The 576,716-nt window shown below is 43.4% G+C and overlaps 1 protein-coding gene across 4 annotated transcripts; it reads left to right on the top strand.

Moving 5' to 3' along the window:
* The first annotated feature begins 114,358 nt into the window (after positions 1 to 114,358).
* On the top strand, positions 114,359 to 549,269 carry SHANK3 (SH3 and multiple ankyrin repeat domains 3). 4 transcript variants are annotated; one of them, XM_088447121.1, is made up of 24 exons: positions 114,359 to 114,430; positions 195,615 to 195,654; positions 259,540 to 260,184; positions 337,797 to 338,000; positions 339,455 to 339,526; positions 353,088 to 353,196; positions 355,762 to 355,913; positions 356,314 to 356,481; positions 357,235 to 357,351; positions 364,750 to 364,827; positions 368,674 to 368,740; positions 371,023 to 371,356; positions 423,138 to 423,289; positions 461,046 to 461,159; positions 462,569 to 462,644; positions 463,914 to 463,996; positions 472,449 to 472,573; positions 472,764 to 472,899; positions 504,054 to 504,134; positions 507,457 to 507,584; positions 507,772 to 507,877; positions 513,864 to 516,093; positions 544,166 to 544,312; positions 546,141 to 549,269. In XM_088447121.1, the coding sequence occupies exons 3-24, from the start codon at positions 259,540 to 259,542 to the stop codon at positions 546,667 to 546,669; spliced, it is 5,853 nt and encodes a 1,950-aa protein (XP_088303247.1). In that variant the 5' UTR covers positions 114,359 to 114,430; positions 195,615 to 195,654; the 3' UTR covers positions 546,670 to 549,269. The 4 variants fall into 4 exon arrangements, with proteins under 4 accessions (XP_088303247.1, XP_088303239.1, XP_088303257.1 ...); XM_088447113.1 differs by lacking the exon at positions 114,359 to 114,430 and adding an exon at positions 120,395 to 120,461; XM_088447131.1 differs by lacking the exon at positions 114,359 to 114,430 and adding an exon at positions 120,395 to 120,461 and having other exon boundaries at positions 544,166 to 544,197; positions 546,141 to 546,327.
* The last annotated feature ends 27,447 nt before the right edge of the window (positions 549,270 to 576,716 follow it).

Raw genomic sequence — 576,716 nt, 5'->3', positions numbered from 1 at the left:
AGTTGGGGGCTCGTAGTGAAGTTACTTACCCACTCACACGGCACTTACGGTTATCGATTTCTCACCAAAGGGTGGAGTGGCCACATGCAGGGTTTACCTGCAACCGCTCGGTGCTGAGAGATCGCTACCCGTTTTCGTGTGAGCCAGGGACGCTGACTAGAATCCAGGGAGAAGAGAGGAAAAAATTTGTTTTCCTTTGTTGATAGAACCTAACATTTAAAGGGGTGCCGCAGTATTGAACATGCGGCTGAGTCGCAGTTTTGCGCACAGTAAAGACGCACTTTTGTGTACGCAGCTAAAGGTTGTCATACGGTTGTGTGGTAGTCGCATTATTGTGTATGCGACTGGTCGCACAATAGCATATACGTACTTCCGGTTGTGCTGCCACGTGTTTAAACAAAGCCGTTGAGGTTTACATTCTTTTCAATTGTTGTCAATATCTGGGTTAACGTGTATTTTTCTGCGCAGGAAAAAAGTGTGTAACAGTGAGTATTTGTTGGTAGGGGTAACTTGTTCCCTAAAGTTAGAGGTACCATATGACCTTTAAGGGCTAAGTGCTAGCCACTCGGTAAGCAGCTTACCGTTCTATACACAGTAGCAGGTGTACATGTTGTCTTTGTTGTAGAGAGGTGCGTGGAAGTAGCCGACTTAAACTTCCATAGGTGTGGAAGTTGTCTTCTTAAATCTTATCCGGGTTTGTGGAGTAGCCTTCTTCAAATCTTCACAGGTGTGTGGGCGCTGCCATTTAAATCGTCCACAGGTAAGTGAAAGTATCTTGACTGTCTTTCACCAGTTTAAATCTTTATTGAAAAACGTAGGAGTTGTCTCAGAATGGGAGCCATGCAAACAATAGAGATGTTAGGCAATAATGTGCTGCTAATGAAAGCGCCGTTTGGATCGGCCCGTCGTATTATGCATACTAAGTACGGTACTTATGCAATAAGGTATTGTGATGTATGGTTTAAAATGACGATGAAGAGTGTTAGACCGTTTCCCAGAATTGGTAGTTTTGAAAAAGATGTATTAGATAATGTCCGGGTTCACATCAGTTTAATACGCTCCCGAGAGAAAAAGGTCAAATATTATGAATGTTTAAAGTTGTGGCAGCATGAAGGGGATGCGTGGCTTAAAAATGCGCAAGCGACGCAAACTAGCATTGCGAGCGCATTGCCAGAGAATACATCCACGACACTGAATTGCAATACGGGCGAGCCACAAAATGGCGCGCACGTGCAGCAAGCTAGCGTTGCGGAAGGTACTGCCAGCAGTTCACGCACACCACCCCCACCTTATGTGGATAAAGGTGCAAGTACAGTTATCAAAAATACCCATAAAAATGTAACAAGCAATTTGTACCCTCTCTTAAGCAACTATAAAGAAAATGTTCATGATGCGGATGATGAGCCTATTGTAATGTCTGCCATTTCCCATGCTGTACAAATGGTAGATGCTACGCCACGACAATCACGAGTGGTGCCGCCATCTCCATCGATAACAGCAATGGAAGTGCTAACACCCTCTGCACCCGTAGAGGAAGTTGTTAATACCATACGTAGCAGCAACAGATTAAACCCCCAGCCAGGTAACAAGGTCAAAGGTAGCAACGCTACCGGTCTGCATCCCATTCGGACAATAACTGTTCCGAATGGAAATGCAGATGCGAACGGTGTAGCGCCCACGAGGGAAGTGGTAATGCATTGTCCTTGGACAAGAGCAGAACTAAATTCCATCATAAATGATTTCCCCGATTCCAAAAAGGAACTAGCCAAATGTCAGAGATTTTTGAGGAATTTGGATAGTTCTCATGAGCCAACTAATAAAGATTGGCGTGTGGTGTTAAGGGCCTGTCTACCATGCACTACCGACGTGACAAAATTTATCACGGATTGTGTATTGGATGGCGACGTTCCCTTAACGGACCAAGTAAACCAAGGTAACATTTCCCGCATTGTAACTCAATTGGGTATATATTTTGCGGTAGTAGTTAACTGGAACAAAATTTTCACCATAAAGCAAAAGGAGAGTGAATCTGCAGAAGAGTATTGCGACCGGGCTCTGCAGGCTATCACCCAGTACACAGGGATAGAAGATATTAAAGATAGCACTCGCCACAGGGGAATGATAGTCACGGTACTCATGGACGGTCTTAAGGAAAACTTAAAGACTCGGGTTAAGACCTCACAACCTGGCTGGAGGGGAGTCACAATAGATACACTCATAGAATCTGCCATAGAACATGATAAGAACATCTCAAAGAAGAGAGAGACCCAGAGCAAAAACTAATGGCTGTCAGTATTCAAGCTCTGGAAGGAATGACGGTAACATCACAGCCAACAGACACACTTGCATCTACACACACACCTACACCTGAACAGTTATATGTCCTCACTAATCCCACGCAACAGCAAACACAGATCTATTCTACTAACCCTACACAACCACAGGTCCCACGCTACTCACAAACTTCATATCCCCCACAATACCCTTATCCTCCATATCCCTACCCATATCCACCACCTTTTCCCCCTGCTCAAACCTCACAACAACCCGTGTCTTCATCCGATCCACGAATATGTTTTAATTGTAACCAGCCAGGACATTTAAGTAGTACCTGCAGAGTAAAAAGGATAGGACCCCCAAGCCAGAGAGTACCTGGATATCCCCATAAGGGATATGCACAGAGACCAGCAAATATCCAGCAAGCACCAGCTCTAATTGTGGCCGTTAATGCTTTATTGGAGAATGGTATCCAACGCTAAGGGTCAGGTCATACCTGTAGTCTACAGATGGTCATGTTAACGGGAAGTACTAGGGAAGAACCGGTCATGATGGTTGATGTAGCCGGTACTGAATATCCTTTTCTTGTAGACACAGGGGCGACCAGGTCAGTGATAAAATCTCCCGTTAATTTACAGGTGACCAACGAGACAGTACCAACAATGGGTGTAACAGGTAAAGTGCAGCATTATCCTTTAACAAAGTCCACAGAGGTTACTATTGGCCGTTGCATACCAGGCATTCTTTCCTTCTGGCTGCTGCGGCTCCTACTAACCTGCTGGGTAGAGATTTGTTATGTAAGATGGGATGTGTCATATATGGCACCCCTGATGGTGTATTTCTAGATATCCCAGAGAGAGTTGTGCAGGAGGTGCGGGATATGTTGGACACTCCCCAAAGGTAATGTATCACTCTACCAGTTTAAATGAAAATCCATCTCAGGTAGATCAAATGTTGTCCCAAATTCCAGATTCCCTTTGGACTAAGGATGGACAGGACACTGGTTTAATGGCAAACGTAATCCCCATAATGGTAAATTTAAAAGGCGGTAGGCAAGCTCCAAAAATTCCCCAATACCCACTAAAACAGGAGGTAGAATTAGGGGTTTTTCCAATAATTGAGCGATTATTGCAACAGGGATTTTAGTTCGTACAGCTAGTGTAGCCAACCGTCCCTTCTTTCCGGTGAAGAAGAGTGGTGGGAGGGGTTACAGGCTGGTACAGGACCTTAGAGGTGTTAATAAGGTAGTAGAGAGCCAATTCTCCATAGTGCCAATTCCAGCTGTCATTCTTATGCAGATCCCTCCAAACGCAACCCATTTCACTGTCATTGACCTCTGTTCTGCTTTCTTCTCTGTGCCTCTCCACCCTGACTGTCAGTATCTATTCGCATTTACATACAGAGGTGTGCAATATACATGGACACGGTTGCCCCAAGGTTTCATACGCAGCCCCAGTATCTTTTCCCAGGCATTGCATGACTGTTTACAATCTTTTCAACCTGCAAATGGATCTGTTCTAATTCAATATGTGGATGATTTATTGCTGTGTTCTGATTCGTTTTTGTCATGTTTGAATGATACTAAACTTTTGTTGCGTCATCTCTTGCATACAGGACACAAGGTGGCTAAGGACAAACTACAGCCGTGCCAATCCAGAGTAAAATATTTGGGACACTGCCTAACCCAGGGGTTAAGACATCTCACAAATGATAGAATCCAGGCCATACAGAACATGACTGCCACAGAATCATTCGTACCTTCTTGGGAATGTGTGGATACTGTAGAATGTGGATCCCAGGTTTTTCTATTTTGGCCTTGCCTTCACAGGATTTAATCTCTTCCTCAAAGCCCAATCGTGTCATACACACAGAGGAATCAGAGCAGGCTTTCCTTAATCTTAAGGATAGTCTGACCAAAGCACCTGCATTGGGAACACCTGATTATGAGAAACCTTTTGATTTGTATTGTATGGAAGCCGATGGTTGTGCTGCAGGTGTCCTTACACAAAAACATGGTGATGGCAGTAGGCCATTTGTCCAATTGGAAACTGGCAATATCACTCCCCACCTGTTTGAGAAGTGTAGCAGCTATCGCTTTATTGGTGAGTAAAAGTGAGGATGTAGTATTGGGTCATGATATGATTGTATACACTCCCCATGCTGTATCTGCTCTGCTGAACTCTGCTCAAACCAGACACGTCTCTTCGGCTAGGTTTACCAAATGGGAACTAGCTCTAATCGCACCTGCAAACATCACTGTTAAACGTTGCAGCACACTGAACCCAGCAACGTATTTACCATATGTACAACATGATGTACAAAGGGTGGAAGGAGGCGAGTTGCTGGCGGAGGGTGAGTTCAGCGGACATAATGATACACACGATTGTATGAAATATCTGAATCAGACCTTTACTGCTAGACCTGACATACACGACACACCTTTAGAGAATGTAGATGTGACTTTTTACACGGATGGGAGTTGTCATAGACAAACAGACGCAGGTGAATTATGTACAGGTTATGCTGTTGTAAATGACACATACATCATAGAAGCCAAACCTTTTGGTCCTCCTCACTCGGCCCAAGTGGCAGAGTTAGTAGCACTAACTAGAGCGTGTGAACTGGCAGCAGGCAAATCTGCTAACATTTACACTGACTCGAGGTACGCGTTCAGGGTGGTGCACGATTTCAGGGCTCTATGGCGTCTGAGAAATTTTATGACAGCAGCAGGCACACCAGTTGCACATTCCCGACACATAAAACATCTTTTAGAAGCAATCCAACTGTCCAAAGCGGTGGCAGTAATCAAGTGTAAAGCCCATACATGTGAGGATGACCCGGGGTCACTGGGCAACAACAGAGCTGATGAAGCTGCAAAATAGGCAGTAGGGTTAAAAATGTTTTCTCCCACTGAAAAAAATGATGTCTTTCCAAACAATTGATATGCTGAAATTAATTGAGATGCAAAATTTGTGTTCAATTCAGGTAAAGTCCATTTGGAAGTCCAAGGGATGTGGGCAAGAGCCCTCCAGGCTCTGGAGGGATGGACAAGGTAAGCCAGTAGCCCCCAAGGCATATTACCCCAGCCTGGCTGAGGCAGCACACGGTCTGACTCATCTGGGAAAGCAAGGTATGTGCAAGTTGGTGAGAGCATACTGGTGCGCACCAGGTTTTTCTTCACAAGCAGACCTGCTTGAGGAAGAACATAGGGAAAGCGATCCCTACCGAACCGTCCCACATTCCACCGACTGATGGACCTTTCCAGGTGATACAAATTGATTTCATCCAATTACCACCCTGCAGGAATCTTAAGTATGTATTAGTGTGCACTGATGTATTTTCTAATTGGGTTGAGGCGTACCCAGCGGCCACTAATACTGCTGCGTTTACTGCCAAGAAAATAGTTCAGGAATTTGTATGCAGATACGGTATCCCTAAAATCATCGAGAGTGACAGGGGTACTCATTTCACAGGTGATGTTTTTCAAAATATGTGTAAGCTGATGGGTATTAATAGTCAACTTCACACCCCCTACCGACCGCAAGCCAGTGCCAAGGTAGAGAGGATGAACGGGACTATTGAAAATAAGTTAAGTAAAATCATGGCAGAGACTGGACTAGGTTGGCCAGAAGCATTACCGTTGGTCCTGCATAGTATAAGGACCACTCCCAGACCCCCTCTAAATCTGTCTCCCTTTGAAATACTGTTCGGTAGACAACCTCATTTGATTAGAAGTCCACAGGAAGACTTGAAAGGTAACAATGAGGTAACTGTAAAGTATCTTATATCAATGAGTAAGCAGTTAAAACAACAGCAGGAGAAACTGAAATTGTTGTCCAATGATATGCCTGAAACTAACTGTCATGTTGTTGAACCAGGAGAATATGTTATGATCAGAAATTTCTTCCGTTCAGGTTGTTTGACTGATCGGTGGGAAGGTCTGTACCAGATGCTGCTGACAAGTACTACATCTCTGAAGGTGGCTGACAGAGATACCTGGGTCAATTCCACTCACTGCAAAAAGGTCAACCAACCGGTGGAGAAATTAGTCAGAGACAAGGCTGATAGCGTGAACCTGTCGCTCGTGAGCTTGTTCCGGGAGGATTGAAAAGGTCATAGTGAGATACCTGAACTAAAAGAAATCTTCAAGTCTTGTTGTGGCAATGGACGGGCCTGCTGTGTTCATTTTCATATTCTCTTTTAGAGAGTTTACCATCCTGGTCGGTTCGGGAATGTCCGGTCTCTGTGAAGGGGGACCGTTTGTGGAGAGGGGAGTTGATGGCAGTGCTGATGGAGTGGAGTCAGAAGGAGTGCAATGCCAATCAGCGGAGTGCCTGACCAATCTTAGTACTGTTATTGTTAAGAGAGCTGTTATTCCGGATACTCGGGGACGGTGTGGAGGTTTATCGTCTGAAGATTCCTGTATTTGTGAGCTTTGTGGGTCCCTAGTTAATGAGAATTGTATCCAATGGTGTCAGCCTAAATATAACCCATACTGGGGTGGGTATCCTTTAGAGGATTATCATAGCATGGTAGGCAAAGTGTTAAATCAAACTGATTGCTGGGTGTGTTCACATGTGCCACAGGGACAGCATAATGTAGGGTTGGTGCCATTTCCGCTGAATATCACGGAAATTTTAGAATTACAGAAAGGGAAAACATTGGATGGAAAATTCCTCTCATCCAAACCACCTCATTTCAAACTCTATCAATTCCAAGTAGATAGATCACTTTTGTGTTTAAACATAAGCAACCCCAATAAACCCGGGAGTTGGGAAGTGACAGGGAATAATCAGACGATGACCTTCTCACAAAGAGCTGATAGTGAGTCCATAAACCATGATCTGTTACGCTCAATTAAATCTAGTGGGAGACATTTTAGGTACCGGTATGCATTGTGTTCCACCAAAGAAATTATTGGTAAGGTGCCAGATGGTTATTGTGCTAAAATAATACAGCCAGAAACTTGCATGTACCAGATGGAAGACCCAGAAATAGGATTGTTTGCAAGGGAAATGTGCTTAATAATAATGATGCATACCATTCCTTATGGTAATGTATATTTTATTCCTCTGATAATGTAGATTTTATTCCTCTGATAATGTATATTTTATATGTGGAAGAAAAGCGTATAAGTGGCTCTCCCCAAGTTCCGAAGGTTTGTGTTACCTGGGAAGAGTAGTCCCAGAAGTTATGACCCTCACACATGTTGAAATGCTTGGTATACATAAAAACACACCGTCACCATATCTTCACACACAATATGAACACAGAGGCAAACGAAATATGATACCTGGTGACGTGCACAAAGCAACTCAGTTAATTATTGAGACAACTGGCTTTCAAGTTTTAGGCGCATTGGATCCCACCAGGATCGCTCGGGGTACATTAAACTTTAGATATATTCAGGAACTTGCAAAATTGATAGATAATATCACCGAGATGTACGATAACACATTCAGGTATACAGGGAGAGAATTGCAAGCGTACAAGAAAGAACTGGTGCAACACAGGCTAGTGTTAAATTATTTAACTGCTGTTACTGAAGGGTATTGCGTAACGTTGGCCACCCAATTTGGAGTAAAATGTTGCACCTATGTCACCAATGATACCAGCGACCCCAAGGAGGTGATAGACCGAAAGATGGATGAAATTCTGCAGCTAAAATGGGAATTTCGTAAGAACCATAATGCTTCAGTGGCTGAAGTAGGGGAGAAAATAGAAGGATGGGTTTCATGGCTGAACCCAGTGAAATGGGTCCAGGAAGTGATCACCAGCATAGGCAAATTCTTAATCCTTATACTGATTGTCATCTTAATAATTGGTATATGTGTCCGTTGTATTCCTATTGTGTTGAAGTGTGGAAAATGTAAAAATAGAGTAAAACAAAAGAACAAAATTATGATGGTGGTCAGTATGAATACAGAGGTAAATACAGAACTGCATTACAACACTGAACTAGGAAATACCATCATTTAATGTATTATATTTAGACCTGCATAGAATGTATTATTGAAATGTTATTTTAAAACACCTCAGATTATGTAAAGTCTCAAATTTCCCCTTCAAGACTGCCTTTATAGGACTGGTGTATCCCCACACCTTTCCAAGATCCGCGGTGTGCGTATAATAGTAGTTTTATGTCCCCACTCAGAGACACATTATTGATGGATTAAGAATCACCTTGTGCCATCTCATAATAACACTAAATAGTATATAAATGTAAGCCTAAGTTATATTTTAAAAATCAGATTGTGATAGCATGTTGTTCGCTATCAAAGGGTGGACTATCAAAGCTGGATAATTGGCTGAGACAAGATCAGTTTAAAATTGGATCGCAGCGACACCATCTTGCGACTGGCCGCAAGACGCCATCTTGGAAATGAGATCGCAAGACGCCATTTTGCGAATGGCCGCCTAAACGCCATTTTAGATAAACTCACACTTTAGTACATGTGGCGATATTACTATTAGCATTATGCGATTGCATCTTACACCATTTCTCATACACACATTAATATGCACAATAGCGCTGTTAACTAGTCGCATATTAGCGAATGCATAAGATTCTGTATGAAAACGCCAAATATTAGCTTCATGCACACGCATCTGCCCCAAGTTATCTAGCGTCTTTACATCAAACCCCACATACTCACACATTACATATTCACATACAAGGTTCCATAAGCTTTAAGGTATAAGATTCAAGTATGAACATTTATTATAATTGTTAGGAAATAAAGATTATTTCATAACTAAGGTTTTATACGTGATAAGTAAGCCATGTTTGGTATTGTACTGATGCGTACTCTCTCAACATTATTCCGGTAATATATAGATGGAGAGATCGCAACATGCATTCTCAACTTATGGACCGCAGAGACTTCAAGCAACAAAATGTACATTATATGAACAACTGTTAGGATTTGCATGAGGTGGGAAACCAGAGACCACCAGTTGTTAGAGGCTGGACTGTGTCTATTTGAACCAACCTGTTAAATGCCTTGTAACATATGCCCTCTCCTTTAGGACCAATGGTATTAGCAACAAACTTCTCTATTGTGTTGTTTATTTCTGGGGGGTATAAATATGTGTGCTCTGACCCTGGGTTCCTAGTCTTCGTGCTGAATGCTGATTGACGAGGGGTTTCTTGCTGAAGCCTACATCTGGACCAGAGAGCGCTGCGTATGTATAACTGTACTTTGGTCTGTATAATTTATTTGCGCTAAGATTATATGAGGATCATAGCGTGTAAATGCTGTACTTTTTACTTGAATAATACTTTGTGCTTTGGAACCACAGGTTCTAGGTCTGGAGTTTTTATTTACTGTAAGACTGCGTACGCAAAATAGCGTCATCCTTGGAGGTTTAAAGGAAGGATGTTAGAAGGTATAGGCAGGGGTATTCATAAGGTTCAAAGGCAGTATCGTTAGGGTAACAGCTGTTTCTTCCACCCTTCCAGATCTCAGTTAGAAAAATTAGCTAAAAGACAGGCCAACCTGTCTGGTCTGAGGGAAAGTGAAAAATTGTTATTTAAATAGGAGATTAATTTACACCAAAAATTTTAAATTTTGCCACATTCCCAAAAGCAATGTGAAATTTGGCATTGGAAAGATGACACTTTGGGCAGGATCCTGACTCTGAATTTGTCATATGTTTACGTTGTGCAGGAGAGATATATATTCCGTAGTAAGGATATTGAATTAGAACCTCTATACACTCCTGCCTATACCTTCAAATATCCTGCCTATACCTTCTAATATCCTGCCTATAAACCTCTAAGGATGACGCTGTTTTGCGTACGCAGTCATATAGTAAATAAAGACTCCAGACCTTTTACCTGTGGTTCCAAAGCACAAAGTGATATTTCAAGTAAAAGTACAGTCAGTTACACGCTATCTAAGTACAATTTAGTGCAAAGAATGATACAGACCCAAGTACAGTTATACATACGCAGCGCTCTGGACCAGATGTAGGCTTCAGCAAGAAACCCCCATCTATCAGCATTCAGCAAGAAGACTCAGACTGGGGTCACAACACACACGTTTATACTCCCACAGAAACAGACAACACAATAGAGAGGTTTGTCGCTGATGCCATTGGTTCCCAAGGAGGATGCATCTGTTGCAGAGCATTTAACAGGTTGATTCAAATAGACACAGTACAGCCTCTAACAACTGGTTGTCTCTGGTTTCCTGCCTCATGCACATTTTAACATTTGGTCATATAATGTACATTTCGGTGCTTTAAGTCTCTGCGGTCCATAAGATGAGAATGCATGTTGCGATCTTCACACCCACGATACCCGGAAGCTGTGGAGAAGGTGCAGATCAGTATAATACCAAGCACGGCATACATATCGGGCCAAATGTAATAGGTAGTCTGTTTTGGTAAATTGCGAGTTTGGTGCTAAACTCGCAATTTTTCACAACTCTCCAATGTAATAGGGTGTCTGTTCACTAAAACTCGCATTTTTCAGAGTTACTAAAACTCTCCATTCTCAAACTCACATCCAGATGTTTTCACATTGAAAACAATCAACTCGCCCGATGTAATAGGGTGTCTGTTTCAGACTCGCAAAAAAAAGATTACCAAAAGTCCCCAAATAATAGACCTGCTTCAGGCTAGCGAGTACATCCTGAGCAGGTCAGATTAACACAGAAACATGCACATATCCATGAGATATGTACATGTTTCTGAGTGTACTTATGTTAAATGTTATAAAATTTAAAAAAATGACGTGCACCCCCTACCCAAAAGCATAACCAGCCCCGGGCGCGAGTGCGAGTCGCAACATTGTATCATTGATGTAACCACAAGATTAACATCAATTAATTTTGCGGTTACTATGTAGCGGCTCCCACCATAGACGGCTATGGGAATTTCTCACAATAGACGTCTATGGGAGACAGAGGCTGGCCGCATTCAGCTAATCAGGGAGCTGCTCCGACGGAGATGCTCCCTGATTGGCTGGCGGCCCCTGCACTGACGGGGCACACGTGTGCCCCGGTCATTTACACGGACCAAAGGTATGTGTACACACATACCTTTGCTGTGTCCGGCATGGATCGTTTTTTTTCGTTTTTTTATTTTAACCCCTGGATTGCCTACTTGGAGAAGAGGACGTGATCTACGCATAGGAGAGGTGAGTATGGATTTTTTTTTCAGGTACACCCCTATGGATTACTTCGGATACTAGGTGAGTATGTGTGAGTGTGAGTGTGAGTTTGTTTATTTATGTATTTCTTTAGTTGTGGAACTACAAGTGCCAGCGGGCCCGTAATGCCCCGCATGCTGGTATTTGTGGTTCTCCAAATACCAGCATGCAGGGGAGGCTTGCTGGTACTTGTGGTTCTACAAATAAAGACAATATGGTAAATTTAATTTTACACTTTCACTTTACACTATCAACCCGGTACCCACCGCCCTAGGGTGCCGGGGATAGCCCCGGGCTATCAGTCTAGGCCTGGGGTGCCCTGGAGAGGGGTACCCCTTTATTGGGGGGGTACCAAACTCCCCAGGGATCCCCGGCCTGGACTGACTAGCAGTCAGGGATAATGCTTTGGCCGGGGAAACCGGTGAAAGGTTTTCCCTGGCTGTGGCATTATCCCCCTGCTAGAAAGAGTTCGGTGCTGGTTCATGAATTTTCAGGGGACCCCTAGTCGTTTTGTCCCCTGATTTTCCAGAACCAGCTCAACAAAGCCCTGTGCTGGTTCTTAATATACAGGGGCCCCCTACGAATTTTGGCCCCTGTAATTTTAGAACCAGAACAAGGTTTATAAAGCCCGGGGCAGGTTATGCTTTTGGGGAGGGGGTGCACGTTTTTTTTTTTTAACACACACAGAAGCCATCACGGATCTCACTGATCTGTGATGGCTTCTCTAAAACTCGCACCTTTTAATGCTACTCGCATTAAAAGGTGTCAGTTTACATAGTCCTAAACTCGCCTGCACTCGCAAATGCAGTAGCCTCGAGCTGAAAAGTTCGCAGGCTATTGAATTTGCGAGTTTCAGTACAAACTCGCACTTTCTAAAAGTGCGAGAAAGTGCGAGTTTGTACTGTTACTAAAAATGACTACTTATTACATTTGGCCCATCATGTATTAAACCTGAGCTACTAAATAACCTTTATTTCACAGCAATTATAATAAATGAACAAACTTGAATCTTATACTTTAAAGCTTATGAGATCTTTTATGTGAATATGTACTGTGTAAGTATTTGGGGTTTGATATAAAGACGCTAGTTAACTTGGGGCAGATACGTGCGCATGAACCTAATAAACAGCGTTTTCACACAGGATCTTATGCATTCGCTAATATGCGACTAGTTAACAGTGCAATTGTGCGTATTAATGTGTGTATGAGAAATGGTGAAAGATGCAATCGCATGATGCTAATAGTAATATCGCCATATGTACTTAAGTGTGAGTTTACCTAAAATGGCGCTTGGACGGCCATTCGCAAAATGGCATCTTGCGATCTCATTTTCTAAAATGGCGTCTTGAGGCCAGTCGCAAGATGGCGTCTTTACGATCTAATTTTAAGCTGATCTTGTCTCAGCCAATTATCCAGCTTCGACAGTAGGTTGTGCGGATATGGACTTCTTGTAAATGAGAAGATTGTAAGATTTTAAGGGTAGAGTTATAGTGAGCAAAAAGCAGCTCAGCTGATTCAAGGGTAGGGATGTCATCAGTTTTCAAATATCCATTTTAAATGTGTGTACACATATTAAAAATGAGTGTAAAGCACATTTAAAAAGAAAAAAGAAATAAATGGATATAGTAATACCGGACATGTTCACATGCAATTTACAAATGTCAATATGTGCTGTATCAGGGTTTTGCTTTTGTATAGGGTTGCGGCATTGGGTAGTGAACTGCTAATGCGAACATTATGACGCAATGGCTCCTGGATATGTTTGTGTAATTCATTTTGCCAGCTTTCATTATATGTTTATTATGAAAGACTTGCTGAAGGCTTAGGCGTCACACAAACATGTCCTCCTCTGCTCTTCTCTGTTTTGTTAAATGAGGCAATGGTGGGAATCCAAGTGTGGGCTGTATATACAATGATTTTCTTATTTTATTTCCCTATTGTTCATTGTTCTCAGAGTTGTGAGCAATCCCTCATGAGATCACATTTCTATATTCATTAATTCTGTTCCATTTACAACCTTTGTGTTTCTGTTTCCGTGTATGTTATAGCATCAGTGTTGTAAAGTAGTGTTAAACCTTAAATCATCTTGTATTTTACAGATATTGTGATGTGAGCACAATGGGGGATAGTTCAGAAAACCTTCAAACAGATACGCTGTGCAAAGCTTTAACACTCTATCAGAAGCTGTGCAGTGTAGCAGGCATAAGGGAGGATTATTTGTATTTTTACCAGAAAAGTTATGGCAATTCCTGCGATAACCAAGCAGCACACAGCTTGATAAATAATAAGGTTTCCTATGCAGAAGCCTGAGGCCCCAGCCACCTCTGATAACGAGGTGAATAAACAGAGCAAAGCAAAAAGAAAAATCCCTATCGCTTTAATAGAAGTTCATTGTGTTGATAGTTTTTGATAAATAGGCCTGAAACTTTTGGTCCTCTAATAACTCTTAAAAAATATGCAAGGTGCCACTTGTTTTTTTTAAATCTGTTTTGGCTGAATAGACTGCAGGGAAGTCACTCTATTTCTGGTGGACGGGGGCAACAGAGGACCTCTATTTGCTATATGCTGCCCATTCCCATATAAGGTACGCTGCCTGTTTATTTGAATAAGCAGCATATGGCCACTCTACTTGCAGCTATTACTTACAATGCACGTGCCAGCCCCCTGAATCCACTTCTCCTCTGCTGGGTGATCTGTTCCTGACCACCTCTGCTCCCCTCCCTACTTCCAACATTGTACAGGCAAGTCTCTGCATTAATTGATCCCTAGGGATAAATTTACTAAGAATCGAGATAGGTCGAGATGACCATCTCGGGTGATTTATTAATTTTTTTCCTGCTTGCAAATTTACTAAAGGTAAACTCGGGTGAGTTAGAGCGAGATATCTCACTCGTAAAACTCGGGTGAGATAGCAAACTCGAATCGAATCACCATCGGGCCATATTGGAAGTACTTTTCACCTAAAACATACATCTCTCAAATTTACCAAGAATCGGGATGACAAGCTCGGGTGAGATAGGAGCAAACTCTCTGTCAAAATCACTTTTTCAAACTCTCAACTCCCTGAGCTGCGAGATGGTCAGAAACATACACAAATCATTGTGATTTGGGTATGTTTCTTTCTGTAAATGGTTAAAATAGGGTTAATTTGAAAAAAAAATGACATGAGGTCCCCCCAAAAACACTAACCAGCCCCGGACTTGGCAACTAGTCCTGGTTCTTAACATTACAGGGAACAAAATGTGTAGAGTTCCACTGTAAATTAAGAACCAGCACCATGGACAGAGCTGGTTTTAAATATACGGAGAACAAAATTGACGTGAGGTACCCGGTATATTTAAAACCAGCCCTGGACCCTTTCTAACGGGGGACTGATGCCACAGCCAGAGGTGCCCTTTCACCAGGCCCCCCAGCCGCAGCATCAGACCTGACCATTAATCAGGCCAGGGATCCCTGGGGAGTTGGGGACCCCCCCAATAAAGGGGCCACCCTCTCCAGGGCACCCCTGGCCTAGGCTGATAGCCCGAGGCTATCCCTGCCACCCCTGGGCGGTGGGTAGCAGGTTGATAGTGTTAGGTGTAGTGTAAAAATTTGAATTTTCATCATTGTCTTTACAGTGGAACTACAGGTCCCAGCAAGCCTCCCCCGCATGCTGGTACTTGGAGAACCACAAGTACCAGTATGCGGGGCATTAAGGGCCCACTGGTGCCTGTAGTTCACCTGTAAAGAAATGGTTAATAAAACACACAACACACCGTGAAAATAAAGATTTATTACGTACATACATACACACACATACTTACCTGCTGCCAGATGTTCAGGTCCCCTTCTCAACGTAAAGTATCCGTTCGAAATACCTGAAAAAAAAAGCCAATACACACCCTTTTGTCCCTCGATGTTCTCCACAGTAATCCTTTTAGGTGGCCGGACACTCTGTAACAACATGTATCAGCATGGTGTTACAGTATCGCGAGTTACTTCAGTGTCCTGGCCGCCAGCCAATCAGCGGCGGCTTCCATTAGTGGCAGCTCATTGGCTGGGATCCACGTGGACTTAGCCAATGAGCGGCTCCTCCACGTGGGTCCCAGCCAATGAGCGTCCGCTAATGTTAAGCTGCCGCTGATTGGCTGGCGGCCCAGACACTGAATTAATTCGCAATACTGTAACACCATGCGCTCTGGATTTCAACCCCAGTAGGTTAGGGACCCACCCTCAGAGGTTACCTGGGCGCGGTGGGTGGGCCCATAACCATGGCCATGATTATGCCAAAACCTCTTATTATTTGCAAAATGCTATTGCAAAATGTATTATACATAATGAGTAATGTTGGAGTTGTGCATCTGTAAATCTTTTTTTGTATGTTTGCAACAATAGTCTCCACAGGTAGCACCTACCATTACGTATATTTTTAGGGTGTGCAGTCTAGGGCCCCCCTTTCCAGCAGGTGAGTATGTGTAAGTGTATGTATGTATGTATGTAATAAAGCTTTATTTTCACGGTGTGTTGTGTGTTTTATTAACCATTTCTTTACAGGTGAACTACAGGTACCAGTAGGCCCTTAATGCCCCGCATGCTGGTACTTGTGGTTCTCCAAGTACCAGCATGTGGGGGAGGCTTGCTGGGACCTATAGTTCCACTGTAAAGACAATGTTGTTCATTCTAATTTTACACTACACCTACACTATCAACCCGCCACCCACCGCCCAGGGGTGGCGGGGATAGCCTCAGGCTATAAGCCTAGGCCAGGGGTGCCCTGGAGAGGGGTACCCCTTTATTGGAGAGGTACTCAACTCCCCCGGGATCCCTGGCCTGGGCTGACTAGCAGTCAGGACTGATGCTGCGGCTGGGGGGCCCCTGGCTGTGGCATCAGCCCCCCGCTAGAAAGTGTCCAGGGCTGGCTTAAAATATACGTGGAACCTCACGTCATTTTTTTTCTACGTATATTTAAAACCAGCTCTGTCCCTGCTGCCTGGTGCTGGTTCTTAAATTTACAGTGGAACCCTACACATTTTTTCCCTGTAAATTAAGAACCAGGACAGGCTGGCAAGTCCGGGGCTGGTTAGTCTTTTGGGGGGGGGGACCTCACGTCATTTTTTTTAATAACATTTAATCTTTTTTTCCAAATCTTAACACACAAGCAGCCAAAACATATCTGTCACAATCCGGTGAAAGTGATCCTCTGTGGAGGACGGTGAGCCGGGGGGTTCAGGTGACTATCGGAGTGACTGTGGCTAGGTCTCCTATTTGCGGCCGAACCCAGATTTGGCTAGACCTGCCCAGAGGCGCGGAGTCTAACTCACTTGGTGGTTTTCTCCAGTGACCCCTCCAATTGAGATTTGGTTTTCCGCTGCACCAAGTGAGCAGGTCGCAGCCCTCTGGACAGGTACCTGGGAATAGCAGAAGACCGGAAACTATATTACGTTAAGTTATTGCTAGAACACTGGAGATACACTGGAACACAATTAGAAATCCTGATCACCGGCTTGCATGAGATTACTGAGAATGTACTAAGAATCACTAAGAAATCCAGGAGCTGACTAGCTCAGCAGCTCAGGGAGATGTGGACACAGGCAGGTACTGGAGTTTGCTAAATATGCAGGAAAACACAAACATATACTGGGGATTACACATACAAGAGTAGAGTGGACTCAAGGAATATATTGGGAATGCTAGAAATGTGGTACTAGACAAAGGCCAAATACTGGGAGAGCTAGAAATGCTGGTACTGGGCAAAGGCAAAATACTTGGAATAATTCTATATGCAGGTGCAGATTGCACAGACAAGACATATAGAGAAGATAGGCATACACTGGGAGAGTGCTAACTGCAAGTGCAGATTTGCACTGACAAGACACAGAGCAGATTGACACAGACATGTGCTGGGAGGTCCAGCTGTGAGCTAATTAATACCAGCAGGTAATCTGACACTTCAGTGATACAGGGTAATAGCCACAGGAAAGCTGCAATAGAATTAGCAGCACATATACAAAGACACACAGGGAAGGGACATGAAACACTGAAGTACTGTGAGAAAGCTAAAGTCTCAGAGTAAGGTTTAGCATACAGGAAACTGGGAAACTGTGAGCAGGCTGAAGCAACACGCTGAAGGATTAGCACAGAGCAACAGTGGGAGTAACACAGGCACTTGGAATAACGAAGATGAACAGCAACTTCCTGGAGTTCTGGAGGCGGATTTATACCCAGGGGTAGCAGATTACTGGAGCACAGCATCAGCTGACTGAAATCATGCTACCATAGGTTAGGAGTACTGTCACATGAGAGGAACTGTCATGGCGGCGCCCATGATGGGAACTCCGATCCCCAGCACACACAGCCGACCATGGAAGCTCACAAAAAGCACCTAAGGCAGAATACTCAGCCCCACATCCATCACTGCACCAAACGTCTGACCGCAAGGAAGTCAGGGGAAGCCGGCAAGGAGGTGAGAGAGGACGATCCTAGGCTGAACCCTGACAATATCTCACTAATATGTGCAGGCTGCTAGCTCGGGAGAGATTTGCAGAGAGAAAACACTGCAATCTCGGGTGAGTAATCTCCTGCAAAACGAGATACTTGGGAGAGATATCGTGTTCTGCTTCACCATCGGCCAACTCCTTTAAGTCTGCCTCAATCGCCTGTTGGTAAATTTGGCAAAAAAAGGGATTAAATCACCCGAATTTTGGCGAGTTCCAGCGAGATTAATCTCCTTGAAAATCGGGTCCATCTCGATTCTTAGTAAATTTACCCCCTATAGTGTTCTGCTTCTATTAAATGGGCAAAAAAGAAATGGACGAGCTAGTCACTTTAGTTGAAATGAAAGTTTTTTTCATCTCAATGATCAGGAGATTAGAAATGTGTCATGTTGACAGAAAGAGGCTGTTTATGATGAATAGGTGCCTTTATTTTCTAACGCATTTAATAGAAATAAAATTAATGAAGCTCTACGACCATCTTGATAATGTTATAAAATGTTTATATAAAAAGTAGTTGTTATAAGAACACAAATAATCAATACTTTTTTTTAAATGTCATTTTCGTCACATGTTGTTTTTTTAGTGTAGGAAGAGACTTTAAAATATCACATGTGATTACATATTTACTTTGTATAATGATACAAGCTTCCCATGTGGATAGCCACCCTGTGGTGCACCACAGAAGGTGCTGATACAAAGCAGAGATGTCTGAATACAAGTGGCAAATCCTGTCTGACTTTGTTCCATCTTTAATGCGACCTTGCAGCCAGCAAAAGGCAAGTGAAAAATACGTACTGCACACAATGTTGTCCAAGTGCTCTGTATCTTCATCCATATAGTACAGCGTACAGCCAATGGTGCTTTAAATACTCCTGAAAGTCATCACCCTGGGAGACGTAAGAAGGCAACTGCCAAAAGCAGTGTTTGGAATAAGGGTTATTTTGATTCAAATCAAGATAGTTCAAAGCGTGATCAGATATAATAATATCAATAGGAGCATGCTTTACTCTAGAGATCAACAAATCCACAGATAAAATATTATTAATCCATCTAAAAACATTGTGAATACGTGAATGAAAAGTAAATTCTTTAATATTGTTATTCAACAGTGTCCAAGGATCAAACATGTTGTGATGGTCCATCACGCAAGTGGGAGGAATGGGACAACAATGGAGTGAATCTGAGGTAGGTACAGTATATAAAGCTATGCTTTTTGTACCATATGACTTAAGTGATTCCTGTGCTTGCAGATTTTTTTCTGAATTTTGCATCTTAGGCACTTACATGCTGACGCACCAGCAGAATGCACTGATCCATTTGATATGCAACACTTACCGTATATACTCGAGTATAAGCCGAGTTTTTCAGCACAAAAAATGTGCTGAAAATGTACCCCCTCGGCTTATACTCGAGTCAAGTGTAGCGCTGACCGGACGGAGTTCGGTCAGCGCTACACACTGCCAAACACATAGCCGCCGGAGCTGGCAGCTGCGTGTTTGGTGTAATCAGCAGCTGCTGAGAGTCTGTCAGACTCTCAGCGGCTGCTGCTGCTCCCACTGCGGGAGCCATCTTCCGGCTCCCGCAGTGGGTGATGGGAGACACGTCGTCATGACGACGTCTCTCCCATGCAAAGCGGCCGGAGGAGCGGACAGCGGCGGGACCAGGAGCGGGAGTTCAGGTAAGTGATTTTTTTTTTAAATCTTTTCACGTCTCTCTCTACTAGGGGGGGGGGGACTACAGGGGGCACTACCAGGGGGCGATGACTACAGGGGGCACTACCAGGGGGCATTATCAGGGGGCACTACCAGGGGGCGATTACTACAGGGGGCACTACCAAGGGGCATTATCAGGGGGCGATTACTACAGGGGGCACTAAAAGGGGGGATTACCACTGGGGGAACTACAAGGGGGGGATTACTACAGGGGGCACTACCAGGGGGGGATTACTACAGGGGGCACTAAAAGGGGGGATTACCACTGGGGGAACTACCAGGGGAGGATTACTACAGGGGGCACTACCAGTGGGGGATTACTACAGGGGGCACTAAAAGGGGGGATTACTACTGGGGGTACTACCAGGGGGGGATTACTACTGGAGGCACTGAAAGGGGGGATTACCACTGGGGGCACTATCAGGAGGGATTACTACTGGGGGCACAACCAGGGGGAATTACTACTGGGGGCACTACCAGCTGCTGCCATTTCCCACACTAGGCTTATACTCGAGTCAGTAAGTTTTCCCAGTTTTTTTGGGTAAAAGTAGGTACCTCGGCTTATATTCGGGTCGACTTATACTCGAGTATATACGGTATATATCTGTGTGCACCTGAGTCTGTATATGTACCACAATGGAGTTTGGAATGAAAAAGCTGTTGCTGCTACATTGTAGCACTTCATATACAGATTCAAAGACTCAGTCGCACACAGATATACAAGTGTCGCATATCACATTACTCAGCACAGTCTGCTGGTGCCTCCTATTCGCATCACATTGCAACTTAGACGCATTTTCAGCAAAAAAAGATGCAAAAAAGAAGCCCAGTGCTAGCAGAGTCTCACGGGTTTTGGCACGCCAAGAGGGTTTTTTTGGCATGTCTTTAGCAAAGGTGTCCCACTCTGCTCAAATTGTGTGACTTGTATTACCATTTGCTGCAGGTCAGGATTTCTGCCTGACCTTGTTTGAGAACCATGCACTGACATCACCATCATGCACCGAGGGCCTGATTCAGAGCCGGATGCAAGCGGCCGTTCGCTCGTAGTCCGTATGAATGGAAATATGTAAAACAAAGCGCTCGCACGTTTGTTCGCTCGTAGCTAGGCTTCCGCCCCATATTCACCCAACCCCTCCACTAGCTAGCGCGTGTTCAAAATAGCGAGCGCTCTACTCGTCTTTGGTTGATATCTGCGCTCGCACAAGTAATTTCCGGAAGTTGGCCTGTCAGTTTTCGATTGCCTTGTTTCTCGTCCTGCAAACATGAATCGATTGGTGGCAATCACCATATTAAGTTACTTAATTGAACCTCAAATGTTTTCAATCTTGTTTTTTTTTTTGAATGTCAATAAACTTTATTGTTTGTATTGTGTCACATTTGTTCCGCTGATTCCGTACGGTTATAAGGACAAAGCAGATGTATAGTATAATTCCAAAGAATGTTTCCTTAATTAATGTTTTCCTTTTTGGTTTACAAACAGATTATATGGTTATTCCGCTTGTTCTGACCTTTGCTAACGCATCTAAATGCATCAAGCCAATCATAAGTCCCAATATATTTTTTTGGGTTTTTCACATGACTCACACATTAACCAATACAATTGTTCCTTTTAATTATGAAAGTACATTAGCCAATCAGATTTTTCTTGTACCTTTATTAAAACTGTTTTGTGTGAAAAAAATCATTGCCATCATGAGAGCCAGTGCGTTCACATGCCGTGAGTTGCTGGTCCTTACTGAGGTAATGAACCAGAGGATCACCACACGACAGCCCCCCGTCACCAATATAATGAAGAGGCGGGCGTACGCGGAGGTGCGTCGTCGTCTGCGTTCCATGGGCTACCACCGGAACATCGGCCAATTGGAGCGCAGATGGTCTGATCTGCGACGCAAGTCACCCCGCCTGCTCGAGTCTCTCCGGCTGCGGATCCGTCGGCGTAAGTGTATATGTGAATGGTTTAATCTTAATCTTATTTGCATAATGTACTTTGCTAATGTAATTTATCATTAATGCGTGTGCATGTTTGCAATATGGCCTTGTTTTGTTATAAATTATCCCTTGTATTTCTGTATGTGAATTTAGGCTAATTTTTTTTAAAAATTTTTTTTAAATGTATGCCAACTTAGTTAATCTTTTGAACTATCCATCATTTAGGTCAAGAGCGGATAGTGAGGCGGCGAAGAAGGCCGGCCCGACCCCTATCCCCCATTCCAACCCTCTCTTCCCCTGCCCACTCCTCCACAAATTCCCCCCCTCCCCTGACCTTGCCATCCATATTTCCCCTCCCTCTCCTGGCCCCCAATCCCAAACCACCCCTCCCTCCCGTCATACCCATCCATATGTCTACTCACTCCCCTGATCCACCCTCTCCATGTTCCACTCCCTCATCTCTTTCCCAACTCACCCCTCCCACATCACATCTCCATTGGCCCCGGTTCTGGATGCTGCAGGTATTTTTTTTTTTTTGGTGGAATTAATGTTTGAAATGTTTCCTATATGCATACACTGTGGGGGTTTTTTTGTTGTTGTTTTTTTGACATTATATTTCTTTTTTATCCATTTTATAGGATTTTTAAATTTGCCCTGTGTACCTAAAAAATTCAGTTTAGTACAAATCTGCTAGTTTTTTTTTTTTAAATGTTGGTTTAACCTTGCGCATATGACACATGCAAAACCACTACCACTTTTGTCTTTCATGTTTATTAATTAATTTTAACATTGTCAACTTGTGTTAGGCTTACTTCATATGCAAATGTTTTAGTTCTAACCACTGTTATTTTTTTTTTTTCTACATTTGCTTTGTGTTTGAAAGTTTACAATGTTGCATTTATTTTAATAAATGTGAAATGTTTGCCCCATTTTGCATGGTATATTATCTTGTTTTATATGTTAATCCTAATGACCATTAGAAAAAATATTAATGTCTACATTTTAGTAATACACACATTTCTCTTTCAACAGAGGCACGGATGCAGAATGATGCAATATTCGAGGAGCTTGGGCGTCTGCGTGGCCATATTATTGGCATTCTAGTGTGTTTGGACCATTTGTTGGCCTTAAGGAGGCCTTAATTGTGCTTTATTTTGTTTGATACAGTTGTTCATTTTTTTTTCAAAAAAAAAAAATTGGTTACTAACTCTCTTTCCTTGCCTCTAACATTTTAAACCCTGGATAAATAATAAGTTTGCATTTGTGGAATGTGTTTTGACATTTTGAAAAGGAATATTTGGAAACTCCAAGTAATTATGAAAGTGGTAATTTTAATACCATTACATTTAATAAGAATTTTTGCAAATTCCTTAACACACACTATGTTTTTTTTTATGGATACATTTACATAAACGTGTTTGTATTAGTCTTTCCCTCCATACTGCTTCGCCATAATACCCTTTGTTATTCAAAAAAAAGAAAAAGAAAAAAAAAAAACCTGTGTAAAAAGTGAATTTTAGCCACATTTGCAACAGTTTTCACTTGGGACAAAATTAAGAAGCCACTGTCCCATTTTTAAAACCAAAAATTTTGGGTAACTTATTGTTAAAAAAAAAAAAACACATTATTCAAAACAAACATTTAATAAACACAACACAAACACGCTTAATATACATTTAAAAAAAAAGGACATCAAGAACTGGTTGTAGATGTAGCATGCCAACATGTTTCCACAATTCATGGTAATAATTAACTTCTCCAGATGTAAAATCCCATTTTGGAACATATTTGTCACAGTCGTTTATTTTCAGGTAGTATGCAGGCTATTTATTTGTTGGTAAAAAAAAAGAGAAGAAAAATTAGAACAAAATACCACATTTGAAATTTAACAGTCAAAAAAAATCAGATAAAATATGTTTGATTAACTAACTGATTGAAAAAAATTACCTGAAAAAACATGCCACTACGTCATCACGTATGGCCCCCCCAGACACTCTCCTCCGACCAACCTTGGGGGGGCCATCCTCAGGCAAGGCATCCTCTGGCTGCATTGGGACACCACTCCTTATGGCGATGTTGTGAAATATCCCACACAGGACCACAATTCTGGAAACCATAGCCGGCAAATACATTAGGTCGCCACCAGAGCGGTGGAGGCATCTAAATCGGCCTTTTAAAAGGCCAATGCAGCACTCCACCACCTGCCTGGTGGCAGTAAGTGCGGAATTATATTGACTTTGTGGCCCTGGTGTAGGAACCAAATAAGGAGTGAGCAGCCAGGGCATGCAAGGGTAACCACTGTCTCCTGTGAAAAAATAAAAAACATCAGTACCATTTATAAGTCAACAGTGTTTGTTTTTAAAATTATGGGTACCACTTACCCAGAAGCCACGCATCACCAGCTTGTAGGTTGTTTAATTTGTGCCAAAGCCCTGATTGCCGGATGACAAATGAATCATGTGCACTTCCTGGCACTCAGGGACAGGATCTGGAGAGAGGCATCACATACCACCATTACATTCATTGAATGGAAATGTTTGCGGTTCCTAAATATTGCCTCCAGCACTGCCTGAGGTTGAAGTGGTATGTGAGTGCCGTCCACAACCTCTATGATGTGTGGGAAGCCTGCAATTTAGAAACATTTTTGCTTAACCACATTAAGGGACCCCATATCCAGTGGCATATTAATAAAATGATGGAGGTGCTTAAATAGGGCATCCATTACCGCCCTCAGGATCCTTGAAAAGGAGGATTGCGAAATTCCTGCAACAATGCCGACTGTGGTCTGGAAGGATCCTGAGGCACAAAAATGTAACACCGACATTAACTGCATAAGTGGTTGTATTGCTGTTGGATTGTTAATTTGCCTTTCAAGATCACTCTCTATTAATGAAGGAGGGTCTAGGATGATTTCGGGTGGTAGGCTGTAACGCCTTAAGACCACATCATCAGGCATTCCAAAAAGGGTGACACGTGTTCGAAATATCTGGGGCCTTGCATGCCTACAAGGCCTACGCCTAGGAGGATGTCCAGGTTGGTCGGGGTCGGGGACCATCGCCACTATAATTCGCCCAACATCAATCTGAAATGTTAGACAATGTAGTTATGTATTCGAAATTTAAGAATGTTAAAATATACTTATCTTTTTTTCATATTAAGAAGAATCTTACAGGGTTGGGCAGTGACATCTTGCAGTAAACCTACGATTTAGAATTTGTATAGAAATAAAAAATATAGGACCTCATTCAGAGCCGCTCGTAAGCGGCCGCTCGTTCGTTCCGAGTGATGTTCGCACATCTGCGCATGCGTATGGGTTGTAATATGCATGCGCAAACCAGTCAGTGCGGTCGAATTTCGTGTGCTCGCTAAATAGCGAATGCCTGCTAATTTGAGTGACAGGATGAGGCGTTTGTGGGTGGTAACAGGGGAAGGTGCTTGAAAACGGGGAGTGGAGATCCGAATGCAGGCGTGCCAAAAGGTCAAAACGGGCATTTTAAGGGTGTGCATAATTAACAAAGCAGAGTCATCGACCACGTCAGTTGGGTGTCTTTTAGCCAGAACTGCTCGCATGATTGCGGTAGGAAAATGCAACCACAAGAATAGCGAGCAGTTCATACGCCGTTCGATGTACTCGATTAATCTAATAAATAGCGGAGATGACGTATGATGCGAGCGGCCAGGGGGCGCTTTTTACAAAATAACGACCGCATTTTTTGTTCGCTCATAGAGGCGTCAACAGACCGCAAAGAGCGAATGGTCAATTTAAATAGCCAGCCCCTTTTTCTGGACGAGCGAGCACAAATAGCGTCCGGCTCTGAATCAGGCCCATAATTTTCAAAAAACAAGACAGGCTAAGGCCAAAATATCAAGAATGCATGCACTACACAGATGATGTTGAGTTATTCTTGGATTCTACATTAAAATTGTAATGTACGCTTAACCCACAGACAGGAGATGGTCAAACTATACGCAATACATTAAAAAATTTACGCTTAATGGTACGCTTAACCCACAGAATGGGAGATGGTCAAACTATACGCAATATATTAAAAAAATTTCCAAAATAAAAACATTTGCAAAACCAACATGTTTTTAGGTACACCAATCTGCATAGCATGACCCCTAAAAAAAACATGAAAAATTTACTAAAATAAAGGGTTATAATGTAGGAAAAAAAACACTTACCACACAAAGATGAACACACCAAAATAAACGAAATCCCAAACACCAAATGAAAACAATCCAAAAACTAAATAAAAGCAAAGTAAACACGTATTAACATTTAAAATGTGAAAAATATTAGCAAGTTATAATAGACTAAAAATAAAAATTAAAGACTTACCTCCAAAAACAATAAAAAATTAATAATAAAAAAATACTCAAAAATGCTAACGGAAATAACCAAATAAAACAAAAATCTCAAAACAAACTCTTCTCCATAAACCACGACTCCGACTCCGACTCACACTCAAACGCCAACTCCAACAACAACCACTACAAACAACCCACCCCGAAACAAGGCCACAAAAAAGCCTTAAATAGCCAGAACTTTCCCGCTCAAATCAATGACGCACAATAGATGCGCCCTCATAATGCACACGCATCTATAAAAATGTCACGAGAGCCCACAATGGGTCTGCTGAATTTAAGTGTCTCATCATGACCACTGAACAGCAGCAAAGCCAAAATCCAGGACCTCACAGTAAGTAGCTCAAAAATTAAAGTTACAAAAAAATATAAAAAATAGACAAATAATGTTTTTTTTTATAAATTTTTGAAAGGTGTGGAGACTGAGAATGAGGAGGCTGCGGGGCCTAGTACCCAGGCCAGGGCCAAATGCAAAAGGCAGCCTCAATTCACAAGAAAGGAGATGGTGGCTTTGGTGCAAAAGTGCATCGATAACCTGGCACAGACACCCCGAAATATGGGTGTAACACAGAGATGGAAACTGTGGGAGGAAATAGCCAGTGCTGTCAATGGGGTTGGTGAGTTTGTCCGTTTAACCAAAGAGGTCGGTACGTAAATGTTGTAACCTATTTCCAAAGATTTTTTTTTTTTTTTAAATATAACCCTACATTTTTTAACAACAGATGGAGCAACTTCAAATATTGGCTAAAACAAAAATTGGCAGATAGGGCTAGGCATGCAGGGAGGACAGGTGGTGGGCCAACCCCTGTGTCATTGGAGCTTACAGATTTGGAGGAGCTGGCACAGGGATGTGTGCAGGAAGAGGAGGTGTTTGGCGTGTCCAACATGGACACAGACATGCCAGACTTTGCGGCTCCACATGTTGCCGCAGGTAAAAATTTATGAAATTTTTCTAAAAAATGTAGAAGTAAAGCTTCTTATTTACTAATTTAATTTTTTTACAATCTTTTCCACACAGGCACAGAAGAGGACGAGTCTGCTCCAGAGGTGAGCTTTGGCCGCAGTAGATCTGCTGGCTCTGCTGGGGACCCTGTGGCAGACAGTCCAGGGCATTTCCACTCGCAGGCAGAGGCCCTCCTCACAGATCTCAATGAAAAAACGGATAAGAACACCGAGATTCTGATGCGGATGGACGCCAATCTGCTATGGGTGGCGGACGCCCTGGAGGAAAATGCTGTGGGCAATGTGAGAATAGCAAATGCCCTGGAGCAGCTCGTCCGCCTGCACATTTTGGAGCAGCCCTCCCTTCCTGACGGAACATCAGGGCCCTCCACCTCTGGCGCAACATTGGCCATCCCTCAAAATGTGCCTAGCCCTATGCCTAGGCCAGAGGCAACAACATCTACCTCTGGCCAGGCCAGGCGCGGGAGCACACGGACAAAGTCATGCTCCCAGCAACACCAGGCCAAGCGGACGAAAAGGCGTTGACAGCACTGGCTAATTTCCACAAAATCCATCTTTGTGTTTGCCCCATATTTGTGCACACCAAAACCTACATCTCCTTTCTTGTGATATTTTTATTTTGTAATATTTGTTATTTGTGCAATTGCCAATAATTTCCTTTTTGGCTGACCCAAAAAAAAAAAATTGTAAAAATTACATTAATAACATTTTTGTGCAAATCCAGAAAAAAGAAAAAAAAATGTTTTGAAATTTCATTATCAACTCGGTCAAAGGGACTGCAACAAACATACTCAAATAGATGAGAAAGATCATATACTAAAATATTTGCACCCAACAAAAAAAATAACCCAACAGGTAAGTAAACAATAACACAAGCTAAGCAATTAGTAGGTGATTATCTTTGTGTATTTAAACCAAAAAAAAAAAAAATATTAGGTGATTGGTGTTGTGCTCTAAAATAACTAAGGAAATGTGCAAACAACATGCGTACGAAATATAGCAAAAAAAACAAGCACATTTCAAATAACATAACACATGAAACATTTATTAGGTGATTGCTGTTGTGATTTCCAAACATACAAACAAATAGGATCACAACATGCGTTCCAAATTTAGCTAATAAATCAGGGCCATTGCACATCACATTATAACAAGTGATCCAATTATTAGGTGATTGGTCTTGTGCCTTATTCATGAGAATAGCAAATCATCGATTCGCTAAGGGAGCTACAAAGACCCCATTGTCTTTGCGAGATCCAATACCCTACCACAAGCTGAATGAGCAGTCATAATGGAAACTGGATCACACAGTGACGTATCACAACTTCCGTTCAAATATTGCGCTCGCACAAGATAATTAATGTATGCCCAAAAAACGGCTGGACACACCTGCGTTTTCAAATCTCCACCCCTGTCACCACCCATAAACGGACCATTCTGTCAATCAAATTACATAGGTCACTTCCTGCTCGCTGTGTATACGAGCAAAAGAAAACTGACCGCAAAGATACGGCCGCACATGCGCAGTGATAACCGGACGCATGCGTGGTTGGAAAACATCAAATGCGTATGAGCGAACAAAGAATTGCGTCCGGCTCTGAATCAGGCCCTATGTCAGCTGCTAGCATTCTACCAGTGGGAGTGTTCCTGCCTCAGCTGACCTCAGCAGCCTATCAGGGACTGACAGCAGATTCATATCCCCTGTGAGAACTCGCACTGGTGCCAGAGCAAAGAGTTACTTCCTAAGGTGCATATACACAACAATTTTTTGACCGATTATTGATAACGATATAATTTATCGTTCAATCATTGAAAAAATCGTTCACTTTCTGAGTTGAAACGATGAACGATTATCGTTCATGCGCGTTCACGTTTGTAGTTCAGTCAGACTGACCAACTCAACGATTTTCAGTAAGGGAATATGGAAAAATCGTTTGTAGTTAAAAAAAATCTTTCATTACATTTAGTAAATGATCGATTTTAGTAAACGATTTTCGTTCATTTTCCCTTGAAAAAATTAACGAAAATCGTTTACTAATTTTGTTAATTTACCTAATCGTTGTGTGTGTATGCAGGTCTAGTGTTAAGTTCTATCCTGTGGCTACTTTGTGCAGAAAACCATCACTGCTACCTGGCTCTATATCTACAGTTCCTGTGTCATGATTGTGTGCTGCTGTATTCCAGCTCGGTGCAATCACCAGCTGCACTGATTGGAGGATTCCTGCAATCAGCCTCTGCAAACCTGTTCCTGACCCTGGCTTGTTTGTGACCTGCTTCTGTCTAATCCCTAGTACTGTGTTTGGTTATCTGGTTCTGACCTTGGCTATCCTCTGCGACCTGCGCGCGTCTGTTCCCTGGTACCTTGTTATCCGTTTGGTTCTGACCCGGCCTGTTGACTACGCTGAGAATATTCTCCATTACATCCAGAGTACACCAGCACCTGTATAGGGGAACCTATTCTGAGGGCCACGACCTGTGTGTTGGACGCAGCTAAGTCCATGCCCTCTTGCAAGGGTCCCTGGTGAACACCGCCGGCACATTCGACTCCGCGCCTCGGAAATAGGTCTTGTCAATTCCCAAAATACGGGATGCGTCCATTAACCATCCAAGAGTTGTGACAAAAGACGTGTAAGGACATATCTGTACTAGGTAATTAGCCAAGTTGGAATTTTTTGTCAGAAAGGAATTGGTATATAGTAGCTAGCAGATAAAGGATGCGTGATGCGAGGCATGGCGTAGGTCACACGTATCAGTCTTTTGCCTTTTTACCTAGATTGTGTACTATTCCTAAACTTTATTAAAATGGGACAAAGCATCATAATCCCAGAAATGTTGGATCTTACGTGTTTTGGAAGTCCCTCCATGTTATATCCTCGTACTTCCTATTCCTCCATGAAGCAGCTCCTGCTCTGTGGGCAGGCTGAAATCACTGCACAGATCAGTATGACCTGTCCAGGCTTTGTAATATGTAAAAAAAATTGAAGAAATAGTTAAATTTAACATCATACTGTAGATAGACTGCGCTGTTCTCTTCCCTGGTTTTGATCTTTGTTGCTGTTTGGCTGGCTCCTGGAAAGTGGGAACTAATGATTCTCCTGTTCACTACACTCACTACAGAAACAGGGTACGGTTGTAAAGATGAGGGGGAGTGAGATGCAGTGGGTGAACAGGAAATTGGGGAAGGTGAGATCTGACAGCAAGGAAGAGGGTGAGGAAGAGAAGGTGAGAACAAGACAGATTAAAAAAATACAACACCTGCAGTACACAGAGAATTCTAGTAAGTTATGAACAATGCAGACAGCGTGATCGTTCATATAATAGTATAAGTGAGAGTTGCATAGGCGCAATGGAAATTAAATGCGAACACTTTCAACTTTAATTGTCCTGGACTAGTTGGTCATGTTAGGGTTAATGTCTTAGTTGCTGGATAGTTTAGGTTGTTGCAGCAAATAGGATTTTAGGGTAGTCTCCTGGTCATGGGGTCATGTATTGTAGGAGGTTATTTACTGAATGTGTGTGAGGTGATTCTGAGTCATGGGTTCTTCAAGTTGCCCACCTGCCAACCGCTAAGTTACAGTATTATTGTATTACTAGTATGCCCGTGGCGAACATTGATAATGCACTGTTACTCCGCCTCACCAGCTCCCGCCTGCCCTCCAATCAGCGACAAAAACCTTCCGTGGAGCAGAAGGGTAAAAGCTTGGCTCAACAGCTCTTGTTCAAAGCAGAGAAAAGCGGCGTTGCTTTCGAGGCGCAAACACGGCGCTGATTGACTGGGAGTTGCGAGCCTGGAATTGACGTGTTGATATATTTGGCCATGGACTCTGAAACAAAATGGACCATTTCCAGGAGGTATTGCAAGCTGAGCTCCTATCGACGCAAATGATAATGCACTGTTACTCCGCCTCACCCTCTCCCAGCCCCCCACCAATCAGCGTCTGCCGGCAGCTCTCGTGGAAAGCAGAGAAAAGAGGTGTTGCTCTCGAGACGTAAACCCGGTGCTGATTGGCTAGGACTTGCGAGCCTGGAATCGAAGTATTAGAGAAAGTAGGTGAGGAAAGAGCGTCCCCTACGGCAGCAGCCTCACGTGTTGTGCCACCCGGATGCCCTCCCTCATTATGTAATAGCAGCCAGAAGGCCAATCAGGAGCGGAACTGTGCAGAACGTAAACAGTGCCCACACATGGCTAGGGCACCGGGTCCATGTGAGAGCACAGATCACCAGTAGTGTGTGAGAACAGCAGCCGGCGGCAGTCACCCCTATCCTGCTTTCCTCTTGACCATAGCGACCATCTTCCTGGCCGCTCGCTATAGCTGTGGGTGGTCACCCACAGCTATGCGAGCGGCCAGGAGTCCGAACTAAAAAAAATGCCCTGATTCAGAGCGAGCGCTCGTTCAGGGCGTCCATCTCTTAATCAGGCCCTCTGTGCGGTGTGCACAGAAACCCCCGAGACAGCTCAGCACACCAATGTTACCCGCCGCAGGAGCAGTGATGACAGACAATCTGATGTCACTGCTGCCGGGGCCCCGGTGAGAATATAGAGCTGTCCCAACACACTGTGTGTTTATATATATATATATATATATATATACAGTCAGGTCCATAAATATTGGGACATTGACAGAATTTTCAGATTTTGGCCTCTATTCACCACCACTATGGTGGTGAAGAATTATTTCGCTGGTGAAGAAAAACCCCTTCACAACAGTTGGCCAAATCAAGAACACTATCCAGGAGGTAGATGTATATGTGTCAAAGTCAACAATCAAGAGAAGACTTCACAAGAGTGAATATAGAGTGTTCACCACAAGATGCAAACCATTGGTGAGCCACAAAAACAGGAAGACCAGATTAGAGTTTGCCAAACAACATCTAAAAAAGCCATTACAGTTCTGGAACAACATCCTATGGACAGATGAGACAAAGATCAACTTGTACCAGAGTGATGGGAAGAGAAGAGAAGGAAAGGAACTGCTCATGATCCAAAACATACCACCTCATCAGTGAAGCATGGTGGTGGTAGTGTCATGGCATGGGCATGTATCGCTGCCAATGGAACTGGTTCCCTTGTATTTATTGATGATGTGACTGCTGACAAAAGCAGAATTAATTCTGAAGTGTTTCGGGCAATATTATATGCTCATATTCAGTCAAATACTTCAGAACTCATTGGACGGCGCTTCACAGTGCAGATGGACAATGACCCGAAGCATAAGGCTAAAAAGTTGAATGTTATGCAATGGCCAAGTCAATCCCCTGACCTGAATCCGATTGAGCATGCACTTCACTTGATGAAGACAAAACTGAAGGGAAAATGCCCCAAGAACAAGCAGGAACTGAAGACATTTGCAGTAGAGGCCTGGCAGAGCATCACCAGGGATAAAACCCAGCATCTGGTGATGTCTATGCGTTCCAGACTTCAGGCTGTAATTGCCTGCAAAGGATTTGCAACAAAGTATTAAAAAGTGAAAGTTAGATTTAGGATCGTTTAGTTTGTCCCATTACTTTTGGCCCCTTAAAAAGTGGGAGGCACATATAGAAACCGTTGTAATTCCTACACCGTTCATCTGATTTGGATGTAATTTCCCTCAAATTAAATGTGCAAGTCTGCAGTTAAATCACATCTTGTTTGTTTCATTTCAAAGCCATTGTGGTGGTGAATAGAGGCCAAAATATGAAATTATGTCAATGTCCCAATATTTATGGACCTGACTGTATATATTGTCAAAGTCAAATAATTGAGTATGATCGCTTTACAATTATTATCTGATGATATATCGTCTATACTCTGATGGCGTGTTATTAGGACGTTACTTTGTGTCGGTGCAATCCAATGCGCACAAATGCGAACGCACACATGTATTCACATACACAGACGCACATATGTGAATTCCACACACAGACGCACATATGCGAATGCATACATATAAAATGGTTCCCACACATTATAGATAATAATTAGAGTTATTAAAGGTATTGTTAGCTAATTATTAAGATGTAAGATGTACTTAAAAGAGATCTAAGGTTCAGAATACAGTGGATATGTCATGTTTGGTATGATACTTAATCGCTCTTTATTTGCAGACATCCGTTTCTATATGCGTCCGCTAGTTATGGATGATAGGGAGTTATTGAGTAGAATGCCATTTCTTGTATGCAGTGTTGTAGCCAGTTTTAACCAGTTCTTAGGCGGGAAGATACACAATGTGACTGTTGGAAGACTGATCCATACCCCTGATGACACCGTATGAATTGACCAATGACTAGATTGACCAGAAGCAAGAACCAATGAAAACCTGCCAACTTGTCCCTTTGTTATCTCTGTAACCTGTACCGTATATAGGCTTGTGTCCTGGCTTCAGTGTACAGAGGGCCTGATTCAGAGCCGCTCGTAAGCGGACGCTCGTTCGCTCCGAGTGATGGTCGCACATCTGCGCATGCATATGGGTCGTAATACGCATGCGCAAACCAGTCAGTGCGATCGGAAATCGAGCGCTCACAAAATAGCGAGTGCCTGCTCATTTGAGTGACAGGATGAGGCGTTTGTTGGTGGTAACAGGGGAAGGTGCTTGAAAACGGGGAGTGGAGATCCGAACGCAGGCGTGCCAAACGGTCAAAACGGGCGTTTTAAGGATGTGCATAATTAACAAAGCAGCGTCATCGACCACGTCACTTGGTTGTCTCTTAGCCTGAACTGTTTGCATGATTGCGGTAGGAAAATCCTACCACAAGCACTGCGAGCAGGTCAGACACCTTTCGATGTACTTGATTAATCAAATAAATAGCGGAGATGACGTAGGATACGAGCGGCCAGGAGGCGTCTTTACAAAATAGCGAGCGCATGTTTCGTTCGCTCGCTCAGACATAGAGGCGTCAACAGACCGCAAAGAGCGAGCACTCAATTTAAATAGCCAGCCCCTTTTTCTGAACAAGCGAGCGCAAATAGCGTCCGGCTCTGAATCAGGCCCAGACATCTTCTTTGCGACCGCAGACTTCAGGACTGAATGACTGTATACTGGGACCAGTGCGCATGCGCATGTATTGGCTGTACCTATTGTTCATTTACTGGCTTTTTACTCTAATTGTTAAACTTATATCGTGTTACCCTTTTATACATAAAATAACTTTTGCACTTTGGAACCACACGATTAGACTGGAAAGCAATTCTTTCTAAAGCGACTTGCACCGCAAATTAGCGACAGAACGGAATTCATAGTATATATATATTTTGTTTGCTTCTCTCTCAACTCCTATGTGTGCCACTGCCCCAACCCCATGTGTGTCTGTGCCCCAACCCCCATGTGTGCCACTGCTCCAACCCCCATGTCTGCCCTTGCCTGCTATCATGTGTCCCTCTGCCCACCCTCCACAAATATGCCTCTGCCCACCCAGCCTTGTTTAATCTGGGCCCCACAAATTCTGATGTAACCCTGACTGCACCCACCGTGCTGCTTCCTTGTAGCCTGGCACTGCTGGACTTTTCAAGGAGACTCAGACTAAGGTGCTCTTTCAGAGCCGCTCACAAGCGGCCGCTCGCTCGTTTGCGGCTGATGGTAAGTGACCACGCATGCTTACGCTTCATTCTGCATCTGAGCAAACTACTTGGAGCGATCGGAATCCGCTCGCTCGCCCAGCAAAGACAGCCCAGTGTAATGAGTGACAGGAGAGGCTGTTTGTGGGTGGTAACAGGGGCAGGACTCAAATAACGGGGGAGTGGAGGTGCAAACGCAGGTATGCCTTAGTGTTTCAATGTTGTTTCAGAGGCGTGCATAATTAACAGCCAGCGTCATAGCACACGTCACATGCCTGTGTTTTACACTGAAGTCCTCGCAGTACTTGCGGTAGAGTAAGGCAACCACAAGCGCTGCGATCGCTTCCGATTGTCCTCGATGTACTAATTTTTAAGTAAACTTCCTGGAGATGACGTGCGCTAGTGGGCGTCTCCTCATAAGCTAAAGGGAGTCTATAGAGACAAAGTGATCGCTCGCCAAAACAAAGTGGGCATGCTTATACCTTTCCAAGCGAGCGCCTGCCAGGCCGTCACTTAGCCGAATTTGCATACACTGGGTGCGAGTGACCGCATCTAGCAAGCGGGTATGAATCAGGTTCTAAGGACCTGATTCAGACCCGCTCGCTAACTTGCGCTTGCTCACTGTGAGCGATTTTCATCCATCTGCGCATGCGTATAATTCACATTGCGCTTGCGCAAGCCATTCATTGCGATCTGATTTTGGTTGCTCGTAAGCCACTATCAGGTTGCTAGTTTGAGTGACAGTTAGTGCCATTTGTGGGTGGTAACAGGGGAAGGTGTTTGTGAACGGGGGAGTGATGTTGCGAACACAGGCGTGTCAGGCCACCAAAACGCCGTTTAAAGGGAGTGCATAATTAGCAAAGTAGCGTCGTTGTACACGTCACCTGCATGTATTTCAGCCCGTACTGATCACAGTGCTTGCGGCGGGGAAAGGCAACCCCAAGGGCTGCGAGCGGCTCCGATGGCTCACGATGGTCCCGATTAATCATACATTTCCCGAAGATGACGTGTGTTGCGAGTGGCAAGGGGGCGTCTTCAGACACTTGCGAGCGCACTTTGCCGTAGCTCGCTAACAAATAGTGGGCGTCCTTACTCGATGCAGTGCGACCACATAATTTAAATATCCGGCCCCTTTTTGCCAGCAAGCGATCACATCTTGCGAGCGGGTCTGAATGAGCTCCTAAGCTCGATCCTGGCGTCACTCAGACGGTGATACGTCAATATGATGTCATGTAGCTGCATGACACCTCCCGCTACAGTGATGCAGTGATACAGCAGCGAAATGAATTTGAAGCAGTTTATTTTTATTTATTTTTAGGTGACAGTATCTATGCCTGTTTGTGGCATTTTCACTGGGTACAATTCATCTATGCTTTTCATATCATGTACATTAAGAGGAAATAATATCTAGTGGCTATCTTGTTATAGCTACCCCATCTATGTGGCGCAGCATAGATCTGTCTCAGTGGAACTTTCCTGCAGTAAACAAGAATCTCTTGAGATTGGAATTTCTTCAGCTTGCGAGATTTGGAGCTGCATGGCCAGCACTCGACCTGTTATGGAATATATACACTACTAGTGGCAGTTCTGAAGCTGGAGCTGCAGCGAGGCTCAAAACTAAAAGAGGGGCAGCCACACAAACTGCACCTTCAAATGCTGCCCAGCTGCACCCACATTGCCAGCCGGGAGTCAGCGGGAAGCCACCGCCCCCAGACTCCATTGCCAGCCGGCTTCTATTGGCTAACTATGTGCCCGCTCTCCAGTGACACCAAGTCTGTGTCACTGGGGGGCGGGCAGATAGCTAGCCAATTGAATGTCAGCTGGTAATGGAGTCTGGGAAGGCGGGTGATTCGATGATACTTTGCTGTGCTGTACCCGGCCGGTCCCCAGTGGCTTCCAGCTGACTCCCATTTGGCAATGTTGGGGTGGCTGGGCTGGGTTTAGGGGTGTTGTTTGTTTTGGACTGCTCTACTTCAAAACCACCACTGTACACTACTGTTTTGGCTGCCCTGTTTAGACCAAGGCCAGCCTCACTGGATGCAGATAGCCATGGCAATGTGTCCACTGCTTGCCATACCTCCTGCCTTCCAATGTTTGTTAAAAAAAATTGTGATGATCGATAATAAAATCAGATGGCCCCATCAGGCCATAGACCTACCGAGAACAGACCCGTTAAGGACCATGGTCAAACCACCCTTGTCCACTAACAAATTATCTAAATTTCATACAGATGTGTCCATATACATCTAGGCTCCTTGCGTATTAAACAGCCTTTCTAGTCACACCATGCCGTGACGTGACTCGGTAGCGCAGAGCATCTTTTGGTGCAACTTTTTACCTTCAAATGCGTCTTAATCACACAGCGATGTAAATAAAATGCACAAGCAGCTTCTGATATGAAGGAATGCGAAACGTTACGTTACAGTGTCCCAGGTGCTGACACTGTAATGTAGCATTTTGCATGCAGATACACCTGCAGTCGCACACAATATAGACATGCTGCATATCATTTTAATCAGCAGAAGCTACTTGTGTGTTCTAGTCGCATCACTGTGCAAATAAGACACATTTGAACAAGAAGACACCATAAAAGAAGCTCACCGCTACTGAGTCACAGAGCGGCGCTCACGTGTTATATGTAACGCTACCTGTAGTGCATGGAGGATAGATGTATCTATACCACCTGATTTAATTCGCTATAATTCAAATCAGGTGGGACACACCAGTCCTCTTTTTAAACCACCACAGTCTTAAGCAGCGTCATAGCTAGACGGCAGTGCGCCCTGTGCAGCACTGCCGTCCCTCTCCGCCCCCTCCTCCCCCCCCCTGAGCTCTTACCCTAACTTCCGAGGGGAGGAGGGAGGGCGGAATCTTGCGCAGACTTTCAGTGACCCCTGTCCGGCGCGCACCACTGCCGGAGGTCTCTATCTGCAGACCTCCGGCACAAAGAAGTATGTGGCCGGTGCCGCTGGAGGATGGCGCCCGATGCACATGACCCCTCAGCCCCCCCCTAGTTACGGCCCTGTCTTAAGGAAGGAAGAGAGGCTACCACGCTCACCTACATTTCCCAAGGGGCAGGGACTCTACAATAAGCCTACAATAAGGCCACTCCCTTTTGCCATGGTCAGGTATAGATCCTCTAATAAAGCTGTGGGGGACACAGGGAAACGCGTCAGGAACATTCTGTACTGAACTTTTATTGCACTGGGATTTTTTATTATTATCTTTGAACACCTGGACCAAGCCTTGGATTCCTCTTTTGATATCTGGACTCAGGGCCTGATTCAGACCCGCTCGCGAGTGCAGAGCGCTCGCAAGCGGGTCGATGTTGGCCCAGTGCGCATGCGCACGATGGAGGCGGCTCCGTCGTGCACATGCGCGAGACCCAGATAGCGACGGGCAAACCGTCGCTCCGGGTCTCGCTACAAAGGGGGTGTGCTGTCGATGTTGAGTGACAGCACGCCCTCTTTGGTGGGCGTGCCGGGGGCGTGGCTGGCCAGACGGAGGCGTTCCCATGATAGAGCCAAAAGCACTCCAGGGCTTGCGGCAACGAGACCCTACCACAAGGGTCTCGTCACAAGCCCGATGGTCGCTATGGTCTTGACCATAGCGACCATCTTCCTGGCTGCTCGCTATAGCTGTGGGTGGTCACCCACAGCTATACGAGCGGCCAGGAGGCCGCTCTAAAAATACAATAGGCGGGCACTGATTCAGAGCGAGCGCTCTGAAAGAGCGTCCGGCTCTGAATCAGGCCCTCAGTACGGTAGATTAGCATCCAATATCTTCTCAGCAACTTCATCCACAAAAGTTAATTCTTAATAAGGGACTACCAGCGTGCAGGATCAGTTCTGCTAACGAACCGTACATTCCTGGACTTCAGTGGTAATTATATGAGACTGCCTGATATCCATCCATATACCATTTATGTGGCATGAGCCAATATATTCCACTATCATTTAAGAGGCTTTAATATGCTCAGGTGTTTACTGCTCTATACTTTGAATATGGCAGATGCTTATTGATTACTGAATTTTAACTACCATTCAGTAATCTATGATGACACATGATTATTCATATTTCTATTGATGTATGCCTTTATGGATTGTATGAATATAGCTTTTTATTCTCTTTATTATATTAAATAATTTACGTACACTATCCATTCCATTTTTTAGAAGCATTATTAAATTGTGATTATAGCGCTGTCTATTCAGGGGCATTTCTAGAGAGGAGGGGGCATGTGTGCAGTCTCCGATACAGGCCCCCTCCTCTCTGCCTGGTGGCCGGCAGCGCACTGAGCTGTGCGCGGCCAGCGCCGGAGTTACAGACTCTGGGCACTAGAGTGTGCCCAGAGTCTATAGTGTATGCACAGGTCACCGGGAAAATGGCCACGACGGCTATCTTCCCTGTACTGCGCATGCGCAAACGACGGGAAAATGGCCGCCACGGCCATTTTCCAGTCGTTTTACAGCGCCGGATTCCCGCGCCGATGTGGGACTTCGGAGAGGTAAGTAATATTATGGGTGAAGGGAGTGCGGTGCGGGGCCCCCCTGGACACAGGGGTTCCGTGTTCCCTACACACCCTGCACCCATTATAGATACGCCCCTGTGTCTATTGCTTAATCAGTTCAGGCCTAGCCCTGAATTCCTGTCAATGATGGTCAGGCCATAGCCCAGGTGTAATGCATTCCCTATAATCACATCATGGGGCAGTCAAAAACATAAACATACTTACCCCACACATCCTCTTACCACATACTATAAAAAACATCTGCCCCATAAATCTTATTCTGCCCTTTATATGGTCTGTCTTAGGCCCTCATTCAGAGCCGTTCGCTATTTGCGGTCGTTCGTTTAAAAACAAGGGGTGGCTATTCAAATGATCCGTACGCACATTGCAGTCTGTTCACACCTCTAAGCCTGAACGAACGAGCAAAACATACGCTCGTTTATTTGTTAAAAACGCCCCCTGGCCGCTCGCACCATACGTCATGTCCGCTATTTATTAGATTAATCGAGTACATCGACCAGCGTATGAACTGCTCGCTATTCTTGTGGTTGGTGTTTGCTACCACAAATTTGCGAGCAGTTCTGGCTATAAAATAACCCAGTGACGTGGTCATTGACGCTGCTGTTTTAAATATACACACCCATAAAACGCCCGTTTTGACCTTTAAGCACGCCTGCGTTCGGATCTCCACTCCCCATTTTCAAGCACCTTCCCCTGTTACCACCCACATACGCCTCATTCTGTCACTCAAAATAGCAGGCACTCGCTATATAGCGTACAAACGATTTTCGGCCGCACTGACTGGTTCGCGCATGCGTACTAAAAAGCGAACGCATGCGCAGATGTGCAAACATCGCTCGGAACGAGCGTACTGCCGCTAACGAGCGGCTCTGAATGAGGGCCTTAGTTCCTAAATTGTAACCTCATTCACCAGCATAGGTACATCCTCTTTCTATAAAACACTCAAAACCTCACTTCCTGAAAGAATTAACACTGCATCCTTTTATATAAATCCTCATAGAAATTCACATTCTCACCCAACGGTCGCCATCCATTCACCTCACGCTCATCCTTATCTAATACCACACTCATACTGCATCCCTACTAACATTACAAACCTTTTTGGAAAAAAAACCTTGCAAACTTTTTATCTTTTCCTAAACACTTTAGTCCTAAAAATAATGTAGCATTCCCTTTTTTATGCATACATTGGTTTATCATATTTCTTATTATATCCTGGCTTTTCTACTAGAATCAGAAAGGGTATGGGCTATACTTCTTCTAAAATAGTCAACAACAAAAAATTCATCAAAAGTCCTCATAAGGACTCACAGTCACTTTTATTGGCTAGTCAGTAAAGGGGAGTCTAGGGGAATCTCAGTTTAAGGGGCATACTTATCGCAATCCACATTTTTAAAGTGAATGTGATAAATATTTTTAGTGCAAATTTGCAACATGAAAATTAAGTTTTTCATGCAATTATACCATTGTGCTCTTGCCGGAGATGGGCTCCGGCAAAGAGCTGTAGATAGTGCTGCTTCCTGCTTTGGGCCTTCATTGCACACTGTGCCTGTGCGTCAATTGTATACATTTGTGATATAGTAACCATAGGTTACGCAATGCGGAGCTTGGTAAATCTAACTACATAGTAGCCCTCAAAGAAACCTATAAGGACTGTCTTTCAGTCGGAAATGGAGGGACCACGGCAGATATTGGAGATATCTGCTGCGATCCCTCCATGATAAATCTGTGGGATTTATCCTTAATATTTGTGGGTACTCCATGAAAATGGCTGTTTTGAGAGGATATTCTGCAAATATTGAATGATAAATAGGCCCCTAAATCATTTAACGGTAGTCAGTGATAGTGTGCCGGTGTTTTGTTTGTTTTTTTTAGAGAATGCCATAAAATGTATGAGTGTGGTTCAATGGAATCAGTATGATTTACCGCTGGCCGCTTGACCGGCGGTTCTAATCTCGACAGCAGCAGCCCGACAGAGGAGGAAATCCCGATCATCTTTCAGGTAACTATAACTAACCCTATTCTACCCCCTAACCCTCTTTTAGGGGTGCCTAACCCTAAACTCCCCCCCAAGTGCCAAACCCTAACCCCCCTCTAAGTGCCTAAACCTAACCCCCCCAGTCCCCGCAGCCTAACCCTAAGTCTCCCAGGGGGGTGCCTAACTCTAACCTCCCCTTCCCCTAGCCTAACCCTAACCTCCCAGGGGGGTGTCTAACCCTAACCTCCCCCCGGGGTGCCTAACCCTAACCTCCTCTTCTCCTAGCCTAACCCTATCCTCCCGGGGGGGTGTCTAACCCTAAGTCCCCCCCAGGAGCCCCTAACATAACCCTCCCCCCCCCGCGGCTGTCCGCGCCGGCGCCCGGCTTACCTTCGAACGGTAAGCCGGGTGTCGGGCTCCCTGTGTAGATCTAATGACAGGCGTCGGGATCTCAACGCCTGTTATTTGACACTTGCCGGGATTAGACAGTCGGGAAGCCGGCAGTCAGCATTGCGTCCGCCGGCTTCCCGGTTCAATAAGTAAGGTAACAAGATCTCTCATTTGTGTAATGTTCTTTATTTCATTCTAATTTCCCGCCAGGACAGAGAAGGTTGATCACTGATACCGATCACAGCCATTAAACTGCACCTCATATCATTAATTCCGTCCCAACATCAGTTGTAGGATGGCAGGGCGGTCAGAAACATGGTCAAACATTGAGGTGCATAGTGAGATCAGATTTCTGTGTCTAAAGGGCACATCAGCAGCTGAAATTCATCACCAACTTGTCACAGAAACAGGTGTGGTGCACTGTCTTTGATAATGTCAGGTTACACTCAGCCAACCGCACTCGTGAGTTGTTACAACACTACCATTGGGAGGTACTGGACCATCCTCCTTACAGTCCTGACCTGGCACCAAGTGATTTACATCGATTCGGACCAATGAAAAAGCACCTGGGTGGAAGGCGATTCGCATCCGACGGTGATGTTTAGCAAACCGTCATGTCCTGGCTTCAGGCGCATGACACTGATTTCTTCTGTGCTGGGATACATGCCTTGTTGTACCGTTGGAAGAAAGGCTTAGACAAATATGGGGACCAGAGGCGGGCTGGGCCGGGGGGCAGGGTGCCATATTCCCCCCGGGCCGGTGCACTTTTCCTTCAGGGAGGGCCGCAGTCACAAACTGCACATGCAGGACTGACGGCCGGGTAACAGGCAGAAAGTGCTCTGCAAGTCGCTCCGACAATAGAACCATCAGAGCGGCTGGGCAGCATTCTCTGCTTGTTATCGGGCTGTCTGTCACATTCATGCAGCTTGTGACTGCACACTGAGCACTCCTTCCGAGTCCGCTCCGCAGCAGGGGCTGTGTGTGTGTGTAGTCAGTGTGCACAAGTAGCTTCTTGTCAGATCTGTCCCTCCCCTCGGGCCCTCCTTGAGTCTCCGCCCCTGCTATCCCCTGTCTGTCACTACTCTAGATCTGACGCTTCACTGTACTACTGGATCTACTGTACTCCCTCCTGTCCCTGGTCAGGACCCCACTCCTTCCTCTCCTCTCTCTGACTGTTTTAAACTCCTTCCTGTCCCCAGCTAAAGCCCCGCCCGCTCACCAGGAGGCCCCGTCCCCTCTCTTACCTTGCCTGCCTATTTTATTCTAACTCCTCCTGTCCCTGCCAAAGACCCCGCCCCCTCACCCCGAGTCTCCGCCCCTTCTCTAGTCACTCTATCCTCATATCCTGTCTCTTCTTTTCCTGTACACTGGACCTCCTCAGGGACCAGAGATACATCCCCCTTCCATAAAGGTAAGTGCCAGTGTAGGTGTGAACATGTTTACAATTATATTTGAGGGGGGGGGGGTGGTGATGGAATACTTATGCAATGGGGAGGGGTGTTTTAATACTGTCGGTGCTGGGGATGGTGTAATGTGTGTGTATGTGGGGGGTATTATTATTGTGTGTGAGGGGTATATTCATAATATCTGTTATATGTGGGTCTCTGCATTATCTGGTGATTACTGCTATGATCTGCATTATCTCTCATGCCATTGCGATGCTCCCTGATCTGTCGGTCACTGCAAACATCTCTGCATTATATACAGCCACTGTGACGCTCCCTGATGTCGGTCACTGCGAACATCTCTGCATTATATACAGCCACTGTGACGCTCCCTGATCTGACGGTCACTGAAAACTTCCCTGCATTATATGGCAGCCACTGCGATGCTCCCTGATGTCGGTCACTGCGAACATCTCTGCATTATATACAGCCACTGTGACGCTCCCTGATCTGACAGTCGCTGCGAACCTCTCTGCACTATAAGACACATCACTGCAACGCTTCCCGATCTAGCGGTCACTGAGAACCTCTCTGCATTATATGGCAGTCACTGCGGCGCTCCCTGATCTAGCGGTCACTGCAAACTTCTCTGCATTATATGGCACATCACTGCGACGCTCCCTGATCTGACAGTCGCTGCGAACCTCTCTGCATTATATGGCAGTCACTGCGACGCTCCCTGATCTGACAGTCGCTGCGAACCTCTCTGCATTATATGGCAGTCACTGCGACGCTCCCTGATCTGACAGTCGCTGCGAACCTCTGCATTATATGGCAGTCACTGCGACGCTCCCTGATCTGACAGTCGCTGCGAACCTCTCTGCATTATATGGCACATCACTGCGATGCTTCCTGATGTAGCGGTCACTGCGAACATCTCTGCATTATATGGCACATCACTGCGACGCTTCCTGATCTAGCGGTCACTGAGAACCTCTCTGCATTATATGGCACATCACTGCGACGCTTCCTGATCTAGCGGTCACTGGGAACCTCTCTGCATTATATGGCACATCACTGCGACGCTTCCTGATCTAGCGCTCACTGCGAACATCTCTGCATTATATGGCACATCACTGCGACGCTTCCTGATCTAGCGCTCACTGCGAACATCTCTGCATTATATGGCACATCACTGCGACGCTTCCTGATCTGGTGGTCACTCAGAACCTCTTTGCATTATATGGCAGTCACTGCGACGCTCCCTGATCTGACAGTCGCTGCAAACCTCTCTGCATTATATGGCAGTCACTGCGACGCTCCCTGATCTGACAGTCACTGCGAACCTCTCTGCATTATATGGCAGTCACTGCGACGCTCCCTGATCTGACAGTCGCTGCGAACCTCTCTGCATTATATGGCACATCACTGCGATGCTTCCTGATGTAGCGGTCACTGCGAACATCTCTGCATTATATGGCACATCACTGCGACGCTTCCTGATCTAGCGGTCACTGAGAACCTCTCTGCATTATATGGCACATTACTGCGACGCTTCCTGATCTAGCGGTCACTGGGAACCTCTCTGCATTATATGGCACATCACTGCGACGCTTCCTGATCTAGCGCTCACTGCGAACATCTCTGCATTATATGGCACATCACTGCGACGCTTCCTGATCTAGCGCTCACTGCGAACATCTCTGCATTATATGGCACATCACTGCGACGCTTCCTGATCTGGTGGTCACTCAGAACCTCTCTGCATTATCCGGCGGTCACTGTGATGTTCCTTGCTTTATATGGTGGTCACCGTAATATTCTCTGCATTACAATAGTGGACACTGCAACACTCTCTGTATATTATATACTGGTTACTGCCCACTATTTGAATAATCTAAAGTCTCTCCGGCTTTATACTAGAAAAACAAATATGTTACGTGAAATTATAGAAGACAGGACAGGGTGCCCAGTGTGCAAAAATGTCTAGTTGCAGCTATGCATGTGACAGTGAGACTTGACAAAAGACATAGCTCTGTTAAAGAGCCAGACACAATTCCAGGATCTTGGGTAGGCTGCTGATATTTACTGTACAATGTTTTGCTAAACTATTTTAAGTCAGTGAATGAGTAAAAAAATTTATTTAACACTTTCACTGCTGCTGCCATTGTTAGATGCGCTGAACTCTTGCTTGACTGTGGCCTATAAGTTCCCATATGAGGTTTTTAATTAATTGATATTTGCCGTTCCATCGCCTTAATGAAAACAGTACATGTGCTGCAGCTCCATAGCCTGTGAACATAATGCAGATATTCTACCTGGGATGCTTATTGTTCACTAACAAGCAGTAGAATACATTATTATTATGCCACATTTGTAATGTTTTTATTTATTTTTTACTTATAGAATGGGAATTTATTAACCATACTTTTTTTTTTATATAAATTATCATAATTACCAGTCACTGCAATAGTCCCTATATTGTATACCCGTTACTAAAATTGTGCCTGTATTATATATCTGTCACAAGAATTGTCCCTGTATTGTATATTGGTCACGTCAATAATCCCTGTATTGTATAATCGTCACAGGAATGGTTCCTGCATTGTATAATGGTGAGTAGAATGGTTCCTGCATTGTATAACGGTGAGTAGAATGGTTCCTGCATTATGTAGGGATCACTAGAATGGTTTCTGGTTCGGGATGGGGCTGGTCTTTGTATTTGTTTATAGCTCTTTGACATAACAATTTTTCATATATTTCATTGGGTAGTTAAAGCACACCTACAGAGGCTATTATCGGGATGTAGTCAGCATCCTGTCACACGGCATGCCGACGGTCGGGATCCCGGGTTCAGAATACCGGGTGACAGCGTCCTGAAGGTAAGTATCAGAATGTTAGGTTTAGGGTTAGAGTTAGGCACTAGGGGGAGGGTTAAGATAGGCACCGGGGAGGCCTGTGAAATAGTAATGCGAAGCTATCAGTTGGGGCCTGAGTGTCCCCCAGTCAGGATTAGGCACTAAGGGGGAAGGTTAGAGTTAGGCACCGGGGAGGGAGGGTTAGGGTAGGGAGAGTGGGAGGGTTTATCGGGATTCTGACAGCCGGGATCCCATACCCAACCCGCTATTATCATGAGTCTTTCCCAATTGCAATGTGCTGGTAGAAAAACCGGGCCACTTACTTGTGTCTGCCCCCCAGGCTAAAAGTTGCCAGTCAGCCCCTGATGGGGACTATGGGCTTGATACAGAGACTGACGCTAATGCGATCACAACTGCGTTTTCGTACGCAAAGCAGCTGCAAAATATGCAAATTTCAGCAAAGTTCACCTGAGCATAAAGACGCCCACTGCTGCCTTCCCATCTACATGCGACGACGCCTACCTATGTACACATCGGTAACATCGAAGCACATCGGTGGCCATTTTACCCTTGCGGCAGGTCTCACCTGGTGCTTTGCTGACACTCAGAGCTGCATATGCAATAGCAGTGGTTAATTTATGCATGCCAATGTAACGGTATTTAAACAGACAGGCACGCCTGCATTTTTGTGACCACTCCTCATTACCACCCCCAAATGCTGAAAGTCTATGGTTCACTTAGCAATGGATTCCTCTGTGCGTGCGTGATCGCAATGCGCAATGGCAAACAAAGTGTGTAAAGTGGGTGTATTGCACTTTGTATATGGCCTCTGTTGTTTTCATGCTGAACCATGTGCCTATCTGAGGCTAATTTATGCAGCATTCATAGCATATATAATTTACATTTTACTTGGGGTCTTTGCCATGTTTACAATAGATGTAAAACAGGTCTGTAACAAGATACCCTACCTATACATTCTTTCATTTTACCCACTAATTTTCTTCCAGATAAATTATATTAAAATACTTTTTTAATATCAGTTATTCATTTGAATCCTGGTTAATGTAATTGGAAAGCCAGGTGTATAATTAAGAGTAGACCACTTTATTCGTACTAAAATGCAATGGGCCAAATGTGATAGCTCCGATTTGCTTAAAGTGCAGGTTGATTTTGCCTAAAAAGATCGCTAGTTTACATCCAGCTGCAAAATTGCTGACAACTCCTCACTTTTTGCAAATTGGAAGCTATTACATTTGGCCAGTCACTGGCGTCACTAGGGGGGTGCGGGCCGCACTGGGTGACACCATCCGAGGGGGTGACACCAATATAGCAGAGCTGCTCTGCTATTTTGGTGTCACCCCGTCTGATGGTGTCACCGTGACATGGAGACAGAGATTGTGGGCTTCCCCAGCAGCTGCAGGAGCGCTGGGGAAGCCCACTGTGTGCAGAAACGGAAGGCGGTAACGCCCCCAATATCAGCACACATACGGGGCATGGCTTTGCAGGTGGTGACCACGCCCCCTTTCTGTGAAGCTACCCCCCCTTTCAAGCGCGCATGCCTACGGTGCGCACACCACTTAAGCCTTGCCACACCAAGTGTCACAAAGGTAAGTGACGCCTCTGGGCCCAGTTGTGCGTACTTACTGAAAAAAATTATTTTACATAGGTGAAATGGAAGTTAAGAGTGCCCTATCCAAAACATTCAGTCGCTGTTTAATAAAAATAAAGTGGACTCTAGCAAATATTACATTCCATGGATGAACATAAATTAGAATAATTAGAGTTTTTGTAATTATCAATATTGATAAGAGCTGCAAAAGCAAAGAGGACCCCCTTACTTTATAGACAGCTATACATCAGTTCCACCTGCTACCCTGATCCAAAACAGGGGATATAGAGCCTGATTCAGAGCCAGACGCAAGCGGCCGTTCGCACGTAGTCCGTACGAATGGAAATATGTAAAACAAACCGCTCGCACGTTTGTTCGCTTGTAGCTAGGCTTCCGCCCCATATTCACCCAACCCCTGCTCTAGCTAGCGAGCGCTCTACTCGTCTTTGGTTGATGTCTGCGCTCGCACAAGTAATTTCCGGAAGTTGGCCTGTCAGTTTTCGATTGCCTTGTTTCTCGTTCGGCAAACATACTTGAATCGATTGGTGGCAATCACCATATTAAGTTACTTAATTGAACCTCAAATGTTTTCAATCTTGTTTTTTTTTGAATGTCAATAAACTTTATTGTTTGTACTGTGTCACATTTGTTCCGCTGAATCCATACGGTTATAAGGACAAAGCAGATTTATAATTCCAAAGAATGTTTCTGTTATTAATGTTTTGCTTTTTGATTTACAAACAGATTATATGGTTATTCCGTTTGTTCTGACCTTTGCTAACGTATCTAAATGCATCAAGCCAATCATAAGTTCCAATATATTTTTGGGGGTTTTTCACATGACTCACACATTAACCAATAGAATTTTCCTTTTAATTATGAAAGTACATTAGCCAATCAGATTTTTCTTGTACCTTTATTAAAACTGTTTTGTGTGAAAAAAATCATTGCCATCATGAGAGCCAGTGCGTTCACACACCGTGAGTTGCTGGTCCTTACTGAGGTAATGGACCAGCGAATCACCACACGACAGCTCCCCGTCACCAATATAATGAAGAGGTGGGCGTACGCGGAGGTGAGTTGTCGCCTGCGTTCCATGGGCTACCGCCGGAACATCGGCAAATTGGAGCGCAGATGGTCTGATCTGCGATGCAGGTCACCCCGCCTGCTCGAGTCTCTCCGGCTGCGTATCCATCAGCGTAAGTGTATATGTGAGTGGTTTAATCTTAATCTTATTTGCATAATGTACTTTGCTAATGTAATTTATCATTAATGCATATGCATGTTTGTAATATGGCCTTGTTTTGTTATAAATTATACCTTGTATTTGTGTATGTGAATTTAGGTTTTTTTTTTTGTTTTTTTTTTTAATTTTAAAATGTATGAAAATTTTGTTAATCTTTTGAACTATCCATCATTTAGGTCAAGAGCGGATAGTGAGGCGACAAAGAAGGCTGGCCCGACCCCTATCCCCCATTCCAACCCTCTCTTCCCCTGCCCACTCCTCCCCAAATTCCCCACCCTCCCCTGACCTTGCCATCCATATTTCCCCTCCCTCTCCTGGCCACCAATCCCAAACCACCCCTCCCTCCCCTGTCATACCCATCCATATTTCTACTCCCTTCCCTGATCCACCCTCTCCATGTTCCACTCCCTCATCTGTTTCCCAACTCACCCCTCCCACATCAAATGTCCATTGGCCGACATCATCCGAGGATGAGATTGGCCACTGCCCCGGTTCTGGATGCTGCAGGTATTTTTTTTTATTTTTTGGTGGAAGTAATGTTTTTAAATGTTCCCTATATGCAAACACTGTGGGGTTTTTTTGTTTGTTTGTTTTTTTGACATTATATTTCTTATTAATCCATTTTATATGATTTTTAAATTTGCCCTGTGCACCTAAAAAATTCAGTTTAGTACAAATCTGCTAGTTTTTTTGTAAAATAAAAAATGTTGGTTTAACCTTGCACATATGACACATGCAAAACCACTACCACTTGTGTCTTTCATGTGTTTTAATTAATTTTAACATTGTCAACTTGTGTTAGGCTTACTTCTTATGCAAATATTTTAGTTCTAACCACTGTTATTATTTATTTTTTTACATTTGCTTTGTGTTTGAAAGTTTACAATGTTGAGTTTATTTTAATAAATGTGAAATGTTTGCCCCATTATCATGGTATCTTATCTTGTTTTATATGTTAATCCTAATGACCATTAGAAAAAATATTAATGTCTACATTTTAGTAATACACACATTTCTCTTTCAACAGAGGCATGGATGCAGAATGATGCAATATTCGAGGAGCTTGGGCGTCTGCGTGGCCATATTATTGGCATTCTAGTGTGTTTGGACCATTTGTTGGACTTAAGGAGGCCCTAATTGTGCTTTATTTTGTTTGATACAGTTTGTCACAATCCGGTGAAAGTGATCCTCTGTGGAGGACGGTGAGCCGGGGGGTTCAGCTGACTATCAGAGTGACTGAGGCTAGGTCTCCTATTTGGGGCCGAACCCAGGTTTGGCTAGACCTGCCCAGAGGCGCGGAGTCTAACTCACTTGGTGGTTTTCTCCAGTGACCCCTCCAATTGGGATTTGGTTTTCTGCTGCACCAAGTGAGCAGGTCGCGGACCTCTGGACAGGTACCTGGGAATGGCAGAAGACTGGAAACTATATTAAGTTATTGCTAGAACACTGGAGATACACTGGAACACAATTAGAAATCTGATCACCGGCTTGCATGAGATTACTGAGAAAGTACTGAGAATCACTAAGAAATCCAGGAGCTGACTAGCTTAGCAGCTCAGGGAGATGTGGACACAGGCAGGTACTGGAGTTTGCTAAATATGCAGGAAAGCACAAACATATACTGGGGATTGCACATACAAGAGTAGAGTGGACGCAAGGAATATATTGGGAATGCTAGAAATGTGGTACTGGACATAGGCCAAATACTGGGAGAGCTAGAAATGCTGGTACTGGGCAAAATACTGGGAATAATTCTATATGCAGGTGCAGATTGCACAGACAAAACATATAGAGAAGATAGGCATACACTGGGAGAGTGCTAACTGCAAGTGCAGATTTGCACTGACAAGACACAGAGCATATTGACACAGACATGTGCTGGGAGGACCAGCTGTGAGCTAATTAATACCAGCAGGTAATCTGACACTTCAGTGATACAGGGTAATAGCCACAGGAAAGCTGCAATAGAATTAGCAGCACATATACAAAGACACACAGGGAAGGGACATGAAACACTGAAGTACTGAGAGAAAGCTAAAGTCTCAGAGTAAGGTTTTGCATGGAAGCTAATACAGGAAACTGGGAAACTGTGAGCAGGCTGAAGCAACAGTGGGAGTAACACAGACACTTGGAATAACGAAGTTGAACAGCGTCTTCCTGGAGTTCTGGAGGTGGATTTATACCCAGGGGTAGCAGATTACCGGAGCACAGCATCAGCTGACTGAAATCATGCTACCATAGGTTAGGAGTACTGTCACATGAGAGGAACTGTCATGGCGGCGCCCATGATGGGAACTCCGATCCCCAGAACACACAGCCGACCAGGGAAGCTCGCAAAAAGCACCTAAGGCAGAATACTCAGCCCACATCCATCACTGCACCAGACGTCTGACCGCAAGGAAGTCAGGGGAAGCCAGCAAGGAGGTGAGAGAGGCCGATCCTAGGCTGAACCCTGACACAGTTGTTCATTTATTTTTTTCAAAAAATAAAAAAAAAATTGGTTAATAAATCTCTTTCCTTGCCTCTAACATTTTAATCCCTGGATAAATAATAAGTTTGCATTTGTGGAATGTGTTTTGACATTTTGAAAAGGAATATTTGGAAACTCCAAGTAATTATGAAAGTGGTCATTTTAATACCATTACATTTAATAAGAATTTTTGCAAATTCCTCAACACACATTATGTTTGTTTTTTTATGGATACAGTTACATAAACGTGTTTGTATTAGTCTTTCCCTCCATACTGCTTCGCCATAATACCTTTTGTTATTCCACACAAAAAAAAGGAAAAATAATTTAAAAAAAAACCTGTGTAAAAAGTGAATTCCTTTAAAAACATTTTAGCCACATTTGCAACAGTTTTCACTTGGGACAAAATTAAGAAGCTATTGTCCCTTTTTTTAAAACCAAAAATTTTGGGTAACTTATTGTTAAAAAAAACAAACACATTTTTCAAAACAAACATTTAATAAACACAACACAAACACGCATAATATACATTTAAAAAAAAGGACATCAAGAACTGGTTGTAGATGTAGCATGCCAACATGTTTCCACAATTCATAGTAATAATTAATTTGTCCAAATGTAAATTCCCATTTTGGAACATATTTGTCACAGTCATTTTTTTTCAGGTAGTATGCAGGTTGTTTATTTGTTGGTAAAAAAAGAGAAGAAAAATTAAAACAAAATACCACATTTGAAATTTAACAGTAAAAAAAAAATCAGATAACATATGTTTGATTAACTAAATGATTGAAAAAAATTACCTGAAAAAACGTGCCACTACATCATCACGTATGGCCCCCCCAGACACTCTCCTCCGACCAACCTCGGGGGGGCCATCCTCAGGCAAGGCATCCTCTTGCTGCATTGGTACACCACAGCTTATGGCGATGTTGTGAAATATCCCACACAGGACCACAATTTTGGAAACCATAGCCGGCAAATACATTAGGTCGCCACCAGAGCGGTGGAGGCATCTATATCGGCCTTTTAAAAGGCCAATTCAGCGCTCCTCCACCTGCCTGGGGGCAGTAAGTGTGGAATTATATTATTTGTGGCCCTGGTGTAGGAACCAAATAAGGAGTGAGCAGCAAGGGCATGCAAGGGTAACCACTGTCTCCTGTGAAAATAAAAAAAACATCAGTACCATTTCTAAGTCAACAGTGTTTGTTTTTAAAATTAAGGGTACCACTTACCCAGAAGCCATGCATCACCAGCTTGTAGCTTGTTTAATTTGTGCCAAAGCCCTGATTGCCGGATGACAAATGAATCATGTGCACTTCCTGGAAATTTGGCATTCAGGGACAGGATCTGAAGGGAGGCATCACATACCACCATTACATTCATTGAATGGAAATGTATTTGGTTCCTAAATATTGCCTCCAGGACTGCTGGAGGCTGAAGTGGTATGTGAGTGCCGTCCACAACGCCTATGATGTGTGGGAAGCCTGCAATTCGAAAAATTTCTGCTTAACCACATTAAGGGACCCCATATCCAATGGCATATTAATAAAATGATGGAGGTGCTTAAATAGGGCATCCATTACCGCCCTCAGGATCCTTGAAAAGGAGGATTGGGAAATTCCTGCAACAATGCCGACTGTGGTCTGGAAGGATCCTGAGGCACAAAAATGTAACACCGACATTAACTGCATAAGTGGTGGTATTGCTGTTGGATTGTTAATTTGCCTTTCAAGATCACTCTCTATTAATGAAAGAGGGTCTAGGATGATTTTGGGCGGTAGGCGGTAATGCCTTAAGACCACATCATCAGGCATTCCAAAAAGGGTGACACGTGTTCAAAATACCTGGGGCCTTCCATGCCTACAAGGCCTATGCCTAGGAGGATATCCAGGTTGGTCGGGGTCAGGGACCATCGCCACTATAATTCACCCAACATCAATCTGAAATGTTAGATAATGTAGTTATGTTTTTCGAAATTTAAGAATGTTAAAATATACTTTTTTTCATATTAAGAAGAATCTTACAGGGTTGGGCAGTGACATCTTGCAGTAAACCTACGATTTAGAATTTGCAAAGAAATAAAAAATATAATTTTCAAAAAACAAAACAGGCTAGGGCCAAAATATCAAGAATGCATGCACTACACAGATGATGTTGAGTTATTCTTGGATTTTACATTAAAATTGTAATGTACGCTTAATCCACAGACAGGAGATGGTCAAACTATACGCAATACATTAAAAAATTAACGCTTAATGGTATGCTTAACCCACAGACAGGAGATGGTCAAACTATACGCAATACATTAAAAAATTAACGCTTAATGGTATGCTTAACCCACAGACAGGAGATGGTCAAACTATACGCAATACATTAAAAAAATTTGCAAAAAACAAACTTTGCTAAACCAACATGTTTTTAGGTTCACCAATCTGCATAGCGTGACCCCTGAAAAAACCATGAAAAATGTACTAAAATAAAGGGTTATAATGTAGGAAAAAAAACACCACACAAAGATGAACACACCAAAATAAACGAAATCCCAAACACCAAATGAAAACAATCCAAAAACTAAATAAAAGCAAAGTAAACACGTATTAACATTTAAAATGTGAAAAATATTAGCAAGTTATAATAGACCCAAAATAAAAAATAAAAACTTACCTCCAAAAATAAGAAAAAATTTTGAATAAAAAAATATGCAAAAATGCGAACGAAAATAACCAAACAAAACAAAAAACTCAAAACAAACTCCAAACTCTCCTCCAAAAACCACGACTCCGATTCACACTCAAACTCCAATGCCAACGCCAACTCCAACAGCAACCACTCCAAACAACCCGTCCTTGAAACAAGGCCACAAAAATGCCTTAATTAGCCAGAACTTTCCAGCTCAAATCAATGACGCACAATAGATGCGCCCGCATAATGCACACGCATCTATAAAAATGTCACGAGAGCCCACAATGGGTTTGCTGAATTCAAGTGTCTCATCATGTCCACTGAACAGCAGCAAAGCCAAAATCCAGGACCTAACAGTAAGTAGCTCAAAAATTTAAGTTACAAAAAAATATAAAAAATAGACAAATAATGTTTTTTTCAAAAATTTTTGAAAGGTGTGGAGACTGAGAATGAGGAGGCTGCGGGGCCTAGTACCCAGGCCAGGGCCAAACGCAAAATGCAGCCTCAATTCACAAGAAAGGAGATGGAGGCTTTGGTACAAAAGTGCATTGATAACCTGGCACAGGCACCCCGAAATATGGGTGCAACACAGAGATGGAAACTGGGAGGAAATAGCCAGTGCTGTCAATGGGGTTGGTGACTTTGTCCGTTCAACCAAAGAGGTCAAATGCCGGTATGTAAATGGTGTAAATTATTTCCAAAGTTGTATTTTTTAAAATAAATAATATAACCCTACATTTTTTAACAACAGATGGAGCAACTTCAAATATTGGCTAAAACAAAAATTGGCAGATAGGGCTAGGCATGCAGGGGGGACAGGTGGTGGGCCAACCCCTGTGTCATTGGAGCTAACAGATTTGGAGAAGCTGGCACAGGGGTGTGTGCAGGAAGAGGAGGTGTTTGGCGTGTCCAACATGGACACAGACATGCCACACTTTGTGGCTCCACATGTTGCCGCAGGTAAAAATTTATGAACATTTTCAAAAAAATGTAGAAGTAAAGTTTCTAATTTACTAATTTCATTTTTTTTCAATCTTTTCCACACAGGCACAGAAGAGGACGAGTCTGCTCCGGAGGTGAGCTTTGGCCGCAGTAGATCTGCTGACTCCGCAGGGGAGGAAGCAGTATATCCGGCTGGGGACCCTGTGGTAGACAGTCCAGGGCATTCCCCCTCGCAGGCAGTAGCCCTCCTCACAGATCTCAATGAAAAAACGGATAAGAACACCGAGATTCTGATGAGGATGGACGCCAATCTGCTACGGGTGGCGGACGCCCTGGAGGAAAATGCTGCGGCCAATGTGAGAATAGAAAATGCCCTGGAGCAGCTCATCCGCCTGCGCATGTTGGAGCAGCCCTCTCTTCCTGACAGAACATCATCCCTCAAAATGTGCCTAGCCCTATGCCTAGGCCAGAGGCAACAACATCTACCTCTGGCCAGGCCAGGCACAGGAGCACACGGACAAAGTCATGCTCCCAGCAATACCAGGCCAAGCGGACGAAAAGACGTTGACAGCACTGGGTAATTTCCACAAAATCCATCTCTGTGTTTGCCCCATATTTGTGCACACCAAAACCTCCATCTCCTTTCTTGTGATTTTTTTATTTTGTAATATTTGTTATTTGTGCAATTGACAATATTTTCCTTTTTGGCTGACCCCAAAAAAAAGAAAATTTGTAAAAATTACATTAATAAAATTTTTGTGCAAATCAAAAAAACAAAACAAAAAAACGGTTTGAAATTTCATTATCAACTGGGTAAAAGGGACTGCAACAAACATACTCAAATACATGAGAAAGATCATATACGAAAATATTTGCACCCCAAAAAAATAAAAACCCAACAGGTAAGTAAACAGTAACACAAGCTAAGCTATTAGTAGGTGATTATCTTTGTGTATTTAAACCAAAAAAACAAACAAACAAACATAGGTGATTGGTGTTGTGCTGTAAAATAACTAAGGAAATGTGCCAACATGCGTACAAAATATAGCAAATAAAACAAGCACATTTCAAATAACATAACACATGAAACATTTATTAGGTGATTGCTGTTGTGATTTCCAAACATACAAACAAATAGGATCACAACATGCGTTCCAAATTTAGCTAATAAATCAGGGCCATTGCACATCACATTATAACAAGTGATCCAATTATTAGGTGATTGGTCTTGTGCCTTATTCAGGAGAATAGCAAATCATCGATTTTCTAAGGGAGCTACGAAGACATCATCATCTTTGCGAGATCCAATACCCTACCACAAGCTGAATGAGCAGTCATAATGGAAACTGGATCACACACTGACGTATCACAACTTCCGTTCAAATATTGCGCTCGCACAAGATAATTAATGTACGCCCAAAAAACGGCTGGACACACCTGCGTTTTCAAATCTCCACCCCCGTCACCACCCATAAACGGACCATTCTGTCAATCAAATTACATAGGTCACTTCCTGCTCGCTGTGTATACGAGTGAAAGAAAACTGACCGCAAAGATACGGCCGCACATGCGCAGTGATAACCAGACGCATGCGTGGTTGGAAAACATCGAATGTGTACGAGCGAACAAAGAATTGCGTCTGGCTCTGAATCAGGCCCATAGTCAGTTGGAAATGTGGCAGCTTCTGGACATAAAGGGCCTGATACAGAGATGAACGCAACTGCAAATCGCACACAGATCGAGTGATTGTTCGCCATTGCGCAAGCGTATGCATCGCAGTGTGCGTGCGTGAAGGCAGCAGTGCGATCACCATACATTCATGCAGACCACAGAGGCCCATTGTAGATTGATTGACAGGAAGTGACCGTTTGGGGGTGTTGACAGGGGGTGGTTAGCGAAATGCAGGCGTGCCTGGCCGTTTGAACGCCGTTATGTGGGCGTGCATAAATTAGCCACTACAATTGCATACGCAGCTCTGCGTTGCTGAAGAGCTCCCTGGCCTGCGGTAGGTCAAACTTTCCGCAAGGAAAAATGGCCACCGATGAACTCCGATGTTTACATAGGTTTGCGTAGTCGCATGCAGGTAAGAAGGAAGTAGTGGGCGTCTTTATGCTTGGGTGATCTTTGTTAAAATTAGCATAATTTTGCGACTGCGTTGCTCCGGAAAGGCAGTTGCGATCGCATTAGCGTCCATCTCTGAATCAGACCCCTAAGTCACAGAGCACTGCATCCACAATGGATATTGGGGTTGATTCAGAGATGTACGCTATGACAATGTTTTTGCCGTTGAGCGATTATCAGCTATCTGCACATGCGTCTAAGGCACACTGCCCATGTGTCAATGTACATTACCATAGTCGCTCGCAGCAACTATTTACTCACAGTGTGATTTACAGTTAGGGACCGTTTGTGGGAGGTAACAGGTAGTGGCGGCAAAGACTGAAGGCGTGTCTCAACCGTTTTCAGGGCGTGTCACAGCCTGTGTCTGCAATCCCATGCACAGTAATAGTGGCTCCAACGTCAAAGTACATGCGACCATTCTGTGCAACCATAGGCCTACTCAGAACTGCGATAATCAAATGATCTACAACCAATACTGTATATTTTGTACACAGATGCTTGGATTTGCAAAGTCACAAGGGGTCATCTCAACAAATTCCACAGCATCTGTGACATTTCGCACAGCAGCTGCGTATGGGAATGCAGCTGCGATGGCATTAGCTTACTACTCTGAATCAGGCCCATTCATAGAAAAAATGTAGAGTTTGATTTTCTGCCATTTAAAAGTAAATATGTCTGTTAAACCAAACTCTTATTTAGCAGAACAGCTTACAGAACTGCTGGGTCAGGTACAGAAGTTTCCCCCATACACAGTAATCCCTGATCTACAGTATGCCATTCTGCCAGTTGGGTATAGAGCAGGCCCGGCCAAAAGGTATATCACGGTCTACCGGTAGCTCGCAGAGCTCCCGCGTAGATCGTGACCAATTTAATCACAGCAACTGGGAAGCTGGCCTCTGAATCGAAAGCTTCAGAAGCCAGCTTTCCCAGTGATGCAGTGCGTGGGTGATGTCATGACATCACTCGTGGTGTGAGGTGCCTGCTCGCCTGCTGGATCCAGTTACATCCAGCAGGTAGTGGCAGTGGTGGCGGGACTCGGGAGCCCTGACGGCGTGGAACGGTGCCTGCGTGAAGTTAGGTAAGTTTCTTCACAGGGGTGTAGGCGGGCTGTTCTGTGGGAGGGAGTTCTGGGGGCACCACTACAGACGGCATTTTAGAAGGGGCACAACTACTGGGGGCATTGCATAATGGGCACAACTACAGGCATTGCATAAGGGGCACAACTCCAGGGGGCATTGCATAATGGGCACAACTACAGGGGCAACTGCATAATGGGCACAACCACAGGGGGCATTTCATAAGGGGCTCTACTACAGGGGGAACTGCATAATGGGCACAACTACAGGGGGCATTGCTGAAGAGGCACAACAACAGGGGACATTGCAGAGGCGCTCGCTTGTGTTTTGAAGTGCGGCCTCCTGGTCACTAGCTAAGCTGTGGGTTACCACCCACAGCTTTAGCGACCAACCAGGTTGATGGTAGCAATGGTCAAGACCATCGCGACCATCGGGGCTTGCGACGAGACCCTAAGGTTGGGTCTCGGCAACCGCAAGCCCCAGGGAGCTTCCTGCTCTCATCACGGCCGCCCACAAAACGGCATGCGCAGGGCCTAAACATCGACCGCTTGCGAGTGGTTCTGAATAAGGTCCCTTGTGCCCACACTGAACGATATGCCGTTCAGTGTGGGCACCATCCCCGAACATGCACAACCTGACGATATCATCAGGTTGGGCAGTATGTTCAGTCGATGACAGAAGCCGACGACGACCAGCAAGAGCGTGCATCAATGGTCGTTGCCGGCATATTCACTGCACGATTAATGATTGATTGAACGATTACGATGTTGTTATCGTACATTTATATCATGTAGTGGACATTCGCCTTAGAATTGTGCTGCTGTGTGGCATAATTTGAATTGGGGATACTATGTGTGATTTCGGCAGGACAGACCCCACACCACTTGCTGTGAGGTCATGCCCCTTTTTTGCATACCGCCCCCCCGCCCCCCCCTTTTTGGGTTTGGTAGATCACAAAAGGTTTTTAGTTTTAAAAGTAGATCACCGAGTCCAAAAGTCTGGCCACCCCTGGTATAGAGGACTAGGATTACATCACTGTACAGTATGTACAGTATTTATGAATAAATACATTTTGCGAGTGGACAAACTACTAGATTTGGTTCAATGTCACCACGCCTCCGTTTATTAAGGAAAACAGACCTTTCTCACTACATTCTCTTTATTACAGAAGACCACCACCCAAAATTTCAGCTTTAGCTTTGGGTTGAGCTAATTATGATAAACTAAATTACAGATTATTACCAAGTTTGGATATGGTGTTTCACCAAGCAGTTGGGTCCCCATGTACCACTAGCTCCGACCCTGCGCATAAGGGTTACTGCCAAAATAATGTAAGCTAGTATGTAACATCAATTTATAATGTATAAATGCCTCCTACAGTATCTGAAGTGTTTTTATTTATTTTTTTTTGTTCAAATTGAGTAGTTTCAAAGAAAAAATAGACTCAATAAATCAGACGTTTTGTTGCATTTTTCCGTGCACATTTAAGAGATGTAGCCAGCCAACACACAGATCATTTCTGACTCTTATCTCCTGTGATCTGTGATTGCACATCCGGTTTCAGATCATAATCATTTTATTATCCTAATTTCAGACAGCACAAGAAGAAAACACAGAGGTTGCCAAATAAATCAGAAAATACATGACTTCATGCTGGGCTTCCAGAGGATGAAAAATTATTCCTCAGAGTACAATGACAGCAGAGAAATATGAAATAAAAGTGTGTTGATTGCTGTTCAAGGAATGTAGTGTTCCAGGCAACCTGTGTGTGCCAGGCACTGTACATCGGTAGAGCTGCTGCACAAGAACATTTAGAACCCTAAGGGCAGTCTAAATTGTACTCATAAAATTTGAAAGGAGTTTTATGGCAAAGCATTTAAGACTAATTTATCTCAGTGGTAACAGCATGACCATGCTGTGGAGAGGAGGAGCTATATCTAATACTGTCAGTAAACTAGCTTTAAATACACAATTCCTTTTTGTGATGATAGTTGTGACCAGAAGCAAAAGCATGGCCTTTGGGGGACCTTCTGTATAGCCTGAAGCCTGAACCAGGTAGCTGACCTTTTACTTTTCAGTTTTGGGTAATTATACTTACATTTAAATAAGATGACAAATCCTTCATATTTTAGTGTGTGTATATATATATATATATATATATATATTTATATACACACACACAGTTCCGGTGCCCTCTTGAGCCAATAGACAGGACACTTACGATACTAACAAGCAGTGGCACTCAGAGGCTTTTTCAATGTCAAATCAGTGTATTCACACAAATTACAAATGTAATTTGTGTGAATACACTGTTTTGACATTGAAAAAGCCTCCGAGTGCCATTGCTTGTTAGTATTGTAAGTGTCTATATACAGTGGGGAAAAAAAAGTATTTGGACAGCCACCGATTGTGCAAGTTGTTGCACTTTAAAAGATTAGAGAGGTCTGTAATTTCCATCATAGGTACACTTTAACTGTAAGAGACAGAATCAGAACAAAAACTTCCGGAAATCACATTGTATGATTTTTAAACAATTTATTTGTATATTCTTGCGGAAAAAAAGTATTTGGACACCTACCAACCAGCAAGAATTCTGGCTTTTGCAGACCTGTTACTTCTTCTTTAGGAAGCTCATCTATTCTCCATTCGTTACCTGTATTAATGGCACCTGTTTGAACTGGTTAACTGTATGAAAGACACCTGTCCATACCCTCAAAAACAGTCAGACTGCAACCTCCCCACCATGGCCAAGACCAGAGAGCTGTCTAAGGACACCAGGGACAACATTGTAGACCTGGACAAGGCTGGGATGAGCTACTCGATAATAGGCAAGCAGCTTAGTGAGAAGAGATCAACTGTTAGCGTGATTATTAAAAATGGGAAGAAATACAAGATCACTGACAATCTCCCTCGACCAGGGGCTCCATGCAAGATCTCACATGGTGGGGTATCAATGATCTTGAGAACGGTGAGGAATCAGCCCAGAACTACCTGGTCACCTGGTCAATGACCTCAAGAGAGCTGGGACCACAGTCACAAAGGTTACCATTAGTAACACACTATGTCGTCAAGGATTCAAATCCTGCAGCCCCGAAAGGTCCCCCTGCTTAAACCAGCACATGTCCAGGCCCATCTCAAGTTTGCCCGGGACCATCTGGATGATCCAGAGGAGTATTAGGAGAATGTCATGTGGTCAGATGAGACCAAAATAGAACTTTTTGTTATAAACTCCACACGCCGTGTTTGGAGGGAGAAGAATGATGAGTGGCATCCCAAAAACACCATACCCACTGTGAAGCATAGGGGTGAAAACATCATGCTTTGGGGATGCTTTTCTGCAAAAGGGACAGGACGACTGATCCGTATTACGGAGAGGATGAATGGGGCCATGTATCATGACACTTTGGGCAAAAACCTCCTTCCCTCAGTAAGAGCATTGAAGATGTAATGTGGCTGGGTCTTCCAGCATGACAATGACCCCAAACACACCGCCTGGGCAACTAAGGAGTGGCTCCGTAAGAAGCATTTCAAGGTCCTGGATTGGCCTAGCCAGTCTCCAGACCTCAACCCAATATAAAATCTGTGGAGGGAGTTGAAAGTCCGTGTTGCCCGGTGACAGCCCCGAAACATGACACATCTAGAGAAGATCTGCATTGAAGAGTGGGCCAAAATACCTGCTGCAGTGTGTGCAAACATGGTCAAGAACTACAGGAAACATTTGACCTCTGTAATTGCCAACCGAGGTTACTTTACAAAGTGTTGAGTTAAACTTTTAGATTGTCCAAATATTTTTTTCCCTCAAGAATATACAAATATATTGTTTACAAATCATATAATGTGATTTCCGGAATTTTTTGTTCTGATTCTGTCTCTCACAGTTGAAGTGTACCTATGATTGAAATTAGAGACCTCTCTCATCTTTTAAAGTGCAACAACTTGCACAATCGGTGGCTGTCCAAATACTTTTTTGTCCCCACTGTATGTATACATATATATATATTGTGACAGTTAGGTTAGGGGGTCCCTCTCCTGGGTAGAGGACTCCTTCCTTACACACACAGCAGCAGGGAAGCAGCACACCAGTCTGGGTGCAAGTACAAGCTGGTCGGCGCCAGTCTTTATTGTACAATGTCAGAAATAACACAAAGAAAACATAAACGTAAATCCTAGCCCTGTCGGGGCACTAACTTCACAGGTAGTTCCCTCACTACCAGAACCTGGCAGGGCCTAATGCCCTCGCCAGCAACAAAGCACAGCACAGTACTCACAGATAGGTTTTCCAAGTGTCTCTGAGCAAACTCCCTGTCTGCTCTCCCAGGTGAGACAATCAGCCCTCAACACACTAGGCTTATATTGGCCACTCTCAGGTGGGAACCCAATCAAGCCTGTTACCTTGCTAAGAGAACCAAAACCTGGAGTGGCTGTGGGTGGAGCCCTCCCTCTCCTCTCACCCACAACCCCCAGGTCCCAAACCGGCTTTTCAAAAAGCCGAAACTCAAGCCTGCTATACTGCAGACTTTCTCCTGGGGGTTTAAAACACAAAAGACAGGAATCTGGCACAAATGTACCTGCCACAGACCACTTTACCAGTTATCCTATCACATATCCCCCCCTTTGTTTCTACCTGTGGGGCGGAACAACTGAAGCCCCCAAACAATGAACGCGTGACAACGCGTCAGCATTGGCCAGCTGGCTTCCTGGCCTGTGTTCCACTGAAAATGTAAAAGTTTGTAACGCCAAGAACCATCTCATAATTCTCGCATTACTGTCCTTATTTTCAGACATCCACTTCAGAGGGGCATGGTCAGTGATCAATTTGAACTTTCTTCCGACCAAGTAGTACCTGAGAGCCTCTAACGCCCACTTTATGGCCAACGCCTCCTTCTCCACTGTGGCATAGTTTCTCTCATGTACATTCAACTTTCTGCTAAGATAGAAAATAGGGTTTTCCTCACCCTCCTTGTTCTGGGACAGGACCGCTCCTATACCTACTTCTGATGCATCGGTTTGTACTATGAATTCCCTTTCAAAATTAGGAGTCATCAGGACTGGTTGGGAACACAACGCTACTTTCAACTCCTGAAAAGCTTTCTCCGCCTCAGGACTCCATTCTACCATGACTTTTTGTTTGCCTTTGGTCAGGTCAGTCAGTGGGACTGCCATGGTGGCAAAGTTGGGTATAAACCTCCTGTAGTACCCCGTAATTCCCAAGAAGGCTCTCACCTGCTTCTTATTCAGAGGCCGTGGCCAGTTTTGTATGGCATCAACTTTATTGAGCTGAGGCTTTATCAGGCCTCTGCCAATGGTGTATCCCAGATATTTTACTTCCTCCATGCCTAGACAACACTTTTTTGGGTTGGCTGTCAAACCTGCCTTATAGATGGAGTCCAACACTGCTTGTACCCTGGGTAAGTGAGACTGCCAATCAGGACTATGAACGACCACGTCATCCAGATAAGCAGCCGCATACCGTCTATGGGGCCTTAGAATCCTGTCCATCATTCTTTGGAAGGTAGCAGGTGCCCCATGTAGCCCGAAGGGCAACATCTTGTACAGAAACAAGCCCTCTGGCGCTGAAAAAGCTGTCTTTTGTTTGGCGCTCTCGGTTAACGGTACTTGCCAATACCCTTTGGTTAGGTCAAGAGTGGTTAAATACCTTGCCGTCCCTAGTCTCTCAATCAGTTCATCCACTCTTGGCATCGGGTAGGCATCGAATTTTGAAACACTGTTCAACTTTCGGAAGTCATTGCAGAAACGCACACTCCCGTCGGGCTTTGGAATCAACACAATGGGATTTGACCATTCACTATGTGATTCTTCAATAACCCCTAACTCTAGCATATTTTTTATTTCTTTCGACACCAATTCTCTTTGTGCTTCTGGTAACCTATAGGGCTTTAGATTAACTTTAACCCCTGGGTCAGTGATGATGTCATGTTTAATAACCGAGGTTTTCCCAGGTACGTCAGAGAACAGCACCCTATTTCTAATCAGAAACTCCTTGACCTCTTGTTGTTGAATTGCCGACAGGGTTTTTGCCACTGTCACTTCGGGAACTAAGGGCCCTGGACTTACTGGAGGGTCTCGGACGGCCGACAGTACCGTTCTATCTTTCCAGGGCTTTAACAGATTTATATGGTATATCTGTTCCGGCTTTCTTTTCCCCGGCTGGTAAACTTTGTAATTGACCTGCCCCACTCTTTCTAAGATTTCAAAGGGCCCTTGCCATTTAGCCAAAAGTTTATTTTCCACAGTGGGAACCAATACTAACACTCTGTCCCCAGGAGCAAAGCTGCGTAACCGAGCATTGCGGTTGTATACCCTCTGCTGTTCCTGTTGAGCCTGTTCCAGGTGCTCTCTCACTATCGGCACTACTGCAGCAATTCTCTCCTGCATTTGAGAAACATACTCAATCACCGTTTTGTAAGGACTAGACTGCCCCTCCCATGTCTCTTTGGCAACGTCTAGTAACCCCCTTGGGTGTCTCCCATACAACAAGTCGAAGGGTGAAAACCCGGTGGAGGACTGGGGAACTTCTCTTATGGCCAACAATAAATACGGCAATAAGTAGTCCCAATCCCTACCATCCTTGTCGACCACTTTCCTAAGCATGTGTTTTAACGTCTTGTTAAACCTCTCGACCAGCCCATCGGTTTGGGGGTGATAAACCGAAGTTCTTAACTGTTCGATTTTGAACAGGCGGCATAACTCTTTCATGACTTTGGACATAAACGGTGTACCCTGGTCAGTTAGTATCTCCTTAGGTATACCCAGCCTGCTAAAGACATGAACTAGCTCCCTGGCAATGGTCTTGGTTGACGTATTGCGCAACGGGATCGCTTCCGGGTACCTGGTAGCGTAATCCATTATGACCAGAATATACTGGTGTCCCCTGGCAGACTTCATTAAGGGTCCAACCAAATCCATCGCTATTCTTTCAAACGGCACCTCTATGATAGGCAATGGAACTAGTGGACCCTTAAAATGTGGCCTGGGAGCATGATACTGACACTCAGGGCAGGATGCGCAAAAGTCAGATACCTCTTTATGAAGCCCGGGCCAGAAAAACCTCTGCATGATTCGCTCAGTGGTTTTCTCTACCCCTAGATGGCCTGCCGTTATATGACCATGGCCAGATCCAACACTGTTCTTCTGTAGGCTTTGGGAACTATTAGTTGTTCCACAACATCTTCCCCCTTCTTAGTCACCTGATATAACAAATCCTGACACATTGCCATGTGGGGATAGGACAAAGGACTATCAGGGTCTACGGGTTTACCATCAACTACTTTTACATTCTCCCTGGCTTTTACCAAAGTAGGGTCATTCAACTGCTCCACGGCAAAGACCTCTCTTCTGACCTCTAAATCAGGCAGACGATCACCTGGCCCAACAACACTTCCCACCTCAATGGGAGGCACATCAGTTGGCGGGCCACCGTCACGTTCCGCATTCTCTAGTTCGCCAACCATAGTAGAAAAAGAGAATAACTCTGACTCAGAAGAAACTCCCTCCTCCACTACATCGACAACCTTCTCAAATGGATCGGGGTTGTTCACCTCTGGAACAAAACGGCTTTCCCACAACTTCCAGAAGTGAGCAAAGTCTCTCCCCAATATTGCATCGTACACCAGACCATGCACCAAACCCACAGAAACTATAGCAGAGCCACATGGTGTCTCGATGTTCACCTCGGCCGTAACATAATATCGAGTATCCCCATGTATGCAGGTCACACCAACAGTTTTCCCTGTATGCCTCAAGTGGTTCACCAGCTCAGCTTTTATAAGTGTCACCAAGCTACCAGAGTCTAACAGTGCCTCTACTCGGTTGCCATCTGCAGTGAGTACACACATGTGCTTATCAGTCTCAGCCTGCCGGTCAGCCGTACAGGCTATCTGTGCAAAGAAAGACCCCCTGCGGTAGACATGAGCAGTATCACATTGCATTGGTTCAGTTGTAAGTGCACAATTAGCGGCAATATGGCCGAAGCCACCACATCGGAAACACTGAGTCATATTAATGTCTAGTCGTTTATGGGGCAAGAACCTTCCCGGCCTGGCAGGCCTGTCTCCAGGTTCTACACCCTCAGTCTTAGGTACATTCCACCGCCCAGCACCCTTCTCCCCTGGAACAGTCTTACCAGTGTCTCTGGGAGTTCGCCGGTGCGCCATCGGGGCTCGGTGGGGCATACTCATCAGCTCCTCAGCCGCCACGTACCTCTCCACCAGCTCGACCAACTGGTCCGCGAACTTAGGGTCTGCATGGCTCACCCATTTGCGCAGAGTCACAGGTAATGATCGCAGGTACCGGTCCATCACGACCCTTTCCACGATCTGTGGTCCCGTCAGCGTCTCGGGCTGTAGCCATTTTGAGGACAGATGGACGAGGTCATGCATCTGCGAACGTGGAGGCTTGTCCATATGGAACTCCCAGTGGTGGACCCGTTGGGCACGAACAAAGGTGGTGACTCCCAAGCGAGTTAGGATCTCCTGTTTTAGTTTTTTATAGTCCTTGGCATCAGCCAGGAATAAGTCAAAATAGGCCTTTTGTGGCTCCCCAGACAAAAAAGGTGCCACCAGACATGCCCACTGCTCCTTGGGCCAACTCTCCCTTTCGGCCGTTCTTTCAAATGCGGTGAGATAGGCCTCCACATGATCGCCCGAAGTCATCTTCTGGAGGAAGTGACTGGCTCGTACGGAGTGAGTGGTGGTGGGAGGACCAGTACCAACATCTCTGGGCCGGGCGATCAGGTGCTGTACCACCTCTTTTATGGCCTGGCTGTTTTTCGCTAAGGCCCGGCGGGTTTCCTCGATGGCAACCTGTTATTGCCCCTGGGCGGTCTCCAAGGCCAACAGTTGCACCCTGGTGGATTCCTGCTGAGCCCTGGTAGATTCCTGCTGAGCCCTGGTAGATTCCTGCTGAGCCCTGGTAGATTCCTGCTGAGCTTTGTTCGTCTCCTGCTGAACTGCTGTAGCTTGGAGCAAGGCTTTAATAATGTCCTCCATTTTGTCCTGGGGTGTAGGTTGGAAGCTGAACCTTGCCTCTATGGGACTCCAAGGACACAGTGTTATTTCCACACTCACAAATTGGGTGTCTGTCCCTTTAACTTTTAAACGGAAAGTTTTCCTCTTGCTGCAACTTCAGTGTGTGTGGTTGCCCGCATTCTCCACCATATTGTGACACAGTTAGGTTAGGGGGTCCCTCTCCTGGGTAGAGGACTCCTTCCTTACACACACAGCAGCAGGGAAGCAGCACACCAGTCTGGATGCAAGTACAAGCTGGTCGGCGCCAGTCTTTATTGTACAATGTCAGAAATAACACAAAGAAAACATAAACGTAAATCCTAGCCCTGTCGGGGCACTAACTTCACAGGTAGTTCCCTCACTACCAGAACCTGGCAGGGCCTAATGCCCTTGCCAGCAACAAAGCACAGCACAGTACTCACAGATAGGTTTTCCAAGTGTCTCTGAGCAAACTCCCTGTCTGCTCTCCCAGGTGAGACAATCAGCCCTCAACACACTAGGCTTATATTGGCCACTCTCAGGTGGGAACCCAATCAAGCCTGTTACCAGGTTTAGAGAACCAAAACCTGGAGTGGCCGTGGGTGGAGCCCTCCCTCTCCTCTCACCCCCACAACCCCCAGGTCCCAAACCGGCTTTTCAAAAAGCCAAAACTCAAGCCTGCTATACTGCAGACTTTCTCCTGGGGGTTTAAAACACAAAAGACAGGAATCTGGGACAAATGTACCTGCCACAGACCACTTTACCAGTGATCCTATCACAATATATATATATATATATATATATATATACAGTATATATATTTGTCCAGTAGAGAACAGCACACACTTAAACAGGGAAAGAGACCAGCACACCACATACTTGCCGACAATCAGCTCCCTCCTTCCGGGAGAGAGCGGATTGTCGGTTAACAGTGGGGGGCATGTCCGGACAGTAATGACACATTGGGGACGGAGCCGGGACCGCGCAAACGCATCATTGTGGCCCCGCCCAATCTTCACAATGCCGTTATTTTCGGCATTGTGAAGCAGGGGGCGGGGCCACGATGACGCGTTTCAGCGCAAAACGCGTCACTGGCCCCCCCTGCTGCGGGGATTTCTAGTTTATGCTGGGGGGAGGTCGGGATGGTTGGTGGATGCCGGGAGGCTTGCCTGCCTTTCCGGGGGGCCAGGAGCAGCACCCGATATTCGGGAGGCTCCCGGACAAATCGGCAGGGTAGGCAAGCCTGGCACACCATCTTAAATGCAAAAAAATTGTAACAAAAAAAGATTTGTATAAAAATATACAGCTTTGCAAAGTCCAACAAAGATTGCATGTCATAATACAGTAAAGGCAATATGTATACACATGAACAACCTGGTGACATTATGCAAAATATGGTCTGTGGGCCGACGGCCGTTTCAGTGTTGCTACACCATCATCATGGGCACCATATTCTGAATAATGTCACCAGGCTGTTGATGAGTATACATGTTGCCAGTTATTATGCAAATATCTTGCATTGTTGCTTTTGCATTGTTCATTTGGCTGCTGCTTCATTATACATTTAGCCTTTACTGTATTATGACATGCAATCTTTGTTGGACTTTGCATAACTGTATACTTTTATACAAATCTTTTTTTGATTACAATTTTTCAGCACTTTGAGCGGGTATGCTCTTTAAATACAATGTGCAGTTTTTGTAATATATATCCAAAGATGCAGATCCCTGTTATCTTCTGTGGGCCATACTTTACCCACTAATCAGGCTGCCTTCCACCAACCTAGAAGACAATTTTATTTATTTATTAACAGTTTCTTATATAGCGCAGCATATTCCGTTGCGCTTTACAATTGTAAGCATTAATAGAATAAAACTGGATAACAGACAGATATATAAGTTGGAAGGCCCTTGCAAACCTAAATGTCTACTCCTGCATCTGAGTTTGGACTATAACGCTGACTACTAACATGTCGATTTTCAAATGACACGTTAATCCACATACTGTGCCAGCCATTCCAGGGGAATTTGTTATGTAATGCCAGCTAACGGGATGCCTCCTATCAAAATACCGACAGCGGCATCCTGATGTTATACTTACCCTCCCCCTAACCTTCCCTTCTTGTAGCCTAACCCTAACCCTCCCCATAGTGCCTAAACCTAAATCTCCACGGTTGCCGTCATGGACGTGGCCATGACAGTCTTCATCACCTGACTACCCTTTACCAAATGGTAGCATGGTGGTGGTCAGCTGACGCTGTCCTCCAATGATCTGCTACCTCAGGGTATATAACTAGGCTCCGGACAGCAGGAAGTTGCCTATACTATGTTGTTTCTATTTGTGTCTACTTGCCGTCACTTTGTTCCAGGTTCCCTTGCTGTTATACTCTCGAGCAACTACAAGTGCCATCTCTTTGTGCAGCAGTGCGTCAGTAACATCTTGCCTGCGGGCAACTACAAGTGCTATCTCCTTGTGCAGCAGTGCATCAGTAACACCAAGCCTGCGTGCAACTACAAGTGCCATCTCCTTGTGCAGCAGTTCGTCAAGAACACCTCGCCTGCGTGCAATCACAACTGTCATCTTTGTGCAGCAGTGCATCAGGAACACCTTACCTGGGTGCACCACATGTCATCTCCTTGTGCAGCAGTGCGTCATAACACCAAGGCCTGCGCAGTCTGTACTGAGTACCACTACTGAGTCATTCCTACGTGTTTGTGGAGCATCTATACCTTTGATTGTATACCCAGAGTTACTCTCCTGTGCAGATACATTTCAAGTGCTTCTTTCCGAAGAATATTACTTGGGCCTATTAGTGTTTCTCTCCATTCCTGCAGGTATCAGATACCTGACCAAAGATCCGCGACCTGCCTGCTGGGTGCAGCTTAAACCCATATCCCGCTTGGAGGGGTCACTGGTGAATACCTCCCAGCAGGTTAGACTCTGTGCCTTTGGTCAGGTCTCATCAACATCCGATACTTGTAGATGAGGAGAACATACATCTAGGCCCCTCGCCTCCAACTCCTTCCTCAACCTCGGACCTCAGCTTTCAACTCCCTAACAGGAGATCCTCTAGAGGCAGGCATGACAGTTTGCACAGGCCCAATGGAAGCTTCAGGATCCCAGGGTGCGGAGGCGTTACAAGATCTCGCTTCTCGCATGGATATTCAGGAGACAGCACATCAAGTGGCCCAAGAGCTTTCGGGACAACTACTTACCATTCAGTCTACGTTGGCTACGGTACTCCCCCATCCCATTGCTTCGGCTCCTTTGAATCCTCCAAGTCCTCCCCTGGTTCCAGTGTCCCAGAAGTATCATCTTCAGTTCGCTTCCCCTAAACGCTTCGAAGGGAACCTACGAGAATGTTGAGGTTTCATCAACCAGTGCGAGATCCAGTTTCAGTGTCTGCCACAGAACTTCCCCACATCCAGGTTGAAAGTGGCTTATATCATTTCGCTGTTCACTGGAACCGCTTTGGATTGGGTTTCTCCACTGTGGGAACGAGCGGATCCTCTGGTGTCCAATTATGAATGTTATGCTAGCATATATATGTCCTGTTTATGTACTATACAGTATAGCATTGCACTTAACGATACTGGATCAGAACCTCTATACACACCTTCCTATACCTTCTAATGTCCTGCCTATACCTTCTAATATCCTGCCTATACCTTCTAAGGATGACGCTAATTTGCGTACGCAGTCATACCATAAATAAAGACTTAGACGTGGAATCTGTGGTTCCAAAGCACAAGTGTTATTCAGGTAAAAGTTCAGACGGTTACACGCAATTGATCTAGACACAATTTAGGCACAAAAGGAAAATTATACAGGCCCAAGTACAGTATACATACGCAGGCGCTTCCGGACCCGGAGATAGGCATCAGCAAGAGACCCTTAGTCATACAGTGTTCAGCACGAAGACTGAGAACCAGCGTTCGTGCACACATATTTATACCCCCCCAGAATAAACAGGACAATAGGGAAGTTTGTTGCTGATGTCATTGGTTCCCAGGGGAGAAGCATCTGTTACAGCACATTTAACAGGCTGGTTCAAATAGACTCTCCCTGCCTCTAACAGCTGGGGATCTTCCTCTTCACGCCCCCTGCAACATTCTAACAGTTGTTCATGAAATATACATTTTGTTGCTTGTAGGCTCTGCGATCCATAACTTGAGTTTGCATGATGCGACCTCCCCACCGATAACACCGGAATACTGTAAAAAGAGTACGCATCAGTACAAGACCAAACACGACTTGTTTAGCATGTATAATACCTTAGTTATCAAATACCTTTATTTCTCAGCATTTAAACTAACTGAACCAACTTAAATCATACACTTTAAAGCTTATTGAACCTTATGTGTGAATATGTAATGTGTGGGTATTCAGGGTTTGATATAAGGACGCTAGTTAACTTGGGGCAGATGCGTGCACATAAAACTAACAAAACAGCGGTTTCATACAAAGTCCTATGCATTCGCTAATATACGACCAGTTAACAGCGCAATTGTGCGTATTAATGTGTGTATGAGAAATGGTGAAAAATGCAATCACATGGTGCTAATAGTATCATCGCCACATGTACTAAAATGTGAGTTTATCTAAAATGGCGCTTAGGCGGCCATTCGCAAAATGGTGTCTTGCGATCTCATTTTCAAGATGGCGTCTTGCGGCCAGTCGCAAGATGGCGTCGTCGCGATTAAATTTTAAACTGAACTTGTCTCAGCCAATTATTCAGCTTTGACACACTGCACTCTAAACACCAAGGGGCATATTTATCGCAACACTCATCTCAGATGCAGATGAGATGTGATAAATTTGCCCAAAATTACAATGCAATATTTGAATACAAGGATGTATCAGACAACGCGTGCAGGGACAGAGGTTGCGAGAAAACTTTGTCCCTGCGATTCTGTCCCTCACACTTCTCAGAGTATTTTTTGCAAAAAAATACCAAAAGTGTGACTGTGCACGCGCCGCCTATCCCACCCCTGTGCGACCCTCCCACGTCCCCTACCCTGTCCCCCGCTAAGCTATCACTTATGTGATCCTGTGAGCTCCTCTGTGACTCTGGTCAGCTGATCGACGGGATACTGCCCTGTGACCCCAGGTCAGCTGCTCTGTGCTGTAAACTGAGATGCCAGTATCTCAGTTTGCAGCACACAGCTGATGCCGGGGTCACAGAGCAGAAAGCCGGCAATCAGCTGACCAGGGTCACAGAGGAGCTAACCACTTCACCGGTTCTCTTTGTGCGGGTAAGTGTTTTTTTTTCTTTAAATATTTTTTTTTTCTGTAAGCAGCTTGTCACAAGCGCTAGCTACCAACTCTGCTCTGCCTGGGTAATGTGATCTGCTTACTAAGAAAAAATTGATAATTAGGGCTTTGGGAATTTTGCGAATTCTCCTACAATTGCCCTTTAGTACATTTAGATGAAACTAAAATAAGATGAAAAGGGTGTGAAAACATCAGTTTTCACAATATCTTAGTAAAAATAATATTAATTAATATGCCTATCAATCTGTTATAATTACAACCTGACATTTTTTCCTTTTGCTAACAGTGCACTATTGCATTTCTGTTTAATTTTGATGAAAACTAGTATTACAAGATGATCCATACTTATCTATTCCACAAGATTATTTGGTTGCTGTGTGACAGTATACTTATTTTTATAACAAGGAGACTAATATTTTTTTTATTTATTGAAGACAATGTGTTTCACCTTTTTACGTTCATTTTCCTGTGGCTAGAAGGATTATTTGCTGAAAGCTGTGCCTTTATGATTAGAAAATTATTAAGCCTCTTGAGTGGTATGATTGACTTCAGTGCAGTGATTGCCAGCTTAAGCCATCTGGCAGGTTATTGTCTATGGACAATAGATTAGGTTTGTACATTCTTTTTTGTTGTTACTTTTTCTGAAGTGTGTTCTGCACTTTGAATATCATATTTCATGGCGTTCTAAAACAACAATGCTTGAAGGAGTTTTTGACTCCAGTAATGTACTATAGTAAATGGAAAGTTTTTGTTGATTTAGGGCTCGATTCAGACCCGCTCGCTAGATGCGTTCACAAGCTAGATGCATATGCAAATTTCGGCAAGACAAGTGATCGCACGACAAGGCATTAGCATGCCCACTATATCTTAGCGTGCGATTGCGTTGTGTCTTAAGATGCCCACTTGCGCACATCAGAATGTGTATGCAACCATCATTACATTGTGTACCATCAGACCCGTACACAGCTCTTGTGGCTGACCATACCCTACCGCAAGCACTGTGAGCACTTCAGTGTAAAATTCAGACAGGTGACGTGTACTATGATGCTGTCTCTTAATTATGCGGCTTCTCCTGTCACTCATTTTGCAATGCTGTCTATGGGAGGCGAGTGTACGCTTCCCGATCGCTCGCACAGGTTCGCGCACGTGCATTGCGATGCATATGCAGAATGCAAACAATCGGCTGGCTGCATGCGAACGCATCCTAGCGAGCGGGTCTGAATCAGGTCCTTAGTTCCATACATATACTACCTGATACCTTACTCTGGAGATCCTCTTACTTGCCACCCAATTTTGACTTGGTCCTACTGTTCTCAGAATACAGTGGATGATTACACAGAATCCCTGAGTGTGGAGCAGACCAGAGCCGGATTAACAACAGGTCTATTAGGGTGATTGCACAGGACCCCCACATATATTTACATTACCAAAGTGGGGGCACTGTGGCATGATGTGAATTGGGGTCTCTGTGTGGCATAATATGAACTAGGGGCACTAGAGTGTATACATTAGTAGTGGCGGGAGTAGTTACACATTATACTTTTTAATAACGTTGCAAACATATGTTATGGACAATTTTATTGGTAGGGGTCCCCACAAATTATTTGCCCTGGGGACCCACAAACCTTAATCCAGCCGTGGAGCAGACACAGACAGGCTTGAGTAGTATAATCTCAGTTTACAAATGATTGTACGTTACACCATCTTTTTGATGAAATAAAGTATCACATTTAGTGCATATTTTCCTTCTAGCACAGACCTTGGTTGCATAAGTAACAGTTTATTAATTAATTTATTTATATATATTTTTCCTTACTGAACAGGATCGGTGCTACGTGGCATAAAGGTGAAAAGTCTAATGTATCAGTGGTTTTTACCAATTACCTCATAAGGATGTTTGGCCATTGCTGAGCCCGGTAAACATGTCATTGCCCCTACCAGGTTTTAGTGTGGTACACAGTAGGCAAGTTATGTAATAAAAGTAACCAGAGACTAACGTACAATATACTGCAGTAAAAGCAATAAAAAAGGTTATCCACAAAACAATTCAAAAGTCAACAGGGGTCTATACTGGCGCAGCACAGGAAAGGTACTGCCTCATCAGACAAGGAGTATTTGAGACAAGCTTGGCAATAAGAATGAGTAATGCAGGCGCAGAGCTCCTAAAGTACTCATGAAAAGGCTAAATATCACATCAATATGTAATTCATAGGTCAGTTTGAATCTGGCATCACCCACGACATCATGCTTACATGACAGTGAGAAGTCAAGGTTGCAATGGCGTGTGGACTCTAACGTTGTGTGACATTACTACCTCCTTACGTGTGGACTCCGGACATCCCAAAAAAGATTTTTGGGAAAACTTTTTATGAAAACTGTGTAATAAAGGAAGAGTATGGATGTCTGAAGACTACTGTGAGGATACAGGGTTCTTCTGATCACTCAGATCCATACCATCTATAGATACAATGCAGTTTTATTTGGTATAACATGTATACTTCACAAATACTGGAATCTACAGCATAACTGACACAATTAACAGTCATCATGTGGGCACAGAGTACAGCAAATGGCAGGATAAAATAAGCCAGTGGCACAGTACAGATTCCTCATTACAGAGCATTAGCTCTTAGAGCAGGTCTCTTTCTCAAAACGATCACTCTGGTTACACCTGGGGCATCTTTTATACCTAATTCAAACTGTTGTGTGAAATGACAGCCGCCCTGTCAGTGGAGGCACCTTGACTGGAGTGGGACTGCCTGTGGCCAAGCTTTGCCAAGATGACATAGGCCAAGTAACCCACTAGTTAGGACAATGGGACCATCTCCGTTGGAGCAAGAGGTTGTTTAAAAGTTTTACATCTTTTTACCCCAAGTCTTTTTTCTGATGATTGTTGACAAACCTCCCTGGGCACTTCCAGCTTGAGTAACAGCGTCCAACAGGGTCATCCTAATAGGAGAAAATCCAATAATGTATACAGGATATTACAATATACAATAATTTGCCAATCACTATCACTGGGTCAGATTATGACTGACTCTGGAGTTTTAACTGTACTGTAGGTTACTGAAGAGCAGATACGAGACGAGATAACCTTTATTGTCTGCGCTTGATACCCAGCTTTCCTCACAATTTCATCAAGCAACATTCTTCAGGAACAAAACCTTTCTAGTCTACAAAAAATTCCAAAGACCATTTAGATATTCTGGAGTCCAACTTTGTTGGTTAACAAGAACTGCTGAAACAGTGACTTTGGACAAAGAAAAGCAATTAATAAGAAGATGTTTTAGTAGAGACAATGTTAGAAATGCAAAAAATAGAAGCGTAGAAGGGATGTCTAATCTAAAGAACATGTTGAAATTGATATTGTCCAATAAACCTAGTAGCAAATTTCATAGTACTATCAGACATACAGTAAGTGGTGTGTAGACATGGAGAGCATGTACCCAGTAACAAGTTTTGGTACCAATTTCCTTTTGTTACCAGCTTAAGCTTTTATAGCAGATATAAGTTCTTTGAAGATTTTTCTGTCATAAAAATTAGGTTCTACAGATTGAATTTTATGGCTGTCACCAGAAATTAGGGGCAGGAGGGTATTTCTAGTAACACAGTATAGAAACAATATGGATTAAAAAAGGAGAGGAGGAAGGTTGATTAATAAGATTGTTATAGGTGAACTCTGCCCATGAATACCAGCATCCTGGAACAGGGCTTTTGCTGTTGAGTTGTCTATAGTCAATATAGTGGTTGCTTGTCTGCACTATGCACCTGATGAAAGTCCAGCTTTGGGATTGAATTGTTGGGAATAGTATTATTTGACAGAGAATTGATGAAGAAGAAATGATTTATACCACAAGTATAGCCAGTTTCAATATAGATTTTGTTGTAATTTACATTTAACTGATTCAAAGTACCAGTGCCTACTAAATGCACTACTCCTTTTAATTTTATTTACAGTACATAGTTTGTTCCCAGCATGTTGGTTAATTGTAAAGTCAATTATAGGACACTAGATACTTTTTATAGTTTTGATAGAGCACCCAAATCTTGTTGGGTTAGGTCAGCTGAGGTTAACATGCAGGACATTGGGTTGTAGTCGTTTAGGCAGCAGCAGTAGGGTAAACCGTCTGCCTAATTCTGAGTCGCACACAAATCAGCCACAAGTCCAGACGGACGCTGCGGTTAGATTTGGAACCATATGTTAATGCGAGTATACGCTGTTTCTTGCGTATAGTCACATCCCCATTGTTTTTCCATCCGTACCCGCAATAATCAGTAGCAGCAATTACAGCTACCCCATAATGGGTGCAAAAGATCCGTTTGAAACAGCTGTCCCCCCACACACCTCAGAATAGCATGGAACTCTGGCTACGTTCCTCACACATGCATATTTACAGTACATGATTGTGATTGCTGGACCATTACTGGTCACTTTTGTAGCTGCTGTTTACACACTGCATGAATGCCTTATGACCTTCTTTTGAATACGTTCTTGAAATATTCTTTGCAGAATTCTTAGATTTGCATTCTTTTATGTAAAATATACACAAACGCACAAGGTACTAGAATGTATCCCCCAATTGACAAGTCACAAGAACATTTTACTCAGCTTGTTGCTAGAAAATTCCCAACTGTGATTCCTCTTTTCAGTCATCGCAGTTTACCCAATAAAAACCCTTCCCCTCTAGGCTCTGGAAGCGTCCTGGTGATAAACTAGACCCATTTTCTGAATGCAGACTTCCTGTAAAGGCATTTATGTAATCAAAACAAACTTTTCTGTCATGTGTGGACTACACAAAAAAAATTCAGGGCAGCTTCCCAAAGCCTACAGTACTGTCTATCATTTGTTTTCTTTTAAATACAGTAAGCGTACATTTAATACATCTATTATTAATGTATTATTATTTATGTATTAATAGCAGACAAATTTTATGAGTGACATATTTCTATGATTCTATTGTCAGAGCAGGGCACATCATACCCCAAATTAAAGGTCTTGGTCCGTAGATTTGCAGAAAAGATTTGGCATTGTAATTGGTTGCTTTGTTTCAGAGTTATTTGGCACAATGTTTGCCCGCAATTTACAATGCATCACCATTGTGCTCTGGAAAATGTGACAGTTGGTGAACTCTCCCTGTGCACCTGCTGGATGACCTGGAATATGTAACCTGTTGGGTGGTCTGGGAGCTGTCTCGGTTACTAAATTCTCCCTGTGCATCTGCTGGGTGCCCTGGAACATGTGACCTGCTGGGTATTCTGGAAACTGTGACAGTGATTTGCAGCCACATATATCAGGGCGTCTTGCAAGGACCTCAATAACTGACTGCTGTGTTATTTCATTATTCACTTCAACTCGCATTGTTTGCACCAAACATGCCTAGAACCCTTACAGGTCGCCCAGAGCAAGCAGTTCAAAGCTCTTAAACAATGCATAACAGGAACAACTGATACGCCGCTTGCATTGGACATGACATATTCACCACAATTCTACTTTCTTAGTCCTATGGACATGCAATGTGTAAACTGTGGTGCCCTAAACTTCTTGGTAGAGGAGATAAAAAGGCATTTTGCAGACTGCTGTCACAATGGAAAGCTTTTGTTGCCCAATGTGGTTGTTCCACCATATTTAAGAGAACTCTTTATGACAAATACCCACAAATTATGGACTCTTTATCTCCATAATATCCTCAGCAGGGCCGTAGCTAGGGTAGTGCGGTCGGTGCCATCGCACAGAGCACCACAGGTCAGAGGGCACTGTTTTGGCCTGTCAAATTTCTGTTTATTATCATTCTTGCTTGTAGCTTCCTCTTATTTAATCCCCAGCATCTCCTGGCCTCTCCTATTTCTTCCCTGGCCCTTCCCCATGAAGCCATGGCCCTTTTTTGGGCACATTATGTCCCTTTGAAAAATGAGGGGGGCGCCAATGCTCTTTCTGGCACAGGGCACCAAAAAGTCTAGTTACAGCTCTGATCATCAGTAAATAATATCCATAATATACTCCATAACTACTGTGGAGACTCCCTAGTTTCTATAATTATGGTTACTATTATTAATGCTATTTTTTTATATTTTCAATGTTTATTTGCCTTTAACAACATAAGTCCTTATTCAGAGTCGCAAGCAATTTGGCTGCATATACAAATGCATTGCGTGCTGTGAAAAAAATGCAATCTCTGCTTTCATTCACAGTTGGCTGCACCAAATCTATACATCCACTTCTGGAAGTAGCCAAAATCAGTTGCTCAAAAGATATGTAGTCAGGAAGCTGGCGGTCGAAATGCTGACCGCCGGCTTCCCGACTGTGAAATCCCGGCATTAGACTAATGATAGGCGTCTAAATACCGATGCCTATCATCAGGGGAAGAGGGGTTAGGTTTACGGACTAGAAGAAGGGGGGGTTAGGATTAGGCTAGGGGAAGGGGGGGTTAGGGTCAGGCACCACTGGGGGGAGGTTAGGGATCAGGCACCCCCCCGGGAGGGTAGGTTTAGGGTGTGGGGAGGGGGGTTAGTTTTAGGCACCCCTGGGAGAAGGTTAGGGTTAGGCACTAGGGGGTGGGACGTTAGGGTTAGGTACCCCTAAGGGAGGGCTGGGGGGGGGGAGAGGGGAGGGTTAGGATACATAACCAGGCGTCGTTGGGATCTTCATCTGCCGGACTTCCGGCTTCGGTATTTCATCCGCCGGGCTTAGGTCCACGGTATGTCATACCGATTCCGCTCAAAGTTGCATATGCAGGCTCCGACACATGCGCAGTTGCTAAATATAGTGAGATCCATTCGCCTTCAACTCAGAATCAGGAACATGAAGTCTGGAATGATGTTCTTTAGATATAAGTCTTCTGACAGACACTTTCATTTATCATATTTGCTTGTTGAGAGAACATATTTATATGTTACCTTCACATTAGTCAGGTGAACACCACACTCAATGATTTTCTTTACATTTATCAATATCATTACAGGGATATCAAACTCTTTATTCAGTTACTTCTTATTCAGTGACTAATACAATATACAGCTGCTACTTATATAACCAATAACCAGGTTGTGAATCAGTTGTACTATGAAGTCTTTTTAACATATTCCATTGCCATTATGTTATATAATTCAACACTGCATTTGCTTTCTATTTATGGTTTTATGTTGACACATCCAGGTATATGTGATATAAAATGTGGGCTGATGACATCTTGTGGCAGGTTGTTTTATTATGATAACCTGTGCAGCAAAAAACAATGATTCATAACAACCTGTACTGTATCTGTATTATTGCCAACCTGTTTGTAACTACACAAGTTAATAGCTCCATACACTCTATTGTTCTTATTTTTAGACTATATTTTATGTCTGCATAGCATTCTCCCCTTATGTAATATGTACATGTGTGATATAAAGTGAATAGGGCACCCTCCAGGTTCACAGCTGAAAAGTGTCAGGCAGCTATTCTAGGGGTCCAATGGCACCCATAAACCTTAAGGAATAACAATCTGACAATAATAGCACCAATCGTCTAACCCGGGCCAATGTGATACAAGACAAATTGATAAAATGTAATTTAATATGTATAATAAAAAAGGATGGCTATTGTATACACAAATATAGGTCCTAAATATAATACATAAGTAGAATGTATAGTTACATAGTTACAATAAAACTTCAGTTAATACATAACTTTCCACAAAGTATCTCTCTGAAATAATGAGACAATTGTGTTGAAGCCTCTAATTGCAACTTATCAGCACTGGACAATGTTGTCTGCACAGATGAATATATCAAATGCCTAGACTATTCTAAATGTGTTTTGCTAACTGGAAATTAAGTAAGCATATAGTGAACAATTATACCCAACTGGACTGGATGGATTTAAATTGAATAAAGAGGTCCAGAACAGCATGCAAATGTCAGGGAGAAAAAGGAAAAATATAATGTTGAATCAACCTAAGATGTTATTGCAATCGGGGTTCACCCCGAGCTATGTGGAGAAATTGTGGCTGTGTTCTTTCCAGGGCATGAAATCCAAATACACTGTACTTTGTGTGGGGAGCGCTTCTTATAGATGAATCTTAATTCTACAAAGTGACAGGTACATGTGTAGTCACAATAGCCAGCTGGTATGAGTGGTCATAGGGCCAATGGTGTGTATTGTCCGCTCACCTGATGGAATATCATCACCTGGGAGTAGGCTCCGTGTTGCCTCCCTCAGTTATGGACGCTCCTTGGCTGATACCAATGTGTACCAGCTACCGATGTTGGGATGCTGAACAGGTGCGGCCGGAGGGCAGTCCACGTGTGCAACCCAGGGCTGTTGGCACTCGCCTCTCCTCTCCGGTCTCCAGACAATCTCTATGGAGGAGGGCGGACAAGGGGAAGGCAACTGGAACAGAGTAAGTCCCGGAGCAGGTGTTGAAGCACAATATGACAGCTGGAGGTTGCAAACAGGTGCGGCTAGAAGCCGGTCCACGTGTGCCACCGAGGGCTGTCAGTGCTCGCCTCTCCTCTCCGGTCTCCAGACAGTCTCTGTGGAGGAGGGTGGACACAGGGCAGGCAACTGGAACAAAGTCCCGGAGCAGGTGTTTAGACAAAAATGTAACAGCGATGGGTTACAATTGTAGCAGGAAATTTCCTAAGGTAGCAAAAATGTAACAAGCTGGAGACAGAGACACCCTTGATTCAACATTATATTTTTCCTTTTTCTCCCTGACATTTGCATGCTGTTCTGGACCTCTTTATTCAATTGAAATCCATACAGTCCAGTTGGATACAATTGTTCACTATATGCTTACTCAATTTCCAGTTAGCAAAACACATTTTAAATAGTCTAGGCATTTGTCTAGTATTCATCTGTGCTGACACAATTGTCTCATTATTTCAGAGAGATACTTTGTGGAAATGTATGCATTAACTGAAGTTTTACTGTAACTATGTATTTATACATTCTACTTATGTCTTATATTTAGGACCTATATTTGTGTATACGATAGCCATCCTTTTTATTAAATTACATTTTATCAATTTGTCTTGTATCTCACTGGTCCGGGTTAGACGATTGGCGCTATTATTGTCAGATTGTACATGTGTGATGCAGCGCAAGCAAAAATATACATGTAATGATTGACAGCAATTAAGGCAAAATTGAATTATTACGTACTAGGACCGGCTCTCTGACTTGTTAGACTTTACAATCTGAAGGAACACCGTACACTTTCTGAATGTCATTCCTTTCCTGAAAGTAGATATACCCAAATTCATTTTAAAATGTATACATTTTTTACATGTTATCTCTTTATTTGTATTAAATTAACACATACACACTAATAATATAACATAGCACTGAATAATTGCATCTCTTGTTTGACACATTAACTGTGTCATCCGCATTCATGATGCACTGAATCCCTCTCTGCTTAATGTAACTGAAAGCTGGGATATTTATCTATCTAATAAATGATGCAAAAAGAGAATAGTACATAGTATGCATCTGTTATCTCCATACACTGTTACTGGATAGTCTCATTAATCACCAACCTGCTCTTCACTCTTTCTCATAAGCCTCGCCTACTCCAGTCCTACAGAGTTCTTTGTACAGCAGTTGCTGTATTAAGGTGGTATAAAATCAATGAGAACAACACAGATAAAGTATATACTGTGCCTGTGTTTGCCACTGTGTGCTGTATGTTTGAAAGTATCTGAGCTTATACAATAATGTTAAGCTATATTTAATATAACAGTTTAACATAGATCAAATAATCAAAACAAAACCTTAGTGCATTAATAAGAATAAAATAATATAAAATATTTACAGCAATTGTCAGCTTCTTCCTGCAGGATCCTTATTACGACAGCAAACAAAGCAGGAAGGCACTCATGTGGATCATTCCAAGTAAGTGCGAGTTGGGTCCTGCGGACCGTTCTCACGGCGAACTCGCACTGCGAATTACATTTGCATTCCAATTCCAAACTCGCATTGATTTTCCAGAGAAAAGTCTCATTTTTTTTGTGTCAACCCCTGAGCAGGTGAAAAGATAGGTAAAATCTTTATTTTAAAGCAAAAATGTCAGGATACATTGCAGAACCTCTAGTATATGCCTCCATATGCATAATCATGCACTTGGAGGGGTTTAAATAGTATAATTTGGCCTAGGCCCGTAATTTTTTTGGGTGATTGTCTGTAAAAAGCTCAAAAATGGCTATAATTATGTTAGACATGTATTTTGGGGTGTTGCTTTGATGGGAAAGTGTTTATTAGAACTTGTGTGAGTTACAAGTGTTTTTCCCTTATATTGTTTAAACTTGCTTAAAACAATAAAATATCACACTACAGACATTTTTCTGTACCCCAAAATATCCTAGATACTTAATTGGTGAAAAACACTCCCCCCCCCCCCTGTTAATAAAAAAGGTAAAAGCAGCCAGTGTTATTTGCCATTCTTTGGGGGGTTATGTTGCTTTCCTCACTTTTTCATGCAGGTCTCCCCAGGTCGAGCACTGCAGAATTACAGCGCAGGTGCCTCGATAAGCATGTTCTAATTGAATAGCATGGGACAAACATAGTACTTTTTTCAGTTTTTTGGGAGGGGCATGGTCATGCTTCCCTGATTTTGCGTTTCTAGCAGCCAGCCCCTGTCACCACCTACAAACGGCTTCTCCTGTCACTCACTCTGCTGGGCTGTCTATAAGCAGCGAGTGAACGCTTCCCGATCTCTTGCGTACACATGCGCACAATGCAAAAAACGGCTGGCTGCGGGCAAACGCTTCCTAGCGAGCGGGTCTGAATTGGGCCCTGAATTCTATTGCTATCTATCTATGTATAATCTATTTATAATCTATCATTTATCTTAAAATAAGCTTACATTACAAGGTAGGTAGACATATTAACATGATCAGTTTTTAGGTTATACATTACATACTACCTGCATTTTACCAATGATATCTATCTATCATTTAGGTTAGAATAAGCTCATATTACAAGGTCAGTAGACATCTTAACAGATAAAGTTGATAATTGACAGTTCTATAGCAAGCCACATGATCAGCCTGTTGAGGTTATAAAGTTTTAGGTTAAAATAAGCATATTTTACATTGTGACATGTTATATCAGCACTGCAGATATAGTTGATAACTGACAGTTCTCTACAAAATGGTGATCTTTCTACAAAAGCTGATTGACATCACAAAGGCAGTCTATGATATAACAAGTCACATGGTCAGTATACTGAGGTAAAAATATTCACATTTTCCATGTATTTTGCCATTGCGATCGATTTATAATCTATTAATCTATCATTTAGGTTAGAATAATCTTACATTACAAGGTTAGTAGGCATATAGCAAGCCACATGATCAGCCTATTGAGGTTATAAATCTATCTGTCTATCATTATTGTCATATATAACATTTAGGTTAAACTAAGCATAACATACTATGTAAGATATCATATCAGCAGATACAGTTGATAACTGACAGTTCTTTACAAAACAGTCATGGCCAGATTAACAATGGGCTGATCTAGCTACAGCTCCAGGCCTCCACGTAAAAATAGGCTCATCATCAGCATGGTCAAACAGTCAACCATACATCACCAAAATTATGCAGTCTTTTATTTTTATGTATTTATGGAGACGGGGCTGATTGTGTGTGGGGGTATATACACACACACTTGGCTCTGGCCACACTCACACAGTACTAGTTACAGCTCCTCCCCTTCTCAGTATAGGCCCTTGTACATTTTCAGCCCCAAGCCCATGAGGCCCTGAATGCGGTCCTGCCGATGGCCCCGTGGCCTGCTACTATTTTTTCACACCTACAGTAGTTGTCTTTCTCTCTCTTTAGTGTGAAGCCCTCACCTTACTAAGATTTTTATCCTCTCTCTACCTTGAGAAATGTCTATTCATCTTATAAACATACCATAAATTTTTCATCCCCCAAAAACCTTAAAGCACTACACTTCTCTTTTCTCTAAATGTCTTAAAAGCTTATCTTCCCACCCAATTCTCATTGACTCCTGCCAATTAGGGTTTTGCTCTTTGTAGTTCAATGAAACCACTCTAACCATACCATCTTTACAGAGCCGGTGCAAAGACTCTAGGTGACCTATGCAAAGCTTAAGCCTGCTGACACTCCACCCCCAATACTCACTTGAAAGCCCCTCATACACACACTTGACTTTTGAAAAAACAAAATATCCACATGCACTGATTTGAGATACAGAAATGTGTGACCAATGATGTCCAGCCTCCACGTCTGTACATGGTCAAGTAACTGCATTAATAGCTGTAAATTATTTTACATTTATTGTTACTGTTATAATACTATTTATTATGATAACATATGATTGCTATTATGTATGCATATAGTCAACTCATAATGTAGTGCAGTTGGTAGTCTTAGAAACATAGGTGCAGCCAAGTGCTTTTATATTTTATCACTACAGAAAAAGAAATTGGAATACTAATTTAATATACATACTCAGACTGCAACCAGAATATTATTTTCCTTTATCATCAAGATGCTAACTATACATATACAGCGGGCAAAATAAGTATTGAACAAATCAACATAAATTTCTTAGTAAATATATTTGTAATGGGGCTATTGTAATGAAATTTTCACCAAATGTCAGCAACAACCCATGCAATCCACACATAAAAAGAAATCAATCCATAGATGTCCATAAATTAATTTATGTGTAATAATGTGAAATGACAATATTACATTACAATAGCCCCATTACAAATGTACTTACTGCGAAAAATGTTGATGTGTTCAATACTTATTTTACCCACTGTATATACAGTATATTTGATGAAAGAGTTATGGCGCTATTTGAATACTCATTTCAATACTGCTTAAGCTGGATCAATATAGTCCAAATACCAAAGCAATAAAAGTCACTTCTAAATCCCTTGGATTTTTTATTGAACAATCACATTGATCCCTTTGTATTGATGGGTGGTATCTCAGTTCTTTCAGGAAGCCGATGGGTAACTCGGCACAATTTCTAGAGAAAGTTGGAGACAGAACAAGTGCCTAATAGTGTGGTATATAAAGATAATATTGATCAAGGAATATCTTATAATAATATGCGTATCTGAAGTACGCTTTTTCATACGCGTATTTGCAACAATTGCATTCCAAGTGTAGTACTCCTCCCAGTAGAGAGATCACCATCACTTAGGATTTGGAGAGTCTCTGTGTCCACCATAAGTCTTATGCAGCCTCATCTTCAAAAGTAAAAAGGATGCTTATCTGTGAGGGCACTCAGGACAATCCAGGTGGTTAGTTCAAGTTAAAGTAAGTCCAAAATAGTCCAAGTATAGCTGATGGGAACTGGTGGAGGTAAATGGTGTCAGACTAGTATTTGTTTGTGAACCTAGTGTCTGATATTCATCTGTGTTGGTGTCTGGAGGCATGTACAGAAAGCTGGCAGGCTTAAGAAGACCTCCTGGCATGTTAATGAAGAACACTTCCCTGACCGGGAATCGAACCCAGGTCTTGGTGGAGAGATGCCGGATCGTATTCACTAGACTATCAAGGAAGTCGGTATTGAAGGCAAGTTGTTATGTGCAATCAGAGCAATCAGAGGAGAGGGTGGCAGTAGATTGACCAGGCTGATACTGCATTAATACTGTAGATATATAATAAAAACACTCTTCTTACTGAAACCGGAATGTTGGAGTGGTAGATCTTGGCAACGTATTCACCAGGCTGAACCTGGGTTGTCGCTGTAGTCCAGGATTCAGGAGCACTCAGATGGTAGAACGACAGGATGCAAACAAAACACCGGAATGGGTAGTAGGTGATGATACCAGGAATGGCATCAAATGGAGCAGGAACCAGGAACACTCACCAAGTAGTGAGAATGGTATACACAGGCGAGTTGTAGGTTCGGATAACAGGAACAGGTAGGTATTCTCTGTGCAATTAGTGGGATAGCTGCCTCAGGCATAGACAGAACATGGATTCAGACCGGACACCAGAATGGATAGTGGATGATGATACCAGGGACGGCATCAATGGTGCAGGAACCAGGAATGCTCATCATGCAATGAGAATGATATACACAGGTGAGTGGCAGGTTCGGATATCAGGAACAGGTTGAGATTTTCCGTGCAGTCAGTGGAATAGCTGCACCAGGTGTAGATCACTTGCAGGAGGAAGCAAAACTGCACAAACAGGACACAAGTAAGCAACAGGAGCTCAGTATAGCTCACTCAGGAGGAACTGAGATTAGCCATTGTACTGGCAATCAAGTAGAATCAGCAGCTGGGCTATATACCCCTGGACTACCTCGGATATGTTTAGCAGAGACAGGTGGTACGGAGAGGCTCACGCTATCACTTGAATGGCCGCTACAGTCAGCTGATCAGGACTTGTCAATGCAGTACTCTGTAGCCGGCTTAGATCTTGCTTGGGGCCTTGCAAGCTGAGAAACACTGAAGCCTGTGCATCTGGAATGTGACAGAGAACACTGGCAGAATCGGTGAGTGACCCGGCGACAGGGGAAACAGACCCGGGTTGTGACAAGTAGTACTAACACGTTTTCTCAAGGGAAGCCATATATTAATGGTGAAGCCATGAATGTGCATCCTGACAACAAAATAAGTGATAAATGGTTCTGAAACGTTGATAAATAGACAACGAGCATCTGAGTGATTCTTTAAGTCGCCGTATATATACTGTATATATATATATATATATATATATATATATGATGAAAATGTTGATTCATTGAAACATTGACCACAGGAGTAAAATCCGTCTTGCAACACTGAATCCTCTGAGTGCCGCATTATTTGATTTTATTTTGTGTGTATATGTATATATGTATAGTATATACAAAAGTCAGCATATTGAAAACAAAGTTGTAGGTGCTTTGCACAACATTTTTGCAATATTCACGAGCTCTCTAGTTTAGAGTCAGTTCCAGAATTAAGTTTCTCTGACAAGGTACAGCGCCTGTTACTGTTTAAAAATGAGAGAAACAGGGGGAGCACAATCGTGAAATATCTTAAAATAAATGCAATTTTACTTCATACATAAGAGCAAAGGCATAAAAGTATATAGCAAGTCTCATTGCCAGGTTTCACCACTTACTGTAGGTCGGGTGTCTCTGGACCAAACTTTAACAGGGACTTCCTGCAACCAGGTAGAGTTTCCACTGCTGGGACTTCCTAAAGACGTCAGTGTGTCATTCATCATTGGCCACGCCCAACACATTTCGTCACTCTGTCAGACTTCATCAGGGAATGTGTCACCCCATTTCTATGGATACCAAATGGGTAACATTTTTCATATGATGATAAATAGCAGTCATCATTTTGTTAGTTATCTTACAACACCAGTTCATAATTCATATTTCATATAGCAAACAATACAAAACATATAATTATAAAAATAACAGAGGGGGAAATATATCCAAATAAATCAAACGAGGATAAAAATACCCATCATACTCATGAACTAATAAAGATATATATTATAAAACTCAAAAATAGTTATATTAAAATATACATATTATTCGTAAAATTACTATTATGTAATACTTAATCAAACACATCAGGACATTTTGTAGTTCAAAAATGATGCAACTAGAATGAAACATACTAGCAGCAGTTGCAACACTGAAGTTACAATTCAACAATAGCACACAGTTATTTATGCAAAAATGGGGTATTGTCAGTTTTCATTGAGTCCATAGGAGTGAATGTTTTTAATGTGTATATCAAGTGAAACTCATGTCTAGCTAAACATTTCAAATGATCTCCATTCCTTTCATCTAATATTAATGTTTTATGGCTTTGCTGGCAATGCCTCCTTTAGTATCGTAACAAGTGCCAAAACATCTCAGTATACTTCTAATTTCCTTTTGTTTTGTGATATATGTAGTAAAAAAAGGAATACATGCATATCTCTAATTTGGTTCAATTGATTCTTATATGTAGGGAGTTCAGATATCTTGAGCGTACTAGCACTCTCTTTACACTCTTCAATAATCTCAATAGGTTATTTCTTTTCCATTAACCTTGTGCTATAAACATTGATTTATTCTTCATAGTTTACATCCTCAACACATTTTCTCCTCACCCTAATAAATTGGGAATATGGGATATTGGAAATCCACTTCTTTAAATTGCAACTTTCAAAAGTACAGTATAACTACTGCTGTGTACTGTTTTTATAAATGTATATGTGTTAATTTTCTGCCATAATTTCCAATTGGTTGTATATAAGGCAAAAATAAAACATTCTATTTTATCAGACCGAAAGTTGTAAGTAAAACGAAAATTCCAATAATTACAGTTCAAATATTGCATAAAATCTGTCAACATATCTTACCCTCCCAAATAATTAATATATCACATATATTGTTTAAAAAGTTATATATGATTAAGAAAAGGATTTTGGTTTTTAACGAAAGTTGCTTTCCATATTCCATTTCCCATAATAGATTGGCAAAACTGGGCGCATAGGGTGTACCCATGGCAGTCCCATGTTTCTGATTATAGAACTGTCCTTGGAACGTGAAATACTTGTAATTTAAAATATAGCTAATACATTCCAAAATTGGCAGCCTTCTAACTTCACCTAAGTATTAATCTTTCTCTAAATGGAAGTTGACTGCATCTACTACTTCTTTATGAAGAATACTGGTGTACAATGCCGCAGTGTTTATTGTACACCAATTATATATCTTATCCAAACTTATCAAGCATGTACAGGATTTTCAGTGGAATCTTTCACATATGAATCTATGTTGCTAACATATTTATTAATACAAATATCAACAAATTCCAACAGGCATTATGTTGCTGAGTTTCACTCAGATATTATGGGGCACCCTGGTGGTTTTTCTAAATGTTTATACATTTTGGGCATACAGTAGAATATGGCTACCTTATGATAAGAATTAAATATGTACCCCTATTCATCTTCAATAGTATAGCCCTTTTTTAAACCATGGTCTAAGAACTAATTTCTTCTACTATCCTTTCAGTGGGATTATTATCTAACTTCTCATATGTGATTGTGTCATTCAAAAATCTGGACGATTCCTCTAAATAATCTATTTTGTTTAAAATAACCACGCCTCCCCCTTGTCAGCCATCTTGTTCATTATCGTGATTTTTCTCAAGATCGGCAGTAGCTTCTCTTTTCACCTTGACTATAAAGTGTTTCAATATGAACCCTCTAGATTCAAGTGGGTAATAATTTGATTTAGCTTTCAAATTCATATTTGCAATTTTAGCCTGACTCTATTTTTCAATATGGTTCCTGTCTTAAGATCCTGCTTTAAAAATGTCTCTTTAATGTGAGATTTTGAATGTAAACATTCACAACTAAAAACAATTCAAAGCCACTAGGTTTTACTAGTGTTCCCACTAGCTGTTTAAGTGAGACGCTGCCCGATTTTAAAAGGGCAAAATGTGCCCTGCCCTTTTAGTGGCACCCTGCTAAAACAGCTTGCACTGAGCCTTCCCTGAAAACTTGCGGTGAACGATCACCGCCCGATAAATTCAGTGAGGGGAGTGCTTGGGGGAAACCCAGTACCTCCGTAAGTGCTGGGCACGCCCAAAGTGTGAAAAATTATAGGCGTGTCACAAGGACATGACCCTTCCCCATCCAGCCACGCCCTCTTCAGGAGCGTTCACACCTTCGGCATGCAGAAGCTCCCTGCCGGAACCCCCAGCGCCCAGCTCTGCCCACAGTCTAGCGGGACGCTACTAGTGCAAATTAAAGTCCCTTAGATAATACTTTTATTTTATCATTGGTAAAATTATGACTGGGAAGATTAAAAATACCTATATGTAACGGGAATTTGGTCTAATTTTGTTTCCTCTCCTGTTCACTCTTGCCCCTCTTAATCCTTCCTGTATTCTTTTTAAACTCTTCCCCGAACTGATTAGCCGGGGCATGTCTAAAGAACACCCTCTGTCCCTCCAATTCTGGCCATTCCGTAAAAAAAATTTAAACACTATTATGTATAGATGGGGAATCTAATACTTGCTATCTATTGTGAAAAGCAAGTCAGACTTTTTCTTTATTTAGATGTTTTATACTGTTGTCTATATGTTACCATTTTCCCAGAAAAATCTTTTTTGGAATTCACGTCTCTATCAAAATAGTTCCCTGTTTTTCTATTGGACTAATTTCTCACATGGCCATTACTATAGTCTATATGATCTCTTTTGCATTTTCTCACCTTAGTCTCAATATATATTTCTACATTGGTAACTCCATTATCTATAAATGTTTTTTTGTTCTTAGAACTCTGATAGTTCCTTTACTAATTGTATTTTGTTATCCATTTGGGCTAATTCAATATCTAAATCTGCTAATTCTTTTTAGATATAATTAGATTCATAAGTTCATAAAATCTATCTTTAAACTTTATTTTCTCATTACCAGACGTGGAGTTTTTATTTAATCTCAGTCCTCTATGAATTCTACCCACCTGTAATTTATTTTCTAATAATGTTATTTCCAAATGGATCTCATATCTTTAATGAGTAGTTTCTCCGAGTGATCAATAACTATATCCTTAGATATGTTTTTTGGAGAATTTTTACTTCCTACATGATCATTAAAAATTTTGTGACATTCCTCATAACATCTGGTCCATTTGTCAGAGCTCTGTGCTATGAAAAATAAATTATGATCTGGTGTTGGAAGATAACCAACAAAATGAAGACCACTATTCATCATCATATGAAAAATGACATCCATCATATGAAAAATGACATCTGATATCCAGAAAAATGACAACCGTGATGTTTTTAAAACTGTAAGTTGTAATTTTTTGATTATATATTATGTGCCTCATTGAAGTGTAACGTTAATACTGCATAGTCGTTATTGAGAGGTTTCTCACACAGTTGTGACACACCCCCCTGACAAAGTGGCCAATGATATATGATCCACTGGTGTCTTTAGGAAGTCCTAGCAGTGAAAATGAGACCTGGTTGCAGGAAGTCCCTGTTAAAGTTTGGTCCGGAGAGATGCCACATACAGACATAAAACATGGCAATGAGGCAGATAAAGAGCATGGGAGACATTGATGTCAGGTACTCAAATTAGCAGTCAACATGAGAGTTCTACTTGACCATCATCTGTTCACCATGGCCACTCAGCAACACCCATGCTATTTCCTTTATTTCAATATTCCCATCCTGCTGGACACTGTTAGTTGTCTAATCAAACCCCATAGGAAAGGAAACAAAAAGAGAAATAGGAAAAAACTACTTTTGCAGTGATAAAAAAAGTGTTCCCTCAATGGATTCAGATAAAAGGATTTAACATATTAATAAAAATCCTGTTTTCTCTATTATACTATTGGGATACTGGACAATCAAGGTCTTCACAAAGCTGTCCCATCGGGAGGGTACAATCACAGAGTTGAAGTACACAACATTTTATATCCAAAACAAGTCACAAACACACTGAACCTTTAAAATGTAGTAAAAGTGTGGACTGAAGACCCTGTCTTTACATTGGAAGGAACAGATTTTTCAAAGCAACACTCATTACTGACACAGAAAATACAATTTCTGAGCAGGAACTAGGCTGAATTTCTGGTGGTTGATCATCCAACCGTGGGAGTTGAGTGTCTCAGCCAACAGTTGGTAATGTAACTGAAGCAAATACAGATACTCTTCCTTGATTAAGAGGTCATCCATAAAAGGGATAACCACTTCTCTGGACCTCAGGATAGGTGCCATAACTATCATAATCTTTGTGAATACCATTAGAACATTGCAAAACCAATGGCTAAGACTCAAAACTGTTAAAGGCAATACCTGATGTGACCTTTCCAGATTAGAACATGAAAGCAAGCATCTTTGATATCCATGGATGCCATGTACTCTGTCCTATGCATACTGTGACTATAGATATGAAAGATCCCATCTTCACATGCATGCTCAGTGCTATGAGGTTCAAAATGGGCTTAAAGGATGTTTTTTTTTAACCAAAAAAGGTTTGACTGAAACTACGTCCTCATACAGTCTGCATAAATACTATGGCTATGAGTAAAGTGTGAAGGGCTTGATGTACGGGAAGTTGCTTTTAATGATTTAACGGAAGAGCAGTGGTAAACAAAACCAATTGGGTGGAGCTCTAAGGAGACCAATGATGTTTTCCCGATACATAATGCTCCTCAACCAGTGACCTGAAGTAAAATTGAACAACTGATCCTGGTAGGCAGAGTGCCTGTCATTAAGAGTGTCTGTGGGCTTGCCAGAAGTCTCTCAGTAAATCAAACCTGTCCACATTTGCAGGCAATATGATAGGACTGCAAAGGAGAACCTCTCGCTTTTGGCTTTTTGAATGGTAAGCAGGAATTCTTACCACCCAATGCCTCACTAATAATCTTGTCCAACTCAGGGCTGATTTAAACAGTATCTGAAAAAGCTAGAGACTCTACAGCATTGAGCCAGAGGACTTAGCGAGCAGATAAAACTGAAGCTGAAATCCTCATTCAAATCTGAACAACATGAAGGGCAGCATCCCTTAGATATTCAGAAACCTCCCGAATGTGTTCTGTCGCTATTCAGAATGGTTTCCATGTGTACGTGCGCATGAAGTACCCGAATTGAGGTAAATAATGTTGTCAGCTGTAATAAAATTATGATTTATTTAGCAACAAGGGTTTACACGTGAATATAGGAATGGTCAGGTTTAAACAGAACAGTACTGAAATAATACAGATGGACAATCACTTGAAATGGACAGAGTTCTCTTTGCTGATGCAGATAAAACAGTCAGTTCGGAATGTGGATAATAACAGGCAGTCTATGAACACAGTAAGAAGGTATACTGGCTGAACCGGTTGGAACTGGACTAGATACACTCAGCAGAATTAAATGCAAAAAAATCCAATGTAGAATGGACTGCATAAATGGGTAATGATAGTGTGAGGCAAACGTGGTAAATGCTGGTAATAATAAAGTCCAGAGTAACTGAAATGTAGTTATATAACCAAGTCCTGGAAAGCTGGTGAAATACAAATAATACTGATGAAGTATTGATAATGTCCCGGATAACTTACAGAGGGTAGCACAAGGGGAAACTTGGTTGCAGTGAGCAACCTGGCTTCTTCCTCTCATCTGCCCATGGGTCACCTTAGCCGGCCGATGTTCTGCATATTATCTGATGCTGCGTTGGACAACACAGCTCGGATAACTAATGCAGCAGGAGGCGTGATGCCTCCTGTGCATTATCATATCTGCACAGACGGAATTGCAAAGCTGCTTGTGAGCAGCTTTGCAATTCTGTCCGAAGCTGAATCAGGCCCAAAGAACCAAGCAGAGCAAAGTACAAAACCCATATGCAACACCACCCATTAGAGATAACTCTCAGCAGCTTGGGAAAGGAAATCAGGAGCGGCTGACAGTAGGTTTGATTCAAAGATGGACGCCAATGCTATCGCTGCTGCATCTATGTTCGCAGCAGCTGTGCGAAAATATGCAAATGTCGCAGGTGCCTAGATTTTCGTCTGTGTACAAAGACACAGCATTGGTCGCAGATCCTTCAATAAGCATCCTTCTGAGTAACCCTATGGTTGTGCAGAATAGCCATGGGAACGGAGACGCTGGAGCCATGTTTTCAGCTTCCCCTGGGACTGCCACTAGCGGAAAGCAGTTACAATGGGAAGCTGCATCTGCTTTTAATATGACAACCTTATTCGCGTTCTTGGGGCTGCAGCAGATGCAGCCCCTAGCTGATGCCATTTTTCTGAGCATGCACCATTTTTGGGTGGATTCTTTATCCATTTTATGTACATTAAAAAGGGACCGTGCGCTGCTGCCGCACAGGGGGTTTGTATTGCAGCCCCCACCTGAAATGGATTCTGCATTGAAGCCCCAGGATTGTGGAGGTCTAAACAGACCTCTGCGGAACACTTCTTTCCCTAAGCCCCTTCACCAGCCCCTAGAAGAAGTCAGTACTTACTATGCCGCTCGCTCCAGTGCATCATCTGTTGCTCAGACAGTCCAGCATTGCCTGAGTCTATTCGTATTCTGGGACTGATTCAAAGATTACACAATGCCGATTTTTACACAGATTGAGCAATTGTTTTGCAGTTAGGGGAGCCGCACAGGGATCCATTCGCAAACTGAGTGACAGGAAGTCAGAGTTTGAGGGAAGTCATGGGTGGGCTAGGCAAAAGCAGGCGTGTTTGACCGTTTAAACGCCATTTCATGGGCGTGCATAAATTATCCTTTGTTATCTCCTTCACAGCATGAGAGCTCCCTGTGTCAGGAGAAGCGCAGTGTTTGAGATAGGTCAGACTTGCCGCAAATGCAACATGACTGCCCGATCTGCTTTGATGTCACCGCTGTTTATGCTGGTGCGCAACGTCATACGTATATAAGGCAGCCGTGAGTGTCCCCATGCTCGGGTAAGCTTTAGAAACATTAGCATATTTTTGCAATTGCGAACCGTGCGAAATCGCAGCTGCGATCGCATTAGTGTACATCTTTGAATTAGGCCCTCTATCGCTATTTGCCTCTGTAGTTTAGAACAATGTTGTTATGTTTCACTGCCACATGCCCTCTGAACCCCAAAAGCCGACAGATCCCACATATATTGTATTATAAAATTCACCCACATGACTCAGACTTCCTCAAGTGCCACCATATACCATTCAGACCTCTCAACATACCTCCATATGCCACACAGACCTCTCCACATAACTGCCACATACCATTTACTTTAACACTGTTGCTAACATTTTTCTTTACAAATACATATAATAACTGTAATATCTGTATATTTATATCAAATGCAACTTTGTATTAGAACACAGAACTGCAGAATGTGATCTTCTGTTTATCTGGATCACATTTAATTTAGCCAAATGGCACACTTGATCGCCAGTAGCATGTGATACAAGACCCCTGCAAACTGAAATACAGAGAGCAGAGTAATTGCATCCCTTACAAAACATCTGAATATCTCATTGTACTACAGAAATTACAACAATTAATTTGTTCAGTAAAATAATACATCAATAGAGGTTATCAGCTAAACAAAAATAAGTAACTGGTTCTGGTATTTTAAGACATATCTCACATGGGGAGGGAGCATTTTGTTTTGTAGCATGTACAGTAACTGCATTACAATGTTCATATGATTAGGGTAACCTGCAACCAGTTAACCCCACAGTTTGATTCCTTCCACAGTATTAACTGTGCACAATCTCTCATGCTGTGCACGTTCTGCTATATTTACGGTAAAGCTGGCCACACATCTAAAGATTATCTGTCCAACCAGCCAACTAGTAGATTGGTTGGAATGAAAATCTTGTAAGGAATACAATCAGCAAGTTGCTCCCAGACGCTGAAAAATGGACCAAAACTGTTGTATAAACAAATAGTTTAAATCAAACATTTAACAAACTTGTCTGACTACCATTTTCATCTGTTTTCTGGCATTTAGGAGTAAATTTCTGATCATCATTTACTCCCATTCCTTACCAGATTTTCATTCCAACCAATCAACAAGTTGGCTGGTTGGATGTAAGTTGTTCTAGTGTGTGGCCAGCTTAAGTCAATAAGGCGTGCTCCTCATTTGATGATGATGACATACATGCATCGCCGCCTCACTTCACACAGATCTCTGAATAGCCAGCGTGAACACATTGGGCCTAATGTAATAGGGTAAGAGTTTAGAAAATGTGACAGTTGGTCAAGTTGTATTTTCGAGTCTGAAAAACATCCAAGTTTCATCACATTGGCCGAGTTTAAAAAGCTCTCACCCTATTACATTTGGCCCACTGAGTCTGCGCAGCTACGCTTGCCTAGATACGTGTCCGCTATGGATGCATACTAGCAAGTGGACTGGAGAGCAAGGACAGCCCTTCATAGAAGGGACTTGTGGCATGTGCCCCCCTTAATCCAGTTCTGATGGGCCCCCTGACAAGTTTCCCCCTATGTGTGGAACTGAAGAAACGTAGTAAATCTTTGAGTTTGCACAGGTGCCTTGCAATCAGGGGCTGGCTGGCAACTTTCAGCCTGGGGGGCAGACACAAGCAAGTGGCCCAGTTTTTCTACTAGCGAATGCAATGTAAAAATGGGCGTGACAACAATGCTAGTGGCATAGTTTCCATAATGTGCGCGTGGTTTAAATAGCAAATGAAATATATGAGGGTAAAATTGTTATGACAAAGAGCTATAAATAAATACAATCTATTGTGTGCGTCTCCTGGGGGCTGGGTTGAGTAGCTGCGCCCGGCCCTTTGTTCCGCCTTCCCTTAAAGCTCCGTCCCACAGTGTGTGTGTCTGACTTGGAAAAGGCGGGGCGCAATTCATCAATCACAAAACGGGCAGAATGCTTTTCACAGTTAACAAAATGGGCAGGACAAAGTGCCCTGCTAAAAGTACCTAGTGGGAACACTAATATTTATATACATACACATTAAGGGCCATATTCAATTAGAGGCGAAAAGCCTTTTTCACCTGTTTTTTGGGGAGAATATAGCCTAAAAACTTTTTGCCTAATTCAATTCCATGACGATTTCGTCTAAGCAGGAACTCGATGCATTGAATTAAGCAAAAAAGTATCTCCAATGAATAGCAGGTGAAAAGAAGTGCAAAATCTTTATTTTGTGGTGCAAATGTGGGGAAATGACTCAGATCCCTTGGGACAGCCCCCCAAAGGACAAATCTTCAAAAAAAAACCCACCTAAGAACACCCCCAAAAAGACATGTCATTTTTGGAGTGAAAATGTAAAAGTGGGGGGACAAGCATAAAAACTAGTGAAATAGGCTTCTTGGGGGTCCCCAAGTATGGGTCAGGTGTTTTGGGGATTGCAGGTGCATGCCGCAGGTGGATTTTTCAAGTTTTTAAAAGGTTCACTTTAGAGACATAAAAATATGCTAGCACCCATTTTCATGTACCCCAAATTTGACAGGACTACTTATTTTCACCAAAAAATACTGCTTTATACCATTCTTCACTGCTTTACAAAGACGCTAATAGCAAGCAATTTACACAACTTAAGTACCCAAAATAGTCTTATTAGTACACATCTATATTGATTCCCTATGTTCTGACAGTACTTTTAGCCTGTTCCGCATTCGCCAATTTCCGTTATCGCCTGTTTTGCAATTGAATTAGGCAAAAAATGGGAGCGCGCACGGAATGAATTCGCCTCTGAAACAGGCGAATGAGGCGGAAAGTCGGACAGTCGAGAACTTTCCGACTTTTCGCCTCTAATTGAATACGGGTGTATTGGCTTGATTCAGACCCTCTCGCAAGCGGCTGCTCGCTCGGAGTGAGCAATGTTTTTCAATCTGCGCATGCGTACGCTTCGTATTGCGCGTGCGCAAACTGGTATGAGCGATGGGGAAACTCTCGCTCGCCAACCACAGACAGCCCAGCTGAATGAGTGACAGGTCAAGCTGTTTGTGGGTGGTAACTGGGGCAGGCCACTGGAAACGGGGGAGTGGAGGTGCGATCGCAGGCGTGCCTGAGAAATTCAACGCCGCTTTAGAGGCGTGCATAATTAACAGCCAGCGTCATAGGATACTTCACTTTTTTGAAATCTACACTGAAGTGACCGAAGTGCTTGCGTCAACCTCAAGCGCTGCGATCGCATCCGATGGTGCTCGATGTACCAATGGTTTCTTGCACTTCCTGGAGATGACGTACGCAAGTTGGCGTATTAAGACAGGCTGGCGGGCGTCTACAAACAAAAAGTAATCGCTCGCCAATACATAGTGGGTGTGCTTCTCGCACCCCCCTGGGGATGCGAGGAAAAATCCGACAAACTTGCCGGCCGTGCGGCTGTTTGCCAGCTTAGCGCAACGCTGATAGCCGCGCGGCCAGCACTTTAGTCGGAGAATACCAGTTCTCGCGACTAAACACCCAGGTTAAGTCATGAGAACCGGCATTCTCCGATTTAACAGCAAACTGATTTGAATAGCTCCCGGAGCCTAGATAGATAGATATGAGAGAGAGATAGAGAGATAAATAGATATGAGATAGATAGATATGAGAGATAAACAGACAGATAGATAAATATAGACACACACACACTATATATTAGCTCCACCCTTCACTTACCTGGTTTTTAAAAATGTAGAGAAGACAGGTAGCACAGGATCTCCTGCACTCTGGATCACTACTCACCTCTGCCCTCTCTGTCTCTCTCTTTCCTGGGTGACATCGATCAAACTTCTTTTCAACACCTCTTCCCTGACAGATTCCCCGACAAGCCCCGCCCCCTTTTTTCCACTTTCCAGCCTCTAGGGTTCCTGGGAAAGGAAACCTGGCTCCCCATTGGTCGACAGTGGCCATTTCTTTGTAGCTTTGTATGGGGGCAGCCATTTTTTATTAGCCTCTGTAGCTAGTCTCAGACCTCTCTAGCAGCGTGGCTGGGCAGCAGACTGTCGGACTTGGAGCTGAAGCATCATCTACGACTGCCTGCCTGACAGTCAGACGGCCGTGGAATGCAAACATTGTACCGGCCCGGGGGGCAGATGGCACCCTGCCCCCCGGCCCAGTCCGCCACTGCTTGCAATACACTCCTACCAATTACCAATGCTATCAATAAATGTGTCCTCTTTGGGTACTTCTGTTTTGTTGGGGCCAATGTTGTTTCATTATCAACAACTTCACCTTCTAACTATGAAATTGTGTAACACATTGTGGTATTCTATGTGGATCCTACAGAGTTACATATTTAGTGTAACTAAGAGAGTGGTCCAATAAATAAGGTAACAAGACCTCTCATCACATAAATTTACATACGTGTACATATACTTATAATCAATATTTGTGCCTTGGTACAAGGAGTCCCGGTCGGATCCCTCTGCCCCTGAACAGGCTCCTTTATCTACCGGACGCCGATGCTTTGTAAATCTGCTTTGCTGAGTGATAGAATGCGAGGATGTCAAGGAAATTGGGTGCATGGAGCTACGAGAAAGGGGTAAGGCCTGTTAGTAACATTTAGTTGGTGTTAGTGAAGATATTCTAAGGGTTATTTGCTAGCATGTACAAATGTGTGCCCCAAGCAGTTTTATGATGTTATGAGTTTATGCTACATAACGTGTTGAGCATTATGAAAAAAATTTGATTGATTTACACATAGAGCATGGATCTTCTTGACAAGATGGCAGAATCCCTCTGGGATGCAAAAGTTCTTCTAATGAGAAAAATGAGGAATGCATTGTTCCTAGCAATATTCAGACTAGTTCCCTATAGATTGTAAGCTTGCAAGCAGGGTCCTCTTACCTCTATGTCTGTCAGTTATTACCCTGTTTTGTTCTATCAATGTCTCCAATTGTAAAGCGCAACGGAATATGCTGTGCTATATAAGAAACTGTTAATAAATAAATAAATAGTTTAATTGCACCAATATGCAATACTGAAATGTAATTGTGCAGAGTAAGATATTTTGATCGGATTCAAGAGGTGTAAAGGGTGCAGTTAGGGCCTTGGCCCTACAATAGAGTTGTGTCAGGGTTCAGCCTAGGATCGACTGTCTCTCACCTCTGCGCCAGCTTCCCCTGACTTCTCATTCGGTCAGACGTCTGGTGTAGTGATGGGCGAGGTGCTGAGCATTCTGCCTTAGGTGCTTGCGGACTTCCATGGTCGGCTCTGTGTGTCGGGGATCAGAGTTCCCAGCATGGGCACTGCCATGACAGTTCCTATCAGGTGACAGTATCCCAACCAATGATAGCATGGTCTAGATCAGCGGACGCTGTGCTCCAGTCATCTGCTATCCCTGGGTATATATCAGGCTCCAGAACTCCAGGAAGTTGCCTGATCAGCAATTGTCACTCCTAGTGTGCTAGTAGTGTCTTGTTCCAGGTTCCCTTGGTGCTCTTATTTGTTTCCAGAGTCTCCAGTGTTTCCTTTGAGCAACAGTGCTATTACATTCCTGCCTGTGTATTATTACCAGTGTCTCCCGGAGCAGCAGTGCTAATCACATCTTTGCCTGAGTGCTTTACTTCCAGTGACAGTGCTATTACATCCCTGCCTGTGTGTCTCAAAGCTGCACCACTGTGCATGCTGTTCCTGTGATTACAAGCTTATCCTGTGTGTCTCACAGCTGCACCACTGTGCATGCTGTTCCTGTGATTACAAGCTTATCCTGTGTGTCTCAAAGTTGCAACACAGTGCATGCTGATCCTGTGTTTACAAGCTACAAGGTTTTCCTGTGTGTCTCAAAGCTGCACCATTGTGCATGCTGATCCTGTGTTTACAAACTACAAGTTTATCCTGTGTGTCTCGCCACTCAGTGTATTTCTCTCGAGTGCCACCCCGTGGAGCAAAGGTGCATCAGCACGCTATTTCATGAGTCTCTTTCAAGTGCCGATTTTAGCGTACCTCTCAAGTGTCCATTCTAGTGTACCTCTCAAATGCCAATTCCAAATACCTCTCCAGTACCATCCTCAGGTGAAACTCCTTGTGTAATAGTGCCTTTGCTAGGCACTTCCCTAGGGCCACTGATATTTGAGTCTCTATTCCCACAGGGCTTGGATAACTGGTCAAAGGACCGCGACCTGCCTGCAGGGTGCAGCTAAGCCCATATCCCGCTTGGAGGAGTCACTGGCGAACACCACCCTGCAGGTTAGACTCCGCACCTTTTACCAGGTCTCGTCAACTTCCAAGATCTGTGGACGGGGAGTTCTGATATCCAGGCCTCTCCCCCCTGACTTCTTCCCTAACTCAAGGCTACCAACGGCCAATCTGACAGAGTTGCAAGCAATTGGAATAAAAAAATGTGTCTGCAAAACTTTTGCAACCATTTATTTCTTAAAGACACCATTTAAATATATGTCTCTTTCCCCACCTGAGAATGATGCATTATTTTTTTTTTTACTCTTTATTTGTAAAAGTAAAGATAGCAGTAATAAATTATACCAGAAATACAAACAGGATCCTTTCCTTTATATTACATCGTTTTTTAAAAAATAGGGAGAGGGGGAAGAAGGAGAAGTCTGTAATCAAGAAGAAAAAAAAAATTAATAACATAAATAGAGTCAATAGCAAAAGAAACATAAAGAACAAATTAATTCTAACTTAATCATTAGACTTTGAACCCCATGGGAAGGACCCAAAAGCGGCAACGAGAATGACCAGTAAAAAGACCATATAATCACGAAGCAGAGACTGGTCCGGGTGGGGTAAGCAATGACGGCTATCTCTATGATACCAAGGAGCCAATATGTAGTCAAAATTATGAGATGTGTCATGTAGATAGTGATACTTTCCATGCTTGTGATATACCAGACATAATTTTTCAGGGCTAAAATACTAGGGGGGAAAGGGTCTTCCAACATCTAGCAATTAAAGCTTTTGTTGCATGAATAATATGAGAGAACAGTTTATTTGCTTGAGGATTCACATCTGGGAAGGGATGAGATAGAAGGAAGGACCAGGAGTCTAGAGATAGTTGTTGTTCAGAGAGAGAGTTAATAACGAAAAAAATCTCATTCCAAAATGGAAACAATATGGGGACAAGTCCACCAGATGTGAAGGTACCTCTATGACCGTTCTGCCAACAGCTTGGAGTGGAAGTAGGAAACATTTTAGAGAGTCTGGCCAGTGTATAATGCCACCGATAATACATTTTATATGCGGTTTCCTTAATTGGTGTTGAAATGGAACTCATGGTGATTCCTTCTCTCACCTCCTTCCAACAGGACTCATCTGGAGGTGAACCTAAAATCCCTTTCCCACTCCCGCTCATGGTGGCCCTGGGAGTTACGGGTAGCATCAATCAACAAGTTGTAGATAGAAGAGATCATACCCTTACAAAATGGGGAACAGAGGCAAAACCTTTTCAAAAGGTTGTGAGGGCTCGCAGGGTATCAGTCAGGGTGAAGGACATGAGAAAGTGATGGACCTGAAAGAATTTAAAATAAAAATGGGATGTAGGGAGGGGAATTTTTATTCAGCCATAGAGGACCAAGTGTTTTGGGAATTAAGATCATAGACCAATCTAATATCCATTTGTATCCAGAGTTTAAAGTGGGGAGAGGTGACCCCAGGAAACAAAATCTGTATTGTTGGACAACGCGACCATAGGGTAGATGGGGTAGGATATATCATAACGAGTATAACAACAGTCCCATATTGACATACTGTACAGAATTTAAGGGAAGGGAAGAAATGAAGTGAAGCAGGCCTGTTGGCAGTAGATCCCAAATAGAGGCCAGAAAGTGAACAACAATGTAATGGGCCTCCAAGATCACCCAATCTATAGTATCATGTGAGGCAAAAGTAGCTGTCACTTGGCTCAAATGTCTTGCCAGATAGTAGAACTTAATGTCTGGTAACCCCCTTCCCCCCTAAGTCTAGGTTGTTTAAGAATGTTCAGGGAGATTCTGGGTGTTTTGTCCATCCAAATAAATCTTAAGAAAAAAGACTGTAGATCGTGAAAGTCCACATCATGGACTCTAATAGGGAAACTTTGGAACAAGTAAGAGAGTTTAGGAAGCAGATTCATCTTAATAGCAATGATTCTCCCCAGTCACAAAATTATGTATTACTTCCAATTAGCTAGATCTAGTTTAATTCTGGAGAGAAGCAGGGGAAAACTTCTCTTGGAATAAATTGTCATATTTCGAAGTTATATTCACAACTAGATATTGTATTCAACGGTCTTGCCATTTGAAAGTATAGTGTGATTGTAGGTGGGCCCTCAATAAGGGAGGTAAATGTATCAATATAGCCTGAGATTTAATGACATTAATTTTATAACCCAAGAGAATGCCATACTCAATCATTAGCCAGTGAAAGGACTGTAAAGAGGACTGGATTAAGTGACAGGGCATCATCTGCAAATAAAGAGATTTTGAATTCACAGGATCCCACCTCCACTTCGCGTATAGAAGCAGAATGTCTGATCATTATAGCTAGGGGTTCAATCACTAAAGAGAAAATCAGGGGTGACAACAGACAGCCTTGGTCCTATTAAATAATGATATTGAGTCAGAGAGGGAGCCATTTGTGAGGACTCTTGTCGTAGTGGATGAATACAGAGCAGCAATTCCCATAATAAATTCCAAAGTTATACCATAGGCTCTCAAGGCATTAAACATAAAAGAGATCTTGTCAAACATTCTTTCAGTATCTAAAGCTAGAATAATCACCAGGGACCATGGTCTATAATTTAGATAAGGTCAATTGGCCTTCAAATGATGCATTCTTTATTTGTGTAAAACAACCAATCCCATGCAGTCATCATCATCAGTGGTACACTTATAACAGGGTGGAAGCATCCATAACCGCATAACTAGGGAGTTTGAATGGCGACATTTGCGACTTTTTGACAGACATTTCAGTTGCACTTCGTGACTACAGGTCCACACCATGCCTTTACTCTACTTTCGCCTCCTCCGCAAGCCCACTGGCTGCATTCAGAAACCCATTCAAGCTCCCTAGTTATATGCAGTTATGTATACGCAAGAAAAAAGATGGGTATTGCGAAAATTTGTGAATACACATTGAAGAATGCAACCTGCAGTCAAAAGAAAGCTGCCAATCACATTTAAGTCTCACTCTGAATGAGACCCTTACTGAGTGCTTCCTGGTTAGCAGGTGGCTGGGAAATCTGTGTACAGTATGTGTGTGTGTGGTAGGGAATATCCATTTTTAGTTTCATTAGGGCAGGGACTGATGTGAATGACTAAGCATGCTCTGTAAAGCGCTGTGTAATGTGTTTGCAGTTGCACTAAATAAATATGTTATCACTTGCGTGAGTGAAGACATAAATGAGGCTGGAACAAGAAGTGTTTTATGAGATAAATCACAAAGTTAATTTAATGATAAGTGTAATCCTAAAGTAGTCAGCAGTTAAGTTTTCTGTTTTTTACCGTGCACATTTCCATGCACACCTGCAGTCCAGTAAAAGTAATTGCGATATAAGGTTTAAATGAATGGTGAGTATTGTAAATGAAAAAAAGATATAGTTTAAAAAAAATATTGTCTCCCTAATCTTAATGATTATGATATAACGTGTCCATAATCCAATTCTGTCCATAATGTTACAGTTTCACGGCTAACCTTTGGCCGTTCTTCTTTCCAACACTAGCTAGGAGAGATAGAGTTGGTTGGGCCTGTGACAGCAGATATGCTGCCTTTCACAGAGCACTGCTCAACTATATTCAGAACTACGAGCTTTCATATTAAAAATAACAAAGAAAAGTGACGCGCTATTAGGAGAGTTGCTGGTGTAGGGGTTGTCACTCCCTAAAAATAGGTATAAAAACAGAAAACATAACCAGCGCTAAAATTATATGAAAATGAATATAATACTACTAGATGGATGGTTATAGATATACTGTAAATTAGGTTATAATTTATTAAGCTAACTAGCACTTAAAAAATATATATATAACGTATATATTCTTAAATGGTCACATACAATAAATGTCTATAGACATACAAACATTCAAGACATAACATATATGAAAAATTAAGTATTATGCAAAATCGACCCAGACGCATGTGCAGACCACAAACATCGGCCGATTGCGTGCAACTGCATCCATGCATTCCTTGCTGAAACAGCCCCCAGACTCGGTCGCACACAGATGTACAAATTTTGCACATCAAATTAATCAGTGTAATATAACAGAGTAGTTTTGTTGCATCCAGTAGATTTATTTATGCAAATAAGACTCACATTTTGAGTGAGAAGGAAGCTCGGCGCGGCTGAGTCTCCTGGGACCTGGCTCGCCAAGAGGGGCTATTATGGAGACTCACTTTGTGACTGAGGACCTGATTCACTACCGATCGCAATTCTGCTTATACGCACGCACAGCAGTTGCTAATATCAGTGGTGCTATTTAAATGTTTGCATTCACATTGCGCACGCAGTCAGACATAAGAACGCCCACTTCCCCTTACTCACATCTGTATACTAGGGCAACATAGCGAAACAATCGGTAACATCGGACCCATATGCACACTTGCACAAGCCCTGACCTTACTCAGAAACTGCTAATAGCCATGCACGCTATCAGTGCTATGGCTGCTTATGGCCACGGAGAGGATAATTTATGCACTCCCATGCAATGGCATTGATACGCACTGGCACGCCTGTGTTCTGTGGGTCTACGTAGCCTCTGCAATCACAATTCCCTTTGCAATTTCTAGTTTGCGCACGCACACTGAAATGCATACGTATGCATGCGCAGAACGCAAAACAATCGGCCGATTGCGTGCATATTAGCAACTGCGCTCCATAGTGAATTCAGGCCCTCAGTTCCCTTTTGTGCTTCTTTTACTTTTCAGTGTGAAGGAAAGTGGAGCACTATTTGGGGAGAATCACTCGTCTTTTCAAGAATTAACTCCTAAAGAAGGACTACAAAATCATGTCTGTATAATTTGGAACTATACCAGGAAAAAAACATCTGTGGTAAAAAAAAAAAGGGAACTATCTTTTGACTTTTCCTTATAGCGCCGCAAGTGTGTTATAACTTTGTGTTTCCATGCAGCGCACTGTGACCAGGGCCGCAACAACATCAAAGCACATGCGCACTGAAGTGCCAGCACATGGACAGCCCCAAAACCACTGGTCAATTGCGACGGAATCAGGACTACGTGCGGGGATGAATAATCCCCTCATTCATGAAGTCCAGAGTCATTTTGGTTGCCGGGAGCAGCATAAAATTAATCATTCACACTAGCACAAATTGTGGGCATAACATGCCTCTAGTATCTCCCACTCCCAAATACATAAAAATAAATAAATATGCAGTATCACTTATGACCACAGGGTGTTGATGCAGAGTCCTTTACTCAATGTTATATTAAATATTATATTTATTGTACAATATTTTTCTAGATTATACTATACTACTGTCGTTTTTTCATTATTAGGATATTTTGCTTATGACAAAAAAAATAATGTGTCATTTGGCAAAAAATGAAGATGTTGTATTGGGCTCAGTCGAGTCAATGATGAGGAAAATGGAAATAGGCCGGTTACATACTTCTGCATGGTATTACCAGAAGTCTAGAATCACACAGCAACAGCAGGTGCAAGCAATCATGCTGACATCAAACAGGTGCAAAACAAACACCTCACCAAGTACCTTTGATGGCAATAGATGTTTGGAAATCGAGCTCTAGTTAGCAGCATGGATATATCAGGCTAATTTTTCCATCAAAATATACTGAAATTCCTGCAGAGCAGAATTAAGTATCACTAAATCAGTATCACCCACAACCAGGTGGACAAATAAAGCAACCTACTCCTTCCACACTTTAAGAGTTTAACGTGGTATATTATTATTTTTCTTTTTCTAATAACTGCCTCAGTAATCTCGGAATTTACTCTCCCTACCATTATTATGACCTTTTAGGGGCTCTGCCATTTATCCAAAAATTTTATTAAATACTTCAACTAGGCCATAAGTCAGTAATACCCTTTTCCACCTAAATTCCGGGTCTGACCCGGAGTTGGAACAAAGTTCCTATCCGGATCAGACACGGAATTTTGCCGGCGCCGACTCGGGATATTCCCGAGTCAGCGCCGCTCACACCGCAGTCAGGTCTGCATAGACCTGGCTTTTGCGGAGTGAAATTGGTCGCTTGGAGATGACGTCATCTCCAAGCGCAACTGAAGCCGGACCGATCGGCCGGCTAGCAGCGCACTCCAGGTCATCGTGACCCGGAGTGCGCTGTTCTCACAGCAGGGTTTCACGAGCTACGCCAGTGTTAAACCCTGCTAGTTACCTGGGTTGGATTGCCAGGTCACTCGACCTGGCGATCCAACTCTCTCCCCTTTTACACCAGGGAGCTGCCCGGGTTAACCCTTCAAAAACCCGGGTTTTAGCTCTGGTGTAAAAGGGGTATAAGTGAATGGTAAACAGACGTCCTAAGCGAACTTTCAAGAGCCATCAGTCAGACCTGACGCTTATACTCTGATTTGCAAAGACAACTTCATGTAGACTAACGTGGAAGCAAAGCTCTATTAATGTTTGCCAAACTGTAGCAGCATATTATGGAAATCTTCATAATCAGTAGTAGTGTGGTCTACTATTACTAAAATAATCATATCGGGCCCACCAAATCAATTCCTAATTGGACACAAACTAATTGAATGGGTATCAAAAGAGTTGGGTGTTGATGCTCAGGTGTTATCTTGTAAATCTCTTAAGGACTCATTCGGGGAACCTTTTGGATGGCTTCTAATCAGCAAAATGGGCAGTTAAGATAGGTACAAACTAAACAATTATTGTATATTACTTTATAAAAATGGTTAGAAAACATCCACAAACGCATTCCTTCACTTATCCAATCAGTCAGTCAAGACTGAAAATCTTGGCCTCAAGTTCTCAATATCGAGCAGTGTGTGTGTATTCTCAATAATCTGCCTATATTTCCTATGTTTCCATGTCACATTCCTTGTGGGCGGACATATTCAAAATGAGTGTGATGTGACATAAAATCAGTAGCTTCTGATAAAAAATTGCATAATGTGTAGCACAGATATTAGCGCTTACAATTTGCAGAAAAATTGCCCCATTTGTCACCCCTATCAAAAAACTGAGACAGTGTGTACCTAGCTTTAAACTACAGGGTATTATCAGAGCATTGGCAGATGCTCCTGAACTTCAAATACATCCATTCCATTCATAAGTTTCCCGCATTTAGGTTCTTTTAGAATGGCTGCTTTCATGCATGTATGTGTCTGTGGCAAGAGTATTCCAAAATAATGTCACTGCCATACCAGCTTGGTGTAAATGGACTCAAAAGGAATGCAAATATACACCTGTACACATTATATTGTAATATGTGTTAGCTTAGAAAAATATTTGTAAGACCCCATGTCATTAATAACATACAATAGATGTCTTTATCGGGGGTGCTGCCAAAGTACAACAAAAAGTAATCGTAAAGGAGAAAGAAAGTATTGTCTTGAAGATTGCGCACTTATTGTACAGTTTAATTCAAAAGATAAAAATTTACTTTTATTTATATTATTTATTTATCCTGCTGTGTGTCTTCGTTTATTGGTGTTGTATTAATACATAGGTCTTATTGACTGTAATTAATTTTATTTCACAAAAATCTTTTCCACTTATAGCACTCTTTATTCTTATCTTGACACTCTTTATATATTTTTCACATATTTCGCTGGCCATGTCCTAAATGGACTTTTTTTTATATAGGATACCCAATAAAAAAGTTAATTTTTATCTTTTGAATTAAATTGTACAATAAGTAAGGAAAGGAAATAATCTTCAAGACAACACTCTTTCTCCTTTTTTGTAGATGGACTCACCCTACCATAATCAGGGCTGGATTAATGCTTGTGGGGCCCCAGGGCAACTAAGTGTGGAGGCCACCTTAAAGCCACATGGAGCCTACCCCCCTCCCCCCCAAGCAACACAGTGCCTACCCCCTTTCCCCAATCCGTAGGAAGCATACTGCTCCATCCCTGCAACAGCACTGTTTACTCACCTGACCTCCTGGCAGAGCTGCACCCTTAGTCCCCTCATCAGCGGCACAGATGTGATGTGTCATGTGATGCTGATGAAGGGATTCAGGAGCCACTCTGCGCTTTATGCAGCAGCACTGACTGCTGCATGCAGTAGAACACAAAGCTGCAGCAGCTGAGCCCCCATCCGGGAACAGGTGCCACTGGACACCTGTTCTTGGCAGGGTCACACTGACCCTGTGTGCAGGCCCTGGGGTGACCGTCCCTGATGCCGCCGTCCCCTCTCTTAATTCGGCCCTGACCATAATTCAGTTATGGAACTGTTCCAAAACAAATTAAGTTGTGTTTATTATTATTACAAATTCTGGACATATTGACTAGAAGTTTACCCATTTTGCTCCTTCCAGCAATAATATTCACTATTTATAGTAATGACTTCATCCTTTGTATCAGGATTTTTTTAAATTAACTTTGCATCAAGAAGCCCTATTAGCACATTAACACCATAATTAGTCTATGTTTTATTATAATTTATCTTTGTGCAGATCATCTTTTGAAGCTGCTGGGAAGTATTACTGCCTGTTTAAAATAATTTATGTAAATAGCAATGGGAGAAAAAGAGTGAACTGATTGGCCAGGTCACAATAACAACTATTGCACACAGTACTGTATAATTAGTAAAGAATATATGCAGTGGCAGAATTGGTGATAAACTTTATAATAACAGCTACTTATAAATAAGTATCACTAAAAATATGGGAAAGGAAAACATGGAAAAATATAAATAGAAACATTGATAACATGTGGACATAATAGCATATAATGTATTGCAAGACATATACTAAAAGTATATAATTGCTATTGGGGCACCTGGGAAGTATATGAACTCCAAAGTGGAGTAAGTCTCTCATAGATGGCTTGTACTACCAGATTTAGTGTAGGAGCTGTCTTTTCTCCCATTGTTGTTTACATATACTGTACCTGGTGGGTTGGGTATGGCATGCTGGCGCTACTACAGTAGCTTTCACAAGAGGAATGAAAAAGATCATTGCAAAATTTGAATTTCTCACTGTTAGATTGATACATTTAAAACACCGTAAATAATATAATAAAAGACTTAAATACAATTAGTTCCACAAAATTGGTTACCTTTTCTAGCAAATTAGTAATGTCAACAGTTGCTTATAATGTAACAAAGGCACTTTACAAAGACCAACAGTACCAAACATATCCATTGGCACCAGTGTGACTTATAGATCACCTAGTGCACATGTAGGTATACTACCACATATCTTTGTGTTCAACTGCCTCCTTAAAATCAAATAAAAAAAAAGGGGAAACATTATGTTTGAATGTATGGTCATAGGGCCTGATTCGAGTTTTATGCTATTTGCATCGCTGTTACGTCTTTGGACACAGCAGCGATACGAAAATATGCTAATGCTGCAGGAGGCATTTAAGGACAGAAAATGGGCACTGTCGGCATCGCAGATACGAGTGCTGTCTGAATACGCAGCATCGGATCCCCATCGTGACCATCGCTCTGCGTAAGCCTAAAACTACTCAGAATGATCATCTCATCTCCGTAGCCAAGGCCAGTAAATCTGCAAACACTCCCAAAAAATGGGGGTTACACTCCTCCGTTTTGGGAAACAATCCCGTCGGCCCCTCTGCACCCTTGGCTTCTCCCCTAGTGTGTCCCAATCATGGAGGCCAACAGTGATCTGGCAGCCCGAAGGCAGCCCCCAGGGTAGTGTTAAGAAGGAGCCAGACTGCTCCAGACTAATCCCGGTGGCTGTCCCCTGAATCCGCCGGGGTAAAGTGAAAAAAGGAGAAGGCGTACTCCTGTCTGTGGGCCTGATTCAGAGCTGGACGCTCTTTCAGAGCGCTCGCTCTGAATCAGTGCCCTCCTCTTTTTTAGAGCGGCCTCCTGGCCGCTCGCAAAGCTGTGGGTAACCACCCACAGCTATAGCGAGCGGCCAAAAAGATGGTCACAATGGTCAAGACCATCGCGACCATCGGGCTTGCGACGAGACCCTTGTGGTAGGGTCTCGTCTGCCGCAAGCCCTGGAGTGCTTTTGGCTCTATCAGAACCGAGAGCACTCCCACTGACATCACTTGTGATGTCAGTGGGGCTGGCCCCAGACGGTAGGCGTTCCCATCTGGGCTGCCATGCCCCCAGCACGCCCACCATAGGGGGCGTGCTGTCACTCACCATCCACAGTACGCCCCCTTTGTAGCAAGACCCATAGCGACGATTTGCCCGTCGCTATGCGGGTCTCGCGCATGCGCACGACAGAGCCGGATCCCTCTTGCGCATGGGCACTTGACCAACATCGACCCGCTTGCGAGCGCTCAGCGCTCGCGAGCGGGTCTGAATCAGGCCCTGTATTCGGCGGCTGCTCTTCTCTGCAGCCGCTGGGGTAGTGTGAAGGAGCCGTCTGCTCCTGTGCAGACTGGCTCCTTTTATAACATTACTCCAGCGGCTGTAGGGAACAGCTGCCGGGGTAATGTCATAAAAGGAGCCAGTCTGCTCCTGTCTGTACTTGGCGGCTGCTCTTCTCTGCAGCCACCAGAGTTTGTGATAAAAGGAGCCGCTGTGCCCCTGTGAATACCGCCCCCAATCCCACCCCACCGTGACTCTGAAGGTGGTCGGTCCTTATTTGCACTACAGAGAGGCAGAGATGGCCAACGAACATTGATGATTTGCAACCCATCGATGGTTAACCACCGATGGTCAATGGTTTTGCCATCGATGGGGGAGAACCAATGGTTCTCTCTCATCGATGGCACAGAGCCTGTTGATGTTTTTTTTTTTTATCTCTTCAGCGCCGGGACACGGAGCATAGCTTCACGCTCGTGGCAACCCTACAAAGCCCCTCCCCGACTGTAATTGATCCGCCGTCCCTTGAATCAGAGAGCAGGGATGCATTGGTGGGCTAAACCACTGATGGTTCCCATCAATGGTTTTATACCATTGATGTTAGCCACCAATGGTACCATCGATGGTTACTATCAATCGTTAATCTACTGATGGCCATCTCTACAAAGCAGTCCCTCTGCTCCGGGCGTGTGCAGCGATTTCCCGATATATCTATAGATTTTTTTTGGGGGGGGGGGTGCAATATAAGTATCGACGGTACCATGAATCTTATTGATCATGGTTAAACAGTTTAAAGGTCAAGTGATGCACAATAAACCATAAAAATGGCTACTTTTATGGTATATTGGGTTTTAAAAAAATAATACTTTTTTTTTTTTAAATTGTTTTGAATAAGTGTTAAATAGATGTTCTTGACCTAATTCAATCTTAAAAAAAACAAGAATTTCTGAGCATTTTTTTAGAAAAAATATTAGCCAGTTAAGTGGTTATGTAACATTTTCAGATTTTTCCTTTATGTTAACCTAATTTGTGGCTTAATTTAATCATCAAAGTGAGGATTACTGGGACTGTTTTTATTACATTTGACAATTTTTTTGTGTGACTTGTGTGTGAATTTCTTATTACTGTACATTGTTTAGAATGCATGTAGAAATACGCTTCTCTGTACAAGTGCAACACGGAGGCACAAAAACCGTATGCTCTGACCTCTTGCAAAATTCAGGTTATAAAGTATAAATGGCCCTGGGCCCCTCCGCAAAGCAAGGATCATCCTTAAAAATGACCCTAACCAGCAACTACAGTACCTCACTTTAATAAAGTTACTTTGCAAATGAAAATGTCATGTTTGCAGCACTACTCCTCAAAAGTAGTCGCCTACTATGTACTTTGCTAGAAACATTCTTACTCTGGCCAACTGCTCCCATCAGCCTGTTCTGCTCCTCTGCCAAACCCGTTTTGCTCTGCAAATCCATGCGCACTGGTGGAAGACTAAGCACACTTAAGCAAACCGAGGGGCCCGATATTACTAAAGATAATTCACAGCACATATTTTGCGCTTCATTTTTTTTTATTTTAGGCAGTTTATAGCACAAAAATAGGTTTTCTACCAGCCAATTTGACAAAAAAGAAACTACTGTTCAATTGTTTACTCTTTCAGATTTTTTCTAAATAAAACTTAAAAATATTGTCACCATTAGACTGATCAGGCTGTGGCCTTCTTAGCGAGTGTCAGCTTTGTTAAGGTCAGCTCAAAATAAAATAAAAAACAATGGGCTGTTCCTTCACAATAATTGTTCATATAATTGCCATCCACTGTGAGGAAATTTAGAAAATAGTACAGACTGAGAATAGAATAAATCAGAAAAGGCCGCCGGAAAGCCAGTTGGCCAGGAAGTTGTATGAGCAGAAGGAAGACAAAGCTGGTGATAACTTCAGGAAATGTATAAACATATACTGTAATGTGAATCAAATGTAAATACCACACTACGCTTATAGAGTCTGCAGGGACAGCTCTCTGTAAATTATAACTGAAATGTGCTGCTTGCTCTGCATGATCATTGCAAATTTTGTATTACCCTTGATTATATTATTTAGCTTGCTACATTTACATTGTTATGTCTGTATGTATGTATACACATGGCTTTTGATACTATTTTTCAATATATATATGAATTTGTGTACAGACCATTGATTATACAATGCAACAGAAAAAATATGCAGATTATATAGCCAGGGGGGCCGAGAGGGGGGGATACTAATTATTCGGGCCTGTGCTTGTTGGGGGGGTCCGACGTTGCCCCCCCCCTCCCCTTACCTGTCAGCAGCCCAGCTCAGGCTGTTGTTTACTGTGCTGCAGTTGGAAACCAGGGAGATTGCTCACTACTGCCTCTGAGTGGCAGTCTCCTCTCCTCTGCCTGTGGGGGGGAGCGACACACTCATTGCGCATCCCTCTGGACTTACGCCAGGCTGAGGGGCTCACAGCGCCCCCCTCCCAAGCACACTGCAAATGTGTGTGTTTTTTTCTAAGGGGTGTGGCCACGCTTCCAGCGATTTATTCCATGCCTCCTCGATAGTAATGGGGTCCAGGCCGACTCTCTACGGCCCTGCATACAGAACCTGATTCATAGTTGCACAGTATTGCACTGCTGCTGTGTCTTTGTACGCAGTGGCTGTGCAATACCATACAGCTAATATGCTAATGCGGCAGGAGGAGCCTAGGTACAAAAGATGCATCCTGCTGGCATTGCAGATTTGAGTGCTGTGTCTGAATGCAGCAACGGATCACTATCGTGACCATCGGCCTCGGCGTGCCTACAAAACGGAGTGGAACGCACCGTTATGTTAAATGGACCAGTCTGCCGCCCCACCCTCAAACGGCCGCAAGTCAATCATGCTGAGGCATGGTGGCACTGCAAGCGATCTCACAGTCAGTATCCAGCACATGTGTAGTACAGATCCTGCACATGTACCGATCATTAAACATCGAAGTTATACACAAACCACTGTGTTTGAGTACAACTCTGACTCAGGCCCATAGTTAAGTTTATATTTCCTTTTTATAATACGAGTATATATTTTTTTTATGATAAAGAAGATTTAATTTGGAACAAGTGATAAAAAAAGGAGCCTCTTCCATCTAGTTTAGTGTAAATGTTTCTAATAATGTCGTGATGATAAATGAGGATTAATTATATATTATTTATAGAACTTTATACATTTATTACTATTACTTGTGAAATCTACAAGGGTGTTCTTGCAGTACAAATGCTATTGTTTAGATCATACTTGAAATATATATTTTATAGCATTATAAATTAAGTTTATATTACTGCTGTTATGTGGATGGAATTTTTTTTTTGTGTTACACACACAACCCACAAACATAGAATTCACAAGGAGCTTGCAGTAAGGGCACACCCAAATGGACACACAAGTTGTCGGATACACAACAATAGTGTGTGGAATCATCTCCGGGAAACAGGAAGAGCGGCCACTTCCTACAAAGGAAATGTGGGAAGGCTGGACACATCTCTCTCATACACAGCTCTGTAACTCCACACTTTTGTCATAGCATATACATACTAATGTAATAACACGTTCAGTGTGCTGTCCATGGCCAAGGAAACATTTCCGCACAGCCTGAAGTATGCAAGGATCTAACCCGCGATGTGAGGTGAGGTTATGTGTTAAGATCAAAAGATGTGGTCACAAGATGTGTGTTCTGTACTGTATTACACAATATTTTAGTATGTGTGGAAGGACACTATGTTTGTTCAAAAAATTGGAATGTAGGTAATGGTCGTATATATTGTAATACACTTTTTCTCTGAGGGTAAATATTTTGAGCCATGTGCATTGTTAGTGGGATATTAGTGCTGTTTTATGTAGTGGTAATAACATTTAGGATATCAAGGCTTTTGATGCGTGTTCTCAGGATCATGTATGCTGTATAACATAGGTCAACATAATTATGTATAACATGGGTCATTGTGTGACATTATATTCTGTGCATTGTGTATTATAAGGTGTTTTTCATCATGTACATAGATCAGGATATGTTTGCAGAAAAAGCTATGTATTTTTTTTGATAGGACTAGGTACAGTAAATAGTATATTATTTTGTAATATGCCTACAACACAGGGTCCTTGTTAGGTCCTGGTACCAGAGCCCAAGATGTGTGATGGAACCTATATGTTACCTACAAATGCGTCTTATTCGCACAGGGATGTGAATAGAATGCACAAGCAGCTTCTGTTTAAAATGACATGCAGTATGCCCATATTCTGTGTGCGACTGCGGGTGTATCTGCATGCTAAACGCTACCTTACAGTGGGCCTGATTGAGAGATGGATGCTAATGCAATTTTCACGCAGATCAAGCGATTATTTGCAATTGCGCATGCGTATAAGCCGTATTGTGTGTGCGCAGCGATTGCACAGTGGATCCCATCACAAAGTGACTTACGGTTGTGAGCGTTTGGGGGTGGTAACGGGGAGTGGTCAGAAAAACGCAGAGTGCCTGTCCTTTAAACGCCATTACATGGGCGTGCATAATTTAGCCACTGCTTTTGCTTATGCAGCTGTGTGTCAGAAGAGCACCCGAGGCTCCGGCAGGTCAGACCTTCTGCAAGGGTAAGATGGCCGCTGAAGTGCGTTGATGTTACCGTTATTTGCGCAGGTATGCGTTTTCGCATGCAGCTAAAAAGGCAGCAGTGGGCGTCTTTATGCTTGGGTGATATTTGCTAACATTAGCATATTTTCGCTGCTGTGTTGCATACATAATCGCAGCTGCAACTGCATTAGCGTCCGTCTCTGAATCAGGCCCAGTGCCACAGTCGCTGACACTGTAACGTAGCATTTCACATGCAGATACACCCGCAGTCGCACACAGAATATAGGCATGCTGCTTATCATTTTATTCAGCAGAAGCTGCTTTTGCGTTATATTCACATTGCTGTGCGAATAAGAAAAAGTCGCACAAAGAGACGCTCGGCGCTACTGAGTCACACGGCGCTCACGTGTTATGTGTAACGAGACTTGTAGCACACGGAGGATAGATGTATGTGGACACATCTGTATGTAGCACTTAAACCTCATGTTTCAAGTTCCTATTTCCTCATAGTGTATAACTGTGAGCAAGGGCCCGCTTACCTATTTGTCTGTCTATTATTATCCAGTCTTGTTTTATTTCTGTCTTCCCATTTGTAAAGCACAACAGAATATGCTGGCGCTATATAAAAGTTAATACATAAATAATAAAACATAACATTATTAGGCAGTTTCCACACCTGCAACAAGAAACCGAAGAGCTAGCTGGGTGAGAATGAGAGTATTGATAGGGTTGCTTAATAATGAATAATTTCAATGTGGGCAACAAATCAACAGGCGACATGTATTTCTTATATTTGTATTTAAATGTGTGGCTATTTGTAAGCATGTGTTGGAAACAAGGTCCCTGTGGACCTTAAACACAATACACAGGATGTTCACCAGTGTGACTGCAATGAACTGGAATGTCACAAAGAAACAAGCCTGTTGTAATATTTTCCCCCGCTTGTTAGATCACTTTAAAAATTATCACATGACTTTTCATTTGTTATTCTTTCATTATACAATATTTGCTCAGATTCATCAACACTATGGGGTGTATTCATTATGTTAATTTTTCGGACCCCGATAATTAACATGGTAACTCGACACAAGCGCTGGAGCAGTTCATCATTGCTCCGGGGCAGAGACAGCTTATCCGAAAATCAGCTGTCTCCCCGAAGCGCTTCACTGCTCCTTTCTGTGAATCTTTCACTGTTCCTTTCAGAGCAGTGACACTAGTGCGCCTGTGTGACCTACAGGTCACGCAGGCGCACAGAAGCCCCAGCGTCTGGTGGAAGGAGACGGACAGGGCGGGGGGATCCAAAATAATCCCTCTTCGCAAACCCAGGACTTCTTCCCATGGGGTTGTGAGCCATAAGCGGGAGCAAACGCCCTCAGAAGATGGCGAATGCTCCCACAGTCAAGATTCTGAAAATATTGTATTTTCGGAACGTGATTAATTCTGTCCCCATACTAGTGTATGGTGACAGTGGGCCATTCCTTTAGAGAAAGGTAATCAGGAGATACAGTATCTGCGATATTTCCTGCGTTACCTTCTTGATGAATGGCCCAGACACTTAATTTCTACTTAATGTCTACCATTGCAGGTGAAAATTTTCATTTTTACCTGCTTTTGTACAAATTAAGTGATGATGAATAGACCCCTATTACTTATAAACAAAATGGTTTCTGTTGTGTTTCAATGCTCACCACTTACAAAATGTAATTCTCAGGAAAGAGCTCATACAAATTGCATTAGTTTCCCCTGTTTACAGTAGCATGCTAGCTTGTACAGTACTATCACTTGCTTGGTCCAAATATGTACTAATCTTCCCTTTTAATAATTAAGGTTGCAACAAAATAATACTGCTATATACTATGTATAGAGCATAGGCACTTAACTAGACCTTTGTGGGCCCCATAGCAACATTTGGTGTTGGCCCCTGCCGCTATACTTCAAGAAACAGTAGTCTTCGCAGCATTTGTTTATTTTATGCTTCATTTTAGAAGTGCCCTGGTTAAGTTTATTCACCATCGTAGTGCCCCAGTTTTTTTTTTTACCGCATAGTAGTGCCCTATTTAATTTTATGCCCTATAGTAGTGACCTACCTGTAGTTCATTGTATGCCGTAGTGCCTCAAAGTAATGCCATAGATTATGTTATGCCCCAAAGTAGCTCCATAGCCCATAGCTCACATTATGACATAGCACCCCAAGTTCACAACACATGAAAGTGCATAAACATTACAGTGCCCACATTTCACATTATGCCATGTTTCAGAGACCACTGATCATATTATGCCACATTGTAGTATTTCCAGTTCACATTATGTAGTATTTCCAGTTCACAGTGTCCCTAGTTCATATTATACAACACTTTGCAGTTCACAATTTGCCACATTGCAGTGCCTTCCCAGTTCACATTATGCCACAGTGGCACCAGTTTACATTGGCAAGTTCCTGCTTATTTTACAACAAAGCCTACCAAATATTCAAGTGGCCCTGGGAAAAGTGAATGGCCAAGGTGTGGAGGGGTAGTGGGACATTTTGTCAGCTCTATCAGGACTACAGTACAAATTTAGTACTAATAAGCACACGGTGTCTAAATGAGACATGGATGTCCGCAATCAGGTAGTCTATTGTTTTCTGAGTCTCTTGAGGAAGACCGCTCTCAATCAAGTCCATTCTTCAAGTGGTACATAGGACTGTAGGACATGGAGGGGTCAATGCTGTAGAAATGGGAGATGGCTTGGCATTGCATTAGGGCGGTTAGGGCATTCTCGGTGTAGTACCACCAATACTGCACCACCAATACTTACTGATCTGGCCTGCCCCTTCTTCCCCCTTAATATGATAATGTGCCAATATGAAATGGGTGCAGGGGAGGCGCTCGCTGGCCCCATTAAAGCCTTTCATATGGACTCCTAAGCCATGGGCACCTCCTGCAGGCTACACCCACTATAATTATGCCCCTGATAGAGCAGCTTGACTTCAGTATATGTTAAGAAGCACTGAACAAGTATGTTACTGTTTGTACTGTCATTCAATTTCAAAGATGTATCAATAATAAATAATACAGCCTAACTGCAATGTACAGTTAGGAATTTTACAGAGATATACATACATATTTGCCTCTCCCTACATCTTTTAATTCCTCTTAATATGTCTAAACATTATTTAAATTAACTGTGGGCTATCTTGTGTGCTGCAGATCCCGGAGCATAATCTAATTGTATAAAGCCAATGTTCTGAAGCCTGGCAAACTTCCTACAGTTAGATGATATAACAGACATTTCTCAGGAGCAAAGTGAGCAGTCTCCTGCCAGTATACAGGATGCTCTCCCTCTGATTAAAAATATTTATACCTACCCAGAAGATGGTTAATTTCATGTGCGTATATAAAATAATTGAATATAGAACACACTATATTGGCTATGACGCACAGTTAATGTAACATGTTTGGGTAAGGTAACGGAGTTCTGTTTAATATACAGGTGTCTTCAGGTATCAGGTACTCATTAACTTCTATATATTAGAAAGTATTCCATATGATTAATATTGTCTACCATATCCAGAAACATCTGCCTATAATGACAGATGCTGTAACTACAGGATGTGATTCACTGACTGTTCCTGGTTGGGTACGGGATGCCGGCACTCGGCATCCTGGCTGTCAGAATCCTGATGCCGGCATCTCGACTAGGTCACAATGCCGACACATGAAGGTAAGTATATTACCCTTCTCCGAACCATAACCCTTCCTCCCAGCAGCCTAAATCTAACCTCCCCCTCCCCCTGCAGCCTAAACTTAATCCTCCCTCCCTAGTGCCTAACGCTAACCTTCCCCCCCTAGTGCCTAACCCTACCCCCCCCCAGTGCCTATCCCTAACCCCCCCCCAACCCCAATACTTACTTCAGGGTTGCCCGCGCCGGGATTCTGACTGGTGTCAGGATTCCGGCTCCAGCATTCTGAGCGGCGTATCCTGGTCCTGACTATACTGGAGACTATGTTATAAGCTTTCTGTAACAATGATGACTAAAGTATGTCATCATGGGTTTCATTCACCTCCTGAAACAACATTTTTTTCTATCAAGAATCAACCTGGCTGAAAAAGGTGGGTTATAGAGTGATAAAGTAGCAACCAATCAACTCTGTGTTTAGTAAATCAGCCCCCTAGTGTGTTTTGCATGTTACATTATCAGTAGCTGATTGATGCTCTGTCACTGCAATATTACATTAATTACTAAAAAAAAGTTAATTATAGATGCACTTAAAATGACACCACTCTTTATTATTTCACACATGGCTCCCATCATAAAATGAGGATTTAGTCATATATCACTTAACCTTGTCAAATACTTCCAACCCATCTTAATGCTCTACCCATCTGCTCTATAAAGGCAACATCTATTCTAGCCATTACTTTATACACTTCCTCAATCCAGCTGTGAATCTCATGAACACACATCTGTACATTGAGTATCAGCTACACACACTGAGCACTAAACACGTCATCTCTCTGGCTGGCTCACATGATAAAATATGGGAAACCCTTCTAAACCTGCTGTAATACCCACCTTTTATTATAGAGAAGCAATAGCATATAGCATTGCTGTAAATTCCAATCCAAAAACAAAGGCTGTACTGGCACATGCATGGTCTACACACACAACTTGTCCTGTATTATCAGTATCACCCTAAAACCTACTCTGTATAATACAACTTTCCTGCATAGCTTAGGAAGCTAACATAACTGCACACTCGCATCCCTCCAAATCCCCTCTATCAACAGAGAGAAATCCTGAGAAAAATACCCGTGCATTGCCTTCCTCCCAGCACACGTAGAAATACACCCACTAATCACACGCCCCTTTCTAATCATTTCCTCCACCACTAATTCTTTCCCATCTCACTCTTTTCCTCCTTTTACCATCTTTCCCTTTTCTGTGCTCAGCTACCCCCCATCCTTTCCGTCACTTCTGCTCACACTTTTCACATTCTCTCTCGCTCCTTCTCTAACAATCCCCACAACCTTATTACCATGGTGATGTCGCTCTGAGCTCTCTTTCTGAAACTGAAGAGAAGGTAAAAAGAGAGAAGAGAATGAGAGAGAGGTAAGAAGAGAGTGCCAGAGCCCAGGCGTAGAAAGTGCACAGGAGGAGATGGGATTAGCAAGACAGGTGAAATGAGTGACAGAAGAATGCAGGTGTGAGGGAGGGTAGGGGCTGGGAGAGACAGGAATAGTGGTCAGGGTATGATAATGCAAGACAGGTGAGCACATAGCTATGGACAGAATGATGTAGGCAGTAAGGTTGAAGGGTATAAGAAGATGATTGTAAGATAATGATCACAAAAGATATATGTATATGTTAGCAGGACAATACAATGTTAGAGAAATTGAGATTAAAAAGCTATGGCATCAGGAGTACCATCTGATGGACCCAGATGATGTCCGCTTTGTCACGTTCTCCAGCCTCTGTTCCCCTTGCCTGTCACACTATGGGAAGTATCACATGTATGCTTGCATTGCTTTCTGTCTCCTGTGGTCATCTTTATGATTTGTATAACTGATAATGTGCCTTATTGTATCACTGTGCATCATTGTAAGTGTGGATGTTAATGCAGCAGAATGAGTGGGTAGGTAATTGCGTGGAGCGGGCATGTGTGTGAATGTGTAGGTGTGCAGTATACAGTATGTACGCATATAAATGCACGTCATTGTTCATGTTAAATGTGTGATTGCGAGTGTAGGTATGTGATGTCATTTTTTTTTTGTCTGCTGATAGAGTGCTCATTATATTGAGCCAAAATAGCATGATGACAAAGGTGAGAAATTTGCCTGTCTTATATAATGGTAGTGAGCAGAGATAATCATCATTTTCGGTTAATTTCAAGCTGTGATAACAATTCCATCTACACTGCAGCAGTTTAGCTTGCACTGAGAAAGTTAAAGGGCACAAATACAATATATTGGTCTACAAGAACTTAAAGGATCTCTGATAAGATATCATTAAGGGCCAAAGCTGCTCACAGGAATGCTTCTTCCATGATAATTATGTAACACATGTGGCCCTGGGAGTCTGTACGTGCTCTTTAGTTTGACACTCACATTCTGGCTTTTAAGCAACAAGGTAATCCGAAGTACTGTATATTATTCATAGCAGTGTATCCACAGTGGCCGTGTAAATTTATACACATCTGAAAAATATTAATGTTAGAACACAATGTGGAAAATATGCACACAATATTATCATACCATTACTGTTTTGTCAGATTCAGGGGCAATTTTAATAAGCAATGGATTTACAACACCTTTGGTTTTAACAGCCAGATTTAAAAGGGCAATAATACTTAATGAAAAACAAGGCTGATTTTGCATTTACTATTATTGCCCTTTTAAACCCTGGCAGGCAAAATCTGTAAAAAAGGAGTGTTTTGTAAATCCACTGCTTAGTAAATATGCCCCTCAGACTTTATGGGATAACTTCACCCAAAACTGAATTATCACTTCCTAATGGAGTTCCATAAGTTGTAAATTAGCACATAATAGTGCTTGCTTGGGACCCCAAGTTGCATACCATCCGGTGGTTCCTCCGGCTATGCTATTCCCTGGCAATGCCCTCCTCACTCCTGCTTCAACAGTCAATAACATGCTGTGTGTATGCAAAAAGCCAGCTCAGGTAAAAGTGTGGAGAGCAATGCTGAATTTCAGTAGACATGGCAGAAGGAGGGGGGATAAATTCCCAGGTAAGTAATATTATGTTATGATAGTTATTATATAACTTATGAAGCTCGACACAAAACTAAACTGTGTGTGGAACTGGTTTTATCTCCTAACTGTAGTGTCCATCTAAATCTCAGCACTAAAGAATGGTCTGTATAACACAAACTACCACTCCACATTAGCTATCTATGACTTTGGGAAGTAGATTTGTGTTCTGACCCTAATTGTGCCCCTTTGGTATGACAGTCACATCTCACACAGCTTCATAGGAATTCCATGTCAATCGTCCTCCCACATCTGTCTCAGGAATTGCCGTAAAGGGGCAGTCCACTAAATTATTACTAACCTGAATAGCACCTTCCTTGACACACTGATTTTCCTGAGGCCTACCTCTTCTTACAGGGCATTCTACACCTGAGCTGTAGACATTCTCTCTCTTTCTCTCCCCCTTTAGTTATCCTGAAGCTAGTGAGGTGAAATCTAGATATATATATAGAATTAAAATGTATGACACAATGTACAATATTTACCTCCAGGACAAATATTTTGAGCCATAATAATTATTTCTTGTGCTAAAAGTGGTTAACAAATTGGTATGGTAGGTGTAAACTTGTGACCTAGACATTTCAATGTCCCTCAAACTGGCTGCTTTTAATTACTTTTGTGTCAATCATTGGCATCTATCTATTAAATAGTCTTTTGATTTCAATATCTACTGTATACCTTTCAATGCTCAAGATGAATTGTGTCTGCAAATAGGTTTGGCATGTTTATTTAGTAGGTGCAGATGGATAGATGTTTTGGCAGGTGCAACGTGTGGTGGCTACACTAGGCAGAAAACAGTCAAACAAATTATGAAAATCCTTGCTACATGTGAAGCGGTGTCTGCAAGCAAAGCATTTACTTGTGTGTTTTTGTATTAGAGTGCAGAACTTTATACTGTATATTCTCAGTGTGTAATGGTGCATATACACGGGACGACCGTCAGCGATAACGATATCGCTGAACGATCTCCCGGGTGTGCTGGATGATCAATAGTCAGGGGCGTTTCTACAAAGGAGTGCGCCCGTGTAAACTCTCTGTCTGGGCCCCCTCCTCTCTCTGCAGCGGCGGATGCGCTCAGCGCCGCAGCACTTATAAACTCTGGGCACTAGAGTGTGCCTGGAGTCTACACCGCATGCGCAGGTCGCACTAGGGTTATTTCTCTAGTGTGCATGCGCAGAACACCAAAAAAATGGCAGCAGTGGCCATTTTTCAGGTAGTTCCTCCAGCGAGACAGCCCGGCGCGGGACTTCGGAGAGGTGAGTAATTAAAACATATGGGTGCAGGGTGTGCGGTGTGGGTCCCCCCCAGACCCAGGAGCCCGTGTGCACCGCACACCCTGCGCTCATTATAAATACGCCCCTGTCTATAGTAACCTGGTCGATATTGACCAGGTTGGCCTGCATGCACGGGCGATGGACGATATCGTTATCGTCCATGCGCGCGCATCGCAGGTCGTTGGTGGGTTGGAGGCACCTAATAATGCACGATATAAATGATAACCATATGATCGATTTTGTTATTGTTCATATCGTGCATTTTAATCATACCGTGTGTACGCACCTTAACAGTGATACTCTTACAATGCTTCAGATAAGGGTGATTTGCTTTCTTTGGTTGACCCATGTAGAATTCTGCGTTGTCAAATCTGATATCAAGAGACTATGGGCCTCATTCAGAGGCGGTCATTAGATGCAAGCGGTCTCTCTGAATCGGGGCGGCCGCCTCCTTGTCGATCGTTAAGCTGTGGGTTAACACCCACAGCTCTAACGACCGACATGGGTGATGGTCACGATGGTCAAGACCATCGCGGCATACGACAGACCCTAGGGTAGGGTCTGGGCACTCGTAAGCCCCAGGGAGCTTCCTGCTCTGTTCGAGCAGGAGGTTCCCCACTGACATCAGCAATGATGTCAGTGGGGCCGCCCCCAAACGGCAAGCGTTCCGGCTGGAACGCCTCCGTTTGGCCGGGCACGCCCCCAGCCCGCCCAGCAAACGGGGCGAGCTGTCACTCAACATCGACAGCTCGCCCCGTCTGCTATGAGACCCCTAACGACGGAGCACCCGTCGTTAGCCGGGTCTCGCGCATGCGCACGACGGAGCCGGCTCCGTCGTGCACATGGACTGTGGGGCAACATCGAGTCGGTTGTGAGCGCTCAGCGCTCACGACCGACTCTGAATGAGCTCCTATATCCAGCGGTATAATTTATCTTTCGTGGATATAATTTTAGGAAATACTTGAATAATATCTGTGTGTGCCGTCACATTTATATAGACTCCCAGGTGGCGTGATGTTTTTTGATTTGCAGTGTTGTGGAGATTGCATTTGGCACTCTCAGAGATTTATTTTCTCATATTTAATGAAAAGGCTATAGAAAATCTCATGATGTCATTCATTTCTGTTTCATACAGTATGTAACACTACTGCAGTCACTCAGATTTAGACCAACTGCAGCCACCAAGTATTATTCTTTCCGCTGAGGAATAGCTTCCATAAACGTCTTAATAAGGTTATTTACTTCACTAGAAGATTTTGTCGATAAGTCTTCTCAGTTGGCACCTGAAGCTTATTTTATTGTTTGTTTCTTAGCTTTCAATTTCTGATCAGACTTACTAACCAAAATAGTTATATTATGGGAATAATGAAACAATATTTCATGGTCTTCCCAAGTGACTATCACTATTCTAACATGTCAGCATTTTGTTTATTAATAGCCACAACTCCCAAGCTCTTATCTCTTCTACAGTTATAACTAAACTTCTAGGTTTTTTTTTATACCAGTTACCCTCAAAATATTTTGTTGATCGTCTACTTTCTGTGGAAGTGACTTGGAATTTGTGTACATTATGTGCGGCTAGAAAAAGACATTAACACTAGTAGCAAGTACACTAGCAGCTAGTAATATATTACATATGCAGCTGAAAAATATAGAGTAAGCACACATGTACAGTAAGCTATTTTACGATTTACTTATACCTCTTTTCCACCAAAAACCTGGGTCCGACCTGGGTTTTCAGATATGGTTCCAACCCAGGTCAGACACCGATTACACAGCACCATCAATCTGGGTTATTCTCAGGTCAGCTCCGTTCACACTGAACCTGGATCTGTTCTGCTAAACTTGTGAGGTCATAAAAAGTGGAAGGTGACTGCTCCACAACCACCAATCAGCTCATTTTAGGCATGACCCAGGTCAGACACCATTTACACAGTACCACCGATCTGGGTTATTCTCAGGTCAGTCACACTGAACCTGGGTCTGTTCTGCTAAACTTGTGAGGTCATAAAAAGTGGAAGGTGACTGCTCCACAACCACCAATCAGCTCACTTTTGGAATGTCCCAGGTTGCGCCATTTACACTGCACCATTACCCATGTCCATCCTGGGTTCGACCCTGGTAGCTACCTGGGTTGGATTGCCAGGTCACTTGACCAGGGTTGTTTTTCAGGAACCCTTTTACACTGAGCTGCGACCCGGGTAGACCCAGCAAAAACCTCTGATGTAAAAGGGGTATAAGTTAGACCACAAGGCCAATGAGTCCCCACTCTTCAACCCAAATTCCCCACTACCAAGACCCTGCTGACACCCTGTTGTGGTAAAACAGGTTAAGCTACAGATTTATTCCATTGAAATTACAAAGAGCAAAGGGTGTTCTTTGCTAATCCACACTTTCATAGACTTGCTAACTACAGTACTCTCTAAGGTCCCCTGCTTTGCTCTTTTCAGTGGTGCATGTACTGTGTTCATGCATGCTTAGCAAAAGGCTACAGTAGCATGGTTACTGAGGGGCTTGGTGATGCACTGTTCCTCTCCATACCAAACATTTAAGTTTGCCAATTTAAAATATCTGAGAAGGGTGTGTGTGAGAAGGAAAGCCAAACAGAAGTTGCCATCACCAGGATAGTTTTGAGGGTAGGAAAAAATATAGTTAACTTTCATGCAAAAGGTGAAACCCCACCCTCAACCCTTACATTTTTTTTGACTAATTTCCCCTAAAACACACACTACCTAATCCTCATCCCTATAACACCTTTCATGAATATATGATGCATCAATGGGCTTAATAGACACAGCAATCCTAGTTTCTTAATATAGGCCTGAAATTACCTTACTTTACTGCTCATTTACCCTTTCATTTGTTTTATTTATAGTGTACTCATGGTTTCTGCTGCACTGCACTACAATTGGATAGTAAATGATGCACATTAATATATGATGGATCAAAAAGGTGTTCAGGGTTTAGCTCATTACAGCTTTACTCCTATTGTTAATATTCTAACACTTTACAGTGATTTGAAAACTCTGTCCTTAGGCATGCTAATGCTGGCCATACACCTGCACGACCAGCATCAGATTCGATTCACCATCCGACTCTCCAGAGCTCCCTGGCAGTTCCGGCAGCATATTTGTTGTTTTTCTTAGCACAGGATCTGTCGTAAGATCGATCCTGTGCCTCACGCGCTCCTTAGGGAAACAGTCATTGAAATGATGGTTCGCATGAACAAAATAAACTGCACGATCTGCACACGATAGGATGGAACATATGGACTGCGCACCTGATCATAAGACCCGATTTAAGGAGCTGCGGGAGCGCGCATCGGATTGTATCTTACTAAAAAAATACACGGTTTTCACAAGATCATCCTATGACTCGTCAAAAATCGGGCAATTGGCCTGAAATCATGCAGGTGTATGGCCAGCTTAAGAGTCCAGGTTTCCAGAGTGTCCAGGTCATCTAACGCAGCACTCCATTACTTTCCTTCTTGATCCAGTAATCCTTACATAGCCTGGAGGTGTGTTTGGGGTCATTGTCTTGTTGAAAAACAAATGATGGTCCCAGTAAGCGCAAACCAGATGGGATGGCATGCTGCTGGCAAAATGCTGTGGTAGCCATGCTGGTTAAGTGTGCCTTGAATTTTGAATAAATCGCCAACAGTGTCACCAGCAAAGCACCCCCACACCATCACACCTCCTCCTCCATGCTTCACAGTGGGAACCACACGTGCAGAAACCATCCGCTCACCTGCTCTGCATTTCACAAAGACACTGTGGTTGGAACCAACAATCTCAAATTTGGACTCATCAGACCAAAGTACATATTTCCACTGGTCTAATGTCTAGACCAGTGTGTCTAATGTCTAATTGTGTTTCTTGGCCCAAACAATTCTCTTCTTCTTGTTGTTCATCCTCAGTAGTGGCTTCTTCACAGAAATACGACCATGAAGTCTCCTCTGAACAGTTGATGTTGAGATTTGTATGCTACTCTGTGAAGACTATGGCCCTCATTCAGAGGCGGTCGGAGGATGCAAGCGGTCGCTCAGAAACTGGGCGGCCGCTTGCATCCTGACCGGCCGCCTCTGTTTCGGTCGTTAGGCTGTGGGTTAACACCCACAGCTCTAACGACCGCTAGGGTGATGGTCGCGATGGTCATTGACCATCGCGACCATCGGGGCTTACGACGAGACCCTATGGTAGGGTCTCACTTGTCGTAAGCCCCGGAGAGCTTCTGGCTCTGTCAGAGCCGGAAGCACTCCACTGACATCACTAGTGATGTCAGTGGGGCCTCCCCCAAATGGCAGGCGTTCCCATGGGAACGCCTCCGTTTGGGCTGCCACCCCCCCGGCCCACCTTCCAAATGGGGCGAGCTGTCAATCAACATCGACAGCTCGCCCCCTTTGGAAAGAGACCCGCTACGACCGGCGCTGTCGGTCGTAGCGGGTCTCACGCATGCGCACGAAGGAGCCAGCTCCCCCGTGCTCATGCGCACTAAACAAACATCGAGGCGGCCGTGCGGTCGTAGACCTTATGGCCGCCTCTGAATAAAGCCCTATATGTGGTCTCTAATCTGAGGTGCTGTTAAGTAGCGGTTTCTGAGGCTGGTAACTGTAATGATCTTGGTCTTCCTTTCCTGGGACGGTCCTCATGAGAGCCAGTTTCATCATAGCGTTTGATGGTTTTTGCAACTGCACTTGAGGAAAGTTCTTGAAATTTTCCGTATCGACTGACCTTCATGTCTGATGGACTGTTGTTTCTCTTTACTGAGTTGAGTGGTTGGTGCCATAATATGGATTACAACAGTAGTCAAATAGTGGTGTCCACTGTGTACTAACCCTACCTCTGCACAACACAATTGATGGTCTCAAACACATTAAGAAGGCAAGTAATTCCACAGATTGACTCTTGACAAGGCACACCTGTTAATTCAAAACCATTCCAGGAGACTACCTCATGAAGCTGATTGAGAGAATGCCAAGAGTGTGTAAAGCTGTCATCAAAGCAAAAGGGGGCTACTTTGAGGAATCTAAAATATAAAACATATTTTGATTTAACACTTTTTTGTTTGCAACATAATTCCATATGTGTTCTTTCATCGTTTTGATGTCAACAGTATTAATCTAATATGTTGAAAATAATTTAAATAAACAAAAACCATTGAATGACAAGGTGTGCCCAAACTTTTGACTGATACTGTATATAGGTATATATATACAGTCAGGTGCATATATATTGGGACATTGACAGAATTTTCATATTTTGGCCTCTATTCACCACCACAATGGCTTTGAAATGAAACAAACAAGATGTGCTTTAACTGCAGACTTTCAGATTTAATTTGAGGGTAATTACATCCAAATCCGGTGAACGGTGTAGGAATTACAACGGTTTCTATACGTGCCTCCCACTTTTTAAGGGGCCAAAAGTAATGGGACTATCAACTCAAAAGCTATTTCGTGGACAGGTGTGGGATATAGGTATGTATGGCTGCCAATGGAACTGGTTCCCTTGTATTTATTGATGATGTGACTGCTGACAAAAGCAGCAGAATGAATTCTGAAGTGTTTCGGGCAATATTATATGCTCATATTCAGTCAAATGCTTCAGAACTCATTGGACGGCGCTTCACAGTGCAGATGGACAATGACCCGAAGCATACTGCAAAAGCAATCAAAGAGTTTTTTAAGGCTAAAAAGTGGAATGTTATGCAATGACAAAGTCAATCCCCTGACCTGAATCAGATTGAGCATGCACTTTACTTGATGAAGACAAAACTGAAGGGAAAATGCACCTAGAACAAGCAGGAACTGAAGACATTTGCAGTAGAGGCCTGGCAGAGCATCACCAGGGATGAAACCCAGAGTCTGGTGATGTCTATGCGTTCCAGACTTCAGGTTGTAATTGCCTGCAAAGGATTTGCAACAAAGTATTAAAAAGTGAAAGTTAGATTTAGGATTGTTTAGTTTGTCCCATTACTTTTGGCCCCTTAAAAAGTGGGAGGCACATATAGAAACCGTTGTAATTCCTACACCGTTCACCTGATTTGGATGTAATTACCCTCAAATTAAATCTGTAATTCTGCAGTTAAAGCACATCTTGTTTGTTTCATTTCAAAGCCATTATGGTGGTGAATAGAGGCCAAAATCTGAAAATTCTGTCAATGTCCCAATATTTATGCACCTGACTGTATGTATGTGTGTGTGTGTGTGTGTATATATATATATATATATATATATATATATATATATATATATATATATAATTATACACACATTTAGATATTAATATATATGTGGAAGAGAAGAGGTACCTTTGGTGCGCTACAACTTTGAATATTAATTGAATAGAAGACATTTACACCACTTAGGGGGATTTATTGCAATATTAGCTGTTGGTCAAACATAACCTTCTAGTTAGTCTTCCAATCACCATGAGTTTGTTTTGGATATTATTCATAAAATAAAAGCCCTATGGTAGCCCATAATTCTTATACCTGAATATTTTATTCTTGGTATATCAACAGAGGTATAAATATAAACAATTTACAATACACATCAATACATAAATAGCATAAAACAACTTTTAGTAAACCTGCCCCAATACAGAAGGATAGATGTTAGCTCTTCTGTGGACCTCTTAGGTGGTAGGTGCAGGTTTTTCAAAGCGATGACCATACGCGTTTTGTCCACCTCTGGGACTTCATCAGGGGTAAACACAAAAATGGAACTGGTCTGAATAAACACTTGATGATATGGAACTGGTTAGAACACTCAGTGGTATAAGCTTATTTTCTGTCCCTTGATAGGGAGAAATTCCTAGAAAGGCTCTTAAAAAGCCAAGTAGTTCTTATAACGATTATAACGATTTTACTGGAACGATTAGATGGACATTTCTCAACTAATAAATGTAACCAGATTCCTTAAGTTAATAGCAATTTAAATATGAAGATTCATCATATACTCCCAATGTGTAAAAACGATGAGACCCATTGCCAAGCAAGTGGTAAAATTCTATTCAGTCCAATGAAGTGTATGTCTCTCTCTGTTAGCAGTGAAAAATGTACTATGTTGAAAATAATTAAAATAAACAAAAACCGTTGAATGAGAAGGTGTGCCCAAACTTTTGACTGGTATTGTATATGGAATCGTTATGAAATACCGCCGGCCGACAAAAGCAGAGTTCCCGGCAGCGTAGTCTCACAGCGCTGGAAATCCAGATCGTCGCTAAGGTAAGTATAAACTAACCTAACCTCGCCCCCCAAGTGCCTAACCCTAAGTCCCCCCCGGGGGTGCCTAACCCTCCCTCCCCCTAGCCTGACCCTCTCAGGTAGGTGCCTAACCCTATGTCCCCCCAGGTGCCCTAAACCTAACCCCCCCCCACGGCTGTCCGCTCGCTGCGCCCGGCATCCCTTCGATCGGGATGCCGGGCGCCTGTCTCCCGGCATCGGGGAAATGACAGGCGTCTAGATATAGACGCCTGGCATTTCACCCTCGCCGGGATATGACAGTCGGGAAGCCGGCTGTCGGTATTAAGGCAGCCAGTTTCCCGATTGTATATCTTGTGTACGTATGTGTATATATATATATATTATAATTCTATATACACACACACACACATTTTAGATATTAATATATATGTGTTAGATATTAATATATATATATATATATATATATATATATGGGTTGAGTACGGGAGGCCAGTGCTCGAGATCCCAGCAATCCGATAGGGTTAGGATACCAACACCTGCTGGTAGGTATTCTAACCCTTTTCCTACCCCTAACCCTCACTCCCCGCTGCCTAAATCTAACTCTCCTCCCTAGTACCTAAACCTGACCCCCCCCCGCGCACCCTAAACCTCCCCCCAAGTGCCTAACCCTAACCCCTGAACCTAACTACTTACCTTCGGGTTGCCAGCGCCGGGATTCTGACAGGTGTCAGGAGTCCAGGACCGGTATTCTAATCCACCATCCACCTGCTCTATAAATATACATATTATATATGTATAATTATAGAGCAGGTGGATGGGCGGCACTCTAGGACGTCACAAAAAAACAAACACAATGGGCCTTATTCAATTAGGAGTGAAAAGTCCATTATCTGCGATAATTTATCGCCGATGGCGTCATTTTCACTTATCCCCATATTCAATTTCAAAGACTTTTCGCAGATGCGAAGAGTCTTTGTCAAAAAATGGGGATAAGTTTTCATCATAGAATAGCTGGCGAAAAAAAGTGCAGAATTCCGGTTTAGGGGTGCAAACTTTAAAAAAGTACCCTGCAGTCTTTGGAATGTCCCCTAAAAGTAATGTGTCAAAATTTTTTTTTTAAAAAGTAGCCTAGGACACCCCCAAAAAAGTGGTTACGTCTTGGGGGCGAAAAATAAAAAAGTTGGGGGACAAACTTAAAAACTAGCGAAATAGTCATACGGGCTCCCCAAGTATGCGGCAGGTGTTTTCTAGAATGTGGTTGGTTGCGGCAGGTCGATTTTTGTAAAATTTTAAAACTTAACTTTAGGGACTTAAAAATATGCTTGCACCCATCTTCATGTACCCCAAATTTGATGGGACTACTTATTTTTTCAAAAAAATTAAGCTAAATGCTATTCTTCACCACTTCTTTAAAGACGCATTAATGCAACCTGTCGCGGCCGTTTAAAAAACCCATTTATCTTTAGCAGGCCAAATCGGGGGGTACCCATAGTGATCATACCATGTCAGGCCATCTTTTGGGGGGTGACAGGCTGATTTCCCCAAAAGTGACAGGACTTTTTGATACTTTTCCGCCGGGTCCTGTTTTCGCCGATTCCTAATTGAATACGTGGATACGTGGGCATGCGCCCAATACTTTATCCCCAGGAAAAACGGCGATGATGTTGAAAAGTCCGACCTCGGACTTTTCGCTTCAAATTGAATACGGGCCAATGTGTCATGACAGATTAAAATTAATCAGAGACACTGGAGAAGCAGCACTGCATGTGTTCATCTTTTATGAAATCTGATGAGTGCCTTTTCTGTAGATAACTGTTTAATAATTGATATATATGTATATATGCACACACACACCAAGGCCATATGGCGGCACTCAGAGGATTGTGTATAAATTAAGATGCTTTATTGATCCAACTTTTCTGGTATTATGAGGCAGGAATGTGCCGCCATCAGTGAGGCGGTTATGTGCCGTTGTCAGTGAGGCGGTGATGTGCTGCTTTTCTGTGAGGCGGTGGTATGCTGCCGTCAGTGAAGCAGTGATGTGCTGCTGTCAGTGAGGTAGTGATGTGCTGCTGTCAGTGTGGCAGTAATGTGCTGCTTTTCTGTTAGGCAGTGATATGCTGCTGTCAATGAGGCAGTAATGTGCAGCTTTTTTGTAAGTGGTGTCTCTGTGAATGATGTTAGTGGGAGGTTGGCTAATTAGACGGAAATGTAGCAGAGTATGGGTGTGTTATTGGAGTGAAATGGGCGTGTTGCTGAAAGTGCTTTCGTAAAGAGATGCTGAATTGTGACTGATAATAGCTTCTAAAAATGCACCAAGATGTACTGCAGCATCTCTAGACACTAAAGGCATAGTTGCCTACCTTTCAGTAGCTCTTCCCGGGAGAAGCCCGGGTAAGAGAAGCAGCAGGGGGGGTGACGGGGGCGGGGCCTGACGATTCACATAATTAAGCCCGGGGGCGGGGCCAAACAACGTGATTCATGTAGAATCATGTCTTAAGCCCCGCCCCCTACACGGAGACCCGCGATCGCCGCCGGAATTCTCCTCATTCTAGGAAGTGGGCAGAATGCGGGAGAAATGCCTACCCTTCCGGGGGTGCTAGGGGTTACCCGAAAAATCGGGAGCCTCCCGCAAAAACCGGAAGGGTAGGCATGTATGACTAAAGGATATCTCAATCCTTGCACATTCAGACACCTGACTGTACACCATGCAAGGAGTTTTTAGCGACATTAGCATAAAGTTCCAGATGCAACTGCGGGAAAGGACGCAGACGGGCGCTGCAGCTTCTCATGCAGAATCAGGCCCTATAAGGAGAGAGAATCCCGCCCCCTCAACAAACCCAGCCCCCATTAGGGCTGCTTCCAAAAATTTCCCGGGCTAGTTTTCCATCCCAATCCGCCCGATTACATGTATTAACAAGAGTGCATTTGTGCATGTTTGACCTGGCTTTGCTGTGTCACACATGTGCAGTGGAATTAGAATTTAAATCAGGACTTGGGCTTTCAGTTCCACTTTTACAAAAAAAGTGGAAAAGATAATTAAAACAAATAAGGGGCCAAAGGTAATAGGGTGAGAGTTTAGAAAATGTGAGAGTTTATAAGTAAACTCTCACACTTTTTAAACTCGGCCAATGTATTAGAGTTTGAGAACATGAAAACTCACATGTTTTTAGACTAAAAAAACTCTCATAATTTAAACTCTCATCCAGATGTTTCTGCTAAACTTTCACATTTTCTAAACTCTCACCCTATTACATTTGTAAAATTAAAAAAAATAAAATAGAAAAAAAAATATGATCTACTGTATATGTCATTTAGAAGAAAAAAAACCACTATATCAATAAATTAAGCTATCTTTGCTATTGCCTTATTAACTGTGTGTGTATATATATATATATATATATATATATATATATATGTTATTTAAAGGGGATTATAATATTATCAAGGTTTTGTCATATTTATCACCAAAACCATTCTTGAGCATATTTAAAATATATATATACAGTCAGGTCCATAAATATTGGGACATTGACAGAATTTTCAGATTTTGGCCTCTATTCACCACCACAATGGCTTTGAAATTAAACAAACAAGATGTGATTTAACTGCAAACTTTCAGATTTAATTTGAGGGTAATTACATCCAAATCAGGTGAACGGTGTAGGAATTACAACGGTTTCTATATGTGCCTCCCACTTTTTAAGGGACCAAAAGTAATGGGACAAACTAAACAATCCTAAATCTAACATTCACTTTTTAATACTTTTTTGCAAATCCTTTGCAGGCAATTACAGCCTGAAGTCTGGAACGCATAGACATCACCAGACTCTGGGTTTCATCCCTGGTGATGCTCTGCCAGGCCTCTACTGCAAATGTCTTCAGTTCCTGCTTGTTCTTGGGGCATTTTCCCTTCAGTTTTGTCTTCATCAAGTGAAATGCATGCTCAATCGGATTCAGGTCAGGGGATTGACTTGGCCATTGATTAACATTCCACTTTTTAGCCTTAAAAAACTCTTTGGTTGCTTTTGCAGTATGCTTCGGGTCATTGTCCATCTGCACTGTGAAGCGCCGTCCAATGAGTTCTGAAGCATTTGACTGAATATGAGCATATAATATTGCCCGAAACACTTCAGAATTCATTCTGCTGCTTTTGTCAGCAGTCACATCATCAATAAGTATAAGGGAACCAGTTCCATTGGCAGCCATACATGCCCACGCCATGACACTACCACCACCATGCTTCACTGATGAGGTGGTATGTTTTGGATCATGAGCAGTTCCTTTCCTTCTCTTATCTTCCCATCACTCTGGTACAAGTTGAACTGTGTCTCATCTGTCCATAATATGTTGTTCCAGAACTGTAATGGCGTTTTTAGATGTTGTTTGGCAAACTCTAATCTGGTCTTCCTGTATTTGTGCCTCACCAATGGTTTGCATCTTGTGGTGAACCCTCTATATTCACTCTTGTGAACTCTTCTCTTCATTGTTGACTTTGACACATATACATCTACCTCCTGGAGAGTGTTCTTGATTTGGCCAACTGTCGTGAAGGGGTTTTCTTCACCAGAGAAATAATTCTTTTGTCATCCACCACAGTTGTTTTCCATGGTCTTCCGGGTCTTTTGGTGTTGCTGAGCTCTCCGGTGCGTTCTTTCTTTTTAAGAATGTTCCAAACAGTTGATTTGGCCACACCTAAGGGTTTTGCTATCTCTCTGATGGGTTTGTTTTGATTTTTCAGCCTAATGATAGCTTGCTTCACTGATAGTGACAGCTCTTTGGATCTCATATTGAGAGTCGACAGCAACTGATTCCAAATGCAAATGTCACACCTAGAATCAACTCCAGACCTTTTACCTGCTTAATTGATAATGAAATAATGAGGGAATATCCCACACCTGTCCACGAAATAGCTTTTGAGTTGATAGTCCCATTACTTTTGGCCCCTTAAAAAGTGGGAGGCACATATAGAAACCGTTGTAATTCCTACACCGTTCACCGGATTTGGATGTAATTACCCTCAAATTAAATCTGAAAGTCTGCAGTTAAAGCACATCTTGTTTGTTTCATTTCAAAACTATTGTGGTGGTGAATAGAGGCCAAAATCTGAAAATTCTGTCAATGTCCCAATATTTATGGACCTGACCGTGTGTGTGTGTGTGTATGTATATATATATATATATATATATTGCCTTTTAGATGAGCAATGCTAGGTGGTTTCCATATGATATTGGCTGGTAGCAGTAAACAACTACTAACTGCATTGCCAGCCAGTCGTGGACCCTTTGGCACATGCACAACCTTGTGAATATATATATATATATGTGTTTGCATTTTTTATAGACCAGTGTAACATTATTTTACTAAATACATAAATATTTTTATTATTATGACATTTGTGCCAACCAAGTCAGGGCTGTGGGGGGAGTAGTGTGGCAGAAGTGGGTGGTGTTGGGGGGGACGTGATACCGGCATTGTGATGCAAGGGCAGAGTCACGGTGACGTGATTCAACGTGAACTGCGTCATCGTAGGCCCGGTCCGCCCACTTCACTCCAGAAGACTTGCTCACTCTTCCAGGCATCTGGGAGTTCCAACCGGGAGAGCAGGCTAGTATGTTTCAGTATGAATATCGGAACTGATAAAGAGCGCTCAATGTGCTAATTCATAACATGATTTAAAACCCAATGTGTAGCACTCTAATATTTAAAGATTGAAAGAATTATTATATTACCTGAATGTGCTAAAAGTGCAAAAATGCATGAAAGGTGCAGTATGTACATACAAATAAATAAATATGATTTAAAGTGCAGAATATTGCAATATTACGTATATCAGTGTAATAACACCAAAATATACAAACTAGCTGTGTAAGTAAAAATAAAGGGGTTTTATTTAGAACATAAACCTGACCCTAAAACATAGGGCATTATACATAAGAAAACCAATAAAAGACACATAATACAAAAAATAAAAAATAGTTCATAAAAAATGTTTTTAAATGAGGGTCAAAAAGAATAGCTTATCTGGATATAAGGGAATGGTAAGTTCATGAGAAGGTGGAAGCAGAAGTCTGTATTAGTGTATATGTATTATTGGAACAAGGGTAAAAGTAGCTGCACTAATATACAGAGTGTGGTATCAAATATAGGTTTGCTGCTATGGAAAAAAGGTGGGGGATCTTCCTATCCTAATTGGTAGGTACAAAAACAAGAAAAATTCCAGCGCATCATCTATATATTATAAAATAGCCTTTAGGCAAAACGCGTTGGTGGAGAATTTGGGTCTTGGCGTGGCTGATTTGGTCACTACCCTTATACCCTAGTTTTTGCCAGCAAAACACCCCTCCAACCCTGCACAAAAAAAGAGGAATTCTTCTAGGCACCAACAAACTGCCTAATGATTGGGTGAGTGGAATTCATCTAGACTTAATTTCCGTAGTGCACACTTGCACTTTATACGGTTAAGCATTAGTCACATTGCTATGCAGCCTTGTACATGCCATAAGAATATATGACTTTGCTCCTCTTGGAATACAAAAAACAATTTTTTTATGCTTTGAATTTTATTATCTAAGTTTTTGAAGAATTTTTCTAGTGTCTTTTTTAATCTTTTTCTTTCTGTATGTCATTGTATTGTTCTTTATACCGGTATTAGTTTTTTAATTTTTCATGCAGCAATTTTATGCTGTTATTAATATTACCAATTAAAAAAAATTATTGAACCTATAATGTTGAAAGTCTTTACTTTATAATATATAGGTGATGCACTGGAATTTTTCTTGTTTAAGTATGTATTATTGGTAATCCAAGTGATTTGTCTACAGTCTACATTCATTTTCAGTTTCTTTCAGCGATGTCTTTCATTTTCGTGTTGAGCGGTTTCAGTAACACCCACAAGGTCCCAGCACCCTAGGCAACTGCCACATGGTAGCTCTGACCTTACCTGTAACTGGATTTGCTCCTAACTCTAAATTAGGTCCCATATTCTAAAACATCATAAGCTTTAGAGGCTCTTGGCTCCCTCCTCTGTCAGATTACAAATTAAGTTGGGATAATGATATATCTAAACAATAAATTTACAGCACCAGCCTTATGAATTACAATCAAGACAAACCTACCAGGAGAACATACATACCAAAGTAGCAACAAATCTAGAAAAATCTGAACATTTGGGGGCTGATTCAGAGATGCACAAAAATCAATTTTAAGGACAGATCATGCGATTCTTAGCGCTGCGCACGGTCCGCAGACAAACACATGCATTTTTGAGCAAGTCTGAGTTGTGTGCATCTCAGTTGCAACCCCATTTGTGTGAGGGTGTGCCGAAGGGCCTGTAGACAGAATCGTGGTCCATGTTTATTTCAGACGGCTGTCCTTCACAAGTACAGTGCTGGGGCAAGTGCACACTGATAATGATGACGGCTTGCCAGCATTTGAATTGTCCTCTGCAGGTGAAACTCGGAGAGGAAATGCAGCTGACCACTTAGGGGGCGGGGCGGGGCTGTTTGCGTTATTAGGCTCTGCGGGTCCATGAAGATGGGGCGGCACTGAAATTACTACATTTTTTTACACATTTTTTCCCCGCTCCCTCCCTATGGACCCGCAGTTAAACTGGCAATTATCTCTCATTCCTGCCCACTTCACTAGGAAGTGGGTGGGATACAGGAGATCCGCCCACTCTTCCGGGGGTGCGGAGGACTACCTGAAAAATCGTGAGTCCACTCAAGTTCTGGGAGAGTAAATATATATAATGTATTTGATTTCCATGAACAATGTGCAAGTGAAATTGTGTACAACCTGAATGCAGCTCTGAATCAACAGCTTGATGCAGAAACACAAATTGGATAGGAAGATCTCCTTCATATATATACATTATGTGTTTAGTATTTAAAATAAGAGCACCTCAAAAAAAGATAAAAATCACATTTCTTTTAGATTTGAATAGGAAAAGCACTGTAGCAAATATTAGTGTTCACGCTAATTCCGGCGCAGGGCGGAGTGCGTGAACTAGAAAGGGGCACTCCTGCGAGTGCCCGAAAAGGGGGCATGTCCATGAGAAAAGGGGGCAAGCCTTTAAGACATGCCCCATTTTTATCACTCTTGGGGGCGTGCCCGGTACTTAAGGACATGCCGGGCTGCCCCCAAGCTCACCTATGTCTGTGAATAGATGCCATGTGCATGTATCCAGCATCTATTCACCGTCACTGATCGCAGCACCACTGTTTTTCCCACCCACGGGACACTGTGGTCCGTGAGTGGGGACGGTACCCACCTTGCTGTTTTAGAGGGGTGCCGCCAAAGGGCAGGGCGCATTCTGCCCTTTTGAAATCGGACAGGGTTCGGCGCACTCCTAAAACAGCCTAACGGGAACGGTAAAATATGCAATACAACATGCTATACACTACCTAGTAAAGTTAGCCCATTGTGCCTGGAGAACACAATAAAGAATATATTTTAACCGCAAAATATATCGAGTCATAGTAGATTACGTTTTGAACAAAGCTACATATTTTGTCAACCAATTGTGGTAAAATAGGTGCATGATGTCTCAGAAGGAGAGGGATCCTTCATGCTTGCAGGTTTGTATATGACTGACTGTATTCTGTTTTTTTATGAGAACCACTGTAGAGTTCAGCAAGTGCTGATATGTCAGTCTACTGGTATATAAAGAGGAAGAAGTGATGCTCTACTCTTATTATGACTAGTAATTAAACATGAATGACATGATCAAGACTAAAGGACGTATTTACTAAGGCGTAAGAAGTTATTAAATTTGCCCTACAGGGTCCCCGCTTGTCATTGATCTCATTGGCGATATTCTTGCCAGCGGTAAACTTCACTGGCTTAGGGTAGCCTATTTAACAAGTATTGTGGTAGTCATCGTACAGTACTTCTCAGGGCCGTAACTAGGGTAGTGCGACATGTGCCATTACACGGCAGGGCAGGGGGCGCTGCTCAGGCCTGTCAATTTTAAATTTATAATCTTTCTCAGTTCTAGCTTCTTTTCTTTTATCCCCAGCTTCTCCTGGCCACCCCTACCTGCTCCCTGGCTGACTTCCTCTCCATCTGGCCACCTCCACAAGCACCTCCAGTCACATCCTCTTTTATTTAACACACACATTTCAAAATACTGTCATACCCGGGACTTGAACCTATCACCTCTCAGTCAGACACCTTACACATGGAGCTATCTACCCCAAAACTTCTGATGGCAGCCCTGAACACAGGCACCAATTCTCGACCCAGGTGTAACCAACAACACTCTTTCTATACCTTCAGACGGTGATCTACACCGCCAGCTCCAGGCTTATGCACGGCTGTTCTGATGGATAATTCCTGCTTCATATGCAGCTTCACTGGCACTGTCCTACATCTAAAGCTGGTGAGTTATACTGCATAATTATATATGTATCATCAATGCAGCGATTGGATTCACACTGTATTTGGCAGTGACACTTGGATAGCAGTGGTACAACGGGATCGATACCCTTCATCGTCGTATGAGGACAAATCAGATTGGTCATGGCCCTATGAGGCCACGACCTTTTGTCAGGCGTCCATCTTATGTTCCTATTTGAAAAATAGGGGGGGAGGCCCAGAGTACCAAAAAGTCTAGTTACTTCTGCAGTGTATTTTATGTTATCGCCATCTCAGGATGCCGATACCAGATTAAAATAACAATAGATGACAATAGATGGAAATTATTTTAAACACTGCCTTATTCTTTGACTGTCTTGGCGAAGCAGTGAGTTTACTCTTATCACTACAGGCCAGTATAACTAGGGCAGCTGAATGATACAGTACTCTCAAACATTTCATGGTTAACCTGTGTTTATCAACTATTAAAAAAAAAAAATCAGGTGTATTGTCTTTATCAGGGGCTAAAAATAAATAGGCTGTGTGTCTAGTAATTGAAATATTTCCATACATTTTTTTTTAGCAATCTTTAGAATTGATTTAATCCTTAGGAGTGTAACTTTATAAGTCCATGAAGCAGATACAGGCATATGAATTTTAATTGAACAAGATTTTTCTTAAAAAATGTCAACTGAACGTTCTGTACACGCACTGCTTTGTGTTAAAAAAACACCAGATCACAGCGCCCAGGAACAGGAGTGTAGGAGTACATACACAAATCGGCAAGATATAAGTCTCAATGCCAACAAAAGACTGAACTTGAAGTCTTAAATAAGTCCAAACTCTACCCCTAATTCAGAGTCGATCGCTAGATACAAGCGGTCACTCTGAATGAGGGCGGCCGCTTGTGGTGTGAAGTGCGGCCTCCTGGTCGCTAGCTAAGTTTTGGGTTACCACCCACAGCTCTAGCGAGCGACCAGGTAGATGGTCGCGATGGTCCTTAGGGGCTTGCGACGAGACCCTAAGGTTGGGTCTCGGCAAGCGCAAGCCCCAGGGAGCTTCCTGCTCTGATCGAGCAGGAAGCTCCCCACTGACATCATTGCTGATGTCAGTGGGGCCGCACCCAAACGGCAAGCGTTCCGTCGGGAATGCCTCCGTTTGGCAGGCCACCCCCCCTGCCCGCCTCCCAAATGGGGCGAGCTGTCAATCACCATCGACAGCTCGCCCACTTTGGTGCTAGACCCATAGTGACGGAGCGCCCATCGCTAGCCGGGTTTCGCATATGTGCACGTCGGAGCCGGCTCCGACATGCGCATACCCAGTGGGCAAACATCGACCCGGTTGCGAGCGCTCAGCGCTTGCGACCGGGTCTGAATAAGGCCCACTGTCCCATATGAGTTAGAAATACCTACTGAATCCGAGGAGGTTAATATAAATGTGTCATACACATGGCTTTTTTGTGATATCTTATCACGAGATGACTAGCATATGTGACCCATGTCACCATGCCAGGTAAGTGGTTAAGTGAAAACACATCTATCTATCTATCTATCAATCCAATTATTGATGTGGTAGCAACTCAAATGATTATGTAGACATAGTCAACAGGTTCAGTTGTTGTTCAGACCAAGGCCCATATTCAATTAGTTTTGCAACCGCGATACTTTTTCGCATGATGCACTTTTCACCGACTTTGCGTATTTTAGCCGCGGAAACTTATCGGGCGCGCCCCTGCTACTCAAACAGGCAACACCCCCCCAAAAGGTACACTAACATTGGGGATCAATCTAGATGTCCGCGATTAGCCCTACTGAAGCTATTTGGGGTACTTACGTGCTGTCAATTGCTCCAAAATAGCGTCTTGCACAAGTGGTGAAGAATAGCATTAGGGAGGTTTTTTTTTGTGAAAATAAGTAGTCCTGTCAAATTTGGGGTACAGGTTGAGTCTCCCATATCCAAATATTCCGAAATACGGAATATCCTGAAATACAGAATTTTTTTGGCATGACTGAGATAAACTTTTGATTGTTCATGGTTCAATGTACACAAACTTTGTCTAAGGTAAAAATTATTACAAATAATGTATAAAATGACCTACAGGCATGGGCGCCGAGAGGGGGGGGGGAGTGGGTACAGTTTACCCGGGCCCGGGCTTGCTAGAGGGGTCCGGCGTCGACCCCCCCATACCTCACAGCAGCTCAGCATACAGCTTGTGCTGGGCTGCTGTGTGAGACTGCTCGCGGCTGCTGCGGCACCTGGAGCAGTCTCTTATGGCTGTGGGGGGTGCGATCACACTGATCGCGCCCCCTCCCCTGCTTAGCACCGGGCTGGAGGGCTTACAGCACCCCATTCCCCGGCGAGCAAAGTGATGATTTTTTTTTTCAAGGGGGCATGGCCACACCTCCCGCGATTAGGCCATGCCCCCTTCATTACCCGGGCTGGCCAGACTCTCAATGGCCCTGCCTACAGGCTGTGTGTATAAGGTGTATATGAAACATAAATGAATTTCATTTCTGTACACAAACTTTGTTTGAGCCGCAAAATGATTGAAAATATTGTATAACATTACCTGCAGGCTGTGTGTACAAGGTGTATATAACAATTGATCAAATATAATGAGACAACACCACCGTGCAACCCAGCAGCACCCTTCAACAGGACCCAGAGCGTCACCTAACACTCAAAATACACAATGAGAAACCAAACAAAAGGGAACCCAGAGGGGAGCGCTGCACAGTAAATATAATGGATGGAAAACTAGAACAAACAATGAGAGCACACAATAAAAGCACACAAAAAAATCTAAAAGATTCAGAAAATAAAAAAATTTCACTGTACTGTTTAAAGTGGTATACAGCCCTTAGTTCTCAGATCTTCTGAAGTTCCTTCAGAATCCCTCCGTGATGAGGAACATGTAAGGGAAGAAAAGATAAAAATAACTAATGTGTGAACCCGTATAGTGGATGAAAATGTAGTATCCACATGTGTCACCCTCCAAGTTCATAAGAGGGTGGCCAGGTCTATCAAATATGTGTGGTGGATATCTTCTATGTATGTCTCATTCTTTAACCTCCCCTCAAATGATGGGGAGCGTACCCCACTTACTCCGAAATCAATGTGTAGAAGTATATCAAGGTTTCTTTTAACTTGAGGCGTACCGTACTCACGTGCAAGGAAGATGATATAATCCTATCTGGGTTTCTTTAGTGCAAAGTTAACCAACACGTCCTCAGTAGCCCAATGATGAAGAAGATAAGTGTCCACCAGAATAAAATAATTTGGTAAAAATTATTTATTGTAGGTGCACTGGGCAAACAGGTCCAGACATAGGCAGGTTAACAGGTGGTACACATCCAATTTCCAACTCTCCAGATAAGTTAAAGGAAATGTGTCAAACTGCCAAAACTGGATACCAATAAGCCAAATCCAAATAAAAAACAGAGAAACAGCAACACATACCAATGCGTTTCGACCCTATAGGTCTTTTTCAAGGTAGGTGTTGTGTGTTGCTCCATCATCATTTATACAATGTACATGATAATCAGAAAAAGGGGGCGGGGCATATCTAATTAGCCCAATTAACCTTTAGAATGTTTCATCTACATAATCTGTCTTCAGATTTGAAGCTCTTATGGGATCCGCCGGGGGTCGCGTAGCTGACTGATTGATACAACCTCTACTTCTATGTCCCGTGTGAACACTTTGTTCACACAAGCAGCACTGTGTGGAACGCAAATACTTCCGGCGGAAGTACCCAGCGCGTCGCTATGTGCAGGACACTTCGTGCTCTAGTGTTGACAGTAAGATTGGTCTGCGTTCCACTCGCCGGAACGCAGCTACTAACAACAGCGCCTCCTCATGGATCCTAATACATGGGAGGCTTGGATAATAATAATCGAAAGCTAATGGGTTACATATAAATAATTTGATTGTGAGACACTTCTGCCTTAAATCTTAACGCAAAAATATGTGAAGCCTCTAAAAAAGGAAAAATCCTTTTTATAAACCTATAGGAATATTAAATATGCCCCATACACCCTGTACATCCTCATGCTTTATATAAATGAATCTACATACATAAATATAGAACTAATACTTAAAACATGTGTACATATACATAAAAAATAGGCCTACATAGAGTGATGGATATCCATATATCGACCCAATGGGTCATACCCTGTGTTGATATGGATCATATACTATATGGGACATCTTAAAAATATGTGAAAAAACAACTAACGTGATGGTTAAAACTACACTCGTCAACACAGATCTAACAAAGGGACCAAATCTTTTATAGTGATTAGTTGTATTCACCTAAAAACCAATTCATGGCAGAAACCATTTCATCTCAAAATCCAAGTTGAGCCCCTTGGGATCAAGGGTCCCCAGCTCAAAGATTGCCCTCATCCTCATCGTTTTTGTGTCATATTGATGGGACAGATATAATGCCACAAAAACTGGAAATTTGGGTGGGGTCCCTATTATGGTGGGTGTCAAAGTGTGCCGAAACATTATGGGTAGAAAGACCCTTCCTAATGTTGCGTACATGTTCATCCATTCTTTCTTTTAATTTACGCGATGTTCTGTCTATATATTGTTTTTTACACGTGCATTCTATTAGATATACAAGGTTCTTACTATTGCATGTGATGAAAGATTTAATCTCATGTTTTCTTCCATTAGATGTAGAGCAGTATTCTGTAATCTTAGTACCATTAGTCTTGCAGGTTTTACACATAGAACATGCCCCACATCTAAAAAAAACTTTGGTTTTAATAGTGCTCCGTGTTATTCTAGGTGTCACATTTGAGACACTTTTTACCAGATCATTTTTCATATTATTGGCCCGACGATAGACAAATTTGGGTTTGTCCGGTATATATTCTCTTATCTCCTCATCTCTTTTAAGGATCTTCCAGGTTTGGCTATAACCTTCTCTACCTGCTGGTACTGACTATTGTATTTCGTAATAAAGGGGATTCCTATGTCCTCAGATTTTTTTCTATTTTCTTGAATTAGTAGGGATCTATCACATGCTAAATATTTCACAAAAGATTTTTCTATATTCTCCCTGTTGTAGCCTTGCTGTATAAACTGCTCCTTCAAACGAATACCTTGTGTTTCATAGTCTTCTCTTGTGGTGCAATTTCTCCTTATCTGGTGAAATTGACTTTTTGGGATGGAGCCTAACCAATTATTGTGATGGTTACTCTGGAAGTCTATATATGAGTTTCAATCTGTAGGTTTTATGTAGTTCTTTGTATGTATCATCCCATCTTTAATGAAGATCATTAGATCTAGGAAGTTTACAGATTCAGGGCTCCTATTAAACATCAATTTAATTTGATTATTGTTCTTATTGAGATAATCACAAAAGATGTCAAGGGATTCCTCACTTCCCCTCCATATAAAAAAATATCATCAATGTACCTTTTCCATGACACCAGACTCACCCCCATCTCATGGCCCTCATATACCTGGGTTTTCTCCCAGAAGGCCATGAATAAGTTGGCATAACTGGGGGCGAATCTGGTGCCCATAGCCGTACCATTTACATGCATATAAAATGAATCCCCAAACCAAAAAAAGTTATTTTTAAGGATGAATTCAATAATTTCGAGAATGAACTCCTTCTTTTCTGAGTCCAACTCTTCTAAGTCCAAAAAATGTTTGGTGGCCTCCAGACCTTGCTGATGGTCTATGATGGTATATAAGGACGTAATGTCCGCCGTTATAAGGAACATATTTGGATCCCAGTCAATACTCTGAAGATTTCTAATGACCTGTAAGGAATCCTTCAAATAAGAGGGTGTTTTAACCACCACTGGTTGTAACAAGGAATCCACATACTGGGGTAAATTAGAAGAGATGGACTCCGTTCCTTCCACTATCGGTCTTCCTGGAGGATTGTGGCAGTCTTTGTGGATTTTCAGCAAGGTGGAAAGTACCAGGATAGATGGTTTATTGATCTTTATAAATTGGCACTCTTTTTCACTCAAAATACCCTTCTCCTTATAGTTTCCAACCAGAATATCTAATTTCTTATTTATATTATCCGCGGGGTTCCCCCTCAGTTTTTTATATGTACTGGAATCATACAATTGTCTGTATATCTCCTGATTATACTCAAATAAATTTTATATAACAACCCCTCCGCCTTTATCGGCCGGTTTTTGTGTGCCGGATAGAATACAGACTTCGGTTTAAAGATAGAGTAGTTGTTACTTTCTACAGATTCCTGATCCTTAAAGAATTTTTTTAAAGTGAGTTTCCTCACAAACCTTTGTAAATCTACATAGGTTTGGAATTTATCAGCATGGCTCGATGGTCCCTATCTCAGTGGTACTTTCACTTAATTCTAACCCTAAACTGTTGGTGTTGTGACTAAAATTCTTTTCTTTATGTTTCTTATTTCTGGATCTCTTTTTCTTGTTATGAACCCCCCCTCTTTTTCCTCTTTTACTCTTTTTAATACGGCGGATCATGCCCGCCATTGGTCTAAAAAATCTTCCTTAGCTTCCCAATTCTTCAATTTTTGGAAGCGATTAGACAATGGTAAATAGGGTTTAGGGCTGTAAATGTAATTGGAACCTGCAGGTGGATCAAAATCATATGTTTTCTGTCTCCAATTCCTCCTAGAGTCTATATAGGGTCCTCATTTGAAAGGGACTTGTGCCCATCTTCTATCATAGTCCACTCTCTGTTTGGGATGAAAGTTTCTTTCGTCCCTAAATTTCCATTCCAGTGGGTTAGGATTATGTAGAGGTGGTCTGCTCAGACCCTTGAAAGGTGTCTGATAAGTATTAGTATGGTTATGTGTATGAGGTTTCCTGAAAAAATGTCTCTCTTTTCTAGTAATCTGATGTTGCTTACCCTCTTTAAAATCCATCTTATCTCTATTATACTTTTTTTGTTTTTTAATCATTAGATCTCTTTCATTATGATTTACTTTCTCAGTAATATCCTGTTCCATGTCCTTATAATCGGGAAGGTCTCTGAATGGTTCTATCGATGTTTTCAAATTTTCAATCTCTTTTAACTCCTTCCCTCTCTCTTGTATTATGAGACGCATCAAGGACATAGAACATGAATCTAAGATGCGGAACCATTCTTATTCAAACAAAGGGGAATTGGTAAAGGAAGGTACTTTGTCAATCCTTAGTCCTCTTGGAACTATTTCCTCTGTCAAATACCTCTCCAATTCCCACCATATTTTTCCTTCCTTGATGAGTGCTTTTTCAAGTCTACCCATCACACTCTCTAAATCATCGTCTTCAATGAGTACTGAATCATTACTTTGTCCAGTGCACCTACAATAAATAATTTTTAACAAATTATTTTATTCTGGTGGACACTTATCTTCTTCATCATTGGCCTACTGAGGACGTGTTGGTTTGCACTAAAGAAACCCAGATAGGATTATATTGTCTTCCTTGCATGTGAGTACGGTACGCCTCAAGTTAAAAGAAACCTTGATATACTTCTACACATTGATTACGGAGTAAGTGGGGTACGCTCCCCATCGTTTACTATTGACGGGAGGTTAAAGAATGAGACATAGAAGACATCCACCACACATATTGGTTAGACCTGGCCACCGTCTTATGAACTTGGAGGGTGACACATGTGGATACTACATTTTCATTCACTATACGGGTTCACACATTGGTTGTTTTTATCTTTTTTTCCCTTATATGTTCCTCGTCACGGAGGGATTCTGACGGAACTTCAGAAGGACTGAGAACAAAGGGCTGTATACCACTTTAAACAGTACAGTGAAATTTTTTTCTTTTTTGAATCTTTTCGATTTTTTTGTGTGCTTTTATTGTTTGCTCTCATTGTTGTTCTAGTTTTCCATCCATTATATTTAGTGGGCAGCGCTCCCCTCTGGGTTCCCTTTTGTTTGGTTTCTCAAGGTGTATATAACACATAAATGCATTCTGTGTGTATATTTGGGTCCCATTTCCAAGATGTTTCATTATTAAATGCAAATATTCCAAAATACGGAATATTCCTTTATCCAAAATACCCTGGTCCCAAGCATTTTGGATATGGGCCCAGGTACTGCAACATCCTGTGGGACCACATCATGTTGGGCATGGCTGCACCCATTTGTGAGTGGGTCTAGCATGTGAGACGCACCCACTCACAGGAGCATGGCATAGCACCCAGCAGCTGGGACTAAAGTATTATATATACATAATAGCTGCATTTTTTTATCAGGATGTATGTAGATGCTAAAATGTAACACACTATAATTAAAGTGCTACAACTTTATTTTATACATCTCTCATGTAAATAACACATAAACAAAATCTATTTCTGTCATATGTATGAAGGGCTTAATTTTTACAGGTCATCTTAAACACACACATTCCACAGCATATATCCTAACCAACTGCTCAATGCTCCTTCCTCACTATCTACCCCATCTGTGTCACCCCTGTCTGTCTGCCCTTCCCCTTTAGAATGTAAGCTCTCACGAGCAGGGCCCTCTTCCCTCATGTGCTTCTCCACCCCTACTTATAGTATCATTTACTCCTCACTCCCCACAACTGCACCTAACACCTGGTTGCTCATGTGTTATGCAGCTATGTTCATAAACCATGTCCTTGTCCTGTATTGTTTTATATTACTATTAACTGTTTTTCTTGTGTGCTCATTTATGTACTGTGTAAGTCGCTGCGCAACCTTTGTGGCGCCATATAAATAAAGGATAATAATAATAATAATAATAATAATAATAATATGGGAGACTCAACCTGTAGTTGAAAATGGGTACAAGCATAATTAAAATCGCTAAAGTGAAGTTTTAAGTGCCGCAAAAACGCACACCTTAAGCAAACACATGTATTCAAAAAAACACCTCCCCCATACTTGCAGACTCCCCAAAAGTCTATTTCACTTGTTTTTAAGTTTTTACCCCCACTTTGTACTTTTTCGCCCCCATTTTCAAAGTGCTTTTTTTGGGGGGTCTTCCTGGTTTTTTTTTTCATGTTGTTTTGACACATATATCCTTTGGGGGGCTGTACAAAGGGTGCAGAGTGGTTTCCACACCTTTGCACCCCAAAACCGCAATTCTGAACTTTTTTCCGGCAGGTAGTCATGGGCGAAACTTTTTCGCCTATTACATTGTATTGACTTTCCGCGTACACATAAAGTGTTTGCAATTGAATACGGCGATACTTTTCCACCTGGTGAAATTACTTCATCCGCGATACTTTATCGCAGATTCGGACTTTACGCCGGCAATTGAATACAACTGGTTGTTGACATGGTTTCACTATAGTTTACCTAGAGTGCTGAAAAAAGCTAAAATCAAGCTGAGTGAAAGTTCTATGTGCAAAAACGCCTTGTTAATGAGAGATAATAGCGATATTGATTCAAGGTGACAAGAAGGAGGCAGTAACAACATGACTTGAAGAATCCATCCAGTCTTGTGTCAACAGTTCAGGATGGTTGTATATACAGTAAATGTGGACAATGTTTATAGCTACAAGCAAATTCCCCACCAGCAAGTACTAATGTTATTCCATTACCCTATGTATCAAGTGTTCTCCACACTTCCTAAATTGTAACCATTGGCAAAACCTAATGTGTTCATAGGTGTCAGCGGTGTGCTGTGGATGTCAGCCACACAGCAGATAATAATTAGGCTTACTAGTTTATTAACAGGCAGAAAATGTTTGGAGGATAAGACAGGGTTAATGCAGGTACATAACAGATGAAAACAGTAGGCATATACCAATGTAGCCAGGAGCGTATAGCGTACATACAGGGTTAATAGATATTCAGTCTAACCAGTGGTGACAGTGATAGTTGTAGTATATGGATATACTAAACAGTGGTGGTGGTGGTATAGTGCCACTTATATAGGCAAATAGTTTTGATTATAGTAAGACGCTCATGGGTACACCATGGAGAGAGATGTAAGACACGTGGATAGGCTGCACATGTGCAGCAGCACATTTGGGTCGGAGGTCACGCTGTCTAAGGTACTTTGCAGATCTGTAAAATAGATCCTTCACCTGCATACACAATTCACACAAAATTTTACTGCAGCGTTGCTCATCTTTACTGTATACCTATACTTGTTTGCCACTAAAGAGATTACACCTAAAGCCACGTATCCACTACACGATATATTGAAATATTGACATCGTTATCGTTCAACCGTCCGCAATATCGTGCAGTGGATATGCCATCAACGACCAGTGATGCGCACTCCCGCTGGTCGTTGTCGCCATCACTCATAGCCCGAACCTGCTGTCCAACCTGACAATATCATCAGCTTGTGCAGGTTCGTGGATGAGGGAGGGTGTCGGCACTGAACGATATATATCGTTAAGTGGGGGCTCAATGTCCACTTCACAATATAATGAACAATTAAACGATAACGATGTCATTATCGTTCAACATATCATGTAGTGGATACGCAGCTTAAGAGATCACACTTACATTTTTATTTAAGAAACAGGTGATGTAATAATGCATACAAGTCACACCACAGCTGAATACAATATATAAAACATTGTACAATAATTTGGACTGTTGTCAAGTATAATAGCAACAAGATGGTCAGGAAGGTATTATTCAAAAAAATGTATCCAATAGAAAGTGCAACAACACATACATAAATATAATTCAGAACTTAGTGACTAGAGCTAATATTAATAAATAAAACAAATATTTATATATAGATTTGATACATATATAAACCTAAATAGTAAAATACAATTCAAAACTTAGTCAACTGTAAATTATACATGTATGTGTGTATTTGATAATAATACAGGGTTGTAAAGACATAGTAGAGGGAGAGACAGTGCAGTGAGCTCATTTGGGCAGAGCCACCCTTACCTTCTGTTTGATGTCTTTATATTTATCATCAATATATTGTTTTGCATAATATATCACAGCTTTATAATTAGAAATAAAATAATTGTAACGTTTTGATCATTTTACTTGCTCCAGACATTAAGGTTTCTTGCCCACTCAATTTTTTTGCTAGTACCAAACCTCTTGACAGTCCCATTTTAGATTAGACAGTCCTAATTTGATGGCTCTGTCCTGTTGTCTGTCCCTTTGTGCACACATGGGACTTTAGGAGTTGTAACCACAAAAATGTTGTCCAGTTGGGCTGCCTATTTTTTGTAGTCCACAGTTATGTAGTTCATGTTATGATAGACTTTGGGATATCAAACAGGTATTTGATTAAGTACAACGTATTAAAGTTTTGCAGATTTAACTGCAGTCGAGCTAATTAATATGAAAACCAGTTAGATTGCTAAATGTTTTATTTGTTTGTATAGTCAATAACATCCACAAAGATGTGGTTTGTGTGGTATTTAGATGGGTAACACCCTAAAATGTAGAGAGATGCAGGACAAGCCTGGGAGCCTAAAGAGTTGATTTTTATGAGATTGTTTATGTGTTTTAGATAAAAGGCGTTTGTAATAGTACATGTTACTGCTAATAAGAGAGTTTGGGATTCATCCTATTCAGTAAATAAGAATTTAAGTCAATCTTTGTACTTAAATATGACATTGATCAGTAAGCATTTGCTTAGACCCTTATCAGATCAATCAAAGTTGTTGGGGGTACAATAATAGAGTTCCCCAAAGGGGCATAACTAGAACTTTGTGGGCCCCATAGCAACATTTTTAAGGGCCCCCCCAACTTGTATTGTCCACCCCCATGCGTATGTCCTGCATTATACTGTCCAACTATCTGTATATCCTGCATTGTACTGTCTGCCCCCTCCCCATCTGTATGACCTGCATTGTGCAGTTGGTCCCTGCCATCTGTATGTGCTGTATAGTGCTGTCTGTCCCTGCCATCTGTATGTCTTGCATTGTGCTGTCTGTCCCTGCCAGGGGCTGGTTGGCAACTTTTAGCCTGGGGAGCAAATGCATGCAGGTGGCCCTGGCAGAGGAGTAGCATGCAGCCAGGGTGCCCGAAAGAACGTGCATGCTACGGCACACCCCCCCCCCTCAGGAGAGGACACCCTTATGCAGGCCTCGAGTAGTGCCCCCAGTAGTGATCCCCCCTATGCAGTGCCCCTTGTGCCCCCAGTAGTAAGCCCCTTATATAGTGCCCCCAGTAGTGGTAACCCTTATGCAGTGCCCCTTAAATAGTGGCCCCAGTTGTAGTCTTCCCCCTATGCAGTACCCCTACTATTGCCCTTTATATAGAGCCCCCAGCAGTGGTCCCTCGATGCAGTGCCCCCAGTGGTAGTCCCCTCCCCCCTATGTAGTGCCCCTAGTAGTAGTCCCCTCCCCCCTATGCAATGCCCCTAGTAGTAGTCCCCTTGTAGTGCCCCTAATAGTAGTCCCCCCAGTAGTACCCCCCTCGTAGTGCCCCCAGTAGTTTTCCCCCTTGTAGTGCCCCCAGTAGTAGTCCCCCCCTTGTAGTGCCCCCAGTAGTAGTAGCCTCCCCCCTTGTAGTGCCCCCAGTAGTAGTAGGCCCCCCCTTGTAGCGCCCCCAGTAGTAGTAGTCCCCCCCTTTGTAGTGCCCCCAGTAGTGGTCTCCTCCTTATAGTGCCAGACCCCCCGCAGTAGACACACATAATATAAAAAAAAAAAACACTTACCTGACAACCGCTCCTGCTCCTGGTCCCGCCGCCGAGATCAGCTCCTCCGTCCGCCGCTTTGCATTATGGGAGTGACGCGTCATGGGAGTGACGCGTCACTCCCATTACCCACTGCGGGAGCCGGAAGATGTCCGGCTCTGGCAGTGGGAGCAGCAGCCGATGAGAGTCTGTCTGACTCTCATCAGCTGCTAAAGCAAACACACAGCTGCCGCCTCTGGCGGCTGTGTTTGTGCTGTGTAGTGCTGACCGAACTTCGTCCGGTCAGCGCTACACACGCGGTGCAGTCTGTGTCACAGTGACACAGACTGCCCGCGGCCCGCATGACGCTGCGGCCCGGGGGGCACATGGCACCCTGCCCCCCGGCCCAGCCCGCCACTGGTCCCTGCCATCTGTATGTCCTGCATTGTGCTGAATGTCCCTGCCATCTGTATGTCCTGTATAGTGCTGTCTGTCCCTGCCATCTGTATGCCCTGCATTGTGCTGTCTGTCCCTGCCATCTGTATGTCCTGTATAGTGCTGTATGTCCCCTCCCCATCTGTATGTCCTGCATTGTGCTGTCTGTCCCTGCCATCTGTATGTCCTGCATTGTGCTGAATGTCCCTGCCATCTGTATGCCCTGCATTGTGCTGTCTGTCCCTGCCATCTGTATGTCCTGCATTGTGCTGTCTGTCCCTGCCATCTGTATGTCCTGTATAGTGCTGTCTGTCCCTGCCATCTGTATGTCCTGCATTGTGCTGTCTGTCCCTGCCATCTGTATGTCCTGCATTGTGTTGTCTGTCCCCTCCCCATCTGTATGTCCTGCATTGTGCTGTCTGTCCCTGCCATCTGTATGTCCTGCATTGTGCTGTCTGTCCCTGCCATCTGTATGTCCTGCATTGTGCTGTCTGTCCCCTCCCCATCTGTATGTCCTGCATTGTGCTGTCTGTCCCCTCCCCATCTGTATGTCCTGCATTGTGCTGTCTGTCCCTGCCATCTGTATGTCCTGCATTGTGCTGTCTGTCCCTGCCATCTGTATGTCCTGTATAGTGCTGTCTGTCCCTGCCATCTGTATATCCTGCATTGTGCTGTCCACCCCCGCCCCATCTATATGTCCTGCATTATTGGCCCACTCCCTCCGAATGTGTATGGACTGCAATGTGCTGTCCATCCAATCTGTATGATGACCTACATCCCCCCTTCAATCTTTAGGCTATGTCCTGCAGTGTGTAGTCCCTATATTGTGCTATCCTATCTGTAAATTTTAGATTACCCCCCATGTTTTGCATCGTCTCTTCTTCCCCCCTTTTATATGTTGTATTGTTCTCCCCTGAGTCTTTTATCGTCCTTGTCCCCTCCCTCGTGCCCTCTGTGTCTTGTATTGTCTCCCCCCCGTCCTCAATGTCTTTACCTGGACCCTCCCCCCCCCCGATAAATTACCTTAGTCTTGTGCTTATCCTCTGCACTGACTGCCGCTCCTCCAGGTACCGTCTCTGGAGATGTCAGAGGGCAGCATCATGATGTATTCGTTGTGACGTCTGCACCACCAGGACATTGCGGCCAGTTAGCGGGGGGACTGTCAGGATCCGGGACGGGAACAGGGCACCTCGCTGTGGCATGCTCTGCACTGTGGGAGGGGAGGACACTCAGTGAGACCTACAAGTGTACGGTCCACTTCCTAGCTAGCACTAGAGTATTATGGGCCTGATTCAGAGCCGGACGCTCTGACCAGAGCGCTCGCTCTGAATCAGGGCCCTCCTACCTAAACTTGGAGCGGCCTCTTGGACGCTCACATAGCTGTGGGTTACCACGCCCCCGGAACGCCCACCAAAGGGGGAGTGCTGTCAATCAACATCGACAGCACGCCCCCTTTGGTGCAAGACCTGGAGCGACGGCTTCCCCGTCGCTCCCCGGGTCTCGCACATGCGCACGACGGAGCTCCCTCCGTCGCGCGCATGCGCACTAGGGCACCATCGACCCGCTTGCGAGCGCTCAGCGCTCGCGAGCGGGTCTGAATCAGGCCCTATGTGCGGTCCGCATTCACTGTCACTGACAGCCGGTGACTCGTATTGTGGGACGACAGTCACCTGAGCGGGTAATTGTTAATCTGGCCCTGCAGCCGCGGCATTGTTAATCCGGGCCAGGGTGCAGGGGTTTGCTTGCTGGGCCGACGGGCCCCATAAGCTGGCAGGCCCCATAGCAAGCGCACCCTCTGCACCCTCTATAGTTACACCACTGGTTCTCCAGCTTCTTTTGCAAGTCACAGCTTTTGTTTCAGGATTAGTTAGATAAAATGACTAAAATATATATTTTTTATTTTTTAAGCTAATGCCTCAGGTTTACCCAATATGTTTATTACGTGCACATTGTACGTAAATCAGTATCACTTTCCCTTGAACTTTTGGGTATGCTTACAGAAATGTGGTCTTCAGTAGCTCGTGCAGTAATTGCAGGGAGTCATACTGTAAATCATGGACACAACAATAAAAGAACAAAACAAAAATGAACTAACATGATAAAAATCCTGTAACTTGGTGTTCAGAATAACAGGATGTTGTTGGGGAGGGCATTATTGTAATGTGTCTCTTTCACTTTTCAGACATACTTCCTGAGGTAGCAAGTTATTCATAATTCCCGCATTTTGAAGAATTTTAAGTGGCTAGCTGATGACAACCTTCCCATAAGTATTTTTTTAAATAATTACTCAAAAAATTGTGGTTTGACAGGCATACGTTGTGAATCCATTGCTTTAGCATAAGCTTTGTGATAAAAGAATCAGTATACCTAGGATAGGTTTACAAGATATCACTAAATATATAAGAGAACAACTGCATATAAAAATCACATATGATAAGCTCTATGCTTATGAAGATATAAACTATAAGTTAAATGAGGGGGGTCACCCCAATTATGCTGGATACACACTTTGACGACGGATCAGTCAGCAGACTAATCTGCTGCCAGAGCGGTCAATTGGTAAGCTATACGCACTACCAATCAGCTGCACTATATGTCTGGGTTGGCTTATAAATTTGCTCACCCAGGTGTGCGGGTCAGCAGCGGGTCACCCATACACACAGCCAGATGCACCAATATATTGCCTCTAGCCTACTTCTTCTAAAAGTGCATCTTCAATGCAGTGGACAGCAGAGGCAAGTGTGTCCTGCACCACTTACCAGACAGCACTAAACAAGTTTCCAACCAAAGCTGTCCCAATGAGGCAGAGTTGGTAGGTATGGAGACGGTATATGGAAGGGCAAAGTATAAGCAAATATTAGTGGAACAATTACCTTAACCTCCACCAGAGTGATCATTTTGGAAATGTATTCAGTGGAAGTAGATTGCAAATGTTTATAGTTATTTATCAACAATATTCAACTACTCTCCTCAGACGCACTTACAAATTTTGGGGAGTCCCAGAGAAGTAGAAAATTCTCCCACAACTATCCAACTTCCTAATGAAATGGGCTGAGCAGATGTAATTTTGGCCCCCTCCCACTATGCACAGGCTTGCAATTTGCTGTGTGATAATGACGGAAGCCCAGGTCAACATCACCACATTGATTAGCTGCACCTCCACTCTGGCCACTCTCTATGAGGGGAATATGTTGAGGTCAGTAAGAATATCACAAATTCCTGTTCTAAAATTGAGGTTTGTAAATGCTGAAGTTTATATATATATATATATATATATCATATATGCTATTTGGACCAATTTGCCTATTTATCTACCTCACACATACATATCACTTTCTCTACTTGGCTGGGTATGACCGCCTCGGAGATCAGGGTTAGCTCAGTCCCTGAGTCTATAATAGCAGGTAGTTCTCGGCCAATCAGCAAAACAGACTCCCGCATTAATGTGGGTATGGAATCCAGGGGTACCATAGTATAGAAAGCTGGATATATAGCACCCGTGCTGGCGATACCACACTTCATAGGCTCTGTGTTCTTTTGACAGTCCCATATAGACGGGATCACAGGCAGTGGGGTGCCAACTTAATGGGAGGCTCATTTCCAGGTTTCTTTTCTGCTATTTTAGCCATATTTTGCCCGGTCTCATACCACTCCAACACTATAACTAACTCCTCTAGATGCTGAGGATCGGCGTGTATGACCTAGCGCTGCATACTCCGACCTAGGGTCCTATGCACTTGTCGATAACTACCGTTTCCACAATCTGAGCGGAAGTGCAGACCTCCAGCTGGAGCAAACTCCGCCCCTGTCTGGAGAGTACTGCAACCTGCTTCTGAATCGGGTAACGGCACCATTCGTGGAAACGCTGTGCTTTCCCACATAGGCTTCCTGAGTCTCACCAGTGAGATAGAGGGCAAGTCTATCAGCCCAAGTATCTGCTGGCCACTTTAAATGCTGTGCCACCCTCTCAAATATCAGCAAATACACCTCTGGGTCATCTGAGGCAGACATTTTCTTTAAATGCCCTGCAGCTGTCAGGCCCAGCTGCACATTTGTTCATCTGTCTTTTAGTGAGAGGCCAACAAATTTACTGTAGTACATTTCCTCCATTGCATCTCCTGGAGGTTTATACACAAGTCTAGGTGCTTTTAAATAAGAAGCCAGTATTTCCCAAAAATAAATATATCTCTTTCTTTCAGAAGTGCAACAGTTATCCAAGTTGAACACAGAAAAGGAAAACAATGTGTTTTTTTTTTCTTTTTCCAAACAATGCAGTGGTTAAATAGAACTCAATATGGAGCCTGGCTCTGTTCAAACAGCAGGTGAACTTTAATTACACTGCATGCAATCAACACCTGGATAATGTACAACCAGCATTTGACATGTCTTAAGCACCTCAGTAAGAAAAAAAAGGAAAGTAAGAATTTTCCCCCCCAGTACACACACAACTTTTTCTCAAAGTGCACAGCAAGTTACACAGTGTCCTTAATATTACTGCAGTTTTTCTGGTTCGCCAACCGTATTCACGTATATTGAATGTTCTGCCTGAACAGTTCCGTTGCCACGCCGGAGGTGTCTGGCGTTTGCGCTACAAAACAGCAGTGCAGTTCCCTGTACGGGCCACCAAATGTAACATGGGGTGTAGAAATAAGGACTCATGACAGGCAGGTACTCGGTATATCAGTGTCTTTACTGGCAGCAGATACTGCACTCTAGCAAGCATAGGCTTAGAATAGAGATATGACTGGAATGGCGCTGTCAGAGCAGCTGGTTCAAAGAGTTTGTCAAACTCCAAGCAAATATAGATATAAAAAAGGGGGGATGAACAGCGCTGATATCAAAAATGTAAAGTTTATATTATAAATTTAGTGATAACCAAGTGGGATCCAATATTATCACTTAGGCAATTACTGCATAATCACCCGGATTGCCCCGGAATACTACTCCACTTTCTTACATTTTGCTGCTATTTGAATCAGTGACCATTATCATGTTTTATATAGTTTATCTTTCTTATGGACAATGAACTCACCAGACTGAGCTACATTTTCCCACATGAGGATTTGATTATTTCCTATATTAATTTTTAATTTTTTATGGTTTTTTTTGTGTATAATCTATGTTATTATTTCATTATTAAATATCTTTATTTTCTGAACCAAGCCATATTAGATCATTGGATCAGGAGAACCTCTATGTATTTATATATGTCACAATATTGACCATCTATTTATTGTTTTTTTATTTGCATTTAGAAACTAAATGCAGTAATTGCCTGAGTGATAATATTGGATCCAACGTGGTTATCACTAAATTTATAATATAAACTTTACATTTTTGATATCAGCGCTGTATATCCTCACTTTTTTTATACGCATAGGCTTAGGCCTGGACACACAGGTACAAAACATAAACAAATGAAAGTAAACGTCCCAGCACTCCCAGTGCTTCATGGTCAGTCCACTGCAATGGCCTGCAGCCACAGCCTGCCATGCTTTTCTAGCACAGCCAATCTCATCAGTCCATGGCAGTAAGGAAACTTTGGCCTACTAAACTGGCCACAAGCCAGCGTCAGTGCCCAGAGCACTGGGTGTATGAGAGTTTTAAACCCTTTCTGTCTCTCAGTGATGAGCTGCAGCTGGGCCTGTGCAACTGCGAAAACCCAGAGTTCCACACCTTCACTGAAACTGCAGAATGCACAGGCTTCACTCTAGCCTCCCTTGGAGGGAGCTGATCCCACAGGAATGTGGGCAATTCAGGTGAGAGACAACCCCTCTCATACAATATATATATTCTCACACAAGAATTTTCGAAAAGTTATATGTACTACAGAAGATTCACAAGTCCTTGACCCAACCCCCTCGGGCGGCCAATTATCTCCTCCAGGGGATTGTTGGGACAAACGTTGTCCCAATATGCGGATTATTACCTGCAGCATGTGGTCCAGAGCATGCCATACTTTCTAAAGGATACAGTTGATTTTTTTTAAAAGTTGGCGTCTTTTGGTCAGCCACCAGCCAGGTGTCTACTGGTTACACTAGATGTCACCAGTTTGTACACAAACATAGAGCAAACTGGTGACATCTAGTGTCACCAGTAGACACCCTGCTGGTGGCTGATCAAAAGATGATCACCTTTAGTTTTACAAGTGCCAAAGGGCGGGCATGCTGGCACCTGTAGTTCTACTGTAAAATACAATAGTTTTGAACTATTTGCCCCATTATTACCCCAGTACCCACTGCTCCAGGGGTGCGGGGAAGAGCCCCGGGCTTCAGCCTAAGCCTGGGGTATTGGTAGAGGGGAGACCCCTTCTTGGGGGGTCCTCTCCTCCCCTGAGATTCCTGGCTTGGGCTGAATGGCTTGGTGTGTAAATGCTTTGGCCCCAGAGACCCGGGGATAAGGTCTCCTGGCTGTGGAATTACACCCCGGTCGGTTTGGGTCCGGTGCTGGTTTTAAATATAGGGGGACCCCTACGCATTTTTTGCCCTCTTTATTTAAAACCAGCACTGACCCTGCAGCCAGGCGCTGGTTCCTAAATTACGGGGGAACTCTACTAGTTTTGTTCCCTGTAATTTTAGGAACCAGGACTGGCTGAGCAGTCCGGGGCTGGTTATGCTTTTGGGGGGGGGACCCTACGTCATTTTAAATTAAAAAAAATAGGCATACATGCAGAAACATACACAAATCACACTGATCTGTGTATGTTTCTGCCAAACTCGCAGCTCCGGAGGTGGAATGTTTGAAACTTCAATTTATCAGCGAGTTTGCTACAATCTCACCTGGGATTGTAATCTCGATTCTTGGTAAATTCCCGAGTTGCATCTTTTTCATGAAAAGTACTTCCAAGTTTGCCCGATTGTGAGTTGTTTCGAGTTTGCAAACTCACCCGAGTTTTGCGAGTGAGAAGAGAGAAATCTCTCCAAAACTTACCCGAGTTTGTCTTTAGTAAATTTGCGAGATGAAAAACATGCCTAAACTCACCCGAGATTCTCATCTCGACCAAACTTGAATCTTTTTTTTTTTTTTTTTAGATTGAGTACATTTTTATTGGTTTATAGATATACATCAACAAATAACCAAACAAAATTAATAATAAAAAAAAATATATATATATAATAATAATAAAAAAATATATAATATACATATATATATATATATATACACATACCTACACATACACACATACATACATACATACACATATATACACATACACATACATACATACATACATACACACATATACCCATAATCAAATAACAGTATCTGGAATATAAAACTTAGATCTACAAACTGCATCCCAGATCCATTGCTTATAAAAAATATAATATTAATCTGTATACCAAAACAATAAACATAGAGAAAAATAAATAAATAAATATATATATATATATATATATATACATACACACATACATATACACACACATAAACACATATATATATATATATATATATATATATAAAAAATATATATATATATATACATACCACACTATACAAATATTGGAATATTGTCAAAAATAACACCTGAAAAATTGGCAAAATTAACTAGATCCCAATAAATTCTGCTCTCAACTTATCACACAGCACATTACCTCCAACAAAGTAACAATCTACCTCACTATCCTAACAATAATATACCGGTCAATCATTAGGCAGTGCACGGGCATAACAGGATTTAAGCCAACTGCTCCAGATACGTTCATACTTCTTCTCAGCTTTGCGACAAATAAACACGTGTTTTTCATGTTCAACAGTGGTAAGGACCAAGGACAGCCAAGCATTATAATCTGGTCCTGTAGGAGCCATCCATGACCGAGCCACACATACCTTAGCTAGTGTACACATATTGACAATGTATGGCTTAAGATATCTGTCCACTACCCCATCGTCCATAGAGCCTAAACAGCACATCAATGGCGTAGCTAAAGTGGGAGCAATACCTGTATTGGACAAAACTCTCAGAACCTTATTCCAAAAAATGCTAACCACCGGACAATCCCATAGAAGGTGCCAGAAAGTACCGCTACTAATTTTACACTTAGGGCATATGTCAGATGCTCTCCCCCCAAATTTTAGCAAACGAACAGGAGTTAAATAGGTACGGTGTAGAATAAACAGTTGAATCTGTTGAAATCTTATAGAAGTCGTAGAAATACGAGGAGCTTCTAGAGCATTATCCCAGTCCGTATCACTTATAAGGCCAATATCTCTCTCCCACTTTGATCTAAGATGTGGTAAACTATCCTTATGATAAGAAGACAATATATAGGAGTATAAGTAAGAAAGCGTCTTCCAGGGACCTAAAGATAAAAGGAATGACTTCAATGGGGATATCTGAATTAGAGGAGGGCCATCTGAAAATTGAGCTGAGAGAGCATGCCGTAATTGTAAATATCTATAGAAATATGATTGAGGGAGATGATGAGCTTCTTGGAGTTGTGCAAAAGATTTAAGAATTGAAGTGTCATATAAATGACCCAATGTAGTTACACCGTTAGAACCCCATGTCACCTCAAGCTGTAAAGAGGCCAGTTCAGGTAATATACGATAACTACATAGAGAAGTGTCTGGATCTAATCCCGTAAACTGTAGAATACTAGATACCAATTTCCATATCTTAATAGCTTGCATCAACAGGGGAGGGCCTTTCTGTATAATTCTACCCGCAAGCAAGGCCTGTAATGGTGTAAAGTTAGGGAAAATTTGAGAAACCAACAAAACGTGCAGGGCATTAGGGGAGTCATCTTGAAGCCATAACCGTATATGTGCCATCTGCGCCGCATAATAATAAAATTTGAAATTTTGGAAGAGCCAAACCTCCCCCAGACCTAGATCGGGTCAGAGCTGCCAATTGAATACGTGGTCGACGATTCACCCAGACCAATGAAGAAAGAAGACTATTCAAACGCTTAAACAATGTATCTGTAATAAAAACAGGAGAATGCTGCAAAACGTACACAAATTTTGGCTGCACCACCATCTTGATTAAGTTAATTCTACCAGTAACGGTAAGAGGGAGCCGGCGCCAGGACTGAAGTTTGCCCTTTAAGTAGACAAAAAGGGGCTCAACATACAATACTATATAGTCCTTTGGGGAATTAGTTATCCAGATACCTAAATATTTAAATTTATTTACCCAACAGAGAGGGAGAGTGATAATGGGAACAGTCGGATACAACCCCCTAAGAGGAAGGATAGATGATTTGTCCCAGTTTATCTTAAGACCAGAAAAAATTCCAAATTGTTCTATGACTTGAAGAACCACAGGCATAGTTGTTACATAGTCAGACAAAAAAAGTAATAAATCATCTGCATATAAGGAAACTTTGTCCATTCTATTACCCAATTGTAGACCTATAATATCAGTGTGAGAACGTATAATACAGGCTAACGGTTCAATAGCCAATGCAAACAGGGTTGGGGACAAGGGGCAACCCTGTCTTGTGCCCCGAGACAGGGGGAAGGATGGGGAGATAAACCCATTCACTGACACCCTGGCAGTAGGGTTCGCATACATTAGCTTTACCCATTTCAAGAACACCGACCCAAACCCAAAACATAACATGACCTCCCACAGAAAGGGCCACTCCACAGAGTCAAATGCTTTTGCAGCATCTAATGACACAATAACAGAGGACGATTCCTCGCCATGGGAGGCCTGTAAGTGAGTGTGCAGCCTTCTAATGTTCTCCGACGTCGACTTGCCTGGCATAAATCCTGATTGGTCTGGGTAAACAATCAAAGTAATAACAGTGTTTAGCCGAATAGAAAGGATCTTAGCCAAAATTTTGGCATCTGTGGGAATTAGAGAAATTGGCCTATAGGAATCAGGGTATCTAGGGTCCTTCCCGGGTTTAGGGAGCACAACAATTATGGCTTCAGACATAGATGGAGAGAACAAATTTTCTTCATAGAGCCCATTAAACAGATCTAAAAGTCTTGGAACAAAGATACGAGCATGTTTTTTATATATCTCTATGGGAATCCCATCAGATCCGGGTGCCTTGTTACCGGGAAAGGAACTAATCGCAGCATCTACTTCCTCCAGGGTCAACGGGGCATCTAAATACGCCCGAGCCTCGGATGACAATTTTGGAAGCCTAGCAGAAGCAACATATAATGACAAAGCATTCACGTCCTCAGTCAACTGTGTTTGATATGTTTTTACAAAATAAACTAAAAACCTCTGCAATATCTTGTGTAGATGTGACCATAGAGCCCTCAGGCCCAATTAGTTCCGAGACAACAGCAGAAGGACGATCAGCATGAACCAAGTGTGCCAGAAAACTACCAGTTCTGTCAGCCTGCACATAATATAAATGAGAACGGAATAACAGTCTACGGTTCATTCTATCTGTCAAATGATCAGTCCACTCTGTCTGTGCAGTCAACCATTTTAAACGTGAAGATTCCAACTTGTCCCCCAAGTAATCCAACTCAAGATTTCTACAGGCCATCTCCAAAACACGTTCTTTTTCCCTATAAAATGTTTTTAATTCTGCTACCCTTTTGATCAGAGACCCACGTAAATAGGCCTTGAAGGCGTCCCAAACATTAGCTACAGAGGCAGATCCCACATTGTCAGTGAAATACCATCCCACATAACTTCCAGCTCCGAACCTGCACCCATTTGAAGAAGCCAAGAGGGGTGTAGTTTCCATAAACGGAGACCTCTAGGACTACACATATTCAATTCTACCAGAAGTGGGGAGTGATCTGAGATTCCTCTGGCTTTATATTCAATGTTAGTTATATTAGGTACAATAGATGGGGACACCAGGGCCAAATCCAATCTAGAGAAAGAGTGATGCGTGGAAGAAAAACAGGAGAACTGTTGTACACCAGGGTGTTTAACTCGCCATGCATCAACCCATCCCAAGTCAGTTACAAACTTAGCAAAGCCCTCACCACCTTTAGAAAGAGAACTTGAAGACTCACGCCACTTATCCATAGACTGGTCCATTATATTATTGAAGTCTCCCAAATAGAGCACTGGCGTATCTGGAGAACGGGCCACAAATTCAGCAGCTTTTTTTAAAACATCATACGAAAAAGGAGGGGGGATGTACACTGCTAACAATAAAATGGGCTTAGAATACAGTGCACAATCCAGAAACACATATCTGCCATAAGGGTCAGTTTGGACCGCAGTAAAAGAAAAAGGGACAGATTTATTAATAAGAATGGAGACACCCCTGGACGATGAAGTATGTGAGGAGTGATAAGCCCATCCCACCCATGGTCTTTTTAGAGCTAGTACCTTACTCCCGACCAAATGCGTCTCCATTACACAAGAAATATCAGGGCCATATTGCTTAATCATTTTAAAGACCAAAGAGCACTTTAAACGATCATTAACCCCCCGGACATTCAATGTTAAAAGTTTCGCCATTGTAATACATTAAACTATAAAGCATAATTGAAGTTACCTTAAAAATAGTGTGATAAAGAAAAAATAAAAAAAAACATTTGTAAGAAAAAAACTGGGCTACCCATCCAAAGCCACCCCCCACCCTGTATACCCACCCGAACTTAGGCATACTTAAACCCAAAACTAAACTAAACTACAGTAAAACCCACAGGATACAACTACTCGATCCTTATAGGTGTAAAAGGCACTGGAATAAAAATAACCACCAATGCAAGGGAACTCTCCGGCCATATTTTGACCGAAATATCAACATAAACAACAAATAGAAAAATACCCAGTAAGGGGAGCGGGACATAGAACAATATCCAACCAATATCACAACATAAATATTATTATAGAAATATAAATATTGGAATATCAGAAAAAGGCCTATTTAATGTCGTAATGACACTAGCAATTTCCGGCCATAAACAAATATAATCAGCAACTGCAATCAGTACAGTCATTACGGTGCCATTTGCCTGTTCCCAGGAGATCTTCGGTCCAGCCACTTGCCTGTTCCCAGGAGATCTCCGGTCCAGCCACGCCGCAGCCTCCCGTGGTGTAGAGAAAAATTTTGACTCTCCATCCGAGATATATCGGATTGAACTTTCTCAATCTTATCTGCCAATTTAGTCTCGCAGGAGGTAACTGCTTCCAGCACTTGTTGCAGCGTAACTTCTGGTGATAAATCTGACCCAGATGCAGCAGGGGGAGGTGGGGTCACAGACTTGGATGTACCCTGGGGATCGCAACACACTGGGGGTACAGGAGTGGAGGAACGGGCAAAGCGTTCCAGTTTTGCAGCAGCAGCATGACCTGTTTTCCCCATAGTATTAATATAATGTAGGAGAATAATGTAGGAGACAAGTTATAATATATAAATGCACAGGTAGTGACACAGCAGCAGCAACAGGCAGAGATCCCTCCAAACTTAGAAATCACTCACAGAGAGTGAAGTGTTGCTGAGTCCCACAGTTGCAGAGCTGACAGTTCTCCACACAGAGCAGGGAGAAATAGTGATGTCTGGCAGAACTCCGGCAGTATCAGACTCAGAGATAACCTCCCTGACCCTGACTCTAAACACAAGCCAGGCAGGAGAAGCAGACCAGAAGCTCCCAGCAAAGCCCCCTTGTCAGGCACAGACAGGCTGCGTAATACAGAAGCCAACAGGAGAGGAGAGGCCTGGGTGCAGCTCTGGAATCACAGGATCTAAAGACAGGCAGGCCCAGGGAATGCAATGGAGGCCCTCAAGAGCCACTCTCCTCACTCCACACAGCTCCAACCAAGTCAGCAGGTTCCTGGCAAGGTATGTGAGAGACAGCAGGGTAGTAATGTTGATATAGGGGTCTCAGGAGGGTTAAGCAGGATTATCAGCCGGAGAGCTCAGAGTCCCTGTGTCCTACACTATTGCTGCCGTGGCCACGCCCCCCCAAACTTGAATCTTAGTCAATTTACACCTAATGGTGCGTACACACTGGGCGATAAAGTGGACGACTGAACGATAGTTCAGTCGTCCACTTTATCGTCCATTTTTAACCCCAAAAAGATGAACGATAATGACGACGCGCGTTCCCGCAGGTCGGTCGTCATTATCGTTCATCGGGCTGACATGCAGGCCAACCTGATGATCTCGTCAGGTTGCTGCATGTCAGGGAATGGGGGAGAGAGCCCGGCGCTGAACGATATCGTTAATGATATCGTTCAGCGGCTGTGCTCAATGTCATGAACGACATTGAGCACAGCCTGCCGGGGACAACACTACACGATATCGCTCAGGGAGCATATCGTGTAGTGTGTACCCACCATAAGACTTTATTTAAGTGGTGACTGGCATTCTCCTTTATTTATATATGCAACTCAATTCAGCACCACTGTGATACATTTTATTGCATATGGGGCTCTATTTACTACAATCCGCATTTGTAATGCAGATTGTAGTGTGATATTATCGGCTGAATTCGCATTGCAAATTCAGGCAATATCACAGGGATTTACTACAAATCTGTGGTCTGTTTAGACCACACAGCTGATCACTGGGACCGGCTCCGGGCTCTGCTCTGCCTTTTAGAGCAGAGTAGAAGCCCGGTAACCGGGGGAGACCCTGGATAACGCCACCTCCAGGTGCCGTTATTATCACAGGGCTTTCCCTGATATTTTTTTACAATTTATTTTTAGTAACTTTGGTCGGATCACATTTCCCATTACAATTATGGGAAATGCGATCTGCTAACTAAAAATAAGTGATACTTAGAGGTTGGAGTAGAATTTTTCGAATTCCACTCCAATTGCCCTGTAATAACTACAGGTGATACTAAAATAATGTGAAAAGGGTGTGAAAACACCCCTTTTCACTTTATTTTAGTCAAAATAATGTGAATAAATAGAGCCCATGGAGAGCAATCCAGTAAGTTGCTGTTACTGCTTCCAGCCAGTATCATTGGGATACCGAGCATTGCCCAGCTATTTATTTATTTTTTCAAATAAGCCCAAAAAGGTTTTGGTGATAGAAATTCCAAAATCTTGCTAATATTATAATCGCCCTTAAATTAAATCTACATGCAGTTAGTAAGACAGTAGCTGGGTATATTAATTTATTAATTGTGTTTTTTCTTTTAGGTGGGATACACATTAGGCAATATATTGGACTATTTGTTGGCTTGAGGCAAATTGGAACAACATATTGCTCACATTGCATAGTGTGCATGCTCGATCGCGCGTTCATGTACGTCATTCATTGCATCTTCACATCTGATATTCTGCACGTCAGATGGGAACATGTCGTGAACGATGTGGTGCACATCGTGCAGTGTGTACCGTCATCCGGAAGACCACAAGATATACAAGATATAAATCATCAACTGAACTGCCAGTGATCTACACGATGATTGCATAGTGTGATTAATTGGATACAATCCTCTGACATGATATATTGTGCAGTCGTTTGTAAGATTACATAGTGTTTATGTGCTATATCATTTGTACTGGGATGAAGGGAAATTGAAACGACCATCTCGTCTTTTGGACGTCGTTCTGATGTGTACCCAGCCTAAGGTTATACATCGGGGGTGATTCAATTCATCGGGAGTTAAACAGCGCCGGGAGGAAGCTCCTGGAGCTATTCAATTCACTGCAATGTTTACTCCGACGGGAAGCAATCAAGTCAGAGAATGCATTCTCCAACTAAAGTATCGGCCGCGAGGCGGTTAGCTCCACGCTAAGCCGGAAAACACTCTCACGGATGGCACTTTAGTCGGATTTCTCCTCGCACCCTCAGGAGGGTGTGAGAATTCACTAATTGGAATAAACAGTGCGCTGAATTGATTAGCTTCGGGAGCTCCCTTCCGGCGCTATTCAATTCCCGCTGAATTGAATCGCCCGCATTATTTTCTATTTTTCTTTTAAATTCTATTATTATTATAATTTCAATTTTTTTGCAAAAGCAGAACTAAAAGCCTAAGTCCGGGTTTAAATTCCAATTCCACTGCACATGTATGACACAGCAAAGCCAGGTCAAGCATGCACAATGCATTTTTATTAATAAAGTAATAATATTTAAAAAGTTGAGTGTGTGTGTGTGTGTGTGAGAGAGGCTAGGATGAGCGTATAGAGAGAACAGGGACGGTAGGGTGAAACTTTGCCTAGGGCTCCTAGAAACCTTACATCAACCCTGCATATTATCGCTCATGTCTGAAATATTCTATACCTTTCCTACTTGGTGAAATGTTATGAAAATGTCATAGGGGCCTATTCATTAAACGTAAAAATTCAATGGAGATAATTAGCTTTAGAACTCTCATGGAGTTCAATCTAATTATAGGTGGAATTCATCATTCCACCTCTCCATAAGTATCTATTCCGAAAAGCTTTAATTTTTGCGATGACAGCTTTTCGGGAAATAGATACTTTTCCCTCTCTACACTACCTTATCGCATCTGGAAACAGTGCTGCGCATGCGCTGTTACATCTGTAAAACCAGCGCATGCGCAGCACTGCCTACAGATGCGGTAAGTTTCGTACCCCCTCCGACCCCCCCACCCCCCTCCGCTCACCTTCCCCCCCCCCCCGACTTACCTGTCCGCGCAGCAGCCTCCGGCTCCGACCTGCTGGTCTGTCATGTGGTTTCCCTGCAGACCACATGACAGATTAGAGAAAAAAAAAAATTTTTCTTTTTCTAAACTTTCTTGTGCTCTGCTGGGGAGCACACATGACAGACCAGCCTCCGGAGCCTGAGGATGGAGCAGAGCGCCGGAGGGACTCGTCGGGGGACCTGCACACGCTGATACAGGTAAGTGGATTCTGCTATTCGCCACCTCACAGTGGCGAATAGTAACTGCATCAAATTCCGAAAATTTATCATTTTCGGAATTTGATGAATACCATAATTTCCACATCCCCATACTAATGTATGGGGAGTGTGGAAATTAACGCAGGGGAACTTAGCAAGGAGATATCTGTGATATCTCCTGTGTTAAGTCTGTTCATGAATACCAAAATAACGTTATTTAAGGAAAATGTCCTTAAAAACGTTATTTTAGTGTTGATGAATAGGCCCCATAGTGTCTATTGTCTATTTAATTCATACTGTGTATGTGCTTACACTGTTCTCATTGTTCTCTAGTTTTTTTCCTTTCCTCTTTTTTTTAATATCATTTTTATATTTTTCTTTATTAAATGGTCTACTCCTTACGCACATTACAAAGCAGCCCAAGTGGGGGACGCCACCAAGGAGGGGGACACATCTAGATCTTGCAAAGCTAAGCATGGTTGATAAATGGAGCCCATAGTGTATTATAAACAGTGAAAATTTAATTTATGAAGTAAGGTAACTGCAGACCATTAGTATAAAATGTATGTGCATATCTTTAAATATTGTCTATATTGAAATGTTCTAAGGACACAGCTTCAAAGGAGGGTTCCTGACAAAAGAAAAACTCATATTTTATAGTGGCTTTTCATTGCAAAGCCAGGTCACGCATGCTTTAATGCATTCTTGCTAATAAATTTAATAACTTTTAAAAGGTCAAGTGTATGAGGGGCTAAGAAGAGGGTATTAGGAATGCAGGGGTCGGAGGGTGAAACTTTGCCTAGGGCACCTAGAAGCCTTGCACCAGCCCTGATAGCAGCCCCCAGAGAAACCTATGGGGACTGCTTTGCAGTTTGAAATGGAGGCACTGTGGCAGATATCTAAAATATTTGCTGCAGGCCCTCAATGTTAAATTCTCGGGATCAGTAATATTTGCAGGTACACTCCGAAAATGGCTGTTTTCTAGGGATATCCCACAAATACTCTTCAATAAATATGCTCCTTTATCAATACTTTAGCATTATTTAGCATTAGTTTACAATGTATACACACCCTCTAAAAGAGACAAAGGAAAAATGTCACAATACTGTAGTTTCTTTAAAGATCTGTCTATCTGGGGTCAGGGCCGGATTAAGGCTTCAGGGGGCCTGGGGCACTTAAGATGGAGTGGGGGTTTGTCTCCACCCCTCTGGCCATCTCTCTCTTCAGCAATGCCCCCACCCCACAGTGAGTGGAAGGAGAGGATGACGCAGTGGGGACAGGAAGACGCAGCGAGGTGCCATGCATGCGCTAAAAGGTGCATGTTAGAGGTTGCGTCTATGTGGAGAGCCGCGGGGTCCCAGAGCCAGATTAAAACCTCATGAGGCCCTAGGCAATATACCCATTTGGGGACCCCTCCCTTATGATCCAGTCGCCCTTTAGTGCATGACTACTGTACTCCATGAGGAAACTGTGTGTCAGTGAGAACGATTCGTTTTGTGTGAATAGGACCCATATAATACATCAATAGGTTCCTATTTTGTACCTCAGCAAAATTATTAAAGTTTAAAGATTATGCTTACCTACCATATTCGGATCCACTTATGTGGTTTTGTACATCCATATGCCCACATCGTTTCTGATCAGCAGCCACAAGGACACCACCAACTTCAGAAGAAGAGGAGGCAACAGGTCAGGGGTGTAGAAACCAGAAGAGGAATAAGAACGGGGAGGTGGGACAAGATGCAAGGCATAGTGCAAAGTAGTTTGTGACAAGCACAAGGGAAAAGTGGGCATTGAGGCAATGATAGAATGGTGGGGACAAACAGATGGGAAAGATAGGGATAGGCACACACAAAGATGAGACAGAAGCACATGCACACAAATTGGGGGGGTGGTATCAGAGGCACATGTGATGTGATGTGGATGATGAAAGATACACAAACAAAATTAAAAACAAGGAGGAAAACAGAAAGGGGATACAGACCCAGATGAGGGACAGAATGCAAACATTTGAACAATGCAGAAAATATTAGAAGTTCTCAATAGCTGCACACCCAGTGGAATAAGAGTAGAGGTCTACTTGCACAGCTTTTACACATAAAGAAGCTTAGAACCCTATGTTTACAGAATATCTGTATTCTACCAGTTGTGGTGGTACAATTGGTAAATGCGCTACAGAGAAAGAATGGCATAAGCTGGACAGTGGGGAAACACATGCAGGAGATGGACTGAGAGGAGGAGATACATGCAGGAGATGGAATGAGAGGAGGAGATACATGCAGGAGATGGACTGAGAGGAGGAGATACATGCAGGAGATGGACTGAGAGGAGGAGGCACTTGCAGGCACTGCCAAAGCAGCGCGGCTTTACGCCCTCTGCCAGCCCCGTAACCTGAACACCTGATCCCATGACATCATGCTGAGGGGGCGGGGCCACCAGCACTGCTCGGCTGTACAATCTGCAGGGTGTGTGCCCAGAGGGTCCAAAAGGTGTTCTGGGCAGCTCTGCAACAGCGATACTGACTGTATGCTGTTCCAGACGGGATACCGACACTTACACTACCGGCGCCAGAATCCCGACACTGGTCACAATCTCGGCGCGCCGATCGCCGGGATACCGAAGGTAAGTAGCGGGGTTGGGGGGAGGGTTAGGTTTAGGGGTTAAGCACTAAGGGGGGAGGGTTAGGGTGCAGGGAGGGGGAGGTTAGGTTTATGCACGGGGGTGGGAGGGATAGGGTCAGGCACCGGGAGGGAGGGTTAGGGTAGGGAGAGGTTTAGCATACCAACCAACAAGTGTCAGTATGCTAACCCTGTTGGGATATCGGCGTCGGGATTCTGACCGCCAGGATCTCGAGCGCCGGCATCCCGTACCCAACCCATTCCAGACACCTATGATCAGCAACAGTGCCACCCCCAGGGCTCTGTGTCCTGGGCGATGGCACTGCTCATACAACCATCATGACCCGTTCCATTAGGTACAAAACACTCTACTCCTGAACTTCCTATCTAATGTATGACTGCAGTCACCTGTGTTGAACTAGGTCATTGATGACACAGGTGTTTCAGCACAGGTGTCTGCAATCGTACATTAAGAGGGAAGTCCAGGAGCAGGGCATTTTGTACCTAATGGAATGGTGCATGTTGGAGGGTCTGCCAAAAGATGGACTGAGAGGGGGAGACACATGCAGGAGAGGAACTGAGAGGGGGAGATATATGCAGGAGAGTGGCAGAGGGGGCTAACATGCAGAAGTGTGACTTGCAGAAGCTGTGCTGGGAGGGGGATACAGGCAGAATGAGAGAGGGTGACATCCGATGCGGCACTTACATTACCACTCTCGCTCGCCTTTGGCACACGTGTAAAAGGGGGTGTGGCCTCATCGCTGTACCCCGATGTGTGCCATTTAGAGACTGTGACTACATGTTGCTCCCACTGCTCGTCACACTGGGGTCTTGCCAGCGATCCTGTAGCTGCTCTGATGTTTTGGTGTCACCCCTTGGATGGTGTTACTGGTGTGGCCCGCAACCCCCTAGTGACACCACTGCATGTATGAGAGGGCTTGAGAGAGGAAGTGACCCAAACAGGAGATGGACTGAGGGGGAGATACAGACAAGAGATGGGGAGTAATGCAGGAGCTGTGCAGGGTGCAGGGTGAGAGACACTGCCAGGAAAAGGGGCAGAGACTAATACCCCTTTCAGATATACAACCCGGGACATTTCCTGCTCAGACCCGGGAATTTCTCCTGTGCAAATTCCCGGGTATTTGGTCGAGACCCCCCTTTCACACTACAGTGTCTACCCGGGAAATTCCCAGGTAGACCCATTTCAGGCAAGAGCAGGGTTTTTCTGCTTACCTGTCTCTTCTCTGCCGTCTGCTCCTCCTAGCCTATCCCCTCTCTGGCTGATGATGATGATGATGTCATCATTCAGCAGCCGGAAGCTGGCCAATCATAATGCAGATTTTTTTTTTTTTAATTATAATTTTAAAAAAAATTGTTTTAATTCCCCGGTGGTCCCGCGGGAGTGCGGGCAGGCCAAATTCCCGGGATTCTCGAGATATCTGAAAGGGGTATAAGGGGTATATTTACTAAACTGCAGGTTTTTAGAAATGGAGATGTTGCCTATAGCAACCAATCACATTCTACCTAACATTTATCTAGCCCCTTCTAGAAGATAATAGCCTACCCTCCAACATGACCCATTCCATAAGGTACAAAATACTCTACTCCTGGACTTCCAATCTAATGTATGATTGCAGCCACCTGTGTTGAACTAGGTAATTGATAAGACAGGTGTTTCAGCACAGGTGGCTACAATCATATATTAAGAGAGAAGTCCAGGAGCAGAGCATTTTGTACCTGATGGAATGGGTCATGTTGGAGGGTCTGTAATAGCTAGAATCTGATTGGTTGCTATGGGCAACATCTCCATTTCTAAAAACTCGCACTTCAGTAAATATACCCCTAATAGTAGATAGAGTGTGAGAAGAGCAGTGACAGGAGACAGGATCTGGAGCTGTGGTGATAGAGGAAGCACACAAGAGGATAATTACCTTCTTCTTACAGGGACCATGCTCGTGTGTTGAGAGACTAGAGTTAAGTCCTCCTCCCAGTTCTAGAGGTCAGAGAGCAGCTCCACCAATCAGGGACTCTTCCAGTCAGCATGTGCAGAGTTCTTCCAATTAGAGCTCAGCACATGTCATTGTGCCATGACTCATGGGAGTGACTTCTCAGTGTAAGAGCTGCAGGGACATCCCCTGCTGCTCAGTAATCTGGCAATGCTGTGTTCTAGTGACTGGCGTCTGCTGCAGCCTGCAGAAGTGTGCTCCGAGCCTCCGGTCAGCAGGGCCCACTGAAAGAGGGGGGCCCGGGGCCCTGTGTCCCCTTCTCCCCTTAATCCATCTCTGTCTGGTGTATCAGGAAAGGGTCTGACTTTGAACAGTTTCATTTCTGACTGAGGTAACTGTAGCTGGTCAAATACATTGTGACATTGCAGCAGATATCAGGAAAATTGTTTTATATCTAATGCTGGGCATATGGTGCGTACACACTGGGCGATTAAAGTGGACGACTGAACGATAACGATATCGTTATCGTTCAGTCGTCCACTTTATCGTCCATTTTTAACACAAAAAAGATGAACGATGACGACGACGCGCGTTCCCGCGGGTCGTTCGTCATCCTCGTTCATCGGGCTGACATGCAGGCCAACCTGACGACCTCGTCAGGTTGCTGCATGTCAGGGAATGGGTGAGAGAGCCCGGCGCTGAACGATATCGCTAATGATATCGTTCAGCGGCTGTGCTCAATGTCATGAACGACATTGAGCACAGCCTGCCGGGGACACACTAGACGATATCGCTCAGGGAGCATATCGTCTAGTGTGTATGCACCAATACACTATACAATTATCTGTCAGATACTTGCCCAATCTGGCTGGTTGGAATGAAAACCTGGTAATGTATGGGGGCAAATGGCAGTCAACTATTTGTTCTCAAACACTGGAAAACAAGATAAAAATGGTTGTTAAGACAAACTGGTTAAATCAAATGAATTTAACCATTTTGAACAGTTGTTTTCCAGTGTTTAAGACTTTATGGACGATTGTCATTTGCTCCTATACATTACCAGGTTTTCATTCCAACCAGCCAGATTGGGCAGATATCTAACAGATAATTGTATAGTGTATGTCCAGCATTAGTAGTGTGTGCAGCCACAAAACTGCCTCCATGTCATATCCTAATAAAATAAATAGGCTAATAATTGATGGGAAGAAAATGTGATTAAAAGATGACCACTATAATAAGCCTGTATGTACAACCATCTTCCAATTGCGTAAACAATTAGACAGTGATCCATTTGGCATGGAGTGCCAAACACAGCCGCATCTCATCTGATTCTGGTCACGTGCTGGATGGAACAGCAGGTTCGGTGTTGCTATCTTGAGAGTGAAGGACAAAAAGGAATGAAGCAGGGCCCATGGCATTGTTCATGTAAAGTATTGTTGTCACAACCTGGTGCGGATGCAGAAATGCTGTTCAGGGAGCATATTTTGTTCTCTTGGGAGTATTAGAAGTGTTGCACCAGTCCAGTGGCCCCCCCAGATATTATTATTACATTTATTTATAGAGCACCACAAGTGGTCCGCAGCTTTGTACAGAGCACAAAATAATAAGGGCTTGATTCAGAGATGGACACTAAAGTGATCGCAGCTACGATTTCACACGGAACGCAGCTGCGAAAATATTCAAGACAGTCACAGCACGTGCGCAGCGCGGCTTATACGCATGCTCAATGGCAACAATTGCTCGAGCTGCGTAATAATTGCCATTGTGCACATCTATGAATCAGGCCCTACATTGTAAAATAGTACAGTACAATACAGTGGACAAGTAACAATTAGCACTACAAATTGCAACAAAGCCATTGATGCAAGGGGTGCAATAAAAATATTCAGTGTAAGGTGAAACCTATAGTCATTGGGATGAGCGCATAAAATGGGTTTAGGTTGTAGGTGTTTATTTCAGGGGCAGAGAGTCCAAGGAGCAGGTGTAGAGTGTTGTGCAAAAGAGGTAGGTGATGAAAGCAGTCTAAAGGGAAAGGGAGGCAAACAGAAGACATAAGGTGTGAGCCTGTGTATGGGAAGCTAAGGAGGCACACAGGAGCAGGGGTGAGAGAATTGGATAGTGCAAGAGGGTGAGATAGACTATGTGGTAACATGGTTAAGTAGTGGATGGATTTATTTTTATGAACAAGTGGATTTTCAGTGCCCGCTTGAAGCAAGGGGGATAGTCTGATGGAACGAGGGAGATTGTTCCAATGGTGGGGGGCAGCACAGGAAAAAACTTGGATTCTAGAGTGAGATGTGGTAACCAGAGGGGAGGTAAGGTGGCAGTCATTTGCCGACCGGAGAGGGTGGGAGGGATTATGTAAGGGAGATGTATGGAGCTGTGAAGTTGGAGAGGGCCTTGTACATGATGGTTAGGAGTTTGAAGAGGATTTTGTAGGAAAGAGGAGCCAGTGAAGGGATTGGCAGAGAGGGGACGCAGATGTGGAGTGGTGGTTGAGGAAGATAAGTCTAGCTGCAGCATTGAGTACAGATTGAAGAGGAGCAAGATGGGAGCAGGGGAGTCCAGTGAGGAGAAGGTTGCAGTAGTTGATGCGAGAGATGATCAGTGAGTGGACAATGGTTTTGGTGGCTTCCTGGGAGAGGAAGGGTCTGATGCGTATAGGGCTGTTAGGATAGGGCAAGAGATTGAATGTGGGGGCGAAGGAGAGAGAAGAGTCAAGAATGACTCCCAGGCAATGAGTTGGGGGAAAAAAAGGAGATAGTGATGTTGTTGAGAGTGATAGAGAGGTTGGGAGGGGAGGAGACACTAAATGGAGGGAAGACAATGAGTTTAGTTTTGACCATGTTGAGTTTGAGAAAGCGCTCTGACATCCTGGAGGAAATGGCAGTGAGGCATTCGAGAGAGAAGTAAAGGGGACAGATCAGGAGAGAAGTAGAGTTGAGTGTTGTCGGCACAGAGGTGATACTGGAGGCCAAAGGAACTGATGAGTTCACCCAGAGAAAATCAAAATCCCAACGCCTATCATTATCCCTACGCCGGGAGCCCGACTCCTGGCATACCGAACGAAGGTAAGCCGGGCGGCGGGCGCGGACTGCCGCAGGGGGAAGGGTTAGGTTAGGGGCTCCCGGGGGGGCTTAGGGTCAGGCACCCCCCCGGGAGGGTTTGGGTAAGGCTATAGGGGCAAGGGGGGTTAGCACCCCCGGTGGGAGGTTAGGGTTAGGCACCCGTTCGGGAGGGTTAGGTTTAGGCTGCGAGGACAGGGGGGTTAGGTTTAGGCACTTATGGGGGGAGGTTAGGGTTAGGCACCCCTAAGGGAGAGTTAGGGTTATAGATAGGGGGTAGAGGGCTAGATATACTTACCTTAATTACCTGTTGGGATCTCCATTGCTGCTGGTCTTCCGGCATCAGGATTTGACATAAGTCCAGCGGTCATTCATACAGACAGTGGACTGTGTAATTAGTAGGTATGTAATATAATATATATATATATATATATATATATATAAGTCTATCACAGTCTGCCGGCACTCATAAAAAGTCAGGAACCTGCTCCGGTGCGCAATGTATTCAGTCGTCAAACATTTTCAGGGTCTCAGCCCCGTCATCAGGACAATACACACGAGACCCTGAAAACGCTTGACGACTAAATACATTGGTTTTATAACCTTTCGTTGTTTCAGAGTGTCATTCATTCTGTGGATTTTACATATATATATATATATATATATATATATATACACACACATTTTTTTTTTTAACATGCAATGTATCATACATTGCTTGTTAATATATATATATATATATATTACATAACATAAATGGCCCTCATTAAATAAATACAACTGCTATAATGGGGAGGGGGGTGTAGCTTTGCCTAGGGTGCCTGCAAACTTCGCACCGTCCCTGCTCCCCACCTACTGTAGATCTAATTGGCTTTATAGCATTGATACAACGAGGCTGTCGGTACAAGAGTAATGCTCAATACAGTCGTGTCCCTGTATAATATAAATTTAGAAACTGATACCTTATAAAAAAAAGTATAATTATTGCAACCTTTTAAATAAAAAAATATTTTGACCACAAATAAAATAATCAAATATCGCCACCTTATAAATCTAATAATACATGTTGTGAAGCCTTATTTATGTAATAATTAAGTCATAGAATCATTGGTTAAAATAAAAGAAAAATGAACTATTTCCTTAACTTGGCTTGATGCAACATGGGGCCAGAGCCGGGTTAAAGGGGCACCCCGCTGCCTGACGATGCTGGAGGAGAGTCTGGGTTCAGGTTGATGACTCCTCAAATCTCTCAGCCAGTGATCCAAGGAGTCTGAAATCAGTTGAACTGCCTGTTACTTCAGACTCCTTGGATCACTTGCTGAGAGATCCGAGGAGTCATCAGATAGCTCCGCCCCCTCCCCAGTGTTCAGCCTCTCCTGTACTTCCATCCGGCAGCAGCTGGCTCTGCAGCTCCACAGAAGCTGACAACCGGCAGAAGCAGAGAACCGCAGCTCTGTGTCTGTGAGTAAGTGCAGCATGGGGGTGGAAGGGGGGGAGAAAAGGGGGGGGAGCCAACAGGGAGGGGGGAATGTGTACTGATTGAGGAGGGGGAAGAAACAGCAGCAGAGGAGCATGAGTGGGAGAAAGGGATCACTGAGCACAGACCCTATGGGATATGTCTGTGAATGACATCCACTGCCTCTCCATAGTCACCTATTGCTTCTCTCCCTAGTGACTCTCTGCCATTCCCTGTTGCCCTCTACCTTCCCCTGTCACCTTCTGCCTCCCTTTGTCACCCACTGCTACATCTACATTCCCTGCCACTCACTGTCTCTCGCTGTCACCCACTGCGTCCCCATCACCCACTGCCTCTCCCTACCACTCACTGTCTCTTCCTGCCTCCCACTGCCTCCTCCTGTGACCCACTGTCTCTTCCTGCCACCCACTACACTACCTCCTCCTGTCACCCACTGCCTCTCCCTGCCACCTACTGTCACCCTCTGCGTCCCTGTGTCACACACTGCCACCATCTGCCTCTCCCTGCCACTCAGTTTCCCGCTGTCACCCACTGCCTCTCCCTTCCTCACACTGCCTCTCCCTGCCAAACACTGTCTCCCCCTGTCACCCACTGCCTCTCACTGTCACCCACTGCCTCCCCATCACCCACTGCTTCCACCTGTCCCCCACTGCCACTCACTGCTTCCTCCTGTCACCTACTGCCTCTCCCTGCTACCTCTGGTTCCTGTAGGACCACAGCTGTCACATCTTGTTCTATTTATTATATTTCATTCTCTCTGTATCCTGTTACTTTCTGTAGTGCACTATAGACAGGTTGCAGGAAGTCAACTTCTAATCTAGCTTTAATTACTATTATCCCCCCCCTAATAATTTGATTATTTTTACAAGGTGCTGACAAGGGAGAGGTCCAGAGGAATGGGGACGGGCCCCCCTATCATAAGTGCCTTGGGCCCCCTGAATGCTTAATCCGGCCCTGCATGGGGCCTGACACAAAGATGGACGCTATTGGGCATACATAAATTAGCCATTGCAATCTCATATGCAGCATGAGAGTTCTCTGCGTGTCAGGAGAGCCACTGTATTTGAGACAGGTCAGACCTTCTGCAAGGGCTGCATTGCTGGTCGATGTGCGTCGATGTTACCGATATTTATGCTGATAAGCGACATTGGGCCTGATTCAGACTTGGGAATAGAGAGAGATATCTCTCTCAACTGTGAACGTGAACAAACCATATTGCAATGCAAGGGGTGTAAATACATAATTTTTTTTACATGTGGGGTAAATACTGGCTGCTTTTGCATGTAGCCCACAAATACTGCACAGCTTTATTATTACTCTACAATTTAGATGTCAGTTTGGAAACACTCTTCCCAAATCTAAATCTCTCTGCACATTGTAAATCTGCCCCACCTGCAGTGCAGCATGGTTTCAACAAGATGATCAGTTGAGAGAGATATCTAACTCTATTCCCAAGTCTGAATCAGGCCCATTGTACGCAGATGAGAGGGCAGCAGTGGGCGTCCTTATGCTCTGGTAAGCTTTGCAACGATTAGCGTATTTTTGTAGCTGCGTTCTGTGTGAAATTGCAGCTGTGATTGCATTAGTGTCCATCTCTGAATCAAGCCCTCTGACACTGATGATGCAGACTGCCAGTCAGTGTGTAGTACTTGTCTGATGTCTCTTCCAGTTCTTCTTGCTGACAGTGTTGCGGCAGCCTGGAGCTGGGAGAGAGGCTGTCTGTAGCCAGTCAGTGGTGCTGCAGGCAACTGCTGTGCAGGCTGCAGTGGAGCGGACAGTGGTGCTGTGCAGCTGTGGTTGCAGCCATGCCGAGCAAAAAAGTTTGCTGCCGTCATGTTCGTATCCTCCTTCTAGGTGGGCAAGGCTGCAGGGAGTTAGGGGCAGGAGGGCTGGGGCAGACCCAGCTCCTTGTGTAATGACGTGCGGCATCTTCCATTAATATGCGCACCAGTGACCAGGTGATAGGGTATCTAGTAGGGGGTGGGGTAGGGTGGGGTGGGGGTGCCCTGACCAGCTTGATTGTTTAGTTTTGCTTAGTTGCCAAGGCTGCACACAGTGGTTGAAAAACACTGGTCTAACATCTGGTGTTGATCTAGACATTGTCTAACTAATTACTGTCTATCTCTTATACCACTACCATTTAGGGGTTGGTAACATTTGAGACCCATTATGCCTGGAAAGGTAGGACATGTAGAATAGATAACTTTCCCACATCTCCTGACACTTCTTTTAGCAGGTGTATTGTATAAGGCAGCACAGACGGTGTAATGGTTAGCGTTACTGCCTCACAGCAATGAGGTCATGGGTTCAATTCCCACCATGGCCCTAACTGTGTGGAGTTTGTATATTCTCCCTGTGCTTGCGTGGGTTTCCTCCGGGTACTCCGGTTTCCTCCCACACTCCAAAAATATACTGGTAGGTTAATTGGCTCCCCTCAAAATTGACCATAAGTGTGTGTGTGTGAGCATGTGGTAGGGAATATAGATTGTAAGCTCCACTGGGGCAGGGACAGATGTGAATGGCCAAATATTCTCTCTGTAAAGCGCTGCGGAATATGTGTGCGCTATATAAATAACTGGTAATAAATAAATAAATAATGTCCCTAAATGCTAGTGTACAGATATATGCTGCTGATTATGTAAAAATCAGCAAGTATCTTTATTGTTCATTTTGGGGAAGAAAGGCTTCAAATGAATACATTTAAAAAATCCTTCCCCTCCCCACTAAGTGCATAGCCAGCATCAGATGTCTTTCAACACTATAATATTACATTAATGGTTGGCATCATAGTGTAGCTTTGGGCACCTGGATCACTGAATTGTCTAAAATTGGGATATACAGTAGATACAGACTATATTAATCTGTTATTTTCAAGTATAGGCATTGGCCATTATTTGGACAATTTCTATTACTAAGATTTCATAAAACAAAAAGAATTCCCACATGGCATGCAGTTACAAGAATGTGGTGGTCAAGTGAGCACCATCCCCCTACTTGGGCTCAGACCAGGTGTTTAATTAAAATACGATATCCTGTGTCACAGTATGATACAAACATGCTGTGAGCATGCTGCTTTAGAAATGTGAGCACCTTAATACATTTTCTGCATTTCCAAATATATACACTAAAGCAGTGGTTCTCAAACTGGAATGGGTATGAAATACCGCTGGCCGCATGGCCGGCGGTTCGATTCCCGTCAGCGGCAGCCCGACATGAGCAGAGTTCGGAGCAGTGGAAGCCCGACAGCGCTGGAAATCCCGATCGTGGATAGGTGAGTATCTACTAACCTAACCCAACCCCCCTAACCCTCCTTAGGGGTGCCTAACCCTAACTTCCCCCCCAAGTGCCTAACCCTAATCCCCCCTCTAAGTGTCTAACCCTAACCACCCCCTTCCCCGCTGCCTAAACCTAAGTCCCCCGGGTGAGTGCCTAACCCTAAGTCCCCACCCGGGGGTGCCTAACCCTCCCTCCCCCTAGCCTAACCCTCCCGGGGGGGTGCCTAACCCTAAGTCCCCCCCGGGAGCCCTAAACCTAACCCTCCCCCCGCGGCTGTCTGCTCGCAGCGCCCGGCATCACTACGATCAGGATGCCGGGCGCCGGTCTCCCGGCGTTGGGGACATGCGGGCGTCTACATCTAGACGCCCAGCATTTCACCCTTGCCGGGATATGACAGTCGGGAAGCCGGCTGCCGGTATTTAGGCAGTCGGCTTCCTGATTGCATACCCTCAAACTCAGTCCTCAGGACCCCACACAAGTCACATTTTCCAGGTCACCCAGAAGGTGCACAGATGTATTCATTACTCACAGACACAGTTTAAACGATCTACAGGTGGAGCTAATTATTTCACTGATTCTATGAGGAGACCTGCAAAACATGCACTGTTTGGGGTCCTGAGGACTGAGTTTGAGAACCTGTGCACTAGAGCATGCTGCAACATTTCAATGGCATTAACTTTGACTAGGCCCTTCTAAACTCTATACCTCTCTGATGTAGAGTTGCTTTCGTGTTGTAGTTCATTGATTTGCCATATTACCCAGATGTGCTTTAGCTCTCGGACAGATAGCTGACATTCTCCTATTGAATTATCTGATACAGAGCAAAATACGTTAATTCCTTCATCGATAGCAAGTTGTCCAGGTTGTGATGCCACAAAGGATCCCCAAACAGCATTAGCTTGTCTGTTTGTATGAGATATTTTATGTAAAATGTAGTGTCAGCTTTTTCACAAACAATACCAAAATCCATGTCACCCAGAAGGTGCCACTTTTGACACATTTGACTATAGAAGATTGTTTCAGAACTTTGAGTCAGTGCTCTCTAAGTATTTCCATAAAGAAATATGCATACCTGTAAAACCTGTATTGGCATACTGAATGGTATTAAAAGCATGACGTCACCCAGTAGAGTCCATGGAATTCCTTTTAGTAGACCCTGAATGCTACAAAAAAGCTCTGTGTCAGGGTTCAGCCTAGGATCGGCCGTTGCTCACATCTGCGCTGGCTTCCCCTGACTTCTCGTGCGGTCAAACTTCAGGTGCGGCGGGTGACGCACTGAGGATTCTACCTTAGGTGCTGGTGGACTTCCATGGGCGGCACTGTGTCTTGGGTATTGTGGTTCTCGTCATGGGCGCCGCCTTGACAGTCCTTCTCACGTGACAGTGCCTCCAACCAATGGTAGTATGGTCTGGGTCAGCTGACGCTGTCCTCCTATCAACTGCTACCCCTGGGTATATAACCAGCCCCAGAACACCAGGAAGTTGCCTGAACAACGTTTGTAATTTCTAGTGCATACTAGTCGTGTCCTCGTTCCAGGTTCCCTTGTGACTAACCTTGAGTCTTTGCAAGTGCCATTTCTCAGTGCAACAGTGCGTCATACCACCTCTGCCTGTGTGCAACTCTGTGCCACCTCTCGGTGCAAGGTGCGTCATACCATCTCTGCCTGTGTGCAACTCCGTGCCACTTCTCGGTGCAACAGTGCGTCATACCACCTCTGCCTGTGTGCAATCCCGTGCCACTTCTCAGTGCAACAGTGTGTCATACCACCTCTGCCTCTGTGCAACCCCGTGCCATTTCTCGGTGCAACAGTGCGTTATTCCATCTCTGCCTGTGTGCAACTACCGTGCCACCTCTCAGTGCAACAGTGCGTCATAACATCTCTGCCTGTGTGCATCTACAAGTGTCATCTCTCAGTGCAACTGTGCGTCCTAACACCTCCGCCAGAGTACCATGCCAGGTGCCCTCTCTCAGTACAACTGTGTGTCGGAACACTTCTACCAGTGTGGATATTACCTTCTTCCAGTGCAACAGAGTGCTAAACATCTCAAAACTGTGGGTACTTCCAGTATCATCTTTTGCCTTTTCAGTGTCTCTTCTGAGGCATATTCCTCGGGCCATAGTCTGTGTGAGTCTCTATTCCCACGAGTTTTGGATAAAAGATTAAAGGACTGTGACCTGCCTGCTGGGTGCAGTTTAAACCCATATCCCGATTGGTAGGGGTCACTGGAGAACACCTCCCAGCAGGTTAGACTTCGCACCTTTAATCAGGTCTCGTCCACGTCCAATTCCTGTCGATGAGGAGATCGTACATTCAGGCCCCTCGCCTCCGATTTTCCCCACAACCTCGGATCTCAGCTTTCAATACTCCAGTGGCAAGCGTGACACTCTGGAGCTCTACATTGAGCCATGGGCAACTAGATGGCCAGACCTGACCTAGGTGCATTGTATCAAACATAAATTGAGCACTCACAGGGGTAAATTTACTAAGATTCGAGTTTGGTCGAGATTACAATCTCAGGTGAGTTTAGGCATGTTTTTCATCTTGCAACTTTACTAAAGACAAACTCGGGTGAGTTTGGCAGAGAGTTCTCATGTTTCACTGTAAAACTCGGGTAAGATTGCAAACTCGAATAAACTCACCATCAGCCAAACTTGTAAATACTTTTCATGAAAAAGATACAACTCGGGAATTTACCAAGAATCGAGATTACAATCTCAGGTGAGATTGTAGCAAACTCGCTGATAAATTGAAGTTTCAAACAGTCCACCTCCTGAGCTGCGAGTTTGGCAGAAACATACACAGATCAGTGTGATTTGTGTATGTTTCTGCATGTGTACCTAATCTAAAGTGTTTAAAAAAAATGACGTAGGGTTTCCCTCCAAAAGACGCCCCGGCCTGCTCAGCCATTCCTGGTTCCTAAAATTACGGGGAACAAAACAAGTAGGGTTCCCCTGTAATTTAGGAAACAGCACCTGGCTGCAGGGCCAGTCCTGGTTTTAAATATAGTGGGGAAAAAATCGTAGGGGTCCCCCTATATTTAAAACCAGCACAGGACCCAAACCGTCCATGGTGTAATGCCACAGCCAGGGGACCCAATTACCGTCTCTCCACGACCAAAGTATTTACACCCCAAGCCGGTCAGCCTAAGCCGGGGATCTCAGGGGAGGTGGGGACCCCCCCCAAGAAGGGGGCTCTTCCGCGCACTCCTAGGCTGTGGGTACAGGGGTAATAGTATTGTAAAAATAGTTCTAAACTAATGTAGAGTGACCGCTGATTGGCTCCAGTTCCTGACAGTTCCCACGTGGGCTGATCAGTCATTCAGGAGCCGGAGCCAATCAGCGGCCGCTGATTGGCTGCCGGCTCCTGACAGTTCACACTGAGCAATCAGGAGCAGGTTAGCGGTGTATGTGGTCACACATCTACACCGCTAATGTAAGTGTTTGGTATCTCGGTTCGTTTTTTGCCAAGACCCAGGGATGCTGACCGGCGCCAGGATGTAGGTGAGTATGGGATCTTTATTCCAGGAACTCCCATTGCATTTTACATGGAAAAGTGGACGTGAACAGCTGGCAGCAGTTAAGTATGTGTGAGTGGGATAGGTGTATTTATGAAAGTTATACTGTCTACGGTGTGTGTACTGTGGTAATTTAACTATTTATTTTACACCCACAAATGGCATGATCTGTCACTAAAAAGTAGCTCTCAGTTTGTGTACAACGAGCGCACGATTCCCGATCGCAGATGGGTGACAATCGCCCATAGCGAGCGTTCGCAGCTTAGCGTCCGGGTCTGAATCGGCCCCTTTGTATCCAATCCCTCTGACAGTTATAGATCACAACTGCTCAGTGATGTAAACCATTCTTGATTGTAACTGAAATGACTCATGGCTCCCGAGTCCATGTACCAGCAATCCTTCTTACAACTGTCTGTTACATTTAAATCTGACTCGTTTCTTTTGTCATGCTTCTTTTGCTGTGCACTACTTGCATATCTCAGATTGCATTCAGCGGATTTATGTCCCACTTTGTGACTTACAGTACAAAACACTTGTTAAGCTTTTTAGACTTATGGGTAGATGTATGAAGCAGTGAAAAGCGTGGAGAAGTGTGCCAGTGTAGAAGTTGCCTATGGGAACCAATCAGCTTTGAGGTTGCTTTTATCAAGTACATTCTATAAAATAATAGGTAGGAACTGATTGGATGCCATGGGTAACTTCTCCACTGACACACTTCACTGTTTTCACTACTTCATACATCTACCCCTTAGTGTCCCTTGTGAGTAATGCATTGGTCTCAACCGGTATGCCTTCTTGAAAGTGCTACAGTTTAGTCCTTACGATTTCTGTTGATAGCTTATTCGCAGTGTATTCTAAAGCCAGCACTAAAAAGTCGAATTCAGGCGTTAGATTCTGCAGAATTGCCATTGCCACCTCCTCCTCATCCACCTGGACTCCTACAGATGTCACTTGTTAAGACATAGATAACATCTTATCTATGTAGTCATTAATGTCTATGCATGCACTCAGTTTGGTACCATAGAGTGTACGCCTCAGGTTTATTCTTGTTGTCAGGTTGCGGCCTAGGATTGGCCATTACTCACCACAGCGCCGGCTTCCCCTGATAACTCGGGTTGTCAGACATCAGGTGCGGCGGCGGGTGACGCGCAGAGCATTATACTTAGGGCCATGTGGACACTGATGAGCTACGCTGTACCTTGGTTGCTGCAGTCGCCGTCATGGACCCAGCCATGACAGTTCACATCACCTGACTACCCTTTACCCAATGGTAGCATGGTGGTGATCAGCTGACGCTGTCCACCAATGATCTGCTACCTTAGGGTATAAAGCCAGTCTCCGGACAGACAGAGTTGCCTGTGCAACGTTGTTGCTACATTGTGTATACTTGCTGTTACCTCGTTCCAACAAAGGTACTTCTATTAGAAGTATATCTCTTGGGCCATTGTTATATTGTCTCTATTCCCATGGTATCAGACACCTGTCCAAAGGGCCGTGACCTGCCTGCTGGGTGCAGCTTAAACCCATATCCCGCTTGTAAGGGTCACTGGTGAACACCTCCCGGTTCGTTAGACTCTGCGCCTTTTGGACAGGTCTTGCCAACGTTTGATATTCGTGGATGAGGAGATCATATATACAGGCCCCACGCCTCCGACTTCTCTGTCCTCCAGGGACCTCAGCTTCCATTCCCTCAGTAGGGGATTTCACTAAGCCAAACGTGACTGTGAGGTTCTGAATTTGTTGTGGACCCGGGGTGGTGATAGGAGCAGACACAGAAGCAGACTTAAAAGTGGAGTTTTTAATAAGTGACTTAGAAGACATGGGAATGGCAAATTAAAAAGTCCAGGTATAGCACTAAAGTGCACTTGATAACTGTAGTGGGGGTTAATGAGAAAATGTCCAGATAGTGACAGGCAGGAACATTCCAGTATACAAGTATGGTGAGCTGAAAACAGAATGCAGGTGTGATGAGCTGTAACTAAATGCAGGCTTGATGAGCTGTAACTGAATGCAGGTTTGGTGAGCTGTAACTGATGCAGAGGTAGTGAAGTCCAGCTGGGAGTGAAATGAAGCAAGGTGCAGGGAAACAGCAGGTTCAGGTACTCAGGCAGGTAAGAAGGTATATGGAGGGCGCAGGGTAAGTCCAGCAGGTTGGAGCAGGCAAGGTTCAGGCTAGGAGAGTATACAAGCAGGCAAATAAGGCACAGGTACTCTCTCTCAGCCACAGCTGAGAAACACGTTGCACTGGCAAAGGAAGGAAGGCTCTGGACCTTCCTAAATACTCGCGCTGTGACTGGCTGGAATGAGCACATGACCTACCAGGATTGGACAGCCGGAATCACATGGCCGCAGGCAAGATGGCGGCGCCCATGCCAACGGAACGGAAACACCGCCAGACCTCACTAGGCCTAGTGACAATGTGCCCGTACAGAACCACGCGCAGCCAATGCCCCTCGCCAAACACCAGCACCACTGCCAGAGACCACCCCGCCATAACGACCTCACAGGTAATACCCGGTGACTACCATGCCGAGAAACCCTGGCCGTGACAGTACCCCTCCCTTATGGGTGGCCTCAGGACACTCACCAGGCTTCTCCGGATGGGCAGCATGGAACCTCTTGATAAGTGCAGGAGCATGAACATCTCGGGCATTGGTCCAACAACGATGACCAACGGGGGCATCGGTCTGGGTGGTAGCCCCTCCAGTCCGGTAGGTACTGCAAATGTCCGCTGCGGAGATGGGAATCCAAGACCTTTGAGACCTCAAACTCTATGCCCCTTTCAGTCTGGACACGGGGAGAAGCAGGCAGGACTCTGTGAAATTTGTTTAGCACCAGGGGTTTCAACAGGGAGACATGAAAGGAATTGGGAATTTTCAGATAAGGGGGTAGTTGAAGGCGATAAGCCACTTCTATGATGGAGAAGGGCCCGATGAAGCGTGGAGCAAATTTCATGGATGGCACTCGAAGTCGTAGGTTCCGGGTGGACAACCAACTTAGCATATGTGGTATTTTCCTACGCTTCTTATCAGCTTGAAATTTGTAACGGGAGGACGCCTTCTCCAGGTCAGTACAAACTTGAGACCAGATTGAAGCAAATCTCTTTACAGTGTCTTCTACAGCTGGGACCTCAAAGACCTCAAAGATGGGTAGGCATTGAAATTCAGGGACCCTAGGATGAAGGCCGTAGACCACTTGGAATGGTGTTCGTGGAAGAGTGGTAGGATGCGTTATGAGCAAATTCAGCCCATGGCAGCAATGCAGACCAATTGTCCTGGGAAGATGTGATAAAAATCCTCAGGAAGGTCTCAAGGTCTTGATTAACCCTCTCAGTGGAGCCATTGCTTTGTGGGTGATAAGCCGTAGAAAAATTTAGCTTTACTTGCAATACAGAACATAAGGCTCTCCAAAATTTTGCTGTGAACTGAACACCATGGTCAGAGACTATCTCAGCTGGAAGACCATGTAGACGGAAAATATGTTGAACGAACAAGTGAGCCAGGTCAGGGTCAGAAGGCAATTTCTTTAGTGGTATGTAATGGACCATTTTAGAGAATCGGTCTACTACGACCCAGATGGTAGTGAACCCTTGAGAATTCAGCAGATCCGTGATGAAGTCCATGGAGAGATGCATCCATGGACGTGATGAAATAGGTAGTGGCAATAACTCACCAGCCAGTGCCCGACGTGAAGATTTATGCTGGGCACATGAAGGACACGAAGAAATAAATTCCGACACGTCTGCTTTCATGGATGGCCACCAATGGCCTCTCTTTAAAAATTCCAAGGTCTTCTGGGTACCTGCAAAGCGAGAGGAATGAACCAAGGTGAGGAGCTGCTTCCTCAACTCCGGGGCCACAAAGGACTTCCCTGTAGGAGGCTGTAGCTGTAAGGTGGCGAAGACTCTTGACTCCAAAACAGGGGTATTTTGTTGATTCTCTGATTTGTCATCAGCAGAAAGATCTGGACAGGGCATCTGGCTTTTGATTAAGGGCTCCAGACCGGAAGGTCAGGGTGAACTGGAACCGAGCAAAGAATATCGCCCATCAGGCCAAACGAGGACTCACGCACTGATGATTCTTGAGGAAGAGCAGATTTCTATGGTCCATGAAGACAGTGAAGGGAAACTTGGCCCCTTCCAGTAAGTATCTCCATTCTTTCAAGGCTAACTTTACTGCTAAAAGTTCTTGTTCACCAATGGCATAATTTCTCTCAGCAGGAGAAAACTTCTTGGAGAAGAACCCGCATGGATGAACTCGATTATTGTCATAACGCTGGGAAAGAACTGCACCCACGGCCTCTGAAGACGCATCCACTTCCACTAGAAACGGCCTATCCAGATCTGGTTGTTGTAAGACTGGGGCTGAAATAAACACCTGCTTTAAAAGTTGGAAGGCAGTCTCTGCCTCAGGTGGCCATAGGGCAAGGTTAGCATCTTTTCGGGTCAAGGCGGTAATGGGAGCCAACAATGATGAAAATCCTTTAATAAAACGTCTATAGTAGTTGGCGAACACAAGCAATCTCTGGATGGCTTTTAACGTTTGAGGACGGGACCAATCCAAAATCGCCTGCACCTTCTTGGGGTCCATTTCTAGACTGGAGCCAGAGATGACGTAACCAAGGAATGGCACACTGGGAACCCAAAATACACATTTCTCCAGTTTGCAGTAAAGGTGGTTCTTTCTTAGACGGGACAATACTTCCTTCACATGTTCATGATGTTTTGTTACAGAAGACGAAAAAAATCAATATATCGTCCAGGTAAACTACAACCCAGACGTACAACAGGTCCCGGAAAATCTCATTAACAAAGCCCTGAAACACGGCAGGGGCATTGCACAACCCAAAGGGCATCACAAGGTATTCAAAGTGTCCATCTCTAGTATTAAAGGCGCCATTCCATTCATCGCCAGCACGAATGCGGATGAGATTATAAGCCCCTCTCAGATCCAGCTTTGAGAATATGATGGACCCTTTAACTCTGTCAAACAATTCTGTGATCAAGGGAAGAGGATACAGATTCTTAATTGTTATATCATTGAGGCCCGGGTAAACTATACAAGGTCTTAGGCCTCTGTCTTTCTTGCTAATGAAAAAGAAGCCGACTCCAGCGGGAGAAGTGGAAGGTCGAATAAATCCCTTTGCTAGGTTGTCCTGGATGTACTCTGACATGGCTTGAGTCTCAGGCACAGATAGAGGATAAGGGTGACCACGGGGTGGCATCTTGTCAGGCAGCAGCTCAATAAGACAGTCCCATTCTCTGTGGGGAGGTAAGACGTTTGCCTGTTGCTTGGTAAAAACATCAGAGAACATCTGGTACTCCTCGGGTATAGCTGGATATGGTAACGAAGCTGTCTTTCTTACAGGTCCTATTTTGGGAAGACAGGATTTCTGACAGTCAGGTCCCCATGAAAGAATCTGCATTGAGCACCAGTCTATCCTGGGATTATGTTGGCGTAACCAGGGTAGTCCTAAAATGATTTCTTGAGAAGCCTCTGATATCACTAAGAACTTTAAAGACTCGGAGTGGAGTGCCCCAACTCGAACTAATACTGGTTGAGTTTCCTTGGTGACAACTCCTTTAGCTAGAGGACGTCCATCTACAGAAGTCAGGGAAATTGCTTGCTTGAGAGATGAACAGGGAATCTGTAGTTTATCAACTAGGCTGGAAGTCATGAAGTTTCCGGCTACTCCAGAGTCTAATAGAGCAGAGACAAAGACAGGGTTGGGCTTGAGATCCAAAGCTAAGGAAATCTTGAAATCTTTAGTATCTGGGGACGGGCAAATAACTCCTAACTTGATGTCCCCAATGTCAGTTAGGAACGGGCATTTCCCGACTTGCGGGAGCAGGAGGCCACCAGGTGACCCGAATCTCCGCAGTACAGACAGAGGTTTTTTAACATCCTTCTCTGATGTTCCTCTTTGGAGAGATGGGTTTGGTTCACCTGCATGGGGTCCTCATCTATAGGAGAATGGGGTGGACGGGTAGGCAAGGGAGACATAAATGACCTTTGCTGGTCAGTTCTGTGCTTTTCAGCTTGACGTTCTCTGAAGCGTAGGTCAATTTTGTTGCAGAGTGAGATCATATCATTTAATTTGGTAGGAAGCTCACGGGTAATCAGATCATCTTTTAATCGCTAGGACACCATGCCAAAAGGCTGAGATGAGGGCCTCCTCATTCCACTTAAGCTCTGATGCCAAAATTTTAAACTGTACAGCATATTGGCTGACAGGATGGGTTCCTTGTCTCAGGGTCATAATGCTGGACGATGCTGACACTGTGCGTCCAGGTTCATCGAAAATCCTCCTGAATGAAGATACAAAGTCTGTATAATTATCCAGCAGCGAGACTGAATGCTCCCAGAGTGGGGAGGCCCAATCCAGAGCCGAGCCGGTCAGCAAGGACACGATGTATGCCACTTGGTTCTAGTGGTGGAGAAGTTATCAGGCTGTAACGTAAAGTGTATATCACACTGATTTAAAAAACCACGACAGAGCTTAGGATTGCCGTCAAATTTGCTTGGCATGGGTAGATGTAGACGAGGGGATACCCTGGTCCCTGTATTACCAGGCACAGGAGAAGGTGAAGTTGCTGATACCCCAGGGGTGATTAACGAGGTTTGCAGAGTATCTTGGCGTTTAGACATCTCCTGTAGGAACTGGGCCATTTGATGTTGCATAGCTTCCAGGTTTTCTAAACGACCAGCAATATAGCTAAATAAATCCACTCCAGACTCCTGTTCCGTGGCCAGTGCAAACTGTGAGGTTCTGAATTTGTTGTGGACCCGGGGTGGTGATAGGAGCAGACACAGAAGCAGACTTAAATGAAAAAGTGGAGTTTTTAATAAGTGACTTAGAAGACATGGAAATGGCAAATGAAAAAGTCCAGGTATAGCACTAAAGTGCACTTGATAACTGTAGTGGGGGTTAATGAGAAAATGTCCAGATAGTGACAGGCAGGAACATTCCAGTATACAAGTATGGTGAGCTGAAAACAAACAGTATGCAGGTATGATGAGCTGTAACTAAATGCAGGCTTGATGAGCTGTAACTGAATGTAGGTTTGGTGAGCTGTAACTGATGCAGGCAGAGGTAGTGAAGTCCAGCTGGGAGTGAAATGAAGCAAGGTGCAGGGAAACAGCAGGTTCAGGTACTCAGGCAGGTAAGAAGGTATATGGAGGGTGCAGGGTAAGTCCAGCAGGTTGGAGCAGGCAAGGTTCAGGCTAGGAGCGTATACAAGCAGGCAGATAAGGCACAGGTACTCTCAGCCGCAGCTGAGAAACACGTTGCACTGGCAAAGGAAGGAAGGCTCTGGACCTTCCTAAATACTCAGTGCCGCGCTGTGACTGGCTGGAATGAGCACATGACCTACCAGGATTGGACAGCCGGAATCACATGGCCGCAGGCAAGATGGCGGCGCCCATGCCAACGGAACGGAAACACCGCCAGACCTCACCAGGCCTAGTCACAATGTGCCCGCACAGAACCACGCGCAGCCAATGCCCCTCGCCAAACACCAGCACCACTGCCAGAGACCCCCCGCCATAACGCCCTCACAGGTGATACCCAGTGACTACCATGCCGAGAAACCCTGGCCGTGACAGTGACACTTGTTATGAAACAGGGGTATCTCTAAATAGCAAAGTCCAGCAAGGAGTCTTGAGGGCTGGTGATGCTTGACTAGATGACGCTAGAGTGCGACTTGTGCTGCCTGGTTGACACAAGTGGCAGTACGCAGGATAGTGTGTACAGGAGACGCTGGTGTGCGACTTGTGCCACCGAGTTGACACAAGCGGCAGTACACTGGATTGTGACACAAGCGACAGGATGCTGGGGTGCGGCCTGTGCTGTCTAGATGACACAAGCGACAGGGATGCTGGATTGCATGTACAGGTGACGCTGGTGTGCGCCTTGTGTCGTCGGGTTGACACAAGCGTCAGAACGCTGAGGTGCGGCCCGTACAGTCTAGATGACCCAAGCGGCAAGATGCAGAGGTGCGGTCCGTGCCACCTAGATGACACAAACGGCAGGAGAAATACAAGACAGGCTGATGTAGTGGACACTCGACTAAACAGGAACTAACCACGAGAATCGGAAACACGTGAAACGCTATCACCTGCACCTGAGCAGCCTACGGACAAGATAGAAAAAGCCACAGGAGCCAATCAGGTTAATAAAGAAATGACAGGCAGGAGGTAGGAGGAGTTCAGTGATTGCCCGGCGTTCGCATCTCCTAGCAACGCAGCGGCTTGTGACAATTCTCCTCATGAGATCCTTATCTTTATAAGCTACCTGCAGGGCTTTCCACATGTCATGCACTGACACTTTCCACTGAATTATGGGAGCCCATGGCCCTTTTTTTTGCAATAAGCCCCCAGAAAAGTATCATTCTCTGTCCCTCGGTCACTTGCGCGTGCGCAAATGTGAGTTTACATATGGCTTCAATCGTCCACAACCACAACTGTCATCATAGGCGCAAGAGATCCGTCAGAGACAGGCTTCCTTTCTCCATATGCACATCTCTCCAACATGTTGGTCAATTATCGCATATAGCTGTACGATATTAGCAATATTGTGCAGTTTATATGCGGTAAACGACGAACGATGAAAGATATTAGCAGCAGCTACATAGCGCTGCAGGGAAAAAAATCCACTCCCTGAATGATGTCATGCGATATCTTTCATTGTTCGTCTTTTGCCAAATTCTGTCATGTACATGACAGATATCTTTCAGCACAGCCACCGGAATTTTCAATAGTATCTTTTGTCTTTCGTCTTTCAGAAAAACATCTGCTAATGGATAGGCCCCTTTAAGAACATCAAATATTTTGCTTATGGCCACTGAAAGCCTTCTATACTGTTATCCAGTGTTATTTGCCCCTTTTCTGGTCGTTCGTGGTAATTTCCAGACTTTTTCATGCAGTTCGCCCAGGTTTCACACTGTAGAATTACCGCTCAGGTGCCACGTTAAGTATTTTTATGTTAATAGCAAGGGTCGTAGGAGTGCGCATGCTGAAGATAAGTTGAGATACGAGCGTTAAATCGACCAGCGGTAAAATCTCAACTGAATGCTGTAAATCCAGTTCCCCCAAATGTGTAGGTCTATATAATTGTAGGTATGAGTCAGGTGAAGGTGAAGAACAACAGCACCTGCTGACATATTATTTGGAAGGGAGAGAATTAAAGGGGTGGGCAATAAGTGGCCCTCTAGCTGTTGTTAAACTACAAATCCCAGCATGCCTTGCAAAAGTTTTAGCATGGCCAAATAGCAAAACTGTAGCAGAGCATGCTGGGATGTGCATTTCTACAACAGCTGGGAGGCCGCTTATTGCCCACCCCTAGGTTAGAGGATCTTGCCATATTCTCTACTGAGCAAAAGGTTGTTGAGAATATGAATTTGGAGGACATAATAAGAGACTATGGCGCATATTTATTAATTATCGGGTTTCAGACGTAATTTGCGGCAATAAGAAATTCACATTTGCTGAAATCTTCTAAAAATGACATGCAATGACATGGGCACTGATAGGAGCTTGTCCCTGTGATGTGTAAGAAGGGAAATGACCACAAAAGCAGTAATTTGCCATCTATATCGAGAGCCACAGCCATTCTGCACATGCGCGGTCAGCAGACCAGGCATGTACAACAGCCATTGCCAGGAACCTCTCCCACTAATATTTTGCTAAATAGCCCATAAACCAGTGGCGTCACAAGGGGGGCGCAGGGGGTGTGGGCCGCACCTGGGTATCACCTGTCGAGGGGTGACACCAAAGTGCCGACTCCTCCTCAGTGACAGGAGCCGGGTGCTGCACTCCTGACACAGTGAGGGAGCCGTCACTGTACACAGACTGGTCCCTGGGAGCAGTCCACACCTCTGGGACTCCCTGTGTAACAAAAACGGGTTTGGGCTGCAAGGACACGCCCCTGCGCACAAGGCCACACCCCTACCAACGAGGCCACCCACCCTTTTTTTGCTGTCTCCAATCCTGTCCGCACCGGGTGTCACCACAGGGAGGGACGCCACTGCCATAGTCTACTATAGGATAAAGCCATCTAGAAATGGCACTATCCTATCGGGGCCAAGCTGCTTGGTAAACCTGACAGCTTCGCAGCCCCTATGGGGGCTGCTGTCAGAAATAGAGGTATCTGCTACGGTCTCATCTTCATACATTCGGGGGATTCTCAATATTTGGGGTAATGCTGTTTTCAGGGAATATCCCTCAAATATTACTTGATAAAAAGGCTCCTTTGCCTCAATTAAAGCTAGAAAAGTGATATTTGTTTTGTTTTCGAGCAGTCAATCATTTACTTTGCCAGCGGCGCACAGTCTTCTAGTTACGACACGAGCAATATCATCCTTCAGCTAAACTTATTCCTAGATTGATAGTTGATAGTCCGAAAAGGAGCAGTGAAAAAACTCTGGGTGACAGATGATTTTCGCATCAGATGTCTCAGCGGCAGAGCACTCGCAGCGAGTATGAATGTTAATTATCAGCTGCACCCAGACACACACAACACATGCCATTACCCCAACCTCAGCTGCACCCAGAGACACACAGATATTTTTTGTTTTTTTTTATTCATTCAGACAAATTGCTGCAACTGCCTCACAGGGCTGTTAGCTGTCAGCTAGCAGTCTTTGGGCACTTCACTACACCCTTGCCGCTTGCCTCAATTCTGTAGCTGCCCGCTCTGAGAAAGCATGCAGGCTGGTGCATATGTAGTTGGGTCCCATTTGAGCTTCATATTCCACTTTGATGAAATGCAAAGCCCGAATAGGGCTCTAGTGTACACGTACCGGTACCCATGCATTTTTAAAAGAACAGAGCAGGGTCTACGAGCTGTGAGCAGAATCACATCTTCTTGGTTCCACAGCAACTACTAGTACACCAATGCTCATGGGCATCTTATTTGGTATCAAAACTACTGTCACATACCTGGGCATCATTACAACATTTTATTGGGCACTATCAATGGTATATTAGAACTTGGGATATTGTTAAGGACATACACTACTGACTGACTGGTACTGTATTGTTTAAATTAAAAATGTTTTTTTTTTCTTTTTCTAGGAACCACAGTCCAGAGATCTGTGAGCAGAACCTACGAGAGGTACAAACATCTATAGTATTGTGACAGTTTGTATTCAGCCATTTGTGCATCATGCAACCACAGTGTACTATCACTACCTGTCTTCTCTTGTCCTCTCTCTGCAATCACTGGTTTCCTATGGGATCAGTTACTCTTGATGCGCTTTCCGGAGGCTATTGGACAAACATACAGCTGTACTGTATGCTTTGTCCTACAGTTATGACAGATTAGCTAGTATAGCTGTTCCCAAAGGGGAGACAGTGAGAATGTCCTGTATAATGTTTCTAGGGTAGCGCAAGTGTGAAAAAGATTGTTGCAGAATTACTTGATACCATAGCTTAGTATCACGTACAAGGCAGCTAAATGCAGTAAATGATTCTAGGTATTAAACTGCACAGCACACACAAATATAGATCTCTTTCGTGTCTAATACTCTTTTTCTAAATCCTCTTCTTCCATTCTTCAGGGCAGGAGGTATGGAACTTACACCCGCCTGATGGTCTACAGTACACCATCCTCCACTCATTCATAGCTGTTGATTGATTAACCGTCAATGGTTTCCAGCCATCAATGTAAAACACTGATAGCACCATCAATGTTGGTGGACCTTTTTATTGCCGTCTCCCCTCCTCCTGTAGCAACACTTGACTTTCCTCCTCCTGGAGCCTGACATTCCATGACATACAGTATTTCTTACCTTCTGAAATACATAGCTCCTTGATAGTCTAGTCTTGTCAAACTTGGACCTCAGGACCCCAAACAGTGCATGTTTTTCAGGTTTCCTCACAGAATCAAAAGGGATATAATTAGCTGCACCTGTGGATGTTTTAAAATGTGTCAGTGAGTAATGAACACACCTGTGCAGCTGTTGGGTGACCTGGAAAACATGACCTGTGTGGGGTCCTGAGGACCAAGTTTGAGAACCACTGGTCTAGTGAGTGTCTGACAGCAAATCAGAGTGAAGCGCATCTGTTCTGATAAACTGCCTGACTGACCTTACTGACTAATGTCAGGTCTCACTGTGGCTGCAGGGGTGGGGACTGTTAAGCTGGGTACACACTTAGCGATGTGTACCCAGACAAAATGTCGGCCCGACTGGCCAATATATTGTACCGCGGGTACACATTGAGAGATTAAATGAACGACGGAACAATTCCTTGTTCCGTCCTTCATTACCTGCAACGGTGCCGCATGTGATATAGTCCGGTTGGCCGTGCAGCACGGCCGACCGGACGAAATCACATGCGACCACGGCAGAAGATATTCTGTACATAATGGACAATCCGGCTGATATGTTGTTCCAATTCAGCCGGAAACAACATAACGGGCCAACATCGTCTTAGTGTGTACCCAGCATTAGTCTCCCCCTCCATACAATGTGGGAGAGATAAAGGGGGACCTGTTGTAGTAGTCTATTCCTGGCACCCTGTAACAGTGGCATGCCTTTTGACCCAAATTGACAACCAAGAGTAGGGGACATTTAAACAGTGTTATGTCAGCCGCAAACATGCAGATTGACACAGCACTATTTGAATTTGAAAACTGCTCCCAATGGTCAGTGTCTAATGGCTCTATTCATTATTTTAATTATCGGGGTCCGAACAGACTCCAATAATTAACATTTCAACTCGCGGCGAGCGCTAGAGCAATTCATCATTGCTCTGGCACAGAGACAGCTGATCTAAAAATCACCAAATCTTTTCACTGCTCTTTTCGGAGCAGTGAAACTAGTGTGCCTGCGTGACCTAGAATTCACGCACGCGCACAAAAGCCCCGGCATCTGGCAGAAGGAGTCGGACAGGGCAGAGGGATCCGGAAGGAACCCAGGACTCATTCTATGGGGAAGGAGTGGGTTGCGGGAGCATTCGCCATCTGAAGATGGCGAATTCTTCTGCAGTCAAGCTCCGAAAATATTGTATTTTTGGAGCTTGATGAATTTCTGTCCTCATACTAGTGTCTGGGGACAGTGGGCCATTTCGGGAGAGAAAGGTAAGCAGGAGATACAGTATCTGTGATATATCCTGCATTACCTTTTTGATGAATGGCCCGAAAACGTAATTTCTACAAAAGCAGGTGAAAATGTTCATTTTCCCCTACTTTTGTAGAAATTAAGTGATAATTAATAGAGCCCTTAGAAACTCTATAGTGTTGGCAATGTTTTGCTATCATAAGCTGCAGCCATCTATGGCATCCCTAAGGTTCTCTTGGTGGGGTAGTGCCCAAAAATTACATTGTAGAAACTATACTGTAGCTACCCTTTAATCACACCCATGAGTGTACTTATTCAGAACTAGGAATAAGAGATTATTTATGTGAAAAACATTACACTAACTGTAACCCAGAGAGCTCTACACTCATCACAAAGGCACTGATTAACCTTCACCCTCCAGTACAACTATTATTAAAACAATTTGTCAGCATCACCCATCTAATTCTACTGTATGGCAGTGAGATTGAGAACCCAGTATTACCAATAATAGAACAAACACCCCAGAGACAATATAAAACTCCCACTGACAGAGATACTAAATTAATTTGGTTTTCTAACCGTAGAAAAGCAAGTTGAAAACATGGTAGAAATCATATTATTGTATGTATATTATAACAGGTGATACAGCATATAATTATAGACCTTAAGATTTTAGGGGCCTATTTAGCAAATAATATTTGCAGCATACCCGCAAATATTATGTACAGGGGCGTTGAGAGCCAGCCCGGGGAAGGGGCGTGGCCTAATCGCGGTAGGCATGGCCACTCCATGAAAAAAAAAAACGCTCGCTGGGGAGGGGGACGTGGGCACTGTGAACCCCTCAGCCCAGTGCAAAAATCAGCGATGGGCGCAATCAGTGTGATCGCTCCCCCCCACAGGCAGACAAGAGGAGTCTCCCACCGCAGCCCAGCACACAGCAGCTGGGCTGCTGACAGGTAAATGAGGGCAGCGTGTGACCCAGTGCCAGCGCTAGGCTTTGCTGCGCCCAACGCGGTCCTGTGTTGCCGCCCATTCTCTCCTCCACTACTTCCCCCTGAGCTTACATAATCAAACTAGCGCCAGAAGGGAGGCTCCTGCGCCCGTCGGATACAATGGCGATCCAGGAGACGGACCGGCTTGCCCATGCCTGGAGCCGCCACTGGTGGAAACCGGCAACCGTTGGGTCCCTCCGACAAGCCCGGGGCTGGATAATTAGTACCCGCCCCCCTCTCAGCGCTGGTAGAGGGTTTCTTTGTTACCCTCCCCAGCAATGGCTGCCGCCGCACAAGAGTGATCAGTGGACTGCGCATGCGCAGTAGAATCCCGGGGGTCCACCTGATATAGTAATGACGTGACCACTAATGTGATCACTTCACTACTAGCACATTGCAGGGACCCTGTCCACTGGATCGCAGCTGCGGTGGCTATAGCGTACAGTTTCCGGAACTCCGCCACTACACTCCAGGTTTTAAGGCTATCCATGTTTGAGACCATTTGGTTAAATCAAATTGACTAAGGTACTAATAAAGTCACCTGTGCTCAAGCATGGATATCTTTAAAACCTGGCCTGTAATGCCAGAACCTATGCAATAGAGTTCAACTCTGAATTAGGGCCTGTGTTAACAATCATTAAGCACTGCTGCATATTGCAGCAATACATAATGATGCACAGCAGTTATTTACCATGCTGAGGCTGCTTTTTGGGTACTGGCAAAGTACCTCTCCTTTGTAATAATTTTTCCCTTTCATCAGCATCCTAATGCTGTTGATGAAAGGCTTACCATACTATCCCTTTAAACTGGGATACATTTGAATTACACAGGTTCTGTGGCTAATTTGAAATGCAGGCTTGAAGTCAGTCAGCCAGCCACAGAACCTGTGTAATTCATTTGTGTCTCAGTTTAAAGGGATAGTATGGTAAGCCTACTCATGCACAGCAAGGTCCATGCAGGCGCATAGTGATTTGACCTGGAAGGGGATCCAGCGAAACCTGACTGGATTTGCTTAACCCCATTGACATACAGTATAAAGCTAACAGCATAATGAGGTTAAGGGCCTCTCTATAATGGGTGCAATGTGCAATGGCCCACACCGCACATACCCTGCACCCATAGTTAATTATACTAACCTTTCCGCTGATTCCGGTGTCCTGCTCTGGACACTGTCCGCGGCCATTTTCCTTGTGACTTGGGAAGCACAGAAGAGATGTCCCCGGGAAAATGGCGCTGGCACCATTTTCCCGGAGACCCGTGTATGCACAGCAGATTCTGGCATGAAGCCAGAATCTACTGCGCTGCCAGAGAGGAGGGGGCCCAAATGGAGGCTGCACACGGGCCCGCTCCTCTCTTAAAATGCCCTGTCTGTGATAGTATAATGGTGCGTACACACTTGCCAATATTCTGGACGAATGAACGATAACTATATCATTATCGTTCAGTCGTTCTCTATATCGGCCAAATTGTATGCAAAAACAATAAACGATAACGACCAACGATGCGCGCTCCCACAGGTCGTTGGTCTTTATCGTTCATCGCCCGAACATGCAGGCCAACCTGACAATATTGTCAGGTTGTTGCATGCTCGGGGATGAGGAGGGTGCCTGGCACTGAACAATATTATGAATTATATTGTTCAGTGTGTGTGCTCAATGTCGTTAATGACATTGAGCACACCCCTGCCGGGGACACACTAAACGATGTCACTCATGGAGCAAATTGCCTAGTGTGTATGCCCCTTTAGTTTGCTCTTCATCACTTGATGAATCGCCTAATGTTATGGTCCAAATAAAGGTCTATACAGTAAGCAATTTTAAATGGGTAAACCCTGTAATAAACAGCAATTTTCTCCAGATTTTTGATTGATCACAGTAAAATAAATAGACTCCTTAAACTTACATCCTATAATCACAAATTATTTTTACTATTTCTTTATAAATTTTAACTTTAGTTGCGCTGACAAACTTTGTTTTTACTATTACATTGACAATTAAAAAAAAAAATATGTAAGTAGCTATGCTGAATGCAAATTAACTATCCTAAGTAACGTCTCTTTCTTAAAACTTAATTAGCACTTAAGTGTAGCTAAAGGTGTTAAGTATGGGCTGTCTTTACCTAACAAGCTCTACACCTGCGCAGAACTGATTATTTAAGTAGAACTATTATGTTATTTAAAAAATCACTTCTGCTGCATATGTAGGACTCTTTAAGTAACAGCACTGCATTACTTATGGAGAAAATTAGATCTGCTTCTTAGGGGGACTTAGGTTTAGGCAGCGGGGAAGGGGGTGGTTAGGGTTAGGCACTTGGGGGAGAAGTTAGGGTTAGGCACCCCTAAGGAGGGTTAGGGTTAGGGGGGGTTTGGTTAGTAGATACTCACCTATCCAGGATCGGGATTTCCAGCGCTGTCGGGCTTCCGCTGCTTCAAACTCTGCTCATGTCGGGCTGCCGCTGACGGGAATCGGTATTTCATACCCATTCCAGTTTGTGAACCACTGCTCTAGTGTATATATTTGGAAATGCAGAAAATGTATTAAGGTGCTCACATTTCTAAAGCAGCATGCCCATTCCAGCAGGAGCTGTCTGGTGTAAATATACACCTCCTGCATGTTTGTGTGATCTGCAACTGCATTCAAGGATGCAACCATCAGATCACTTGCGAAACCATCTGCCACCTGAGAACCCTCAGGTTACTGAAATCTGAAATGGACGTCTCAGCACCGTAGCCAAGGCCAGGAAATCTGCGTTCTAAGACACACCCCTGTTTCCGGGAACGCTGGCCCGCCCACTTCTCAAACGGCCACAGCCTATGAATCAGCTACTAGAAGAGATTTTGCAGTAGAAGAGCGGCGTGCAGTACAGATTTGGCACATGTGCCAATCTTCTAAAATTGGAATAGTGTGCAAGCCATCGGGTGTGCGTAATACTCTGAATCAGGCCCTAGTGTTGAAAGAGAAGAACTGTGATGTCCCAGTGCAACAGAGAAGTGACATTACATGTCCTTTCGGTTCTCCAGAATGCCTTGCAATTATTTAAGCTCAGCCACGCTCTGCAGTCTATACATCCTGCTCAGAGAGGACTGATTGGTTACCTCTGAACAGACGTTCATACTCTGTTGCACTGTGCAGTGAGGATGGCCATTGGCGGGTTAACCATTGATGGTGCATTCTTTGTTTACCATCAATAGACTTCCCTTTATGAAGAATGACAGGCGGCTGGCCATTCAAGGAATGGAACGGGGCTTAGCAGGTCACCAGGAAAGGGACTAAACTCCAACCCCCTGTGTCAAAGGGAGAAACAAATTGCTGTCACCATCGATGGCAGAGAACCATCAATCTCTGCCATTGACCATCAATGTCAAACCATCAATGGTCGAAGTTCTACTGTGCGCATATGGAGTGGGTGAAGTATAATTATAATTGAACAAATAATTATAACAAGGGGATGATGAAGAGGATAATGCTACGGGAGGGAGAATGATGAATGGGATAATGCTGCGGGGAGAGTATGATGGAGGGGATAATGATACAGGGAGAGTATGATGGAGGGAGATAATGCTACATGAGGGAAAATGCTGGACGCTGACAATGTTACAGGAGAGCACTTAATAAATGCAGGGATAATACACCAGAAGGTAGAAAATGATGACAGGATAATACAAAGGCTTGCAAAAGTATCCAACCTCAAAAAACAAAAGTTAACAAATATGTTGTGTGTTATAAATGACATTTACACCAATTGTTTTAAATAGTATTTTTATTGCGAACCAGTAGGCTCTCAAAGTTAAATTTGAAACTCAGTGTAAGCCACAGATTTCCAGGGACATAAAAAGAAAGCAGCCATGGTGTATCTGCGATTCCTACCATTTTTAGTCCGGAAGGTTGGCCGGGCTGCAGCTCAGAGCCGATGCAGACTCCAGAATTACAGCGGGTAAAATAAGTATTGAACACATCAAAATTTTTCTCAGTAAATATATTTGTAATGGGGCTAATGTAATGAAATTTTCACCAAATGTCAGCAACAACCCATGCAATCCACACATGCAAAGAAATCAAACCATAGATGTCTATAAATGAATTCTTTCCACTTCCGGATTATGGCCACAACAGTGCTCACTGGAACATTCAGAAGTTTAGAAATCCTTCTGTAACCAATGCCATCAGTATGTTTTGCAATAATAAGGTTGCAAAGGTCTTGAGAGAGCTCTTTGCTTTTAGCCATCACCTTAATGAGACACCTTTTTATAGGCCATCATTTGGGACTGAACCATCATATTTTAATTTGTACTGACAAGGGGCAGGAATGCTTTCTAATTACTGATAGATTTCAGCTGGTGTCTTGGCTTTCCATGCCTTTTTGCACCTCCCTTTCTTCATGTGTTCAATACTTTTTCCCTGTGTCATTTCACATTATTACACATTACTTAATTTATGATCATCTATGGTTTGATTCCTTTGCATGTGTGGATTGCATGGCTTGTTGCTGACATTTGTTAACATTTTTATTACAATAGCCCCATTACAAATATACTTACTGAGAAAAATGTTGATGTGTTCAATACTTATTTTATCCGTTGTATCTGTTGTGGATGCTCAGAAATGCTAGCCAAAAAAGAACATTTCAAAAATGTGCACAAACCCGGCTTCTATGGACTGAATCAGCTGCAGCCCATAGAAGCCAGGTACCGCTGGCGTTCTTGCAGCTGCAGCCCCTCCACATTGGAAGCGCTTCTGCTAATGGCTCCCTGAGACTTATAGTCCGGTTTGTGATTAGCAGAATAAAGGGCTTCCACAGACCCTCCAATATGACCCATTCCATTATGTACAAAATGCTCTGCTCCTGGACTTCTTTCTTAATTGATGATTGCAGCCACCTGTGCTGAAACACCCTTCTCATCAATTAACTAACTCAACACAGGTGACTGCAATCATAAATTAGGTGGGAAGTCCAGAAGCAGAGTATTGTGTACCTGATGGGAGGGGTCATGTTGGAGGGTAGGCTTCCTATTTGAAGCCAGTGCCAGCGCACGGTCTGGGGGTGGTGGATTTTATTGGGGTGGGGTGGGTAGCTGCAGTCCCTAGGTAAAATGCACCACTGGTTAGTGCCATACAGAATTAAAAACAGTTCATTAGGTGTCATGAGGTCACCAATATGATTCCAGCATCACATTTTTTTATTTCTGGTGTTACGGTAGATGGAAAATATTTAGTAACTAACTAAAAATATTTATATAGCTCACAAATAAAGAAATACAAATCTAGAAATTGTAATTATCCATGCGACCCAAAATAATAAAAAACCCTGGAAAGGGGTGGAGTCAGAAGTAGAGCCAGGATAACCATTGACAACCCTTCTAACGTCTAGATTTGCCCCAGCACCCAACTTAAATCAAACACCTGAATCTCATAAGCCATGCCCTCAATTGGATATGATTGAAAATCATTAGGACACTCCCCATAATTAAAAAAGGCTCTATTGTTGTACAGTGGTGCAGAGCATTCATCAATATTACTTCCCTTAGAATGTAAGTAGAAGATTAGAAAATGGTCTTCCGCTTTTTCAACCTCAACATAGGGAGATACCAGTACATGAAAAACAAATGAAGAAAACACACAAAGATCCTTGTATAATACTGTAAAACCCTTGGGTGCTTTTCAGTGTGCAACTAATATAGTGTAGTTATATACCCTTAAAATAATGAGTTATTGGGGATGCCCCCTAATCAGAACACTCACAAATAAACAATGAAAATAAAGCCCATCATGAGGCAATCTTGCTTCTATCTCAGACGTATCACCATATAGAGATGTTATTGGGGATGCCCCCACAATGCCACACTCACAAACTCAGGAGTAACTTCTTGCTTTTTCAGATGAGGCGCTTTCTTTTATTTCTCCCAAATAATGGAACACAGCCACCAAATATATATTTTATTTCATTCCAAAAGGCCAAGTTTCACAGACATAAAACGTTCAAAGTATGGAAGAACTCCTACCCAAGGTATCCGAAGATGATGAGAGGTCATAAAAATGGGGCCCTGCTTTCAGATATGAGGGCTCATTGAAAAGTAATGAGACTGATTTTTTTATTCACAATCAGATGACTCCTCAGGATCTGAACATTTTTCTTTTTCAAAGTAGCGTCCTTCACATTCAATACATTTTTTGAAGCAGTTAAATGATTCAAAGACGTGCAGTAGACTGTTTTGTGACATCACTTTTAGTGTTGCAGCCGTGGCATTTTTCACTTCATCATCTGTTGAGAACTTCTTACCGTGCATTTGTTTTTCAGGGTTGGGAATGCCCAAAAATCACAGGGCGCTAAGTCCGGTCTATATGGAGGGTGTTCCAGTACTGTCCCATTAATTTCAGTCAGTGTTGGCAATGCAACAGCAGCAACGTGTGGTCAGGCATTGTCTTGGAGCAAAAACCATTGTTTCTTCAGCAAATGTGGTCTTTTCTTCCTCATGGCTTCACGCAAATGGGTTTTCAGGACGTTTGATTAGTAGTCACCATTAATTGTCTGTCCACAGGGAACTCTCAGTGCTGTAGGATCATACCATCAGCAGCAAAGAACAGCAGAAGCATGACTTTACATGCCCAAAAAATCAAACAGAATTTTTTGGGCGGATGCGAATTTGCGTGTTTACATACACTGGATTGTTGTTTGGATTCCGGATCATAATGAAAATCTATGATTCGTCACGCTTCACAATCGATGTCAGGAAATATGGTATACTCTCCGACATTCGAACAGTGTTCTTGCACGATTCAACTCGTCGTTGTATCTGTTCTTCTGTGAGATTTCTGGGTACCCACCTGGCACACACGCGATGCATTTTCAGTTTCTTTGTCACAATATGCTGAGAAAATTAGTGTAAAGTTAACCATCTGTCATTTTGCAACGAAATGTACGAAGATCTTCCACTCGCTGTGACCAAACAAAGAAGACAACAGCAGTCCAACTACAGGTTTAGACACATCGATATAGGAGCTTCACAATAACCAGCATAGCGTTGCCACGTCGACCTATGGGACAGAAAAGCAGAGGCAGTCTCATTACTTTTCAATCAGCCCTCGTATACTCCTTCCTCCTTAACAGGGTTCTCCTTCCTTCTGTCACGATCCATACAGGAAGTTCCTCAGATGAGGACAAAAATCCAGGGGGTTAGGGTGGCTAGGGAACAACTAGAAGCTTGACAGTGACTAAGGTTTGGCTAGACCTGCCCAGAGGCGTGGAGTCTAACTCACTTGGTGGTCTTCACCAGTGACCCCTCCAGTTGGGATATGGGTTTTGCTGCACCAAGAGCAGGTCACGGGCCCTCTGGACAGGTACTGTACCTGGGAGTGGCAGGCGTTAGCACTTGAAACCCTAGGAATGTAATAACACTAAGAAACACTAGAATTGAAATGGTTACTGGAGATGATCCAGATGCCAACTTGGTCTGAGAAACACAAAGAATGTGTACACCCCTGTGTTAGAGGATTGTAGAGATCCAGTCGCTTGACTTGCACTGAGGGCCTGATTCAGAGCCGGACGCTATTTGCATGACGGTCGTTCCAAAAAAGGGGCTGGCTATTTAAATTGAGTGCTCACTCTTTGCGGTTTGTTGACGCCTCTATGTTTGAGCGAGTGAACGAAAAATGCGCCCACTATTTTGTAAAGACGCCCCTTTGCCGTTCGCATCACACGTCATCTCCGGTATTTATTAGATTAATCGGGTACATCAAAAAGCATCTGAACTGCTCGCAGTGCTTGTGGTAGGATTTTCTTACCGCTATCACTGCGAGCAGTTCAGGCTAAAAGACAACCAAGTGACGTGGTCGATGACGCTACTTTACTAATTATGCACTCCCAGTAAACTCCCTTTTGACCGTTAGGCACGCATGCATTCGGATCTCCACTCCCCCGTTTTCAAGCACCTTCCCCTGTTACCACCCACAAATGGTACATTTTGTCAATCAAATTAGCAGCCCCTCACTGTTTTGCGAGCGCACGATTTCCGACCGCAATGGCTGGTTTGCGCATGCGAATTACGACCCATACGCATGCGCAGTTGTGCGAACATCGCTAAGAGCAAACGAGCAGCTCTGAATCAGGCCCTGAGAACACAGGGAAATGTAACACAGGGATGCACTGAGAATTGTAAAGGAGCCAGTTGCTGACTTGCACTGAGAACACAGGGAAATGTAAGACAGGGATGCACTGAGAATTGTAAAGGAACCAGTCGCTGACTTGCACTGAGAACACAGGGAAATGTAACACAGGGATGCACTGAGAATTGTAAAGTATCCAGCTGAGAGCTAACTAGTAATTAGCATGAAAGCTGACAACAGTAACACAGGGAGGCAGCTGGGGAAATGAACAGCACAATATTAACAACACAGTAGCTGTTATGTAAAGACCTAGAGTTCAGTGAGAGAACTGAAATGACACACTGGAAGTCAGCCTGGGAGCTGATGCAAATAACACTAGAGAACAGCGAGAAGGCTGAAGCAACACACTGAGGAATTAAATGGGAAACACTGGTGAGTATCACAGTCACTGGAACAGCGATTTCTTGTTCCTGGAGTCAGACTAAATACCCCTGGGTAGCTGGTCATTGGATCAGAGGATCAGCTGAGTGACCACAGGACTACCATTGGGAGATACTAGTCAGGCGATATGGACCAAAATGGCTGCGCCCATGCCCGGGACCCAGGATGCACGCACGGAAGCCCCAGCAGACCCCAGGGAGAATATTTAGTCACCTCCACTCCCAGCGACTGAACACCTAAGCCCAAGGATGCCGGCGCGGAGGCGAGTAGGGGCCGATTCCAGGCCGCATCCTGACACCTTCCAAACACTGGACTGCTCCACACCTTGAAAAAGATCCTTTTGGATAGAAACGCATTGGTGGGAACAGTCCAGTGTTCGGAAGGAAGAAGAACCCTACCAAGGAGGAGGGAGTGTATCTGAAAACGGGGCCCTGTTTTTATGACATTTCATCATCTCCAGATAACTTGGCATGGACGGACTGGGGCTGCTGAGCAGGGCCGTGGGCAAAAAAGGGAAGTGCCCTTGTCTCAAAATGGGCGTGTTCTCACCTCACAGGGGCATGCCGCGAGTCACGGGGCACACTCCGTCTTTCCGTATCCCTGGCCGAGCTGAGTGCCAGGAGGCGGAGCTACTTGGCCGGGGTTTGACTCCGGACCGGCCCATCTGGCATTTGCCAGAAGTGCCAGATAGTTGTCCGGCCTTGTACCTTGGGTAGGAGTTCTTCCATACTTTGAACATTTTATATCTGTGAAACTTGGCCTTTTGGATTGAAATGAAAGATATCTTTGGTGTCTGTGTCCCATTATTTGGGAGACATAAAGAAAGAGCCTCATCTGAAAGAGCAAGAAGTTTTTTAAGTATAATAAAGACCCACCTGATGCGCCAACTATAACTCCTGAGTTTGTGAGTGTGACATTGTGGAGGAATCCTCAATAACATCTCTATATGGTGATACATCTGAGGAGCAGCCCAGAAAGTCTCAAGCTGCCAGTGCAACTGTATTTACAGCCCTTGCTGCGTGAGGGAAGAGCGCTCCTGGGTTAGGTCCTCAGAGTGACTCCTGTGCTATTTCACCTTGCACCTCTGGCTTCATCGGTCCCAGCCGATACCCACAGTCTATCAGTTCCAGCTGATGTCCATAGTCCATCGGTCCCAGTCGATACCCTCAGTCTATTAGTTCCAGGGGATGTCCTCAGAGCATCGGTGCTGCTGATGCTTACAGAGCATTTGTCATTACCGGTAACCACAGCTCATTGATTGTTACAGAAACCACAGACCATCGGTCACTACCGATAACCTCAGACCATCAGTCTCTACCGATATCCACTGAGTCCCTATCCCGTCCAGACCCAAGTCCGGATTCACAAAAAACCCAATCCGTAACTGTCACGGCTACAGACTCTTGAGACTCCTGAGGAGAAACAGGCTTAACAGGTGGTACAAACTGAGGGGGTTTAAGGAATGACCTTCTCATGAAATATCACCGGCACGCAATGTTAAAATTAAACAAGATTTATTCAAAGACAAGACTGTGCTGAAAAGTTCTAGATACTTAAGCATAAAGGGCTTTATTCAGAGGCGGCCATACGGTCTACGACCGCACGGCCGCCTCGATGTTTGTCCAGTGCGCATGCGCACGAGGGAGCCGGCTCCTTCGTGCGCATGCGTGAGACCCGCTACGACCAACAGCGCCGGTCGTAGTGGGCCTCTTTCCAAAGGGGGCGAGCTGTCGATGTTGATGTCGATGCTCGCCCCGTTTGGAAGGCGGGCCGGCAGCCCAAACGGAGGCGTTCCCATGGGAACGCCTGCCATTTGGGGGAGGCCCCACTGACATCACTAGTGATGTCAGTTAAGAGCTTCCGGCTCTGACAGAGCCAGAAGCTCTCCGGGGTTACCTTAGGGTCTCGTCGTAAGCCCCGATGGTCACGATGGTCTAAGACCATCGCGACCTTCACCCTAGCGGTCGTTAGAGCTGTGGGTGTAAACCCACAGCCTAACGACCGAAACAGAGGCGGCCGGTCAGGATGCAGGATCCCAGTTTCTGAGCGACCGCTTGCATCCTCCGACCGCCTCTGAATGAGGGCCAAAGTCTCCATAAAGCAAAGTTCAGATTGTCACAACAAGCAGGTGTCAGGATAGTCACGCAAGAACTAAAGTTCATATAGCACAAAGTTCATATCATACCAACTAACAGGTGCGGAGTTGAACTCTGTGAGGTGACGAAGATCCGGTATGGGGCTGAGCCCCAAAACGTGACAAAGATCCGGTATGAAGTGTTGCGGGGTTGAGCCCCGGGACGTGACTGAAATCCGGTATGGAGTTGAGCCCCAAGGTGCAAAGGAGATCCGGTATGAGTAGGTGCTGGGGTTGAGACCCAAAACATGACGGAGGTCCGGTGTGGAAAAGTGCAGGGTTGAGCCCTGAAGTGCAGTGAAGATTTGGTATGGCGTTGAGCCCCAAGACGTGACGGAGGTCCGGTGTGAAGAGGTGCAGGGTTGAGCCCTGAGATGAGGCAGAGGTCCGGAGTGAAGAAACTTTTATGATGCAGTTGAAACTGTTAGTTGAAGGTAAACATGAAGAGACCATGAAACGGCAGCAAAGCTAGGCTAGTAGTACAGCAGAGACTACCAGCAGAGTTAGGGTTAGTATTGCAGCAGAGAGTTCAGTAGCAGCGCTGGGATCTGTAGTGCCGTCAAGCATCTGTAGCAGAACCGGGCAAAGAGAGTCCACAGCATATATCAAGTACAGCGAGGATCTGGCAGGAGTCCAAGGAAGAACCTGAAGGTAACATTGCACAGACAACAATGCTCAGTTAGTAACAGACTTTTATACCAGATGCATGAAATCCATTGAAGTGTTAAAGCATGTGACCCAGACAGAACCAGGTTCAGAAAACCAAGTAATCACAGACCCCAGCAAGCAGACGACGCTCAAGGAATAGAGGATCACTTTAACTCTCCGTATACTCCATGCGATACACGCCAGCACCACGGAAGGATACTCCAGCGACCACAACAGAACCTTGGCAAGTGTAGTTTATCTTTAAACAGGGATACAGGTCCTGATTCAGAGCCGGACGCTCTGACAGAGCGCTCGCTCTGAATCAGGGCCGTCCTTCTGAATTTTTAGAGCGGCCTCCTGGCCACTCGTATAGCTGTGTGTGACCACCCACAGCTATAGCGAGCGGCCAGGATGATGGTCGCGATGGTCAAGACCATCGGGCTTGCGATGAGACCCTTGTGGTAGGGTCTCGTTGCCGCAAGCCCTGGAGTGCTTTTGGCTCTATCAGAGCCGAAAGCACTCCCACTGACATCACTTGTGATGTCAGTGGGGCCGGCCCCAGACGGTAGGCATTCCCATGGGAACGCCTCGGTCTGGCCAGCCACGCCCACGGCACGCCCACCAAAGGGGGCGTGCTGTCACCATCGACAGCACGCCCCCTTTGTAGCGAGACCCATAGCGACGGCTTGTCCGTCGCTATCCGGGTCTTGCGCATGTGCACGACGGAGCCGTCTCTGTCGTGCGCATGTGCACTGGGCCAACATCGACCCGCTTGCGAGCGCTCAGCGCTCGCGAGCGGGTCTGAATCAGGCCCACAGTTCGGGTTCTGACAGTAACAGTCATTCACTGATAGTCTGCTGCCAGCCTGCATACAAACACGCAGAACCCGTCTGGCACATGTGCAGATTCCCGACCATCAGGAATCTGCTTTCAGCAATGCACTAGAACGCACTGCTGATTAAGGCCCAAAGTGTAGAATGGGCACAATTTTAGAGACAATCATTGCTTTACAGAAGGGCAATAGGGCTTCCATTTTGTACCATGTTAGAGCTGACAGACATTGGTTTTCATTCTAAACTTAGAATGGGTTGCATTATGCACCTTTCTACTGCACATACAGTAAATGGAAGAATTTACACTCTAGTCACACTGTGCCCAATGCAAAAATAAAAAACTCCAAATGCATAGAAATGCAACATGCAATGAAGGTGGCCCTGATTTGTCTTCTGAACCATGATTCATTTAACACAGAAACTACAATAATTAATATTGTAGATTATGGCTTAAAATAATCCTGACAATGAACTTTCAAGTACAGGTTGAGTCTCCCATATCCAAAATGCTTGGGACCAGGGGTATTTTGGATAACAGAATATTTCGTATTTTGGAATAATTGCATATCATAATGAAATATCTTGGGAATGGGACCCAAATATACACACAGAATGCATTTATGTGTTATATACACCTTATACACACAGCCTGAAGGTAATTTTATACAATATTTTCAATAATTTTGTGGCTCAAACAAAGTTTGTGTACATACATGAAATTCAGTTATGTTTCATATACACCCTATACACACAGCCTGAAGGTAATTTTATACCATATTTTTAATAATTTGTGCATTAGACAAAGTTTGTGTACACTGAACCATCAAAAATAAAAGGTTTCATTATCTCAGTCAAGCCAAAAAAATTCTGTATTTCGGAATATTCCGTATTTCTGAATATTTGGATATGGGAGACTCAACCTATAATGCCTATAATAGTGACTAATATTACTAAGCAGTCAGTCTGCATGGCCACTCCTGCGTGGAAGATCTTCCCATGAATATGTGTGAGGCCATTCGCTCACCAAGTTGTCAGCAGATTTGTTCCCAAGGTACTTGTCATCTGAACTAGGCCCAGAGTAAGCTGCAGTGGTGAGCCTATCATTGTAGTGCATAAGACATCATTTGTGCTCTGTGTTCTGTAAATAATTAGTAAATATAATCTCTCCCTTTTATATTTCATCCCATTTATCTAGTGCAGCACTCAATGCTGCCTCTTGATACAATGTTAATCTGACATTCTGATTGCATTTTCTAGTATACAGCACACAGCTCTTTGCTGTCCCATTTGAGACTACAATGTGCAATATTCAAAGTAGATTATACTAAGCCCTCTACCTCTCAGTTAACAACCATGGGGATGACATCATCATGGAGAACTCTTATGCACAAAAGCCCTTCTAAGCACTTAATCTCCCACCAACATGATTTCTAATAAAATATGCAAAAGGTAAGACAAGTGCAATAAACATTTCTATGTGTTACATCTGCTGTGCTTTACTAGTCATAGCACTTTAAAGGGTATATGTAGTGTTAACATTTTGAAATTAAATATGAAATCATATTTAATATATACTCAAGTACACTCTATTTTATCTGAGATTCATCTTCTTATTGTGCATACACACGGGACGATCGTCAATGATAACTATATCATTTAACGATCTCCAAGGTGTGCTGGATAATCGATATCGATCATCCAGCACACCACCAACCCACCAACGATGGCCAACGACCCGCGATAACCTGGTCGATATTGACCAGGTTGGCCTGCATGCACGGGCTATGGACAATATCCTTATAGTCCATACATGCCCGCACATCACAGGTAGTTAGTGGGTTGGAGGCACCGAAAAATGCACGATATGAACGATAACGATATGATCGATATCGTTATCGTTCATTTTAATCGTACAATGTGTACGCACCTTTACTTTACTCCTATAAAATTATTAAAGCTAATTTCACAAGAGTAAGGACCTCCTACTAGGACTGTACAATCCCTTGGAACATCCAGCAAATCAATGGATTCACCGACTGTATGCAGTCAAAGGTAGCTGAACAGAAATTCTGCTGTCCACATTTACAATGTCAAAGGCAGAAGTTCGACATTGATAATATCGATATGGTTACAATCTGCAAAATGTTGAACGTGACTGAATGTTGACATCGTTAATGTCGAAATTGTCATGATGTCAACATTTCCATTATGTTAGGTTTACTGTTAGGGAGAAAATTATGTAAAAAATATAGGACCTCATTCAGAGTCGGTCGTTGCGGCCGCACGGTCGTACGCCGATGTTCACTAAACTGCGCATGCGTAAAGTTCGCAATGTGCATGTGCAAACTAGCTGCTATGATCAGAAATTTCTCTCTCCTTGGACACAGCCAGGTCGGTAGTTTGAGTGACAGAATGAGGCGTTTGTGGGTGGTAACACGGGAAGGTGCTTGAAAACGGGGGACTGGAGATCCGAACGCAGGCGTGCCTAATTACGCGAACAGCGTTTTATGGGAGTGAATAATTAACAAAGTAGTGTCATGGCACACGTGACATGGGTGGTTTGTACACTGACCTGATAGTAGTGCTTAAGAGAGGGTATGGTCAACCTTAAGCTCTACGACCAGTTCCGATGGTTACCGATGGTCTCGATTAATCCTTATATGGCCGGAGATGACGTGTAATGCGAACGAGAAGGGGGCGTATTTTTTGTCTTACGGCCGCATCCTCCCCTTGGTCGGCCAGCTAACGATCCGATCTTAAGGACGCAACTTGCGAGTGCATCATTTGCATATCCGGACCCTTTTCCCTTACGACCGTGCGGCCGCAACGACCGACTCTGAATGAGGTCCATAGTGTCGACATTTCTACAAAGGATTTGGTCTCTCTGTTAAGCACATTTTCAAGCAAAATATGCCATTGATAACATTGATGAGGGTGACCGAGGAAAAGCACAACCAATTCCACTCTGAAAAAAAGACTACAATTTTGAGCTAGCTCAGAACTGGTGGAGATTGTGGGGCCCATCTATCAAAGTGTATTTGAGGTATAATCGGTTTACCTCAAATGCTAAGTATCCCCCGAATGTATTAAGGAGGGACCGCAGCAGATATCTCCGATACTGCTGTGATACCTCCCATGCCACTGGCAGTCGCATCCCCCATAGGTTTCTATGGGGGATGCGATGCTACCAAATGTACCAATATCCGGATTGCAATGGATTCCAGATATTGGCCCCCGCAGCTATTGCCATCTGAAGGTGGCGTTAGCCACTGTAGCCTATGGGCTACACCGCGCACTATTAGCCGGCGGAAGGATCCGCCAGAACCCTCCCCGACTATGGCGGAATTGCATGTGCAGTCCACGGGACTGCGCATGTGCAGCACCCCCTGCACTGGCCGACAAGCTCTCCGGAGACATCGCAGGAACGGACTCCTTTCAGAGACCGTGTCCCTGCATGTCGATAGGATCGCTTTTTGTATTGCGATCATGGGCGTTACTGGCATACCCTGATTGCATTGCAAAAGCGATCATTGATAAATGGGCCCCTGTGTCTTCTTGCAAGCACTCTCTCAGCAATGTGATTCAGACTTTACAACTACAGTTACATTTTGGCTGATCGAGCCATGCGATTCCCCGCGCCTGCATACGCTACACTATGGCATGCACTGCGATCACACCATGCATTCCTATGGAAGTGAACCTGCGCACGCATTGCGCGCATCCGCTCGTGGGCGCATGTATCTCGCTATGCGTGGTGCGATTCGCCACTCCAGCGGCAACAATATAACTGGAAAAATCTGTACACACTCATAATTATTATTATCCATCTACACTGAGCAATATTTTAGGAGATAAATTGAAATGTGTATTGGATATAAAGGGTAGTTCTAAAGGGGTTGATCAGAGGCATTTTAAAAACAGGATGGGCCTATATGCAGAGTACCTCACCTTCAATGGTGCCAGATTTTTAGCTATCTCGCTATCTCCTGTGCCATCACCATCGTTTAGAAGACATTGGCCCGTATTCAATATGTTTCGCACCCGCGATACTTTTTCGCCTGACGGACTTTTCGCCTACATCACGTGTTTTGCAGGCGAAAAGTTATCGCGCGCGTCCCCGCTTATCCCTGTATTCAATTGAAAGGACGCGTAAACGGCACCCGGTGAAACTGAAATAGGCGAAAAGTCCTGTCAGATTTGGGGAAAGCAGCCTGAGACCCTCCAAAAGATGCACTGACATGGGGGTTAATTATGGGTACCCCCGAATAGCCCTGCTGAAGGTATTTGGCCACTTTAAATGGTCTCAATAGGTGCTGTATAGCGTTTTTGCAGAAGTGGTGAAGAATAGCATTTAGCAGTTTTTTTTGTTGAAAATAACTAGTCCCAGCAAATTCGGGGTACTTGAAAATGGGGGTTAGCATATTTAAAAGTTCCTAAATTGAGGTTTAAAAAATCATGAAAAATCCACCTGCCATCCAGAAAACACCTGGGCCATACTTGGGGACCCCCCTGAAGTCTATTTCGCTAGTTTTTAACTTTGTCCCCCAACTTTGGTTTTTTTTGCCCCCAAAATGAAAGTAATTTTTTGGGGTGTTCTTACGTCTTTTTAAAGATTTTTTTTATGCAATTTACCTTTGGGGGTCTGTCTTAAGGCTGCACAGGGGTTCCCGCAATGTTGTACCCCAAAACCCCAATTCTGTACTTTTTTTACGCCTGCTATTCATATGTGAAACTTTTTTGCCGATCTCGGCTTTTCGCTCCAAATTGAATACGGGCCATTGTCAGAAAGATGGGGCCTCTGGCAGTTGGTAGTGTGGGGCCATTGCACAGCATAGGGTCTGTACTGGGTGCAAGGTATATGCTACACCCTGTACTCATTATAAATAGGCCACTGACTTTGATGTTTGCATTCGTGCACAGGTCACCTCTAATTCACCTTTTCACATTACAAGGTACTGTAACTTATGGAGGGTTATCCCCGGAGCTAAAAGGAGGCATGTGACCTTGAAGTGAACTTAGCAGACAATTCAGGTGCAAACCCAAGACATTTATGGTGTAAATTGTGTGATCTTCATAACTGACATCCAGTATGAGCAATGCTAGGCCAAATTTCATAAAATGTAAGAGTAATCAGGAGAAACATGAATTGGATAAATTGGTATCCAATGAAAACAGAAATGGCAGACTGAACCAGACTCAAAGACACCAAGGCCTACTAATCAATTAATATTTGTGGATGTTTTCGGGGGGAAAGCATCCTCCGAATGTATCTACATGTCCCGAGTTTTCGCTAGCAAAGCCAGTCCCCATAGGTTGCGGAATCTCCCAAGCTCCGGAATGCAGTGCATTCTGGAGTTTGGCCCCGGTAGCTAAAGACATTGGGAAATGACGTAAGCCATTGTAGCCTTTGTGCTACTTTCTGCAAAAAGTTCCATCCCTCCCCGGCACACTCCACTCGCGCATGTTTGGTCAGCCAACCATGCATGCGCAGTAGTGCACACAGCTCGCAAAGGAGGATTGAAGAGATTGCATTAGCGATTCCTTCAATTCTAACACACCACAGGGAGCCCGTGTCCCTTCGGGTATAACTTAATACAGCTCGGTGATGATTAATCTTTTATTGCCGCGAACAGTGGCGATAACAAATTAGAATTATTGGGTCTAGGACCTGATAGTTAATAAAAATACCACATAGAGCATTGATTACGCAATAAAATATCAGTATTTATGATACACCATGTCATCTTCAAGTAAACTACAATCAACACTTTGTGAGCATTATACCGTAGTAATGTCCACAGAGCAATGTACAGGCTCTTCTCTCTTACAGAATGCTCAGATTCCTTAGTGACTCTCTGAATTATTACACTTTCATCTTAGAGTACATGAAAACTAGATTTGAGTTTAGTCATGTATTATTTACTGCATTTAGCTGCCTGTTAACCTTTTGGTGCATAGTTGAGTTGCCTTACTAAAATTAACTAGCTCACATTTGTATCCAGAATAGTGTGCTGTATAGTTTATTGCTTTTTTCTTGTAGATTTGGGACTCCCCAATGTCTCTATAAATCACATGAACATTGTTGTAGGAGGATAATACAGTGTAGGGGGATTCACATTATGCTGACGACCATAGATTGCCATAAGATTATGTAATAAAATCACATGGTGAATTTTACTAGTGTCCACAGGGTAATCTATTAGAATAACACTGTTACCTGCCAAGTGATAACAGGACAGCCTTCTAAAATGTCATTGCATGTTTTTGATCACATTATTATCTAAGATTACATGGCCAAAACAAGAACTTTGCTTAAAATGCCTTTTTATTCTGGACCATACAATAACTGAGTGTCTCGCAACAGGTATAGTTAATTCATGATCATGTGAGTATGCATAATAGAGGGAGAGAGAGGCAAAGAGGGAGCTTTAATAATTTAAAAAAAGCTCATGTTACAGGCATACATGATGCCTCTCCGTGCTTGTTTTTATACTGAATAAGCTTCCTATGCTTTCTGTATTATATAGCATTTCTTTCCTATTAATGAACTGTTCCCTTGACTGTGTTCCTTCTATAACATTAGACCCAAATCCTAACTTGTCTTCTGCTCTTTATTACAGTGTTACAATCCTGCCTCTCTAAACTTGATCATTGTTGCTTCACTGCACCTTTACTTATATACAAAATGTTCTTCCCTATTAGTAATAATAGACTTGACTCTGTATGTACTATCAATTACTTGCTTCCCTTTCCCCTTACAATAGGGATGCAGTATCCTCCTATGCTGTTTGTAATTCAAAACGTTCTCTCCTTTCATAATCCTTCTCTTATCTATAAAATATGTATCCCTCTTGTGTGTACTGCATATAGTACCCTTCTCAAGGGGCAATTTCCCAGTTGTCATTTTCTGCAATATCTTCTAACACACCTATTTATTTTAGCAATCACCCATTCCGTCTATGCAATTACATTGTAAACAATATGTCTTTTCTTTGCCCTCGGTAGCTTACCTATAAGTTCCTTTATTTATGGAGTCTGCGTTTTCTGCTGAAATTTGTATTAGATGCAATAGCTAAAATTGGATTGTTTTCCTCTGCCTCTTGAGGCAGCTCTCCCACTGAATGCACCCTATCACTACATTTAGTTCTATTAATACTACTCTCATGCTGTTCCAATTGTATGGAGCCTCCTTAAGCTCTCCCTTATTAGTACATATAGGGCAACAAGTACAAAAACTGCTGAAAGCTGAATTCTGATAAAAAGTATACTAATTTAACAGCTATTTAGTTTTAAAATTATATATATCATACCTCCCAACATCTTAGTCTGTAAATTCAGGACCCCCACAAAATGGACATGGCCTCGCAGGGAAGGGGCACACCCCTATTTTAATAATTCTGTCATACTGGGGGCATGCTCAGCACTCCTGGAGTTGCTGGGCTGCCCCCAGGCTCTCCCCACACTGTGAACGTCTATTCACCCGCTGCTCTGCGCTGTTCTGCTATGCAGAGGAGCGGTTGACAGTGCTCTCCCTCAACTTTTCCTCCCGCGGGTGGGGCGGCGGAACAGTCCTTGAAAAGCGTGACTGTCCTGCCGAAAGCAGGACAGTTTTAAAGTATATATACATTTATAAATATATGATTGGACACACTAAGTTTATCAACGAGATTTATCATACGCAACGAGTGATAAAGCCCGTTGTGTATGATAAACAGTGCTCAAGCCAATCAGCTCCCAACTGTCATTTTTCAAACAAATGACAGGAGATGATTGGCTAGAGCACCATTATCATTATCATGTTGCTTATGATAAAACTCATTAATAAATAGGCCCTTAAATCATGTGAGCGTGCATTATTTCCCAACAACCGCACACCTCCCAGCGTGACCGCACACCTGAACTACTTCCCACTGTGACCAAAACCGAAACCACAAAGCCACAGCATTATCACTCCACAAGTGTAAACAATACAATCACTCACAGAGACACTACTCAAAGAAAATCAAATAGAAATACAAATATCTGACAGAAAAAATAAAATGGCATAATTACCACATACCTCAAAGGACCTGACATCAATCCTCACCAAAAAAGACTGGTACAATTATCTCTTCATAGAACTTGAACAGGACTATTTTATAAGAAAGATATGCCACTCTTGGGTGTGTGGTCTGCGGAGCGTCTAGAAGACGCTCAGTGCAGCTGTATACCTGACAGGGAGCCTGCCTGTAGCGTATAAAAGACGCTACGGGCAGCATTTCCGCTGCATTACTGGCTGTAGGGTGTCATTCCAGGCACCCTGCTAGCTAGAAGGGCCATGGGGCAGTGCCTGTACCGTCCACAGAGCCCTGCGCGACAGCAAAGCTCAGGCACCCCTAGTTACGGCTCTTGTCCTTTACTAATCTTTTATAATTATTATAAAATAATTGGGATCCATAGCACCATAGATGGGGAAGAAATCATACACAAAAAGTACACCGGTAATCCAATCGGCAGGGCAAGATTAACAATGGGGCAGATGTTTTAACAGCTCCAGTCCTCCACATAAAAATAGACCCATCATCATGGCAGCATGGTAATGACCAGCCATCCAGCTGGCCACACAGTTGGCCATAAATCATAAGTATTACAATTCTATTTATGCTATTTTCATATATTCAGGGAGGTATTGGGGCTGATAGTATAGGGATGTACACACCGACATGGCACTGGTCACACTCACACAGCACTGGTCACAGCTCCTCCCCTTCTCAGTATAGTCCCTTGAACATTTTCAGCCCCAGGCCTATGTGGCCCCTAATCCAGCCCTGCCAATAAGACAGTTAAAGAAAAAGTTCACATATTTACATATATACAAAATTACAATCAAGTTCACAAAATTTTATGTAAATTTAACTACATAATTATCATCAGCAAATTACATGAAGATCAAATAAGGAGAGAGGATACTGCCCACAAGACCTTGTAGTCTAGAGGAGCTATGGGTGAACACATAGGGTATATTTACTAAATGTTGATTTTCAGTCCGACTAGTAAATGAGAGAATCCTGTGATGGTCTATGTGAAAGTATCAATGTTTGGTCGATGGGCGATTTTAGTTGGGATTCGATTTTGCATTTAGTACATCCCCAAATTGCAAATCACAAAGAAAATTACCTATAAATACACCAAAAAGCCAAAATCGACTTTTAGTAAATATACCTTTAGTAGTAGAGTTGGGGAGGGGATAAGTTTAATATCCTGACAGCGGGGATTCCGGCGATCACAATGCCGACGCCGGAATCCCGGCACTTGTAGGAATACCGGCGCCGACATCCCGACCACTGGAATGCCAAAGGTAAGTAGCGGGGTTAGGGGGGGGGTTGGGTTTAGGCACCGGGGAGGAAGCATTATGTTTAGGCACTAGGGGGGGAGGTTAGGTTTAGGCATCGGGGAGGGAGGGGAGGGTTAGGTTAGGTATACTTACCTTCAGCTGTCGGGATGATTGCCTAGTTTAGATGCCAGCATCAGGATTCTGAATGCCGGGATCCCGAAAGTCAGCATCCCGTACCCAACCCATTGGGGAGTGCAGCGTTAGAAGGAGAGGTAGTAAGCTTGGTGGAAAAAATGGGTTTTAAGGGCTTGCTGAAAGCTGGGAGGCTGTGTAAATGTAATATTGAAAATGAGAGGCCATTCTAAAGTTGATTAGTGGAAGAGTTTAGAAACTCTATGCCACTGAGAAGGCAAGCCAAAGAGACAATATGTTTAACATAGAGCAAGAAAGAGGAGACTTCATGTAATATAGAGATGATGGGGTGGTAGACAGAGGACACAATAGAACAGACTACATGTAAAATAGAAAAAGAGGTAGAGAGGGCACTATGTAATATATAAATGTAGTAAACCATATGGGAAAGTCAATAATGGAGAAAGAGTAGGGGAGAGGGTAAGGGGAGGAAAGACTTGAAGTACGGCAAGGGTTGGTAGATTAAGAATAAATCTGAAGTAGGGCCAGTTAGCAAGTGAGAGGGCAAAGCTCTAGGAGAAGAGAATGAATCTAAAATAGACGAAAGTGCAAATTCCTACAAAGTTGCTCAGCAGATTGAGAGTATATTTTGAAAAAGCATGTCAGACTAGAATGTCAAAATTGAAGAGGTGACCATCGTAAACTGACAGTGACAGCCTGGCTACAAAGCATATCCCATACCTGCCATCTCCACTGCATGTAATCTATGGCTCTTATGATCGTTGCATGTGGTCTAATTTACTTTTTTTAATTAAATGTGGAACACTCTCCGGAAATTTTTGTGAAATGTAGCACATACTGTAGGCTACAATAAGATAATGGCTCAACCGGCTAACATCTTCAGATGGTGTTAGCTTTGGAGGTCAAACTGCTTTGCATTCCGGAGCTTGGTAAATCTGATAGCTTCACAGACACATAAGGTAGCTACAGCTACTGTTAGAAATGGAGGGACTGCGGCAGATATGGAGATATATGCTGTGGTCTCTCCATGGCACATTCGTAGGCTACTTAATAATTGCAGGTATCCCCACAAATATTATTTAATAAATAGGCCTCCATTTCTTTGAAAACATTGAAATAAGTAAAATATGTATAATTGTTGAAAATAAATGTTTATAATTAATTGCTAATATACACTGAAATGCCAAAAGTCATGGGATAAATGCCTAGCATAGGCAAATGCAGGGCGATTTTCCGGTTGACTGGAAACCCCCCTCCCTAGCCCACTCTATAACCACAATATAAATAATATATAATACAATTTTACTAGTGCTGCATGTTTTCCTCAGTATCACAAATGAAATAATTTGGTGAACGTGGTGGTCACACCATTCGTCGGATCTCTCCAGAATGCTCCTCGAACCAATTCTGTACAACTTGAGGTTGTGGGAGTACATGAAGTACATGGGTCATCAAGTAATGCAACAAACTGGTTACCGGTCAATGACATGTTCAGCCGGACCAGCAGACCCAAGCCATGACACGTTAACACACCATTATGGAACGACCACCAGCCTGCACAGGTGCCTTGTTGATAACTGAGGACCATGTCCTCATGGGGTCTGCGCCACACCCGAGCCCTACCATCAGCTCAAAACAACTGAAACCGTGACTCATCGGACCATGCCACATGTTGTTAGTCCTCCAGGGTCCAATTAGTGACGTCAGAAGCCCAGGTGAGGCTCTGTGTCCAATGTCATAGTGTTAACAGGGGAACTCTGGTGGGCCTTCTACTCCCATATCACATGGAAGCTGCACTGACCTGCTAGATATGCGCCTGGTACCTCCTGCATTGACTGTGGATGTGACTTGAGCCTCTACGGTCCCTTATTGACAACTGGTGTCCATGGCCACATGGGGTCTCCACCACACCCGAACCCTGCCAACAGCCTGAAACAGATGTGACGTGGTCCGATGAGTCACAGTCCCATGTAGCCAGTCCTCCAGGGTCCAATTTATGACATCACAAACCCAGGTGAGGCGCTGTGTCCTGTGTTGTAGTATTATTAGAAGCGCTCTGGTGAGTCTTCTGCTTCCATATCTATGTAAATTAAAGAACGTTGCACTGACCTGCTGGATATGCATATGGTACATCCTGAATTGAACATGCATGTGAATTGGGCCAGTGTCGCTTGTCTGTTCCCACAGACAATTCTGGACAGATGCCGCTGGTCATGATCATTAACCAGCCTTGGTCAGTCACTGCGCTATCCACAATGGGTGGTAATGCCTCCTATGAGGTATTCCCGGTACACATGTGACACCGTAGATCGAGGAATGCTTATTATCAGCACAACTTTAGAAATTGAATGTGCCATCCGTCGGGCACCCACTATCATGGCCTGTTTGAACTCCGATAATTCACGTCTCCTTGCCATTAGTAACCTATCCTTTATTCAAATTGACTGACGAGATGTCAGATTACAACTGATGCAGGTGTGGGCATTTCCAGGACATCGTATGATGATGCCACCTACCATTACCTTTACAAGCTTCTATCTCATGACTTTTGGCACTTCAGTGTACTTTATTTAAATAATAAAGCATTTTCCATTGCTATTTCTCCTGTTGTCGCTATCCTGAGGCAGATAGTGAGTGCAGAAGAAGGATTGCGCTAACATATGTACCGCAACAATCATCTTCTGCTTTGCATGAGAAGTTGGCACCGGAGTCCCTTTTAAATCATATGTGAACTCCTGTACCTGTCATTTCCATTATATGTAATCTTCTATAATGCTCAATTCATGCAGTCTTATTTACCTTCTTTGTATTAGATATGGTTTTCCTTATCTAGTACATGTAGTCTTTTCTAAAGCTGGCCACACATCTAAAGATTATCTGTCCAACCAGCCAACTCGTTGATTGGTTGGAATGAAAATCTGGTAAGGTATGGAAGCAAATGACAATCAGCAATTTACTCCCAAACGCTGGAAAATGGACCAAAACTGTTGTTTGAACAAATAGTTTAGATCAAACATTTAACAAACTTGTCTGATCGACCATTTTCATCTGTTTTCTGGCATTTAGGAGCAAATTGCTGATCATCAGTTACTCCCATACATTACCAGATTTTCATTCCAACCAATCAACAAGTTGGCTGGTGGGATGCAAGTTGGTCTAGTGTGTGGCCAGCTTAAGGCTTAATACATGTGGTCTGCTTTACCTCTCTTTTGTATTGTGTTCTCATGTACCTTTCTTCTCTATTACATGCAGTCTAATGCTTAATGTATATGTTTTCATTTGTTCCTCCGCTGTATTAAATATGGCCTTCTGTACCTCAACTATTATAGGCAGTCTTGTTATATTTCTCCTCTACTGTCTGTCTCCTCTACTGTCTGTCCTTTCTTATTGTTTAAATGTGGTCATCTGTGCCTCACTTCTTTATTGCATGCCATTTCGTTAAATGCTTAATTAATACATATCCCATATGGTAGCCTACACTACATACTACAATATCTCAGCCATATTTACAGCATGTGTGTCCCCAAAACAACTGAAAAGGCATATAATACTCCTATTAAATCAATAGGATAATTAAAGGACATGTTGGAGAATGTGAGATACAGTAACCACTTTTGGTCAGTATGTGCAGGATTTCCCATCTCCACTAACAGGCCCCCAGTGAAGCCAGATGTACCCAGCCACTTTGGTCTGGTTGTGTGGCAGCAGGACTGATCTGTGTTACAATTACAAGTATCCTTAGATGAATCCTCCTCTAAAAATAAGTACACACCTTACAATGGTGCGACCAAGCGATGCGGTGAGTGATGCAACAAAACATTGTACATGCCGTACACACTGCACGATCCGCCGTACGATGGCGTGATGCATCATTACATGCTGCAAGTAACTACACCACGTCTTTCATTGAATCGCCCCATCTGATGTGCAGCACAGCAGATGGGATAATTCAATGAAATGCGTCCGGGAACAATGATTCATGGGTACTCACTATATGATGTGTACGACATGTCGTATGGTGTGTAACGAGAATAATACTTATTACATGATAAAGTGTTAACAAGCTATTTTCTGAATTGCTTTTCTAACATACATCTCCTTTTAGTTATATATGTATATACATATTATACAGTGCTCTCATCAGAAATTTCATTGATTGCTATGGGGCAGACATGCAAGAAATAAATAAGTAGCAGTTACAGTGTTCACTAGTAGATTTATTATGTTTCCCATTTCAATTTTGTAATGTTGCCCATAATTCATATTCACAAAGTAGTGAATGCAGTGTAAAGTACATGAAGGAATATGCATGGCTAATTGTCAGTGTGTACAGACTACATTACCTACTATAGTATATAGGGCCTCCTCTACCTTCTTTCTGATTCATATAGAAGACCTATACTTAAAGTATTATTTTCTGCAGAAAATACAGTTTCCTTTTTCCTCTATATACTACATGATCATATTACATGCTAGCACCCTCTACTTCCATTCTGTATTACGTGCAGTCTCTTCTATCTTGTCTGCTTTCCTTCTCCACCTCCCCCCAATATTACATAAGGTCACACTCTCTACCACCTCCTTCTATAACATGAAGAATCCTCTCTTCCTCTAATACTCGTTCTATGTTATACATGCAGTCTCCTCTCTTCCTCTCTACTTATACATGCTGTCTGTCTCCTCTCTATGTTACACAGGGATGTAGTCAGGAAGCCGGCGGTCGAAATGTCCCTCCATAATACATTGCAGGGATACTAATTATTTGTGGATATACCCCATAAACTGATGTTTTAGGGGAATATTCTGCAAATAATGATAAATGGGTCCCTCTATGTCAGTGGTTCTCAAACTCGGTCCTCAGGACCCAACACATTTCACGTATTCCATGTCACCCAGCAGGAGCACAGGTGTATTCATTACTCACTGACACGTTTTAAAAGATCCACAGGTAAAGCTAATTAGTTCACTTGTGATTCTGTGAGGAGACCTGAAAAACATGCAGTTTAGGGTCCTGAGGACGGAGTATGAGAACATGTACTCTATGTTATACATACTATCTCATATCTCTATTACTATTATTTTTCCATCTGACTGCCAGGTCGCACCCGGGATTATGATCACACACCCAGCTGAGACCCCTTACAGACAGACGGCAAGATCCGGCAATAATGCCGGGTCAATGACGTCATCTGGATCACGTGCTGAGCCGGCGCTTGGAGACGCGGTAACTTCACTCCCAGCACATCGCAGGGACAGGCTCCTTTCGGAGCCCCTGTCCCTGCGGGGGTGTAATATGTTACATTCAGGCACTATGATCACATTATTTATTATTTATTTATTTATTAACAGTTTCTTATATAGCGCAGCAAATTCCGTTGCGCTTTACAATTTGAATCAAGATTAACATTATACAGGGTTGTAAAAGACATACATACATGACATACATAAGGGTAAGAGGGCCCTGCTCGCAAGCTTACAATCTATAGGGAAATAGGTGTTGATACACAAGGAAAGGTGCTACATATTGCAAATTGGTCCAGCCCAATTGCAGATATTCTTGGTGGGCTGTATAATCCAATCACACTGGAAAGTTGGCCTAGGGTTAGGAGGATGTTAAATTGAAGAAAGAGAAGATGTGATAGGTGTTTACTATAAGAAGAGAGTTAGATAGGGAGCTATAAAAGGTTAGGTGGGCACATCCTGCAATACGATCATGGGTACTAATCTTGCACCCAAATCCCATTGCAAATGTGGTCATTAATAAATGGGCCACTAGATGATGTACACACTTTCTCCTTTATCTCCAGCTATAGTATACATGCTGTCTACTGACTCTCCCTTATGTTATTCATGGGCTTGCCTTATCATCCCTTTAATTCGGGACACATACCAATTACACAGACTCTGTGGCTGGCTGACTTCAGGGGGCCCATTTATCATTAAATATTTGCGGCTTATTCCCCAAAAACATTCTGCAGCATTCCAGAGCTTGGCTAACGCCATCTGAAGATGGTGTAAGCCTCTGTAGCTTATGGGCTACATTGCAAAAGTAGCCAGGAGGTGGTTCCGTGTTGTCAGTAGACCTCGCATGCATAGGATCCCTGGAACAGAAGCAAAGAGACCACTGATGTCAACTTACTCCCAGTACATCGCAGGGACAGGCTCCTTCCGGAGCTCCAGTCCTTACATGTGCTTTATCAAACATTCTGGCGCTATGATCACATCCTACAGTGCGATCATGGGCACTAATAGCGCGCCCAGATCACATTGCAAATGCGATTATTAATAAATGGGTCCCTAGGTCTCCATTTCACCTGATTTTAATCAGCCACAGAACCTGTGTAAAGGCCCCCATACATCAGAGATTGATTGCAGCAATCGTGCAATTTGCAATCGATTGTGTATAAAAAAATCTTTCCCTTTTTCAATCGATTGCAGAATTGCCACAATCGATTGAAAAAGGGAAAGATTTTTATACACAATCGACTGCAAATTGCACGATTGCTGCAATCAATCTCTGATGTATGGGGGCCTTAATTCACGTGTCCCAAATTAAAGGGATTATATGGCAATCCTAGTTATACATGCTGTCTCCTCTCTCTCCCTGTTGTACATGCTTTTTCATTTCTACCCCAATGTAATACATGCTGTCTTCTTCCTCTCCCTCTGTTACACATGCTGTTTCCTCTCTTCGGGGGCCCAGTTCTTAATAATCTAATTTGCAATGTGATCTGGGTGCAATATTAGTGCCATTAGTCGCATTGCAGGATACGATTATAGCACTGGGATGTAACAAATTGCACCAACAGGGACAGGGGCTCCGAGAGGAGCTGGTCCCTGCGCTGTGCTGGGAATGAAGTGATTGCGTCAGTGGTCTCTTCACTCCTGTGTCGGGTATTCTGTGCATGCGCAGTCTACAGACCATGCATGTGCCACGGCCATTGCCAGGGAGGGTTCTTATGGAACCCTCTCCCGGCTAGTTTTGCTGTATGTAGCACACAGGCTACAGCGGCTTACGACATTTTCAGATGCTCTGTTCTTAGTATATCTGACAGCATTGTATGTCCCATAGATCCTATGGGAGTTACGGCTGCTGGTGGAAATGTATATCTCCGATATCTGCAGTGATCCCTCCATAATACATTCAGAGGAAACTAAATATTTGCGGGTAATAAGCCATAAACATTTAATTATAAATGGGCCCTTCATCTGTCTCCCCTCTCCCTACTATGTTATACATGCTGTCTCCCCTCTCCCTACTATGTTATACATGCTGTCTCCCCTCTCCCTACTATGTTATACATGCTGTCTCCCCTCTCCCTACTATGTTATACATGCTGTCTCCCATCTCCCTACTATGTTATACATGCTGTCTCCCCTCTACTTACTATGTTATACATGCTGTCTCCCCTCTCCCTACTATGTTATACATGCTGTCTCCCCTCTCCCTAATATGTTATACATGCTGTCTCCCCAATCCCTACTATGTTATACATGCTGTCTCCCCAATCCCTACTATGTTATACATGCTGTCTCCCCAATCCCTACTATGTTATACATGCTGTCTCCCCAATCCCTACTATGTTATACATGCTGTCTCCCCTCTACTTACTGTTATACATGCTGTCTCCCCTCTCCCTACTATGTTATACATGCTGTTTCCCCAATCCCTACTATGTTATACATGCTGTCTCCCCTCCCCCTACTATGTTATACATGCTGTCTCCCCTCTCCCTACTATGTTATACATGCTGTCTCCTCTCTCCCTACTATGTTATACATGCTGTCTCCCCAATCCCTACTATGTTATACATGCTGTCTCCCCTCTCCCTACTATGTTATACATGCTGTCTCCCCTCTACTTACTATGTTATACATGCTGTCTCCCCTCTCCCTACTATGCTATACATGCTGTCTCCCCTCTCCCTACTATGCTATACATGCTGTCTCCCCTCTCCCTACTATGTTATACATGCTGTCTCCCCTCTCCCTACTATGTTATACATGCTGTCTCCCCAATCCCTACTATGTTATACATGCTGTCTCCCCTCTACTTACTATGTTATACATGCTGTCTCCCCTCTCCCTACTATGTTATACATGCTGTCTCCCCTCTGCCTACTATGTTATACATGCTGTCTCCCCTCTCCCTACTATGTTATACATTCTGTCTCCCCTCTGCCTACTATGTTATACATGCTGTCTCCCCAATCCCTACTGTTATACATGCTGTTTCCCCTCTCCCTACTATGTTATACATGCTGTCTCCCCTCTCCCTACTATGTTATACATTCTGTCTCCCCTCTGCCTACTATGTTATACATGCTGTCTCCCCAATCCCTACTGTTATACATGCTGTTTCCCATCTCCTTACTATGTTATACATGCTGTCTCCCCTCTCCCTACTATGTTATACATGCTGTCTCCTCTCACCCTCCCATGTTGTACATGCTGTCTCCTCTCTCCCTACTATGTTATACATGCTGTCTCCCCAATCCCTATGTTATACATGCTGTCTCCCCTCTCCCTACTATGTTATACATGCTGTCTCCCCTCTCCCTACTGTGTTATACATGCTGTCTCCCCTCTCCCTACTATGTTATACATGCTGTCTTCCCTCTCCCTACTATGTTATACATGCTGTCTCCCCTCTCCCTACTATGTTATACATGCTGACTCCCCAATCCCTACTATGTTATATATGCTGTCTCCCCTCTACTTACTATGTTATACATGCTGTCTCCCCTCTCCCTACTATGTTATACATGCTGTCTCCCCTCTCCCTACTATGTTATACATGCTGTCTCCTCTCACCCTCCCATGTTGTACATGCTGTCTCCCCAATCCCTACTATGTTATACATGCTGTCTCCCCAATCCCTACTATGTTATACCTGCTGTCACCCCTCTCCCTACTATGTTATACATGCTGTCTCTCCCCAATCCCTACTATGTTATACATGCTGTCTCCCCAATCCCTACTATGTTATACATGCTGTCTCCCCTCTCCCTACTATGTTATACATGCTGTCTCCCCAATCCCTACTATGTTATACATGCTGTCTCCCCAATCCCTACTATGTTATACATGCTGTCTCCCCTCTCCCTACTATGTTATACATGCTGTCTCCTCTCTCCCTACTATGTTATACATGCTGTCTCCCCTCTCCCTACTATGTTATACATGCTGTCTCCCCTCTCCCTACTATGTTATACATGCTGTCTCCCCTCTACTTACTATGTTATACATGCTTTCTCCCCTCTCCCTACTATGTTATACATGCTGTCTCCCCTCTCCCTACAGTGTTATACATGCTGTCTCCCCTCTCCCTACTGTGTTATACATGCTGTCTCCCCTCTCCCTACTGTGTTATACATGCTGTCTCCCCAATCCCCACTGTTATACATGCTGTCTCCCCTCTCCCTACTATGTTATACATGCTGTCTCCCCTCTCCCTACTATGTTATACATGCTGTCTCCCCTCTCCCTACTATGTTATACATGCTGTCTCCCCTCTCCCTACTATGTTATACATGCTGTCTCCCCAATCCCTACTATGTTATACATGCTGTCTCCCCTCTCCCGACTATGTTATACATGCTGTCTCCCCTCTCCCTACTATGTTATACATTCTGTCTCCCCTCTGCCTACTATGTTATACATGCTGTCTCCCCAATCCCTACTGTTATACATGCTGTTTCCCCTCTACTTACTATGTTATACATGCTGTCTCCCCTCTCCCTACTATGTTATACATGATGTCTCCTCTCACCCTCCCATGTTGTACATGCTGTCTCCTCTCTCCCTACTATGTTATACATGCTGTCTCCCCAATCCCTATGTTATACATGCTGTCTCCCCTCTCCCTACTATGTTATACATGCTGTCTCCCCTCTCCCTACTATGTTATACATGCTGTCTCCCCAATCCCCACTGTTATACATGCTGTCTCCCCAATCCCCACTGTTATACATGCTGTCTCCCCAATCCCCACTGTTATACATGCTGTCTCCCCTCTCCCTACTGTGTTATACATGCTGTTCCCCCTCTCCCTACTGTTATACATGCTGTCTCCCCTCTCCCTACTATGTTATACATGCTGTCTTCCCTCTCCCTACTATGTTATACATGCTGTCTCCCCTCTCCCTACTATGTTATACATGCTGACTCCCCAATCCCTACTATGTTATATATGCTGTCTCCCCTCTACTTACTATGTTATACATGCTGTCTCCCCTCTCCCTACTATGTTATACATGCTGTCTCCCCTCTCCCTACTATGTTATACATGCTGTCTCCTCTCACCCTCCCATGTTGTACATGCTGTCTCCCCAATCCCTACTATGTTATACATGCTGTCTCCCCAATCCCTACTATGTTATACATGCTGTCACCCCTCTCCCTACTATGTTATACATGCTGTCTCTCCCCAATCCCTACTATGTTATACATGCTGTCTCCCCAATCCCTACTATGTTATACATGCTGTCTCCCCTCTCCCTACTATGTTATACATGCTGTCTCCCCTCTCCCTACTATGTTATACATGCTGTCTCCCCTCTGCCTACTATGTTATACATGCTGTCTCCCCAATCCCTACTGTTATACATGCTGTTTTCCCTCTACTTACTATGTTATACATGCTGTCTCCCCTCTCCCTACTATGTTATACATGCTGTCTCCTCTCACCCTCCCATGTTGTACATGCTGTCTCCTCTCTCCCTATTATGTTATACATGCTGTCTCCCCAATCCCTATGTTATACATGCTGTCTCCCCTCTCCCTACTATGTTATACATGCTGTCTCCCCTCTCCCTACTATGTTATACATGCTGTCTCCCCAATCCCCACTGTTATACATGCTGTCTCCCCAATCCCCACTGTTATACATGCTGTCTCCCCTCTCCCTACTGTGTTATACATGCTGTTCCCCCTCTCCCTACTATGTTATACATGCTGTCTTCCCTCTCCCTACTATGTTATACATGCTGTCTCCCCTCTCCCTACTATGTTATACATGCTGACTCCCCAATCCCTACTATGTTATATATGCTGTCTCCCCTCTACTTACTATGTTATACATGCTTTCTCCCCTCTCCCTACTATGTTATACATGCTGTCTCCCCTCTCCCCACTATGTTATACATGCTGTCTCCCCTCTCCCTACAGTGTTATAAATGCTGTCTCCCCTCTCCCTACTGTGTTATACATGCTGTCTCCCCTCTCCCTACTGTGTTATACATGCTGTCTCCCCAATCCCCACTGATATACATGCTGTCTCCCCTCTCCCTACTATGTTATACATGCTGTCTCCCCTCTCCCTACTATGTTATACATGCTGTCTCCCCTCTCCCTACTATGTTATACATGCTGTCTCCTCTCTCCCTACTATGTTATACATGCTGTCTCCCCAATCCCTACTATGTTATACATGCTGTCTCCCCTCTCCCTAATATGTTATACATGCTGTCTCCCCAATCCCTACTATGTTATACATGCTGTCTCCCCAATCCCTACTATGTTATACATGCTGTCTCCCCAATCCCTACTATGTTATACATGCTGTCTCCCCAATCCCTACTATGTTATACATGCTGTCTCCCCTCTACTTACTGTTATACATGCTGTCTCCCCTCTCCCTACTATGTTATACATGCTGTTTCCCCAATCCCTACTATGTTATACATGCTGTCTCCCCTCCCCCTACTATGTTATACATGCTGTCTCCCCTCTCCCTACTATGTTATACATGCTGTCTCCTCTCTCCCTACTATGTTATACATGCTGTCTCCCCAATCCCTACTATGTTATACATGCTGTCTCCCCTCTCCCTACTATGTTATACATGCTGTCTCCCCTCTACTTACTATGTTATACATGCTGTCTCCCCTCTCCCTACTATGCTATACATGCTGTCTCCCCTCTCCCTACTATGCTATACATGCTGTCTCCCCTCTCCCTACTATGTTATACATGCTGTCTCCCCTCTCCCTACTATGTTATACATGCTGTCTCCCCAATCCCTACTATGTTATACATGCTGTCTCCCCTCTACTTACTATGTTATACATGCTGTCTCCCCTCTCCCTACTATGTTATACATGCTGTCTCCCCTCTGCCTACTATGTTATACATGCTGTCTCCCCTCTCCCTACTATGTTATACATTCTGTCTCCCCTCTGCCTACTATGTTATACATGCTGTCTCCCCAATCCCTACTGTTATACATGCTGTTTCCCCTCTCCCTACTATGTTATACATGCTGTCTCCCCTCTCCCTACTATGTTATACATTCTGTCTCCCCTCTGCCTACTATGTTATACATGCTGTCTCCCCAATCCCTACTGTTATACATGCTGTTTCCCATCTCCTTACTATGTTATACATGCTGTCTCCCCTCTCCCTACTATGTTATACATGCTGTCTCCTCTCACCCTCCCATGTTGTACATGCTGTCTCCTCTCTCCCTACTATGTTATACATGCTGTCTCCCCAATCCCTATGTTATACATGCTGTCTCCCCTCTCCCTACTATGTTATACATGCTGTCTCCCCTCTCCCTACTGTGTTATACATGCTGTCTCCCCTCTCCCTACTATGTTATACATGCTGTCTTCCCTCTCCCTACTATGTTATACATGCTGTCTCCCCTCTCCCTACTATGTTATACATGCTGACTCCCCAATCCCTACTATGTTATATATGCTGTCTCCCCTCTACTTACTATGTTATACATGCTGTCTCCCCTCTCCCTACTATGTTATACATGCTGTCTCCCCTCTCCCTACTATGTTATACATGCTGTCTCCTCTCACCCTCCCATGTTGTACATGCTGTCTCCCCAATCCCTACTATGTTATACATGCTGTCTCCCCAATCCCTACTATGTTATACCTGCTGTCACCCCTCTCCCTACTATGTTATACATGCTGTCTCTCCCCAATCCCTACTATGTTATACATGCTGTCTCCCCAATCCCTACTATGTTATACATGCTGTCTCCCCTCTCCCTACTATGTTATACATGCTGTCTCCCCAATCCCTACTATGTTATACATGCTGTCTCCCCAATCCCTACTATGTTATACATGCTGTCTCCCCTCTCCCTACTATGTTATACATGCTGTCTCCTCTCTCCCTACTATGTTATACATGCTGTCTCCCCTCTCCCTACTATGTTATACATGCTGTCTCCCCTCTCCCTACTATGTTATACATGCTGTCTCCCCTCTACTTACTATGTTATACATGCTTTCTCCCCTCTCCCTACTATGTTATACATGCTGTCTCCCCTCTCCCTACAGTGTTATACATGCTGTCTCCCCTCTCCCTACTGTGTTATACATGCTGTCTCCCCTCTCCCTACTGTGTTATACATGCTGTCTCCCCAATCCCCACTGTTATACATGCTGTCTCCCCTCTCCCTACTATGTTATACATGCTGTCTCCCCTCTCCCTACTATGTTATACATGCTGTCTCCCCTCTCCCTACTATGTTATACATGCTGTCTCCCCTCTCCCTACTATGTTATACATGCTGTCTCCCCAATCCCTACTATGTTATACATGCTGTCTCCCCTCTCCCGACTATGTTATACATGCTGTCTCCCCTCTCCCTACTATGTTATACATTCTGTCTCCCCTCTGCCTACTATGTTATACATGCTGTCTCCCCAATCCCTACTGTTATACATGCTGTTTCCCCTCTACTTACTATGTTATACATGCTGTCTCCCCTCTCCCTACTATGTTATACATGATGTCTCCTCTCACCCTCCCATGTTGTACATGCTGTCTCCTCTCTCCCTACTATGTTATACATGCTGTCTCCCCAATCCCTATGTTATACATGCTGTCTCCCCTCTCCCTACTATGTTATACATGCTGTCTCCCCTCTCCCTACTATGTTATACATGCTGTCTCCCCAATCCCCACTGTTATACATGCTGTCTCCCCAATCCCCACTGTTATACATGCTGTCTCCCCAATCCCCACTGTTATACATGCTGTCTCCCCTCTCCCTACTGTGTTATACATGCTGTTCCCCCTCTCCCTACTGTTATACATGCTGTCTCCCCTCTCCCTACTATGTTATACATGCTGTCTTCCCTCTCCCTACTATGTTATACATGCTGTCTCCCCTCTCCCTACTATGTTATACATGCTGACTCCCCAATCCCTACTATGTTATATATGCTGTCTCCCCTCTACTTACTATGTTATACATGCTGTCTCCCCTCTCCCTACTATGTTATACATGCTGTCTCCCCTCTCCCTACTATGTTATACATGCTGTCTCCTCTCACCCTCCCATGTTGTACATGCTGTCTCCCCAATCCCTACTATGTTATACATGCTGTCTCCCCAATCCCTACTATGTTATACATGCTGTCACCCCTCTCCCTACTATGTTATACATGCTGTCTCTCCCCAATCCCTACTATGTTATACATGCTGTCTCCCCAATCCCTACTATGTTATACATGCTGTCTCCCCTCTCCCTACTATGTTATACATGCTGTCTCCCCTCTCCCTACTATGTTATACATGCTGTCTCCCCTCTGCCTACTATGTTATACATGCTGTCTCCCCAATCCCTACTGTTATACATGCTGTTTTCCCTCTACTTACTATGTTATACATGCTGTCTCCCCTCTCCCTACTATGTTATACATGCTGTCTCCTCTCACCCTCCCATGTTGTACATGCTGTCTCCTCTCTCCCTATTATGTTATACATGCTGTCTCCCCAATCCCTATGTTATACATGCTGTCTCCCCTCTCCCTACTATGTTATACATGCTGTCTCCCCTCTCCCTACTATGTTATACATGCTGTCTCCCCAATCCCCACTGTTATACATGCTGTCTCCCCAATCCCCACTGTTATACATGCTGTCTCCCCTCTCCCTACTGTGTTATACATGCTGTTCCCCCTCTCCCTACTATGTTATACATGCTGTCTTCCCTCTCCCTACTATGTTATACATGCTGTCTCCCCTCTCCCTACTATGTTATACATGCTGACTCCCCAATCCCTACTATGTTATATATGCTGTCTCCCCTCTACTTACTATGTTATACATGCTTTCTCCCCTCTCCCTACTATGTTATACATGCTGTCTCCCCTCTCCCCACTATGTTATACATGCTGTCTCCCCTCTCCCTACAGTGTTATAAATGCTGTCTCCCCTCTCCCTACTGTGTTATACATGCTGTCTCCCCTCTCCCTACTGTGTTATACATGCTGTCTCCCCAATCCCCACTGATATACATGCTGTCTCCCCTCTCCCTACTATGTTATACATGCTGTCTCCCCTCTCCCTACTATGTTATACATGCTGTCTCCCCTCTCCCTACTATGTTATACATGCTGTCTCCTCTCTCCCTACTATGTTATACATGCTGTCTCCCCAATCCCTACTATGTTATACATGCTGTCTCCCCTCTCCCTACTATGTTATACATGCTGTCTCCCCTCTACTTACTATGTTATACATGCTGTCTCCCCTCTCCCTACTATGTTATACATGCTGTCTCCCCTCTCCCTACTATGCTATACATGCTGTCACCCCTCTCCCTACTATGTTATACATGCTGTCACCCCTCTCCCTACTATGTTATACATGCTGTCTCTCCCCAATCCTTACTATGTTATACATGCTGTCTCCCCTCTCCCTACTATATTATACATGCTGTCTCCCCAATCCCCACTGTTATACATGCTGTCTCCCCTCTCCCTACTGTGTTATACATGCTGTCCCCCCTCTCCCTACTATGTTATACATGCTGTCTCCCCTCTCCCTACTATGTTATACATGCTGTCTTCCCTCTCCCTACTATATTATACATGCTGTCTCCCCTCTCCCTACTATGTTATACATGCTGACTCCCCAATCCCTACTATGTTATATATGCTGTCTCCCCTCTACTTACTATGTTATACATGCTGTCTCCCCTCTCCCTACTATGTTATACATGCTGTCTCCCCTCTCCCTACTATGTTATACATGCTGTCTCCTCTCACCCTCCCATGTTGTACATGCTGTCTCCCCAATCCCTACTAAGTTATACATGCTGTCTCCCCAATCCCTACTATGTTATACATGCTGTCACCCCTCTCCCTACTATGTTATACATGCTGTCTCTCCCCAATCCCTACTATGTTATACATGCTGTCTCCCCAATCCCTACTGTTATACATGCTGTCTCCCCTCTCCCTACTATGTTGTACATGCTGTCTCCCCTCTCCCTACTATGTTATACATGCTGTCTTCCCTCTGCCTACTATGTTATACATGCTGTCTCCCCAATCCCTACTGTTATACATGCTGTTTCCCCTCTACTTACTATGTTATACATGCTGTCTCCCCTCTCCCTACTGTGTTATACATGCTGTCTCCTCTCACCCTCCCATGTTGTACATGCTGTCTCCTCTCTCCCTACTATGTTATACATGCTGTCTCCCCAATCCCTATGTTATACATGCTGTCTCCCCTCTCCCTACTATGTTATACATGCTGTCTCCCCTCTCCCTACTATGTTATACATGCTGTCTCCCCAATCCCCACTGTTATACATGCTGTCTCCCCAATCCCCACTGTTATACATGCTGTCTCCCCTCTCCCTACTGTGTGATACATGCTGTTCCCCCTCTCCCTACTATGTTATACATGCTGTCTCCCCTCTCCCTACTATGTTATACATGCTGTCTTCCCTCTCCCTACTATGTTATACATGCTGTCTCCCCTCTCCCTACTATGTTATACATGCTGACTCCCCAATCCCTACTATGTTATATATGCTGTCTCCCCTCTACTTACTATGTTATACATGCTTTCTCCCCTCTCCCTACTATGTTATACATGCTGTCTCCCCTCTCCCTACTATGTTATACATGCTGTCTCCTCTCTCCCTACTACGTTATACATGCTGTCTCCCCAATCCCTACTATGTTATACATGCTGTCTCCCCTCTCCCTACTATGTTATACATGCTGTCTCCCCTCTACTTACTATGTTATACATGCTGTCTCCCCTCTCCCTACTATGTTATACATGCTGTCTCCCCTCTCCCTACTATGCTATACATGCTGTCACCCCTCTCCCTACTATGTTATACATGCTGTCACCCCTCTCCCTACTATGTTATACATGCTGTCTCTCCCCAATCCTTACTATGTTATACATGCTGTCTCCCCTCTCCCTACTATGTTATACATGCTGTCTCCCCAATCCCCACTGTTATACATGCTGTCTCCCCTCTCCCTACTGTGTGATACATGCTGTTCCCCCTCTCCCTACTATGTTATACATGCTGTCTCCCCTCTCCCTACTATGTTATACATGCTGTCTTCCCTCTCCCTACTATGTTATACATGCTGTCTCCCCTCTCCCTACTATGTTATACATGCTGACTCCCCAATCCCTACTATGTTATATATGCTGTCTCCCCTCTACTTACTATGTTATACATGCTTTCTCCCCTCTCCCTACTATGTTATACATGCTGTCTCCCCTCTCCCTACTATGTTATACATGCTGTCTCCTCTCTCCCTACTACGTTATACATGCTGTCTCCCCAATCCCTACTATGTTATACATGCTGTCTCCCCTCTCCCTACTATGTTATACATGCTGTCTCCCCTCTACTTACTATGTTATACATGCTGTCTCCCCTCTCCCTACTATGTTATACATGCTGTCTCCCCTCTCCCTACTATGCTATACATGCTGTCACCCCTCTCCCTACTATGTTATACATGCTGTCACCCCTCTCCCTACTATGTTATACATGCTGTCTCTCCCCAATCCTTACTATGTTATACATGCTGTCTCCCCTCTCCCTACTATGTTATACATGCTGTCTCCCCAATCCCCACTGTTATACATGCTGTCTCCCCTCTCCCTACTGTGTTATACATGCTGTCCCCCCTCTCCCTACTGTTATACATGCTGTCTCCCCTCTCCCTACTATGTTATACATGCTGTCTTCCCTCTCCCTACTATGTTATACATGCTGTCTCCCCTCTCCCTACTATGTTATACATGCTGACTCCCCAATCCCTACTATGTTATATATGCTGTCTCCCCTCTACTTACTATGTTATACATGCTGTCTCCCCTCTCCCTACTATGTTATACATGCTGTCTCCCCTCTCCCTACTATGTTATACATGCTGTCTCCTCTCACCCTCCCATGTTGTACATGCTGTCTCCCCAATCCCTACTATGTTATACATGCTGTCTCCCCAATCCCTACTATGTTATACATGCTGTCACCCCTCTCCCTACTATGTTATACATGCTGTCTCTCCCCAATCCCTACTATGTTATACATGCTGTCTCCCCAATCCCTACTGTTATACATGCTGTCTCCCCTCTCCCTACTATGTTATACATGCTGTCTCCCCTCTCCCTACTATGTTATACATGCTGTCTCCCCTCTGCCTACTATGTTATACATGCTGTCTCCCCAATCCCTACTGTTATACATGCTGTTTCCCCTCTACTTACTATGTTATACATGCTGTCTCCCCTCTCCCTACTGTGTTATACATGCTGTCTCCCCTCTCCCTACTATGTTATACATGCTGTCTCCCCTCTCCCTACTATGTTATACATGCTGTCTCCCCAATCCCCACTGTTATACATGCTGTCTCCCCAATCCCCACTGTTATACATGCTGTCTCCCCTCTCCCTACTGTGTGATACATGCTGTTCCCCCCCCCCTCTCCCTACTATGTTATACATGCTGTCTCCCCTCTCCCTACTATGTTATACATGCTGTCTTCCCTCTCCCTACTATGTTATACATGCTGTCTCCCCTCTCCCTACTATGTTATACATGCTGTCTCCTCTCACCCTCCCATGTTGTACATGCTGTCTCCTCTCTCCCTACTATGTTATACATGCTGTCTCCCCAATCCCTATGTTATACATGCTGTCTCCCCTCTCCCTACTATGTTATACATGCTGTCTCCCCTCTCCCTACTATGTTATACATGCTGTCTCCCCAATCCCCACTGTTATACATGCTGTCTCCCCAATCCCCACTGTTATACATGCTGTCTCCCCTCTCCCTACTGTGTTATACATGCTGTTCCCCCTCTCCCTACTGTTATACATGCTGTCTCCCCTCTCCCTACTATGTTATACATGCTGTCTCCCCTCTCCCTACTATGTTATACATGCTGTCTCCTCTCTCCCTACTATGTTATACATGCTGTCTCCCCAATCCCTACTATGTTATACATGCTGTCTCCCCTCTCCCTACTGTGTTATACATGCTGTTCCCCCTCTCCCTACTGTGTTATACATGCTGTCTCCCCTCTCCCTACTATGTTATACATGCTGTCTTCCCTCTCCCTACTATGTTATACATGCTGTCTCCCCTCTCCCTACTATGTTATACATGCTGACTCCCCAATCCCTACTATGTTATATATGCTGTCTCCCCTCTACTTACTATGTTATACATGCTTTCTCCCCTCTCCCTACTATGTTATACATGCTGTCTCCCCTCTCCCTACTATGTTATACATGCTGTCTCCCCTCTCCCTACAGTGTTATACATGCTGTCTCCCCTCTCCCTACTGTGTTATACATGCTGTCTCCCCTCTCCCTACTGTGTTATACATGCTGTCTCCCCAATCCCCACTGTTATACATGCTGTCTCCCCTCTCCCTACTATGTTATACATGCTGTCTCCCCTCTCCCTACTATGTTATACATGCTGTCTCCCCTCTCCCTACTATGTTATACATGCTGTCTCCTCTCTCCCTACTATGTTATACATGCTGTCTCCCCTCTCCCTATTATGTTATACATTCTGTCTCCCCTCTGCCTACTATGTTATACATGCTGTCTCCCCAATCCCTACTGTTATACATGCTGTTTCCCCTCTACTTACTATGTTATACATGCTGTCTCCCCTCTCCCTACTATGTTATACATGCTGTCTCCTCTCACCCTCCCATGTTGTACATGCTGTCTCCTCTCTCCCTACTATGTTATACATGCTGTCTCCCCAATCCCTATGTTATACATGCTGTCTCCCCTCTCCCTACTATGTTATACATGCTGTCTCCCCTCTCCCTACTATGTTATACATGCTGTCTCCCCAATCCCCACTGTTATACATGCTGTCTCCCCAATCCCCACTGTTATACATGCTGTCTCCCCTCTCCCTACTGTTATACATGCTGTTCCCCCTCTACCTACTGTTATACATGCTGTCTCCCCTCTCCCTACTATGTTATACATGCTGTCTTCCCTCTCCCTACTATGTTATACATGCTGTCTCCCCTCTCCCTACTATGTTATACATGCTGACTCCCCAATCCCTACTATGTTATATATGCTGTCTCCCCTCTACTTACTATGTTATACATGCTGTCTCCCCTCTCCCTACTATGTTATACATGCTGTCTCCCCTCTCCCTACTATGTTATACATGCTGTCTCCTCTCACCCTCCCATGTTGTACATGCTGTCTCCCCAATCCCTACTATGTTATACATGCTGTCTCCCCAATCCCTACTATGTTATACATGCTGTCACCCCTCTCCCTACTATGTTATACATGCTGTCTCTCCCCAATCCCTACTATGTTATACATGCTGTCTCCCCAATCCCTACTATGTTATACATGCTGTCTCCCCTCTCCCTACTATGTTATACATGCTGTCTCCCCTCTGCCTACTATGTTATACATGCTGTCTCCCCAATCCCTACTGTTATACATGCTGTTTCCCCTCTACTTACTATGTTATACATGCTGTCTCCCCTCTCCCTACTATGTTATACATGCTGTCTCCTCTCACCCTCCCATGTTGTACATGCTGTCTCCTCTCTCCCTACTATGTTATACATGCTGTCTCCCCAATCCCTATGTTATACATGCTGTCTCCCCTCTCCCTACTATGTTATACATGCTGTCTCCCCTCTCCCTACTATGTTATACATGCTGTCTCCCCAATCCCCACTGTTATACATGCTGTCTCCCCAATCCCCACTGTTATACATGCTGTCTCCCCTCTCCCTACTGTGTTATACATGCTGTTCCCCCTCTCCCTACTATGTTATACATGCTGTCTCCCCTCTCCCTACTATGTTATACATGCTGTCTTCCTTCTCCCTACTATGTTATACATGCTGTCTCCCCTCTCCCTTCTATGTTATACATGCTGACTCCCCAATCCCTACTATGTTATATATGCTGTCTCCCCTCTACTTACTATGTTATACATGCTTTCTCCCCTCTCCCTACTATGTTATACATGCTGTCTCCCCTCTCCCTACTATGTTATACATGCTGTCTCCCCTCTCCCTACAGTGTTATAAATGCTGTCTCCCCTCTCCCTACTGTGTTATACATGCTGTCTCCCCTCTCCCTACTGTGTTATACATGCTGTCTCCCCAATCCCCACTGTTATACATGCTGTCTCCCCTCTCCCTACTATGTTATACATGCTGTCTCCCCTCTCCCTACTATGTTATACATGCTGTCTCCTCTCTCCCTACTATGTTATACATGCTGTCTCCCCAATCCCTACTATGTTATACATGCTGTCTCCCCTCTCCCTACTATGTTATACATGCTGTCTCCCCTCTACTTACTATGTTATACATGCTGTCTCCCCTCTCCCTACTATGTTATATATGCTGTCTCCCCTCTCCCTACTATGCTATACATGCTGTCACCCCTCTCCCTACTATGTTATACATGCTGTCACCCCTCTCCCTACTATGTTATACATGCTGTCTCTCCCCAATCCTTACTATGTTATACATGCTGTCTCCCCTCTCCCTACTATGTTATATATGCTGTCTCCCCAATCCCTGTTATACATGCTGTCTCCCCAATCCCTACTATGTTATACATGCTGTCTCCCCTTTCCCTACTGTTATACATGCTGTCTCCCCTCTCCCTACTATGTTATACATGCTGTCACCCCTCTACTTACTATGTTATACATGCTGTCTCCCCTCTCCCTACTATTTTATACATGCTGTCTCCCCTCTCCCTACTATGTTATACATGCTGTCTTCACAATCCCTACTATGTTATACATGCTGTCTCCCCTCTCCTTACTATGTTCTACATGCTGTCTCCCCCCTCCCTACTATGTTATACATGCTGTCTCCCCCTCCCTACTATGTTATACATGCTGTCTCCCTTCTCCCTACTATGTTTTACATGCTGTCTCCCCTCTCCCTACTATGTTATACATGCTGTCTCCCCTCTCCCTACTATGTTATACATGCTGTATCCCCAATCCCTATGTTATACATGCTGTCTCCCCTCTCTCTACTATGTTATACATGCTGTCTCCCCTCTCCCTACTGTGTTATACATGCTGTCTCCCCTCTCCCTACTGTGTTATACATGCTGTCCCCCCTCTCCCTACTATGTTATACATGCCGTCTCCCCTCTACTTACTATGTTATACATGCTGTCTCCTCTCTCCCTACTATGTTATACATGCTGTCTCCCCTTTACTTACTATGTTATACATGCTGTCTCCCCAATCCCTACTATGTTATACATGCTGTCTCCCCTCTCCATACTATGTTATACATGCTGTCTCCCGAATTCCTACTATGTTATACATGCTGTCTTCCCTCTCCCTACTATGTTATACATGCTGTCTCCCCTCTCCCTACTATGTTATACATGCTGTCTCCCCTCTCCCTACTATGGTATACATGCTGTCTCCCCTCTCCCTACTATGTTATACATGCTGTCTCCCCTCTCCCTACTATGTTATACATTCTGTCTCCCCTCTGCCTACTATGTTATACATGCTGTCTCCCCAATCCCTACTGTTATACATGCTGTTTCCCCTCTACTTACTATGTTATACATGCTGTCTCCCCTCTCCCTACTATGTTGTACATGCTGTCTCCTCTCTCCCTACTATGTTATACATGCTGTCTCCCCAATCCCTATGTTATACATGCTGTCTCCCCTCTCCCTACTATGTTATACATGCTGTCTCCCCTCTCCCCACTATGTTATACATGCTGTCTCCCCAATCCCCACTGTTATACATGCTGTCTCCCCAATCCCCACTGTTATACATGCTGTCTCCCCTCTCCCTACTGTGTTATACATGCTGTTCCCCCTCTCCCTACTGTTATACATGCTGTCTCCCCTCTCCCTACTATGTTATACATGCTGTCTTCCCTCTCCCTACTATGTTATACATGCTGTCTCCCCTCTCCCTACTATGTTATACATGCTGACTCCCCAATCCCTACTATGTTATATATGCTGTCTCCCCTCTACTTACTATGTTATACATGCTGTCTCCCCTCTCCCTACTATGTTATACATGCTGTCTCCCCTCTCCCTACTATGTTATACATGCTGTCTCCTCTCACCCTCCCATGTTGTACATGCTGTCTCCCCAATCCCTACTATGTTATACATGCTGTCTCCCCAATCCCTACTATGTTATACCTGCTGTCACCCCTCTCCCTACTATGTTATACATGCTGTCTCTCCCCAATCCCTACTATGTTATACATGCTGTCTCCCAATCCCTACTATGTTATACATGCTGTCTCCCCTCTCCCTACTATGTTATACATGCTGTCTCCCCAATCCCTACTATGTTATACATGCTGTCTCCCCAATCCCTACTATGTTATACATGCTGTCTCCCCTCTCCCTACTATGTTATACATGCTGTCTCCTCTCTCCCTACTATGTTATACATGCTGTCTCCCCTCTCCCTACTATGTTATACATGCTGTCTCCCCTCTCCCTACTATGTTATACATGCTGTCTCCCCTCTACTTACTATGTTATACATGCTTTCTCCCCTCTCCCTACTATGTTATACATGCTGTCTCCCCTCTCCCTACAGTGTTATACATGCTGTCTCCCCTCTCCCTACTGTGTTATACATGCTGTCTCCCCTCTCCCTACTGTGTTATACATGCTGTCTCCCCAATCCCCACTGTTATATATGCTGTCTCCCCTCTCCCTACTATGTTATACATGCTGTCTCCCCTCTCCCTACTATGTTATACATGCTGTCTCCCCTCTCCCTACTTTGTTATACATGCTGTCTCCCCAATCCCTACTATGTTATACATGCTGTCTCCCCAATCCCTACTATGTTATACATGCTGTCTCCCCTCTCCCGACTATGTTATACATGCTGTCTCCCCTCTCCCTACTATGTTATACATTCTGTCTCCCCTCTGCCTACTATGTTATACATGCTGTCTCCCCAATCCCTACTGTTATACATGCTGTTTCCCCTCTACTTACTATGTTATACATGCTGTCTCCCCTCTCCCTACTATGTTATACATGATGTCTCATCTCACCCTCCCATGTTGTACATGCTGTCTCCTCTCTCCCTACTATGTTATACATGCTGTCTCCCCAATCCCTATGTTATACATGCTGTCTCCCCTCTCCCTACTATGTTATACATGCTGTCTCCCCTCTCCCTACTATGTTATACATGCTGTCTCCCCAATCCCCACTGTTATACATGCTGTCTCCCCAATCCCCACTGTTATACATGCTGTCTCCCCTCTCCCTACTGTGTTATACATGCTGTTCCCCCTCTCCCTACTGTTATACATGCTGTCTCCCCTCTCCCTACTATGTTATACATGCTGTCTTCCCTCTCCCTACTATGTTATACATGCTGTCTCCCCTCTCCCTACTATGTTATACATGCTGACTCCCCAATCCCTACTATGTTATATATGCTGTCTCCCCTCTACTTACTATGTTATACATGCTGTCTCCCCTCTCCCTACTATGTTATACATGCTGTCTCCCCTCTCCCTACTATGTTATACATGCTGTCTCCTCTCACCCTCCCATGTTGTACATGCTGTCTCCCCAATCCCTACTATGTTATACATGCTGTCTCCCCAATCCCTACTATGTTATACATGCTGTCACCCCTCTCCCTACTATGTTATACATGCTGTCTCTCCCCAATCCCTACTATGTTATACATGCTGTCTCCCCAATCCCTACTATGTTATACATGCTGTCTCCCCTCTCCCTACTATGTTATACATGCTGTCTCCCCTCTCCCTACTATGTTATACATGCTGTCTCCCCTCTGCCTACTATGTTATACATGCTGTCTCCCCAATCCCTACTGTTATACATGCTGTTTTCCCTCTACTTACTATGTTATACATGCTGTCTCCCCTCTCCCTACTATGTTATACATGCTGTCTCCTCTCACCCTCCCATGTTGTACATGCTGTCTCCTCTCTCCCTATTATGTTATACATGCTGTCTCCCCAATCCCTATGTTATACATGCTGTCTCCCCTCTCCCTACTATGTTATACATGCTGTCTCCCCTCTCCCTACTATGTTATACATGCTGTCTCCCCAATCCCCACTGTTATACATGCTGTCTCCCCAATCCCCACTGTTATACATGCTGTCTCCCCTCTCCCTACTGTGTTATACATGCTGTTCCCCCTCTCCCTACTATGTTATACATGCTGTCTTCCCTCTCCCTACTATGTTATACATGCTGTCTCCCCTCTCCCTACTATGTTATACATGCTGACTCCCCAATCCCTACTATGTTATATATGCTGTCTCCCCTCTACTTACTATGTTATACATGCTTTCTCCCCTCTCCCTACTATGTTATACATGCTGTCTCCCCTCTCCCCACTATGTTATACATGCTGTCTCCCCTCTCCCTACAGTGTTATAAATGCTGTCTCCCCTCTCCCTACTGTGTTATACATGCTGTCTCCCCTCTCCCTACTGTGTTATACATGCTGTCTCCCCAATCCCCACTGTTATACATGCTGTCTCCCCTCTCCCTACTATGTTATACATGCTGTCTCCCCTCTCCCTACTATGTTATACATGCTGTCTCCCCTCTCCCTACTATGTTATACATGCTGTCTCCTCTCTCCCTACTATGTTATACATGCTGTCTCCCCAATCCCTACTATGTTATACATGCTGTCTCCCCTCTCCCTACTATGTTATACATGCTGTCTCCCCTCTACTTACTATGTTATACATGCTGTCTCCCCTCTCCCTACTATGTTATACATGCTGTCTCCCCTCTCCCTACTATGCTATACATGCTGTCACCCCTCTCCCTACTATGTTATACATGCTGTCTTCCCAATCCCTACTATGTTATACATGCTGTCTCCCCTCTCCCTACTATGTTATACATGCTGTCACCCCTCTCCCTACTATGTTATACATGCTGTCTCTCCCCAATCCTTACTATGTTATACATGCTGTCTCCCCTCTCCCTACTATGTTATACATGCTGTCTCCCCAATCCCCACTGTTATACATGCTGTCTCCCCTCTCCCTACTGTGTTATACATGCTGTCCCCCCTCTCCCTACTATGTTATACATGCTGTCTCCCCTCTCCCTACTATGTTATACATGCTGTCTTCCCTCTCCCTACTATATTATACATGCTGTCTCCCCTCTCCCTACTATGTTATACATGCTGACTCCCCAATCCCTACTATGTTATATATGCTGTCTCCCCTCTACTTACTATGTTATACATGCTGTCTCCCCTCTCCCTACTATGTTATACATGCTGTCTCCCCTCTCCCTACTATGTTATACATGCTGTCTCCCCTCTCCCTACTATGTTATACATGCTGACTCCCCAATCCCTACTATGTTATATATGCTGTCTCCCCTCTACTTACTATGTTATACATGCTGTCTCCCCTCTCCCTACTATGTTATACATGCTGTCTCCCCTCTCCCTACTATGTTATACATGCTGTCTCCTCTCACCCTCCCATGTTGTACATGCTGTCTCCCCAATCCCTACTATGTTATACATGCTGTCTCCCCAATCCCTACTATGTTATACATGCTGTCACCCCTCTCCCTACTATGTTATACATGCTGTCTCTCCCCAATCCCTACTATGTTATACATGCTGTCTCCCCAATCCCTACTATGTTATACATGCTGTCTCCCCTCTCCCTACTATGTTATACATGCTGTCTCCCCTCTCCCTACTATGTTATACATGCTGTCTCCCCTCTGCCTACTATGTTATACATGCTGTCTCCCCAATCCCTACTGTTATACATGCTGTTTTCCCTCTACTTACTATGTTATACATGCTGTCTCCCCTCTCCCTACTATGTTATACATGCTGTCTCCTCTCACCCTCCCATGTTGTACATGCTGTCTCCTCTCTCCCTATTATGTTATACATGCTGTCTCCCCAATCCCTATGTTATACATGCTGTCTCCCCTCTCCCTACTATGTTATACATGCTGTCTCCCCTCTCCCTACTATGTTATACATGCTGTCTCCCCAATCCCCACTGTTATACATGCTGTCTCCCCAATCCCCACTGTTATACATGCTGTCTCCCCTCTCCCTACTGTGTTATACATGCTGTTCCCCCTCTCCCTACTATGTTATACATGCTGTCTTCCCTCTCCCTACTATGTTATACATGCTGTCTCCCCTCTCCCTACTATGTTATACATGCTGACTCCCCAATCCCTACTATGTTATATATGCTGTCTCCCCTCTACTTACTATGTTATACATGCTTTCTCCCCTCTCCCTACTATGTTATACATGCTGTCTCCCCTCTCCCCACTATGTTATACATGCTGTCTCCCCTCTCCCTACAGTGTTATAAATGCTGTCTCCCCTCTCCCTACTGTGTTATACATGCTGTCTCCCCTCTCCCTACTGTGTTATACATGCTGTCTCCCCAATCCCCACTGTTATACATGCTGTCTCCCCTCTCCCTACTATGTTATACATGCTGTCTCCCCTCTCCCTACTATGTTATACATGCTGTCTCCCCTCTCCCTACTATGTTATACATGCTGTCTCCTCTCTCCCTACTATGTTATACATGCTGTCTCCCCAATCCCTACTATGTTATACATGCTGTCTCCCCTCTCCCTACTATGTTATACATGCTGTCTCCCCTCTACTTACTATGTTATACATGCTGTCTCCCCTCTCCCTACTATGTTATACATGCTGTCTCCCCTCTCCCTACTATGCTATACATGCTGTCACCCCTCTCCCTACTGTGTTATACATGCTGTCACCCCTCTCCCTACTATGTTATACATGCTGTCTCTCCCCAATCCTTACTATGTTATACATGCTGTCTCCCCTCTCCCTACTATGTTATACATGCTGTCTCCCCAATCCCCACTGTTATACATGCTGTCTCCCCTCTCCCTACTGTGTTATACATGCTGTCCCCCCTCTCCCTACTATGTTATACATGCTGTCTCCCCTCTCCCTACTATGTTATACATGCTGTCTTCCCTCTCCCTACTATGTTATACATGCTGTCTCCCCTCTCCCTACTATGTTATACATGCTGACTCCCCAATCCCTACTATGTTATATATGCTGTCTCCCCTCTACTTACTATGTTATACATGCTGTCTCCCCTCTCCCTACTATGTTATACATGCTGTCTCCCCTCTCCCTACTATGTTATACATGCTGTCTCCTCTCACCCTCCCATGTTGTACATGCTGTCTCCCCAATCCCTACTAAGTTATACATGCTGTCTCCCCAATCCCTACTATGTTATACATGCTGTCACCCCTCTCCCTACTATGTTATACATGCTGTCTCTCCCCAATCCCTACTATGTTATACATGCTCTCTCCCCAATCCCTACTGTTATACATGCTGTCTCCCCTCTCCCTACTATGTTGTACATGCTGTCTCCCCTCTCCCTACTATGTTATACATGCTGTCTCCCCTCTGCCTACTATGTTATACATGCTGTCTCCCCAATCCCTACTGTTATACATGCTGTTTCCCCTCTACTTACTATGTTATACATGCTGTCTCCCCTCTCCCTACTATGTTATACATGCTGTCTCCTCTCACCCTCCCATGTTGTACATGCTGTCTCCTCTCTCCCTACTATGTTATACATGCTGTCTCCCCAATCCCTATGTTATACATGCTGTCTCCCCTCTCCCTACTATGTTATACATGCTGTCTCCCCTCTCCCTACTATGTTATACATGCTGTCTCCCCAATCCCCACTGTTATACATGCTGTCTCCCCAATCCCCACTGTTATACATGCTGTCTCCCCTCTCCCTACTGTGTGATACATGCTGTTCCCCCTCTCCTTACTATGTTATACATGCTGTCTCCCCTCTCCCTACTATGTTATACATGCTGTCTTCCCTCTCCCTACTATGTTATACATGCTGTCTCCCCTCTCCCTACTATGTTATACATGCTGACTCCCCAATCCCTACTATGTTATATATGCTGTCTCCCCTCTACTTACTATGTTATACATGCTTTCTCCCCTCTCCCTACTATGTTATACATGCTGTCTCCCCTCTCCCTACTATGTTATACATGCTGTCTCCTCTCTCCCTACTACGTTATACTTGCTGTCTCCCCAATCCCTACTATGTTATACATGCTGTCTCCCCTCTCCCTACTATGTTATACATGCTGTCTCCCCTCTACTTACTATGTTATACATGCTGTCTCCCCTCTCCCTACTATGTTATACATGCTGTCTCCCCTCTCCCTACTATGCTATACATGCTGTCACCCCTCTCCCTACTATGTTATACATGCTGTCACCCCTCTCCCTACTATGTTATACATGCTGTCTCTCCCCAATCCTTACTATGTTATACATGCTGTCTCCCCTCTCCCTACTATGTTATACATGCTGTCTCCCCAATCCCCACTGTTATACATGCTGTCTCCCCTCTCCCTACTGTGTTATACATGCTGTCCCCCCTCTCCCTACTGTTATACATGCTGTCTCCCCTCTCCCTACTATGTTATACATGCTGTCTTCCCTCTCCCTACTATGTTATACATGCTGTCTCCCCTCTCCCTACTATGTTATACATGCTGACTCCCCAATCCCTACTATGTTATATATGCTGTCTCCCCTCTACTTACTATGTTATACATGCTGTCTCCCCTCTCCCTACTATGTTATACATGCTGTCTCCCCTCTCCCTACTATGTTATACATGCTGTCTCCTCTCACCCTCCCATGTTGTACATGCTGTCTCCCCAATCCCTACTATGTTATACATGCTGTCTCCCCAATCCCTACTATGTTATACATGCTGTCACCCCTCTCCCTACTATGTTATACATGCTGTCTCTCCCCAATCCCTACTATGTTATACATGCTGTCTCCCCAATCCCTACTGTTATACATGCTGTCTCCCCTCTCCCTACTATGTTATACATGCTGTCTCCCCTCTCCCTACTATGTTATACATGCTGTCTCCCCTCTGCCTACTATGTTATACATGCTGTCTCCCCAATCCCTACTGTTATACATGCTGTTTCCCCTCTACTTACTATGTTATACATGCTGTCTCCCCTCTCCCTACTGTGTTATACATGCTGTCTCCCCTCTCCCTACTATGTTATACATGCTGTCTCCCCTCTCCCTACTATGTTATACATGCTGTCTCCCCAATCCCCACTGTTATACATGCTGTCTCCCCAATCCCCACTGTTATACATGCTGTCTCCCCTCTCCCTACTGTGTGATACATGCTGTTCCCCCCCCCCTCTCCCTACTATGTTATACATGCTGTCTCCCCTCTCCCTACTATGTTATACATGCTGTCTTCCCTCTCCCTACTATGTTATACATGCTGTCTCCCCTCTCCCTACTATGTTATACATGCTGTCTCCTCTCACCCTCCCATGTTGTACATGCTGTCTCCTCTCTCCCTACTATGTTATACATGCTGTCTCCCCAATCCCTATGTTATACATGCTGTCTCCCCTCTCCCTACTATGTTATACATGCTGTCTCCCCTCTCCCTACTATGTTATACATGCTGTCTCCCCAATCCCCACTGTTATACATGCTGTCTCCCCAATCCCCACTGTTATACATGCTGTCTCCCCTCTCCCTACTGTGTTATACATGCTGTTCCCCCTCTCCCTACTGTTATACATGCTGTCTCCCCTCTCCCTACTATGTTATACATGCTGTCTCCCCTCTCCCTACTATGTTATACATGCTGTCTCCTCTCTCCCTACTATGTTATACATGCTGTCTCCCCAATCCCTACTATGTTATACATGCTGTCTCCCCTCTCCCTACTGTGTTATACATGCTGTTCCCCCTCTCCCTACTGTGTTATACATGCTGTCTCCCCTCTCCCTACTATGTTATACATGCTGTCTTCCCTCTCCCTACTATGTTATACATGCTGTCTCCCCTCTCCCTACTATGTTATACATGCTGACTCCCCAATCCCTACTATGTTATATATGCTGTCTCCCCTCTACTTACTATGTTATACATGCTTTCTCCCCTCTCCCTACTATGTTATACATGCTGTCTCCCCTCTCCCTACTATGTTATACATGCTGTCTCCCCTCTCCCTACAGTGTTATACATGCTGTCTCCCCTCTCCCTACTGTGTTATACATGCTGTCTCCCCTCTCCCTACTGTGTTATACATGCTGTCTCCCCAATCCCCACTGTTATACATGCTGTCTCCCCTCTCCCTACTATGTTATACATGCTGTCTCCCCTCTCCCTACTATGTTATACATGCTGTCTCCCCTCTCCCTACTATGTTATACATGCTGTCTCCTCTCTCCCTACTATGTTATACATGCTGTCTCCCCTCTCCCTACTATGTTATACATTCTGTCTCCCCTCTGCCTACTATGTTATACATGCTGTCTCCCCAATCCCTACTGTTATACATGCTGTTTCCCCTCTACTTACTATGTTATACATGCTGTCTCCCCTCTCCCTACTATGTTATACATGCTGTCTCCTCTCACCCTCCCATGTTGTACATGCTGTCTCCTCTCTCCCTACTATGTTATACATGCTGTCTCCCCAATCCCTATGTCATACATGCTGTCTCCCCTCTCCCTACTATGTTATACATGCTGTCTCCCCTCTCCCTACTATGTTATACATGCTGTCTCCCCAATCCCCACTGTTATACATGCTGTCTCCCCTCTCCCTACTGTGTTATACATGCTGTTCCCCCTCTCCCTACTGTTATACATGCTGTCTCCCCTCTCCCTACTATGTTATACATGCTGTCTTCCCTCTCCCTACTATGTTATACATGCTGTCTCCCCTCTCCCTACTATGTTATACATGCTGACTCCCCAATCCCTACTATGTTATATATGCTGTCTCCCCTCTACTTACTATGTTATACATGCTGTCTCCCCTCTCCCTACTATGTTATACATGCTGTCTCCCCTCTCCCTACTATGTTATACATGCTGTCTCCTCTCACCCTCCCATGTTGTACATGCTGTCTCCCCAATCCCTACTATGTTATACATGCTGTCTCCCCAATCCCTACTATGTTATACATGCTGTCACCCCTCTCCCTACTATGTTATACATGCTGTCTCTCCCCAATCCCTACTATGTTATACATGCTGTCTCCCCAATCCCTACTATGTTATACATGCTGTCTCCCCTCTCCCTACTATGTTATACATGCTGTCTCCCCTCTGCCTACTATGTTATACATGCTGTCTCCCCAATCCCTACTGTTATACATGCTGTTTCCCCTCTACTTACTATGTTATACATGCTGTCTCCCCTCTCCCTACTATGTTATACATGCTGTCTCCTCTCACCCTCCCATGTTGTACATGCTGTCTCCTCTCTCCCTACTATGTTATACATGCTGTCTCCCCAATCCCTATGTTATACATGCTGTCTCCCCTCTCCCTACTATGTTATACATGCTGTCTCCCCTCTCCCTACTATGTTATACATGCTGTCTCCCCAATCCCCACTGTTATACATGCTGTCTCCCCAATCCCCACTGTTATACATGCTGTCTCCCCTCTCCCTACTGTGTTATACATGCTGTTCCCCCTCTCCCTACTATGTTATACATGCTGTCTCCCCTCTCCCTACTATGTTATACATGCTGTCTTCCTTCTCCCTACTATGTTATACATGCTGTCTCCCCTCTCCCTTCTATGTTATACATGCTGACTCCCCAATCCCTACTATGTTATATATGCTGTCTCCCCTCTACTTACTATGTTATACATGCTTTCTCCCCTCTCCCTACTATGTTATACATGCTGTCTCCCCTCTCCCTACTATGTTATACATGCTGTCTCCCCTCTCCCTACAGTGTTATAAATGCTGTCTCCCCTCTCCCTACTGTGTTATACATGCTGTCTCCCCTCTCCCTACTGTGTTATACATGCTGTCTCCCCAATCCCCACTGTTATACATGCTGTCTCCCCTCTCCCTACTATGTTATACATGCTGTCTCCCCTCTCCCTACTATGTTATACATGCTGTCTCTCCCCAATCCCTACTATGTTATACATGCTGTCTCCCCAATCCCTACTATGTTATACATGCTGTCTCCCCTCTCCCTACTATGTTATACATGCTGTCTCCCCTCTGCCTACTATGTTATACATGCTGTCTCCCCAATCCCTACTGTTATACATGCTGTTTCCCCTCTACTTACTATGTTATACATGCTGTCTCCCCTCTCCCTACTATGTTATACATGCTGTCTCCTCTCACCCTCCCATGTTGTACATGCTGTCTCCTCTCTCCCTACTATGTTATACATGCTGTCTCCCCAATCCCTATGTTATACATGCTGTCTCCCCTCTCCCTACTATGTTATACATGCTGTCTCCCCTCTCCCTACTATGTTATACATGCTGTCTCCCCAATCCCCACTGTTATACATGCTGTCTCCCCAATCCCCACTGTTATACATGCTGTCTCCCCTCTCCCTACTGTGTTATACATGCTGTTCCCCCTCTCCCTACTATGTTATACATGCTGTCTCCCCTCTCCCTACTATGTTATACATGCTGTCTTCCTTCTCCCTACTATGTTATACATGCTGTCTCCCCTCTCCCTTCTATGTTATACATGCTGACTCCCCAATCCCTACTATGTTATATATGCTGTCTCCCCTCTACTTACTATGTTATACATGCTTTCTCCCCTCTCCCTACTATGTTATACATGCTGTCTCCCCTCTCCCTACTATGTTATACATGCTGTCTCCCCTCTCCCTACAGTGTTATAAATGCTGTCTCCCCTCTCCCTACTGTGTTATACATGCTGTCTCCCCTCTCCCTACTGTGTTATACATGCTGTCTCCCCAATCCCCACTGTTATACATGCTGTCTCCCCTCTCCCTACTATGTTATACATGCTGTCTCCCCTCTCCCTACTATGTTATACATGCTGTCTCCTCTCTCCCTACTATGTTATACATGCTGTCTCCCCAATCCCTACTATGTTATACATGCTGTCTCCCCTCTCCCTACTATGTTATACATGCTGTCTCCCCTCTACTTACTATGTTATACATGCTGTCTCCCCTCTCCCTACTATGTTATACATGCTGTCTCCCCTCTCCCTACTATGCTATACATGCTGTCACCCCTCTCCCTACTATGTTATACATGCTGTCACCCCTCTCCCTACTATGTTATACATGCTGTCTCTCCCCAATCCTTACTATGTTATACATGCTGTCTCCCCTCTCCCTACTATGTTATATATGCTGTCTCCCCAATCCCTGTTATACATGCTGTCTCCCCAATCCCTACTATGTTATACATGCTGTCTCCCCTTTCCCTACTGTTATACATGCTGTCTCCCCTCTCCCTACTATGTTATACATGCTGTCTCCCCTCTCCCTACTATGTTATACATGCTGTCACCCCTCTACTTACTATGTTATACATGCTGTCTCCCCTCTCCCTACTATTTTATACATGCTGTCTCCCCTCTCCCTACTATGTTATACATGCTGTCTTCACAATCCCTACTATGTTATACATGCTGTCTCCCCTCTCCTTACTATGTTCTACATGCTGTCTCCCCCCTCCCTACTATGTTATACATGCTGTCTCCCCCTCCCTACTATGTTATACATGCTGTCTCCCTTCTCCCTACTATGTTTTACATGCTGTCTCCCCTCTCCCTACTATGTTATACATGCTGTCTCCCCTCTCCCTACTATGTTATACATGCTGTATCCCCAATCCCTATGTTATACATGCTGTCTCCCCTCTCTCTACTATGTTATACATGCTGTCTCCCCTCTCCCTACTGTGTTATACATGCTGTCTCCCCTCTCCCTACTGTGTTATACATGCTGTCCCCCCTCTCCCTACTATGTTATACATGCCGTCTCCCCTCTACTTACTATGTTATACATGCTGTCTCCTCTCTCCCTACTATGTTATACATGCTGTCTCCCCTTTACTTACTATGTTATACATGCTGTCTCCCCAATCCCTACTATGTTATACATGCTGTCTCCCCTCTCCATACTATGTTATACATGCTGTCTCCCGAATTCCTACTATGTTATACATGCTGTCTTCCCTCTCCCTACTATGTTATACATGCTGTCTCCCCTCTCCCTACTATGTTATACATGCTGTCTCCCCTCTCCCTACTATGGTATACATGCTGTCTCCCCTCTCCCTACTATGGTATACATGCTGTCTCCCCTCTCCCTACTATGTTATACATTCTGTCTCCCCTCTGCCTACTATGTTATACATGCTGTCTCCCCAATCCCTACTGTTATACATGCTGTTTCCCCTCTACTTACTATGTTATACATGCTGTCTCCCCTCTCCCTACTATGTTGTACATGCTGTCTCCTCTCTCCCTACTATGTTATACATGCTGTCTCCCCAATCCCTATGTTATACATGCTGTCTCCCCTCTCCCTACTATGTTATACATGCTGTCTCCCCTCTCCCCACTATGTTATACATGCTGTCTCCCCAATCCCCACTGTTATACATGCTGTCTCCCCAATCCCCACTGTTATACATGCTGTCTCCCCTCTCCCTACTGTGTTATACATGCTGTTCCCCCTCTCCCTACTGTTATACATGCTGTCTCCCCTCTCCCTACTATGTTATACATGCTGTCTTCCCTCTCCCTACTATGTTATACATGCTGTCTCCCCTCTCCCTACTATGTTATACATGCTGACTCCCCAATCCCTACTATGTTATATATGCTGTCTCCCCTCTACTTACTATGTTATACATGCTGTCTCCCCTCTCCCTACTATGTTATACATGCTGTCTCCCCTCTCCCTACTATGTTATACATGCTGTCTCCTCTCACCCTCCCATGTTGTACATGCTGTCTCCCCAATCCCTACTATGTTATACATGCTGTCTCCCCAATCCCTACTATGTTATACATGCTGTCACCCCTCTCCCTACTATGTTATACATGCTGTCTCTCCCCAATCCCTACTATGTTAAACATGCTGTCTCCCCAATCCCTACTATGTTATACATGCTGTCTCCCCTCTCCCTACTATGTTATACATGCTGTCTCCCCTCTGCCTACTATGTTATACATGCTGTCTCCCCAATCCCTACTGTTATACATGCTGTTTCCCCTCTACTTACTATGTTATACATGCTGTCTCCCCTCTCCCTACTATGTTATACATGCTGTCTCCTCTCACCCTCCCATGTTGTACATGCTGTCTCCTCTCTCCCTACTATGTTATACATGCTGTCTCCCCAATCCCTATGTTATACATGCTGTCTCCCCTCTCCCTACTATGTTATACATGCTATCTCCCCTCTCCCTACTATGTTATACATGCTGTCTCCCCTCTCCCTACTATGTTATACATGCTGTCTCCCCAATCCCCACTGTTATACATGCTGTCTCCCCTCTCCCTACTGTGTTATACATGCTGTTCCCCCTCTCCCTACTATGTTATACATGCTGTCTCCCCTCTCCCTACTATGTTATACATGCTGTCTTCCCTCTCCCTACTATGTTATACATGCTGTCTCCCCTCTCCCTACTATGTTATACATGCTGACTCCCCAATCCCTACTATGTTATACATGCTGTCTCCCCTCTACTTACTATGTTATACATGCTTTCTCCCCTCTCCCTACTATGTTATACATGCTTTCTCCCCTCTCCCTACTATGTTATACATGCTGTCTCCCCTCTCCCTACTATGTTATACATGCTGTCTCCCCTCTCCCTACAGTGTTATACATGCTGTCTCCCCTCTCCCTACTGTGTTATACATGCTGTCTCCCCTCTCCCTACTGTGTTATACATGCTGTCTCCCCAATCCCCACTGTTATACATGCTGTCTCCCCTCTCCCTACTATGTTATACATGCTGTCTCCCCTCTCCCTACTATGTTATACATGCTGTCTCCTCTCTCCCTACTATGTTATACATGCTGTCTCCCCAATCCCTACTATGTTATACATGCTGTCTCCCCTCTCCCTACTATGTTATACATGCTGTCTCCCCTCTACTTACTATGTTATACATGCTGTCTCCCCTCTCCCTACTATGTTATACATGCTGTCTCCCCTCTCCCTACTATGCTATACATGCTGTCACCCCTCTCCCTACTATGTTATACATGCTGTCACCCCTTTCCCTACTATGTTATTCATGCTGTCTCTCCCCAATCCTTACTATGTTGTACATGCTGTCTCCCCTCTCCCTACTATGTTATACATGCTGTCTCCCCAATCCCTGTTATACATGCTGTCTCCCCAATCCCTACTATGTTATACATGCTGTCTCCCCTTTCCCTACTGTTATACATGCTGTCTCCCCTCTCCCTACTATGTTATACATGCTGTCTCCCCTCTCCCTACTATGTTATACATGCTGTCTTCACAATCCCTACTATGTTATACATGCTGTCTCCCCTCTCCTTACTATGTTCTACATGCTGTCTCCCCCCCTCCCTACTATGTTATACATGCTGTCTCCCCCTCCCTACTATGTTATACATGCTGTCTCCCTTCTCCCTACTATGTTTTACATGCTGTCTCCCCTCTCCCTACTATGTTATACATGCTGTCTCCCCTCTCCCTACTATGTTATACATGCTGTATCCCCAATCCCTATGTTATACATGCTGTCTCCCCTCTCTCTACTATGTTATACATGCTGTCTCCCCTCTCCCTACTGTGTTATACATGCTGTCTCCCCTCTCCCTACTGTGTTATACATGCTGTCCCCCCTCTCCCTACTATGTTATACATGCCGTCTCCCCTCTACTTACTATGTTATACATGCTGTCTCCTCTCTCCCTACTATGTTATACATGCTGTCTCCCCTTTACTTACTATGTTATACATGCTGTCTCCCCAATCCCTACTATGTTATACATGCTGTCTCCCCTCTCCATACTATGTTATACATGCTGTCTCCCGAATCCCTACTATGTTATACATGCTGTCTTCCCTCTCCCTACTATGTTATACATGCTGTCTCCCCTCTCCCTACTATGTTATACATGCTGTCTCCCCTCTCCCTACTATGGTATACATGCTGTCTCCCCTCTCCCTACTATGGTATACATGCTGTCTCCCCTCTACTTACTATGTTATACATGCTTTCTCCCCTCTCCCTACTATGTTAAACATGCTGTCTCCCCTCTCCCTACTATGTTATACATGCTGTCTCCTCTCACCCTCCCATGTTGTACATGCTGTCTCCTCTCTCTTACCCTATGTAATACAAGCAGTCTCCTTTCTCTCCCTCCAAGTTCTCTCCCCTATATTATAAACATGATGCCTCCTCTCTTCCCCCTTTATTATACATGCTGTCTCCTTTCACTCTCCCATGTTATACATGCTGTCTCCCCTCGCCCTCCCACGATGTTATACATGCTGTCTCCTCTCTCTTACCCTATGTAATACATGCAGTCTCCTTTCTCTCCCTCCAAGTTCTGTTATACATGCAGTCTGTCTACTCATTCTCTCCCCTATGTTATACATGCTGTCTCCTCTCTGGCTTGCTTTCTCAGTTACATAGTTTCCAGTATCTCCCCCTCATCATTAGATATACCGGCTGTGCACCCCGGCCCTGATATTGCAGTCCTCTGTGCCGGATGCCACTCTCTCTGTCTCCCACTCAGTGTTACATGCTGCAGCCCTCTCTCTCCCACTATTAGGTGTACCCTCCCTCCCTGTGCTGCTTATTGGACATATTTTCACCTCTCGCTGTCTTCCTGTTAAATGCAAAATTTGGTCCATTTCCCTATTAGAATTAGACGCAGTGTTTCCTCTGTCTCACCCCCTCTATCTTTATAATATGCAGTATCTCTTCCCCGGTCATTGTGTAGCGGTGGCACCTGTCTCTTATACCTTCCCTAATTATAAGAGGTCCCCCCTAGGCAGCCCAATACCGGGCTGTCATATTGTATATGCAGTCTCCCCGATTACCCCTCATTCTCCCCCTATTAGATGCAGTCTCTGCTCTCTCTCACCCCCCTCTCTCCCCCTCTCTATTAGATGCAGTCTCTCCGCTCCTCCCCCTCTCCTGCTCATGTTGTGTCTCCGGTTCCTGAGCTCCCGGAGCGGACCGGACCCCCCTCACCCAGCCCCCCTCAGGGGCCCCCGAGGGATCTCGGGGCTCCCCGCACCCCCCGTTCTCCCGGGGGAGACCCAAAGACCCCGGACACAGTGGGACAGTCCCCCCAGAGAAGGAGAAGCCCCATCACCAGAGACAGACTCCCCAACATCAGCGATTCCCCAGACTCAGACAGCGATCTCCCCAGCAGAGGGAAGGAGTCCCGCATCAGAGACCCCGCCACCGGAGAAAACGGACCGGCAGTCACACAGAGAGCCCCTTCCTCCCCGCACACTGACCCCCCGGCTGGCGGCAGAGACACCCCGGTTCCAGACAGAGACACCCCTACAGGAGACAGAGACAACCCGATCAGAGACTCCCCCATCACTATCCGAGATCATCCCAGCAGCAGCTACAGCAAAGACCCCGCTCCCGGAGATACAGACCACGTTGTCCGAGACAGAGACCCCATCACAAGAGACAGAAACCCCCCTGGCTCAGACAGAGACCCACCCGGCCGGCGGATGGAAGAGACGGCGGGGAACGCGGTGATCATCAGGATCGGCATCCCGGATCTGCAGCAAACGGTAAGCAGCAGCAGCTGTGTGTATATAGCTATCTGTACCTGTGTCTCTCTGTCCGTGTCAGGCATCAGTGTATATATATGTATGTGTGTGTATATGTATGCATATATATATATATATATATATATATATATATATTTCAAATCTGGTAATACATATGTCTATCTAGTCAGTCATTGCGACAGGATTCTGTGCATAGGCATGGACATATATTTTTTCTACAGCCTGTATTAGTGTCTTTATATATCTGGATGCCTTTATATGTTCATGTGGTTGGGTAAGTGCAGAGGATAGAAGCAGTGCTTTCCTACAGTGGGTGATTTGTGCAGTGGATTTGCAGTGCCTGCCCATAGTGAATGGCAAGTGCAGTAGTTGGCAGCAGCTGCCCAAGTTCAGTAGTAGATTGGAGTGCTTTGCCAAAAGGGAAATAGTGCAGTAGATGCAAGAGCCAGATCTGTAGTGCCACTGCCTGAACATTGCTTGCATGGCACATATGACACGTGATGAAGTGGTAATACTTTTGGCCATGATACAGTATATGGCAGTGCTTGTCTGAACTGTGAGTGAGTTGAAAGTATAGTAAATGGTTATGCCTGATTACTACATGGCATGTCTGTATTAGTGATGGCAATGCTTCCTTAGGTAGTGTTTAGCCACATTAATTACAGTAGATTGCAGTGTCTGGATTCTGCATAGCATGCTTTGGGGATGGCAGTACCTTGCCATGATATTTTTAATAAAAAAAATACTTATCAATGATAATATACAGGGCAGTGGTTTAGTAATGACTGTAATACATCATGATCATTTAAGTCACAGTGCTTCACTACGGTAGTGTAAAATACAATGATACACTATCATGTAAAGATGGCTGTGTTTTACTATGATATTGTAGATAACAGTAGCTTACCATGATGCTGTAAATGGCAGTGCTTCACCATTGTAGTGTAATTGGTGTTTCGACACGGTAGTGTAAATAATGGCTGTTCTTCAGCATGGTGGTGTAAATGGCGGCTATGTTTTCCCATGGTAGTGTATTTGGTGATTCACAATGGTAGTGTAATTGCGTCTGTGCTCTACCGTGATAGTGTAAATGGCAGCTGTGCTCCACTGTGATAGTGTAAATGGCAGCTGTGCTCCATTATGATAGTATAAATGGCAGCTGTGCTTCAACATGATAGTGTAAATGGCGGCTATGTTTTACCATGGTAGTGTATATGGTATTCACCATGGTAGTTCAAATTGCTGCCCTGATCCACCGTGATGGTGTAAATTGCAGCTGTGATCCACCGTGATAATGTAAATGGGTGCTGTGCTTCAGCATGATAGTGTAAATGGCGACTATGTTTTCCCATGGTAGTGTATGCTGATTCACCATGGTAGTTCAAATTGTATCCCTGATCTACCGTGATAATGTAAATTGCGGCTGTGCCCCAATGTGATGGTGTAAATGGCAGCTGTGCTCCAATGTGATGGTGTAAATGACAGCTGTGCTCCAATGTGATGGTGTAAATGGCAGCTGTGTTTTATCATGGTAGTGTAAATGGCGGCTGTGCCCCACCATGGTAAATGGCAGCTGTGCTCCAATGTGATGGTGTAAATGGACTATACACCAGTATAGCAGTGTTTCACTATAATACTGTAGATGGCAGTGGTTTACCATGATATAGATGGCAGTATTCCCCCATGACACACACAACTGCTTAAACATGATATTATACTGTGTATATATAGTAGTACTTCACTGTGATACTACAGGTCGATATGTTTCAACATGATCCTATAGGTTGCATTTCTTCACCAGATGGCAGTGGTTCACTATAATACTACATATTGCAGAGTTGCACCATGATACTCTAAATTGCAGGTATTCATCTTGATAATGTAGATGGCAATGTAAATATTGATGGCAATGCTACATTACGATCCTATAGGTGGCAGTGCTTCACAAGATGGCAGTGCTTTACCTTAATGATATGGGTGACTGGCTGTACCATGACACTCTAGCAGAGATTTACCATATTAAAATGCTTGACAATGCTTCACCATAATGTGGTGGAGAGCAATCACCCCAGACTTAAAAAAAAAAAAAAGTCTTGTTTCCAAAAAAACTAGCAAACTTAAGACTTGCCCACATTGGTGCTAATATTACTCATTTAGCACACATTCGTAAAGCTGGCGAATTCAACAAGGCTAATATTCTCAAAAACAATACAAATCTGTCACTGTTAATACAGATTTGATTATATTTTAATATATTAATATTTATATTTGTTAGTTTCTGTTTGAGACTGGTTTTGAGGGTTCCTGACACTGGGAGAATTTTTTGTTTATTTTCTCCTTAAAGGGCCCATTTATCACTAAATATTTATGGCATATTCCCTGAAAACACCAGTTTTAGGGGATACCCGCAAATATTAAGATGTCTCCGATATCTGCTGTGATCCCTCCATTTCCGCCAGCAGCTGCAACCCCCTAGATTTCAATGGGGGATGCAATGCTGTCAGATACACCAAGCAGTTTGCTTACCGGGAGATGACTCTGGGTTCTGTAGACCGCGCATGCAGAGGAGTGAAGAGATAACTTCAAGCACATCGCAGGGACGGGCTGCTTTCTGTATTTAACACATACCGGCGCTATTATCGCATATTGCAATGCGATCATGGGCGCTAATATCACTTCCACATCGCATTAAGTATGTGATTATTATTGATAAATGGGCCAATCTCCTTATACTGTAACACTAAATAATTTAGATCAAGAGTGGAACATTTTCTCTTTATCTTACATTCCAAAAATCCCATAATAGAATGGACCTGTACACACACTGGGCCTGATTCAGACTGCGCTCGCAACCGGGTCGATGGTGGGCCAGTGCGCATGCGCACGACGGAGCTGGCTCTGTCATGCGCATGCGCGAGACCCGGATAGCGACGGGCAGTCCGTCACTCCGGGTCTCGCAACAAAGGGGGCGAGCTGTCGATGTTGAGTGACAGCTCGCCCCCTTTGGTGGGCAGGCTAGGGGAGTGGCTGCCCAAACGGAGGCGTTCCCATGTGAACGCCTCCGTTTGGGGGCGGCCCCACTGACATCACGAGCGATGTCAGTGGGAGAGATTTCGGCTCTGTTAGAGCCGAAATCTCTCTGGAGCTTGCGGCAACGAGACCACAAGGGTCTCGTCGCAAGCCCGATGGTCGCGATGGTCTTGACCATCGCGACCATCTTCCTGGCCGCTCGCTATAGCTGTGGGTGGACACCCACAGCTATGCGAGCGGCCAGGAGGCCGTTCTATAAATAAAATAGCCCGGCCCTGATTCAGAGCGAGCGCTCTGTCAGAGCGTCCGGCTCTGAATCAGGCCCACTGTTTTGGACAAGCATTATCTAGACTTTATTTGAATTGATTTATGCCTGATTCAGAGTTGTATGCTATGGCAATATTTACAATGTTGATTATCGGCCGACTGCATATGCATCTGAATCTCACTGCACATGCGTCAAGTTACATTACCATAGTCACTCGCAGCGAGTACTTATTCACAGTGTGATTGACAACCGGAGTGCTTGGGGGAGGTAATGGGGAGAGGCGGCAAGGAACGCTGGCATGTTGCTACCGTTTTGTAGGGGTGTCTCACCCTGTAACCGCGATTCCATACGCAAAGAATAGCAATTCTTACAGCCATTCTGCAGGACCATAGACTCAGTCAAGACTGCAACAATCACATGATCTGTGACCAGGGGCGTCTTTATAATGGGTGCAAGATGTGCGGTGCACAGGGGCCCCTGGGTCATGTGTGTACTGGGAATACTTCATTGGAAGGCATTACCACCCACCGTGGACAGCGCAGTGGCCGACCACGGGTGCTAAATGGATCGTGACCAGCCGTGTCTCGTCAGAATTGTCCGTGGTAACAGACAAGAGACACTAGCTCAATTCACATGCATATTCAATACAGGATGTACCAAATGCATATTCAGCAGGTCAGTGCTGTGATTTTTAGTTTCCATGGGATATGGAAGTAGAAGACCCACCAGAGTGCCTCTAATAATACTACAACACAGGACACAGTGCCTACCCTGGGCTTGTCATGTCACTAATTGGACCATGGAGGACTGGCTACATGGGACTGTGACTCATCGGAGCACGTCACATCTTTTTCAGGCTGTTGGCAGAGTTCGGGTATGGCGGAGGGACCCCATGAGTCCATGGACACCAGTTGTCAACAAGGGACCGTGCAGGCTGGTGGTGGTTCCATAATGGTGTCAGGTGTGTTCACGTGGAAGGAGTTGGGTCCGCTGGTCCACCTGATCACTTCATTAACCAAAAACCGCTACTCTGCATTACTTGATGATCATTTGCAGCCCTTCATGGACTTCATGTACCACCACAACAATGGCATATATCAACAGGAGAATTCACAGTGTGCATTGGTCCCATGTTTTCCAGAATTGGTTTAAGGAGCATTCTGGACAGTTCAGACGAATGGTGTGGCCACCACGTTCACCCGACATGAACCCAATCGAGCATCTATGGGATGTGGTGGAGTCAGGGCCGGCGCTAGGCTGCGCTGCGCCCAGCGCCGTCCAGTGTTGCCGCCCCTTCCCTCCTCCGCTCCCTCCCCCCTGAGCTTAAATATATCCCATAGCGCTGGGAGGGAGGTGGGCGTTTCCTGCGCCCTTCGGAAACAGTAGCGCTCCGGGTGACGGACCGGCTTGCCCATGCCTGGAGCCGCTACTGGGTGAAGTGGTCCATTTGCACCCAAAATCCTGCACCTACAAATATCAGGGAGCTGTGGGAAGCTATCCAGAAGGCATGGGTCAACATCTCTCCAGAGGTCTTTCGTCCACTTGTGGAATCGATGCCACGTCGAGTTGCTGCACTTCGCCGAGCTAGAGGGGGTCCTACATGATACTAGAAATCTATCCCATAACTTTAGGCACTTAAGTGTGTGTGTGTGTGTGTGTGTGTCTGTCTGTCTGTCTGTCTTTCGACTTCTATACTGTATATCTACCTTGATCTCTGTGTTTCTGGTAATATATAAATATTACAAAACTTGTACATTATCACACCATTAACCTTAATATTATCATTGTAAAATCTTAATATAATTGCAGAACTACTGAATTTAAATGTCCATAAATGAGGTGCAAGATGATTACACCAATTCACAAAAAGCAGTTTGTTCACTATAGCAACACAACTTTAAAAATGTTTCTTAATGTATCTTCATCTTAGTTTATTTATAAGACGCCACAAAATTCTACAGTGCCAGACAGTGTTGTAATGAATCATCCGAGAACAAATCATACACATAAATTGGGCATACAGGGTTTATGGAGAAGGTGCTATCTTGGTACAGAAGGTAGAGAGGGCCATGCTTGTCAATGTTTTAGCAAATACTTAGTGTTTCTGAGGATATGTTTTTGTTGTTTGGACTTGCTTTAGGTTGGTTGCCCATATGCAAATGCCAGTAACACTGCATGCCAAATACAGTCACATTTTGTATGTAGTGTACAGGTGCTTGAAGTGAACTGCATGGAGTTAAGCATCCAAAAGATGCTGCTGATATACTATGAATAGGTAGATCAACACTGTAATATGGTCTACAGTAGATAGGTATACTTTAACATGAAACAGTGGCAGTCTTATTATCATACACATAGTTGGTTAGCACATTCCATATACATATGTGAAGTATGTTAAACACCCAGCCCATAATGTCATTATTGCACTTGTTATGGTGCAAGAAACATTAAGGTAGGCATCGTCAATCCATGGATTTGATTTGACTGGCTATCACAACATCTTGTTTATTATTGACCTAGTATTGGTGCAAGCACTGTATGATATGTTTGATGTTCACTATGCTCAGATAACAATTGTATAATTATGAGTTACAGTATGCTATGATAATTTTCTTCAAGTATATTGGACAAGTAAAGATTGATAAACAGATATAACAATAGATGGCTATATCAGGTAAGTTAAAAAAAAAAAAAAACGAAAATATTTTGGTTGCCTTCGTTTAATGGCAAGAATCTGTAGCTATATTAAGGTATTAGCTCATGATAATCACACACATTGGCAAAACCAGGTCTGTATAAAACTATGCTCCATCTCTGAAAGAAATGAGATGTGAGAGGAGGGCAGATGAGGTGAGCTCTGCTTTTTGGCCAAGATAACATTTGTTAAATTAGCCTGCTGTCTACATGGCTTGCAAGAGAAACCAGAGGGAACATTTACTTACCAAATATTTACCAAGCAGTCCATTCCAAAGTGAAACTATAATTATAGTTCAGATAGAGATTTCAGGTGCCCATACACAATGCAATTTAAACGAGCCTGTCTCAGACCTTACTGCATTATGTATGGACCCAACATTTCAACATGATCTATAAGGTGTAAGTCAAAACTGCCAGGTATCCAGTGAGACAATGACTGCATCTAATTCTCTATTTGGTCATCCACTGACCGTGCTAATAAAACTCTAGTCAGGTAATTTTGGCTTAAGTCGCACACACCTATCAGCCTGCATATTTTTAATGAACAGTTAAGTGTATTTTAAGAAAGAAAGGGTTAAACTCTATGGGGGCGATTCATTTAGCACCATGGGGATGTAGATCGCGTTAAGTGCCGGAGCTATTCAATTGACATAATTGCATCAAACTTTTATCCCGGTAAAGTGCATGTCCCATGTTGTTACCACACGTGGAACGCTCACAACTAACCCCCAAGGCACTAGTTAATACAGATTTTTGCTTGCGCTCTCAGGAGTGTATGACCAGAAATCTATGTTAAGGGCTAGCCACAGGCTTAACACAGGAGTAATTGATTATCTTTGGGCACTTAACCTGGGAGCTACATCTCCGCGGTGTTAATTGAATTTTACTTTATATTCACTATGTAGACAAAAGTGATTGGACACCACTGTACAAGCAAAATGCATACCATTGCACACGAATCCAAATGGCAACTCATATGAAGGTTTCGACAAGAACACTTCATAGGGAAGCCCATGCACTTGCAGTTCTACGGAAACAATGAATGTTTTTTTTATCAGGACGACCATGCCACTTTCCAGGATGACGCTTGACTGCTATACAGAAAATTCGGTAACACGGATGGAATGGCCAGCTCAAAGTCCAGATCATAACTCCATTGAGAACCTCTGGGATGAATTGGAGCGCCAGGTGCGTTCTAGGCCAACTTGTCCTTCTTCAGTGTCACTGTACTTAAGGTGGAATGGCAAAACATACCGCCTATTGTCCAGAAACTTGTGAATAGTTTGCCAAGAAGGGTGTCTACAGTAATCACTGCATGTGGTGGACCGACATCAAGAAAATCTTGTAGATCTATTTCCTGTCAGTGTCCAATCACTTTTGTCTACATAGTGTATGTTCAAATCATCTTACATTATTCAATATCTATCTGTGTATTTTCTGCCATATGGAGAATGCACTCACCAGGTCTTCTCTTCAAGGTTTAAAAGGAAAAACCTACTTTCATGGTCACATCATAATTCAGTGTTTGTCAATTGTCGACGTTTCGACCGCACTACTGTGGTCTTCCTCAGGACACCACCAGTGAAGCACAGGACATACAAGCACCCTCCACCTAGGCAGACCAATCATCTCCGCCAGAGGATCAATATTGCAGCCTTTGGCGGAACTGATTGATCATCACCTCCAGCAATGTGTGCTAGGTCTTAAACCTATACTAGAGATATTGTCACTTCCTGAAAGGCATCGGCAGACTGTTAGATATCCCTGAGCACTGTTATTTGGCTACCATGAACGTAAGCTCCCTCTACACCATCATCCCACACGATGATGGTGTAGAGGCAGTTCCTCAATGTTTGGTGCATGGCCCATACACAGGGCCACCGATTTTAATTTTTATTAACATTATTAAATACAATGTTGGAATGTAACCACTTCATGTATGATGACAGGTTCTATATACAAAGGTCTGCGACAGCTATGGGCTCAAGTATGGCCCTGGCCAATGCTAACCTATTTATGGACCGATATGAGCACCACCATATTTTGTCTAATTATAAAGAAAATAGTCTTTATTATCAACTGTATATAGATGATATTTTTTTGTTATGGCGTGGCAATATTGAGTCCTTTTTAATGAGATGGTTGAGGCCCTGAATAAACTAGATAGCCCTGTACGTTTGACTTCTGCAATAGATGAGAACCAGATGAGCTTTCTTGATGTACTGATCTTCAAGAAATACAGTAGATTGGCTTATACCTTTATAGAAAGCCTACGGACAAGAATACGACACTACTGGCTACCAGCCACCATCCGTATGGACTAAAAATCAACCTTTCCGATATCGCAATTTATGCGTGTGTTTAGAAATAATTCTGACCATGACCTTATGGAGATCCAGTTGAATGAGATTAGACTACGTTTTTATGCACGGAGATATAATAAGCAAACAGTTGACAGATGCCTCACCAGGGCACGTGAGCTATCGAATGGAGCTGGAAGTTTGATAGCAACTCCTATTCAAGACGATAAACTGATTCTAGGCACCAGATGTGATACTGATTTGAGAGCGGTTCAATGGTCTGTGAAAAAAATTGGCCCCTCTTAAGGACTGACCAAAGTCTAAGTGGAATTGGGTCTAAACCACCTTTTGTTGAGCATTCGAAGAGGAGCGAATTTGAAAGATCTCCTTTACAGGACTAATATGTCAACCACGAAGTCGCAAGGAGAGCTGGTTATCTAAAAAGAATGGCTGTTACCGTTGCCTAGGTTGTACCACCTGCAGGGCGCTACTAGTATGAACATCCTTCCCACATCCACACAGTGGGAAATGTATTACTATCAAGTATCGGTATGTCTTGTCAGATGGATCATATTATCTGTATTCTGTGCTGCCCGTGCAGTTTAATGTACGTTGGAAAGACGGTGAGAATTTTTTGTGAGTGGATGGTTCAGCATAGATCTGACATCAGATTGGCATATGATAAAAATATGCCAGATAAACCAGTAGCAGCCCACTTACTATCTAAAGGTCATCAAGTGGCGGCCTTAAAGTGTATGATGATAGACTGTATCCCTCCATCGAGCAGAGGTGATCATGGTCTGCTCCTACTTAAGAGAGAATCCTACTGGATACATATGCTGGAAACAGTAGGCCCAAAGGGGTTAAATGAATATAACCACCTGAATCACTTTATATAATATTTGTCTTTTTTATTATAATTTTTTTATAATAATTTTTTCATTATAATAATTATTTTTCATTATTATTTTTTGTTTTGTGTTCTCAGACGCCCAGTATAATTTATTATTTATAATTTGTGGTAGATTTTATGTGGGTGATGGTTTCACTTTCTGTTGTTTGTACTGTACATTGTTAAATGTGTGTAATTTTTGATGCATCTTCCCCATGGCCAATGCTATACCTAAGAATGTTTTCTATGGACATACATATATGTGGGTATGTATGTATGTATAGATTTGTAATAAGCTTGCTACATGAGGTCTAATTCACACGTACACTATAAGGTTTAGTGGTGAAATATCTCTCCCCTTTTCTGTGAGGTACTAATGCACTCTGTAGCTAAACAGCAATGTTATTAATACTATTATTTGCTATAGAAGTAAATACAGAAGCGGATTTTGTCAGGTAGTAATGGGGAACCTCCTGTTGAGGTTTATGTTTCCGGGTAGGCAACTATACAGAACGGAAGTGACACACTTGAGTCGATGGAACGCATGACTTCCGGGTTTGCTGGAACGCATAGCGGAAATATGAACTCGTGCGTGTGGATTAGGTTAGTAATGATGTGTTGTATAGTCTCTGCATAGATGCGCCTTTATTGGAGGGAGCTCTCTTTCAATTAGGGTATGATTAGCTGTGTAGCTAAAGTGGTATATTGCAAACTTAATGCTTGTCCGTCCCGCGAGTGTCACTTCCGATCCCGAAGGGATGTTGGGGGTGGAGCAATAGATAGAGTTAATTGATATGGGTATATAAGGTGGATGCAGTATGATTGACCGCCAGCAGCAGTGAAAATCGTGATCGTCCCAAGGTAAGTATTTCCTGCCCTATTCTACCCCCTAACCCTAACCCTCCCTTAGGGGTGCCCAACCCTAATCCCCCCCCTTCCCCGCCACCTAAACCTAAGTCCCCCGTGGGAGTGCCTAACCCTAACCTCCCCCGGGGGGAGGGGGGGGGTGCCTAACCCTAACCCTCCCTTCCCCTAGCCTAACCTTAAACTCCCAGGGGGTGCCTAACCCTAAGTCCCTCCTGGGAACCCTAATCCTAACCCCCCCCACGACTGTCGGCGCCAGGCTTGCCTTCGAATGGTAAGCCAGGTGTCGGACTCCCGCCGTAGGTAAAATGACAGGTGTCGGGATTTCGACGCCTGTCATTTTAACCCCTTGCTGGGATTAGACAGTCAGGATTCCGTCCATCGGCTTCCCGACTGCTTCCCTATAAGATGGCCTAGGTGGAGGGTGCTTGTATGTCCTGTGCTTCACTGGTGGTGTCCTGAGGAAGACCGTGTTTGTGACAAACCTTGAATTATGATGTGACCACGAAAGTAGGTTTTTCCTTTTAAACCTTGAAGAGAAGTCCTGTCTATTTGTGTTATCTAGCTATCTATCACATTCCCTATATACATCAAATTTTGGTCCTGTCATCGTTAATTTAAACTTTTCATTTTCCTCATACACTTTTTACACTCATACACTGTGGGTGTGTCTGTGGGGCCAGAGAGTGTGTGTGTGTGTGTGTGTGTGTGTGTGTGTGTGTGGCTGTGGGGCCAGAGAGAGTGTGTGTGAAAGACTGTAGGGCCAGTGTGTGTGTGTGTGGCTATGGGGTCAGTGTGTGTGTTTGAGGCTATGGTGCCAGTGGGTGTGTGTGTGAGGCTATGGGGCCAGTGATTGTGTGTGGCTATGTAGGGCAGTCTGTGTGTGTGTGTGTGAGGCTTTTGGGAGCAGTGTGAGGCTATTTGGGCAGTGTGAGTGTCTGAGGCTATGGGGGCAGCAAGTGTGTGAGTGGGAGTGTCGAAGGAAATTCTCACCCTGGGCTCCACTTGTTATAACAACTGGACCTGTACGTGGTGCCTTTACAAAAGGAAGACCTTTCATGTTCATCTATGTCTACAGAAAAAAGTCTAAAGTACAGAACTTGTATGTAGTTAGATACTTCCAACTGTAATGAGAAATGCATCTGATCTGACCTGGTCTATCCATCATCTTATTGAAGAAGTGCACACTCAGCATTTCACCTCACACCCATCTGCTAAGAAATCTGTGATGTCACAAGGACACTTGCAGGATACTTGTGCTATGCCTCCAGTTTGTAAATAACTGTGCCTGTCTTTCCTACCTGTTCTAGTCTGTGTTCCAACTTTAGCTTCCGTCTGCATAAATGTATGTAACATGTCATCCCATGGGGAGCAACTAATATTTTCAACATATGTTTTACCTTCCCCATTAAAACCATAACAAATGCAGGACAAAACCATTAATAAACAGATCCTCGCACAGGGCCTCATTTACACTTGGGAGCAAATTCATCAGGAAGCACTTGCAAATGCAATTATTTTGCATGCAGGGAAAAGACTGACTTCTTGTACATGTAGCACACAAACCAAGGCACTGCAATTTAGAGTTGAGCTTGGACTCGCCACCCTCCCAAGTCTAAATGTATTTGCACTTTTTAAATTTGTTCCCTCTGCATCGCAACATGGTTTTGACAAGGTGCAGAATTTTACCTTCTAGCTGCATTACTTGTATCACTGCGTAATATGTGTTAGACATAGGAGAAAAAGTCATTGTCACAAGTCAAAATATTGCTTGTCCTCCCTCCTTGGTCCTTGCACAGATAGGGCCTGATTCTGAGTGGGACGCACCAGCGATGTCGGACACAGGGAAACAATGTTTTGTCTGTGTCACACCGCGCATGTGTCCTGATTTTGTTCTTACAGAGACACAGTACAAATTTAAACTCATGGTAGAAGAGATGTATGGGGTGTACCAGGCCGGTGTCTGGTGGCTAAACAGACGCAAGTTTCGTCGGTCGACCGATGGTGCTTCTAAAGACGCACTAAGGCACGTATTCAATTAGTGGCGAAAAGCCGAGATCGGCGATAAGCGCAATGTTTTCATCTCATTCGTCTGTTTTGAGGTGAAGTTATCGTGTACTTTCACAATGCGCTCTCCCACTTTTCGTCCTATTCAATTGCAAAACAGGTGAACACGCGGACGTACGAATGGCGAAACTAGCTAAAAGGACTTTTTGGGGGGAAATCAGTATGTACCCCCCAAAAAAGCATAAGTGACCCTGGTAATCAACATAGAAGTGTATTAATAGTTGTAATAAAAGTATTTTGAGTTCCTAAATTGAGTCAAATGGCTGTTATATGCACACTTGCATTAGTGTGAAAAAATTATATAAAGCAATTTCTTTGGTGAAAAATAAATTCTGTAATTTAAACTGGGGGTACAATAAATTGGTGCTAGTATATTTTGGAGTTAATAAAGTGCATTTTAAAAAACAGCTGCTGGAGCCCCCTGCAATCTTAAAAACACCTGTTCCTTCCATACAGCACCCCAAAATACCCGACCCAATACTTAAACACTTTTCACCCCAAAAATGACATGCCTTTATTAGGGGTGGAGGGGGAGGGTTTGCCCAAAGGGTTCTGAACCAAGTCCCCACATTTTTACTCAAAAATAGGGATTTTGCACATCTTTTCTCCTGCCTTTGGGTGGAGAAACTTTTTTGCCTATGGAGATTTCGCCCAGGCGAAAACATCCTGGAACGGAATAGGGCGAAACTTCGGAGAGTGGCGAAAACCACGCTTCTGCGACTTTATGCGAATGCCAATACAAAGCCCTTCCCTGTTGTACATTAGTCTGTAGATGCTGAAATACCACTTTGCGGCTTTTCACCTCTAATTGAATACGAGCCTAAGTGGTATTTCAGCATCTACAGACTGATGTACACCAGGGAAGGGCTTTGTATTGGTTTTCGAATAAAGTTGCAGATGCAGCTTATGTATATTTTGTGTCCTATCCATTCTGGGCTTATGACACACAATGGGCCGTAACTAGGGTGGTGCGACGTGCCATGACACAGGGCGCTACTCGGGCCTGTCAATTTTCTGTTTATAATCATTCTCCGTTCTAGCTTCCTTTTCTTTTATCCCCGGCATCTCCTGGCAGCCCCTATCTACTCACTGGCTGACTCCCCCTCCATTTGGTCACCTCTCCAAGCACCTTCAGTCACATCCTCTTTTATTTAACACATACATTTCAAAATACTGTTATACCTGTCACCTCTAACATGGCAGTCAGACACCTTACACATTGAGATATCCGCCCCACAGTTTCTGATGGCAGCCTTGAACACAGCTACTGATTTCAGGCCCTGTTGTTTCCAGCACACCTCAAGTACCTTTGCCAGTGAATTCATCTGCCGACTCAGGGTACATACACTATCTCCTTGCCTCTGATATTTGCTGCATTTACGCTACAAGCAGCATTCCTTCTATACCTTCACTTGGTGATCTCCACTGAAAAATCCTACTATAGGTGCAGCTTCACCAGTGCTCTCCAACATCTAGAGCTGGTGAGTTATACTGCATAATTATTGTGTATCATCACTGCAGCCATTGGAGTCACACTGTATTTAGCAGTAACTCATGGGTGGTACAACAAGATTGTACCCCTTCATCATCGTACGGGACAAATCAGATTGGTCATGCTCCTTCCCCATGAGGCCACACCCCTTTTTTGGGCATACATCTTATGTCCCTATTAGAAGAATGGGGGGAGGTGGGGCAATGCTCTATCTTCTCCAGGGCACCAAAAAGTCTAGTTACGGCTCTACACTTTGATTGGAAATCAATGACGTACAATAATCTGTATATTAAGTTGTAATTTTTTTTTTTAAAGTGTATGGAACTGAGCATGAGCCTCTCGTGACTTTGTGATAGGATGTGGTTCTTAGTTAGTGGGATCTTTCAGGATTGTTTATGTGAAATTGCCAATAATTGTGCAACATGTGAGCAACAGACAGATGTGGAAAGTGTGCACCATTTTACGTATATGAGGACTTTTTTTTTTTTTTTCTAAACGCTGCTTTAGAAGGATAGCGCAAAATACCCAGTCGGTCCTATATGAGATATGGACATGACGTGACGGCTGTGGATGATCATTAGATGATTTCTTTGTAACTTTTATGGAATATAATTGGAACATGATATTAATTCGTTAGTTTAAAAAAAAAATGGGGATGTTGTAAGGGACATCTATGAATATGGGACTGTATGGGAAAATTCCAGCCAGCTGGCAGCTATGCAGAAATGCTAAACGCAATGAATGTGATACAGAAAAACAGGTTAGAAGGCAGGCCTTAGGTTGTAAGAACCACAGGTTACATGGTGCATATAACAATTCAGTATGCATTATGTTGCCAGACATAATGTAACTGCTATTCATGTATATGAAACCAACATCAGCAGCCATTCTTCTCACAGGTCACACAGTCTGGGAATGCTGGCTCATAAGTATCAGAGGACTTGTAATCTATAACACTAAAGCGGGTCTTGACAAAAGCATCATAGTTTTCACAATGGGGAAGAGTAATTTCTTCTATTGCTCTCGTCTTTTTGACTCCCATTAAACTACAAGTGTAGAATAGGAATATTGTTTTCTTCCAAGACTCTACAAGCTGATGTTATTATTATATAAATATTTTATAACTGTTAAACAGGTGAGCTGTTATTTTTTATCAGTTTGCTTGTATGTAATGGAGCATACACACGGTCAGATTTGTCAGATGAACGATTGAACGATTTTTGACTGCATTAAAATGAATGGAATCGTCCAAGTCTGACTGCAAACACATCAGATGTCAGATATCGTTATCTGACCATCGGGAACGCGCATCGTTCATCGTCCATCTTTCAGGCATGTCAGATATGTCAGATTTTCCTTCAGATATGAATGACTGAACGATTTTTAAATCGTTATCGTTCAGATCTGAAGGAAAAATCTGACCGTGTGTATGCACCATAACTGTAATGAGGAAGAAGCCACCAGGTGTCCATAGTAATATCATCCTCTATTGTAGCTGTGTTAACTGTTTGCTTAAGTATCCCCGAGTGGCCATTTTATCTCATCTTATACTGTAACTTCACCAAAATGACAATGCCATTATTTGTTTCAGAAATGTCTTTCATATGGAAAATATTCAGAATATTGATTAAAAGTTAAACAGGTTCTAATATAACATGATGCGGTCTATTCATGCAGCAGTAATAGCCCTGTTTCACAAAGCACCTTAGAAAACAGGGCTTTTCACTGCTTCCTTGTATTCAGAAAGGGTATAACCTGGACAGATGTAAGACTTCCCCAGCAGTGCCCCTGATTAATGTTAAAATTGCTTCCCCATACTCTAGTATGGGGACAGCGATTCAGAGAAGAATGGAAATGTTATGTTTCTCTTCCTCTTCTCCATTTAACTTTGTCATCTGTAGATAGCGGAATGAGCTGAAGCTTACCTCGCTCTGCTACCTTGTGTCCAGGGTCCGCCCTGTGACTTGGGTGGATGCTGAAGCGCAAGGCACTGCCAGCGCATGCGCAGTTGGAAGAAGACTGATCAGACTCCTGATCTGTCAGTCTTCACACTGCTTGCCGGAATCGTGGAGAGCCCGTCTATCATAGAAGGTCCCTTAGTATTGCTTACTGGCTACAGAACATTACTATATATCGCATAGATATAATGCAATATATAATGATATTTTCCATTAGCCATTACAGAATTCTCTTGAATAGAGCCCAATGATAGCTATAAAGATTTAAAAACGTAATCCGTGCCTGAGTTCAGAAGTTTAGAAGTTTTTTTTTTTTATAATCATTTTTCCTTTCCTCTCTAAAGTAATGCTTACATAAGGTATCACTCACACAAGCTGTTGTGCTCAATCCAAGCCCATATACAGTTTTGTGCAACAGCCGTCACAGCGATTCTTCACCTGCTAGTCCTTGCTCTGTGCACCAACAAAGAGGTCGTGCAGCAAATCCTATCAGAGCAGACGGAAGGAGTGCAGTGTATTCTGCACAACATAATGTTCCTCATTCCTCTGCAGGCTGGGGTAATTATTTTTAGATTAGTGAGTGAGAGGGGTCATGTGTTTTAGGTTTGTGTAGCATGTGGTGTTATGTATGGAGGTGTACAGCATGTGGGGTGCATGTGTGGAGGTAGGAGTTGTATGTGGAGAAGGAGAAGAAGCTTTGGAGTAAATGTAAGATCTAAGATCCATAGGTTTTAGGAAGTTGAAGGACATGTGGGACTTTTGGAGCAAGTGGGAGGTCTGAATAGTGTGTGGAGAAGTTTTGGAGCAAGTCAGGGGCATGTGGGGTCATTTTTGGACTACTGATGTGGGTATGGTAAGGTTGTTTTGGGGCTGTTTTGTCATTCCTGAAATTAAAGGTAATTTTTGGTAGATTGCCCATCATTGTGATGACAACTGTGCTGTCATGCTTTTTGCTCATCCACAGCTATTTTATACTTAAAAAGTAGAAGCAAAGCCATGTTCAGTTCACCATTTTAGGTTTCACACCATTGTCCTTTCATAACCTTATTTGTGTAATACATTCTGCTTGTACTAGTTTTAATGCAATATCCCGATATTCCTAACTAGTATTTTGAAATTTGGACCTCTCATATGCAAACTCGGTAGCTATTGTTTCCAGCATTGCGATCGCCTCCCCCCATCTCCCCTCTCTGACTCTTTCTGCCCTCCTCACATTCATCTCCTTCCCCTTCCTATTGTCTCTCATCTCTGCCCCTCTCCCTCCCCCATCTCCTTCTCATATCTCTGTCCCTAATGTCAGTCTCTCTCACTATTCAGTTCCTCCTATCAGCACCTGCAGTGCTGTCTGCAGGTGGTGACAGGTGGAATCATTCCTGTCGTAACAGTGCTGGGGGAGAAGAGAGAAGTGAGGCTGTGTCTGGAGGCCTGCCAGCTGAGAGCTTAGGGGAGAGAGGGGGCATCTAGACACAAGCTGTAGGAGATTATGGGGAATAACCAAAAAAGGCAGAGCTAATTCCTGTACATCTCTCTTCTTGATATGTACCAAAGGGTTTTCTCTGTGTTCTGGCTGCAAGCGCTAAAGCGAGCTTGATTTATCAGTGCAAAGTTGCCCGGGAAAGTAACACTATAATAAAAAATAATTAGGACAAAACTAGTTGTACCACCCCAGCCATACAGGCCGAGACACGAGAGAACACAGGAGTATTGATACCCAAAATAAGTATCCAACATTAGAGCAGACCTAGGTGAGGGTGAGTGCAAAGTGGAAGAGTACCATGGATGGGGGCCGTGGCCTGGGCAGGCATGGAGTAGGGTACTAATCTTGGTGCTCTCCAGCCTGTATATCCTGCACATATATCCTGCTGCCTTCGGAGGACTGCCTTTACCTTTTTCCAGCTTTGATCTCTTGCTGTCCTGGGGGTGAGTTTGTCGGGCTTCTGAGGCGGTGTGACTCCCCACCGCTCTGCTACGTTCTGGGGCCTCTGCCTGCTGTGGACGTCAGACGCCATCTTGGTTGTCTCCTGCCAGCTTTCCTTCTGACTGTGGAGGTTTTTTACATTATGTATTTGAGTGGTCTCTCATAACTACTGTTTAATGTTTACTTTCCCTTTTGTTTCTGTCCTCATTTATGACAGACCTATGTATCATATTGTTTTTTCAAAATGCGCATGTTTGTCATGTCTCATGCTTACTTTGTTATTGTGAATGTAAATTGAAAATGTCAAAAATAAACACAATTTAAAAAAAAAAAAAAAAAGAAGAAGTACCATGGACATCAAGAGGTATATTTACTAAGTTGCGGGTTTTCATAAGTGGAGATGTTGCTCATAGACAACAATCAAATTCTAGCTATTATCTTCTACTGTAGAAGGTGCTAGGTAAATGTCAGCAACATCTCCACTTCTAAAAACCTGCACTTTAGTAAATATACCTCCAAGTCTGAATGAGCGCGGGATCTAATAGTGAGGTATGCAGCGTCCTCCCCCCATAGCAGCCAGGTACCAAATTATTTATGACTTATACAAGAGGAATGGCATCAGGACATTTCCAGTAGTAAGTAATTTAGGCATATGGTGGCATTAAGAATATGGGTCGCCAATTTATATAAAGGATTATCCAGGGAGTTTAAAAAAAAGTTCCAATAGAAAGGACCATCGGTTTCTATTATTAGGGGTCGTTTGTTACTGTGTGTACTGATATCTGCTCCCAGAGAGTCACAATCATTGGGCATATCCACCAAATGTGGAGAAATGTGCTAATTCAATCACCTGTGCTCAACCATAGTTATCTTTAAAACCCGGATTGTAATGGCGAAGTTTGGGAACCTCTGGGTTCTGGCAAAATTAATTCTCATGACCAACAACTGAATTTTTATTTTTCCACATGTCTGTACATTTGGTCATGGTTTGTTACTACATTGATCTTACATGTCTTTACCAATACATGTAGTATAATTCATGGCTTATACCCCTTTTACACTGCTGTGATAACCCGGGTTATTGCTGGGTCTACCCGGGTCGCAGCTCAGTGTAAAAAGTCCCTGAAAAATAACCCAGGTCAAGTGACCCAGCAATGCAAACTAGGTAGCTACCAGGGTATTGGTGAAGTGAAAACAGTGCAACCTGGGTTATCCGACTTGGGTCTTGCCTAAAATTAGCTGATTGGTGGTTGTGGAGCAGTCACCTCCCACTTTTTATGATCTCACAAGTTTAGCAGCGCAGACCCGGGTTCAGTGTGAACGGGGCTGACCTGAGAATAACCCAGATCGATGGTGCTGTGTAAACGGTGTCTGACCTGGGTTTGAACCATGTCTGAAAACCCAGGTCGGACCCGGGTTTTTGGTGGAAAAGAGGTATTCCTAACAAAAACCACAAATGTATGACATTTAGAAAGTGTGTAGTTTCAGTGGATTAATTGCCCTTTGTAAAATTGGAGAAATCACTCGTGCTCATTTACATACATTTATGCACAATTGTTCCAAAAATTACAACTTTAATGAATGGGAACCACTGGTGACACCCAAAATGTATACAATAAAATTTTGTTTAGAGATGAGCCTGGCATCCATTCACACTGACCGCGACGCTTGGGGTACGCCCCCAAGAGTGACGAAATGGAGGACGCGTCATTAAGACACTCCCCCTTTTCATTGGCCACTCCCCATTTTCGGGCGTGCGCAGAAGTGCCCTTACTCTAGGTTCGGCACCCTGCCTGCCACCGGTCCTTGAGTGAACACTATGTATTATTATCAGGTCATGCAGCAGGGAAGGCACAGTTTCACAACAACGTATAAAAAGTAAACTTTTATGAAGAAATGGTTAGGGGCGGATTGGGAATTTAAAGTGGTTCTGGAAAAAACTGTATAAGTGGCCCTATGTGCGAGTGCACGAAAAAGTGGTCATGGCCTCGTGGCAAGGGGTGTGGCCTAATGTGAAATGCCATCCTGCAGGCCACTCCCCCCATTTTAGTCATACTGGGGGCATGCCCACCGCTCCAGGAGCTGATGGGCATGCCCACAGTCCCTCTTTCCTGGGAATGAGCACAGCAAGCATGTGAATGAGTATTTTCTTACCTATATGATTTTTCTGCAATGGGGAACCTCTGAAGAAATTGGTCCTCCCTGGACAGACAGTGTATTGAGTCGGTATTTACTATTCATTCAGGAGATCACATGGTCTGGAAGCCACCTTCTATTTGTGTTGCAATAAAGCCAATGTCAACATCATGCAACATAGGTTCAACCAGATAATAACAGAAGTTTTGGGACAGGACAAAATGTGAGTTTCCCATATCAAACAATTTTATATTAATAAGAGATATATGTTCATTTGGTACCATTTGATCAGTAATATGGTTTCATTAGAATTGTTGTATTACTGATGATTACTGTCCCGCAGTCTTTTCTTCTAATAGTACCAGCAGTCCTACCGTCCTCTGTGTGTCTCCAGCACTGTCGCCATGGTGTGTCTCCAGCCCATCCCCTATGTGACTTTCCAGTACCATCCTTCTGTGTCTCCCCAATGCCATCATTCTTGTCTCCCCAGCGCCATCATCCTGCGTCTCCTCAGCACCATTTTCCAGCCCTAGCACCGAATAGCCCTCCTACCCCACAGACAGATTATCATCTCCCCTTAGCACAAAATTACCCCACCCCACAGACAGGTCATAATTTCCGCTAGCGAGGCTGCCTGTCATGCTAATAAAGAACGAACAGCCGGGTGACGCGATTTGGGGGGCGGAGCCACAATTGAGAAGCGGCCCCGAAAATTATACTATAGATGTCCATAGTTCAACAATTAAAGTAATATATTGTTATGAAAGTAACATTTTCATAAAATAATTTCTGTTAACATTTTTTATGTGAGTATTGTTGTTTGTAATATTTTTCTTGTAGTATTAGTTCTGATATGTTAGTTATAGAACGCTGACACCTCAATATAAACAAATATAGAAAGGTATATGCATCTTTTCTAAATAATATGTAATTTCTCTTGATTTGGAACCATTTTACTCAGAAATGATGGGATATATTTCCGGGGACTAGAGCAGTTTAAAGTGTTTTATCAAAGCTTCCTTATTGCATAGTGTACTATGGGCCTGATTCAGAGCTTCACCTAAATCTCCAAAGTGTAATGATGTGTGCAGGGAACCACACCGCGCATGTGCAGATCAGGTCCTGTGACATTGGTTGCAGAGGCCCAAATGGCGCAGCATGATTGACACAAAGCTGGCATTTGGGGGCAGCGACACGGAACGTTCCAGAAAAGTGCGGGGGGTGGGGTGTTGGCCTCTTTTTCTGAGTGTGCTGAAGCCAGTGGCTGCGTTCTTGGACGCAGCTTCAATGTCCCCGGCAGTCTGGTTTTTCCAGACATCCTGACTAACCTGAGGGTTCCTCAGATGTCTGATGTTCACACAGTTGATCCGATGTTGCATCTTTGGACGCAGCAGTGGATCAGCGAAGCTGGCAATGAGAGTCTTTATACTTAATACGCCTCCTGCAGTTTTTGCATAGTTTCAAACAGCTGCTGCGTACAAAGGCACAGCAGCTGCTAAATTAGCCTGCATCTCTGAATCAGGGTCTTAATGAGTTACGGCACAGATTTCCATGATATGGTATTGTGCATTGACATTTGTGCAAAGCAAAATTAATGCTTCTCCAAAAGTGTTTGTGTGTGTGTGTGTACTGATCCATTTGCTTAGGTTATTTTTGGCAGTATTAGCATTAAAGTGGATTTGCCAGGCCTTGACAGAGTACCCCGAATGAGTAATATTGACTGAAAAAGTAATTTTAAGTTGGCAAAATGATTCACCCCTATGCACATTTATGCACATTTTTAAACTATCTGAAGGATGTTTTTATAAGTCTTTCACCATTTGCACAAGAGGCATAGGGCCTGATTCAGAGCTGGTCGCTCTGACAGAGTGCTCGCTCTGAATCAGGGCCGGGCATTTTTTTTTTTTTTTTAGCACGGCCTCTTGGCCGCTCGCATAGCTGTGGGTGACCACCCACAGCTAATGCGAGTGGCCATGATGATGGTCGCGATGGTCAAGACCATCGCGGCCAACGGGCTTGCGACAAGACCCTTGTGGTAGGGTCTCGTGGCCGCAATCCCCAGAGAGCTTTCGGCTCAAACAGAGCCGAAAGCTCTCCCACTGACATCACTTGTGATGTCAGTGGGGCCGCCCGCCCCCAGACGGTAGGCGTTCTCATGGGAACGCCTCCGTCTGGGCATCCACCAAGGTCCCCCACCAAAGGGGGCGTGTTGTCACTCAACATCGACAACATGACCCCTTTGGTGCGAGACTCGGAGCGACGGATTGCCCGTCGCTATCCGGGTCTCGCGCATGCGCACGACGGAGCCGGCTCTGTCATGCGCATGCGCTCTGGGCCACCATCGACCCGGTTGCGAGCGATCAGCGCTCGCGACCGGGTCTGAATCAGGCCCATAGTTCAGTCTGACTGTTTGTAGGCTTGTTACAGTATGAACACCCTGTGTATTGCTGCTGAGAGTTTGGCCATTAATAGCCCAGAGGATCATTGTGACAGTTGATTGACTACCACTTCACAATAGTGCATGTGTTCATGAAGAATGGCTGTTGACTGTATGTTGCCACCTATAAGCGCAATCTGAAGTGAGCGCACATGAAGATAGGTACCAAGTGTTCATGGGTGTTGTGGCTTTCAGTTTGAAAACTGAGAATGCTCTGTAAGGGCTTGCTGGACTCCAGGAACAACATCTGTGGAGGAAATATATATATACACTCTTGTACTAAATGACAGATCTAAAAAGGTCATTTTGTTTACCAAACAGTATAGCCCTAGGTAATTTATGTGCATTATTTATCTGGAGTTCTTTAACTTTTTGACGTCACACTGCCAAAAAGATTTGGGTAACATGATGTCAGGGTTTGTCTGTGTGTGTGTGTGTGTTTTTTTTAATTAGTTGTGAATGCCTAATACAGTACATTAAGTCCTATGCATTAACTTTCGAAGTAATAGACAGACGGTATACTGAACTTTTTTACTCTCTGAGCAAATTAACTAATGTGGCAGTAGTGCAGACATTACAGGGAGGAGCTAAGGTGAGTACATACTGGATGATGAGTACCAAGACGATATGTCGGCCTGTCTGTATGACGTATCATACTGCGGGTATATGACGTATCATACTGCGGGTACACATCAGAACGATGTAATGAATGACGGAATGATCACTCGTTGCGTCCTTTATTCCGCTTGTGATATTGTCAAGTTTGATGTGGAGCACATTACACCTGACAATAAACCAACCAACGTCACATGGGACCGTGGGAGCGCGCATATCGTGCATACACACTGTACGATATGTAGTTACGATTTGGCTAAATCGTAACAACATCGTCCCAGTGTGTACTCTGCACTAGACATCAGAGAACATGCAGGAAAACCAGCAATCACTTTTAGTGTAGGAGAGCAAGGATATAATGTGAATGTATCTATGGAAGTGACAGATGCTTATCTATATTAATAAAGGGAATCTTTCAGGGTTTCCGGTTCCTGGCACTCACATTCCCCCTAGTGGATGTTGGTCAGTAGAATAGATATGGAGGAGTGTAATTCCCCAGCAGAAGCTACTGAGTGTTCAATCCTGTACAGTGCACATTTTCTTCTACCCTTTTCTTTGCAGTTCCTGCCAGCTCATTTTGTCTTCAAGTAAATTAACATTCTCTTTTTGCAGATAACTGCAATACAGTTTTTATAGTAAAATAATAAATAACACATTTATAAAATATGTATCATTTATATATTGTATATCAATTAAAATTGTTAAAATTAGGTGGTCACATTTTATTAAATATGCAACAATGTTCCACTGAAGACGGCAGTTGCAGAATATAAGGTAAAAAGGCAATACAACTGTAGAGGGGAGTAGGCAGGAGCAGCTTTGGACAGTGGTTCTGATTCGTTCCCTCTCGCAAGCGGCCGCTCGCTTGTACGTGGCCAATGTTATGCATTTGTTCATGCGTATGCATCACAGTGCGCATACTAGTTTCAGCGATAGGGAAGCGCTCGGTCGCCCAGCAAAGACAGCCCAGTGGATTGAGTGACAGGAGAGGCCGTTTGTGGGTGGTAACAGGGGTAGGGCAGTAGTAATGGGGGAGTGGAGTTGCAGACGCAGGCATGCCAGAGTGTTTCAACGCCGTTTCAGAGGCGTACATAATTAACAGGGAGCATCAGAGTACACGTCACCTGGCTGGTTTTTACACTGAAATGCTCACAGTGCTTGCAGTAGGGTAAAGGCAACCGCAAGCGCTGCGGTCAGATCTGATGGAACCCGATATACCATTGGTTGTATTTACTTCCTGGAGATGACGTGCGCTAGTGGGCGGCTAAACACAGGCTGGTGGGCGTCTATAAACACAAAGTGATCGCTCGCCAAGACATAGTGGGCGTCCTTATGCCTTGCCGTGCGATCGCCTGCTTTGACCTCACTTAGCTGAATTTGCTTACGCTGGGAGCAAGCGGCCGCATTTGTGGCAATAACCCACCAGGGTCTGAATCAGGTCCAGTGTGCCAAGTAATGATGTAAGGTTAGAGAGAGGAGGGGACACATTTTTTTAATACATATATATATATATTGTGACAAGAATCGCGTAGACTTGGTAAAATCCAACAGAAGCTTTATTTCCTCACCACAGGCGGGTATACAGGACAGTGCAGTGGTCACAGGCAAGATGTTACAGCAGGTACACAGATTCATCCAAACAGCAATACAGTTCTTTTAGTGGACTCACAGGTCCAGAATCCCTAACACTAGTCACCCCCGGGCCTACTGTATGACCTGAGTGACTACTTCACTGTCAGGATCAGTTTTCCAGTGTCTCTTCAGCTCTTTTACCAGCCTCACACAGCTGCCTTTCCAGACTCAAACTTACACACGCAAACCCTTGCCTGGATCTGACAACCTGCAGTTTTACCACTGTCAGATCTATCCTGTCCTTGCCACACTCCTTCCCCCTTAGCTTCAACCACCCTGGTGAAGCTAACACTTTTTCAGGCAAGCTCTCTGCCTCGCCCACCTCTATTTGTGTCATCTGACCGGGAACACAATTCTCTACCAGTTTCCAGAGCTCGTCTAGCACCCCCTCTTCCTCCCCTAGCTTCACCACACGGTTGTTTGGAGGTTTGGGACCCACAAACTTCCTGGAAAGAGCATCAGCATTGAGGTGCTGTTTCCCTGGTCGATGCTGTATCTCAAATTTGAATGGCTGTAGAGACAAAAACCAGTGGGTCACCCAGGCATTCACCTTTTTGTTTGTGTGCATCCATTATAAGGGAGCATAATCTGTGACTAGCCGGAATTCTCTCCCTGACAAACAATACTTTAGCGACTCTACTACCCACTTAATCGCCAAGCACTCCTGTTCCACAGTTGTGTACTTGCCTTCTCTGGGCAGCAATTTCCGGCTAACATACAGTATAGGTCTCTCCTCCCCATCTACCTCCTGGGAAAGGATGTCTCTTAAGCCTCTCCCTGAAGCATCAGTCTGCAACACAAACTGCTTCTTAAAGTCAGGAGCTTGCAAAACAGGCTCTACACACAAAGCTCATCTTAAATCTTGCCAAGCAGCCTCTGCTGGCCTAGACCACATTATCTGAACTGGAGATCCTTTTTTAAGGCACTCAGTCAGTGAACCCTCCCTGGTGGCAAATCACGTATGAATCTGCGGTAATAACCCACCAGACCAAGGAATGTTCTGAGTTGTTATTTACATTTGGGTTTAGGCCACGTGAGGACTGCTTCCACCTTACTGGGCTGAGGATTTACTTGCCCTCTGCCTACGATATATCCCAAGTATTTGGCCTCCACCATTCCAATGGCACATTTCTCAGGGTTCGTGCAGCATCTCCTCCACCTCTCTTTTTACCGCTGCCCATTTTGCCTCGGATATGCGATAGGGTCTCTGGTTTATTATCACCCTGAGAGGAGTAACAATATCAAGCTGTATGATTTGGGTCTCTCCCGGAATAGCAGAGAATACATCTTGGTTTCGTGCTACTAAGCTCACCACTTGCTGTTTTTGGCTAAGACTGAGGGTGACCTTCATGGGTACCTGACAGTCTGGGGTTTTCTTTGCCACTAAAGAGCGCTGACTGGCACTTTCTTTCCAAGGTTTTAATAGATTTACATGATAAATATGTGCCTCCTTCCTTCTACCCTCCTGTCGTACCCTGTAGTTTACAGGTCCCACCGCCTCTATGATCTCATAAGGGTCTCGCCATTGAACATACAATTTGCTTTCAGTAGTAGGCACAAGCACTAGTACCTTTTCTCCCGTTTGGAAAGATCGGTCAACTGTGGTAACATCGTAATTGCGTTTCTGAAGCTATTGAGCTCTGTCCATATGTTCATTCAGCAGTGGCGCAATGTGCCTTAACCGGCCATGCAGTTGGGACACAAACTGAACTATATTAGGATCTTGACATGACTGTTGCTTCCACCCTTCCTTTAACACATCTAAAATTCCTCTAGGTTGCCTCCCATTGTGGAGTTCGAAGGGACTGAACCCCATGGAGGATTGGGGCACTTCACGAACTGCAAACATCAAATAAGGCAGGAGTAGATCCCAATTTCGCTTTTCCTGTGACACTGCCATCTTTAGCATCTGTTTAAGGGTTCGGTTAAAGCGTTCCACTAGACCATCCGTTTGCGGGTGATAAACTGAGGTGGTAATCCTATTTACCCTTCACAATCGGCACAAATCTTTTATTAATTTAGATACAAAAGGGGTTCCTTGATATGTCAGAACCTCTTTTGGTATACCTAGACGGGTATATAGCATCAATAACTCCTGGGCAATAGTACTATATTTCATGTTACGTAGTGGGATGGCCTCCGGGTACCCTGTGGCATAATCAACTACCACTAATACGTATTGATGCCCATGAGCAGATTTTTCCACCGGCCCTACCAGATCCACACCAATTCTCTAAAAAGGTACAGTAATCACAGGGAGGGGAACCAAGGGTGCCCGAAATCCTGGCCGGGGTGCTGTCTTCTGACACACTGGACATTCCTGACGACACTGTTTAACTGCTGCATGAATGCCGGGCCAGAAGAATCTTAACAGAATACGCTGGTGAGTTTTATCCTCCCCCAAATGGCCACCCACAGGTGTGTATGAGCCGCCCTCAACACTAACTGCCCGTGTTTCTGGGGATCCAACAATTGGTCTACTCTCTTACCCTCCAAATATGTTACACAATATAACAAATCACTATTCAATGCAAAGAGTGGTACACCTTCTGCTGGTAAAGCCGTGATTACTCTACCATTTATCTCTACAACATTTTCAAATGCATTTATCAAGTTCCTATCATTCTGTTGGTCTTGGCCAAAGTTCTGCAAAGAGACTTCCTTGCCAATGGGACCCCACTGTACCTCGGTCTCACTCCCCTCCTGCTGCTCATTGGCCAAGGATGGTGTTACAGCCAACAAACTTTGGGACACAGCAGAACTTGGCTCTTGGGACACCTCTGACGTGGACCTTCTACTGTCATCATGTCAAGTAATAATGGAAAATCCCGACCTTGGGTAGGGTAGGGTATCAATGGGTAGGGTGGTCTGGCGGCTACTGCGGCTGCTACCTTCAGAGATCGCCCTTTTCTAACTATCGGGAGGTGCAGTCGGGGGCATTCTTCTACACTTCCATGTACACATATAATCTTTACCGGTAGTAGCACCTGATCAGCCCCAGTTGGAACCAAATTGGCAGAGATGATTGTTACTTCGCTGCCAGTATCCACTAAGACCCAGACCTCCCGGCCTTCCACTCGCACCATCAAACGAAACAAGGTGGTTTGCGCGAGAGAAGTGCTTCCAGCAGCTATGCAGACCACTGGTCGAGTTGTTTTTTCAGGACTGCAGTTCATCGGCTTGCCCTGCTTTGGGCAATCCCGGCGCAAATAACCGGGCTTGCCGCAGTCAAAACACACAGCTGGAGGTGGGTTGTTGGCTTTAACAACTGAGACCTGGGTTCTAGGCTTAGGTACTGGCTGGAACCTCTGCTTAGCTTTATTCCACTTCCCAAGAGTCAGGTACCGTTCAATCACCACCGCTAACTCCTCAAACGTTTGAGGATCAGCCTGTAGGGCCCACTGTTGCACCACATGGTCTATTATTCTCACAGCATGGTCCAAAGCCACCACCTCTACTATACGCTGAGCGCAGTTTTTATCCGGCTGCAACCATGCCTTATTCAGCCTGGCTAATTTGGCCAGCTGGACCCTTGGAGGCACAGACGAGCTCAGCGCCATTTTTAAAAATCCTGAGCTTTGCTAGGGCCAGTCACTCCAACCGTGCTGAGTATGGCCTTTTTCAGCCACGGATAGGAGTTTGCCACAGTCACTTTTAAATCAACATATGCTCTCTGAGGTTCCCCTGTGAGACAGGGAGCAAGTCACTTCTCCTCAGGCCATTTTAAATGTGCAGCTGTATGCTCAAAAGTGCACAGAAAAGCTTCAATGTCATCAGATGGGGTAAACTTCTGTAACACCGCTCGCTTATGCCCACCTTTCCTCATTTCAGTTAACTCTGCAATAACTGAATTTGAGTTTGTTGACCGTGAATCAAAGTTTGCTGTCCTTGCACCTGTGCTTGCTGCCCTGCAGCTAGTTCAGCAAAACTTTTCAAAAGCTTCTCAATATTACACTGCTTTTCCAGTTTGTGGATAAATATAGCAGGCTTAATTAACTCTCTTGCAAGCCAGATTCCCAGCAATCTATATCAGCTGGCTTCCCTTAAAACTGCACTACAGTACATTCCCTGGGCTCCCAGCCCCATACACAGAAATTAAGCAGTTTTATATTGTGCACAATTTGCATATACACATGGATAGATTATCACTGTGAACACTGCCATTTTATGGCTGGCCTGCCACACTAGCCTACCCAGCTGCTAGTAATGCGACTCAGACTCGCCAAGCCGCTGCGCAACGGGTAGCATACGGCAGTGCGTCTCACTGCCGCTGTGGGTTGATCTGGTCACTGTATCCGGGCTCTTGCTGCGTAGTAGTGTCACATAGACCGTGTAAACTCCAACAGAAGCTTTATTTCCTCACCACAGGCAGGTATACAAGACAGTGGAGTGTTCACAGCCAAGATGTTACAGGCTGGTACACAGAATCTTCCAAACAGCAATACAGTTCTTTTAGTGGCCTCACAGATCCAGGATCCCTAACACTGATCATTTCATCCATGTTGGATATTCCACGGTCAACTGTAAGTGATATTATTAAAAAGTGGAAGCATTTAGGAACAACAGAAACTCCACATAAAATTACAGAGCGGGGTCAACGACTGCTAAGGCGCATGGTGCGTAAAGTTGCCAACGCTCTGCTGTTACCATAGCTGAAGAATTCCAAACTTCCACTGGCATTAATGTAAGCACAAAAACTCTGTGTAGGGAATGGGTTTCCATGGCAGAGCAGCTGCATGCAAGCCTCACATCACCAAGTCCAATGCCAAGAGTCGGATGGAGTGGTGTAAAGCACACCGACACTGGACTGAGCAGTGGAAACGTGTTCTGTGAAGTGATAAATCATGCTTCTCTGTTTGGCAGTCAGATGGGTGAATCTGGGTTTGGCGGATGCCGGGAGAACATTGCCTGCCTGACTGCATAGTGCCAACTGTGAAGTTTGGTGGAGGAGGGATAATCATATGGTGCGTTTTTTTTACAGTGTTTGGGCTAGGCTCCTAATCTCCTGTGAAGGGCATGCTTCAGCATACCAAGACATTTTGGACAATGCTATGCTTCCAACTTTGTAGCAACCGTTTTGGGGAAGACCCTTTTCTATTCCAACCTGACTGTACCCCAGTGCACAAAGCATGGTTAGATGAGTTTGATGTGGAAGAACTTGACTGGACCGCACAGAGCCCTGGCCTCAACCCCATTGAGCATCTTTGGGATGAACTGGAACGCCGATTGCGAGCCAGGCCTACTAGTTCAACATCAGTGCCTGACCTCATAAATGCTCTACAGAATGAATGAGCACAAATTCCCACAGAAAAGCTCCAAAATCTTGTGGAAAGCCTTCCAAGAAGAGTGGAAGCTGTTACAGCTGCAAAAGTGGGACCAACTCCATATTAAAGTATATGTTTTTGAATACAATGTTATTACAGTCCCTGTTGGTGTAATGGTCAGACGTCCGAATACTTCTGTCCATATAGCATATAGTGTGTATGTATGTATGTATGTATATATGTATATATGTATATATAATATATATATAGTGTGTGTGAGACTGTATATACAGTATACTGTATGTTTATGACTGTGTGTGACAGTATGCATATGTGTGTAACTGTTGCTGTATGTGTTTGTCTACAAATGTATATATGTGTGATGGTATGTATGTATGTGTTTGTTTGTGACTGTATGTATGTGTGTAACAGTACAGTACAGTGACAGTAATTATGTATGCATGTGTATAAGTGTGTGTGTGACTGTATGTATGTGTATGACTGTGTGTGTGTGTGCATATATATTATTACACAAGTGTGAATGTGTAACAGTACCTATCTATATGTGTGTGATTGTATATATGCATGTGTATGACTGTATATATGTACATGTGCGACTGTGTAACAGTACCTATATGTGTTTGACTATATGTTTTGTATGTGTGACTGTATGTATGTGGTATGTATTTATATGTTTATATTTGTGTGACTATGTATGCATATCCCCCCAAACCATCACAAATTTTGATGGGACAAACCTGTTTTTTTAGGTACTGTCCCACCTGCGGGCTGGAGGGAACTCGCTTATCTACTGTGTGTGTAAGGCTGGGGAAGTGATGTGCACGCTTCCAGTGTGAAATTAAATGGGGGGTTGACGTGTGACCACGTCCCCTCCTGCGCATGTGCACGCCGAAGGCTTACACACTATAACCCCATCCCCATATCTAAAATGTTGGTCTTTAGGACCACCCCACTCTTAAATACCCCAGGCCCCCTAAAGCCTTAGTCCAGCACACAGCACCCTGAATTCCGTCCACCCTCTGCCCCACTCACTTCCGCTGTGGTACTTCCAGTCTGCTAAGTATGTCTGCAAAGTGGCACGCCTAGAGACTTCACGGTTGGATGACTGTAGACAGTGAGTGTTATGGTGGGTACGATATCGGCCCGATATGTAATTTCCAGGGGAAATCAGGATGACAGCTCTGGCATATCGTTGAGTGTGTATACCCGATTTGTGCGCTACGGCGGTCGCTTGCCATATCTTCTAGTTGCACGATCAGTCAGAAGATATTGTGTATGATGCCATGCTGCTTTAATACAGCATGGCATCCTCCAATGCGCCGTCGCCCCGTGCATTGTGCAATTGTGTATGCACTTGCCGATGCTGGGTACTGTCGCCCATCTGATCGGCCGGCTAATGTGTAGCCGGCTTTAGATGGAGGCGTCTGGGTGCTGATCACTTGATGGGGAAGCAGCTGTTGGTAGGAAGGCAGCAGTGCTATGAGAATCTGGATCACACTCCTTGGGTCTCAGTGGCAGTAGTGACTCTCAGTGCGGGGTGCACATGGTGCAAACGTGCGCCACCTGCTTTTGCCTTTTAAATGATTGCCACTTTAAAACATTAGACGGACTCGTCGGAATCTCGCCAAAATGTTTATCTTATACACACTTATCTTTCATTACAATAACTAAAATTGATCTTTTGATTGAAATTATTTTAATATAAATCAATATAATAAAATTTGACAATATAAAACTGTAATCTAAATACACCAGTGATGGATGATTTTGGGAATGTGGAAAAGTATCTGATCAGGGACATCCTACAGAAAATACAAATTCAAACGTGTTCATCGCTATGTGCCGCTCACACAGAGCCGTAACTAGACTTTTTTTTGCCCTGTTGTAAGAAGGAGCATTGACACCCCCCCCCCCCTATTTTTGAAATAGGGACATAAGACAAAACACCCCAAAAAAAGGGCTATGGCCTCATGGGGAAGGACCAGGGAAGAGTTAGGGGATAAAAGAAGAGTAAGATACAACTGAGAATGATAATAAACAGAAAATTGACTGTCCCGAACAGCGCCCGCTGCCCTACACTACTCTAGTTACGTCCCTGCGATCACACATATCTTGTACCAGACAAACATTGAGACCCTCTCAATACAAGTGAAAAAGGGTTACAGCCAAAATATAAAATTGCTTAATATCTTTTTGCTTATGTGCAGTCCTAATCGCAAAATGCACATCTAAAGTACTTGCAAGCATAATCTATTAATAAAATATTGACACTTTTACAAGATGGGGTGGTACAGTGGTCATCATTGCAGACTCAGTGTTTATGCCATTGGTTCAGTTCCGCCATGGCCTTATTTGTGTTGAGTTTATATATTCTCCCCATGTTTGCCTGTTGCTCCTGCTTCATCCTACACTCCAGAGACAAATTGCTAGATGAATTGGCTTCTGCCTAAATGTAAACCTTATGTATGTGTGTTATGTTGTAGGGAACATAGGCCCTCATTCAGAGCCGTACGCTCTGAGCAGAGCGCACGCTCTGAATGAGGGCCGCCCTCCATAAAAATGGAGCGTCCTCCTGGACGCTCGTATAGCTGTGGGTCACCACCCTCAGCCTATACGAGCGTGCAGTTTGATGGCCGCGATGGTCGTGACCATCGCGACCATCGAAACTGCGAGCCGGAGCCTGCGGTTGAGGTTTTCAACCGCAAGCCCCGGAGTGATTTTGGCTCTATCAGAGCCAAAATCACTCCCACTGACATCACTAGTGATGTCAGTGGGCCGGCTTCTGACGGGAGGCGTTCCCTTAGGAACGCCCCCGGCACGCTCACCAAAGGGGGCGTGCTGTCAATCAACATCGACAGCACGCCCCCTTTGATCAGACACAACGAGCGAAGAAAAGTCCTTCGCTCGTCGCGTCTGGCGCATGCGCACGACGGAGTTCCCTCCGTCGTGCGCATGCTCAGTGCAGAACATCGACCCACTTGCGAGGGCCATAGACTGCAAGCTCTTCTGGAGTAGGGACTAATGCCAATCATTAAATACTCTATGAAGTACTTTTTATGTAGACACTATACAAATAAACGTTACTAAAAAATAAATACTTGCTATATATTCATAATATAATAATAATATAATAGATATAACAAAAAAAATTGCTTATACATTATACAAATGATTAATGTCTAATATGTCTATTTAGCCTAAAGGGCCTGGCCTGCATCAGCAGCCTCAAATTATTCAATATGTGATTTCTTTGGGCCACTTGCTGTAGTCGCCTGACCCCTCTTATACTGGGTCTGCTCACATGGATTGAGGGATTTCTCATGGAACCTGCAAGATAAATAAATTAGATTTCTCAGTAGGAGAGAAACTCAGTCACTCACACTGTACAATGGAAAATCCGATTTTCAAACAAATATGGTTGTTTATATCACATAAATATCCATAAATCAGTATCTCAATATTTCCTCTGTTACTATAAGCTCTACTAGGGGAACCATGGAAACAATGCTGATACTCTAGTTCATACTTGCCAACTCTCCCTCATTGTCAGGGAGACTCCCTGAAATAGTAGCAATCTCCCTGTCTCGCTGAAGAGCCTAGTAATCTCCCTGATGGCACCTTACCCCCATTATGTAGCTGTTATATAAAAAAAAAACAGAGATATATACATTCAAATGGGATTATTAGTATAATTTCCCTGCATTGGTTATAGGGCACAATGATCACTATGGCTACATGCATTTTCTGAAAAGTGTTAGTAAGATCTACTTGAAAACACACTAACTGCTTTTGGGCTCATTTACATTTGGATGTAAGTCAGTAATATGACACGTCTCTCAGACATGCCCACTTTACCGCCGCGCTCATAGCTGTTACTTTCACAATCTCCCTGAAGTGCTTTTTCAAAAGTAGGCAAGTATGCTCTAGTTATGGTAGACATGAATGAAGGACCTAGTAAGGTTAATTGTAACCCTGCCCTATAATTATTTATTACAATTAGATACTGCAGCTTTATGCTCCAACCTCACATGCTAGATGGTGACTTGTTAAAGACTTGTGTGGCCTACACAGATTCTTAGCTGGCTCCTCAGTCAGTGTCAGGCAGTAACTGTGAAAAACGGGATGTAGTTATGTGGCCGCTGTTCTCAATCCCGAAACTACAATCCCGGCAGGGGATTTAACATAGGCGTCAAAATACCGGCACCTATGTTAATCCTGGCGCCGGGACCCCGACAGTACGCCGGACCGATCGTCCAGCGCCGGAAGCAATTAGCGATGTAGGTGGGAGGTTAGGTTTAGGGACCCCCTGGGAGGACTCAGGGTTAGACACCCCCCCCGGGGAGGGTAAGGGTTAGGCCAGGGGAAGAGGAGGTTAGGCTTTTAGGCACTTGGGGGGGAGGTTAGGGTTATGGACTCCCCTCCCGGGAGGGTTAGGTTTAGGGTGCGGGGAGGGGGGTTAGGTTTAGGCACTAATGGGGGGAGGTTAGGGTTAGGCACCCCTAAAGGAGGGTTGGGGGGGGGGGTAGAAGGGAGGGATAGATTACTTAGCTCCGCTGTCGGGATTTCCTCCACATCGGGCTAGCGCTGACGGGATGTGACCCGGCATTTCAATCCCATTCCATGAAAAACAGCCCCTGCTCATCAGCCGTCTGACGACATCGCTTATGTCTGTGATGTCATTTTAAAGGTATAGAGACACCTTTTTCTACATTAATAACACATTAGGATCTTCTACTTAAAAGTTTTGAACAATCTGATTTTTAGCATTTTAAAAAAATAAAAAAAAGTGTGATCTATATTTAGCTGCAGTTTCACAGGAGATCTCGCCAGAAAAATAGGTGTTGTGATAGACGAGAGATCAAAACACAGGTAATTTGAGCTAACTTGATTGTTCGCTTGTGTAAAAAAATATAATAATGATAATTGAAAGAAAACCTCTCTATCCCCAGTAATAAATGTTAAGGCAGCCTAGAGCCAGATCAAGGGAGAGGAGTGGGGCGCACATGGGGCAAGTGTCTCTCTCATTGCCCCCCTCCAACACTTTTATTGCAGCTGCACTGCAAAAGTGCACTGGAGCTGTAGAAATTGAAAAGGAAAGTGGGTTGGGCAGGGCTATATGGCACTGTGCAGTCAGTCAGTGCCAGCTGCAACGTGGGAGAGAGGAGGGGAGGATGCAGGAGTGGCTGTGGACAGTGTGCCAAGAGATGATGTAAGGGAGGAGAGTGAACACTATATGTATATCTATGAGACTGTATGTATGTTTCTGACTATGTTACAGGTTGAGTCTCCCATATCCAAAATGCTTGGGACCAGGGGTATTTTGGATAACAGAATATTCCGTATTTTGGAATAATTGCATACCATAATGAGAACTCTTTTGAATAGGACCGAAATAAATACACAGAATGCATGTATGTGTTATATACACCTTATACACACAGCCTACAGGTACTTTTATACAATATATTCAATATTTTTGTGGCTCAAACAAAGTTTGTGTACATACATGAAATTCATTTATGTTTTATATACACCTTATACACACAGCCTGAATGTAATTTTATACAGTATTTTTAATAATTTGCGCCTTAGACAAAGTTTGTGTACATTGAACCATCAAAAATCAAAGGTTTCATTATCTCAGTCATGCCAAAATAATTCTGTACTTTGGAATATTCCATATAGACTCAACCTGTGTGTGTGTGTGTATATATGTATGTATATATATATATATATATATATATATAAAATATAATATATAGAATTATATTCACAGGTTCTCAAACTCTGCCCTCAGGACCCCAAACAGTGCATGTTTTCCAGGTCTCCTCACAGAATCACAAGTGAAATAATTATCTCCACCTGGTGACCTGAAAATTGTGAACTGTGTGGGGTCCTGAGGACCGAGTTTGAGAACCTCTGATATATATATATATATTATACAATGTCAAACACTCTACAAATAATGTTAATATAGCCAGCAGAATGGATGCCACTCAGGATCTTCATACAAACAATACCCCGACTCAAGCGTTGTTGTATCAACGTTTCAGGGCGTAAACCCCCATATGAAGATAAAGGGGTTTGCGCCCTGAAATGTTGATACAACACCGCTTGAGTTGGGGTATTGTCTGCATTAAGATCCTGAGTGACATCCATTCTTCTGGCTATATATATATATATATATATATATATATATACAATCACAGATGGCCTGGCACTCCCAATGTCACATAAATATATCTGCTGCCGGTGCCCTCACAAATTCTTAGGATACAGATAGCCAAGGTGCGGCACTCACGGCATACCCTCAATGGATAAACGATACGTGACACACAGTTAGTCAACGTTTCAGTTCTTTACTGAACTTTTTTCAAGATCTTGAAAAAAGTTCAGTAAAGAACTGAAACGTTGACTAACTGTGTGTCACGTATCGTTTATCCATTGAGAGTATGCCGTGAGTGCCGCACCTTGGCTATCTGTATATATATATATATAATATACACAGTCGAGTCACATTATTAAGACCACCTCCTATATTTGACATTGGCAGCGCGTAGCCCATTGAGTACATCATGTGCCGTGCGCTTGCATGGTGTGTGATAAGCCGTCTGCACACATATCACTCGTTGTTTTCAGGGGTAAAAGCTTTGATTTAGCCAAGTTGGAAAAAGTGATTATTATTAGCTATCGGGCCAAGTGTGGAAGTACCATTGATGTGAGAGGTGAACGTCTGCCACAAAGGTATGTGAGGGCCGACTGACACGCTACAGTGGAGCAGCTGGGTCCTTGCCGACCCCGACTATCTGCCAAACATGCTGGTCAACCTGACGACGCTCGTCAGGTTCCACGTGTTAGCAGATAGGGAGGTCGGTCTCCTGCACTGAATGACGTTTAGTGAACGCCATTCAGTGCGGGCACCGCATCCGGTGACCTGAAGGACTGAACGCTAGACGTTCAGTTTTTCAGGTCGCCTATTGGGATAGGCCCCTTAATCCTAACTTGTCCAGCAGCGCCTAATGCTGCATACACATGGTCAGATTTCTTTTCAGATATGAACGATAACGATTGTAAAAATCGTTCATATCTTTGACATGTAGGGCATGCATCGACCAACGATGCGTGTGCCCGAATGTCAAATAACGATATCTGACAAGGACTGTGTTTGCAGTCAGATTTGAACGATTCCATTCATTTAAATGCTGTCAGAAATAGTTAATCATTCATGAAATCATAGGTAATATCATCATCGTTCATCGTTCAGCTAGCAAGTCTGACCGTGTGTATGCACCATAAGTGTCTGCATCCTCAGAATGTTAACATTCCACATGTCAACATTGTGAACATAGTGACATTCTGTGGATGTCAACGTGGTGCCTGTGAACATGGTAACATTCTAATTTTAACATTGTGGTGACGACATTATAAATGTCAGCATGGCTACTGTTGACCATCTGACCGGATACCTTTTAATACAGATACTTAGTAGTTAATTTGTAGGACTTCCTAGACCGATCCACAGTCCTAACTGGACCTGCAGTAGGTTTACCTTTGCTGTTTCCGGTGTCTTTATTCAGCTTTATTCTGTCTGTATGTTTTATTGATCTATAATCCCTTTGCGTATAGTTCTAGAGAATCATAGCCAGTCATTGGCAAATTATGTTCCCTGAAATTTCCTTTCTATGAGACAAAAGCAGTTTATGAAGAGATGTATTAGTTAGCATAGTGATGTACATTATGATGTCCAATGCTCTATATGAAAATGGCCACATATTTCAAAAACTAGCATTTGCAGCAGCACCATTTGTTTTCTTCTTCTCACTCTGAGGGGCCGAATCAATTAGCCGCCAGATCCCTGTAGTATCATCACATATTATATTTCTGTGTGTTTTTATAGGTAATGATCTTTGCTAATTTTTGAGATGCAATCAGATGTGAGCGATGTTTTCATTAATTGCCGCTAATGTGCGCAGAAACACAATGAACTAGCTTACTACAGTTAATTGAATCAGCCTCTTAAAGTACACCTGTCGCCTACACATAATGGGGGAAGCCATGCTTCATAAAAATGCAGGCTATCATTTCACTAGGAAGCAGTGATAATAAATGTCTCTGTGATGTCACTGGTTCCCAGAGTATTAAGAAGCTGCTGATTCTCCGGAGCAGCTGTCCTCTTTGTGTGCAGTTGATGCACTTTAATTGCCAGTGAGTTGTTGCTGGAGCTCACAGGGAGACCCAGTGTAGTACATCAAAGATATTAGGAGAGATTAAGAACTCATTAATGCTGGCAAATTATAATGCCTTTGGATCTGAGCAGAATTCAAGTTACATACAACATTAGACATGTATGAAACAGTCCTAAGAGATCTTTTTGAGTCCAATATCCTTATTTTATTTATCAACGCTCCAAAAAATGTTTTAAAAATAAGTAATCAAATCCTTACCTTGGAATAAGGCCACACTTCAACAGCTGGAGAGACAGAATCTTATACTAACATGTGAGCTGCTTTATTAAAAGCTGATAGTGTGAGGTGTAACAGAAATGATGCAGAGCATTATGTGTGGGGGATCATCCCCCCCATCCTCAGCTGCATGATAAAACTACTGGTGACTTACAGTAACATTACATTAGTCAATTGATGGATTTATGAGCATCCTTTTCTGTACATCCACTATAGGGCTCATGTATAGTTGGGCTTACGCCTGGTTGCTCAGCATAAAATATGCACATTTGTAATATGTATGCCAACAAAAAGCGCATGCCTTTGTCCGCAGGAATATTGGATACTTTCACTAGTATGCTATTTTTATGTGCAGCATGTTACAGCTTTTTGTATGCACGTGTCCATCTCTGCATGAGCCCCTATCTGCACATTTGTAAGCAGGATTGTGCAAAAGATAGATTATCTGTATGAAGCCTAAATAACTAATCATAAGTGTTCTATGGTTGTGATACATGGCACTTACAGTTACATCTGCCACAGTTTGCTGGATTAGCAGTATAGGCACATTACAAGTGCCCTTTATTGTTCTTATCTGTTTAATCCTGAAGTTACAACCATGGGGGTGATTCAATTCAGCGCAATGCTGAATAGCCCCAGGTTCCGCATAAAGTGCCGGCCGCAAGGCTGTTTTGTGGCTTAGCGCGACGCTGACGGCCTCACGGATGGCACTTTAGTCGGAGAATGCCAGTTCTCACGAATAAACACCCAGGTTAAGTTGCGAGAATCAGCATTCTCCAATAGCTTTTCAACAAAGTAAACATTGCTGCGAATTGATTCGCTCCGGGAGCTCCCGGTGCTATTCAACATCGCAATTAATTGAATCACCCCCCATGTGCAGTATACAGATTTGCTGATATGTTTTATTTATTTTTTTTAGATACCTTTTTACTTTAGATTTCCACATGTTCACAAACACCAAATACATCAGGTGAAGAAAAAACTGCTGTGAAGAATGTCACTTCCAAACAAATGCACTGTTTTTTCTATTGTCATTTTCATGAGAATTTGGGGGAGGTAATGGAGAGTGGTAGCAATGTGCGGAGGCGAGTCTTGACCATTTTGGGGGGGTGTCACATCCTGCAACTGTGATCCCATACGCAAGAAATATGGCTCCGGCGTCTCAGTTCCCGCAGCCATTCTGCGGGACCTTACTCAGGACTGCAACAATCAAATAATCTGACCAATGCTGCATCTTTGTACGCAGATGCTACTACTTTACGCAGATATTTGGATTTGCAAAGCCGCAGGTGCGGGCGTCTCAATACATCTCCTGTGGGCTGCGACATTTGCATATCTTTACCTAGCAGCTCTGTACACAGACGCAGCAGGAGCAACATTAGCTCTGAATCAGGCTCATTGTGTATTATTCCGAGTTGCACGCAATTTTGAATGCGTTTGAATCAATGTGCAAGCTGCATGTGTCTCAGGCTTCATATGCATATTCAAATATTCGCAAGAAAATCTGAGACCTCAGTTGTGGCTGGATGGTTATTACTGGATGGTAACAGGGCGGTCACACATAGAAAATATGTTGCCTTGGACTTGGATACAGAGTTGCGTCTTATTCTGAGATGTGTGCATGCAGAGCTCCATCTGATTTCAGTTTGATATCCTGCCCCATGGTTGGGGCTGGCGCAAATGCTGCTGGTAGTGATGCTGTCTGCTCTCGGAAGTGGTGAGCTGGGGGAGACGAGGTCACATAGATGGATACCAAAGGATGTTCATATGGGATCACTGAAAACAGAATTACAACCACAGTATGTGAGACTTGGAAACAGGTCCCTTATTTATTCATAAAAAACGCAGCTCCCTTTCTATAATAGTGTCTCCCCAGTCAAAATCTTGCAGTGATCCAATTCATCCAATTAAAGCAGGGAGCAGCTGTTTGCTGTGATAGCGAGATAAATCCAGTAGTGAACACCTGCCATACTATACCATAGGTGATCTGTGTTCAAAGAAACTATTTGATACACAATTTTACCTGTTTGCCTGTGAGTTTTATTTCTAAAGAAAGGAATCTAGGAGTGTTGGCGGTATGATAGAGAGGATCAACTTCTGTCCAAAGCATCCCCATTGCTGATATGAAACTAAAAGAAACCTTTAGTGCACATGTCTCACCGATTTCTGGAGAGTGTGGATATAAAAAGGAAAATCCCTTGATAGATTCCTGAAGCCAATTGACTTCAGTGTTCCTTTGTCTTTTCTATTTGAGAGGTATTAGAAGAACATATCTGTACAGCTTTCTCCGAGTATGGAAGAATTCTGTTATTCTATCATAAGACAGCGCTTTTGGACTACTCGGCTATTACTTTTTATTGGCAAATGACTGGTGCTCCTGAGTGCATTGGACTAAGCTGCAGCCTGGGGGCACAAGTTATACTAATTATCTTTCTTTTTGGTCCCATTATTTATTGGTCATCATTTAACACAAACATATCAATGATCTTTTGTGCATTCCAAGATTGCCACTAGCAATATTGGTATTTGTCGGTTTGTATTTTGCAACAAGCCATTTAGGTTACACACTATTCAAAGTCCAGCAATTATAACCACGGTCAGATAGAGACTGGATAACTGATAGCTGCTTGATGCCTCATTTTCCCACATTTGCTCTGTTTCATGCTGTAGTTAATTTAATTCGCTCTTACCCCTGCTCTGTTGGCATTCATACTAGTTTATATTGCACTCTAATTCTCCTTAGCAGATTTTGTACTCCCCAGCAATCTACTACCAAGCTATGTTAAAATGTTTGTAAATTCATATATTTAAATACTAAGTCATTACAGGTCCTTTTATCTACAATGTCCTGGTTGTGTGTGAAATAGCGGACATATGATCACCTGCCTTTAATTAAATCAGTACTAGCTGATAAATAGGTATCTGTTAATAGGATTTCATACAGCGGGAGTACCCAACCCTAGTCCTCGAGAGCTACCAACAGTGCATGTGCAAGTGAAATAATTTGCTCAACCTGTGGATCTTTTCAAATGTGATAAGGTGCATACACACGTAACGATATTTTGAACGATTTAACTATAACGACGTCGTTATCGTTCAATCATTGAAAAAATCGTTCAGTTTTAGTTATAACGATGAACGATTATCGTCCATGCGCGTTCCCGTTTGTAGTTCATTCTGACTGACCAACTGAACAATTTTCATTAAGGGAAGTTACAAAAATCATTTGTAGTTCAAAAATATCTGACAGAAAATCATTCATAAAATCGTTGGTAACAAAATCATTGCGTGTGTATGCAGCTTTAGTGAGTAATGAGTACACCTATGCACATTTTTACCTTAAAAAAGATTTTCCCTACCATCTCACACCTCAGGGAGGTGCACACAAAAAAACGTAAGTTTCCTCTGAAATAGAAAATAAAAATTGAAGTTTGAAATTGGATTGCAAATGCACTTCCCGGTGCGAGTTTGCCCTGAACATTTCCTTATGGTCTGTCCAAAAATAGCGACTTAAATCATAAATCACCATGTACCACAATTGCTTCTTTTCTTATCACTCCATTAGTGTTCCCGCTAGCTTGTTTTAGTGGGATGCTGCGCCCTGTCCGATTTAAAAGGGCAAAATGCGTCCTATCCTTTTAGCGGCGCCCCACTAAAACAGCATGCCCTGAGCCTACCCCCACCAGCGGGCTGCATTGTCCCGCGGGTGGGATAAGTTGCAGTGACCGGTCACCGCCGGGTGAATTGACGCCGTGCGAATGTGCACAGCATCTGTTCACTCTGAGGGTAGAGCTTGTGGGAAGCCCAGCACCTCCATAATTGCTGGGCACTCTCCCAAGTGTGCCAAATTGGAGGCGTGCCCCAAGACATGCCCATCCCGGCCAGCGATGCCCCTTTTCGGGAGCGCGCGCACTTATGGTGCCTGCATAGACTACCTGCCGGAGCGCAAGCATACTGCCCTGCCCGCACTGTAGTGGGAACACTACTCCATTATATCATCACTAAGGTTACAACATCCTCTCTCATTCCATCTCACCCCTCTGTACACACTGCTGTCTCAATAATCCACTCCTTTCTTATTGACACTCATGAGCTTTTTATATCTTTATACATTGACTATACCATCCTCAACCTGTCGCCATAAAAAACGTTTGCACACCTACAACTGTATGTATCTCTCTCTCCATCTTTTATTATTAGCTGGTGACATATCTCCAGATCAAGGCCCCACCCACATGCACCACTTGCATACAGCTGATTCACAATGGTATATAAATCCAGCTAACCTCATAAACATCACGTGTCTCCTATCATCCTCCAGATCACTAAAATATGCCTTATGGAATGCACGCTTTGTTTGTAACATTAACATCCATCTATGACCTCTTTATCTTTATCTAACAATCTCAACCTTCTGGCAAAAACATGACCCACACAATCAGAAACTGCCTCCCCTGCAGCACTTTTATACGGTGGTCTACATTTCACACACATCTCCAAGCCTGGAAACGGTAAAGGAGGTGTGGTTGGAATATTACTGTGTTCTACCTCAGCTTCCATCACTTACATTTACATATCTACTTGTTGCTGCTACACCAACAATATTTTGGAATATTTGTCTGCCTGGCTCCCTCACTTATTATCCTCTCACATTCCCACCATCATCATGGGTGATTTCAATATCTCTTCTGATTAGTTCACAATTTCCTTATGTCTCCAAACACTCTCTCTCCTCCTCTCTTGGCCTCTCCCAGTGGGCTGACTCCTCTACTCATAAGGGTAGCCAAGCAAATAACAAATTTCATGAAGGTATAACCCTTCAAAAAATGTAGAGAGCACTGTACAGCTGACAGAAATATTGATTAATAATTACTTTATTAAAAATAAAAATTCAGAAATTATGGTATGTTACCCAATAACAAATATAACACATAATGACAAATACATATTAAGACACAATAATTATACAAAATTCCAATCGATCACACTAAAAATTATCCAACAGTGCTAGTATATAAATGTATTGCACTTCATACAGAAATCGTTCATTCTTAGATATCCCTCTTAACAGAGAATAATGTTAGTAGATAGCATGCGTTTTCATGTTAGTATGCTCCTTGCATATGATTTAAGGATAATTCCTTAGAAGCTTTGTTAGTAGGATTAGTAGCTACCAATCAGCCCAAAAATATATAGGATAGTCACTTACATCACCTGGATAATGGGTAGATGGAAATTCCCCTTTATTATAGTAAGTATTCTCTTTAGGTGGATATCCACTGTGATAAGTCCTCTTTTGATAGAGCGCACCTGTTGTATATATGTAATAAATCCAGCCACCAATGAAACTGTAAACTGTGTCCTTACTCCAGACTCTGAATATACTCCATCAGGAGTGAACAGCAATTATGGACTGATCCTTTAGTTGGTTTTTGCTGTGTCCTCCAATTGTGAAATAGCCTGATGCTGGGGTCAGACAGGCAAATATGTAGCCAATGGGTAAGTTCCAAAAAGTGCTGGATCAGATAATGCGGTGGGATAATCAAGAGCAGGGCTTTGTAATGCGTTTCTCTGCCTCCAGCTGGTATCAGGGGCTTCCTCAGACAATGCCTTGATCTTGTATACAACAGACTATTTTCAGTTTCTGAACTCTAGCACTCCTTGCCCTCTCCCAGATCACAACCTTATTACGTGCATGCTCTCCTCCATTACGTCAAGCTCAGTGTCACTGTGTCTATCAAATCTGCAGAAATATTAATGCTAATAATTTCAACAAGTTTTCACCTCTCTGCAACAACTACTCTCACCAATTTCTGCATTCACTTCTCCTGATTCTGCTGACTCACACCTTAACCAAACTCTAGAAATAGCCCTTGATGAAAGTGGCTCCAGCTATACATCACGCACTACATGTAGATATATATTAACATTTCTTTGATTTGTCATTTTACTGGCCACCACTTGTTTTCTATAGGGTAGAAAATCTCAGCAACAAGACAAACACATTTTAAGTCTACAGATGTCATACATGATTTCTACTTCAGGGTCCATAGGGTATCCACAAGATACCTTGGGGTATAGGTGATGACGTCAGGCATCGGGCACCATAGAGTTAAGTTTTCAGCCTCCCAGGATGCACTAGGGTCCCCCTCCTATTCCCCGCCCCCGAGCCAAGGCATCACAGTTTCGTTGGTGCCCGGCTCGGAGTCGGAGCACCTGTTTAGAAGGGGGCTAAGGATAAGCCCCTGAAGTTTTCTTCAAGGCAGCTGTGGCTGCCCATCTGGCTACTGACGTCCATGCTATCTTCCCTACACCCCCTCCGGTACCAGAACGCCGGTACTGATCCGGGGATGCTGGTAAGCATCTGGGGTCACAGCTAGTGGTGACCCCAGATGTTTTGGACCATGGCCGGATTCAAGGGGGCAGCAGGTAAGCAGCGGGGTCCCGCGGTGGGTCACCGCTAAAACATTGTCAGGGGGCTCCCTGGGGACTGGCTGCAGCGTGGAGCCAGGTAACAACCTGCGCTTCCACTACCCCCCTGGGACAGCGGACTGCAGCTGAGCGGTAGCGCTGCGGCATCCCAGGGGTTAATTGCATGCCAGGGGAGCGCGCCTTCCCTGTATACAGCCGGCGCCTCCTCCGCTGCACACAGCCCTCTCTGCACTGCCGATTGGCCCTGTGGCAGTGCTCCTCCCCCAGGCCGGCCTCCTCTCTGCTCCTCGGTGGGCAAATTTATGGAAGCATGGTGAACGCTGCTGGAAGCTGCTGATCAGTGGCATCGTGGTCTGGGTCCCCCGGCATACCTCTCCTCCGTTGGAACAGGTCTGTGTATGTAGCGCTGTGTCCTACCAGGCCCTGTGTCTGCGTAGTTGAGGATCAGCGCTGATAGTGCAGGGATTGATTTCTTTGCATTGTATGTGACTGCTGCTAGCGTCTGCTGCCTGTACTTTCACTTTCTACTGTCACTTTTCTTCTGCTAAAGCCCTTGCGGTGCGGTGATTGCAGGGCGGTTCTCCCACTATACTAACGAGTATCAGTGAGAGGGGTCACATACTTGCCATCATGTCTGAGAGTGATTTTCCTCTCCAGCTTCTGTGTACTACGTGCAAGGTACCTATAGCGGAGGGGGAGGGTAGCGCGGAGGGGCTATGTCGGCAGTGTTTTTTATTGGCGCGACCAATTACTGTCACGGCTCCGGTACAGGAACCGCCCTGGGCTTATTTCGCCAAAGCGCTTACAACCCTAGTGGGCCAGTTAGCTCCGCAACCTGCGTTCTCTCAGATGGGATTGTCCCAGCAGTCAGTGGTGTTGTCACCCATGCAGGGGTTCCTGAGACAACTGATGGTACCCCACAGTCTCCCTATTTCCCCTCCTCAGGTCTCTCAGGAGCCTGCTTGGGTTAATTCGCTGACAAGCTCTGTACAGCATTTGTCGGACGTGTTACAAGGGGAGTCTGTTGCGGCCTCACAAGCGGCCGATGGCGTCTCTGTCTGCTCCTTATGAGGATGATGACGGGATGTCCGATGATGGGGAGAATCTGGATCTTTCTGACCAAGAACCTCCCCGTACTAAAGAGTCGGACGCTAAGTCTAAGGTTTATATTCCTGGCCTTATTCGTGCAGTCCGCACAGCTTTAGGTATTGAGGATGATGATCCTCCGGTGTCAAAGTCCAAATATGCCTTTTTCAAGGATATTAAGGGTGACGCCACAGTGTTTCCTCTTTCGGGTCAGTTAGTAGACCATTTAGAGGAGGCGTGGAAACATCCTGGCAAATGGTATCAGCCTCAAAGACGTTTAGCGGAGGCTTATCCGTTTGCGGACAATTATTTCTCTAAGTGGGAATCCCCTCAGGTGGATTCTCATGTGACACCCCTAGTCCGAAGTGCCACATTGCCCATGCCCTCCATGTCCTCCTTGAAGGATGCTACGGACCGTAAGGTGGAGATCTGCCTGAAGTCCATTTATTCCCTTGCGGGGGGGGCATCCAGACCTGCTATGGCCGTATGTTGGGTAGCCAGAGCTATGGAGCGCTGGGCCGATAGTTTGGAGGCGTCTTTGGATTCCGACTGTTCGGCTGAACAGTCCGAGTTGATAGGCAATCTCCGGGATTCGGCCACTTACATCAATGAAGCAGCCTTGGATATTAGTACCCTCGCTTCTCGCATTTCCTCAGCAGCTGTGGCTGCTCGTCGCACCTTATGGTTGCGATCCTGGAAGGCGGACGCTGATTCCAAAAAGGGATTGGAAGCTTTGCCATTTAATGGGGAAGTCCTCTTTGGTCCGGATCTGGAGAAAATTGTGGCCACGCTGGCGGCAGCCAAGTCTGCATGTGTCCCGTCTGCTGCGGTCCCTTCCAGTTCGAGTACGTTGTCCTTTTGGCCTTATAGGGCCCAGGATAGGCCTAAGGCAGAGTCCTTTCTCAGACAGGCTTGGCCCAAGAAATCGGCCAAGCCCAGGAAACAGGCTTGGAGTACCAGACGTCCAGCCCCTAAGTCTGATGACAAGCCTGCGGCCTGACGGTCCGGGCCTCCCTTTGGGGGATCCCAAAGTGAGAGGCCGCCTGCTGCAGTTCGCCCAGTATTGGTCGGCAACTACGACAGACACTTAGGTTCACGAGGTGGTTTCTCACGGGTACGCCCTCTCCTTCAGCACAGGCCCCCATCCCGATTCTTCACCACGGGTCTTCCCTTAGACGGAAGGTTTTGCACACTATGCTCCAGGCTGGAGTTATAGTGCCTATTCCATTCTCCCAGAGGGGACAGGGTTTCTATTCCAATCTATTTTTGGTGCAGAAACCCAATGGGTCGTACCATCCGGTGCCCCGGTTTTGGATGGAGACCCTACGGTCCATTATTCTGGCGCTGGAACCTGGGGATTACATGGCATCGTTGGACATACAGGACGCTTACCTGCATGGCCCTATTCTTTTGCGTCACCAACAATTCCTCAGGTTTGCAATCCGCAACGATCACTTTCAGTTCCGGGCGTTACCTTTTGGCCTGGCGACAGCACCATGTGTATTCACCAAGGTTATGGCGGTCATGGTGGCGTCCCTGCGGCTGCAGGGAGTCCGCTTGTTGTCGTACCTAGATGACCTTTTGTTGGTAGCAGGGTCTCCAGAGCACCTTCTACGCCACTTGGATCTGACGATTGCAGTACTGCAACGCCACGACTGGTTGATAAACTGGCAAAAGTCCGCCCTGATCCCGTCTCAGAGGATTCTGCACCTCGGAGCCTTATTGGACTCCAGTCAGCAGAGGATCTTTGTGACGGGGGAAAAGATCTCTGCCTTGCAGTTGAGGGTGCGCAGTTGTCTGCAGAGTCGCCGCGTGTCTCTACACTCGGTGATGAGGTTACTGGGCTCCATGGTGTCAGTATTCGACATGGTGGAATATGCCCAGTTTCACTCCAGACCTCTACAGCAATTGATCCTGTCCAAATGGAATGGACTGCCTCAGAGTCTAAAATCCCAGACGATGCTGCTCACTCCAGAGGTTCGTCTGTTCCTTGCCTGGTGGTTGCAGACGACCCATCTCAACAAGGGTCGTCCGTTTTGGGTGGACAACGGACGCCAGCCTGCGGGGCTGGGGAGCGGTCACGGGTCCACACTTGTTCCAGGGAAGATGGACTCAGGTGGAAACGGAGCTTCCAATAAACATCTTGGAACTCCGCGCCATTTTCATTGCTCTCCAGCAGGCACAGCGGGTTCTCCAAGGTCACCCCATGCAGGTCCAGTCGGACAACGCCACCACCGTGGCCTACATAAATCGTCAAGGTGGAACCCGAAGTCGGGCGGCACTCGTAGAGGTGTCCCGCATTCTGGTCTGGGCGGAGAGCAATCTCCCGGCCATATCAGCAGTATTCATCCCGGGAGTTCTCAACTGGGAGGCGGACTTTCTCAGTCGCCAGGACGTTCATCTGGGAGAGTGGTCCCTGCACCAGGACGTTTTTCAACTTCTGGTGGACAGGTGGGGTCTTCCAGAGATCGACCTCATGGCGCCACGGCACAACAACAAGTTGCCGGTGTACGGGTCTCGCACAAAGGACGAAAAGGCGTCTCTGGTGGATGCTCTGTCCGTCCAGTGGACGTTCTGGTTTGCTTATCCATTTCCTCCTTTTTCCCTCCTTCCTCGGGTAATCCAAAAATTCAAACAGGAAGGAGGAACGCTCCTGTTGATAGCTCCCGCGTGGCCCAGGAGGCACTGGTTCTCAGACCTTCAGGGTCTGTCTGTGGACAGTCCTCTGCGGTTGCCGCTGCGACCGGACCTATTGTCTCAGGGTCCTTGTCTTCACCCGGACCTGACTCGGCTGTCTTTGACGGGGTGGCTGTTGAAACGGCCATGTTAAGGTCCAGGGGGTTTTCCAGCTCTGTAGTACGGACTATGCTAAGGGCTTGGAAGCCTTCTTCTGCAAGAATATACCATCGTGTGTGGCATACGTTCTTCCAATGGTGTCGGCCGAGAGGTTATGCACCTCGGGAGTTCCGTCTGTCTAGAGTGTTGGCTTTCCTACAGGCGGGACTAGACCATGGGCTTCGCCTTGCTTCTCTGAAGGTGCAGGTGTCTGCCCTGTCCGTCTGGTTCCATCGTAGGATTGCTACAATCCCTGATGTGCGCACCTTTTATGCAAGGTGTTCTTCAAATTCAGCCGCCATTTGTTCCACCGGTGGCGCCTTGGGATTTAGCTGTGGTCCTGAGGGCTCTCCAGGGACCGCCGTTTGAACCACTGGGCTCAGTGGACCTTAAATGGCTGACAGCTAATACAATTTTCCTTCTGGCCATCGCTTCGGCCAGACGTGTTTCTGACTTAGGGACTCTATCCTGTAGTCCCCCTTTTCTGATTTTTCATGGGAACAGGGCAGTGCTGCGCACTCGTCCTGAATTCCTTCCCAAAGTTGTTTCACGTTTCCATATCAACGAGGAAATCGTTGTGCCGGCTTTTAACTCACCCGACCTGTCAGTGGGTGAGGCCACTTTGGACATTGTGCGGGCCTTAAGGATTTATGTTGACCGCACTTCCTTGTTTCGGAAGTCGGACGCCTTGTTTGTCCTCTATGGCTTCCGTAAAAAGGGTTGGCCTGCTTCAAAGCAAACTTTGGCAGGTTGGATTCGGATGGCAATTTCAGAGGCTTATCTTCATGAGGGCCTTCCGGTACCATCCTCTGTGAGGGCTCATTCCACTAGGTCTGTGGGTCCTTCGTGGGCAGCTTGACGTGGTGCCTCTGCAGTCCAGATCTGCAAGGCTGCCACGTGGTCCTCTGTCCATACCTTTGTGAGGTATTACGCGTTTGGCACCTTTGCCTCTCAGGATGCTTCCTTCGGGCGGCGGATTCTCCTTTCAGCACAGGAGCGTCCCCACCCTTGAAGGATACTGCTTTGGGACATCCCCAAGGTATCCTGTGGATACCCTATGGACCCTGAAGTAGAAAATATGAGATATGGTAAGAATTTACCTTTGTTATCTCTATTTCTACGAAGTCCATAGGGTTCCACAGGACTCCCGCCCTGTCGCACCTGTGCTGCAGATGGGCTTTACTCTTGTCACCGGTTTTTCCGTCTCCCTCTGGTGAGAATGTGATTCTTGTGTGTATCCAGATCTTTTTTTCTCTCTCTTCCTTCTCCTCCTCCGGCCTATGCCTTGGTACGTAACTGAGATGCCTTGGCTCGGGGGCGGGGTATAGGAGGGGGACCCTAGTGCATCCTGGGAGGCTGAAAACTTAACTCTATGGTGCCCGATGCCTGACGTCATCACCTATACCCCAAGGTATCCTGTGGAACCCTATGGACTTCGTAGAAATAGAGATAACAAAGGTAAGTTCTTACCATATCTCATATATTTTGGAGACACTGGAACAACGTTTTCATGGAGATAAGACCTCTCATTTGCTTAACAGTAACTTAACGGGATTGGTACGGGATGCCGGCGATCAGGTTTCCGGCAGTCAGAATCCTGACAGGGTTAGGATACAGACACCTATCGGTCAGTATTCTAACCCTCCCCCTCTCCCTACCCTAACCCTCCCCACTAGTGCCTAAACCTAGCCTCCCCCTCCCTGCACCTTAAACCTAACCCTCCCCCCTTAGTGCCTAACCCTCTCCCTTGGGCGTAACACTAACCCTCCCCCTAACCTCTCTACTTACCTTCAGGATTCTGACAGTTTTTGGAATTCCAGCACCGGCATTCTGACCGCCCGAATCCCCGTGGTTGGGATATTGACTGCATCCCAACTTAACATTAGCTAGAGTAATTATAATAAAATTGTGTAATTAGTGTAGTGAATACTGAATAACATTTTGCTAATATGTCACTCTACTGACTGATTAGGGTTGTTATTAATTAACTGTAGCTTTGATATAACAAGTAACTGTTATAACTTGTTGTAAGAGGAGTATTTGGATGAATGTTGAATACTGCAGGTTGAAAAGTAGACATTAGATGATTGTGAGTCGGACACAAAATTGCTGTGTTTGCGTGCTGCCCCAGGAGCCTGATTTATTACCTTAAGCTTATTTGAGGTTCCGTAGGGCTAATGCGGCTTCAAGCGGGAAGCCGGTACACCCACTGTTTTTTCATCTACAGCTGCAACATGATCATTAGTATCAGCACTTGCACCTGCCCCATGCTATGTGCATGAGATCCATCTGACACAGGCATCCCTTATCCATACGCATGACTGAAAACAGCACAGAAGTATAAATACAAGCACGCAACACTCCCATGAAACTCAGGTCTACAAGACAGAACATGGGATGCAATCACATTACTTCCACTCAGGACCTCATTCAGAGTCGGTCGTTGCGGACGCACGGTCATACGCCACCGTTGTTCGCTAAACTGCGCATGCGTAAAATTCGCAATGCGCATGCGCAAACTAGCTATTACGATCAGAAATTGCTCTCTCCTTCAACTTGGCCAGGTCGTTAGTTTGAGTGACAGGATGAGGCGTTTGTGGGTGGTAACAGGGGAAGGTGCTTGTGAACGGGGGAGTGGAGATCCGAACGCAAGCGTGCCTGACTATGCAGACGGCGTTTTATGGGAGTGCATAATTAACTAAGTAGTGTCATGGCACATGTGACATGGGAGGTTTTTACACTGACTTGATCGTAGTGCTTAAGAGAGGGTATGGTCAACCTAAAGCTCTACGACCAGCTCCGATGGTTCCCGATGGTCTCGATTAATCCTTATATGCCCGGAGATGACGTGTAATGCGAACAAAAAGGGGGCGTATTTTTAGTCTTACGGCCGCATCCTCCCCTCGCTCGTCCAGCTAACGATCACATCTTAACGACGCAACTTGCGAGCGCTTCATTTGCATATCCGGCCCCTTTTACCGACTCTGAATGAGGTCCTCAGTCCCTACCACGGATAGAAAGATCCGACATAGGGCACGATTCAATTAAACGCAAAGTGAATAGCGACGGGAATGAGCTCCCAGAGCTATTCAATTCTGCGAGAAGTTAGGTCGGGGAAAGCTCGTTCTCACGCCTTAAACAGGGTGTTTGGGCGCAAGAACGGGCATTCTCCGACTAAACCTCCTGGCGCGATGCTGTTTTCCCGGCGCTAAGGGCAGAAAACAGCATCGCGCCTGGACTTTTGTCGGATTTCTGCTCGCATCCACTGTGGGATGCGAGAAGAAATTCTAGTCGGGCTTAGCAGCGCATATGAATTGAATAGCTTCGGGAGCTGATTCCCGGCACTATTCAATTCGCGTTGAATAGTATCGTGCACAAAGAACTGTTCAATTTTATTCCAAAATATTCTTTGTTTATCCTCAGTTGTCTTTAATATGCCTTAGTGCTAATCGTGATACAAGGAACAACGGATCTTTAATACACATGCCACTGTTGTGTGTTTGTAGTTATTACATTGGTTGATCTGTGCGTAAAAATAAGCTTTTCCACAAAGCAGCAACTGGGAGGTCCAAAATGCATTAAAAGCATAGAATGAGTCCCAATCTCTCCCTCTTCAGAGTGGTGAAAAAATAGTAGTTTTTCCCTCTCCTCTCCCCCTTTTTTATTTAAACTTCCTGCAGGTGTAATATTTGAATGTTTATGCACTCGTCAGCCTAATCCATATCCAGCAAGAATGTCCCCTATCTACTCAACTTCTACATGGAAACGTATGTACACTACAGATTCCGCCCTAAGGTGTATTTGCGCAAAAGAATGTGCGGGATGCCACCAAAGATCATTTGCACTGTTGGTTTGCACTTTTCCACTTTCATAAGTGAGTCTAAGGGGTACGTTTACTAAAGTGAGAGTTTTTAGTAGTGGAGTAGTGGAGATGTTGCCCATAGCAATCAGATTCTAGTTATTATCTTCTAGAAGGTGCTAGATAAATGTTAAGGAGAATGCTATGGGCAGCATCTCCACTTTAAAAACTCTCACTTTAGTTAATATACCCCTTAATTATTTTAAATAATGTAAAGAATCCTTTTTACCTTCAGTCCCAAAAAAATATTTCTTTCAAATCATTTGGACGTTTTGTTAATGATTCAGCTAATAACTGCCAGCAATATTGCAATTTACGCCATGAATGTGGTTTGCTAGCAGGATATTAGTATGTTAGCAGCAGAGATAGATGCTTTTCTGTTGTTTGTTCTTACTAAAATACACCCCAGGTATCTGGATTCTGGCATCAATGACAAATGGAGACTGTAGATATCCGTAACTGGTCCCTCAAGAAATTATAAAGTGTTATGTACTGCCGTTCCTAAACCCAAATAGGGATTTTGCCTTATTAGAAAACATATTTAATAGTATACTTTTGGCTATTATCCTGAAAATTGCTGTATATTTTTTTGAGTGCTTTTTCTTCAGATTTAAAAAAATAAACTTGTCACAGACATTCAGTGTATGAATGAAAAAAATAATCCCAGACCAAGTGTATCTGGCAGGGTTTTCTCATTTAGGTTTAAGAAATAAAAATTTCCTCTATTAACAAACTATTAACTTGTTCTTTGTTATTTTTTAATTATTAATAATAAAATGTAAATAAGATACAAATAGATCATACCTTTAGTAAATCTCCTTTGTACTGATCATTAGATCAGACCATTAGAGGTATATCCAATGAGCCCCATGGCTAATTGTTGGCTTGTACATATTATATCATGTCTTGTATCCCCCCGCATTTAAGCCCCGAGAGTGCACTTTTCCTCACAGCCTCAGGAGCTGTGAGGAAAAGTTTGTGTTAAAATGCACCCACTTGGATTTAATGTGCGGGGATCAATGCAGAATAATTTGAATAAGTCCGGCTGTAGAACACTGAGCTTTTCATCCCTCGCAGTAAACCCTGAGCCTAATTAGATATGCCCCTTAATTTATTTTGTACAGAACAGTAAGGCAAACAGGATTCAGGGAAATAATATTCAGGAGTAACGTTTTGTGGCTGGTGAGTTTTGGTGAGTGAGCTGTCCCAGGTGCTGAAAAGGAGTTCAGGTTTAGTAGCTAAGATAAATAGGTTTATGTTTAGGCCTATTTTAACTAAGGAAAGATTTTTGTTTTCTAGTTTCTCTTTTTAAAAGAAAAAAAAAATTAAGATGATTTTTAGTATTTTCTAACAAAGATGGCTGGTCAACTTTCATTTATTATAGTATTCCCCACTGTTTTCACATCATTCTAACTGTGGGGGAAGCCGGCTGCCTTTATACCGGCAGCCGGCTTCCCGACTGTCTTATCCCGGCAAGGGTGAAATGCCGGGCGTCTAGATGTAGACGCCCGCATTTCCCCGAGACCGGCGCCCGGCATCACGATCGTAGTGATGCTGGGCGCCGCGAGCGGACAGCCGCGGGGGGGAGGGTTAGGTTTAGGGCTCCCGGGGGGGACTTAAGGTTAGGCACCCCCCCAGGAGGGTTAGGGTTAGGCTAGGGGGAGGGAGGGTTAGGGTTAGGCACCCCCGGGGAGGACTTAGGGTTAGGCACCCCCCCGGGGGACTTAGGTTTAGGCAGCGGGGAAGGGGGTGGTTAGGGTTAGGCACTTAGAGGGGGGATTAGGGTTGGGCACTTGGGGGGGAAGTTAGGGTTAGGCACCCCTAAGGAGGGTTAGGGGGGTTAGGTTAGGTTAGTGGATACTTACCTATCCATGATTGGGATTTCCAGCGCTGTCGGGCTTCCGCTGCGTCGCACTCTGCTCCTGTCGGGCTGCCGCTGACGGGAATCGAACCGCCGGCCTGCGGTATTTCATACCCATTCCAGCTGTCATGTCTCTGACTGCCTATCAATGCTATGTGCAGGTTCTTTATGTGAGTTGATGCTTTAAAGGGGTTCTCCACCTTTTAGTATGTTTTACACAATTTTCCCATATCTTACATTACATTGTTGAGCGTACACTCCCATAACCATGGCAATACAATGTGTGTGATCTGTAGAAGGCGGAATCTAGTGTAGGGACTGAAATGTCAATCAGCTCATTGTACAGAAGCTAAGTAAGAATATGTAATGGCCATCCAGTCAAGAGTTGGCATATATACCATATCTGTACCCTGGGGCATGACCACAAACAATGTAATACATACAATTTATTCAATAATTAGGCTCTGATTATCCAGCAAAATAGACATTTGCATAGAAATGCATATACAGTATATAAACAATCGGTTCATTAATTCGGCTCTAAAAAGCAAGAAATAAAAATACATTAGCATTGAAGTCTATCACATACAATGCATAAATAAAAACACGAGAAATACTGGTTGCTCAAGACCTGTGTACCTATTAGACTTTGAATAAGTCTAATAGGACTCAAAATAATTTGACATTAGGACATTCTGGCTACCAATAAAGAGATACATACATAGTGCCCCATGTTTGAACATATGGAAATATTTGAACATGTATATCCTCACAGAAATCTGTATACCAGCCCATCTAATTATATGCCCGCATTACTGTGTAAATCGTAGGTCTGTCTATCGGCTAGCCAATAGGAGCCAATAAATGTTGGATAACCTTAAACAAGTCTAATAGGGTCAGAATCTGTAATAGTGGGGTATCCCGGCCACTAGCAGAGAAAAACAAGTATGGAGTAGGTGCCCCATTTGTAAACATATAACATATGTTACTACAGTATACATCCCCGTAGAGATCTGTACTGGGGATGATCACAGGTATCTAGCATTCCTGCTAAGCTGTTTTAGCTCCCTGCTAAAACAGCCTACCGGGTGCCGTCCCCACCCGCGGGCCACAGTGTCCCACGGGTGGGAAGAAGAGCAGTGCAGCGGTCACCACTGGAGGGAGAGCTTGGGGGCAGTCTGGCATGTTCGGAAGTGCCGGACACCCCCCCCCCCCCAGAGCCCCTTTACTTGAAGCTACGCCGCCTTTTCGTGTGTGATTTGAGGTCCCATGTGTTGGTATGTGTTTGATAAGTTATCTGAACATATTCATACTTCTTCTATCTGTATCAGGAAATATTCATTGTGTAAAGTGAAGGAATATACATCCCAATGGAGGAGGGGCCAAGGAAAGGATGGTGGTCATCCATAGAAAAACATTATATAAAAATGGTTCCTAAGTGAGGGGTAAATAGAGGTGGTTGGTCAGATGAAGAGGTGGTAAGGTATACTAAAATATATATGTATACGGGGTGTGGCTCGGTTAAGTATGGAGTAGGCAGCACCTTGTTGTAGCTCCTGCCATTAATCCTGGATTTCTCCTTTTTCCCTTGTAGTCCGGGCTTGAAATTTTCACCAAAGGTACCTTATACCTGCCTGACCCTTCGGTGGTAATTTGGTCGTGATTGGTGCCCAGGTGGGGTACTTACCAGCTCAGTTGTTGTGGGCGGCCTCCTGCTATGCTGGTTGTCTGGGCTGTGGCTGTCTACTCTCCTCTACTGGTCCATTTCCCTTCTGCTGATCCCTTCTGCTGACAGATATGACCACTGTAGGGAATATGTAGGCTGCACAGATCTCTGGATTAACTGTGGTTACTACTGGAAGACCCTCTGTGGATGTGCTGTTTTATAAGTTTGGATGCCTTTTTAGTTTCACTTTCCCTGCAGTATTGTATCCTGGAATGCAATCGGGAAACCGGCTGACGTGATCCTGACAGCCGGCTTCCCGACTGCTTTATCCAGGCGTGGGTTAAATGACAGGCGTCTATATCTAGACGCCTGTCATTTTCCCGACGCCGGGAGACAGGCGCCCGGCATCCCGATCGAAGGGGGGGACTTAGGGTTAGGCACCCCCCCCGGGGGACTTAGGTTTAGGCAGCAGGGAAGAGGGGGGTTAGGGTTAGGCACTTAGAGGGGGGATTAGGGTTAGGCACTTGGGGGGGGAGGTTAGGGTTAGGCACCCCTAAGGAGGGTTAGGTTAGTTTTTACTAACCACAGGACGTTCGGGATTTCCAGCACTGTCGGGCTGCTGGAACCCTGTGGCTTATTAGTCCGTGATTTGTGCATATACAGTAACCACTCACTTTGCCTGCAGTAGCATACTTTGGCAGTATACAAACTCCTGCTGGAACTGTGTGACTAGTTAGCTTGTGACATATAACTACTCACTATATTTGCAGTTGTATTTCCTAGTACTCGCTACCACATGGCGGGAATTTTCGTGTCTTACAGATATTATGGGGAAATCTGGGCATGTAGCTGCTGCTGCAAAGCTGGAGAAATTTGCACGTTCTTCCCAAGCGAATCTCCCTACTTCTAATCTCCCCTCTCCCCCGCAGTCCTCGGTTGACGTTGCTCAAAGTGATTCCTCTCAGTCGATGCAACAAATCTTACTGGCTATTACTGCCTCTGAGCAACGTGTTACAGAAAAAATTGGGCAATTGTAGGTGGATAAAATATTGGGCAATTGCAGGTGGATATTTCCTTTCTTTGCCATGATATCCAGAAAGTCTGTGAGAGAGTGGGGGAAGCAGAACATCGTATATCAGACCTGGAGGATCTCACCTCTCCTATGAAAGATATTGTTGCGGATTTCTCGTCCCAGATGGCAGGTGTTATGGCGAAGTTATTCGATATGGAGGGTAGACTAAGATGTAATAATATTTGTTTTGTGGGTCTTCCTGAACATGCCGAGGGATCTGCTCCAGAGAAATTTCTTGAAGATTGGCTGATTCAATTGTTCAACAGAGATGCTTTTAGTCCCCAATTTGCAGTGGAGCATGCTCATCGTCTACCCTCACAGCTTCCTCCACCTGGTGCTCCATCTCGGACTTTTATTGCTTGTCTGTTACATTTTAAGGATCGTGACAGAGTTCTTCGTTTAGCTCGAATACATGGCACACTTAAATATGACAATCATTTTGTGTCTGTTTACCCGGACTTTGCACTGGAAATGCAAAAAACTCGCTCTCAGTTTCTACAGGTTAAAAGGAAGCTTCATGATCGCCAAATTCAATACTCTGTTATTTCCAGCTCGCTTACACGTAGTTCATGAAGGCTCAAACTATTTTTTCATTAATCCAACACTAGATGATTGGCTGGAACGCCAACCTTGGACTCCTTGCTGAAAGGACTACTCTTAATCATAAGTTACTTCTCACTTAGGGCCTGATTCAGACCCGGTCGCAAGCGCTGAGCGCTCGCAACCAGGTCGATGGTGGCCCACAGCGCATGCGCACGACGGAGCTGGCTCCGTCGTGCGCATGTGCGAGACCAGGCTAGCGACGGGCAATCCATCGCTCCAGGTCTCGCACCATACGGGGCGAGCTGTCGATGTTGAGTGACAGCTCGCCCCGTTTGGTGGGTGGGCCAGGGGGGTGGCTGGCCAAACGGAGGCGTTCCCGAGGGAACGCTTGCCGTTTGGGGGCGGCCCCACTGACATCACGAGTGATGTCAGTGGAGAGCTTAGGGCTCTGTTAGAGCCGGAAGCACTCTGGGGCTTGTGATTAACGAGACCCTACCACAAGGGTCTCGTCGCAAGCCCGATGGTCACGATGGTCTTGACCATCGCGACCATCATCATGGCCGCTCGCTATAGCTGTGGGTGGTCACCAACAGCTATGCGAGCGGCCAGGAGGCCGCAGAAAAATAACAAAAAACGCCCAGATTCAGAGCGAGCGCTCTTTCAGAGCGTCTGGCTCTGAATCAGGGCCTTAGTTTCAATTATATTTGGTTTCTTGTTACCAAAAGGTACCTTTCACTATCCATCTTCAGGATGTGATGGTATACCTTTTTCACTTATGTCACTACTCCACCAGGAATGACATTAATAATACGGGAGTACTATTCAAGCTTTGCTTACAGCCATTTAGTTAATTGCCGTAGTTATTTATGCTGTGTCATTATCCACTATTTGTTGGGTAGGGTTTAGGGTTTTAGGTAATTTAGAGTAGCTAGTGGTGGGCTGGGGGTTAGGGGATCCAAGTATACATAGGTTGGGGTTAGGTCATACTGGGTGGGGGGTTATGGGGAGGTTTGCTTTAGGTTATAGGGAGGGTTTGTACTTCAATTGTGTTTAGATTTGATATTATGGTGAATAATATTTTTTAGTTTGTATACTTCATTTATTATGGCCTGCTATGTGGTAATTTAATGTTAGTTATGTTAGGTTGAGATATTTTGTCTACTGATTATTTTTTGGTATGTCTCATCTACAAACTGCTTTTAATTAGCTTTATGTTGCGTAGACCCAAATGGCGCCTTTGGGTACACGTTAGTATATCCATATTGGTCTTAAGCTGGTTGTATATCTTTGCTACATACGTATGATATAGGTTTTATTTTCTCATAACCATTGTTTTTTCTGTCAGTGTGGTCTTTATAGTGTCATAAGTCACATTTTATATCTGCTAACTCTACTGTGCTATACTTTTTTATTTTGTTGGTGTATTCAAAGTAAAATATCAATAAAAATGACTTGATTTAAAAAAGGAAAAAAAAATGTATGTATACTATATTTAACATTTTGAGAAAACGTGGCAAGAAGATGGTGAGTCAAAGAAAGATAAAAATGTGTGAAGAAATCAATAGGGTGAGTTAAATTATGTTCACATGTATACATCATATACACAAATATATATGTATACACATGCACACACATACAGACATGTGCATTTACACACCCACAAATACACAAATGAGTGAAAGATGAGGTGAAGAAGTGAAAGTAATAAGTAGATAGGTATATGGGTAACAGGTGATCAACAATTAATGGAGTTACTGGACTTTGCTATGTCCACCTAGAGAAATACACTGAAGTTAATCATTCCATTAAGGCCATGTGGAGTAACAGTATTTATTATCTGTATGTCCTTTGACTTTCCCGGCAAAGACGTTCCTTAGTGAGATCTCCACCCTCTATGCCTAGCTTGACATGTTCCAAACAGTATGATTTTAATTCCTTGGTGTACTGATGTTAATTTCTTAATTTATTGTTGATCTGATTGAGCATTCTTGATGTTGAGCATGTTCAAGTATCGTATGTTTTAAATTGTGTGTGTGGGCATTCCAACCAGTGTCGGACTGGGGCATTAAGGGCCCACTAGGGAAATGCAGAGGCAGGGGCCCGCTGAAGGGGAGTGACCAACTATTGGGTAGGTGTGGTCTTTAACGGGAGGTGTGTGAACATCCCACAAAGGAAACAGCATAATATTATGCATTCTCAAACAGCGTAGTGACCAATTTGGTCTAATACATTTTACTGTATCTGTACCCACTTTAGTCTAATAATAATAACATGATTGTGAATGCGTTCATCCACACCACTTTGCTGGTTGTCAGTCACTTGCCATGGGGAGAAGGCGAGGATGTGGGGCAGAGGCACAGCTGTGGAAAGTACAGAGGGACAGCTGGGGAAGGTACAGAGGGACAGCTGGGGAAGGTACAGAGGGACAGCTGGGTAAGGTGTAGAGGGACAGCTGGGTAAGGTGCAGATGGACAGCTGGGGAAAGTGACAGAGGGATAGGTGGGGAAAGTAACAGAGGGACAACTGTGGAAGCTTTGCAGAGGGACAGCCGAGGAAGGTGGCAAAATGACAGCCATGGAAGGGTGGCAGAAGGACAGTCGTGGAAGGGTGGCAGAAGGACAGCCGTGGAAGGTGGCAAAAGGGACAGCAGTGGAAGGTAGCAGGACAATCATGGAAGGTGGAGGGGGACAGCTGTGGAAGGTGGCAGAGGGACAGCCGTGGAAGGTGGCAGAGGGGCAGCCGTGGAAGGTGGTAGAAGGACAGCGGTGGAAGGTAATAGCGGTACAGCCGAGGAAGCTGACAGGGGGACAGCGATGGGAGGTGGCAGAGGGACAGCCATGGAGGGTGGCAGGGGACAGCCATGGATGGTGGCAGAGGGACAGCTGTGGAGGGGACAGCCGTGGAAGGTGGCAGAAGGACAGCTGTGGAAGGTGGCATCAGGACAGCCATGGAAAGTGGCAGAGGGACAGCTGTGAAGGGGACAGCCATGGAAGGTGGCAGAGGGACAGCCATGGGAGGTGACCAAAGGACAGCCGTGGAAGGTGGAGGAGGACAGCCATGGAAGGTACAGTAGCAGAGGGACAGCTGTGGAAGGTTGAAGAGAGACAGCCGTGGAAGGTGGCTGAAGGACAGCCGAGAAAGGGGGCAGCCGAGAAAGGGGGACAGCCAGGAAAGCGGGGCAAAAGGACAGCCAGGGAGAAAGGCAGAGGGACAGCTGAGGAAGACAGGCAAAGGGAGAGTTGGTGAAGGGGTAAAAGCACCTCTGGAAAGGGGAGCCTTGTACATGTGGTAGGGATTATAGATTGTAAAATCCACTGGGGCAGGGACTGACGTGAAAGGCCAAATATTCTCTGTAAAACGATGCGGAATATGTTTGCGCTATATAAATAATACATAGTATCGCTGGCACATAGACTGGTTGAAATACCCTGTGCACAAAATAATAATACACCCATTGGTCCACTTGTATTTATAATTAATACATCTGTAATATAAGTTTGCATAATCAATTTTGTTGGTGGGGGCCTCCACAGCCTAGTTGCCCTAGGGCCCACCACAAGCCCTAATTTGGTCCTATCTATGCTTGCTGGCACAAACTATTACATTTCTGTTTTGCTAATCGTTTTTATTTTATTTTGGGGAGACAGACTGACGGTGTATGTCAGCAAGTATAGACAGAGGGCTCGATTCAGACCCGCTCGCTAGATACGTACGCTCGCACCCAGCGTATGCAAATCAGGCCAACCCACAGCAAGGCAGGCAATCGTACGGCAAGGCTTTAGCATGCCCACTATGTCTTGGCGTGCGATCTCTTTGTGTATGCAGACGCCCAGTAGCCTGTCTTAAGATACCCACTTGCGCAAGTCATCTCCAGGAAGTGTATGCAATCATCAGTACATCGGGTACCATTGCATGCAATCGCAGCGCTTGAGGCAGACCATACCCTACCGCAAGCACTGCGAGCACTTCAGTGTCAAAACCAGCCAGGTGACATGTATTATGATGCTGTTTTATAATTATGCACGCCTCTGAAACGCCGTTGAGACGCTCAGGCATGCCTGCTTTCGCACCTCTACTCCCCCATTTTTAATGGCCAGCTCCTGTTACCACCTACAAACGGCTTCCCCTGTCACTTGCTCTGCTGGGCAGTCTATTCGCAGCGAGCGAATGCTTCCTTATCTCTCGCACTGGTTCGCGTACGCGCACTGCGATGCATACACATGCGCAGAATGTGAAAATTGTCCAGCTATGACCTAACGCATCCTAGCGAGCAGGACTGAATCAGGTCCAGAGTGTGATCTGATGCTGCATGTATGTTACACTGGTTGCTTGTATTTTCATGCCCAGCCAATTAAATATAAAATCAAACATTTCCTGCTATCCACTAATTCCAGGCCTTCCAGTCTGCTGGGTGTGACTGTGGATAAATTGTTTCTGTGTTCCAGACTCCTCTGTCTGGGCTCCTCCCCCTGCCGATGTCATCGCTTGACTCAGTGTGTGCAGTGCTGTCAATCACAGATATGTTCAGCCCGCCTTTCCCCGCCCCTCCGTCCCGCCCCCACTGATGTCATCACCGCTGGCTTCAGTGACTATGTAACTTAGCTGAGCAACTAGTTTTCAGCAAGCTGCCCGCCCCCTCCCGTCCCCCCCTCTCCTCCCGCCACCGCATCCAGGACAGTCACAGCGGAGCTTAGGAGAGAGAAGAAGCTTGTGATAAGCTCCTCCCCCATGATGTCACCACTGATTCCGGATGAAGGAATCAGTGGTGTTAGAAGCCCCGCTGCCTGCCGCACACAGCTCACTGCCGCACACCCGTCAATCACCTTCCACACCATAAAAAACAGCGCCGGTTACAGGGGCTAAGCCATGCCCTCCTGCAATAGTGGGCGTGGCTATAAATCACCGGGACCCACCGGGAAATACCCCGAATCCCCGGCAGCCCAGTCCAAGCCTGATTCCAACATATTTAATCCCACATGTGCACTGTAGGCAGTAAATTACCCCCATGGCATTGCAATTCATAAATTGGTGCATTCAATCATCTTCCCGAATTTGTCTAGGATTTTATCCATTTTGATAATGTAATTACAGGCTTTGCAATTGCCACAAGGAAAAGCACCTTTCAATATAGGTTTTCTCCTGGGATTCCTTTCAATGGGGCTTTTAATTAAACGGTCACTGAGGTTGCTGGACCTACGGCAACTGAACAATACTTTCGATTCCAAAATGTTTTTCAGGTCTTTGTCCATTAACAATATGGACTAATGTAATTGTATAATGTCCTGAAGTTCCTTCCATTTTATACAATAATTACTGACTAGGTATTTTAGTGGAATCCTTTTTTTTGTTGTTTTTTGGAAACATGAGGGTTTCTCATCAAGTTTAAAATTTGATAATCTGGCAATTTTGCTAGATTTCTTAACTGTATCTCCTGTTGAGCCTTCTAGTTACAGTAGTGCCTCGCTTTTGTCTTGGTAAATTGCATCAGTGGAACAGTTTCAACAGATTTCTAACAATTCGTCCTTAGGAATATTAGAAATGGTTGGTAGAAAATTATTTCTCATTGTGCAGCAAGCTGTTTATAGCAGTGCTTATTCTATGTAATTCAATCATGAGGTTGCCTTGTATGGGTGTAAATCCAGGAACTTTGCAGAGTATTTGCTGATCTTGTGTAAGCTTTAAATTAAAATTGTTCTGATTGAGAGTTTTAATAAATTTCAGTAGATCTTCCATTTCCCCATGCCAAATCATAAGTATGTAATCTATATAACGTAGCCAAATTGTAATTTGGCAGATATATCTCTCCTCTGTATCATTGAATACATGTTCTCTTTCCCACCATCCGAGAAACAAGTTGGAATATGTAGGCACACAGTCTTGCGCCCATCACTGTTTTTCAGATTTGTATTGAAGAAGGTAGAGTAATTCTGTGGAGAATGAAATCCAAGAGTTTCATCAGAAAGATTAAGATACTCATTGTCATCCAATTGGATATCGTAGCGTTTCCTTAATACATAGGATGTATCCTGTAAATATGAGGGTAGGCTGCACACGTGATTCTGGTCTGTTTAGATAATCCCCCAATCGCTGACATAATTGGACTACTTGGGGCATTCGGAGATACCTTTTTGTACTTTGGCTATTATATAGAACATAGGTGTGCTGGGATTTTTGACTTGCAAGAAGTTGTGTTCTTTTTTAAAATGGCTCTAGGCATCCTCTATGATCCTGCTATAAATAATGGCTAAATTATCTGTAGGGTTGAAGATCACATTTGTATAGCAAGATGTATCTCCCAATTTTCTTTCAACCTCTCTAAGGCAAAGGTACTTGGGCCAAATCATCATATTTCTACCCTTATTGTGTGTCTTAATGTTGATATTGCTCCATTTCCTCAGGTCGTTGTTATTAATATGGCGTCTCTGGTATTTGAGTTGTCCACATTGAGAACTTTTTATTTGCAGATTTGATTGTTTGAAACTATTTTTGAATTTTGTTTTTATGATTTATTTTCATTTTGTATATTTTGTGTTTAGTCTGGCAGTGGAGGATTTTATGAGAGATTAATAAAAGTAAAGTTTTAACATCATCCAGACATAGGTAGACTGCCCCTACACCCGAGAGTACTTTTCCTCTTTTTTTGTTTGAATAAATTGTGAGATTACTGATCCTCCTTTCTTACCCTCAGACATAAATGTTCCTTCACTTAAATTTTCCTGCAGCACATATAAACCTTCTACTGCTTAGAACCATTTCCAAAAGTACAAAAGTGGTGCCAAATAGCGTAGTGTAAATAATGTGACATCATCCCCATAGTTTTGCACAAATTTTCCCATTTTTATTGGTAAGCGGATTAATTTATGGGCCAAAATTGTTGCGTCTCTAAGGTTAAAAATGTTTGGGCCATTTGATTGGAGTTTGGGCACATCAAAGGCAGTCCTTACTAAACCTTAGTGAGGCACATGAGTGCAATTCATTTTGTGGGATGGTACAACCTTTTCCTCTTGCCTTCTCATTTTGGAAAATAAGAATTTTGGCGGTCCCCAAGTCCATTGCTTGGATGTCCTACTCCCAAGCGATGGACTGTGCACATTCAAAATATCTCTCTTGCTGTTACCACATCTGCAATAAATGCTTATCTACGCACACGCATCATCTCCCTTCTTGACAAATCTAACCTCCTCTTCTCTGGTCTCCTGTTTACTTGTCTGTCCAAATTCAATCTATCCCGAATGTTGCTTATCGTTTCAATTCCCTTTTAAAGGCACTGTGCTTCTGCCTCCCCTTATGTAACCTGTCCCTACGCCACCACTCTTTTTGGGGTCTAGCTTATTTTTTTATCAATTAGTTATTACAGATTACTCCTACTGGCACACCTTGACTAGTTGTGTGTAAACTGCACACCAATGTGGTGTCCCCATCATGTAGGGGGGTAATCACAGGCACCACTAGGCTCCTCATTGGCACCTGCAAACATTCAAATGTCTTGTGGAATATGTGGTTACTGTAGCACGACTTTGTTGGTTACTTTAGCTGAATCTTTTATGACTGCTTACTATGTATCACCAGGGCCAGATTAACAATGGGGCGGATGGAGCTACAGCTCCAGATCTTCACAGAAAAATAGGCCCATCAACATGACAGCATGATTACCAGCAGCCTAACTGGCCATAAATTTTAAGTATTTAAATAGTTTTCTAGTACCCCCCCCCCCCCCCCCCAAAAAAAAAAAAAAAGATGCATTTTTTCTAATTATTTGTAGTTAGTGATCATAGTGTAGGGGGTGTACACACCAAGGTGACTCTAAACACACTCACACAGCACCGATCACAACTCCTCCCCTTCTAAGTATAGGCCTTTGAACATTTTCAGCTCCAGACCCATGTGGGCCTTAATCCGGCTCTGTGTATCAGATCTGCTGTGTAGCTGGCAGAGTGCTGAATCCAGATCACTTGGCTCAACACAGGGCAGCCAGGGGTGGAGTAATCCCTTCGCTGCACAGGACAAGTGGGGACAGCTATATTTATTTATCAGCTGCATGTTGACGGATGGGGTCACAGGCATGCAACTGGAGGTAGCAAATTGTGAATGAGTAGCAGCCATTATGAAAAGGAAGATTATTAGTCAAAGCGCCTGTTTCTCTTGCAATTGAAAGCTCGTACAAGATTTAAGACATAGACAGACTGTATATTTTGGGAGGAAGTTCATGCTCTATAAATTGGTGTATGTAGGATGTACTCTAGCTCAATACAGGCCTTTTGCCAGTTACATGAGATGTGTGGTATCTGGAACTCTGAATATGTTTATTTTAGGATTGATTGATAGATGGGGGTGTGAGAAGAGCAGTGAATTATTCCTCCTGTTCTCTCTGTGCTACAGAGGCGTTTGAATATGAAGTAAGTCATGATAAGAAGTGGATATTATGACACACTCTGCTGACTACAGGAGCATTGTATTGACAATTCTGCTGTTGGTTAAGGTGTGTGGGTAACTGGACGTCTTGCTAATCTAAGGAACAATGTGATTCTCAGCTCTGATCCAGCTTGTCCTGTCTCTCCGACTGCAAAGGGATAATACACATACTTACCTACTCTCCTGGAAGTTGCTGGAGGTTCCCGAATTTTCGGGTAGCCATCTGCACCCCTGGAAGGGATATCCTGCATCCCATCAACTTTCTAATGAAGTGGGCAGGATGGGGAGATAATTGCCAGCAATCGCGGCTCCGTATGGAGAGGGTGTGGCTGAATGACGCAAAACTGCATAATTTATCCCCGTCCCCTCCTTGCGGTTCCACGATTCGCACCAGTTTACTGTGGCAGGGACTGGGGTCTAATGACATAGGAACCAGCTCCGTTTCCCGAAGTGGCCAGCTGCGTCTCCTCTCCAGGCTTCTCCCGGAGAGGAGATATAAAATTATATAAACTAATATAAAATGAAAACACTTTATAATACTAGAGGATCTGAGTCAGAAAGAAGTGAAACTCCTAGGCCACAAATTAGCAACTTTTTGCGCTGTGGCGGACCAGGTGCCAAGCCCATGTCCTGGGAGACCATAACTGCTTGGACATGCTGGCACATTTTAGAACGAAGGGCCTATTCAGAGTTGTACGCAAACCTGATGTTAGAGATCTGTGTTTGAGGCAGGTCTCTTTTTGAGACTACAGGTGCAGTGCCCCCTATGCGACGGTTTGGGGGCAAAAATAAGCGACAATGGCCATCATTCCCGAACACGGGCGTGTCGCCTCTGTTTTTTGGGGGTGTTAAAGCCATTTACTGGTCTTGGCTATGGCACTGCAATGGCTATTCTGAGTAGCCTCAGGCTCCGTAAGATGGCTAATACCGCATCTTCCGTCACAGCACTCGGATCTGCGATGCTGTCAGGTGGCATTTTTTGTCTTCAGATTTCTCCTGCAGCATTAGCATATTTCCCAAGACTCAGCAGTTTCACATATATACAAAGACCTGCTCAAGTATTTACTTATTTTTTTCATAAACTCGATAACCTGCTAGTATGTATTGGACTGTGGGAGGAAACCGGAGAACATACAGACTCCACACAGCTAGTGCCCTGGTTGGAATCAAACTCAAGACCCTAGCACTATAAGTAACAGGACCCTAACCAATGATCAGACCAGTTTAGTGTGTAAGCTCCTGAGTCTTGTATGTGTAATTCTTCTCAAAACTCATCCCTGTGAGTGGCAACCAGTCTGCCAAAGATTGTAGAGTGTGTATGGTAACACAATCCTTTCAGCAGATTGTTTCAGCAGATGCAAATTGGAGATCTGCAGCAAAGTTGAACAGGTATGTACATATGGATTGGATGTAGAATCTGCCACCAGGTCTGCAGTAGGATTGTATAAACAGTCTGATCTGCTAATCGTATAATGTGTGCACTCGATCGGTTGTTCACAGCTGTCGTTCATCTTATTGTCCCATCTGCTGTTCCGCACAGCATAAGTGCAACAATGAACTCTCTTTCTGTCATACACCAGATCTTGCAGTGCGTACGGCGTGCGTGATGTATCATTACATCGTATCGCACTGTCGCTAGATCGCATTGTGTGTACCCCGCTTATGCGTCCTATCTGCTGAGAGGATTTCCTCACTGTACACCCCCTCGAAACAGCTCCCCCTGCACCCTTGGTAGTTATGTCACTGCTTTGTGATGTGTATCAAAAATGTGGACCCTCTCAGTCTGGTATGGGAAAATAGGAGGAAAAAATAGTGTAGGGTTCCTTCTATTTTCCAATAACCAGCACCAGGCTGTACCAGTCGGGGAGCTAACGCTAAAGCGGGGAGACACACATAACAACAACCAGTCCCAAACTGATCAGCTCAGGGCTAGAATCCCTTGGAAAGTCAGGACCCCCCTCCAAAAATATGGGGATCTCCCTCTCAGGGTTAAGCCAGCGCTCTTCCCCGCACCCCTGGTGGCTGTGGGCGGGGTTGATGTTAATGAAATAGTACACTATTCTACAAGTCCCAGCAAGCAAGCCCTGGCATGATTGTACTTGTGCAACCACAAGTGCAGCATGCCGGGATACAAAGGGTCCGCTTGCATCTGTAGTCTGCCTATAAAGAAGATAATAAAATGAAGACAGGACACCAAAAGTTTAGTAATATATTGAAAATATACACTTCACCTGGTGACCGCCTATGACTTTTAGAGTCTTCTTTCTGCTTCAATCTTCAGGTGCTCTCCTCTGCTCCGTCTCCGCCGACGGACTACCTGCCATTACCTTGCGCTGGCTAATATTAACCAGCCCCAGCAGGCAGGGGGATGACACGGCAAGCCGCGATGGGCTTGCTGGGGCCATCTTGAATTTGCAGCCCATTTAAAAAATGATGGCAAGAGCGAACTATTGGCTAATGGCTTCATTTATATAGGCCATGTCGACATTGTATATGTGGGACAATGGTGGAAACTTAACCAATGAACTCACTCCTGCTGCTGAATTCTGCAGTAATGGCTGACATGGCCTCAGTCCTCCAGGATCCAGGCCCCCAGCCATGCCTGTGGTCTCCGCTGGATCCTGCCGCGTCGGTAGACAGTGCTGGGATCCCACTGGGTCCGGGTGCACCGCCATGGCGGGCCCAGAGAACAGTCGCCAGGTCCAGTCTCAACAGCGTACACACTTCAATATTGGTCGGCTGATCGCCGGTCAGGTCTCCTGATTTTTAAGAATGTTTAAAACTCATTTGACACGACCAGGATTGTGTGAAAGCATTGGGTGAGGGTACGCATTTGCCCGATGTCAGACCAACTGGTCGGTCGGTAGTCGTATTGACTGCTGATTGGACAAGTGTGTACCCAGCTTTACAGCCTACAGTTTGATTGCATACCTAAAAATTTTTATTTTTTGCTGTGTGCATTATGAGATACATACAACTCTGAATAAACATGTTAAGCTGTATGAATACCATAATATTGTTACCCCTAAATAATTGCAAGATGCTATTTAGCGTTACCTGTCGCGCAATAAATAATTGCTTTTCAACCCAACTGTGTTTCCAAAGAACAAATAGTTCTTATTGCAACAAAAAGTAAATTACACGCTACGATCTATCTCAATTAGCGCAAAGACAATTAAATACAAAAGGTACAGCTTGATACATACGCATGTGCACTGGTCCCAGTAAACAGTCATCACTCCAGAAGCCTGTGGTCATCAAAGAAGAATAGCTACTGACTGGGACAGGGACACAGGTTATATACCCTAACAGATCATAATAACAACAATGTAGACAGACAAACATAGGGCCTGATTCAGACCCACTCGCGAGCGGCTGTCCGCTCGCAAGTGGGTCGATGGTCTGCACTGAGCATGCGCACGACGGAGGGAGCTCGTTGTGTCCGATCAAAGGGGGCGTGCTGTCAATGTTGATTGACAGCACGCCCCCTTTGGTGGGCGTGCCGGGGGCGTGCCTCCCTGACGGGGGCGTTCCCACGGGAACGCCTCCCGTCAGAAGCCGGCCCACTGACATCACTAGTGATGTCAGTGGGAGTGATTTTGGCTCTGATAGAGCCAAAATCACTCCGGAGCTTGCGGTTGAAAACCTCAACCGCAGGCTCCGGCTCGCAATTTCGATGGTCGCGATGGTCACGACCATCGCGGCCATCAAAATGCACGCTCGAATAGCCTGTGGGTGGTGACCCACAGCTATACGAGCGTCCAGGAGGACGCTCCATGAAAATGGAGCCCGGCCCTTATTCAGAGCGTGCGCTCTGCTCAGAGCGTACGGCTCTGAATGAGGGCCATAATTCCATTGGTTCTTAGTCTTTATAGTACGCTGTAGTTCATAGGACAGTTCACTAGGGGTATGTCCCAATTCTCCACAGTCTGTTGAGATTACATTGTCTTTCTTTGATTGGTTTAAGACACTACATACAGAGTATACATTCTAACCAATAATTTCCTATGATTCATAACCATCGAACGCAAGATGCGACTCCCTTGCTGATAGACTCGAATATCTGGAAATAAACAAGGTGTCAGTATAGTACCAAACATGCCATGTCTACCATGTTGTATACCTTAAATATCTTATACATACATTTCACAACATAATTATATGCTACTAAAACCTCTAATATTATTTTAATGTAAAGGAACCTTTTATGAGTGAGTGTATATTTATGATTATATGTAAGTATGTGTTGTGCGTCTACTTGCAGTGTAAAAAGGTGCGCTGTGTGCTGGGGTTGTGTACAGCGCAAACGTGCTGTGTGTGTGTTTATATTTACAATAACAACTGTATATGTGTGCACGCATTGTGGATACACATGCGATTGTTTAAGTGTATGCATATACTGTATATGTGTGTGTGCAAATGTGCATCAGTGACATGGATATATATATATATATATATATATATATATATATATATATATATATATATAGCTTTATCCAGTAACTGGTATTATTGATATTACTTCTGTCTGAACTAAGGCCCTGATTCAGAGCCGGATGCTCTGACAGAGCGCTCGCTCTGAATCAGGGCCGGGCTATTTTTTTTTTTAGAATGGCCTCCTGGCCGCTCGCATAGCTGTGGGTGACCACCATCGTGCTTGAGACGAGACCCTTGTGGTAGGGTCTCGTTGCCGCAAGCCCCAGAGAGATTTCAGCCCCAGAGCTGAAATTTCTCCCACTGACAAGACTCGTGATGTCAGTGGGGCCGCCCCCAAACGGAGGCGTTCACATGGGAATCCCTCCGTTTGGGCAGCCACTCCCCCGGCCCGCCCACCAAAGGGGGCGTGCTGTCACTCAACATCGACAGCACGCCCCCTTTGCTACGAGACCTGGAGCGACGGATTGCCCGTCGCTATCCGGGTCTCGCGCATGCACACAGCGGAGCCGGCTCCGTCGTGCGCATGCGCTCTGGGCCACCATCGACCCGGTTGCGAGCGCTCAGCGCTGGCGACCGGGTCTGAATCAGGCCCTAAGTTCAAAAATGACAGACAGTGGAGTTGTTCTGATCAGAGGAGGCCAGCAGATACTTGATGGAATCACAATGTAATCAAAGGCCTCTCCAGCCTATTTGGAATGTAAATGCTAGTTCCTTTAGGCATACAATGATAGTCAGACTTAAAGACAATGGTTCATTCAAAACACTCGTCTGCACATGACAGTATGTGTGTGTTTTTCAATTACTAGTCACAGACATGTCCACAAGGCTTGTCTCCCAGCACTGGCCAAACCTTGCATTATTAAATACTGTATATATAAAGTATTTTAAATACATATGTGTATCCGTGCGCATTTATTATGTAAAGACTTTTAACAGCGTGCAGTAACACGACAGATGTACACAACGCTAAATAGCGCCGTACACAATGAGGTTATACTGACTACGCCAGATGGCGTCGTGCAGACAACGCAAACATGGCGTCTTCAGATATTTTCAAAGATCTGATCTCAGCCAATCATCCAGCTTCGACAGCTGCAATATTCAGCTTACTCTAGATGAGTATCAGAATATATAAAAGAATATTGTGAATGCATGTAGTATATGTAACAAAGAGGTGTACATACTGTTAAACTTGATTCTAGGGGGTAAATTTACTAAGATTCGAGTTTGGTTGTGTTTCAACTCACTTTGCTTCACCAAAACTCGGGTGAGTTTTCCCTTTTAAAACTTGCAAATTTACTAAGTGAGTTTAGCTGAAAGTGAGTTTTCCGATGGTGAAGCAGGATGAGTTTTTTCTTCCCCAAAATTGCGAGTTTAGATGAGAGTTTAGATAAGATTACTTACTCGAGTTTACAGTGTTTTCTCTCTGCAAAACTCACTTGAGCAAGCAACCTGCAAATATCAGTGAAATATGTGAAGGCTGCTTGTGTATTAAACCTGTAAAAAAATTGTTAAATGTTAGAAAAAAAAATTACATAGGGTCCCCCCCCCAAAAAAAAGCATAACCAGCCCCGTACTTGCCAGCCTTGGTTCCTAAAATTACGAGGAACAAAACGAGTAGGGTTCCACCGTAATTTAGGAACCAGCATTTGCCTGCAGGGCCAGTCCTGGTTTTAAATATAGGGGGAAAAAAATGCGTAGGGGTCCCCCGATATTTAAAACCAGCACCGGACTAACCTGACCAGGGTGTAATGCCACGGCCAAAGCATTACAACCCCAAGCGGGTCAAGCCAAGACGGGGATCTCAGGGGAGGTGGGGGCCCCACCAAAAAGGGATCACCCCCCCAAAACCCCAGGCTTGGTCTGAAGCCCTGGGGCTCTTCCCTGCACCCCTGGGCTGTGGGTACGGGGGTAATACAGGGTTAAATAGTAGTAAACTATTGTATTTTACAGTGGGACTACAGGTGCCAGCATGCCTGCCCTTTGGCACTTGTTTAACTACAAGTGCCAGCAGACGGGCGGCACCCGTACCCCCACTGTAATGCTTTGGCCATAGAGCCCCATTGAAAGGGTCTCTGGGCTGTGGCATAACATCCGGTCGGGATGGTCCAGTGCTGGTTTTAAATATAGAGGGACCCCTACGCATTTTTTTCCCCCTATATTTAAAACCAGGACTGGCCCTGCAGGCAAATGCTGGTTCCTAAATTACGGTGGAACACTACTCGTTTTGTTCCTCGTAATTTTAGGAACCAAGGCTGGCAAGTCCGGGGCTGGTTATGCATTTGGGGGGGGGGGGGGGGGGACCCTACGTCATTTTTTGTTATAGAAAAAAAATAGGCAGAAACATATACAAATCACACTGATCTGTGTATGTTTCTGCCAAACTCGCAGGTCAGGAGATGGTCTATTTGAAACTTCAAATTAACAGTGAGTTTGCTACAAAGTCACCAGAGATTGTAAACTCGATTCTTAGTGAATTTGCGAGTTGCAAGTTTTCCATGTAAAGTTCTTCCTAGTTTGGCAGATGGTGAGTTTAGTCGAGTTTGCAAACTCACATGAATTTCAACAGTGAAAAGAGAAAACTCACTTCCAAACTCACACCTGTTTGGTCTTAGTAAATTTGCAAGTTTGAAAAAAAGGCTAAACTCGCATGATTTTGCAAACACAACCAAACTCGATTCTTACTAAATTTACCCCTAGGAGCTCATTTACAATGTGTACTGAAAGCACAGCTCAAAATGCTTTGGTTTTGCACCAGTGTGCTGTGTGCCTAGATGCGCTGCCCAGCTCATATCTAGTTGCACGCAGACTGCTTTTGGGAGATGCCCCTGCAAGTTAAACATTTAGCCCAGTTTTGCAGAGAGGTAGAAATCGTTGTGTGAAAGTTTAAATATTACATTTAAGTAATGATAAATCACCGTGATAAAAAGAAACTTATAAGTGTGCTTTATCAAAAAATATAATAACATGGGCCTAGGAGATACTGCTATGGTAATACTGATGGAAAGGGTTAACTTAGTAGAAAAAGGAGGGGGGTTTAACCCCCTATTGTTCCTCAGCACACTGAATAGTACCTGCAACAATATATGAAGACTATATGGTCATAGAAATCAGAGATATTAGTTGCATGCATTTGCAAATACATGGGAAGCTGCTAGGCCACGTCACGGCTTCTCTGTCTCTAGCAGTCCCTAACACTAAGGGGTTCACATCCGGGGCGCAGTGCACCCCGAAAAACGTCTAGCCCTGGACCCCCCCAGGGCATCACACGAAAAATGGAAAAAGAGTGACAGTGCAGTGTAAAGTATAGCTGTGTAAGACTAATTAATGAGTATTGGAAAAAGGGGTTAAAATATATGTGAATTATTACATAAAAAAAATACAAACATAATATGTGATGTAAAAAGCAACTATGTGTATTAAGTGGTGATGCCATGAGGGGACCCAGCCAGACCAGCCCCGGGGGTCTTACGCCCGAACGCTCACCCCAAATGTAAATTATGCCAATTATAAGGCCTCATGATAAAGGCACATATAAATTTTGTCAAATGTAAGGCCTCCTGATAAAGGCACATACATAAATGCATCCACATTGAGAGCCAGCTTACCTGGGAGTCACCCCTGGGAACTCCAATTAGCACTACTAGAACCAGCATGCCCTACTAATGCTGGCTCCTTCATGCCACTCATACCAAACAAACAAAAAATGGCAGCTGCTCAATCAATCTAGCAGCACTAATCAGGTGCATGAAAGGGAGGGGTCATACTAAGTAGAAAAAGGAGGGCGGTTTAACCCCCTCTTGTTCCTCAGCACACTGAATAGTACCTGCAACAATATATGAAGACTATATGGTCATAGAAATCAGAGATATTAGTTGCATGCATTTGCAAATACATGGGAAGCCGCTAGGCCACGTCACGGCTTCTCTGTCTCTAGCAGTCCCTAACATTAAGGGGTTCACATCCGGGGCACAGAGCACCCCGTAAAACGTCCAGCCCTGGACCCCCCCAGGGCATCACACGAAAAATGGAAAAAGAGTGACAGTGCAGTGTAAAGTATAGCTGTGTAAGACTAATTAATGAGTGTTGGAAAAAGGGGTTAAAACATATGTGAATTATTACATGAAAAAAATTCAAGCATAATATGTGATGTATTTGCAAATGCATGCAACTAATATCTCTGATTTCTATGACCATATAGTCTTCATATATTGTTGCAGGTACTATTCAGTGTGCTGAGGAACAATAGGGGGTTAAACCCCCCTCCTTTTTCTACTTAGTATGACCCCTCCCTTTCATGCACCTGATTAGTGCTGCTAGATTGATTGAGCAGCTGCCATTTTTTGTTTGGAAAGGGTTAACTTACCAGGTATTGTATGAAATGTTGACATTCAGAATGTCGAAACTTTAATTTAAGTATATCCAAGGTTACAACCTAACTGTAAATACAGCTTAGCCCTAACTATAGCCTAAGCCTGTGTTGACATCTGACTTGACTTTCATAATGTCAACATTTGACCATGTCAACATTCTAAATGTTGACATAATGACTATAGCCCAGCGTAACCATCTCCGGCAATATACACATGAATCTCCATGTTTGTCTCCCTATAGGAACACCGTTTTATGCAGGTAGTTACGCCTATGGCACGCCCTGGTCTGCCCATTGCCAGCCTCCTCTTGAATGCTTTTACATTACTTCCATCAGTTTCCATAAATTTGTATAGAAGGCTCATAAACGCAGGAACAGATTCCCGAAGACTGACACATGGTGCCTTCACACTTCGTATAAATTATGCGTTATGTGTTGCAAATAACTATAAGTATGTTTGTTTGTTTAATATGTCTAGGTTTTATTTTGTGAAAAATAATGTCTTGTCCCATTTTAGCATGTTGCAAAATGTATAAAGTTAATGAAGACTTTTGAAGGTAATGTCTCATAGGTCTATAAAGTATGTCTAGGATTAATACATGGTTCTCTATGTAATATCATAATCCAGACTGTACTAATTAGATGATGGCATGCTTGTCCTGCTTAGGTTGGGAGTAAGGAGGATCCATTATAATCACATATAGATGGGCAATATATACCTTCAAAGAGATCACCACTAAGGGGGTGATTCAATTAGCGCGGCAAATTGATCACCATAGGCTATTCAATTAGTCCCACTTAACGGGGATTTATTTCGGGTCTTATGGCCCTGTGCTGTTATCAGGTGGTAGCAACCAGTTAATGCACGAATCCGTGAACTTTCACATATTTAGGGTGTTAACGCCCGATAATCAGTGTTAATGCCTGTTAACAGGTTCATTTAAGGGGCGTTAACACACGTATCTGAGGGGTGGGTGGAAAGGGAGTCTAATTGAATAGAGCCCGGGGCTACCTCCCTTTTTCACCCCCGATAATTTATCGGGGCTAATTGAATCTCCTCCTTCGTTTAAATTTAGTAAATTACAGCGTAAACTCTTGGAAGTTTCAAGCATAAATTGTACTAGTTGTATACAATGTGATGTTTACGTGCAATGTTTTCACTCATTTAAGGCATGGCAGATGTTTTCTACTGTTTTTAAAACATTATAGGATAGTTTTCTCCATGACTGCATCCAGGAGCATGGCAAATGGCAGTGCACCTTTGCAAGGGATGTAATCGGGAAGCCGGCTGACATTATACCGGTAGCCGGCTTCCCGATTGTCATATCCCGGCGAGGGTGAAATGACCGGCGTCTAGATGTAGACGTCGCTCATTTCACAGACGCCGGGAGACCAGCGCGCGGCATCCCGATAGAAGGGATGCCGGGCGCCGCGAGCGGGGGGACTTAGGTTTAGGCAGCAGGGAAGGGGGGGGTTAGGTTTAGGCACTTAGAGGGGGGATTAGGTTTAGGCACCCCTAAGGGATGGTTAGGGTTAGGGGAGTAGGTTAGGTTAGTTCATACTTGTCTAGGGACGATCGGGATTTCTAGCGCTGTCGGGCTGCCGCTGCCGTGATCTGTTCCACTGTCTGCCTGACGCTGCCAGGAATCGAACTGCCGGCCATGCGGCCGGCGGTATTACATACCGATTCCCCTTTGCAATGCATGTACCCTGTATTATCTAAAGAAAAATGAGTAAATGGAGAGACATTTAAAAAAGTACCAGAAGCTTGTATAACTCATCAATGTGCCTCAAATACGTTAAAAACCCTGTTATAGTAGTCATAGGCTTGCGGCCCATGGCAGTTTGGTATTTACTGCCAAGTATTAATTTTTTGCTATAAATTATTGTATATATTGTTTTCGTTTGCAGGACAGATCATTTTATTCAAGCAGGACAGTGTTAAATAGTGTAGCATATCACTGAATATTCACTGGATAACTTTCGCGCAAATAAAATTATGCATATAACACATTAACAAGTGTTACATGTGTGACTGGTTAGGAAATTGTCACCAGACTTTAGTTGAAAATGTCTATAATTATATGATAAAAAAGCATATATTAGACCGCAGTTCCAAGACTTGATGGCCGCTTATTGGATATATTTATTGGGATATCCTAAATGAATCACAGGTGTACTATTTGTGAAAGCCAATTTGATTGCCATGACTCCAATTTCTAATAAATATCAAATATTTTTACTGGTCTCCAAGACCTCAGTTATATACACATTTATATGGTAAGACAAATTAAGCTGTCATCTTCTCGCAGCATTGTCATATGCATTTTTGGAGCTATGGCTTTGACTTGTCTCAACACTATAAGTGCCACACTAAAGGTGCTTATTAATCATATGCTAATACCTTGTTGTGTTTTTTGTGCCGTTATGTTTTTGAAGTGTTGTGTTCTCTTTTTCCATTACAATATACACTCCTGCATATTTGTATCAAATGGATTGGATTGAATTTTCCCTAAATATTGAATCATGGGCTGATAATTTTTTTTACTATTTGGCTTCCTTATCTTACCACCTTACCATCGCATGCTAGGGACTATACACGAAAGTCGGTCAGGATGACAACATGGTACAATACTCATTTAAAGTTGGATAAGATGACCAAATGGTCTTTTCTGTTCCCTTCCATATTATTAATTACATGATTACCAGCTGTCTTTTCTTATTGAGATCTTTTTATGGACTAATAATTGTATGGCTATTATTTTCAGTCTATTATTATTTGCACTGTTTATGATGGTGTTCTGTTTATTTTGTCTACTTATCGTTACGTAACGGTATACATGACTGCTATATCTAATATACAATGTTTTCTGTTATTGTCTTGTGTGATTTTCACAATAAAAATAAAATCTAAAAAAAAAAAAATACTTCCTTTTGTATAGTGCAGATGTCTAACTCATCCTACTGTTTATTTTTGTCTTCAGAAGTGCCTCCGACTGAATCCTGATGCTCCAGTTTGGGTGTCCAAACAGCGCATTTTGTGCACTCTCAATCACAGCCTAAAGGATGTTCTGAATTATGGACTCTTCCAGCCAGCATTTAATGGCAGAGCTGGGAAATTCCTTGATGAGGAGCGGCTGCTACGGGAATACCCGCCTTCTCTTGCCACACCTGTACCCTACTTGGAGGTAATGTTGTAGACAAATTGCTGCATGACATATCATAGATATAAGAGTATGGCATATAGGGCATAGTAATCTATGGAATCATCAAAGATACAGGGAAGGTCAAAACCTATTTGACACAGAGACCACTATAGAACAAATGTATAGGATAACAATGTCTAGGGCACATAATAGAAATGTATTTATCTTATTGTATTTATTATTTTTATTTTATTTTGCAACATTTAAATCTTCCTAGCTAATTACCTATTTTTCTAATCGCCTCTGTTTGGCCAGCCACCCCCCCCCCCCCCTGCCCGCCTACCAAACGGGGCGAGCTTTCAATCACCTTCGACAGCTCGCCCCCTTTGGTGCGAGACCCGGAGCGACAGAGCACCCGTCGCTAGCCGGGTCTCGCGCATGCCCAGTGGGCAAACATCGACCCGGTTACAGGGACATTATTATGTATGGGGCACACGTAACAATTTCAAAGTACATTCATTCACAGTTCAAAAGCCTGATTTCCACACAAACTCTAAATATGGACTTGTATATGTGTAACTGAATTGGTCCTGCAAATATGTAATACAGCACATTTATATAATGGATATTTTATATTGCACCTAAGGCATACAGGGCCTGATTCAGAGACGGACGCTCTGAACGAGCGCTCGCTCTGAATCAGGGCGTTTTTCTTTTTTTGTTCGGCCTCCTGGCCACTCGCATAGCTGTGGGTGACCACCCACAGCTATAGCGAGCGGCCAGGTTGATGGTCGCGATGGTCAAGACCATCACGACCATCGGCTTGCGACGAGACCCTTGTGGTAGGGTCTCGTGGCCGCAAGCCCCAGAGAGCTTCTGGCTCTAATAGAGCCGGAAGCTCTCCCACTGACATCACTGGTGATGTCAGTGGGGCCGTCCCCAAACGGCAGGCTTGCGACGAGACCCTTGTGGTAGGGTCTCGTGGCCGCAAGCCCCAGAGAGCTTCTGGCTCTAATAGAGCCGGAAGCTCTCCCACTGACATCACTGGTGATGTCAGTGGGGCCGTCCCCAAACGGCAGGCGTTCCTTTGGGAACGCCTCCGTTTGGCCAGCCGCCCCCCCCTGCCCGCCTACCAAACGGGGCGAGCTTTCAATCACCATCGACAGCTCGCCCCCTTTGGTGCGAGACCCGGAGCGACGGAGCACCCGTCGCTAGCCGGGTCTCGCGCATGCCCAGTGGGCAAACATCGACCTGGTTGCGAGCGCTCAGCGCTTGCAACCAGGTTTGAATCAGGCCCACAGTACAGACAGAACAAGTGGTTCTCAATAAAGCACATGATACTATGGTGTTCTGCAGTTTAGGCCAACGTATATAGTTTAATAGATGGTGTTTTGAAGCCGTTTTGATTCATTGAAGCGTCATAGACTAAAATGGGTATTGTGCTTTATACAATCATAAGTCACATGAGCCTGTTTGTTTCTGTCACATTTCCTCAGTTTCGCTATAAGAGAAGAGTTTACACACAGACACTACTGGATGACAAGCAGTTTGCCAAACTTCACACCAAAGTAAGTAAGAAAATAAATTAAGAGCTAGAGCTTGTGGGGTAATTATGGCAATTTCTATGCTGAGCCAATATCCATTACATCCTATCAATTCTCAAGGAATGTGTGACAACATTGAGCCGCATTTTATGAATATTGGTTCAGCTGACAAAATGGTTGTGTACTGGTTGCAGGTTCACTTTAGCCACATAATATCCATCAATGAACATTTGTTTAATTTTTTTTTATAGTGACGGAATATAATGCTGTACAAAACTATACCACCTTACAGGACCTATAGTGGCGGTGGTTTATGATTTGGTGATGTATTAATTAGGGCAACATGTAAAACAGGGTCATGCAACAGCATTGTAGCTATTTGTTGAATACATACTATAGTGTCTTCAGATTTCAGATTCATCACACATAAAAATATTTTCATTAATATAATTTTTTTTATGGCACATTAATCTGGGTACACACCATATGATATATTAGCCGAGATATCGTCTGGCGTGTAACAGAATGATATATCGAACACAACGTATAGCGTGTATGACTGGTCCGTCGTTCATTGAATCTTCCCATTTGATGTGCTGCATGTCCAATCGGATAATTTAATTAACAGCACGGTGTAGTTACATGCAGCATTCAACAATACATCAAGCCTTCGTGTAGCGGATAATGTGGTGTGTATGGAACATGCAATGTATCATTACATCACTTGCCGCATCGCTGGGTCGTACCATCGTAAGGTGTGTACCCAGCTTTACTCTCTTGCCTTTACTTCTCCCAAAATATTTTTCCCGAACACTACTATAGTTCTAAGAAAAGTCTGCCCCACTATATTTAAAGGGTCAATAAATAAACTGTCTGGGTAACAGCAATGTATGCAACAACATACAGATGTGCGCTCACTCGTCTTTGCTGCAGTTGTGCCAAACAGCCCCTCTCTGCACGCTTGGTCCCGTAAGATTCTGCTAGCACCGGACATCTTCTTTGCGTCTTATTTGGTGAAAATGCGTTTAAGTCGCAATGTGATGCGACTAAGATGCACCAGGAGACTGTGCTGATATATTTGATATGTGACACTTGTATATCTGGTGCAACTGTGACCCTGAATCAGTATGCAAAGTGCTACGATACAGCAGCCACAGCTTTTTTTCCAGTCGCACACAGATATACAAGTGTCACATATCCAATTAATCAGCACAGTCTCCTGGTGCCTTCTAGTTGTATCGCATTGCAACTTAGACACATTTTCGACTAATAGACTCCCGGCACCAGCAGAGTTGCATGGGATCTGGCGGCTCACTTACGTCAGGCATATCGCGCTGCATGGTGTATTGAGGCTAGATGAGCAAGGACACTCTGTACCTTTTTTAACCTGATTTAAAATTCTATTTACATTTTATTTGTTGAACAACCAGTCATACAAACATGCAGTGAACAAATGAACCAAAAGACTACAAGAGAATAAGGCACATCATTACAAATATAAGGTTTACATTAGAGTTAACCCCCACATGCAGCCATGCCTCTAACTAGAAAGGGCAATTAATCCACATCGAACTGTGGAAGGATTCAAAGGATTACGCCCACACAGCAATTTAGTCATATAGAAAATGGTTTGTTGAAAGCACTGGAGCAGCATACATATAACCTGTAAACATTTGGTCCATGGGTGAATGGGAGCTACAAATGAAAAGGTAGACTTATTTTATCCATAAGAGTGTGTCACTAGTAAATCTGGAGCAAATAACAGAATTCATAGGGGGTTGTGAACTTAGCCACTGTAACAGTATTGTTTTCTTTTCTTGCATTGCTCATGTAGAGGAGCATGTAGTCAGAATTGTAAAACAGAACATGATGTAAGCAGGCGGTCCTGATTATCACACAGGCATCAGAATCATTGGTTCTGGTACCTGTACGTCTCTTAAATATTCATCTGAATGAGCGTTAGGGCAAGAAAAATGTATATAGCTTTACAGTATACATGAGGATTCTCTGTTGTCAAGTAAGGTCATTCAGGTGTGACAATTACAATAGATTGAAAGCTTGTTCTAGAACTTGAACACAAAATTAATGAGCCTTCAGTTGTATGCCAGTGCTCAAGAGAATGGAGCAATGTATCACCCTCCATGCAAAGTAAATTAAATTAAAGTCCCTTTATTGGTACAAAACCTTTAAATTCAATATTGAGTTAAAATGATCAGTAATGCCAATCTGCTGGCATTAGCAAATAAAGCAGACATATTTGACCTTTATCCTTTTTATAGACAGCAATAACAACCTGTTCTAATCTGACACTTGTAGGTTTCCTGAGATCGAAGTGTAGGGGTGCACCTTTAACTGCTCTGGTTGACCATCTATGTGCATTGATGTCAATCTGGTTCCCATACAAGGTGTTTGGCGATACTCATCAGGGATCTCATTTACAGTTGGAAACATTTGTATATCGAATATAGCTAGAAAGAAGTGTAAGCACGTAAAAAGCTGACTTACGTGTGAATGTTGAGTAGAACATATCTCCAACTCAAAAACAGCAGTATTTGTGACAGGAGTATGTCAGGCCCACAAGTGTGTGTATACTTAACCTAATAATACCATAGAGATGTGGCTTAACATGGTTTGGCATCTATCCCGGCATAAAAGAAGTCAGTGTCATGCGCCTGAAGCCAGGACATGACAGTTTTCTGAACTTCACTGTCTGTTACGAACCACCGTCCACCCAGGTGCTTCTTCAATGGTCCGAAGAGATGGAAATCACTCGGTGCCAGGTCAAGGCTGTAGGGAGGATGGTCTAGTACCTCCCAGCTGTAGTGCCGTAACAACCAACACATGCGGTTGACTGAGTATGGCCTGGTGTTACCGTGCAGTTTACAAAAACCCAGGTCGTTTCGCCAAATTGCCCTCAGTGTGTGAATTTCAGCTGCCGATGTGCCCTTTAGACGCAGAAATCTGATCACACTACGCACCTCAATGTTTGACAATGTTTACGCCAGCCCCGCAATCTAACAACTGCAATTGATGTTGGGACAGTATGACTGATATGAGGTGCAGTCTAATGGTGAGGAGAAGCAGTGGTCTACCTGCTCTGGCCTGGTGGGAAATTAGAATGAAATGGAGAACATTACACACGTGACAGGTCTTATTACCTTACGTATTGAACCAACGTCATATAAGCACAACAAGATATGGACGTTAAAACAACTTCCTTATAAATTTAGACAATTACAGTTGGACTAACAATAAATGTACATAACTGGAGAATAAAGTCTATGTTTGAACTGAGTTTTCTATCTGGATTTGTTTTGTTTTCCAGCACCAGATAACAAAACAATATTGTAAAGAAACATTTGTTTTTAAAGTAAACTAACAAAGAAAATTGAGGCGCCTCAATTTTTAGGGTCCTGTGTAGCCAGTTTTGGTGTTCTTTTCTAGACCCTCTGAGGGCATATGTGATTGTAGGAAAACATAATGGACTCAGTGACTTAGAAGAGTAACCAACAGGAAGCAACAGTTACTTTGTAAAGTTTGGGAGGGGCAATCCTGTTCCCAAGAACAGAGAAAGATTACAGTCTATAGATTCCTGCAAACTACAGTTTGTTCTTCAGGAGATTGCCACCAAGCAACAGCTAGTAGGTAGACTACCATACACCTGGTGGTTGCTCTGAGAAAACTGATCTTTTCTTTTTCATATGTCTACAATGTTATACAAATAACGCATTGATGACTAATGAGCCTTGTGCATACATGTTTTGTAAGGGATGACCTTCTGAGGTGCCTTCATTTTGACAACTCCTCTCAAAAAGTGACCTTTGACCCGAGTAGTGTCAGGTAAATTTCCCATCCAGCTAATTGGAGGGTATGGCGGTAAGCTTCCCGAACACCAATCACCATAGTATTTTCCAAATTAACCTGCAGCTGGGCAGCTTGCCATCTGCACTATAGTTTGAAGACTTTGAGGCTGTTTTAGATGCAGCGTCACCTAGTAAAGAGAGGATGTATAATTGAGAAATATCAATAACCGCCACTGTCATGTAACAAACAATGTAGCCTGTAAGGGTGAGGGGCTTAGCTGTACAGTAAGGTTTTTCACAGGTAATGAATAATTGCTGTATATTCTAACAAGTGGTGTAAGAGCAAGGTAAGTAGATAAACAGGAGACAATGTAAAGATTTGGATCTTTATCATCTTTTGCTATGTCTAATTCCACTAAATAATTCTACATAAAAGATGTTTTGGTATGACCCTAGAATATAATTTGGTAGACTTCTGGGGTTGAGAAACCATGGGTATAAGAAAATGAATATCATGAGCTCAACTTCTCTTGTTGCAAATGCTAAGGAGAGAAGCCACTGGATTAGAAATAGACCATATCTGATAAGGAAGTCAAGGTAGTCAAAGAGCGAAAAGGGAATCTGCCAGTTAGTTCATATTTCCAGGAAGATCTAGTTCTTTTAGAAGTATGTTCCTTTCCATGATCACCTGCCAAATGTCCAAAGCTTCTATGCAAAGGAACATTAAAAGAGGTTTCCCATTCTGATTATATAGTAAGACATAGCTGTTGTATTGTCCACAGAATAAGTAGAGCATTGTGTGTCTCAGGAGGTTAAAAATATCGCACTGCATCTATTCACAGTAAGGTAAGAGCTTGGGGACAGCCCAGCCTGTCTGTAAGTGCTGGTCACGCCCCCAAGAGTGATGAAAAGGGAGCGCGTCTTAAAGACATGCCCCTTTTATTCTGACCACACCCCATTTTCACCCGCTCAAGAGACTACCCGATCTACGGTCCGGCTCCCTGCTCCATGCCGGATCTAGAATGAATATTAGTATATATTTGTATGCATACATGTGTATGTGTATAGCTGCTCTTCTCTGCAGCTGCAGGGGTAATGTAATAAAAGGAGGCGTCCTGCTTATGTATATTCCAGGCGGATGCTGTTCTCTGCAGCCGCTGGGTAAAGTATGCACTGTGACTGGGAACTGGGGGGCAGCGGTGGGGGGTGCCACTGCTCTACCAGCAGTGATCGGCACACACTGGGGGATGAGTCATGGCTTCATTGGTGCCAGGAGTAATGTAAATGCTGCGATTTTCTGATATCTCGTGAAATAAAAGGTTTTTTTGGGGGGAAAATCGATATTAGTATTAATGGTTCCATGAAGCCATTTGATTATGGTTAAATAGTTTCAAGTTCATGCACAATATACCATTTTCCAAATAAAAGTGTTAAATAGATGTTCTTGACCAATTCAATCTTAAAAAAATTAAACATTTCTGAGTGTTTTTTTGAAAAAATATTAGCCAGTTACGTGGTTAGGAAGCAAAATATAAAAAATCACAAGACTCTACAGTAACACTTTCTAAAAAAACTGTAACCTTCTGTTGTTTAGATGTAAGGACGTGGAAAGGAAAGCATTTTGGAGATCTATCTTAACACAGAAACCATTCTGATTTAGTAAAAAGGGAATGTCATGCAAACTCTCCATGCACAATCTTTTGGGTGTTGAAAAGCTGTTTAGCACTCTTATATATAATACTGGTCTAAATAGCACATCTGAATACTCTTTATCTATTATAGGGAAGTGACTGGTCAGCTATTCAAAAATGGGTTTGTAAACACTATTCTTTCTGGTCAGAGTACTATTTGTTAAGCTGTGTACACACTAATGCTGGGCATACACTCTACAATTATCTGTCAGATATCTGTCTGGTGGGAAGGAAAATCTGGTCCCTTTTCTAGTGTTTGGAAGCAAATTTCTATTGTTATTTGCTCCCATACATTACCAGGTTTTCATTCCAACCAGCCAGATTGGACAGATATCTGACAGATAATTGTAGAGTGTATGCCCAGCATTAGCGATGTGTACCCAGCCTGACACTGCCGGCGGGGGAGCCATCATCGGCAAGTGCATACACACTTGCCGAAGCAGGGAGCAACAACAGGGGGGTATGCTGCATTCGGCAGCATGGCCCTCGCTAACAACGTCCCCCGTTGGCCCTGCATGTACGGCCGACAGAAGATGTCGCTGACGACATCATCAGCGGCATCTTTTGTCAGCGACATAGTGGGTACACACTAGACTATGTGACCGATATTCACTCCGATCCGCCAGATTGGATGACATATCATCTAGGACAGTGGTTCTCAAACTCGGTCCTCAGGACCCCACACAGTTCACATTTTCCAGGTCACTTAGCAGGTGCACAGGTGTATCCATTACTCACTGATACATTTTAATTGATTCACAGGTGAAGCTAATTATTTAACTTGTGATTCTGGGAGGAGACCTGGAAAACATGCACTGTTTGGGGTCCTGAGGTCCGAGTTTGAGAACCTGTGATCTAGTATGTACCCAGTATAAGAACTTGTTCAGATGGGCTGCATGTCAAACAATGTACAGTATATGCTTTTGATGAGAAATTAAATTACTGGCAAGTTGACACCAACTTGTACTGTCATTAAGCATTTGTCTATGGTAAGCTCTCTCTGCTAAACTCTGTGGAAACACGATACCCTTGTAGAAAGGGCTTCAAGTATTAACTTTGAGCTCTAGGCTTTAGCACCGCTTATAACAATTCCTTACTCCTGACAGCAACTCTGATCCAAACAGGTCTGCATGTAAAGGTGGCCATACATCAGAGACAGGATTTTGCGATCCGGCGATGCGATGGGAAGTGACGGCGTTTCCGTATGGAAACGCCGACCTTCCACCATCGATGTTCTGCGATCTGTCGTCGGTTCACAGACATTTCCCATGTTAAATGTCGGCGATTTGACGATCGCGATTATTTTTTGATTTCTGCAATGCCGGGTTGCAGCATCCCGGGGTCGCGGCAATCCATCGCTGATGAATGGACCCCATAAGAGAGATAAAGTGGAGAGAGAGAAAGTACCAATCAGCTCCTAACTGTCATGTTACAGGCTGTGTTTGAAATATGACAGTTAGGAGTATATTGATTGGTACTTTATCTCTCTTCAAGGCTTAGCACATCTACCATCCCTACTTTTCTCAGATGAGGGAGTAGTGGACACTTATATAGCCCTTGACAGTTTTTAGCATGTTTATCATACGATTGGTTTGCATGGGGACACAAGTATTGGCGCTGTACTTGTTCCGCCAGAGTTCCTATTCTTAGGATGGAAGTAACACAACCAAATCCTTATATATTATTTTTAAAAAGAAATGTTAATTTATAATATAAATGACATCTATTTTTAAGCTTTTGTCTGCGTCTTGGTTCCCGCCTGTGTACATCTTCAGAGACTGACCCTGCAAATCAGTAGGTTAGCTGTTAGCGCTGAGGGCCAGTAACCCCAGGGTAGCTGAGTATTTTTCTGTGTGAAATTGCAGCGACAACTGTTTTTTTTTAAATTCCTCAATACGGCTATCCGTGATAAAAAGATCCCATAATGTGCTACATTACACTGCACTACATGACATCAGACATGATTGTGTAATGATAACGTTGACTGTTTTAACTGGAAGGAATGAAACAAGTAATATGTTTAACTTATCCAGCAGCTTTGGCTGTGAAATAATATCCCAAAACCAGTTAGCGCTATCCTATTTACATAGATGCCAGATTACCGGAGGCACTTCTGCTGCTGAGCAGATGCATCTGGGCACATCATCATGCTAAGTATTACATTTTATATTCAGATTAAGGGATGTACTATGCCTTGGCAAGTGATAAAGCGGAGAGAGGCAACGTACCAACCAATCAGCTCCTGTCAGTTTACAGGCTGTGTTTAAAAAATGGCAGTTAGGAGCTGATTGGTTGTTACTTTATCCCTCTACACTTTATCACTCTCTAAGGCTTAGTACATCTCCCTTTAATAGTTATAGTACTGTGCAGTTCGTCATTGTTGGGTGCTATAACTTCCAGGGACAAACCTTTATAAACCATGGTCTATCCTTGGAAATTATGCACAGATGGCAACTACAGTATATATTAATAGTCATAATCCATGTTTAAAATCCAGATGGCAGCTCCCATTATAATGATCCCTTCCCCATGGGAGCGGATATAATGAATATGCATGCCGTCGATACACCAATGCCGGAATCCAACGCCGCAATCCTGAATGGAATCAGGATACCGACGTCGGCATCCCTACCGCCGGAACCCAGAACCAAGGATTCAGCTTAAGTATACGCATTAGCCCAGTGAAGGGGGGTTAGGTTTAGGGACCCCTGGGAGGAAATTAGGGTTAGACACTCCCCAGGAGGGTTAGGGCAAGGCTGTGGGGAGAGAGGGTTAGGCACCACTGGGGGGAGGTTAGGGTTAGGCAACCCCCTGGGAGAGTCAGGTTTAGGATACAGGAAGGCGTGGTTAGGGTTAGGCACCACTGGGGGGGAGGTTAGGGTTAGGCAACCCCCTGGGAGAGTTAGGTTTACAATACAGGAACGCGTGGTTAGGGTTAGGCACCACTGGGGGTAGGTTAGGGTTAGGTACCACTAAGGGAGTGTTAGGGGGAAAGAGGGAGAGGGTTAGGTTACTTACCGCCGCTGTCGGGATTTTGTACCTTCGGGCTTCCAGTGTCAGGATTTGATACCCAACCCCATGGGAGAGCCTCTTATGAGTATATATATATATAGCTGGTATATAAGCATTTTTTCTGCCCAGTCAAAACTATTGCATCTAACATTTTGGTTAATCTAATCTGGTTAATAGTGAATCATTTTCATGTAAATTGTTGACTTTTCTACTATAGAAATAATGAAGCAAACAAGGTTTTTTATTTATTCACTTTTACATCATAACCTCTTGTACAAAAGGTAAGATGGGAAACGTTAGTTTTAGAACAATACAATTAAAATTAGCTCATGAGACTAAACAAGTTACAATCAGTGAAAAAACACCCAAGGAAGGAAATAGAGGCGACTAGGGTCAAGGAAGAGGGTGTACAATATGGTTTAATTATGGTTGGCTTGAAAGGGGAGCATGGAATAAAATGTTAGATGCAGTTATCAATGTAGTAATTGAACAAATGAAATATGCATATAACACACAAATAATGAACAACTGAACTTTGAACAACAGACACCAATTTTGTTGTTACCAGGCTGATTGCCTAATACTTTGTCTTGTGCAGTCTTTTTGCTACAATTTATCAAATTATATCACCATGGCAGTTTATTAATAGGGCCCCAGAACATGCACAGAACCAGAGTCCCTGTTTGAACTCACAGGGCCTGATTCAGCAGCGTACGCAATTGTGATTACGGATGCAGATTGAGCGATTGTTTGCCATTGTGTATGTGTATAAGCCGCACTGCGCGTGTGCATCGATTGCATTGCGATTACGTATGCACAGAGGAATTCATCGCAAAGTGAGTGACAGGCTGTCAGCGTTTGGGGGTGGTCGGAAGAACGCAGGCGTAACTGTCCATTTTAATTGATGTTTCATGGGTGAGCATAAAGTTGCCACTGCGATTGCCTACGCAGCATGAGCGCTCTCTGAGTGTGGGGAGACTCTGTGTTTGTAACTTATCAGACTTGTTGTAAATGCTGTGTGACTGACCGATGTAGTCGATGGTACCGATGTTTACGCAGAAGAGCAACATTGGTTGGTTATGAGAAAGTAGCAGTGGTCGTCTTTGTCTTTGGCAGGCATTAGCATATTTTCGCAGCTGTGTTCTGTGTGAAATTGCAGCTCCGATCGCATTAACGTCCGCTGCTGAATCAGGCCCATAGTTCCACTGCTATTTGTGTAGGTGAAAATAGTCCAATAAATGACAGTCCCATCACAAGACGCTTCCATAAGCATTACATATTTAATAGCTCGAAGTACAGTAGTGTCAAACGTGTGCACAATTAAATGGGTTTTTTAAAGGACTGTATTTAGTCACACATTCATACAGATGTACGTACAGTTTGAGTTAATTGTTTCCTATTCCTCCTGCTGCAGGGTTTTCCAAATGATTTCTTCCCACTTGTGCTTAGAATTTATACTGTCAGAGACTGTTACTGGTAGGTGGGAAAAGGGAGAAGCGATGCTCTGATTTATTGCTGTTTCTAGCATTGCGCTGTTCTCCCTAGTGGATTTTGTGATCTGTGTGGTTATATGCACAACTGTGTGTTTGTAAAAACTGTCAGCTAATATTTCAGTATAATGTCACAGCAAATAAATATGCAGTGCAGTAAGGGAGGTGTCTCACAGGTGCTTAAACGCTAGCTCTTTTTCACCCGAGGGAGGCACTCTAGTGTTTATAGCACTCAGATTGTTCTGTGCTAGCACATTAAAGTGATTGGGTAAAGCTCATCCTCTGTCACACAGGACGGCTTGTGCCCAGAAAGTACTGCAACAGTGCATAATAGTGTACAGGAGGGCCCCGCACATAAAGCAGTTTGGGTACCGGGTCCCTTCTGAAAAGCGTAAACTAACGAAACATGGAACATTACAGTTTTTCAATTGTAAATGTAGATAAATGCAGATAATGTGCCTACGTTACTAAAATGAATACAGAACACACATTGCTTACCTTACAAAAGTGGATATTTATTTTAAGAAGGACAATATTGTAAGAAGGACATCGTCTGACGTCTTTCCGCTGGGCCAAAATAACGGTGTCTGAACACAACATGCATAGACAGTAATGAACATAGCACGCATTGAAAAGTGATGTTTAGCAGATTTACTATAAGTGGGGCGTTCTGTAATTTGAAATGAACCATGCGGAGTAACTTGCACAAAAAAATGGCACTACTAGTTAGAATTATGACAATTTTGATATTGAGATTCAGGGTTGTGATAATAGATAGCAGCAGTAGAAAGTGAGAAGATTGAATGAGAAAAAGTTAAATGAGTATCGTATTGTGAAAACCATATGTTCATTTTGACTTCATAAAAATTGCAATGTCTGACAATATACCTTTACAGCCACCGTATCCATGTGAAAAGCAATTCCTCCCAGTCTGAGCCAATGCCAAGTGGTTCCCCCAAACTAGTACATGATAACTAGGGAGACATGTCACTTGCCTCCCTCTTTAGGCTCACCAGCTGCTAATAACCTCATCACCCAACTTGTGGAATTTATAATCTGGGGTTGGGTACAAAAGATTGACAATAAAAAGTTAAACACTGATTTGGTTGACACCATAAGGTGGATATGCCAAAACTTAGACAGTACAGAAGGTCGACAGGTAAAAACGATCAACATTAAAATGATTGACACATTTTTTATTCTAACCCTAATCTTCACACTAACCCTACCCTCACCTTGGTACCTAACCGTTCCTCCTAGTGCCTAACGTTAAAAAGCATTACCAAGTCATGCCACGGCATGACCCGTCTAGTAGGGCTGTTTAACTGACAAGGAAGTAAGATGCATATGTACATATCTGTATGTGCTCTTTATGGAGTGATTTTAGAAGCTTACCAGGGGTATGGTGAACAAACGTATAATAAGCATTAGATGGTAATCAAAAGACAGTGGCCTGGTTTACTAGGGATGGGTTAGCCAATGATATCATACAGAATAGCAAGCTACTGCTTCCCAAAACCTTCTGACAATAGGGTATTTGCACAAAAGATGTATGGTTTGCCTGCAGTCTCTGGATATTTTGGAGAAATTGGGATTCATGGGGCTGGGTTTATTGTTTTAAGCTAGTGATAGAATAGTAAAATGTTTGCCAAATAAACAATAGTCTACCTCTTATTTAGTGACATGCTTGAAAAGTATTGCATAGGAAAATTGGAGTTCCCCATTGCGACCACTTAGTTTCCAGCTATAATTTAGAGAAAACATCGGATTGGCTGCTATTCTCGCCCAATCTCCTACATACTATGGAAATAGTATCCTATAAAATGAGTCCTGGTATTATATTAGATAAAAATCTGTGGCATCAACACACAATTAAAGTCTTGTTTCCCAATAACATGTATTCTATATCTGACACCAAAAGCAGATTCTGGGCCTCTATGCCGATGTTTGCGCAGTTGAGCAATCTTTCCTGTACTGCTCATTTGTTGCGATTGGTTTCCGACAGGGATTGCAGTGAGAATTTGGACGCAGAGTGAATGACAGTCTGTCTTCACTTATGGGAGGTAACGGGGAGGGGAAGCAGTCGGGTAGCGGGGAGCCGATGGGCGTAATCCCGACCGCCGGCTTCCCGACTGTCTAATCCTGGCAAGTGTCTAGTCGAAATCCTGACGCCTGTCATTAGACCTATGCCGGGAGCCCGAGACCCGGCTTACTGATGGAAGGTAACCCGGGCGCGGACAGCCGCGCGCGCGGGGGGGGGGGATGTGGGGGGGCTTTGTGGAAGGTTAGTTTAGGGTCTCCCAGGTTTAGGCTGCGGGGAAAGGGGAGTTAGGGTTAGGCACCCCTAAAGGAGGGTGTAGAATTAGGTTAGTTTATACTTGCCTTTGGACGTTTGGAATCTTCACCCCAGCCAGGCTTCCGCTGGCGGGATTTGAACCGCCGGCCGGTAAATTATACTGATTCCTCGGGGAGGGGGGTAAATGTGTGTGTGATGTGTTTGGCTAGTCAAATGTGGGTGTGTCGCAAGCATTTGGTGTGTCCCAGCCAGCGATTGCATCTCTGTATGCAGTTGCACTGGCTCAGACGACTTTAGTACCGACAGACATTCTGAGCAGCCATAGGGTTGCTCAGAAGATCGATGGTGCGACCGATTGTACGTCTTTGTACACAAACGGCAGATAAGAGACGCAGCTGGTGGGCTTCTCTGTACAAACTTTATCTGCTGCAGCACTAGCATGTATTCTCAGTACTGCAGCTTACAAAGACTCAGTCGTGCATGAAGTAGCATTCGCCTCCTAATCAGGCCCTCTGTGACCGCAAATATGGTACCGTCCGCAGGCTGCACATCTCAGATCTAGATAATGTCTCATGCTAGTTTGCAAATGTATTTATTTTGTTATAAACGTATAATCAACATTTACTGATAAAACTATAAAGGACAAGTATAGAAGTGATCGGGAAGCCGACTGCCTATATACCGGCAGCCGGCTTACCGACTGTCTTATCCCGGCATGGGTGAAATGCCGGGCGTCTAGATGTAGACGCCCGCATTTCCCCGACGCCGGGAGACCGGCGCCCGGCATCACGATCGTAGTGATGCCGGGCGCCGCGAACGGACATCCGCGGGGGAGGGGGAGGGTTAGGTTTAGGGCTCCCGGGGGGGACTTAGGGTTAGGCACGACCCCCGGGAGGGTTAGGGTTAGGCTAGGGGGAGGGAGGATTAGGGTTAGGCACCCCCGGGGGGGACTTAGGGTTAGGCACCCCCCCCCGGGGGACTTAGGTTTAGGTAGCGGGGAAGGGGGTGGTTAGGGTTAGGCACTTAGAGGGGGGATTAGGGTTAGGCACTTGGGGGGGAAGTTAGGGTTAGGCACCCCTAAGGAGGGTTAGGGTTAGGAGGGTTAGGTTAGTGGATACTTACCTATCCACGATCGGGATTTCCAGCGCTGTCGGTCTTCCCCTGCTTTGCACTCTGCTCCTGTCGGGCTGCCGGCCAGCGGTATATCATACTCATTCCAACTGAAGACTCAGCTGGCCGCCCTGGTCCCTTTGCTTTCCATTACCTATCCCTTCTTTCTTTCTGTCTGTGCAGGGGAATCTAAAGAAATTCATGGAATACGTTCAGCTTCAGAATGTTGAAAAGGTGACCAGGCTGCTGGAGAGGGGTCTGGATCCCAACTACCAGGATCCAGATACAGGGGGTAAGTGACTTTTTCATGGAAATAAATAAAATAATAAGACATTTGAAAAATGTGTTAATTATTTTATAAAAGGTAAATGTAATTTAACAATAATTAACAACCTTGTAATAAAGAAAACACTTGTTAAAATTAAACATTGTAACAATTAATATACAAGTATTCTGAGCAGGTATGTGCGTATGTTCAATATCTATGTTTATTTCTACAAGGCTTTAGAGCTGCAAGTGCATTTGAGAGGCAGATCAGGGTTAATCTAGTCATTGCAAGTACAGTACAGTAATATTGTGCCGATGAGACTTAACCATGACTATTTGAGATGCATCTTATTACAGTAGCTTTGAAATATGATGTGTAAAGAGTGTAAATTAAATTCTGTTTTCTATTTAGTTATGATGATTGTTACAGATTTTTTCCAGGCTCATCTATACTCTAGCTTTAAGGTTGTATTGTATTAATTTACGTATTGTATATGTAATAGTACTAAACATGATAAAGTATAGGTAAGATTCCAAAACAAAATTGACCCTGCCTCTTTATTTCTGTCAGTTTCTACTGGTTCTTAAAGGACATTTACACTTTTAGTGTTATTTCCATATTTAAATATTCCTCTGAATATAGCACATAGAGCGGGGCGGATAGGGGGTGTCCATCATCGGCAACTGTCTCTCTACCTGAAGCCGAAACTTTGCTGTCTCAAAAGAGTGCTTAATTTCACTGCAGAGAAAACAAGCACACTGCACAGTCAGAATGGCTTCCATAGTTCACTATCGTAGTCCAACATGAAGAGCCACAGCACAAGTCAGCTCCTTGTGTCAGTGAATGGAGAGAGCACTGGGTTTAGGCACCCTCCTGTCTGCTGCTTCTTGGGGCATATATATTCAACACTGTGGGTGGAATTGTCCATCAAGTGCTCATTTTATGTATGTTATACGCTTTCTGATCTGATCTAATGTCAGTGTTATAACCTCTATGTTTAAATGAAAGCAAAGACGTAACAATTAGGAAGAAGGAACAAAATGCTGGATTGTGTACAGGGTCATAAATACAGAGATTGCCGTGTTTGTGAGTGGAATCAGTTCTGCAACAACTTAGGGCAGGACATACAGTATAAAGTATACAAATACTGTGCACTGTTAAAAACTAGTTTTGTCTCTTGTAGTCTGTGGTTTCATTTTTCCGTAAGCCCATAGTTGAAGCTGCTCACGTTTTTGTGTCATGCATGGGTGTATAGCTTTTTATGGTGCCACTGAGGACCGGAGCGTGCAAGCTATTATTTTTATGTCAGCAGCTTCATGTATTGATATTCATTTTGTGTTTAATGTCTAACTGAATTTGTGTGACTGTGGGCCTGATTCAGAGATGAATGCAATGCCGATATTTACACAGATGAGCGATGTTTTGCTACTGCACATGTGCAAAATGTCTAGAAAACCCTTACTGCACATACGCAGACCAGTGGGTGCAATGCCGTTCGCAATTGCGTATTATATCGCTAACACTTGAGCAGGTGTTTGAGATCCCTGGGCGTATCAGGGTGGAGACTGGGAGGTGACATACAGTGATCACAAAAAGGGGCTGTTACATGGGCGTGTTATGAGAGTGTCATGGGTGTGCCTGAGAACACTGCTGTGATCGCAATAACAAAACCAATGCTTAAGATACCATGTTTAGTTGGATTAGAGGAGAGTAGCTAGACAAGACCCATGGTTACCAAAAATGTCGATGGTGACCGATGTTGTGTCGATGTTGGTGTGTTTACAAAATCCATCACAAATGCACAGACCTGAAAAGTAGGTGACTCACCACTCATACTCTCCATCACACCATCCTGCACAAAGGAACGGCTGGAATTGCCTTTGCATATTCCCACACACGCTATTGCGAGAGTGGCTGCATCCGCTGCTGTATCAGCAACCATCTCTGAGTCAGCCCCTCTATCAGCAGCTTCCATTCTGTCTTCCACACTTATGTTTTTAACTATCTGGTTGCATATATATTCCTGTTAGGCTTAATTTAATCATTCATTATTATTTTGTCGTTATAGTTAATATTTTCATTTATTTTGTTTTTAAATGTTGTAGTTTAGTGGTTTATTGTTTATTTTATTTCAGTTGTTTATGTTTAATATGTTCATTTGTTTTTATCGACGGTACATTAGTTCTTGTTTAGTTTTTTACATCTAGTTCATGCGCTAATTAATCCAAAGCATGATTTTAAGCAAATACATTTTCTAATAATTGCTTAGTATGTTCTGTACTATTTTTTTATTTTATGTTTTGAATTCCAATATCTTCACAGAATTGTTCACAGTAACACAAATATTTCCATTATATCAAGCATGTCATAACTCTGTAATCCACTACGGTTTTACATATTTAAATAATAGAATTACTGTCTATGAAAGAACTGCTAGACACATACATACACTGTTATACTGTATAATTACATATACAGTATAACATACAATAATCAAGGCATAGGAATGGAAAGCATTGCTCATATGTGTATAAATCTAAATATGTGTATATATATAAAAAAAAAATTCTTATGGTCTAATCCCCACAGAGTGCCCTCTCACCCTTGCTGCCCAGCTGGAGGGGGGAGCAGACCTGGTGAAAATTCTGCGAAGTGGTGGTGCGCACCTGGACTTTAGAACACGTGAGGGGCTAACGGCTCTGCACAAAGCGGTGCGATACCGCAACCATGCCGTACTGATGGTGAGCTTTATTTGAGAACTACAAGGAAATTGTATATCAGCGTACTTTCCCAAAGGATGTGATAAATTCACTTTACATAAATGTCTGACTACAATAGACTGTGAGAGAAGTGTGTACATGTGTGTGTGTGTGTGGTGTAAATTCACTTTAGATAAATGTCTGACTATAATAGACTGTGAGAGAACTGTGTGTGTGTGCGCTTGCGTATGTCTGGTGTAAATACATCTGTAAAAAAGATATATCTCACAGTAACTTAACTGAAGCAAGAAACTAAATATACACATGTAAATGGTTCTTGTTTAATTACAATATCTCTATTTACTTGTTTACTTCTGTCTTTCCATCTCCTTTCACACCCTGCTGCATCCACATGCAAAACCTCCTTTCATCGGGCACTTAGACCCTCTTGGATCTAGGTGCTTCTCCAGACTATAAGGACAGCCGTGGCCTAACCCCACTATATCACAGTGCAATGGTAGGGGGGGACCCATACTGTTGTGAGCTTCTGCTCCGAGACTATGCCAGCCTTGGCTGTGAGGATGAGAATGGCTGGCAGGAGATTCACCAGGTGAGACATTACACTAAGGTAGGAACATTGGAATACATATGAACTGCTTTTTGCAAATTGCACACTGGGCAGGATTGCAAAGAACTCCGGAGCAGAAAGAAGGCTGGTTTGTTGGCATTAGACAGGGAGAACAAGAGGCTACCTAAATTTAGATACGAGTATGAGTAGAGTAAACTGGAGAGAAAGAAGTATAATGACCGTCAAATTAGAATGTTAATGAAACTGGTGAAGATGCATTAGGATGAGAAAAAAGCAGCATGATTTAGAGGAGAACTGCTGCCCTAGATGAGCAGTGTGACATGATGTCCAATAAAGCCTCACACCTTCTTATTTTGTTTTGTGTGGTTCCAAAACTTTGATCCAGTTTGATTAAAATCTATAATATTTTATTCATAAACCTGATTAAATTAGAGATACTTAATCTCGATTATTTTTTTTGTCTTGTCACCTTTCTGTAGTATTTCTCGTTGTCTTTCACTTTCACTCTTTTCTGTCCTTAAACTCTTTCTCTTGCTTCTATCGTCCTCTAAAAATCCCCTCTTTGCACTGTTTCACTAAATGTATTTCTCACAAATGACTCTGGATACTGTACATGCATCTTTTTAGAGCTTATTTTTTAATTCATTTTAACGTGAATGTGTTCAACTTAGCATTAGCCCCTATGCGGCAACCATATGGCACTGTCATTGTCTGCCACCTCTTAATTATATGTCTCACACTCTGAGCCATCTCTAACCCTTGTGTGTTTCTCAGGCATGCCGGTACGGACATGTTCAGCATCTGGAGCATCTTCTATTTTATGGAGCTGACATGAGGGCACAGAATGCATCGGGGAACAGCGCTCTGCACCTTTGTGCACTCTACAACCAGGTGACGTAAACTGACAGACATCTGTGCTGCAGTGTTTGATATATACAGCTTTACATGCCTACTGTTGTTTAGTACAGTGGTTCTCAACTGTAGTCCCCAAGAACCACCAACAGGTCATGTTTTGTGGATTTCTTAAACTATGCACAGGTGAGTTGATCTATTTTGCTGGGTCAGTAATTGTCCCACCAGCTTCCACAGACCGAAATCCTGACAACATGACCTGTTGGGAAAACTTGAGGGTGTATTATTATCCTTTATTATTATCCCTTATTTATATGGTGCCACAAAGGTTCCGCAGTGCCTTACACAGTACATAAATGAGCACACAATCAAAACAGTAATAATAGTACAAAACAATGCAGGACAGGGACATGGTTTATAAACATAGCTGCATAACACAAGCAGCTGGGCATCAGCAACCAAGTGTTAGGTGCCAATTGGGAGTTAGGAGTACACGATAGTATAAGTAGGGGAAGGAGGTGAGGTTGAGAACCAGCTATACCAGTTTGCAAAAAATATGCTCAGCACATTGTATACCAAATAGTACAAAACAGTTCTTATAGAAAAACAAAAAATATCACCAATGTATTGTATACGGCATCTAAAGTTATGCAAATTACTATATTAGTCTTAATATATCTACCTAAATTAGCTTAGAAATATATTTAATAATAGAGCTACTTATCTTATAAGTTCCAGTCTTTAAATGCATTACTGCAAACTGCTACCTGGCAAGGAATACAGTTACATTGGTGTACATGACCGCTACTGACCGTTTTCTTTTTCAGAATTTTGCCTCAAGTACAAATAAGTTTACAATAAGTGTATGGAAAAGTTGCTTATTACCATAGATAAAATATAAAAAAAAAAATACTGGCAATGCTGTTTTTTTGTTTATTTCCAAAACTTTATATTTTAAATGTTGGATGGAAATGAGATGGCCAGCGCCATATCAAGGCATATCTGCGCCTTGTGCCGGCCATGCCCCCTGAGGGAATGACGTCATGCGGAGTGGGCGGGAATTACAATGAGGGCATCCACTGGATGTTCCGGGCGGCGTTGCAGGGTGCTGGTCCAGGCTAGCCATATGCAGGGGCCATTGGTGAGCGGCAGTGCCGCCCTAAGGGCTCTGCGCTGTTTGCGGTGGCACCGCTCGCACACTCCTAGTTATGGCCCTGAAAATAGCTATAGATTACAGCAACTGCTGCACAGTTAGTTTGGCTACATATGTGCTTCACATTACTGGATTATACCAGCTGGTTCACTGGTTGAAATGTTGTTTTACATCAGGACAAACACTAATCTGAGAGAAAAGTCCCTAATAATAGGTACACTATTTCTGTAGACAATGCTGGAATTGATAATATAAGTCCTGATATATAGAATATTTAGGATGGCCAGACAAGGGGGGTGATTCTGAGTTAAGAGCAAAGCATAAAAAGCAAGTAACTTTGTATCTGGAACAAACCAAGCTGCAATGCAAGGGGTGCAAACACATTTATTTTTTATGCATGTGGGGTAAATACCAGCTGCTTTTGCATGGAGACCACAAATGCTGGACAGCTTTACTTTTACACTACAATTTGGATTTGAGTTAGGACACATCCCTCCCACATATAAATCTCTGCACATATTACATCTGCCCCACCTGCAGTGCAGCATGGTTTTACCAGGGTGCAAAGCTAATTGTTCTGCACCCAACTCAGAATCCGCCCCAATGTGTACAGTTTTGCAGTTATATTTTCAGCTGCAAGCAACCACTCTGCTTTTTGCGGACTCACTAATGTATATGGCTAGTCTAGGATGTTATTGCGCTGTTTTTTGTGGCTTAAACATGTGTGACTTTGATGCACTACGGGCCTGATTCAGAGTTGTGCGCTATGCCGATGTTTTTGCAATTCAGCAATTTTCTGCCGTCTGCACTTGTGTCTGAGTCACACTGCACATGCTTCAAGGTACATTACTGTAGTTACTGGCAGGGGTGTATCTAGGGATCCAAGCGCCCCTGACGTAATGGACTGGCGCCCCCTCTCCTCTCCCTATGCTGCATTACTCCCAGTAGTAACCCCTCCTATGCTGCATTGCCCCCAGTAGTAGTCCCCTCTATGCTGTAGTGCCCCCAGTGATAGTCCCCCCTATACAGTGCCACAGTAGTAGTCCCCCCTATACAGTGCCCCCAGTAGCAGCCACCCCCCCCTAAGGTGCCCCCAGTAGCAGCCCCCCTATGCAGTGCCCCCAGTAGTGGGCACCCTCTATACAGTGCCCTCCCCCTGCTGTGCCAGGCTTACACACACACACACAGAAGAAAAAACGTCTCTCCCATCATCCGCTGCGGGTGGAGCCAGAAGACGGAGCTCGTGAGTGAGCTCTAGCCGGCTCCCTCCGTGTACGACGCAGCAGCCAATGAGAATCTGTCTGACTCTCATTGGCTGGCTGTTATAATAAACACAAAGCCGCCGCTGGCGGCTGTGTGTTTGTAAACTGTGTGTAGGGCAGACCACTCTCACTACGGTCTGCCCTACACTTGTGGGGCCGGGGGACTAGCGGGGGTAGTCCACCCCTTGGCTGCTGGTTGCACTGCCGGACGGCACCCCCCCTTGGTCGGTGCCCCTGGCGAGTGCCATCCTGGCCAATGCGTAGATACGCCCCTGGTTGCTGGCAGCGAGTATGTACTCAGAGTGTGTGTAGCCTGCTACTCTGAATCAGGCCCAATGTTTCTAAATCAGTCTAACCACTACCTACAACTATTCTTCTTTCCTTCGTTATGACTGTGGTCTGGCTATTTTTATATTGATTTAAATCTAATGTTTGTATGAAACACTAATTGCAGATAAATAGAGCCCTTAGAGCAGCAATGGGGAACCTCAGGCCCGGGGGCCTTATAAGGCCCTTGGAATCATTTGGTCTGACCCTTGGAGTTTTTTTTTTTTGCTAGCCTCACCTGGCTAGCAGGGTGCCTAGAATGGCACCCTGCAGCCAGAATCTATGCAGCAGTGCTGCCAGGAGCATCCTTAGGACGCTTCAGACGGTTACAGCGCTGCCCTTACAGCTCCCTGAAGCATCCTCAGGATACTCCAGGCATTGCTGTAATGACCGGCGATGTGTGGCCCCGCCCCATGTGACGTCACACGAAGGGACGTGGCCTGCACCAGGCCCGCGAATGATGGTATATATACCAAAATGGCCCTCTGCACAAAAAAGGATCCCCACCCCTGCCTTAGAGGGACGCCAACCTCAGTATTGTCTATGCTAAATTATTCCTATAGCACCAGAAAGTATATGTAGTACAAGTTATGGTATCCCACTGTGAAACCTATCAGTAATCTTAAGGAGTTGTATCTGTCACCTCTTTGTCTGGTCTCTATCAGTTTCGGGCTTTCTAGCTATACCAAAATTACATTATACAGACCCCACTAAGGTAACACCTAGCTGTTGCTAATAGGTCATGGCTCCAAGCAATTGTATCATGAGAGGATTGTGTCACACCTCCATTAAAGTGACAGGTGATCTGCGGGATAAAAACTCCCAATGTAAATTGGCAGGGTATTGAAGTATCTAATATCTGTAATAATTTACAGTAGGGTGCATTATTGGTTTTAATGTAGCAGTTTTCAGTTCTCATAGATTTCTATGCAGTGATATCACAACTCACCAAGGATGTGTGATTGTTTTGTTATAGTAGAAATAAACATAAGTGGCGTAGGGCGCACAGGTTCAGGGGCCTAGTAGGATAAATAGTGGAAATCCCCTCCTCATTACATTACTTTAACAGAGCTCATCATAGTAACTGTAGAAAGAAATATCCTGGAGCTGATGCATAGTGAGCACTATGCCAGTTAGTGTAGTTCCTCTTGAATGAAATTACTCTGTATGCATGCCTAGAAAACAGACGCACGCATATACACCCATGCACATTTCATGCCCACTTATGCCTGAAGAGTATGGACCTATAAGAGCAATGCATAACCAGAAGAATTTTATGTATGAGAAAGCCGTTGTGTTTGTGGTTGAGCAGGTGCAATTGCAAATGCACTGATGATGGTGATACGGCCACCAGCATTCACAAATAACTAATAGTTGATGTCTTTTTGCTCCAGTGTATATTATACCTGGTGTCTCTGTGACTCTGTAACGTAGCGTTTCACATGCAGACATAACCTCTGTGTGACTAATACACATTTAAAGGGAAAAAGTTGCACGAAAAGACGCTCAGTTCTACTGAGTCACGCCACAGCGCGGCGTGACTAGAAGGGCTGTTTAACGCGCAAGGAGGCTAGATGTATGAGGACACATCTGTATGGCTGGCGTAGACTTGGCGCATATGCTGTTGATATATTCCGAGAACCGTATGGTTCAGTATATGGTCTTAAATATGTTTTTTCTTTTTGCATAAATAATGCTCATCATGCTACCAACTCTGCATCAGCCCTTCTTTGTGTTTTAGGCTTTCAGATTATTGGAGTGGAACTTGTTCATTATATGAAGAGCACAACTGGTTCAGTGCTCCTTATATATTGCTATGTTCTAAAGAACACCTCAGCCTTACAAATTGAAAGCTGCTCATAGCTGAGTTTATTTCTATCTTACAACATGTCTTTCTTAACGGACTTTCAGGGGTATTCAATATGGGAGCGATAACATCGGTTTTGCGTTAATATCGCACTTTTGACGTCATTATAGCAGGTTTGACTTCTACACCGTATTCAATTTCAAAGACTTATCGCAGTTTTGAAAAGTCTTTGATAAAAAACGGGGATAACTTTTCACCATTGAATAGGTGTCGAAAAAGAGTGCAGAATTGGGGTTTAGGGGTGCAGGCTTAAAAAAAATAGCCTGCACCCCTGGGAATGACATTTAAAAAAGAACTGTGTCAAAAAAAACTGTAAAAAAAAAAATAGGGACACCCCAAAAGTATTTAAAAATTGGGGTGAAAAAAAAAAAGGGGAAAAAATTGTTTAAGAATAGGGAAATAGGTTCAGGGCTATTCTGCAAGTATGCGGCAGATGTTTTCTAGAGTAGATTTATAGCGGCAGGTGCACAAATGCAGAATTTTTAAAAACTTACTTTAGGGACATAAAAATATGCTAGTACCCATTCTCATGTACCCAAAATTTGATGGGACCACTTAAAAAAATGAAAAAAATAACCTAAGTGCTCTTCTGCATCACTTCTTCAATGTCGGAAAAAAACACCTGCTGCAGCTATTTAAATCCCCGACTTTCAATTAAAGGCTAAAACGGGGGTACCCATAGTGTTCCCCCATATTTTTACTACTTTAGGGTGGTCTTACAATTTTTTTAAGGAAAAATTCGTAACTGTACGCAAATCCAACTTCGGAGTTTCCCGTTTCATTAATTTTATATTGAATACGGGTATAAGCGGGAGCGCGCCCGATACTTTAACGCAGGTAAAAACTCCGATATGAAACGTTAACTTCGACAGTGAAGTTAACGTTTCATATTGAATACCCCTCTTTGTGTCTTCAGCTGATTTCAACCAGGAACTACCAAAGATTATAAAGCTTTCTGGTGGGAATTCAACTGTTCTTTGGCCACCCTGCGCCTGACCGAGCGATTCAACTGTTGCTCTGTTCGGGGCACATTATTTCTGCTCACCCCCTCCTGAGGTGAGCCCAGCTAATCACACATTCTCCGTGCCGCACTAAACCCAGTCTATTAGGGCGCGATAAATGAATGGACGTCCAGAGTCGGAACAAGGATTGAATATCGCCCCTTCTAAATTGCCAGGCGACGGGGTGCTCAAAAACATTCGAATCGCCCCCACTATGTCTATGTTTTTGATACTGTATGGTCGCACATAATAACTATGCTGTAGTTTATTACTGCTGCATTCAATAAATCAATGTAACTATACTGCATGTATGTAAGGCCTCTATAAAGATGGCTTTTGTGCCTATTGATTTAAAGTACATAGCTATAGGCAGAACATTATTGTTGTGTAAATGGCTCTGAAGATAAATTGCAGTGTTAATAGATCTCAGTGAAATAATTATAATTTGTAGAGGCAGGTTATTTCCAATCCCATAGGATGGTTGTCTCCCTCTGAGGTACTCTGGGTCTGTGACATAACTTCCAGCTATCTCATCAGCATTGTCCTGCCTGGGGCTCTTCTGCTCTCCTGTGGATGCTGCTCATACATATCTGCTGAAGATCATATGTGGGAATAGAGCTTCCACTATAGGCCATGTAGAATGGCTTAGTGAGTTCTCTGATGTTCTTTAAACTCACTACAGGGGGAATGCTTTGTCCACCAGGGGTTTCTTCACATCTGCTTTGAGAACAGCTTTTTTTATAGGCTAGTGCAGCTTCTCTTTTCTTATTTATAAAACAATCCATATATTTATATTGTTATAAAGGTTGACTTGTGAGGAGAGGTTTTATAAAGGATTCAGTACTTTATGTTAGTGTGACTGTCTTATGCACATTATGACAGGGGTATATAAGGATATAGGACCTGATGCAGAACTGTACTGAGTAAGCCTATGGTCCTGCAGAATGGCTGAGGGAACGGAGATGCCTGATATATATATCTTGCCTATGGGATTGCAGTCGCAGGATGTGACATGCCCCCGAACATCATTTCGTATAACTCTGAATCAGACCTATAGGATCTGATTCAGCAGTGGACATAAGTGGTGCCGTTGCTGAGCCTTTGGTAACAGTGGATCTGAGAAGGTATGCAAATTCTGGAAGTGCCGTCTTTAGTAATGAAACGCACGCCTCCTGCTTCTCATATCCGTTGCATGCGTCCGAAGACGTAGCATCGGATCACCATCGGCAACAATGAGCGGACCATCAGACATCTGAGTGACCTTAACGTTACTCAGAATGTACTCAGCTACTAAGCTGCCGAGTCCAGTGAATCTGCGTTGGAATGCACAGTCGCTGGCTTTGCTTTATTCCCCCCCTTCGTTTTCTTAAATGTTTCCCTCTCCCCGCCCTAAACGGCTGCAGATTATCAATCAGCTGATGTCTGCAGCCACAAAGCGTACGATGGCGCGGGACCAGAGCTGCACATTCGCAGTGCAGCTCCTGCGCCGATCTAAAAACATTGTGACCGAATCTATTTAGCGTCTACCTCTAAATCTGCCCTTTAGTGCATGTGGATTTGATAACTTACTTTAACTTTTTGCAGGAAGTTGTAGGTTTATTTATCTATTGTATGCAACATGTTTTGGATGTTTTTTATTACACCTTTTGCATGAGGAGGAATTCATGGGTCTGTTAATATTGTGTGTCATGGGCAGGATGCTATACCTGCTATAAGTGTAGATTAGTAATGCCTAGTCATATCATTTGATGAAATAATATTCCATTGATTTTAAGTTTGGGGTTCTGTGTTTCTGCACTCAGTTTTGTCTCCCTTTGTCCCTAACAGGAGAGCTGTGCTCGGGTTCTTCTATTCCGTGGAGCAAGTAAAGAGATTAGGAACTTCAACAACCAAACAGCGTTCCAAGTAAGGACTCATTAATGTTCAGTTCTGACACCACCAATGTTTTATACAGTGTATGTGGCCTGTTTACCTTCTACAGATACACTGCAGAGCAATCCGTTAATGATAGCTGCCATTATACCAAAATATGCAGTATCAGTGCTGTATTTTATTATTGGTTACAATGGAAATATAATGGAAAACATTTTATTATAATACTGTTGGAAGAAAGCCATCTTGCTTGCACAATGAAAATGTAAGAGTAACTACACAAATAAGTCTTTATAGGTCATTACATGGTTGTTTATTGCCTTTAAAAATGTGAATATATTGCATTCATAGTAGCAACATTCCAGAGCATTGCCAATATCTCATTGCTACAAGGTCACACACAAACGGCTCTATATATATTTCAATGTAAATGTATGTTGCTATAAATTGTTATTATTTCTAATGGCAGTTATTCACTAGTTGTAAGAGCTGGTGTAATAAATAGTTGTGGTGTAAATGGAGTGTGAGGGTAACCCTACAGGTTGTTACAAGGACAACAGGGATGTCCCTGTGATGAGGAGATAATCTGTGCTCTGGATGATCCTGTATAAATCTGGATTACCGTCAGCCTGGTGTCAGAACCCCACCCACACTGTAACCATCTGTTGGAGCACAACCTCATATTTCACATGTACTGTTTACATCAGAGTCACAGCTAACTTTGCACAATTAATATTTAATAATCGGACAAAATCAGTGCTGCAGAGTTTTGATTGGATACAATATAAAATGGGCATAGTAGAGGATTAGTATCTTTTACAGCAGAAGTCATCTGTTTCTATTTTGAGGCCCCTAAAAACAAGCTTAAAACACAACATATTCTCTATATTCACTGCTAGTTGTGCACTTAAACATGCATCTTTATTCAGAAGACATAGTTTTATATACAAACTAGCATATATTTTGCTCTATCCAATGTATATCATTCTTTATACTTACCCATGTGCCCTTTATTCATATCTATTTTGTTCCAGCCGTTCCATCCCCCTGTACTCCTCTACTCAACTGCCTATCTCTTCCTCAATGTATTCTCCTGCCCATGCTCTCTCCTAAACCCATGCATATCCTTCAGCCATTCCATTATTCTCCCATGCAATCCATTGCCTATACTGCATGTGATGCTGCAGTGACGCTTTGGAACTGATTGGCAGACACACAGCCAATTATCTACAGAGCTTTCCTCAGAATGATGTTCTCCTAAGAGAATGATTGCCTGCAGGTAGGAGTTCTGTCTCACAGCCCCCCTGCCTGACAGGGTAATACAATGAGCTATAAATACCTGTAGATCATTAAACAATGGACACGCTGATGTAGAAGGGATTTATGTTTAAAGTTATAGCATGCATATCACTGTATATTTTGGATGCATCTATAGCAGATGTTTCATGCACACAGCTGAGCCAAAGCTGTCACAAGGTTCCTCTACTGTTGCATTTGTCTACTGTGCTTATAGTTATAACTTTAATGGTGTCCAAACCTGAACTGGCAATTTTCCTTTCCTAACTATACACCCCACACCTACAATGGCCATTTCACTCACATCTGATTTATCCTATTTCCATTCTTCTTGATCCATACGATCCATACGATAAATTGCTCTCAGATAATTTAAATGAAATGGAAGCAACTTCTCGCTGTCCTTTAACAAATTGTTGGGCAGAGATTGCCAGCACTGAGATGATAGTAAATATTAACTCCTTACTGCCTGACAAACAGTCAGTACATACTTACATATCTCTGACATTACCAACCAAACTACTGATGCAGTTGTAGTATTAATTTATATCTAGTGTATAGCTATGTTACAGAAATTGGTCTGCAAAATATATTTCATATCCACAATTGAATGGAAAATTAAGCACATTTTGCCAGTGTAATTTCTCTATAAGTGTTCCCAATCTTACCCCAACCACACTGGACAACAGAATGCTATACATTCAGGAAAATTAAAATTCAGAAATACAGTGCATAGTAACATGGAGTTTTGTGTGGTAAGATACCAGGAAAAAAAGTCATCACTTATTAGCAGGATGTTCGGTATAGTGTAACTACCACTTGCATAAAATATGGGTTGTGTGTCCAGCGCTGACCTTATATGCCTATGGATGTGAGATCAACCGTGTAGTTTAACAGATGTACATGAACCACGATATGTTAAAAAAATGGTTATTTATGGTAAATAAGTGAAAAAAGGAGTCACAATGCTCCTAACTAGAATTAAGTGTTCAAATTCCGTAACAATGATCTGTTGCCACTGTTGGCTCTTAGTGGGTAAAATAAGAGGCTCCTTTAGGGTGCCTCTTTCCGTAGGGCACAGTTGTGTCTACGTATCCCTAAGGCCAGATAGATGTTCGTCCATACAGTGTATGGAGATGTATCAAAGTGTCAGTTTGTATCCTTAATGTGGGTTGCAGGTAACATCAGCAGACTCTTTGAGGGAGTCCCTTTCCGTATAGCAGAGTGTGCCTACGTTTCCCTTTTGACACTATAAGTGACAACCCATATGGATGGTATTGAAAGAAGACAGTTCCCAGTATATGTATCTCAATGGAGTATGGGTCCTGTGGTAATCAAGTGTGGGGTGTTGGTGTGCCCTCTATGAGGGGTACCTTCCGTATGAGTGTATCATACGTCCCCTCACTGGATATGGCTGGCACTGTATTGTCTGTTAGTAGGTGAGTGCAAGATAAGACAGGGGTGGCGTCCCACACACCTGTCCTTACCGCGGGCAGTAGTCCGTGGTCCTGCTCGGGCGCCTGTATCAGCCTCACGCCTCCACTCACGGTTTCCGGTGCTTGTCTCTCCTTCTGAGCGCCTTCGGCTGGAACCGCTCCGTATGTCTACGGAGTGAGAGCGCTGGTGATATGTTGCTGCTGTCTGGGTGCAGGTCAGCAGTCTCAGGTTGCTGTGGTGAGTCACGATGTAATTGCCACTTGCTATAAATGTAATACCAGGACCTAACATGCTGTATTTTTTATGAAGCTCTTTGTTAAAAATTGCAGAATTTTATTTAATTAATTAATTAATTTAATGTAGATATGCTCTCACTAAACTGACTGGAGAACGACATAGATCCTTTGGTGAGTTGTATGGTTTCAATAAAGTGATTAGATGACCTCTGTAGGCAGAACCTGCACATTACAATGATTATAGGAAACAATATGTACAAAGTAGTTAGGGTAATACAATGACATATAAATACATATAAAGCAGCTATAGCTACTATACTTCTAAACCAATATAAATATACATGTTACTAAAACGTGATATTAGTCTTCTCGGTAATGTTGTCACTAGCCAGGGTGACGGTTGTTTCCCAGATTTGCAGAGAATTCTATTCTTTGTTTATATATTTGTGTTGTCCTTATGGAGTTTTGTGTTTGTAGACAGTTCCGCACTCTTTAGGTGCGTACACACTAGGCGATCAGCAAAGACAGTATGATTACAACAACGTAATCGTGCCGTCGTTCCTGATCCCCTGTAGTGTCTGCACTGAACGATCAGTCGTCCAGTGCAGGCACTGTCCATCATTCCTGAACATGCCAATCTGTCATTATCGTCAGATTGTGCTGCATGTTCAGGCGATGGACAATGTCGGAAACGACCAGCGGGAGTGCGCATCGCTGGTCGTTTCCGACATAAAAGTGCACGATTTGTGCACAATTACTGAGCGATTGCACGATTTACGATGTCGTAATCGTGCAGTCGCTCAGTAATATCGCCCAGTGTCTACCCACCATTTCATTTTTGTTTCGTTTTGCTCTTTTCTATGTTAGCTCAACCAAATATGTTTCTTCCTCTCCTTTGCTTTCATTATAGGTTGCTATCATTGCGGGAAACTTTGAACTTGCCGAAATTATCAAAACTCACAAAGAATCCGACATTGGTAAGAGACAAAGACATACCTAACAATCATACTGATAATGCTGATGTTTTTGTTTCCTCTCCCATCCATTGCACCAACCTTACTACGCTGTGTTTTGTACTGAGAGTCTGAGCATTGCAACATACAGATGTACAGTAGCATGGGTCAATTTTTCTTTTAACTCTGAGCAAATCTGCCATCATTGTGTAGCCCCAGCAGTGCAAATTTTGCAAAATAATTAAATATCTCAAACCACACCATTGATACTTTTTACCTGTAATAACCTAACAGCATGATTTGATGTGGTATAACTGCAAATATATGAAGTTGCAGTGCAAACCGCAATTGACACTAAATTTTAAATGAATGAATCAGCAGCATCCGTGGCCCGAGTGGAATAACATTCGATCACTTACAGGAAAAAAACCCATGTGGTTGAATAGCAGAGAACTATTGATTGACCGTTATCTCCAGTCAGACCACTTATGCTGCATTGGTAATAAAAATAAGTAAATGCATTTTTTAATGGGCTATAGTGAAAACTAACCCTAGTCCCATCAAAGCAAGGTTCTGTATTCTGTGGGGAAAGAGGCCATAATAACGGCGTACCGCATCCCCATAGGCTACCAAACCTGCAGTGAAAAGCCCTGTTGCTTCCCGATATTCTTGACCTGGGTAATTAACAAGATTGGGACTTCTGGATTAGCATTTTATTGAACAATGGAGAGGGTATCCTTAAGGCCCCTGCTTATTATACTAATTAACTTTTATAAAATATATTAAAACTGTGCTTGTGTACTTATTTTTTAAAGTATAAAGACTCTGCAACCCCTTTTCTGTCCCAAGACACCATACAAGCACCTGTCTTACACTGACCACCTTGGGTGTGATTTCACTGTAGCAGAGGAACCCAGATCCTATCCTAGTCTAATGGGGCATTCAAACTAGACAATATGCTCCATGAGCGATATCGTTGGTGTTTGACCTTGATCTCCCGGGCAAACGACATCGAGCATACACACTGAACGATATCGATGATGATATTGTTCAGTGATGTCACCCTGCACTTCCCCGAACATGCGGTCCCTGACAATATTATCAGATTGACCTGCATGTTCGGACGACAGCAGACATCGTGGACGATCCGCGGGAGCGCACATCGTTTTGAGCATACACACTGGACAATATGAATGATAACGATATCGTTATCGTCCATATCGTTCACTTTTGTTGCCTAGTGTGTATGCCCCTTAAGGGGCTAATTAAATTGTCTGCAGTTTACTTGCTTGGTTTACTGCAGGGTGACTTGAGCGCATTACCACTCAGTAATTTTACTTACCGCGTGCTCCTGCTTAATGCGTAATTCAATTGGAAAAGGCTCCCGACAGTGTTGCCATACTGTACATTGTTGTTTGCAATGTATGTCATACAGTAGATCACTGTATTATGTGTATAACATGATTTTTCACTAATATGATGCTACTTTTCCCCTAATATTATGCAACTTTTTTGCCAATATTATGCTACTTTTACGCAAATGTTTGTGTGAATTTTGTGCAATTGAAAGTGCTATGTTAAATATAGTACAGTAGTGACGGCAGTGCGAAAATACTGCACTCGCACAAAACCTTAACGCCAGATCTGGCGCCACTATAGTGACTATGTGTTCCATTGAGACCAAAACTTAAAGACAGATCTATAAATATGTTCCAATGTTAGTTACATTTTGTACATGATTTTAAGGCTTCTTAACAGTAGATGAGCTGAAACTAGTTCCCTTCTCCTATTTTTAAGTATGCTCTATAAAGAAAAAAACATTATAATAATAATATTAAGTTGTTTGCTGGGCATTACTAACAAAAAAACAGCATTTATAAATATGTCATGGGACAGACCCAGATATTTATATAAAACCTGACAAAGTGTAGTGGAGAAAGTTGGAGAGGGGGTCATGAGTATACAAGATTTGAAGTTTATATAAACAAACACTTTACAACCTGGTCGTCACTCATTAGAGAAAAACATTTTTTGAATACGTTAATATTGGCAGAAAGTAGAGAAATTGTTACTGAAAAATAAAGTATGTATAATAATCTGAATTACTAAATTGTTACTCTTTTTTTTTTTTTTCTCCCCCATATCCTTATTCTTAATCGTTCCCTTTCCAACTTCTGTTCCTTTTCTTCCAACCTGATGTTTGCTGCATTCTTTGATGTATTTCCACCTTTCCTCATTGTCTCCTCTTACTTTATCTTAATAACTACTCTTTGCCACTGTCTTCCTCTCTCTTTGCCTCCTACAAGTGCCTTTTCGGGAGACTCCAAGTTACACAAAGCGCAGACGTGTTGTGAGCTGTGTGGGTCTTTCATCTCCGCGCTTTCTGCAACGCTCCGCCAGTGATAACAACCTAAATTCAGATGGAGCTCATTACTCCCCAGTGCCATCACTTCGTGGTCTACCCCCTCAGCTGCTCTCCCAGGGACCTGACACTTCTGGAGGGTTAGCGCTAGGGGACAGCAGCCTAGCGAGCACTGCAAGTTCCCGGAGTACGCACAGCCGCTCTCCCTCATTACATCGTGCAAGAGAAGAAAGGAATGGGGAAAGCCACACTTTGCGGAGGGGACGGGGAAAGAGCAGGTAAAAACACACAATATAATGTTAACATTTTTGTTTCAAATATACTATTTGTAGAATGTGACACTTTTTTTTTTTTTCTTTTACTGCATACTGATTTAATGATCTTCATTTAACTCCTTTAGCTATATTACTAGGCAACGTAACTTGTATTAAGGCTGCATTTATTAGAAATGGCAACATTTTGGATTTTCTCATCTTAAATAGTTTACTTGCACCAAATATTTCATCTTTAAATGCAGCAATAGTTTATATATCAGAGTGCTAGAATAAGAAATCTGTTTCCCATTGAAAGTTTTGGATAACACTGTTTCTCATGCACTCAGGGGGTCTTAATATCTGGTCTTTTTACCCTGGTCTTATCACAATTTCACCAATTAGACTTTAACATATGTATCAGTTTCAGTATAATTATTATTATAATTGACTTGTAATGAGCTGCAGTGTTTCTCAGCGCCAAACATAGGGGAAAACAGTGCATACATTATACAGGGTGAAACAAGGTAGAAAAAATAAATGCAGACATTAAAACAAAGGGTAGGAGGCGCCTTGCTGAAGAGAAACTTGCAGTCTAGCAAGTTTATCAACTGACTAGTAAAGAAGGATATCAACTGACTAGTAAAGCAAGTGTGGCACAGAATGGGCAACAGGACGGGTGTAACGATGTACCAGTGGGAGTAGGAAAAGCTCTAATAAACAGGTTGGATTTCAATGATCTTGTAAAGATTTCAAGGCTAGATGAGTACCTCACCAGGTGTGGTAGGGTATTCCATAAGTAGGTGGCAGCATAGAAGGAGTCTTTCTGGCGAGAGTGAAAGGTAGTTATCGGAGACAAGGTGAGGCGTAGGTAGAGAATAGAGAGACGAGAAGTTGAGAAGGATTATGGGTCAAGGTGAAAGATTGTAGGGTGGGATGATGAGATAAAGGCATGGACTGGGGCTGGGTGTGAATTCAGGCTGCAATGAGGAACTCAGGAGAAGAATTATGTGGTGTGCAGAGGCTGGAATCAGAAAAGATCTTATCAAATGGTGTAAATTTTTGTCTTTATAGCAGATGGTAAAGTCATAGGCTGTAGAGGAAGGTGGAGGCTGTGCATGTGGGCAGAGAGACAAGTTGAAGATGGTAAAGAGGCATCAGGGATTAGTAGACTGATATTACCACTAAGGACCATAGGTGTTTGACAGTGTGAGTGAGGGACTCTACAAAATACAGCGAATAGTGGAGTTCCCTTGTTAGAGATCTCCACCAAAGTTATAATACAGAGAAGGAATGGAATACTAGAAATGTAATTTAAAGGGGAAAAAACGTTACCTATAGTTTAAACCTTTGATGAACACATCTTAGTGTTCCCCCTAGACTGTTTCAGCAGGGCGCGCACCCTTCACGTTTTTAAAATTATAAAATGCACCCTGGCCTTATGGTGGCAGCGCGTTGAAACAGCCTACTGTCATCCGTCCCCACCCACAGGCTGCAATGTCCTGTGGATGAAAAAGGTTGTGGTGTAGCGATCACGGGTGGTGAATAGTGAAGGGAGAGCTAGGGGGCAGCACAACATCTTCGTAAGTGCTGGGCATGCCCCCTAGAGTGGCGAACAAGGAACGTGACATGAAGCCACACCCTCTCCTGGAGTGGCCATGTCCCCTTCTCCGGTACGGCGCCCTGCCGATTGTTCACCCTAGAGTAAACACTACACCTTAATAGGGCAACTTGGAATAGACCAAAGCCACAAAGTGAGCTTAAAAGACCGGACCCGCGCATCTTCTAAGGTACGGGGAGTCAAAGGACGGCTGGGTAATTATACCAGGACAGTGTTGCTCAAATAACCATTCGGGTGGCTAATTATCTATACCAGGATTGTGCTCTGCGGGATTAACTTAACTGAGGAATCTTTGCACCGATTTTGGATGTGGGTTAATTGTGCTTCTACAAATGAACATGTCAGACTCTGTACGTTGACAGTAAAGCCCTAACCACTACTAAAACTATCTATACGTAAGGTGATATTCTGTAAATAGAGGTGGATGTGGCCTTTTTATATAAAGATTGTGGCAAATATGAGAATTTAATATTTTTTATGTGCCCTGTTTTTATGTGTAACAAATTTTTGGATTTAGTGTGTATAAATAACTTATTTTATTCAATATATGTGTTCCTTAATATTATGAGAGCGCCCCCTATAATGAGAATCTCATTGACGTTTTATTGTAGTTTATGGTAATTCAGATTTACTTACTGGGAGGTTATTGTGATATGATTTTATATATTTGACAGTTTTTTATACGGTTATTGCAAATAATGTTTTCATTATAAGTTGGAATAGTTACCTGAATCTATTTTGTCTTATTTGGGACCTAAATTTAGCCTTGGGTGGATTATTTGGACTGAACAATCTTTAGGTCATATGTATATCCTGATTTTTCCTTTTAAAAATATGGGAGTTCTACACATGATGCTGCTCTTTCCATCATATCTATTGTTGCAGGTGGGTCAGACCCAACTAAAAGGCATGAAGCAGGGTACAGTTGTTGACCTGAAGGTGTTGATGGAACACTTTTCCCTGCTGTATGTGGTTAATGTGCACATTGGTTTATTTTTACGAAAATTGGTTTGACAGAGAAGTTGACGTTGCTCATAACAACCAGTCAAATGGTAACTATATTCTCCAGTACATTTTTTAGAAAATGTAAGCAGACTTCTCACTGTTTGCACTGGGCAACATCAGCTCTTTCCTTTGAACCAGATTTTATAAAAGCCTACTGATATCTACAACTGTGCACAACATAAAATATATTTCTGACATCAAGTTGTTTAATATTGGTCCAGGATGAGACCAGCCATAACACTCTTATTTAGGTGATCATCAAGGAGTGGGATAACCAAATTGCATATGTTGACAGTACTACTAATCCTGTCAGCTACACAAAATTGAACAGCCATTTTGTGGGATGAACTATTGCTCATTAGAATGTAGCCTAACAATTCACTAGGAACTACTTCTTGATACGTATGAGTCAGGGTCTATGAATATCAGTCAGGCAAAGTCTGAATGTTATGCTTTCTATGAAAATGTATAGATTGCAGCCTAGTTCACCCCACAAAATGGATGCAATCACCATACTGCTATTAACCTAATTATTTTGTCAAGGCAAAAATACCTACTAAGTAAATGGTGTATGTATGTCTATATGTGGGATGTAGTTACATTACCTACCATCGGGATGCCGGCTGACAAAATCCCAGTGCTGGAATCCTGAACCACGGGCAGTAGGCCGGCACCAGAAACCCGACATGAGTGGACATGCCGACGCCGTGATTTCAACAGCCTGCACCCCAATCGGAAGTATAGCGGGTGACCTTATCACTTGGCACACTGTCCGCAGCTGTTCCTCCCTCTTCTCTCCCATGCTGCTGCTGGCACTGACTGACTGCACACTACCATGTAGCACTGCCCACCCTGCTTAATATATGCACACTGTGTGTGTGTATATATATATATATATATATATATATATATAGTGTGCGTATATTAAGCAGAGTGGGCAGTGCTACATGGTAGTGTGCAGTCAGTCAGTGCCAGCAGCAGCATGGGAGAGAAGAGGGAGGAGCAGCTGCAGACAGTGTGCCAAGTGATAATGTATGGTAGGAGGGAGGAGGGCATGACACCACCTATATGTATATGTGTATACAGATGTGTCCTCGCTCATCTTTGCTGCAGCCATGCCAAACAGCACCTCTTCGCATACCTGGTCCCGTGAGACTCTGCTGACGCCAGACATCTTTTTTTGCATCTTTATTACAGAACCTGCGTCTATGTCGCAATGCTATGCAACTAGGATGCACAAGGAGACTGCACTAATTAATTTGATATGTGAAACTTTATATCTGTCAATCAGCATGGAAAGTGCTACGATGCAGTGGCCACAGCTTTTTTCCACACCAAGTCCCGTTTTAAGTCTGAGTTGCACACAGATATACAAGTGTCACATATCAAATTAATCAGCACCGTCTCCTGGTGCATCCTAGTCACGTCACATTGCGACTTAGATGCATTTTTGGCAAGAAAATACACCCGACGCTAGCAGAGTTTCACGGGACATGACGGCTCTCTCACGCTAGGCATATCGCGGTGCATAGCATATTGAGGCTAAATGAGCATGGACACATCTGTGAATGTGTGACTATGTTTGTGACTGTATGAATGTGTTTATGTTTATTTCTGTGTGTGACAGTATATATGTGTATAAGTATGTTACTGCATTTGTGTTGCTATTTGTATGTGTTTGACTGTACATACGGCAGGTAAAATAAGTATTGTACACCAACATTTTTCTCAGTAAATATATTTGTAATGGGGCTATTGTAATGACATTTTCACTAAATGTCAGCAACAACCCATGCAATCCACACATGCAAAGAAATCAAACCATAGATGTCCATAAATAAAGTTGTGTGTAACAATGTGACATGACACAGAAAAAAATATTGAACACATGAAGAAAAGGAGGTGCAAAAAGGCATGGAAAGCCAAGACACCAGCTGAAATCTGTCAGTAACTAGAAAGCAATCCTGCCCCTTGTCAGTCAATTAATATAAGCATGGCTAATAAAAATGTGTCTCATTACCAAGATGTCACAGAAGAAATATCTCATGATGGGTAAAAGCAAAGAGCTCTCTCAAGACCTTCGCAACCTTATTGTTGCAAAACATACTGATGGCATTGGTTACAGAAGGATTTCTAAACTTCTGAGTGTTCCAGTGAGCACTGTTGGGGCCATAATCCGGAAGTGGAAAGAACATCGCTTCACCATAAACCGGCCATGACCAGGTACTCCTCGTAAGATTTCTGACAGAGGAGTGAAAAGAATTATCAGAAGAGTTGTCCAAGAGCCAAGGACCACTTGTGGAGAGCTTCAGAAAGCCCTGGACTTAACAGGTACAATTGTTTCAAAGAAAACAATAAGTAATGCACTCAACCACCACGGCCTGTATGCACGCTCACTGCGCAAGACTCCATTACTGAAGAAACCGCATGTTAAAACTCGTTTAAAGTTTGCTGCACAACATTTGGACAACCCTGTGAAATACTGGGAGAATATAGTCTGGTCAGATGAGACCAAAATTGAACTCTTTGGATTCCATAATTCACAACATGTTTGGAGGAGAAATGGCACTGCACATCACCCCAAAAACACCATACCAACAGTGAAGTTTGGAGGTGGGAACATCATGGTGTGGGGCTGTTATTCAGCAAACGGTACTGGCATACTTCATATGATTGGAGGAAGGATAAATGGAAAAAATGTACAAAGACATTAATAAAAATCTGCTACCACCTACCAGGATGCTGAAGATGAAACGAGGGTGGACAATGATCCCAAACACACAGCCAAGGACACTCAATTGATTTCAGAGAAAGAAAATAAAGCTGCTAGAATGGTCCAGCCAATTACCTGACTTGAATCCAATTGAAAATCTTTGGAAAGAACTAAAGATTAGAGGGCCTGTTTCTTGGCATGCCTGGTCCCGTGAGACTCTGCTGATGCCGGACATCTTTTTTTGCATCTTTATTACAGAACCTGCGTCTATGTCGCAATGCTATGCAACTAGGATGCACCAGGAGACTGCACTAATTAATTTGATGTGTGAAACTTTATATCTGTCAATCAGCATGGAAAGTGCTACGATGCAGTGGCCAGTGTTGCAGTGTTTCAGACCTGCTCGCAAGCGGGCCGATGGTGGCCCAGTGCGCACGCGCGAGCACCGGAGCGAGCGCAAAAAGCGCTTGCTCCGGCGCTCGCATCCAAAAGGGGCAGCTGTCGATGTTGATTGACAGCTGCCCCATTTGGAAGGCGGGGAAGGGGGGGGTGGCTGAGCAAACGGAGGCGTTCCTGCAGGAACGCCTCCATTTGTGGGCGGCCCTACTGACATCACTAGTGATGTCAGTAGGTGGACTTCCTGCTCTAATAGTGCAGGAAGTCCACTGGGGCTTGCGGCAAGAGACCCTACCGCAAGGGTCTCGTCGCAAGCCCGATGGTCGCGATGGTCTTGACCATCGCGACCATCATCATGGCCGCTTGCAGAAGCTGTGGGTGGTAACCCACAGCTATGCGAGCGGCCAAGAGACCGCAACCAACAAAGAAAACACACGCCCTGATTCAGAGCGAGCGCTCGATTTTTGCGAGCGGCTCTGAATCAGGCCCAAAGTTCATAGAACAGGCTCCATTGTGCGCATGCGCGAGACCCGGCCAGCGACGGGCACTCACCCCGTTTGGGAGGCGGGCAGGGGGCGTGCCTGCCAAAATGGAGGTGTTCCCGCCGGAACGCTTGCCGTTTGGGTGCGGCCCCACTGACATCATTGCTGATGTCAGTGGGCAGCTTCCTGCTCGATCAGAGCAGGAAGCTCCCTGGGGCTTACGAGTGCAAAGACCCAACCTTAGGGTCTGGTCGTAAGCCCTGATCGTCGCGATGGTCTTGACCATCATCCATGACGGTCGCTAGAGCTGTGGGTGTTAACCCACAGCTTAGCGATCGACAAGGAGGCGGTCGTTCAGGATGCAAGCGGCCGCCCTGATTCAGCACAACCACTTGCAACTAACATCCGCCTCTGAATGAGGTCCTATGTGTGGAAGAATGGGCCAAAATCACACCTGAGCAATGCATGCAACTAGTTTCTTCCTACAGGAGGTATCTTGAAGCTGTCATTACCAAAGTATGTACAAAGTATTAAATGAATTTCACTAAGCGTATTCAATTCTTTTTCCCTGTGTCATGTCACATTATTACATATAACTTAATTTATGGACATCTATGGTTTGATTTCTTTGCATGTGTGGATTGCATGGGTTATTGCTGACATTTGGTGAAAATTTCATTACATTAGCCCCATTACAAATATATTTACTGAGAAAAATGTTCATGTGTTCAATACTTATTTTACCTGCTGTATGTATGTGTGTCTGACAGTATGTATGTGTATAAGTGTGTGACTGTATGTACGTGTATACAGATGTGTCCTCATACACCTAGCGAGTGAGCTGCCAGGTCCCGCGCAACTCTGCTACGGCTGAGAATCTCTTTTGCTTCTTTTTTGTCTGAAAATGCATCTTAGTCGTGATGCGACAAATACGAGACTGCACTGATTAATGCAACACTTGTATATATGTGTGTGACTGTATATATTAGTGTTCCCGCTAGGCTGTTTTTTTGGGGTGCTGCGGCCTGCCCTCTTAGCAGCGCCCCACTAAAACAGCGTGAAGGGAGAGCTTGATGGAAACCCAGCACCTCCGTAAGTGCTTGGTACGCCCCCAAAGCGTGTCAAATAGGTGGTATGTCACAAGGGCACGCCCCCTCCCCAGCCAGCCACGCCCCCTTTTGGGAGGGCCTGCGCCTTCGGCGCATGCAGAGGCTCCCTGCCGGCTCCTCCACCGCCTGCCCAGCCCGCAGTCTAGCGGGAACACTATATATATATATATATATATATATATATATACACAAAAGAAACACAGCGGCACTCGCAGGACTGATGTAAATAAGACTCACGACTCCAGAGGGTCAATGTTCAACGTTTCAGTCTGACGGCTTTTATCAAGAACAGAAAAACAGTGATACAGTACATACCTATATACCTGGTGACAGCACATGAGTCCTTGGGTACAAATTTCCTATCTCTACATTGTACGTTGTCATTTTTTATCTGACAGGGCATGATCCATTGCACAGTTTGCCAGCATGACTGTCTACCTCTCTTATCCTTGTTGTCACCCTAGTCAATTATGTATTATTTTTACACCTATATGTACAGTGGTACCTGAGTATTTCAGACATCTCCATTTGAGTGTTCATCTACATGAACCTGTCATTCATGCATCCAGTCATTTATACTTAATGTTTTACAGATTGTTGCCTAGTATTTATCATTCAGCCCTTTTTCTTCCATTCCCTTTTCTTCCATTCCCTTTTCTCATTATATTATGGTGTTGTTTTACACATAGTTCTTCATTTTTTCACCATTTGGTATATTTGGCCCAGATGTCCACCTTTTTATTCTGCCGTTTACCACACTTACCAATCTGCCCGCATTTCCCACAGCGATTGTTGACTTTTATGTATTTGTTGTGTCTGTTTAGACTTATGTCACATTATGTCTATTGTCATGTTTACATTTGCACAGCGCATGCTGTGTCCTCCAACCCGGAAGTGTTGTTCACGGAGTATGGGGAGGCATACAGCCGTTATACACATGTATGTACATGGTAGAGCCGGGTTGCCATGGTATTTCACCATTACAACAATGCTCACAGTAGCCGCATCATGACGGGCACACCGGTCTCGCTCCTGTGACGTTACTCACTTGGCGGACGGCGCTTGGCAGATTGCATGCTTGTATTATGGGATGTCACCAGGTATATAGGTATGTACTGTATCACTGTTTTCTGATCTTGATAAAAGTCGTCAGACTGAAACTTTGAACATTGACCCTCTGAAGTCGTGAGTCTTATTTACATCAGTCCTGCGAGTGCCGCTGTGTTTCTTTTGTATATCTGGCCGCTTTTGACCATTAGAGGGCACCCGGGCGAGTATTTTGATAGTGTGGAGTGCCGGCGTTTTCAAATTTTTATATATATATTATATTATATACTGTGTGTGTGTGTGTGTATATATATATATATATATATATATATATATACATACAGTGTTTGTGTATATATATATAATATATACGTACTATAACCCCATTCCAGTGTCCCAAATGTTGGTCATTCCGATGCCCCCCAGTGTTAACTGTCCCAGGCCCCCAAAGCCTTAATCCAGCTCTGTATAGACCCATACCTAGGGATGCCTGGTTTATTACAAAGTAGCAACCCCTTTGTGTCCATGGCCGATGGGTACCAAGAAATTAATGTATATAGGGCTTAATTCAAAGTTACATACTAATGCTGCTGCAGCTGTGAATTTATGCTAATGAAACAGCGGCCGTGACTTGTATTGAGACGCCCACCTGAGCCATGTGCACACATACGCAGCATCGGGTGCAAATCAGGCATCCATCCACTACTTGAGTGAGTTTATGGTCGTGCAGCATTTCCACGGTACCGGAGATGCTGGAGTCAAGTTCTCTGCGAACGGGACCGCAGACACAGGATGTGACACACCCCCTGTAGTGGTCGAGACATTCCTGCGTTCTTGCCGCCACTCTGTTACCTCCCCCCACATGCTCCCTGACTGTCAATCACACTGTGAATAAAGACTTACAATGTGCAACCACAGTAATGAACCTTGACACAAGCACAGTACGACTCAGATGCATGTGCAGTAGCAAAGAATCTCTCCATTTGCGAATACATTGGAATAGAATATAACTCAGAACCAGGCCTATAGTGCCCTGTCTCTTTAATAAACAACAATGACGCATATCTTCAATTATATATTTGGCATCTTATAATGCTTCTGAATGTTTTGTGCCTTTAGAGTCACACTTATGCATGACGGTCTGCAAAATGCCACACAATGATTAGGTAAGGCACCATCATGATCTTACTGGTACAGGGACCAGTACATACAGATGTGTCCACATACATCTTACCTCCATGCGCTACAAGTCAAACATAACGTGTGAGTGCCGACCATCTTTTCATGCGACTTTTTACCTTCAAATGCGTCTTTGCAAAGTGTTGTGAACAGAACACACAAGCAGTGCATTACAGTGTCACAGCAGCTGACCCTGTAATATAGTATTCCGCATGCAGATACACCTGCAGTCAGAGCCGTAACTAGACTTTTTGGTGCCCTGTGCCAGAAAGAGCATTGGCGCCCCCCTCATTTTCAAAGGGACATAATGCACCCAAAAAAGGGCCATGGCCTCATGGGGAAGGGCCAGGGAAGAGATAGGGGAGGCCAGGAGATGCTGGGGTTGAAATAAGAGGAATCTACAAGCAAGAATGATAATAAACAGAAATGTGACAGGCCCAAACAGTGCCCCCTGACCTGTGGTGCCCTGTGCGATGGCACCGGCCGCACTACCCTAGCTACGGCCCTGCCTGCAGTCACACACAGAATATAGGCATGCTGCATATCATTTTAATCAGCAAAAGCTGCTTGAGCGTCACTTTGCGAATAAGATGTATTTGAAGGTAAAACATCACGCGAAAGACGCTTGTAACGAGTTACGTTACGTCATGGCGTGACTAGAAGGGCTGTTTAATGTGCAAGGAAGTAAGATGCATGTGGACACATATTTGATTCATTCTAGCACCCTGCACCTGTTAATACCTGTGCAGTTCCTCTTTCCTGCCTGGGTTGTCGCTCTCTACTCTGCTGAATCTGAGCTGTTTGTTGTGTCATCTGAGTGTACTAGAAGCACCAGAGCAGAGAGCGACACCCCAGGCAGGATAGAGGTACTGCATGGGTTGTGACAGGTGCAGGGTGCTAGAATGAAGACTGGACAAATCTGTATGGTAAAGGGCTGGGTATACACTTTTGCAGTAACAGGTAACTTGGACACACAGCCAGATCGTCGGTGCTGCAAGCTGCAACGACATTCACAGTCATACCTAGTATACACACCCGCCGATGCACTTGTGATATATCACTCGTCGATGGAACAAGTGATATATCGCCAAGTGTGTGCCCAGCTTTAGTGGTGGTGTTAGTGAAGGGTGGATGCAAGAGATATTTTTCAGGTATTGGCAACTTAATTTTGTACAGTAGTGAACATTGGGAATATAAAATAACCCTAAGACCGCAGGCTTGTGCTTTGTACGAGTCAGGGGGAACTCCCTTAAATGTGTAAGTCTCCCAGACATCCTGGAAGAGTAGGCAACCTTTAGCATTGATTGTATGGACCAGGGCATGTATGTACACTTTTACAAGCTGGGTGGTACATTGGTCAGCATTGCTGCCTCACAGTGCTGAGGCCATTGGTTCAGTTATTCCATGGCCCTATCTGTGCTGAGTTTATATATACTCCCCATGTTTGCTTGGGTTTCCTCCTGTTGCTCCTGCTTCATCCTACACTCCAGAGACAAACTGCTAGATGAATTGGCTTTTGCACAAATATAAACCTTATGTATGTGTGTTATGTGGTAGGAAACATGGGGCCTGATTCATTACTGATCGCAACTGCGAATACACACGCAGACGGCCAATTGTTGCGTTACGCGTATGCATCGCAGTGTGTCAAGATACCACTGAGATTGCAGAGATCACGCAGACCTATCGCAGACTGATTGACAGGAAGTTACCGTTTGGGGGTGGTTGGCGAAACGCAGGCGTACCACTGCATTTGAACGCCATTACAGTGGTGTGCATAAATTAGCCACTGCGATGCCTTACTCAGAATGGGCTTTCACTGCATGTGCTGAGGTTAGCAATTTTTGAGTCAGACCTTGTGCAAGTGTTGCGTGAGGTTCCGATGGTACTCGATGTTACTGATGTTTTCGCAGACTTGCAAGATATTACGGATGTGTGTATGGGGAAGTGGGCATCCTTATGTTGTGCTGCGATGGTATAGCGATCACAGATATTAGCATATTTTCGCTGTGAGATTGCGTGCATAATCGCAGTTGCGATCCGTATTGAATCAGGCCGATAGACTGCAAGCTCCTCTGGAGTAGGGACTGATGCCAATCATTAAATAAACTATGAAGTGCTTTTTATGTAGACACTATATAAATAAAGGTTACTAAAAAAGAAATACAATATAATAATAATATACTTCAATATAATAATAATAATATACTGTAATATAATAATAAAAAAATTGCTTATATACAAATGATTAATGTCTAATATGTCTATTTGGCCTAAAGGGCCTGGCCTGCATCAGCAGCCTCAAATTATTCAATATGTGATTTCTTTGGGCCACTTGCTGTAGTCGCCTGAGCCCTCTTATACTGGGTCTGCTCACATGTATAGAGGGATTTCTCATGGAACCTGCAAGATAAATAAATAAAATTTCTTAGAAGGAGAGAAACTCAATCACTTTACAATGAGAAATCAGAGATTTTAAAACAAATATGATTGTTAATAGCACAGAACTATTACTATAAGCTCTATTAGAGCTTATAGTAGTTTGCATTTTAGTTGCAATTAAGTTCACTTCACTCTGGATTAGATCAGAAACCATTTAAAACATAAAATGTAAACTTTTTCCATGATACCTAAATATAACTAGTTTAAACCATACATAAAATGTGTATAGAGATAATTGGCATATCAACTAAGATGATTAATTGGGTTGCAGTAGAACTATGGGGAAGGTTATCGAAAAGTGGGGGTTTTTTTTAAATATTTTTGCAGTTTTTTTTCCGTATAATGTACATAAAATAAATTCTTTATGCTATGAAAAGAAAATCCTGATAGTCGAAAAGCTACAAAAAATGCTACATTTAGAAGAGTAATCTAGTACAGCAGTGACTATAGTTTTCTTGGTTTATCCTACTCATGGTAAAGCTGGAACAGGCCGTATGGTTATAAAAGATTCTGTCATGTAAGTATAAATGTAAATGAAAAGAAAATGCGTTTATGCATAATCTATTAAATAAATCTAAAATAAGCACAAAAGCAAAAGAGCAGGATGTGAAAACGTGGTACAAATGTGGCACAAGTCAGAGAAATGCCATATATATTACCAATGTGGCATAGAGGAGACTTTCCAAAATAATCTACTTTAGTAACCATAGGACACGTTTACGTTACAAGTGTCCATATGTAATGCATAGGTAACATGTCCATATGTAACACGTCATACCATAGCATGTCGTACTCCCCTAATGGCATATCCCCAATAGTCCTGATTTTGGGAGGCTGGTCCCTATTTCTACTGCAGAAAAGAGATGAGCCTATGATGTCCCTACTTCTAAATCCGGAATGTTAGCAAGTGACTATATAGGGTAATGCAGTGGTTCCCAAACTGGGTGCCATGACAACCTGGGGTGCCACAGGGCACTTGCAGGGATGCCATGGGTTGGTGATCCAGGATTTAACAAAATTATTTATAGTCAATGAGAGGCAAAATAAGTGATAGTGGCTGCCAATCATACAATATGTGGACAAACAGAAGCACAACCTTATCCATCATCACATAACTGAACCGAAGAATGACATAAAAGCTCAATTTACTTAATTTAATAATTTTTGCTGCATTTATCAATAATAAACTTTTGGCCCACGGGCACCACGGAAACAATGCTGATACTCTAGGGCGCCATGATTTAAGAAAGTTTGGATACCAGTGGGGTAATGCCTGTTTGGCAGCAATTGTGCACAAAATGTTATGGTAGACATGACTGAAGGACCTAGTGAGCTTAATTTTAACCTTGCCCTATTCATTATTAGATACTGTAGCTTTATGCTCCAACCTGACATGCTGGATGGTGAAGACATGTTAAAGACTTTTGTAGCCTACACAGATTCTTAGCTGGCTCCTCAGTCAGTTTCAGGTGATAACTGTGAAAAACAGCCCCTGCTCATCAACTGTCAGTGTTCCGTATCCATGACAACAACGCTTATGTCATAATAATTCTATTATGTGTGTAACAGTATCTATGTATGTGTATATCTGTGTGATGCATATGTGTATGTATGTATGTATGTATGTATGCCTATCCCCTCCAGCCGTCATGAATTTTTGTGGTACAGTCCTGTGTTTTTGAGTGTTGTTCTACTTATGGGTTGAAGGAAAGGTAGAGAGGGAACTCTCTCATCTGCTCTGCGTGTAAAGCTGGTGGCAGCCCAGCAGCTGAGGAAGTGATGCGCGTGCCCCCATATTGAAGTGAAATGGAGGCGTGAAGTGTTGGCTCGTCCTCTGCTCATGTGCAAGCCGAAGGCTTATGCACTATAACCCCATCCCCATGTCCCAAATGTTGGTATTTAAAGTGTCGCCCCCTTCAGTCTTAACTGGCCCAGATGCCCCCAAAGTCTTAAACCAGCTGTGTGTGTGTGTATGTGTGTGTGTATATATATAAAATGTGTGTGTGTATATATATATGTATGTATCTGTGTGTGTATATGTGTGTGTGTGTGTATATATATATATATATATATATATATATAATTACAACAAATGCAATAGCAGGCGCTCAACAAACTGTGCAAGCAAATATAATGGTAGGCAGTCCTACTCACCAACTCCATGCAACCTGTGCTATGATGTATAGGCACCAGTGTCCAAGAATAAGGACCGCAGTTCCCTCTCGTATTCGGAAATCCCGGATCCCACGGGTCAATTATTTAATACACAGGTTCTCAAACTCAGTCTTCAGGACCCCACACAGTGCATATTTTCCAGGTCTCTTCACAAAATCACAAGTGAAATAACTATAACCAGGGGCAGATTGGGCCACCGGGACGGCAGGACATTTCCCACTGGGCCGGGCCCCGTGCTTCCGTCAGTGGCTGCGCTTTCTCCCATGCCTGCCTGATTCATCTAACTGTGGCTGCCGCGATAGGATCTGGAGCAGCGCTGAGCATGAAAAGGTGCTGACAGCTGTGAGCTGTGTGCTGCGCCCGCGCGGCACACAGCGGCAACCAGGGCAGTGAGAGGCCGGCCAGGCTTCACACTCATATCGGGGACTGGGGCCAGCCTGTCCGACATTGCTACACACCGGCTGGCCCCTCCCCAGGGGTCACCAGCCTACCTATCACCGGGTTCAGTGGGCTGCACGGATCAGCCCTCCTCTTCCTGCTCCTCGACTGAGTCACTGCATGTGCCTCCTCTGCGTCCCCTCCTCACCACACTGACTGTCCTGGCTTCTTGCTTTTTTCACAGGACAGGAGGACAAGGTAGGAAGAAACTGCTTGTACCTGCATTTGGGGGACAGTGTAATTGCTGGAGGTCATGGGGCTTTAACATGCAAACACTCAGAGCACCCATGTGTTACTTGCCTTACAGAACCATTAGAAATAAATAATAAAAAAAAAACAGCTAATCACATTTAAACATGTATATGTAAAAGTTTTCATATTATAACTTGAGATGTCTGACTTTACATTCCCATTTTATGTGCAGTATAATGTACTATTCTCAGCCATTGCCTGTAAAAGATGGTAAAAAAACTACGCTAAGTGGGCCTAATTCACCAGGGAACGCAATGCCAATATTTACGCAGAACGAGCATTTGTTTACTGGTGCTTGGATTTTGACTGCTGCGCCCCTTTTCGCGCAACATCAGGATGTCATGTGCACAATGTCATGACGTTGCACATTTAGGGGGCTAGGCCGGCACAGACTGCAACTGTGCCCTGCTATGGCCCTGATCTCACCCCCCTCAACTAACCCCACCTCAATTAGGGCTGCTTCCAGAAATTTCCCGGGCTGGTTTTGCATCCCAATCCGCCCCTGACTATAACCACCTGTGGATCTTTTAAAATATGTCAGTGAGTAATGAATACACCTGTGCACCTGCTGGGTGACTTGGGAAACGTGACCTGTGTGGGGTCCTGAGGACCGAGTTTGAGAACCACTGATCTAATACAAGCAAAAACAAAACAAAGAGCGGTGCTCCATAGTGCATTAAAAGTTTTGATATACACTTAGTTTAAAAGGTAATGATCACTGAACGAGATGTACTTGTACCCAGTCTTAAAGCTCTGTGGGATGATTACCACATGACATAATACAATATAGCCAAGGCAATCACCAACCGTCCTCCACGGGCACCTCCGGTACAAACACCCCATGCTGGAATCTGCCGTGGGAAGATGCAGCGTGCCGATGCCATGAGGAGCCAAGGTGGCTGGGAGGAATGCCAGGCCACGCCCTAACGTGTTTCGTCAGAGGGCTGGCCTGGGTGACGCTAAGACACATTGATAACATGGTGCTCGACCAATCAGCCCATCCAGTGGGCGAGATTACAAAGATAAACAATACACGCCCACAAGAGCGATATCAGTGCACGGTACCCCCACTTAAAATCCCTCTCCCATTTAACATCTTTAATAATTTGAAGCATATATAAGATGGTAATTTGGGAACATATGTTTTAATAAATACATCAACGTATTCTGATAATCTAGATGTCAGAGAACCGATGCCAGCAACTATTGGGCGGCCAGGTGGTTGGGTCAAATGCTTATGAAGCTTTGGGAGGTGGTAAAAAGTGGCAATATTCGGTGTGGTGTTATAAAGATATTTATATTCCTCTGTTGATAGCACTTTATTGTCAAGTCCTCTTTTTAATAATTTGTAAAAATGCAGTGGGGTCCTTTTCTAATTTAATATATGATTTATTATCAGATAACAACTTATCCGCCTCTCTTTCATAGTAGTCACGGCCCATGACCATTATGCCACGCCCTTTATCAGCATTTTTAATTATCACATTTAGTATTGGCAGCAACATTTTTTAAGGTGTCAAACTTTTTTTTTTTCTGGTGGGGGTCTTTTGTTTTTTTAGTGACCGTCATTTTTTCAATTTCTATTTTTTACTAATTGGGAGAACATCTCCACATATGGGCCTTTTGATTATATAGGATAAAATATAGACTTGGGTCTTAGACCGGAAGAGGGACTAGCTTTTTCACTCTCCCAGTTCCTAACTGGAGCATCATTCTTCCTAAGAAAATTTCATTTTAAGATGATCTTTCTCACAAAGAGATTAAGATCTATATAAAGGTCAAATTATTTGTTCCTCGTGTCCGGGCAAAGGAGAGGCCTTTTTTGAGAACCTGCCTTTCTATAGGTTTTAAATCCATTTTAGAGATATTAAATACTGCCTTGACCTCCTCGTCTACTGCAGATGTCTTAGCTTTGGAGGTTTTCTTAGCAGCCTTCCTTCCTCTCTTTCTTTTTCTCCCGATCTTCTCTTTACACTGACAGGCGTCCGGAAGATGGACAGAGCAGAGTTCTGGCTGTGACTGGGTTTTCGTTGGCCTGAAAAAAAAAAATAATAATAAAAAATATATATATATAGATAGATAGATAGATAGATAGATAGATATAGTCAATAGGACTGGCATTCCCAATACTGTTGAAAGAATGGTGCTCTGTCAGTAGTAAAAATAATGGGTGGTATTTCAGGTCTTTAGGGTAAAATAATGGTTTTATCCCATGACACTTAGGGCCGTATTCAATTAGGTGCGAAAAGTTGCGTTTGGCGAAAAACGTTTGCATGAAGTTATTGCCGCATTTGCCAGTTTTGATGTAATTTTTTTGTGTACTTTCTCACTTCACCCAATCCAATTGCAAAAACACACGAAAACGCATATGTGCGATAATTGCCTGACTGACACTGGTAATCAAAATAAAAGTGTAATAATAGGAATAGAAAAATGATAGTATATGTCACCATTATATCAAAACCGAAATAAAAAGAAAAGTGAATGTAAAGTTTAGATAATCTATCTTTGCTTACAGACCCAAAAACTAATTGACATATTATGACTTTAGTTAGTTAATAAAATTATCTGTGAAACATTTACTTTGGCCCTTCTACTAGTTTATGTTGTGATTTTTATTCTGTCTACTTTCCATAACCACTGGCACCTCTCTAGGAATGAATGGAAAATAATAAATAACTATTATAAAGTAGGAGAAGACTATAAAAAAAGTTTTAAATGCTTTTAGCTAACTATTTCAGTTTTCAGAAACATTTTGCTGATGGCGCAGGATATTTTGTGTTAGAATTAGAATCCAATGTTTTATAACCCAGGTGCACACTTTGGGGGTTTGCAGTTGCTCATCTGCACTGCGCACGTACAGCGTATAAATGGTGGGTGGTCCCTTTCATCCCACTCCCAAGATTTAGCATTTTTCCCCAACCCAAACTTCACTTCATCTATCACAACCATGGTAGTGTCCACAGTGTTTCTGCATCTCCTGCCCGCACCTCTTTCGTTTCAGCCTTTATCACTTCCCTGTCTCTTTTTCACTTCTCTCCCTCTTGGCCTGATTCTGAGTATGGAGTAAAGCAAAAAAGAGCTTAAGTTATTCTGCATACACATGGTACAACCTGCACAACCAAAGATATCGCTGATAGATTTCCTTCCAACTTTCTGTAGTGCAGGTCAAATCATTTTGGGTGTACACACTGATAGATATCTATGATAGATATTTCAGTGAAATCATGTCTTTACAAGCAAATCTTGACAAAATCGTCCAGTTGGCCTGCATGTACGGCCGACCATAGATATCGCTGTCGTTCATGCGGGAACACGCATCGTTGGTCGATCGTTCACTGTATAAAAATTAAAGATATGAACGATATCGTTCAGGAAAATCGTCCCGTGTGTATGCAGCATAACTCTGCACCTGGACAAACCATGCTTCAATGCAAAGGGTACACGTACAGTCATTGTTTTTGCAAACAGGGTAAATAGTGGTTGCTTTTGCATATAGCTTTTATTTTTTATCATATCTAAATCTCTCTGCTCATTTTATATCTGCCCCACCTGCAGTGTAACATGGTTTTGCCAAGGTGCACAGTTACTTGCTCTTTTTTCTTTTACTCCCACCTCAGAATCAGGCCCTGTGTCTCCCCAATGTATGATTCTGTCCATTTGTGTGTGTGTTTACATAGCTCTCTTCCCTTTCTGTGTTTCTATTAATTTCTTTCACCCCCTTTGTATATATATCTGTTTTTGAGGGGCTTCCGGTTGCCCAGGACTCACACTCTGCACTCCTATCCTCACCTACCAATGGCCCTGTTCACTAAAAGTTTAGTGAAAAAGAAGGGATGCGTATATTTTTTATCCCTTTCGTGTGATGGAGCCAGAATGCGACCAAACAGAGCTGGGGCAAACCCGGGACCACTGTTCTTATTCTTACGCACCATGGATATCAGGGAGCAGACAGCTTGTCTGGGGAGAGGAGAGTGGCTGCCAGTAATGTTGCATACTTGCCAACTCTCCCTGATTGTCAGGGAGACTCCCTGAAATAGTACCAATCTATCTGACTCCCGGAAGAGTCTAGCATCTTACCCCCATTATGTAACTCTTTTATATACTTTGACAAAATAGAAATCAGAAATAAATACTGTACATTCAAATGGTATAATAAGTGTCATTTCCCTGCATTGATTATCAGGCACAGTGATCCCTATGGCTGCATGCATTTTTCATATAAGGTTTTTTTGGCCACTTATATTCAACCCCTCGTAAAACGTAATAAATGAGCAAGCCCTGCAATGTCTCAGTGTATTTTCCTCAACAACTAGATCTTACTAACTGCTTTGGGTGTCATCTTTTTATGGCATGCCTCTCAGATGTTGCAGTACCCTCCACTTTACCACAACGCTTATAAGTGTTGGTTTCATAATCTCTCTGAAATGCTTTTTCAAAAGTAGGCACGTATGCTGCTGTAAACTATGTTAGAGACGCTGGACCCAATTCTGAGTTGGACCACAAAGTGGCTGCATTTGTGTGATGCCGCTGGAACCAAATTTACCAACTAGTTCTAATGCAGGAATCGGTAATGCCAATGAGAGATCTGTGTTTCATCATGCAGGAAGCCACACTGCCAACTGTTTTTCCATCCATTCCACACCCATTGTCTTTAGTATTGGCACTTGCACCAGACCCATGCTGTGTGCAAGAGAACCATCGGAAACAGGCATCCCTTCGCTGTATGTGCAGCTCCGATTAGCACAGAAATCTAGCTACATGTCCAAGACACTCCCAGAAGACATATCTCTAGTGTGTGACTGTCCATTTTACTGAAAGAAAGCTCCAGCCTACTGTATATCCAATTTAGAAACAGCTGGAGATGTACCAAAATGCATAAACTTCTGCGCATGTGTAGTATGATAAAACTTGCTATTTGCGGCAGCATAAAGAGCTTCGTCTTGATCACAATCAGGCGAACTGAATCTTGTTTATCAATAGGCCCTTACTTTGGCATTAACCACTTACTTCGCAGCAGACACAACCACGTCAGGCTGGGCTTTCTCTGACATGGTCGCATCTGATGTGACCAGTCGGAAATGCCCACTGGGTGGCTGCTTGAAGATAATTTTCCAGCAGTCTCCAATCTCAAAGAGACCTCTCGGTCCGCTTGCACCCATAGCTCCGCCCAGGGCCGGATTATAGGCAGGGGTTGTCGTCCCGGGGCCCCCACAAATAAGGGGCCCCCACACACTGGTTCCGGCCACATCACCCTGACTAATTTTTTTTTCTTTTATTGGAGCTGCCTCCCGCGGCTCGCAATTAAGCCCCGCCCCTTGTGGCATTTGGCTTCGCCCCCTCTTCAAAGACCCGCAAATCTGATGTGAGACAGTAAAAAGTGGAGGAGCCCAGTTGCAGCACCAGCCACTGTATAAGACCCAAGCCACGCGAGGATCAGCACCAGCTGACTTCAGGTCCCGGAGGTCTCTGGACACAGTGCTCACTACCATCTGCCGGCTCTGAAGGCACAGTGCTCCGTCCAATCACACCAATACTGGGGACAGTAAAAAATGGAGAAGTTCCACTGCAGCACCTGTCACATTGAAGATCCCAGAAAGCTGCCATCCAGCCATGGGTAGTGTATACCTCTCAAGCCCAATACAGCAACAACAGCACCAGCCACCTTGAAAGGCCTGATACCTGGAGCCACTGTGAACTGGGGTCAGCATGAGTAGACTTTAAGTCCTGGCAGCAGTACCCATTAGGAAAAGATTCATCACACCAAATACACTGTTGAGAGGCAATCCTATTTTAATTTTTCAAAAAGGAGCTATAAGCATATATTAACTGTTTTGTCGATGGCATACAATGAATTGGCTGCACTAATTTATGGCATACTATGTATTGAGGGCACTACTTTGTAGATTACTATGAATTGTGGGCATGACTGTGTGGCATACTCTCTATTAGGGGCCCTGCTTAATGGCATAATATGTAATTGGATCCCTGCTGTGTGGCATGCTATAGATTGGGGCTTTACTGCATGTCATATTATGTATTGGGATCCCCTGCTGTATGACATGCTATAGACTGGAGGCCTTACTGCGTAGCATACTATGAATTGGCCCTGCTGATAGGGGGCATCACTGTGGCATACTGTGAACACCATGATGTGGCATGGGGCACTATGGTGGGGCCTCCTATGAATTGGTGACCCTACTGTGTGACATGCTAAGCATTAAGGGCCCTGCTGTGTGGCATACTATGTATTGGGGGCACTACGTTGTGGAATACTATGAAATGGGGTCCCTGCTGTGTGACACATGAATTGGGGGTATTAAGGTGTGGCATACTGTGAATTTGGGATACTACGGTGGGGCCTGCTATGAATTGGTTTCCCTGCTGTGTGGCATGCTATACATTGGGGACCCTGCTGTGTGGCGTGATATGAACTGGGGGCAGTACTGTGTTGTGTACTATAAATTGGGCACAAGAGATAGGCCTGTGTCTGGGTCTGTTGTGCACTGAAGAAGCATGTGTTCTGGTCTAATGGCATTTGGGAAGTTCTGAGGGGCATTGAACGGATTTGTATGGTCGTTTATATAAGTTTTCATATATTTTCGTTGCTCATATATAATCGGCTTTAATCTTAATAAACCTTAATCCGGCCCTGGCTCTGCCCCCAGTGTGTCCCGATCACTGCTGGCTACAGTGATTGGGTAGCAGTGGGTAACCCCAGCCAAGACTGCACTGTAAACTGAGCAGCTGAGGCTCATGGTTGCTGCGGCTTCTCTCCCACAGTTTCCCAATCACTGTGATCAGGCAGACCAGTGACAACCCTTCCTGCTGGCTTCAGTTCAGCTGAGTCTGCACTAGAAGCATAGCAGCCGCGGCTTTGCCCTCAGAGTCTCCCGATCACTGTGGCCAGCAGTGATCAGGCATCCCAGTGACTCCCCCTCCTGCTGGCTTCAGTGCAGGTGAGTCAGCACTAGAAACAGCAGCAGCAGCTGCCTGTTCCTATGATACGCCATGCACATAAACATTTCCCTGTTGTTTTCTGGCTTCACTTAATACCTGCCTGTTCTGACCTGCCCTATTCTCTGCAATTCTTCACTGCTGACTCTCATGACTTTTGGCTTTTCTTGTGGTTCCGTAATTTGCTTGTTTGTTAACAGCTACTTCAAAAGAATACTTTCTGGACTGCAGCCTGTGGTCTTCCTGCTACATTGTTCAGATCTCTCCTGGATAGATATATCGCTTGTTCGTTTGAACGGGTTATATATCTATAGTGCATGGCCGGGTGTGTACAGCGACTATGTCTGTGAATGACATCGTGCAGCACAGCACAGCAGATGGCCGATATATCTGAAAGATATATCGGTCATCTGCTGGTGTGTACGTACGACCCGCCGATCACCCATACATACACATGTTGCAGGTCCCGGCAGTGATTGACCACTCAACTGGGCGGGCGATTGAAATGTCCGGCCATTTGAGCTGTCAAGCCCAATGCATCGGGCAGACAAATTGGTAAGTGTGTATTCACTTACCAATCATCAGATAGGTCGACCTAGTGTGTGCTCAGCTTTAGACCTTGTTTGTACCAACTATACATAACTTACCTGAGCATCAACCAATTATTGGAAATCTTTTAATGCTTTATTTACAAAATAAGTATCCCTAAGAACTGACTGAAACTGCACAGGTTTTTATTTCAAATATATTTTTATTCATTTGACTTAGTAAATAAAATAGTAATCATGCATTTCACTTAAAGGTGATATAGAGCACATCAAATTGTCCCATTCTTCTTTCCCATGCTACCACTATAACTAACACCAAGGAGTAAATTTACTAATAATCATGTTTGTCACAAGTTTGGTCGAGAACAAATAATCTAAGCTTCGTCGGGACACGGGAGAGTTTTGAAAAATGAAACTGGCAAATTTACTTCGAATTGAGTTTGGCTGAATCAAGTTTTCCGATGGTAAATGAGAGCAGATCGAGTTTCTCTGTCGAGGTCCCTGTGTCTGACCGCAGCCAAACACACCTGAACATGCAGCCTGCACACATCAGTGAGATACATGCAGGCTGCATGTGTGTATTTTGTGTAAAATGTTAAAAATGTAAAAAAAAATTATATGAGGTTCCTGGCCAAAAGCATAATCAGCCCCGGGCTCCTTAGCCAGTCTTGGTTCTAAAAATATGGGGAACAAAATGTGTAGGTGTACCCCGTATTTTATGAACCAGCAATGGGCTCTGTGAGCCGGTCCTGGTTTTAAAAATACGGGGAAAAAATGGTGTGGGGGTCCCCGTATTTGAAGCCAGCACCGGGCTCAAACTGTCGGGAGTGTAATGTCACAGACAGTCGACCCTTTCTCCGGTTCACCCCAGCTAAAGCATTAACACCACATACTAATCAGCCCCGGCCGGGGGATCCCAGGTGTGTTGGGGACCTCCCCATTAAAGGGGTCCCCTCTTCCCTGGGCACCCTAGGCCTCGGCTGAAGCCCGGACGGGGGTCTTCCCTGCACCACTGGCCGGTGGTTGCAAGTGAAATAGTGTTAATAATAGATATATGCTATTGTTTTCTACAGTGGGACTACAGGTGCCAGCGTGCCTGCCCTTTGGCACTTGTGGAACTAGAAGTGCCAGCAGGTGGCCGGCACTGCTACCCCCACTGTAAAAACAAATAGTACAAAAATGACAGTACACACACACCGTAGATAGTTTAATTTTATTGCACATAAAACACACACTTACATACTCACCCTCTCCCCGGTTATCGATCCCCTTTTTCAGTAGAAATACACGGTTATCCCTAAAAAAAATTGTAAATACTCACCCACCTCCTGGCGCAGGTCGGTCCTCTTCTCCAGTAGAGTCCCTCCCGACAAAATAAAAAAAACGAGTAACACGTCCAGCTGGCATTGAAGAGATGTACAGTATGTGTTTTTTCTAACATTTAACCAGTTTTTGGCTATTTACAGGTAGAAACATACACTGATCTGAGTATGTTTCTGCAGTACTCGCAGCTCAAAGGCAGGTGAATTTTTTTTTCCGAATTTGAACACAAGTTTTATAAAACTCTATTATTGGTAAATTCACAAATCCTATCTTTACTAGGGAAATGTTTTCGAGTTTGGGTGATGGTGAAATGAAGCATCTTTGCAATCTCTCCCGAGTTTTCCTGTAGCAAACGAAAATTCTCTCCCAAGTTAGATGTTAGTAACTGTATGAGTTGCAAAAAATGGCCAATCTCTCCGAGAATGCAAAGTCGACCACACTCAAATCTTAGTAAATTTACCCTCAAATTTGTTTTGCAAAGCTTAATATGGAAATTGTCTACAGTATATTTTTCTGCCACTAGATGGCACATCCAGACAATCATGCTACGCATGTCAGATGAATGAAAAGTACACCTTGAATGCTTACTGTGCTATGTGAATCAAACTACTATGTTCATGTCTCAGCATAAATGAAAGAATCACCAGCTTCTGTGGTCTGAGCAAAGGCAACAGTCAGTTATTTACAGGTAATATGTTCCGCTGAATGTTAGAGACCTGCCAGTGATTAATAGACCTCCTCCCAGGCCACAGATGTAATAAAGAATGACGGAAAACCAGCTCCAGATTAGCCGGTAAGCGTCAGAGTTACAGATGACGGAGTGCACAAACAAACTATACACCGCTTCTTCTGTCAGTGGCTGTTAGCTCTTGGGCTCTCTGACACCCCTGGACTTTGTAGGCTGGGGTTATTAACAAACAGTGATCACATCAGTGTTGATTATTTGGTGACGGGAATGAGTGGAGGTAGCACTCAATTACTTACATTATTGCACTACTAAGCCATGTGCTTTTTAACTGCAAGTCTAGAAAATGGTCCTTGTCTAATCATGGAGGAACAGCAGATAAAGCAGTAAAATTCTGCAGCCCCCTGGGGTTGGGAAAGTTTCCAGTGTCTCGCCACAAAGAACTAAAATAGTAAAACATTGTCCCCTGGTGCAAAATTGTCCAAATGATAAAATATAAATAAAACCAAAATAGTGTGTATATTATTTTTACCAAGGGAAAAAAGACAATACAGGTTGAGTCTCCCATATCCAAATATTCCGAAATATGGAATATTCCGAAATACGGAATATATTTAGCATGACTGAGATAGTGAAAACTTTGATTTTTGTTGGTTCAATGTACACAAACTTTGTTTAAGGCACAAAATTATTAAGAATAAAGTATAAAATGACCTATAGGCTGTATGTATAAGGTCTATATGACACATAAATGAATTTCATGAATATACACAAACTTTGTTTGAGCCAAAAAATTGTTGAAAATATTGTATAAAATTACCTTCAGGCTGTGTGTATAAGGTGTATATAAATCATAAATGCATTCTGTGTTTAGATTTGAGCCCTATTCCTAAGACTTTTCAATATGGTATGCAAATATTCCAAAATACGGAATATTCCGATATCCAAAATACCCCTGGTCCCAAGCATTTTGGATATGGGAGACTCAACCTGTATTACAACATATTTATATGATTCTGCAATTCAGAATATTTCCATGTGAAAATAAAGAAACTTATAAAGAACAGGGTATAGTGTACTGGTAATATACTTCAAACCACATAGAAATACACATATTGGGGCTGATGCACAGTTAAATGTATGCCTGCTTTGTGTATCTTATGTGACTTTGTATTGTGCATGCTCAGAAAAAGAGCAAATGCAGCTAAGCAGAATTGCATCAACCCATGCTGACTGGAGAGGAAGACCTAGGGTGGGAAGAGACGCTCCTACATAGGCAACGTTCATGCAAACCAGCACATTATCGAAGAAATATTTCTATTTGCAGATATATCATTTGCACCTAATATAGCACAGGTGCAATTACACATTGATCATGAGTAGTAAAACAGGTATATATGCTACCCACACAGATACAGGCACATATCACGGCATGTCCAGCTGTACATATGACCTATAATATGTTATTTCCTCTATGCACAGTTATTATGAGTAATGTATGCCTGTTTTACTTCCAAACTCAGCATCAGTCCCATTATCCTCATCTTTTTTCAGTGACTGAACAGCTTTGAAATCAGTATTAAAGTTGTGATATTCTCGGTAATGATCATATAAAGCCTCGAAAAAGATGATTATTTAAAGGGCCTGATTCAGAGGGGCACGCTAACTACACGCGATGCCAATATACACGCTGTTGGCCAATAGACGTACTGCTCATGCGTTGGAGTCACACTGTGCATACATCCCGATGGTTACTGCACGGAGACACAGAATGAATTTGGAGGCAAGAGCAGTGTATTTCAATGGGCCTTCCTGGAAGGTAACAGGGTGGATAGTCAGATGCGAGCGTGCTGCTGACAGCGACTGTGTCTAAAGAAGCAGTAGGGCTGACACAGGATGCCATGTTCAGACGGAGAAATTGCATCTGCCATAGGGTGGTGCAAGCTTTGATGTTGCTGGCACCTAAAGACGTGCCGAGACGTATTAGCGCCGCTGCCTGTGAGCATCTCAGTAGGAAGATCATCGGTCGCTGCATTAGCATAAATATGCAGCTGTGGCTAAAGACGCGTCTGCGTGCCCCTCTGAATCCGGCTCATAATGTGATATTATATAATAAAGAATGGTGTTCTGTCTGTAATAACTGTGCTCACCTTAGTAGAACTTTTTGTATTCTACAATAAAGATCTCAGGGGTCTTTTATTCCAACAGTTTTCTTTCTAAAAAAAAATGATTGCCACCGCGGGAAATCCTTTTATACAGTATATGTTAAACATAAAGTGCAGAGTCACAGATACATAGTAGGTAGAAGATGTATTGTGTTGTTCATTTTTCCAAACAATGACGTTCTATACAGCAGATCATCTTACGCGTTTCATGAGTTAGTCTGCTCAAGTCCTCTGAGAAAACTTAGAGGAAGTGCACAGGAATGCTTAGGAAAACGCAGAAGAAAGTGATCTACTGTTTAGAACTCTGTTGCATGGAAAAATGGACAACGCAATACATTCATAACATGCTTCTGCAGAGCGGCTTTGACTTTTGAATATAAACTGTTTTATCCTGGTGGCAATTATTTTACCCTTTGGAAATAAAGCAGTTGGAATTGAAGACCTGTGAGACCTTTATTCTACCATAAAAAGTGCTACTAAGGTGAGCGCATCTATGACTGGTTGATCCACATTCTTTATTAAACAACATGATGCTATGTGTATTTATCTTTTTTGAAGATTGTTTGAGTACTAAAGAGAATATCAAAACTTTGATACTGAGTTTAAAGCTGTTCACTCAAAGAACAAATGTGAGCATAATATATTTATTTCAGCATGGTTTGTAGTATAATATCAGTACAGCCTGCACTACAGTATGTATGTTTTCTTTGTGTTCACATGGAGAATAATAGGAGATAATTTGAAGAATCACTTAAAGGACTACTTTTGTCTTTATATTAATTTTTCTATAGTTAAAATAGAAAAGTGGTTCATGTAGGAAACGATGAGACAACTTTTTTCAAGTTGCTTGTTTAAAGTGATCCAAAGACACTTGGGGATATATTTATTAAAGGTTGATTCTTGGTCAATTTTGTATTTTAGGGTAAAATTAATATTTGCCATGTTGTGGGTGCTAATACATGTTTTGTATGCCCTGTAAACTGAAGTATTTTAGTATGTTTTTATTTAACATTTTATACAGGTAGACTGATTGTTAGAGACCTTCAACTTTAACTTGGATGTTCAAACATTGCATCAAGTTAGATAGTTATGTACACACATAAATATATAACTACATAACATGGAAATAAATGAAGAACATCTGGCATACTGAAAACACAAGATTGGTTCGTGCTATAACTAATCATTGGACATCTCAGAATGGTCAGGGTCAAATACTTGCTTATAATTATGGCTGTCTTGGGAGCAAGAGAATAACTCATTTACTGTACAAGAGAGGTGATTGTTGGAGTGAGTTTGTCTGGAGGTTCAGTCACCAGGACAGTTCCGTTTGCTAACAGCGTCTAAGTTGATGTCAACATGAAATTACAGAGGGAAAAAGGGAAAGACATGATAAGTGTCACAGTTGGTGGTAGTGTGTACCTCCTGGGCTGTGATTGTCATACATTAATTTGAAGTGCAAAGCAAATCTGGCAAGAACTACACAGAACAAAGGTATCATATTTGGTTTGCTATCCATAAAGCACTCAATAACCCTGGAAATGCACAGTGGTGCAAAGCGCATAGGCAATGGACTGCTGAACACTGGCCATCTGATGAAATCCAAATTCTATTGCCGCAGCTCCCCATTCCCACGTCGGATGTATATCTCTGGGACTACGGGCACACCCACACTATTGCAGCCACATCTGCACAGGAGTAGTGGGTGCTCATTGTGCTATCTATCAGTTGCAATCATTCAAGCTTTTTTTCCAATAACAGCGCAGATATTGCTGACTGCTGTGTATCATTCTGAACAATTACTTATGTCTTATGTTAGATTACCAGCTATATGTTGTGATGGTCCTATAGGAGCTACAAATCTATTATTTATATGAACATTGTTAATAGGTGGATCTTACATTTAGGGTGTTACTAACTTTTGTCTACCTGAATTAGGTCACCTTTATGCTTTATAATCTACGGATCAATTAGAGAATACTTTTACATTTTGAGCATTGAAGATCTTGGAAATTCCCTGGCAATTTTATTATTTTATATGCTTTTTGTGTTTTGTTGTTCAGATTTTATTCAGCTTAGATTAGCATTGTCAATTTATAAATAAAAATTATTGTATTACCCAATCATGGTTTCTTTACATTGTTTATTTTGGTGTGTATCTTAAAGCTGCGGAACCCTTCCCCCCTTGTGGGTTGGGATATTTTTCTCTCTGTGCACCCTCTTCTCCAAAAATAAACAAGTACAGTATATTTATGGCGCCAGTCTTAAGAGCTCCATAGCCTTTAGTGCTTGTGTCCAACAGTAAAGGGCTCTGGTGGTTCTATGTCGTTGGGCACATTTTCCTGCCATGATTTGAATGCAGTCATTCCCTTAGTAGGCAATTCCCCAATCCACTGTGTATATATGGTGGAGCAGTGGTTTGATGAACATGACTCTGATGTTATCTCCATCACCAAGGCCCCCATTTATCAAAGAATTTCTAATGAAGTGGTAAATAGCGTTTTCACTCGCCGTTCTTTTCCCCCTTATTTTCCTTGTATTGGATATATTCTTTGGCGAGTGCTAATGGTATTTGACTTGTCAGCGCTGCGTTTAACACTGAAGCAGTGCTGGCTATAGATGGAAAGCCCCGTGTGCTGACAGACTGCACATGCGCTGTCTGGAACTCTACACCAGCATATGCGCAGTCATGGGTCTCCAGGCACTTGCACGCAGGACATGTTTCCGGCATTGTAGTACTCCTGCGCTGAGCAGTCCTGTGGCCGCTGCAGGGGTATGGAGTAGCTGTGGCTTAAAAACAGCGCTATCAGCTATAATAAATACAGGCAGCAGTTATTTATCACTGAAAACGAGTTTTAAAGAACAGAACAAAACTCCTTTATAAATGGGGGCCCAAGTCTGAGCCATAAGCATTTATGGGATATTCTGGAACATTGCCTTTTTCACCGCCATCACCTGTCAGTTGACTGAATTTCTTGAAAAAATGTCAGGAATTGGTATCACGCAGGCCGCTGTCCATACAGTGCATTTATATTGGAATTAGATGAAGTACCCAGCGTTGCCCAGGTTTAAATCTTCAAGTTATTAAGTTTTATTATGTGATCGTCTAAATCCATCCAGTTGAAGGCCCAGAACAGGCTCCTCGGGTGAAAGTTCTGCACAGCGTACACCAATGGGAGGTCCAACAGGGATCTCAACCCCATAGTATGCCTCCTGGGATCCAATGTTACTACTCTGTGAACTTTTCGTCCAAATCCATCCAGTGGAAGACTCAGAACAGGTCCTCCAAGTCCGTACAGGCTCCTTGGTTCAAAGTTCTGTCCTGCTCACCGGGACTCCAACCACTCCTTTAGGCATCCCAGATCAATTGCCACCCCTCTGTGAAGTTTTTATCCAAACTCATCCAGAGGAAGGCCTAGAACAGGCTCCCCGGGTCAAAGTTCTGCCCAGAGTACACCAATGGGAGGTCCGACCGGGACACTAACCCCCTTAAAACTTGTGCAGGATCCAACTGTACTACCTCGCCTTGGTTTTATCCCAATTGATTCAGGGGTGTCCAAATGCACAACCGGACAGACAGATAAACAAAAACAAACAGACCAATGAATTTTATATATAAGATTTGTAGCATTGTCGCTATGTGGTCTGACTTTTTCGATACTAAATAACTATAAGATTTGGCCAACAAACTTCTTTTATATATTTAATTTTTTTTCATCCATTATCTGTACATACCTATGCAAGTACACACAGAGAACTATATTGAAACATAAACGTAATGTAAAATATATATCCTTTAATATTAATATGTTATTCTGTCTTTAAAAGCATTAACCTATTATCTGTGTTACAGTACCTCCCAACCTCTAACCCCTGCTCTTTTTAGGAATTCCCCTGCTCTCAGGATGCTTCTGACTTTGGCTGATAGGTCTCTGGAGATATTTAATTTATCGGGAGGCTCTTCAGGAAAATGACACAAGTCATGACCTTTATAGCACATGAGAAATCTGTAAGCTGCCTGAAGCTGAGCCATGTGAAGGAATCAATAGCTTAGAGAATGGGAGGATAATGTACAAAAATATTGATTTCTTTACACTCATTGACAATTTCTAATTAAAAAAATAAGAGCATTATTTATTAGGAATTGCTGACAACCTATTTAAATTCCAAAGTAATTTATCGTTAAAGGGAAAGAGATACACAGGTTAATATGGTTGCAACACTGCAACATGTATAGTGTCGTAAGGTGTCATTCTGATCATATAGTTGTAGGAGTATTCTGTATCTTTGTGGATGGGTGTGGTACGTTTCTTGACATGTCCAGAATGTCGACAGCATAATGTTGACATGTCCAGAATGTTAACAGTAAAATATTGACATGTAAAATGTTTACATTGACTTATTTTCGACAATGGGATTTCCCATCCTTTTTTAATCTAATGCTAACCCTAATTGCAGCCTAACCCTGACTATAATTGATCCCTAACCCTAAAATGGTGTGTCAACATTCTGGCTGTCAACATTCAGACCATGTCAACATTCAGACCATGTCAACATTCTGAATGTGGACAAACGGACTATATACCTTCAGGATGTGAATTGAAGCATGCCCGCCCCACTATGTGGCCTGGATTTTGAACATTTGAAGGTTCCAGCAGGAAGGCAGCCATTGAATAGAAATGCACAGGCAGAACTAATCTTAACCAGTGAAAGCCATATAGATTGGCGTTATACTAATCTTTTATACACTTTGGTAAGTATGTTGCAACCATACATATGCTTGACAGTCAGTGATCGGCACAAATGCAGTACAGGTCCTGCGCATGCGCTGATGATTAAACTTTGGACTTGTGTGAAAATCACCGGGTTTATTTACAACTCTGAATCAGGTCCATTGTCACTAGGTTGGTCCAGTATTGGAGTAGTAGTTGTTGTACATCTTGTATGATTTTGCTAACCTATACCTTAAGTTTGTTTATGTTATGGTACATTTCTGTGCAGAGGAATAAGCATAATAATCAATCATCTGGCAATCATAAATGTCAGACAAAATCAACTTCCCTCACCGTTGAGTGGAAGTTGAATAGTTAATTTGCTATTTCGCATTGGAACTGAACTAAAATGTTCTTTTAACCTTGTTTTTATTGTAGAACATTGAGTGGATGGTACATTATATCATTGCCTCACCTTATTGTGGATTTGACATATGTACTTGATCTTAATGCTCTTACTGATAAGAATTTTTACATTGGATGACTGTGGTTCTGATGTTTTTTTCTGTTCTGATAACTAAAACTGAAATTTTTCTTATGACTTTATAGCAAAATTATGTCCATCTTCCAAAATACTACAATACAGATTTGTCCACAAACATCTATCGTCAGTGAGCTACAAGTTGCGTTACATAACGTGTAAGCGCCATGTGACTCAGTAGCGCTCAGCGTCTTTTCGTGCAACTTTTTACCTTTAAATGTGTCTTATTTGCACAGTGGTGCAAATAGGCTGCACACGCAGCTTCTGCTGATTAAAATGATATGCGGCATGCCTACATTCTCTGTGAGGCTGCGGGTGTGTCTGCATGCGGAATGCTACATTATTGTCAAGCGCTGACACTGTAATGTAGCTTTTTGCATGCAGATATAACCGCAGTCATACACAGAATATAGACATGCCGCATTTCATTTTAATCAGCAGAAGCTGCTTGCGTGTCCTATTCACACCGCTTTGTGAATACAACGCATTTAAAGGTAAAAAGTCGCACAAAACGACGCTCACTGAGTCACGCCACAGCAAGGCACGACTAGAAAGGCTGTTCAGTGCGCAAGGAGGCTAGATATATTTGCACACATCTTTACATATTTTTTGTATACCATTAGATTTATTTGATTCCAATTCCATATGGTTTTTATGGTCCATATCATTCTATGGGGGGTATCGAATTAGCTGCGATAACCCGTTTTTCTCCAAAAAGTTTTCACCAGTAATTGTTATCGTGCTATCCTATTAGCCATGGTATTTGCATACCCGAAAAGTGGTATAGAAATAATCACAAATTTCTTTTCACCACCTCTGAGCAGGTGATAAGTTGTGCAAAACCCCTATATTTGGCTAAAACTGTTGGGACTTGGTGCAGAACCACTGGGACACCCTCCTTAATGACAAAAATATTTTTTATTAGCTTAATTTAGGCAATAATGACATGTCATTTTTAGTGTGAAAAAGTAAAAAGTGTTGGAAAAATGGGTATAAAGTAGTGGGACAGGTATATGGGGGTGCTGTATTCATGGGACATTGCAGGTGCAAGTAACAGGTGTATTTAAAAAAAAAAATAATACAAAAATGCCCTCTAATGACACAAATATATACTTACACCCATTTAAATGTACCCCTAATTTAACTACAGCATTTATCTTGGCCAACAAATATTGCTTTCTATCATTTTTTTACTGTTAATGCACATAACAGCCATTGAACGCCAAACCCTTGGATTATGACCACTAACACACTCCTATACCATTACCATACTTTCATTTACCTTTATTGTGGCTACAGGCTGATTTCCCCATTTTCACCTGTCATTCATGCAAGAATTATCATGCGAATTGGTTATCTCCAGTTTTACAATAGGATAGCACGATAAACGGGAGCGCGCTAACTGGCACATTTGGACGATAGGTGCGAAACATTTTCCACAGAAAAAACTTATCGTTATCATGGCTAATTGGATACCCCCCTATATCTTTGAAAATTCTGTAATCTCCAGCTACAGTGATGTGAGCAACTGGTTGGTTATTTAATGATCCTAAGGCAAACTTTTGTCCAGCTGGGTACAGGTTGAGTCTCCCATATCCAAATATCCCGAAATATGGAATATTTTTGGCTTGACTGAGATAATGAAACCTTTGATTTTTGTTCGTTCAATGTACACAAAGTTTGTCTAAGGACCCGCATTATTAAAAATATTGTATAAAATTATCTTCAGGCTGTGTGTATAAGGTGTATATGAAACATAAATTAATTTAATTTCTGTACACAAACTTTGTTTGAGCCACAAAATTATTGAAAATATTGTATAAAATGACCTACAGGCTGTGTGTATAAGGTCTATATAACACATATATGCATTCTATGTGTATATTTGGGTCCCATTCCCAAGATATTTCATTATGATATGCAAATATTCCAAAATACGGAATATGACGTTATCCAAAATACCCCTGGTCCCAAGCATTTTGGATATCGGAGACTCAACCTGCATCTCTATTTCTCTCTCTATCTTCTAACAGTCGGTCTGTCTTACATCTATCCATGTATCCTCCGCAGACTGCCTTTAGCACTTCTGGGGTCTCTATGTAGCAGGAAAGATGCTAAAATTATAGAACATTTGGGAATCTTAAGGGAGACATTTTCTAAATCTGCTAAATAAAGTGGAAAGTCCTTTTAAATTGAAGAAGTCACTAGGAAAATATATATTCTTTCAAATTACATACTTATAATGGGATGTAGTCTGCATCCCAGAGCACACAATGCCGGCGGTCAGAATCCCGGCTCTGGAATCCCAATAGCAGTCAGAATCCCGATCGTTGCGATTACGACTATGAGGGGTATTCAATATGGACTTTTCGCTCCACATCGGAGATTTTCCTGGGATAAAGTATCATGCGCGCGCCCGCTTTATCCCCGTATTCAATTTGAAATCTACGAAAACGGGACCTGACGAAGTAGGATCGGCGAAATAAAACGAAATTTACCTGGAATAAATTGTAGGACCCCCCCTAAAACTGTAAAAACATGAGGGATCACTATGGGTACCCCCGTTTTAGCCTGCAAATGAAAGTCGGGGATTTAAATAGCCACAGCAGGTGTTTTTTTCCAGACATTGAAGAAGTGTTGCAGAAGAGCACTTAGGTTTTTTTTTTTGTTTTTTTAAGTGGTCCCATCAAATTTGGGGTACATGAAAATGGGTACTAGCATATTTTTATGTCCATAAAGTAAGTTTTAAAAAATTCTGCAACTATGCACCTGCCGCTAATAGCCTATTCTAGAATACACCTGCAGCGTACTTGCAGAATAGCCCTGAACCTTTCCCTATTTTTAAACAATTTTTTCCCTTTTTTTTTTCACCCCAAATTTTCAAAAAAATTTTTGGGGTGTCCCTATTTTTTTAAAAAACTTTTTTTGACACAGTTTATTTTAAAATGACATTCCCGCGGGATGCAGGCTATTTTTTTTAAGCCTGCACCCCTAAACCCCAATTCTGCACTTTTTTTCGTCACCTATTCAGTGGTGAAAAGTTATCCCCGTTTTTTTTCAAAGACTTTTCGAACCTGCGAAAAGTCTTTGAAATTGAATAAGGTGTAAAACCAAAACCAGCGAAAATGACGTCATCGGTGCAAAATTATCGCAAAAACTGACTTTTCGCTCCAAATTGAATTGCCCTGTATGAGTATTAGGGTTAGGTTTAGGGTAGGGTGTCAAGGTTATGCACTGGGGGAGGGTTAGGGTCAGACTGCAGAGGAAATTCGGTGGGGTTGGGTTTAGGGAAAGGTTAGAATACTTACCTGCATGCGTCGATATTTTCACCGTTGTGATTACGCTGCCGGGATTGTGATCGCCGGGATCACATATCCAACCCCTTATTACACATCCAAATGCACTAGCTCACCAAGATATTTAATAACCGTTTGGAAACTACTACCACCCATCATCTGACAGCTTGAAGACATTAGTTTTGCATGGTCTTCTATATAATTGTTTTAGTTAGGAAAATTTTGTTTTTCTTGCAAGATTTCTAGTAGACACTATGATCAGGTGCTTTTTAACCTTTGTAGGGGTGGTTATGTTTGATTTACTTGTCATAATTTACAATTCCTTAGATTTCACTTTTAAAATGTTGTTGTAATAATTTATTCATAGTGCTAAAACCTCAGAGCTATACAAAAGGGGGGATTTAATGAATAAATTGCTCACATAAATAAAAGCCATAAATGGACATACGGGCCCTGCTTATGAGAGCTTAAAATCTGTATTTACAATTTACATATCGCAATTCTTGTACCTTGCGTATTGTTAATGTTCTGCTGATCCTATTTTGGCACTGTTTGGGCTGGACACTTTCCAACATGAATATCAGTAATTACTTTTATCCTTTTTTTATTATAGAACCAGTGGCTTACACATTATACAGTATCATAACCCTACCCATACATGCCTGCCCTCCTGATTTGGCCGGGAGCCTCCCGAGAATCGGTTGGTGCTCCTGGCTCCCCGGAAAGGCAGGCAAGCCTCCCGGCAGCCGCCGACTCCTCCTGTGTCTCCCCCCCATCCTTGAGTGTATGAGAATACTCAGCAGCCTGGGGCCGCTGACATGATTTTAGCCCCACCCCCTGCTGCACAATGCTGGAAATCTTGGTATTGTGTGGAGGGGTCAAAATGATGCCATTGCGTGGCAGCGCCCCCTGCTCCACCCACAAATGTCGGCCACACCCCTCAATTTTGCCGATCTGGCAGCCACCTCCCGGAATGGGTAGCCAGAATGTCTGCATCTATGGCCCTACCTTATAGTGGATTTGGCAAACGTACCTGAACTGAACTTTTTTTTCCCAAAAGACTGAATTTCCTGAAAATATCATTAGTTGCTTATTTCTCCTCACAGAGCAATACCAGACTACCCAAATTGGCCAAAAATGTTGGTTTTTGTTTCAGAATTAGACAACCTTTCAAAAATATCGAAAGCTGGATTCTACACATAGGTTTTCATAGTAAAATCTGTACTTGAAAACAATAAAATATTTTTGTAGCGTAGGTTTATTTTGTTTGGTGATTACCCGAAAATAACCAGTAATTGACCCCATCATTTTAAAAAGGGTATATCCACTTTAAAATAAGGGTGCCCCTAATTTTATTGAAGCCAGGATAGGGAAAATAGTTCCCCATCCCTGGACTTCATAATGATTTCTGCAATGGAGTTCACACATGAAAGAAGGAACTCTTTCAAAAGGGGGTAGCCCAGAGTCTATGTATGCCATAACATAGATAGAGCACTGTTAATGCCTTCTCCCATTTTACTTTTTTGTCAATATGTATGTAGTGTGTGGCCTGGAAGGGGTGTGGTTTAATTTATGTCATTGTCATTTTACAAAGCACAGATCCTCTCAAGCTGGTTCCATGAACATGATCTTGACTTCAGTGTATTTCAATTGCCTACACAGTCACCAACACTGTATCTCATTGCAATAAAGCACCCTTGGGCTGTGGTGGAACAGGGGATTTACCGGATGAATGTCCAGCTGACAAATCTTCAGCAACTGCGTGATTCTGTCATGTAAATGTGGACCAGGATCTTTAAGCATTTTCAGCATCCATGCCTCAAAGAACATAGGGATTCAGCAGTCGGTCTAGTGATGTCTCTGCTACCAGTCTTTTGTGTGTGCCTCTGTCAACTACCATCTAGATTGCGTTTTCTTCATAAGAGTTGCAATAGCGTATTGCCAGCATGCTGAGTGAGATCTACACTTACACTTCAATTTGTCTGGAGAGGTGGGAGGGACCTGTCAGTGTAGCGTAGGCCAAGAACAGTAAGGACGCGTTGGCGAAATTGTGAACATACGACACAGAGACACGTATAGAAATGTCCAAGTCTTAATATTTGTCGGAGCAAATAGACGATGATTATGAACTTAGCCAGCACTAGCTAACCACTTGTGATGTACTGATTGCAAATGCACCGCTAACACTGCAAGGTGATGTTCTTCATTGCTGGTTCATGCATTATGTTTTTGTGTGCGTTGCTAAAGCCCCCCAAAAAATTTGTACATGAGATTAAGACATAGATGCTGACATTCTGAATGCCCCTTCCAGGACAATTTTTTAAACGATTTGCCCGTTTTCAATCAATAGGAACGACAAATCGTTTAAAAAGTGCTGTGTGTGGCCATGATAACGATGCCGATGCGTGCTCTCGCTGATCATGTTCGCTGATCAATTGAACCTGCAGAAAGATATCGACCTATCTATAACGATTTGGCACACTATTTCATGTGTGCGCACGATGAACGATGTAATGGACGATGGACAATATGTCGGCATTGATCCTGGCCACTTCCCTGCACTATTTTTAGATGTTCCTGCAGATGCATGGTGAGGTTGTTTGCTGCCAAGCGATATACTGTTAACGATTTATGTATATCGTTTGCAGTGTTCTCCCCAGGCTGTTTTCTGTGGGCGCATCGCCCGGCAGAAACAGCCTGCCGTCCGGCACTTTTTCCCGCCGACCCCTGTTGTCCCCCGCTGTGGAACACTGGCCTCTGAAGTGACCGGAGGCTAAAGAAGCCTTCGATCGCTTCAGAGGCCAATGTTTCCAGTGATGCACTGCGCAGGTGACGTCATGACGTCACCCACGACGTGAGGAGCCTGCCCCGCGCGCCTGCTGGATCTAGTTAGATCCAGGCAGCGGGAGCGGCCAGCAAGTAAAGGTAAGTGCTGGGGCCAGGACCAGTCTGGGGGCACTGCATAAGGGACACTATTAAACCTGGGGGCACTGCATAAGGGGCCAGCCTGGGGGCACTGCATAAGGAACACTATTAAACCTGGGGGCACTGCATAAGGGGCCAGCCTGGGGGCACTGCATAAGGGACACTATTAAACCTGGGGGCACTGCATAAGGGACACTATTAAACCTGGGGGCACTGCATAAGGGGCCAGCCTGGGGGCACTGCATAAGGAACACTATTAAACCTGGGGGCACTGCATAAGGGGCCAGCCTGGGGGCACTACATAGGGACACTATTTAAGCCTGGGGGTACTGCATAAGGGGCCAGTCTGCGGGCACAACATAAGGGACCAGTCTGGGGGAACTACATAGGGGCACTACTTCAGCCAGGAATGCATAAGGGCAAAGTTAAACTACAGGGGGCAATGCATAAAGGGGAAAACTACAGGGGGCACTCTATAATGGGCACTTTTGACTGAGAGCCAGTGGGGGAGCAGCCTGAGACCTGTCGGGCTGGATTGGTAAGGGAGATAACCCTTTTCCCGGCGCGCGCATAATTGCAAAGGCCCCCACCCAGCTACTTTTGGATGCCACCCGGCTTGAAAAAATTCTGGGGAGAACACTGGTTTGATCGTTTGTACAATCGTTATATGTGTAGACACAAAGGCCCTGACGCTCTGACCAGAGCGCTCGCTCTGAATCAGGGCCCTCCTCCATTAAAATGGAGCGTCCTCCTGGACGCTCGTATAGCTGTGGGTCACCACCCACAGCATATACGAGCATGCAAAAAGATGGTCGCGATGGTCTTGACCATCGCGACCATCGGACTTGCGAGGGAAACCCTGCGGTCGGGTTTCCCAGCCGCAAGGCCAGGAGTGATTTTGGCTCTATCAGAGCCAAAATCACTCCCACTGACATCACTAGTGATGTCAGTGGGGCCGGCTTCAATCAACATCGACAGCACGCCCCCTTTGGTGCGAGACCCCGAGCGATGGAAAGCCCGTCGCTCGCCGGGTCTCGCGCATGCGCACGACGGAGCTCCCTCCGTCGTGCGCATGCGTAGTGGGGAACATCGACCCACTTGCGAGCGTACTGCCGGTCGCGAGTGGGTCTGAATGACCCCCAATATCTTTTGTCTGGGAGTGTTCAGGAGTTCAAGGGAAATCGCAAACTAGATTGGATAATTTACAAATCGTACTGTGTGCCTGGCGTAAACCAGGCGTATAGGCTACTGGTACAGACCTGCATGCATTTTGTGATGGCTGCAGCATTGCATATGCCTGCAATTTGGCTTTTTTAGTGAATGCATTCAATGTGGCAGATTCAGTTAGGTGCGGGACTTACCACGTGGCTGCAGCTCCCTGGTGTAACTCCCGAAGCTAGTCAATGAATTGTCAATTTCCAGAGCTGTAATTTCACGGCTAATGCTTGTTAACTCATAGCTCCCTGGTTAAGTGCCCGAATGAAAATACACAGCGTGGTAAGGCCCAGAGGGTGCACTTAACATAGATTTTTCCTTACATCTCCCGAGGCTGCAAAAAAAATATCCAGCCCTTGGGGCTTTCCACGTGGGGTAGCAGGAGTAATTGAATTGCTCAGGGCAGAGCTGCAGACGCGGGCCGTAAGTGCCGTGGAAACTTGAACCTGCCGCAATGACTGCAATTTGTGGCTACAATTGCGACTACCTCCGTATCCGTTTCACCTTTATGGCTGGATGCCTGAGAAAACTGAGATGGAAGAATGAAATTCCTCGCAGAGTTTAGGTAACCGTGACAACATCAGATTGGTCTCTGGATATCCAAATGGGCAAGTGTTTAATACTAACAATACTAAAGGTATTTAATACTAACAATACTAAGGTTAAGTGTTTAATACTAATAAAAATATTATATTTGGAAAGTGATTATTGTATGTAGGTAAAGGTTATTTCAAATCATTAATCTGGGGGAATTTCCCATTCAAAACATAAACTCCAAGGGGTATATTTACTAAATTCCTGTTTATTGCCTTTAAAGAAATGCCTACAGTACAATGCAGACTGAGGGCCTGATTCAGCAAGGATCGCTATTCTGCTAGAACGCACGCACAGCAGTTGCTAATATTGGCGGTGAAATGCAAATGTTTGCATTGCGATCACAACTTACCAGAAGGACGCCCACTTCCCCTTACACACATCCGTATACTTGGGCAACATAGCGAAACAATCGTTAACATCGGACCCATACGCACAGTTAACGCAGGTCAGACCTCACTCAGGAATTGCTAACTTCAGGTCACGCTATGAGGTCTCAGGCTGCGTATAGTATTGCAGTGGATAATTTATGTATGCCCCTGCAATGCCGTCCCAACGCACTGGCACACCTGCATTCGCCTGACCACCCCCCGTCACTACCCACAAATGGCACTTTGTGTCAATCACTGTGTTCGGGGTCTGCGTTGTCTCTGCAAACGTATTTCCCGTCGCAGTTGCTAGTTCGCGCACTGCGATGCATGTGCAATGCAATTTAATCGACCGATTGCGTGCGTCTTTGCAACTGCGATCCTAGCTGAATCAGGCCCTGTGTATCTAACTGGCTAGGTCTATGCTGTCTCTCTGGTACGGCTAAAATGGAAATGACCGATGAATGGCAATAATATTTTTGTGTGAGGAGGTGACTGGGAAACATTGGAGGCATTATTTCCCTTTACAAGGGCTTGCAAAGCCTTTTCCATTTTTACTTTTTAGTACTTTATGTGAGACTAACTTACATTTCTGTTCACTGAAAAACAATGTACGGAACAAATTTAAACCTGTAAATAAAGTATTATTCCCTTAAGCTTCCTGACTTTATTTACGTCTTCACTTGAAAATGAGTTGGTGAAACAGCTAGGGGGTATATTTATATTTACTAAGCCTCGGATTCTGCCCATGGATCTAAAACCAATAATATTAAAATGAAAAACACGCCTGATTTGGCAATTATATTATTGTCGTTATAAATACCGTCTAAATAAAGGTCTCTACATCCCTTAACATATGTGAAAACTAGCATAGTCTCTACTGCATACTTACTGACTTTTAGGCTGCCCCCTCCGGGGCGGGGCTATGATGACGCGATTCAGCGCAAATTGCGTCATCGGCCTCCCCGGATTGCCCACTTTTGCACAGAAAGTGGGCGGTCATGGGGTGAGTATGGGCGACAATGGGAGTTGCGGGCCGGCGGCGGCCAGACCCCGGAGACTTGCCTAGTATTCGGGAGGCTCCTGACCGTTTTGGCAGAGTAGATACAGTAAGTATGCTCTACTGTAAAATTTCACATATGAATAGCAGTAATTCAGTTGCTGCATTATGACGTTTATATATGTCACAACACAGAATTTTCGAAACTTCTTTGCTGAGAGATACTCCATACTCCTACACATCCCCTTTTCTCATAATTCAACAAAGATGGTTTTAAAAGTGAGCATCAAAGAAGGCATCAAGAATAACAGTAGGGATCCCTTTTAAAAATACAAAATGTACTTAATTTTAAAATGTATTGCAGATTCTCTTCAAATATTTAGAAAAGTTTTCTTTTTCAGCATGATTTAAGTATCTGGGCTATTTACTGTAGGAAAAGTCTTAATGCATAAGATATTAAAGCTATCTCCTGCATTATTCTAAATAACACTGCTCACTGCGTGTCCCCAGTATTCTCAGAGGGGAATACTATATGACCCTATTTATCAAGCTCTGAAAACTTAGTTTCTCTGACCTAGACCCCATTAGCTAACCTACAGGCTACTTTTCAGATTTTTTTTCCTTCTGTGTTTCTGGAGCGGGATCCTTAGGATCCCTATCTGGGACAATACACTTGTTGATGCTCGTCCGGATAGTACATTGCTTGCCCCTCACCATCAGTGATAGACTCCCGGGGAGTGATAAATAGGAGAACGAGAACATTCCAATATATAATGTTATGTGGAGATAAGGATTGTTATTTTACAAGGACGAAACAGCAATACTGATAAATGAGGGCCATTGGTGAGCTGGTTATTTTGACAATTTTGGGTAAAAGTTATATCTTATTTCAACATTTAAGGCAGCATGGTGATTGGTAGATGGCTGGAGCTATCCACCAATCAGAGTGCAGCATTCTTTACTTGGCTCCCAACCTGCAGCCAGACAATGAATGCCTGTCAGCATGCATATTGGTGGATGACTGGAGCTATCCACCAGTCAGAATGCTGATGGCCATTTACTGTAGAAAAGCATCTGGAAAGGCGGCATGAGACTGCAGGAGGGTTAAATTATGATTATTTTTTTTTTATGTATCCCCATAAATTGGTGGGTATACATTGCTTTCCCCAGAGCCTACAATGCTGTTAAGAGTCTCTACCTAGCTAAGTTATTCTTTAAAGTTATAGTTGAACTTTATTCATAAAATTATTTGTCTCCTAAAATAGTCAATTTTGTAAGTTAATTAAAGCATAGTGAACATGCATATTGTGACTACTGTCCACAACCTTAGACCAGGTTGATGAGGATAGAATTAGTCCATTTGAGGTGCATTTTGGAACTTTCTTATTCCTGCAGATATTTGAAAACTTCCCTCAAAACATAGATGATTTTCTTACATTCTCCTAACTATCTTATCTATGGGAAAATAAACTGATGGATAGTCATTCCACACCCTACAATAATGAAAAATTTGACCTGCATGTTCTATTTCTATTGTTTAGAAACTGTACAACATTAAAAAATCACATCCTTATATATTGCATAAGTTGGTGGTCGTCAACCTTAACTACTTATCTAACGATTTTATTTTCCAAAAACCGCTCCAAAATAGTTTTTTTTTGTTATGAGTGAATTAGGTGAGGAACAGCCATTTTAACCTATCCAAAATGCTTTCTAAAATAACTTAAAAACATCGGAACCACCATCTGAAACATTGCGACCATCGCGACATTCAATTTGAGACAGGATACAGGAACCAGGTATGTCAGGGGCGTGAGGGGGGAGGTTAACTTTTCCCCAGCGGCTGCTCAGTTCTGCAGGCGCTGGGTAGGGGGTCCTGCTTTGCTGACCGATCAGCAGTGATCGGCAGCACAGCAGACAGAGGGGGAGAGGGCACTGGCAAGTAGAGGGACTGGAAGGTCCCTCTGAGAGCAGCAGCTGCGGGAAGATTCTCTTCCTGCAGCCGCCCTCATGTTTGTCTGGACAAAATTTTACGTCCAGTACAGATAAAGAACTGTAGTAAATAGAGTGGTGTGTCTTATTCGTTAGCGCAGCAAAGCTTATTAATTGGATATGCAGTGGTGTATAATTTTGTGATTGTTTAATAAGTATGCAAAATATGATTAACAATATCGATGAAAAATAATCAGTATCATACAATGGAAAATGGATAGATAATATGCAATAGATGTAAAATAAGTAAACAATATAGATTAAAATAGACAGTATCATGCAGAATTAAATAATAAGAATGGTTGCAGAGCAAAATACAACGTAAAACCAATATATAAAATCAATATAATGAGTTAGATAGTCCAGAAAAACTTTGTATACAGAAGTATCTTTGCCACAATTATTGCAAGTATCAGCTCGTCAAGGCTGTAATGATGAATACAAAGTTGCAGTCTGCTAAATAGGGTGCGCGCACCTCCTACCTCATCGTGCTGTGTTGTTACTTGTCTTTAATGCAGGTGTGGTATGTGCAGTAGAGGGCCAAAAGATATAGGCAGGGCTGCTGTGTGATTTTCCGTCAGGGCTGGGCGAGAGTCACTCGCTCCGTTGTGGCGTAGATGCTGTGGGTGGAACCACGGGGAAGCATAGGCTGTGGCAATTGCCTGAAGTGCTTGCCTGTGATTCCACCCATGGCATCAACGCCATAGGGGAGCGAGTGTCAGAGGTCACTTCCTCTGCAGTACTGCAGCTAGGTGAGCTACCAAAATTAAGATCGTGAGCTACGGGTTGGAGACCACTGGCATAAGTAATAAGCCTTTATACCTGCAATTATATATCGCAAGATCAAAACATTATTAATAACCATCAAATGTAATATGTCAGCAATACTTTCCAACAAAATATACTTTTCAAATATTATTCAAAAATAAATAATATATCAGTTATAACATCCAACAAAATCTAATATGGCAGAAATAATGCCAAGGAAGATCCAATATCATAGCAATATGTAATTGCTAATGCCAAGCATGATTTAATATTCCAGTAATAATGGCTAGAAAATATATAGTCTATAAATACCCAGCAAGATTAAATATGCAAGTGACAATGTCTAGCAATATGATAATGTCAGTGAAAATGTCCAGCATGATGTATGCACTGTAAGATGCCCAGCAGCAACAATACCCAGTAAAATGAACGGCTTGTAATAAGCACAACAGTAATATAGCCAGCGGTAACAGTAATACCCAGTAGTATTAATGGTTGTTAATTTGAACAGGAGTAATAGTAATGCCCAATAATATGCACAAGTAGACCAATAATCAGACTAGATGGGCCAAGTGGTTCTTATCTGCTGTCAAACTCTGTGTCTATGTCTAATAATTCCCAATTATAATTTTTGATTTGACTGTTTTGATTTTGGATCTGTATCTCCTTGTGTTTTGGATCTGGATTTGGTTTTGCCAAAAAGGCCCCTTGTGTGTTTTGGTCTTGGATCTGTATTTTTTTTTTTTAATTCAAAAATTGTTAAAAAAAATCTGCTAAAATCACATCATTTGTTTTGGGTTTTTTTTTTTCCTACAGTATTAACCTCAATAACAATTTCCACTCGTTTCCAGTCAATTTTGACCACCTCACAGCTAACAATATTGTGTTCATCCAGTTTAGGCCCAAAATTTGCACCATGCTAGCTGGCTGACTAAGCTAAGCGGCAGCAGTGGGTGGCACAAACAAGTGGCAGTTCAACTTCCAACTTGGCACATCAGGAAACAAATATTGTTATTATTCAAGAGGCCTGAGGGAGTTGGAGTATGTATGTAGTTGAAGGTAGGAAAAGAAAGATTTGATTAGTAGCAAATTTAATTAATTTTTTGAATCCGAAGCAAGTTTATGAAGGAGGAGGGGGAGGCATTTACTAAAAAATATTTTACTCCTTCACATAAGTCCTTGCCCCTGAAGAATCCTTGAGCGCTATGCCTGCTGCTGCTGGGAGTGGAATTTCATCCCAGAAGGGGTCCAGGAAGGCTACTAGTAGTGCTTTAAAAACAATTGATTGTTAAACAATCCTTTGTAAAGATTCCACTTCACTAGCAAAGCATTTCTCAACCTGTACAGGGACATAAAAAAACTTAATTAGTGGCCTCCAACATGCTGTTGTACCCACTGTCCACTTAACCACAGATATGTAGACAAGCTGAACAGAGCAAAAGCAAGATTTAAGGTTTAAGTCTTACATTGTGTCTTTCTTGAGAATCCTTGAGCACTATGCCTGCTGCTGCTGGGAGTGGATTTTCATCCCAGAAAGGTTGAAGACATTGTATCTTTCTTCCCAATGGAAACAGATCTGAAGAAATGCAAAGAACTGTTGGTTAGAAAATTGTCAGCTCAAGTGGCACGTGATGCAGCAGTGGCTTCTCCTTCAGTTTCTCCAGCAAGTGCATCTGCCGAGAAGAAATTAAACTTTCCCAAAACCAACTCACTGGTGATGCAGATGAGTCAACACAGCCAAGTTTTTTTGTCTTCTGCCCAGGCATCACAATGGGCTTTTCCTTATCATGGGCAACAACTGTTTCATCCACTGGTGCCTAATTTACACAAACAACATCCTCATTAGTGTCAGCTACACAAATATCCTGCTCATCCTGGTGCACTTCCACAGAAGAATCCTCGATTTCTATGTCAGCATGTTCACTTGCGCTTATATCATCATAAGAGGCAGAGCCACCAGTCAAAAATAAAAGCCAAGGCCTTAGCCTTTCCTTGCCACTTTATGTGGTGAAACTGGCATATTGCCAATTTTGTCTTTCTGCAGCTAACTTTCCCTTTGATGTTTTCTTCTTTACCACTGTAAAAGATTGGTTCTTGATTTTAGATGCCCTGACTTAAGCTCTGTATGCCCTTGGGCATCGGCTTTAGTAGATGATGTAGATGGACTAGTATCGTTATGACTGGTGGCACTGGCAGCAACTCCAGCACTAGTATGTGGTTCCTGCTCTCCTCTCAAGTCTCAACTGATCGTTCTCCATATCAACAAACACAAATGAAGTGAGGTTCAGCACACACATCAATTTGTACCAATTTTAAATATTACACTGCGGTATCAATGACCTACAGTGTCACAGGTTTTTTTTAGGAATAAGAAAAGAATAACACACTGAGCTGCCACTTAGTGTCACAAGATTATTTATGAATAATAATAACACACTGCGCTACCACTTAGTGTCACAAGATTATTTATGAATAAGCATAACGCACTGCGCTGCCACATACTGTGATGTCATTATGTTTTATATATAATACGTTATTTAGCACTTTGTTGTGATCTTGTAGTCGGCATGTAGACTAATTATTCACAATTGAGGAAAGAAGTGAAAAGTTGAATATTACACTGTGCTACCACTTACAGTGTCACAAGATTATTTATCAATAAGAATAACGCACTGCGCTACCACTTAGTGTCACAAGATTAATTATTTATGAATAAGAATAACACTGCGCTACCACTTATAGTGTCACATTACGTGGACGATAAACTGACTAACGCGCACACACAAAAAAAAAAACACTTTTAGTTTTTTTTTTACACTGGGGAAGAGCACCCCTGAATGAGGCAGCAGCTCCTTGATAAAAAACACAGACAGACCCATTTTTTATGGACAACAAAGCACCACTGCCGGGTGCGGACAGACCACCTGCAGAGTCACAAATACGTGGACGATAAACTGCGGCAGTGTCACCTTACAATAATAGCGCAACTAAGTTGCTAACGCACACACAAAGGAAAAAGTACTTTTATTTTTTTTTTACACCGGGGATGAGCACCCCTAATTATCAGAGCACCCCCCCTGGACAACACAGCATCCCTTTATGGACAGCAGCCCTATCCTAATGGACAGGACAAAAACACAGCAGCAGCCACAGTTAATTGACAGGACAAGTGACACGGAAGCTGCAGCAACCCAGTGAAGGAAGCCCCCCTTTATATACTGCAGCCTAAGCCCCTTTATGGACAACACAGCAGCAGCCTTCAGGCAAAGACCCAGACTGGAAACACACACTGAGTGACTGACTACGTCTGCTAGCTTCCCTCTCTACAGCTGGAGTGAAAATGGCGTCGATCGCGGGGACCTTTATATAATCCAAAACCCGCGAGAATCCGACAGCGGGAGGATGATTCGTTTTGCTTACTTTTTGGCGGGAAAACCCGAGCCTAGCTCGGTTCTCGCCTCGGATCTGGAAGTTCAGGTGGGTCCGGTTCTCAGAGAACCTGACCCGCTCATCTCTTTTTATAATAGTATGATCATATAAAATAATATAGTACAATATTCATATGTTCGTAATAGTGCCAGTAAGATTTGCACCAGTAGCAGACATTCTCAGTTAAATTACATATTCTGTATCATTAATACTCAGTAAGGTACCAAGTATCTGCCCAGTAGTAGTAGTAGTAATGATGAGATGACCACTGGTAACCAGTCCAGTTAGGAGCTTGTTAAATAGCAGTAATGTTCAGTTTGTTGCTCAGTATTTGTAAATGCCCAGTACTATGCGTATCAGTAACAAGCCACTTGTGCTTACTCTTTTACTGTCCTATTCTCCTTTTCCAGGGGCAGTCCCTTTTATATGTGATATGACATGGAGATCTTTGTAATTGTTCAACTTTTCTCCCAGTTTAGCCCTGGAAATAAGTCAGTCTTGAGGGTTTGGAGCAGAAATTGACTGATATGTAAAAGGAAGAAAATAATTTTTTGTTTCACCCAAAACCTGAGGGGCATGTCATAGCATGGTGCTGCTTGCAGCTTTTGTAAGGGATGTTTGACCCTTCGATTTTAGCGGTAACCATTCCAGGCTAAGATCTAGTGCTTGGTATACTTGATCCTTCCCACAACAGATGCATCCATTCCTAATTGTGGTGTAATTAAGTGTCATGCCCTTACTGTACTGTACTTGGCATAAGCTTGCCCACCCCTCACCTCCACTTAACCGTTTCACCTATCCAGGCATAAGGAGATACACGATGAGGACACAAAAAACTATATATTGACGTATGTATATGTTTTGCTCATGCACAGACAAAAATGCGTATTTATGCAACACAAACACAAAAACAGATTTATGTCTAGCTTTCATGAATATTTATATATAGAATAAACAAAAATTAGAAAAAATTATTGTGCTTTTAAACGTCTTTTTGCGTGGTTTCTATGGGGGGAATTAATTCGCCGTGGTAATTTAGTCCCGAAGTGAGGCCGCCAGCAGCACTTATCTGGGATTTTTTTCACCTCTCCGCAAGCAGTGAAAAAAAAAATCCCAGATAACTAGGTGGTTAACGGGTGCAGCGGCCCTGTTAACGCACAAATTTGTGAACTTTTCACGATTCTGTGTGTTAATGCCCGTTAGCATGTCAATTTAAACAAAGCTATCAGGTGAAAAAGGGAGCCTAATTGAATAGCCTCGGGGCAATTAAGCCAGAGACTACCTCCCTTTTTCACCCATGAAAACTTATCAGGTATAATTGAATTACCCCCTATATGTGTTACATATTGGGTTATTTTAATATGTTTGTCATATATTTAATTCACCATCTACAGTGCACAGCCAGAGGTGATTTTGAATTATCTGTGGAGAGAAAAAACAATACACTCTTCTATAAGTCTTCCTATTCTAACTTTAGTATGATGCAGAAATATAACCTAAAATATAATCCGCTAGACACCCTGAGTATGGGGGAATCAATTGCATATCATGCTGTTATAGTTCGCTGGAATAAAGCTACAGATTTTAGTATATATTACATTTTTCATTTAGGAGAGGCATAATGGGTGGCAATAGAGGGTCTTGTCTGATTTGTGGTCTTGGTGTCACTACCTTGTAAATTGTATTTTTAGTACTCGGAAGGGGGTCTTTTTATTAAAATATTATTGCTTGTGGGAATTGTTATTAATAACAATAATTTGAAAATAATCTTATCAACATGGGCTAAGAATTTACATATACATATAATTACATTTCCATTTTAATACAAGGTAAATCAAACCTTATGTCACACCTGATCTCATTAGTGCATGGTGATGCACTCTGGGAATACTTGTTCAGAAACATCAGGAGTTGTGCAGATTACCCATCCATGATATCATTGTGTATAATGTCTAATTTATTCTATGTACAATTTGGGAAATACATTATTTACTAAATTATTAAAATGAAGCATTGCAGGGAACAGGATTTTATGTAGAAACAAGTTGATGTAGCTCATAACTTACAATGTAAGGCCATAGTTTATATAACAGATGATTATGTACAGAATACACATTCTGATGTGAGTAAGTTAAGTTATATAAGTTATTTTTCTGTTGGCTCAACACGTAACACTTTTTTTTGTCTGGGGTCTGCGGTCATACAGATATGGGTGCACCCTGAAGCCTAGTACTAGTTATTTTAATCATCATAGCACATAATTTAACCCTTGTAGTATAGTGGTAGACCTACTCCTTTCAAGCAAGATCTGAAATTAACATAATCTTGCCCATACCGAGCACACCTCCATAAAGGCTGAGCTACACTACGCCCATTCCTTTTACTCCACTGTCATTTGTGATGCTTTCCATCACCTGTCCATTATATTTTGGGCCTATTGCTCATGTACCTGACTGCTTGTTGCAGATATTGTCTACAATGCATGGAAAATCTGTAAAATGTCCTATAAACTGTGAGTACTGTGCTGCATGCTGTAATCAGGGTGACCATGTCTGGTGACAACGGCCCATTTAAAGTGCAATACAGCAATTCAGTATCATTTCAATGTTAATGAGCCCAAGATATCTCATAGTCCAGCTTACCTGCATGGTCATATTCTTTTTACAAAGAGATATCACTGTACAGTCTTATTCAATATCACTTTCCGTAAACAGAAGCACAATCTCACAGTACAGCATTCCAACACAGTCATATTCTATTAGGAATAGGTAGTGTTATAGTCTAACAGCCGCTTGTGGGAAGGTCTATCAGTATGTATTATGTGGAGCAGTCATGTTCTGCAAAGCTAGGTACATGTCTACTGTATATTGTAACAATGTCTGTATACAGAGCACTGACTCAGTCTAATGTGGAGTGGTCTCTCTGTTTATAGTCAACAGTCTCTTTCTATGTCACACATTTTGCATTAATATTCAGCTCCCATCACACACTCTCTGCAGTAATTCAAAATCTGTCAGGCAGCAGAGAGAGGAGGGAGAGAGTGAAAGTGAGAGGGAACGAAGGAGGAAAATGAGAAGGGAAGAGAGAAGGGACAAAATATTTGTTGAGCGAGAATAAAAATGATTTGCGATATATAGAAATGAGGAATAAGATATAGCTAGAGACCAGCTGAGTGATTTCATTTACAAATTAAAGTGGACGACTATGAAGAGAAACACTGACACTGAAGGAGAATGTAAACAGACAATATAGGATAGATTGACACAATGAAAGGGAACAAGATAGATATGGAACAAAAGAACTGGCACTGGCATATTACAGATCTCTGGAAGATAGAGCAAGTTGAAGGTAAAGAGAATGGGAACTGGAAAAGGGCGAGAGAATATACAGGAGCAAGGAAATATAAACGCCTGAAGGAAAGTGGATGGAGAACAACAGATGCAGAAAAACAGAATAAACCAGGTGAAATGGAAAGTGAGTATTAGGTAGGAAATAGAAGTGAGAAAGCAGAGACTGTGAGATATTAATCAGGAAGGAATAGAAGTGATAGGCCAAAGAGATACGACCAATGATAGACGATGAAGGGCTGCCTATTGATCAAGGTGAAGATTGGTGAGTGCGGAGTGGGGGTTAGCAGGTCTGGGTATTGTAGAATGCCAGGGGGAGAGAGAAGCATGAATGGACAACCCCCCTTCTCCTCTCCTTGTCCTCCCTCCTCACTCTCCCCCCTCCTCTGCTGCTGACAGTTTAACTGAAACGGCAAAAGAACAGGGAGAGCTGCAGACAGCCGCGCTTCCCTCAGCCTCTCCATCCACCCCTTTGACGATCCCCCCATCCCTCGATCTACCCCCCTTCTGTCCATCTCCGTGTATTCCCATCTTGCTTGTCTCGCTGTATCTTCATTTATCTCTCAATCCACCCCTCATTAGCCCTCCTCTTCTTCCCTTTCCTCTCCCCTCTGGATTCTTACTCATTCTGATTCACTCTATCCTTGTTCATCTGCCCTTCTCTATCCCTGTTTTGTTTGCCTTTCAATTTCACCTTCATCCCACCTTATCTAACACAGCTCTGCCTTCCTTGTGGCTTTCATTCTGTGATTTCCTTTTTTGATCTTTGGTTTGGATATTGTGGGCTGGTGGGAGGGGGAGAGGTAATTTAAGGACAAGTAGAGTACAAAGTTGCCCTCATTAAAGTGTAGGGACTTATGGTGCAGGAGAACAAGGTTTTACAGGAGGTATTAATAATAAGATGAATTGGGGGGAATGTTTGAGGCCCAGCATGGAGATTTGGGGTCCTACAGCAAGCCTCAAGGGCCACCACCCCCCTCAAAGTTGAGATGTCAGTGAAACTGTGGGGAAGTTGTGAGCTACTGGCCTCCCACATGGCACGCCCACATCCACTCAGCACCATCACCTATGTGTTTGTTTACAGCCCCGGGCCCCTGGATATGAGGAGCACCGGCCCTCGGGGGCCCAAAAGAAAACTGTACAGCGCTGTCCCTGGGAGAACATTCATAGCAGTGAAGTCGTATGAACCACAAGGACCTGGCGAGATCCAACTCAACAGAGGGGAGAGAGTGAAGGGTGAGTGTGAGACTCAAACATTTTGCAGTTTAGGGATACCTTGATATACAGTTAACCCAGTGTACATACAAAAGTGATTGGTGAATGTAATACAGACCACTACATAAACAAGAACTTGAAAAAGCTTACTCATGTGCTTAGAGTCAGCGCGCACCTACACTAGCCAAGTACAAGAGGAGTCTCCAGTTTTACAGGTTTTTAAATTGTAAATCGTGCATGTACATCACAGAGACCCAGATATTCCCAAATCAACTGAGAAATAGGATGAAAGGTAAGACTGCTGTAATCACCATGGTTATGGGACAAAATGCATGCCTTATAGTATATGTCAGAGAGATGTTGTGACAGAGACACAGAGATATTCAGTATGTGCATTACAGAAACCACCTTCCCACACTTTTGAGGTATGTGTATCACAGGCTGCTGAGGTGCATGTATTACAGAAGCCCCCGTGTATCTGAGGTGCATGTTTTGCAGAAGCCCCCCTGTATCTGAGGTGTATGTATTACAGAAGTCCCTCCTGCATCGCCTGTGATGTTTGTATGGCAGAAGGCTGACCAGTAGCAGTCTCTGAGGTGTGTGTTTATTAGAGGATGTCCTGCTATGACTTTTGTTCACCACAAGGCAACCTGCCTGCCACCTCTTTAACATGGGTGTGTAGATGATAAAAGTTTCTCGTCTTCAGGACTTCAGCTTTTATTGCCTTTTTGAGGAGCATACGCCACAGATATTCTTGGTAATGAGTTGTTTAAGCATATGCTTCACATGTCTGAGATTGCATATTTAAATATATTTCATACATATTTATCATAACAATAGCCTTTTATGTCTTTGTGCTTCAGGTGGCTTTATTGAGATACATTCTTTTCAGCACACCCAATCCAATCAAAGTATGTTCTCAGAAGTGCATACATTTCAGATTACTGACCTGTTTAGTTCACAAGTCCTCCATCTCTGAATTTTGGGTTTCTATTGTGCAGAATATAAAATGTGTTCTTGATTTATAGCAGTTTCCTATATTTTATTTAAATTCTCATATTTGCCCCACAGCTCTCTCTGTTTGTGCCATATTATAGAACATTTCATATCACATCATCTTGGTTTTAGACAATGTATGTGTTCGTTTTCTTTCATATATTTGCATTTTATGTATTTTGTAAACCTATGGTTTAGTTAAAATTTTTGTAAATATTTATTTTTTATATATATATTGTGTTGTGTATGGTATTTTTACATACTTTATATGGGTTACATTTATTTGAATGTCTGGTATATTGTGAGTATATTGTAGCATGTTCTTGTCTCACCATCTGTCATGCTTTGTCTCATTGGCTGTTTTATTCTCCATGCTCCATTGCAGATGCTCTTGTTCATAACGTAGGTAACTATCACTCTTTCCCAAATAGACAGTGTCTTCCATCATATGAGATTGCTTACCATCCTTACACCTTCTCCTTACCCCATCATTTAATATCATTTTAAAGGAAAAGTAAAGCCAATAAAGGCCTTAAAATGTATTTTTAACCAATGAGTTTAAACAGAAAGCAACCAGGGATCTGCCATGTGTAGATGATCTGGGTTGGGTACAAATTGTAGACAATAATACTGTTGTCATTCATCATGTTGGCATGAGAATAGAGACATGGTCATAATGTCGACCTTGACCATGTTGACATTCATCATGTAGACAGTGATGAAATGTCAACATTTCATCCTGAAGGCCCAGCAGTGACTAACCTTGCTCCCAGTGTCTTTTCGGTCCCAACGGTAATGTGACGTCACTTCCGGGTCAGAACTCTGATCCTCCGGCGTTCTGGTAAATATTTATCCGTTATCCCGAACTTTGCCTCTGGTGCCTAACCTCCCCCCTGCAGCCTATCCCTAATGCATACTTGCCTACTCTCCCGGGAGTCGTGGGAGGCTCCAATTTTTCGGATAACCCACCGCACCCCTGGAAGTGTAGGCAGATCTCCCACATCCCGCCCACTTCCTAGTGAAGTGGGCAGGATGGGGAGATTTTCCAAGACATTTGCGGGTCCTTGGGGAGGGGGTGGGTCTAAAAGCCGTAAATCGCATCATTTAGCCCCACTCTTCATCACTGACCCGCGAATCGCGGTAGTGTACTGTAAAAGGGGTGGGGCCTAATGACGGCTATCTCCTGGCCCCGTCCCCCAAAGCTGAGAGCAGCAGGTCCTCTCCAGCTTCTCCCAGAAAAGACAACTGAAAAGTTGGTAAGTATGCCCTAATACCGACATTAACTCAATGTCTGACTGTTACTTCTGTGGGGAAAACCAAATAAAAAGTGTAGGTGTATAGTCTCTCAGTCATAACCTTCCATGAGGAGGGGTAGTCTACTTACAAGGCAGGTCTCCTGAAACCCTAGTACCATGTATTATTGCAGAAATAGTAAGGCTACACGCCAATAAATGAATAAATCAAAACATGTTCATTAGAGCTATTTAATTGAAGCAGAACAGACATACTGTACAGGGTTAAAAAAAAATTGCATTTGAATAAGGGGATTTTACAGCCCCGAAACGTTTGCTTGTTTTAAGATGTCACCCGGCAAGTCTGTTCTACTACAATAAAATAGCTCTAATGAGTATGTTTTGATTTAATAATTATTTGGCGTGTAGCCCTACTTTTTCTGCATTTATATACACTTCTATGGGCAAGATCTTCAATGCATTAAAGAAAAGATTTGTGAAAATTGTTTACTTTTCAGGAAAAACCCCCCACAAATTTGTGGAAACATTTTTGTCCAAGTCCATTGAAGCAGATCTACTGTCATCATTGGAACACAATGTTCCATCGGACTTCACAGTAGCTAATCCTCACTTATTTTCCTGCGCTCTGTGGGATGTGAGGTAAAATGTACAAAAATGATGAGTGCTTTCTTCTGTCCGTTCCAGAGGCACCCCGAACACCAAATGAATGCCCCATCTATATGTTAGGTTTACTAACGTGCAAAGTAAAAAATAATCAAACCTGCACAGTCCATTACAAAAGTGATTGATCAGTTGTGGCAATTGCAAGTTAAACTTATATTGACATATAAGTTACTCAACTGCTGTCACTTAGTTGCAATGCAATTGTATCCAGTTCGGGTATGTTCAGTCCTTGACAATGTGCAGACGAACATCACCACATTGTCCAGCTGCACACATTGGGGCTGATTCAGAGTAGCACAAATCAGCCACAGATGTTGGAGCATAAATGTGTATCCTCACCTGTATTCAGATTGGCCGCCTCTATGCGGCTGTAAAGCCCTTCTCCATCCCTGTTGAAAGTAGCTGTCATCACTAGCAGTAGCACCAGCCCTATCATTGGTAGGAGAGATCCTTCTGAGCTGAAGCAGTGGGGTGCAGGCACAGAGTGTCTTCACCCCACCAGTCTCGAGGCACTCCAGAATTCATTCACCCCCAATGAATTGCAAGTAATTTAAATATGTTGCAGTGACCATATTATAACAGTTTTGCCATATAGCCGTCACTTACTTACGATCCGACAATGGCCCTCATTCAGAGCTGGACGCTCTGAGCAGAGCGCTCGCTCTGAATGAGGGCCGTCCTCCATAAAAATGGAGCGTCCTCCTGGACGCTCGTATAGCTGTGGGTCACCACCCACAGCACATACGAGCGTGCAGGATGATGGTCGCGATGGTCTTGACCATCGCGACCATCGCCAGTGCGACCAGAAGCCTGTGGTCGGGGTTTTCGACCACAAGCCCTGGAGTGATTTTGGCTCTATCAGAGCCAAAATCACTCCCACTGACATCACTGGTGATGTCAGTGGGCCGGCTTCTGACGGTAGGCGTTCCCTTGGGAACGCCTCCGTCTGGCAGGCACGCCCCCGGCATGCCCACCAAAGGGGGCGTGCTGTCAATCAACATCGACAGCACGCCCCCTTTGATCAGACACAACGAGCGAAGGAAAGTCCTACGCTCGTCGCGTCTGGCGCATGCGCACGACGGAGCTCCCTCCGTCGTGCACATGCGCAGTGCACACCATCGACCCACTTGCGATCGGACAGCCGATTGCGAGTGGGTCTGAATGAGGCCCAATGTGTCCAATTTCCCTTGAAACTCTCCCCGGCAGCTCAGCACACGATCTGCACACGATATATGCTGTCCAATCTACATCCGATCTCCTGCAGCCAGACTTTTTTTATAGTGCATTGTGTCCTAGATTGTCAGATCTGCCAAACAGCACGGCAGATCTGCTGATGCGATGTGCGACCTGCGGGGGCACGCATCGCATCGTGATCGGGAGTGGGGACTCTCGATTTGGGCATTTTTTACCCGATCTGTTGTTACGATGTGTCAGAATCTGTCAGATCGGGTAAAAAATCGCTATGTGTGTGGGCAGCTTTAGAGGACAACTATAACCTACAGTATAACTGTTCTGCTACCAGTAAAAATGGCCTGGAATAGAAGTAGTGTGTATTAGCTTTACTGCTGCTCTAGTGCTCAAGTTGGTAGCTGTAGAACATAGCCTCTGGTGTAGTGGTTATGACGGAGATAGTCTATTTAGGTACTGGGAACGATAACTTATGCAGGATGTGAAGCCCTGGCATGGCATCAGATGGCATGGGGCATCTTGTGTTTCCTGAGCAGAGATAATGTGACAGAAATATGACCTGTACAGTCTGCTCTCACAATGGGGGATACGCATAAAATATATTGGATATTATCTGATAAATGCTGTTAAGTGGTGCCTCTGGTGGGGTTATAGTATGTAGAATTGTTGATATTTTGGTTAGTAATCTCTTTTTATGGTTTTCCTTCACTTCTTTGCTTTTAGGGCTACTTCACATATTCCTGCTCTTCATCCTGTATTTGTGCATTTTTGAAGGATGGAAGCCTGTATAAGAGATGAGAATATCTTGATATTTTACTTTTCACAAGAGAAGGAAGTGGTATAAAATGCAAATAAACTAACAAAAAAATCAGGAAATACATATTTTTAAATGACTAATGCTGGCCATACACACTACAATTATCGGGGCGATCCGCCTGATATCGGCGGATCGCCCCGATAATTGTAGTGTGCGTGCGGGCGACCGAGGGTTATATATTGCTCGGTCGGGCATGCAGGATTGTCCAGCATGCCCGTCCGATGCGATATTTACCCGGTAACTGTCGGCCGCATCGGGCAGTGTATGCCCAGCGCGGCCGACAGACAGACATTTCCTGTGTTCCTTCCTACGGAAGGAACAGGAAAATGTCTCCTCCCCCGGGGGCAGAGCGCGGATGTCGGGCTATACACTGTGAGATTTCTCTCACAGTGTATGCCGGCAACATCTGTGGCTGGCAGCCGGCCAGATAAAATGTCTGTCAGTCTGACAGACATTTTATCTGGCTGTGTATGCCCAGCATTACATCATGTGTTTATCTTTTCTCCATATTCTCAAAAAAATTGCCTTCAAAAACATTTCTTTTTCCCACCTAATGGCAGAAAGGATTTGCTCCTTCTTTCATTTCCAGATTTTTTATTGAAAGTATTTTAATGGTACCGGTACCTGTAATTATTTTTAGCCTATACAATTTTAATTTTAGTAAATGTTTATTACACCAAGTGGATCTGTCGCTGCCTGTTTCATCTTTTGCAGTAATACATGGTCTCTTGAATCTTATGTATTTAGGAAAAAGTGAAGTTCACTCAGAACCCAATTTTCTCAGGAGAGTATCTACTATTACAAATCGTTGTGTATGTCCCATGCTGTCTCTTGCCATCTGACAGTAATCGTTGTGTATGTCCCATGCTGTCTCTTGCCATCTGACAGTAATCGTTGTGTATGTCCCATGCTGTCTCTTGCCATGGGACAGTAATCGTTGTGTATGTCCCATGCTGTCTATTGCCATCTGACAGTAATCGTTGTGTATGTCCCATGCTGTCTCTTGCCATCTGACAGTAATCGTTGTGTATGTCCCATGCTGTCTCTTGCCATGGGACAGTAATCGTTGTGTATGTCCCATGCTGTCTCTTGCCATCTGACAGTAATCGTTGTGTATGTCCCATGCTGTCTCTTGCCATGGGACAGTAATCGTTGTGTATGTCCCATGCTGTCTATTGCCATGGGACAGTAATAGTTCTGTATGTCCCATGCTGTCTCTTGCCATCTGACAGTAATCGTTGTGTATGTCCCATGCTGTCTCTTGCCATGGGACAGTAATCGTTGTGTATGTCCCATGCTCTCTATTGCCATGGGACAGTAATCATTGTGTATGTCCCATGCTGTCTCTTGCCATCTGACAGTAATCGTTGTGTATGTCCCATGCTGTCTCTTGCCATGGGACAGTAATCGTTGTGTATGTCCCATGCTGTCTCTTGCCATCTGACAGTAATCGTTGTGTATGTCCCATGCTGTCTCTTGCCATCTGACAGTAATCGATATGTATGACCCATGCTGTCTCTTGCCATGGGACAGTAATCGTTGTGCATGTCCCATGCTGTCTCTTGCCATGGGACAGTAATAGTTGTGTTATGTCCCATGCTGTCTCTTGCCATGGGACAGTAATCGTTGTGTATGTCCCATGCTGTCTCTTGCCATGGGACAGTAATCGTTGTGTATGTCCCATGCTGTCTCTTGCCATGGGACAGTAATCTTTGTGTATGTCCCATGCTGTCTCTTGCCATGGGACAGTAGACCTGTGTGGTATAGATGAAGCTGCCCCAGAATGTAGCTCTTCAACAGCCCAACTTTCCGTCCGATTTGAGCCTTGTTACTGCACTGTGAGCCTGATTCAGGTGTGGGCGCTAATGCAATCGCAGCTGCAATCCCGCACACAGCTGTTGTGCGAAAATATGCAAATGTCGCAGATGCCAGGATATGTATTGAAACTCCCACCGGTGCCACCGCAAATCTAAGCAACCGCATACGCAGCCACCATCGCAGATCATTTGATAATCACATATCTGAGTAGCCCTATGGTCACGCAAAATGGACGCCCCAACTGAGACCTCGGAAACCACTTTATTTGTGTATGAGATCGCAGTTATAGGCTGAGACACGCCATGAAAATGGTCGCGACATGGCTGCTATTTTTGCTGCCACTCCCCGTCACCTCCCCCAAAAGGCTCTGAATGTCAATCACTTTGGAAAGTGATCCTCACTGCAAGCGGCATTGCTAAGGTATCTTGGCGCGTGTGCAGTACGACATTGACACATGCCCAGTCGGACGATAGTCGCTCAACTTTGTAAGTATCGGCATTGCGTACATACCTGAATCAGGCCGTGTGTTCGTATTTGGCTCTAGCTGCTGCGTAGGTTTTTGCTTACTACACAGTTCAAGTCACAATGTAGTAAAATAAAAACATAAAATTATTTAATTTCATTTACCCTAAACGAAACATATGGAGCACTAAAATTTCATTAGCTGCCAGGAAGAAAAGGAGATACTATACATTGGTAATAATACAATAGATCAAGCTCTAAAATGTTTTGTGGAAGGCAACTGTGTATAATGTTACTCACTCTTGGGGGCCTATTCATCATACGAAAAATGGCTCGTTAACCATGCGGAACCGCTAGTTTCCGCATATTTAAGTTACCGGGCCATTCATCATCGGTGTCTGATAGGACCACCTGATATTCAGCAAGCTCCGAAAACTTAGTATACTCTCTTGTGGCAAACTATCGATCAAAAGCTTCCCCAACATGAAGAATAAGTAAGGTGCTTATTTACTACCTGAATAACCTGCTAATCATAAGGAAGTGATGATGCTTAACACTTCATTTCATATTAAAGTGTATTTTTAACTAACAAGTTACTGCTTGGCTGACTTACGTATTGGCTGTTGGTGCTTATGGACTGTGATTCATATTTACAAACTAACCAGGATTTTGGTGGCTACAAGTACTAATACACCAACCGCTCCGTACTGCTGCTAAATTGCTGCTACTCTGCACTAATTTTTTATTTTATAAAGAAGACTGCTACCCCTAGTGCCATTCTCATTAGAACATCACCACAGGCTTGAGGTTATGATATTTCTATTAAAGCATGCTTATGATGTTAATATCCTGTGGCCAAAGGTTTCAAGTACAGAATATATTGCTTTAAGTTGCTTATGTGACAGCCGGCTTTTATATTATTAATTTTATGTAGCATTGTTTTATTAATTTATTTATTGTTCATTGTATAATAAATTAATTTTTTAAATATATACAGCATTTCTGACCGCGCACTTGTTTTAGAAGGGACCATTAAGGGGAGAATTTAATTAGCCACCATTACCCGTTTACACAGGTTAATGCAGGTAAATTCAACTTAACGCGGCTGGGCGCATTTTTTTTTTTTGCTATTAGTTAAACGCGCGTGTTAACTTTCCATAGAATTTATCATAGCTTTTTTTCTTGCCGCCCCTGAGCAGGTGAAAAGTTGGGAGAAAATCCCTGTTTTAAGGTAAAATTTTAGGACTTGGTCCAGAGCTGCTGGGCACCCCACCTAAATTATTGATAGATTTTAATTTGCTTAATTTGGCCAATAATGACATTTAATGTATGAGGTGAAATTTTTCAAAATGCATAAAGATGGATTTGATGTGAGACCGGTATATGGGGGTGCTGTATTGATGGGACAGGTGTTTTTAAGCTTGCAAGTGGGAGTTGCAGGTGTTTTTAATGCATTTTCAAAAGTGGCTTAAAATTACACAAAAATTCACTTACAGACATTTGTATGCACCCCAAATCTACGAGATTTATTTGCTTAAAAACATGTGCTTCCTATAATTTTTTTCACTATTATTAAAATTTTTAAAGAACAGCCATTTGACACCTTTTAAGCACCCCAGATATTTTGCTTTTGGCTACTAATAGACTTTTATATTGTTCTTCATTATTTATTTGCACTTTTTTGGGGTACAGACCGATTTCCTCATTTCCCCCCACACATAACACTGGTATTACCAGGCAAGATTACCACGCAATGCAGTTATAGGCTTTTCCAATTGAACTGTGCGTTAAACTGGAGCGCGCATGCACTCGTTGACCAACATTGCAGAGCGATAAGCACGTTAAGTCAAGCCGCAGTAAACAAAGATTTTACCGAGGCTAATTGAATCTGTCCCTAAGACTTTTTACTTTGTCTTTAACAAGTTAGCAAGCAAATTTGAAGACATTTTATTAGATTTGTCCCTATTCTGTTGTTTCTAAAACCTGAACTAACCCTCCAATCACCTAAGATCATTTATCTGATAGGGGTGTCATTATATAGTGTATAGTAATTAACTGATACACCCCAATGTCCCCTCCAGGTTGGTTCTGAAGACAAATTGGTTAAAATAAATGTTATTTTTATAATATCTGTGTCCGGATATGTCATTCCCAAAGAAGTGATAGAGTTTTGTAGTTGCTGAACTCAGCCAATCACAGAGCAACTAACAGTGACTAACTAGAGCTAGCTTCATTTTGCGTTACATGCTCATCAGTAGAAGTTTTTTGTTTAGCTTTTTAGCAATTATTGATCACAAGATTGCCTTTAGGACTACAGTGGACTAATACCCCTTTTACACCGACCAAATAATCCCGGGTTGATGCACATCAACCCAGAATTTTTGTTGGTGTAAATGGATCTACCCGGATCCAGGGTACTTTTCAGGGTTGGCCACAGGTCGTTCCCGTGCCACACTGCAGTGTAAATGGCACGATCCGGGTCATGATGACTCTGGTCATGCCGCATGCCACCCAATTGGCCGGCTACAGTGGCGTTTGGAGATTACATAATCTCCAAGCCTCCACTGCAATGCCGGAAGAGCCGGGTCACTGCAGTCCCGGCTCTGGTTTGAGCGTCGCCGACTTGGGAATATCTTGGGTAGGCGACGCAGTCAAAACGGGTTAGTTCCTGGTCTGATACAGATTGGAACCCTGTTCCAGCCCCCGGGTCATTCTTTGGTATAAAAGACGTATGAGAGAAATACAAGTTAAGCATTTATTGTGGGGGAATTTTGATAATTTAGTGGGAGGCATATTTTATTTGCATTTTTTATTGTATTGGGGGAATAATTTTTGCTTTAATTTGAGAGGTTTATCATTTTGTTGGAAACCTATATAATTTTATTAGGGAATATTTCTACTTTTATTTGGGATCCCTTAGAATATTGCATAGTGTTGTAGCTCTACAAGTGCAAGTATGTATTTGTTACCTTGTGCATGTTGGTGCTTTTTAATGCCAAATTAGGTTGTCACTATAATTTTACAAAATTTTCCCTTGTAAGCAACGGCCAGGTTACCAGTAGGGTAGTACTGTACATTCTCAGGGAGAAGGGCACCGTCATTTTTTTTCAGGCCTCATCCCAGGAGACTTAAACTCAGTGCTGAACAGTCTGAGCTGTTGTTTACTTATTTCATTTAAAACACCTAAGTGCTAAGTATGAGTCAGACTCGTCCTGAACATTTACCTAAAAATTGCGTAGGAAGAGACTTTTTCCATGTAAACAGCACAATAAGCGACACTTTAATAAATGTCCCCTTTGGTGTTGTCTGCTTTGAAGATTTTGGGCCCCTTTATATTCTGTGTGACATTCTTTTTTTTTTATTGAATAAAAGACAATAAATCAAAATAAAACGGAAAAAAGTATTTTAATTACATAATAGACAAAGAAAGGTCTGTCAGAATTAGGAGAATCCATGGTAACACAATGATTATTGGAATTAACAATAGCAATTATAAAGAATAAAATCACACATCAGCTAAAAACAGTAATACAGAGACATGGTTGGTGGTGGAATGAGGGGGGTTGGCAGAGTCAGAACATCTGTTAGCAATACACACTCAAATCAGAATGGTAAGGGGTCCCATCGGCTAAAATCATAAGGTTATACTATGTTGTAAATTGTACCGATGCGCTAAAAGTGGATTTAAATGGATTGGGGTGGGAGGGTGAGCATATAAGGGATCATACTGTATATGAGGGTGGTTCGATAAATAAGGTAACGAGACCTCTCGTTACGTAAATGTATTCAGTAATCCAAAGAGATGGAAATCACTCTGTGCCAGGTCAGGGCTGTAGGGAGTCCAGTAGTTCCATAAAAACTCACGCGTGTGGTTGGCTGAGTGTGGTCTGGCGTTATCGTGTAGCAATACAATGCCTTTTCGCAGCCACCCAAGTCGTTTTTCACAAATTGCCCTCTGCAATTGGCTCAGTGTATAAACTTCAGCTGCTGATGTGCCCTTTAGACACAGACATCTGATCACACTACGCACCTCAATGTTTGACCATGTTTCCGCCAGCCCCTCAATCTTACAACTGATGTGGAGACAGTATGAATCATATGAGGCGCAGTTTAATGGTTGTGAGGAGAAGCAGTGGTCTACATGCTCTGGCCTAGCGGGAAATTAGAATGAAATTGAGAACATTACACACACGAGAGGCCTTTTTACCTTTATTGAACCACCCTTGTAGAAAATAATTATTTTGCCCTGCCCTCTTTGTCTACGGACATTTCTGTCCTATCCGTGTGAAAAAGATAAAACAGATGTGGTAAAGGAAGATGCAGGCTAGGCTGAGACCCATTGGGAGAGAATGGACTTCATTTTAACCGCTGCCACTTGAGCAAGACGTTTGTTACAGATGTGTCCACATACATCTTACTTCCTTGCACATTAAACAGCCCTTCTAGTTGAGCCATGCCGTGTGACTCGGTAGCGCTGAGCGTCTTTTCGTGCAACTTTTTATCTTCAATTGCGTCTTATTTGCACAGTTATGCAAATAGGACACACAAGCAGCTTCTGCTGCATAAAATGATATGCAGCATGTCTATATTCTTTATGCCACTGCGGGTGTATATGCATTTAAAATGTTACGTTACGGTGTCCCAGCCGCTAACACTGCAATGTAGCATTTTGCATGCATATACACCCGTATATTCATTTAAATAAGCAGAAGCTGCTTCTGCATTCTATTTGCATTAGTTTGTGAATTAGGTGCATTTGCATGTAAGAAGTCACATGAAAAGATGCTCTGCGCTACAGAGTTGCACAGTGCTCACGCAGTATGTTTAACGTGACTTGTAGCGCTTGGAGGTAAGATGTATGTGGACACATCAGTACCTTATGTCAGGGCATAGTAGGGGGGTGGGGAAAAGATATTCCAAAGTGTCCAGGCATTTATTAATGTAATAATTTTTTTTAAATCTCTCTGGATATAGTTATGGACCACCAGACAGAACATCTGCACCTTAGTACACGACCACATACAGTGTATGATATCAGCTTCTGGTGTCGTGCATTTGAAACAATTAGTATCAGAAGAGGAGCCAATTATACAACGTAATCTAGAGGTTAGTTAGGAACGGTGTAATGGTTGGTAATGCATTTCAGTATAAAATGTAAATACCAACTGAAAATTTAAATTAACAGCTGTCAATACATCACATACTGTAAAGGAACACCGTGGAATTTCTCATTCAGTTCGGCCATGTCCTCCTGTATTTTATCTAAGTCAATCTGACAGTGGGTGTTTTTGTAAATGTGTAAATTGTAGATGTGGAGAGAACCACAGAGGAGCTATGGTGCAGCGTACCATCCAGCACATAAGTCTTATTGATCTCCATCAATGTAGAAACCACCTTGGCAGCATAACTAGAAACTTTAAAGTAAGTGAAGATGGGGATAGATAGTGCTGGATATCGAGTTTGGAGCTGTGAGCACATGTAAGCGCAATTACAAAGCGCAACGGAATATGCTGCGCTATATAAGAAAGTGTTAATAAATAAAAATAAATAAAATGTAAGGCGAAAAAGTGAGAGGATATACTATTTGGTGGACATTGTGCAGACCCTGGAGGTATCAATTGTAAAAGTCCCTGGTGGAACATGGGTTACCTATCAACGGGAGGAAAGGGGACGTTGACAACGTTAACCACTAACGAAATCTAAGTATGCACCAGGCATCCCAAGGGGTGCATAGCCATAAGCTATCACGGAGATCAGGGGATGGCCCACAGGGTGGGTGTGAAGATTAATAATATTAGACCAAAAGCTTGATCCATGGTGTAATCAATGTAAATATAATTTCCACCTATCTAGTCAAACATACAGTATGTCTGCAATTGGTCGCAAGTGCATAATCCTTTAAGCAGGGGAGATTCACCTCTCCCAATCCTGGTGGCTGTTGGAGCTTGAACAGAGATATACATGGACCCTTGTTTACCCAAATAAACTTGCTCATAGCAGCCTTTATTAAATTAAGATCTAGGGGTTTTTTCAATAAGAGGGGGAGCATTTGGATGGCATAGAGTATCCTAGGGAAACTGAACATCTTGATCATGTGACAAAGACCCAGTTATGAGAGGGGAGGGTGTCGCCAAGCAGTAAAATCACACCTCAGGTTTTAATTAAAGTAGGGAAATTACTGTAGCTGCATAAATTTGGGAAGGATGCGAAGGGAAATACAAACCAAGGTATTTTAGAGAAAGTGTAGTCCACTGAAAGTCGAAAATTACCCGCCCACCCCATAAGGACCTGTCTGTAAAATGTTACACTTCCGTTTTGGACTTATTGATTAAAAAAAATGTAAATAGAATGGAAATCATCCAGAATGCATACGGCTCCTGGGACTGTTTCTCTAGGATTGTGAAAATATTATAGCAGGTCATCCGTGAATGCAAACACTTTTAGCTCCACAGCCCCTAGAGTGATGCCCTGCCAAGTGGAGGTTTTGAGAAATTGCCTGATTAAGGGATCTAATACAAGGTTAAAAAGAAGGGGGGAAAGTATCAGCCATGTCTAGTCCAACAGCAATGAGTAAAAGGCAGAGTGAGTCTATTTATTGTGAGTAAAGCCAATGGGTCACGATTCAGGGTCTGAAAGACACAAACAAACCCTGTATGTGAAATGCACGTAACAAGTGGGACACCATAATCTATCTAACTCCTTATCTGCATTGCAGCTCACAAATATATTGCTACAGTATGTGCTCCAGTCATAAGTGTGTGTGTCTTGGCTGCTATGCGATGACAAACATTGTGAACAGAGGAGCGGCCTCTCGCAAAACCTGTCTGAGAAGTAATTTGGGAAGAATAACCTGGAGTCTGAGGGCAATAAGTCTAGCAAAGATTTTTAAAACCTGATTCAACAGGGAGATAGGTCTATACAACTATCTTGACACCCGTAAAATTCACTCACACATCTCTGACATAATCTCACAGACACGTCTTCTTCATCCGCCTTGACGAAATGTACGAAGATCTTCCACTCACTGTGACCAAACCGTGAAGACTACGGCAGTCCAACCGCAGGTTCAGACACATCGATGTGTGAGCTTCACAATAACCAGCATAGCGATGCCACGTCTACCTATGGGACAGAAAACCAGATGCAGTCTCATTGCTTTTCAATCAGCCATCGTATATTGACATTAGAGAAGGTGCATGTGCATGTGACATACCTCAAGAGGCATTTGCACTTTTTATAAGTTTATTAGAATCGTACGAAACAAATATTTGTGAACGCACCATACTATATGTAATCTAGTATACCCCAAAACCTTCTACAGTTTAAACTGCTGGATTTCTATTGAAATTAATTTTATGTGATGGGTGATAAATCTGTGCATCAGTTGTCTGTATAAAGATCATGCTGCTCTGGCAAGGTTTTGATAGAAATTATATGGACTTGTATGAAATTGTGTATTTGCAATTAGGCTAGAGTCGTTAAATTCAGTTTGGCACTGACATTGGATGGATATATTTAGAATTAACTGCAAACTGCACCCAATTATTATCTTGTGACAGTTGATGCTTGGGAATCTGTAATCACATAGAAAATGACACATGGGAAATATGTAAAGAGAATCATGAACAGCTGATAAGACAGTATTCTTGTAAGCATATTATATCCATGGCATTAACTTGTTGTTAGGAAGAAACAAATTGCCTCTGTGTGGTTTGTCAGCAAAAAAGGAGGAAAAGCAGTTGTCATATAATGGTGCACATTTGTGCACCATTGTATGACAACTGCTTTTCCTCTTTTTTTGCTGGTAATCATTGTATAAGATGCCACAGGTAGCACCCCTGTAGTTAATATTAAGATACAGAAGTCAGAAAAATATGGGGTGTACTCATCTATTCTTATTATATTGGTGCAGAGGTATTGTTCCATTTCTCCATGTGCTCCTTGTTGTTTGGATGTAAAATATTTGTTGGACATAGATTATTATTATTATTATTATTATTATTATTATTATTTCACTTGCATCAGTTTGTCCTCAGTACTGGTGCACATAGTCAAATGTAACCAAAGTGGTGCATAAAAGGAGGCTACTTCATAAGAATGCACATGTAAAGCTGCACAATTAAACAAGTTATTAAGGGTGCAATATTTTCTCAACACATTGATCTATTTCAAAAATTCCTTTAATCAAATCTCATTTATATTTGTTTCAAAAAGTATGAAACTTTCTGATATTTGGAAATTTCATAAGTTACTTTTTATTCTTCACGTTTTGCTTTAAATTGCATCCAAACACAACTTAAAATAAATTCAACCACAAAGATTATTACAGCAGAATTTCATTATTAACTGATAGTAACATATACTCACATGTGTACCTTAACCGAATAAGAAGGTACAGCATGTGAGTAGCTCTTTCACTATTAGTCATATTGTATGACACCTCCCAGCCCCCTTATCTATGACATTGAAAGAAATCCCTTTACAACAACTACTACTTATAACTTCTTGTTTACAGGTTTTGCAAGCTATCCATTTCTTCAACAACTCCAAAGATCTTGTATTATCATTGCACACTTGTGTTTCACCATGTCAACCACACTACTGCACCCAAATGTCTTACCTATGATTTGCTGGTACCATTCACACTACTACACCTGAATGTCCAGAGCCGTAACTAGGGTAGTGCGACCTGTGCCATGGCATAGGGCACCACAGGGCAGGGGGCGCTGTTCAGGACTGTCAATTTTTTGATTATTATCATTCTCACTTGTAGCTTCCTCATATTTTATCCCCAGCAGCTCCTGGCGTCCCCTATCTCTTCCCTAGCCCTTCCCCGTGAGGCCATTGCCTTTTTTTGGGTGTGTTTCTTATGTCCCTATTTGAAAAATTGGGTGGGGGTGCCAATGCTCTTTCTGGCACAGGGCACCAAAAAGTCTTGTTACGGCTCTGTGAATGTCCTACCTGTGCTATGCTGGTACCGCCCACACTACTGCACCAGAATGACTTACCTGTGCTTTGCTGATGCCACCCACACTACTGCACCTGAATGACCTACCTGTGCTTTGCTGGTACCATTCACACTACTGCTCCTGAATATCCTACCTGTGCTTTGCTGGTGCCGCCCACACTACTGCACCAGAATATCTTACCTGTGCTTGCTCGTACCATTCACACTACTGCACCAAAATGTCTTACCTCTACTTTGCTTGTACCATTCACATGACTACACCAGAATGTTATACCTCTACTTTGCTGGTACCATTCACACGACTGCACCAGAATGTCTTACCTCTACTTTGCTGGTACCATTCACACGGCTACACCAGAATGTCCTACCTCTACTTTGCTGGTACCATTCACACGACTGCACCAGAATGTCCTACCTCTACTTTGCTGGTACCATTCACACGGCTACACCAGAATGTCCTACCTCTACTTTGCTGGTACCATTCACACGACTATACCAGAATGTCCTACCTCTACTTTGCTGGTACCATTCACACGACTATACCAGAATGTCCTACCTCTACTTTGCTGGTACCATTCACACGACTATACCAGAATGTCCTAGCTCTACTTTGCTGGTACCATTTACACGGCTACACCAGAATGTCTTAACTCTACTCTGTTGGTACCATTTACACGACTGCACCAGGATGTCTTACCTGTGCATTGATATTCGAAATGTGCTGTGAATCAGAATGTTGTTGTGACTTTGAGCCTTTCGATTCACATTGTCCCTCTATCATTGGCGGCTATGTCAATCATGCTTTACTGGACTACCATATTATGATAATACTTGTTTTATCGTCATTTATGAGCTGGATAATGGTCCGCGCTACAGGAGTATAATTCTAAATCTAGCTGCTACACACAATCAATGAGGTATCCCGACCTCGTAAGCAATATGATAGACAAGGGGAGGTGTGAGCGCTCTGAGTCTAGAAATGTGGGTAGGGTAGTTTTAAATAATTACACAAATCTAGCTTATGGGTGTATATAGGAATCTAAATAGGAGAGGGAGGAGGGGGGGAGGGGAAAGGGATGGGGAATGTGGAATATAAGTCCTGGTGTAAACCACCGTGAAAACTGTGGGTAGGGTGTTCACTTGAAAACAGTTCAGTCAATATATGATCTTAAGACACCGGGTCGGCAATAACTTGTGGCAGTATGTTCTTATAGGGTCGTCAGCTGATTCTTTAAATAACAGTTAATGGTGCAAAAAAAGGAAAGAAGATCTCCCTTTGTCCACTGGTATATTGTTCGGTGTCCCAGCTCTCATCCTCAACGTGTCCCATATGCAAAAAGAGGAGACCCGAGCATCAGGTGCAGGTAGGCAAGAATGGTGTAAAGTATGTGGTGAGTACTTACCCAGATCCTGCCGAAAGCCCGCTGGTTCACCTTCAGTCTTTGCTCGACGGTCCAATTAGTATGGGTGTGGGAGAGGTAGTCCGGTAAACCATATAAACACTAGTACATGGACTCAAGGGGAGATTAAAAATGTAATTTATTGCCTGTCCACATGCAAATATTGCTCCTGGTGGTACAGGTAACGAAGGGTTAAACGTAAAGCAACAAGGGAAACTACAATCTTAATATAAAAGTTCAGGGTAAAAAGGTAGGTCGCTGTAGTGTCCCCAATGCGTTTCGTCCCCTGTAGGGACTTTTTCAAGGGTAGGTGGTCTGGGGGGCAAGGTGACAGGCTTTAAATACCTTTGATGAAGCTCCGTATGTGGTGTACTCCTGTTATTTCCGGGTTCGCGCTCTCCACTGCGCGCCGGTCACGTGACAGGAGTAAGTCTAGTCACATGAATAGCCTGCTAACTGCGCATGCTCCATGTGTTGAGAGCAGACAGTGCGCATCCTAAATTACATTTTTAATCTCCCCTTGAGTCCATGTACTAGTGTTTATATGGTTTACCGGACTACCTCTCCCACACCCATACTAATTGGACCGTCGAGCAAAGACTGAAGGTGAACCAGCGGGCTTTCGGCAGGATCTGGGTAAGTACTCACCACATACTTTACACCATTCTTGCCTACCTGCACCTGATGCTCGGGTCTCTTCTTTTTGCATATGGGACACGTTGAGGATGAGAGCTGGGACACCGAACAATATACCAGTGGACAAAGGGAGATCTTCTTTCCTTTTTTTGCACCATTAACTGTTATTTAAAGAATCAGCTGACGACCCTATAAGAACATACTGCCACAAGTTATTGCCGACCCGGTGTCTTAAGATCATATATTGACTGAACTGTTTTCAAGTGAACACCCTTCCCACAGTTTTCACGGTGGTTTACACCAGGACTTATATTCCACATTCCCCATCCCTTTCCCCTCCCCCCCTCCTCCCTCTCCTATTTATATTCCTATATATACCCATAAGCTAGATTTGTGTCATTATTTAAAACTACCCTACCCACATTTCTAGACGCAGAGCGCTCACACCTCCCCTTGTCTATCTTATCGTCATTTATGTCTAAAATTAATCATGAGTATGAATTGACATTCACACTTAGGGGCATATTCAATTAGAAGCGAAAAGTCCCATACTTTTCGCCGACATCGCTGGTTTTGCATGCGGAAAAGTATCGCGTGCATCCCCGCTTATCCCCGTATTCAATTCCAAAGGACGCGAAAACGCGTCCCAGCGAAACTCAAACAGGCAAAAAGTGCTGTCAGATATGGAGAAATCAGCCTGACACCCCCCAAAAGGTGCACTGACATGGGGGATCACTATGGATACCCCCGAATAGCCCTTCTGGAGGTATTTGGGGTGTTTAAAGGCTATCAATTGGTGCTATTTTGCGTCTTTACACAAGTGGTGAAGAATAGCTATTTGCAGGTTTTTTTGGCAAAAAAATGTAGTCCCAGCAAATTTGGGGTACATGAAAATGGGTGCCAGCATTGTTAAAAATTGCTAAAGTGAGGTCTTAAAAAGCGTTAAAACGCACCTTCAGCAAGCACCTGCAATCAAAAAAACACCTCCCCCATACTTGAAGACCACCCCAAAGTCTATTTCACTAGTTTTTAAGTTTGTACCCCAACTTTTAACTTTTTCGCCACCTTCTAAGTAATTTTTTGGGGTGTTCTTTAATGTTTTTGGATTTTTTTTGACGCACTTTACCTTTAGGGACCTGTCCTAAGAGTGCAGGGTGGTTTCCCCACCTTTGTACCCCAAAACCGCAATTCTGCACTTTTTTCCACCAGCTATACATAGGGGAAACTTTTCCGCCGGGTACACTGTGCTTTCGCACTGGCGAAAAGTTGCAACAATTGAATCCGGGGATAAGTTTCTGCTGGTGAGATGACGTCACCGGCGAAACTTTTTCGCAAAGAACGGCTTTTCGCCACTAATTGAATAGGGCTCTTTATGTTTGTGTTATTTATGTATGTTTCAATATTTTTATTATATTGTTCAAAGTGACCTTAATTCTATTCCATATAGAGGGCCTAATGCAGAGTTGCACGCACACCAGCCGTAATTTCTTCTGCATTTCAATGTGTGTACAGTACTCCATCATATGCAGAGTTGTACGCATCTTTGTGGTGCACCAGTCCACTATTTGTATGCTTAGTTTGATGATCGTTATCATTAAGGTGCACTTGTTACTTGCAGCAGATTATACAGGTGTATTTAGACTTCTGCTGAAATCTGCACAGTTCTCTGAGCTTTGCCTAATGGGTACACACCTAAAGATTTTCTGTCCAACCATCCAACCAGTTGGTTGGAATGAAAATCTGGTAAGGTATGAAAGCAAATGACAATCACCAATTTACTCCCAAATGCCGGAAAATGGACAAAAACTGTTGTTTGAACAAATTGTTTCGATCAAACATTTAACAAACTTGTCTGATCGACCATTTTCATCTGTTTTCTGGCATTTAGGGGCAAATTGCTGATCATCAGTTACTCCCATACGTTACCAGAACTTCATTCCAACCAATCAACAAGTTGGATGGTTGGACAGAAAATCTTTAGGTGTGTACCCAGCTTAAGTGAGAGTTCCCCATCACAGTCCAGTTACACCCCTTCAGTTGCAAGTGGAGGTGTAACTGAAATGCACGTCTGCATAGCCAGTGCTTTGTTCTAGAGCATGCCCAGAGCTAAAACATAAAATATATACTCACACTGACTCATGTTAAACTCTGCATCGTCTCCAAAATGTATATGGAAGATGCGAAATGCGTCCTTTTGAAAGAATAGCCTAATGTCTGGTTTATACTAGCTCTAAGAAAATGCTCAGTGCCCCTCTCACCCCAAACAGGGAACATTTCACTACATGTGCCTTATTCACCCCTTTGATGTTATTTAAATAATCTTGGTCTTAGAAACAAAATGATGCTTTGCTCCCATACTGCTTAGCTCCTGCCATCTGAAAACATAAGAATTTGTACAGTAGCACATAGAATCATCTTGTTACATACATTCATGTGCTATCTTGCAATAAACAATTGCTCATATAGGGCCTGATTCAGTGGTGGACGCAGTGTCGCTGTCGGATGCAAGCAGGCATTTATTTTAGTCTGTGCACGCGTCCGAGTCGCACTGCAAATGTGTCCTGATGGATACCACCGAAAGCCACAAAACAAATTTGGACACAGAGAGAGACCATTTCAATGGGAGTTCCTGGGTGGTAAGTGGGGGATAGCTAGGCAAACGCTGGCGTGTCGTGGTCAGCAACTGCGGCTTTTGCTGTAGTTGCACTGATTTCATTGGCCATGTTCAGACGGACATTCTGTGCCTCCATAGGGCTGGTGCAACCATTGATGGTGAGACTGATGATGCGTCTTGATACGCAGAGTGGCTGATTAGCGCAGCAGCCTGTGACCGTCTCTATTTTGCACTTTTTTGTAAATTGCCTTTTCATTATGTAATCTATAATAAGGTGTATCTCATTCATGCCACATTAGTTACTGCAACCAGAGAATATACCACCTGCAATGCACCAGGAGTAGTCCTAACAGGTATGATAAGCACAAATACACTCCTCATGCACAAAGCATCTATTTGTTCTCTTACGCTGGGTACACACACTTGCCAATCTGCCGCTCGATATATCATACCAGGCATCACAACTGGGTGGACATTAAATTTGCTCGCCCAGTTGTGATGTCGGTGGTACCTGCGGCAAGTGTGCGGGTGGGCGGTGGGTCGCTCGTAGACACACATGCAGGTGTACTGATATATCTGCATGATATATTGTCATCATCTGTGCTGCAGGACCAACCTGATATGTCTGTGAATGACGTTGTTTACAGACATATCGGCTGTACACACTCACCGATGCACTAGCGATATATTGTTCGTCAACCGAGCGACATATTGATAATTGTGTTCCCAGCAGTGATGTGATGTGCAGAGCCTTTCCTGTCATACTTCAGTGTACTCCACAGTTTTCACTATAAAAGTGATAAGAAAAAATTAAAGTAAGTATTATAAATATAATTTTTGTATTATTCTAGTCCTTTTTATAGTCAAACTGTGGAGTAAAAAGTGTATGACAGGGGAGAAACTGCCTCCCCGTCTACCTTTTCCACACATCCCTGATCAAAATTCACCAAATTTCCAGCAATATATACTGCTGCACCTTTGTATAATGCCCACATAAACCCTCGGGTTCATATATGTATCTGTAAATCTGGCTCTGATACTAGCCAGTGACTCTCCACAGCCATTTACCTCACCGCACGTCACTGGAACCCAGCATAAGGTTGACAGATGCTCCCTGGTTCTTAGAGCTTTACATGAAGGAAAGAGTGAAGCATCTCTTCAAAGAACTTCTATCACTTTTGGATCACCCCCCTCCATTCAGTTAGACATTTTTGTATAATATTGCTTTCATTATATAATAGTCTTTTTACATTGGTTGATGTGCACCTGGAAATGTACTTTTTCACTAGTGTGCAAATGGAAATTGCAAATATATAACATTAAAAGTGGGATGAGTACGGGATGGCGGCGTTCAAAATCCTGACGCCAGCATCCTGACAGGGTTAGGATACCAACACCTGTCGGTTGGTATCCTAACCCTCTCCCTACCCTAACCCTCCCTCCCCGGTGCCTAAACGCATACCTCCCCGCACCCTAACCCCTCCACCTGGTGCCTAATCCTCCCCCTAACCCTGCTACTTACCTTTGGGATTCTGGCGGTCGGGATGCCGGCGCTCGCATTCTGACCACCGGAATCCCATCTGCCGGTTATTGAACCCATTAAAAGTATAGGATAAGACACTCTAAATCCTTTTTGCAGAGAGAAAATGACTGTGAGGTTCCTAAAAGGCAGGAAACCCTCAAATGTGCCATGCAAACTAATTTATCTCGTTTAATCTCACGCAAAATGAAATTTCATATTTGCATGTGTCCCACAAATGCCCTATACTGAGAAAGTCTCTGCATTTACTGTATCCAGAAGCAAGCATGTGACATCACAACATCACATCTGCAACTTGGGTTCTTACTTAGGCACTTTTATAAATGAGCCTTACAGAAAGGCAGAAATCTCTCACACAACACACATCTGTCACCGCTTTTCTTTCTCACATTAAAAACAAAAGAGGAAAAAGATATATAATTAAACCAAATATATGCGTGTAATATTATATGGAAACCCACTTGCAATATAAACTTCTAATTTCAAAACAGACTAGAAACCAGCAGGAAGCTCAGGAATTGCATTGGATGTTTATGTATTTTTATTCTATATTTGTAATGAATGATCACTAAATATGTGCACTTTATCCTTCTGCTTTCATAGGTTACAGATATAACTTTTCATTACTAGTAAATAGAGCAATTGTACAATATTCTCAAACACAGGAGCACATTTGTATGCTCCACCGACAATTATTGTACTAATGTTGCTATACTAAATCTCTAAGGATTGTCTTTTCTGGCCCTAAGTGGCTGGAGTCTGAAAATAACTTGGACATAACATGGAACCAACAGCACCACAGATTCTGATATTTCTAAACTGATGCGTTGCTACAGATTCCATCAACTTGGCATACATGGCAATCAAACATTTACAGTGCAGGCACAGCCACTGTGTCCTTTTAAGCAGCAGCTGTGCTAAAATATGCAAAAGCTGCAGGAGGCATCTTAAGTAAAAAGATGTCTCCTGTTGGCATCTCTGATCCACTTCATTGGATCAACTGCGCTGACATCGGACATCTGAGTAACCCTTAGATTACTCAGGATTCAAGGCCATAACTAGAGTGGTGCGACGTGCCGTGGCATAGGGCACCACATAGTAAGGGCAGCTGTTCAGCGGCGCCTGTCAATTTTCTCTTTATAATCATTCTCACTAGCTTTCTCTTCTATCCCCGGCACCTACTGGCTGCCCCCTATCTTCTCCCTGGCTGACTCTCCCTCCATCTAGTCACTTCCCCAAGCACATCAAGTCACATCCTCCTTTATTTAACACACACACATCAAACTACTGTCATACCTGTAACCCGGGACTCAAACACATCACATGGCAATCAGACACCTTACACATGGAGCTATTTGCTCCTGCAAAGGAAGCCTAAACATTTTAACTGTATGAGACACAATATGCTTTTGTAAAAAAAAATAATTGGCATTGCAGCTGAGAAGATCTATGTAATGTGCGGCTGCAGGGCCGGGTTATGAAGACCTCAGGGTAACTAAGTTGTGGGGGCCCCTCTCAAGCCACACTGAGTCTACCAACCCCCACCCACCCCCAAGTCACACAGAGCCTAACCTCCCTTCCCCCAAGCCACATGGAGCGCTACTGCCTCCATCTCAGCCCCTGTTTACTCATCTCCCGAATGTGGCAAAGCTGCTCCATAATCCCCTCATCAGCGTCATGGACGTGATGTGTCGTGACGTTGATGAGGTGACTCGAGAGCCACTCTGCGCTGTATGCAGCAGCACTAACTGTGCTTCCGCATGCAGTAGTACACAGAGCCGTGGCAGTTGAGTCTCCATCCAGGAACATGTGTTACAGGACACCTGATCTCGGCAGGGTCATAACTACCCTGTGTGTGGGCAACGGGCCGACAGGCCCTGTCACCCCTCCCTTAGTTCGGCCCTGTGCAGGGGATTACACACTATATACATCTGCCTAGTTGCAATGGTTTTAAACTGACAATTACAAGCAGTTTCATATAGTTAGAATACACAGGCTTACTTTGCAGGAGCAGATAGCTCCATGTGTGTCACGGTGTCTGACCGCAATGTAAGAGGTGACAGTTTTGAGTACAGGCTATGACAGTATTTTGAAATGTGTATATGTTAAATAAAGGAGTCTGTACCTTTTTAGGTGCATATATTCTCCTGTACTTACAAGAGCCTTCCAGTTTGTCAATGTGAGAGGTGCTAGGTTCAAGTCCTGGGTATGACTGCTAAGAAATGTGTGATTTAAAATAAAGGATAATTTAACTGAATGACAAGGAGCTCTCAAGCTAACTGTGGTATAAGAGGATTGGTGTCCAAATCCATTTTCTTGGAGGGTTCTTAAAGTATAGGTTTTATAAATGTTACACATTAATGTATGTTTGTATGTACAGTCAGGTGCATAAATATTGGGACATTGACAGAATTTTCATATTTTGGCCTCTATTCACCACCACAATGGCTTTGAAATGAAACAAACAAGATGTGCTTTAACTGCAGACTTTCAGATTTCATTTGAGGGTAATTACATCCAAATCAGGTGAACGTTGTAGGAATTACAACGGTTTCTATATGTGCCTCCCACTTTTTAAGGGGCCAAAAGTAATGGGACAAACTAAACAATCCTAAATCTAACTTTCACTTTTTAATACTTTGTTGCAAATCCTTTGCAGGCAATTACAGCCTGAAGTCTAGAACGCATAGACATCACCAGACGCTGGGTTTCATCCCTGGTGATGCTCTGCCAGGCCTCTACTGCAAATGTATTCAGTTCCTGCTTGTTCTTGGGGCATTTTCTCTTCAGTTTTGTCTTCATCAAGTGAAATGCATGCTTAATTGGATTCAGTGCATAACATTCCACTTTTTAGCATTAAAAAACTCTTTGGTTGCTTTTGCAGTATGCTTCGGGTCATTGTCCATCTGCACTGTGAAGCGCCGTCCAATGAGTTCTGAAGCATTTGACTGAATATGAGCATATAATATTGCCCGAAACACTTTAGAATTCATTCTGCTGCTTTTGCCAGCAGTCACATCATCAATAAATACAAGGGAACCAGTTCCATTGGCAGCCATACATGCCCACGCCATGACACTACCACCACCATGCTTCACTGATGAGGTGGTATGTTTTGGATCATGAGCAGTTCCTTTCCTTCTCCATACTCTTCTCTTCCCATCACTCTGGTACAAGTTGATCTTTGTCTCATCTGTCAATAGGATGTTGTTCCAGAACTGTAATGGCTTTTTTAGATGTTGTTTGGCAAACTCTAATCTGGTCTTCCTGTTTTTGTGGCTCACCAATGGTTTACATCTTGTGGTGAACCCTCTATATTCACTCTTGTGAAGTCTTCTCTTGATTGTTGACTTTGACACATATACACCTACCTCCTGGAGAGTGTTCTTGATTTGGCCAACTGTTGTGAAGGGGTTTTTCTTCACCAGGGAAATAATTCTTCTGTCATCCACCACAGTTTTTTTCTTTTGGTGTTGCTGAGCTCTCCGGTGCGTTCTTTCTTTTCAAGAATGTTCCAAACAGTTGATTTGGCCACACCTAATGTTTTTGCTATCTCTCTGATGGGTTTGTTTTGATCTTTCAGCCTAATGATGGCTTGCTTCACTGATAGTGACAGCTCTTTGGATCTCATATTGAGAGTCGACAGCAACTGATTCCAAATGCAAATGTCACACCTAGAATCAACTCCAGACCTTTTACCTGCTTACTTGATAATGAAATAACGAGGGAATAGCCCACACCTGTCCATGAAATAGCTTTTGAGTTGATAGTCCCATTACTTTTGGCCCCTTAAAAAGTGGGAGGCACATATAGAAACTGTTGTAATTCCTACAACGTTCACCTGATTTGGATGTAATTACTCTCAAATTAAATCAGAATGTCTGCAGTTAAAGCACATCTTGTTTGTTTCATTTCAAAGCCATTGTGGTGGTGAATAGAGGCCAAAATATGAAAATTCTGTCAATGTCCCAATATTTATGCACCTGACTGTATATATTTGTGTGTGTGTGTCATGTGGGAAGATGTATTATACTGTAGCATGTGCTTTCTGTGGGCTTGTTGGAACTTTGCGTCCAACAGGCCGCGGCTGAGGAAGATCAGGAAGGCTCGATCTGTTACATAAATGTACTGGGCCCCACAATTTCTGATGGCAGCCCTGAACACAGCCACCGATTCCCAACCCCGATGGTACCACCACACCTCGAGTATCTTTGCTGGTGAGTTCAGCTGCCAGTGCAGGGTATATCCATGGACCTCTCCGCCGCTGATATTTGCTGCATATACACTACAAGTAGCACTCTTTCTATACCTTTAGTCAGTGATTTACACTGCCGATTCCAGGCTTCTCCTACATCTAGAGCTGGTGAGTTATACCTGTCTAACAGTGGTACAAAGGAATCAGTACCCCTTCATCGTACTGGACAAGTCAGATTGGCCATGCCCCTTCCCCATGAGGCCATTCCCCTTTTTTATATCCCTATTTGAAAAATGTGGGGGGAGGGTGACTCCAATACTCTTTCTGACCCAGGGCACCAAAAAGTCTAGTTACGGCTCTGTCAGGATGTCTGGTTAGGCTTACTTAACTGGAGATGTCGAGATTGTAACCTGGTCGGGATGCCGGCATCGGGATTATGAACGCTGGGATCCTGTGCGCCAGCATCCCGTAGCCATCCCTTCTGGATTAAAGCTATTCTTACTAGAAATGTGCCCAGACCCCAGTGTTTTGGTTCTAATTCATCATCATGTTTTAAGTTTGACAAAGCCACCCTCAAGTGTTTTTGTTCGGGTTTGGTTTTGGATGATTTAAAATTGATAGAAATAGCTAAAATCATGTCATTTTGACCTGTTTACATGCACTCTAAAACCAGAGTTCAAACTGACATGAGACCCGAGCCAATACTCTGTTCCACTTGGAACCCCACAGTGATTCCGTACTGGGATGCGACTCTGAACCCCTGAATTTGGGTGTGTTTGTATTTCAGGAAAACCGAACCGCACATCTCTAATTTTTTACTAAGGATTGCTAGATATGATAGTGAGCAATAACATGTTAGGGAGGTTGAGTGGCATTTGGGGGGTGATCTAGGTGCTTTGTGGGGAGTTGTAGGTGGTACAGATTCCTGAGTGGCATGTAGGGAAGATCTGAATGGGGAGGTTTGGGGATGCTAAGGATACATTTAAGGAAAATGGAAGCCTGAGTGCATGTGGAGCAAGCGGGGTTATTTTGATATAAGAGATGGGGGGGGGGGGGGTGCAAACGTCTTTTAGGACTGTTCTCTGATTCTTGCAATGAAGGGTAATGTGCAGCCCTTTTGAGTTGTCTGGTTGGCCATCACTAATTTATACAGTGCTTGGCAATTCATGGTTTGGTGCTCTTTTTTCAAGCCTAACTTTTCAATTCTCAATGTTCCAGACTGACTTGGTACGAAGTTTCACCTTTTCCTTTACTTATAACCTGACTCTGTTCTTTGTGTCACTGAATTCAGCCGCTATGTAGTGTTGTCACAAGAATTTCTACAGTGACTGTCGCATGGATGATTGTTGCTTAACATGGGTAACAAAACTCTAAAAGTGACTTTTTCCAGATTACAGCTGTCAGCATAGAAACATAAAAGCTGTCAGCAGAATTTAGCTGCTGTTCATCATTTTGTTTATTTCTCCCTTTCATTTTCTATGCTTAATTTTCTGTCAGCACCCTAGCTTATCAGCATGTCAGATTGGCCACATACTTGTCTTATTCTTAAAAAATCAAAGATAGGAAAACAACTATTAAAATATAGAGGAACAATTATATTTTACTTGCATAAGTTATATTAGATTATATTATTAAATAAAAAAGATGGCACTCTACAACTTCCTTGTTAACTGTAGTGTTTGTTTACAATATTTTCCTTAACAAAAGGAAACAATCATGTACAAAGAAGTGTCAATATAGTGAAAATAGTAGCATAATATTGACAATGACTACTAAACTCTAATAGTAAGCATTATCTACTGTGGGGTACACACTGGGCCGACGGATCGTCCGGACAACCAATCCAATGATTGGTAAGGTTTATGCACAAACGACCTTGTGCATGCACACTTACCACTAGTGTGCCCGATATGTCCGCCCAGCAGACCCTATTGAATATACCTGCCCACTTGCAACGTCATAGTAAATGGATTCTGTTGTCTGTACGAACGATATAACGACCAGTGTGTGCCCAGCATTACCAAGACAATATAGCAACCAAATTACCTTTAAGGGGGAACCCTATTCAGTGCAATATTCAGCTTCACACATTGAGCCATATTCAATTAGAGACAAAAAAACATTTTCGCCTGTTCTTTTGTGAAAATTTAGCCAAAATTTTTTTTGCCGAATTCAATTCCAAGACAATTTCGCCTAAGCGGAAACAATTCTCCAAAAAAGATTCTCCAATCAATAGCGGGTGAAAAGATATGCAAAATCTTTATTTTGGGGTGCAAACGTGGGGAAACGACTCAGAAACCTTGGGACAGCCCCCCAAAGGACACATCTGCAAAAAAAAAAAAACCTAGGAACACCCCAAAAAAAGACATGCAATTTTTGGGGTGAAAATTTAAAAAGTGGGGGGATAAACATAAAAAGTAGCAAAATATACTTCTTGGGGGTCCCCAATTATGGGTCAGGTGCATGCAGCAGGTGGATTTTTCATGTTTTTAAAAAGTTCACTTTAGAGACATAAAAACATGCTAGCACCCATTTTCAAGTACCCCAAATTTGACAGGACTACTTATTTTCACCCAAAAATACAGCTTTATGCCATTCTTCACCACTTTTACCTAGTCGCTAATAGCAAGCAATTTACACAACTTATGTACCCCAAATAGTCTTATTAGGGCTATTAGTACACATCTATATTGATTCCCTATGTTAAATGCATCTTTTTCTGGGGTACAGACTGATTTCCCCAGTTCTTTCAGTACTTTTCGCCTATTTCCGTTTTCGGCTGTTTTGCAATTGAAATAGGCAAAAAGCGGTGATGAGCACGGAATGAATTCGCCTCTGAAACAGGTGAATGAAGCGAAAAGTCGGACAGGCGAAAACTTCGCCTCTAATTGAATTCCCCTCATTATCTTTTAATACGAAAGCCAAACATCACTAATGTTAAGTGAGAGAAAATGAGCGATCTTACTGGTCATGAAGTACTTTCTCCCAACATTGCAGAGGCACTTTGAGGTAATCTAGCTGAATTAAATTCCAAAATTATCCACTGCAATGCCTTACGCAGTTTGAGGACTCATAGCATGCAATGAAGATAGCAATTTACGAGTAAGGTCAGACCTTGTGCAAGTGTGCGTGAGGTTACGATTGTACTCGATTGTACCGATGGTATCGCAGTCTTGCTAAACATTACGGATGTGTGTAAGGTAAAGTGGTCGTCCTTATGTTGTGCTGCATCAGCGTTCGCAAAGGATTAGCATAATATCGCAGTTGAGCTGCGTGCGTACTTGCCAGGGCCACCATCAGGGGGGCACTGCCGGGACTGGAGTCCCGGGCCCGGACACTCTAGGGGCCGTCCGCTCATACCCCCGCTGCTACCGCCGTACAAGCGCAGGGACACCCACCCGCTCCACGTCCTAACAAAGCCGCGGCTGGACACTCAGGGGGCCTGCCGGTGCATAGTACCGCCGGCAGTCTGCTACTACAATTAACTTGTGAATGACAGGCCTGGTCAGCGAACCGCTGCTACCTGCAAGACGCCCACTACAACCCCCGCTGCCGCATAATAGAAGTCACTCCTGGGTCACTTCACACCTAGCTGCTCCCCCCGTTCAATAAAGTTTTCCTTGTTAGCAGGCGCAACATGACATTATAACATCATGCTGCGCCACTGAAAGAATGAAAGGACGAGGAACCATGGTGTGTACCGACTGAGGAGCAGCCAGAACAGGAGAAGACTGAGGAAACTAAATTAAGTGTATGGGGTGTTTGGGGGCCGGGGCTAGGGGGGGGGGGGGGTTGGGGGCCTGCCTGTTTTGGCAGTCCCGGGCCCCATCATTTCTGATGGCAGCCCTGGTAATCGCTATTGCAATTGCAGTTGTGATCGGGCCCTGTGTTAGATATAGCTTTGTCATCACTAACAAAGTGGACATGTCAGTGCCTCCCACAGTTCAGCCCACTTATTCCCTGAAATACTATGTGTGGCTGTAAATAGTCAAATGATCTGGGTAAAGGTTGTTCTGCTCCTGACCAGTGGCGGATCTTACCTAGGGGCTGCGATGCTGCAGCCCCCCCCATCCCTGTGACTGGAGGTGACTTCCTACTGGAAGCGCCACCTGCCAGTCACGCTGAAGACAGGTAGCCCAGGTGGAGGTGTCTCCTCCCCCTGGGACTGCCAGTCCGGGTTGCAATCAGCAGAGAGCGGCTTCCAGTGGAAGCTGCTGCTCTGCCTTTCAGGCAGCCCTACAGGTGGTGTTAGGCATGCGCAGCGCCACCGCCGCTCATGTGCATGCGCAGGTCCCGACGCCTGCCAGATTATTTGAGCAGACGCTGGGACCCAGGCCAGCAGCTGCAGCCCCCTTCAGGTAAGAGGGCAGGAGCCGCTGCTGCCCCTGACCACTGCAATACTGGTGACGTGAACAACCATGAGCTGAAGATTCTTGACAAAAACATGTTCTGGTTGGAAACAAATGGCCATCAAAGAGATTAATGCACATGCCATATGCTAAACCCTGTCTTATGTTACTTGTTCATTATGAAAAAATGGATCCAAAGGCATAAATAAGAATACATATTTGCAGGATTGTCAGTGTGTTTTCCATCAGATGTGTAACACAACTTCAGTGACCTTGTATATCAGTGACAGGCAACTGGTACACTTCATTGGCCCTCTAACCATCAAATGGACTGCGCTTTACCGGTAATTTCAGAACTAAGATAAATTAATAAAGTAATACCTTTATAAAATAGAGATATCTATGTGTAATAACATGACATGTCAGCAGGAATTTTAAACAAGCAGTATAAGCTATAAGAGCTCACTATAGGTGATGCTGTAGTTCTCCAGTTGTTGTGTAAGTACAATGTCTGGTGAAGTGTAATTAGGTCCTGATTCTGAGCCAGGTGCAAATTCAAATGCATCTATCTATTTTTAGCAAACTGTGCATGCACCGCAACATGCATACACACCTCGATGGAGGCTTGAAATGGGCATAAGTGGGTGCTATTCTCAGGCGTGCTTATGATGAAGGGAATGCCCAGAGAGTGCTGGTGCTAATGGCGATAGCTGAAGACACAAAAACACTGGGCCGTGCCACTCTATGCATGAAGCCATGTGCATAATTGCATACCCATAAGGTAGTAAATCTGGCTGCCACGACTACTTGAGCGACCACTTTGCGTCTGACTCGCTGTGCTGTTAGGGAGCAATTTTAGCTTTCAACATGTTCATGGGGCATTTTCCTTTGGCAAAAGCTGAGCTGTCTCTGCTTTACCCTTGGGTAGGAAGTAACAATTCTTCAGTACCTTGTTTTTGTTTTTCCAGTAAATTCAATAAGTTGGTATATTCTGCTAGGTATGTAGTCAGGAAGCCGGCGGTCGAAATGCCAACAACCCGGCTTCCTGACTGTGAAATACCGGCATGGGACTAATGAGAGGTGTCTAAATACCAACGCCTATCACCAGCCCCATGCCGATATCCTGACGCCCGGCATACCGAACGTATGTAAGCTGGGCGTTGGGACCTGTTAACCCCTGGAGGGTTAGGATTAGGCTAGGAGAAGGGGAAGTTAGGGTCAGGCACCCAGGGGGTGGTTAGGGTTAGGCAACCCCTCCGGGAGGGTTAGGTTTAGGGTGCGGAGAGGGTAAGTTAGATTTAGTCACCCCTGGGGGGAAGTTAGGTTTAGGCACCCCTAAGGGAGGGTTAGGGAGGAAGAGGGGAGGGTTAGGATACTTACCAGGCGCCGTCGGGATCTTCATCTTCCAGACTTCCGACGTCGTTATTTTATTTGCAGGGTTTAGGTCCGGCGGTATGTCATACCGATTACATTCTGCTACTGTGAAGAAAAAACAAAGTTAATTGTAAATATACTAAATCTTGCAGTTTAACACTGTAAGATTTTCTACAGTGGTAACAGATTGATGTGTAGGATAAAACCAGTACTGTGCAGTGGTAAATTCAGAGTTTTCCAAATGCTAGGTTTTAGAGTGAGTGTGGCCAGCCTGTGAAGAGGGCATAATTAATACTTCACATGCCATAGTCTGCCTCATACAAAGTGCAGTGTTTCCAATATTTCAGACATATGCATAGGCAGCAAGCCCCTAGAGGTGGTGGTATGGCCAACCTTCCTGAGCTGAATGTTTCTTGTTTTTTTTTTCTGGATGTGGGCACTATTCCACAATCCAAGTCCCCTGCTCTGCTGAGCTTCAGAGGAAGTCTGGAAGTATTGGGGAAAGGCAGAAGAACCTAGCACCAGGGTATATGTACATACAGATAGTGTATGTAATTCATTATTATTAATTAATACTATATAGACTGTAGGGGGAGAATTAAAAAAAAATTACTTTCTATATCAAACACATTTATCTTATGTAAATAACACAAGTAGACAGGAAAAGGTTAAACACCCCCTATTAAATAAGCATACATAATATAACCAGTAGAAAACAGAACTGAGCTTTCTAAGCACACATTCTCCCACCTCATGTTAAGACCCCTGTCTTTTCTGTCTGGCAGCTGCTCTCTGGTTTTTAGTCCAGTGCGCTGATTGAGCTCTCAGATCCACACGGACACAGCTGACTTGGTAGGAAAAGCTGCTGCCACTGGTCATGTTGTGGCTGCAGCTCTAGTAAAATAATTTTATATATTAATGCTATTATGGTCATCACATACACACACCCTTTGTCTTTTGTGTTTGCCTTTGCTATTGTATACCAGGGCAGGACTGTTTTACTAATAACCCATTTTATTTTATGCGTGTTCCACATATACCTGGGTTAGCCACACATTTTACCAGACTGACTGGGGTAATAGATACAGTATAACCTCACAAAGGTTTTCTCTTTTTTCATTTTTACACTATTTTTTGTACTGCGACTAGCCCTTAATTGTAAAAAAAGATAATGTATCACCAAATTTATTATTCCTCTATATTAATAAACTCACATACTTTTAGACAGATAGCAGCTAAGCATATGAATTTATATTTGGAGCATTGCTATTGCATTTGAGATTTAAATGTGCCCTTCTCTTAATTTACAAGAATCACATTATAACTGTGAGAATGGAGTTATCAGCAAACTTTTTTTGTTTGCAATTGAAGCCGCTGTTCAGTATTAACTCAGATCCACGAAAGGGGCCTATCCATTAGCAGATGTTTTTCTGAGCGATGAAAGACAAAAGATATTGACAGATTTTGGCAAACGATGAATGATATCTCATGACATCATTCAGGGAGAGGATTATTTCCTCATCAGCGCTCTGTATCTGCTGCTAATATCTCTCGTCGTTCACCGCATATAAACTGCCAGATATTTCTAATATCTGGCAGCGATATGCTATAATTGACCAACATGTTGGAGAGATGAAAGATTCAATTTATCGGCCGCGGGAGTGCGCATCTGTCATCGTTCAGAGCCTATCCATAGCAGATAAATTGAACGATATATCGTTCTATCGTTCAATTTATCTGCTAATGCTTTACTCCTTTCTACTTTTCACTGTAATACAGTTATTATGTCCAACTCACCACTCATGCACACTCGCTTCACTCTCCTCCCTATTTGTAACCTATGTTTTCGGTTGAGTTATTTCTTGCTTACCTTTATTATTTATTTATTTATTTATAAGGTGTCATAAGTACCAAACAGTGAGCAATGCCAAACCAGCGCTCTATTCCACTCTGTGCTGGCCCCCTAAACCTGTGATATAATGACATCACACCTAGGAGGATGGGGCCACCAGCTCCAATAAGTAGAGCACCCTGCAAGCCACATCCAGGTGCCGTGGGGCAGCGATGGTGCCATCCACAGGGCCCTGCGCTCATAGTGTTGGCGCCGCTTGCACACCCATAGTTATGACCCTGACTGTGAGAACACAACTGACTGAATATGTTACATGTGTACAGACTTGTAGAAACCAGTTACCAGTTTCACATAAATACATAATTACAGTGTGCTGTTAGCATAATTATGCAGGGAAGGCAAAAAGGTGAGGGCCCTGCTCACACAAGCTTACAATCTAAAGGGGATATGGGTGGACGCGATGGAGAAATGGACAGTATAGAATAGAGCAGATAATGAAGAGTTAGGGGGAGGGGTGAAAAGTTTGAATAAAAAAAATAATTTTAAGGAGACAATTGGGAGGCTGGGAAGGAGTGTGTGAGGGTATACCAGAGGATGGGAGTGATAGGAGTAATATACAGTATACCTAAATAATGCTTTCTGTCACAATGCTTATGTCTAACTTTGTTCCTCAACAGTCATCCCCTATACAAATATCTTGTACATAGCATATTTGCCCAGTAGCTACAGTACATTTGTTGCACACAATCCCTGGCAGAGTTGAGATCTCGCCATTCTAGAAATTCTGGAGCTACCAATAATTGTAACTGATTTCATCTTTAGGATTTGAGCTGTAATACACCACTATACAGGGTATAATAATTTGGACGGTTCTTTAAAGTAAATATATATGTTTAATACACAATAACACAATAGTCAACAACTTTAGCATATAAAACTGTTCAATAATTAGAACAGTATATGAAATGAAGTTCGTATTGGACAACCATAAAGAAAACCATAAAGGCGCAGTTATAGTTTAAACATATATATTTATTTTAAAGAACCGTCCAATTTATTATACCCTGTATAGCGTGTATTACAGCGCTGGTATCTTATTCTGTTTTTTTCCTATATTTAGGGATTGACATCCCTTTACCAGCTGCTCTCTTACAGCGCTTTGGCCTATTTATATATATATATATATATATATATATATATATCATCTTTAGGATTTTCCCGCTAGAGAACAAGAGATTATTGTTGATCAAAATGATAAGGTGATTCTTATGTTGATCTTAAAAATCATTAAAAGATGGATGTGGTATGATTGGTTAGAATGTTATTATGTCAAAATGCATCAGGTTGTGAACATGTCGATATTATAAGAATATCGACATGGTGCCTGTTGAACTGTTGAACCATGTGGACATTCTAATGTCAATATGGTGTATAGGTGGTTACTGTCGACCATCTGACTGGATACCTTAAAAGAATTTTAGGATTTCCCCCTCCTCAGTATAACATGCCTCCAAATAGCAAATGGGGTATCCAATTGCGTGGTTTAGAGCTACTTATAGCCAAGGTATACTGCTTTTAATATACAGACAGTGTCATGTTTCAGTTTTTAGAGGAACTCAGTAAGTTTATAGTGTCAGTCTGCATTCCTTACCACTTACATTACTGCTTACCACTGATTTATTTGGTAACCATGGGCCTGATTGTGATATGTACGTAAACCTGATGGTTTACATACATATCAGATGTTTGGGGATATGCGCATGCACAGGACCCATTCTGTGCACATGCAGACCTGGCAGAGGGGTTCCGACAGCCAGGCTGAGTAAACTTCAGCGACCATCGAGATTGATGTGTTCATTTTATTATATTTTTTGTGCAGTTTTGTTCATTTTTGTTAAAATAGTTTTAACATAGTTTGTACTATTTCAGTGTTTCCAGATGTGACTAATGTAATTAACATGTATTTGCCATGTTTTGGACATATTGGATGTATTTATGTATCACACTAGTAATGGACACAAAAATGTAAAGGTATATGTGAAACACTATGTATATTTAAGTACTATTTTTGCACCCATCAGAAGTTATTACATATTATTTTATTGATTTACTGTTTTCCATTGAGTTCTATCACGCTATGCTGAGAATTTCTAAGTGTCATATGTGCATTGCCTGAGATACTATTGCCCCTAAAGCATCTGCAAGTTAAAGATTGACAACTCAGAAAATGATTTTGCTCAAGTTAAAATAATTTAGTTTGGGTACAGTGTTACAACTAGAATAACTTCACACAGCACTGCTTCATTTGATGGTTAATTGTTAAGAACGGACTATCTGCAATAATAGAAAAATAATAGTGAATCCATAGTTTATTTCCATTGTAGTATCTGTGGGACCAAGGGGAATAGTTGTTCAAATCTTGGAGAGAGATAAAGTACCAACCAATCATCTTCAAACACAGCTTGTAAAATGGCAGTTAGAAGCTTATTGGTTGGTACTTTATCTCTCTCCATGGTTTGATACATCTCCCCCAAATCAGTTAGCCGTAAGGTTCCGTAGACATCTCGTGCATTATGTCTTTCTGTCCATTATTGGAAATAAATGAATCAAAAATGTGTAAAGGTCATTATGTAAATATTACACTGAAATGTAATGTGTGATCTAGTACCAGGACCTTGTGACTAATCGAATTGGCCTCAATCTACCTAATTGCAGTAACAGTGTTTTCTAAGCAAATCAACCAATCGTTATCAAGCACTATTTTAACAATCAGGCTTTTATTAAATTAGGTCATTTTATCCAGCATAGCGATTTTGGCAAGGAACCTTTTTTTTTGGTAGATTTATTATTTGAGACATGTTATTAGTGGATAGGTCTGAAAACACTTGTCAACCACTAACCTTCTCTCTTTATCCCTGATGTCTACTATTGCATCATCTTGGTCATATTTATATATGACCAGTCTTATCCTCCAGTTTATACATGTCTTTTGGGCACCTACCATCTACACAACGTGGAGGCAGGCATTTTGCATGCTGAGCTTTGTACATGAACATGCCTTTTATCAGTTAACTAGGAATAAAACTCATTGGCACTTCATAACCAATGAAAAGTCATTAGTGATATTCATGAGGCACTGGTTCTTAGTGAATTGATAATGTGCATTCTGTTGAAAATTCATACAGCCTAAAAATTGCCTGTCTCCATGTAAGTGACATGTACTGTTGGATTGGGTACTGGACTCCAGCGGTCGGAATCCCGACAAGGTTAGGATACCGACACCTGTCGGTAAGTATCCTAATGCACTCTAAACCTAACATACCCCCCTAGTACCTAACCCTCTCCTCCATGTGCCTAACCCTCTCTTTAGTGCCTAACCCCTAACCCCACTACTTACCGTCGGGATGCTGGCACCGGGATTCTGACTGGTGTCGGGATTCCGGCGCAGGATTTTAACTACCACTTGTACTGTTTAATGACTATCTTACATTGCATAATGTTGGAATCCATTAATTACCCTTGAGTTTCCATTAATGCCCATATTACAGTCCCTTATCACTGTGTAAATGTGTATGTATATATATATATATATATATACTGTGTGTGTGTATCCTGCCATGTTCATAGTTTATAACTGAATCTCTTTTTACAGTGCTGAGTATTGGTGAAGGCGGATTTTGGGAGGGGTCGGTGAAGGGCAGGAGTGGATGGTTTCCAGCAGACTGTGTGGAAGAAGTGCAAATGAGACAGCCAGATCCACGACAAGGTAAGAGAAAAACAATGGTGACATATAAAAAGAAAAAAAGTATAGCCAATTATTGCAGGATTATTTCTCAAGCATTATTTTCTAAACCAGTACTTTAAAACTAAGAAAACGTTGATTTCTGACTTGGCAATAGCGTTAAATACAGTTGACAGTTGTTTTTTTAATAATTAATATACAGCGTCTTGCAAAAGTGTTCATCCCCTTAAAACAGTCAACAAACTTGTCTGTATTACAAATAACACACAGATTGCTCTAGACAATGTTTTATGTGCATACCAGTAGGCTCTTACAGTAAATGTTCAAACTCATAGTTTATTATTTGTAGATTTAAAAAATATATATAAACTTAAAAATGCTGCTTGAATCAGTATCCCATCCCTGTGTTGTTGTAGCTACAAGTATAAACTGAAGAAATATATAAATTTCAATTAGCATCTACCTGTGAATCATTAAAAAAAAAAAAAAAAAGTTCAGCATTTATGGATAACATTGGTCATGTTGTGAATTGAAGGAAAGCTGTGAAAATGAAGACCAAAGAGCAAAAGCTATGGACGTGCACAATATAGGAAAAGGGTACAGAATAGTGCCAAGTGCTTGGATCTCCCAGTGAGCACTATTGGATCAGTTATGAGGGAATGGAAACTGCATTATACAAAAATCTCCGCCTCAGAGCTAGAAGGAGACTTGTGAAGGAAGCCACAAAGAGGCCAACTATGACGGAGCTACAAGGTTTAGTGTCGGAGACTGACGTGAAGGTGCACTGGTCAACAATATCAAGAGCTCTGCATCCAGCTGGTCAGTATGAAGTGGTGGCTAGAAAGAAGCCATTACTGAAGAAAAACCACATTAAAGCATGGCTGGAGTTTACCAGAAAACAACAGTGTGACCCAGCTAAAATGTGGGATAAGTTGTTGTGGTCCGATGAGACAAAAATGGACCTTTTTGGTCCAAATTCAAAATTGTTTGTTTATGTGCTGCAAACATTGACAATTTCTTAGCAAACACCATCCCAACAGTGAAGTATGTGGGTGGTAGCATCATGTTGTAGGGATGGTTTTACCCAGTGGTGACTAAACATCTATATAAAATTGAAGGACTGAATGATGGTGCAAAATACAGCGAGACACAACCTGCTTCAGTCTACTAGAAACTAAAGTTTCCGTGAAAGTTCACCTTTCAGCAGGACAATGATTCCAAGCACTGGGCCAAAGCAACACCGGCGTGGTTGAACAACAAAAAGTTTTGTTTTAAACTGAATAGTCTTGATCATATGTGTTGTTCTATGCATCCCTAATTCCTCTCCTTTCAACATACTGTCTTATTAAGAGACAGACCATATTATTTATATTCAAACATGGTAGTACTTTAGTCTGCTTTTCACATACAGAGGATCTTGTTCTGTCTTCCAGAAACCCGTGAAGATCGGACAAAGCGTCTTTTTAGACATTACACGGTTGGATCATATGACTCCTTCACTTCCCACAGGTAAGATAAGTTTCTGATTCATACAATAACATGAAGCCCATTCATAAACGACTCACTAAGCTGAAGTACTCAAACAGGCAGTGATGAATTCCAATTAAGACTTAAATACCAGGTCTGTTAATTTTTGGGTATGATGCCACTCTCCGGTTACTGGTTACAACTTTGTCTGTAGAATAGATGAAAAACAGAAGAAATATGTCGGCGCTCGGTTTACCCATATGGTACCAACAGCGTGGCAATATTGATGCCATATATGTATACAAAAAATAAATACTTTTGCTATTGGCGCTATGGGGATTTTGCTCATATTTTTATCAAAACTTGTGTGTGTGTGTGTGTGTGTGTATATATATATATATATATATATGTGTGTGTATATATATATATATATATATATATATACATATAAAAGATGAAGAAAGTGCGGCACTCAGAGGATTTAGTATGCAAACAAGGATTTTACTCCTGTGGTCAGGAGTAAAATCCTTGTTTGCATACTAAATCCTCTCAGTGCTGCACTTTCTTCATCTTTACTATTGTGGGTCTGGAGTCTGAACGCCCATGTGCTGGCAACGGGGTGCAGTGTATATTTTATCAGTGAGTGCCAGAGACTTTTTGAATATATATATATATATATATATATATAAATATATTTAGCACAGTCTTTAGAATCACTGACTATGAGAGTCCATAAGTGCTTGAATTTGAGATTCCCAATCATTATTTAATTAGTGTCAATGTCAGGGGCGTTTTTAGAGAGGAGGGGGTCCGTGTGCAGTCTAACGACATTGGCCCCCTCTTCTCTGTCCGGCGGCCGGCAGCGCACTGAGCTGTGCGTGGCCAGCGCTGGAGTTATAGACTCTGAGCACTTGAGTGCACCCAGAGTCTATAGAGTATGCGCAGGTCACCGGGAAAATGGGCATGGCGGACATTTTTCCTGTACTTCGCATGCGCAAACGATGGGTAAATGGCCGCGGCGGCCATTTACCAGTCGTTCTTACAGCGCTGGACCCCCGCGCCGATGTGGGACTCCAGAGAGGCAAGTAATACTATGGGTGTGCAGTGCGGAGCCCCCTGGACCTCGCACACCCTGCACCCATTATAGATACGCCCCCTGAGTGTCAGTCTGTAATATCTATATTAGAGCACATTCAGTTGGTGTAGGTATATGCAGGGCTATTATAGCAACATGTAATAATTGCTACAGTACAAGCAATAAAATGATCTGTCAGAGCTTGTACTACGATTTTTCATCTGATTTTTTTGCAGTGATTATGTCATCCAGGAGAAAGTTGCTCGATTGCAGAAGAGAGAACTGGAGGGATTTGGTTTTGTGTTGCGAGGAGCAAAAGGTAGAATTCCATTCTATCCAGTTTAATGCCTGATATTTATATGAAAAGTCACTGTGTCATTTCAGTGAATACAGGTATGTGATCTGTCACCAGAACACTTTGGATTTGGTGTATTTCATATAAGGTTTGGAGAACCTTGCCAAAAATCTGCTAACTTACATTTGGAAAACATCCCTGTCTTACCCCACTTTGACCTGGCATCCACCTACTAATTGATTTATTAAGCAGTGCTTCTTAGTGTCTACAGTAGGAGAACTTAGTGATCATTTCTGTTTTTACGATATTTTGCCAAACAAAATAAATATTTCCATTTTTACTTGATTTCATCTAACTGGGTAACTGGTTTATGGATAAAAGATCCTATACCTGTATTTTATAGCTGAAATACACCTGCCTGCTACAGTATATAACATTCTAATATTTGACAGACTTCCCAAAAATTGGTAAAGTACTTGCATATACTTTTACTTTGGAGCAAGAAGTTGTCACATGTTTTGCTTTTCACAGAGGTTATGTAGTCCAACTTTATATTATAAACTAGCTGAAGTACCCGGCATTGGCCGGATTTAAATCTTAAAGTTATTAAGTTTTATTATGTGATGTTGTCCAAATCCATCTATTGGAAGGCCCAAAACAGGCTCCCCAGGTCAAACTTCTGACCGGGAACCCAATCACTCCATTAGGCATCCCAGACCAATTGCCAGAGCCGTAACTAGACTCTTTGGTGCCCTGTCCCAGAGAGAGCATTGCCGCCCCACATTTTGTTAAATAAGGACATAAGTGAGTGCATCTGAAAAAGAGCCATGGCCTTGTGGGGAAGGGCCAGGGAAGAGATAGGGGAGGCCAGGAGATGCTGGGGATAAAAGAAGAGGAAGCTACATGTGAGAATGATAATAAATAGGAAACTTAACAGGCCCAAACAGTGCTCCTGCCCTGCGGTGCCCTGTGCCACGGCACAGGTTGCACTACCCTAGTTAAGGCCCTGAAAATTGCTGCCCCTCTGTGAAGTTTTCATCCAAATCTACCCAGTGGAAGGGCCAGAACAGTCTCCCTGGTTCACAGTTTTGCCCAGCATACACCAACGGGAGATCCGACCGGGACCATAACCCCATTAAAACCTATCCAGGATCCAACTGGACCACCTCGCATTGGTTTCATCCCAATCGGCGCAGGGGTGTCCAAATGCATAACCAGACATACAAACTAACCTTTTATAAGAAAAACATCACAAGGAAGCTGATGTGGCTTGTGTATGTTGGTAAGTAGCAGGCACTAGTACTTTCTGGTTTAGTTGCTTTGGAAAAAAAGTGATTGTGGGTATATTTACATCAGTATATCTCAAGAGTTCTTATCCTGGGATCCATGGCCCCTAATTTCAGTCTGTGAAATTCTATAGCAAACAAACTCCATTTTTATTTTTCACTAATCTTTAACTGAAATGTATCATTTTCTTAAATTATTATTGAAGTCAACAAACCTCTGTAGACTTAAGCTGGATACACACCTAACGGATATCGAGTGCAGATCGAGTGAATTGCAGAGATATCGGCAGATGATGGTCGTTCATACACACTGAACAACCATCATCGGTCATTTGGCCGTGGGTCCGCTGGCTGGGGGCGTGTCGCACCCCCCTTCCCACGGCCTCTGCTGACCGCCCAAACACACAGCATGATGCCCCAATATATCTGCAAATATTTTGGGCATCGGCTGTGCAGCAGAGCCGAATCGATATGTCTGTGAACGAAGTCGTTCACCGACATATCGCTGGTACACACTGGCCGACGCACACAAGATTTATTGGCCGATCAATTGATAGACCAATATATCTGCCAGTGTGTACCCAGCATAAGGAGTACCTTTTGACTTTATATACCATTAGAAATCGCAGATCTTTCCATATCACAGTGTGATTATTGCAAATATCTCAAAATATAGTTTACGCTTATTGCTACTTCAAAATTAGACCCGCCTCTATATCACACATGACCTCAGCATTTCTGTCTACAGACACTCATGTGACGTAGCTGGCTAACTTGACAGTTCAACTGAGAAGTTTTAACTTTCTGTATGGTAGCACAGCCTTATGTAACACTGATGTACATGTAAGCTGCAAGTGTAGACCAGTCAAGTTCAAACACATCTGATGGTTGTGACCCAATTTATATTGAAATGTGGAAGAAAAAAAGGAAGGATGATTACAACTATGTATTATATTATTTAACTTGCATTAATGACCGTGATGGCACACAAAAGCCACAGTGTTTTTTTGCATAGAAAATTCATGCTAACCGAAGCTTGAAATCAGCAAAACTGAAAGAGCGTCTCATATCTGTCCATCATGAGAAAACAGAAGTAGCCCCACACTACTGGAGAGACTTTAATAAAGCACTGGACACTGGACATGATCGAGCTGGTTTGTGCACTAGTTCAGAGGAAAAATATGGAACCGGTTCCCCTGTCAATTGATGTGATACATTCTACAATAGCTGATATTTCTTTTAACATTGTAAATCATAATTTTTACAAGATTTTGTTGTGAAATGGGAGCAGAACATGAAGTGCTTTCAAGAGGACAAGTCTTGATGGGCTTTTTCAAAATAAGGGCAGACGTTTTACTTACACTGAATGAAAGAAAGAAAGAGAAAGAAAACCCACTCGCGGAACACTTTGAAAGAAGGGAGCTTATCCGGTAGATATTTTTAAGCATAGGAATGAGATAAATCCAATTCAAGGTCCTGAAGTCATCGTTAAGGGTGCTACTGAAAATGACAAGCTTTCTTGGCTAAGCTGCTGATATGGGAGAGGAGGCTAGAGGCCAACATCCTTGTAAACTTTTCAATGCTGGAGGAAATGATTTACCAAGATGGAGTAAAGAAATATGCAAACACCAGGAAACACTTCAGAACTCTTCCAATATTTATTTCAAATTTGCTGTCATTAAATTTAAACCATGAATCTGCAATCCTGTTCTTAGTGATATATACTCATTGACCTTTCAAACAAAAAAATTACTACAGTGGAGTTTAAATTAAATCACCTTATAAAATTCTGGTGCTCCTTGAGATAATTATATAATCACCTTATAAAATGAGCTATAGAAGCTTCATTCCATTTGTAACAATTGGGGTAATTCAATTGTTTTATCGCATCCAATCTCCCGTCTAAAGTGATGGGAGATCGGGGTGCAATATTCAGTTGTTTTGGGCGCCCATGCCTGGGTTTAGCCGCATAAAATGGCTAAACCCATCTAAAGTCCGAGTTAGTGCGCTCAAACCATAAACTTATCGCACATTTCTGCACACTACATCAGGATGGTGCGAGCAGAAATGTGTCCAGCCACGGCTATACGTGCCATGGAACAACAATTGAATTGCTCCGTCGGGCACGGATTAGTGTCAGTTGCAGGTGAAAACAATTGATTTGTCCATCACATATCTTAGTGATTGGAATTTTCAACTCTTGTAAGGCTAAAGCTAATAATCGCTATCCATTGGGTGTCCAACATGTCATGTCTGCTGCTTTGACAAAGACCACCCCACACTTTAATGTTCTTATGCAAGCTGAGCGCAACAAACTTCACACTGAAACGTCCTTAAAAAATATATTTTTTCTTTAATCTATATAAATGTATTTGTTATTAAATGAGTTTAGAAAGGGGCACATATATTACTATATCATAAATTGATTTCAATTTTATATATGCTATTTTATGCATTTAAAAACAGTGTTCTGAAAAGGGGTCCATAGGCTTCACCAGACTGTAAAGTGGTCCATGGCACATACAGTCAGGTCCATAAATATTGGGACATTGACAGAATTTTCATATTTTGGCCTCTATTCACCACCACAATGGCTTTGAAATGAAACAAACAAGATGTGCTTTAACTGCAGACTTTCAGATTTCATTTGAGGGTAATTACATCCAAATCAGGTGAACGTTGTAGGAATTACAACGGTTTCTATATGTGCCTCCCACTTTTTAAGGGGCCAAAAGTAATGGGACAAACTAAACAATCCTAAATCTAACTTTCACTTTTTAATACTTTGTTGCAAAACCTTTGCAGGCAATCACAGCATGAAGTCTGGAACGCATAGACATCACCAGACGCTGGGTTTCATCCCTGGTGATGCTCTGCCAGGCCTCTACTGCAAATGTCTTCAGTTCCTGCTTGTTCTTGGGGCATTTTCCGTTCACTTTTGTCTTCATCAAGTGAAATGCATGCTCAATCGGATTCAGGTCAGGGGATTGACTTGGCCATTGCATAACATTCCACTTTTTAGCCTTAAAAAACTCTTTGGTTGCTTTTTCAGTATGCTTCGGGTCATTGTCCATCTGCACTGTGAAGCGCCTTCAAATGAGTTCTGAAGCATTTGACTGAATATGAGCATATAATATTTCCCGAAACACTTCAGAATTCATTCTGCTGCTTTTGTCAGCAGTCACATCATCAATAAATACAAGGGAACCAGTTCCATTGGCAGCTATACATGCCCACGCCATGACACTACCACCACCATGCTTCACTGATGAGGTGGTATGTTTTGGATCATGAGCAGTTCCTTTCCTTCTCCATACTCTTCTCTTCCCATCACTCTGGTACAAGTTGATCTTTGTCTCATCTGTCCATAGGATGTTGTTCCAGAACTGTAATGGCTTTTTTAGATGTTGTTTGGCAAACTCTAATCTGGTCTTCCTGTTTTTGTGGCTCACCAATGGTTTACATCTTGTGGTGAGCCCTCTATATTCACTCTTGTGAAGACTTCTTTTGATTGTTGACTTTGACACATATACACCTACCTCCTGGAGAGTGTTCTTGATTTGGCCAACTGTTGTGAAGGGGTTTTTCTTCACCAGCGAAATAATTTTTCTGTCATCCACCACAGTTGTTTTCCGTGGTCTTCCGGGTCTTTTGGTGTTGCTGAGCTCTCCGATGCGTTCTTTCTTTTTTGAGAATGTTCCAAACAGTTGATTTGGCCACACCTAATGTTTTTGCTATCTCTCTGATGGGTTTGTTTTGATTTTTTAGCCTAATGATGGCTTGCTTCACTGATAGTGACAGCTCTTTGGATCTCATATTGAGAGTCGACAGCAACTGATTCCAAATGCAAATGTCACACCTAGAATCAACTCCAGACCTTTTACCTGCTTACTTGATAATGAAATAACGAGGGAATAGCCCACACCTGTCCATAAAATAGCTTTTGAGTTGATAGTCCCATTACTTTTGGCCCCTTAAAAAGTGGGAGGCACATATAGAAACCGTTGTAATTCCTACACTGTTCACCTTATTTGGAAGTAATTACCCTCAAATGAAGTCTGAAAGTCTGCAGTTAAAGCACATCTTGTTTGTTTCATTTCAAAGCCATTGTGGTCATGAATAGAGGCCAAAATATGAAAATTCTGTCAATGTCCCAATATTTATGCACCTGACTGTATACCTTGTGTGTGTTTTCGCACTCTGCATGCTCTAGAACCAAGCATAAGCAACTACAGTTAATGCAGTCATACACATTTTTGTCACATCTCCACTTGGGATTGAGTCACATAGGCAAAGCTCAGAGAGGGTCTGTCAAACGTATTGTGGGCGACGCCGAGTTTCTTAGACATAAGCAGAAATACATGTTTACCAGGCATATCATTTGCACTATGTCACACTTGCCAACTCTCCCTGATTGTAAGGGAGACACCCTGAAATAATAAAAATCCTCCCTGAAGAGTCTAGCACTCTCTCTGACAGCTCTAGCAATCTCCCTGATTGCACCTTACCCCCATTATGTAGCTGTTATATAAATAAAAAAGAGAGATATAGACATTCAAATTAGATAATTAATAACATTTCCCTGCATTGGTTATAAGGCACAATGGTCCCTATGGCTACATGTATTTTCTGAAAAGTATCAGTGGGTTTTCATCAACAAGTAGATCTAATGGCTCCTACACACTACACAATATCTTTAAAGATTTGGCCGATTCCGACACATTGGAATGACAAATCGTTAAAAATTGTGTAGTGTGTATGTACTACATCGTGTAGTGCGCGCTCCCCTGGGGTCGTCAGCCTCTTCGCCTGATCTTATGTACAGCATGTAAGATCAGGCATTGCGGCTGACGATCCCATGCAGCACTATGCGGGGGGCCAGCATATTTGGTGGGGGCCAGCATATCGGGTGGTAGGGCACCAGATCGCCCAGCCTGTACAGACCGCCCAATCATCGGCAACATCTATGTACACACATCGTTTAGCTTTACTAACTGTATTGGGGCTCATTTACATTTGGATGTAAATCAATTTTATGACACGCCTCTCAGATGTAGCAGTACACGCCCACTTTACCGCCGCACTCATAGGTACTGCTTTCACAATCTCCCTGAAATGCTTTTTCAAAAGTAGGCAAGTATGGGCTAGGTATAAGCTGTTGTAAGTGAGTCCTGATGCTGATCAAGACTGTCAAACTGAGTAGGGGTGATCCACTTACAGTGATGAATACAACTGTATATACTTGCAAAATATGCTTTTATTTCCATGCTCTCAATGTGCGAGCAATTACGACTAACTTGAATTCATCTCTGCATCAGCCCCCATATCTTCGGGCAATTTGTACCTGCATTATTCTATTGAAGTATAAAACCTTTAAAACAATATATTTCATAAAAAAATATAATTACATAAAACTGTGAACTATAAATATCATTAAGTCATTTGGAAGATTGTTTCTCAACATTGTATTGTTAAAATAATAAGTAAAATAAATTGCAAGATACAGTACTATACAGTAGAACGCTGTGGGGTTTTTGCAGCAAGCAGTGAAAAGCGTGGAGAAATGGACCAGTGGAGAAGTTGCCCATAGCAAACAAACAGCTTTTTCAAGTACAGGCTATAAAATAATAGGTAGGAGCTAATTGGTTGCTATGTGCAACTTCTCCACTGGTCCATGTCTCCATGCTTTTCACTGCTTGATACATAAACCCCAATAGACTGTAGAGCATGTAGAGCAATGCTCTAGAAATGCCCTTTGAACTTCCCTGAAATCCACTCAATCTACCAAACATGCACATACATAGGAGTAGAAATAAATCACATGCACTCAATCCCTCAATTAATTTCTTGGTATCAACCAGGAGTTTTACATTTTGTGGTATAATCAGGGCAGTTTGTTCACACATAACCTGATTATGCCTGTTTTTGGAAACAATAAATTATGTTATTATTTGTGTCTACTGCTGTCTGTTTGACTACAATTATATAAAATTGTAGTAACTGATTATTTGGCGGTGACCAGCCCTTCACGTCAGTGAATGTCATTTACACTGGCTGAGGTGAATGTACAGCGCCACCTCAGGGCTGGCTCAAAGGCAAGAAAACTGAGGCCCTCAAGTGTTGATAGTTACAGTTAGCATACCAATGGGTTAAAAATGTTATGTCCTTTCTTTTCTGTCTACCAGACAAAATGTTCTGTGGTATTTACAACTTGTTCTCACCTAACATTTAGTAACAAGTGGAAGAATGACAGGATAAAAGCTGATCTGCTCTGCGCTATTATTTTTACATTTGAATTAAACTGAGAGTAACTTTTCATTCACAAGTTTATAAAAGTAAATGTTATATTTCTTTTTTATACATTGGAGGAATGGGGAGAGCTAGTTGAAGTTGTACAAGTAAACATTATTTGGTTGCCACAAGTTCTTTTTACCTTGGGCAACAGATTTATTGATACATATAGCACATGAGGAACCACATGAGTAATAATTATTTTTACTCAGGATTTTACTCAGAAAGACAATTTCTCCATTCTGATCAGACTTTTACTCTTCTAAATATGAAGAAAATCTGGTGGACTACAACTTCTAGCACTGCTCAAGCACAAAACTGACTCCTTTTCTCTAGGGCAGAATGATTTGTTGTCATTAGTTTATAATGAATTGAGAAACGGCATTTTCATGTATGATTTCTCCACCTACAAAATGGCTGTCTCCATGAAAAGAACACTGTAACGACTCCAGCTGTATTAATAATGTGTAGCATATATTGTATGTTCAGAGTTTGATAATACAGTGCACACAGGATTGTAAATAGCTACCTAATAATATATAGTATATTGCCATTCTAAATATTATGTAAGCATATAAAAGTTCTAACTTACTGTAGAAAATCCCAGGAACGCAGAAGAAAAATAAATTTGGATGCAAGCAACGGAAATTTAATTTAAGCTCTCTCGTTGCATAGGATTTAGTATTTTTGTGCCTGACTTTATGTAAGGCATAATTTATAGTTAACCCACATTATAAATTGCTTATTGGGATGAGATATGTGCCTGGTGACAACCACCTCAGAATGATGACCTATGTTGGTTTGGACAGTATATAGCAGCTTTTATAAAGTGTATGTCTTATAAAAATTGTGAACAATGCAAAATAACACTAATTTTTAAATGTATGTTGATTTTGTAGCAGAGACCCCGATTGAAGAGTTCACACCTACACCAGCTTTCCCTGCATTGCAGTATCTGGAGTCGGTGGATGTGGATGGCGTAGCATGGAGAGCGGGCCTTCGTACGGGAGACTTCTTGATAGAGGTAAGAAGTCAGCATGCAGTAACGGCTTTTCTCCTTCACTCGTCTAATTCTTCTCAGTAACTTTCTCCCTTATTCTTACTTGAATGTGTACATGTGTGCACATATGAATCTCTTCTTTAGTCTTACACACTTTGGCAGAGCATAAGGTTTCACCCTCAGGTTCCCACCCCCTCTTCATTTTTTTCTTCAGGTGAACGGGGTAAATGTAGTGAAGGTTGGTCATAAGCAAGTGGTATCTCTGATTCGTCAGGGCGGTGGCCATCTAAGTATGAAGGTCGTATCGGTGAGCCGCAAACCTGAGAGTGAAGAGGCCATGCGCAGGAGGGGTAAGCGTGTAGCATGAGGCCTGATTTTGTATTTTTAAGCACATGCAGGGATCTTTTAATTAAGACATAATGTTTCTGACAATAACAAGCTATTAGCCGAAGTTACTTCCCCTGTTATTGGTGCCAAAGAACAAAGTGTCAAATTTGGCAATACGTGTGAGAAAACCTAAGGACAAATTCTAGTTATTGAAATCCTACTGTTGTACCTGTCAATAAAAGTTATTTAGAAGTGAATGGTTTCTAAAGCTAGCTGCACACTGGAGCGATGTCAGGACGATATGCCGATTCGTAACGACATATCACTCAGTGGGGTAGATGTATGATAGCGGCACTTAACGCGCCGCTATACCACTTCCCGCTTCGCCTCTTTACCGAGGCGAAGCAGGAAGCACTACCGATGAGATGTAAGAACATCTCATCGGCCCGAGAGGGGGAGCGTTAACTCCCCCCTCTGGCGCTACCCGCTAGAGACAGCAGCGCATCAGCCTAGTGCTGATGCGCTGTGTCTCTGTCCCGGCCGGCTCCACTGAGCATGCGCGGGTTCTCGCAAGTATCGCGAGATCCCCACGTGCAGCCCTGGATCCGGCAGCAGCCCCAGCAGGGACAGCGCTGTCCCTGCTGTGGGGATAGGCTAGCGCCAGGCTGTAGCTGTCGATAACGACAGCTACAGCCGGCCCGAACGGTCATGCGGTATGACCGTTCGTACATGGCCCTGCCGCTTGGCACTGCTATCTTGTAGATAGCAGCGCCGATAATGACAGGGGCGCATAGCGCCCCTGTCATATACCGCCCAGGCCCCCGATCATACATCGGGGAGAAGCAGTATCAGCGCACATAACGTGTGCTGATACCGCTTCTGGGCTTCATACATCTCCCCCAGTGTGTGCCAGAGATTGCTCGCTCCCATAGTCGCTAGCAACGGTCCCCAGATTTGATGTGCTGCACATCAAACATAGCGATATCGCTAGCGGAAAATGCATTGTTAATGAATGGTTACGACATTCATTGAAGTCGTTTCGTGTGGACGCACAATCACTGTTGACGGGCATTCGTCCCAGTGTGTACCTAGCATAAGTCTATATCCGCTGCTAAGTTTACCATAATAACCAGAATTAAAGGGCTGAGACTACCCCAGCCACTAGCACCATTCAATGCCACTAGCTGAAAGACACTAACACACTGGGCATCAATGGCTGAAAACGATATGAGTGTCTCATGATCACATCACATCCATATAGATGATGCCCTGTTTGGCCACACCTTATGCATTAGCCTTTTCTTAGCTGATGGCGTAGCAATGATGCCAGGCATAATCCTAAGCTAAAGAACAAATGTATGACATAGGAAATAGCATAATGGAGGTACTGCTCTTTATATTGAACAGTATTGATGTGAGGATATATTATAATGTATGCCCTCACTGTAGACTGTTTTAGAAATCTCACAAGTTATGTGACCATATAAATGTGGATGAATGCTTCTATAGCTGTCACACATTTTTCTTTTCTGTCTACCAGACAAAATGTTCTGTGGTATTTACAACTTGTTCTCACCTAACATTTAGTAACAAGTGGAAGTATGACAGGATAAAAGCTGATCTGCTCTGCGCTATTATTTTTACATTTGAATTAAACTGAGAGTAACTTTTCATTCACAAGTTTATAAAAGTAAATGTTATATTTCTTTTTTTTTTATACATTGGAGGAATGGGGAGAGCTAGTTGAAGTTGTACAAGTAAACATTATTTGGTTGCCACAAGTTCTTTTTACCTTGGGCAACAGATTTATTGATACATATAGCACATGAGGAACCACATGAGTAATAATTATTTTTACTCAGATCATATAATTTACGAACGAAACAGATCATATAATTTACAGTATGTGGCATGTGAGTAATTCTGCATTTTGGATAATTATGTTCAAAATAAGTTTGTGTATGTTCTGATGTCAATTACAAAGCATTTTATGTGTGTTAGTCTCTCCAGTGTATAGTTGCCTAAAGTCTAGCCTTGTTTTGTTTTGCTATTTTGGCAGCATGCCAGCCCATCTTCTGCATACATGCATACTGGTGTCTGTATCTTTTGTATGTTGTGCTATCACTCATATCTTAACCCAGTGTACCTGATACTCACCGCAAAACACCTTGGCTCCCAGCAGCTATCAAGGTGCACACCTGCTCTCCACACTAAGGCGGGCCAATAAAAAATAATCTTTTTTTCAGTGTATTAAATTTTTTTCTTTCTTCTAAATACTTCACTGTTTAGCCTTTTCTAAGGCTTAAATAAACCATGAGAGTCAGGGGACATCAGGACTGGTTTTATTACATGGTTTACCTTTGCTTTGTGTCAAATCTTTCATTATTGTGCTCTTTCAAATGCATTTTCAGGTGCACTCGCCACTTGTAATAAAACGCTCCTCATGTACAGTACACTGTAAGTTCAATACATCTTTGAATATAGCGGACAGGAGTTTTAGGGACCCTGTACCAATGTTGTTTCTTAAACCAGAGCCCAAGGAGGTGTATGTTTTTTTTGCCAACCACTAATAGAAGCCCAGCTCTTTTTTTTACAAGCCTGGTGCTGGTCTACCCTATGACTATGACCCAAAGCTGATGGTATCCTGTTGTAGTGGAATCCCACACAGGCTGACTATAACTGGGAATAAAGAATTAGGGGTGGATAATATTTATTTTTCATACTTTGCTCTGAGAAGGTATGTCCTTTGGGGCTGATTCAGAGGTAGACATTGACACGGCTGCATCTTTTGGTGGTCACCTATCTGCGACTTTATACAAATGCCGCTACAAAGCCCTTCCCTGGTGTACATACGTGTGTAAGAATGTGCAAGGACTGAGACATTCACTTTGAGCATCTGTAAACACTGGTGAGATGGTTGCACCATATATACTTACACCAGCCCTATGGCAAGTGCAGATTTTCAATCTGAGTATGGCCTCCAACGTGAACGATGAAGTATCTGTGTACGCCAACATCTTTAGTAACACTACCATAACACGCCCATTAGAGATACCATCTCCATGCGTCTGTTTAGCCACCTCCCAGTCACTTTTCCAAGACATTTCTGATATCATGTGTTGCAATCACAAGTGCGCCTTGTGCATACACACTGTGTCACGCATTCGCCATATCAGTTTTTAGGGGTTTTCGCAAATGCACAGTAGCAAAAAAATCATTCCACTCCTTATACAGTACATTAGCATTGCATGTGACTCTGAATCAGGTCTATTTCTACTTCAGGGTCCATAGGGTATCCACAGGATACCTTGGGGTATAGGTGTGACGTCAGTCGCTGGGCACCATAGAGTTAAGCTTTTCAGCCTCCCAGGATGCACTAGGGTCCCCCTCCTATACCCCGCCCCCGAGCCAAGGCACCCCAGTTTAGTTTGGTGCCCAGCCGGCGTCGGGTGCACCTGTCGGAGTGGGGGGCTAGAAGAGCCCCTGAAGCTTTCTTCAGTGCAGCTGTGGCTGCACATCTGGATGTACAGCATGGACAGTCAGTCCTGACGTCCATGCTGTCTTCCCTACACCCCCGGTACCGATCCGGGGATGCTGGTGAGCATCTGGGGTCACAGCTAGCGGTGACCCCAGATGTTCCGGACCATGGCCGGATCCATGGGGGACAAAGGTAAGCAGCGGGGTCCCGCGGTGGGTCCCCGCTGGTCACATGGTCCTAAGTCCCCAGGCAGGGGGCTCCCTGGGGACTGGCTGCTGCGTGGAGCCAGGCGACCAACCTGCGCTTTCCACTACCCCCTGGGACAGCGGACCGCAGCAGAGCGGTAGCGCTGCGGCGTCCCAGGGGTTAAATGCATGCCAGGGGAGCGCGCCTTCCCTGTCTCACAGCCGGCGCCTCCCCCGCTGCACACAGCCCTCTCTGCATGCTGCCGACTGGTCCTGTGGCAGCGCTCCTCCCCCAGGCCAGCCTCCTCTCTGCTCCTCGGCGGCCATCTTCTCCAGAACGCATGGTGAACGCTGCTGGAAGCGCTGGACGGAAGCATCGTGGTCTGGGTCCCCCCGCATACCTCTCCTCCGCTGTGGCTCAGGTCTGTGTATGCAGCGCTGTGTCCTACCAGGCCCTGTGTCTGTGTAGTTGAGTGATCAGCGCTGTTAGTGCAGGAATTGTTATTTCTCTGCATTGTATGTGACTGTGCTAGCGCTGCCTGTAACTTTTCTTCTCTAAACTGTCAGCTTTATTACTGTCCCTGTTCTTCTGCTAAAGCCCTTGCGGTGCGGTGCTGCAGGGTGGTCTCTCGCCTATTTAATACTTAATTGGTGAGAGAGGTCACATACGTGGTGCCATCATGTCTGAAAGTGATTTTCCCCTCCGGCTACAGTGTACCACGTGCAAAGTACCGTTAGCGGAGGGGGAGGGTAGCGCGGAGGGCCTTTGCCGGCAGTGTTTGTCCATGGCGCGGCCTATTACGGTTACAGCACCGGTACAGGAGCCGCCCTGGGCTTGTTTCGCTCAGGCGTTAACAGCTTTAGTGGGCCAGTTAGCTCCGCAGCCCGCGTTTACTCCGATGGGTTTGTCCCAGCAGTCTGTGGTGTCGTCACCCATGCAGGGGTTCCCACGACAATTGGTGGTACCCCACAGGCTCCCTATTTCCCCGCTCCCGGGTTCTCAGGAGCCAGCGTGGGTTAACTCCCTGACGAGTTCTGTACAGCACTTGTCGGATGTGTTGCAAGGGGAGTCTGTGATGCGGCCTCATAAAAGGCCGGTGGCGTCTCTGTCCGCTCCTTATGAGGATGACGAAGGGACGTCTGATGATGGGGAGATTCTGGATCCTTACGATCAGGAACCTCTCCATACTAAGGACGCTGATGCTAAGTCCAAAGTATATATTCCTGGACTTATTCGGGCGGTCCGCACAGCCTTGGTGATTGAGGACGAAGTTCCCCCAGCGGCTAAATCTAAGTATGCCTTTTTCAAAGATGTGAAGGGCGATGCCACAGTCTTTCCTCTTTCGGGTCAGTTGGTGGACCATTTAGAGGAGGCGTGGAAACAACCTGGCAAAAGATACCAGCCGCAGAGACGCCTAGCGGTGGCTTATCCGTTCGCGGATAATTATTTTGCTAAGTGGGAATCCCCTCCACAGGTGGATTCTCACGTGACCCGTCTTGTCCGTAGTGCCACATTGCCGATGCCATCCATGTCCTCCCTTAAGGATGCTACGGACCGCAAGGTAGAAATCTGCCTGAAGTCCGCTTATTCCCTTGCAGGGGGGGCAGCACGGCCGGCTATGGCCATTTGCTGGGTTGCCAGAGCGATGGAGCGCTGGGCGGATTCATTAGAGGCTTCTTTTGAATCCGACTGTCCGGCCGAACAGGCGGAGTTGATTGGCAATCTCCGTGATTCGGCCACCTACATCAACGAGGCGGCTCTAGACATTAGTACTCTGGTGTCTAGAATTTCTTCAGCAGCGGTAGCTGCTCGTCGCACCTTGTGGCTGCGATCCTGGAAGGCGGACGCAGATTCCAAGAAAGGTCTGGAAGCGTTGCCGTTTACCGGAGAAGTTCTCTTCGGTCCGGATCTGGATAAGATTGTGGCCACGCTGGCGGCAGCCAAATCTGCTTGTCTCCCGTCGGCCGCTGCTCCTTCTGGTTCGGGACCATCGTCCTTTCGGTCATCTAGGGCCCAGGGCAGGCCCAAACCACAGTCGTTTCCTCGACAGGCTGGCCCTAAGAAATCGGTCAAGCCCCGGAAGCAGGCATGGAGTACCAGACGTCCGGCCCCCAAGCCAGATGACAAGCCTGCGGCCTGGCGGTCCGGGCCTCCCTTTGGGGGATCCCAGGGTGGGAGGCCGCCTGCTACAGTTCGCCCAGTGTTGGTCGACCACTACGACAGACACTTGGGTTCTGGAGGTGGTTTCCCACGGATACGCCCTCTCCTTCCGGCACAGACCCCCGGCTCGCTTCTTCACCACGGGTCTCCCATCAGACCGGAACAAGGCTACAGAGCTGCGGAAGGTATTGCACACTATGCTCCAGGCTGGAGTTATAGTGCCTGTTCCATTCTCCCAGAGGGGCCAGGGTTTCTATTCAAATCTATTTTTGGTACAGAACCCCAATGGGTCATATCGTCCGATTCTCAACCTCAAAGCACTCAACAAGTCTTTGCGGGTCCCGAAGTTTCGGATGGAGACCCTACGGTCCATCATTCTGGCGCTGGAACCTGGGGACTACTTGGTGTCATTGGACATACAGGACGCTTACCTGCATGTCCCTATTCTTTTGCGCCATCAACAGTTCCTCAGGTTTGCAATCCGCAGCGACCACTTCCAGTTTCGGGCGTTACCTTTTGGCCTGGCAACAGCACCACGTGTTTTCACCAAGGTGATGGCGGTCATGGCGGCTTCTCTGCGGCTGCAGGGAGTCCGCATGTTGCCGTATTTGGACGACCTGTTATTGGTGGCAGGATCTCCAGAGCTCCTGTTACGCCACTTGGACCTGACCATTGCACTGCTGCAACGGCACGGCTGGCTAATCAACTGGCAGAAGTCCACTCTAATCCCGTCTCGGAGGATTCTGCATCTTGGAGCCTTATTGGACTCGGGACAGCAAAGGATCTTCGTGACGGAGGACAAGATCTCTGCTTTACAGTCAAGGGTGCGCAGTTGCCTGCACAGCCGCCGGGTGTCCTTACACTCGGCGATGAGGTTACTGGGCTCCATGGTGTCGGTGTTCGACATGGTGGAATACGCCCAGTTTCACTCCAGACCTCTGCAGCACCTGATCCTGTCCAAGTGGAACGGGCTGCCTCAGTCTCTGAAGTCCCAGACGATTGTGCTCACCCAGGAGGTTCGCCTGTCCCTTGCGTGGTGGTTACAGACGACCCACCTCAACAAGGGACGTCCGTTCTGGGTTCCAAATTGGGTCCTGTTGACAACGGACGCCAGTCTTCGGGGCTGGGGAGCAGTTTCGGGTCCACACTTGTTCCAGGGCAGGTGGACGCCGACAGAAGCGGAGCTTCCAATAAATATCTTGGAACTCCGTGCGGTCTTCAATGCTCTCCAGCAGGCACAGCGGTTTCTCCAGGGTCGCCAGGTGCAGGTCCAGTCGGACAACGCTACCACCGTGGCCTACATAAACAGGCAAGGAGGAACTCGCAGTCGGGCGGCTCTCGTAGAGGTCTCTCGGATCCTGGTTTGGGCGGAGCGCAATCTTCCGGCCATATCAGCGGTCTTCATCCCGGGAGTGCTAAATTGGGAGGCGGACTTTCTAAGTCGCCAGGACGTTCATCCGGGGGAATGGTCCCTGCACCCGGACGTTTTTCAACTACTGGTGGACAGGTGGGGTCTTCCAGAAATCGACCTCATGGCGTCCCGGCACAACAACAAGTTGCCGGTGTACGGGTCTCACACAAGAGACGAAGGGGCGTCTCTGGTGGATGCTCTGTCCGTCCGGTGGACGTTCCGGTTCGCATACCTGTTCCCTCCGGTCTCCCTTCTTCCACGGGTAATCCGGAAATTCAAACAGGAAGGAGGGACGCTCCTGTTGATAGCTCCCGCGTGGCCCAGACGGCACTGGTTCTCAGACCTTCAGGGTCTGTCCGTGGACAGTCCTCTGCGGTTGTCGCTACGACCGGACCTTCTGTCTCAGGGTCCTTGCCTTCACCCGGACCTGACTCGGCTGTCTTTGACGGCGTGGCTGTTGAGACGGCCATGCTGAGGTCCCGGGGGTTTTCCAGCTCTGTGGTGCGTACCATGTTACGAGCTCGGAAACCGTCTTCCGCGAGGATATACCATCGCGTGTGGCATACGTTCTTCCAGTGGTGTCGACCGAGAGGTTATGCACCGCGGGAGTTTCGTCTGTCTCGGATTCTCGCCTTCCTGCAAGCGGGACTAGATCATGGGCTTCGCCTTGCTTCTTTGAAGGTACAGGTTTCGGCCCTATCTGTCTGGTTTCACCGTAGGATTGCTACAATCCCGGATGTGCGCACCTTTATGCAGGGTGTTCTCCGCATTCAGCCGCCCTTTGTTCCACCTGTGGCGCCTTGGGATTTGGCTGTGGTCCTGAGGGCTCTCCAAGGACCGCCGTTTGAACCACTGGGCTCAGTGGATCTTAAATGGCTAACAGCTAAGACTGTTTTCCTTCTGGCCATTGCTTCGGCCAGACGTGTTTCTGAGTTAGGGGCTCTTTCTTGTAGACCCCCTTTCTTGGTTTTTTATGGGAACAGGGCAGTGCTCCGCACTCGGCCCGAGTTTCTTCCCAAAGTTGTTTCCCAGTTTCATGTTAACGAGGAAATAGTTGTTCCGGCCTTTAATTCACCGGGTCTTTCCGTGGGTGAGGCCTCTTTGGATGTTGTGCGGGCCTTAAGGACTTATGTTGACCGCACTTCTTCGTTTAGGAAGTCGGACGCTTTGTTTGTCCTCTATGGCTTCCGTAAAAAGGGTTGGCCTGCCTCAAAGCAAACTTTGGCAGCCTGGATCCGTATGGCTATTTCTGAAGCTTATCTTCATGAAGGCCTACCGGTCCCTCCTTCTCTGAAGGCTCATTCCACTAGGTCTGTGGGTCCTTCGTGGGCAGCTCGACGTGGTGCCTCGGCAGTTCAGATCTGCAAGGCTGCTACGTGGTCCTCTGTCCATACCTTCGTGAGGTATTACAGGTTTGACACCTTCGCCTCTCAGGATGCTTCCTTCGGGCGGCGGATTCTCCTTTCTGCACAGGAGCGTCCCCACCCTTAAAGGATACTGCTTTGGTACATCCCCAAGGTATCCTGTGGATACCCTATGGACCCTGAAGTAGAAAATATGAGATATGGTAAGAACTTACCCTTGTTATCTCTATTTCTACGAAGTCCATAGGGTTCCACAGGACTCCCGCCCTGTCGCACCTGTGCTGCAGATGGGCTTTGCTCTGGTCACCGGTTTTTCGTCTCCCTCTGGTGAGAATGTGATTCTTGTATGTGTCCAGATCTTTTTTCTCTCTCTTCCTTCTCCTCCTCCGGCCTATGGCTTGATAACTAACTGAGGTGCCTTGGCTCGGGGGCGGGGTATAGGAGGGGGACCCTAGTGCATCCTGGGAGGCTGAAAAGCTTAACTCTATGGTGCCCAGCGACTGACGTCACACCTATACCCCAAGGTATCCTGTGGAACCCTATGGACTTCGTAGAAATAGAGATAACAAGGGTAAGTTCTTACCATATCTCATATTATCTCATTACAATAGTCTGGCTATTAAACAGATGAAATCTAGTTTGTGCACTGCTCCAAAAAATGAGGTACTTTAATGCATCTACTCAAATTCCACACAACTTACCACAGCCTGGGCAAACTACCGCTCTTCTGCAAATGTATCCATCTTGTTCTGCAAATATATGCACCTCAGCGGAAATCTAGGGGTCTATGTACTAAGCAGTGATAAGTGAGAGTGAAAAGTGATAAGTCTGTGATAAGTGCCAGCCAATCAGCACCCAACTGTCATTTTTCAAACACAGCCTGTGAGATGACAGTTGGGAGCTGATTGGCTGGCACTTATCACAGACTTATCACTTTTCACGCTGTCACTTATCACTGCTTAGTACATAGACCCCCTAGTCTCATTGGCACAAATAAATGTACTCGGTGGGCTCAAAGCTGTATTTCTAATGTAGGTTGACTATTTTTCATTTTGCAAATGTCCTCCACTGACAGATAACAGAAACCCTTTCAGAATGAGTTACTATATTATGGTTGTAATGTTTTCTACCAACAAACCTATATAATGAGGCAAGCACAAAAAAGGCTTTTGCACGTTGGAAATTGCTTCTAAAATGGGCAGACTGTCAGACAGGTCAAGTATCGACTGTTGCACATTAAACATAAATGAGGGTGATTCAATAACTAAGGTAATAAGACCTCTCGTGTAGTTTTCTCAATTTCATTGTAATTTCCCGCCAGTCCAGAGCAGGTAGACCACTGATTCCCCTCATGGCTATTAGACTGCGCCTCATATCAGTTCTACTGTCTCAACATCAGTTGTAAGGTGGTGGGGCTGGCAGAAACATGGTCAAACCTTGGTGTGATCAGATTTCTGCATCTAAAGGGCACATCAGCAGCTGAAATTCATCACCAACTTGTCGAGGTGCCTGCAGATAATGTCATGTCACGGAAACATGTTTGGGTTTGGGGCACTGCCTTTGATAACGGCAGGACAGAAATTGATGAGCAGCGATCCGTCCGGCCAAACACATACACCACAGATGACAATTTGTGCTGCATTGAAGGTCTGATTCAGGAGGACAGACGCATTTGAGTTAGTGATACTTCTGACGAACTGAACATCTCTGTGGGTACTGTGCACAACATCGTTCATGAGCAACTGGGATACAGGAAAAAGTGTTCACACTGGTTACCGGAAAAACTCACAGAAGTTCACGGAACCAATAGGATGGGATTGTCTCTTGTTCACTTGACATGGTACCATGAGGAGGGAATGCAGTTCCTGCAGCGTATAGTTACAGGAGATGAAACGTGGGTACATCTTGTGACACCGGAGATGAAGCAAGCATCCATGTCACGGAAATGCGTATCGTCCCCACCTTCAAGGAAATTCAAACCAACTCCATCAGCAAAGAAGGTCATGGCGACCGTGTTTTGGGAACACAAGCCATGCTTCTTGTTGATCTCCTCACCAAGAAAGATACTGTGAATGCTGTCCACTATTGTGAAACACTGAGCCGGTTGCAGAGTGCAATTTGGCAAAAACGATCTGGGTTGCTGCGAATAGGATTTGTATTGCTGCACGATAACACTAGGCCACTCACAGCCAATTGCATGCGTGAGTTGTTACAACACTTCCATTGGAAGGTACTGGACCTGGACCCTGACGTGGCCCTGAGTATTTTCCATGTCTTTGCTCCATTGAAGAAGGCAATTCGCAACTGACGTTGACCTTGTTACATTATTTATTGAACCACCCTCGAACATGGACTGATCACTCATAACTCAAGTTTACTGTGTGTTACAGCTGTATAGTGTCCTATATATTTACCTTTTGATTTGTTTACATATGCTGTAGCTAGTTATTGTATGGGCAGTTATGTATTCATGAATTTTAATATTCTCTTTAGAAACAGCTTGTGGCATCAAATTGCCAGCTTACAGCACATTGGCTCTAAATGATCACATGAGATCAGTGTCATGGGGTTTAACAGTTTTATAGCTGATTTTCCATAATGGTTTGTGTTTTGATAACTTTACATTGCAATTAGGCATTTACTCAGGTTGTACCTACAATGCTATACTTTTCAGAACTGCATGACAGGCACACATTTTAAAAATCAAAAGACTAAAATCGGATAACCATGTTAGGAGATAAAGTCGTCATCAGAGTGCAAATGAAAGAGTAGCTCAATGTATAAAATAATCTCTAACAACCTAAGACATATACAGCAAAAATGACAATAGTGATATTAATATTGGTGCAAATAAGGAAAAAACGTCATTATCTAATGAAGGAGTTCCTGATATCAGAGCTACCATGAGATTTTCAGACTAGCCCATAGTGTTTGACCACACCATTCTGTATTCATTAATAACAGTAACAAGAGCTTCTTATGAACCACACAGACTGGCACCAGATGCTATCGCCTGAAGAGTGTTTTGGAGCACCGCACTGTGCTTTCTTCAGAATGGTACAACTGATTTCACACCATATCCCCAGCACTGCAGTGTGCTCTTTTCAATCCACACTTCATAAGGTATTACCTAAACGTACCTCAGCACCACAGTGTGCATGCTACAAGATATGAGGTGTTTAAAGATCTCAAGCACCACAGCATGCTCACTACTTGATGCAAAGTAATTTCTAGCAATGGGAGCCCAGAGATCATGGGACGATAGCATGGACTACTTTGCTTTGTGTTTATATCCCAGCTATAACTACATTGCTATATTGATTAAGGTACCACGTTTCTGCATTGTGGGAACACTCTACACTTCTAATGATATATATTTATTTATAGTTACAACATTATATCCTATTCTTCTAGTGTTATTACCACACATTTTCCTCACATTTTTGGTGGGTTTTTGTGTGTGTGTAGGCTGTCCAAATTGAGAAGACTTTATGTACATATCTTCTGACCTACTTTAAATTTGCTATATCTTGTTGCTATATCTGATATGTCATTAAATTGATATATATCCGTTATGTTTAATTTACTGTTACGATAGATTTAACCTTAATTATTTGAAGGTTATTTTTATTTGCACCAGTGTTATTTAGTCCTTATTTTTATCAGGTCCATATTTTTGTATATATTTAAGAGTAATACATTTTAGCATGCTGCAGTTTAAACCATACAATGGTCTACACTAGTTTTATTTTTAAAATAGTTATTTCCCCATAAAAATTATCCTAACAATCATTTAGTCCTCACCAAGTACTAATAAATAAAAAACTTACTTTCCTATGATAAAAAAAAAACAAGTAGCAATCACATAAGTGAAATTACTAATTCAAAAAAATCTAAGCCAATAGAAAGAAGCCATGTGTAAATAGAGCATATTGTTTAGTAGCTTGGAGACTCACCTTTGGCAGCAAAACCTTGATTGTTTTTTCGTATGTTTATCAGTTCCTTATAATACACTATTTGTGGAATTGTGGCCCACGCTCCATTCACTCTTCACTTCATTGTTTTTAGGGTGTTTGTTTATGCAGCTTTCCCTTAAGGTCCTGCCGCAGCATCTCAATTAGAAACTTGGACATTGTCTTGACCAGGGCCCTGATTCAGAGATGGACGGAATTGCAGAGCCGCACACATGTGGCTGTGCAATTCTGTCCATCTAACATGCTAGGTGTCTGTAGGAAACAAATATCTCCTTGCTGCATCTGCGATTCTAGTGCTGCGTTTGAGGTCACAGGCTGGGGTCACCATCGCGACCATCGTGTATGTCTCAATGACCCTGGCTGTTCATTTCCTTAATATGTTTGTGTTTGAGTATACAAATATTAGGCAGCGTCTACATATTATCCATCCTAACAATTACTGACGTAATATCAGTAAATGATTACTTGTAACAATATCAACAAGCACTGCTTTTGCAAATATTACTTTCGTACATGATATTATGGGGGCGATTCAATTCATTGCGATGTTGAATAGCGCCGGGAGGGAGCGAGAAGAAATCCTTTAGTCTGACACAACAATGCGCTAAATTGAATAGCTCCAGGAACTCCTTTCCAGGTGTATTCAGCATTGCGCTGAATTGAATCGCCCCCAATTTGATATATCATTTGTGTTTTATAAAGAGAAAAAAAAAGAATAAGATAATGTTTAGGTGAAAGGCACCATACTACGATAAATTTCACATTCACATAATAATGCTCTTGAATGTCAACTACTACTTAATTCTTACAGGTAGCTGTGATTATCGCAAGTGTATTAATTGTTTCCTTTGATTTTTAAAGATTAGATGAAGCTACCAGTGTTTATACTTTCTGATGAAACATTCTGTGGCACTGTCTCTTGGTATTATTGTCTTAGGTTTTGTCTTGCGTACAGTATGACCCCCACCAGTTCTTTCATATGCTTAGCGCCTACAACAGTATAGCAAGTATATATAGTCAAAGATGCACTAGCAATGATGTCCATTCTTTTTTTTTTTACTATCATACATACTGCAAACTTAACTGACTTGACAAAGTCAAAATATCAAACTTAAAAACTTTGAAAATATTTCTTATGATGATCATAATGGATTTTACAAATGTATATACACTGTACAGTATATACATATTACTGTTCAGTAAAGTTTAAATGTAATAGTTGAAAAGATGTATTACTACCTAATTGCTAGCACCAATCACATCTTAAAGCATTCTGATGTACAGTAGCTATAGCTGATACGGTATACAATCGGGAAGCCGGCTGCCGGAATCCCGACAGCTGGCTTCCCAACTGCTTTATCCCGGCGTGGAATAAATGACCGGGCATCTATATCTAGACGCCTGTCATTTCCCCGACGCCGGGCGCTGCGAGCGGACAGCCGCAGGGGGTGGAAGGGTTAGGTTTAGGGCATCCGGGGGGGACTTAGGGTTAGGCACCCCCCCGGGAGGGTTAGGGTTAGGCTAGGGGGGGGGAGGGTTAGGCACCCTCGGGGGGGGGGGGACTTAGGGTTAGGCACCTCCCTGGGGGACTTAGGTTTAGGCAGCGGGGAAGTGGGGGATTAGGGTTAGGCACTTGGGGGGGAGGTTAGGGTTAGGCACCCCTAAGGAGGGTTAGGGGGTTAGGTTAGTTTATACTTACCTTAGCAACGATCGGGATTTCCAGCGCTGTCGGGCTTCCGCTGCCGGGAACTCTGTTTTTGTCGGCCAGGCGCTGCCGGGATCGAACAGTATTTCATACCGATTCTGATGATGCAATGTACTAAAACAATATAAAAATCATAGCTGTATAGTGTAATGCACTAGTTTCTCACATATTTTTTTAATTATTCATCTTTTAGACCCATTTCTCATCAAACGCTACAGATTATAAGAATGTCGTAGCTTTAGTGTTGGTCCAAATCAATGTATCAAAATATACATTTCGCTGGACAGTTCTATACAAATGCACTTAATTTGTCATTTCTGAGTAGCAGTGCGGTAGGGATGTAGATTTAATTCTATCTTTAAGACCTGTCTATTGTGTTTCTGTAAATAATAATTATATAACCGATATGGCAGGCTGTCAGCATGCACTGATGATACATCTTAACTAGTCTCTCTGCAGGTCCTTTTACTGAGCATTGGTAACTGTTGTTATCGGTCATATGACCTGCTGTGTGCCGTACCAATAATCTAGACAGGATGTCAATCCCCCTACAAAAACTTTAACCAGCACCAGTCTGGACTGGCCACACTACAACAGGTAAATCCACAGCATGGATCCCTTTTTCATAATGTGAGACGTGAGTCAGGGGATGTAGTTATGAGAGCCGCCAGTCTCAAGACCGACATCCGAATCCCGACAAGGGACTTAAGATAGGCGTCAAAATACCGACGCCTATCTTAATCCCAATGCCGTCCGGGCACCCTTAGCGTTAGCCACGGGGAGAAGGGTTAGGTTTAGGGAGCATAGTGGGGTTAGGGTTTTTGGGGGGAGGTTAGTGTTAGGCACGCCTAGGGGGGAGGGTTAGGGTTAGGTACCCCCGGGGGATGTTAGGGTTAGGCACCCCCCTGGGATAGTTAGGTTTAGGGTGCTGTAAGGGGAGTTTAGAGTTAGGCACCCCCAGGGTGAGATTAGGGTTAGGTACCTGGGGGGGTGATTAGGGTTAGGCACCACTAATAGGGGTAGGAATATGGTATTTACCTGCCCTGTCGGGATCTTCTGGCTGCCGGCGTTGGGATATTCAGCCGCCGGGACTTCATACCCATTCCGTGAGTCAGCCCTAACCTGGTCAGTATGGGGATGACTTCTGCAGTAGCTTCGAGTCTACAAAAAACATGCCTCTTCCTCCAGGGTGCCATGGCCATAGTACACTTAAACATTCATTAAGTAATATTATGAAACTAGAAGTGCTATTGGCTGCTAGAGTGTTTCAACACTGTCAGTATGTCCCACACTCATCTGGTTGTTCATGAACAAGTCTGCAACAGGATTATGCATCACTGCAGAATGCTTAGAGTCACATTCATAACATGTAACCTGCCACAATGGAGATGTCTTTACACGGTGACGAGGTGAAGCATGCATGGTGAAGGGCTCACAAGCAGTCACCTTATCTCCTTTATCTCTGTCCATGACTCTGTTTGACTGCTATATTGATCTGACTGTTGCCTGGCCTGATCTACGTTCCTTCATGGGTATGACCAAACTTGGCAGTTTTTTTGGGGGGGGGTGGGGGTTTGTATCTTGATTGCCCACACTCTCATGTACCTTGTTTTTCTTAATTCTGAGACAACTTCTGACCGCAACAAGCCTGCAATTGCTTATACTAAGAGGATAAGTATTATTAGAGGTAGCCCCACCTGTTATATGTCTCTGTCTTGAGCTTCTCTTTCTGAGCAAGTACGCCTAGCACGTGTCCCCTGTGCATGAGCCAGTGCACCTTTGGTGCAGGGGGTGCGGCTGTTATGATGCTTAGACTGACCTGGGGACTGGCCCTCCCTCTGCACCTACGGTGCCAGGCACAGGTCCTGCGGTCCCCCCCGCACAGATGGAGCAATCACCTAGCATTGACTGCTAGCTGAGATCCCATTGGTATCTGCACGCATTCTCATCCTGAGGGCAATATCCCGCATGTCTTGGAACCGTATCAGCCCAACACCTTCCCAAAGTAATAGGTGCAGGTTTTAAAATACATGAGGCATTAATATTATGAATACTTTTTTTGACAGCCAATAAATGTTACTTAATTAGTTAGCATTTTATAAACAACTGATGATAATAATAATAATAATAATAATAATAATATACACATGTATGTACCTCCAGATGTGTCCAACTCAAAAACAATTCTATTTGTGTCAAGTGTCTATATTTAAGCCTAACGATAGCGAAGAGATGCGGATTGACAGTGTTTTCCTTATAAAATGTAATGAAATAGCAAACACTCCCAAATCTGTTGTTTAACACTTTAATAATCCAATGGAAATCTCCTGTCCTACAGTAGTCCAAATGGAAATGACAGGCAATGAAGATAGAACACTAATATATTATAATAATGTAATATAAGTAATATAGTTACGACATGAATATATTAAGATTAACATGCACATCAATGAAAGGCAGCTAGATAGTGCTGCTGATGCCTATTCTCATCAAATATCTTTACTAAGCCCACTAGTACCACAGCAGATAGGTCTATTAAGGGATTTATCTACAGTACTTCTAATGATATAGACATCCATACCATACTTTTCTTATGCTTGCCCTCTCCCATTGCACTTCTCCAGATGCAAGTACATGACATGGAAAAACTGAAGATATGGTTGCTTTTTTTGGTGCACATAACTGTGTATCGAACACTATAACTGAGGCCCAGTGCCTTTTATTTTTTTCCAGATTAATCTTCAGAGCAGCAAATAGAGTAATTGTTTTTGTCCCTGTTGAAGACCAGGGAGTCCATTAGACTCCGCGCCTATTTGTTAGTAGTGCCAAACCAGGGTAGATCAGCTCAGGATCCCCAATTTCTAGGGTGCCGAGATATAGTTTGGTTTCATGCAGGCCATGCCATTAATATGCTATTCCTTCAATATTATTTGCTATGTGTGGCTTATGTTGTCTGTTGTCATTCTATACTTCTTCTTCAGGGTCCATAGGGCTCCACAGGGAGACATTGTGGTGTAGGTGTGACCTAGAGGACCAGACACCAACAGCAAAGCTTTTCAATCCCAGGATGCTCCGGTCCTTCATCCTATAGCCCGCCCACAGCCCGAGGGCACCAATTTCATTGGTGTCCGGCAGGAACTGGACCACCATTATAACAGGGCTGCATTAAGCAGCCCAAGCTTTTATTTTATGATTTTATTTATTTATATTTTTTCTACTATAATGGGCGAGCAGCACCAGACTGTCCTCCAGAGGACTGTGCTGCCGCCCCATCACCCTTCCGAGGTGCCGTGACTCCAAGCCTGTGCTAGATACTCCCGGCAGGGGCTCAGAGGGGGACTAACTAGCAGGCTCCTTGGACCCCAGACTGCAGCCCGGAATTCAGGGGACAGGTAAGGTGGAAACCCGTTCGCGGGGACCTGCATTGTTGTGCAGTCTTGTCTCAGGAGACAGAACAGAGGTGCTGATGTGGAAACTGGTGCACCCACAACTCCACTAGACCACCGGGCATATAACAAACTGGCGCAGGACATATGTAAGGAGGCCAGGCGACCCGGTGGTTAATGTCTGCAAGGGGAGTAGGCGCTCTCCCTGTAGCCCCTTTCCCAGTCCAGGGCGCCATTCCACTGCTGTTCCCTGGGCTCTTCATCCCTCACCCTCCGCCCTCCCAGAGACAAGCGGCAGCCATTTTCTGCAAGCAGGTCTCCGGGAACGCCGAGTCCAGTCTCCCTGTATACCTCTCCCACGGGCCAGGTCATACAGCGCTATATTCTACCAGCCAATGTGGTCTGTGTAGTTGAGTTTAGTGCCCATTGTAAACATGTAATGTTTTTCTGCGTTTGTATGTGACTTGTGCTAGCGCTAATCTCTACTTTCTATACTGTACAGCTTATACCTTTCCATTTATTCTACTATACCCTGACATACTAAGGTATAGGGGGTTCATTGTACCTCACATTTCCCAAATACTTGTGAGTGCTATCACATACTTTATAACGCGGTTGCACGCTACACTGTGCCTTATTATCCAGGGTGTTCACTGCACTGTATCATACTGTGTATTTTGTTATTCTTGTGGCTATGGCTGGCAGAGGAAAGCAAGCAGCCTGATGCTGCTTCTCCTACTCTGGTGTCTTGTAAGTCCTGCTCTGTGGGCTTAGCCACAGAGGACCTCATTCAGGATGGTCTCTGTATTAATTGTTACATAGCCCTAGGCCCATCAGCCCCGGTGTCTCTCCCTCAGGACCCACCCTGGGCTGCCTTTTCACAAATGCTGGCAAAACTTGCAGACCAAGTAGCAGTCCCCGTGGTAGCTCCCCCTATGGGATAGTCACAGCAGGTAGTCCCTGCAAATCCTTTGCCTACCCCATGCGTAGACATACTGTCTACCTCAATATGGAGTTTGACTAATACCTCTACGGTTTTTCAGCAAATGCTGCAAAAAGAAAAGCCTTTACATACTAAAAGTCTACTAAACGTAGTATATCTTCCCAAGCCACACAGTTATCTTTTTGAGATATCATCTGGGTAGGCAGAAGACGCAGATCTCTCTCACTCTGACTCCGGCTCAAGAGAAGAGCCACCCTCTAAACTAAATACAATATACCTGCTCTGTTAAAACTATTCTACAAATAGAAGAGGATGAACCTGCTCCTAAGAAAAAACATAACATACTTTTTAAGCGACAAAAGGTTGTTTTACCAGAGTTTCCTCACTCTGACCAGCTATCTAATCAAACGAGTGAAGCTTGGAATATGCCCGGTAAAAGGTTTCAAATTCCAAAACTGTTTAGTTCCTTTTACCCTCTTCCAGCTACTGATTGTACTAAATGGAAAGTTCCCCCAGCAGTGGATTCTCATTTATCACGTCTTACCCATTCATACTGCAACCTCCTTGAAGGAGACTACAGATGGGCATATAGAAGCTTGTCATAAATCTTTATACTCTCTTACAGGAGCTAGTTCTCGTCCTGCTAGGGCTACGGCCTGGGTGGCAAAAGCCATTGAGAGTTGGGCAGAGGCCCGAGAAGAGACTTTTCCCCCTGATGCTTCGAGAGAACAGCTGTATTACATATCTCATATTAGAGATGCAGCCTCCTACTTAGGTGAAGCAGCTATGGATACGGCTCTCCTGGCCTCCAGGATATCTTCCATTTTGGTAGTGGCCCGCCGTATTCTTTGGCTACGTTCCTGTAAGGCAGATTCAGAATTAAAACGGGCTTTAGAGCATTATGCAGGAGACATCCTATTTGGTCCAGAATTTGATAAAATTGTGACTACTTTGGCGGCTAACAATACAGCGTTCCTGCCCTCTGCATACAAAGCCTCGGATGTCATTCTTTCGGTCCTTTCACCATCAAGGAAAAGCCAAGGGTCAGTCCTTTCCATGACGGCAGACATCAGCCAAGGCCTCCAAGCCTAGGGCCAAATAGGCCTGGGCTACTAGACTTCCCCCTGCCAAGTGTGAGGACAAGCCTACAGAATGGCGAGGCGGGCCTCTCCCTGGGGCTCCCAGGGTGTGAGGCCGACTTCTTCAATTCTTTAACAGAGACTAAGAATCACGCACCAAGCTTTAAATAAATACAGATATAAGGCTATATCAGGCTAAATAATCTTTTGAATTCATAAGAGGGTATTCAATTAGGCTGCGAAAAGTCTTTGTTAAAAAACGGGGATAAGTTTTCAGCATGTAATACATTGTGAAAAAAAGTGCAGAATTGGGGTTTAGAAGTGCAGGTTTAAAACAAAATAGCCTGCAGCCCTGGGAGTGTCCTATAAAAGTAATCTGTGTTAAAAAAAATCCTCTGGTCACCCCAAGTTACATTTTGGGGGCGAAAAAAAAAATATTGGGGAACAAAGTTTTAAACTAGCTAAATTGATTCATGGGAGTTCCCAAGAATGCGGCAGGTGTTTTCTAGAATGCGGGTGATAGCGGCAGGTGCATTTTTGAAGAATTTTAAAAAATTACTTTAGGGACTTAAAAATATGCTTGCACCCATTTTCATGTACCTCAAATTTGATGGGACAAGTTTTTTTTTCCCCCAAAAAAAACCCTAAGTGCTATTCTCCACCCCTTCTTCCAAAGCCGCATTTATGCACCTTCCGCGGCTATTAAAAACCCTGACTACCTTCAGCAGCCCAAATCAGGGTTTACCCATAGTGATCCCCCATGTCAGGACATCTTTAGGGGGGTGACAGGAAGATTTCCCGAAAATTGAATGGACCTTTCAATACTTACCTTTCCGCCGGGTCCTAATTGAATACTGGGATAAAGCGGGCATGTGCCCAATACTTTATCCCAGAAAAAGCAGCGATGATGGCAAAAAGTCCGACCTCTGACTTTTCGCCTGTAATTGAATACCCCCCATAGTAGGAGGATTATATGAAGTAGAAGATAAGCAGGAACTAATCACATCTCAGTGTATGTTTGCATGGATCTGAACAGATAAACTGTGAGATCATTACAATAGGACATTGCAACGGTATGTAGTCACGTGGTCGAAATGCCAACCGCCGGCTTTCCAACAGTGAATTCCCGGAATGGGACTAATGATTGGCGTCTAAATACCGACGCCTATCATTAGCCCCATGCCAAAATCCCGACGCCCGGCATACCGATCATCAGACGTCGGGAGCAGATAGCCGCGGGGGGCTTAGGTTTAGGATCTCCCGGGGGGATTTAGGATTAGGCACCCACCTGGGAGGGTTAGGTTTAGGCACCCCTGGGGGGAGGTTAGGTTAGGGTTAGGCACTAGGGGGGAGGTTAGGGTTAGGCACCCCTAAGGGGGGGAGAGGGTTAGGGATAGCCTTTATACTTACCCTGTTGGGATCTCCATATGCCGGCCTTCTGGCGTCGGTATTTCATCCGCCGGGCTGACGTCCGGCGGTATAACATTCCGATTCCCATTGCAACATTTATTAGTATAAATTACTGTATACATGCATAAGGATACATGAGTAGCTACTTTATGTAGTAAATGTGACTGCAGATCTATCTGGTACAGGAGAACACACACCACCAATGGATTGCATTATATATTGAGGAATAATGACAGCACACGGCCTTGTTTTTATATTTCTTTATTTTACATATAGAATTATAAACCTTATTGGGGACATGAGTGCACCCTATTAAAACTGATTCCTTTTTCTCTTCTCTGGATTGCGACTTCTTCAATTCATCCAGGTTTGGTATCAAACCACATCAGATGCCTGGGTAAGGGAAGTGGTCTCCCATGAATATGATGCCCTCTCATTTCTGAGGTGACACCCCCCCCCCCCTCCCAGCAGTTCTTTTGCACAGGAGCTCCATCGGACCAACCAAGGCCCTGCTGCTCCAAAAAGCCATTCAGTGTTTACTGAATTCAGGAGTAATAATTCGGGTCCCCTCCTCACAATGGGGCATGGACTATTATTGTACCCTTTTCTTAGTTCAGAAGCCCAATGGGTCTCATCGGCCTATCCTCAACCTCAAATCTCTGAACAAGTTTATCAGGGTGCCCTGGTTTCGTATGGAAACCCTCCATTCCATTATCCTAGTGCCTGGGGATTTTATGGTATCTCTAGACATTCAGGATGCTTAACTACATGTACCTATAGCGCATTCTCATCAACAATATGTCCGGTTTGCTATACTACAGCAACATTACCAATTTCAGGCTCTACCGTTCGGCCTTTCAACGCCCCCCAGGTCTTTACCAATGTCATGGCAGTTATGGCGGCCTCTCTTCATCATCAATGGATCAGACTGCTCCCATACTTGGACAATCTCTTGCTGTTGGCCAGCTCCCAGGAGACTCTTCACCGCCATCTACAGGTAACCATTGCCTTTCTTTAAATGCACGGTTGGCTGATCAACTGGAAAAAATCTTCCCTAACACCCTCTCAAAGGATGGTACATTTGGTAGCCCTCCTGGACTCTCGAGTTCAGAGAATCTTCCTAACGGTTGAAAAGATTTCAGCAATCCAGCACAGACTACGCAGATTTCTCCACAATTCCCGAGTGTCAATTCACTCTCTAATGCAGGCCTTGGGATCAATGGTGTCCTCCTTCGACATGGTGGAGTTCGCCCAGTTTTACTCCAGGCCCCTATAACACCTGATCCTCTCCAGGTGGAATGGGCTACCCCATCTACTCAAATCCCAGATGATGAGCCTTTCCCCAGAAGTTTGCCTGTCCCCAGCCTTGTGGCTACAGACTTCCCATTTGAACAAGGGTCGTCCCTTTTGGATCTTGGACTGGGCTCTGCTCACCATGGAAGCAAGCCTCCGAGGGTGGGGCGCTGTAACCGGCCAGCACTCCTTTCAGGGCCGATGGTCCCCAGTCAAGGCAGTGTTGCCAGTCAACATCAGAATATTATGAAAAACAGGCCAGTACAAGTACAGTCTGACAACCCCATGGCTGTGACCTACCTCAATTACCAAGATGGCACTCGAAGTCAGTCAGCAATGACAGAAGTGTCCTGCATTCTCACATGGGCCGAACGCAATCTCCTAGCCATCTCCGCAGTGTTCATTCCGGGTATTCTCAATTGGGAAGTGGATTTCCCCAGCCATCACAACATGCCACCAGGAGAATGGTCTCTACATCCAGAAGTCTTTCAGCTTCTAGTGGACAAATATCTTCTGGGAGTGGATCTCATGGCCTCAAGTCACAACAACAGACTTAGAATTTATGGAGCCAGAACACAGGACCCCGACGTGGCCTTCATAGACGGCATTGTCAGTGAAATGGAACTTCCATTTAGCATTTTTTTTCCCTCCAATATCCCTACTTCCTCGAGTGCTTTTAAAGGTCAGACAGGAGGGGGGCACAGTCCGGTTCATAGCTCCGGGTTGGCCCAGATGTCATTGGTACTCCGATCTTCAAAGGCTCTATATAGACGTTCCTCTTCAACTTCCTATACGAGTAGACCTGTTGCCTCAGGGTCCATGTCTACATCCGGACTTAGCCCGTGTGTCTTTAACAGCTTGGCTCTTGAGACATCCCTCCTATCAGCTAAGGGTTTCTCCAGCTCTGTGGTCCAGACCATGGTCAGAGCACGTAAACCGGCCTCAGACAGAATTTACCACAGAATATGGCATACATATTTCCAATGGTGTGCTCCAAGAAACTATGACCCACAAGTCTTTAAGGTTTCTCGAATTCTTGCTTTTCTTCAAGCTGGACTGGATCTAGGCCTCCGCCTAGCATCTCTGAAAGTGCAGGTCTCTGTTTTGTCCATCTGGTTTCAGCGCAGAATTGCTACTATACCGGATGTTCACACCTTCATACAAGGTGTCCTGTGTATACAACCTCCCTTTGTCCCTCCTGTGGCTCCATGGAATTTGTCAGTGGTGCTACAAGCACTTCAGGAACCTTCATTTGAACCCCTGGAATCAGTGGATGTCAAGTGGCTCACTGTGAAGACTCTGGGCCTGATTCAGACCTGCTCGCGAGCGCACAGCGCTTGCAAGCAGGTCGATGGTCCCTCACTGCGCATGCGCGAGACTCGGCCAGTGATGGGCGCTCCATCGCTGCGGGTCTCGCACCAAAAGGGGGCGGCTGGCAATTTTGATTGACAGCTTGCCCTGTTTTGGAGGCGGATAGGGGGGTGGCTACACAAACGGAGGCGTTCCCGAAGGAACGCCTGCCGTTTGTGGGAGGCACCACTGGCATCACCAGTGATGTCATGGGAGAGCTTCCTGCTCTGTTAGAGCAGGACACTCTCTGGGGCTTGCGGCGGACGAGACCCTACCACAACGCCCTGATTCAGAGCGAGCGCTCTTAAAGAGCGTCCGGCTCTGATTCAGGCGCTCTATTTCTTCTGGTCGGGTATTGGATTTAGAGGTGCTTTCATGTCGCTCCCCCCTTTTTATACTTCATCAGGACAGTGCTGTTCTTCGTACACGCCCAGGTTTTCTTCCCAAGGTGGTTTCTCTCTTCCACCAGAATGAGGAAATTGTGGTTCCAGCATTTATTTCACCAGACTTCTCGGCAGGTGAGGCCTTGTTGGATGTGGTCCGTGCTCTGAAGAACTACGTCGACCGCACTACTTTCATCAGGAAATCGGACTTCCTCTTTGTCCTATATGGATTCCACCTACATCTTAATGTCTCCGTGTGGATCCTATGGACTTCGAAGAAAGAGAGTAACCAAGGTACGTTTTACCATAACTTTCCTTTTTCACGTTGTTCTAGGGAAAAAAAAGAAACTCCTTTTTAAATAAAAAAATAAATAAAAGGTTCCGGCAACATTCGGGATGATAGTTCAATCGTTACATACAGGACTGGCCTCTCAACTATTTTCAACCCTGTCAATATGTTACTTTGTGCCCCTGTTTAAAGTACAGTATTGTCAAATCCATTTATAGACTTATTCTACACATCACATGTGCTGCAAAATATCAACTGGCTCACACCTGGAAGCAAATCTCCCCAACAAGAAGCCATTGAATCAAACATTTCTTGCATAAAAATATCACTGCCCTACAAAGCAACACTGTAGAAAAACCTAATAGTTTATAGGACTCATGGTTCGCCCACCCAAATGCCACATTACCTGGCACCTGTTGACCTGTTACTAGCTATTTGCATGGATTTCGCTCCACTGGTCGAGACCTCGATGCACTCAACCCACTCCCTCTCCAACATTCCCCATCTTTATATTTTTCCTTCTTCTCACTACCTCTCAATGTACTTCTTATTTGCTGAACAACATACTGCCCCATACACATGCCAGGGGGCTATCTGCCCTCCCATACCTATCACTAGTCACCCAGTTTCTCATCTTCCCTGAACACAAGTTTTGTTTCAAGCCTTTCTCATGGTTTTATTGTTTGAAAAATGTAATTTCCTGCTGTAGTATTGAATTTAATTTGCTACTACTTTCCAATTGCTGTTATTCATACTTATAGTGCATTCAAAATTAAAACAATTTTAAAACATATTCCATATAGTTTTATCTTAAGATGGTATTTGATATAAAATACATTTCATTATGCTCGTTTACAGTGCAGAGAAGCAGATTGATTTTCATCAATGTAGCAAAACACTCTTTCAGTGTCCCCCATGTTTATGGGTGCTTCTCTACTGTAATGTAGGCTGCTGTGCAAGGGGGTTGCAGATATGGAAATCAGAGGCCTAATTATTAGTTTGTGAGCTCCATAGCTCTTTTAATTTGCTAGTGTTGGTTATTGTGCATCATCATGTGCCACCAGAGAGTGTTTGCTGCACCTGTCTTTTTCATGTCCAGTAACTTCCTTCTGCCTCAGTGTTCTGATCATATTGCCATCATCTCTTATTACTATGATCAGTGATCTTCCAGCATGATAATGCAATTCCCATCACTTAACCAACAAATGCAAATCGTGTCTTTATGCCTTGCCATGTCAGGGTCTGCCTAGCAGTGGCAGTGACTTAGGGATGTCCATCGACCATCAATGGCACAGAGCCCCACAATGTTTTTTTTAAATTTTATTTCTCCTGGAACCAGGAAACAGAGCTTAGCTCTGTCGCCGACGTGACCAATGAAGCCCGCCCCCACTTCTGATTGTCCTGCTGCCCAGTGAGTAATTGAACAGGAATGACCATCGGTGGGTGAAACCTTCAATATATTCTCACCCTTGGACTGCCAGTCCAGAATGGAATAGCCAAAAGAACATCCCTTGGGAAACCACTACCCTACTATCACCAGCTTCTAGGGGCTGCAGCTATTGCAGTCCCTAGAAGCCGCACGTTTTTTGATATATACACGTTATGTTGAACCTTGCATGAGCACAATTACAGGCCCCCTGACAGGCAAAGGCAGGGGGATCTGTTATTGTCCACCCCCATTTTATGAGGTTCCAAACCTATGCCAAATTGGGCAGTATGACACAGGTTTATGGAGTAAAGTGACTTCATTTGCAGAAGAGCAAAAATGAGCACAGTCAGATGGGAAGATTTGAATGGTGTAAAAGTAGTCACACAGAAGAGGGCTTGTTTTACACCAAGTAGAACCCAGGGCAAAAAGTGTTACACCCCTCAAAAATATTTGCAGCTATCTCAATACACTGCTTACAGCATTCCAGTAATGTTTTTCAGAAGGAGATCTCAAAGTAGTACTTTAATCCCAGACTATCAGGAGGAGATTCAATTATTTTTTGGGCATCCCTTAGTAATGGGCGCCCCACAGAGCTATTCTATTGTTGCTCCGAACGGGCTTGAGTGCTACGGGCACCCAGATTTCTGCTCGCAGACATGTGCAAAAAGTTGGCCATTTGGGTGCCCAAACAGCCATTTCGCCAGTGCACCCAATAATTTAATAGAGATTAATTGCATTACACTGCTAAACATGGTGCATTTGGGTGCGACAAGTGCGATTAGTGGGCGTCTGCTCCACTCGCACCCATCGGAACAACAATTAAACAGCTCCATCAGACAAGCAAAAAAACAAGCAAAAATAAGTTGAATCTCCCCCCTCAGTGTTTGCTGAGGGGGAGATCATATTTGATCAGATGCAGGAACTCTGCTCCTCTTCCTGCCGTTTATACTAGGTAAGGTTATAGAAATGGTGGTGATACCAGGATAGCCTGCTTTCAAATCCCCTCTTTTCACTGTTGAGGAAGAAGGGGTGACTTAATGTGATATGCAGTGAGCGTAATGTGCAGAAAGGAAAGCACTGGCATTGTTGCCAGATAGACTTAGAGTTGAGTAGAAAATCCTGACACCAGTACCCCTAGCTGGCTGCACCCTGGGTCACTGTCCATTTAGACCATGCCTTGATCTTACTCTGCCACTGAAGTATGGAAAACCTACACTGGTGTGCTCTATTTGTGGAATAGTCCAGGGCCGAGATTTAACTTTCCAAAGTGCGATTATTCTAATAAAAAAAAAAGTGTAGAGTGCACATTTTCAGGGTGTTCCTTGCCATGTGGATGCCCATTTGTATTCAGCAAAAAGACTTTCTTTTTGCACCAGCACAAACCTGATCCTATACTTTAAATGACATTAGATATAGGCCCGCATTCAATTTGAGGCGTTAAGTCCGGATTCGCGGTAATTTACCGCCGATGACGTCATTATCACCTGTTTTAGTTTTCCTCTGTATTCAATTTGAAAGACTTTCCGCCTAGGCGTTAAGTCAATGCAATGTAATAGGCGGTAAAGTATCGCCTATGAATGGCAGGCGTTAAAAAGTGCAGAATTGGGGTTTTGGGGTACAACATTTCGGGAACCCCCGTGCAGCCTTCAGACAGTCTCCCAAAGGTAATCTGTGTCAAAAAAAAAAAAATTAAGGGCACCCCAAAAATTGACTTTGAAAAAGGGGGCGAAAAAAGAAAAAGTTGGAGTACAAACTTAAAAAATAGTGAACTTTGCTCTGGGGGGGTCCCCAAGTATGCCCCAAGTATTTTTTTGATTGCAGGTTGGTTTTTCACGTTTTCTTTAAGTCACTTTAGCAACTTTAAAATATGCTGAACCCCATTTTTAAGTACCCCAAATTTGATGCCCATAGTTGTTTTGCCCCAAAAAACCTTCTAAATGCTCTTCTGCATCACCTTATTCAAAGCCGCATTTATGCACCTGCCGCGGCTATTAGAAACCCCGACTTCCTTCAGTAGTAAAAAATGGGGGTACCCATAGTGATCCCCGAGGTCTGGACATCTTTAGGGGGTCCTACAATTATTTCCCAAAAATTCCCGTTTGTTTTCGCCGATCCAAGTGTCGCCGGGTCCCGTTTTTGCCTACTTTCAAAGTGAATACGGGGATACGCGGGCACGCGCGCGATACTTTAACGCCTGGAAAACAGGCGAATCCAGCATTAAGTCCAGGCCGTGTTAAGTTAACGCGGCTCTGCTCAAATTGAATACAGGCCATAGGGCCTGATTCAGAGCCGGACGCTCTGACAGAGTGCTCACTCTGAATCAGGGCGTCCTTCTTGTTTTTCAGAGCGGCCTCCTGGCCGCTCGCATAGCTGTGACCACCCACAGCTCTAGCGAGCGGCCAGGAAGATGGTCGCGATGGTCAAGACCATCGCGACCATCAGGCTTGTGACGAGACCCTTGCGGTAGGGTCTCGTTGCCGCAAGCCCTAAAGAGCTTTCGGCTCTACCAGAGACGAAAGCACTCCCAATGACATCACTTGTGATGTCAGTGGGGCCGGCCCCAGAGGGTAGGCGTTCCCATGGCCCGCCCACCAAAGGGGGCGTGCTGTCATTCAACATCGACAGCACGCCCCCTTTGGTACGAGACCCGGAGCGACAGATTGCCCGTCGCAATCCGGGTCTCGCGCATGCGCATGACAGAGCCGGCTCCATCGTACGCATGCGCACTGGGCCACCATCAAGCCGCTTGCGAGCGCATAGTGCTCGCGAGCGGGTCGGAATCAGGCCTATAGTGTGTATTTTAAATTAAGATTTTTTTAAAAGGGCAATCCCACCTCCATCCTGTACAAACCGCAGGGCTAGGCACCCTGGGTTGGTGTCTGCAAATGTAGGGTCACCATGTCCAGGCTTGTCAGTACAGAGCTTGTGGCTTTATTTTATGTTTATTAAATTGGTGAATGATGGTTTTGGTCAGTCTTCTATTCAATTTTATTTGAAAACTGTGTTTATGGTTTTTTTCATAATGATCAGAGATTCTTAACCACTTAACTGATGATCTTTTTCAGGCAACACCGGCCAGAAATTGCCAGGACCGCAGGACAGTCCGGGTAGTCAGAGGAGATCCGTTTTGCACATGTGTAGAACGGATTTCCTCTTCAAAAACACAATGGGGCGGTGCGGTGCGGTCGCACCTTGTCAGCTGAAGAACAGTTCACAACCCATATGACCATGTCCGTTAAGTGGTTAATGGACCTCTTTCATTCATACTGGGACTACCAGTGTGGTAAAGTTGTGATACCAACAGTCCCAGTCTTGTTATTTATCACAACTTTACCACACTGTCAAACCGTAACGCAGGTGTCCTAAGGCGAGCTCAGGGAGGACAGAAACCTCCCAAAGCTCAAGGATGTCAGTAACAGTTCCATGCACATGGTCTCCTGGCAGTAGTGGAAACCAACACAGGCTGCCCAGCACTAGGGTCAATGACCTGTAGTTATCTGCTCTTCAATTGCATTGGGTTTTTTTAAAAAGTAAATAATCTTACCACCATTCCGAACATGTGTGGTAATGGCCTGTTCATTTATGCTGGGGCAGGAAAATAGTCATTTTATTCTCAAAGCATAGTACACATGCACTGAGTGTTTTCATTCACGTGACATGTATAGATATTGTACAATTCTCTCAAAGTCTGATGGAAGGAAAGTTTATTGCATGGAATTTCCGTATTACGGTTTGGCAAACAAACTTAATACAATGTGATGTGCTCCCTTAAAGTAGCAACACGTTTTTGTACATGATGTATTTACAATTTTTGTTAGAGTGCAAGTTTTTTCAAAATATTTATATGGTGACTATCCCCAGTGCTATTTCATACTCTGCACCACAAAATCTAAATTAGGATTTGTGGTGTTTTGTGTGTGTTTGACAGTATTAATGTTATTCCATACACAAAGCTCTTCAAGATTAGTATAATCTAATGAGCTGCTTGTGTGTGTGTCTATATGTACTATATGTGTGTCTATATATATATATATATGTTTGTATGTGTATCTGTATGTACAGTATGTGTGTGTGTGTGTATATATATATATATATATATATATAAATATATAAATAATATTGCTGCTTTAACTATGTACTATTCATTTTAAACACCAAATTCCATTGCTGCTCCCTAGGCTTAAGATCATGTCCATCTCTTCCTTTTTTCTCTCTTTCTATATAATTTACCTAATAAAGTCACTTAGTACTGTATCTCTTTTCTGCTCTGCTTCTGATCTCTAGATATGCTGATCCTCTTTGTGACCCACTAGTTGACTCATTCTCCTTTATTGTAGATAACCCCAATATTTCATACAAAATGCAGTCTCTTTCCAAAACTCAGACGTAGAATATTGCTGTTACACTAATGATCTGATCATGGCTGGTGAAGTGATTTGGCTTGGTTCGGTTAGGGTATAGAGCACATTTTCTGTTACTCTATGCATAGTGCAGTTTTCTGCCCTAAATGATGCTATCTTCTTCTTACTTGCCGCTTCTAGACGATCTAGCTGCATCTAATATGGCCATATTTCATTAGAGACCCTTTTTATCTGTCTCGCAATTTTTCTTTGTGGTCTCTTCAAACTGCAGTTACAGTGTCTCTAGACAATGGAAACATTATCACTGCATCTGGGTAGCACTGTCTGTATGTGTCACTATATAGTATAAGGTCTTTTACGCTCACCGTCTCTGTGGCGTAGCCTGCCTCTCTCTCCCTCCCTCCGAAGCATGAAGCAAGAGTTGCCATGGAAACGCAGCAAGACCCGAGCACTGCATCCCAGAGCATCAAGGATAGAGGGAGGGAGAGAGACACAGGGAGAGGATAACCAAAAAGAAATAGAGATGGAGAAGATAGAGTGAGGATGAAGAAGCGGAGAGAGAAGTTAGAGAGAGAATGATGGAAAAGAGAATAAGAAGGAGACACAAAGAGGAACGATGTGAAGTGTGTGGAAACTAGAAAGCGGCAGGCAGTAATCAGTTTTGGGAAGAACTGCAGAGCTACTGCAAGGGACGCAGTAATTCTGCATTACAGAAATCTTTCACTGTAGACTGACATAAGCTATTGCAGAAGTCTTAAGTAGCTGCAGTGCATCCTTCACCCCGTATGGCTGTGCCAGGGGTACCAGTGATAGGCGTCCAGTATGAAGTCACGGCGAAGGGTTGGAAAGCTGCTGGCAAAGTGCGACCCATCATCCCGGGAGTATGAGGAGATGGTTGTGGAAAAACGGCGGCTGCTTCCAGACCCTCGCCGCCTGCTGGATAAGACATGTAAGGTCACTTCTTTTTTTCTTCCAGCTCCCCCACCTCCAAAGAGAGCACCAAGCACCACACTCACCCTGCGATCCAAGTCCATGACAGCTGAGCTGGAGGAACTGGGTAAGTGTGCGGCAAATGGGGAAGAGGGTTTAACATAGGATTTGAGCCAGTCCAATTGGAGTAGTGGCTCATACCATAATTGATAATACTGTATATTGGTAATTAGTTGCTGCATTTATATTGTATACAGCTGTAAACTAATTTTATGTATGAATGTACATTTGTCATGAAATGTATACATTCTATTAGAGCTGATTTAACAGACTCTGAAAAGATAGCATGTGGTATGTTTGACAGAGCATTAGGCAAGAACTGTAAAGCAGGCAAGAACTGTAAAGCAGAATTCAACATCAGAGCATTTCTGTACCAACACTCAAAAACTTATTGATAGTATGCAGAGCAATTTTAGTCAAGATATGGTGGCATGGGCGTAGGTATAGTGGGTGCAAGGGGTGTCATTGCTTTGAAGTCCAGAGGCTTAAGGGACACCAGACCCAGCTCATATAGTTGTTTACCAAGTTTCTGAATTTGCCTGCTAAGAAATAGGGTCTGGTCCTTTGTTGGGGCCTGAAAAGAAGGACTGCTCAGTGGCAATCTTTGTCTCTCACTCTCAGTAAAGCTACACACATATGATAAATCTCCCACAATCCTATTTTCCGTTCACAGACACAACAAGCCCAGCACTGTTGGAGAGTAGACTTTTCCTTGTTTACAACCTTTGTGAAGCTGGGGGGTGGGCATTGAGCTCAGAGATTAGGACTTGCCTAAATTAAGAAGATCTCCACTCATAATTAAATGTCCTGCATTAGGAATTTTCCCCCTCAGGTAGAAGCTGGCTGGTATCCTCCCCCTCTGTGGCATAATGTGAACTGGAAGCACTGTTTGTCATAGTGAGTACTGGCAGCAGTACAATGTGGCTTTGTGAACTAGCAGGAACACAATGTGGCATAATAATAAATGGTGGCACTGTGTGGTATAATGTGAACTAGGGCACTTCTATGGGGCATACAATGAACTAGGACAGTATTATGGGGCATAAAATAAACTAGGGAACTATTACTGTATGGGGCATAAAATAAACTAAAGCAATATTATGGGGTATAAAATTAACAACTGCTGTGGAGATAGGTTGCACTTTAGAAGCATTGGAGTGGGGCCTTGAACAATGGTGGCATTGAATGTTAATGGAGGAGATGCGACCTCTAACATTGTGCAGTGATATAAATATTTCCAGGGTGACCAACATTTGGTGTACACTTTATTGTACACACACATACTGGCCAAAATTTACTAAGCGTCGGTTTGACGGCGGGTTCTATTCTATTCTAAACCCCGGCGGTTTGGTGGCGGGTTCTATTCTGTTCTAAACCCCGGGGGTTTGGTGGCGGTTTTGCAGCGGTTTCTAAATGACAGCCCTGTTCTATTCTATTCTAAATGTGTTTTGACTGTGGTTTGACGGCGGTTTTGCTATCTGCAGATTTACTAAGGCCAAAACCGCTGCAAAACTGCCATCAAAACACATTATAGAATAGAACAGGGCTGTCCTTTAGAAACTGCTGCAAAACCACCACCAAACCCCCGGGGTTAGAACAGAATAGAACCCGCCACCAAATCGCCAGGGTCTAGAATAGAATAGAACCAGCGTCAAACCGCCGCTTAGAAAATTTTGCCCATAGTCTTTGTTATTCTAGGGGAGATTTAGCAAACATTGGAGAGAGATAAAATGGAAAAGTTGCCCCTAGCTAACAATCAGCTTCTAATGGGATCCATACATCTGCAATGCCGAGGTTGTGAAATCGGGGAAATTCAACATGTGGAAATCCTTGATTCACCCTTCCCCACGAAAAAATTATCAGAATCGGGGAGTCAGGGACTTAACATTCAGCTTTTCCCCGATCCTTCAACGGAACCGATCATCGGCAGAACGGGGAATCAGGGCAGTATATGTATGACCCGCATAACTGTCATCTGTCTAACACGGTCTTTAAAATTACAGAAGCTATCTGGGTGCTTTGGGCAACTACTCCATGTTATCTCTCTCCAAGGCTTGATACATTTCCCCATATGACAGAGGCAGTGTCACTGCAAGATAAAATCATGCTACACAATACTTTACAATGGTTATATATCCAGCACAATAATATTTTAATATTACCAATGCCACTAATGGATGGATCAGTCAAATAAATGAGTGAATGTCACTAATCTTATTAGCTATACAAGGGCTTGCATTTACAAAAATTGTCATACAATATGAAGAGAATTTTTTTGTAATAAAAATGCTGCAAACCATATAGAATGCTAATATAGTATAGACTTGATGTTTCTATATTTCTTATATGTGGCATTATGGAAACTATATTTGTTATTATATTTATTAATATTGTGTATTCTCTAGTCAATATATTTGTAATTAATTTGAAATATTTCAAAGCTGAAATGATTTCATAATGAACAGAACAATGTTCTATGATTTCAATTTCCTTGTCTCACAATCCTATAGTGCAAGGCATTATTAAAATGGTGCTTTGCTGAAGCTGTCCTATAGTGCTAGTAATCATAGAGTTATGTAGAATGCAGAGTGTTAGGAGTCATGCCCGGGAATGACCAGTATCTTCATTGGGGATGCCTTTTATGCAGTTTTCTGATACCTATTGAATTCTCACTGATATCTCAGTATGCACCTTTTATTTCAAATATTATGCATTTTGTTATAAATTCATAGAGATTCCTGAGTCCAAGCCTAACATGACCTACATATATACTTCATATGTTCTTTAGAATACTTTATTGTCACTAATAGTGTACTAGAGATGCATACTGTACATAAACTGTAACAATATCTGTTAATTATAGTGCCGTTAGCATTAATTAGATAAAAAGCCTTAAGTGTCCATGTCATATACCTAATAAGAAAACAAAAATGTCTTAAGCTGGGTACACACTGACAGATATATTGGCCGATCAATAGATCGACCAACATATCTGCCGCCCGTCGGCCAGTGTGTACCAGCGATATGTCTGTGAACGACGTCTGCTGTGCTGCACAGCCGATGGACAGATATATCTGTAGATACAGTATATTTGTCCATCAGCAAGTGTTTACAAACGATCAGCCGATCCCCCATGCACATGCATCAGCAGCCGCGGGGAGGGAGGCGGACCAGCCCCCCGGCCAGCAGGACTCGCGGCTGCCTGGAAGATGATGGTCATTCAGTGTATATGAACGACCATCATCTACAGCTATATCTGCAGATCACTCGATCTGCAGATGTATCTTTGCAGTGTGTACGCATCTTTAGTATGCAAGGTCCAAGTATTATGTTGCTTTCCAGGAAGTATTATTCAATTAATTGAGGTTTAAATAGTCTCTTACTTGCAGAACGATTGGATGAGATTTTGGTTGCTTCTGATCCCTCCTTGAGACCAGAGATTGCTGAGGCGGACTCCAGAGCTGCTACAGTAAAACAGCGACCAACAAGCAGACGCATCACACCAGCCGAGATCAGTGTGAGTGAGCAGCTATCTCCATCAATACTTTCTATTGCATATTACATTTTTTTTTGGTTGTTCTTACATTATTGTTTACTCCGTTTTGTGTGTACAATACTGTTCATATTAGTTTCTTATGACTCAACCTCTGTACCTATATGGCGGATAAAATATTTAAGTTCTTAATATTCTTGTTTTCTTGCAGTCGCTGCTAGAGAGACAGGGTATTTCTCCACATGCAATATCTCATATTTCCAGTGAGAAGCCTCGTTATCCCCTCCACCATGGGATGTCTCGGACAAAGTCTGTTGGTAGGTTATGCAGTATATTGAGAATAGGATATTCTCCCAATAGTTCATCTTACAAACAGGCATTAAGGGGTCTATTTACTAAGCCTTGGACTTAGATAAAGTGAATGGAGGTAAAGTCCCAGCCAATCAGCTCCTAACTGCCATGTCACAGGCTTTGTTTGAAAAATTACAGTTAAGAGTTGATTGGGTGGGACTTTAGCTCCATCCAAGGCTTAGTAAATAGACCCCTACATATATTAGATCTCAACACGCATACTTACCAATACAACATGGTATACATGAGCATTAATGAATAATATCATACAATTTCTTGCCTTCTCTGGAGTTTTATGTTTAGCTGCTTTGTGTAACAGACTATGCAGCCATGGGACTGTCTTGCAATACAGAGATTGATTTAGAGTTGATCATATCATGTTGCACTGCATTTTTGTGCATGCAGTGCAAATAGTGCATGCTCTTCCATGCTGCACACACACACACACACATCATCACTCTCTATTTTATACGTTTCCACTTGTAATTTAATTCCAAACTCACAATCCATTTTTCTCTTTCATCTCCTAGGGGACACTGGAAACTAGTACACTGAGGTATAGAGGCGTGGTTTGGAGCTGGCACTTTAAATAATTTAGAAGTGTGAAGCTCCTTCCCCTTTATTCCCCACCAGCCCTCAGTTTAGAAAAATGTCTCTGGACAGAGGCCCTGATTCAGAGCCGCTCGCTCTGAATCTGAGTGTTTGCCTTTTTGTTTTTTTTTTACTCCGGCCGGTCGCAAAGCTGTGGGTGACCACCCACAGCTTGTGCGAGCGGGCTGGAGACCGTCGCGATTAACGTGACCATCAGGCTTGCGACGAGACCTTGAGGTAGGGTCCAGCTGTCGCAACCCCGAGTGGACTCCCTGCTCTAATAGAGCAGGAAGTCCACTACTGACATCACTAGTGATGTCAGTAACCCCTCCCAACAAATGCCAGGCGTTCCTAAGGGAAGACCTGCATTTCTCCGGCCACCCCCTTACCCGCCCACAAAAAGAGGTGAGCTGTCAATCGACAGCCGCCCCATCTTGTTGCGAGCCCCGCAGCGACTGAACTTCAGGCGTGTGCGCAGTGGGCAACCATCGAGCTGCTTGCGAGCGGCTCTGAATCGGGACCAGAGTTCCAGCATTCTAGTTTAATTTATTTTTTATTTTTCTATTTTATTTAATCCTAAATTGGCTGTGTGCCTAGATTAGAGACCCTTCGCCACCTCTACAAAAGTTGGGGTCTGGGTCCTTGGCGTTCTGACACTCGTCAGATTAACAAAGGGAGTGCACAGGGCTTATTTAAAAAGCCTTTGACAGCTCCTCTACGCCGCTGAAGACAACGCCGAGAGCCGAAGTGAGTACGGGCTACATCATTGGTCCTATATGCACGCACCTCAGCCAGGCGCCTGCAGAGAGCTGCATTACAGCGCGGCTCTCACTGCTCCTGACACACGCTGCCTCCGTCAGACCGATCTGTACAGCGGCAGAGACAGCAGCTAGGGGGGAGTGTGGTACCCACCAGCGCTAGTGTTTTTAACACCGGTGCTTGACCGGCAGAGTGAAAATATATATAATACTAAATTGCAACACCATCTTGGCTCCGGGATGGGAATAGGGGGCTGAGCTTAACTAGCACGCTTGTTCACTGCACAGCTAGAGCGGGCTTTCAGACAGCCCTGCTGCTGATTCACTGGATCTCATACACACATGCCTCCTGCATCTCTCCTCCCTCTAGGCTGAGTGCAGGTGCCATTTTAGAGACTCAAGGCTACAGAAGATTCCCCTTGCACCTCCTGACATCCCTTCTACACAGGATCCTTTCAAGGGCTGTGCGTACACTGGGGTGTTATAGTTGGCTGGCGTGCAGGGAATCTTTTAATTGGTAAAGGGAGTGGTGTGATTCTCCCCCTCTGTCTCCCATTAGCCTTCTGATCTCTAACTGTATATTTTCTGTTTCTGTGTCTCTACCATGACAGGCAAGGCAGCCACCAAGGCTTCTCAGAAGCTATTTGTTTGCTCTAAGTGCAATAACAAACTTACACAGGCGACTGCTACTGGTACCACATTATGCGATACTTGTGCGGTAGCAGATTCGGCTATTACTGTAGATACCACGTCTACTCCACCGTGGGCTTCTGCCCTAATGGGCGTTATGACAGATTTAACATCAGAGTTGGCCGAGTCTCGTAGGTCACAACCTTCCTGGGCGACAGGACTGGCCAAATCAGTGGAAAGCCTTGTACATATTATGGGTTCCACTAGTTGAATGCCCTCTAATTCCTACCAAACACTGTCTCAGAAACATCCACTATCGACAGTACTCCAGTCAGATGATTTGGACACTGAACACCTCTCACAAGAGGATAACGAAGAGGGTGAATTGGAGGAGGTTTTGGAAGATGATATTTCCATACCACAAGATTTAGAATCAGGTTCTCGGGGTGGAGCCATTAATCTTGGCGAATAGGCAGGACATAGTGCCTGAAGCTCAGGAGTTTGATCTATTTGGTAAACAGCAAAAAAGGTCTGTTGTTTTTCCCTTCTCACAGCAATTGCAGGACCAGCTTTCAGTGCCTTGGAAGCAGCCGGATAAGCGTTTCCAGATCCCGTGATGCTTCACCTCCAGCTATCCATTTCCATCATCTATGGAAACACCTCCTCCAATGGATGCATCAGTATCTTGCCTATCAACGAAAACGACACTCCCAGTTCCTGGTGCTACGTCACTCAAGGACCCTTCGGATCATAAGCTGGAAACTACACTGCGATCTGTGTACACTGCGGTGGGAGCACAAGGCTATAGCCTGCTGTGCGGAGCAGTTGATAACGGGTCTGGACTCCGTTACCTCCAGAGCAGAGCTGCGATTACTATCAGAACACATTTGTGAATTGGCAGTTTACCTGGGCGAGGCTTCCGAGGATATCAGCCAGATCAATGCACTCTTGGCAGGCAGACGCAGAATCCAAGCGGGCAGTTCAAGGTCTGCAGTTCAGTGGTTATATGCTTTTTGGTCCAGAGCTGGACAAATGGATATCCCAAGCTACAGGGAGTAAGTCTACTTTCCTCCCTACAACTGCCCCGACTCCCAGAAGGACTTACACGGGTCCCACGTTTTATTCCTTTCGTGGTAGAGCCAGGGATGCTTCCACACCAGCTAGAGGTGGCAGAAGTAGAGATCGCTCACAGATGGTTGCACATCGACAGAAGCAAAAGCCAGTTAAAAAAACAGGTGACATGGTCTCCCGTCCCACTTGGGATCTCCTACGGTAGGAGCTCGCTTAAAGACTTTTCAACAGGTTTGGAGCCAGTCCTCTTCGGATCCGTGGATTCGCAAATTACTCTGTAAGTTTCACCTCCAAATCGTTTCTTCATTACGGGTCTCCCGGTGTCAGCAGGCAAGGCCAAGGTTCTGCAAGAACCGATTCAGTCTTTCCTAAAATTGGCAGTGCTGGTTCCGGTACATCAACGGTGTCTGGGGTTCTACTCAAACTTTTTTGTGGTACCCAAGCCGGACGGGTCTGTCAGGCCAATCCTGAATCTCGAGTCTTTAAATCAGTATCTGATGGTTTATCGCTTCAAGATGGAATCGATTCAATTAGTCATTGCGAGCTTGGAAATGGCGGAGTTTCTAATTTCTCTGGATATAAAATATTCATATCTACATGTCCCAATTTGGGATCTGCATCAAGCTTTCCTGCGTTTTGCAATATTGCACGATCACTATCATTTTTGGGTGTTGCCGTTTCGTTTATCCTTGGCACCCCGTGTCTTCACCCAGGTCATGTCTGTCATGATTGCACACCTTCGGACATTGGGTATGACCATAATTCCATACTTAGACGACCTGTTGATCAAGGCCCCATCGGAACCTCTTCTCTTAGACACACCTTACTAACATACAAGACTCTAATGCAGCACGGCTGGATGATCAATTTAAAAAAATCCAACCTTATTCCGTCTCAAAGATTTCAGTTTCTAGGGATGGTCCTGGATACGAGGTTACAGCGGGTGTTCCTACCGGAAGACAAGGCCCAGAATATTCGGCTACTAGTTCAGCTAGTTCTACGACCAAAGAAGGTGCCTTTTACTTATTTGTCTTCGTCTCTTAGGAAAGATGGTAGCTGCCTTCTAGGCACTACAATTCGGACGATTCCACTCCCGTTTGTTCCAGCTTTACCTGCTAACACAGGGGTCAGGATCCCACCTACTCCTACATCGGATGATCCGGTTGGATACGATAACCAGGGTGTCTCTCCTCTGGTGGATGCAACCCAACAACCTATTGGCGGGTCGAAGATTCGGAGTGTGGGATTGGACAATTGTGACGACAGACTCCAGTCTCCGAGGATGGGCGGTAGTCCTGGACTGTCAGTTTCAGGACTGTTGGTCCACACAGGAAATATGGTGGCCCATAAATAAATGTGTTGAAACTCAGAACAATTTACAACGCTCTGCTTGAAGCCGCTTGATGAGGTAGATATCAAGTATTTGTATTGAAAGACGGTTCTCCTGCTGGCATGTCTTGTAAGCTCCCGTACCTTATCTTTCATGATGATAGGGCGGAGCTCAGGACGCAAGCCGCTTTCCTTCCTAAGGTTGTGTCGGCTTTCCACATAAATCAGCCTATTGTGGTGCCTTCCTTGGTTGAAGACTCAGGAGTATCCTCATCTCTGGATGTTGTTCAAGCACTCCGTGTCTATGTGGTACGGACAGCGAACTTCCATAATTATGGAAGTTGTAAGTTGTTCTGTATGATGGCGAGGTGGATTAGACTGTCTATACGTCAGGCTTATCTCAGCAGCGATAGGCAACCTCCTCTGTCTATTTCAGCACATTCCACACACTTTGTGGGTATGTAATGGGCAGATACTTAGTCATTGGTGCATACTTTTGTGAAGTTTTATAGGTTTGACAAGTTTGCGGCTTCAGCTTCAATATTTGGTCGGCTTGTTCTGTAGGTTCCTCAGAGCGCTCCCGCCCGTGGGGAAAACTTTGGGACGTCCCCAGTGTACTAGTTTCCAGTGTCACCTAGTGGGTGAAAGAAAATGGGATTTTGGTACTTACCGGTAAATCCTTTTCTCTGATTCCACAGGGGACACTGGACACCCACCTCAGTGCTCTTCGCCTGCCTGTTCAGTTGGTTCCGTGTGTTTGTGTAATTTTGTTTATTGTGTGTCATTCTCTTCTCTTTAGTCCTGTTATTTTCCATCTCCTCTCGGTCTTCATTTTTCTAAACTGAGGCCTGGTGGGGAATAGAGGGGGTGGAGCTTCACACTCCTAAATTATTTAAAGTGCCAGCTCCAACTAACCACACCTCTATACCCCAGTGTACTAGTTTCCAGTGTCCCCTGTGGAATCAGAGGAAAGGATTTACCGGTAAGTACTAAAATCCCATTCTTGTGCCCACCTCACCAGCAGGTGAAAAGAGAGCAAAAATCTTTAGTTTAAGGTAAAAATGTCAAGACCCAGCACAGACCCTCTGGTAAACCCCTCCTAGTGAATGTATTTATAATATGTTACTATCAATATAACATAATCATTTTTTAATCACTTCTATTAATATGAAATAACAGATTATCCAATTTCAGTGTTTGCCACCAATTTTTATTAAATAAACCAAAATAAATTACTATGGCATAAAGCATACCAAACTACAATATTTTAACTATCATTGAACTGAACAAATTGGTTTACTCACAAACATGGCTTTTTGCCTTTTGGAGCCAATCTGCCACCAGCCATGTTGTACATTGAACCTTGGAAAATGAGGGCAGTTGTCCAAAATTAGAAGACCACTATACTGTGCAGAAAGCTACAGTGGATTTAGAATAGATATGCCCCTTCCTATTGGTCTCATTAATACATCAAATTATAGGTTGATATATAAGTTGCATTTCAAAACCATCACAGTTAGTATACATAACAATTAACCATGTTAGCTAAAGTGTTAATTGTGTTTGTCCTTAGGTGAAGATGAGAAACTGTCAGATTCATTCCTTGATGGGCGTTTCCCACGCAGCACATCCATGCAAGATTCTTTAAGGGAAGGTCCTGGAATTCCACCACCTCCACAGAAATCTGCTCCACCACCACCATCTCCCTATTACTTTGACACTGGACCACCCCCAGCTTTTTCCCCACCACCTCCTCCAGGTAGAGGTTATGATACTGTGCATTCAAGCTTTAAACCAGGCTTTGAAGCCAGACTTCATGGGCTTCCACATGGAATGGGATCTGCAGAGCTCTTAAGCATGGATCGGGCTCTCCCTCCTCCTGATCGCCAAAAGCGTGCTCGTTCCATGATCATACTTCAAGATACATCTCACCTTCCAGTGGAGCCTACAAGTATTCCTCGACCTGGTCCATCACCTACCCCTCCAGAAAAACTGAAACGAAGAAGTCGGGCTATGGATAACCCTTATGCCAATATGGGCCTGTTTGCACCAATGAAGCCGCAGCGCAAAAAAAGTCCCCTTGTGAAACAACTTCAAGTGGAAGATGCTCAGGAGCGAGCTGCATTAGCCATGGCTGGGGGCTACTCACGGGACCCCTCACCATCTCGACGTAGTCCGCGTCAGAGTATGATGGAGTTAGGAACTGCACATCATGACCCACTTGGTAGTCCTTTTGCAACAGCACTGGCTGGAGTAATGAAGGAACGTGAGCGACGGCTGGATGAGAAGCGCAAATCCACAGTCTTCCTCTCAGTCGGTGCATTGGAGGGAACGCCACCATCCCCAGATCTCCCATCTTTACAACCTTCACGTTCTGTTGATGAACGATTGTTGGGGAGTCGTGATGTCCTCCTACCTTCTCCAGGTTCTTCACTTAAATCTCTTATGTATAGCAGTCCTCATTCCACATTCATCCACCCCCTAACTGGTAAGCCCCTTGATCCCAACTCACCTCTTGCACTTGCGCTGGCCGCAAGGGAACGTGCGCTTTCTGCCCAGGCACCATCTCCCCCTCCTCAAAGGACACCTACTCCAGTAAGGAGCCCAGATTCAGACAGAGCTCCTCCACTGTTTCTGGAAATTCAAACCAAAGAGGGGGAGATGGGAATGGAATTAGAAGGGTCTGCATCACCCATATATAGCCCTTCGGGGGCCTCACTAAAGGGCCATTGGGGGGCTCCACTAAGGAGGGATGGTGAGGGTCGTGCAGAAAAAAGCCCAGAGCGACCTGAGAGCAAAATAGAGGAAAGGAAGCCTATGATTCTAAGCATTGTCGACACCTCCCAGCAGAAGACAGCAGGGCTTATAATGGTGCATGCTACCAGCAATGGGACAGAAGATAAAGAGCAGGAGCCACCAGCTATCATTGACCAGCAAGAAGCAGCGCAGCCCCATGATACTGAAGAGAAGGCCTTGTCAAGCTCTTCTTCTGATAAGACACTTGGGCAGGGAAGCTCAGAGGAGGAAGTAGAGCCTTATGGGGCCAATCTGCCACCTGCCATGTTATCATCAAGTGATGAAGAGACTAGAGAAGAACTAGCGAAAATTGGACTATTGCCTCCTCCTGATGCTTTTGCCAACGGAGTCCTGATCACAAAACCTGGCACCCCCATCAGCCAACTGACTCGGCCTGGTACTTTGGCTTTGCCATCTGCCAAGCAATCTAGTGGTCTACCACCCTCAGGGAAGCCTTCTGATGCCCCAATTCCCCATCCAGAGTCAGCTACTGACTCAGGTGTGGAAGAAGTGGACACCAGGAGCTCGAGTGACCACCATCTGGAAACCACAAGCACCATCTCTACTGTGTCCAGCATGTCCACTCTATCCTCAGAGAGTGGGGAGCCCACTGACACCTACACCTCGTATGCCGACGGTCAAACTTTTATACTCGAGAAGCCACCAGTGCCTCCAAAGCCCAAACTCAAGTCTCAACTGATGAAGGGCACCGTGACCTTCAGGGACCCCCTGCTCAAGCAGTCCTCAGACAGTGAGCTCATCGCCCAGCAGCAACTTGCAGCGGGCCGTCCGCGCTACCTCTTTCAGAGACGATCAAAGCTATGGGGAGATCCAGTGGAGAGTCGGCCCCTTTCCCATGGGGGCCCAGTAGAAATAGAAAAGCCGTCTGTGATTGGGGAAATCAGTTCTCGACTTCAGCTGCTAAACAAGGACACACGGTCACTGGGGGAGGAGCCATCAATTCCGGGACTGGACCCCGGCAAGAAATCTCCAGTGGTTGCAGCTCGGTAAGAAGAGGGCAGTTAGAACCAGATTTACTTCATAGTAAGGATGGAAACTATATGGGTGGAAATTGAGTTTTAGCAGAACTGAGTAACTTCAATAGATCAATAGATAGAGTCAGTTTGAATTATGTAAGCAGGCATAGTTGAAAAATGATTAACACATTATAGCTATTACTGTAGGAAGTTAGAAATATCATTTTCTTTAGAGGTATGATAATAATGTGTATGAATTTCATACTAGAAACATTTCCAGTGTTATTAGTCTGTCTATCCATTCCACTGTATCATTGTTCCAGAGAGTAGTTTATTGCATCCTACACATTCTTGGTCTCTGATAAGCCCATCCCACATTCCTGTAACATGCTTATATATTTTAAAATAATTCTCTTTATTGTCATACACTGTTCTTTTACAAATCTTTTCCAATACAGTTTGTAAATGGTGGTGGTGTTGTTGCTGCTTCCACAACAAAAAAAATCCAGTTTCACTGCCTCCACATGTACTACTCTTTCACTACTTACAATGAGATGGATTACTCTATTATTCTCTTTTTCGCAATGCACTGCCCTCTCCCTACGTATTTTACACGGGGGCCCGTACATCATTCATCTATCGTGCCAATTCCCCTTTCTGCCGATGACTCAGTCAAGTGATCTGCATAATCTGATTGTTGGATAATCTTGATTCGTCGATTTCGACCCAAAATTATCGGAAGCGACGAGTTGGAGATTTTAAACTGTTTTATTTTGTCGATACCCCGAGAAGTCGCCAATCATCGGAATCAGGGATTCACCCGTTAGATGTATGGCCCGCATTGCTTATTACTTATGTCACCGAGATGCTCATCACACTCACTACTTATTTCACTGATTTGCTTAGCCCACTAATTCTGTTACAAAGTTGCACAGCTTGCCTATTACTTTTTTTTTAGTAAGATGCACAGCTTGTTCATTACTTTTTTAGTGAGATGTACAGCTTGTTCCACACTTAATTCACAGTGATCCATATTTAACTCATCCCTTCCTGTCATTGCGATCCATCACAGTCTTATTAATGTTCCATCACTGCATTGTAATAATATAAAAATACAAAATGTCTGTGTTAGGAATGGAGTTTAAGATCACTCGCTGGAGACAAGATTTTAGCAAAATATAGAGGATTATTATTGTTTAACAACTCTGTCATATACATCTTGCATACCACACTCTGGCTGAGGAACACACTCTTCTCTCCCCTGTAAAAAGACAGTTTAAAGATGTGTCCTCATACATTTAGCCTCAATACGCCATGCAGGGGCAAACGCAGGAATTTTATGAGGGGGGTTTCTATATATATATATATATATATATACATATATATACTCATACATATATACATACACACACATACACATACATACCTTACACGCACACACATATATACACACACATATATGTCACAAATACATTTTAAACAAAATTACATTGCAGCAGATCTGATTGTACAGGACCTAGCAGGCTGGCACCGTTTAATTAGGCCCCTCACTGCAAAATTCTGCGATTCGCAGGTCAATCGGATGGGGGGGGGGCCCGAATGACTCAAATCTAATGAAATTGCGTCATATTGGCTCTGCCTCCTCCATATTGACCAAATCGTGGCAATTTGCTTAAGAACATGGTTCCTACACTCCAGTCTGTCAGGGGGGGTTCCTGGGTACTCAGAAACCCCCCTGCATGCGCTACTGCCATGCGGCTCAAGGTGCCTGGCACGAGTGAGCCGTCGGGTCCCATGCGACTCAGCTTGCACAGAACGTCTTTTTAGCGTCTTTTTTTGCCTGCAAAATGGATGCAACATACCACTTCAGTAACCACTCTGATTAATTGATTAATTTGATATGTGACACTTGTATATCTGTGTGCAACTGAGTCAGAATACAAAGCACAATGGACTTTGGCATGGAAAAAAGTCGCGGCCACTGCATCATAGCACTTCGTATTCAGACTCAGGGCCTCATTCAGAGGCGGTCAAAGGATGCAAGCGGTCGTTCAGAAACAGGGCGGCCGCTTGCATCCTGAACGGCCGCCTCCATGTCGGTCGTTAGGCTGTGGGTTAACACCCACAGCTCTAACGACCGCTAAGGGAGATGGTCGCGATGGTCAAGACCATCGCGACTTAAGACGAGACCCTAGGGTAGGGTCTCGTCAACCTTAAGCCCCAGGGAGCTTCCTGCTGTGTTTCAGCAGGAAGCTCCCCACTGACATCACTGATGATGTCAGTGGGGCTGCCCCCAAACAGCTAGCGTTCCGGCGGGAACGCCTCTGTTTGGGCAGGCACGCCCCCTGCCCGCCCAGCAAACGGAGCGAGCTGTCAATCAACATCGACAGCTCGCTCCATCTGCTTCGAGCCCGCTAACGACGGATCACCCGTCATTAGCGGGGGCTCGCGCATGCGCACGACGGAGCAAACTCCGTTGTGCGCATGCCCTGTGGACCAACAGCGAGTCGGTTGTGAGCGCTCAGCGCTCGCGACCGACTCTGAATAAGGTCCTCAGTCACAAATAGATATACTCGTATCGCATATTAAATTAATCAGTGCAGTCTCCTAAAGCGGCTTGTTGCATCCATTTGCGACTAATTCTTATTGTCAGGTGAAAAGATGCTCGACACGAACCAAGTTAGAGGGGAACTAGAGGGTTGAGAAAGGCTGTTTGGCATGACTGTAACAATAGTGTATGAGGACATGTCTGTACATTCAAATATCAACAGCTTAACCCCGTCTCCTGAATATTCCTGGCTACTTGAAGTCAGCTGCACACACAATAAAAAAAATATATATATATATATTATACATACACACACACTAAGGTTGCAATGCCCAATATTGCAACCTTTTGAGATATGTGTGCCATATATCTCAAGTTGATTAAGCAGCCTCCCAGCCTAACACAGTTTTATTAACTTAACTGGGATGAGCTGCTCACGTCACAGCCTCTATTTAAAATATATTCATTTACATATATGTTGTGACCAGACTCTAGCATTGATTGACTACAGTGGAATGCAAATTACACACTTGTAAAACATTCGGAATTGCATCATTTAATGCCAATCAGGGAAGTGCACATGGGAAGAGAGATACATTTGGCTAGTTTTACCAAGCTGCTGTTTCTTAAAGCTGACCATTATCTGTGGTTTGATGGATTTAAAACAGCAATTGGAATTAATACCAAACAAGTTCTGGTCTATTCCTATTGCTGCTTTCAATCTGTCTAGGCATAGGCATTCTAAGCAAATGCCTAGGGCATCTGGAATGCTTAGGGGCATCTCCCCCCATGCACTGCTGTCGCGATCAGGCAGCACATCGGTCAGCCTGGCCGCTCACGTGACTGTGGTGACCGTGACAGTCACTGACAGCCAGGCCAGAATGAGTGTCGCCGCCCTAAACCCCTCCTATCTTGAAGCTCTGCCCCTGGGTCGTCTGAAACTCCATCCGCAGACAGTTTTAAAGTCCACCCTCAGTTGCACTAAGCTCTGCCCCCGATTTGCTCTAAGCTCCACCCCTTATTCACACTAAGCTCCGTTCCCAAAGTTATATGCCACGCGTTGCCTATAGGTCCGCCCACAGGTCTGCTGAAGGACTGCCCTTCCACCCCTCACCCGGCCTCTCCCATGGCAACTGAATGGGCATGTCTGCAACTAGTAGTTGTGAGAAAACTTAGAAAAGTAGCAAAGTTTGCATAACCAGAGGTGGGTGCAATATCTGGCATCTGCATTTGTATGCATGTGTGTGTGAGTGTAATATTATATGTGTGTGTGTATATATATATATATATATATATATATATATATATATATATATATATTTGTACACACACACACACACTGATAAATTGGGAGGGTAAAGGAGCTTGAGGTGCACGTAAGGGTTACGATTCTTGTCACCGAGGGGACCAGAGCTAGGACTGCAAGGGGTGACGAGTGATATGGAAGGATTCACTAGCCCTCCCTGCATTGTATAGAGTACCACCGAACCTCCTCTGTGCTGTGTGCTGTCACACCTTACCACTTCCAAAGGGACAGTGCTAGCACACACAGGCAGAGCAGCAGGGCCTGGATTAGGGTTCAAGAGGGTACCAGTCAATTGGCTTGTGGGGGCCCCCTAAGATCCCACCCCCCTTCCCTGTGCTCACCATCCCATCCCCTTTGCTGTCCAACCAGTTTCCACTGTGCTGTGTGGTTCTGTGTAACATCGCAGGCATGCTGCTCTCCACTGAACAGTCGCACTGTGTGCAGAATTTCGGAGCCAGTGTGCCGCAGTAAGGGCTATGTGTGTGGCCCTCCATGTGTGTGTGTGTGTGTGTGTGTGTGTGTATATATATATATCACGCAAAAGGTCCAGCTCTCCCTGTAAAATTAAGTAATTGCCTGCACAAATCATTACAGTGTATACTTCCCAAGTGGTGCGACACTCCTGGATTTGAAACACATCACTCTGGTGGCATATACATGTCGCTGCCAGAGTGATGTGTTTCAAATCCAGGAGTGCCACACCACTTGGGAAGGATACATTATATATATATATATATATATATATATATATATATATATATATATATATATATATAATCAGCTGGGGGCACCTGCCAAAATCAAATTGGATAAGGTCGGCTCAGAAACTATTGATCAAAGTCAACAATGATCGGTGAATTTGAGAAACTGCGACTTAATAAATCTACCTCATTGTATCTTTTGCCTCATAATGAAAGTCAGGCTGATAACACATCATCACTTTCTAATTATTATGTAATTGTCCTTCTGAGATATCTCACACAAATGTCATAAAAAGAAACCAGTTTGATTTTATTTTTTGTCATTACTTTTATTTGCCCAACCATCTCTGCACTAGCTCTAATATAAACTGATATAGTAATATTTACTGGCACATCAACTCACACCCTAATAACTACCCTAAGTGTATATGAGTCTACAATAAGGAATACACTGATGAAGGTAGCTTAGCATGGGAGGAAACAAGTACAGTACTCATTGTTATAATATAAATGTAATGTAAGGAGAAAATTATACAATGCAGTACATCAAAAGAATCTCTTCCCATCCTCCAAATGGCATATTTATTAATATTCCAGATCCAATAATTCCAATTTCTTATCACCGCTTATCATGGCAATAAGAGGATGGTGTTAGCTACTGGGGCCATGCTCCAGAATGCTTTGTATTGCGGAGCTTGGTAAATTCCGCAATTAAGCAGAAGAAAATAGGGGTCTGCAGCAGATATCTCCAGTATCTGCTGAGGTCCCCCATAGATACATCCAGGAGATACTTAATATTTGTGGGTACTTCCGAAAACTGTTTTTTTTCAGGGGATATTCCGCAAGTATTACTTATTAAATAGGCTCCTTAGTGTGGCAGTGGCTGTATCAGGATTAGGGGCTGCTCTATAGTGTTAGGACCCAGATAGATTATTGAAATTCAAAGAATAATTAATTCTGGATGAGCCAACAAATTCAACAAGTAAATGGCAGGGTTTCCATACATAAGATGAGGAATAGGAGGCCAGACAGAATCATGCCTGTGGTAAATTAATACATTAACAACAGAGCTTAACTCAATTTAGATACTGTGGCCTGATTCAGCTTTGGGAAGAAAGAGCAAGTAACTGTGCACTTTGGTAAAACCATGCTGCACTGCATGTAGGTCAGATGTATAATGTGCAGAGAGATTAGATGTGAGAGGGGTGTGTCCAAAGTGACATCTAAATTGCAGTGTAAAAATAAAGCTGTCCAGCATTTGTGTGCTACATGCAAAAGCAGCCATTATTTACCCCACATGCAACTTAAAACAGGATGCAGTCATGAAGTTGACACCAGAATTCAATAGTTATGATATGAACATGGTTAAAATGTCGACACCTGGAAAATGCCTTCATAGACAGAAAGTCGATATATGAAATGTCGACATTGCCAGAATGTTGACATTTGCATTAAGATTAGTTTTGGGGTTACTGTAAGGGTTGAGGATAGACTCACCTTAAAAATAGTGTCGGCATTCTGATTTTGTTTTCCCCTCTGCGGACTAATTACTCAGAAAAGCTCCTTTGCTAACCAGAAAACATACAGGACCCCACTTTTGTATTTGCGTAGGCATACCAAATTGTCATCCGGGTACATTTCAAGGGGCGCGAGTACACCCCCTTAACATCAGTTGGTGATAACTTTGCAGGATTGCAGATAACATTTATTTTAGCTAATCCCAGTTTCTCCTAAAATACTGCTTGGTCATTTATATCTTGAAGTGTGAGGGGACATCGGAACTGTCTATATTACGTGTCCCTTTTGTGTATTTGAATGTTTTTATTACATTGCTCAGTGTGTCTAGAAATGATCTATCCTTGAAAAGTATGCTTCCCATTAAACACAGTTAAAGTTGGTGAATTCAAGTCCTTTTTTACTTGGTGGAAGAGGCTATGCAACTTCCCCTAAAAGGAGAACTCCTCTATAATGTGTCTTCACCACCCCTGCCAGCTCATTTAAAGAATCCTGACCCATTCCATTTAAATGCAAAACTTATTTGCTTAATCTGCCTTAAGCTGGGTACACACCTAACAGTAATATCAGTCGATCTGCAGATAATGGATGAACAACCATCATCTGCCATCTGGCCGCAGGTCCAGCTGGATGGGAGCTGCATCGTGCCTCCCTCCCTGCGGCCTCTGCAGCAAGTGTATGGGCAGAGGGCGGACCACCCGTACATACAGCACGATGTGCAGATATATCTGACGCCGTCTGCCCATACACTTGCTCCTCCATTCAATCGAACAGCCAATATATCATCGATGTGTTGGCCAGTGTGTACAAACGATATGTCTGTGAACGACAACGTTCACAGACATTTTGCGTGACGCAAAATGTCTGTGAACGTTGTCGTTCACAGACATATCGTTTGTACACACTGGCCAACACATCGATGATATATTGGCTGTTCGATTGAATGGAGGATATATCGGCCAGTGTGTACCCAGCATAAGTCAGTGAGCACCAATCAGCCCAGTTCCTTCCATCAGACAGAACAGTTTTATGCTGATACTGCCTTCTTGGTCAACAAACCAATGTTATTTGTAAAGTTGGGTGTGGGCGCAAAAGTAGTGATGTGACTTTAGTTATTTGCACTATGCTTTTCCATGTTCAAAACTGATCCTAAATGTTACAGAGGTTGGAGGTTTTGTGTAGTTGCCATGATCAGTAGCCTGTGACACGATGCAGCAATCGCGGCACCTGCCCTGAGCCGTGCTGCGCTCACATCACATATTGTATTGAACTTTTTATGTGAAATATTTTCTATGTTTATTATACCCATGTTTGAATAATGGTATCATCAGGACCTGGAGTTGAGAAAGTATGGAATAGATACATTTATGGTAAAAACACAAAGGAGTTCCTAGCCCTGCTAGAATTAGGAAGCTAAATTTTTCTTCTAATTAAAATCCAGAAACATGCTTATTTGCTACTATACATTAGAGACTAGCAGGCTTGTCAGACGACATAGAGCAGACTCATTGGTAATTTCCCATTGTGTGGGAGTTGGAAGACACTTCCGACACTGTTACAATGAGCAGTGCACAGAAAGATTGCTGTGCAGATTTCTAGCAGAGAGCAAAGCTTTTTTTTTTTAACGTTGCTAGGGAAATTGTTTATTCTGTGCCTACAATATTATTTTACAATGCTGCAGAATTTGGGCCTGGAAGCAGCAAAGTTCTAGGGGTAAATTTACTAAATTGAGAGTTTTTAGAAGTGGAGATGTTGCCCATAGCAACCAATCAGATTCTAGGGTTAGGGTTCTAGGTGCTAGTTAAATGTAAAGTAGAATCTGATTAGTTGATAAGGGCAATATCTCCACTTTTAAAAACTCTCACTTTAGTAAATTTACCCCCTAGAGAGAATATGTGCTCACACAACAAAACATGGAATTAAATGAGAAACATTGTTCCCTTATCACGCTATATCTCTTCATCCATCAGCTACTGTATTCCCTTCCATGTTGAGTGAACATATATTGGTGAATACCCTCCAGTTTCCTGGTCCTTGCAGTGTGATAAAATGTCCATTTGACCCGACATTGAAGGAGGGATCCCCAGGACCAGTGTGTAAGGAAACATATGTGATGTGTCTGAGAGCACTTGCATAATAATTTAGGTGTGATAGGTCATCAGATCTGCAAAAGCCAAAGTAGAATCCTTCCTTAGGGGGCACTCTTTTCATTATGGGTGAAGCTTAATTGCCAAATTTAATAAGCTTCTTGGCCCTGGTAGCTAACCATTGTGGCCTGTAGGCTACACTCCATCGTGTTTGCCAGGAGGAGGATCCATAGAAACCCTCCCTGGCAATGGGAGCTAACACATGCACAGTCAGCAGACTGCGCATGCGCAATAGTGCTGCCGGGTCCCGAAGGAGATGTGAAGTGATGGTATTAGTAATCACTTCACTCCTAACACATAGCAGGGACAGGCTCTGATACCCTGAGTGTGTATATTGTTACATTTCGTGAAAAATGTATTTTTTATTGCCATTGTAAACGATGATAAATTATAATTATCGTGTTTAAATACTGATAATTAGAATAAATATGGCGCTAAAAGAAATACCTTTGCCTCATGATAAACCCCTGTACATCATGTACTGTGGATTGAGGTATCTGATAGCCCACACAATTGTACAGTATATTGTCCACTTGCTTCAGTGGTGGGACTTTTTGAAGCCCCTTCAGTGCAATGTACAATATGACTGCTACACGCCATTATGAGACCATAGCATAGTTCACTTTCTATGAAAGGTGGCACCATCTGGAATCAGCATGGTAGCTATGGTGTTCCTCTAGAATGTGATAGTAGATGCTGATGAATGTTCTGAAGTTCATGGCTTACTTCTCCATTCTTTGATATAATTCACCATAGTATATGTATTGACACCTCAGAGCTAAAGTGCAAGGGAAGTGACATACAGGTGTGTCCTCATACACTGTGGCTTCAGTTGCACCCAACAGCCCCCCTCGTCTCGCCTGGTCCCGGGCCACTTTGCTGTGCCAAGTGCCTTTGTCGCTTAAAATGTATGTCTTATTCACACTAATAAAACAACTGCAAGTGACAAAAGTACTTTGCTAGATTGCACTGATCAATTTGATGTGCAACCTTTGTACATCTGTATACAAAGTGCTACGATCAGGGGTGCCGAGAGGGGAGTGGGTACTCTTTACCCAGGCAAGAGCTTGTTGGAGGACAGCAACAGTCAGTCCTCTCTCTCCCTGCATGATGTGCGGGGTGGGGGGAGCTATGGCACTTATTTGTAAATGCACTATAGAAACTATTACAAAAACATTTTGCTTTAGATTTCTGTATTTATTATGTGTTTTTCACCAAAGCTTTTATATAGTCTACAGTAGGTTGAGTTGTTTATTTATTTTGCTCTGGTTATGACAAAAAAAACCAGATCTATTTGTATCAAATACACAGAACAGAAATGGGGAGTCATACTGTATACAAGGGTATTAAAAATAATCTTGCACAGAGAGAAGCTAAAAATACTTGTGTGTATTTATTATAAAAGCCACAGCAGGTGCTATACAATCCAATAAATAAAAGATGTCCAAAATTTGGAAATACCTTTAAGACACAGCATAAGCACAGGCCTTATAGCACCAGCTTTACAAGCATAGAAAATAAATGATTGCCCATGTTTCCTCTGGTAGAAGTTGTTCTGTATTAGGGCTTATTACATCTTTAGAATTTGGGAAGACAAGGTTGGTTACAACTCTGTTGTGGATAATTTCAGAGTTTGGACTAAGTAGGAAATTGTGCTTATTTAGCTGAATAGATTTAGGGTCTGATTCATAGATGAACGAAATGGTGATTCCGTACGCAGATCGAGTGATTGTTTGCGATTGCACATGCGTATAAGTCGCACTCCGCGTACGCTGCTCTCGCATTGCGATTACAAAAGCACATAGGAATACATCACGCAGTGATTGACAGGTTGTCAGCAATTTGGGGTGGTAACGGGGGTGGTCAGAAAAACGCAGGCGTGTCTGTACATTTAAACGCCGTTTCATAGGGTGCATAAATTAGCCACTGCGATTGCCTATGCAGCATGAGAGCTCTCTACGTGAGAGAACTGCTGATTCTGTGGCTGGTCAGATTTGCTGCAAGGGCAAGATGGCCGCTCGATGTGCGTTGATGTTACCAATATTTACTCAGGTATGCGTCGTCGCATGCAGGTAAGAAGGCAGCAGTGGGCGTCTTTATGCTTGGGTGATTTTTGTAAACATTAGCATATTTTCGCTGCTGCGTTGCATACGAAAGGGTCGGCTAAGGGGCTATCAAAGGCCTATTGTGAGAAGCAGCAATGCTGTGACCAGTGCCATGTGGGCGCGTACACCCCCTACACTATCAGCCACAATATCTGCCTAAATATGTAAAAGTGTAAAAATTGCATCATTTTGTATGGAAAATAGAAATACAATTTTACATATGATTTATGGCTGACCGTGTGGCCAGCTGGTTGCTGGTCGCCATCATGCTGTCATGATGATGAGCTTATTTCTGTAAAGGCCTTGAGCTGTAGTCCCATCTGCCCCATTGTTAATCTGGCTCTGAATGACAAATTCACATACAACGTGGATCAAACATCCAACATTACACACGTGTTTAGATATTGATCGGTAGTTTTACACATGAGCAGGATATACAAGTTATTTTAATATAAAAGTGTGAGCTTTGGATCATTTTATTATAGAATGTTTTTTTTTAAGATGTTAAATGCGCTTTGCCAAAATCACAGAAAGGAGCAGATCTCCATAGAGATGAAGCTATAGTTAATTAAATTCATAATTACACATTCTCTCCATGTTTCAGTGAGGAGTATTGAATTTTTTGCTTCGATGTATCACTCCTCCTTTCCACTCTCTCTTTGAAATCTATTAATACAGTGACCCTCAGGTCTTTTCTGCTGTGATCACTAATGCAGAAATGTCAAAAGAAACATCTGTTTTATGATAATTAACAGTAAACCTGTGTAAGCTCTTCTACTGGAGCAAGGCTTGTCCTTTTTCCCAGCATTAAATTCTGCAGTTAGCGGTAGCATATACATAATTATATATGCCACGTTGCAAATTAGATAGCAATAGCCTAAAATTTTTGTTACTGCTGAGCCTATGGTGTTGGGATCGCTGGTATAAATGTGTGCACAGGTTTTCCAATTTTTAGTCAAGCTGTGCAATCTGCCTTTCTCTGCTGGGTCACGCACAGTGTTTCAGGTTGAAGAGTTGTCTGCGTGAACGTGTATCACAGCCTTGTGTCTTATTTGGGCATAAGCTGGAGCTCTTTCATATTTTGGCACTCAGGCTTTTCCAGTGTGGGTCATATGTCACAACAAGTAAAGACTGCTTTACTACAGAAGAACGTGATCAGTCTGCTGATTGATATGTTTGCATAGTATTGCATAGTGGTAAATATTGTTTTGTTTTGTTTTATTGTATATGTGTGATGTGTAATCTAACTTTTATGGACAATCTTTGATAATATTTGAATATGTCAAAAGGGTACCTTCTTTATAATTTATCTTTCTATTTATTAAAATGAATATACGTTGAATGTCTTTATTTAAGTTTTGTTGAGAGATGATATCTGAGAATTGCTCTTTTTTGCTTCCTTTTTATTAGTAGTGCCTAACACTGAATCAGGCTCTTTATGAGGGTTCTTGCGTTTGGAGCCTAGGATCATGATCGGAGGCAGTGGTCGAAGTGGAAATTTTGAAGTGAGGGTATGAAAAAAATAAAACACACAGGTCTACAGAGAGAAAGAATAAAATACCTTGGCTTCACATGAAAAAAAAAAAAAAAACACACACATTGACCCGGATAGGAAAGAAAACAAACACATTGGCCCCCACAGAACTAAAAAAATAAAACACATAGGCTTCACATGAAATAAAAACACACACACATAGGCCCCCACAGGGAGAAAACATACACACAAGGCAAAACGCACACGTTAGCACCCTGGATGGCATTACTCACCAGTTGCTTCTATAACTAGTCAGCAGAACTGAGGAGACCTGCTCCAGACAGGCAGGTTGCCTGCTGTACAGAGAGATCAAGAGGCTTTTAGGGAAAGATGGAGATGAGGAGGGGAGCAGGGAGCAGAGTTCAAACCTGCAACCCCGTGGGAGCCAGGAGCAGCAGCAGTCAAATGAGGAGGAAGGGAGGCAGATAGGAAGTGGAGATGAGGAGGGGAACAGGGACTGAAGTTCCGTCCAGCGGTAAGCCGCGACTCGGGAGCTGCAGCGGTAGTCAAGGGTCGTCCAGGATCCAGCGCTGAGAGTAGCAGACCTTCCGGAGGGACGCAGCGTTATACAGGTGGGCGGCAATGCAGGGCTCCAGTGTGTGTAGCTCAGATGCAGCCCCCACTGTACAGACAGGCACAGTTGAAGTTCTATCAGCAATTTCCGGGTCAGCGCAAATCGAAGTGCCGGTATGGTTAGGTGAAGTGCTTCACAGGACCTCTGTCGTCACAACCACGTGACTGGGGACAACGGGGAGGAGCTAGGTTCAGAACAGGGTGCCAAAAGTGTCCCCTCGCGGGTTCACTTCGCTCGCCACGCTTTGGGCATGGTGGCTAGCTTAGCTCGCCACAGGTTTATATTTCCCCTCTATGCCCACGTGAATAGTAACTCTGGTTGCGGACCAGCCCTGTCGTAGTGGCCACGTGGTTGTGACATCAGAAGTCCTTTCTCTAACTAGGATCTAGCAGCAACCGTGCTGGTATACTAGTTTGATAATTCCACATCTATAGTTATGTAGGTGGTTTCTTCAGGTTCTTGGCATATGGTAACATCTTTATTGAGGAGATATATTGTGTACTGAATGTAGCTGGGTGTGTTCTTATTCAGTTGTTTCCAGCCACCACAAAATGTCATTCATAGGTGGCTGCCAGAGTTTGTGGAAGTTACCTAATCTTGTAAACTGTTCTCTGCAGGTCCCATATACTGGACAGTAATTCCATAACAATGTATTTATAGTTGTTTCTTATAATTGGACTAATATATAATATGTCAGAGCTCATATAATGTGAGCAAGTACCAGAATCCTCATCTCCTGGGGTAGATGGGGCACACAACAGAGGCATAGTGCTTCCAGTAAACACCGCAAACACTACAGAGACCAGCAGTTAGGTATTACTATCTCACAGGTAGTTTTATAATAGGACATCATGGAAAAAGGGGCACAAATTCCAAAACATAAGCAAAGCAGTACATCTATATATATATATATATATATATATATATAATATATATATATGGGCTAACACTGCTCCTCACCTCTATAGGGGGAATTCAAGTGTGTTGCATGCCGGCAGCCACTAGATGGCGCCCGACTGGGCAATTCAATTGTTGCTCCGTTCAGGCGTGCATGGGCGCTGTTGCTGACATTTCTATTCGCAGCCCCCGAGCTAGCGAGCAGAAATTACAGGAAAGTTACCCGTTTGAGCGCTCAAACGGGACTTTTTGCAGGCACTTCAATGTGCCGTCATTTGAATGGGCTGTTAACTAGTTAGAGAATAGTTTGGTAACCAAAGCCAGAGAGGCACTTATTTCTGACAGTCTGTGATTCTTGTGTCTAGCTAACAAGACATACACCATTACAAAGAAGTTGCTTTGACGGTATTACTCTCTTTTGGTAAATATAAACATTCCCAGGGCTAAAAGCAAAGTGTTTGCCATCAACCTCAACTTTTCTGTAGGTGCAAACAAAAAGTATGGTGGTCGCTCACATCAGCTTAATGACATTGCACAGGTGCTTGTAAAGGGCGGGGTTTGCACTGAACACAGAAAAAAAGGGATTTTCCCTCCAGCACACTGCAGCAATATCAACAAAAATACTTGAATCCTACATAATAATAGAAATTCAGAGGTATTGGTTACATACATTTGCAAATATATGAATAAGTGTTAAGCCAACATCAAGGCTCCTCTATACCGGTGTCCCTAACATTATGGGGTTCACGTCCGAGGTGCAGGGAGCCCCAAAATAATCTAGCCAAGGACCATCCCCAGGGCATCACACAAAAAATGGAAGAAAGGTGATAGTGAAGTGTAAAGTATAGATGTGTAAAGATAAATCAATAAGTGTTAATATAATGAGAAAGAGTTAAAATTGCATAAATAATAGACAAACAAATTAAAAGGTGATGAAAAAATATCTATGTGAATTAAGTGGTGATGCCCTGAAAAAGGCCCAGCCAGAGCAACTCCTGGGGCCCCACGCCCAATCGCTCACCCCAAAATAATTGTTGCTACCTAATAGTAGCACCCACTCTGGGTCATATAATTACAAATTAATGTACTGCATGATAACAGCACATGTATAAGCTGAGTGCTGACTCACCTAGGAGGTACCCCAGAAACCTCCAAATGGCACTATATGGACCAGCACATCCTCCCAATGCTGGTACTCTTCGTGCCTCACAGAACTGCAAACAAAAGTATGGTGGTCGCTCACATCAGCTTAATGACATTGCACAAGTGCTTGTAAAGGGTGGGGTTTATACTGAACACAGAATAAAAGGGAGATTCCCTCCAGCACACTGCAGCAATATCAACAAAAATACTTGAATCCTACATAATAATAGAAATTCAGAGGTATTGGTTACATACATTTGCAAATATATGAATAAGCGCCGGGCCAAAGTCAAGGCTCCGCTATACCAGCGTCCCTAACATTATAGGGTTCACGTCCGAGGCGCAGGGAACCCCAAAAGAATCTAGCAGGTGCAGGCAATTGATTTGTTTGATAGAATAAAACCAGGTATGGCCGTTTAAGTGGCTGGTATCTGGGACTTCATAAGTATTTATCTGACAGCAGTCAGATGTGTTCATGAGGGCTATTGCACCCAATTGGTCCAAATATTTAATTCCCTTGAGGTCCACATGGACATTTTTGTGGGGTGTTGTGGCAATCTAAGTAAATTGTGTTACAGTACATGCTCCTGTGTCAGTTTTCTAATAGTGTATTGAGAATCTACATTTATTTCTATAGCATCCTTTTGATATTCTTGTATCAGCTAAGCAATATGCTGTAGGTTTGCAGAGTTGAAGTTCTGCAGTAAATGAATGCTCAGTGTGTGATCTGTTCCTTTATACCAGTTGTCAGGAAGAGTATGTCACTGTGATTTGGTATCCTCTATTACAGTAGTACAGCCGGTGGCAAATTGTTGAGGGCCGGATTAAAAATGGGGCAGGTGGAGCTTCACCTCCCAGCCGCCTGAAGTTTAGCCCATTCTCACACATACACCCCTCCGCAGCTGGTCGACAGGCCTTCCTAAAGCCCTGTCCACCTTGGCCCCTGAAACTCCGCCCACAAGTCATCTGAAGCTCCACCCTCTGTGCTGTCCTTTTCCTAAACTGTGGCTTCAGGAAGTAAAAGCAGCCCAGCATGTCAAAGAATCTCCACAAGTCAGTGTAATGTCTGGACCCTGTGTATATATGTATGTATAAAAAGAGAAAATAGAATAAAAAAATATATATAAATTGATATATTTATAGATATATATAGGTGTTAAATTAGGTGGGTACACAGGCACATATGTCTGTGTGTTTGTGTATGTATATACTGTGTATATATATATATATTCAAGAAGTTAACTTGTGTATAGCGACAACACTGCTTAATAGTAAATAAATAAACAGTATTTTATACATGTAAGTGTAACAATGTCATGAAGATACAGTGTCCTAGTGCAATAAATACATTTAAAACATCGGTAATAATGATAATACAATAAGTAAGAAAAAATGTGTTTTAGAAGAGGCTGTGTGTATACCTTTAAAAATGTTCTCTGATAATGAAGTGCATAAGCTAAATAGGTATATCTAGTATAGATAGAGTGTCAATGCAAAAATGTGCAAATAATGCTACAGAGCATGTGTCTCTATATGTAAACAGAACCCTAAATATATATTTCAATTAAAGATTAAAGACCCATCAACTTTATATATAAAAATATTAACAATATTTATTAAATTAATAAGAACAATAATATATAAAAAAAATGAGCATAAAAAAACACAATATAGCAGGAAAAAATCAATATTTAAAAGAAGGATTTTGAACTAAGCACAGTAAGTATTTTTAGTGCAAGTTTACACAAGTCAATGGTAAAGTGCCCAGTGCTTATCTTATTAGTAAGTCTCTCATGTAAGTTCATGTAAGGCAGGTATGGAGCTCTCAAACGTGTTTCGTCCGTTCCACAGACTTCCTCAAGGGTAATGTGGCTCCATTAGGGATTCTAGGACTATATATACTCCACTAATTGGGATCAATTAGCAATGACCTTTGATCTCACTTCCTGTGAGTGATAATACCCCAATTTAAGTTAATCCGTATATATGTGTATGTAAAACTTATTCATTAGCATATAGTCAGTCTGAAATCGCTTAAGATATTGATTTTGATAGTTTCTATGACATTATATTAACATTGTAAACAAAGGGCTCGGGTTCCGGGAACTTCCATACTTGGGTGTCGCTGTATCCATATTAACAGGCTATCTGAGGTGCCCGTGGAGACCACTTCCGCCCTCACATTGTATGACAAGAATCTTATTCCAACACATGTGAATTCTGGTGGGCGTCTTCTCCGGCGCCTGTGATTCACGTGGCTTTCACTTGTAGGTGTTATCCTGGATCACTGGTCATGCTCCTCTCACCAGTCTTCTCCGGAACTCCTCTCGCATCACTTCCGCCTGCTTCCAAGTTCTCCCTCGGATCGCTGGTCACGTCATTGCCGCCAGTCTTCTCCGGGACTCCTTGCATATCACTTCCGTCCATTCCCCCATGCGGCACGTCATCTCCGCGTGCTTCTCACTTGACTGTGCATAGTTATAATTTTTGTCGCTCTACTGATGGACACCATGTTTTGGGTTATCTCAAAACAAATCAGAAAAGATGTTTGTAATAAACGTTAGTTCATGTTTAAAACAGAACGTACCCGCAAATGGTTTTTTAACAATATTTAGATTTAGCCATATTAGGTTTTTAATCCAATTCATATCTAAACCTGTTCTCTATTCATATAGGTGACAATATGGCAATCATTATTATTATATTTCAACCAATCAAAGACAAACAACAACAATAACAGGGAAAGTACTGATATTATCATGATAGATGAAGAGCAACTGTTAACTTAGTATATGATGTATTTGCATTATGACATCAATTTGTCAATTGGAACACATTGCCATAGACTTATAGAGGCATGTAGTGTTAACATATCAAAATGATTGCTGTCTTAGTATGTAATGGGTTATTAGGTAGAGTATTAATAAACCACTTTTAAGTATTTATGTTGCTGCATATGTACATCAATAATAGATCTGTTAAAGAAGGTTTCTTTTATATGTGATCGTTCTTTTCTTCTCAGAGAGTGCCCAAAAAAGTTCCATTTGTTCATCAATGGTTGTCTCAAGTTCTTTTCCCAAATATCGAGCCTATTCCCACAGGATAATTCTTGCATTATTTGAATAAAGGTGATCCAGTTGTCACTTCTTCTGTAGTTGTATTTCTTCATATTGGTCTTATTTTTAAACCAAGGTTTTGGTATACCTCCAGAGAGACTAAACTGCAGCGCCCAGACTTCCTAGGTCTCCCATCCAAGTACTATACGAGCCCAACCCCTCAGCTTCCAAGATCGGACGAGATTGGGCATTGAGAGGTAGGTATGGCTGTAGACATCTAACTGGGTATACTTACCTAGGTTGATCCAGATGTCATAGTCCTCAGGTATCCAGTTAGTGCATAAGAAAGGTGCAATTTCATAGCTGTCATTAAATCCTTCTGAGACCATAGTTCTTAATTCAAAGATCCAATACATTTCGCGTTTCTTGGCCAGGTCACCTCCTCTTTCTCCCATTGTGACTTGTTCAATGGCTTTAAAAATCAATTCCTCTGGATCTGAGTTGTGATACAATTTAAAATGTTTGGAGACTGCATGTCCTTCTACCTTGTTTTTGATGTTCCTAATATGCTCCTGTATCCTCAATTTCAAAGGTCTTTTGGTCTTACCGACATATTTAGTCCCACATGAGCACTCCAGTAAGTAGATAATGGATGTCGAATTAGAATTCATGTTTTGTTTGATTTTATATTCTTTAGTGCTATTGGAATCCAAAAATGTCCTTCTTATTGGGTGTACATATCTGGAGTAGAAGTTTTACATGCACATATATATGGATTAACTTAAACTGGGGTATTATCACTCACAGGAAGTGAGATCAAAGGTCATTGCTAATTGATCCCAGTTAGTGGAGTATATATAGTCCTAGAATCCCTAATGGAGCCACATTACCCTTGAGGAAGTCTGTGGAACGGACGAAACGCGTTTGGGAGCTCCATACCTGCCTTACATGAACTTACCTGAGAGACTTACTAATAAGATAAGCACTGGGCACTTTACCATTGACTTGCGTAAACTTGCACTTAAAAAAATACTTACTGTGCTTAGTTTAAAATCTTTCTTTTAAATATTGATTTTTTTCCTGCTATATTGTGTTTTTTATGCTCATTTCTTTTATATATTATTGTTCTTATTAATTTAATAAATATTGTTAATATTTTTATATTTAAAGTTGATGGGTCTTTAATTTTGAATTGAAATAGATATTGAGCTCTGTTTAAATATAGAGACACATGCTCTGTAGCATTATTTGCACATTTTTGCATTGACACTCTATCTATACTAGATATACCTATTTAGCTTATGCACTTAGATATCAGAGAACATTTTTAAAGGTATAAACACAGCCTCTTTTAAAACACATTTTTTTCTTACTTATTGTATTATCATTTCCGATATGTTTTAAATTTACTTATTGCACTAGGACACTGTATCTTCATGACATTGTTACATTTATAAAATACAATTATTTACTATTAAGCACTGTTGTCGCTATACACAAGTTAACTTCTTGAATTACTTTTTTAATAGCAGATTACCACTGCTATTTGTACCTCTTGTACTAAGCTGACACCTAGAACCTGATGGGAAAGTGCAATTAGTTATTATCTAGTCTATATTACTGTGTAATTAGAATCCAGGTGACGCTTATAGATCCTCCACTTCTTTATATATATATATATATATATATATATATATATATATATATATATGTATTTGTGTGTATACTGTGTATATATATATATATATATATATGTATGTGTGATAAAAGTCGTTAAGACTGAAACATTGAAAACTGACACAGCATTGTCTGGAAATCTTCTTTCAAAAGGACCTGTGAGTGTCGCAGTTTTTCTTTGTGTATCTATATGGGTATTACACAATACCTGGGCATTTATTTCCCTAAGTGTGGAGTGCCGGCTTTACATTGTATATGTATGTGTGTGTGTGTGTGTGTATGTATGTGTGTATATATATATATATATATATATATTATGTTTGTGTGTATGTTTATATGTATGTGTGTGAATATATATATCTACATACTACCGTTCAAAAGTTTGGGGTCACCCAGACAATTTCGTGTTTTACATGAAAACTGACTTTTATTTATCAAATGAGTTGCAAAATGAATAGAACATTTAGTCAAGACATTGGCAATTTTATAAATAATGACTTTATATGCACTAATAATTTTGTCCTTCAAACTTTGCTTTCGTCAAAGAATGTTCCTTTTGCAGCAATTACAGCATTGCAGATCTTTGGCATTCTAGCTGTTCATTTGTTGAGGTAATCTGAAGAAATTTCACCCCACGCTTCCTGAAGCACCTCCCACAAGTTGGATTGGCTTGATGGGCACTTCTTGCGTACCATACGGTCAAGCTGCTCCCACAAAAGTTCAATGGGGTTCAGATCTGGTGACTGCACTGGCCATTCCATTACAGACAGAATACCAGTTACATGCTTCTTCCCAAAATTGTTTTTGCATAATTTTGAGGTGTTCTTTGGGTCATTGTCCTGTTGGAGGAGGAAATTGGCTCCAATCAAGCGCTGTCCACAGGGTATGGCATGGTGTTGCAAAATGGAGTGATAGCCTTCCTTATTCAAAATCCCTTTTACCTTGTACAAATCTCCCACTTTTCTAGCACCAAAGCAGCCCCAGACCATCACATTACCTCCACCATGCTTGACAGATGGCGTCAGGCACTCTTCCAGCATCTTTTCACTTGTTCTGCTTCTCACAAATGTTTTCTGTGTGATCCAAACACCCCAAACTTCGATTCGTCTGTCCACAACACTTTTTTTCCAATCTTCCTCTGTCCAATGTCTGTATTCTTTTGCCCATATTAATATTTTCCTTTTATTGGCCAGTCTCAGATATGGCTTTTTCTTGGTCACTCTGCCAAGAAGGCCAGAATTCCGGAGTCACCTCTTCACTGTAGACGTTGATACTGGCGTTTTGCGGATACCATTTACTGAAGCTGCCAGTTGAGGACTTGTGAGTCGTCTATTTCTCAACTAGAGACTCTAATGTGCTTGTCTTCTTGTACAGTTGTGCACCGGGGCCTCCCACTTCTCTTTCTGCTCTGGTTAGAGCCTGTTTGTGCTGTTCTCTGAAGGGAGTAGTACACGTCGTTGCAGGAAATGTTCAGTTTTTTGGCAATCTCTTGCATGGAATAGCCTTCATTTCTAAGAACAAGAATAGACTGTCGAGTTTCACATGAAAGTTCTCTTTTTCTGGCCATTTGGAGAGTATAATCGAACCCACAGATGTGATGCTCCAGATACTCAACTAGCTCAAAGGAAGGACAGTTTAATAGCTTCTCTAACGAGCAAACCCGTTTTCAGCTGTGCTAACATAATTGCACAAGGGTTTTCTAATCATTAGTCTTCTAATGCGCTTAGCAAACACAATATACCATTACAACACTGGAGTGATGGTTGCTGGAAATGGGCCTCTATAAACCTATGTAGATATTCCTTTAAAAACCAGACGTTTGCAGCTAGTATATTCATTTACCACATCAACAATGTATAGAGTGTATTTCTGATTAATTTAATGTTATCTTCATTGAAAAAAGCAGGGCTTTTCTTTCAAAAATAAGGAAATTTCTAAGTGACCCCAAACTTTTGAACGGTAGTGTGTGTGTATATATATATATATATATATATACATACACAATCAGCGGCACTCCAGTATAAGAAAACACAAACGCAGGTATCATCAACGTTTCGATGTATTGTTCACATCGTCATCAGGATATCCTGATGACGATGTGAACAATACATCGAAACGTTGATGATACCTGCGTTTGTGTTTTCTTATACTGGAGTGCCGCTGATTGTGTATGTATATGTGCCGCCACGTGTTTGCAGGCTTCCAGAGGGCAACCAGGACTGTTACTATTTTGTATTGGGAGTGCCATCCTACAACTGGAGTTATATATATATATATATATATATATATAAACAAGCAGCAAACCGCGACACTCACGGGACTTTCAAAGGAAAAAGACTCCTGGACACAGCAGTGTAGTTCAACGTTTCAGTCTTGGCAGACTTTTATCAAGAACAACATCAAATACAAGTGAACATACTTTTATAGGATAGCGTGTAAAGTGTGGTGCATGACCGCCCCTCCTGTCCAGTTCGGGGTGGGTGACGTCATCCGCATGCGGCCGACGCGTCACTCAGCACGTCATGACACTAAGCGTGTGACGCGGTAAGTATGACTCACCCGTGCACGTGATAGACCTCAGGTAGTGGGCGGTGAAAGTGTGTGCGGTAACCTTGGTAACCAAAGCGCAATGACAAGGAACCACATCGGGATGTGTCATTGTGCAATCAACTGTGTTATGTCCATACAAAACATGGTGCACTATGACTGGATATGTGGAGAACAAAGTTCAAAAAACGGACTTAGATGATATGATATTTTTTGACAATTGACTGCACAATGACACATGACTTTGCAGAGGTATTAAAAATATGTGTGCAGGGTGTGCGTTGTGGGCCCCCCTGGACCCAGGGGCCCGTGTGCACCAAACACAGCCTGCACTCATTATAGATTCGTCCCTATCCTAGCCCTCCCTGTAGTGCCTAACCCCCCCCCCCGCAGTCTAACTGTAACCTCTCCCTAGCTCCAAACCCTCTCTGCTGTGCCTAACCCAATCCTCCTCCTCCCACAACCTAACCTTCTTTAGTGCTTAACCCTAATGCCGACTCTTCACGATGACGAATGTTGGCATTATGATTGTCAACATACCACACTACACCCGCTTGGGTCCCCTTAAGTGTGCCTAAGCTCCTGTACCCTCCCAAATTACCATTCATATTATGTGTATATATATATATATATATATAATATGTATAGCAGTCGGATGGGCGGCACTCTGGACGGTTTGTGTAAAAAAACACTAATATCCGTTTATGAGATCAACGTTTCAGAACTTGTATTCATTCTTTCGTCAGTATCATCAAAAGAATGAATATAAGTTCTGAAATGTTGATAACACTATTAGAAATATGCCAATAATTTTGGATTTCTTTTCTTTTATTAATTTACACTATTCTAGCACACAAGGAAAGGCAGACAATACAGTTTACATCCTACACACCTACACCGCACTGGTCACAACCCCTCATCACCAGTCACATTGCTGCGGCACTGCTTGTACCCTGGCAGTCCTTGATGCATAAAAAGAGAGTTAGCAATACTCCTTATCTAAATGAAACTAATTTAAGTTGCAAGCTTTTAGGATTACTTAGATTTCTTCAACAAGCAAATGTTACATATTTCTAAACATGAGGACAATTCAGATAAATACCTGTGCACACATGACATTGTCGACATTGTTACTGTCGATCTTTTGAATACATCCCCTTATGATAGCTATCCAATTTAAAACAGCTGATGGGCAACATCCCTGTAGTGACCTAGAAGAATGTGGCATGTCTCCCTGCCTGCAGTAAAAGTGTATAACCTATGCACATATTTATATCCTACATATACATTTACTTACAACAAGGCCAGAACCCTGGGCATCTTTGTTCCCTGTATTTCCTTAATCACAGTGCACAGTGAAGAATGATGCCAGTTCCTACAGATAAACATTGGCAGATCATCAGCCTGGACATCCTAAATACTAATCCTTTTTGTTGGCTTACAAAATGAACAAATAGATGATAGAAACCATCCATTAGGGACTGGAGCAGGTAACAAAGATTTTGTCATGTTACAAATTTCTGTTAGTTACTTGATGTGTGTGTTGTAATACTGACTGCTTGTGGTTGTTATTCAGCTTGTAGGAAATTGGTGGATCTCTTGCAGACACCCCAAATTATTTTTGAAGTTGAGCTAATGACTCCCTTAGCTCAGCTACAGATCTCCAGTGTGAGGGGAGTATGGCCTTGTGTGTGAGGGGAGTATGGCCTTGTGTGTGAGGGGAGTATGGCCTTGTGTGTGAGGGGAGTATGGCCTTGTGTGTGAGGGGAGTATGGCCTTGTGTGAGGAAGGAGTGTGGCCTTGTGTGTGGAAGGAGTGTGGCCTTGTGTGTGGAAGAAGTGTGGCCTTGTATGTGGGAGGAGTGTGGCCTTGTGTGTGGGAGGAGTGTGGCCTTGTGTGTGGGAGGAGTGTGGCCTTGTGTGTGGGAGGAGTGTGGCCTTGTGTGTGGGAGGAGTGTGGCCTTTTGTGTGAGGGGAGTATGACCTTGTGTGTGGGTGAAGTATGACCTTGTGTGTGAGGGGAGTGTGGTCTTGTGTGTGAGGGGAGTGTGGCCTTGTGTGTGAGGGGAGTGTGGCCTTGTGTGTGGGAGGAGTGCGGCCTTTTGTGTGAGGGGAGTATGGCCTTGTATGTGAGGGGAGTATGGCCTTGTGTGTGAGGGGCTGCGTGTCTGGCTTTCAGTGACACGCGAGAGTCAGCTTCACCAGACCCCTGTTACCTCCCAGACGCGTGCACTATAAATCTCAGATTGTGCATCCAATTCCCTGCACATGTGTGGTCCCAATCAGATGCATGCACAGACTTAAACTATTAGCCAACTCATAAACTCTTGAAACATCTGCACATATGTAAGCACATTCTACTAGTAGCTTTTTTTTAGTATATATAAAGCAACTTGTGTTTTCAATTTTGAGATGCTTTCAGAAAATATTTATTAAGCTGTTTGCTGAAGTACATTTCCCATGAAATGGTGTAATTGCATTGAATATACTATATGTATAATACAGTTGGCAGGAGCAGTGGGTTTAGTTCAGATGATGAGGGTCATAGGTGGTGTTTGCTAGTAATCATCAATAACTGATTTCAATAAAAAAAAAATGGGATCTAGTGGGGCCAAAAGAATATCTAAAGGATATGTACAGTAAATCCATGATTTGCCGCTACAGTCACGGAGTTAATAATAGGGACCATAAATCCTTATACATGACAGCTCATTGAGCTGCATGTGCTGTTTTAACCAGGGATGTGCAGTCAGGGGAGGCAGAGCCTCCCCTGTCATACTCCCTCCCCTATCATACTCCCTGTCATGCTCTAGAGTTTTGATATAACTGTGTTTTTATACATGTGTGCCGCCCCAGCCATTGACCTCACCGCACGTCACTGGTTTTAACAAACCACATTCTCCAATTCCTCCTCTAGCTCACTTTCTACCCATCTTTCTTTTTTTTCTACCCATTTTCTCTCTCTCTCTCTGTCTCTGGATACTTTTTATAATCACAGTTTTCCACCACCCCACCCCGTGCTTTGTCACATGACCCAAAGCTGTCTTGTAATCTGAGCTCTTTCTTTTTCCGCTTCCATGGCAGCCGCCCATTCCTGGTTCCAACCCACTTCTCCACAGAATTATATCCCCTACTAACACACGCCATGCCACCCAGTTTTTGGCTCAACCATGTTGTGATTGGAGTGCATCGCCAACAAAGGACGGGTATTACCTTGCCTTAGTATACATACCCTTAGGCGTATTATTAAAAAACGTAATTCATTTTATTTTTAATTACCGTATCAGTTCCAAATGCTTTATTCATTTAAAAAAACATAATACAATACATTGACATGGAATTAACCAAAGATCCAACTTTGTATTTAAGAAATAATATTTATTTGTTGAATATACTGGATGCAAAATATATACAATCTGTGCTCTGGGTTTTGAACGCTGATCCTCAAGTACCACAACACGTCATGTTTCAGGCTTTCCTTTATCATGCACAAGTGAGTTCATTTAATTTATTTTGCTTGATGATTAATTTTCACAAACAGAAATCCTTAAAAAAATTACCTGTTTGGGTAATATGGGACTGGATTTGAAAACTCTTGGCATAGGTTATATACTGGATATGTTGCATATAGTGTATTCAACAAATAGTATTTTGCAACACACTAGGGGACCCTATAGGATTGGATTTGAAAACCTATACCAATACTCACTGCAACACCTGCAGGGAATGTAGTATGGCTGTGTAAAGGACAATACATGTGCAAAGTGTATTGTTTTCTGTATTGCTGAATTTAAATGTTAAATAGTTTTTTATATATATATATCAGGATGCAATAGTTGATTAAATAATAGTTGATTAATTAAATAGTCAGATTGACGTAGTCCATTCCTAACCATGTGGCTTAGACATATGAATAAGAACTGTTGCTGAGATTTGCATCCAACAACTGGACGCTTTAGTGTTAGTTAAAGTTTAAAAACAGAACATTGGGACAATAATACTACTTGAAAGTGTAAAACTATTTCTGATGTTCCATTTACTGTATATGGATTAGTGCATCAAGGTGTGATATGCAAGCTGTACAAAGGGCTGAATGCTAACGCTATTTGGACGCCCACTGCGAATGGAATATTAATGTGACTTGTTACACTTGCTCCACGCTAGGTGCAGTAGATGGATATGGATTTGGTCTAGGTGCAGGAGATGGATATGAATTTGGTCTTCACTGTACATATGCATAAGTAGCAACTCTTGCTACACGGTATGTGGTTGACATCCTGACGCGTAGAATGCCGGCACTCAGAATACCGGCAGGAGTCAGAATTACGGTGTCTATGGTCCCGACGGTAAGTATTAGCGTTAGGTACTAGGGGGAGAGTTATGGTTAGGCTGCGGGAGGGGAAGGTTAAGGTTATGCTGCAGGAGGAGAGGTTTAGGGTTAGGCTGCGGGAAAGGTGCGTTAGGGTTACAATACTTGCATGTCGGGATTTCCACTGTCAGGATTACGCTGCTGGGATTCTGACCACCGGGATTTTGCCGGGATCTTGTACTGAGCCCTTGCTACACACCCACGGACAGTTTCCTTTACATTCGAATGCCCTGTTGCCACCTAGTAATGCCCACTCATTGGTTGCAGACAAAATACTGAAAGGGGTCAGAATCGCTCGTAAGTGCTTAAAGTTGCGTTTCTAACCCACCATGCATGCACAGTTTATTAAAAAATAACTAGTTGTGGCCGCATTCGAACTTGCGTTAATTTCTGTGTGCAGGATAGCTGCTCCCACATTGCATTAACCAGATTTCATCTCATGGGGCTTTTTTCTCAGCACAAAATGACTAGCTTTTTACCAGTGCTTTGGAATTGTAGTTCCCATACTTTCTATGGGAGGTCTATTGCTCCAACCAGGTGTACGTTATACAGAAACGCACACAAATAAAATACAAAAATGATGCTCCCAATGTCCCCTTACCATTATGATCTATTTACCGTACAAGAAGCAGTATTTTATGAGAAATATGTATGATATGAAATAATATGAGGGTCATCCCAAAGAGTTAGCAGGCAGGCCTTCAAATTGCTTATTTTTTTATTTTCACCATTTTCTGGATTATGTGCAAATGTAGCCACAGATTCTTTTTATGCGGGTGCTTCCAGAGAACTGGAAGTATGTATGTACTGTGCTTAGTGGACACTTAGATATGCTTACGCTAACACTAAAGCAGTGCAGTCCGACGTCTTTGGTGGTTTATAAATTAACTTTACTGAGCCAGTAATAATATCACAAAAAACAATCCCGCTGACAGAGCCTTTTCACACAGTATATTCCTAAAACTGGAATGTGGCCATGACCCTATACGAGTATATGTGCTAGGTGGACAAGTAGGAGCTATTGCATATAATTAGGCGTGATGCACATCTACATATTCTGTTGTCAGGGAAACACATGCTTTATCATTATTTACTTTTATGTATAAGATGCTGCATCATCTTACAGGGTAAGCAACAAAATATTTCAAAATTGCAAAGCATCAGATAATAAGTACTATATGCAACAGCTGACCATAAGATAAGTACCAAACACACAGACTTGGTAGGGCAAATCGGGGGCAAAGGTAAGGAAAGTGGCTGAAGCATGCAGTGATGACACAGGTGGAAGTTCATTCACTTTGTAATCCTATATCCAACGCAGTGTCAGAGTTGCAGAAGGGAGAAAGGAGACAAGGGTGACATGGAGTGTGTTAGGGAAGAACAAGTGGGTTAAGGGAGAGCTTACATACTAAGGGGAGGTGGTGAACATTTGGAGGGGGTACTGGATGGTGGTAGAGGAGAATAGTGTACAATTATGAGGAGGGCTGGTCAGCTTTAATAAAAAGGTATATTTTAGGAATGTTTACATTCTAACTTGTAAACATAATTGTTAGCACATACTGAGTACAGATAGTGTGTTAATAGGTTTTTAGACAAATGCACACTTGTTTGTCAGTCATGTCTGCAAGGTTAAATAAAATAAGTTATCTGTATGATTGTTTTGTCACGTGTGGCTGACTGATCATAACCACCTTGCCTGAGTGTAGTTTGGCTAATACCTCCTCTGACCAATCTGGGAGGAGACTGTCTTATTTATCTGTTTTGTAGGTGCTGCAATGTTAACATCTCTCTCTCCCATCCCATCTCTCACTCCATCTCTTTCCTATCTCCCCTTTCTCTTTCTTGCTATACTTTTTTTTTCACTCTTCTAACTATGACCCTGATTTGCCACCTATATCTCACCCCCTCCTCCCTCCTTTCCTCTCTGTCTTTCCTATTTTGCTCTTGCTCCCTTCTGCTCATATTGCATGTTGATTCGTCTCAGACACTCAGATGTTCGGAGTTTTGGCACATTGTGTAAGTCTTTGCATGCAGTCACCAATCAGCGGCAGGCTCTGTCTGTGTGTCTGTCTTCCTCCTTGACCTGTCTTGTGATCTCCAACACGAGGGGGGTCAATTTTCCTTCTCGGAGGTCAGTGGAGTCATATCTGGGAGTCTGTTTTTCTGTGTCTTTAAAGTTCCCCTCAATGGCAGCAAACGGCAAACACTACTGCAAAATGCAGTGATTGACATTTTCTAAGAACCAGTTCTTTAGAATTTACCTTTATTTTGATACCACCTCATATTTATTATTTATAAATACTTTCTGAGCAACCTACTTAAATGCCCCCAACAAGGTATCTTTTAAGTATCCCCTTGTGTGTATTTCCAAGAGAGAGAAATTATATTTCCTTATTTATAGCTAAGGAAATCCCCTTCTCCAGATATTTACCATATTTTCTATGATGTACTATAGGCTCCTTTGTTTCTTCTTTTAAATACCCAGTTATATGTATTGTCATCTACTTCCTCCCTCACCTTTCTCTATTCCATAGGCTCACAGTTACTAAACGGTGGTGACTGTAAATCTCAATAGTGTTTAAGTGCACCTCCATCTAAAAATTACTAATATACATATTGAATTAGATATCATTGTATTTCTATAAACTTATTTCAAGCTGGAGCCATAAATTAAATGCACACAGGTACACCAGGTGATAAATTTTGAAGGGCCTATTAACAACAAGAACAAGAGATTAGTGTGTACACTAGATGTGGTTTCTGTTTATTTCTTTTGTATGTACATTACAATTATTTGTCTTACACATAATCTAGTGACATTGTCAGTGGAGTGTTCAAGAGCAAAGTACGGCAACTGTCTTCTGTACTCCCAGCAGGCAATGTTTGGGAATGTAGGATTTTGCAGGTACATTCAGGTTGAACATAACATACCTAAATCTAGCTTGTTGGGTTTCCTATGAATAGATTGTTGTGGAAGAAAACATTGTAAATCATTTTATTTTTCTTTCTTTTAGTTGACTAAGGCCATGCTTTAGTTGTGGTTATTTACATGTGATAACAGTGGTTTACATATGACGTCTTAGTTTTATGTTGCCATATTAATTTATGCCAGCTGTACTGTTAATCAGGTAACAATTTTATTTTTATATTTACAGGGCACACGAAAATGTGCAATTTTAGTCTTTTGTTTATGACTCTAGTGTCTATGTTGTGTGCATAATGGTGTTCATATGTTGTATGCTCTGAAACCTACATGACAATGACATGCCCCATGCTGAGACACAGATAGCGTCACTTCATCAATAAATATCAAAGCAATTCTAAAGCATGCATACACAATTCTCCACACTTGAAGTACTGCCGTTTAGTAACTGCCACAAGAATTCTCTAGCTCCTATTTTTAAATAGGTCTCCCTTTCAGCTCCTTCCTTGTTTCATGCACAGGTATCTTCATTCATTTTTCCCTTGGAAACAGGGTCTTAGAGATACTTTTAGGAATATAATGTTAAGAGGTTTAGATTATATTTAACTCATATTACTTTCTCTTTTTCTTCTACTCTGTCTTTTATTTTCTGTTTCTTTACTAATATTGTTCTATTTTTGTCATTTCTACTCCTGATGTATATCTGTCTATACTTCCTTTTCATCTTCTTTGAATCTGCTCTAATTATATTTATCACTTTTGTTTTCTTAAATATCCATCTCCTTTTAATCTACCCCTGTTTACTGTTTGATTTTCTAATCATTCTCTTCCTTTACATTTTCTGACTGCTTTCCTTTTTCTACTTACCTTTTTTCCCTACATTTGTCTTTTTTCTCTTGGCATCTGGCCACTTTCCACTCTCTCCCTTTATCTCTATTTCCCTGTGACTGTTATTCTTTATGCTATTTTTCTTTCTCCCACTTCTTGCTTTGCTCTCTCTACCCCTCTCCTTATATGTTCTCTTTCCCTATCACAGCTTGTTCAGCAGTCTTGGAGAGCTGCACACTATTTCCCAGCGCAGCTATGGAGCATCCTACACCGTTCGTCCTGGGAGCCGACACCCCTTGACTCGCAGGGCACCTAGCCCTGTACCACCTTCTTCTGAGAGGGTGGAGCCCTTGGGCGGGGCACGTTCCTACACACTAACACCTCCAACCATCCTGAAGTCCTCCAGTCTCTCAATTCCTCACGAACCGAAGGAAGTGCGCTTTGTGGTAAGGAGTGTCAGCGCCCGGAGTCGATCTCCTTCTCCATCTTCTGGGCATCCAATGCACACTTCTCGACCATTCCTACAGAAGCCCCTTTCCCTTTGGAATAAGTACGATGTGGGTGACTGGCTAGAGAGTTTGAACCTTTCAGAACACCGGCTCAAGTTCCAGGATAACGAAATAGAGGGCTCCCATCTACCTGCGCTTACCAAGGATGACTTTGTAGAGCTGGGGGTAACCCGTGTGGGTCATCGAATGAACATCGAGCGTGCCCTCCGCCAACTCAGCACCAGCTGACCCGGTCAGGAGCTGCGGTCCCATCTCCCGGGAGGGCAACTCCGCACCGCTGCGGGGGGAGGAATCATTTCACATACACACAACTCAGAATACATAAGACACACATCTGTGGACACACACAAATCTGAACACTTAGAAAATACACAATGCATTGTACATACTGAAAATGATTCAGGTTGCCCTGAACCATTACAAAGTGGAACAAGTTGTTGTCCACACACACATACCGTGACTATAACATGTGCTAGTTTGATTACACTTAGTCTATCACATGCAGATACACTCACTTTGACACACACTGATACACAAGTGCTGACTCACACATTGGCGGAGGGAAGACACTGTACAGTGAGTGATAAACCTGATACATAATAACACTACAAAACTTGTTAAACTTCAAACATACAATCCTCTCCTTGTGCGGTGCAATGGGGCCCAGTAATTGATCCCCCCCTCCCTCTTTCTCTGTGCCATGGAGGGGAGGTGGGATCAATCACAGGGTCCCAAGGCCAGGCCACTGTGTGTTAATGCCACCTTTTTTAAACCTGAACCAACAAAGGGGTCGCAGTCAGACAGAGAGATCAGTCTGCAGGGGAACGGGGTTGAGCTGCACACCTCCCATACCAAGATCTGACTCAAATCCTGGAGGGTAATCCATGGATTGGGCTGGAAGAGGCCGCAGGTTCCAGCCACCGCCACTGTGGGACGCTTTTTATGCATCTTTTTAATTAGCTATATATTTGAAGAAAAAATGACTTTACCTATATATATCTCATATATATATATATCTATATCTATATACACGACACCCAGTCACTGGACTTTTTATATACAGGAGATCTGGGGGTATATAGAGGTATTTGCGGACCCCGCAATGCCTCATCTTGGGGGTTTGAATTTGTTTTCAGTATTTTTTTATTTTATTTTTATTGGAGGTTCTGATTGTTTTTACAATAAACCCCTTTACCACGCCACCAGCATTATTTAGAATGAAACACGCATCTTTTTATTTAAGTTGCATCTTTAAAGGGTTGATCATTATTTGGGGTTATTTTCAGGGGCTTCTCATTTTGTTCCAATGTCATATTTATTTGCACATCAGTATTCATTAAAATTGGGCCATCTGTTTAACAAGGAGGAGGAAGATTTGTCCTTAAGTTGTGACTTTTATGTCTGACTGTTCTGGGATATTTCTTATTGTGTTTCTCTGGCTGAGTTCCATATATTCTTTCCTGTGATATTCCATATAGGTTACTGTTTATTCTGGCATTTAAGGTGAGTTTTTATGGTTATATTTGGTTAACTATTTAATTGGTTGGACATTTTAATTAAGTAATTGGGGTCATATTTGGTTTTCATTTAATTTGGAATTGTATTGACTTATTCCAGGGTTTTGTCTATTCAGGTGTTCAGAATTAGCAATTATTTCCTCACATTGCTTTTTATGGTTTAGCCGGAGAAAGAATAGACCCAATCTAAACCCTCTGAAATGTTGTACATATTCCCTAACAAAACATCACCAAGAGTCTCCCCATTCAGTTCATTGGTGTCACAAAAACAAGTGTGCCTGCAGTGGATTTTTGGTAGATTTCACTGCATGTGTGGTCAACTGTCTCCTGCAGCACCTTTCATATTGTCATTAATGGACCCATTGGCTGGAGAGGAGGGAGGATCACGGAGTCGGCTGGGTCCTCTCTTGCACTGTGTCCCTGTGCACCTGAGGATAGATTACCCGAGGGTGACCGACCTGGATCCAGTGTGCCTTATTGCCATGATAATCGCTTCAGGTCCCTAGTGGGGAGAAGCAATCTAATGTTATCCCATTTCCTGCAGTGCCTTATCGCCATTGTGGAGCTTAGACAAGACCCTCTGACTGTGCTATACTAGCAGAAAAATTTACAGTCCCCAAGATGGAGCGATGGCTGCTGCTTCTCTGACTGGATCTCTACAGCCCAATTCCTACACACCAGTGGAGCCTCACGGACAGGGTTGTAAATCCAGTTACCTGTTTGGCAGAGGGATGTCACGGAGCCAGGTTATTAAGGCCACATGCTTCTGCAAGGAGAGACAAGACACTAAAAAGTACCAACATAAATGGAATTGCCACCCCATTTATTATTCTTCCCTTACTTTTAGTAATATATATAGGTTTCCACAGAAACATATTTTGTGTATAAGAAATTGTCAAATGTCATCTTTATATTCAGGTTCACTTAGCAATATTTCACAGAAAATGGATCAATTGTGTTATGTTCCAGTGGAAACCAAATAGAAAAAAAAGTAAGCCCCACAATTTACATATATGTTTGGCACTGGAAACTTCACCTTTCTGCCTCTGACTATGTATCCTGTTCTCTGTGCCACATATGTTTTAGCCTCTCATTATGAAGCCCTGAATCATCTCACAGCATGCAGGAAGCTATTGAAATACTTCATGATATGTTTATGGACTGTAGCCAATGCCCAGAAATGGAGGTATCACATAATGACAGTAAGATATTGTCTTGAAAATTAATCATTGAGAATTTATTTTCTGGAAATGAACACTAAAATAATATTGGAATTCTGTAATATGAATTTGGAGAAAAATTGTTCTGAAAAAATCAATATATAAAAGTAATAAAATAATTGAAAAAATAAATATAATAAAAAATAATAGTATAAACCTGGAATTTGAAAATGCCCATTAAGTATACTATATATTTCTTCACATTTTGAGATAAATATTTATCAATAAACATTAAATATATTGAAAGCATGAAAAAAATGATGTGCCAAAATAATGATTATAAAAATATTACATATTTTTAACTTTATATAAAAAGCTTTTTTTGTGTTGACCCCTCTTATACACTGTGTACAATGTATATAGCCCCATAATTTATGTGTAAACACCATTGAAACCCCTTTGTAATTAGTTTATTAATTTTCCCATACATATGCCTTTTATACTATTTTAGGCACCATATCCCAACTAGCCACACCATGTGTAACTTCCTTTTTACTGAAATGTTCTAAATTTTTTCACCAGAAAGAACCTCTCTTCTTTTTCCGGCTTTGCCTAACCTTGAAGGGGAGGGACTGGTGTTAATTGGGGGGGAGGTAGGGGATTCTGCCATGGGGTAAATATCATCTGGTGCTAATAAGAGGGGGTTGTGTTTTAATCTGACCCTCTCATATCTTAATGTTTTTAAGGCTTTCATACAGAGTGTGTGTTAACCACAGAGCATTGCACAGCTTCTGGGGCAGTTGTTGGATGTGTTAACAGTGGGCCTAGGAATAGGGAGAAGTTGAGATTGTTTTTACTAAATGGTGTGATTAAAACATTATTGGTGCAGACAGAGAATGAAGGATATATCTGTATTCGGGTTCTTGCTTCTCCCGGTTGTACTATATATATAACTGCATGGGATGGATAGCATGAACATTAAATTGTGTTGTGGGACTTTATGACCAAAGAAAATATATTAGGACATTGCTGCTAGCATAATGAAAATTGGTTAAATGTTTTCTATTCAGTAAACATTCTGTTTTTTTTGTTTGTTTTTTTATATACATACAAGTCAATCTTGATGAATAAGGCCCAATGAGACATATAAAGGAACCACCCAATCGGCTGAAACTGAATTACTCCATGGCACACGAAAATAATCACATTGTAGTGTCAGTCATCTAAATATAAAGAGCACAACTCAATTATCACAATGTTTTGCTACAAATAATATTTCTGGTAAAATCAGCCCGTTTTCAACTAATGAGTTTACGCACAGTTATATAATTTACTTACAATTTTCTCAAAATTATATTTGATACTTTCCACACATTTTTCTTAGGTGACATGTGAACTGCCTGTCTAAGTGTACAAAGTTGTGATGCCACTTTACTATAATAAAGAAATCAAAGGGTGACGTAATAGTTATGCACATCTATGCTTCGGTATTGCTCACATACAGTGGCGTGACTTCGGGCAGTGACACCAGCTGCAGCATTTAGTTAATCCTTGTGCCCGTTGCTGCAGCACTGCCCGGTGACACCATTCGATGGGGTGACACCAAAATAGCAGAGTTTCTTCGCTATTTTGGTATCACTCCCTTGGATGGTGTCACCCGCTGCAGCCCACATCCCCCTAGTGACGCCACTGCTCACATGCTCCTAAATATCAGCCCAGCACACATGAAGGTATACACGTTTACTCTCAGCCCCCGGGAGAAGTGTGTCTAGGTGTGCAGGGAGGATAATCTGAAGAAGTGCAAGTGATAATCTGTGAAAGTGCAAATATCACATGTTAACCTCCAACCATCTCAGAATCTCCCCTTTTGTTTCATGTATTGTTTTTTTTTTTTTTTTTAAATACTACTCCATTTAGCCTCATTAATGACTTAAATTATTAATGGGAGTGAAGGATATATTTTATTTACAGAATACCCTTTGTGGGATTAAAACATTGTTTTACGATGAGCAAAGGGCACCTAGAAATCAATTCTCCACCAAACTGAAAGTGGAAGGCACAAAATTACACCCTTAGGCAGCACTACAGTTATGCAGTCTGTTAAGCAATCACATATATCCTAATGTAATCCATTTAAATCATTATAAACTATTGTCACATACTCTAACCCGTAATCCTTGTTCTGCACACACACGAACATAATAACAACCATAGCGACATTTCACACACCTCACTTGAGTTATGGGATCTTCTCATAGGGGTTTATCTGGCTGTATATACATATGTGCTCAGGATAAACACAGGGAATAGATAGAGGCATTGGTGTCAGGTGTAGAGGTCCATATACGAACGCCCTACAACAGCGTAAAGGAATACATAAATTGCAGCATTGAATCAAAACAAAGGCGAAATGTTGAACCAAATATATCTATGCGTATACTAACACCCCACAGGAAGGGTAAAGTACAGGAAGAGTAAACACTTGATAGTATTGTAAATGCGCCTCGTAGAAAGTGTAAGTGCAAAATAATTGTGTCCCAACTATGTGACCATGTCTTGACTGTACTGGCATTTGCATTTTTGAAGTGCATTGCAGAAATACATATGCAAAAAGAAGGAAAGCACATACATCTTTATAGTGTGTCCTGAGCACATAGGTATATTTTCCACTAATTACTTATCTTGACGTCAGAGTGCCAGTATTCCCACACCTTGGGCAATACCCTCACTAATCATTAATATCTGAGCATTTTTCTCATTGGTCCTCTGATTAGTAGCTGCATGGCCTAACAGGACTTAACAACACCCTGTGCCGGCCCCACCCCCTTTGTCCATGATGTCACGCATAGGGAATGGTGCCGCCAGCACCTGGGAGTGTAGCAGTGCGAGCAGTTGTACACACGGCAGGGTGTCTGTAGTGTCCTAAGGGCTCTCCCCCTGTCACTGCAGTAGTGATACTGGCTGTAAGGTGCCGTTCCAGGCACCCTGCTAGCCAGAAGCAAGAGCCGTGAGACAGTATCAGTGCCGCACTCAGAGAGCATTGTGTATCGGCACCGCTCGCACACCCATAGTTACGGCTTTATTTAGCTGGTAGTTACAGTGGTACTTTCACAACCATTCTTTTGCAAATTCTATGTTTGTTTAAAGGACCTATACCACGTTCTCCACCACTGTCTCATTCATGTGATATATTTTTTTCCTATTTATTACTGCACTTTGTCCTCTTCAAATGGCATAATGTTTCTTACTGATTCTTATGGAGCATTCACACGGTCAGATTTGTCAGATCTGTTAGATGAACGATTTTAACAAAGATTTGAACGATTTTTGACTGCACTAAAATGAATGGAATCGTCCAAGTCTGACTGCAAACACATCAGTTGTCAGATATTGTTATCTGACCATCGGGAACGCACATTGTTCAAATCGTTCATCTGACAGATATGTCAGATCTTCCTTCAGATATGAACGATTGAACGATTTTTTAAATGATCTGAAGAAAAATCTGACCGTGTGTATGCTCCATTAGTGGTCTATTAATCAGATAGCAACAAATCCTATTTTCAGGACGATTTCTAAAAACGAATGCGCAGATCCCTGGCGTTACTGTCCAGCAGCAGTAAGCAGTGACTTACCGCAATGCCGGCCATTCGAGATCCCTATAAGCAGCATGTCCTGGCATTAACCCGCTCACGCAAACACACTTCACCTAAAGCCGTTCCAGGTGCAGATTCTGTAAAAAAATTAAAAGAAAAAAAATATTTTAATATACATGAAACAAGCGAAAAATGCTTTATTTGAATAATAAAGTATTTTTTCTTTATCGCATCTGCTATCGCCATTCTGGGAGCCCCTGCAATGGCCACACAACCTGCAGGAGCTTGATAAATAGGGAGAATGTCTAAAATTTGGGGATCTTCTCTCTTTGATAAACAGACGCCTTAGAACAATAAAAGTGTGTTTAAAACAAGTCTCAAAAGAAAAACATTGAGTTGATATAGTGCCTGTTCTGATCAGTGTCATATATCTCCTCCAGATCCGGCACTCATCTACCCTGGTGCCTTCCCAAAAGATATATATTTATATATATATAAATGTACTGTATTAGCATTTAGCAATGAATCAAAAAACTTAGAAATGCTGCACTAAATAAATCAAGTGTAAATTCTTTCCATTACCTGAATTTAAGGCAAACCTTTTAAACTCTTTGGCAGTAACCTCTTCCCAAACCTACCCCATGGCATTTGTCCTCAGTATGATGCCGGAATCAGCTAGCCATTTATTTTCTATTTCATGCTGTCATTTTTACCTGTCCCATGGGAAACAACAAAGTCACATTTTGCATTAGCAAAGAAAAATAATTAAAAAATGTTAACATAAAAATGTGCTATATTTAACATATTAAACAAAGCAACCAGAATAACTATAACGCTAAATAGATTACAATGAACCATCCTTGCAAGCATTGTTATTTTAAATTTTTTCACTAAATTAAAATAATGTATTAAGAACTCCAACCCAAACTCTAGTATGCACTTACAGTACAGTAATAATCTCCTGACCTTGTTGCACTAATATGCTCACTTGACTGGCTTGCACTAAGAAATCAATTTTGTTTGTCCGATAACCATTTACCTTTGAGCAGCGCCATGCAAGTAAAGTGCTCTGCAATGTCTGCATTTAAATGATAAACATTCTGGCCCACCCACAATAATGTCCCTATTAACCATTCATGATGAAAACTTCCATCCTGTGCAGTATGTATGATTATAAGTAATGTGATGATGCCAGTGCATCTAGCACTAAGATATTGTCTATATGCCCAACATTGTATAGATATGGATTCAGGGTAGAATATGAGGATGCATTGGTTCTGCATCAACTCTTTGTTTAAATAAATCAAATAATTGGGACACGTTATTGGAGGACCTTAACTAGAAAAGTAAATGTTTGTCGGACTATTTGTTGTCAGGTCAACATCATTGTGAAGAATTGCATGTAGGGTTAACTCAGATTAATATTGATACGCTGTGTTGAAGTTCTTCAGATGGCTATAATAGCATGGATATGTAAGATGCTTATGGTCTCAGACAGTTATATACAGCATGTGGAAGGGCTGCTTTAGAAAGCTATTTTAAACTATGAATAAGTTGATCGAATTACTCTGGATGCTAGGGAGGATGTATCTGTGTATGAAACTATGAATGCAGCATCTGAAGCTGAAGACAGGTGGGTGATCGTTCAGAAATGATGTAGTATGTGGGTACTCTGCCACTTTGATATGCTGAAAGTATGTCACTCTTCCTTGGTAGAGTGATGAGTTAGAGGGAGTATGTGTTTTTTTGTTTTTTGTTTTAAAATGTTCATTTGGGATGCTTGTGGAGTGGAGTGTTTGATGGATGCCATTAGTGAGGGCAGTGTGTTGATAACATGATATGTATGAGTTAGACAATATTGAGAGCAAGGCCTAGGATATGCTGATGCCCCACACATTCCCAATATTGCTCATTATGAATGTTGATACAAGCTGCTATGGAATATGAAAGCTGCTATGAAAAGCTGTGATAAGAAACAAATCTGAGGCTCCATCTGGATGTCAGAGGGGGGTTTATTGTGTGGAAGCACTCCATCAAAATGTAAATACATGCAGAATATAAAGGATTTGGGATGTCCCATCTAGGTGCTCATTTTTGATGTTGACAAATGCAGGGTTTGAATGCACTAAAAGGTGCATTCTAGGTTTTAATGGGGGTTTGGGAATTCTTCCTTGATGTTTGTGTTGGCATCAGGTGGTCTTTATTTTGGTGGTAATGTTAAGGGCGGGGTGTCTGGGTTTCTTCTCTTACCCCTGCATAGGTTGTTATTTGGTGTGCTGGATGACATAATAAATTTATAACAAAGTCTACATGTGTCATTGTTTTTTTTTTGAGTGTTTATAGAATATGAGAGAACAGCTCTGTAAAACTGGTCCTTTTCACAGTGACTGGCTATACAAGTCCTTCCAACCGGCTACTGCTGTAGGCCTCATACTCTACACAAGTATTGAGGATGTTGCAATGATTAAAGAACATCCGCAGATACAATGTCCAATAATTAATCACCAAACTGCCTAGTTGCCAGGAACTAGTGCAGTACTGTACAGATGTGTCCTTGCTCATCTCCCCTCAACACGCCATACAGTGCGGTGAGACGAAAGGTCACGTGCAACTCTGCTAGCATCGTGGGTCTTCTTTTTTTGCAGAAACTGTATATAAGTCGCGATGCGACTAGGATGCACCAGGGGACTGTGTTGATTCATTTTATATACGAGACTTCTATATCTGTGTACGACTGAGACTGTAAACGAAACTTGGCGTGGTAAAAAGCTGCGGCCGCTGCATTGTAGCACTTCGCATGCTGATAGAGAGACTAAAGGTGCGTATCCATTAGCAGACTGTGAAACAATTGGACGATTGCGACATTGTAATCATGCATTCGTTTCACAGTCTGTGCTGTGCCTACACTAAACGATCAGTCGTTCAGTGTAGGCACCCATCCTCACCCCCGAACATGGCCAATCTGTCGTTATCAGCAGATTCACCAGCATGTTCGGGTGAAGATAGATGTCAAAAACGACCAACGGGAGCGTGCATCGCTGGTAGTTTTTGACATTAAACTGCCTGATTTGTGCCTGATTAACAAGTGATTAAACAATAGCATTGTTTTTATCGTTCAATTGCTCTGTTTAATCGGGTAGTGGATACACACCTTAAGTCGCACATAGATATACAGCCATGGCCAAAAGTTTTGAGAATGAAAAGTATTGGTTTTCACAAAGTTTGCTGCTCCAGTGTTTTTAGACCTTTTTGTCATATTTTACTATGGTATACTGAAGTAAAATGACAAGCATTTCATAAGTGTCAAAGGCTTTTATTGACAATTACATTAAGTTTATTCAAAAAGTCAATATTTGCAGTGTTGACCCTTCTTTTTCAAGACCTCTGCAATTCGCCCTGGCATGTTGTCAATCAACTTCTGGGCCACATACTGACAGATGGCCGCCCATTCTTGCCTAATCAATGCTTGGAGTTTGTCAGAATTAGTGGGTTTTTGTTTGTCCACCCACCTCTTGAGAATTGACTATAAAGTTCTCAATGGGATTAAGGTCTGGGAAGTTTCCTGGCCATGGACTGAAAATTTTGATGTTTTGTTCCTCGAGCCACTTAGTTATCACTTTTGCCTCATGGCAAGGTGCTCCATTGCTGGAAAAGGCATTGTTCGTCACCAAACTGTCCTTGGATGGTTGGAGAAGTTGCTCTTGGAGGATGTTTTGGTACCATTCTTTATTCATGGCATGATGGAGCACCTTGCCATAAGGCAAAAGTGATAACTAAGTGGCTTGGAGAACAAAACATTAACATTTTGGGTCCATGGGCAGGAAACTCCCAAGACCTTAATCCCATTGAGAACTTGTGGTCAATCCTCAAGAGGCAGATGGACAAACAAAAACCCACTAATTCTGACAAACTCCAAGCATTGATTAGGAAAGAATGGGTGGCCATCAGTCAGTAGGTGGCCCAGAAGTTGATTGACAGCATGCCAGGGCCAATTGCAAAGGTTTTGAAAAAGAAGGATCAACATTGCAAATATTGATTCTTTGCATAAAAGCCTTTGTAATGCTTGTAATGTTACTTAAGTATATCATAGTAACATCTGACAAAAAGGTCTAAAAACTCTGAAGCAGCCAACTTTGTGAAAACCAATACGTGTGTCATTCTCAAAACTTTTGGCCATGGCTGTACAAGTGTCACATATCAAATTAATCAGCACAGTCACCTGGTGCATCCTAGTTGCATCACATTGCGACTTAGATGCATTTTCAGCAAAAAAAGATGCTAAAAAGGCTCTTGACGCAAGCAGAGTCTCACAGGACCATGCGCGCCAAGAGGGGCTGTTTTACATGGCTGCAGCAAAGACGAGTGAGGACACATCTGTACATCTAATTATCCACTGTGAAGAAGTACCACAAACATCTATCCCCATCAACAGCTGCAGGTGCTATTTCACTACCTAATGAAGCCCACACATCTTACATTGTAAACTCATTTGGACTTGACCATCTTTACATTCTGTTTCATGTCATTGTATGCCATTTGTTTATATCATGATCCCCCCAAAGTACAGTGCTACAGTTTTTAAAATAATAATAGAAGACCACCTCAAATCACATTATGAAAGTATGATTATAGTGCTCTGGTTTTGCTTAGTCCTGTGGATAATAGTTGTATCATACATGGTGTGAATATATGTATAGACAGCTATATAACAATATATTTCACTGTACATGCTGTTTTAGCCTTAGCTGACTCTTTTAAGGGAATTTGCCAATAACCCTTGGTTAGGTCTAAGGTAGTCGACTTGTGGCATGGGATGAGTCAAATTTAGAAACCTTATTCGACTTTCTAAAGTCGTTGCAAAACCTCAAAGCCTCTGACGGTTTGGCACTAATACAATAGGATTGTTCCATTCACTGTTGGACTTTTCAATTACTCAAAACCTGAGCATTTCTTCTACCTCCCGTTTTACGGCTTCTCTTCTGGCTTCAGGGATGCAATAAGACCTTTGATTTACAGTAACCCCAGGTGGGGTGACAATTTCATGTTTTATGATTTGGGATCTGCCTAGAATAGGAGAAAACACATCCTGATTTCGACCTACCTATTTCTATAACTTTAGTACTATACATTCCTATACATTCCTGAGTTTTATTAGCAACACCTGAGATTTGCTTAATACTCTCTCACCTTGGTTTCAACAGGTTAATATGGTAGATCTATTCAGCCTTTCGTCTCCTCTCCTGTCAGACCTTATAATTAACCGACCCTACTGTTTCGATAACCTCATATGTTCCCTGCCAATGGGCATACAGTTTGCTCTCAGCAGTGGGAACTAGAACCAACACCTTGTCCCCAGGGTTGAAGGACCAAACTACAGCATTACGTCATAGTTGCATTTTTGTCGCTGTTGGCCTTGGTCCATATGTTTAATTAAGAGACTTAGTTGTCTTATCTGGCTCAACAGTTGTGACGCAAACTGTACCACATTAGGTTCTTGAATGGGTTGTTGTTCCCACCCTTCTTTTAACAGGTCTAACACTCCTCTTGGTTGTCTCCCATAGAGGGGTTCATATGGGCTAAAACCTGTAGAAGCCTGTGGCATTTCCCATATTGCAAACATCAAATAGGGCAACAGTAAATTCCAATCACGGCTGTCTTGATTAACGGCCTGTCTAATCATTTGTTTGAGAGTCTGGTTGAATCACTCTACCAGACCATCGGTTTGGGGGGGGGGGTAGACTGAAGTTGTTATTCTCTCTACCCCCCACAACTGACACAGGTCTTTCATTAATTTGGACATAAAAGGGGTTCCTTGGTCAGTTAGAACCTCCTTAGGTATGTTCACATGGGTATAAAGTATTACCAGCTCTCGAGCAATGGTACTGGATTTAATGTTTCTCAGAGGTATTGCTTCGGGATATCTAGTAGCGTAATTTAATATGACCAGTATGTATTGGTGACCTCGAGCTGATTTTTCAATTGGACCAATTCAATCCATTCCAGTACGTTCAAATGGAACAGAAATTACCGGCAGGGTACTAAGGGAGCTCTAAACTGGGGTCTGGGAGCTGTCCTCTGACAGACGGGACATTCCTTACAGTAGTTCTTTACCGCGGCGTGTATACCAGGTCAAAAAAATCTATATTGTATTCGGTGGAGGGTTTTCTCCTCCCCTAAATGCCCTCCTCAGAGCTGCGTGTGAGCAGCCTTAAGTACCAATGATACATGCACTCGGGGAACTAACAACTGTTCCACCTTTTTGCCTTGTACATAGGCTACACGATACAACAAATCATTCTTCAATATAAAATATGGTGTGCCTTCTGGAGGCAAGGCATTCTCTATTTTGCCACTTCTACAACACCTTGAAATTCACTAGATTAGTATCATTTAATTGATCACATGCAAAGACACATCCTTGTCAACAGGCGACCAGTCATCTTCCGGACTGCTGTCCTCGGGTTGTTCAGTGACCACTACTGGTTTCGCCATCTTCCTGGTCAGGGAGCAAGCGGACACATCAGTCGAGTTTCCATCTCTGGAATGGTTACTCAGTCTTTTTACCGCTTGGCTTTGAATACGCTGGGAGAGACTGAGGTCTGCAGACGGATCACGCTGACAGTTCGTCACTGGTAGCTCTTCATTGGCCCGGCTGGCCAATATGTCTTTTAGTAAGGTAAAATGCCTTCCCAATATCAGGGTATGGAGATTTTGGGACCACTGTGGCCACAATATGTAGGACTCGTCTGTTAAATATCAGCTCAAATTATACACGGGAATAGTCTTCCATGGCCCCATGCACACAAAGTACCCTTACAGGTGGTAATACTTGATCCTCTTCTCTCAGAACTAGCCCTTTTGATACACTGGAAAGTTCACTCCCAATATCCACAATGGCACAGACTTCTCGACTCTCAATTTGTACTGCCACATGGAACAGGGTCGACTCTTTGGGGAAAGAAAGCCTGGCACATACTGATAGCTGGTCTAGCCACTTTGCCTGTCGTGCACTCCATCAGTTCTGACTGATTTGGGCAATCGCGACGAATATGCACCGGCTCCCCACAGTCATAACAGACTACCACAGAGTTTCTTGTGATAGCTTCCATTAGACCCCGGGTGCGTGGCTCGGGTACACGTTGTGGGTCCCGGTCAGGAACTTTTGTCTTTTTCCCCAGCGTGAGGTACTGCTCGATAACTGTAGCCAATTCCTCAAAGGTCTGGGGGTCAGCCTGCAGAGCCCACCTCTGTACACCTAGATTCAAACCCGTATACAGTGATCTATGGCTACTATTTCCACCACTCGACTCACTGCATTTTCCTCTGGCTTTAACCATGGCTTACCTAGCCTGGCCAAGTCTGCTAGCTGGATTCGGGGGGCTTTTGAAGGGGAAAATCGCCTGTCATGGAACCTTTAAGCATTTCTCGCTCTGGTCACCCCTATTCTAGCAAGTATAGCGGCTTTGAGCTGGGTATAAGAAGTGGCTTGCTGCTCAGGCTTATCAGTATATGCTTTCTGAGCTTCCCCGGTTAAATATGGGGCCAACTTATTGACCCATTCTTCCCTCTGCCAACCCTGGCGAGTTGCAGTCCTTTCAAAGGTGCGCAAATATGCGGCAACATCAGTTGCCGTCATTTTCTGCAACACCTTTGGCTCCTGACCTGCTTTCCTGAGCTGCACTAACTCTGTATGCATCAGCTTATATTTTCCATCAAAATTTGGGATTGCAGCAATTGTATTTGGGCTTGCTTGCCTGCGGCCTCATTTGTGATAGCCCTGAGAACTTCCATACTGGTTTCAGGTTGTGTAGTAAATTTAAACTTTGCTTCCCTTATCATAAGCCACCGTTATCTAATGCTAACTAATATGGGAAAATTAAATGGAAACAACTCCTCTCTTAAGTTACACAATCACTTAGAGTAGGATACACTGATGTGTGTGTGCTTCATGGAAAAAAAACTTACCCTTTAATTGCAATTTACAATGTCTTAAGTTGTTGCTGGGCTGCCCTTCCCAGCTTTAACCAAGCATACAAACCAATTAGGATTTTATTCCAATAAGCAAAAACTTAACCCTCTCCGCGCTGGTGCAATTGCAGGAAAGAGCACAGAATTAAAAGGTTTAAAACCAATTTTTCCTCAAGTCGGTTCACCCTACTCTCCCACCCAGCTGCTGTGCGATGCAGGCTTTCACCTAGCACCACACTAAGTGACGGAAAACAGCCGACCGCTACAGCTCCCCTGGATCTCTGGTGCTATATTCGTTGGCAGGTCCACTGCGGACTGTTTATTCACTGCAGCTTAGCAGACACTTCACAGCCAACATCAAGTCAGGTTTGCCACTCTGGCTTACCGACAGCATACACAATATCTGTGGACCATCCAGGTCTTGGCACCCTAATGCTAACCACCAAACCCCGGCCTATCGCCTCGCCAGGTGTAATCTATATAATAAAATCAAGTGCTGATAAAAAAAAACATTACGTTGATGTACTTGTGTGCACTTCGGTTCTAAAATGTGAGTACAGTAGGTTTTTGATCATTTACAGTATTGTTTACATATGTATTCTTACATAAATATGTTTGCCTCTGTATAAGAAGTTACAATTTATGGTATACACTTTGGACACCATCTTTATACGGATATTCTGTAAAATGGTATCTATACACTTTTCGAAATTACCTGAGTTGGGTATGAGCTAGTATCCACATGATGACCAAAAATAGTGGGTATGTCAGACCCGTAAACTATAATGGCCCCTAGATTGTTTCCTTCTGGTCATCCTCCAGTGACTTAAGCAATCAAATCCTGGACGTATACTTTCTGGCCATAATAGTGGTCACAGGTTTACCTAGAGCTGGCTGTGGAATCGTGGTGCCAAATTCACAGGTAGCCAAGCGTGAGCTGTGACCTATCGGATACTGACATTGGGACCCCTGCCCAAAGAGGTTGGTTTTGGGGCATTATATAAATTATTCATTAGTATCTTGACAGATTATTAAAATCCATGCCAATATTACAGTGTGTCCACCTGATAATGGATTGCTTCAGGGCATTTACTTTAGCCTTATGTGACCTCATTATTATTTTTTTTTTACTGCAGTTGATTTCTAGTATTTACCTTGGCCTGACTCTGACTTCACACTTTTTTCCTGATACAGAGGTAGACGCAGTACCAATCTTTGCACAATTGAGCAATTATTTCTGGACACTGCCAAACAAACATATTTCCAATCTCTAATCTCTGCTCAAGCTTCTAACCCCAAGCGACTTTTTAATACATTTAAACTGCTTCTTACCCCTGCATCACCCAAACCACCTGCTACTATCTGTGCACAAGATCTTGCTTCCTATTTTAGGGACAAGATTGATAAGATCCGAAATGAAATGGTAGACTCTTCCTCAGCTAGTGACCTGCTGAATTCACTACCTGAACCCTCTGGCACATTCTCTTCATTTGATCTCACAAACGAAGATGAAGTATCTACACTCTTGTCATCCTCCTACTCTATTACCTCTCCTGTAGATCCTATACCCTCACAAATCAGTAAAGCTCTGTCTCCTGTGCTTATCCCAACCCTAACTAAAATCTGTAATCTCTCTCTCTCCCTACTGGCAACTTTCCATCACTGTTCAAGCACGCAGTGATTACTCCCATTCTGAAAAAAACAAAATTCTGACCCTAATATTCTCTCAAATTACCGTCCTATCTCCCAGCTCCCATGCCCCTCCAAGCTACTTGAGAGACTTCTCTACACCCGCATCACACACTTTCTTAACTCACACAACTTATTGGACCCACTTCAGTCCGGCTTTCGTTCCCAACACTCCACAGAGACAGCACTGACTAAGGTAGTAAATGATCTTGTCACTGCCAAGGCTAAAGGCCATTACTCACTCCTAATTCTTCTAGATCTCTGCTGCTTTTGACACTGTTGACCACTCTCTTCTCATACAAACACTGCATGGTTCTCTTCCTACCTATCTGATCTCTCTTTTACTGTTCGTTTTTCTGATTCTGCCTCCTCTTCGCTACCTCTATCAGTTGGAGTACCGCAAGGCTCTGTCTTAGGTCCTTTACTATTCTCAATCTATACCACCTCTCTTGGCAAACTAATTCGCTCTTTTGGATTTCAGTACCATCTGTATGCGGATGATACTCAAATCTACCTATCCTCTCCAGATTTATCTCCATCTGTATTGGTCTGTCACTGAATGTCTTTCTGCCATTTCATCTTGGATGTCATCTCGCCACCTGAAACTTAATATTTCTAAAACAGAATTAATTATATTTCCACCGGCCCATAACAGTTACCAACCTGATCTCTCTATCACTGTAGATACCTCGGCCATCCACCCCGCCCCACAAGCTCGCTGCCTTGGTGTCATCCTTGACTCTGAACTGTCCTTTGTTCCCCATATTCAATCTGTCTCAAAATCATGTTACATACATTTAAAAAACATATCCAAAATTCGGCCATATCTCACACAAGACACTGCAAAAACTCTAATCCATGCACTTATTATTTCCTGCATTGACTATTGCAATAGCCTCCTTACTGGTCTTCCCAAAAACAGGCTATCACCATTACAATCCATTATGAATGCAGCTGCAAGGCTTATCTTCCTTGCGAAATGTTCTTCTGCTGCCCCGCTCTGTCAGTCCCTCCATTGGTTGCCGGTTTTCTACCGTATTCAATACAAAATACTTTCACTTACACATAAGGCTATTAACCAAACCACACATCTCTTCACTCATCTCAAAATATCTCCCAACCCGACCTCTCCGCTCAGCACAAGATCTACGTCTCTCATCCCCATGCATTACTTACTCCCATTCACGTTTACAGGACTTTCTTCATGCTGCACTCACTCTATGGAATAACCTACTTCGCACAATAAGGCTTTCCTCTAGTCTCCAATCCTTCAAGCATTCCCTGAAAACTCACCTCTTCAGGCAAGCTTATCAGATTCCAGAACCTCCCACATAACCTTCATAGCTTCCATATCTAAATACATCCCCTTTTACAGTCCACACACAATCTCACACATCGTCTTTCTCTCACATCCTCATGACATTTGGTCGACATTCCTGTGTGTCTGGATCATGCAGCCAACCAAGAAGTTGTGCATTCTGGCTGGACCAAAATGCAATATATAGCACCTATCCTTGTGTATCAATGCCTATTTCCCTATAGATTGTAAGCTTGCAAGCAGGGCCTTCCTACCTATATATCTGTCTGTTATTATCCAGTTTTGTTCTATTAATTCTTACAATTGTAAAGCGCAACGGAATATGCTGCGCTATATAAGAAACTGTTAATAAATTAAATAAATAATTATTTGCTACAACATATGCGTGAAACGTTTCGAAAACCCTTACAGTGCACATGTAACCAATGTGTGCAATGACGTGCGCATTTGCATACGACAATGCTATGACTTCAGTGTCTGTGATCCATTGGCAATTGGGTGGAGAATGGGAGGTGACCTAACGTGATCGCAAAAAGAGAAGGAGGCATGAGCGTGTTTCGGCATGTTGCTATGTTCTCTTTCAAAGCATCACAGCCACAATGACCATGCTTTCAGAAAGTTACAAGGGAGGCTGTGTGCCAGGCAGGGGCTGCTCAAGGAGTCGATGTTGCGACTGATGGTGAGTTGATGATGGAGTGAACGGAACCACCAGTACAGTTGATCATTTCTGAGATATGCAAAGTGGAGGTTGCAGGGTTTGCTCAGTCCCTCGCACAGAAGTACACAAGAGAAATGCTGAAGCTGACATTTGATTATTTTCACACTTGTGATTCCGTGAAAAAATTGCAGCCGAGCATGAACTGTGTGCACCTCTCCATCGCCCTTAATCCTTATTAGTGGGCTTATATTGGTTTATGCTCCTGACCTTTAAGTCTGAACCTAAGTGTATTCCTTCTACTACTGCTTTATTCCTGCCATTTGAGTCCTTTCTTGCATTCATTGTCAAATAAATATCACAATGTAAATATTGCTGCCAGTTTTTCATTGCTGTGGTCATCATCGCTTTCACAGACTAAAAGTATGACATCACAGGTATGTTGTGAACAAATGAGTAGAATACTAGCAGTTGGAGAACATCTACTCAGGAATGACAGAAAAGAGAGGAGTATATTGTTAATGAAACAGTGATGAAGATGCCTAGACACCTCTCCAATAAGAGGACAAACTGCTGAGGCACATCGTCTTTCATCTACAATGAAGATTCCTGTCCTTCTTGGGCGAGCTGTATCAAAGGGAAGAATCCCATGTAAAGCGTGTCCAATACAATACAGTATGTCTTTTGTATGTATTCAGTTACCTGGCTCAACATACTTGCATCAGGAGACTTATTTCTATAGTATGTCATGATGGATTGCATGACATTAATTGACACTTACTGCTCCCCAAAGTTTATCTTATCACTGCCGTCCAATGGTTGAGCTGCATACTTTCCTTTATAGTGGTCCTGTTACCAGAATTTGTTTTATTCAGAAGTCCATCATGTGTGAAAGTTTTAAGACTATATATTATTAAAGTGTTTGAAATTGCATTTTATATCCTAATCGTTACTGATCTGCTCTTTCTCTATTGTCTATGACATGAACATTACACAAAGTAAGATGTACAACAAATAGAGGGTAAAAGTCTGTGACATGATTGCAGCAGCAGGGAGATCAGAATTTAGCTGGATTGTGGAAGACCATAGATGATACCAGGTAGGTGCATTTGATTGGACTTCATAATTTTCTCATCCTAAATAAATGTAAAATTTATTTTCAAAAACCTGATTAGCATGCTATTCTCAGATCTACTTTACTGGAATGTTAAAAATTGGTGTACAAATGTCATGTTTGTAATAAAAAACATCATACATTACATGCACATGAGATTAAAAGAAGACAAAATGTGTTCTTGTTCATGTAAATTAAGAATAGCACTCACAAAACAATTTGTTACATATAGCAATAGTTTAGTTTCACAGTTGGACACTGTACTTAAGGCGGAATAGAAAAACATACCGCCTGTTGTTGTCCAGGAACTTGTGAACAGTTTGCTAAGAAGGGTGTCTGCAGTATTAACTGCACATGGTGGACCTACAAAGTAGTGACTTTAGTAAAACCTCAATCTATTTGCTGTCAGTGTCCAATCACTTTTGTCTACATAATGTCGTAAAGGTGTTTTTTTTAGGTTACTCCTTTCATTAGCCCCAAGCTGCAGAGATAGCGTTAAGAACAGGAATATTCATGAGGCATTTTTCAGAAACGCTTTGTGAAACTGTATGGCCCCTTAACAGCCTACAAAGCAACTGACCCAAAAGCACTCAATCATTAAATATCATAAAATGTAAATATACACCTACAGCCATAACATTAAAACCACCTGCCTAATATTGTGTATGTCTCCCTCGTGCCAGCAAAGCAGCTTTGACCCATCGATGGACTCCACAAGACCCCTGAAGGTGTTCTGTGGTAGCTGGTACCAAGACGTTAGCAGTAGATCCTCTTAAGTCCTGCAAGTTGCGAGGCCCAGCAACTTACAGGACTTAGAGGACCGGACTAGTTCCTCCAGCATATGCCACAGATGTTCGATTGTATTGAGATCTGGAGGCCAAGTCAGCACCTTGAACTCTTTGTCATGTTCCTCAAATTATTCCTGAACATTTTGTGCAGTGTGGCAGGGCACATTATCCTGCTGAAAGAGGAACATCAGGGAATACCGTTGCCATGAAGGGGTGTACTTAATAAATAACCGAAAGCAGTCGAATTAGTGGGATATATAAAAAGGCTGTATGCACCCTGCTCCCCAGTAGATAAGTCTGAAATTACCTATTATAAATATACACAACTAGTAGGTGAAAACATCACCAATGGGGGCGCGTAACCAAAGACCAGGGAAAATTAATCATTAAACATTTATTACAATAAACCACTTAAATATTCACATATAACAAAAAAATAATAATACATAAAAAAATGACAGACTAATAAAAATGTTACTAAAAGTAACACACCACTGTTACTTATCTCTTAATGTGTACTCTATAAGACACATTAATAAAATAGCAACATGTCACAATTAGCATATAAAATTTAAAGTTGCCGGTCAACAGACTACGTAAATGAATAGTTTTTCTATGGATTACAGTCTTTTAATATCACCTCCTAATTTTGTAGGTGTGGATTCCTACGGATGATATGCAGCTGTTAATAACTCCAATTGAGCTAATGTAATTAAGCTCATAGATGTAATAAAGAATGGACGGTTACAAATGATCTGTGGGAGCACAAAGCCTTCTGTCTGTAGCCAGCTGCTGCAGAAAGTGTAAGCAATTTAATATCCTGGTGAGTCTTCCTAGCTGTCTCCTTCTTTGACATGTTTACAATACACTGGTCTGGATCTTGTTCCATTCCTGTAGCTGGCTAGATAGTAGCAGGTAGTGCAAGGTGCTGCTTCAAATAAGGTATAAACCACGGCGATTCCAGTGCTAATGTGACCAGCGTAGCAGCAAAGTGGCAGGTGAAAGTTTGAATACCTGATGTATATCTCAGTATTCTAAATAGTGTGACTGTTTCCTCTGAGGGTGAATGATGGAGCTTCCTCTTAATTCCCTTTAAATTCATCCATTAGCCAACCATAGGTCAGCTCATAAACTTGAAAGAGGGATATATAAGGGTACCCACCTCTCTGTAGTGGAATCGTGCAGCTCTCCTAGGGGTCTTCCAACACCCTTGAATCCGAGTAGAAAATTTAAATAAAGGATAGCACCACAGTGTCTATCCCGGACCCAAGAGACACACAATCAAAGTAAGTAAATAAAAAGATGATTTATTATACTAGATATACAAATATGTATCAGAAGATAAAACTGACATAGTACATTTTTAGCAGTAAATGGTGCAAAAGCAACTCAGTATCATATAATCTATAACCATGGGAAAGTATCCAGACGTGCACATATATTGAATGAGTATCTCAATCAGCTGTGTGCTCTAATCTCTTGCAGTTGTGCTGTGTCTTATATATCCATCTGTTTAAAAAGTGGATAAAAATGTAGCATATGCATATGAAAAATGTATCCTTTCTGTAAATATACAATGTTCGTTTTTAGACCAACTTGTAACAAGTTCTTTAGTGAAAATCCAAAAACCTGTGTTTACTTTTAAATTTTTTATGTAAAGTTCAACTGCTGATCCACATACAGTCCCAGCATTACAAATCTGAAATAATCAGCCAGTGTAGCGTATCCCCCTATGGACTGTGGGCCTGATTCAGACCCGTTCTCTATATGCGTGCGCTCACAAGCAGCCCGTTCTGCGTACGCGCATGTGCACGCTTCATTCTGCCGGTGTGCAAACTCACTGCGATCGCATACCAGCTCACTCACCCAGTAAAGGCAGCCCAGGATAATGAGTGACAGGAGAGGCCATTTGTGGGTGGTAACAGGGGCAGGACACTAAATAAAGGGGGTTGGAGATGTGAACGCAGGCGTGCCCGTGTGTTTCAACGTCATTTTAGAGGCGTGCGTAATTAACAGCCAGCTTCATAGTACACATCACTTGCCATTTTTTTACACTGATTTCCTCGCAATGCTTGCGGTAGGGTAAAGCTACCTCAAGCACTGCGTTCACATCCGATGGTGCTCGATGTACCAATGTTTTAATACACTTCCTGGAGTTCTGTTGCTTGTGGGCGGCTCTACCTTGCGATTGGGCGTATGCATACACAAAGTGGCCGCACGCTAAGATATGGTGGGCGTGCTTATGCCTTGGTGAGCGATCGCTTCCTGTGGCGTCAGTTTGAAAAATTTGCATACGCATCTAGCGAGCGTACACTGATAGCGACCGGGTCTGAATCAGGCCCTGTGTTTTATAAGTAATGGGACCGGACTTGATGGTCCTCCTGTTGCCCGCTTAGAATAGCTCGGGCTGGGGAATGTAGGCAGATAGATTGCTCAACTTGTAACTGTTCCTCTCTCTTCTGCGCTGATGTGGAAGCCGAGGTCGTTGTGAGCTGTGTAGCGGCTAGCTTATCAGGGCGGCACGTGCCGGACCTTGGATGTGATGGTAAATTGAGCTCAACGGAGGCGCTCCGTACGAGCAATTCAACTCCGGAGCACCAGTAGTCACGGCAAGGAATCAGCCAGGGGCTGTGATAGTGCAGTGACACTCCGCACAGGTTTCCACAGGGATGGTTGCAAGTCAGGAATGCAGGCTTAACTTCAGGGACACATTTCTTTCTCATTAGAGAACTTCTTCAGCTCATAAACTTAATACATTAGGAGATGTGTTATCTCGTTGGTCCTTGTATCTATATATTAACATACATATTCTCTATGTTTAATACATTTACAATGCATACATATATCTCACATTAACATTTAACTTTTATAGCATTGTTCTAAATAGAACCACTTAAGAATAATCATATACTTAATATCTCCTAAAGGTAGAGGAGTATTTGTCCCTAAAATTTACTGGCTTCAAGTGACCCTAATCTAGCCTTTACATTAAAGCAAAATCAAAAACAGTTTCCTATAAGACTTTCTTTTGCAATGACAAAAGTCTTCGCTTTCGATATATCTGTGGGGGTTGGATCATCTTAAATCACTTTCATTATAACATGAAGGCAGCATTCCTTCTTTATCTCTGCATTTCTGTTCTGATATATTGAAAATTAAATTTTATTTGTCCCACATAGACGCCTTCCCAGGTTACTTATTTACTCACAGAGGTAGAGTCATAACCACATAAGATGTAAAACCAACACAAGAAAACATATAGCGCTGCACTATTGTGAAAAAAGGGGGTTGATATATATCACAATGGTGCAAACTCTAATTGGCATGTGATCTATATAAAAAAATGCAGCATTGACAGTAGTGCAATTCACCAAGGTGAATACATTCATAGGTGACCAACCATTAGGGGTAAATTTACTAAGATTCGAGTTTGGTCGAGATACCAATCATGGGTGTGCTATTTTTTACCACTCACAAATTTACTAAAGGAAAACTCGGGTGAGAAATCATGAAACTGCAAAACTCGGGTGAAAACACAAATAGAAATAAATACACCATCGTCCAAACTCGCAGGTACTTTCCATAGACAGGAATAGAAATCGGAAATTTACCAAGAATCGCGATTATAATCACGGGTGTAATTTTAGCAAACCCGGTCCTAAGTAGAAGTTTTAAATAGACTACCTCCTGAACTGCGTTCATAACATACACAGATCAGTGTTATCTGTGTATGTTCTTGCCTGTAATTAGCCCCAAAGAATGGTTAAAAAAAAACAGCGTGGAGTACCCCCCCCCCCCCCAAAAGCATAACCAGCCCCGGGCTGTGAGCCAGTCCTGGTTCTAAAAATATGGTGGACAAAACGTGTAGGGGTCCCCATTATTTTATGAACCATCACTGAGCTCTGTGAGCCATTCCTGGTCTTAAAAATACGGAGAAAAAATGGCGTGGGAGTCCCCATATTTTAAAAACCAGCACCGGACTCTAAATGAAGTGTAATGCTGCAGCCCGGGGACCCTTTCACCAGGTCACCCTGGCCAAAGCATTTATACCTCAAACTGGTCAGTCCAGGCTGGGGATCTCAGGGAAAGTGGGGACCCCCCAATAATGGGGTCCCCCTCTCCAGAGCACCCTAGGCTGAAGCCCGGGGCCGGTGGGTGGAGGAGTAATAGTGTTAATAATAGACTGTTGTTTTTTACAGTGCAACTACAGGTGCCCTTTGGCACTTGTGGAACTGTAAGTGCTAGCAGGTGGCTGGCACCCATACACTCACTGTAAAAAAAAAAAAAAAGTAAAAAAATCACAGTACACACACACAGTAGAAAGTATAATTTATTACATACTCACACATACTTACCTTGTCCCCAGTGATTGGACCCCTTTTCCAGTAGAAATCCAAGGGTTTCACACAAAAAAAAAACTTGCCTATCTCCTGGCACAGGTTGGTCCTCTTCTTCTCCATTAGTGTCCCGGCCCAATAAAAAAAACAGACATTGAAGAGGTGTATATGTTTCCATATACATCTCTTCGCCGGTACATGACTGAGTCCTCATGGTTTACGTCATTTGCCGGGCCGCCAACCAATCAGAGGCCGCTCTAGAGTAAGCGGCTGCTGATTGGCTGTGAGCTCTCTGGCTGTCAATCAACAGCCTTGCTGCTCACAGCCAATCAGCAGCCACTCTAGAGTAAGTGGCCGCTGATTGGCTGTGACCCACATGGCTGTTGATTGACAGCCAGGCGGCTCACAGCCAATCAGCGGCCACTTACAAGTGATGGAACACACGAGGGCGCCATCGTTTACCGGGGAAGAGATGTATGTGGAGACACATACATCTTTTCAATGTCCATGGTCCGGGTAACTTTTTTTTTTTTTTTTTTTTTAGTCTCGCTGGGACTCTACTGGAGAAGAGGACCGACCTGCCCCAGGAGATAGGTATTTAATTCTTTTTTATTTTTTGCGGGGGAAACCCTTGGATTTCTTCTGAAGAAGGGGACGATCACCAGGGAGAAGTAAGTATGTGTGTTTAGTGTGTAATAAAATTATACTTTCTACAGTGCCTGTGTCCTGTCTTTTTTTTTTTTGTTACAGAGGGGGTACCGGTGCCTATCGCCTGCTGGCACTTGTAGTTCCACTGTAAATAACAATAGCACATATCTATTATTAACACTATTATTTTTATTCATAAAGTACGGAGGATTCCTACACCCCCGTATTTTTAGAACCAGGACTGGCTCAGGAACCTGGGGCTGGTTCTGTTTTTGGGGGGGATCTCCATGTCTATTTTTTTATTTTATTTTTTACATAAAATACACACATGAAGCCTGCATGTATCTCACTGATATGTGCAGGCTGCACATTAGGGTGTGTTTAGCTGCAGTCAGACACAGTGAGCAAAACACGATTCTTAAATTTGAGTGTTTCAGCTGTCAAGTCACCCGTGTTTCAGCGATGCTGTGGGTGTTTCAACTTAGCCAGACACGATTCTTCGTGTCCAGAATATATCATCATATTCACCATTATTTGGCATGTCCTTGCATGGAATGAATAATCTCGAAACACTTCTTTTTCACAAGTTGATGTAATTCATCATTCTTAGAGATGGGCACAGCACCATTATATATCACTGATGCTGCTCCGCGCCTTTATTTAGAACCAAAAGATATGTCTACCTGTTTCCCTCTGATACAAAATGGGATTGGGAGAAAATGCTAACAAACAGACAGTAGTGTAGAGACCTTTTGGTACTAAAAGGCAATTCATCGCGACAATGGCCGAGCTTGACGGCAGCCCAGATTCGGTTAAAAGTACTTGCAGCACCATAGGGCTCAGGGCAAAATAAAGCAAATTCATGCTCGGCGCAAGGTGCCGGCTTTTTAATGCTGTTGTGATGGCAACTTGCATCCTTCCCATGGAATAGGATTGACCCCAAAGTGTGGCTTTCAAATGTATTATGTCACCTGTCAAATATAGTGGCTCGTGATATTCAGTCCTATTTTTTTTATTTTTTGGGGGGGTTGTGGCCACTTTAGAACTTTGGCATAAATTTTTGAAAATGTTTTGTACATAAATCAAATTTACACACTTACCCGACACAGCGGCCAATTTGGTAAGCTATACACACTTACTAATCGGCTGCTCAATGGGGATGATTCAATTGTGTGGGTGGCTATTTTTTTTAGGGTGCCTGATGGAGCAATTCAATTGTTGCTCTGTTAGGGTGCGATAGGTGTCAGTATTTCTGTTTGCACCCTCAGAAGAGTGCAAGTCCAAATGTGCGATAAAACTTTGGCTCGGGCGCCCAAACAGAAGTTTGGGCGCCCTAAAAAGGACTTTAGACGGGTTTAGCTGTTTTACACGGCTAAACCAGGTCTAATAGGGCGTGAAGACCGTGAAAATTAATGGGCGCACACAACAATTGAATTGCTACAGCTTTATTTTGTACATCTCTCAAGTGAATTACACATAACATCTATTTTCTGTCATAGAGATAGATGTTATGTCAAACTTAAATTCTTCATACATCTGGTCATCTTATACACATATTTCGCAGCATATATCCTAACCCACTGCTCCATGCTCCTTCCTCACTATCTACCCCATCTGAGTTGCCCCTGTCTCTCCCTCCCCTTTAGAATGTAAGCTCTCACGAGCAGGGCCCTCATTCCTCACGTGTTTCTCCTCCCCCTACTCATAGTATCTTTTACTTCTAACTCTCCAATTGGCACCTAACATTTGGTTGCTGAGGCCCTGCTGCTTGTGTTATGCAGCTACACTCAGGTAGATAAATATTGGGACATTGATAGAATTTTCACATTTTGGCCTCTATTCACCACCACAATGGCTTTGAAATGAAACAAACAAGATGTGTTTTAACTGCAGACTTTCAGATTTAATTTGAGGGTAATTACATCCAAATCAGGTGATTGGGGGAGTTGACCTGTTTGCACAATATGGTATAGTATATGGTATTGTCCTGATGACGGTCCTAAGGAGGAATGAAATGTCGACTATTACTATGATATCCCGTGAGTTCAAACAAAGATTTGTTTTTATCTTTTCTACTACTACCTGGTGAGTGCCCTATTTAGCAATATTTGTATATGTGGATTCGCTTGGGATCTTTGAGGAGTACCACCCTGTTGATCATTCAATGGCTCGGAGTGCAGACTTTGGCATAGTTCTATACATACATATATATATATATATATATATATTACACTGTATATTCTTAAAAATATAAATTAAGTTGCAAGATTATTTACAGCAACCACAATAGGGAGTAGCCTAAGTAACACTGTCCTGGTATATTTCTATTCAAGATCGTTGCTTCTTGTAAAGTGCAATCGATATAGGCGAAATATGTATTGCTCTCATGTCCTCTCAAGGCTTATGGAGAGATTTGGTAAAAGTACTCCCAAAAGGTGCCAAAGATGGTGACAGCAAGACATGCAAAGTCCCGGAAACAGAGGGCCTGATTCAGACCTGCTCGAGAGCGCACAGCGCTCACAAGCTGGTCGATGGTCCTCCACTGCGCGTGCGCAAGCTGGTGCTCCGTTGCTACAGGTCTCACACCAAAACGGGGTGGCTGTCGATTGTGATTGACAGCTCGTCCCGTTTTGGAGGCGGGCAGGGGGGGTGGCTGGCCAAACGGAGGCGTTCCCGAAGGAATGCCTGCCGTTTGGGGGCGGCCTCAATAGTGAGCTTCCAGCTCTATTACAGCCGGATGCTCACTGGGGCTTGCGATGGACGAGACCCTACCACAAGGGTCTCTTTGCAAGCCCGATGATCGCGACCATCACCTGGCCGCTCGCAAAAGCTGTGGGTGGTCACCCACAGCTTAGCGAGTGGCCAGGAGAACGGCTATCAAAAAAAAATATGCCGCCCTGAATCAGAGAGAGCGCTCTGAAAGAGCGTCCGGCTCTGAATCAGGCCCAGAGCCCACACCTGGTGGTATCCGAAGGTAACTAATCCACAGATGCAGCCCGCAGGTGTCCATAAATAGCCATGCTTAACACGTTTTGAACTGGAAGTTCTTCAGAAGAGTGTTGTGCCTAAGCCTGAACCCACCTAAATACCCCTACTAAATAGACCTATCACCCACTTAATTGAAAACGCTCCTTCCCTGGAGCAATAAGGCAGTACCACCACTCATATGCAGAAGTGACATCAGGTCAGAAACGACGTAACATGTTCCTTGTTATGCGTTCCACTTTGTGATTTAAAATTAGCTGGTGTAGATAAAACCATATTGCACATAAAAACTTAGGCTTATTGGAGCATGCACAATTCCCCTGAGTTGTATTCAATATAAGGACGCGTATCACGAATACCATCTTTGTTTGTGTTCCAATATGAGTTTCAAACATCCCTCCAATATGATAGAATTATTTGCTGACTGGATGTACCGGAGTGGAATGTAAAATGCAGGAGTAAGTGGAATGCATAAAATATATATATATATATATACACATACAAAAAGATACCCTATTATTTGCGCTAAAATTATTGATGATACTGATATGTAACAACACTTAAATCTAATAGAGTGTCAAGAAAGAAGAGAAAGGGCGCTCTAATGTACAAAATATAAAATATATTAAAATACAAAATGTGGGGGGGCGTGGCTTAACGAGTGGCCGAGTAGGACGTGGGCGCCGATAGCTCCTGCTAATTTGACACATTTAGGTAGTAACCTACCTTGGTCCTCCATCGCATTCCAGGGCTCCTAACATCCTCCTCACTCGGTGAGCGTCCGGAGGCCGGAGCCGCTACGGGAGACAGAGTTCCAGCGTCGGGGCCTGCTCCTGCTCTGAAGCCGGGGACTAAAGTTAGAGGCCGATCGGTAGTCGCGGTCTGCGCAGGCGCGATCGCGGCTGATCGGCGGCTCTCCCTCTTGCTGTGCTGGACTGCAGGTAACCCTTTGCCTCCCCTGCATCTTGATACTGGGCCCAGTGATGCCCTGTGGGTCCCTGTAATTAGTGGAGCTTCAGAGAATTGAGCAACCACCATCTTGGAAGAGGCATGACAAGCTCTGCTGCAGCACTGGAAATAAGAGTGCCTGTATATCTGCCTAAGTGATATTTCCTGCACATTTGCTCTGCCTGTCTACAGCAGCTTTGGTATTAAATTTTCCCAGTTGGAGAGTATACTCCACAGAGTTGCTTGATCCTATATTAGCTATCATTATGGCCAGTGATTAACAAGATATGACTTTCTTTCACCACTCCTATATGTTGTGACGCTATTTAAGATCTGTGGATTCGTTGTATTATCAAGCCGTCTGATTGGTCTTCAGGTGTTCTCTAATCTATTTTACTCACTTTTCATCAATGGGGCCTAAACGTCAGCGTGCGCCCAGTGTGGTGCCTCCTGTGAGCTTCTTTAAACAACGCTCACCTGCTCGAGGTGCTACGGAAGCTGCGTCTCATGACACCAAGGTTAAAGGACCAATGTCTTTAACACAGTCATCCCCGATTGCCACTAATGCCTTACCTCCTGTCGCTACCCCTGGTGACGGGGAACCTTTAACAGTGGGGTCCATGAAACAACTTTTGGCATCCTTTTAAAGAAGATATTTCCTTGAGTTTCGGTCTGCTTTACAGTCCTATCAGCTTTCAATTGATGACTTGGGATCCCGCACTGATCATTTGGAAACTAAGATGGAGGAAGTGGTTGGATCCCATAACAACCTGATTAACTCGCACGAGCAGCTTCAATCTGAGGTTACGGCCTTGCGAACTAAAGTTGGTGACCTTGAAGACCGGTCTCATCGCAATAATATAAAGATACGTGGGATTCCGGAATCCGTAGGTTTTTGGGACCTTCAGGACTTTGTTACGGATATCTTTACGAAACTCTTGCCCACTACCACTATTACAGAGTTCTTAGTTGATCGTATCCATCGTTTGCCTCGTGCAAAAAATGCCCCTGCTGGGGTTCCTCGAGACACACTAATGAGACTGCATTATTACCACATCAAAGAGGCGATACTTCGAGCTGCACGTGCGACTGATTCTTCCGCTGCAGTGCTGGGAGATTTACAAATATTTGGAGATATCTCTGCGACCACTTTAGCTCAACGCCGATCGTTTCATCAAGTTACAAGTGCTCTCCGGAAGGCAGAGGTCTTGTACCGATGGGGCTTCCCAACAAAGCTGATCGTGTCTCGGAATGGATCCACAGTTATAGTTTCTACTCCAGATGATGGTCTTCAACTACTTCGTTCTTGGAACATTTTGTCTGATGACCCAGTACAGAAAACATCAAGTCCTCGTATCCAAAAAGAATGGTCTCTTGTGGGTTCGAATGGTTGAGGGCCAGCTTTCTTTTTGCAAGTTTTGCTGTTTCATTTCTAAGTGTTGATTGGGCCGTCATTTTGTGGTTACCCACGACCAAGGTATTCTGGACTGTTCCTGGTAAGATGCATCTATAGAGGTTATGTCCTTTAAGCGAGAAGTTTTCAATGAGTTGC

Source organism: Taudactylus pleione, unplaced genomic scaffold, assembly GCF_031769625.1.
Source record: "Taudactylus pleione unplaced genomic scaffold, aTauple2 ptg000019l, whole genome shotgun sequence".
Taxonomy (NCBI): Eukaryota; Metazoa; Chordata; class Amphibia; order Anura; family Myobatrachidae; genus Taudactylus; species Taudactylus pleione.
Note: the sequence above shows the minus strand (reverse complement) of the source record. Positions and strands in the feature narration are given on the sequence as shown.

What these genes read in the sequence shown, in the direction of transcription:
- SHANK3 (XM_088447113.1), top strand. An exon ending in TCACACCAGCCGAGATCAGT is followed by an intron (nt 507,585 to 507,771) that starts GTGAGTGAGCAG and finishes GTTTTCTTGCAG; the next exon opens with TCGCTGCTAGAGAGACAGGG. An exon ending in TCTCCAGTGGTTGCAGCTCG is followed by an intron (nt 516,094 to 544,165) that starts GTAAGAAGAGGG and finishes GATTCGTCTCAG; the next exon opens with ACACTCAGATGTTCGGAGTT.